Source organism: Gouania willdenowi, chromosome 4 (assembly GCF_900634775.1).
Source record: "Gouania willdenowi chromosome 4, fGouWil2.1, whole genome shotgun sequence".
In the NCBI taxonomy this organism is placed as follows: domain Eukaryota; kingdom Metazoa; phylum Chordata; class Actinopteri; order Blenniiformes; family Gobiesocidae; genus Gouania; species Gouania willdenowi.
Window position 1 is genome coordinate 32,896,743 of NC_041047.1, and position 564,588 is coordinate 33,461,330.

The following is a 564,588-nucleotide window of genomic DNA, read 5'->3' on the forward strand; positions in this document are numbered from 1 at the left end:
GCTGGGAAATAAGAAGATACAGCAACTATCCAGAGTAAACTGTGGTACTCACAGTGGTGTTGTCCACTGGCTCGTGCATGGTCAAACAGTCCATGCTGATCTGAATGGTGTTCCCTCCGGAGCAATCTGTGGGAGTGTCTGTAAAGTTTAGCTCGATCGGCTGGATGGAGTGAATGTTCGATCTGAAAACCAGTTGATAGATATTCATGTTCATTAGGTGTCACCGGAGTACTTTCTGCTTACTATTCACTTACTGGCCCAGAATATCAAACAACTGGTTGAACACGTCTTGGCTGAAGCAGTCTGCAGTCTGTGGTGACTGGATATGACCCATACTGGTGCGGAATGGGCTCTCCCTCCAGGACAGACAAGGTGAAGCATCCCTGAGTCTGCAAAAAGTCCAAATAAATGGATGAGAATTGTTTTGTAGTGTGGTGAAGTGAAACACCAGTGTGTTATTGTCATGTTCACACCAAATATTTTTTACATTGGAGAAAGATTATTTGGATTTGTAGTAATTAACTTGTGCTATTATTGGTTTAATATTGCAAAATTGCTATTAGTAACCATTTGTTCAATATGGACAAGAAACTAGCCAATCAGCAGCTGCAACAAAGAAGCAAACATGGTATAACTACCGTACTTTTATTGCATTGCAGTCCAAGTATCTATAGCAAAATATGACATATATAGTTTTTTGTTTGATTTGAAGCAGTAGTGACAAGACTTTTATTGCACTAGTTCATGATACATCATAATCAGTATGGAATTAAATCTGTGCCATTTAATTTTAAACTGTTTGCATCACTGAAGTTTTTTTCGTTAAAATTTAGTGTGGAAAAAAAATAATGTACAGCAATATTTCAACCAAAAATAGTACAACATCTGGGCAACCATCAATTATGCTCCATTGGTCACGTGACACCAAAACTGAGTGCATAGTTTCCATTGTCTGTGCACAGCCATGATATCCACATGCAGTCACGGTGCTTCAGTGAGAGTATTTATTCTTTATTTTATTATTTATTTGCCTTTGTAAAAAAGTTCCACATTGAATAATTTGTAGTGTGTCATGCTTAAATTATAGGATTGTTAGACTGTTGTATTGTGCATTCTGAACAATTTATTACATAAAACATTATGTGAAAGAAAACGTACATTATGGGTGACTGATGCATGGGAAGTGTGACAGATTTAAATAAATCATTTTAATGTAAATGTATAGCTGTCTTTGGTTGGGATGCTCCGATCGATCGTTAACCAGTCATGGTCAACCAATCTCCATAAAAACTTATCAAACAAAACATCATGTAAATCGAATGTGTATTGTAAACAGAGACTATGCGTGTGCACATTCAGCGCTTGTGCATGACTTCGTGGAGACTGGGAGGGATTATCAGAGTGGGGGGCGGGATTTACAGATCAAATTCAGCCATGCCACTCTGTCATGGTTCAAGATTCAGGTAGTGCAGCTTTAACTGGTTGAATTTCCATTTGGTCTGATGCCTTGTCATAATGTTAACTTAACTTAAAGACTCATTATTTACAACTTCTCAGAGAGATGAGTCATAATATTAAAATTAAAAATCAGTTATAGATATAGAGCTATATTTGTGCCACTTTATTGGACATTGTTTTTGTTAAATACTGAGTTAAGTAAGGGCTGACTAAGTCAAAAATATATTTTGGATTTATTGTTATTTTTGCAGTTGATTGAGTCTTTAGAATTAATTAATTTAATAAAAAATAATACAAATTCAAGCAGGTCTGTATTTTTTTTAATCTTTCACTGATCAGTAATCATTGATCCGTCATAAAAACACTGATTGGAGTTAATAATATGCTATGCTCCTTTAGCTGCTGGTGCATTCACAAAAAGGTACAACCCTTTTAATGAGCAGTTTGAAAAGTTCCAAAGTCAGCAAACATTGGACAGAAATGATGATGTGCAGGGCTGAGGTTTGGCCACCCAGTAAGGACAGGAAAGAGAAGGAGGAGGAGGAGGAGAAGGAGGAGGAGTCCTGCTCTCAGCCATTCATGAAGAGTCATTCCATTGTGAAAAAGTCAACCTGCATAATACAGAATATTTGTACTAGACATAATGGTGATTGTGCACCATTTAGGCGGGGACACTTAGACTTGCTCCCTTGAAACATTACACCTGCTCCACAGCTCAGCTTCCCATTGTTCCAGCTGAAGTGGCGTACGCTGCTGTGGAAGACAGGCGGAATTCCCCCCTCTATCTACATGACAGCTCTGCCACAACTGCTGAGGAGTATTTCACCAGTGGTGGGTAGCGTAAACAGCAATGGTACTCAAAATTTTTTTACTGTTGCTTCATAATATAATTACTGAAGTAGAAGTAAAAGTTTTAATAAAGATAAGTAATTGAGTAAGAGTAAAAAAGTACCTCATAAAAAAACTACTCAAGTAGTCAGTAAGTAGTAATTTATAATTAGTATTCAATACTTAATGCATTCATCTATGCATTTGATATGATTTTGTGATTTGTTTTTTCCCCAAGCAGCATAAATGAAAAAATTTGCTTTTATTTTAATTTTCTTAACATTAAAGATCTCGTGTTCATCCATTCTAGTTCTCTTATAAATGCATGCTGATGAATCATGAAAAATAGAAAAAGGTTTTTCTGCACTTTATGAATAAAGAGCTGTATTACTGTTCTAAAATATGTGATTGGAGGGGGGGGGGGCTGAGAGTTATTCATTTTTCAAAGGCGTTTGGATAACACTACTTAGAACATGATTTTTACAATAATATTTATTGATCTAAAGTGGGCTGATCTGAGGCATGAAGCTTCATTATCCAATGCAGCGAGTCTAGCTAATCAGGCTAACAGGCAGGCTGAGTTTATCCTTTATTTTTTTTGCTTCCCCATTGTTATTTTGTTTGATATTGACTTCATTTTTCTCATTCACATACAGTATGTTCTGACTAAATATTGACAGTGTGCAGTAACATTCATACAATAACAACAAATACACAGTATACACATATAAATCAGTTTCTCATTAGAGATACTTTTTTTCATGGGAAATTAAATAAGTAGAAAATGCTGCTGAATGAGCAGCTGGATAGATGAGAGTCCAAAACATGCAACTGCGTCACGTTGACGCCATAGCTGAGCAGATCCCACTGCGTCGATGCACACCCCTACCTAACCTTACGTGCCCCTCCCAAAAAATCTGACTAAGCGTTGCTGCGACGCAGACCACAAGGGAAGTGATTGGTCCGCCCAAACCCCCCCCCACCCGGTCATTGCATTTTCTTGTCGACATCACCATTTTTTAATTTTTTGAGGAGTAGCTGGGTTGTTGTTTCTACAGTGGATCAAGTAGAAGAGAGAAACGAGACAGACAAAAAGTGCCTGTTTTATTATTTCCTTTCATGGCTGCAGTACACATGAAGCACCGCCAAACTGAGTCCAATCACAGACAAAAGGAGTGTGTTTTCTGTTATTACCGGTACTCTGCCATGTCTCTGGTACCTACAGTGTGTGTGTGTGTGTGTGTGTGTGTGTGTGTGTGTGTGTGTGTGTGTGTGTGTGTGTGTGTGTGTGCGTGTGTGTGTGTGTGTGTGTGTGAGTTTCATTAACAGCAAACAATGACTGACATGCCGTGGAGGCTTCCAGAGGAACAGACATGACATTATTTTTAAAGGCTACAGCTCGATCTACAACAGTGTTACAATTACGTTATTTACATGTTCCACATCCTTATATTGAAGAATATAGCACACAATTTTAAACCATTGTTTTCATGTTTGTGTCCAATAATACACACATGGTAAGTAAGTATAAAGGACTTGCATTCAATGGTACTTAAAAATATACATAAACCATTGTTTACTGTTACCGGAAGAGAAACAAGGACTTTTCAATTCTTGTCTGAAGCCACACACACACACACACACACACAACCCTGTAGCGGCATGGTGGTAAAATTGCAGAGCGATACGTTCCCTCAACGCAGAATTCTTGTTGGTCAACCACTACATCACATTTATTGCATAAGGAACTTTGAAATCCCCTCACCCTCCTAAAATCCTACATTTCTCACAATCCTTAGCACTTCTCTGTCGTCCTTGTCCTCCTGTTTTAAAGGTGTCTGTACTTTCATAGCTCGTCTCTCAGTCTCTTCTCTAAGCTCGTGTTCATCTCTTCTGCTCTCACCAGGCGGGTGAAAGAACGGTGGGTGTTACATTTACTGTGGGTCGTTACAATGCCGAGCAGTGTTTTGTGTGATATCAGGTACATATACTAATCCACGCAGTTTAAAATCTGAGGTTTGCAATTAAATAGCCTGGCGGACTCCACTCCGCGGATGCACGCTTCAGTATTTTTGGGGTTTGACACTGCAGTACCATAAAAACCACTGATCACTTCATTAGGTCCTTTTGAACTCACTACAGCAGTATTTTTCTGAAAATAATACATTTGTAAACTGCTTCTGCATCTGGGTGGTGCCTGTCTGATGGTGACAGCTGGTATGTGTACAGCTAGACGGGCTCGGGCGGTGTTAGTTGGTTGTGGGCCTGCTATAATCTGAAGCTGGATCTATTTTAAGGTTTGGAATTCCCCAACACAGTGCGATGAATGACATTAATACCTGACCTACAAACACAGGCATATCCAATAAGGCAAATCATTCCACCAATGCAGCAAGAACACAACGGAAGCGTTAAGGTCGGATTAAAGATAACTACATTTTGGATACCAAGGATGTATTGTGGGTTACATGTCATTGATTGTTCTGGGAGATTTCAATGGCTGAATCAAACCTAAATGGTGATCACTTAAAAAGATCAATTATCAGTAATTTTGTCATTTTATTTAATTTTACCAATCCATTGTGGATATTTAAAAATGATATGCTAACAGTTTTGGTTGTGTTTGTGGATACTTTGAGGCTTTGTGCTTGGAGCCTTAAGGCAACTGTTAATTATGTAGTGCAATGTAAAAAGAGTTTTTTTTTGACTGCAATAACTATTGAATTGTAAAATGTAAATCTAAAGAAGACAATAATGATACAGTTAATTCAAATGTGTGCTTATAAGGCTTAAAAAATATAAATATTTTGTATTTAACTCTCGGACAAACAAACAAAAGCCTCCTGTCAATGTCCAATAAATCAAAATGTGTAATAACATTTGTCCACAAGCAATACTGTTACCATTTTACGTATGAGGCTATTAGAATGTAAAATGCTTACAGTTTCTTCTGCCCAGTCTTTTCAATGGGCTTACGTCAGGTCACGTGACTGATGACTCCATATTATCATGCCTGCAATGAAAAACATGGTGGACTTGTATATCTTAGTGGCAAATTGCCTTATTTCAAGATAGATTGTGGCTTTAGAATTGTTTTGATGATAGTTTAAAACTATTTGAAACCTTGTAATGATGGAACAATGTATAGTCATTGTTTTTAAGTGAAGGCACAACACTTTTTTTTTAAATAAAAAACACTTTATTTACATTGTTCCATCATTACAAGGTTTCAAACAGTTTTAAACTACACTATAGCCTCGATGTGTTGTATTTTCAAATGTGAATGAATATAAATAATAATATTCTTAACAGTAAAACATTAATAATTTACAAAATTCTTTTTACAAAAGGCTTTTAAAAGTAAACACGCAATTCAGCATCACTTCTGGTTCAAAAAACAACTTTCTTCTTTCTAGCAGCAACCATAGCAACAGGATAAAGCATGATGAATGTACGCCGAAATGAACCGACTACGAATCCTATACATAAACCGAATGGATACTATGAAAGTTAAGGGTACATTTTTCACTAGAAATGTTGTCAAAACAAATCTAAAGCCACAAGCTATTTTGAAATAAGGCAATTTGCTACTAGAATGTATGAGATGTCCACCATGTTTTTCACTGCAGGCAGGGGATGGAGTCATCAGTCACGTGACCTGACATCAGTCCATTGAAAAGACTGGGCAGAAGAAACTGTAAGCATCTTACGTTCTAATAGCCTCATATGTAAAATGTTTACAATATTGCTTGTGGACAAATGTTGCAATTACACATTTTGTGGTGAGACTGGTTAAATATATGCATTCATCCATCTTCTTCTGCTCATCTAAAGGTCTAGTATTTGTGATTTAAGTGATAAAGTGATTTAAATCTTAATTTTATTAAGACTTTGGAGCTTTCTTGACTTGAAGTGCCTATGTTGTATCTCAAACTGAGGTTGTGCAATTTTTTATCATTGTAAAATAAATGCAGCACTCAGGTGGCAGGGATAGGTTATTGGGCTTTTTTCTTAATAATCAGTCGGACTGAAAAATCATTGCCATTGTTTGTCGCGGCTGATTCCAGTCTGTCGTTTGGTTGCTGCTGGGTGTCTGGTTACTTTGAGTGTGTCTCACTCAGCCTCAGGCAAAGGCTGTTCAGCATCCACTTAAACACAGTGCAGCGCCTCCAGACGAGCCCGGGCCAGAGGTCAGCACTAAATAGGGTCGCCCATTGTCTGTTCGCAGGATAGGCACACCGACCGATGAAAACGCAATCCAAACAAACAGCAAGGCTGATTGGGGCCCTTCTCCAGTGTCTTTATTAGTTGCCTGTTCAAAGGCCTGAGACCCTCTCCCCTCCTCATCTTTCAGCCCTGGCTGGAAGAAGGACATGACTGCAAGACAATAGGAAAACACCACAGTTTCTCCTTCTGCATTTATGCAAGTTAAATAGTGTGCAGTCGCAGCCTCTAGGCAAAAGGGAGAATCATGGATTCTGGAGGGTTGGAATGCAGAGATGCAGAGTTAAGCACATCTGATGGTTATTTACAGTTTTTCTCATTTGTGTTTGGTACATCCATACAAATTAATCTGCACAATTATCTGTTTCTTATGTGTTGATCAATGTGTGTTATATTGGTCTCTGTTGAATGGTCTCACCCCCCCACAACATTTAACTCAATGCAACTCAACTTTATTTATATCGCGCAAATTACAACAAAAGTCATCTTGAAGTTCTGTAGGCCTTAGTTCTAAGTGTTTACATGTAAAAATTATTGAATATTTTGTCATAAAGTGTTAAGCATGTTTTAGTTGGGTTTTTTTTTCCTAAATCTTTCCTGAATTAATACATTGCTCACAGATTCATCTTGACTTCCTCTAACTGAAGGGAAATATGGATCAAACATTGATTGGCAAGTTTAAAAAAAGCTCAAGGATGCATCTCATGAACCATCAACTAGCAAGTATATAAATATATATATAGCTGGAGCACAACACAGTGTTACAATGTCTGACAACAGAAGGATCAGCCAGAGAGAAGAATATAGTGAGACTGCATGGCAGGAGAGCTGCTTGGCAAAACAGAGGTGGCAGAAGAGGCCGAGGACATATTTGTAGATCACATTCTCAACCATGGGCTTACAATGGTCGAGGTTGGTCGAAGAGTGAAGCCAGTGTTATGCGAACAACTGTGTCCTCAATCATTCAGACTTTTCGTCAGCAGCTAACTACATCACTGCATATACAGTTTTCCCTCATCAAATTGTCCAATATATCTTCACATTTCTACATGTTTTTTATTTGTTTTGTTTAATTTAGGCTATGCAACGTTGTCTTTTCCTTTCTGTATCACTATGACATTATCCATGAACAACTTACTGTACAAACATGAATCTTGTCCAGTCTCTCATAATCAGTCTCCCACAAACAAACACAAAGTTGTAGCCAGGGCCGGTTCTACGGGGGTAGCAACGGGAGCATTTGCACCGAGCCCAGGCCTGCGGGGGGGCCCTCCTCCCAAAAAATAAAATTCTGATTATTATTATTATTAATTTATTTTTTTGTCACTCAGTACAAGAGGCCCTTTATGTTGCTCTTACATTTTTTTTCCCCCATAACGAGTTATTTTCAAAAATGTGCCAAAATGTGTCGTCACGTCCCTCCCTCCACGTTTAGTTAGTAAAATAGATTCAAATGGGGTTGCCAGAAATGGAAAGAGGTAAAACAAAAAGTAGAAAGTACAAAAAAATATGCTAAAAAGGTTCACGATTCGTGGTTTAACGTTCGGCAGCCGCAGCAGAAGAACAAGAAGACACTGTGGATGCACACACACACTTACCAACCCCCCTTCTCCACTCACTCACTTCAGAAGCCGCAGCAAAAATATTAAGACAGAGTTGAATGAAGAGTGAGTTAATAAAAAAAAATAAAGAATAGGGGTTAAATTTGGAAATGGTTTGGCTTCAGAGTGTCATTGTGTGTGAGTGAGTGTGTGCGCACTTTATAGATCCAGAGGTGTTAAAACAACTTGTTACCATCACACTGCATGGTTATTGTAAGTCGTTTCAGACGGGACGGTAACAAAAAAGGTCCCTTCATTCGCTCAGTACAAATCAGGAAGTAAGCAGGTCTGACTCAACTCTGGCATTCTGTTACCATGGCTCCCTTAAAGGGACAGTCCTCAGAAGGTCATCATTACAGCGAACGCGCGTGTGTTAGTAATGGTAAGTGTTATATTATAATACTTCTTCTGATAATAGTATCTGATAAATTCACAACTGTCAGTAATAATAAATCAATAGTTGATAGTAAATTGTAGTAATACAAAAAACTGTGCACCACTTTGGTCAGCTGAAGTTGTTTTTAAAATGTGCACAAATGCAAATAATTTGTTTTATAAATTATGATATTGTTCTAAGGTTATTAAAGGTCTCTGTGTGACATTTGACATGTGGCTTTAACTGACTTACCTTATTTTAAGGGTTTGCCTCTGAAAAAAAGAAACTAATAGGTACGCTATGCTATAGTAAATAGGGGAAACCCCAATTACATCACAGAGAAAAGATAGGGAGGTTGGGGCCCTACGAAACATATATCCATTTTCCAATCTGCTTGCTCATTTTGAGGGTCGCGAGGGTCTGCTGTTGCCTATCTTCAGCTGTCATTAGGCACTCTGCAGGAATTAGCCCTGGACAGCAACATACACAAACACCTATTAACTCCTACGGGCAATAGAGAGACTCTTACATCCACCTTACAGTCATGTTTTTGGATTGTGGGAGAAAGCCGGAGTAGCCAGAGAAAACCCACAAAGCATGGAGAGAACACGCAAACGCCACACAGAAACACCGAAGGGCTTGAACCCAGGCAATTTGTGCTGTGAGGCGGATGTACTAACCACTATGTTCTGATGGCATTGACATGTTCATTGAAGAGATAAGCTAAGGATTTTGAGCAAGAGACTAGCTTGCGACAGTTGTTTTGAGAAACTTACTATTATGCTAATTTTGAGAATGATGAGCATCCAGCACTGCTAGGAATTTCCTTTCAATTAAAAAATCAACAACACAGCCCATAAACAGGCAGATTTCCTACACAGCCACAACATACAGTCAATCAACATAAACAGCCATAACACCTTATTTACTTTACAGGTAATCAATAGAAGCACAGTGGAATGTATTAGATATTTTAATGTGAAGCACTCACAAAATAATTATAATAACCCTTTCATATTACTTTCAAAGTACTGTGGGCAAACCTGTTCTGTTTTGTTTCACATCAAGATTATTTATCAGGTGATTACAAAAGCAATACTGAAACAAACAGTACCTCTAGAGCCACAACTGTTCCTTTACAGATACAACTGTTCATAGTTTAGTAAAGACAAATTCAGGCTGACTTCAATGCAGTCACACAGGAAGCTCATAGTCAGTCAGAGGTGTTTCAAACGCCACAGCCAGATACATTTCACTGCTTTTTGTTCAAACCATGCAGCTCATAGATTCATTTAGCAGACAGCTAGTGAGCACTTACCGATGAAAGGGGAACTCTGGGTAATACTGCACAGCTTTGTAAGGTGAGTTCATGTTGTGCGGCCAAATTTCACTGTGCTGCAATCTTCAGAAGGATGAGCTGCTTGTAAAGCAACATGTATGAGTAACTGTCACTATTCTATTAAAATAAACAAATCTTCAGCAATAATTACATAAATCACATTATTAAATAAATAAACAGGCTTTGATTAAAGTGCCACAGGATGCAGTGCAAAGTGGAGAACCTTTGAAAGATGATTTGAGTTTAGTTGTTTTTTTCTCCTAACCCTACAAAGGGGAGGGGCAAGAGAGGGCTGTCTGACCAATCACCTGCTGTGGCTATGCAACATATCCTTCATTCTCAGTTGCTAGGATATACATGTCGAACAACTTTATTTGATCTGCACCCACCCCTACGCTGCCCCGCTGTATCCTGCTGAGTTAGACACACATTGTGAAACATCATTTTAAAAACACACACAATCAAAACATACACTTGTGTTTTTCCTACACCTCGACAGATGTTTCTAATCAATGTTCCATTGTGTTTGATGGTCAGTCTGCTACTGAAGAGGCAGAACATTTACAATAAAATGTTCAATGATGAGGAACTGAATCTTTCAGCCATTTCCTCAAAAGTACCAAGTAGGACATTAAGAGAAAGTGAGATTAATCTTTAGGCCTATTTGGACATAAAGAGGCACCAGTTGTAATTTTACAATAAATTTTGTGAAGTTTAAGTCCAGCCCATGTGTGTATTTCACCACAACCTGCCAGGAAATATTATGACAATGTAAACTGAGACATCTTGTGTGGTTATCAGGGATGAGCAGCAGATGAAGCCGCATGCTAAAATAAAAGGTAGGGTCACACAGAGGGAAATGATAATAAATAGATGTGGTGTATCTAGGGAGTGTGAACCTCTCAACTGGCTCTCTTGTATTTTTAATGAAGATTGTTGGGGCTATCAACGCTTTTGTTAATCCCACTGTTGCCAATCTGTATCTTTCACTGTTTTCAGGATTGTGCTCGGCTCGTCCCTTTTATTTGTTTATTGTGTAGTTTGGGCACACATTTAGCACTCATTTGGTCATTGTTGGGAACAACAGGTCAAAAAAAGAAAACGTGAATCAAGTGATTAACTTTCTACAGGATCAGAGTGTCATCCACCTCAGGAGGAGGAATAAAGTGAGTGAGCAGCTTGAAGTGTTAGTGTGAATATGCTAGGGATGTACCAATACCACTTTTTTTCCAAACCGATTCAATATATTTTTGTTTATGCTTGTTAATTAACAACAAATATTGATATAATTATTTTTTTTCTTTAAAGTGACTAAAAAACTAAGGAATACAAATTCAACTCTTCGGCACTGTCTCTAAATTTCAGATGGAAAATGCATGAACCTATTGTTCAGTCCTTTGCAAAAATGTTGCTCGCAACAGCGAGACTTTACACCAACCTGATCAGCTATATCAAATCGGCCAATATTTTGCATTTTATGTAATTAATGTGATCGGCTGTAAAGTTTTAATTTGCAGATCTGATCAATGACATCACTGTCATGACGAAACTTTTTGTCGATGCTCCCATTGCATCGTTTTATCAGTCTCATTTACACCAAAGAGTTTCACACCACCGGCATGTTTGCTTAACGTGACACAGTTTTATAGTATTTCACTTGCATTTGTGCACACAGGTGAAAACGGCAAAAATGTTGCTTGGTTAGAGCAGAGAAGCTTCCCAAGTCAATCGGCTCTAAAGAAAGGGGCAGCGTCTGCTGTTAGCGTCTCTGTGTGTGTTTGTATGTGTGTGTAAAGCTTGTTTTGTTTATTCAGCCAGTGCAGCTGCATGGTAAATGGGAGAGTCCTATACAGTATGAGCAGAGCTGATATGAAGGCAGATATGTTGTAAAATGGAATGTAATGGGAGCTTGTAGAATGTGATGTAAGCTGTACAAAAACGTCTACACAAGTGAAATTAATTACAGTTAAAGTTAAAGTTTAAATCCAAAGGAAATATTCACACATACATGATCTGAATGTGAAGTCACAGAAAATGTGTAGACTGATATTTACACAAAAAAAATACATTTACTCTCATGTTTTTTAATTGCTTGTGTCAATTATTGTTTACAACCACAACTCTGATGTTACAACTTCTGGAATCTACTGCTCCAGATGCATAAACTATTATTCTCACGTGAATTTGCGCTGCTTGACGTTTGAAACACATTTTGTGAGACCGCAGAGATTGCAGAACAGATTTGTGCCTGTAGAAATAGTAGTTTATAGTAGTTTTTTTAAGTGTACCAAAGAGTAATAAAGTTACACATTATGAAGTAATGCGTTATGCGTTACTGTAACTATATTACTCGATGTTACCCCCAATACTGTTATTGGGCAGAGTGAATCGGAGGAGGAGGAGTCTATGTTTATTCATCACAGAGCCTTAGTCAGTCTGTACCTGGCAGAGTCCTGCAGAAGAGCAACAAAACATACAATCTAAAAGAACAAAGCAATAAATAGCCAAAAATGCAGCAGCCTGTCTGTGTGTACGTGTCCCAAACCCTTACCTGGACGTTGGTCGTGTTTCATATATATATATATATATATATATATATATATATATATATATATATATATATATATATATATTTGATATTTTGAATTGTTTGTTTCTTCAATAAGCCAAATACTAGTAATAAAGTAATTAATTATTTTTTGAAAAACCAAAAATCACTCACCATGTTATATATAATAACCTGGTATTGCTATAATATTTTTCAAATTACTGAATTAAAAAAGTTGTTTCAGGACAAAAAAGTAAATTTCACTTTTTGCTTACTCATCAAAGCTAAGCACAGTGAAATCCACTCTTTGTAGTTATTATTTATCCATGTATCTCCTTAACAAAGCCAGTTTACACATGATTTGGTTGAATTCCCAGACCACTTGACACAGCAAGGACAAACTGAGCTCAAAGTTTAAAGGAACCTGATATTTACGACATCTGAAACCATTACATCATCATAAGTAATCAGGGTTCAGCAGTAGCTGAACCCTGATTACTTCATCTGAGAATCATGTGTGCGTTTATGAGTTGGCAGCTACGTCAGTGACTTCACGGCTGCTGTCATTAGCCTGGCACACATGTCAAATGTGGTTATTACTCTGATATGGCTCTGGTTAGTGAGTGTTGATCCTGCTTTAATCTGCAGTTGTATCTGGCATCTAAACCAGTGATGGCAGGTAGGCCAAAGGCTGATGAGCCGCATGTCTGCATTTGTTCTTCGTCCTGTTGGTATTGTGAAGCCCCATTCAAGACACCATCATTAATGTCAAGAGTTTACATAGAGATGCCAAAGAGCAGATGGTGGAGCAGCTGGTGTAATAGCCATTTTTTGCTTCACTACTTAGCTGTGTTATCACTGTCCGTCACAAACACAAACAGCGCACTGTGGTCAATGGTTCTCACATAGTTGTGCACGTCTGTGTGTATATTACAGTTGGTGACTAATGCAGGGGAAATCCAGATGAGTCAGAACCACTAATGTCCGATGCAGTGTCCGAGAGGTGATCATTTACAGCCTAAGCACTAAACTGCCCAGCAACTATGCGTTGTTCATCACATCTCAGGAACAAATTTCAAAGTGTACCAAACAACAGATCAAAGGAAAGTTTATTTCTATTTCACCTCCTGGAGCATGGAATACTATTCTCTCTCGTACAACCAGTTTTGAACTTTCAAAACAGCGCCAAAAATAAACTGCCACGAGCTTTCCCATGTGACCTGCAAAACCAGAATTTCTATTGATTGCCTGATTCATTATTGTAGTTAAATTCAGGCTCCCAGACAATTATTGATGTGTTCCCACGGTAGGATAATGTTTTTTTATTGTGTCTTTGTCACATAGAGGCAGAGCTCTTTACGCCTGGGATCAGTTTGTTGTCTTGAAAGATCCATCTTCCCTTAAGCAACAGAAAGGCTAAGCACAAGGTCATCCAGTGTAACCACCTTCAGTTGAAAACTAGTTTGCTTCCTTTGTTATTAAAAAAACTGTTATGATGAAGCGGGAGCAATAACAAACACCTGTTAAGTGCTTTTGTTGTAATGTTTCACCGCTTGATATCAGAAGAATGAAGGATTTGCAATCACTATAAAGACGAGAAACCTTATTTTTACTCAGACCTTTTCCTTTGTGATTTTTAGTATAATTAAATATCATTTTCTACTGTATATTTATGCATCTTAAAAGGTGCTGATTATAGAAGATGATTATATCTATCCATTATTGGGTGAATGAGCTGATATGTAAAGTGCTTTGAGACTGCTTCAGTGTGGTGATAAAGCGCCATATAAAATCAAGTCCATTAGTCCATTTACCATCCATCCATTTTTTCACCCGCTTGCTTTTTTTCAGGGGTCATGGTCCATTTGAGTATAGTTATTCAATATTACGCATGTTCATTTTGCAGCACCTTTACTTTTGTAGAATTAATTAATAGTAGTTACAACACATTAATTTTAAGTTTATAGGTCCCATTTCACATAGGTCTCAGAAGCCCAACAAAATAGTATTTGAAGTGTATTGCAGTGACGTGCCATCAGGGTAGGCAAGGTAGGCATACTCAAGGGTGAATTGATATTTTGATTATTTAATTATAATTTTTTTTTTTTTTTTTTAATTATAAATTATTTATTTATCCATTTCCAATAGCCTACAGTACCTATAAGTTTGAAAGTGTCCGCATTTTGTGCGTTTCATAGCCAAAATTACTAAACAGCGCTATTTCCTGGAACAGCTGCACAGTCTTTTTTTTTTTTTCTTTTTTTCGCTCCGCTGTAAGGCAGAGGGAGGCCACGCCCCCTTCCAAAGCCACGTCGCTCTTCTGCCTCCATTCCCATTGCGTGATTTTACGTGTTTGCGCATGCGCAGTCAGGTCCCCAATATGACAACCATTGACGCGTAAAGGCAGCGTAGAGATCTGCCTTTGCACGTAACTGCGCTATGCTAAATGCTATAGTAAGTTTCACAGCACATTAGTGAATTGATATCACGTGACCGCTGCTGCTACGTTCTCTAGCTAGTGGGCGGGATAACACTACAGTCAGGATGACAGCGCTGGAGATGATAGAGAAACTTTGTTTTGAGGAAAAACAACAGCTTTTAAAAGATGGAGACCAATAGCTGAGTTACCAGAGCTTCAGCAAAGGTAAGGTCAGAAAATGTTTCATATTTTCTACAGTGAATGGTAAAAAAGGAAGGATTGACTTTGTGGATGCTCCTCACTGAGGCTGTTCTAAGTTGTCATTTTCTCTGTGTTTCCAACACAAATAACAGATGTACTGCCGTGTCATGAGATATATCTTGTTGGGAGAGTATGGAGGCTATATTAAATAATTGTTTATGTTTCTTTAATGGTGTTTATGATGTTGATTTTGTTAGATGGTTAAATGCTTGTTCATGTGGATCTTATTGGGTTTTTTCTTTCTTATTATGAATTTTATATTTTGATAAGCGCATTGAGATTACTTTGTTGGAAATTGCTTTATACAAATAAAATTGATTTGAATTGAATTAACACTTGCCAGCAGAAACATATGAAATTGTCATTGGTGGTCTAGATTTGCAACGTGCCTACCCAGCCTTAGTGGTCACGGCATGTCACTGGTGTATTGCCACAGACATTGTATACGTAGATGCTGCATCGACTGTGGAGGGATGTGTCTACAGCGCCGCCATCTTGGATCGGTGCTGATGGAGGCAGCGGTGCATGGACATGTAAGGGATTATATATTGTTAGCAGGTTGCTATAGTGAAATAAATGTAGACAGTAAAGACAGAGACATTGATGTTATGAATCTAGCGTTCCTAGCAACAGCACACAGAAAAAACAGATTTACTGCAGTAATTGATGGGTTAGAAAGAATACAGCATCTATTAGAGCTAATAATTGGCCTTATTAATGATGGAATTATTTTGTTGTAGACAATTCTTTATCTCTGGCTACATTGCTCACATGTTGAAGGTTTCCCAAAGACAGTAGTTTAATGAGACAGTGGGAACTGGCAGTGGAACGGGAAGGTTTTGTGGCAACTGAGAGGTCCGTGCTCTGCAGTGAACACACGCGACTTTAATAGGACAGTCCGGCTGAGACAGGGAGTCAAATACTAAATACTCTGGTAGATAGTTTTCTGTGAGGATTGTTTGTGTTCTTGTTCCTTAAACATTTCAGTTCTTTGGGAACAATAATAATAAAAATGATGATGATAGGGATATAACATTAATAGTGACAGTAATAATAATAATCATAATAATAGCAATAACGAAATAATATAATAAGAATCCAGTAACTAATACAATAATAACAAAAACAATAATATTAATAATAAACAATATTAAATAATAATAATAATGATAAGGTAATATAATAATAATACAATGAGATTATTGAGATATATGAGATTATTAATTATGTGTATCTATCTTTCTATCTATAGAGTAGAGTTTCTATATATATATATATAGTATATATATATATATATATATAGTATATATATATATATATATAGTATATATATATATATATATATATATATCAGTGGCGGCTGCTGGTCTTTCATGCAGGGGAAGCTCATTTTCTGCCTACTTCAGAAAATGTATCTGTTTTTTTTGTTGTCAACAACTATTTGTAGATTATCACACACGCACGCGCGCGCACACGCACGCACGCGCGTAGCTGCTGCGCGCTGGAGTGTGAGTGTTTGGTCAAAAGTCTCACAACACAAGCAGTAACAGTCTCCACAAACACCAAAAACAGACACTAGGTTTGTCAGAAGTTGATTCGCTATGAGAGGATCAGCAAAGTCTCCGTGTCAACACAGAGCAACGGACTGAAATATTTGAAAAACCCGCCTGTGTGCTTTCAACGTCATACTCTGTGATTGGCTCATTTCGCTGTCAATCAAAATTGAATTAGCCTGAGACAGATCATCCAATCATCATCCATTATTCCAGCGTCCGGAACAGACAGATCCAGCCCACTGCTCCATAGACCTCCTGTGAAGCCCGGCGTCCGATGGGCGGGACTAAGTGCGTCATAACCGAGCATTTATCCAATGAGCGTCTAGTTTGACTGCAGTGGATCAACCCCTAAATCCTCTCCCATTGAAGTCAATTGAAGCTGAACTTCACCACTGTTTATTAACACTGTGACGCTGCGGTAATGAATGAAGAACGTCACGCTGTCACTGTCAGTTTCCTGTTATAAGAAGCTGATTCTGAACTAAACATACATGTGTTCTGTCATATATTTAGTCAATGAAATGTACACACAACACTACATATTTGACCACTGATTTTAGGGGAAGCTGAGGTTCCCTTGTAGTCTTAAAGCATCCGCCACTGATATATATATATACTGTAACAATATATATACTGTAACAAACCCTTGTCCCGCTCTGGGAGAGGAGCTTTTACAAGTCAGCATCTTATGTTGAATGTCTCCTGATATTGTTTGCTCTTGCGTGTTAATCCATTAACGTTAGCACAGAAGCTAACACTGCTCAGTTACTGCTGCAACTGAACAGTGTTAGCTTCCGTAGTAACGTTACACTGTCATTTTAACAGCCAGCAGCTTATCATGCTAGTTAGCCTTATGCAGTAACAGAAGCACAAAATTATATGAGCTTACATATTCTACATTTGTGCTTGCGTCATGAAGCGTTGTGCTTTGTCCGGCACATGCACATAAACATTTGGGAATTTATTTTGGTTCACAATCGTACAGTAGATAAAATTCAGCCACTGGGTTCTGAGAGGCTCAGATGAGGGGAGGAAAAATAACCTTGTACGTGGTTTGTCCTGCCTTCACCATGTTTGTTTACCCGCAAACTAGACAGTAAGGATGAAGCTCACCTTCCTCCAGGGGCAAAAAGTGTAGTTATTCCTCTTGTGATGTCACAAACGGAGCAAACTTGAACTCGCCTGTCTGAGCACACAAGCAAGGGATAGAGGAATCGTGCATTTTCACTTTTAAAGCCTCATAATGAGGCTATGGAGCTATGGAGAATACATATTACTGATAGTAAACCATTATGCACATCTAAACGTAAAGAATTGTCTTGGTCAAATAGCAGGGATTTACATTTTTAGGCTGTGGATGAGTAACATTTAATTTAAACCATCATTTGCCGTTACTGAGAATTTAATTCAAAACTCCGCCTGGGTCCGTTCCAATACGAAAACGCTGTTCAGTTCCTTCGTTATCCTCTACCACAGAGCGTTTAAATTCCAGTTTTCACACTACCAAAAAGCATGTCTTTGTTTTTCTTCACCTCAGTTGTGAGGTTACTGATTTTCATCTCAGAAACGTTTATTTCCTTGCCAATGTTTGTTTGACCTCAGTGGGCAGGGCCTCCAAACCTTTATAAACACCCTATCATTGGTACGCTGGGATTGGTAAAATACGAATGTTTCATAACTCCCATGTTGGTCCTGTCGTATGACCAAATATGCACTCAGATCAGAATCAGAATCAGAATCAGAAAAGTTTATTTTGCCAAGTCCAGTTTTAAAAAACAGCACAGGGAATTTGACTTGGTTGTCGGTGCGCAGAACAGAAAAAAACAAAACACAAGCCAGTAATAGTAATAATACTGTTACTCAGGTAGATTGATTAATGAAGGCCAATGGGAGCAAATGGGGAGAAAAAGTTGTACTTTTCTGCTTCTCCTGTTTTCTCATTTTTCCTTACATACGTACACTCACAAGAGCACAAGAACACATGCACACACACACACTGTTATTCTTTAGCTGGCAAATGGCAGCTTAGCTGGTGATTGTTGTGTCAACTTGGGGAATCCCTGAATTTGTGTCTTTAAATTTGGGTTGAACGTTGTGGATGTTTACAGGAGCTTCCTTTCGGGGTTGCACAGCAAACATCGGAATGTATAACTGTTCTGTGAGGTCTCAAAAAGTATCACGTTTTACAAGGTGGACACGTCTCTGCCTATGCTTGCTTCTCTGCCATCGTCCCCAGCTGTGCTCTTTCCATCTCAACAGCAGACTATGGTGAGCATCAGCAGGAGGATAGGTACTCGGCAAGGGATGGGAGCCTTTCACATTTGAACCAATATGTTTTCGGTACCCAGTGCCTGGGAATTCGTTATCGTACTCAAAGTGTTGGTACTTTAGCGTGTGTTTGTGTGGTAATAAATGTCAAATAATGACAACTGTTTGTTTTGTAACATTGCATTTGTTTCAACAATATCTTCAACATGAAAACCCTTAACTACAACTACGCAGTGTTTTTCCTTAATAATCAACAAATTAAAAAGCAGCTCTATGTGACACTCATTATTCTCTTAAGAAAAATAATAAATGACGATGAAAAACACCAAAATGTTTGGATTTCACTAAACTTTGAAAAGCAACTGTAAATATGCAATTCTCATCTTCTACTAAAGAGCAATCTCCAGGTAAATTACTACCTCATACAGTTGCCTACTGGACTGGAGTGTGGAACTTTCCATAACGTTTTATGCACTCTTTATCAAAAATCACAGTTACAGATCTAAAACCAAGCAGGAATATAAGCAGCAAGTACATTGGTAATTCCAGGTGCGAGCGCCATGACAGACACCAGATACACTAGTGGGAAAGTCAGGGTCACTCCAAAGACAGAATGTTCAACAAATGCAGTCATGTCATTTCGACAACTGACATTTCATCAACTAAAGTGATTGGAATTGAATACAACTCAGAGCAGGGTCTGCAGCTACTGAGGTCATAATCTGCAGATGTTGCAACATTTTGCAAATGTCATGTGATCTTCAGATCAGCTGAAAACAATGCATGTGGAGAGCTTCATTAAATGTGTTTCCAAGGCAGAGAAAGTGCATCGAAGGTTCGCAGCACTAGTAGTAGACATGTTTTCTGGAGACATGGTTGCATAGGTTTGATGGGTTGAGTCCTTACCTCAGCTCAATAGAACACTTTTGGAACAAACAAGAGGATAGCCATTGTGCTTGGCCTTTTTGTCCAACTTCAGTATCTGTCCTAACAAATGACTTCATATACCTCTAGGGTATATCTATCTATCTTTTAAGAACCACTGCTTTAGGATATTTAAATTCCAAAGTCTTTCATTGAAACAATTATTGAATAACCTATTTATAGTGGTTTTAATATGCTCACATATTCACCACAGTTGTAAAAGCATATTAGAAAGGACAAGTGTCTTAAATAAGGTTATGTCATTCAGAACAGCTGCCAGTTGAGTCAGCCTCTACTTTAGCAATGTGATGTGAAGATAGAAAGTAGTGTTTGACACTGACACTGTAGCCTGGCACATATCACTGATGAACTCATCAGATTCACAGATTCAAAAACATTGGTGAGCATCTGTATCTCAAACACACAGCATTCATCATCACCTGCTGTGAAACGACCTTTTGCCGCTATGTGGGGATTTGGCATCAGATGCAGGCATTGTGTACAGCCAGAGTAAGAGTAAGATGATAAGAGTGGCCCTAGCCTTCAGAGTGTTTCAGAGAGACTCATGCAGATTGGCCATCACATCTTTTTTTTTTTTTTTTGTAATTTATTTATTCAGTTTATTTCCGACATGGTTGCATTCACAGAAGTATTGTTATTCTTTTTTTTTTTTGTACATGCCAAAAAAGGAGACGAGAGGAGCAGTTTGCTTCTGTTTTGAACACAGAAAATTTACATCAAAGCTTGTCAAACAGTTGTTCTGAACACAGTTTCATTTTTGTTTTTTTTTTTGTTTTTTTGTCCTTTTTTATGTAGGATTTATTCTTATCTGTAGTCAGTGTTGTCTTTTTTCATTCCTCCTCTCCATTGTTGTTTGTGTCGTCCTTGTTCCCTGCAGATTTCATTCCCATTCGAGTAAGAATGTGTTCCGAGTTTTTTCTTTATATCTAGTCAAGTTTACAGCATGTTTTGTCTCTGCATCAAGGTTATTCCAGCTGTTAATAGCTCTATTTACAGTGCTGTGTTTTCCAATGTTAGATTTAACCCTTTCTTGTATAAACACATTACTATGTCTTAGGACATAAGCAGTTTGTTTGTATATGAAACGTTTTTGTATTTGATATGGGAGTGTTTTAAGTGAGGCCCTAAATGCGAGAATTTGTGTGTTGTAGTGTATTATTTCTTGCAGTTTTAGGTATTTGGCCTTTTCAAATAGTTCGTTTGTGTGTGCGTTGTGTGGTGCTTTATGTAGAATTCTAATTGCTTTTTTTTGAAGTTTAAATAAAGGTTCAAGATACGTTTTGTAGGTGTTTCCCCAGATTTCTGAGCAGTAATTTAAATGTGACCCAATAAGGGAAGAATAGATCGTCTTCAGTGATTTGGTCTGTAGTATTTGTTGTAATTTTACAACAAACCTCATAGAATCCCCTTCATAACAGAATGCAACCAACAATTAGAAATTTCATTTTTAAACCAAAATGCTCACAATACACGATAAACAGGTCTGCAACCCACTTTTGAGTCGTGACCCATCACTTGAATGATATACAATTACAAATGTAGTGAAGTAAATCATAATTACGAAAGCCCTATTTCCATATTTTTAGCTCGTAACTGTAACCTTGCTCACAGTGCTGGTGGCCTGTTTGGTCAGAGTGACCTTAAAAGTCCAGTATTATGCTTTTTTTCACCCATCTCCATTTGTTATAACAACCCCAAACTGCCCGTTTGGAGCTGAGGTTTTTACAAAATGTGGAATAACAAGGGAGGGACAAAACGAAACTTTTTCAACTTTGGCCCTCTGAATGAGGCTAAAGGAATTTATATCACTATAGCAAAAAACAAGGGATTTTTTTCATAATACTGCCCCTTTAAAGTGTATATGACACCATTTTGACATAGGTTTTTAACACCATCTTATTCTATGCAAAAACTGCTTGTAACAACTTTAAAATTAACATAAAGACGGAGACGGAGCTTTCACTTAGACTACGTTCACACTGCAGGACTTAATGCTCAAATCCAATTTTTTTGCCCCAATGCGACCTGTATTCGATCTTTTTATGGCAGTCTGAACGACCCAAATTTGATCTTTGTAAATGCGACCTAGGTCACTTGAATATGTAGTCCTAAATCCGATACTATCCAATCTTTTGCCATGCGACTGCAGTGTGAACGGCCAGGTCGCATTTACCGAAGACCAAGGGGGATTTAATGCGCGTTTGATATGTTGACGTCATTATTTACAGCTGGGGCTGTGAGTGCAGCATCGCCATCACCATGGATCAGACAGGGACAGGCTTGGGACAGGCTTTAATCATCCACTGTTGATACAATCAGAGTACACTGCATGAAAAAATAGTCCATACACTACAATTCCTCCCTTTTTAAATTGAATGGATAATAGCACTGAATATAAAACAAAAAAATTAAAATATGAAAACCTTTCTGTTTTCAACACCTTTGCGCTAACATGTCATAACAACTTAAAACAACATAGGAGAACACATGAGCTTTAGTCCAGTCTACCACTCGTATGAAATGTGTGTGTTGCCCTGCGACATGCTGGCGCCCGGTCCCGATTGTACCCCTGCCTAACTTCCAATGAGAGCTGGTGATAGGCACCAACATACCCCCACGATCCTCAAAAAAAGGAGCAAGCGCATTGAAAAATGGATGCAAGGAAGTTTGCATTCACCTAAAATATGAAAGAGTTCATAAACAATGGTTCACCGAACGCGTTCAGTCACAACATTTGGTGCCGTATGCACATTAAAGCTTGAAGCACAGGCCGATAACACCCACTCATGGTCTTTACATGGAGTGACTTCTACGAGTTTAGGTTGCTGTAATCAGCAACTCTAAACTCTAAAATATGTGAGACACCAGAAGATCAGCAGAATCGTTGTGAACCCCGATCACATCAAGCTACAGGCCTGTTTGTGTGTCCCTGCCTCTGAAACTTTGACAACAAACACTACCTGTATCTGACTAGTGATTCCATATTTGTGCTCTGAGTTTACTATCGCTACAAAATCCAACAACACTTGGAATGCTCCAATAAATTACAGTAAAAACTGCCCTTATTTTGGCTTTCATTCAATTTTCATGAAAGCTGATTACAAAGAGGCCGATAAAATTAATGTGACGTAGTAAATTCAGCAAAAAGTGCTTCTACTCACAGCTGTTTAGGGATATTACTTTGTGTTTGAAAAACCTAGATTTACTTTTCTGAGGATATCATTGTTTTTTCGCTGTCTGATAAATTAAATGCAAATATTGTACATGTTGGACATTTTTAGTCACATTTGGCGTGTTTGTTTGTTTCAGTCCATGATTTAATTATTCTCAAATCATGCAAAAATTACAGTTTGACTTAACATGTCATGGTGCACACACTTGTTCTGCAGCACAGCATCACTGACATTACAGCAGCTGGTAGGAACATCGTTTACAACGTTGAGAAAATAGATCACATGTCTGCCAAAAGCAAAAAGTTAGTAATTCATGAGATTATATAGTGATAGTAACATTTGGTGAACAACTAAATGGCATTACAAACCTTCCCCATAATGCAGTGTGATGCGTGATGTTATCTTGTTGGAACTTGGTGTAGCTGACACTATCCGATCACCTCCTTCTCCCTCCTCGGATCAGCTTTCGTATGTGCTCATTGCAGTGTAAATTCTCTAAGCCCGTCAATTAGCAAGGAGCATTACACACTACTCCACGAACACTGACCAAACTGACATTGAATCATTGTTTTGTTTTTATTGTCCTTTAGCTAAAGGATATTGTCCTAAAGGACAATGACAACAAAACACTGAGTCAATGGCCACGTTTACAAAGGAGCTTGAATTCCTCTTTAAAGCAGAATAAAAGTTAATTCCTCTTTAAACTGACCATGTAAATATTTAATTCCTAATGCTAATTTAATTCCAAATTAAACTTAAATCTGTGGCTGGTTTATTCCAATTTTAATTGGAATAATCGAATTGTAAACACTTAACTTGATTAAATTCACTTTAAGTTCATTAGGGTCGTTCTGCGCATGTGCGATTTACCGCAATGACGACATAATCCAAGATGGCCGTCTGGACTAGAGCCGAGACTATTTATTTAAATGAGCCTTAGAATACATGGATATTCTAAGGCTATTCTATGGATATTGCATAAACATGCAGCCCTGTACTGCATGTACAGGCTGTAAATTCACCAAGTTGATCATTTTATCTGTTGTTAGAGCTACTATCTTTACCAGGGAGCAACTATTTATTCCTGGTGATTGTTTTCCAAAGTTTTACTGGGCTTTATTTACCGGTGATTAGTTCCTATCTCCCTTCCGCTCCGCGGTCAAATCTGAAACCGTGTGTTATTGTCGAGCTGCTGCTTCAAAACTATAATCAAAATAAAAGTGAAAACAGTCCTCGAGTGGTTTTCTGTGTTATAGCTGACAATAAAAGGTTTGTTGTGTGTTTTTCCTGATAGACATGATAGGTCACGTTCTCCCAGTGTCCAATCAGAGCCTTCCCAACCCCCAGACCTAAAGCGGAATTAAATAAAGCCGAATAAACCAGTTTTCCATGTAAACCTCAATTCGGGAATTACTATTTACATGTAAACACGAAGCAGAACACTTTAATTCCGAATGATTGAATAACTAATTCCAAATTGAAAAAAACATCATGTAACCATGGCGAACGTGAAATCAGCTCAAACAAAGCCTGAGGCTCTGTTAGAAGCCAGTTTACTGTTTTCTTCTGCAGGGAATAAGACTTGAAAATATCAGCAAAAGAATGTGTCCTAGTGGGGACTTTTTCATGACATCATGACACAGTGGGTTGTGTGTTGGGCATGTACAGATGAACTATATCCCTCTACTCATCACAGACTCGCAGAAATGCCTCTGAAATATCCACTTTCATCCAAGCGTCCCGGCACATTGACAGTGTGTTTTATTTTTAAAGCCTATCTGGTGACAAAGGACACTTTAACCCCTCACTTAAATTACATTTGGACGGGTGGAAGCATCATTATGTTCTACTCGAACATACTTTTTAATAGGTTGAGGACTTGTCAACCTGTTGCTTGGAAACTGACTGCGTAGTTACTAAACACCAGTTTACATCATGGACTATATTTCTGAAAGTCAGAATATGAAAGTATATTGTGTTACTTCACAGAAGTGCTGAAGTAAGTTGTTATAACACCTGCTCTTTCAGTGTTTAACCCCATTGAACTGTGTGGACCCTTGTATAATACCCTTGTGTTTGATGCTGCTCGCAATTAAGGAGATGATCACCATCTAATCCTGATGAAGCACATGCTCAAAACAGAGATGGATACCAAGTAGCCATGAGTATGTTAAGTAGAATCACAAGCATCAGAATTATTTTCTATTAATTATTTGTATATCTTTTTTATTTTTCATTGCACTCTATTTTTTACACTTACAAAAAAATATCATACATTTCATGTGTGGGCAATATAATATGTATAAATATGTATTTTACTTGCTCTTACTTACTTTTAAGTACCATGTTTATGTTTTGTCCTTTTTTTAAAATTGTTTCATAATGTTTATTATATATTATATACAGTATATATAGGGCCTGTACTACGAAGCTGAATAAGTATATCCTGGATTTATCTCCATTAGCTAAACAGTCTCTGCCATATGAACTTACTAACTTAAGCAAGTTGATTTCAGGCTGCCTACGTGCACACTCTTGTGACAGGGGTGGAGATCGCAGCGTCAGACCAATCACAATCACTAGCAAACTGTGTAGAGCAACTTATGTCACAAGTGAGGAATAATTATTAAAAAATATGAAGAGTTTCCATAATTCAGACCAAAAACAGCACTGTTGCTGCAAAAAAAGCAGGAACTCAGATACACAGGAAGGAAGCTGCCAACACCTAATGTGTAAATGCATTAGATAATCCAATATTAATCCATTGGATGATAAACGGAGAGGGCTTTGATCAGCCAGTTTCACTTTTATTACATCATAGATGTGTTTCAGACGTAGTCCTCCAACGTAAATGTAAATTTATGAGCTATATAATGCTAACTCCACACTGAGTCTGCTGAGTCACATTCAAACGACGACAGCTTTAGTGTTGGAATTAGTTGTGATTGATGCGCTGTGGTTGACTGGCTGCCTGTCCCAGATCAGTGTTTATCATCAGGACTTCATTGATTAAGGAATCTAATCTCCTGGGAACAAAAATACAACTGAAGAAACACACTCCTCTATGTCAAATGGTTTTCTTTAATGACAGAGATGAATGAGACCTGCAAATACAAAAGTGCAGCTAAGCAGGAGCTTATAACTCTTATATAAAGCTAAAGCATGTACAAGAACATAGAGAACAAATATAAATGAGCAAACTCACACGAAATAAGTGGAACAGCTCACAAACACATCTTAGCAGGAGGGAAGCAGCAGAAAACATGGATGCCTCCTGACTAACTCAGACACCAACGAAGCAGAGGCCTACAGTGGCCCCTAGTGGCCGGTGGTAAACCCTGCATCCCCCCCAGTGCGTGAAGCTACAAACTGCAATAGGTGAACGGACTCAGTCCTGTACCCAACGGCCCGACTCCGGCTCATAGCGCTTAGGCCACCTCCTCATGCGGCCTGAAAGCAAAGGCGGGGATGGAGAAGCGGAGGGCGAGAAGGGCGGGGTGATGGCCGCAGGTACATTGTCACCACCATGCAGTGGAGAGGGGGCATCCGCCACAGATTCACAAGGCACATACATCCACCTGTGGGGCGACCCCACGCGGGACCATAGTACTTGGGTGGGCAGGTTGGGGCCCCGGTTCCAAAGACACTGGTGGCAGTAACATCGTAGCGGGACGCAGACTGGCGCAGGGCGAAGCCGGTGTGAAGGCATGGAGGAACCTCCGATTGCACAAGGTCAGGCGCCCCGACCCGTCGACCCTGACACGATACTGATCATGATCCAATGACTCCACAACCACCCCCGACCTGTCCCATTTGTGGGGGCTTGGGCCCTGTTGATTCTGAAGGAAAACCATCTCCTCGAGCGCCAATGGGCAAAGTGGCCTTGAGTGGGCACGCAGGGACTCTGTAGTACGGGCCATACGGGTCCAAAGGGCATCCTCTTTAGCCACCCATGCACGGCGCCAGAGTGGCCGGATATGCGGGTTTGAAAACTTCTCCAGTCTATTAACAAAAGCGAGTGAATCCCGAAGGGGCGGCCAAAGATGATCTGCGCTGGCGAGAGGTTGCAGTCAGGGTCCGGCGTGTTACGCAACTGTAACATAGCACGCAGAAAACGATCATGATCAAGACCACCGGTTGGGCCAGTGTTGGACGCCAGGAGGCGCTTAGCAGTCTTCACGGCCACCTCCGCCCTCCCATTTGACTGTGGAAAGGAAAACGAGGACACGCGATGTCTAACGTGCCACAAGCGCAGGAAGTCTTCAGTGTGGCCCGCCGTGAACTCCGGGCCCCCGTCGCTCGAGAGTTCCTCTGGCACGCCGAAGGTGGCAAAAAACGACCGAAGGTGGCGGACCAGACCAGCCGAGCCACCAAGGTCAGTGCCCGCCGTGGAACTAAGGACCTCCACCCAGCCTGAGAGAAGGTCCCCGACAACCAAGTAGTGGCGGCCCCCATAGTCAAAAAAGTCAGCAAACACCGCCTCAAACGGTGTGGATGGTGGGGAAGATGCATGGGGGGGCGTGGCCGCTTGCGACGGGGCATTGCGGTTACAGTCTGCACATCTGTTTCTGATGTCACGAATGTCCCTTGACATGCCAGGCCAATAGACTATGGCCCGGGCACGCTGCTCCATCACCGAAGTACCTTGGTGAGCAGAATGGAGATGCCGGAGGACTCTATCGCGAAGGGTCGGGGGGACAACAACACGGTCTTGGTATAGCAGGACGCCATCCTGCGCGTAGATAGACTCACACACTGGAGACAAGTCCGCTAGCACAGGGCCGTCCACATCAACCCTACCCTCATGCTCGATGAGATACAGGAGGTGGGCGAGGCATGCGTCTGCCGCAGTCTCACACGCAAGGAGAGTCCACAAGATGGCTCCGAGTTCTTGTGCATCCTCCCTGATGGATGCCATAAACACCGACTCCACATCATCGAGAACACTCATCAACCCCAGGGAAGGATCGTCAGGAGAGGTCGAGGGGGAAGGATATCTCGAGGCTGCATCAGCTGCGTAATCACTCTTGCCGGGCAGATGCACAATATCAAAGCACCATGGGAGAGTACGCTGCTTAAGTCTGAACAGACGAGAGTTTGTTATCTCATCCAGCGTCCGGTCGCCAAAGATCTTCACCAGAGGCCTGTGATCAGTGACAACGACGAGGCTGTCACATCCCTGCGTGAAGTATCGAGTCTGCTCAAGGCCCCAGGTGATGGCTAGGGCCTCCCCTTCAATGGCTGCGTAGCGTTGCTCCGCCGAAGACAGGAAACGTGAGCCGGCAAGGGTAATCCTCCATCCCCCAAGGCAACAGTCCGGGATGCCGGATGGGCAATTGCAGTGTTGTTGAAGCAGGAAGTAACCAATGCCACGCCTGGACCAGTCAGGGCGAAGGCAGGTGCGATTCTGCATGTCGAAAATCTCAACGCCCTCTCGGATGGCCTCAACAATGGCCCTTTTGGAAACCTGGAAAGCCTCCTCCAGCTTGGGGGACCACGAGAACTTACAACGAGGGCTGAGAAACGGCTTAAAGGGTGCCATTGTGTCGCGCAACTGGGCATAGTTGGCCACCTGGTTCACAAGCCCAAACCAGCTCCTAATGTCCGTCGTGGAGTCAGGGGTGGGGAAATCACGTATAGCGTCCAAGTACTTGGGAAGCGGCTCGATAGTGGCATCCGAGACTCTGAAACCAGCGAAATCGACAGTCCTCTCCGCAAACTGGAGTTTGTCCGGGTTCAACACAATGCCCGATCTGCCGACACACGTAAGAAAGTCAATAGTTCTCCACCAGTGCTGTTCCAGGTCAGCATCATAGTGAATAGTGTCATCAACACAGCGTTCTTTACGCTCATAGTCAGAAAGGATGGCATCAAAACGGTGGTTGTAGCCGTCCCCCGATGAAAGGAAACCTTGAGGTGCCCTAGTATAGCGCCAGCGTCCAAAGGGCGTGATAAAGGTGGTCAGGTGACGATCGGACTCACGCAGGGGTACACTATGGTAACCGTTCCAGGCATCAGTGACAGTCTTCCAAGTGTCTCTGGGGATACGGCGAGCGAGTTGGAAAGGGGACTCAGTGGCGAAAGTCTCACGCTGGCAGAACTTGTTGAGAGGGGAGAGGTCCACTGTCCTGCGGGGGGAACCATCATGCTTCCGGGTGACTACCATACGATGGCACCACGTCACAGGTTCACCATAAGGCACACGTTCAATGACACCGAGGGCCTCGTCCCGGAGGAGATCATCATAGACCCTCTGCTGCCAGTGTAGGGGCACGGTGGCTGCGGTGTGGCATGCTTTGGGTGGGGCTGTTGGGTCCACATGTATCTCGACAGGTGGCCCCTCCATACATGGCAACTCTCGATGGGGGCAGGTGTTAAATGTAGATGAGGCGTATCTCTCGAGCAGCCAACCCTTCATCCTGCCATTATATTCCGGCGTGCAAGGGAACGGCAGTCCCGTGGGCCGTGCTGGTGGGGCTGTACGCTGGGGGCACGAGCACTGAGCAGGATGAGAACTGTCCAGTTCCTTGTGGCTGGACCGTGTGGCATTGACGGACAAGGGCTCAGGAGGCATCCCAAGAGCGACAGGGCTCTGTCCGTCTGTGGACGGAAAGTTCACGGGCAGGAGGCCAAGGTTGAGCAGTGACTCGTAGGAGAGGTACATGGCGCGAACAAAGCTGCTCACGTACACCATGGAGCGGCAGGATGTCACTACACCGCTGCTGGGGACCGTCGAGAGCCTGGCAAAAAATGCCCCTTCAATGGCTATAGGGGAACGGTTCGCGGCCGACAGGCTCAGGCTAATGGGGCGCAGATCGTCACGTGAGAAACCACAGGCCAGGAACTCCTCCAGTGACCAAAGGTCTGACTGCGCACCGGTGTCAGCGATGGCGGATACTGTCGCCTGAATGTCCGAGCCCTGGCCACTGGTGCTGCCTCTTACGCCCACCATACAGTCAATCGAGATAGTGATGGGCACTCGGGGGTGGTCTCTTAGCCTTGTACGTTTCCACTCGCCTTTAGAGAAAATATGGTGCTCGAGCCTGATGGTCGTAGGATCATTGACACCACCGTGAGTCATCGGGAGACGACGTTGGTGGCGGTTCATGTAACGCCGGACAGGGCGGGCACCAGACTGGATTGAAGAAATCTGGGATATGGGCTCTGATTCCACAGTGGCGTGTAGACCAGCAGATGACAGCTGCTCCCGCCTTTTACGACGGCGTGCCCTATAGCAGTCAATGCACACCCCGTGAGGTTTAGTATTCCATCCACGAGGCCCCTTTGTGAAGACCTTAAAGGCGCTCTTACAGTCTGGGCATGAGGCCTGCCTCGCCTTGTCTGCTGGGGCTGGGGTAGCGCTCAACTGCGGGGCTCTTAGAGAGCGCTGGAATGACGACATGGCCGATAGGGTCGACACCGGGAGAGCATTGCGAGCCATTTCTTTGTTCTCAACAAGCGCAATCGCATCATTCACGGGTTTGTTTATCACGTCAGGTATGCCCAGTGTTTCACGCCGTATATCGGAGTCATAAATCCCGTTGATAAGAACGTCACGGATAATGTGGTCGGTGTAGTCCACGTCCCTACCACACACACATACTGCGTTATAGGCACATGTTTCTGCTTTACCCCGTACTCTGGCAGTGAAAGCACGGAATGTCTCATCACGTTCCTGGTGTAACTGGAGCAACTCAGTACGCAGGACACATGTAGCCACAGGGATGACCGCTAGTGATCGCATGGCGGCAATGAGTTCAGGCAGAGGTCTGGAAGCAGCATTGGGGTCAGCTTTCAACAGGCTGTCCCCGAGATCAGGCCCAGCGCACTGGAATAGCTGGAAAGGGGCCTGGGCGTCGCCTATGCCTGAACCAGCACGAAAAACATCCCAGCGACGAGTGAATACGTTCCATTCCTCCACCGATATGCCGATGTCAACCTTAGGACGATCAAGTGTTGGTCCCTGAGGTAGTGGGGCCCGGGCTGGCACAGCCATGACAGGTGGGATCTGATGCACGAGACCATGATTCATTAGCAGGGCGATGGCGAGGGCCTCAGACACATCTCCCGTCTCAAAAGCGCAGCCAGGGACAGAGCACTCGACGACAACCATGTCTCATTCATGAAGAAACACACTCCTCTATGTCAAATGGTTTTCTTTAATGACAGAGATGAATGAGACCTGCAAATACAAAAGTGCAGCTAAGCAGGAGCTTATAACTCTTATATAAAGCTAAAGCATGTACAAGAACATAGAGAACAAATATAAATGAGCAAACTCACATGAAATAAGTGGAACAGCTCACAAACACGTCTTAGCAGGAGGGAAGCAGCAGAAAACATGGATGCCTCCTGACTAACTCAGACACCAACGAAGCAGAGGCCTACAGTGGCCCCTAGTGGCCGGTGGTAAACCCTGCAACAACCAACCCGTAGTTCTTGCTTAAACTGAAGCAGGATCTAATCCACACTAATGTTTTTGTTTGGTCTCTGCATGGTCAGTTCGTCTCTGTATAGCTGTACACACAGGTTTGTTTGAGGAGCTTTGGTTTCCACTGTTTATGTTTAATACATTTGTTTTTGGAAGACATTATAAGTGCATTTAGCTTACCAAAAATTAGGATAAAAAGGGTTATGATGCTTACTCCATTGGTACTAACAAAAAGACCAAAAGTGGGTAGTGAAGCTTTTTCATCTTTTTCCTCCTTTTTTACAATTAGCTTTAAAGCAAAGCTAGCCAAAGTGGTAAATACATTACTCAGCTTTGCTGCTTGTGAAAACATATATGTGTATACATACACATACATATATACATTAACATTATGGTGCTTTTCTTTTTAATTCTGAACTAAGAGTCTGTAATATATATATACATATATACATTTTCTCCACACTCTTGTTTTAACACTGCGCATGCGCACATATCAGTAGCTTTGCAATTGGTTTAAAAGTGTGGAGAAAATGTTAGAAGCCATATGATTGGCTGAAAGCAAACACACGTGATTGGCTGATGAATCTGTCAATCACTTTTATCAGCCAATGGTGACATTCATTGACCCGCGACGTCAGGGCAGTCTCAAAATTCACCACACATTTCTCTCACAAATGCAGAGAGGTTTCACAGCACAGAAGCAGTTTGGAAATGCACATTCAGCAATTTGCATTATCTGTGGATTTATATTACATGTGTGCCTCAAAATAATATTTGTGAAGTAGAGTGTGTGCATTTCAGAATTTATATTACAAGTTTGTATAAAATAAATATTTTGCGAAACAGATCGTGTGCATTTGTGAATCTCAAATACAACTGCGAAACAAAGCATGTGCATTTGTGAAAAAGAGTTCATTCATTATGATACTGTTGTGATTCCATAAGAATGTGTCTGTCCTCAGACTGTCACAGCCTGCTGCACCAGGTAAAGCAGTGGTTCTCAATCTGTTTTTCCACAGACCCCTTGCAATTCCATCACAGACCACTAGGCCTGCGGACCCCCGGTTGAGAAACAATAAGGTAGAGGACAGGCTGTTTATCAGTCAGCAATTAAAACTGGACAATTCACAGACTGATTGCAAACCTGTTCTTTAAACAGTAAAAATGTTATTTCAACTTCACATTTACCACCCTGTTAATCAGCTTAACCAGCGAGCAGGTTTTAAAAAATGCTGGCAGACTTCGGACAATGAAGTTAAAAGTTTAGCTTGTGAGCATGTTCTGCTCTTGTTTTACCTTGTTTACCTTGTAAAGGATCATGAATCAGGCAGAACATACTAACTTAGCATCCCTGCTCTGCCTGGACAAAGGGGACACGTTTTGTTTGGTCATTTTGCTAAGACCATCCCCCCCTCAAATTGCCTTTTGTATATACAGTATATATATGGTGCCTTTTTACATGTATCCAGTTGTTAGGTATACTACAGTGATAAAACTTTGGACTATTACACAGCAGATCCAGGTTTGAATCCCAGCTGGGGTGCCTTGCAAATGGGCCTTCTGGAGCAAAGCATATACTGTATGCATATGATCTGTATTTTATTTTCAATATAAATACAGAATGTGAAAACAGGACTTCACAATCTAACTATTTGAGTTTTAATCAGAAGTTGTCAAAAAAGTCACCACAGGGATAACTGGCTTCTGGCGGCAACCGCCGTGAGAGAGGTTAGTTTTACAAAACTGATGATGTCTTGTTGCAATAGTAACCCTTGCTCTCCCAAGCCCGCCTGCTGTCAGTGAGAAGGAAATGTTTCCACTGAAGTGACCCACACTCCAACACCACTGAGGGAGACCAGACCCAGGCTGCAGCCAGAACAACAGGACCAACGTCCATCTTCAAATGAGGGCTCCCACTGAGGAAACATTGGAATTAAAATATTTGTAATTTGTAATAATGTCACACCTGCACAAAGTACATCTCATGTACAGTGTGTGCACTCTGTACTCACAGTCAAACCACCAGTCATCTTTTTACAACTGTCAAATGTTTTCATGACTTGTACAGAATTATTATTGAGACACAACTTGGAGAAAGTATTTGGTGAAAAAATAAATTGCTCTTAAAGGGGCGGTATTATGAAAAATATTTACAATGGTTTTGCTACAGTGATATAAATCCCTTGAGCTTCATTCAGAGGGCCAAAGTTGAAAAAGTTCTGCTTCCTCCCTCCCTTGTTATTTCACATTTTGTAAAAAGTCAGCTCCAAACGTGCGAGTGAATTTTCCCCGGGCCGGCACCTGACTTCACCTACCGGAAACTCCTCCTCCTTACAATGCTGGCTCCTCCTACCCTATAAGAATGTGAGCTCCTCCCCTCTCAAACCATCTTACAGCTAAAACAAACTCTGCAGTTTAATATAGATTATACACTACCAGTCAATGCTACGCCAGCCTATGCAGCGAGACCCGACAACCCTCGTGAACTGAGGAAGAAATGACAGGGTTGTCGCGCGGGGGAAAAGCGCCATGCAAGGAGGAGAAGATATCAGCCTGTCCTCTCGTCTGTCATCATAGGGAATGTTAGATCTATCTCCAATAAGATGGACAAGCTAGCAGTGCTAACCCGGCATGAGAAGGACTTCCAGGAGGCAAGCCTCTAGATGTTTACAGAGTCATGGCTTTCAGCGCTAACACCAGACTCATTTGTGGAATTTGACGGCTTCCAACTTTTACGCGGTGACAGGACAACGGAGAGCGATAAGCAGAAAGGAGGAGGTCTGACTGTGTTTGTGAATGATAGATGGTGTGATCCGGGGCACATCACTATCAAGGAGCAGTTTTGTTGAAAGGACATTGATGTGTGTGCTGCACAGCCCAACTTGTCCAAACAAGTTGGGAAGAGAGCGCGTTGAGGGGGAGGGGCTTCTCTGTTGCCGGTGGTGTTCATACAATGGATGATATTGTGGCGATCAGTTACATTCATAATTCACCCAGTGATTGTGATATGGTGGGGAACATTATTGTGTTGAGAAGGCTGTGTTTCCGGTCAGATGTATTTTGGTGTGAGTCAGTGTGTGCACTGTGATTTTAGAGGGCTAAAGAAAAGTGTGGTTGAATGGAGAATAAAGTTTGGAGTTCATTGTTGAACGCGCCGCCTCCTACTCCCGTTCATCGGCTTTACATTATTGAGAGAGTGGCTTGGCTTTATTTGCGCCTCGGTGCCGTTTCTGGATTCACCTGAGCTGCGCTCGGATGAGAGTCACTTTCAGCGCTACTTCCGTCTTTGCCGTGCCCAGTTTGACAACCTGCTGACCCGCATTGGCACTCGCATCTCCAACAGGACACCAACCACAGGCACTCTATTCCGGCAGAAGAGTGCCTGTCCATCTGTCTCCGGTTGGTGTTTTTTTTTTCTTCATTATTCTGAATTCGTCACGATTGGGGAAAGCTCTTGATTGGTCAACGAACTGCGATATGCCCCAAAAGTTCAACAATCCCAACTCTAGCGTCGGCCACGTTGGAGGCGCCTAACACACGTCAAATGCTTGAAATCTCAGAATGCGCAGCATCCGCCACACCTAAAGCTTCAAAACGTGCCGCACAGGAAGCATGGCACACGCAGCGGGACTTCTTGATGCTCATAGAAGTGCGTCCACCATATATTGTCTATGTAAACCTGACGCTGTTGACACTTTTGACTCATTTGATGTGAACGCGCCATAATATTGGACCTTTAAGCCTCTGAAGTAACTTCCAGTTATAATTAAAAAAGTATGCTTTTACCTGCTCTCTTGTTTAGTTCGCTTTCTAAATGATTCACAACCTTCATGGTATAGCTTTAGAGCCAAGGGTGATGTTTTTAAAAGGCTCACAGTTTGGCCTTTGGTGGAAGACTTTCTGCTTGTTCCATGTTGTGTAATATATTTAACTGATGCCAATGGAAGTTGTAAAAAAGTGCTACACAATGTACTGCACTGAATCGTGGCTCATGTTAGAGATCATTCACCAGATTAAAACGCTAACACAAGACTAAAGGAACGGATAAAAAATGTGAAGAAAATGTGTTCTGTTTCCTGAAACTTTAACTGTTTCTCCAAAAGTTTTTATTTAAAAAGGTGCTGCAGTTCACACTCACTATAAACAAAGAAAAATGTCATAAATAGAGATAAAATTGTTCAAGAGAGTGCTATGGTACTAAAGATGAGCTCTAAAAAAGATGGCCGTTGGCAATTTTAACAAAGAGCTTTTGACCTTTATGTGAAAGAAACATGTAAACCCTGCGACTGTGCCTACATGAAACACACTGTTGCTATCATCTGTGTTTGTTTTCTCCTTGTAATACTAGAAGTCAGTATTAACCAAGCAGGAAAATAACATGTCTGAAAAACAATGTGCTCCTCAGACTGCAGCGGGTTGGCTGAAAAGGTTGCTGGACTGGTTTATTGAGTCTCTGCTCAGCACTCTGTCCTCATCATATCTCAGGATTCACCATCTAAACAGTGTACAGCCTGAAATATGCTTTCACGCTCACTCAGCAAGAGGTCGGGAAAAAAAAACCATCAGAGAAATCTCAGAACTTTGAGTTTATAAAACAAACTCCTCACATTTACAGTGTCTTAACCAAAAACTCTGCGAAGCGGGTGACGGAATTTTTTCCCCCAAGTCTCAGATCGGGTTTGGAAGATGAAGAAAAAAGTTGAAAGAGTGGAAAATGTGATGAATGTGTCATCGGCTGTTTCCATGTCATCGGCGTTTCAGCTCCACCCCATCCCAAAACACACAGACACACACACACACACACACACACACGCACACAGAGAGAGTTACGTGGTCAGGAAATATCAAGTCACTTTACATTTATCAGTACTTATATTTAGATATTCAGATTTTTCTTTTTTCATGATTAAATGAAATGTGAAACCAATGGACATATACATTTTAAGTATACAAGATTATGATATATGAGTGCCTGGAAGAACTTCATACAAAGGGGTAGATTTACTAAGATCTCAAATAAAGGGCTAAAAATCTTTTGCATGGTGTAATACTTTGGATGTGATGCACCTCATCTACAAATGACATGGCATTGATATTAATACAATCTTAGCTATATCTGTACCTCTATATTTAACAACAGTCTTTCTGTGCTGGGATTTAATGCAATTGCATTGTTTCCTAGTCAAATGCAAACACAGGAGCCTATTTGCTAATGATTTGGTGTATCTAAATGACAAAAAAATTAAAATATGTCTACAAAAGAGGCAATTAAAACTAGAAACAGATGTACTGTTCTTCAAAGCAACCACATTGCATTTCAACTAACTGGTTCAGTGCTCGTTGGAAGTATGTTTTCATATAGTGGGGGCTTATGTAGAGTTGTCATTTATGGCCAAATGAGTATGTGTTTGAAGGTTGGATGTACACCTCTTTGTTTAGTTTTTAGTTTTATTATAATCATTTAGTATATTTTTATTCTAAATTGTGTGTGTGTGTGTGTGTGTGTGCGTGCGTGCGTGCGAGACTGTCCTTCTGGTTGCCGTGTGAGACTCTCTCCATCTTCTCCGTGGGTTCTCTCTCACACACACACGCGCTTCAGCCATGCGCATGCACATACTCCTTCACAGGTTGTTGAATTGCATGTGTCTCACGCACACTGTGGGTGACTTGACGTAATCAAAATGGGGAGCCGTAATCTCTTTGTGGACTGGAGGAGGGTCTTCTTCTACTGATTATTGGAGGTTGTAAATGAACAGATTGGTGCGCTAGCGCCCCCTCACACTGAGGTCAAAAGCTGAATAGATTTCATTCCTGGGTAAACATGAATGTGCAAAACAAAATAAAAATAAAAACGTTTTGCAATACCAAATAAGTCCAAAACAATGCATGCACACAGTCCTATGTGCAAGCAGTCAAAAAAGTTTCAGGTCGAACAGACACCGCGTCAGGGAGAAATTCGCTCCACAAACGCACACACACACAAGCAGAATTTCATTGATTTATTAGAGAGATGTAGGCCTATTTTTTTAACTGTAAATAACACTTCAATATACTTTTCCAACACACATACCACTGAGGCTTTGTTTTCTATTTTGAGTTACAAAATATTCTATGTGGAAACTCACACACTGCACTGAATGTTGACACAAGACACAGCAGAGATGGAAAAAAAAAAATGTTCCAGTTACCCTTTCTAGTATCAGAAAATAATTTCAATAAAACAATAGTAAATATTAACAGCCACTGAAATGCAGAATAAAGTGTGTATGATGGAGAAAAACAGCTGAACATGCTTGGTGACATGCTTTGCTCGGAGATCCATGGAAGTCGCTTGGGACGCTCCTGTGTCTTTCTCATGTTTTGAGCGTCTCGTTTTTATGGTAAGGAGTGTCAGGCCACAATCAGCTGACCAGCTGATCACATCTCAGGAGCTCAGACCTGCTGGATGATGGTAAGTAGATCATCTTTAAATGGTGCAAACTAATTGACAGACTGTGCTGCTGCAGTAACTCAGATCAATGACATCAACAGATCAATAGGATGGTTTTTGTCCAAATTGCCCTGTTTTCCATGGACTGATAAGAGCAATTAAGTAACATTTTTATTTGGTTATTTTGTTTTATACATTATTGAATTTTTGTGCAGCAGACAGATAAGTCCACCTGCTCCAATTGAACTTCTTCAAATGTACTGTTTTTTGTGCTTCTATGCACTCATCTCTCCACATTAAATGAGCAAAATGTTCATTTAAATTAAGCGGTTTCAACCACGTCAACGCGTACATATTTGCGCCGCAATGTTAGTGAATTCCCCGAAGCAGGTGAGGAAACAGCGCCACCAGAGTATTTAGGGACGCACCTGGTTTACTCCCCTTTATTTCAGATTAAGGCTGCAATGATTAATAATCAGTTATGGCGACTAAAAAAATTTGTTTACGCAGATTTTATAGCGGTGACGCAACGTTTAATCTAGTAGATAAACAACAAAATCCAGCACTGCACTTATCAGTTATTTAAAGACGTAGCCGCCTTGAACTAATTTTTTCTGCTGATACTAGTGTTTAATCTGAACCGTAAATCTCTTTAATTTATTATCAACTGTGTAATTTGGATAACATTAATTAGACATTTATTAACTTGTAAGGATTATTTCAAACAAGATGTTTTTATTTATTCTTTTATTTATGGACTTGTTTTTAGTAAAAGGAATTCTCTGATTGGTTTAAAACTCATTACCTCCACATCCTACAGGCAGGTTAGCTCCAGCTTTTTATAGTTACTTATTTACTCACAGTACAACAGGGACATGTTCACAGGTGGAAGGATTTAAGCGGGTGCGCTAAAAAAGCAGCCCAAAATATGTGCTTCAAAACAGAAAAATGATCGTGACTAGTCGACTAATCGAAAAAATAATGGATAGATTAGTCGACTACAAAAATAATCGTTAGTTGCAGCTCTATTTCAGATCTTAGTGAATCCGCGCCTTAGACGGGGAGAGAGGCTTTTTCTTTTACTACTTATTAATGAGGGTTTAAGGTATGTGATATTTATCTTATTTCGGGTTGTAAGTACAATAAGTATTTATAAAAGGATAAAACGTATAATGGTTTTGCTAGAGTGATATACATTCCTTTAGCCTCATTCAGTGGGGAGAAGTTGAAAAATTTCTGTTTCCTCCTTCCCTTGTTATTCCACTTCCATTTTGTAAAAAGTCAGCTCCAAAAGGGAGTTGGATTTTTCTCGCGTTGTGACGTCACATCGCGGAAACTCCTCCTCCTGACAATCCTTGTTTCAAACCCCCCCCCCCCAAAAAAAAATCCAGCTGAAACAGCTGACTGACTCCACTGCTGCTGTGATAAACACACACTGTGGAGCGTTTGTCGTTTCACAATCACAATAGCCGCTTAAATAGCCATGTGTTTTATTGTAATTACTGCAGTTTTTTGCCTGAAAACAATAACAAGAATGTGTGGATAGCAAAAGAAAATCGCTTTGATGATCAGCTGTGGTGAGAAGTCTGCATCTACAGACACGCCCACTCATGCATATGCATGAAAAACAACCTGTTTCTAGAAGCATCATTAAAGTGACTTTTCAGGGGGCTAAAACACCAGAAAACAGGCAAGTTTGGGAAAATAAATCTCAAATACTATGTTGTTGGGGTTCTTAGAACAAATGGACATGGGTGAAAAATAGAATAACACTGGACCTTTAAATGTGACTGGTCCGACACACACTCAAGGTCACACTTTGGATCTGGTTATCTTTAAAGGTGTTGATATCTCTGCTGTTGATGTAAGAGACTTAGCTCTATCTGATCATTTCTGTGTCTTTTTTGACCTAGAGACTGTAACATCTGTTCCCCCTAGTTATGTGTGTTTAAAGAAAAGGTACATAAATGAGAACACAAGTGCACAGTTTATGGAAGCCATAGCAATGACACCAACATTGAGTGCTGAGACAGTTGATGATCTTCTGGATGAGTATAATAGAAACGTCTGTAATGTCATAGATGTGGTGGCTCCAATCAAAACTAAGAGAAAACCAAACACACAGAAAACACCTTGGAGGAGGACTGAGATAATGCAGAATTTGAAATCTGACTGTAGAAGAGCTGAGCGTAAATGGAGATCAACAAAACTCCAAATTCATCTAGAACTGTACAAAATAAGTCTGCGAAAATTCAATGATGGCTTGTTCAAAGCAAGGCAGCAATACTTTTCTGAAATTATTGCCAAAAATGTCAACAACTCTCGCACGTTGTTTTCTGTAATTGAAAAGCTCACAACCCCCCCAGATCAGATAGCCCCTGAATTACTGTCAGCTGGAAAATGCAATGAATTTGCTGTATATTTCAATGAAAAAATACAATCAATAAGGTCAAACATCAGAACAAACCAGCAAAATCACAAAAAGCTTGAACAGCTTCAACCACTGAGGGATGAGTCAATTACAATGTTAGAGTTTATTACAGTGAACCCAAAAACAATAGAGGAGACTGTTCAGCAGCTGAATCCATGAACGTGTTGCCTTGACACAATACCCTCAAACTTCTTTAAAACTGTTGTAAAGTCAATTGTCACTGATTTGTGTCAGATAATTAACTGCTCATTCCAATCAGGCACCGTACCAAAATCCCTGAAAGTAGCTGCTGTGAAACCGCTGTTAAAAAAGAGAACACTGGATGCCTCTATACTGGCTAACTATAGACCAATCAGCAACCTTCCATTCATGGCCAAGATCATTGAGAAGGTGGTCTTCAACCAACTGAGTCAATTCTTAACATTCAACAAAATATTTGATAAATTTCAGTCAGGTTTTCGTTCTCATCACAGCACTGAAACTGCTCTTATCAAAGTGATCAATGACATAAGGTTGAACACTGATTCAGGAAAAGTATCTGTTCTCATTCTGTTGGATCTAAGTGCTGCATTTGACACTGTAGATCATACAATTTTGTTGCACAGATCGCAAACATGGGTTGGACTAAATGGAAAAGTAATGCAATGGTTTAAGTCATACTTGGAGGAGCGAAGCTATTTTGTAAGCATTGGAAACTTTGAATCTGACAGATTACCAATGTCCTGTGGGGTTCCTCAGGGATCTGTTCTTGGACCCCTTCTGTTTAACCTTTACATGCTTCCTTTAGGACAAATTTTACAGAACTGATAATCATATCAGAGCTATGCAGATGACACACAACTATATCTATCACTGAACCCAGATGACCATGGTCCCATTGAGGTGTTGTGTGACTGTTTAGAAAAAGTAAACTGCTGGATGAGTGAAAACTTCCTTCAACTAAACCATGACAAGACGGAGGTGATTGTCTTTGGTAACAAGGAAAAGAGGACTGCTGTCAGCAATTATCTTGAGTCTCGATCTTTAAAAGCTAAAGACCAAGTCAAAAACCTTGGTGTTCTGATTGACTCAGATCTTACATTCAGCAGTCAGATCAAATCTATCACAAAAACAGCCTTCTACCACCTAAAGAACATCTCCAGAGTGAAAGGTTTAATGGCTCAGAAAGATCAGGAGAAACTGGTCCATGCTTTTATCTCCAGCAGACTGGACTATTGTAATGGTCTCCTGACAGGAATCCCCCAAAAGAGCATCAAACAGCTACAGCTGGTTCAGAACGCTGCAGCTCGGGTCTTAACCAGAACAAAGAGGTCAGAGCACATTACTCCAGTTTTAAAGTCTTTACACTGGCTCCCAGTCAGCCTCAGAATAGACTTTAAAGTTTTGCTGCTGGTGTATAAATCTGTGAATGGGTTTGGTCCAGAATACATCAGTGACATGTTAGTCAGGTATGAACCCAGCAGATCTATGGACACAGATCAGATAGTGGAGCCCAGAGTTCACAGTAAACATGGTGATGCTGCTTTTAGTTGTTATGCTGCAAAGAAGTGGAACAAACTGCCAGCGGAGCTGAAGTCAGCATCCAATGTGAACATTTTTAAATCAAAGTTAAAGGCACTTTTTTTCTCTACTGCATATGATTGAGAGAGAGATTTTTTGTCATGTTGTTGATGTAATGATGATTTTACTGATGATTTTAATTGATTTTACTGATGATTTTAATTGATTTTTACTGATGATTTTAATTGTTCTTATTGATTTAAATGTTCTTATTGATTTTAAACAATTGAATGTTTTATCATGTAAAGCACATTGAGTTGCCTTGAGTATGAAATGCGCTATATAAATAAATTTGCCTTGCCTTGCCTTGCCTTAAACTTTATTTGTTAGTGAATGTTGATTTTGCCATATCTGTAGAGTCGCTTATGTACAATCCTGTCAGAGTAGTTAAACTAGATGTTTTTGGAAAATGTTGACCTTTTCAGAAAGTAGGTCCAGAGAACAAAACTTTAAATATAAGAAAATTTTAAAAGCTATAAAAAATGATAAGATATTAAATTATGTTTTAAGAAAGTAAATATACTAATTTATACTAACAAATTGTTAACTTTCTAGTTTGCATGTGTTAAAACAATGGATAGCAGTAGGGGGCCTCAGTATTGCGTCACTGCTTTTTGCAGATGATGTGGTCCTGTTGGCTCCAACATACCGTGACCTTCAACTCTCACTGGATCGGTTCGCAGCCGAGTGTGAAGCGGCCGGAATGAGAATCAGCACCTCCAAATCCAAGTCCATGGTTCTCGACCGGAAAAAGGTGGAGTGCCTTCTCCGGGTTGGAGATGAGGTTCTGCCCCAGGTGGAGGAGTTCAAGTACCTCGGGGTCTTGTTCACGAGTGAGGGAAGGATGGAGCGAGAGATCGACAGGTGGATTGGTGCGGCGTCTGCAGTGATGCGGAGTCTGCACCGGTCCGTCATTGTAAAAAGGGAGCTGAGCCAAAAAGCGAAGCTCTCGATTTACAGGTCGGTCTACGTTCCAACCCTCACCTATGGTCATGAGCTTTGGGTCGTGACCAAAAGAACAAGATCGCGGGTACAAGCGGCTGAAATTAGTTTCCTCCATAGGGTGGCTGGGCTCTCCCTTAGAGATAGGGTGAGAAGCTCAGTCATCGGGAGGGGCTCAAAGTAGAGTCGCTGCTCCTCCGCATCGAGAAGAGCCAGATGAGGTGGCTCGGGCACCTAATTAGGATGCCCCCTGAACGCCTCCCTAGTGAGGCGTTCCCTAGTGCCCTGAACGCCTCTCTAGTGAGGCGTTCAGGGCACGTCCCTCCGGAAGGAGGCCCCGGGGAAGACCCAGGACACGCTGGAGAGACTATGTCTCTCGGCTGGCCTGGGAACGTCTCGGGGTCCCCCCGGAAGAGCTGGAGGAAGTGGCCGGGGAGAGGGAAGTCTGGGCCTCCCTACTGAGGATGCTGCCCCCGCGTCCCGGAAACGGCTAAGTGGAAGAAGATGGATGGGTGGATGGATAGCAGTAGGCATACATTTGGGGGCAATGTAAGACAATTTGAGACACTGGGATAATGTAGGACACTGTGGGAATGTAGAACACTCTGGGACACTGTGGGACAATGTGGGACCCTCTGGGACAATGTAGGACACTGGAACAATGTGCCGCATTCGACAAAAAGGTGGCGCACGGCAGTAAAAAAAAAAAACTGCAATAGCATAAACAACTTTTCGTTCTCGGCCCTCCTAGAGACGGGTGCATCACAAACTTACACACACTGAGGTGTCATTACACCTTCTCCTGGCCCTGTCAATATTACTCACAGTCACCCTGCAAAAAAGCTTATCTTTCATCAGATGAGGCCTCTTAAAACACCACCCTGTCTCACTCATCAAGACAATTTTAAAAATGGTCAAGCAGATTTCAGCAATGCCTCGAAGGGCGGAAATGTAGCTGAGGTCATGGCAGGCTGTGTTCAGCTACTGTTGAAGGGTCGATGTCTGTTGTTGTCTGTCTGTGCCAGAGGCTGATCTGTGTTCACTAGGCCACACTAGGAAATGCGACAGCCATGTCAGTGACAGTCAGGCTCAGACCGATTACTGCAGGAATGTAAACTGTCCTAACGTTGACATTTCTACTATCATCCTGTCTGCAAAGCTGAAAAGTACATTTGTACATCGATTTGTACATTTTAAAAGTTTCTAAATTTGTACTTACAGTCACTGCCACAAGCTTGTCCAAGTTCACTTGACAAGTTCACTATTGCAACAATGGTACTAAATAAAACAAGTGTTGAGTGATGTAGTCAATAGATAATAATCAGATTAAAGGTAATAAAAGATTAGAATAGAATTAAATCATTAAAAAGCATCCAGTACCTTTTTAAATTGCATATGATCCCACAAATGTCATCAGGCTTTCTTTTCTGTCGGTCAGAATGCATCATTTTGCTACAGGCTTTGTGTCTGTGGAGTCCAAAAGTGCATACTGTAAAAGTTAGTTGGGATGATATGATAATGAAATAGATTTTTTATTTTCTATTTTGCTGGATTACATTTTGCGAGTAACAATTACCAAGGAAATATTTAATAATTATCAATGCATGCTGAAGTAGAGGGTCACACATTTACCTGGATGTATCTTCTCCTTTCCTCTAGTGGTGTAATGGTTAGGAAGGTTGGGGGTTCGGTCCCAGTGCTATACCTGTCTAAGTCAAAGTGTCCTTGGGCACGACACTGGACCCTTAACTGCTCCCAATAGTTGTCAAGACCTTGCATGGCAGCGTTGTCCCATTGGTGTGTGAACGTGAGTGTGAATGGGTGATCTGATGTTGTAAAGCGCTTTGAGACTACCTCGGTTTGTTATAAAGCACTATATAAATTAAGTTAGTTTACCATGTACTATAATGTGTGGTAATACGTTATGAAATAATGTCTGAAATACACAGTGCCCAGTGGAACTCCGATACAATTTTTTATTTCCTGACTTTTCAATAATTTCATTCCGTACCACCGCTATCAAAATTCAACATCATCCTACAGGACTCTTCATGAAGGCCACAGTCTACAGTGCCATCAGTTGGTGGGTTTCCATCCTACATAGGTAAACTGAGAACTGGTGAGAGCTCCAGCCGTGATACTATTTCAGTTAAACACAAAGTGCATCTCATCAGTACGTGATTTTAAATCTTAGAAATCAAAGCCCAGAGGTTTTAGTCCATATGAGCTGTAACATACAAATTCTGCCTTGTGCTTCCAAAGGGCTTCATGTTGAGAAAATATTTACTCTGTGTGTCCAGTGCATGCAGAGTGATCAGTTTATATCTGCTAAACGTTAGCAACGGCAGACATCTGGTGAAACTGAAGCCCACAGCTGTCACAAGCCTGACATCTCCATGCTCTCAAATGTATCTCCACCACTGGGACATCAGCGTACAACATTCCACACATACGAGCGTATCTGAAAACTGTGAGGAGGTTGATGGGGATATAGTTGTTGACTATACAGACCGCAGATCACCGTGGCTGCTGTTGCTGGGGTGGATTTGGGTCAGAGAGAAGGGTGGGTCGCCTACTTATTTAACATCAAACTATTGCATTCTTCCCTCCCGTGCCAGAGGTCAGACTGAGGAACAGTTAAAGATGACATCTTAACCTCACTCATAAACAGCTCTACTTGCTAGTGTTGTGGTAGTCGAGACCGGTCTTGGTCTCGAGACCAAGTTTTAAAGGTCTCGGTCTCGTCTCGGTCTCTGAAGCATTTTGACTCGGTCTTGTCTTGGACTCGGGCTGCCCGGACTCGGGATTTTCTCTCAAGACCGTTCAAGACCAGCACTAATTCCTGCTATTTTTAAACTTTTTTATAATGTGATAATAACACGGAGAAGAACAGGATAAAACAATCTTTTATTCATTCTTTAATCCACCCCGTATAATGACCGCAACCTTCCCTAATGTGACTGAGTGATGTGTGTGACACACTCGTGTGTGTGTGTGTGTGTGTGTGTGTGTGTGTGTGTGTGTGTGTGTGTGTGTGTGTCTGGCTACGGTGTCAGCTTGCGGAGAGCAAGGGAGATATGAACTAATCACCGGTAAAAATCCCAGTAAAACTCCAGAAAACAATCACCATGAATAAATATTATCTCCCTGGTAAAGACAGTAGCTCTAACAACAGGTAAATTGATAAACTGGTGATATTACAGCCTGGGAATGCAGTACAGGGGACGCATTTACTCCACCTCTGGGTCCTAGTGCCAGCCGGCCGGAGAAGCCTTTTCCGTTTACCGAGTGTTGTATTGGCTATATTTTTGATGTAGAAAAGACCTACGGGGCATTTCATTAAGTTGAGACAAATGGGTGTTGGTAGTAAAATGTGGATGGAGTTCTTCAAAGCTTCAAGTTTTTTTAACTCTACAAGACAATACATTTTATTTAAAGTATTGTTGCTACATTCAAAAATTATCCAACAAGGTGTGTCTGTTACCTTTATGTGGGTCCCAGGATATTCAGCCTTAGCAGAGAATGAGGCAGCAGATACATTTTTGAAGCAAACCTTGGTAAGAAGTACTGTTGAGGTTAATTTGCCGGTCAGCAAAAGTGAGGCGAAATCTTTGATAAGCACTAAGGTTGTGGAACAGTGGCCGGAAAGGTGGAGAACAGAAACACGGGAAAGGTCTCTTTTTAATGAAATGGATACAGTACAAAAACAGTTCCAAAGTTAGGGAAAACTAGAAGAGAAAAAGAAGTCTGTAATAGAATTTTGTTGGGTCATACTAATTTGAACAATACATTACACTTAATAGGTAAGCATGAAGCTGGATTGTATGAGCAGTGCTTGGTGGAAGAGTCTGTTTCATATGTTTTGTTTAGTTACAGTAGTTTAATGAGGAAATAACTCAGATTAAGGAGGAATTAAACAGAGAGGGAATTCACCAGTTCGACATCATTAATGTTGTACGTAACCAAAAAGCACTCATTACATTTTTTGTGCAAACGGGGTTAATGAATAGGATTTAGGATCTAATGGTGGGCAATGGTGCTCCTTGCCTTAGTTGCTAACTGCTGTAAAACTACACGGAAGAAGAAGAACTCTCAGAGCTACATAACTTCTTGAAGCCAACACTGCAAGAAGAAGAAGAAGAAGAAGCCAACATTTCTACAGATAACTAAAGAATTAAAAGAAAACAGAATGTGAACTGTGTGGGCGGCAATGCTCTTTGCCTTGGTTGCCAACTGCTGTAAAACTACACAGAAGAAGAAGAAGAAATAGCCACCTTTCAACCCATTGAGGGCATTCACTCTGACAGCTTACAACTAAAAATGCTAAAATTTAAATATTTAGACTAAAATGTAAAGAGTGGGACTAGGATCAATAAACTACATTACTTCATACCTAATCATATATGTATTCACCAGAAAAAGTGGTTTTAGGGTTTACTTACATTTTAATAACATCTGAGATGTATCAATCTATTAATTTATTAATTAAATAAAACTTATCCTGAGTAGCCAATCAAACATCTAAATAAAACCGAAGGATAACAGTTGCTTTATTGAGAATCTAATATAAACCTTGTGCCTATTCTCTGTTTTTCTTTCCAATTATAATCAAAATGGCACAGAGTTTAAGGTTAAATGCATTCATCCATTAAATTCAGTTGTTTCCATGTAAATTCTACATGAACTTATCTTATGTTTTTTTAACCTGTTTTTCCCTCCTTTTCCTCCCTTCCAAACTCTGGTCCACTCTTCTTCTTCAGCTTGTCTCAACTTCTTCCCACTCAGCTTTTAAGGTCAATGCAAGGTTATGCCAAACCCTCTCTTTGGGAGACTGAAGATGGATACATTTCTATTGTCGCAGCCAGATTTGAATACTGCGCAATGGACGCGCTGTGCGCATTTCTGTCAGGATCACTTTAGTCAAATTGTTTAATAGCATGCAGCGTATATCGTATAACAGCGTGAACCTAACCACTAGAAACAAAGCCCTAAATTCCACTCACCCATAGTCTAGCACCAGGTGTTCCCAGGCAGAACTACTGTATCATGTTTTTCTGCAGTCCCTGCCTTCTCCTCGCCCCTCTCTATCTTTTCTGTTTCAGGTGTCTTGACGCTGGAGCTGGAAGTTCCTGATCTGTGTTTCGTGGCTCAACTAGTCCTGGACACTCTGATGTTCTACCTCTCTATCCTGTTCTGTTCTCCTCTTTCTGTCCATTAAGCCCAACCAGTTGAAGCAGATGGCTGCCACCTCTGAGCTCGGTTCTGCTGGAGATTTCTTCCTTTTTTTGAAGGGAGTTTTTTTTCTCTCCACTGTTGCTGATGCATGTTCATGTTGGGTTTTTTCTCAAGAATTTGATAAGTGCTTTGAGATTACTATCTTATTTACGCTATATAGGTAAAGTTGCATTTAATTTAATTGAGTGTCTGCAATGCATCCGCCTTCGTTTGTGCATTTGCTGTGGTGAGGTTGGCCATTTTTTGCCTTTTACCCTAGGAGCAGGCTTACCAGTGAATAAGGGTGTACTGGTGAGACAGACCTCTTCACGGCACGGAGAAGGCATGTGTGTCCACCGGCAGCCGACTTGTGCAGGCATCGTGCCGAGACGTCGTCCCGAGCAGGCCTGCAACTGAGGAGGGGGCGACCACTTATCCAGGTTCTGTTTTATTGTTTTAATACAATTACAACATGCTACTTCAGTTGAATGATTTGCCCTACTCCATAGGATGCAGTAGGTGTGCAGATTCAAGATTTTCTACAAGCTGGTCTCAAACACCTTTTCCATGGCTTTATGCAAAACAGCTCCCAAAAAGACAGGTTGATGTCTCAGAAGTGTGACTGATAAAAATGTGATTAATAAAAATATACACCAACAAAAGTAATACAAATACATACTTGGTCACTGAGATCCATTAAACTTGTGTGTTTGTAGTGTACTGGTAAGAAAGGGACAATATACTTTCTTAAAAAGTCCTTAGAAATAAAATGTAGGAAAAACAGTGTTCTTCAGAATATGATGTTGAGATAACAAAAACACTCAAAATGATTTTTGTTTAAAAGTTCTAACATATTAGGTGCCAAGTGTAAAAATGTAATATAAAAATTGTAGCTTCATTATTTATCTCATTTTTCTCATATTTAGCACATTTTCCTACATTTAACACAACAATTAACCACATATATAGAGGTTAAAAAAAGCATTGTATATGTTATATCTAAATGTTAAGTCTATATCTAAATATTTAATCTAAATCTAAATATTTAATCTAAATCTAAATGTTATTTATCATATCTAAATGCTTAATCTTATATCTAAATGTTTGTAATGTGTGCTTGAAAGCATAAGGTTCAGGGATCAAACCCATTTTAATAACTGTGTTGCACTATTGTGTTGGGAGTGTACTGTGAAGTGCAGCTCGTACACCTGCCATGACCCCGCGCTCAATCACCACCCACGGGAGAGAACCAGCCATACATTTCACCCAGGCAGGCATCGGTGAAGAGGTTTGTGGGAGCGGCTGTGTGGGTCACTGCTTGTGTACTGGTTGAGGTTACAAGGGGCGGGGTCAATTAGCATATGTGCAAAACATTTAGGTTCAACATTTAGATTTAGATTTAACATTTAGATTTAGATTAAATATTTAGACTTAGATTAAATATTTAGACTTAGATTTAACATTTAGATATAACACATAACATTTAGATTTAGATTTAAAATGTAGATTTAGATTAAATATTTAGATATAGATTTAACATTTAGATATAACATATACCATTTAGATTCAGATTTAAATATTTAGATTAAATGCTTTTTTACCTCTATATATGTGGTTAAATGTTGAGTTTAATATAGGAAAATGTGCTAAATATAAGAAAAGTGAGATAAATGAAAATATGTTAGCTACAACTTTTATGCAACATTTTTACACTTAACACCCCATACTAACATATTTTATAGTAGAAAATGTTTCTCCAATGTGCCTCTTAGATAGTGTTTTTCATGTGCAGTGTTAAGTGTGTGCACTGGACTGTAACATTCTGCATAGTTGTGAGGTTTAGTGGATTTGAAAGTTCTCCAAGTCTCCCATAACCATGAGTTCAACACTCCCGACACAACAGTGACAGCTGAGTGGAGGCATAAATAAAAACACTGTCTCTAGCTCCATTACATGCCAGCAATACAGACATCAACTCAGCAGCCTGGGTGTGTGTGTGTGTTCACATCTTCAGACTTACTGTGTTCCCCTGCTGCATTGGATGGAAAAAGGATCGAGGTGAGAAGACGGTGAAAATGTTGCACAGCAGAATAAAAGCAACTGGACTAGGCTTGATAGCAACAAGTGTTTCTCTGACAGGTGGAACCTGTTTACCAAACAAAAAAGTTCTGCATATGTCAGATATGAAAAGGGAAGAGGACCCCATGATGCAAACTGGCACATCTATTAGGGCTTTGAAGGTATTTTAGAGAAATGAGAAGACTGCGTACCACACAGAGATTGCAAGAGTGTCTCAAAGAATTTGTCTTATGTTACTAGCCCCAAGCATCCTAAGCAGCTCTGGTGTTTGGCTGGGGCCATGCAGGGTTACAGGCACTGACGGGCAGATTTTTAACCTCTCACTTTGCTGATCACATTCCACTTTAGGGCAGAGCAGAAACAAGCTTGCATCAATTAAACAAAAAACAACAAAAAAAACACTTTTGACCTGTCAAGCCCAACATGGATACTTCCACTGTGTTTCAGTTGACCTTGGCCTTCAACAAATACGATTAAAATCAGTTTGTCCAACAAATATTGATGTTTAAGGACTTATGATTCAGCAAATGAAAAGGGGACATTTGCTGAATCATAGCAAATGTTTTCTTCCATTTATTTTTTAGTTTTCAGGATTCTCATACAGCAAGATTTCAAGTTTTAGAACTGATAATCAGGTGTTGTTACTAGCAGCAAAACTAAAGAGTTCATAATTGTGAAATACATCTTTGATTAGTACTTATGTTTGTTCCTCTGTTTGATGTTGTGCTGGTGGAAAATAATTGGAGTGAAGTACAACCCACATTATCAAGCCTGAAGCACTGTCTTACCTTCCTGGAAAGGAATGCAACAATCAGCTTGGAGTCATTTATCTTGTGAGTTTATGCACCACTTTTACAATGTAATCATGTCCACAACTTTTATGTGTTAGGACTGGAAAATCAGCCCAAAAAAGTACATGTCTTACTATTGATTTCATTGATTTATTTTCTCACATTTGCCTTGGTTAAAGCTGCAGTATGTAGAATCGTGACACAACCAGGCACTCCCTTCCCCACCCTGCTTCGAAACTTATCGTCCCTTACCATTATCTTCATGAATGTTCACAAGTGGGGAGCTCTTCTTGACTTTTTTCTCAGTAGAGACTAGTGACAAATGTAGGGACTTTATCTTGTGTTATTGGAGAGTTTTCTGATGTTTTAGAGACATGAAAGTATGTATCACTCGCTGCTGTGTGGACAGTACCTAGAGGCTCACAGCCACTCCTCACACATAAGCAGCAATCCCAGCAAAGCAGACAGACACTCCACATCCACACTGCAAACTAATTGCACATGCTCTCTACCTTGCATATACTTCTCTTAGGTTTACAAGCAATTTACCCTGTCTGTTATCTATGAAGGTAGATATGTTGCAAAATGTGAGAGCTTGTAGAATGTGATGTGAGGTTGTGAGGTTGTAAAATTGATCGACAATCTGTATAATCTGACAAAGCAATAAAACAATGAACATGTAAGTGAACTGTCTCATGAAAATAAAGTTTTTGTATAATAAATTACTCTAACAATCTTTTTCAAACAATCTGTGGAGGCAAATTTCAGCATCCTGCCTTTACAATGAAGAAAAATGACTTTGTTTCGGTCATATCACAGGCTGCTGCGCTAAAAAGACATCGCTCTGTCTCCAAATCCTCGCTTCTGATTGGTCAATCCCCCACATGGGTGAGGGGGGAGGGGAGGGGTCATTTCTACGAGCAAAAATCAGTTTTGCTACAGACGTCTCGCAAAATATGGTGCAAAACTCAAGCAGAGCAGATTCACACAAGAAAAATAGTTTGTGCATCTGTGGCAGATTTGAGAAGTTGTAACCAGATAGTTGTGGTTGTAAACAATAATTTACACAAGTAATTAAAAAACATGTAAATAAATGTCGGATTACAAGTTTGCAGCTGCAATTTTATGTGTAAATATCAGTCTATAAATGTTTTCCCATCTTTTGTGACATTAAATTTATTTCACGTGTGTGGATTTTTTATACACAAGCTCACGTAACATTCTTCAAGCTCTCACATTTTGCAACATATTTACCTTCATAGTTATCACTCTCCCTTTCATTCAAGATGTAGGGCAGACTGTGCTCGGACTGAAAACGGATCAGGGTATGAAAGTATAAATCATTGTCAGACAGGATTTAACTGCTTGAAAAAGGGAAAAACTGAGCTCTTTTTCCCTTTTTTGTTTGGATTACAGGAAACCAAAAACAAAAAAAATGGATTACAAAATAAAGGTCAAAATTTGTTTCTGTTTGTATCCTTTTCTTGTTTTATTGCAATTGTTTAAGACATGAATAAGGGCTGTCATGTGACCAGGAAAAAAGTAAAAGCTTCAAAATAAAAGCCCAAGGAAGGAAGGAAGGAAGGTAGATAGATAGATAGGTAGGTAGATAGATAGGTAGGTAGGTAGATCGATATATATTTAAATAATTAGATGGATGAATAAATTATTAGATGATAAATACATAATGAAGATAACTAGATAGATTGATAGATATATTCAATTATTATTATGAGTTCCAGAGCTTAGGGGCTCAGAGGGATAAAGCGAGATAGATACTGTAGACAGACAGATACATGTATACATACAAGTTATATTCATACGAGGCAATGTGGGTAAAGTGCCTTGCCCAAGGACTTGGCTAGAGTGGGATTCAAACCCTCAACTCTTCGGTTTTGGACGACCCATTTGAAGAACTTTAATTAGAGGTAGGTGGACTTCTCTGTCTGCTGCACAAACATTCAATAATGTAGAAAATAAAATAAACAAATAAATGTGTTGTTTAATAAACTTTAAAACATAATGTTATTCCCCCCCACCCTAATTTCATATGGCTGCTCCATCAGGACTGTATTTTTGCTCTTATCAGTCCATGGAAAACAGGCAGCTTTAGACTGATCAATAATCTGTTGATGCTATTGATCTGAGTTAATGCAGCAACAGATGAATCAATCTGTTGCACTTGAACATTACCTTCTGAGAATCATCCAGCAGGTCTGTGAGCTATCCTGAGTAACGCTTTGTCTGAACCTTGTTCCATTGGTGAGTAAATTAAGCAGCTGGTCAGCTGATTCTGGCCTGACGCTCCATGCCATCAACGAGAGTTTGAGTTTAAACATGGAGAGAAAAACACAGCAAGACAGAGCAGATGCGTCTGGAGCGACATCCATGGATCTCCGCGCACAGCGACCCTCTGCACCGCAGCCTCTAGCTGTTTCTCGTCCTCATGCACACACTTTACTCTGCATTTTCTTTCAGTGGCTGTTAAAATTGACTATTGTTTTATTAGGGCCCGAGCACCAGAAGCACAAGTTGTTCCCAGAAGGATTTTTCCTCTTCCGGGAGTGCAATTTCATGAAATTTGGCAGAACAATATAGATTGATGAAAAATATTATATGTAGTTTTTTGAAGCAATTTCAGGACTCATTAGTGCCACCTAGAGTTTGCAACTCTTCAGTGGTTTAAACTAGCTAAATGGCATTCGGTAGATGTACAGGATGCATTGGACTGTGACTAGCAAAAATGTAATTTGGACTTATAACCTAAATTCAACAGGAAGTCTGCAATTTTGATTTTAGCTGGCCAAATTTAGCACTTTTTCTCAATTTTTGGCCAAACCACACCGTCTTTAAAAGCAAACTCCTCCTAGAGTGTATTTCCACATGAAATTTAGGATTTATAATATTTACAAGTTGGAGACCTGTTGTTCCTAAAAACTGTGAGTTTTACTACATTTCCAGGCCTACAGGGGGTGCTAAATTTTCATTAAATTTAAAACTGAAAATTCTCGAATAACAGCCAAAACTCATTCAATCAAAACCCAAAGTCATGTGAATGGGAAACGTGCTCCGCTCGCAAAGACATGACAATTCACGCAACAAGTCTTACTGGTGGTGATAGAAAATCACTTTTTTCATTCGACTATGCATTATGTTGACAGTTTGCAACACGTATTTCCTAAATGTGTTCAGAAATGTTCTGGACAAGTGGATGATCATTAGTTTTTACAGAACCTCCTATGGCAGAGCGCCATTCGCCAAGAAACGGAACGTCTTAGTTGGAGTAGACAAATTTTTTTGTAAGTGACACATTCAGTGCCAGCCATTTTCAGAATGTCTACCCCCTCAGTGCCAGCAGTTTTAGAGCATTTTGACTGATTTTTAAAAGCCCACAGCATAATTTGTACTATGACAATCTGAAATCTGACACCTTCTGTAAGATTAAAGTCTCTACTTTCATCAGAAAGAAAAAAAATAAATCAAATTTGTAGCTTGTTTTGTTCTTACGTAATCTGCAGTTGAATAGAACAAATATAAACTGTAAAAAGGATGGACGACACAAGCTCACAGGGAAGTGAAGCTTTTTTTTTTTATAGCTCCCGCTACAGACTGGCTGCAATATAGGTCATAAAGCCCGCCTCCTCAATGATATCGGATGGGATGTGGCTCAAACTGTAATGTAACATGTCACATACATTTTTCCAAACCTAAACTCTGCTGTGATCATTAGTAATTGTCACCCTACATTGTTTTCAAGTGCTCATTTTTCTGTGAAGTTTGCTAAGTTGCTAAGTTGTTTCATTGTTAACAGGCGATTATAGTTCAATGGAGAAATAATCTTTGGTTTATGTGAATTGTATCCAAGAAATTTGAAAAAAGTGCATTTTGATGATTGGTTGAGTTTTGTATCTAAAGTTGTGAAAAATGACATCAAGGTTCTGAAACTATAGTGTCAAAGCGATTAACAAAAACTGTAAGACAGACAGAGGGACAAAGACAGATAGAGAAACAAATGTTACTTCACGAATGTCATTTATTATCTTTGTGCTATGTAATCGATGCTTCTTTAATGTATTTTTGTGTGGACATTGTTCAACGTAACACTTGCTTTGGCAATTTAAATAGGTTTGTCATGCCTATAAAGCTTTTTTTGGATTTAATTTAAAATTGAGACAGAACAAATAACCATAATGATGATGCTTGAGAAACCCACCATAGACACAACACCTTAACCATCTGAGCTGAGGAGAAAGAGACAAAAAGCCTCAGAAATACTTGGATACAGGCTTCACAGACACTGTCCACCTTTCTTCTTCTGCTTTTTCTGAGAAAGATTACTATAATTTCTTCAGGTTTATTTTTTTTTTTGCATGCTGCGCCTCCCCTGAAGAACTATGGCACCCCCAGCGGAGGCACAACCCACACAGCCCCACTTCGCAACCAGACCTCGTGCTGTACGGAACGACGTTTGACTTTGGTAGTAGGCAGTTGCCTCGTGCCTCGACAGGCACGGCAGGTGCGAGGGCCTGTTATCACTGCTTGCGGTTTTAACTTAAATTATTTTCTTATAGTAGAAAGGTTAACTGGAGCATTTTTTTCCATCTCTGCTGCGTATTGTGTCAACATTTACTGCAGCCAACTCTCTGTGTGTGCGTTTGCACCTGCCTGTAAGTCATACTATTTTCTGGTGCAGAAAATTGCAGTGACCGCAAACATTTCCAGATTAGATGAATTGCATTGCATCCACTGCATTGATTTATTTGCATTCATCCCACCCATTTACTTTTGCTTTCTTACTGTGATCTGCCTACAGCTCTCCTATCTATACTGCAGTATAATGCAAGAAAGGTCTGTGTGCGTGCGGATGTGTTTGTGGAGCGAATATCTCCCCAACGCGGTATCTGTTCAACCTGAAACTTTGTCAACGGCTTCCAAATACCCTTAGTGTGTGCATGCCTTATTTTGGAGTAATTTGGTCGTTTCAAAATGTTTATTTTAATTTTATTTTGCCTGGATGGTGCATTCATGTTTGCCCAGAAGTGAAACCTATTCAGCTTTTGACCTCAGTGAGAGGGGGCGCAAGCGCACCATCTAAATCTCTTTTACTGTAAAGCTCCTCACAGTGGTGAGCTAGAGTCATGTGTGCGGCCTGAGCCAATCGCTGTGCACACAGCCAAGCAGACACGGACTGCAAACACATGAGTGAGAGAGAGGAAGAGCTCCTGTGGACATACTTTTTGACTGTTCCTTATTTGGTGATTATGTTTCTTTTCATTTTATTTTGAAATCACTACGGAATTAAACACCGGAGAGGGGAAAAGGCGTCTAATCAGCCGCATTCACACGGATATACTAGCAAAACTCTCAAGTCTCACTGATTGGGCCTGATGTGAGTCAATAATGTGCGTGCATGTGCGAGGCTGAAGTGCGTGCAAGTGTGTGAGCAACGGAGTAGCGAGTCACACACACACAAACACACACCAAATGACAACAAAAATATGAAAATAACTCAAAAAATACACAAAACTAAATATTTATACAAAAACACACAAAATGACAACAGAAATGCACAAAATTACACTAAAAAAGATACAAAAATACACATAATGACTCCAGAATCACACTACAATGGCACCAAAAAACAATAATTATACAAAAATGCACAAAAAGACAACTGAAAAATACAAAAATACACACAATGACATAAAACAAAAATCTAAACAATATTTATACAAAAAGTACACAAAACCACAACAAAAATACAGTATACAAAAAGGCTCCAAAAACACACAAAAATAACTCCAAAAAACAATTATAGAAAAATACACCAAATGACAACAAAAATATGAAAATGACTCAAAATACATGAAACTAAATATTTATACAAAAAATACACAAAATGAACCCAGAATCACACTACAATGGCAACAAAAAACAATAATTATACTAAATGCACAAAAACACAACAGAAAGATACACAAATACACATAACTCCAAAAAACTTACATTACAGAAAAATACACCAAACAAACATATGAAAATGAGTAAAAAAAACAACAAACACATTTATCAGGCGCATGTCCCATAGAATTAAACTATTTTATTCTGCACCCGCAAACGTACCCCTTTATAACACTACAGAGTACAGAGTATGTACACCTCTTTGTACATTCAACCCTCAAACACATACTCATTTGGCCATAAGCGACTACTCTACATAAGCTCCCACTATATGAATACATACTTCCGACGGGCACTGTACTAGTTTGATATTCATCAGAGTAAAACGTGCTAAATGAATTGTGGGCGGATTGTGACGCGCTGAACATGCGCAGTCCTGATCCCCTGGGGTTTCTACTCCTTTTTAGTGCATGGATTGACATTTGCACACATTTTAATACCCCTAAACTTTTAGTGAATCATCCCCATACTGGAGTAATAATATAAGGAGTGATTGACACCACCGCAAACCGCACCTCTACCTATGGGTACAAATAAAGTCACCTGAACCTGAACCTCCATTCCAATATGAAGAATGGTAAAAAATGGTAAATGTACGTGATTTATATAGCGCTTTATCACCACACTAAAGCAGTCTCAAAGCGCTTTACATATCAGCTCATTCACCCAATCACTCTCACATTCACACACCAGTGGGACAGGACTGCCATGTAAGGAGCTAGTCAACCATTGGTGTCTTGCCCAAGGACACTTCGACACATAGTCAGGTACTGCGATCGAACCCCCAACCTCTCGATCAGAAGAACGAAAGTCGCGAGCCCTTGTGTGTATGTGTGTGGTCAGTGAATGTATGGATTGTAATTAAAAGAATAGTACAGTGCCCGTCGGAAGTATGCATTCATGTATGGCCAAGTTAATTATGGCCAAATGAGTATGTGTTTGAAGGTTGGATGTACAAAGAGGTGTACATACTCTGTACTCTGTAGTGTTATAAAGGGGTTTATTTGCGGGTGCAAAATAAAACAGCGTGTGCAATTTTGTTTAATTTAATTTGGTTTAATTCTATGGGACATGAACATGATAAATGTGTTTGTTGTTTTTTTTTTACTCACTTTTATATTTTTTTGTTTGGTGTATCATTCTGTAATGTATGCTTTTTGGAGTCATTATGTGTATTTGGGTATTTTTCTGTTGTGTTTTTGTGCATTTTTTGTATAATTGTAGTTTTTTGTTGCCATTGTAGTGTGATTCTGGAGTACTTTTGTGTAATTTTGTTCATTTCTGTTATTTTGTGTATTTTTTGTATAAATATTTAGTTTTGTGTATTTTGAGTCATTTTCATATTTTTGTTGTATTTCTCTGTAATGTATGTTTTTTGGAGTAATGTGTATTTTTTTTTATCTTTCAGTTGTCTTTTTGTGCATTTTTTGTATAATTGTTTTTGGTTGCTAGTAAAGTGCCCATCAGTATGTATTGATATAGTGGGAGCTTAAGTAGAGCTGTCAATTATGGCCAAATGAGTATGTGTTTGAAGGTTGGATGTACAAAGAGTACTCTGTGCTCTGTGTTATAAAGGTGTATATTTGTGGGTGCAAAGTAAAATAGTGTGTGTTTTCCCTGGTTTAATTCTATGAGACATGAACATGATAAATGTGTTTGTTGTTTTGTTTTTTTTTACCTACTTTTATATTTTTTTGTTTGGTGTATTTTTCTGTAATGTATATGTTTTTTGGAGTCATTATGTGTGTTTTTTTTTTATCTTTCAGTTGTCTTTTGTGCATTTTTTGTATAACTGTTTTTGGTTGCCATTATAGAGTGATTCTGGAGTCATTTTGTGTACTTTTTGTATAAATATTGTTTAGTTTTTTGTTTTATTTTACTCATTTAGTATATTTTTATTTGAGTCATTCTCATATTTTTGTTGTATTTTTCTGTAATGTATATTTTTTGGAGTCGTGTATTATTTTATCTTTCAGTTGTCTTTTTGTGCATTTTTTGTGTTTTATTTTACTCATCTAGTATATTTTTGTTATAAATACATAAATACCTTGTGTGTGTGTGTTCCCATGAAATGTTTGAGAAGCTGATAACCAAACTCCATAGTCATTGTAGCTCCAATCAGAAGAGTAACAAAACTGCACAAAACACAACGTAGTGAGTGAGTAAGTAAATTAAAGTATTATGTACAATTCGGCTGTCTTTTTAAAAAAAACAAAAATCATTTTTTACCTTTGAACCGCGTGGTCAGAGCTTAGCTTACATGCACGGCACCACAGAGAATCCGCAGTTTTCCAGATGGAGTCATTGAACGGGTTGGGAAAGTTGTCTGCAAAAGACTCACCAGTGGCTGATGGTTTCAAATGATCTATTCAGAGAGCTCTCGTGTCTCGTTCTAAACTATCTTCTTATCTATCGCTCGTGTGTTTACAGTCCGTGTCTGCTTGGCTGTGTGCGCAGCGATTGGCTCTGGCCACACACGTGACTCTTGCTCGGGTGAGGAGCTATGTAGTGAAATTGATATAGATGGAACGCTAGCGCCCCCTCACACACTGAGGTCAAAAGTTGAATAGGTTTAATTTCAGGGCCATCCAGAAGTGAAATAAAATTAAAATAAACATTTTTGAAACGACCGAATTACTCCAAAATAACAGATACACACACTTGGGGTATTTGAAACCTGTTGAGTTCAGGTCGAACTCGCACCACGTCAGGGAGATATTTGCTACACACGCACACACAGACGTTCCTTGCTTTTTAGATAGACCAGTACAGTGCCCGTCGGAAGTATGCATTCATGTGGGAGCATAAGGGGTATAATTGCGGGTAAAAAATGTGGGTGCAATTTTGCTGGTTTAATTCTATGGGACATGTGCATGATAAATGTGTTTGTTGTTTGTTTTTTTACTCACTTTTATATTTTTTTGTTTGGCGTATTTTTCTGTAATGTATATGTCTGTATTTTTCTGTTGTGTTTTTGTGCATTTTATAAATATTGTTTAGTTTTTTGTTTTATTTTACTCATTTAGGATATTTTATTATAAATACTGTGTGTGTGTGTGTGTGTGTGTGTGTGTGTGTGTGTGTGTGTGTGTGTGTGTGTGTGTGTGTGTGTGTGTGTCTACATCCATCTAGTACAGTGCCCGTTGGAAGTATACATTCATGTGGGTGCATAAGTACAGTTGTCAATTATGGCCAGATGACAATATATTTGAAGGTTGAATGCACAAAGATGTGTACGTGGCTCAGGTGGTAGTGGGTCGTCTTCTGATCGAGACGTTGGGGGTTCGATCCCAGGACCTGACTATGTGTCGAAGTGTCCTTGGGCAAGACACTGAACCCTAAGTTGCTCCCAGTGGTCGACTAGCGCCTTGCATGGCAGTCCTGTCCCACTGGTGTGTGGATGTGAGAGTGATTGGATGAATGAGCTGATATGTAAAGCGCTTTGAGACTGCTTCAGTGTGGTGATAAAGTGCTATATAAATCAAGTCCATTTACCATTTTTACATACTCTGTACTCTGTAGTGTTATAAAGGGGTTTTATTTGTGAGTGCAAAGTAAAATAGCGTGTGCGATTTCCCTGGTTTAATTTTATGGGACATGTGCATGATAAATGTGTTTGTTGTTTTTTATACTCATTTTTTTTTTTTTTTTTTTTGATGCATTTTTCTGTAATGTATGTTTTTTGGAGTAATTTTGTGTGTTTTTGGAGCATTTTTGTATATTTTTATGCATTTCTGTTGTAATTTTGTGTACTTTTTGTATAAATAGTGTTTAGGTTTTTTTTACTCATTTAGTATATTTTTATTATAAATACTGTGTGTGTGTGTGTGTGTGTGTGTGTGTGTGTGTGTGTGTGTGTGTGTGTCTACATCCATCTCCTCTGTGCGTTATCTTCCCACACACGCGCGTCTTGCTAAGATACACACGGAAGTACCACGAAAAAAAAACGTTTCGCAACACCAAAGTCGCAACTCTCTCTAAACGGCTCTGTGTGATCCGAATCAGCCGTGTGTGTGTGTGTGTGTGTGTGTTTACATTGTAGCTGCTAGCATCTTTCTTAGCACATAGAATAATATAAGAACACTTACCCTTGCGCAGAACAAACAATAATCAAAGTAGAGCCGTGTTGTGGACCCACACAAAATGTTCCATTCCTCTGTCTGAATAACCAGATAGTTTGTGATAAGGTCGACTAACAACCGTCAGCACAGCCACTGCTCACAGTCATGAGACAAAGGAGGAAGTGAAGTCCGTGACCAGAGATTTAAAGGAAGTTTGGAATCACGGGAATAATATAAAATAACCATGAAATATTAACTTAAATGACCTTTTTTTTTTTTTAACCCAAACAATCTGTGACACGGTGACGTCATGAACCCGGAACCGGAAGTAGCGCGCTCAATACCGAGGGAGCTGTAATTATAAAATTAATGTTTTGACCGTTTTGACCTTTTTGCTTGACCAAATTACTACAAAATAACAGATGCACACACTCGGGGTATTTGGAAGCCATCGAATAAGTTTCAGGTCGAACTCCCACCGGGGAGATATTTGCTCCACAAACACACACGCACGCACACAGACATTCCTTGCTTTTATTGGTAGATGAGGACAGGCAATGAGCAGTGAGCCTACCCCACCCAGCTCTGTGAATATGGGTGTATGTCATGCATTAGCTCTCAGATGGTAGAGGGCAGAGGCCATTCCCTCCAGGGGAGGTGTTGAAGTGTGTTTAAAATTGATGTGATTGGCAGGACGTCCTGAGGGGGGAGTGTGCCCCCCATACCACAACATGGCAGCATGAGTGACAGTCGCAGCCCAGCCATCCAGCCCCCCAAATGTCAGATCAGTATGTGTTGTGCAGTGAAGATCCAGGCCAGACAAGCTGGGTGTAAGATAGGGTAGGAGGTGAGTCCAGTGTAGATGTAATGTGCTTGTAGGTGAAACTTAAGCTTTTAGTCACAAGAAGTCATGATGCAACAGGAAAAGGCTTCTTTATTGTTTTGATTGTGATTATCCTTTTGGCTCTACCTACACTTTTTTTAAAAAAAAAAGGAGAAATGTGTTGTCCAAATGTGTGATGCAGACCTAAGGATAAGAAGTTGGTGTGATTTAAGTTTTTCATTTCAATGACTAATGGGCTCTATTCATCCATTACAAAAAAGAAAAAAAAAAACTGGGGTTCTGGCTGTTAAAACCAGATTCACACCAAAGGAAGGGATTTAAAATTGGTCAATGAGCACAATAAGGAAAACACTGTTAAATACCTAAATGAATTTCCTACATTACATCCTATTCTTTGACATTGCACCATTTACTGTGAGAATACAGCCATTTGTCTTTAACGGTTGCGGTAGTCCGGGATGCTGAATTAACACACCATAGGAGCCAAATACTGTAATATATTTTATTTTGTACTTGTGTTTACCTGAACCTGATGTAGACAGGTAAGGCAGTCTACTTTTGGTTGCCATGGCGTTGCACAAGTGTTGATCATTCAGGGAAGAAGAAAATAGTTTTTGAGTGTGCTCGCGTTGTGATGATTAATATGGACTTTTTTTTAAATTCATAATGGAGTACCTGTCAGAACAATCCCTGAATGCAATAGTGGGCAAAGTCAAAGGATTTGGAAACTACACACAGTCTGGCTGTTTTGTCTCATTTGTTAGTTTTTTTTAAATTGTTTTCAGTGTAGCCTAAGGAGTGTGTTATGACAATCAAAGCACATCAAAGCTTAAATTCAGTCGTTGCTTCTTGAGGGCAGAACATAATGATCTGTAATACAAAAGAAAAAAGATAGAGCACGTGAGGACAAAGGTGGTGCTTGCATAGCTACAACCTAACACTCCTTCTTTATATATCTGCAAACAAACCAGGCCATATACTTCTATATCTTATATCCCAGCATCAACACAATCAACAATTACAAGATAACCCTCTGGTCATTTTATGGTGAAGTTTGTTTATGACAGCTTCATCTGCTGCTAAGAAAAAGCAGTGTCAATGAAATGATTGTTATTATCATAGACATCAAACTAAAGCCCAGTTGTGATGATCCTTGGCCAGCAAGATGACCAAAGAGTGAACTACAGAAGTGCTTAAAGGGAGTAGCTTTCATGAGCTCATTTATCAAGCAGTTAATCTGGTTCGCTGAACATCTTTTACAATTTAGAAAAACAGAAATATGAATGAGTGCCCTTTCTCTGGGCCACAGCAATACTTGATCCAGGATAAGAGACACGTCCTCATTCTGGAAGAAAACATGTGAAGCCCTTCAGAGTCTAAAGTTATGATAATGATGAAAAGAAAATCAAATAGGACGACAGCAAAGAGGGATAGATAGAGATGAATAGCATACAGGTAAATAAAAACTATAAAACATTCATGTTTCAGAATCTAGTTGAACCATGTTATACCACACATCAGGAAATGAGAAAGACAAGGTTAAAGAGAGAAGAGCAAAAAGCAGAGAGAAAAACAGCATCAACATTTATACGTAATCTGGTTGAAGGCCTATTTATTCTGTTAGATAATCAGATTCCATCAGATAATTGCATTTTGGATGGATCTATCTCAAATGGAACAAAGAGAGGACCCTAAAAAGTGAAAAAGCATTATAGTGAACAATCAACTCAAGGGTTAGAAATAGGGCTAAGGCAGGAGTCGGCAACCTATGCCCCATCAACTTCATTGTTATTCAACATAAATGATGTACATTTACTGTAAAATCTTTGCACCAAAAAGGGAGACATCATTCTAAAGGGAATAGTAGTGTACCTCTTACTAATATAAAATATTTGGGAACCAAAGGGAAGCCCAGCCTCCTCAGCACCAGTATTGAGTAGAGCGTGAGCACAGAGCAGGAATAAGTCCCACCAGTTCATTCTGCTCGATAAAGTTGCTCAAATCTCCACAACATTGTTCACAGAGTAATACTCACTCCTTCTGAGACACACTGTTTTTGGTGGAACATGAGTAAAACTTGCAATGAGTGCTCTGAGTGGTGTTTCAAATATATTGAACAGATGTTTTATTAAATATACCTTGGTGGTGTTATCAAGGTGACCATCTCCATCTACCCTGGTCCTGTCGGCGGGTCTGCAGCTTTAATGATAAACATCTTCTGATGGCCTTGGCGGTACTCATCAATGTGGTCCTAACCATCTGTAGGCCGCAACTTTGCTCCACCAATTGGCACATTGCTCATTAGGAACTCTTGTGAAGGACAATTTGATACTGGGGCGTCATGTTGTTACAGCTATTGTGGTTCATCATTTGTCATCTCATCATCAATGTGAAAATATAGTTAAAATAAGGTAGTATATATTCTGTGTTTTATTATAGTGTATTAATAGTGATTCATATTTGGCTCTCAGCCCTTTGTGTGGTGAGTGGGGCTAAAATGGCTCTTATGATGTTAAAGGTAGCTGACCCCCTGGGCTAAGGAGTCAGTGGCCACGGTTACATGTTTTTTTTTTTTTTTTAATTCGGTTAGTTATTCCAAATTAAATTATTTGGAATTAAAGTGTTCTGCTTCTTCTTTACATGGAAATTGTATTTCAGAATTAAGGTTTACATGGAAAACCTGTTTATTCAGCTTTATTCAATTCCGCTTTTGGTCTGGGGGTTCGGAAGTGTTCTGGTTGGTTGGACAAGGGGTGAACGTGACATTTAAAGTCTATCAGAAAAATAGCAAAACACAACCCCATTCTTTTCGGCTACAACGTAGAAGACCACATGATAACTGTTTTCACTTTTACTTTGATTGAAGTTTTGAAGCAGCAGCTGGACAATAACACAGTTTCAGTTTCATCCACGGAGCAGGAAAAGAGATAGAAGACCGTACCTTGGTCAATCAATGCCAGCGGTTAATGCAGCGGAATTAAATGTTCACAAGAGGAAATATTTAATTCGGAATTAAAATCGGAATAAACCAGCCACCTAATTCGAATTCAAGTTTAATTAGGAATTAAGAGTTTTAATTGATCAGATTAAAGAGGATTTAACTTTTATTCTGAATTAAAGAGAAATTAAAACTCCCATGTAAACGTGGCCAGCATAGGGACAAAAAAGTCAGTGATGTTATTACACCAAGAACCACAATCCGTTGGGCTAGGCGTGGCCCTGTATATCTCTTTAGTCAGGCATTTGTTGTGCTTTTCTCCACATTTTCTTTAATATTGTTTTAATTAATATTATGAACAACACAAGGAAGTGAGTTTGAGTTAATTCTAGTGTGTCTGGTTTTGTGAACTTTTGCTGTGCATCAAAGTAGCCACAGCGGGCAGTTAGCTGCACTGTTTCCATACGAGACACGATGGAGATAAAGCTGGGCAACGCATGTGGACTGGGGAAAATGTCCAAGAGAAGCAGTTTCTAAAGTTTCATCTTTTTTTCTTTTTTTTTTTACTTTACAGCGCAGCAGCGGTCAGTCAGTTCTCTATGGTGTGAATTTGATTGGAAATGCAGGTATAGAAAACAAACAAAATCAATCCAACGTAAATTGTCATTTATTATGTACAAAATAGTTATCAATGCAACTTTATGACAGACATTTTTCCATTTACTGAAAGTATATATAATAATATATAAAAATTCTTCCATTGTATACACAGCAGAATTTCCCTAAAAATGACTAAACTAAGCTGATAAATGAGGCTTCATGCTCCATCGACTCTCTAAACTGCTGAATGTCAGGGGAACAAGCTTTTAACAGGCACACCACAGGAGGAGGAAAGGCATTGTATTACCATATCACTGAGGAGCAAATACAAAGCTTCTTGAGAGCAGCAGGGGATCCGTCCACAGAAGAGTTGTGTTGAAATGTGGATATCTGGAGTACTCACACACATTATACACTATAGTTGTACTGAGCTCACTTGTAGTTGTACTAAGATCACAGAGTTGTTTAAATCAAACAAGAAACACTGTGGAAACCAAAGCAAACCCAAACATGGAAATGTCTTCATCATTTGTATAGTTTTAAAGACCTTTTTACAAACAAGACTTGAATCTGGATTTCTTTTTTACTTTGAGCAAAACCTGAGAACAATTAAAACTAAATACCACTCAATCCAATACAGCCTTAGTAGCCAAGGCTTCCTCGAGCAATGCTGTAGCCAAGCTTGTTTTGGTTTCCGAGGAAAGACATAACTCCAACGTAAGCCTCTATGAGGATTGGCTGGTTCAAGACCAGGACACCATTGGCTTTCCCAGGCACTGGAGACATGGTGTGACCTTTCTGTGCTGCCTCCCTCAGCTGCTCCCGAAACTTGTGGATCTGTGAGAAAAAAGCACAAACTATTTGTTTAATTTTCTTTTAGCTTCCAAGACCAATAGAACACCAGGCAGGCCAACTAGATTTTAGATAGAAGGCTCTCATACAAAACAGGACTCAAACTCAAGGCCCACCACATCTTTTTATGTACTCCACAAAAGCTTAAAGCATATAATGTATGTAAAAACAAGGGTAAATTCTTTGAAGAAGAGGAATAATAAAAAAAATCACCAGTCTGTGACCCAAAAAAATCTGTGACTGCTGCGGCTTCTCGGCGGTAGAGAAAAGTGCCACGTCAACTGCATAAACCTCTTCTCCGCTATTAAGGAGCCATTTACTGCCCCTTAAACGTGACGCTCCGGTGGGTGAAGTAAATGCAGACTGGAGAAGAATTACAAGCGTCTTAAAGGGGGAGTAAATGGCTGCCGAGAAGCCGCAGGGGTTGGAACTGTCACCACCTGCGGTCACAGATTTTGGCACAACACCGGCACTCGGCTGCCACTCGGCTCGGGCTCTTGGTGACATCAGACTAGTCGACGTCAACTTGACTAGTATGCAAATAAAGTCGACCTTTAAAATTTTGAAATCGGTCAACCCCTACTACACAAAGAGTCAAGAACAAGTCGTTTTTTATTTTATAACAATTTATTCATGTACCAGAAAACAGCCTCCATTCACCTCAGTGCAACCAGAGTCCATGTTAAAAAGAAAAAAGCCTGACCGCCGGGTTTATAACTTCTTCATATATTCGTTGATTTCTGTGTGTGATACCATTGCAAAGCTTAAAAGTTAAACTTTCATAATTTGTAAATAACTCAATATGTGCTCATGGCACAGCACATGTTGTTGTAGTGATAGATTGATTGACTTACATCACAGAGAGCACTAAAAGTGTCGCTGATGTTCCACACCGGGTGGTAAGTGAAGGTGATAAAAGGGAAGTTGGTGGTGAAAGGATTCCAGTTTGAGACAAAAGAGGGCTCCCTCAGACGGTCCCAGAAGATTCGCACCCCCTCCCCCTCTCGTCTGTAAGCATAACAAAATGAGAAAATGATCAAAAACAATATTTTGAAATCACATTCCTTGAAACAGGAATGTGACCTCCTGGGGACTATTTTTCTACCATTGTTTGACGCCTGCAGCAGAAAATGTTCTGTCCTATGATGAACTGTATCTGTTCTCTTAACTAATTCATGGGTGCGTTTCTGGTGAAGTATGGAAATAACAGGCAGAGAATATCTGGCAGACATCCAAATATCAAAGATCTTAAGTCCAACATTTTTAAAGACCTGTAGTCATGGAAGGGAAAAGTTTGTGCAGCAATGGCGTCAGGAGGGAGCTAGGGGGAGCTAAAGCCCACCCCTGAATAAGCCTTAGCCCCTGCTCCTCTCAAAATCATTTGCCTGAGATCTCATAACAGCTATGGCACCGTGCAGAGCCACAAGATGGTGGTAAAACAGTGATTAAAATAATTTTAACGCCAAAAACTTCAGGAAATAATATACAATATTCACTATGTTCACAATTACTTACTGCTGTTGTGGAACACAGTAATGCAGACTTTATTTTTACTTGAGCCCAGTGTTGTGTTTTTAAAGCCTTATGTGAATGCCTTGTTGCTGAACTGTGCAACATATTGTTGCCTTGCTATGTTGGGCCAAAAAAAGAGGCCATTCAGAATAATTATAGCTTTATTCACACAAACATTGTCTTTATTGTAATTTCTCAGAATTTTCAACTGTAAAACGCAGAGTTCAGAGTTGTTATTCTTTGGCGAGTTGTGCTTTTTAGTAGTATTTAGTATTTATTAGTTGACAACCCAATAGGGGCTTCAGGTTTTTGTTCGTGTGTGTGTGCCTTTCCTGTTGTGATAGTCCATATTCTGCAAACATATTTGTCCATTTTTGATGACCTAACTGGATATAAGCATGTTTTAACAGCCTACTTCATCCAGTAAAAGCTTTAGCACATTACTGTGTGGTGTTGTGTTTGCTGCATCAAAATTTGTAAGCCCCCTCAATGAAAAAATCTGTCCCCCCAGCCCCCCAATGAAGATTTTCTAATACCGTTTGTGGTATGAACATGTTTTGGAGTTTTGCACTATATTAAAGCAACCCAGTCTCACAGCAAAATGTGTAATAGCAACATTTGTCCACAAGCAATATTGCAACCATTTTACGTATGATACTCTTAGTAGGGCGAGCGCTCACCTCTTCCTGTAGCTGATCTCAGCCTAAGACAAAATTTCTAAAGCAAAATCAGAAGTAAAAGGCTCCTCAAAACAATCCATTGGTATTGTTTAAGTATAATGATGGTGGCCGTAAATAGAGGGAGAACAGACTGCAGCAGAAAAGCATGCTGTATTTCTGCATGTGCACAACATTGGCAATAAAAACCATAAAACCTGCATTTCTGTGACTAAACAAAACTCAATGGACAGATGAGATGATGTTGCAGTAGGGCTGGGCAATATTAACAAAAAAATAAGTCTTTGGGTTTTTTCCCCAAGCAAATTTTAATAAAAAGACAATTCTGGGTCAAAGTCGCGAGTCCAAAATGATACAAAGGCACGTCTTTAAAAGACAGAACATGTGAGTGAGTTCTGGAGAGTGACTTGTTTTGGGGCAATAGCTTTGCAGGAGCTTTGATAGACTGTTTGATACTATGCAAAGACACTGAATAAGTAAGAGCTTTAAAGAACTTTCACCATTTCTCATGGAAAAGCATTACATTGACCCAAAACTCATAATGTGTGACTTGCACTTATTTTAAAATATCTTTTGGTTCTGCCAGTAGAATTAATATCTAACATTAGTCTGAGAATACACAATTGTGCTCCGGCTAATCTGAAGTGTATTAACTTAGTAGGTTTGTATGTAAAATGACAAAGAAAATCCACAAACAAAGTTGCAGGCTAATTTACAACAGCCTCTAATATGTTAATGATCTGTCAAACTGATGTGCTCTACTTACCGCATCGTCTTGTGTAACAGAGAGTTTTCTGGGAGGCAGAATTAAACACCTGAGGCTAAACAATAGTGACGAAGCTGCTGATATGTTTTAGTCACAGGGAGGGGCTGCTTCACAGTGCAATCATGAAGCCCTGTTTACACAAGTACTTTTAAAGTGACACTGCTCAATGTTGAATCCTTCACAGATGTTAACAAAAGAAAATAAACAAAGTAGGAAAAAGAGGTGAAATGAAACCTGAGTAAAAGCCTGATCATATACTGGCAGGAATGCTCTGGGATCGTTTGTACACACTACCTTTTGTAATAGTTCACACCCAATGCCAAGGAGATATAAAACCGCTTCGACAAATTCGACAAAAAAAGGTAAGCTAACGCCAAAAGACGGACCAGCCCAAACAGGCAAGCAGGGCTGGGCTTTCAAGCCAGGGGCCTTAGAAGTATTCACTGTGTTGTGGCAGCGCTGAGATTTGGACTTTCACTGCGCCTCAATTTTATATGGTTATGCAACCTGGGGAGGTGTAGCACAGTTAACCACTGCACAAATGATTGTCACAAAAAATGTAAAAGAGGACTACAGTGAGGAGATCCATCTCCTTAACCTTCCTTATGGAGCTCCATGTAATCCAGTGTTCATACAGAAACATAGACACCAAGGAAAAGGACTGAGTAAAGGGCAAGTTACAAAAAAAAAAAAAAATCCTCCTTTAGCTGTCAAGCACTTTAATCTCAAATCAACAAGAAAGATAAATATCAAGCTGAGATCCAGCAGTCATGGCAAGTATCCCACACTGTCTTGAGATGTTGAAACAAAACTGTTCTGATTGCTCAACTGAGGCTGCAGGTTTGTCAACCATCCGTACATGTATCAATTCAGGTTGCAATCCACATAAAGACTCTACATGCTTTTTTAATCCTCTCTAGTAGCGAGGATTTAAAAAGGTGAATAAGAAGGGAGAGAGGTGACTATAAAAACAAAGAAACTGATACCATATAAAAACGTCTGCAAGTTACCATCATTATTCACAATAAAGGCGTTTACACAACCACAAATGCACAAAAAAATGATGCCATACTGCTGGAGCTGATGCAAATAGTAGCAAGGCTGTTGGTCAGGATATTTCCACAGAGAAACATTATTTCCACAGCTTTCATACATTGGAAGCTACTCCCAAGGTGTATAATTTTTAAGCAGCACAGCTCCAAATAGCATAAATCCACTGGTGTTTATTAATTCATAGTATAAACCGCAGAAGCAGCCTGCTCTTGATCGGTGTGCTTTGTTTCTGGGCTTGTTAGTGCTTTTCATCCAGCTTGGATTTAAGTCAAAACAAAGCTGGAGCTACAAGTAAAGCTGCAATAGAGAACCCGTTAACAAATTCTGACAGATCAGCGATAGATTTATACTATACAATTTATACGAACAGCTTTATCGGACAATTAGGGCTAGTATCAGGATGGAAGTGTGACTAATTTTAATTGTTTTTCAATCATTGTTCACAATTTGACACACCCATGAACTCCTGCAGCCAATGAAGAGATAGCAATATGCCAAACAAACATTAATTATTGAAAAGTAAAATAACTATTAATAATACATTGGATTTTTTATATAGCACATTTTCATTGACACTCAAAGCGCTTAACATTATATTGCATTATTCTTTCACTCCACACACAGTGGTGGTAAATTACTATTGTAGTCTGGGGCAGACTGACAAAGACTAGGCGTCTGTATAGTAGTGCGCTATCGGCCTTTCTGACCACCACCAACATTCACTCACACACCACATTTATTCTAGGTAATGTGGGTGGACACAATGACAGATACCACTAGTGCAACTGCCACCCCAATGTGGCACCTTGAATTATCATTTGTCTCCCATCCAACTACTAACTAGGCCCGGCCTTGCTTAGCTAGTGAGATCTGACGAGATCGGACAACAACAACAGGCAGGTATGGCCACATTAAATATTATTAAAAAGATGAGCAGAAATGAGGAAAGCCTATATTTTGAGGTCATTTTTATTTATTGTTTTAATAATTTAATAGAACCATTTGTTGTGTAATGTCGATCTTTGGTTAAAATTTTGTCAAAATTCGCCAAGTGCTTTTGACGTAATCCTGCAAACAAGCAAACATAAACGCTGGTGAATATATGGTGAACTTTATTTATATAGTGCCAAATACAACATATCATCTCAAGCCAATCATTACACAATATGTTAAGTTTTAATTACAAAAAAATGGACTAAAAGTGGCAGAATCTAAATCTGTCAGACTAGCTGGGGTAGTGGCCAAAAAGATGAGAACAGAACAAGATAAAATAGAAGGAAATTAGAGCATCAACAAAGATCAGGAAGCGTCAGCTTCAAATTTAAATGTTGATGCTCACCCCAGACCCATTCAAATGGGAGAACATGGAGCCAGGAGGAGAGGGGGATGAAATCACTGAGCTGGTCCTAATTTTATGCTTTTTCAAAAGGGTATGTTTTAAGTATGACCTTGAATGTAAACAGGGTATCAGCATTGCTGAACTGAAACTGGGAGTTGATTTTATTAACAAGGAGCCGTATAGCTGAAGAATATGCCACCAGTATGATTTTTAGATACACTAGGAACATTCAATAAACCAATAAAGTGTTTTATACCTGGACAATAAGGCACTAACATGCATGTCTTTAAGGGTGTTCTCACACTGGCAACCAGGGCCGTTCCTAACCAGCCCTGTGCATGTGTGAATACCATGTCTGGCCTATGTAGGTGTGAACTGCACTGCATGATGGGGGGGTAACGACCCGATGGTCCTGCTGGAATAGGTGGGCCAAACAGTGTGCCAGTGAGGCACGGTGGACCGCGCATGCGCAAACAACTCGACTCAACCCGCGCGCAAAATGTGATGACGTTGGTATCGCGCGACGCTTTACAGCACATCAACATCCGCATGGTAGGGGCGTTCCAAGATGGCCGAGTGAGTAGACGCTTACTGCCGAGCTCTGCAGTTATAAAGTTTTAACGCGGCGGAAAATAGTTTTTGACCGTCTTTGAAACGTTTAATGTGTTACATAGAACAATAAGAGTTTGTTGTATGAGGGAATAACGCCAGAATGAACCCAACTCGCGACAAGAAACGTCAGTTGGGAAGCGCTAAAGGAAAGCTAATGCTACCTGAGAAGAATGCTAATGTTACCATTGTTGCTGGAAATGCTCTACTTGACAACTGCCATGATTACGCCGCATCGTTGTCCACATCGACGGCAGAAGATATAATGGAAGACTTTCCAGCTCTTCCTTTGACGCCCTGTAAGTCTCCAGTATCAAAGAAGCCAATGCACAGCAGGCCTGAAACAGAACACGTGGACATTGTTACTAGCTTGTCAGAGCTAATCAATGCAAGGTCCGACTCTCTTGCTATGGCACTTGAAGGCCTTAAAAAGACTTTGGACTTTGTGTCTGAGGAGGTCAGAGATGTAAAAGGAAGAGTGACCAAGCTAGAAGTTAGAGTCACTAAAGAGGAAGGCCGTGGAGAAGCGTGTCAATACAGAGTCACTGAGGTGGAGAGATATTTACGGAGATGGAACCTCCGGCTCTTTGGAGTGAAAGAGTCGGAAAGAGAAGACCCGAGGAAGGCAGTTATTGAGATTTGTCAATCAGTGCTGCCTGAGTCCAAAGACTGCCTCCCTTACACTGTGGATACTGTGCACCGTATTGGCCCCAGGCGCCAAAACGACAACAGACCAAGAGCAATCATCATCCAGTTCACCTCACGGTTCTTTAGAGATTCCATTTGGAGAGCAGCAAAATCTTCAACATTCCTCAAGGAGAGACACCTGAAATTCGCTGAGGACCTTTCAAAGGAAGATCGAGAACGTCGCAGTAAGCTGTGGCCCACCATCGACAAGGCCCGTAAGGAGGGCAAGAAGGCGTACTTCGTGGGTTCGCGTGGATTCATCGAGGGTTCAGAGATTTCCCTGACGTCAACATAAATATGGTTCCTTCAATAGCTCTTAGATGGCTCTGTTCAACATTATGAAGAATTTATAACCACATTTTTACACAGGTTAACATTTGTGGTGTTGTTCTGTTTTATGCTGCTAATTTTTATTTTTTTTATTTTTTCAAAAACTTTTATCATTATTCAGTTTCAAACTTATATTTTAATTCGAAATTGTTAAATGGTTAATTGCAGCTTGTTTTTCAAATTCTTGCCATAATAGTTTGTGAATACTGCAGTGCTCGGTCCCTTACTGATCTAACTGCTTATTTCTATTCCTGTTCTTTGTGTTCTAAATTGTTTGTTTTATCTATCTGTTTGAATTTCACTTTCACTAGTTTCCCTTAATGCCAGGGGGTTAAGACAACTTTGTAAGCGTAAAGCCTTATTTTTATTTGCCAAAAAGTTTAAGGCTGATTTCTGTTTTTTTCAAGAAAGTCACTCTACAGTTGCAGATGTAAACTTCTGGAAATCCCAATGGGGCAATGATGGCTGGTTTTCTCATGGCTCACAGCGGTCAGCAGGGGTCACTACACTGAAAGGTACTTTTGGTGGAAACATTTTACATTCAGAATGTGACTCTCTGGGTCACTATATATGTTTAATAATTGAGTGTATACATCAAACCTTTATCAGTGTCAATGTATATGGTTATAACACTAAATTTGAGAATGATAATTTGATTGACTTGTTGGAGACTAAATTAACATTGTGGCTTGCTAAATATCCAAATTCTATTTTAATTGTAGGAGGAGATCTTAATGTCACTTTAAACGATACACTGGACAGATGGCCATCCAGACCAAACTCATCTCCAAATGTAAAAATGGAAAATTTTATGGATAAATTCAATCTTATTGATATTTGGAGGGTGAAGTTCCCTACTGTTAGTCAGTTTACATGGAGTAACCGATCAGGTTCTCAACAGTCACGTATTGATTTTTGGTTGATTTCCAATAATATGGCGGAGGACAGAGTCGCGGTCGATGTCCTTACAACACCTCTGACTGATCACAGAGCAATATACATTAAGTTGCAGCTTTTTACTTCTGAAAATTACCCACACAGGCTCTCATACTGGAAATTAAACAGTTCTCTTTTAGAGCACTCCTCAGTTAAATCTGAGATTTCAAATTTGATTAGTCATTTTTACACTAAGGCTAAGAATGAGATTTGTTTTGGTCCAAATTGGGAACTTCTTAAATTTGAAGCAAGTAAATTTCTAAGACAATATGGCGCTAAATTGGCTAAATCTAGATCTGCAGAGGAGGAAGATTTGATCATTAAAATCACCACATACTATCAACTACCTCCTGAGTCAGTCACAGAAGATGATAAATTAATGCTAAGACAACTTCAACAGAAACTTAATGAGCTCTATCGCCTTAAAGCTGAAGGGGCCTTTGTTAGGTCCAGGAAAAGATGGCTGGAGGAGGGGGAACAAAATTCTGCCTACTTTTTTCGCTTAGAAAAACATCGTTCTAAAACTAATACCATTCATCAGCTAAATATTAATGGAACAATTACAGATGATTTGAAAACTATCTCTAAATTTTGCTGTGAATTCTATACAAACTTGTATACCTCTAATTATAATGCAGAGACTACTTTACATTTTATTGATTCAGTGACTAATATAAAGTCAATAGACTCATCAGAGAGATCTTTCTGCGATTGTTTGCCTACTACTGAGGAAGTAATCCAAGCTATTGATCTTCTTAAAAACAACAAATCTCCTGGTACCGACGGTATGACGGCTGAGTTTTATAAAGCTTTTTCAGGTCAACTTGCTCCATTTCTTTTGCAAGTTTTTCTGGAAAGTATTGAAAAGGGTTCTCTTCCTGCCAGTCTCACTCAAGGTCTTATTACATTAATCCCTAAAACTCAAAAAGATGTGCTTCTTATTGATAATTGGAGACCAATAAGTTTGTTGAATAATGATTACAAAATTATGGCTTTGTTACTTGCGAGGAGACTTAAAGAGGTATTAGACTTAATTATAGATGAGACACAGTCTGGCTTTATGAATAATAGACACATTTCTAATAATATCCGACTGGTCCTTGATATTCTCGACTACTCTGATCTGGTGTGTGATGATTCATTTATTCTTTTCTTAGATTTTTACAAAGCTTTTGACTCAATTGAGCATGATTTCATATTTTTATCTCTTAAAAAATTTGGGTTTGGGAATTTCTTCTGTGACAGTATTAAAGCTTTATACAGTAATGCAAATAGCTCAATCAAGATGAAAAATGGAACCACTACTAGATTTGATCTCAATCGTGGCATACGTCAAGGCTGTCCCATCTCACCATACCTTTTTATTTTATGTACCCAAATTCTGGCGTTGCACATCCAACAATGTGCTCTTCAAGGTATAACCATCGCTGGCAGAGATGTTGTCATCAGCCAACTTGCCGATGACACTACTTTATTCTTAAAAAATGTTAGTCAGGTGTCCGTTGCTCTTCAGGCAATAAGTGAATTTTCTAAAGCTTCTGGCTTGTCACTTAATGTGAACAAGTGTCAACTGTTGCCTCTTAAAGAATGCACTGAACCCAGTATATGTAACATCAAGGTTCAAAAGGAAGTCACTTATTTGGGTCTTCTTATCTGTAAGGATGAAACCACTAGGATGCTGTCAAATTTTCTACCAGTCATCAAAAAAACGCAAACCAAGTTAAACCAGTGGCTGCAAAGGGACTTAACTCTTAAAGGGAGAGTTTTACTTTCTAAAGCTGAAGGTTTATCTCGCTTGACCTACGCTGCTCTTTCTCTTCATGTTGATGGGAAAACTTGTAAGGATGTCGACCGTATGCTTTTTAACTTCCTCTGGAAAAACCGCACACATTATATCAGGAAGAGTGTTGTCATGAACAATTATGAATCTGGTGGTCTCAATGTATTAGATTTTACAACTTTAAATTATACGTTTAAAATTAATTGGGCTAAACACTTCATTAAAAACCCAGTCTCCATCTGGAACTTTATCCCTCAATACATCTTCTCAAAATTTGGTGGTTTGGAATTTATTTTAGGTTGTAATTACAATGTTGACAAAATTCCTGTAAAATTGTCTCGATTCCACAGGCAAGTTCTCTTATCGTGGTCTCTTATCTATAAACACAACTTTTCACCTCATAGATACATTATATGGAACAATAGGGATATTCTGTATAAAAACAAATCACTTTATTTCCCCGAATGGGTAGAGAAACAGGTTTTATTAGTTGGACAGTTATTTAACAGCAATGGGCAACTTATGTCTTATTCAGAAACTTTATATACTTTTAAATTTCCAATCTCTCCAAAACAATATGCCATTTTATTTGATGCCATATCCATAGGTATTCAAATGCTCTTCAAAAACCACTTTTTGCCCCACCCTCTTTCTCTTCCTAGCCCTTTAGAGACAGACATTGGTATGACCTGCTTTCGTCAATCAAAGAAAAGTAACAAGAAGATTCGAAGTTTATTTCAAAATGATGTCATTTCTATCCCATACATTAAATCATTTTGGAACGGTTTTGTAGCTGATATACGTTGGAAAAAGGTTTGGTCAATTCCCAGTAAATATCTGATCACCAATAAGGTAAAAGAAGTGTCCTTTAAAATATTACACAAATACTACCCAGCCAACCATTTTATGACCAAGTTTAAAAGAGACATTGATGTGAATTGTTGTTTCTGTGGAACCCACCCGGAATCAGTGCAACACCTCTTCTGGTCCTGCTCACACTCAAGGATTTTTTGGAAAGACTTCAGTCAGTTTATCATTGTCCATCTTTACAAAGACTTTTCGTTGAAATGGGAGGATATTGTCTTGTGTTTTTTTAGAAACTACTCTAAAGAAAATGCTTTTGTTTTAATAAACCTCATGATTATTTTGGCAAAATACTACATCCATAAGTGTAAGTACACCAGTCAAAAACCAACATTTATTCATTTTCATTGTGACATAATAAATTACATAAATCTCATAAAGAAATCCAAAAATAAAAAGGCTCAGAAAACTATTTACATCTGTACAATTTTTAAAATATTTGATTGTATGTGAACCCCCTGGCACTTGTTTATTGTGTTTTGTATGTATGTCTATACTGTCTGTATACTTTGTTTGCAAAATAAAAAAAAAAAAAAAAAAAAAAAAAAAAAAAAAAAAAAAAAACATCAACATCCGCATACCGTAACGATAGCGGTGTAATAAGTGCTCGTTAGCCGATGAAAAGGTCAGAGTTGGCGTTACCTTAAGATATGAACGACACCACAGAGAACTCATGGAGGAAGAGGACAACGTGACCGTCAGGACTTCTCTTTGTTCAGCCGACAGCGGGACAGTAACGGAGTGTAGCAGCTCATCATCGGGTCCGCGCATTTCGAGGCTATAAATACATATTACTGGTATATTAACCCATATAAACCAAAAAAAATGTGTCCTGTTCTCAAAATACCAATAATATGTTATACATTTGCAGCAGTAAAATGTCCCATTTTTATATTTTTTGGTTTATATGGGTTAATATACCAGTAATGTGTATATATGCATGTTTATACCCTCAAAAATACCTTGGAATTCTGGGTTTTACTCGAACCCCTCATCATCACGTCTCTGCAGAAGAAGACCCTCCACTGCACCTCAGCACTTTAACAACTCACTAATTTCATAATTTAAATACACTATTTCTACCTTTGTTTTTTCTGTTTGCATGTCGTTTGCTTTGTATTTAATAAAATGTTTTCTCTAACAGTTGGATAAATCTACACATTTATACTGTATATAATGCACATGCAGGATGATGTGTAATAATCTGTAAAAACAGTTTATAGAACTAAATATGCTGTAAACATAACTTAAGAATATAACACAATCATAGCTTTTAATCATAAATATGATTCCTCAAAATAACAACCTTTGATATCTTTGTCACACATTTTTTACGCTTCCAGTGAATAATTTACAAATTCAAAAAAAGTTCACTGATGGTGACATTGAGATCTCAATGTCACCATCAGTGAACTTTTTTTTTATTTGTAAATTTTTCTCTGGTGGAGTGTGCAGTGGTCGTTTTTGTTATTATTGTATGAAGCCAACATTACTGCAGCCCTGCACACCATTGTTGTACTGTTAAAGTCTCTTTATACAAAGACTGCCATCACCAGTTGTGCCGATCTGATTTGAATGTATGTAAATGAGGAAATACTCATTACTCCAGCGCTGATTCTCCACCCTTGTATGAAAATAAGCCTCAGAGCAAAAAGCAGCTATCCACAAACATCAGCGCTATTTGCCACTTGCAGTTAGAGCAGTGCAGTTACCGCCGGTAACGTGAGTATTAAATCCGCACATTTTTACCTTCACCCTCTTTCACGCTCTTCCTCCAGGACCTGTACGCCTCCAGGATTTTGAGGCGTGCAGGAAAGATTGTGGCCGACCCCTCCCACCCCGGTCATAAACTGTTTCAAACTCTCCCTTCTGGAAGGAGGTTTCGGTCCATCAGGACCAGAACCTCCAGACACAAAAACAGCTTCTTTCCCTCTGCCACCATCCACATGAACACACCCCAAGTCACCCGCTGAACCCCCCCCACCCGATCACCACCTCCATGATGACATTATCTGCTGCACTGTATATATATATATTTATATTTATCCTTTATTCTCTATCTATCCTTTATTTATCCCTCATCCTTTATATTTATCATTATTATTATTGTTGCTGGTTGTTTGTTTTTTTTTATTTATTTGTTGTTTGTTTTGTGCACCAACTACCAAGAAAAATTCCTTGTACTGTCCTTAAAACTGTACATGGCCATTAAAAACATTTCTGATTCTGATGTAAAGGCAGTGCTTTAAGTGTGTCAGTATGCCACGGTACACAGTACCGGCACTTTCAAATTTTATCCCACTGCGTAGTGGCAGTTTTTTCCAGCATATAAGGGCTCCCCCCACAGAGCCCACCTCTAATGACAGTCAAATAGGCAGTCCCAGGCCACCCCATGGCAGCGACCATCCCCCAGACCACCAGGAAGAGAAACACGCCACACACAGCAAAGTCGCCACAGCAGGGAGAGAGCCCGTTGCAAATGCTCCCACCCAATCGCATCCAACCGCAATTGTCTGGATGGTTGTCAATTGCACATGGCGGCCCACCCGACCAGGGAGGGGCCGGGGCCCATCAGCGAGGCAGAGGAGGGATGCCGCACCAACACTTCCTCTTGATGGCCTCAGGTGTTGGACGTCCCGCTCAACTGTCCCACCATCCAGCCCCCTAAGGGTTGATGTATAGGTATGTGTCATTATTAAGCCATTACAAACCAATATTATGCAGACATACCAGCAGACACGAGCCAGGGGTGAGAGTAATAAATGTTATTACCTCACAAAAGGGAACAAAGATATCTGTCTAAAGCAGTCACAGAAGGACAAGGCATGACAAATAGTGAGGACAACTAGTTTCGCAGTTCCATTTAATCACTGTCACATTTGTCATACACTCTTGTGGTAATGGTAAAATAGGCTAAACAAACAAACTATAAAGGCATTAAAAGCATGATGAGCAGTATAGACAGTTCTCTATTTAAAAGAGTGACATACAGTGTTTCATCTTCTTTTAAAGGCAGATCTCTGTCAATTTCTGACAGGGTTCCCACTGAATATTACAATGACAATCATAAGAAGCTACTTAGCAATGACTGCCCTCTGCTGTTTAAATGAGTAAGCTTCTTTGATTTGTTAACAACAGAGGCAGGTCAGGCAGACGCAACACCTGCAGAACCCTAAAAAAACACAAATTTTATTAATTTTAATTATATCAAAATAATCTGTGAGCTCACGTGTTTGTTTCAATTCCTCAAAAAACTATTAAAAGCATTAAAGATGGGTCTGAATAAAGCATCACTTCCTGTTAAAAACAGAGAGCAGTGCCTGGATTATTTCCAGCTTTTGTAGCATACATTTCTTCAGTTACAACAGCAAACCTCTACACAGCTTCTTTAAACATCCACACCCAACTGTTTCAGACGTGAATAAAACAACAAGACGATGTGCTGGGCAATTACAATGTCTAGACAGTTTAGAAAGACCACTCAAAATCTTTCCCTAGAGATGCTGAAAATACTGTATGTTTTTTTTTTCAGGACTGGCTCCAGGAGCACGAGTCATGAAAAGAAAATAATCAGGACTAAAAATACTGACACTACCTCCACAGTTTGGCACAATGAGGGGTTTACGACACACACACGCAAGCACACACGCAGTTTACAAAAAGCAAAAAGTGGTCTTAATTACTTTTTATTTAATTCTATACATTAACAGAAGTTGTCAAATGTCTGTATTGATTGATGATTTATTTGCTACATGTATTAAAGGGCACATAGTACTCTTCTATAGCATACTCAACTATACTAACCATTTTTTTGGGGAAAATGCAGTGAATAAAAAAAAAAACTTAAAAGAAATTTCCCTCTGTAGCCTACGATTCATGACGCTTCAATTTCGCCTGTGCCTGGGTTGGAGGAGACGTGATCTCTCCCCAGGTAGGCAGGCAGGCGGGCTCTCGCTCTGCTCTGAAGTAGTAGTCCAGAGTTGGTTTCGCATTGTTTTTTAGTATCAGTGTACTTATTAATCCACTTTCAAAAAAGCTCTTGTTTTAAAGCAGTCATCTGAAAAGTGCCTGGAACAAACAGATCTTTTTGGGACGAGAGCCGCTTCCAAATTGTTTCATCCAAAGGAGGGCTGTTTTCTTACTCAAAAATACATGAATATATTTGAGAAACACTGGAGGTATGTTTTTCAGGAGGGAATGACACACTAACATGATTTAAAGCTTAAAAAAGTGATTTGTACATGATACCCTCCCTTTAAGATGAGTAGATCACGTTTACTGTTGTCACATATGTACAGCTACATAGATTTTTTTTTTCTTTTGCTGCATTAACCCTGAGGAGCCGTGGGCTGCCACGGTGTAGCATCTGGGGAGGAGTTAGAGTTAAGGGACTTGCTCAACATCCCACAGTGATGGTTGAGGTGGGATTCGAAATCAGTGAGCCTCCAATTACAAGCCTAATTCTTTAACTACTAGACCACCACCACCCGAATGCTGCGTTCAATGCGTCTTCTGCGGCAGCGGATGCATTTGCCGTACAAAATGCACCGCAGGATCAAAAAATGTTCCCATTCGCATCATACGCACGTCTGAAGCGAAGCACCGCCCACCAGCGACACATCCAACTTGGTGAGTTTCACTGCCTGCTGAAGCGAGGAGCTGCGCTCCTTTTCCTACTCTCACAAACATAAACCACTAGTGAAAAAAGCCGGTGTGATTAGCGGCTAATGCTTTCCTACCTCAGTGCCTACTTTCAAAGATGAAAACTACAGAGAGAACTTTTACCTGCTACTACCTCCTTGCTAATTCTTCTCCATTCCAAATCCTTCCGAGTCCGGTCCCGGTTATAAAAGCCGTGTCATACAGCTCCAGGTAATCTCACACACAGCTTCTACTCCATGGTTGAATGGGTGAACAGACCGGTGTCTATGTTGACGGCCTGACGTCATCCTCAACAAAGACTCTGGCTTTCGTCATGCGAAACAGTCGCAGGAGTTCAATATTTTCAACTCTTGCGGGTGTGCGGATATACGTAAAATTGGGAACGCGCTCGCACGGCCAACGCACTTGACGTGCGGATCGCACCACACTGCCGCACTGGAAAGATTTAGTATCTATTGACTTTGTATGTAACATGGACGTACGGACATTTCATGACGCATCCGGTATGAACGCAGCATAATACTGAAGGAAATACCTTCCATGAACATATACAATCAGGGTTGGGATCAATAACATTTTTCCAGTTACAATTACATTTTCAACTAGAACTGCAAGCAGTTATGAAAGGGGGCCAAGCCTTCTTACATGACTCGGCCCCCAAGTTTCGCGGAGCCCATGGAAGTACTTCACGAAGGATAACGGGCTTGTGGCAAGCGTCAGGACACAGGCCAACATGCCACTTGCATTTGCACCATTTATAGCACCACCTCGCGGCTCACTTTTTGGTATGGGTGGTCTGTGTGCTCTTCTATATATATCTTGTAAATTTCACAGCCCTCAACATAATGATTCAGCTGAAATAAATGTTTGTTTATTCATAATTTATGTTGTAATAAGCCACACCCAGGGCGATCGTGGTAGTGGGTCGTCTTCTGATCGAGAGGTTGGGGGTTCGATCCCAGTACCTGACTATGTGTCGAAGTGTCCTTGGGCAAGACACTGAACCCTAAGTTGCTCCCAGTGGTCGACAAGCACCTTGCATGGCAGTCCTGTCCCACTGGTGTGTGAATGTGAGAGTGATTGGGTGAATGAGCTGATATGTAAAGCGCTTTGAGACTGCTTCAGTGTGGTGATAAAGCGCTATATAAAATCAAGTCCATTTACCCACTTTGACCAATCACGAATAACTTCAAGATATGGCCTCAGGAGCGACCCAAGGCGATACCCACCAAGTTTGGTAAAAATTGATCATGCCATTTACGAGATATAAATTTCCCTTTATTTGCAGCGCCCCCTATTGGCCTAAATTATTCCAATTTAGCTCATACTCCCACAGTCACATGCCAACCAAAGATCTTAGATTTGGTGTTGTTGGCCTTTATTTTGACCAAGATGTGCACCAGTTCGTATTTTTGTAGCTAGAAACTTTTACTCGTTAATAATTTGCGCATTTTTTGTCCGAACTAAATTATTTGCTGAACTTTAGATCAGGTCCAAAGGAAGTCTCTATGTGCCAAGTTTCACGCTGAGTTCGAAAAAGTAGGATTTGATGTGTAGTGACTTACAAAGAGCGATATCCCATGGGAGTGGTCGTGGAATATGTCAGAAGATGCGACTCCATGTAGGGAACACGTGGACATGAATTTTATAAAGAAGTGAATTAAAACGTTAAAGTTAAGAGGCCAAAATGTGTTTGCATTTATAGCGCCAGTGTGGGTGGTCTGTGTGGTCTTCTATATCTACCCTGTAAATTTCACAGCCCTCAATATAATACTTCAGCTGTTTATTTATATGTTATGATGTAATAAGCCACGCCGACTTTTACCAATCGCAATTAACCTTGAGATATGGCCTCAGGAGCAACCCAAAGTCATACCCACCAAATTTGGTAAAAATTGGTCTTGCCATTTAAGAGATATAAATATCCCATATTTGCAGTGGCCCCTAGTCACCTACATTATCCAAATTTGGCGCATACTCCCACAGTCACATACCAACCATGGATCTCAGATTTGGTGATAGCATTTTTTTGACCGAGATATGCACCTGTTTGCGTTTTCATAGCTAGCAAGAAAAATTTACTCGTTAATAATTTGTGCATATTTTGCCCAAACAAAATTCTTTGCAGAACTTTAGATCAAGTCCAACTGAAGACTCTGCATGCCAAGTTTCACGCTGATTGGACAAAACCCCAAGGAGGAGTTCGAAAAAGTAGGTTTTCCAGTTTTTGCGATTTTGCTCTGACAAAAGTCCAGGCAGAAATGGGCATGGCCTGACCCAGGTGATTCAGTACTATTCAGGGAAACTGTGGATATAAGGTTTTTGAATGTGCGACGTACGGTATGGGAGTTATAAGCCAAAACTAGGCTAAAATGTATTGACCTTGGTATAGCGCCACCTGCTGGCGGACATATGTGAGTTTTTATGTCCCAGGTAAGCTGGGGGTCCTGGACCCACCCTCCAAAGGGCACCACCCTCCCTTGCACGGTTTAGCCTGCAGCACCACTTTTACCAAGAGAAAAATAAAAGGTAACTATAATAATAATCGGAACGAATACATTAGGGTTCCTAGCACCGCTAGTCCTAGGAACCGCGGGCTTGGCCCCCTAATTTCCCATGTTCACTTAGAATTACAGTACAATTACAGTGACCAGGATTTTTTCCAATTAAAAATAATTTACATTTTTTTTTTTTTCTACTTGTCTGCACATGCTGTCAAAGGTCAACACGACAAGAAGTGCAATCTTTTTTTAGACAGCAATGCATTTTATTTGAAATTTTTTATTATTGCACTTAAATAGGGATGTAACGATTAATCGTAAGGCAGTTAAAAATCGATTCATAGGTACCACAGTTCACATTGATGCTCTGAAAATTGAATCGCAGTACTTTTTTTAAACAGCAGAGGGACGCTATATATTAATCCTTCCAGAAGCGGACGTGACGGGCGGAATCTGCTACTATTTTCTTTCTGGCTGCCATTTACTGTTAAACATGCTCATAAATGATTCATTACCCCTTTAGCACCGAAAGAATATCTGTAATATTACGTGAATATCTGTAAAAGTCACGTTTTTCTATTAGCTCTGTCTGCTAGCATAGCTTCTCTTCTTCACTGGTGGAATAACTGCATGCCAACCGACCACTGGGTTACTAGCTCTCTCTGCTGGTCTAAACACATATCTGACGTAAATACAGTAAAATGACTGTTTTTTTGTTTTTTTTAAGTCCAATTGTTAAGGCACAAAATACATTTTCAGTTGCACTTTTAAAAAGAAAAAGAACTATTATGCAGTTTTGAATTGTTTACTAAAGAACCAGAATTTAAATTAATAGGTTTCTTCTTCATTTGTATTATTCCTTTATTTATTTCATTCAAGATTTATTTTTAGTTAAATTGCATCATTTTGAATAGTTTATCAAGGGATTCTTTTGACAATGAAAAATAAAAGGAAAATAGTACAGTATTTTCCCCAAAAAAATAAAGGAATATTTTTCAGTCATTTGTCAACATTCCCATTTTGTAAAATAAATCGTGAGAAAATCGTATCGTGAACCCAGTATCGTGAATTGAATCGTATCGGGAGTTGAGTGAATCGTTACATCCCTACAATTAAATAATTAAATTGCATTATTTTATTGCATAATTGTGACCATCACCAGTCCTCCCTAAGGAAGGGTAAGAAACACTTTATTAAAGAGAGAATATAAAAAGAGAGGGCAGTGTTACACCTAGGTGAGGGGGTGGGGGGGAGATGGAGTGGGAAGAGAGTAGGGAGGAGCGATTCAAGGAAGAGAAATGGAAGGGTGGGGAAGAGTTGATTACTGTAAAGTGAGATGTGAAGTTGTAGGAGTGAGGCTTAACTATAATGGTAGTGGCTGTGGGCAGAGGGAAGCAGTGAGTGGTAATATCTGAAACAGGTATTTGGGATCAACGTGTCTAAAGTTAAGCCCACTACAAGTTTTATCCCACAGTCCAAGGCATGCTTGTGCATCGTAGACCGATGTATGTGCAAGAAACTGCCACTGTAAACCCAAGCGCTGCCCCGAACTCGAGGACGCAGCCAGAATAGCAGAAAGACACCAAGACAAGAGGCAGCCAGCCCCCCCCCACCGTGTAGAATGCATTTGCATTCTACACGGTGGACCAGCCATCAACAGAGGAACCAGGCCCCCACCCGCGACAGGCCCAAATATGTGGTCCTACCCACCTTCCTGTTATGGTGCCTCTCCATTGGGAAATGGAGAGGCACTTCCCTATCCCCTGTGCGTATGTGTGTGTTTAGTGAATGTATGAGGTGCAACCTTTGTGTATATAAGTGTAATAATAATAATAATAATGCATCAATTTTATATAGCGCTGTATCATAGACACTCAAAGACGCTTTACAGAATGAAGGCATTATTCATTCACTCCACACTTAGTGGTGGCAAACTACTGTTGTAGCTGTGGTGCAAATAGACCCGGAGGGTGGAAGTGGCAGTCGCACCCTCTGGGGGGTGGTGTGTTGAGGTGCGATTCAAATTGGAGGGATTGGTAGGGCAATTTGAGGTGGGAATGCCGCCCCCGCGCAACTACTCAGTAGCACAGGCTACGGCACCCTCCATCCTCAGCCCCACCATCCAGCCCCCCAAGGGTTGGGTATGGGTGTGTGGTGCACCAAGTGAGTGAGCCAGACCAGCTGGGAGTGAAGTGAGGTGTTCATTTTAGGAGGCCTGTCTGGTGCAAGCCCGGCCCATCCACATGGTGGGCCACCGGAGAGGGTAGATGGCGCAGACAGGCACGCGGCACAGCGGACCCCAGGGACACGCCGAGCAGCACGGCCGGAGACCCACCCCGCGGCACCCCCCAGACCACGCCGGCCCCACGGGGCACAGTGGCACCCCCCAGACCCGGCCAGGCACCAGCCACACCCCCCAGCAGTCCAGGGAGCGATCCCCACTGCACGCCAGCCCGAAGCGCCCCCCCCCCCCGCCGCAACAGGGAGCGGCCGGGCAGGAGAGAAGCCGCATCAGGGCCAGCACAGGCCCACAGGGCACCACGATACAACGCCCTCTACAGGGAGGCGGCCCCGGCCCCCCCGACAAGAGAGGATGCCATCAGCCGCCCAAGCAGGGCCATCCCGTCACCCTCCAACCGACAGAACCTAAGCACCCCCAGCCAGGTCCTGCCAACCCACACCAAGTGCCCAGCACAGCCCAGGGGACGGCAGGCCCCAGGCCACCCGGCCCACCCCGCCAAAGGCAGCGCGGCGCCACACCGAACGGCAGCCAGTTCCCGGGCGGACGGCAGGAGAACGCGCCCCAAGACGCCCCAACCAAAGACCCACCCCCGAGGAACCCCCGCCCTGGTACAGCGCCCACGGGGCCCAGCGCACCCAACCAGCAGACCAACCACCCCTGACGCGGATCCGCCACGGCAAGAACCACAGGCCGCGCCCCCACACACCCACCCAGCACAACTCCAGGGGGGGCCCCCCCACGGGCAAGGCCCCACCCCACCTGCGTCACATGCCACACACCGGCCCATGTGGTCCCCCAAGTGAGCCAAAGGGGGAAGGGGGGGCGGGGGAGGGCACCGCGCTAGCGACATCCATGGCGACGGTGCGCTCAAGAAATTAAATTTTTTTTAATAATCTGAGGGGTGGATTCACTAATATCTAAAATAAAGGGTGGTTAACCAGTTGCTTCCCTAAATCTTTTGGTGAAGCAGTTTCCTCACCTGCTGCGAGGAATTCGCTAAGATTGCAGAAATGATTAGTGCACGTGGAGAAGTATTGGAGACTGCCCTATTTAAATGAGTGTTTTGTACGTGTTATGTTGAACATGGAGCGTGAAGGAATGCCGAGTGCACGGAAGCGAAAAAATTAATTTGAAGCAGCAGAATTGAAGGTGTTACAGCAAAGAGATAGATAGATAATGTATTCATCCTGCAGTGAAGAAATGTGCATGGATGTGACAGATGTGGGTAGAGTCTGACAGGCGACCGGAACAGGTAGCGAGCTTATGTTTATAGTGCAGCCAGATAATAAAGTGCAGCTCTACGACAACAAAACGGCCTAGAGTGACGTTTACACAAGTTTTAATACCCCTAAACCTTTAGTGAATTCGCCCCTCAAAGTAAATTACAAATATGTTCTCAATGACTAAAGTTCAATTACAATTAATTACATTTACCAAGCCTGAAATAAATAACCTAATAAAAGTTAACCTGTGTTTGTTTTCTGTTAGCATCTCTTATGATAACAGGTCTTAATCAGCTAAAAAATACACTAAAACCAAATATCTATTATCTAATCTCTTTCCTATCTCTTGATTGCCTTGTTAGGCTTTCTAATCAATGAAAATATAGGTTTTAATATTTTTGATGTGGACATCTGAGCCTTTTTGTATACTCCCAATTTTTTTATTTTTTTATTTATTTATTTTTAATGGTAAAATGTGGGAAAGCTTGATATGAAACACATTTTAATAACAGTTAAACACATATGTAGAACTGTAACATGGTTCCCCAGTTTTGCATTAAATTATAATTGACATTTTTTATAGAATTTGTATGGCAATTACAATTACAAAGTCAATTATCTGAACTCAATTACAATTCAATCACAATTACGACAGCAACTAATTTTTCAATTACAATTAGAATTGACCCCAACCCTGCATACAACACATAAGAATGTAATGTGGCAAGCTCCCCCCCCAAAATAAAAGGTGCACACTGACATCATGTGGCCAGACAACTGTCAAGCTGGCGAGTAAGGCTGTAGTTTCTTTAGCTGTGTCAAAATATAAGCCAAGGCAGGCTGCTAAGGCAAGTGACATTGTGAAGAAAAAGAGATCATCATTTGAAAATGTCAATAAGCCTATTTGCATAAGTTAAAGGGTGAATAAATGCAGGCATAAGTGCGCTCGTTCAGTGTGTGTTTACTACATGTCTATTGGTGCACATCAACACCATGTTATTTGCAATATCATTGCAGAATTGTCTAAATAAATCTAAATGACAGTATTCGAGTAAAACATTTTAAAAATGTTCACTAGTATGACATTCTGACAATGAAATGGCACTAGTGACAAAATCCTGGGGTGTTAAGTTACTTTAAATTCTGTAAGCAAGTAATTAATTGTAATACAGGCCAACGTGCCATTTGCAGTGAACAGGTGGATATGAAGTTATGGAAGATGTGATTTAAAATGTTAAAGTTACAGGCCAAAATGCATTTGCACCCATTATACCCCCACCTAGTGGCACACTTTTTGGTATGGGTGGTCCGTGTGCTCTTCTATATGTACCCTGTAAATTTCACAGTCCTCAACATAATACTTCAGCTGAAATAAACGTTTGTTGTTTATGTTGTAATAAGCCACAACCACTTTGACCAATCGCAATGAACTTCGAGATACGGCCCCAGGAGTGACACAAGGTCATACCCACCAAATTTGGTTAAAATCGGTCGTGCCTGTAAGAGATATACATTTCTCAGAATTGCAGTGCCCCCTAGTGGCCTAAAATATTCAAATTTGGCTCATACCCCCACAGTCACAGGCCAACCAAAGATCTCAGATTTGGTGGTGTTAGCATTTATTTTGACCAAAATATGCGACAGTTATTCTATATCTATCCTGTAAATTTCACAGCCCTAAACAAAATAATTCAGCTGAAATAAATGTTTGTTTATTTATATGTTATGATGTAAAAAGCCACGCCCACTTTGACCAATCGCAAATAACTTTGAGATATGGCCTCAGGAGCCACCCAAGGTCATACCCACAAAATTTGGTAAAAATTGGTCTTGCCATTTAAGAGATATAAATATCCCTTAATTGCAGCGCCCCCTATTGGCCTACATTAGCCAACTTTGGCGCATACCCTCACAGTCCCATGCCAACCAAGGATCTCAGATTTGGTATTGTTAGCATTTTTTTGACCGAGATATGCACCAGTTCACGTTTTTATAGTTAACTTGAAAACTTTACTTGTTAATAATTTGCGCACATTTTGCTGAAGCAAAATTATTGGCTGAACTTTAGATCAGGTCCAACTGAAGACTCCACGTTCCAAGTTTCACGCTGATAGGACAAAACCCCAAGGAGAAGTTTGAAAAAGTAGGTTTTCCAGTTTTTGCGATTTTGCATGAAGAAAACTATAGGCGGAAATGGGCATGGCCTAGCCCAGCTGATTCAGTGCTATTAAAAGAGTCTGTAGATAAGAAGTTTTGGTGTGTGGGAGTCGTAGGCCAAAACATGTTGACCTTGGTTATAGCGCCACCTGCTGGCGGACATATGTGAGTTTTTGCGTCCAAGGTACGCAGAGGGGTCTCAATACACCGTCCAAAGGGCACCACCCTCCCATGCACGGTTTAGCCTGCAGCACCACTTTTACCGGGGGAAACATAACAATAAAATAAAAATCCTTACGATTACAATAGGGTTCCTAGCACCGCTGGTCCTAGGAACTGGCCCCGCGGGCTTGGCCCCCTAATAAAAACTGATTCAGGTGATCTGTGTAAGGCCTTATCAGAAACAAAGGAGTGGCTTCTGATTCTTTTTCTTTTGCAAGTATGGATCAAAGAGCAGGTGGTGAGGTTGGTAGAGAGAGAAGAGCAACCAGGAGAGGGAGAGAAAGACCACATTCTGATTTCTGAGATTCTGCTTTTTTCTGGTTACAGTCATCTTTATATTTTTGTAAGTTCCTGAAGTACTGCAAAAGCACAGATGCTCTTGATGACTGATAGTCTTGTTGGATTACAGCATATACAATAATGTAGAACCATCAAAGTGCAAAGATCTTATTTTATAATAAAATACTGATTTACCTCACAAAAATCATTCAAACTTTAAAGATAAGATGTATTATAGGTTATACTCTTTGTTGGTAGTATTTTGTAGTTCATTGTGCTCAGAACAGTGACGTGCAGTCATTTGTTTTAATTATAATATAATTATAAATTATTTATTTTTCGATTTCCAATAGCCTACAGTACATATAAGTTTGAAAGTGTCAGCATTTTGTGTTTTTCATAGCCCAAATGACTAAACATCACTATTTCCTGGTACGGCACAGTACGGCACTGCACTCACTTGCGCATGTGCAGTGAGTTCTCCAATATGAAAACCATGTACGTAAAAAGGCAATTCTCTATGCTGCTTTTGGACGTAACTGTACTATGCTAAATGCTATACATACCTTCAGAGTGCATTAGTGAATTAGTGAACAGCGTGGCCTCTGCTACGTTCTCTAGCTCGTGGGCGGAATAACACTACAGGCAGGATGACAGCGCCAGAGACGATAAAGAAACTTTCTTTTGAAGAAAAACAACAGCTTTTATAAGATGGGAGACCAACACCTGAGCTACCAGACCTTCAGCAAAGGTAAGGTCAGAAAAATGTTCGTAATTTCCACAGTGAATGGTACAAAAGGAAGGATTGGCTTTGTGGATGTGCCTCACTGAGGCTGTTCCGAGTTTTTGTTGTTGTTGTTTGCATTTTCTCCATGTTTCTGTTTCCAACACAAACAACTGATGCGCTGTCATGTCATGAGATATATCTTGTTGGGAGAGTATGGAGGCTATTGCAAGAGTGAAAATGGTATTTCTGAGACTGTTTACAGTATTGTTTTGTGTGAGGATTACAATATTGTTTTATGTTCATGTTCTGATTTGGCGTTGGCATGTTGTTACCGCTAGGGGTGCTAGAGGTGAGTTAAGGAAAAAGGCAGGAGAAGAAGATAGGAGAGACGGCTGCGGTCTGTGATTTTCTGAGAGCTCTCTGATTAAAGGAAGTTATGAGCAGAACCTGTGAGTTTGGACTTAATCATTTACTCCACACACCCACGTCACGTACACTTGTGGTAGCGGTGGGATGTTCAAACTGTTGGAATATCATCTGTTTGGATTCTGCTCAACTTTGAGAGTCTCAGAGGCTAACGTTAGCCCACGGTGCTAACTGCTAGCTTAGCTTATCTCGAGACACAGTGAGTTAGTTAGATGTCCACCATCCCGTTTTTTTTTGGTTGTTGGTTTGTTTTATTAGCCATATAAAAATTTAGAATCCGTGTGTCAGCTGTCTTACTGCATTTGAGGGCTACAGAAGACTACAAAAAAACAAGATAAAGCAGACATGTCTGAGGGCTCTGATATGCACATAATGCTAGACACGGGTTGCACTATTTCCTTCATCAGCGAAGAAATCAAAATGTCAATGCCGTCCCTAGCAACAAGACCCATAAAAAAAAAATTCATCATGTCACAAGCTGTGACCGGCCAAAGTTTCGGCACTTTGGGAACGTTAGACATCACTTTTAAACTCGGGTCTCCAACATTACAACATGAAGTACAAGTCATCAGAAATGTCAGTCAGGGTTTCATCTTAGGCTTTGACTTTCTGACCCCTCATGTAATCAGCGCAGGCAATCCAGGCAACTACATTGGCTGTCTTGAGCCCCAGCAAACAAAGATGGAGGAGATTGCTGTTGCTCACACACTGTCTGCTGCTGTAGATAGTTGTACTATCGCACGGATCATCAACCCTACTCAAAGTTGGGTGACGCTTCGTGCAGGTATGCAATTAGGACAGTTTACCCCTATTTTTGACACAGAAATAATTGAAGATTCAACCCATGTGTAATGTTCCCACCTGCTCATCCAGTGTATCTCATAATGTCACACAGCCAAACAAATTGCCTTTCGACATAAAGTGTGGAAGTCTGACTACTGCAGAGAGGGCTGATCTTTATGAAATGCTTTCATCTTACCATGATGTGTTTAGTAAAACAAGCACCAACTTTGGTAATACCGATGTGGTCAGACATAAAATTTACATTAACAATGCACCACCGGTCAGAAAATGGGCGTATCGCACTTCCGACCGTGGCTCAGGTGGTAGTGGGTCGTCTTCTGATCGAGAGGTTGGGGGTTCGATCCCAGTACCTGACTATGTGTCGAAGTGTCCTTGGGCAAGACACTGAACCCTAAGTTGCTTCCAGTGGTCGACTAGCGCCTTGCATGGCAGTCCTGTCCCACTGGTGTGTGAATGTGAGAGTGATTGGGTGGATGAGCTGATGTGTAAAGCGCTTTGAGACTGCTTCAGTGTGGTGATAAAGTGCTATATAAAATCAAGTCCATTTACCATTTACCATTCCGCAAGAATGCAGACACTGATTCAATCACATGTTGAGGAGATGTTGGAAAAGGGAATAGTGGAAGTGAGTCACAGTCCCTGGGCTGCACCTGTGGTAATGGTTAGAAAAAAAGATGGAACTTAGCGTTTTTGTGTGGACTATAGAGGTCAAAATGCAATCACTATAAAAGATGCACACCCTCTGCCCAGGACAGATGACACCTTGGATGCACTCGGAGGCTCATCAGTGTTTAGCACCATGGATCTCTTATCAGGTTACTGGCAGGTGCAGCTTGAGAAGCAAGACAAAGCAAAGACAGCTTTCACCACTGGTAGAGGACTGTACCAGTTTTGTGTGATGCCTATGGGACTGGTAAATGCTCCTCCCACTTTTCAACATCTTATGCAATTAGTCTTACAAGGACTGTCATGGAAAACATGTTTGGTATATCTGGATGACATTATTGTGTACAGTCCCAGCTTTTCTGTTCACCTTCAGCATTTGAGAGAAGTGTTTGACTGCCTCAGAGCTGCCAAGTTAAAACTCAAACCTTCAAAGTGCAGCTTTGCACAGCAAGAAGTGGCATTTCTGGGACATGTAGTCTCATCAGCAGGACTAAAACATGACCCAAAAAACATTGAAAAAGTGAGAGACTGGCCTTTACCTAAGAATCCCACGGAAGTTAGAGCATTTCTGGGGTTGTGCTCTTATTACCGACATTTCATTTACCAGTTTGCTAAAGTTTCAGGTCCACTGCATGACCTCACTCAGAAAGAAAATACATTTATGTGGACTGAGGTTGAACTTTCGAAACCCTCAGGCATGCACTGTGTAACACGCCCATCCTCTCCTATCCAGATTTCTCACGAGAGCTTCTGCTCTTCACAGATGCATCTAATGAGGCCATCGGGTGTGTGCTGTCAAAAAAAAATACAGAAAACCAGGAACATGTCATTGCTTATGGCAGTCGAATTTTGTCAAAAATCGAGAAACGCTGGCCTACATATGACAAGAAATTGTGGGCTATTGTATGGGCCATTCGCCACTTTCGCCAATATTTAACAGGCCACTCCTTTCGTATCATTACAGACCACAAGCCCCTTCTGTCTCTCAGGAAGATGGCCCAGTTTTGTGATTCTACAGGTTGTCGGGCACATTGGGCTTTGGAAATTGATCCCTATGACTGGACTGTTGAATACAAACAGGGGAAAGCGCATGCCAATGCTGACTCTAAGTCACATTGTCCCGTCTGCTGAGGATATTACTACCATGGTTACAGCTGAGCGGGTGAGGTGTGTTTCTAGTCACACACAGACTGACTCAGGGGCTCCCACATCTATTCAACGTGCTGACCTTTCTCAATGCTTAGAAGATCCACCATCTGTATCAACCGCTGCAGTTTTCACACCGCACATACAGCCTGACGCGGGCGATTCGCTTTTGACAACTAACAAAAAGTACTTGGTCCATATTCAGAAATCAGATCCTGTGTTGCACAAATTTAGAAACTGGGTGGTGAATGACTCACTTTTGTTAATGATCTCCTGTGTCGCAAAGTCAGACTTCCACCAGGTGACCCAGTTTTGCAGATTATAGTCCCTAGTAGTCTGCAGAAAGAAGTGTTTCAAACGTTACATGGACATTCACTTTCCGGACATTTCAGTGCACAAAAGACATTAAATGGGGCACAAGTCAGATGTTATTGGCCCCATTTGACTCGTGACATAACTCAGTGATGTCTAGAATGCACAGCCTGTGAAGCTCGTCGACCACAAACACCACATCAACAGGCCCCAATGCAAACCATCGTTACATCTAAGCCTTTTGAAAAGATTGCGGCAGACCTGACTGAACTTCCCCTGACAAGCAATGGGAATCGATATGTACTTGTTGTGATGGATTACTTCACGGAATACATTAACTTGTATGCACTCTCGGATCAACGGGCAACCACTGTGGCTAAATGTTTGTTTGAAGAGTACATCAGCCATCATGGTGTGCCCCAAAGTCTACATACTGACCAAGGCCGCCAGTTTGACTCTGATCTTGTCAAAGAGTTGTGTTCCCAGCTGGGAATACAAAAAACCAGGACATCTCCTTATCATCCCATGTCAGATGGCATGGTGGAGGGGGCCAACAGAACTATGAAGGACCAGTTAGCAAAATGTTTATACACGAGAGGAGGCGAATGGGATAATCATCTACGAAAGGTGGAATTTGCTTACAACACAAGTGTTCACTCCTCTTCCAAACATACTCCTTTTTTCCTGGTCCATGGAAGGGAAGCCCGCTTGCCAGCCAATCTTCTGCTTGGGGATCCCCCAGGAGGTTCAGGTGCCACAACAGGCACTCCCAGTGCCTATGCTAGCTCTGTGTTAAAGAAAATATATGCTGCTTTTCATTCTGTTGCAGATAACATAGAAGTAGCAGCTGCCCAGCAAAAACACTAGTATGATCGCCGGATGAAACATAAAGCCTATGAGCCAGATGATTTGGTTTGGGTTGACCTTCCTTCTCTTGCCAGGCAAAAGCTATCACCTAAGTGGACTGGCCCCTTTAAGGTGTTGAAACAACTGGACTCGTGGTCAGGCGAGGTCGGAGTCAACTATGAGCTTGTGGACCAGCGTGACCCAACAGCTAAACCTAAAGTCATTCACTACAACCGCCTAAAACCTTATCGCTCTGCCTGGTCGGCGACTTGTACTCCACCATTACCTCCAGGATGTGGTTCTCCAGCAACCAGTCCAGGAATTTCACCTTTTACAGCACTTTCAGGCTGTAGGCCTTATGTGTACTTGGACCCAGCTGCTCAAAGGTCCACTCCAACTATGGCTCAGACGGCGTGCGTTCTCTGCCTTACAGGGCTGCTACTGCTTCAACACAGGAGGGTGACAATGCTGCATCAGCATCTTCCACTGTCCTTTCTCCTGCGGCTCGGACTTTTGCAGGGGTGAGGACTAAGTCGGGACGTGTGGTTCGTCCCCCAGCACGCTACAGGACTGAAAAATGACCTGTGTTGGCAATGTTTTGTTTCTGATGCTTTGTGTGACTTAGCAAATCTGTCTACATGGTCTGTGAGATGGGTTATTTGCATACGAGTTAAGAATAGCAAAGGAAGAAGACACAGTAACACGACAGAGTAATTTAAAAAAAAAAAAACCTGTTTATTGTTGGCGGATATGCTATTTTGGTATGATGTTTGGGTGTTACTTTATGTGCGGTAAGCTCAGTTATTTTGAAGCGAGGATGCTTCTTTTGTAAAGGGGGGAAGAAATGTAAGAGTTAAAATGGTATTTCTGAGACTGTTTACAGTATTGTTTTGTGTGAGGATTACAATATTGTTTTATGTTCATGTTCTGATTTGGAGTTGGCATGTTGTTACTGCTAGGGGTGCTAGAGGTGAGTTAAGGAAAAAGGCAGGAGAAGAAGACAGGGGGAGAAGAAAAAAAACAACTAAAAGAGACGGCTGCGGTCCGTGATTTTCTGAGAGCTCTCTGATTAAAGGAAGTTGTGAGCAGAACCTGAGTTTGGACTTAATCATTTACTCCACACACCCACGTCGCTTACACTATATTGAATAATTGTTTATGTTTCTTTAATGGTGTTTTACGATCTTGATTTTGTTAGATTAACACACCAGCAGAAACATATGGAATTGTCATTGGTGTGGACATTGGTGGTCTCGATTTGCAACGCCCTTCCTACCCAACCCTAGTGCTCACGGCACGTTACTGGCTCAGAATGACAATGTGTGTTTCCAAAGTGAGACAATTTGCTAGTGTGCGGTTGAATGAGCTTCTTTTGATATGTGTATGAAGTGGTTTGTTGGTGAGAAACACTAGGGATGAGAGTAACTGTTGAGCTGAGATGCATGATGGACATGCAGACTGTTAAGAGTTTTGAACATGTGACTTCAGTATCGAACAATGCTTGTTAGCAATAAAAAACAAAAATTATGTTTTTTCTCAAAGATCATTTTTGCAATAATTACATATAAGGAAGATCTCTGTTCATTGTGCATAACTTTTACTGTATCTCAACCTCTGAAAACAAACCAGAGTAACATCAACACAAAAAAGTAGACGAAGATGGGTTGAGAGACAAAAAGAGAGCTGGAGATGAAGACAGAGGTAATGTTTGAGGCTCCATTCCTTCTTAGTTGAAACCGTCTTTTTACTGGTGGACTCCCGGGTGGCCATCACAAGCCTTTTATGTATAATTCAACATAATGTGCAGAGATAAAACCCTTCAATGAAGGCGGCGCTCTCTAAGCTCTTCACAGCACATTACATTTTATTCATCAAATTAGTTTTAGCTGGGTTGGTATCCCCTGAGCCATCTTTAAAAGGTTTGGATAAAAGGACTACATTAATTTTGTCACTTATCAGCTAAGTGACAGCTCCAAATGACAGCTATGCACTCCTTACTTCTGAACAGTTCTTGCTGCGTCTGCTTCAGCTTGGCTGTCCCCATTTGCACCCCAAACAGGTCCACAGGTTTTTTTCTCTCAAATTATTTCCGGCATATAACGGCAATTGCAATTGGACTTTGTGAGTTTCTGGCTGCTTGTGTGAGGTAAACAGTGGATTCAACCGTTAGACTTACTGAAGCAGGGAAGCACTGGGGAAACTGAAGGTGCCATGAAAAATGCGGTCGATGTAGTTGAGTGGGATTCTCTGGATCTGCTCGCACATGAACATGATGAAGTCATACTTGATGACCAGGAGAGAGTTGTCGGTAATGAGAACAAGACGCTCCTTCTCATTGTTCCAGTGATCCACCCTGAAAAGATCAGAAATGTATGTCATCCAAAGTAAAGCCAGAACAAACAATGATATGATATCATAGAGGTAAAAAGCATAATTTTACTGCACCAACCACAAACAACAATATTTACACTTTCTTTGTGATTTAAAAAACTAAATAAGTCCATATTTGACTAAGAGAGCTCTTGACCTTAAAGGGATACTCAAGCTAAATTACAAAGACACCTCAACTAAAAGACTATTGTTTGTAAACGTTATTAGTTGAATGGAAAGGTGATTTAGAATCTGTATATACATTAAAAGGCACTCCAAACGCATGCTTGTGGAGATCAGCATGTTTGATAAACTATGATGGAGTGATTACTCAGGGAGGTGTGCCATTCACGTAACTCAAACCAGTTTAATGAGGTCAAAGGCATCCGATCGTTCTGCTCGAAGCATAGACTCACTTGTTTTAAAACAGGGGTGCACATACTGTGTTGGGGGAAATTATAACTGTAAATAATTAGATTGTAATATTTACACTATATTATTATTACTGATATTAAATAATTATTCAATATTTGTATAATATTAAGGCAAGGCAAATGTATTTGTAAAGCACATTTCATACACAAGGCAATTCAATGTGCTTTCCATGATCAAAAAGTGCATCAGAAAAGATTAAACAGTTAAAATAAATTACAACATTAAATTAGCAGTAAAAACATGAAAAATCTCCCTCTCGGCCATATGCAGTAGAGAAAAAGAGAGCCTTTAACTTAGATTTAAAAATGTTTTAAAGAGCTGACTTCAGCTCTGCTGTAGTTTGTTTCACTTCTTTTTATTAAAATACAAAAATAATATTGAAACTAGAGATGCACCCAATGTTCAGCCACCAAATATATTCAGCACAATATTGCACAAAAAGCAACATTCGGCCTTTGGTTTGGTGAGTTAAAAGCAAGGCCAAATAGTAGCGTGTGAGGCAATCAAACAACATGCAGTGATTTAGAGTCGGAAAAGTGTGTGCACATTGCTGCAGAACCAGAGCAGCAGGAGCAGCAGCTCCTCCTTTACGCACACAAACACAACCAGACACTCTCCTTACCGCTCTCCGTCGTACGTCACTGCGTTAAAGTTGGAAGCATCCAATTCCACAACAGAGTCCGTTGTTAGCTCTGTGAGCCACAAATCTGTAAACATCCCAACTCAATCGCAGCAGAAAAAGTAGTGCAGTTTGGCGTCCAGTAGTGCAGTTTGTATTTACATATATGGCAATAAAGTATAATATATATTCTATATTAAACCACAGTGTTTGTTTTAGCTGTTGAATAGTTGGAGAGGGAGGAGCTCACATTCTAGGTGACGTCACCTGCTAACGTGGGCAAAATCCAACTTGCCCGTTTAAAGCTGACTTTTCACAAAATGTGGAATAACAAGGGAGGGAGGAAACAGAACTTTTTTCAACATTGGCCCACTGAATAAGGCTAAAGGGATGTACTGTATATCACTGCAATTGAAGGGCTAATATAAATGAAAAACATTTTTTTTGAAAAGCAAAGGCTACTGGAATATTTAAAAATGTCAGAATATTCAATAAACAATTACTTTATATATAAAAAAAAAAAAAAAACACGTCTAAAAATGTATTCTAGGCTATTTATGCACTATTAAAAAAAATTGTGAAAAACTTCACAACCTCATTCGATATTCGGTATGAGGCCAAGCGTTTATATTTTATTCAGCTTCGGCCACAAATTTTTATTTCGGTGCATCCCTAATTGAAACAGTAACACTTAAAAACTGAGTTTGATTAAAATACATGAAATATATATATTTGAAGAAATCTATATTTTGAAAATGCAAAGCACCAAACACAGCTGCTTACTTCCTCAAAGACCTACAATAAAAAGATTTCTAATTTCACAGGAAACGCAACATTGAAATATGTTAACTATAATTTTTCCTGTTCATCTTATGAATAATTATAGTATTACCTATAATAACTAGATGACATGTTTATTATTCACTTTTAGACTAAAGTTATAATTTCACCTTTGAAAAATGAAAATATCTAATTGGCAAGAGGAATTTTACGTGAATAATAAATATTCAAAAACAAAGTGCATCCATTAAGAATACCAGTTTTAGAAGTAGTAAGGTGATTCAAGAGAGCTATTGAGGGCAGCATCTCCAATTTTTTTAAGATCTACTGTCATCTTTGTATAGTGTTATGGTCATTTTTATATTCATCATCATATCCTCAAATGTATGTTCATGTGTACAATTTGTCATGTTTTAATACATGACGACTCCCTTACTCTTTACACTTTTGAACAGCTGAATCATGATTAAACAGTACAGATCGTATTATTCTCAGTGCAGCACAGTCTCTGCCAAGCCAGAATCTCTGCTCACATGCAGACATACACTGACGCACACACTTATCAAGACAGATAAAGACTGGAGCAGAACCTTCTCATAACATCTTCATCATCCTCCAACAATTCCACTATGGGCATCTGACTCCCTCCCTTTTGTCTCTCACTGTTGGGACCTTTTCTTATCTGTATAAAAAGCTTAAGCTGAAACTGTTAGAGGGCGCGGCACTTCCTTCGGACGTCCGCCTGGACGGACGCTAATTTTGTTCCATCTTGTACCTTTTTTCTTAGTTTAGAATAAACTATTTTTTATATAAAATCATCAATGCTTCTCCTGGACTCCATCATTCAACCAGAGCAATGAATCATGTCTTCAAATGAGGTCAACCGTAAATTCAGCCGTAACAATAGCTTCTACTTATACTGTGAAATTCAACAAAATGCCCCAGAGTGCTTCATAAATATAAGTTATTACATTTTACAACACTATCTCCAGGCAGCAAATCTAGCTCTTGCACTAATTTGAGTTTATTAAGTCGTACTTAGGAACAACTCAGTCTTTGCATTTTTAGAAGTAACATTTCTGTAAAACTGTTGATTACAAGAAGATAATTCACTGTATTAAGTGCTATTATGGGATTGACTAGTAATAAAAGTGACACTTTAGCAATACAATTAATACAAAACAGGGCACCAGTCCATCGCAGATCAACATACACACAGATAACCACTCACATTCACTCTTACTCCAATCAACCTAATATAACAGTCATGTTTTTGGATGGTGGGAAGAAGCTGCATAGCTGGGGAAAAAAAAACATGCAAGCACATGGAGACCATGCAAACTCAACACAGAAAGGACTCAAGTGTCCACCCCAGAGCTTGAACGTGGGATCTTCCTGCTGTGAGGCGGATGTGTTAACTACTACACCACCGTTCACCCGAAATGTATTATTGGTAAACGTGTCTCATGCAGAATATGTCTCGTCAGCCCAAACCACTAAGTGCCACAATAAAAAGGACAGTTTGTGAATTTGAAGTGAAAGTGTAGTTTCGTATGTTGAAATTCTGCAGGAAGTTATCTAAATTTAACATTTGTAAACAAAGAAAAACATGTGTTGCAAAGCTACTCAATTATGTACAGTTAAAGTTTTACAATTTCCAGAAAATGCCCTTGGCAAAGATCATACAAAATGCATGGGAGCATTTCTGAACTTCCTAACTCACAAAACTAGAAGCTAAAGCACTTGGTCTGCTCTTCCTAAAGTCCTCTATGTGAAATTCCGCAAAGAAATAACACAATCAGACACGCATGCACACGCTTACATTGTTTGTGTGTGCATCTTACACTCCTGTGGACGCTCAGCTAATTGATGATGGCGTCGATTCTCTCGGCTTGGTTCTCTTTCTTTCGGGCCGCTGAGCCATGTGCACATGGCAGCTATCCTTGTCAAGCCCTCTATTAACTGCTGGCAGCCATAGGCCAAAACAGACAGTCCACTGAGCAACAAGGCCATGATAGGAAAGGTGTGGGAGCAAAGATCTGGCCGTGCTAATAAAATGTGATAACCTTGACTAGACACAGGCAGAAAGTGTTGCCTATATTCAGCATCAGACTATTAGTGGGCTGACAAGCTGACAAAAAAAACAACACACATTGATTGGGCCCGTCATGTAGTTCATGTAAAACACTTGGCTATGTTGTGTTTATGGATGTAACGGTATGAAAATTTCACACCACGGTTATAGTGACCAAAATTATCACGGTTATCGGTATATATTTTTAAAATGTCTTCAAAATGTTGAAAAAACACTTATAAATTTAAATGATTTCACCAAAATTTATATTTAAAAAAATTTGTTATATATGAAAGTCTTAACAATAACATCCTGAACAAAACACGGCAAAGTTAACATTAAGTATAAAAAAACTGTGGAAAATAAACATTAAATACAGTAAATAAAAGACTTCTCAAAACTGTGCAACATTAACAACAGTCACAGCAAAAATTTATCAAAAATGCAACATTAACAATAACCACAGTCATTTTTTTTAATGAAAACGGTTCAAAATAAACATATAGTAAAAATAAAAATAAATTAAAAAATCTCAAAACTGCAACAGTAAAATAAAGACCACAGTAAAAAAATAAATAAAAAAAAAAACAGATAAAAAAAGTGCAGGTGTAATTTCACATCAAGTAAAAAAAAAAACCTATCCGACAGGCAGAAACATACCGCTCTCTACCAAGCACCACGTGTGAACGAACCCACGTATACCAGAACTCTGGTTAAAACCATCCTCCCAGTTTTTATGGGAGGGGTGGGGCCAACATTGAAAGTTGGTGATGCTCGATGGTCACAATAATCTGTCTCAGCCAATAGCAAAATTCAATTGTAATAGTCGGCGTTTAGAGGGCAGTTACTTTAACATTTTACAACTAAATACGCAAATTTAAAATACTTTAACTAAAATGTTGTTAAAAGATGGACTAGTATCAATCAACAGCACTACTAAATACCAAAAAACAGTAGAATCAGAAAATCAGAAAGAATCAGAAAAAGTTGATTTTGCCAAGTACGCTTTTTAAAAAACAGCACAGGGAATTTAATGTGTATTCACCAGAAAAAAGTGGGTTTGGAGTTTAGTTACTCTTTAAGGGGTCTATTCTCCCGTCTGTACTCAAGTGCTTTTTTGCACGCCTGCAGTTACGCACTTCTCTCCTACGCGTATTTTCCAGTCCAGGTTCCTGACACGCTCACCGCGCGTAAGTAGAGCAAAACCACATAGTCTGTGAATGAAGGCGGGCTGAAGGAAAGAAAGCGGTGATGTCATTATTTTGGGCTGTCTAGAAATCACGGAACACAAAGTTTTCCCAATGCTTGTAAATATCATCGAAATCCGTGAAAATGATAAAGTTAACTTTTAATTTAAAAAGCCTTCATTGATAAACAATGTAACAGGTTGATTTGATCAGATCATTGATCAGCTTATTGCAGTGTGACTGAGATCGGCCACATTCTTCTGTCCGGGTCACAGTTAAAATCTCTTTCCTTGATCATCATGTAAAGCGTGACCGAGTTAAATGCGCTGGAGATATGAGGAAATAACCTGTCCACAGAGCGTCCTGCTTTAATACAGAGGGATGTTTGCAGTGAAACAACTATTGGCTTCCATAATACGCAGTTTTAAAAATGAATTGTTTAAAGCGACCTGAGCTGAGCCTCATTAAAACATAAGTGGGAACAGTTTCTGGTCCATCCTCATCTGCATAGGACTGCTTGTTTCACTCTGTAGTGGATCAAACTGGGACTTTACATTAGACATAGTATGAAAATAGTTGAATCACTGTGACCATTGTGGACAGAAGTCTGCATCTGTCAGAATTTTAATTAATCACTCAGCTGCTGCTGCACGAGTCCGTGTGGGGGGCGCTGCACTTATTACAGGGTTCGAAGCGCGTAAGAGGAAAAGGAGTTACGCATACCGGAGAATGGCTGTAAAGCCAGATTTGAATGGGAACACCCACATTTCAGGGCTGCTCCACCCACAGTGCGTAACTGGGATGAAGGCGCACAGCGACTGACTTAAGTACAGGGGTAGAATAGCGTGCAGTCAAAAACAGCACCGCTGCACGGCTTTTTGGTCTTACATGCATGGGAGAATAGAGCCCAAAATGTTTCAAAGATTACATGCTTATGTGTTTCTGGTTGGAGAAGCTGTTTGTTTAAGGAGAGTTGCAGGTTCAAATCCACTGTAGGCGATCCCTGTGACACTTTGAGCAACTCTCTTAAAACCAATCTATTTTGTAGAAAAAGATTCCTAATCTCAATGGGACTCATAGTTAAAGCAGAACTAAGTAAATTGATCTTAGCGCTCCCACTGAAGGTCCCTTTTGGTTATGTCACTGATGTAAACACTCCGCAAACCCCGCCGCCCCACCACACAGCTACATGCGCACCTTTGCTCTCCCAAGACGGTAGCAACCGATCACTGAAAAATCCTAATACAACAATGACACTAAGGGTGCTTTCACACATATAGTCCAATGTGACCATGTGAACAGTATGAAGAAGAGAAACAAGTAAAATAAATGAATGATGTGGGAGTAATACGGAAGGGAGTGTGGAAATGTGTGTGATGTGTTTGTTTGTGTGCTGACAAAGTGGCTCTGAAAATGGATGGATGGATGGATGGATAGATATTTGTGTGTGCGCGCTGCCTGATGAAGCGCTTGGTTGGGAGTGTGTGTGCTTCCCTGTTGCTGCGACGACAGTGTGTGTGATTGCTGTGTGTTGCTGCTGAGCTGTCACTGATGGAGTTGTTCCGTTCCTCGGACAAAGGTCTTCTCTGACTATTTTTTTGCTGGCTTCGCAACGATATAAGTTTGGAAAAAGTGAATTCGTAGACAATCGTGTGCACGATTGCAGCCACGGGGCTGGTCATAATCTAGCATTAGTTTGTATTGGACTGCCGTAAGCAGTACGTCTTGCTACCGGGTCGGAGGCAGGAAAGCTGCAAGTGCGGTTTTCTGGCCAGAGAGAGATAAAAGACCCCCCAATCACCCCATAAACACTTGTATTACCCTCACAGGGACTATGAGAAGGATTAAGGTGAAATAAGTTACTTAGTTCTGCTTTAAAGGTCCAAAAATAAACAAAATTTCATTTTTTATTTGCTGTCACACTTTATTTATTTATTTATTTATTTATTTATTGGAGGATATGCCCCTGAGATGGAACATCTCGTTTTCGAGGGGGTCCTCAACTTACATAAAATGACAGATACAGCAGAGCAGACAATACAAGAATTCAATATTTCAAAAATAATAAATACAACAAAATATAGATAGACACACACACATACACACCCACACACACAGTATACATTTAACAGTTGATCAAAACAGTAAATATTTTATACAAAAATAAATAAGTAATAATAGTGATATCATTAATAGTAGCTATCTAATGATAGTAAAAACTTTCATTAGATTAAATGGATAAAAAAGGTTTCCGTTACATAGCCTATAATCAAAAACACTGACAGATATTCTGGAGATGGAGGACAAGAGCATTTTTAAACAGAGACAGAGAGGTTAGAGAGCGGATCGATAATGGGAGAATGTTCCAGTCAAATGGAGCTTTATATTTGAATGGAAATTTACCGACTACTTTTTTGACTCTAGGGACTACAAGATATGGTTGATCAGCATGACGCAAACTGTATGACGATCTGAAAGGAATTATATATTGTTTTAAATAATCAGGAAAACTTAAATTAATACATTTAAATATAAACAATAGCCAGTGAAGCTGTCGTCTAGATGCCAGAGAGAGCCATAACAAATGTTCATACATTTGGCAGTGGTGAATTCTGAAGGGAGAGCGGAGGATAAATCTACACAGACTATTGTAAGTGACATTAAGTGGTTGGAGAATCGTGGCAGTGGCGTTTTGATAAATAATATCACTGTAATCAATAATGGGAAGAATCAATCATAAAATTATCCTTTTTCTAACTGAGTAACTAAAACAATTAACTGATTGATAAAGCAATTTTAAAACATAGAACATGAGCGGCAAGCTTGATAAACTTGGTCTCAATGCCGTCTGGACCAGCACTGCTATGAGAAAGTTCATTTATGATCTGCTCTACTACAGCTGGGCTTACCCTACTGAATGAGAAACTGCTGCAAGATGGAGCATCAGAGGAAGAAAGTGAAGCATGGAGAGGAGAATGGACCTGTGAAAGTTGTGAAAAATGTTGGCTAAAGGCAGAAGCAATCGCATCAGAGTCATTAGTAATTACATCATTAATAAGCATATGAGTTACAGAGTTAGATTTACCTGATAATTTGTTTATTTGCTTCCAAAACTGTTTAGGATGTTTAAAGTTATTTGTAAGACTGTTTTTGTAATAATTTGATCTAGCATTTCTAGTTTGCGTGGTACATATATTTCGCAGGTGTCGATTTACATCCCAGTCAGCAGCAAGCTTAGTTTGATTAAATGTTGACCAGGCCTTATCCCGTTGTCTAAACAGACTGAGGAGTTCTCCATTCACCCAGGGAAGATGGCTTCCTTTAACTCTGATTTCTGTAAATGGAGCATGAAGATTAATAACATTTAGAAGTTCAGAGGAGAAATAGTCCCAGGCTTCATTTATGGAAGGTATTAAATAAAGTCTGTCCCAATTAATATTTAAAATATCGTTAATAAAGTTTTCACTGTTTAACCATTTTGTTCTACGAACTTTAATAATTTTTGGGGGGAGACATGGAGGTTTAATTTTCCATATACAATACACAATAAAGTGATCGCTAAAACAGTCAGATAACACACCAGAGTCTAAAAAACGCTCAGGGTGAGTTACTAAGATCAGATCAAGAAGAGATTGTGATGTGGGACTAATTCTTGTAGGGTCATTAATCAACTGGGAAAAGTTTGAGCTATTAAAAATGTTTCGCTCAGATGCAGAGGAAGGAGCCAACCAGTTTATGTTAAAGTCACCCAGTAATATCATCTCATTATTACGGCCTGAGGATGAAACTGTAGACAATATATTTTTCACGGAATCAGAAGGGGAGTTAGGAGGTCTGTAAATATTACCAATGATTAATTGTTTATTTCATGCAAAATAACTTTTACAAACAGACCTTCAAAGTGCACTGGTTTTTCTTTTGGGTGAATAAGCAGAGATTGAAGATTAGATGCTATAAAGGTGGCTACGCCGCCGCCTCTAGAGCCTCGGTCTGCTCTGTACAAAGTATAATTCTCCAGATGAATATCATTGTCAGAGACACTAGAAGAAAGCCATGTTTCAGATATTGTAATAATGCTAGGTTTATTGTAAGTTATCCAGGCTCTCAATTGGTCGATTTTAGGAAGTAAGCTTCTAATGTTCACATGAATCATTTTAAGACCATTAACCATACTTAATAAAAAAGAAAATATAGAGAAAAAATATAAAGCAATTTACAACAAATAAGAGTGAGAACAACCAGTCAAGAGCACTTATAATCATACATACACTTCCACACCACCACACAATCACACATACATACATAATACAAGAAACAGCAAACAGCAACAAAAACAAAACAGGATGTACACCTCCACCTCATCAGGAGAACGGAGCAGTAGGAATTTGCCGTTGTCTGCATGGATTCGAAGGGTAGAGGGATAGACCCAGTTGTACTGTATCTCCAGGTCACGGAGCTTCTTCTTTGCGGCATTAAATGAGCGGCGCTTCTCCATCAGTGCCACACTGAAGTCAGGATAAATATGCACTCTGGCTCCATTGTACACAAGCGCCTTTTTGTCGCGGGAGAGATGGAGAACTCTGAGCTTATGCTGAAAGTAGAGGAACTTTACAATGATTGGCAGAGGACCTGCTTTGGAATCACGTCCGATCATTCCTGGAGATCGATGTGCCCTCTCGAGGACCAAAGGAGAAGGGAGGTTTTCTTTACCGAAGAGTTGAGTGAGGAACTGCCCGACAAAGCCGATCATGTCCCGGCCTTCGGAACCCTCTGGAACACGGACAAGACGTAGATTTGAGGACCTGCTACAGTTCTCGGCGTCATCCGCTTTTTCAGCCAGGTAGGCATTTTGTTTTTCCAGGGCCTTAACCCGTTCCTCCAGATCAGACAGGGTGTCTTGATTAGTGCTAACCCTGGCTTCCAGCTCACCGACTTTGGCACCCATCGACATGAGCGACTCTTTCAAAGTCAAAGTGAGACAAGTCATTTTTGAAGTGCTGTAGGGTATCGATCAAAGTTTTGTTAGTGACCGCATCCATGCCTGAACGAGCCGATGTTATAAGAGTCACAGGGCACAGGTAAGTAGAGCACGTTGTTTGACTCTCAAACTGGGACTGAAAAACTGAAACAAATCAGCCCCTAATCAGTAGCCGACTCCTGTTGTACACTTGTCTTTCCACTAATCCATTTTTAATCCCCAAATTGTGTCGCCAAGGCACATCACAATATTTGATATGCAGCGCGTTGTGTATTTTGTGCACCACTTATTGTGTTTTTAGTATATATATATATATATATATATATATATATATATATATATATATATATATACACACATACCGGTATAATAAATAAAATCACCATTACAAAGTCGGAGACCACCTTGAGCTTAGCCAGATTTTAGGAATTTCTCAAGCTGACATTAATCAGTGGTTCTATTTCATAATATTTTGTGAGATGTCTCACTATGAGATACACACTCCCTGTAGCCCTCAGAAGCACTTTTCTCAATCCGCTAAGCCCTGATTGGCTGGAAAGAACTTTCCATCTGCCGGGTACACTCCCACCCTCTATAAGAGGGAGGGCAGATGTACTCTTTCAAAAAACCACTTCTCTCTCTCATTAACATCTCACTAAACTGTCCACAAGCGGATTCCTTCGGGTTTTCCAGTTGCCTGGCGCTGGCAAGTATAAAATGCATTGCGTGGACCATAACAGGTTGAGAAGCAACCAGCACTTACCTTGCTCTGCTCGGTAAGTGCTGCTCCTTCACAGGTAAGTGAAATTCAGAGCCCCAGCTCTGGCTGTTGGTTCTCCTCAAACATTGTCGCACGTTGGTCCTTGAGTGGCTTTCTCGCTCACACGCTTCACTGCTGCAAAGTGTGAATGCTCCTTCCAACGTTGCCGCTTCGGCGTGCACGTTAGCCTCCATCGGCCTCTCCGGTACGACCCCAGTGACAGTCCCGCTGCTAGCTCTGTGTCACACGGCCAGAGCTCACGGACCCCAGCACATCTATTGCTGTCCCAGATCACGGCTCTCGACTCCCTCAAAGTCTGGCATGCGCGGGTCTCTCTCCTGAGCCTTCTCCACCGTGTAAGGCCCGGTTCCAGCTCCGTACCACGGTACCTGAGCTCCCAAAATCCAGCTACTGAACACTGTCTCAGACGTCCAGTGCTCGTTGTCCTGCATCCCTGCTAGCCGCCACGTGGTAACATAAAAACGAATCCACCTGCTCTTCTTGCTTGCTTCAAGCGGCAATGGGAACCGAGGCTCCTCTCACCAATGGGACGGGATGCACTGGGGCTCGCTGCACGATTTGTGCCTCGCCATCTCGCGGCCCACTATCGTAACGGGGCCACTAGGTCCCGTTATGTGAGTAAGCTTCCAACCTCTGAGGACCCACAGGCACAAATCCTCCCTGTTTTTCCGGAGCTGTTCCTGGAAGGACTGCCCTTTCAGTGGAAAGGCTCATGTGACAGGCACCTCCACCCTTGACTGTGAGGGTATGGAGAGCCTCGGACTGCTCAGAATGCCGACGATGGAACCACTGATTGCGGCTCACCTGTTGCCTAGCCAGCCTGTTCTGTCTCCCCTGAGACCCATGCTACTGGCCGGGATGGGCCGTCTTCAGTCAGACCTATTGGGCAGGGCGTAAGCTCCAGCGGCGCTCTCAGTGAGAGCTCTAAATGTCCTCTCCCACTTCACAGCTTACCAAGCTGAACTGTGTGGGGATTTCGCTCGGTCTCATGTCCACAAGCATGCATCCACACACATGGTCAAATAAAAATGATGCGTACATTGCCCAAGCACCTTGGCCAAAGTTTGCGGCTGTCCCTCCCCATTTTGCCGGTGTAATAGACACTCAGGCCAAGGGAGACCCGGCCCGTGTATTGCAAGAGGAGATCGGCTCTCTGCTGAGCAGAGGAGCTATCTCACTCGTTCCACCTGCACTGTCCCAGGGTGGTTTTTTCCAGGTATATTCTGGCCTCTCACTGAGTTCGGGTGTTTGTGCGTTGCACAGAGGCTGCAATAGCCCCGCTGAGGAAGCAGGGCATCCGCTTGGCCACCTATTCGGACGATTGGCTACTTTTAACACAATCTGAATTGGAGGCCACAGCGCATTCTGTTACGTCATGTATCTGGTCTAGGGTTTGTGATAAATGAGGAAAAGAGCATGTTGTCCCCTACGCAGGAAACTGTCTTCCTGGGACTGTCTCTGCGCTCAGTGCCTCTCATCGCGAACCTGTCCGCGCAGCGGGTGGAGACGTTCAGGGCACGCCTCGTGCTGTTTCGACCGGGCAAATCTGTTCAATTCAGATTATGTCTCTGGTAACTCAGATTGATGGCTTAAGCCATCCACGTCATCCGCCTCGGCCACCTCCACATGAGGGAATTCCAGCTGTGGGTGACCTCTCATGGGCTCAGCCCTGTGCGTCATGGCGCACGGAGGGTTCTGGTTATGCCGGAGTGCAGGGCAGCCCTGCGCCGCTGGCGGGCCTCCCATGGAGACGTGCGGTGTCTCCATGGGAACCGCTACATCCAGGAAGGTGATCTCCACGGACGCCAGCCTGACGGGCTGGGGTGGGGTGTTCGAGGGCAGGTCGGTGAGAGGCTGCTGGGAAGCAGACCCCCGATGCTGTCACATAAATTATTTGGAGTTGTCAGCGGTGTTCCTCTCACTGATCCACTTCCTCCCGTCTCTCAGGGGACATCATGTCCTGATAAGGACTGACAGTACCACGGTGGTGGCGTATATCAACTGCCAAGAAGGTTTACACTCCCGTCGGCTGCTGCTGCTGGCACGCAGGCTGATCCTGTGGAGTTGTGATCATCTCCTCTCTTTGAGAGCGATGCACATTCTCGGGGTCCTGAACGTAGGCGCAGACCTGCTGTCTAGGGCCGCGCTGGTGTCCCCTCACTGGCCAGCCATGCACTGGCTGGCAGAGATTTACCAGCTGCTGTGCGCTTCTCCTTAGCAGCTCCCGCTGCGCAGGGATCTGCTGTCACAGGTGGGAGGAACGATCTTCCACCCACACCCAGAGCGGCTGTGTCTGTGGGCTTGGCCACAGACAGCGGTAGGACCCTCACGGTGTGTGATCTCCAGCTTACAGGGCACTCAGGCCACTTCCACAAGCTCTCTGTATGATTGCAAGTTATTATTATTCGTTTGTTATTAATTATGAGTGAGATTTCTCTCGCATATTACTCATGAAACTGGGGTTATGTAAATACCCTACAGTGTTTAAAGGGTTGGTTTCCCCAGGGGTGTCACATCCCTTTTTCAGGGCACGGGGGCAGTGAATTTATCATTACTGCAAGGCCTGATTGACAAGCGCGTGGCCTGTTTCACTGTGAAAGTGTATTTGGCGGCCATCGCAGCCTGTCATGTGTGTTTTGGAGATAAAACGATGAGTCAGCTCCCACTGATCTGCCGGTTTTTTTTGGTTTTTTTAATGAAGTGAGCACACGGGCCCTGTCACAGAATTACCATATAATGGCTTCTCCATGCACAAAAATCCTCCATATGCTACTGTGGTGAGGATAACAGTGGGCCGAATGTAGGACATACTTTAATGTGTATTGGACAGAGCAGCATAGTTTGGGATGCATTATTCATCCGAGCATGGCTAGCCTTTTAAATGTTTCCTGAAAGCTTGTCCAGGAGTGATACAAGTTGACATCTGTGAGTTCATTTTAGAAATGTCCTGCAGTTAATTTACTTAGCTTTGCATCAGATCACTCCCTTGACTGAACTGGAGCTCTAGGAGTTTTTGGCAACTATAAATACACTCAAAAATAGGTACAATAAGAATGAAGCAAAGCATCCTCTGGATTCTCTTCGCATGTGTTATTAATGAATTATAAATGAGGCACATGTTAGTGTGTTCTACTTCACATTAACACTTAAAGTATCTTGATCAAAGTAGAGTTATAACGTTTCAATTATTAGAAAAATAAATCTAGTAAATCTCAAAGAGAGATTTTATTGCTCATAAAAGAATGCGCCTCTCCAACAAAACAACTGGATCCAGTCTCTGAAGCTAATCTACAACCACACCTGTAGGTATTTAATGCTCTACTTTTAGAAGTGTTCAAATGCTATAAAGAGAAATGGTAATTAACACTAATCGCCTGTTCTAGGTAAAACCAGCTTTTTATAGACATCTTATACTTCCATTGTTTATTTAAGTTGCTTTTGTACACAAGAGGCCTTTTGCACACCTCTCAAACAGCAAAATGCAGGTATAAGATCAGGAAAGTATTGTACCAGCAGATATGAAAAACTTTAAAATGGGTTTAGAGCCTCAAAATTGTGATGAATAGAGAAAAAACATTTATAAATTGATTGGATTTGACATTACAATGACCATTTGCCTCTTTCTTTTTTATACCCCATGTACAGCAAGGTTGTTCTCACCCCTGTTCCTCACGTCCCCCTTTTCACAACGTAACAGGGGCGCACTCCCCAGTTTAGGAACCACTGGGTTAAAGGCACAATTCGCAACGTTGGAAAGCTAGCATGATTTAAGATAGCAAGACTTCTTCTATGCTCCACCCCCTCCCGTATTTTCCCATCGGAGCCCTGTCTAGAGCTACACCACCACGAGCTTGAAAACACATCTGATATAAAAAATAACAAATCTCCCCTAAGCAAACAAAATGACTTGCTACTCTGCACTGGCTTCCAGTTAAGTTTCGCATAGAATATAAAATTTTAGTTCTCACGTTCCGAGCAGTACATGGTCAGGCCCCTAAATATATCTCGGACTTGTTGTTCCACTACTCATCAGGGCGATGCCTTCGGTCTTCAGGTCAGGGTCTCCTAAAGACCCCAAAAACTAAATTTAAAACCAGAGGATGACCTGGCGTTCCAGGCTGTGGCTCCCAGACTCTGGAATAACCTGCACCAGTCTCTCAGTGAGCTCAACTGTGTGGACACTTTTAAAAAACTGCTGAAGACTACACTTTACAGAAAAGCTTTTAGTTAACTGGATTTTATTTTTTATTTATCCTTTAATGTTGTTGTTCTTATGATGTTTATGCACTCTTGATTTGTTATTCTATTGTGTTGCACTTGTACTTTTACCACAACTCTGTACAGCACTTTGTGATTTTATCTGCAAAAAGCACTTTATAAATAAAACTTACTTACTTACTACTTGTCCAACAGAAAGATAGCAACCTCTGCATCACTTTTCAGGCCCATCATTTCCGGGAATGGTGTAATGGTGTCATGTGATGATTATGCTTGCAAAAGAAGCACTGTAGCTGTTCCCACTCAAAGTTCTTTAAGCCAAAATAAGGCGCTTCCATCTTAAAAATTGTACATCTTTTGGAGCCAGAGTCTCCCTTTACTCTGCATTTCCTTTCAGTGGCTGTTAATATTGTATATTGTTTTATTTATTTACTTTGGTAAACTAGAGACTTTTTTTTCCCATCTGCGCTGTTTTGTGTCAACATTTACTGCAGCTATGATCTATGAACAATCACCACAATCAGTTCCAGATTTGATGAACTGCATTAATTAATTTTCATTTCTCCCTCCCATTTTTTGTTCCCCTTATGAGATCCGGCTACTTTACATATTCATCAGAGGGAAAGGCGCGAATTGTGGGCGAAGTCTTGTTTCCTTGGGGTTTGTACCCCTTATTAACAAGTGGAGTGATGTTTGCACACGTTTTAATATCGCTAAACCTTTAGTGAATCCGCCCCATAATGTATTGGTCACTCTCAAAATAGAGGGACCATTTCACCCAGTATACCAAAAAGTGTTTCTGAACAGGATTGCGGACTCTAAGGGCAAGTGATCAATAAGATACTTGCATGTTGCATATAAAGCTGTAAAAGAAAAAAAAACACACAACTGTGGACTTACTCTGTCATGAGCCAAATGCTGTGAACGCTGCCGTCTACTTCCTTATTCACCATAGCCTTAACCTCTTTGATGGCCTGATTTAGAGTGCCAGGCTGAGGAGACATACATGCATGAGTGTCAGTTCCTAATTTTCAATAAGGACAACATAACAACAAAAAGTTAAGCATCAAACAGATGCGCAGTTGGGACAAAGTTACAAACACAAATGTGAAACCTGGGTGGGTACTAATAACTGAAAGCGACTAATAAATAGGAACCATAGTAAATTGTGTCTATAATTGTCTGTACACTGATAGCTTTATGTTGTGCACAGTGCTAATGCATCATATATAATGTATCTTATATCGTCTTCATTTCAATGTGAAGCAGGAAAGATGAGACCACTTAAGGACACTGTTGATAAAGTTAGCCTTTTTTTTCCTTTTTTTTTTTTGACCATTCAAACAGTTTCACTGTTAAACCCATTCTAGAAAACAGCTAATCCCTAACCAGATAAGTGACATCTCATTAGTAAACCATATTATACATTTTAATAAATATAAAAATGTGGCATAAATGTAATTATTGGGATTTTGAAGCACACAGGTTTAAGGTTTATTTGTTTTGTTTATTTTACATGCTTGGAGAATCCGTGTCTCACCCAGTTTGATCATCTTTTGTTAGTCGATGTTAGGGGTGTGCGATATTTTATCATTTATGGTCAAAAATATTCTCACCGGTAAGAATTTGTCATCCCACGATACAAACGATAAATTCCCATGTCGGAAATTAGCGAGGGCCACGTGCCATTTGTCCCTCAAGTTAACCAAGAATGCCCATAAAAACCTTGTTCCACGGGCCAAAACTGCCCGTTTGTTGTCAGTTTATTATTCTCTGGAGCGGAACGCTGTTTACGGGAGCTCCACAGCGAAGCCTCCACTGCTGCGGTGTGCACCACCTCTCCCGCCCCCAGCTCTCACGCCCACACACAGACAGCGGTGCTCGTCACCTGAAGCTGATGAGCTGCGATACATCACGGACCGCCACTTGGTTAAGACCAGACAACCATCCAACAAAGTGAACCTATTCAAGTTCCTCCGTCAGATCAACCCAAAGATCCACAAACACGGGAAAAGAGATGAACCCGTAGCAACGATTAATGCACTGGAAACTCAACTAAAGCTAACTATGCTAAGCTAACACACCGACGCACTGGGCTAAGAGCTAATGCTAACCTCTCCATATAAGGAACAAACCGAATAAAAAACACGTATTACTGTCATAAAGCCACAGAGGGCCATCGATTTGTTTATGGTTAGATTTAACACTTTACTATGGAAGAATAAATGCTAACATGTCACACGTTGTGTGAAATAAATATTAGCATAAATAATAATTTCACTATTCATCCATTCAAAGTTGTGAGACGTAATATTTTTAATTATATTTCACGTGTTCACAGACAAAGCTGGTCCCATTAGACGAATGTAACTATTGAGATTATTACACCTAAATATACTGAATGATTAAATCATCAGCTTGATCTGGTTTATAATTATAGGAAATCAGAGAGATATTTATTAACCATAACTTTATGTAACTCATTATCAGATAAATGAAACAGGATTCAGCAAGAGTAAAAACACTAATGGTTATTTGTGCTTTTCATGAGCTTTATTTTTTTTTAGAAAATAATTTAATTTTAAGTGAGGAAATACATGAATTACATACAATAACACTAATAGTGATCCAAATGCACTAATATATTCCATAAAATATCAGCTCATGAACTCTGAGTCAGCAGCTATTGTAGCCTTTTTTAATGTGTCTATTGTTGATGTATTAAGATTTATTTGTGTTTGTAAGGAACCCGTTTACACTTTAAGTTGGGAATTGTTTTATTTATAGTTTTTTATTTATTGTGATGTTTATCGTTATCATGATAAATACCAGAAATTATCGGGATAATTTTTTTGTCCATATCGCCCATCGCTAGTCGATGTTATGCGTTTTTCATTGCCTTCCCCTATGGAATCAGAACAGTATCATAATGAATGATTTTCACAAATGCACATGCTTTGTTTCACAGTTGTGTTTCAGATTCGCAAATGCACACGATCTGTTTCACAAATGCACTCACACTGGTTCACAAATATATATTTGTGAACCAGTTGTATTTCAAATTCACATGATCTGTTTCACAAATATATATTTTATGCAAACTTGTAATACAAATTCTGAAATGCACACACTCTACTTCACAAATATTATTTTGAGGCACACATGTAATATAAATCCACAGATGATGCAAATTGTTGAATGTGCATTTACAAACTGCTTCTGTGAAACATCTGTGTATTTGTGAGAGAAATCTCTGTGCTGAATTTTGAGACTGCCCTGACGTCGCGGGTCACCATTGGCTGATAAAAGTGATTGACAGATTCATCAATCATATGGCTTCTTACATATTCCCCACACTCTTGTTTGAATACTGCGTATGCAATTGGTTTAAAAGTGTGGAAAAAACCTGATTGGCTGATGAATCTGTCAATCACTTTTATCAGCCAATGGTGACGTTCATTGACCCGCGACGTCAGGGCAGTCTCAAAATTCAGCGCAGAGATTTCTCTCACAAATACATAGATGTTTCACAGCACAGAAGCAGTTTGTAAATGCACATTCAGCAATTTGCATCATCTGTGGATTTATATTACATGTGTGCCTCAAAATAATATTTGTGAAGTAGAGTGTGTGCATTTCAGATTTTATATTACAAGTTTTCATAAAATACATATTTTGAAACAGATCGTGTGCATTTGTGAATCTGAACTACAACTGTGAAACAAAACATGTGCATTCGTGAAAAAGCCTGCAAGAGTTCATTCATTATGATACTGTTCTGATTCCATATTCCCCTATTGCAATTTTAATTTCTTTAAAGAAACAGCTCAGGTAAGTCAAAATCTAAAGGTTTTTTGCAAACTTGTTTTCACTCAACACTGCTGTGAATATGGTGGCATGGACCTTTGTCTCTAGGGCCACCTTTACTGAATGAGTAACCCATGAGAGACACTGGGACCCATGGGAATTCTAATGACATCTGAGCCTTTATAATGCAATTGTGCTTGATTTTTTTTTCTTCCCATTTTTGATATCAATCACATATTTAAAAAGATTACACATTAACAGTCAAATGGCAATGACAATGTCTAACATCCCTTGGGAAATTAACATACTGCAGGTAATATAATATTATGCTCTAATACATTGTACTATTTTTTCTAATATATGTTCATCTTTGTTGGGCAGCATTTTATTGTAAATAGTAGGCAACATTGACAGCCTGTCACAGTAACTGCACCACATCATGATTCCAAAATTTTTCAATGCAATCTGTATCACTGCATAACAACACGAGGCTTTACTTTTCTTTGAACTCTCACTTAGTCCAAGGATATTCTTTCATTCTTTGGTATTGTTTATTTCCTTTACAGTGACAAGTGAGATTAAAAAAATAAAATAATTTTTTTTTTTAAAAAACAGCGTTTTTGGCTTTCAATATATCTTGTCCTATATGTATTAGGCCTAATAAGTTTTAGCTCTTGACTCACACTGCATTCTTTTCAATGAACCATAAGAAAACTAGGGCAACCACAACTCTCACTTAACTGGTCGGACTGGCCCAGCCATGAAAGTTTGCTCTCATCAAGTTATAGCTTTTGGTTGTGAAGTTGGCAAAGTAATAATAGGTAAATTATGGGAAGTCAGCCCCACAAAGAACATAATATTTGAATTCTTTACAGATTAAGATTAAAATATGACCAGAATACAGTACATCCAGAGAACACTTATTTAAAACTAAATCATTTTCTTTACCCTCAGCACGAAAAATCTCTTCGTTTTAAACAGCGCCAGGATTGGTTCCACAGAATTGTCTGGGCTCAGGTCCCGGGCCGCTTCCGCCTCCTCTGACCGACGCTCCGTGTGCTCCATGAGGCTGGCGTCCGGCTCAGAGTCGCCTGGGCCGCTGGAGGACTTGCTCAATCCCCACTGTGGCTTCTCCTCCATCGATGCTCCTTCCGTCGGGTCAGCCAGAACGCTGCTTTAGCACAACCCTTGAAAAACACAGTTATATTGCGCCTTACCTATTTCCCCACTTTGTTTTAGTTCGTATTCGTAAATTTACTTCCTCTAAAGTTCCTAAGTGCCAACCTACCTTCAGTAGTTTTGTTGACACACAGTGTACAGTAGCAGTGGTTGCTGTTCACAGAATGAATGATGTCAATCACGGACAGGTGCATCACTTCCTAATTCCGCGTGAAGCATTTGCTTCAGAGAGCAACAGCAGGAAACAAACATGACGTCACCTGCTGTGAACACGTAAAACTAAGGGACCTGCCCAACAGAAAAAAGCTCAAACTACCAAAATCTTGTCTTTTTACATCGTGACGTCATCTTGGTGGTCGTAAAAGTAACAAGCTCATTTTTAAAATGTAAGGAGAAGAAAGTGCAGATATTTGTTTAAAAAAAGGAGTGAAAGTTAAAAATTGCCAAAAAATAAAATACCTAAATAAAGTACAGATACCAGAAAACTACTTACGGTAAAAAAAAAAAAAAAAAATATTTGTACTTTGTTACTTGTCACCTGTGCCGGGGGCAATAATTGTTTCACGACTACAGTGTTCCCATAGAGGCAGAGCTGCTCATAACTGGCCCTAAGCAGGTTTTGATCCCCGGGCCCCCAACTCATCTCATCCCTAAAGTCTAATGTATTAGCAGTACAAAATGATCATATAACATGCATTTGACCTCACAAACTTTAGTAGGCTATTAACAAATGTACTGTAAATATATAAACAGTAGTTAGGAAAAATCAACTGTTAATACATAAATAAATAAATGTAATAAAAGAAATAACTTAAAACTGGGGAAATGGGGTTGAATGCATTTACAGGTGGAAGAGGATAAATAATACCACCAGACTCAGTATGGTTACAGTAATAACTGACCATAACAAGCTGACGTGGGGCAGTGAGGAGTTGAGTTCATGTGTAGATGGGACCTCATCATTTGAAACTCATCAGAAAGCGTTTTAATCTGAACGGGAGTAGCCCTCGCCCCTACCTACACGTTTTAATTGGCTGAGTCGTTTGAAAGGCACCCTCTTAAGGATGCACTGATCGAATAGAGGTATGGTGAGTATTGAGTAAGTAATTAGCATAGCATAGATTGTTCTTTGGAGATTTTATAGCATAGACTGGGTGTGTTTTAACTGCTCCAGGAGCCCCCTAGTGGCAGGTCTGCAAAAACTTGGGGGTTTAGTTACACTAAAACGGAAGAATAGGCCCCCTTGACAGATATATATATATATATATATATATATATATTTTTTACAAGATAAAGATTACTTCCACCCACAAATCCTCGAATAGCATCTCCATTTAAACATCAGTCTGAATGCACACTGATGTTTTCTGACATAGCTTACTGTTAAGGCCAGTCGTTCCATAGCCTTACTCCATCAGGGAGCTGTTCCAGCATCATGTCAGGATTAAAACCAATTCAGTCCAAATCTGCAGTTGTCAAATAAATGAAGAAAGATTTCTAAAGGCATCCTTTCTGCACAGCTACTGAGCTACTCCCACAGAGTGTAAACTAAAATTATAACGCTTTTTAATGTTAAGTGTGTGACCAGTATGTTTCAGTCATGATCCAATTTGGATGGTTTTTCAAGTAATTGCTTCGAAACATCACTTCAATAAAGTCTCTGCCTCAGGCCTTGCTTGCATGGCGTCAAACCTCTACCAGAGGCTTTAGTGATCAGTTAATCATAAAATTCACCTCAAAAGCTGCCAAAATAAAAACAGAGTCCAAAAGCTCTTCATAAATCCTTTTTAATCTAAAATACTCCATCTTGTTCTGCTCTTCTTTTGGTTATGTGTTAAGAATGGCCTTTAATCGAAATGAATTACAGATCTGCTGGTGTATTATAGGATTTCTGCAGTGAGGCACTTCAGAGAATCCATTCAAACATAAGAATCTTTTGACCTGTGATGCCTTCCATCAACGGAGATGCAAGAATGAGACTAATCTATATTGTTGTATTCAGGCCAGGAATCAACAACTCTACACTATTTCTGAAAATATTCACAGTTGCCAAGCTGAAGGTGCTTTACTTTACTTTCGATGCAGTTTTAGGTCAAAATATACAGTGACCGTGGCTAAGTGGTAGAGTGGGTCATTATGGGTTCGAATCCCACTCTATCCAAGTCATTGTCACTTTGTCCTTGGGCAAGGGACTTTACCCACATTGCCTTGTATGAATGGGTATTACTTGTGCATGAATGTTTGTGGTAGTCAGAGGGTCCGTAGGCGCGAAATGGCAGCCACGTTTCTGTCGGTATGCCCCAGGGCAGCTGTGGCAATGTTGTAGCTTACCACCACTGGTATGACTGAAGTGAGTGACTGGTGTGAATAAATAATGGTTTCGGTACACGCTTTGAGTCTCCTTGAAAAAATTGCTATATAAATCTAAGCCATTTTTATTATTTATGATTTCATGGTGTGTGTTTTTGAATGTCTGCATGCCAACGCAGTGCATCAGGCACCCGACATGGTGCCCAAACAGGGCAAGGTGTGTTTGCTTTCAGCCAATCATATGGCTTCTTACATTTTTTCCACACTTTTAAACCAATTACAGAGCTACTGATATGTGTATTCAAACAAGAGTGTGGAGAATATGTGAGAAGCCATATGATTGGCTGAAAGCACATACACCTGATTGGCTGATGAATATGTCAATCACTTTTATCAGCCAATGGTGACGTTCATTGACCCGCGACATCAGGGCAGTCTCAAAATTCACCACACACATTTCTCTCACAAATACACAGATGTTTCACAGCACAGAAGCAGTTTGTACATGCACATTCAGCAATTTGCATCATCTGTGAATTTATATTACATGTGTGCCTCAAAATAATATTTGTGAAGTAGAGCGTGTGCATTTGTGAATTTGAAATACAACTGCGAAACAAATATATATTTGTGAACCAGTGTGTGTGCATTTGTGAATCTGAAATACAACTGTGAAACAAAGCATGTGCATTTGTGAAAAACCCTGCAAGAGTTCATTCATTATGATACTGTTCTGATTCCATAAAGGGGAACCACTGCAATCACACCAGTGTAAAATACCCAGATTATCACCAGAACACCTTTCATCCACCACATCACCCCTGTTCTCCAACGACTCCACTGACTCCCAATCACACACTGCATTGCTCACAAAACTCTCCTCCTAACCTTCAAGGCCCACCATAACCTCGCCCCTCTGTATCTCACTAAACTCCTCCACATAAACACACCCAACTGGCCCCTCAGATCATCCTCCTCCCTCAGCCTCCTTATCCCTCCTGTCCGCATGACCACCATGGGGTCCAGAGCCTTCAGCCGCTCTGCCCCCCACCTCTGGAACTCCCTCCCACCTGACATCCAAAACAACTGACACTCTGACCATCTTCAAATCACATCTCAAAACCCACCTGTTCAAACAAGCCTACTCAGTTCTATCCACCACACTGCAAAACTTCTGTTTTAAAATTAGTTTTTTGTAAAACTGTTAATTACCTCATTTTTAAGTCCCTTTATCAGCTCCTTGGACGACCCTGGCTCTGGTACCTGCCCTTTTATTTATTTTCCTTCATTTTAAAAAGTCCAAAAAATGAAAGAACATTTTAATTACTTTATTCCCTGGTGTGACCAAACCTGTGTCCAGGGTCTCATAGGATGCAATGGCATTTTATTGGGGGGTGGTGGGGGTGGGATGGAGTTGAAAAAAACTCCACTATACTGCCACAAATAGAATAAAAGTTTTGTTGTTGTACAAGGGTTTACTTGGATCATTGGCCATGTAATGTATGTTATACACATGAGGAATTTGACTTGGTGAACTGTGCTCTCTCTAATAATGTAAACATTAAATAATAACTCAACTCAACTAGAAAAGAATATAAACATAAATATAAACATTAGTTAGACTAATATGTGCAAAACTAAATAAAATAATATAACAAGATAACAATAACAAGATAATATTATTATTATTAATAATAATAATAATAATAATAATAATAATAATAATGGTGCAGTAGTTTTAAATGAAAATATTATGTCCATGAACATTCTCAGTGACAGGTTGATCCAGGGTTGATATGTTTAGTTCCAGGTTATTTCACAGTAACAGAAACAGGTCTGACACTCTATGACTGTTTAGTGTTGATCAGAGTGACAGCCTGGGGGAAGAAACTGTTTTTATGGCGGAAGTTTTGGCGTACAGTGATCTGTAGCGTCTGCCGGAGGGGAGGAGTTTAAACAGATTGTGTGCAGGGTGTGAGGGGTCTGCAGTGATGCTACCTGCCTGTTTCCTGACCCTGGACAGGTATAAGTCTTGGATGGAGGGCAGATCAACACCAATGATCTTTTCTGCAGTCCTGATTATCCTTTGTAGTCTGTGTTTGTCTAGTTTGGTTGCAGATCCAAACCAGACAGTGATGGAGGTGCACAGAACAGACTGAATGATGGAGGTGTAGAACATTATCAGCAGCTCCTGGGGTAGGTTGAACTTCCTCAGCGGACTCAGGAAGTACATCCTCTGCTGTGCCTTTTTTCTGGTTGTGTCTATGTGGGAGGTCCACTTCAGGTCCTGTGAGATTGTGGATCCCAGGAACCTGAAAGAGTCCACGGTGGCCACTTTGCTATTCAGAATGGTAAGGGGGGGAGTGGGGGGATTTCTCCTGAAGACCACTGTCATGTCCACAGTCGTGTTCAGTTCCAGATGGTTCTGACTGCACCAGAGAGCCAGCTGTTCCACCTCCCGTCTGAAGGCAGACTCGTCCCCATCCCTGATGAGACCGATGACGGTGGTGTTGTCTGCAAACTTCAGGAGTTTCACAGAGGGGTCCCCTGAGGTGCAGTCATTGGTGTAGAGGGAGAATAGAAGTGGGGAGAGAACACACCCCTGTGCTGAGTGACCGGGTGCTGGATGTGATGCTTCCCAGCCTTACTTGCTGCTTCCTGTCAGTCAGGAAGTTGGTGATCCACTGACAGGTGGAGGCCGGCACTGTGAGCTGGGTGAGTTTCTGGTGAAGGATGTCCATGATGATGGTGTTGAACGCAGAGCTGAAGTCCACAAACAGGATCCTAGGGTAGGTCCCTGAGGAGTCGAGGATGAAGTTCAGTCCCATGTTGACTGATATGATACATGCCATTTTTCTTGCAGATGTTGTAGATGAAACAGGGCTGCATGTGAAGCATTATTAAGGCACAGTGAGTCATGCGGCATATGTTCTCCTCTGTAACTAAGTGTAGTGATTATTATTGTGTGTTATTTAAGTCCTGGCAGAAATGGTTTTGTGTCATACAACATTATATGATGTCAGGAATGTATAGTTACTTTATATCCAAAATTCAAAAAAAGATGCAGTCATTTATTCATCTTGCCCATTACCCTGATACATATCCAGGGGCATAATACTTTGTTCTAATACATCGAAGAAAGTTTTATGTCCATGCATGTTTGTTTATCCGGACTGCAGCAAAGCCTGATAGAATTCTCCTGAGATATCGCTGCCGATCAGCAGATGTTGTATAGACCCCTGTGACCCTGTAAATTCCGCAGCCATGATCCACACGAGTGTGATTGTTCACCGGCTTACTGAAGTGTAGCAGCATTGGCATAGACCTCCCCTTTCTTAGTCAGTAAATAATGCTTTGACATGAGTGTATGTGGGAACGGGGGGCTGGTGGGATGTGTCAACGAGGGTTCATTAACTCTAACCTAATGAGATGGAAAACTCCAAACCTTTCGCATTTCAGCACAGTGTAAACCTGCAAGAGAACTATAATTTTCCCCAGAAAAAGACCAGGGGCCTCATGTACAAACGGCACGTATGCCCAAAAACGTGCGTACATCAAAACCCATGGCAAAATCTTGATGTTCAGAAACTGGAGTGGGCGTGGAAATGTGCGGTCTTTCACGTCAAGTCCTAAGGTGGCGTAGCACGTTTCAGTTGATGCTTTAAATTCTAAAGATTTTTGAGGCACACTACCAGAATAATAAAATACATTCACATATTAGCCTCTAAACTGCTGTTGACCAGTATCATTTACACATTTTTTGTGAGTTATAGTTTCAATTTTTTTTTGTCTGTCTAATGTGAGTCAGACACATGTTGTTCACAACGTCAAAGCTCTGTGCGCTGATCTACTACACGTGATCAGACGTCCTCTGAGTAACAGACACTTATTACGTCTGAACACTAACGCTTTTAGTCCAGCAATCATCAGCAGCCACACACACACACACACACATATACACACCAGACTGATCACCGCAACCGATGAGTTTATGTAACATAAAATTATTTATTTTGATGTTTGGCTTTAACAGGTAAGCTGTTAACATGGAACTACATAAACATATTGTAATGTCCACTTATTCTACGAATCACCGGACGGGACTAGGACTACTATTATAAAATGGTTTGAGATCACTGGGTCACATGACCTTTAAGCTATTGAAAAAATTCTGGATTTAATAGCATTTTCCCACTTTATTATTTTTTAAAAATTTCAAAACCTTAAAACAGGGAAACAAAAAGGTGTGCGTGATAGCCTGGGACTAGGACCGCTATTAGGTCGTTGGGTCACTTGACTCCAAACGTATTGAAAAATATGAAAAAATAATTGTCATAAAATAAAATAAAATAAAAGCTCAAATTTTCTATAAAATATACCTGCACATAACATTTTAGTCTATCTCCATTTATTAGAAGGGTCTTTGCATTATATTATTGATTGAAATCACTTTTTTTTTTTTTTTAAACCCATGCTTTTCTCAAAGACGGTAATTCATTGATGGTCCCTAAATTCGAACGACATGAGTTCATAGCGGAGCCTTCAGTGTTTTCCTCCCCGAGCCATGACAGAGCGGGCAGGACGCATTTAAGAGAAGCCGCCGCTGTTGGTGTTGGAGGCGAATATTCAACGTCCAACGTGAAATGAACTTCACCGCGGTCTTACACGTTGCTGTCGGTCTAAAATGTTTTAAAATCTCTTCCTTCTTGTGTTACTGGTGGTAAGAGCTGAGCTTTTTCTGATCAGCTGAGGGGAATCCCAGCGCCGATCTCATTTCAATATGATTTACATATTAAATATGGGGCGTGAACAGGGAGGGGACATATGTGCGCTCACATTCACACTGATTCAGATGTTCAAATGATAGGTGCGTGGATTAGAGTTTAGATCGGACCCAAATAATCCAGCTCGACCCGAGCCCGAAGCAAACCCGACGTAAATTATTATTTTATTGAACGTATTGGTAGCGCGGTGCCTCGCGCAGCGAAGGAGGAGAGAGGGGGGCACGCACACACTCACCGCAGCCCAAAAGGTATAATGACGTGACTCGAGCCGTTATCAGTTTTACAGGCTTTAATTTATGGAGTCACAGGAGTGCCAAAATTAAAAGGGAATGCATGTGGAAACATAATAATACAAATTTGTATATAAAAAGAGAATCAATAATAAAAATGTGCAAATATAAAGAGAATCAATAATGAAAAAATTACAAATGTAGTATATTTTTTCCATTTTGTTTTTGCTTTTTCCATTTGCGTTTTGACATTGCTTTTACTTTATGACTCAAGCTGTTGGTAAAAGCAATGTCAAAGTAATGACCGTGGGCGGGTCTTTCTGTCCAGGCTGACTAGTTGATACCTGTTCACACGAGTCCTGCTTGCAGTCGCTATGTATTAGCAGGCTCAGGGAGTAACGGATTACAAGTAACAGTGATCCGTAATCAGTATACAAAAAACATGTAACTGTAATCTGTGACAGTATATTAAAAAACGTGCAATCGGATTACAGGTTTTTGTTTTTTTTTATAAAAACTGATTATTTTGGGGGATTACATTTTAAAAGCAAGCAGAATATACGTCAGTGAATCAACACACAATGCGCGCACACATTTAGACACTTCACGGCAGTTCACTACAACAAATGAACACGTAAAACAAGCTGTAACAATGTTGTGATGACGTGAACAGCGCGGTCACCACACGCTTGTCTGGAAACGGACCAACGTGTGCGTGGACTGACTCAGAGGATTTAATACATCCGATCACTGAAGAGTTTTCTAAGCAGAGTTGATGGATCAGTATGCGTGTTTTATGTTTCTGTCACCTCATCACTGTAGTACCGTGCCCCTATACAACAATCTGAAGCACGGCACGTATGGCCCATTACTTTGACATTGTTTTTACCGACTGCTTGAGTCATGAAGTAAAAGCAATGACAAAATGGAAAAAACAAAAAACAAAATGGAAAAAAAATATACTACATTTGTAGATTTTTTCATTATTGATTCTCTTTATATTTCCACATTTTTATTACGGATTCTCTTTTTATTTACAAATTTGTATTATTGATTCGTCGTACACTGTCATACACTCACACTACCGTGGGAACAGAATGATACACCAGTCTTCTCTACCGCGGATCCAGTCCTACGCACAGATTTAAACATCTGAATTTTTACGAGCATATGCCTGTTTCTGGAATGAGACGTACGCTTTTTTTCACACCATTTTATACGCAAGTCTTTGTACACAAAGCCCCTGAGTTGCATCTTTTCTTTTAACATGTATAATTTTAGTGATACAGTCTGAGTCCAGCTGAGTAAGTAAAATGTTTCAATGCTAAAATGAGTTGGGTCTTTTCTTTGTATGAAGCTATAAACACTTGGAATTGTTGCAGTTACTTTGGTAACTTGTCTTCCAAAGTTAAGTTCAGTGTTTTATTTGAACTGCACTTAACTCTATCAGACAGGGAAGAGCATTGGAAGTGCACTACAGGAGGCTGACGACAATGTCGCGTGGGAGAGCGCGACATGTTGACCACAAGCTGACCACAGTGTTTATAGCCCAGAGGCTTTATCTACAGATGACTGCAGACAACTGGTTCACTTGACTTTGACCCGCTAGACCAGCAGGCTGAGATCGACCTGTCAGGTACGGTTCGGGTCATCAGCAAGGAGTTTGGGTAGGATCTGTTCTGGTGTCTGGTGAGCGTGAACATGATAATGCAGACATAAATCTGTGTGACAGGTGCTTTTCATTTCTCAGAGGTAAAGAGTTCAAGGCCCTGACCCTCGCAGTCCAATGTTAGACAACATTTCACACAGATCAAAGTCTCACACATGGGGTTAAAATATGCCATGTACAACTACAGCTGAGAGCAACTTGGATGGCTTTTACAAACAACAGAAGTGTTAAAAAAGTTGTGGTTGTTTAAACAAGTAGTTTGGAGATAATGTATGTGCCTGGCTTATGACCAACAAAAGTAACAAGTTACTTGGGGCAAATTGAAGAAATCATCGTAAATGTGGGTAAAGGCCTTTTTGTGCTAGCTTGTTTTTTTATTTTGAGCTGAAACAACATTGTCGTTGAAAGCATGAAAAACAGGTTCAGCTTCTGAAAAGCTTCAGAGCAAACTCGTTTTTTCATCTGTACAATGTATACAATTTATTAGTTTTTCTGCCTAAAATTACTTAATAAAATCATTCACTACAAATGCTTTTTTAATATCAGGATTATTTTACTGATGAACCTAAAATTAGTTAGGTTACAAAATGTGTGTGTGTGCGTGCGTGCGTGCGTGCGTGTGTGTGTGTGTGTGTGTGTGTGTGTGTGAGAGAAATGGTCTGGCCTGAATGAGCATTGTGTTCACACTTGGCGTTTGCCTTTAATGGACACAGTGAAACCCCCACAGTGTTTAGTGGGGCAGTCACTTTTACATTTTTATTTTATACATTTTAAATTGAAAAAGCTTGACTAAAATGTCAAGAGTTGGACTAGGATCAATCACCAACACTACTTCAAACACAAAACTATTTGTTTTCAGCAGAAAAAAGAGGTGTCGGGGTTTAGTTACTCCTTAAGTCCCTCTATGATAGAGTGGTCTGTTGGCGAAGCAGCTTCCCAGTGGCAAACAGGAAGTGACTGGACAGACAGATTGATACTGAGACCAGCTTTGTCCTGGGATGCCCCCTCAGCTCAGCAAAGGATGTTAGCTTATGATGGACAATGTCTCCAGTCCTCTGCGGGATACATTGACAGATATGGAAAGCTCTTTTAGCGGCCAACTACTCCACCCAAAGTTTGTGAAGGAGTACTACCACACATCGTTCCTTCCTGCTGCTGTCAGACTTTACAACAAACAGGACCCCCACTTAACACACACACCTCTGTCCATACAATGACTATAGATTCTGACACTTTATATATTTATATTACATATATATTTATACTTGTTATTGTATACATATTTACCATTGTTATTTATTTATTTACAGTGTGTGAAGAGCTACTATCCATTGTTCTTCCACTGTTATCCAAACCAAATTTCCTCTCGGTTAAACAAATTAAAGTCTATATTTTATTATAATCACATTGTACAATAGATTGTCCCAAAACACAGTAGCTAATAAAGGCACCCATTTGAAAGAGTGGTAGAATTACCAAGGTAATTAACATAATATCAAAGTGCTGCAATAACATACAATGGACACTGAATACTATCAGAGCTGAATATTGAATTGTAATACATTACTTCTTTCATAAATAATAATAATAAATAATACATTTTATCTGTATTGCATTTTACATTAAATAAATCTCAAAGTGCTTCAAACAAAGCATAAGACCTACAATGAACATAACTAGCAAAACAGTATAAAACCAAAAACAATGAGGCATATAAAAAGGATACAGAAAGTCTTTAGGCTACGTTTAAAAGAATCCACAGTCTGTGGAGCTCTCAGATGGACAGGGAGAGCATTCCACAGACTGGGAGCATTCGAGCAGAAGGCTCGATCACCCATGCTGTGCAGCTTGGTTCTGGGGATCTTCAGGAAATCTTTCATATTAACACTATCAATACAATTTTAACACTGACACAGTAAAAAATATTTTCCTTTATTAGCATCATAAGAATAAAAGCCTTGGATACAGAACATGTGTTTCCTCAGGGAATGTGTTTATTTTACACGTTCCAACACAAGCGATCAAGACATCCTGAGACTATACTTTTGTTTTAAAGGTCAATATGAAAAATATCGGCCTGCTTCGAGAGCCTCATTCCTTCATACATGTGTAAATCTAAATGTGAAAAAGTCAGTGCCTTACCATCCGTGAACCTCACAGCATGTTGCTGGTCCAAAGAGAGAGATTTGTCAGCCACTACGGGGCAGTGTTGTTCTTGTGATGTCCTGTATCAAAGCACAGGGAAAGTAGAAGCACCAGAGGGAGCACACTCTTGTTCTACATGTGTGATTACAGTATTCTATATATGTATTAAACCTCACCAGATAACTTAGGCCCATTTTTATGAAGAGGAAGCATCGTCTTCATTCTGGATAACTGAACGCTGGGGATTACAGTACATGTGACAACGTGCCTCTTGCTCTTTTTCTTCCCACACTTGCCAGCCTGATTCTGTCTTAGTTTTCTCACATCACTTCTGACTGTTAAACAGAGAAGGCCTCCTGGCATGTGTCATTACCAAGTCAGACTGTTTCTGTGCGACATAACGTGTCACTCTGGACAAACACCAAGACTTCCCCAATTCGGTCAGTGTGCACAAAGGAAAGATGTAAAGTCATGGAAAATAATCAGAAATGTTGCTGTTCTGAGCAGGCACGGCACAAGGAATTTTTCTCTCCCGGTGCTAAGGGGGTGCAGGATTGATATGTGGGGGTGCTGAGAATTAAATAAATAAATAGATAAATAAATAAAATACTACTTTTATAAGGAGTTTCTCATTTTTTCTTCAATAAAAGAAGTTGTGCAGCACAGAATGTTAGATATAAATGTAGTTTTAACTGATTTTGGTCAAAGAATATTTAACAAATTAGTTAAGTATAATACAAGTGACCACAAGGCAATGGCAACAAAAAAAAAATGAGCAAAAGTTACCTAATCAACATCTGACAGCCACTCTTCTGCCAGCCAATAATCAGACAGTAAATCTAAAATGCAAAAAGTCAGGGAAGAACTAACTAACCCTAGTTTTATAGGAGAATGATGAGTTTGTTGTTGTTTCTGCGTGTTTGGGCAGGCGGGCAAGATTGCTGAGTTGAGGGTTTGCCTTTCGGTTTCTCGGGTATGTTTTAACGTGCCGCATGCAGGAAAAACTGCGCTCACATGAAGCGGAGGTGACAGGTAGCGTGACAATGGGTAAAAGTTAGTAGAGGCTCCCTGGGAGAAGAGTTCTTGGTCTTCATTTTCTACGGGAACTTTTTTTTCTTAATTATCCATTGCATTGGACTGCTAGTGCACACTAAAATGATGCACGAAAAACACTCCTCCACCCCTCCCATCCCCTATCACACACACGCACACACTGTCGTATATGTTAATCAATGGGCCCCATTGAATGGGGTACAAGCAGGGATTTGATTGGAACAGAATGACTACTCTGGAACTTTTTGATGTTTTTTTAAAAAAATAATTCAATATTAAATGAAATGCTCAAGGAGCTTAACTAGGAGCTTACACTAATTCCTGACGGGGCTATAGCGCATCCTAGCCCCGTGTAGTGCCATCCCTGGTTCTTACTCATGTGAGCGGCTATTCTAGACATGAGCTCAGACAGAGACTGATACTGAAGGGTCTCCAAAAAAGTGATGAAACAGATGGCTTTGATATGTGGGGCTAATTGGAGGAGGACGGGAGCCAGATTAGAGTTGATAAATGAATGATGGCATGTAACACATTTTATTCACTACTGGCACTACTACTATGTTCATCATGAATTAGATGTTTTAGTATACCAACATTCACATATTGGCAGCAAAATGAAGTTCCTACATTTTTCTGGACATCATATCATGGGAGTTTGATTGGTCTTACAAAATGCCTTGATTTGAAATCCACAAGCTACCTAATACTGAAATTTAGAATGTGCATAAGGACTAAAATAAATTCTGTATTTATCAAATGTGCGGACACTAGTCATGCAAACAGATGTGTTGATAAGTACCACCTGTTCTACACCACAGTGCATGTGCATGTTCAGGCTCATTTGCAGTCAGAAACCCCTCCAATTATGGGAGCAGTGTATATGTAGCAGCAATGCCTCTAGAAAACGTGACTAGAATTTTGACACGACCACATGTAACCTGTTGAGACTCTGCGTTGTGTTTAAAGATGTTTTATTCTGACAGCAACAGGAACACACACAAAAAACCTCCAGTCAGTTTTTCCCATAAACATGGCCCTACACAAAACAAATGACACAAACGTGTTACAATATATCGGAAGCACTTTAGAACAGGTTTAATTCAGCCAACTAACTCGGAAACATAACTAATAAAAGATTTTCATCCAGACAGCAAAGCCGCTTACCTCTCACACGGAGATCGTTAACAAAATGGAAGAGATAATGGCGTGGGAAAACAAAGCATAGGCGGAAGTGCCGCATTGAAAAGTGAACGTGGGGATAAACATAAATTAAGGTTCCACATACTGATTTGGAGGCCCAACTTTATATGAACTAATAAAATAAAAAAAACTTAAGATCCCCGCGACGCTGATAAACGGGAATAAGCGGGTATGAAGATGGATGGATAAACTTAAGATGACAGATTTTGTGTAATTATGACAAAATATTTTTACATGCACACATATTTGACCCTGTTACACTCACCCCCCTAGAATTATACAAAGATCTGGGTAGTAACACAATCCACATATACATACAGGCCATTAAGAGAAAACCAAATGAAATGAAACAGCAATATCAGCCTCCTATTAAAAGGAAAAGAGAACAAGAGATTCGCTCGGTGCCTAGCAAAACTCACAGTACCCCATAGACAAAAAGGTGCCTTATACACCACACTTACATAGGCCAACGATTTGGGCGAGTAAAGAAAAGTAGTAAAAAAGAGAAAGAAAAAAAAATGTGGCAGCTTGTAACTGTAACAACAAAAACAGCAGCTCAACAGAACATCCCATCCAAAAACACACACTCCACACATGAAGAACAGGACGATCACCTGACTCATCCCCTAGAATGGGTCCAAGTTGTGCCATGGACTCAATCAAGCGGCACACTGGTTTAATGACTCTGCCAAAATGTGAGGTAAGTTGGCCATCTGCATTAGTTGTTTGAGGTGGAGTGGCAGGCGGTGGTTGCCGTAGGAGAGCTGTGGAAGCTGTTGGGGGTTCCAGAGCGGTAATGCAGGTAATGCTGCTACAGAGAGAGATGGTAGACAGTCTAAATTAGGGGGCTCATCAATGGAGAACTGCTCACAAACTCACGAGGCAGCTAGGAAGAAGGGCGCAAAGTCGGTGGTCTCATGAACAGTGCAATTGTATACAAAGGTCATGGTCTGGATCATTTGCAGCCACTTCTGTTTGGAGCGAAGAGGTAGAGATCTCAACATGTTGTCCGGGGTGCGGTTAAACCTCTCTGTCCCACCATTTCCCATAGGATGGTAAGGTGAGGTCAACTCCTGACAATTTCAAGAGCTCAGCAATCAGCTCACTCTCGAAGTTTGCTCCCTGGTTGGAATGGAGGCGCTGAGGGAAGCCATAGATGTAGAAGAAGTTGTCCCACAGCTTTTTGGCCACCCTCTTGGCAGTCTGGTCCTGGCAAGGAAAACTATGTGCCAACTTCATAAAGTGATCAGTGATCACAAGAACATCCACAGATTTGTTGTGATTGTTCTCAGCTGACCAAAAGGCAATACACACAAGCTCAAGAGGGGCAGATGTTTTAATGCTCTCCAGTGGGGCTCTTGCGGATGGCTCGGAAGTCTTGCTGAGAACGCATCTGTGACAGTGCTTAACATGATCGCGGACATCCTTCTCCATGTTATCCCAGAAGAAACGCTGGCAGACCAGAGAAAGTGTGCCATCTTCAGGGTCTTGGGCACAACAAACTGGAACCTCTTCTGTTTTGTCGAGGGATCCTTTGTGACCCAACAGAGGATTCCATTCAGAAGGGTTAATTTATCCCATTGCTTCAGGACTCTCAGAGTTGGCTGGCTCTCATTGCAGCGTTCACGTCTAGAAGGTCTATGTTTCCTGTCAACATAATGAGCAACCCTTGAGATGACTGGGTCCTGCTGCTGGTGTGACTGAAGCTCAGCAAAAGACAAGGTAGGCATTACATCTTGGCCCGGAGGTTCCAAGCTGGTGAGGTGGTCAGCCATGGAGGCTGCACGCTGCCCGGGAGCTGAGTCCCACTCCAAGGATGAGAGAAGAGAGGAGACATCATCTTCAGACATTGAGCCTCTGATAGCAGCAGAGTGAGAGGGACCCCCCAGAGACTGTGGCTGGCATGTAAGTTGGAAGACATCCTGCACGCATCCATTACTGACGTCACATACCTGGTCCAGCAGCTCAGAGTAAGGTTCACACAGCAGTAGCTGCTTCAAAGGCTTCACAAATGGGTCTCTGCTGTGGGCATCTGCCACCACATTTAGCCTGCCGGGAATGTGTTTGATCTCGAAGGAAGATGGGGCCAGCTTAGAGACACTTCGCTGCTCACACGCATCAAGTTTTGGTTTGGTCAAGATGTATGTGAGAGGGTTGTTGTCGGACCAGACAGTGAAACAGTGACCCTTTAGAGCACCATCCCAAGAAAAGTTTTATCCTCCGCTGAGATGGGGTGCGGCCGTCATCATTCATGAGGTCTTCCGTCATGAAAGCTGAGATGGTCTTCACTTTCTCCTCATCGACCGAAACACCACTACTGTCCACCACATGACCAAGAAACCTTACAGACTTCCGCAGGAAGTAGCACTTCTTCTGTGCCAGCTTCAGGTTGTTGGCTCTGAGACGTGAGAAAACGACCCCTAGCCGTTTCAGGGCTTCCTCCTCAGATGGAGCAAAGACGAGAAGGTCATCTAGATAACAGAGGAGGCTTGAGAAGTTCATGTCACCAAAAACACTGATCATCATCCACATGAATGAAGCAGGACTGTTGCAAAGGCCCTGGGGAAGTCTGTTGTACTCGTACAGGCCCAAGGGTGTCGTGAAGGCCGTGTAGCGCCTGTCAGACTCATGGAGGAGGATGTTGTAGAATCCTGATGTGAGAACCATGGTGGTGAAAAGGGCAGCAAGACAGTCGGCTTGGTGAGGTAACGAGTGGGCATCCTTGGTGGTCTTGGCATAAAGCCAGCGAAAGTCAGTGCATATCCTCAATTCTCCTGATTTCTTCCAGACGAGAACCAGCGGTGAAGCATATTCGCTGACTGACTTACTGATGATGCCTTTCAACTCCATCTCAGACAGCAGCGCTCTCAGTTTGTGATAGTGTGCTGGAGGGACACAGCGATAGGGCAGCCTGAAGGGGCGATCATCAGACCCGAGGATTTGGTGCACAACTCCTTCGCCTCCCCACAGTCCAGCTTGCCTTTGGAGAAGATATCTTGGTAAGTTAACACAAGTTCAGCTATCCGCTGTTTTCGTTCATCAGACACTTCACAGCCTTCAAGGTTGATGTCTGCCAATCCACAGTCCTTAAGCTGTTGAAATGGGGTAGAAGTGTCATCTGAGTTGGGAATAGTTTCAGGTAACTGGCCAGTCTGTGGTCTACTCACACCCTGAAAGAGCGGGATCCTCCACCGTCACACAAGGAAGCACATCTGCCACTTTAGCATTGTGACGTATTGTCACTGGTCTCAGTGTTGGGTTAAGGATCTTCATCGGGACCCAGCCATCACCCCACATGGGTGCCACAACCCGTCCAACAATGTCTTTAGGAGAAGAGGAAGAGGTGGGTTCCACAACGAGAGCGCTCCCTGGTGACACAGGAGCACTACCGAGCAGCTTTCCCCACACCAGATACTCCCCCTGAAGGTCAAGAGTGACAGCCTGCCGGAGCCTGACTGTGCCAACTTTGTCAGGCAATTCAGGACCAGACCAACGAGTAATGCAGCTGAGTAACTGAAGTAACTGCTCACAATCTGGGTCTGAGGTGTTGGAGTGGATGAGCTCTCAGTACTTCTCATCAGACTTCATTCTTTGAATCATAGGCCTTATGACATTGTTCCCAATGATAAGCTCTTCTCTCTGCCTTGGGACATGAAAAGTAGGCACAATGAATTTTTTTCTTCACTGAGGCTGTCACCAGTACCGCCCGTGTTATCCTTCTCTCTACACAGGCGGGTTTGTTTAAATTAGCAGGGAGGGGAGAAGGTGGTGGCACGGCTGGGGAAAGAGAAGCCTGCGGGCACTGACTTCTTATGTGACCGGGACTGAAGCAGTTGAGGCACAATCTGGAAAACCTGCAGTGTGCATCGGTAGAATGGTCTAGGGAACCACAGACTCTACATTCAAAGGGCTCAGCAGCCTGTGGGTTACGGGGTTGACTACTCTGACGGTGGACTGATTGATGATTGCCTGGTTGACGGCTGACTGGTCTTTGGTTGGCTACAAGAGAGGCATTGCACACGGACAGAACTTTGTCAAACATTGCCACAACCTGCTGAACACCAGAAACAGTGGTAGGGGAGTCAAAAGCAAGATGAGCCAGGTTAGAGGCAGCAGAAGGAGGTTGGGACAAAGAAGCAGGCTCACGTGTGACAGACAACACCTCAATGTTGTCTGTCTGGGGCTGATTGGAGGCCAGGGCAGGGAGTGACAAAGAGTTAGGAGGGGGCTTTGGCTGGTGTGCTACAAAAGCAGCCTGGGACAAGCTGAGATCAAGAGGGCTCTGACTGCAGGCAGACAAACCCACCATGTGTTGGGAGTGGGCTGCTGTTTGTCTCACATTTCTCATGTGAGCATCCAGACGCTCCCTAACCTCAGCTGCAGTCCACTGCTCAGGTGCCGTTAGTTGGAATCCCATGGCAAGCCTGGGATCAGGACAATGATTAATGAACATCAACACCACTTCAGGACTGGGGTCCTCCACAAATTTACCCCGTCCCCGGAGACACTCATCGACAGCATCGATTGACTTGTTAAGACTAATCCAATAGTCTAAAGCACTCTCACCGGCATGTGGAATGGTGCTATAGAAGTCCTTCATAGGCAAATTAGAGAATGACAGCAGAAGTTACCTTTCAGTATTTGAACACAGCTGCGGGCAGGTCGGCTGCACTCATTTCAGAGTGGTGGTTCATGGGTGGTTGCGAAGCAACAACTTTACCACATCCCGAGCTTTGCCTGTTGACTCATTCAGTGTCAGCCATTTTCAGAATTTCTACCCCCCTCAGTGCCAGCCGTTTTTGAGCATTTTGACTGATTTTAAAGACCCACAGAATATTTTCTAATATGACTATCTGAAATCTGACACCAGATTCTGAAAGGTTGAAGCCTCTACTTTCATCAAAAAAAAGAGTTTGTTTCTGGCTCGTTTCGTTCTTTTGTAATCAGTCGTTGAATAGACCCAGTTTTTACACAAATCTGAGAAAGCTGAGAAAAAAGCCTTTTTTTAAAAAAAAAAAACCCTGTCAGTGACTATAAAGCTATTGTTTTTTTTTTTTTTTTTGCTTTAGTGACAACTCTAACATCTAAACATTGTTTCCGTATATAAAACAAAAAAAAAAAAAACTGGGACCGGGCTTTTGATGGCAAAATTATGATAATTTTGCTATCCAACTTTCTCTCGCGTCAGTCTGTACACACACAACTTCCTCCTCCTCCCAGACATGCAGAGTGTCAATGCATTCCCCGTTTTTTTTTATTGTTTTATCTCACCATCACCACACTATCCACTAGTTCCACACATGCTCTGGTCGAGTGTGCGCTGCTGTGCACTGCTGGGAATGTCAACTCTCGTACGTAGCGCCATTTTCTGTCTCGTAAACGCCTTTCCTCCTCTCCCTCTTAGCTCTGCTGAGCACGGATGATCTCTCATCCAAAGGTGCGCTGCTACCTCCTATGTGTCACTTATTATTTTGCTATCTGGCTCACAGGCTGGGGGTATTTTGTCGTCCCACCCCACCATCACAACATTATCAATAATCTACTCACGTCCATACATGTTCTGTGTTAGTATGTGGAGCTGTGAGCTGCTGGATACATCACATTATCACTCCGTAGCGCCATAATCTCACACGTTCCTGCTTCTTCCTCCTTAGCTAATGGTAGCATCAGTGGCTAATCTCTCATCTAAAGGTGTACTGCTGCCATCTTCAGGGCACAGTTGGTCACTACAACACCCCACAGCTTTGATGAGGGACCTCCGCCACAGAGTTTTCTAGTAATCCCCGTGAAAAGACCCAAATGACGAGTTATCTCATCAATGGCACTGAGCATTTGGATTTGAACTGACGAGTTATCTCGTCAGTGGCACTAAGTGAGTTAATCTTGACATTATCAGGTCAAACATTTCAGCATCAGTATCACATTTCACCCTGTTCAGGTAACAACTCATCATGTACAGAGAACAAGTCAGCATGGTCACCCCTGAAGTAAGGTGGAGGTTTGGTATCTGACTGCATAACAACCTTCAACTGTGTTGCACAAGGCTGGTGCATTCTGTTAAGGCTGGCTGCGATGTTTTCTCCAATCTGTTTAGCCAAATCTGCTATCATCAACAGATATGACTTGTGTGGGCTTGGGGTCTGACTAATTATAAAAAATTAAAAAAAAAATAAAATAAAAAAAATAACACCACAAAGAGCTATAAAGAGCAGTATATGTGCAATATTAGCAAAAAAAAAAAAAAAACGCAATAAACACTTAGAATGTAAGGCACACAGTCACAGTTATGCACAATTCAACAGTACAAACCCAGCACAAACAAAGTGCACTAAATCCCCTAAAATGCGCATTCAAATTAAGCACTTACAAGGGATAAACAAAGAAAAAGTTATGCAAAGCTGAAATAAAAACAAATGTGGGTCAGTCCACCAAACACTCAATCAACGTCAATCAGGAGCTCATCAACCTATTTATATATATATATATATATATATATATATATATATATATATATATATATATATATATATATATATATATATATATGAAGTGTCCAGCCAGGATATTTTGAACAATTTTGAACAGTTCCAACCCTAATTATTTATTATATATTTTTCCTTTTAATTTATTCTATTAATTATATATATATTTTATTTATTTATTTATTTTCTCTCTCTCTCTCTTTCTCTTTTTTTTTGTAACTATTTATATACGTAACACTTAAGTAACGGTCAAAGAATCCGTCAAACAAGCTTCCAACCGGACAGCAAACCTTGCGCGTCCTCAGGAGCAAGTGCCCTCCTCTGCAACAGCGACAAGCAGGGAGAAGGCGTAAGCAGCCGTACCCTGGGGACCAGACGGGCGCTGATTGCGGATGCAACGGGTCGTCATGGCACCAAGTGTAACCCTTCGAGACTCTGCGAAAGAGGAAAGAGGTAAGGGCACGGGAAAACAAGGCAAAGGCGGAAGTGCCACAGTGAAAAGTGAACACACAAAATAAGGTTCCACATACTGATTTGGAGGCCCAACTTGTCAGGTATGAACTAATAAAATAAAATAAACTTAAGAGGACAGATTTTGTGTAATTATAACAAAATATTTTACATGCACACATAATTCACCCTGATACACACAGCCATTAAATAAATTAAAGGATCAACTGACAAACATCCCAAACACGCTACGCTGCATCAACGAGTCACTGGCACAGAGAACTACATATGAGAAAACTGTTTATTTATTTGTGGGTTTGATTAGACAATTTGATGAACCCCATGTGGGTCTCATTGGTCACTAGTTTAAATGGTCCCCATCTATAACATAACACTGGTCCTGCAACCGCAGACAGTCGAACATATTATCAAAGAAAACAAAACTTGTCAAAAGTAGATTCACACAACTCTATCCATTACTAGAAAGAGGCCATGAAAACGATTGAGTTCAGAAGAAATATGAAACCGAGTGAAACAGAGAAAACAAAGCCTTTAAACATAAGGAGACGTTTTCTAGTTTCAGGAATGTCCCTCACTCCACTTCTCATTGTTATTGACTCCGTTTAACCATTTTCTGTCAAAGCAACTGTAGCATACATTGTTTACACAGAAATGTACCTGGGGTTGTTTACAACAACGTTTAAAGCAGATTTTAAGTGAATATCTTACAGCACACTTTCACAGGTGTGGAGAAACACATTCCTTCATGATTAATCAGGAAGGATTAACACAGGTGTTAATTACACTGTACAACTGTAACCAGGCGGTTAAAGTGTGGTAGTTTCCCACCGTCATAAAGTGGCTTTGTCGACAAATTTCTGGCAAACGAGGCTGAGTGCGGCAAAAGTGATTTTGTTATATCGGAGAGCTATATATATATATATAAATATCAAAAAAAAAAAAAAAAAAAAGAGCTTAAATGGGCAGCAGCTGGCGCACCGTGGGATGCGGTCCAAGATCTTTGGCTGCTGACGTCTATCCCACTAACAATGGCGGAAGAACTACAGCAGTTCTGGAACCGGGTCCGCGAGTTGGAGGCCAGAAACAGGAGCGGGATGCCTTGTCAAAGAGGAGCAGAAAACACGGGCACTATAGACCAGATCATCTACCTGCCTCGAGAAAGAAAGAGCCCCATGTTCCGAGGAAATCACGATATTGGGATTGATGAGTGGGTCGAGGAAATTCGTTCAAGCATGCGTGTTAGGCATGTTGGACTAGCAGATCAGCCTGGGTTTATTTTTGATCATCTGGAGGGTGAAGCAGGGATGAGATCAAGTACAGAACTGCTGAAGAAAGTGAGAACCCTGAGACTGTTTTCAATATTTTAAAAGAGCTATATGGGTGTCAGAAACCTTACATTTGGTTGCAAGAAATTTTTTTTTCCAGAAGACAGTTAGAGGGGGAAACTTTACAAGAATTTTCACATGCATTGTTTTGTCTAATGGAAAAAGCGGTTGCCAATGCTCCCCATAGAATGACAAATTCACCAACATTGTTGCGTGATCAGTTTGTTGAAAATGTCAATAACCCTAATTTACGCAGAGAGCTCAAGCGTTTAGTACGGGAAAATCCAAACAGCACGCTGCTTGATGTCCGGTCAGAAGCTATTAAGTGGGAGCGTGAGGGAGGGGTTGTTGAGAATAGAGCAAATTTCCATTCTGTGTCTTCTGTGTGTGCTACTCAAAGCGCGAAAATACCACCACAGAGATCCCCTACTACCGCTCCTACTGCTTGCCAATTAGCAGCTCTAACTGCCTTAGTTCAGAAACAACAGGAGCAAATAACACAGATTACACAGGCCCTTAATGCTATGCAGTCGCCTCCACCAAGGTCTTCGGGTCCCAATAGTGTCACCTGTCATTGCTGTCAGCAGTCTGGCCATGTCGCTCGGCACTGTAATGCCCGTTTTCGTTCCAGGCCCAATCCTGCTCATCCCCCCCAGGCTGTTGCCCCCTGTAGTCTTCAGCAGATGGAAAACTAGCACCCCCTACTGTCAGGAGCCAGACATTAGGAGGGGGTGGACTAGGCTCATCAGTTCCAGTGGTAGATGAAGTACAGCGTTTAATAGCCCCTTGTCCACAGATTACAGTGAAATTGGCTAGGGTTCTCGTTCAGTGTGTCCGAGACACTGGGTCAATGGTGTAAACTATTTCAGAGTCCTTCTTCAGGCAAAAATTTCAAGCTAAGTTACAGTAATGTAATTGGCTTGAGTTAAGGGCTGCTAATGGGTTGGCGATCCCCTACCTGGGTTATCTTGAGTTTGATGTAGAAGTGGATGGGAGAGTGATCACTAGAAGAGGAATCTTGGTAGTAAAAGACCCCCCAGGACAGGATAGCACCACTTCTGTGCCGGCTATTATTGGCATGAATGTCATAAAAGCATATTACAAGCAGCTTTATCACCGGTATGGCCTTAATTTGTTTGACCTTACCTCTGGGATAGGAGTCCCCACACCCTGGTTACCTGCTCTTCAGTTGTGCCAACGGGGTTGCGGTGCAAGATTGCTCAACGAGAAATGGTTTGGCAAAAGTTCGAGGTCGGAAGCCCGTTGTTATCCCTGCAGGAACCACAAAATTTGTTGCTGCCACTTGCTCCGCCGAGTTGGGTCTACTGGAGCTACCCTTGCTGAGCCCCTGGGGTACGGGTTTAGTCTGCCACCTGGGCTGTTTGTATCGCCCACTTTGGTTAGTGTTGTCAGAGGGACTGTTTTTGTACCTGTGACCAATGTTGGTATGTTCACTGTAACTTTAAAGTCTCGCTGTCCCTTGGCCCTTGTGTCTTCTGTTGAGGTTGTTAGCCTACCCTCGGGATTACATGAAGTTCCCGGTGCACGTGAATCCATGGTTGCTACCGTTCGGTTTCACACGGCAAAGGAGGGTTCGGTGCGGGATAAAATATTGGGGCTGAATCTTTCCATGTTAACTGAGGCTGAGCAGCTAAAAGTCAGGGCACTGCTAATTAAGTACGCGTCAGTGTTTTCCACGTTTGAAGGTGACCTAGGTTGTACTGGGCTTATTTCTCACGATATCCCTCTTTTGGACAATGTACCCATGCGTCAGCATTATAGACGTATTCCTCGATCGGAGTACGAGTCGGTTAAGGCCCACATAAACCAACTGCTAAATGCCCAGGTAATCCGGGAGAGCAGTAGCCCCAACTCCTCCTCCATTGTCATCATACGCAAAAAGGATGGCAGTCTGCGCCTCTGTGTGGACTATCGACAACTCAATAAGAAAACCAGAAAGGATTTGTTTCCACTGCCCCGAATTGAGGAGTCCCTGGACTCATTGTGTGGAGCTCGGTGGTTTACCATCATGGACTTAGCCTCTGGCTATAGTCAGGTGCCAATGGCAGGAATTGGGTGAGGTTGTCTTGTAATGGGCAGAGCTTTAACCGGTATGTTATTTTAAGCATGCAATTGATATGGGTTCATCAGAAATTGTTATATGTATTGATGATTAGAAAACTATTTACTGGACAGCATCCGCACTGAACTTCAGATCAATTGTTTCCATCATGATAGCAAACGAACTATTTACAGAACAAGTTTTATTTCGCAATCAGTGGATGTGTAGTGGGTGGACAGGAGGCAGAGTACACGGGACTGCTGGAGGACTTTCTGGAATGGTGTAGCGTCTCCTTGGTTTCTTTTTGGCTTTTGGCTGGTGACGTGCTGACGTGGTGACGTATCGATCATTTCCTGTTTACACTCTACCGCTGTTTGCAGCGCTCTACTACTGTGTTCTGCTAACTCTAATCAAACTTGTTGTCATTGATATTTTAGCCTTGAAAACACTTGTTTTAATTTTTTACCGTACAGTTAAACGTACGAAGGTTAAGTAAAAAGCAATCTCGCCTCTTATAGGCAGTACAATCTCCTTTAAACTTCCTTTTGTCCTTAGCTTAGCTTAGCTTAGCTTAAATTTAGCACCTATGGCTTCTCTCTCCTCCCCTCCGCTCTCCTGCCCGGTGTGTCAGATGTTTAGTTACTCCTCGTCCTCCTTTAGGGACAATGGTAGTTGCATAAAGTGTAGCGTACTGTTAGATATGGAGGCGAGGATCAACAATCTGGAGAAGCGGTTCCGCACCCCTGATACCAAAACCGAAGCTAGCAAGCAGGACCTAGCCGGTGCGGACCGTGCTAGCTCTAGCTTAGCCTCCCCCCCGGCCAGCAATGAGTGGGTTACTGTCCGTGGTAAGCATAGTCGAAGGTCAAAAAGCCGCTCGGGACACCACCATGTTCACGTCTCAAACAGGTTCTCCCCCCTCCGTGAGGACAACACACTCACCGGGGAACAAACTCTGATAATTGGCGACTCCATAGTGAGAAACGTGAAGCTAGCGAAGTCAGCGGGCATTGTGAGGTGCATCCCAGGGGCCAGAGCGGGCGACATAGAATCAAATCTAAAGTTGCTGGCAAAGAGTAACCGTAAGTTTGATAGGATAGTCCTCCATGTCGGCACTAATGACTCCCGACGTCGCCAGTCGGAAGCAACCAAAGTGAACATTGAATCAGTTTGTGCTTATGCTAAAACAATGTCGGACTCCGTAATTTTCTCTGGTCCCTTACCAAATCTGACCAGTGATGACATGTATAGCCGCATGTCATCATTTAACCGCTGGCTATCGAGGTGGTGTCCAGAAAACGAGGTGGGCTTCATTGATAATTGGAGATCCTTCTGGGGAAAACCGAACCTGATAGGAAGAGATGGAATCCATCCTACTTTGGAGGGAGCATCTCTACTATCAGAAAACATGGCACAGTCACTGTTATGACATTTCATGAATGAGACCATGTTACAGAGGTGGAGTCCTCCACGCCCCTCTGAGCTTGCCTTAGGACAGTTTCCCTCCCATTGCTATCAGGATAGCTGTGTTCATCGCCATGACAACTGTTGTGATGGTGATGAATATTATTTTATGGAGACGGTGTCAGTCCCCCGACCCATATTTCACAATGATTTTAACATAAAATCAAATAAAAGAGCTATCAATTATAAAAATCTGAAAAAAATTAAAATCTCAAATCTAGAAACACCAAAACATAAAACCATTAGACGTGCTCTATTAAATATTAGATCACTGAGATCCAAATCTCTACTAGTAAATGACCTTATCTCAGAAAATAACTTTGATTTATTCTGTTTAACTGAAACATGGCTGTATCAAGATGAATATGTTAGTTTAAATGAAGCCACTCCTCCCAGTCATTTAAATACTCATATGCCACGAGACATAGGCCGTGGAGGTGGTGTAGCAGCTATTTATCATTCCTCTCTCCTAATCTATCCTAAACCAAAGGCCAGTTACACTTCCTTTGAAAGCCTGGTTCTAAATTTATCTCATATCGAATCAAAAACCTGCCAGCCAGTCTTATTTGCGATAATTTACCGTCCTCCAGGCCCTTATTCTGAATTTCTATCAGAATTCTCTGAGTTTATATCAAACTTAGTCCTCAGTTCTGATAAAATACTGATAGTAGGAGATTTTAATATCCATGTGGACAAAGATAGTGATAGCCTGAGCTCAGCCTTTATGTCCCTAATAGACTCAGTTGGCTTTTTTCAAACTATTAATGAAGCTACTCATCGTTTAAATCATACTCTTGATCTTGTTCTAACATATGGCCTTGATATTAATGAACTAAAAGTCTACCCTGAAAATCCTCTGCTATCAGATCACTTTTTAATATCTTTTAACATTATCCTAGAGGATCTCGCACTGTGCAATAAAATAGTTACAAGTAGAAATCTATCCAACAGTGCTGTGGCTAAATTTAAAGAGGCCATTCCTGCTGCCTTAAACTCAGTGCACCATCCAATAAATAACTATGATATTAATTATAACCCCTCTCAACTGGATCTGCTTGTCGATAGCTCTGCTAGTCTACTAAAATCCACCTTGGACTCAATTGCCCCATTGAGGGAAAAAACTATTAAACGTCAAAGGAAAGCTCCGTGGTTTAGCTCTGAAACTCACACACTCAAACAGACAACCCGTAAATTAGAGAGAATGTGGCGCTCCAATAAAACAGAGGAGTCACGAATACTTTGGCAAGAAAGCCATAGTAAATACATGACAGCCTTACGACATAGTCGATCTACATACTACTCCGCACTAATTGAAGAAAATAAAAATAATCCGAGGTACCTTTTCAGCACTGTAGCCAGGCTAACACAAAGTCAGAGCTCTATTGAGCCCATGATTCCTCTAGCCCTCAGCTGTGAGGACTTTATGACATTTTTTAACGATAAAATTCACAAGATTAGAGATAAAATTAGCCACTCCCTGCCTTCACCTGGGCCTGCTGTACCATTAAATGTAAATAGGCCTAACCTAAACTGTTTCACACATATAGGACTTCAGGAACTTAACTCTATTATTTCATCCTCCAAACCATCGACCTGCCTTTCAGATCCGATCCCAACTAAGCTGTTTAAAGAAGTTGTTCCCCTAGTCTGCCCATCTTTGTTGGAGACAATAAATATATCCCTATCAATAGGCTACGTGCCACAGTCCTTTAAAGTAGCTGTAATCAAACCCCTTCTCAAAAAACCTACTCTTGATTCCAGTACTTTAGCAAACTACAGGCCTATATCTAATCTTCCTTTTATTTCAAAGATTCTTGAGAAAGTTGTGGCGGCTCAGCTCTGTGAATTTCTTCAAAACAACAGCCTGTTCGAGGACTTCCAGTCAGGCTTTAGAGCTCAACACAGCACAGAGACTGCTTTAGTTAAAGTAACTAATGATCTACTCTGGGCTTCAGATGAAGGACGACTCTCAGTGCTGGTTTTATTAGATCTTAGTGCAGCTTTTGACACTATAGATCACTATATTCTACTAGAGAGATTAGAGGAATTACTTGGAATCACAGGGACTGCCCTAAACTGGTTTAAGTCCTACCTATCTGATAGGTACCAGTTTGTACACGTGAATAATAAGTCTTCTGTGTACACTAAAGTAAGCTACGGGGTTCCTCAGGGCTCTGTGCTAGGTCCAATCCTCTTCTGTATCTATATGATCCCCCTTGGTAATGTTATGAGAAAATACTCTGTTAACTTCCACTGCTATGCTGATGATACCCAACTGTATGTATCAATGAAGTCAGGTGAGACAAATCAGCTATCTAAACTTGAGGCCTGTCTAAAGGACATTAGGGCCTGGATGGACCAAAATTTTCTTCTTCTCAACTCAGACAAGACTGAGGTCATTGTACTGGGCCCGCGACACCTTAGAGAAACCTATGCTAGCCTAACTGCCCTAGATGGCATTACTCTGGCACAAAGCACAACTGTTAGAAACCTTGGGGTTCTATTTGATCAGGATTTATCCTTCAACTCTCATATAAAACAAACTTCAAGAACTGCCTTCTTTCATCTCCGTAACATTGCTAAAATCAGATCTATCCTGTCTCAGGGCGACGCCGAAAAACTAGTCCATGCTTTTGTTACCTCTAGACTGGATTATTGTAATTCTCTTTTAGCAGGCTGCCCGAGCAAGTCGCTTAAGACACTTCAGCTGGTTCAAAATGCTGCAGCACGTGTACTGACTAAAACTAGGAGAAGAGATCACATTACTCCTGTATTAGCCTCTCTGCATTGGCTTCCCATAAAATATAGAATAGAATTCAAGATTCTTCTTCTCACTTATAAAGCCCTAAATGGACAGGCACCAGTCTATCTCAAGGAGCTTGTAGTGCCATACAATCCCCCCAGAACACTACGCTCTCAAAATGCTGGACTACTCGTTGTTCCATTCATCTCTAAAAGTAGTATAGGAGGAAGAGCTTTCAGTTATCAGGCCCCACTTCTCTGGAACCATCTACCAACCACGGTTCGGGGGGCAGACACCCTCTCTACCTTTAAGGTTAGGCTCAAAACATTCCTCTTTGATAAAGCTTTTAGTTAGGAACCAGCTCATAGCTCATAATTAAGATGCAATAGGCATAGACTGCCGGGGGGGGGGGGTCTGGCATGCTCGGTTGGAGAGAGGTTGGAGAGGGCGTTAAGAGAGAGGTCATTTAGGTTAGAGAGGGACCGGAGAGGGTCCCATTCCTCTTTCAAACACTCCCTCTATGTCTGCTTACTCCCTTGTGTGTTTGCTCCTGTACTCCTTCTGGCTTTTGTCTTGCAGGTCCGTGGGATCCTCAGTGTGGAGTTACAGAGACTCAGCGGCTCTGTCTCCACCCTTTTCTCTGCACACACCCAACACAGCATAACGTGGATGGCTGTTCATCATAGGAATGGGATCCACACAAGGTTCCTGCTGCTTAACAGAAGGTTTTCCTTGCCGCCATGATGAATTCATGTTGGGTGTGGGATACATATGTATGTGTATATACGTATATATGCATATGTGTGTATCCATAAAATGAAGAGTCCATCCTTAAGACTGCTCTACTGTAAAGTGCCTTGAGATACCATTGGTTATGATTTGGCGCTATACAAATAAAGATTGATTGATTGATTGATTGTAGGTTTAACCATCTGCAGCTGAACACCTGCAAGACTAAGGAGAGAGTGGTGGCCTTCAGAAGGAAGATACCCCAGCTGCAGCCCGTATCCATTGAGGGCTCAGACGTGGAGGTGCTCAGCACCTACAAGTACCTGGGACTGCAACTAGATGAGAAACTAGACTGGTCTGTTAACACAGACAACATTTACCGGAAAGGACAATCAATCAATCAATCAATCATTTATTTGTATAGCGCCAAATCATAACCAATGGTTTCTTAAGACACTTTACAGTAGAGCAGTCTTAAGGACGGACTCTTCATTTTATGGATACACACACATGCATATATACGTATATACACATACATATGTATCCCACACCCAATATGAGTTCATCATGGCGGCAAGGAAAACCTTCTGTTAAGCAGCAGGAACCTTGTGTGGATCCCATTCCTATGATGAACAGCCATCCACGTTATGCTGTGTTGGGTGTGTGCAGAGGAAAGGGTGGAGACAGAGTTGTTGAGACTCTATAACTCCACACTGAGGATCCCACAAACCTGCAAGACAAAAGCCAGAAGGAGTACAGGAGCAAACACACAAGGGAAAAAGCAGACATAGAGGGAGTGTTAGAGAGAGGAATGGGACCCTCTCCGGTCCCTTTCTAACCTAAATGACCTCTCTCTTAACGCCCTCTCCAACCTCTCTCCAACCGAGCATGCCAGACCCCCCCGGCAGTCTATACCTATTGCATCTTAACTATGAGCTATGAGCTGGTTCTTAACTAAAAGCTTTACCAAAGAGCAATGTTTTGAGCCTAACCTTAAAGGTAGAGAGGGTGTCTACCCCCGAACCGTGGTTGGTAGATGGTTCCAGAGAAGTGGGGCCTGATAACTGAAAGCTCTTCCTCCTATACTACTTCTAGAGACAAATGGAACAACGAGTAGGCCAGCATTTTGAGAGCGTAGTGTTCTGGGGGGATTGTATGGCACTACAAGCTCCTTGAGATAGACTGGTGCCTGTCCATTTAGGGCTTTATAAGTGAGAAGAAGAATCTTGAATTCTATTCTATATTTTATGGGAAGCCAATGCAGAGAGGCTAATACAGGAGTAATGTGATCTCTTCTCCTAGTTTTAGTCAGTACACGTGCTGCAGCATTTTGAACCAGCTGAAGTGTCTTAATCAGAATCAGAATCAGAATCAGAATCTTTTATTGACCAGGTACAGTTTAGAACAATACGAGGAATTTGACTAGGTAGTTGCAGTGAAAGGAGACACATCAACACACCGGAGCAGCCATTTGCAGCGCCCACATATTTAGGTGAAAAAGGGATCAATAACAGGAGGAGAGGAGGGGTGAGGGGAAAAAAAAAACTGCCAGTTTGAAACTGATTTCCCTAAACAGAGAAAGCAGGAAAAAAACCGCCTCTGCAAACATAAATGTAAGCATGACACAGTCAAACAACTCGAGACAAGGCATGTAGGAAGGGTTGGGTGGGAGGTTGGCTGGGGGAGGGGGTCAGGTGGGAAGAACAACAGGAGTCCAGCCGTTTGGGGACATGGGCGTGCTGCCAGTCGGCGCTGCAACCACGCCTCCATGCAGCTGCGGTTGGGAGGTGGGGAAAGATGGCCGACGAGGCATTTGAAGTTGAAGACCTGTAGCTGCGTTACTGACAACCAGATGACGTGTGGAAAAGTTCAGCATCAACAGTTCCAGGAGGAATGTAGGGAAGGAGCGGGGGGAGGGAGTGGGGGTAAGAGCCGCCGTCTGCAGAAACTTCCTGGTGATAAGAGTTGAGACAACCTTGGCTTTAGCCTTGGCTAGCTGGGGAGCTGAAAGGGAGATAAGCAATGTGATTTGATACAGGCTATGTTAATTTCCAATAGCCTTCTGTCCTGGGTCTCTCTGCTGTAATCCAATGAATGGCCTAGTTTCCACTTCCAAGCCGGGCCTCAAACTTCTCCCAGTTGTTATCCATAACGCGTAGACGATCCAAAAGCTTGCTTTTGATATCGATCAACACATGAGTCTGAGTGTTCAGAGCCCTGCTACATCCTTCAGAAATCACTGGCAGCTTTTCCAAAACAGTCGCCAGCGTAGTACGGACTTTTCGATAGATTAGGAAGCCACCAGCTCCGATCAGCAGCATGCCTACTATCATTATTCCAATCATGTAGATGTCCTCCACGTCTTCCACGGAAAGGATGGACAGACACACAACTCGCCACTTGTTCCAAGGGTCAAGTGTGTATCCAGCCGCAAACGTCCCGCTTGGACATGCGGGGTCACCACCCCTGGTTCTTTGCGTCGAAAAAATCTGATCGATAGCACTGAGAGACCAACTAATTAATTCCATTATTCCGGTTTTGGATGAGTTGCAGAGAGAGGCTCTTGTTAGTTTCACAAGACCTGACAAAGCAGCAGCTGGGAGAGAGATAAGACGGAAGGGAGGGAGAAACAGAGAGTGCGACTGACCTCGTCGAGAGAAGCAAGAAGAAGCGACTTGCTCGGGCAGCCTGCTAAAAGAGAATTACAATAATCCAGTCTAGAGGTAACAAAAGCATGGACTAGCTTTTCGGCGTCGCTCTTAGACAGGATAGGTCTGATTTTAGCAATGTTACGGAGATGAAAGAAGGCAGTTCTTGAAGTTTGTTTTATGTGAGAGTTGAAGGATAAATCCTGATCAAATAGAACCCCAAGGTTTCTAACAGTTGTGCTTCGTGCCAGAGTAATGCCATCTAGAGCAGTTAGGCTAGCATAGGTTTCTCTAAGGTGTTGTGGGCCCAGTACAATGACATTTTTGGTCCATCCAGGCCCTAATGTCCTTTAGACAGGCCTTAAGTTTAGATAGCTGATTTGTCTCACCTGGCTTCATTGATACATACCGCTGGGCATCATCAGCATAGCAGTGAAAGTTAACAGAGTATTTTCTCATAACATTACCAAGGGAGAGCATATACTGTAGATGCAGAAGAGGATTGGACCTAGCACAGAGCCCTGAGGAACCCCGTAGCTTACTTTAGTGTACACAGAAGACTTATTATTCACGTGTACAAACTGGTACCTATCAGATAGGTAGGACTTAAACCAGTTTAGGGCAGTCCCTGTGATTCCAAGTAATTCCTCTAATCTCTCTAGTAGAATATAGTGATCGATAGTGTCAAAAGCTGCACTAAGATCTAATAAAACCAGCACTGAGAGCCGTCCTTCATCTGAAGCCCAGAGTAGATCATTAGTTACTTTAACTAAAGCAGTCTCTGTGCTGTGTTGAGCTCTAAAACCTGACTGGAAGTCCTCGAACAGGCTGTTGTTTTGAAGGAAGTCACAGAACTGAGCCGCCACAACTTTCTCAAGAATCTTTGAAATAAAAGGAAGATTAGATATAGGCCTGTAGTTTGCTAAAGTGCTGGAATCAAGAGTAGGTTTTTTGAGAAGGGGTTTGATTACAGCGACTTTAAAGGACTGTGGCACGTAGCCTATTGATAGGGATATATTTATTGTCTCCAACAAAGATGGGCAGACCAGGGGAACAACTTCTTTAAACAGCTTAGTTGGGATCGGATCTGAAAGGCAGGTCGATGGTTTGGAGGATGAAATAATAGAGTTAAGTTCCTGAAGTCCTATATGTGTGAAACAGTTTAGGTTAGGCCTATTTACATTTAATGGTACAGCAGGCCCAGGTGAAGGCAGGGAGTGGCTAATTTTTATCTCTAATCTTGTGAATTTTATCGTTAAAAAATGTCATAAAGTCCTCACAGCTGAGGGCTAGAGGAATCATGGGCTCAATAGAGCTCTGACTTTGTGTTAGCCTGGCTACAGTGCTGAAAAGGTACCTCGGATTATTTTTATTTTCTTCTATTAGTGAGGAGTAGTATGTAGATCGAGTATGTCGTAAGGCTGTCATGTATTTACCATGGCTTTCTTGCCAGAGTATTCGTGACTCCTCTGTTTTATTGGAGCGCCACATTCTGTCTAATTTACGGGTTGTTTGTTTGAGTGTGCGAGTTTCAGGGCTAAACCACGGAGCTTTCCTCTGACGTTTGATAGTTTTTTCCCTCAATGGGGTAATTGAGTCCAAGGTGGATTTTAGTAGACTAGCAGAGCTATCGACAAGCAGATCCAGTTGAGAGGGGTTATAATTAATATCATAGTTATTTATTGGATGGTGCACTGAGTTTAAGGCAGCAGGAATGGCCTCTTTAAATTTAGCCACAGCACTATTGGACAGATTTCTACTCGTAACTATTTAATTGCACAGTGCGAGATCCTCTAGGATAATGTTAAAAGATATTAAAAAGTGATCTGATAGCAGAGGATTTTCAGGGTAGACTTTTAGTTCATTAATATCAAGGCCATATGTTAGAACAAGATCAAGAGTATGATCTAAACGATGAGTAGCTTCATTAATAGTTTGAAAAAAGCCAACTGAATCTATTAGGGACATAAAGGCAGACCAGGGGAACAACTTCTTTAAACAGCTCAGTTGGGATCGGATCTGAAAGGCAGGTCGATGGTTTGGAGGATGAAATAATAAAGAGTTAAGTTCCTGAAGTCCTATATGTGTGAAACAGTTTAGGTTAGGCCTATTTACATTTAATGGTACAGCAGGCCCAGGTGAAGGCAGGGAGTGGCTAATTTTATCTATAATCTTATGAATTTTATCGTTAAAAAATGTCATAAAGTCCTCACAGCTGAGGGCTAGAGGAATCATGGGCTCAATAGAGCTCTGACTTTGTGTTAGCCTGGCTACAGTGCTGAAAAGGTACCTCGGATTATTTTTATTTTCTTCAATGAGTGAGGAGTAGTAGGATAGAGTCGTCTCTACTTCCTGAGGAGGCTGGGGCCTTTTAACATCTGTAAAAATGCTACTTTAGATTGTCATAGTACAAAATATTCTGTGGGTGTTTAAAAATCAGTCATAATGCTCTAAAATGGCTGGCATTTTGACTGAATGAGTTAATGTTGTGTTAAACGGCAGATTAAATTGCCCTCCATTGATAAAAGATCAGTCAGCAGAAAGGTCTGTATACTCGTGAAAAATGTATGGAAGAAATTGGGATCATCGTTAGGGGTGTGGAGTTTTAGGCCTCACCTAATTTGGTCTAATTTGGTCACCTAAAGTGCATCTTTGCAATACGTTTTGATTACAGCGCCTGATTTGTCAAACTACCGCTTTGCTCTTCACGCTGTTAGGCGTGTCACTAAAAATCAGGCATGATGTAAAGATTTTGCAGCACAGTTTGGTTGAAGAACAGCACGGCACACCATGCGCTACAATGAGAGATTAAAAATTGGACTTAGTTGCATGAAAGAGGGTGTTTTACATCGCAGGCAGGGTCTGACGCAGAATGCAGACTCAATGCTCGTGTTCACATGCATGAACAGGTTTTTAACATTTGCATTTTTACCACACAGAGAGCTTGTAATAGTGCCTTGTGCCGACAGATGCCACACGCTCACACCAACACCCCACACCGCACTCACTGCAACGCAAGAGAACAGAGCTGCCCTGCCTAACAGCTCTACAGCACGCACACCGTGCCACACAGCACAGAGTGAAGATAGAGCTGCCAAACTCAGACTTACGGCACACACAGCCAATGCACTCATCGTTGCATGGAACACACACAGTGCCCTGGGATCTGGTTGAATGTGCTTTAACTGTGTGTGGAACACTGCTGGGTCCCTTTCCCACTCTTCTCTCAGGCACATTTATCTTACTAAACCACTACCCTAAGTAATGATGAAGTTTGATCCAAAATGAGGTGGTACCCCGCCTCTTCTCTCCTCTCCTTCGACAACACACCTTATGACCCCACTTTACATAATTTACACAACTGGACCTCTAGGTGTGCTGTGCAGGCTGCACTGCACACTAAAAATAGGGGCCGTAGAATTGTGAAACATCGATTAAAGAACACCCTGATAATGATATACAGTGCTGTGAAAGTTTGTGTAAACACGGTCCAGTGTGTTGTGTTCCCATGTAGGAATGGTAACATGTAGCTGGAAATGTGGGCAGAATGTCTGTCATGTTGCAAGGTTAAAGTTCCCAGCAACCGTGAGGAATGCATCTAAGTGCTTGCTTTAAAGTTAGCTGAGATTGTTGTGCAGCTCGTTCAGCGCCTTGATAGCATTAGCTCCCAATGTTATATAGATAGCCATGTCAAGCAGATGGTGTGGTCGGTATTTAACAGCCAAATGTTCTGCTATCTCGGAGCAGTGGCTCTTCACTACTACACACATTGCACACCAACCTTTGTTTACAAAGCCTCTATCGCATCATTGCCCACAGTACCACTTCTAACAATAGAGCAAACAGAAAAAAAACATTTCTGTTTCAAGTGATGTCTTTTGGGAATAAAAAGGCGATACAAGGGAGAACTAGGAGAAAATGAGGAGGAATTACAGCGAGGGAGCCACGCATGATACTGGGACTTGGAGATGATGAAACAGAAGCCCACTTTAGAACACAGAGCCACACAAATCCTTCCAGTCCCTCAGTTTATCAAAGCCAATCCAGAAGGCAAAGCTACCGCCTCCATTCCCAGTCATTTCATGCCCTCACACAGCGTCTCATCTCTGCAGTGAAGTGAAGTTTGAAACCAGATAAATAGCTAACCCTGTTTACCAATGAGTTGAACACCTTGATTTTCCAGAGAATGTTTGTTCTGTTTAACTGTGTGACACTTCCTCTGGAATTTTTATATTTACTTCTTTCTAAATCGGGTGTGCAATAACTGTTAAAAATTGACCTAGTTTCTACAATCACTCATTGGTAATGTTGAAAATCAAGCACAATATGGTTCAAAGAAATATGGAATCATAATTTTTGTTTATGAGTGGTTAGCACATCCGCCTCACAGCAAAAAGGTCTTGGTTTCAAGCCCTGGGGTGGACACTTGGGTATTTTCTGTGTGGAGTTTGCATGTTCTCCCCAGGTTGTGTGGTTGATTGAAGTCTCTTAATTTTCCCCATAGGAGTATGGGCGTGTAGACATAGGCCCCAGCAGACCCCTGCAACCAGTATTTTGCTGGTTACTGAAAAAACGTAACTAGTTACCGTTGCTAAATACTTTATTCACAAAGTAACTCAGTATTTTGATTACATACACCAAAAACGAATGTGTTACTAGATAAAGTAACTTTTAAGTTGCATAGAATTAAAGAATGTATAACTTTTTTCAGTCATTTGTGTTCGTACAGCTTCACACTAGTGCGTATCAGAAAATAATCCACTGTTGATGAACTCTTATATTAACATTACTTTGGATGAAAGCCTCTGCTAAATGAAATTGTTTTGTATCCAACCCTATAGTTTCTTTGCATTCACATTACTTTACAAACACCAATCTGACTGAAACACAAAGTTATTTTTTCATTGCCAGTATTTACCCGAGACCAGCAGAAACTGAAAATGTTACAATGAATTCTGAAATAAATAACACAAAACAACCTGAATATTATTCAGAATCAAAGATAAAGAAAATTAAAGTGGCTTCAGCATTATAAAAACAGTTGTATTTAGCCCTTAGAATGTCATTTTACAGCTTAAGTACAAAAACTAACGTACAACATAAACACAAAAAATATTTTACAATAAATGAAAGAAATTTGAATTAACATTCGGAGTAAATTTTGACCAACTCTGCTTTGCACAAACTGCTATAAAACAACCATAAACTATGTGCATATAAGAACAAAACAGCTGCTCCAAAATTAAAACTGAGCAATTTTTCAACTTAAAAGTTGCACCTTAACATATGTAAAGTAAGCTGTGTTTATTCCAAGAGCAAATTCTGCTGTTGTATATGCTTATAAAAATAAATATGAAAAACAAAATCATAACATTTTTTGAGCTACACAATGGACATTAGGCTAACGAACTATTGAAAGTGGTGACTCCACAGTAAAGGCAACATACTGTGCAATAGTTTTGCTGATCTGTCCCTGACTAACAGTGCAGTTAAAATCTAGCCATTGTTGCTTTGGTGCAGAGGCTTCCCTTACTTCCAGTGCATCCACCAATGCAGGGTTAGCTTAGAGTTTCGCCAATGCATGTTTCTTTTGGAGGCAAATTGGTAAAAAAAAATGTGCATATTTTCACTCTGAGAAGCTCGTCTTGCTCTCGCATTGACTCGCCATGATTAGCGCACGTTATAGTAAACAGAGACACACCGACAATGCTTTTTCTTCTGTTTTACGAAGGTTGGCACAGCATCCCGCAAAAATATGTAGCGCCACTGTAAACACGAAATATACTGCAGCTAGCCAAGTAACAGACAAACGCGCCATATTGTAATGGTAACCTGAGATACCTGTAACTTGTGCTTTTCAAGGTCTGCCTTATATTTTTTTGATTGTGAATCACTGTATTTGACTGTTATTAATCAGCTAAACATAAAGCAAGTGATTTTATGATAAAGGCAGCGACCACTAAGTTGTGTGCTTGTGTAATGAAGTATATTTACTGCCCGCCTTTTTCCTTTTCTAGACACGTCAGTCTTTGCCCCAGTTGAAGTTAGGGGTTTTGCAGCAATGATTTCATCATGCACAGAGGAACTTGCCCGATTTCCAAGGGGATGATTTTGGATGTTCACTTTTAAAAACAGATTTTTTAGTTCCCATGATTAAACCTGGACCGTTTCTGTGATGTTTGCATGTTGTTTCTGTGCTTGCATTGGTTTTCTTGCCTGCTCAGTCTTCCTCCCACAATTGTGTTGAATATAATAAGACCTTTGTGAAGAATCTAAACGGCAGATAGGAGTAAATGGGTGTGTGAATGTGTGTGTATGTGACTTTATGTGTTGACATGATGGACTGGCATCCTTTTCTGAGTGTATGAAGGATTAGGCTGTTGCAAAAAATGACAAAAAAATTAAGCGTTAATACGATCATAACTTATAACTACAAAATCCACTTTCAATATTTCATTACCATGTTTACTACCAGTGCACTCATGGAAAAAACAGACAAAACATGTATGTTTAAGAGGTCTTGTACTTCATCACACCACTTTTAAAATGGTAACACATTACTAGACCTACATGATGACATAACTAGATGTGGGTGTTTTAGAGCAGTGGGACAGCTCCGCTATTGAAAATTTTTTTCTGTGAGGTGATTTGACAACAGGAGGTGACTTTATTAGACCTTCACGACAACTGGAAATAGCGCCTCCTGGTGCCGAGTAATTTCCTGTTATTGCGGGTCTAAGAAAAATAGGCTCTTATTTTTTCAACAGCGTTGCTCAACTTGCTAGCTTTTTCGTTCGCTGATGCGGAGGCAATCGCAACGGCGAATACCCGAACAAATAAACTTGATAAGGGGTATATGTTCTTCCATGAAGATTATATCCACAGCTATCAAGATAAGAAAATAAGTAGCTTTGTGAACTAACTGCTATCTACAACATATGAAGTATAAACATTGTAATAAAGAAACCTAATTTAGTCTGCTAAACTATTCGGAAAGTTTAAAGAGAGGGATGTTATTGACCTTTAAATTAGATTTTAACATTCTGATATGTGTTTGTCTTATTTACATGTGGGTGGATGTGCCATAGCAGCAATTGTTCCAGGGAAAGAGAGAGGGAACGGCTCCACTTTTAAGGCGTCTGATGGTGACTGGATCCACTGATGGATCCTGGATCCTGAGTGAAGTGCTGGTGTAGTGTAGAATACAGATTCCGGACCCTCATCCCTCCTAACTGCTTAGATTCACTGCTTCCTTTGGTCTGGGTCCATCGGAAAAGCGGTACGGCTGTTTTCTTGCCCCACAAGAGCAAGAAACAAGAGCAACCACGCCGAATATGAACTTTTTTGTCACTGTCTAACGCTAAAGCTTAAGCCACAGGAAGTTGTTGCACACCACTTCCAGATTAAAATGCGGAAGTGTGAAAAAGGTCTATAATGCGGACGTCTTTTCAGCCAATATTCCATTGTTTCTGATGATCACACCAAAGAAGCACCAGCATAATTAAGTAGTCATAAGCTACTGGTTACCAGCAAGTTGATAGAGCTAACAAGCAATAGCAATGTTAACTATTGATGTGCTGATCCACAATGCAACTTGGCCTTAGACTCAACCTCTTTAGGTCTGATCTTTGTCCGCGCAGCTTCAATCTGGGCTATGATCAGCCCAGTAACAATTGGACATCGTTGTTTGATATGTCTAAGAGAAATGCCAGAACACTTTAAATAGATTAAAAAAACAAAAAAACAACAGCCCTATTGGGCTTCTTAAAACACTATGAAGCTCCTAACTTTGTGAAACTTTGGTTTCCTGCAAAAGAAGTAGTGACCACCACAATTCATTGTTAGTAAAAATGGCAATTTTTTACAAAAAAATAGTTTAGCAGTAGTTTAACGGTTAAGCTTGTAGTCAAAGAATCACAGGTTGGAATCCAATCTTGGCCATCACTGAGGGATGTTGAGCAAGTCCCTGAACCGTAACCGCTCGCGTTGTATGTTGCTTTGGACAAAAGTGTCTGCTAAATGAAATTGTACTTTCATCAGAAATCCTTACACAGGTAAATATTATGGTTGTTGAATATATGGCGTTAGTGATAATGTGACGGTGTCCCAATGGCAACACGTCTACATACTGGGAGCAGAGAATTCTCTGAGCAAAAGGTCCACTCACTATTTCAGTCTCCACTCCTGACCAGCTGTGGCTGAAATGTACATACAGATGTTTGCCTACCATCATTAAATCTTTGAAGATAAAACAAGAATCAGTGAGCAGAAAGTCACCACTGACTGAAGCAATTAAAAGTGTAAAATCTTCCCTGACACCCTTTCCTTAAGATTTAAATTGACACTGCAAGCTGCAAATTGCTGGGCTGTAATGAAAGAAGAAAAGAGGGCTGCTCCATTGGCATTAAAAAATCAGTTAAATGAAGGTAAACGGGAGTCCTCTGAACCTCCTCCTCTGTGTTAAAAAACACAACTTCCTTCCACGGATCCATCTTTGTGCTAACTTTTTAGACTGGCTGAATGCTAATGGCTTGTGGCGTTTGCTGCTTATATAGGTCACGACTGGGAATAATTGTTTTAACTGCTGTAAGGCAAGTAATGGCTTGTTGCAATCTATTCAGAGGCTTTCTTAGAAAATGTTGGAGAAGTCTTAAGGGAGGTACTTTCTGTCACAACATGGCTTTTTATAAAAGCTGCCATGTGCTTAAAAAAACACAAATTACAAAGAGAGAGGTGGAAAAAACAGGGTCTGAAAGACTTAAGTTAAGAAGTCTAAACCTGATAATATTCTTTTAAAAATAATGAGCTTGTAGCGTTCATTCATATCCCAGCAAAGATAACATGACTTCTTTTACTTTTATCTCCAAGCTATTGTGCAGATTATGATAAACTGTGATTAACAGGGCAGGAACCCAGTGTGAGATACCAATAAGACAATATTTTTTTGTGTTCCTTCCAGCCTTTGTTTTTCTGTGGATTTTCTCCTCAGTGTGTAGAAAACTGCTTCTGGGATATAAATGCAAAAAAACAAGCTGTTCCCAGAGTAGCCCATACATATGTGCAGGAAAGGCTTCTTTGTGTCCAGGGAATTGATTGATACCTAAATTGTCCAGTAAGTAAATTTACCTGGTCAGATGTGCATATTCAAAAAAATATATTTTTACTCATTTACGGTTTTTTTTGGTCTAAATGTCTCACTTCTCACACTGTCATGGGAGGTACATATGCTCGACAGCATATTGGTAATAAATGCTGGTCAACCTCCAAACTCTGATGACTCCAAGGTATTTTTTTTCTTTTTTACAAAATTACTATTTTATTTTCCAAAGCAGTTATGTTTAAGGGACTTGCTCAACATCCCACATTGATAGCCCAGGTCAGATTAGAACGCCACCATCGTCCTATTTTTGTCAGGTACTGTTTTGTTTTGTTCACTTTAACCATTGTGGTCCTCTTTAGGTTCTGTGAGTCTTTGTTCTGTTTAGCTTCCATTAGTTTCATGTTTTAACTTTCTTTGTGTTCCCAGGGGCCTCATTGATAAAAGTGTGCCGAGGTAAGCACACTTCAGCTGGTGTATGCTAAAAACCAGGAAGTGCATACAAATCTTTTTTTTACGATTTATAAACGAGTTTGTACCTACTGTACGTCCCACGCCTGTTGCCATTTATAAATCACAATCAACTCGAAGGTTGGCGTACGTGAAGAAACACCTTGCTCCGCCCATTTGGTGCCCATAAAAGGTCAGGTGAACACCCTAAATGAATATTCACTAATACGAAATTCACGGTGGACAGAGGGGGAAAATGAGCAAATAAAACAAATTGATCACACAGAAAAGCGGAGGAGAAAATGTGGATCGCTCTCCATAGGAAGAACGTCTGTTCAACAGGTGGAGGAAAGAGCACCGGAGCTCAGCCTCACAAAAAGCTGGAGGATTAGTGGGGATCCCCTCTGTGTAACGGAGATGGGACACACACACAGATGAACTATATATGCGCCAAAAACATGGGCTTAAACTCCGCAGCCGCTCGTCTTCCTCCCACTGCATCCTCTTCCTCCCTCCCACAGCACCTTGTCCTCACGGGGGGTCCTGCCTACCAATCTTGCTAGTCTCTGTAGATCCTCCCCTCCACAGTCTCGTGTGCACCTCGTCCTCCAGCAGTGCCAAATAAGCCATTGTGCGTCTTTACGCATTAGTGTGTTCCTTTTTTATAACAGCTACAGGTGTTGCAGCCAATTGATCGGCAGTTTCTCACAATGATCATATGATTTTGATTACAATTATTATTAACATAAAACTGTTTTTGTAGGCGCGCGTACGTCACTTATACTCCATGCGGGCGTCAGTATAATTTTTTCCTCCTCCGTTTTTGCAAATGCATCCTTCAAATAATATGTGTTGTGAAATGTTCAATGTGTTCGATTATTTCATGCAATTTCTATTAATTTCACAGAGCCGTCTTTAATTTCATCTTTCTTCTCTTGGCGTTGGAGTTTCCCGTTTCTCATGATTTTGTGTGTACGGCAGGGTCAGAGCTGCCGTGGAGGTGCGCACATTATCTCGCCAGGTTTTATTTTTTTATAAATCCCAAACTTTGCTTATATGTGACGTACGCTTTCTTATGTACATACGCAGCATTTATAAATGAGGCCCCTGGTCTTCCTACTATTGTGTCTCCACCTCCCAGTGGTGTTTGGGTTGAGTGATTAGCTGCCTCAATGTAATGCACCAGGGTTGGCCTCTCTCACTATTTAGCTGACTGCTTGGACACAGAATGATTGCTGAATCATTGTCAATATTACCCTTGTGTGCCTCTGTGTTTTTGTCTCCTGCTCCTTGGTTTCCTCGTGCCTCCTTGTGTCTTTTTTAATTTGGGTTTTGTTTGTTTTTTGATCATTAAAATGGACTGGTTCTATGAATGATACGCCTGTCTGCTGCCTGATTCTCTCTGTGCTTGGGTCCTCACAACTCAGAAGCGTGACAATTTTCTTTAATTGTGAAAGCAAATCGCACACAAGAAGTCTGGAGGTAAAATTTAGAAACGTGTGTGAAGCTTAGGGGCTCAGAAATGCAGGCTATTCTTCATCTTCTTATCCCCTTTGGGATCGCAGCCCCAGGGCTAATGCTTTCAGAATCATAGACTCACTGGGCCAAAAACAGCAACCAAATGGTAATATGTACGATCAGGGATGCCAAAAACATGAAAAGGGAGCAGCGTGAGAATGCAAATGATGACCTCAAAGACCTATATTGGGTTTTTTTTATCATGTCAATTGGCAGATACAACCTCTTAAATCTTCAAACTGTATAGAAAAAGGTTGCAGTTAGTTCCCCAACATGCATTGGATAAGTTTAAAAATCAGGCAAAACTGGATTATAAGAGAATATTTTTTTCAAATACCAAGTGCTCATTTAAACAAAAACTAAAAACCAGTCAACACCTGTGCCATTGTACGGAGCACTTTAAAACAGTATTGTATTTTTTAATTTTATTTTCATACTTTTTATAATGTTACAATACATTGTTGGTTAACTAAAGTTCCGAATATACAACAAGCAAATTTATGTTTTGCTTTTTTTTTCACACTGTACCTAAAATGAACCGAACCATGACATCAAAACCGAGGTACGTATCGAACCGTGATTTTTGTGTGTTGTTACACTTATATTTTTATAAAGGAAAATAACCTGAAATGATTTTGTTGGCAGGTTGATAGTTGTAGGCTTTGTATTACAATTTAATAAGAGCATGCTTATTAGTTCAATTGGATTGCTATTAATATACCTCTTACTTCTTGTCTTTCCAGATGGACATGGCTGTTATTGGTCATGACTGATGACAAAACCAAAAAACATATTCCATCATATGGAGATCGTGTGGCAGTTTTGTCCTACTGTCACCAACAAAGTAACAACACTAATAAAGAAGCTCTCCTAGACAGACTACGAAGTAAAATAGGGTCAACAAAGAAGAAAACACAAAGAATAAATGAGGGCCGCGAAAGAGAGATAGAGAACGCATCACCAACAAAAAAAAAAAACAAGAAAGATTGAAATCAGATGGTTTTATTTTGTTTGAAATGAATACAAGCAAGTTGGAGGAGGAAAAAGGCATGTTAGTGTTGATAAATCAACTACAGTACAACAAATATTAAAAATGGAAAAGGATTTATTTTTTCCACAAAATACATCAGCAAAGGGGAAAGTCGAAGAATATACATTTGACATTTGTGACTTCAACAGAAAAAAATTACTTCCTAATGATACAGTTGGAGCACTGTACAACCAGACAAAACTGGGAATACTTCACTTCTATATCTGCACCAAAGAAGCATCTGAACATCTTCAGTTTGAATACCCAACTTCAGGCACATCACAGAGTGCTTCAAATCCAACTCCTAGCACCTCAGCACTGGTTCAAAATCCAGTTCAAAGTACCTCAATGGCGACTCAACATCTAGCTCCAAGTACCTCAACTGTGGCTCAACATCCATCTCCCAGTAGCCCCCTTGGATATCTTCCATTTGATCGGCTTTCATCAGACAGTGACCAGGTTTGTAGCTGAATATATTGGTATAGTTATATCATTCCTCAGCAGTGTTTGGAATAACGGCGTTTAAAATAACGGCGTTGGGTAACGGCTTTTTTTTTTTTTCAGTAAAACAGTCACTGCGCACCTCCATTCCAGTTACACGCTGTGGGTGGAGCGGCTCTGAAATGTGGCCGTTCCAATTCAAATCTGGCTTTACGCGCATTTTCCCGACTGCTGAACTACTTTTCCTCGTACGCTCGTCTGGTCCTGGAATAAGTGCGGCGCACCGATAAGGTGAAACATTATATTGCACTAAAAATATGGACTTAGTTACATTTGAAGCCATACGGACTTGTGCATTGTGGAGCAGCAGTTGTGATCATCGAGTTGTGCATCAGCTGATGCTGCACGATTAATTAAAACTTTGACAGACGCGGACCTCTGTTCACGTGGGTCACAGTGTTTCAACTATTTTCATACTATGTCCAATGTAAAGTCACAGTTTGATCCTGTACAGAGTGAAACAAGCTGTCATATGAGTTGGTGAAATGCGCATGAGGATGGAGTAGAAACTGTTTTCCCACACATATTTTAATGAGGATCAGCTCAGGTCGCTTTAAACAATTTATATTTAAAACTGCGTATTATGGAAGCCAATAGTTCTGTTTCACCGCAAACAACCCTCTGTATTAAAGCAGGATGATATGTGGGCTTTTTTCCTCATATCCTCATAGTGCATCTAACTGATGATGATGATGATAAAGATGAAGCGGTGATCAAGGAGAGAGATTTCAACTGTGAGCAGGACAGAATGCGGTCGATCATCACAGTGTAATATTCTGATCAATGATCTGATCAAATCATCCTGTTACATTGTTTAGCAATGAAGGTGTTTCAAATGAAAAGTGAACTTTATAATTTTCACAAATTTCAATGACATTTACAAGCCTAAGGAAAATTCCATGTTCCGGGATTTTTAGACAGCCCCCAAAAAATGACAGTTTGGCAGTTGGTTAATTGTTATTGTTGTTATTATTTTTAATATTATGCAGTTTTTTAAAAAAATTATTCTTATTCTTTTTTATGGGTGCCAGCCAGGTTTCCCTCCCGACTGATAGGATAAATGTACACCCTGTTTACAGATGCCACAGAGACTGAACAAAACCAAAACACTCACACAGTAAGTTTTTGCCCCCAATACACAAAATAAAGCTCCAACTCAAAAATATCCAAAAAAAAACGTCCAGAGGAGTCAGAATATCTCCCCTAATTTCTTTGCTCCACAGCGTATAGACCCTTGCGACTGACGTCACGGCGCATTGACGTAGCGCCATCTTGGAAAAACTCGGCCCATACGGATGTACCTGCGTGGGTGTGCTTACATAATTAAAAGTATTATTTTTTTTACTTATTGAAAGCAGCCCATGTGCCAAAGAGTTATCAAAGGTCGCCTCTGTTTGGCCTCAATATGTCGGAGGCCACGGATTATGTGTACACTTTATCAGAAGCTTAGAGAAGTCGATATAAGAAGAAACTGGGTCTGATCAGCGGGGATGACCCCAACAGTGTTCCTGTTGATAAATTGAATGAAGATGTCAATTATTTCCCGGGAGTGACTTACACTGACATTGTGAACTACCCCGTATTTACAACAAGTTCATACACAATGGACCACATGAAAAGTTTTAAGGGACAGGAAGTTTACAACCAGTTTGTTTGTGACTGCAAGTAAAACAATTTAATTTCCCAAGCTTTAAGGACCTTCATCAGGATAACAACATGCTACAATTATATAAAATGTTTAACTATATATATATATATATATATATATATATATATATCAGAGATGTGAATCTTTGGGTGTCTCACGATTTGATTCAACCAATTCTCGATTCAAACCATTCTCGATTCAAAAATTAATACAATGCAAAGTGTGTTAAGGCAAATTAAGGCATCAAAACAATACAGTTTGTATAAGATAATCTTAAATAAACTGATTCCAATGAGGTAATCACACACAAAGGCAAACTTAAAGGAGACATATCATGGTTTTAAATCCTTCCTTTTTACATATAAATCATACAGTTGTGGTCTATATAAAGCGGAACTGCAATGCTTGGGTCTGAATTCCTCATTATTATAGCTCCAAAGGCCCCTTTTCTACCCCTTTTCTGATGTGCTTCTGAGAGCAACTCGTTTTGGTGCGGTCTCTTTAAATGCAAATGAGACACTCCATACCCCGCCCCCTCTTCAGGTTGCAGAGGTAACACTCGGTTCAACTCCACCCTGTTCGGCCATTTTTGTAGTTTGATAGAAGAGATACGATTATGTAGCGGCATAAACTTTTTATTCACACGTTATTTACAAAATGTCAACAACTGAAGACTTGTCCATCCAGCCTGACATGTTCGAGCCAGAGTCTGACCCGGCGAGCGAGATGACAATGAAGATAATGAACCTGCAGAACCCTAACAAGTGAGCTAAACAAGCACCGAGCTAACGCTAGCGCCGAGCTAACGCTAGCACCGAGCTAACGCTAGCGCCGAGCTAACATCACGAAATGCATTTTAATACAGTCTTTACGGAGACAAAAACGGCAAAATGTAATGCCTAATGAAAACTTTAGACCTAAATTAAATCACGTAGGCCAATTCATCAAGGATCTAAAACGAGCACACAGCGCTAGCATATGAAGACGGTGCAACTGCTAATACTAACAAAACAATGACAGGGGCGTCTTACCACACTTTTTAGCGTTATTTGCAGCTTACCAAAGTGCTCTGTTCCTCGTTTCCAAAGATAGAAGGAATTGACCCCTCAATCAGACAACGTCTTATCCTTCTTTATACTGGCGAAGCGGTCATCCTTGAAGTGCTTCGCGCACACAAAAATGACCTTACCCACAGATGTGGGTACATTTCTGTGAAAAATAAAACTCAACCAGGCACTTTGAAAAGGTTCTGATGCTGGGAGACGGTGTAATGAAGCGTGTGGGTTACTACATCCAACAACCGAACATTTTGACTTATCCTCTTGTAACTTCGGCATCCATGAGCTTGGACTACAAAATAAAAGCGAGAAATAAAAATGGCGGATTGCACGAAGTGTTGGACCTGGAGTTGATGTACTAATTTGGCAGTTCCACTGCAAATACTGTGACGTTATTGTTCAAAAAACGTAACAGAGAATCAAAAAATCGAAACAGATTGAAAAATATGACCAAAACAGAATATAAAGATATCAACGGAGCACCTGAAGAGACTAATTTGAACATTTCTGTACTTCTAAACACTCTAAATATACAACAAAATGCATTTAAGGGCTAAAAAGGGGATCTAGCATGATATGTCCCCTTTAAGACAACATTGGTGACATTGGTAACAAGGTAACATTTATTCATGCTAAACAAATAAAAACTTACTGTACAAGAAATAAATAAAATTCCCTGCTCTCACGGCTCTCTGAGGTATGCCATTTTTACTACCGCAGGCAGGAGGCTTGCCCAGCGGCGGGAACGGGGGGAGCAAATGAGAGAAGAGAAAGATATGGGTGTGAATGTGAGGTCAGAGTGAGAGGCTGAACAGGGGAGTGAACCGACGGTGTGGAAAAGTGACTGACCCTGCACAGGCGTTTTGCAGGTTGTTACAACATCACTGCCTCCTTTCCTTCAGCCCACCTTCATTCACAGACTGCCCGCTTCTTGGCTCCTTACGCGTGGTGGGCGTGTCAAGAACCTGGACAGGAGAATACGCATACGAGAGAGGTGCGTAACTACAGATGCGCAAAAAAGTGCTTGATGGGAGAATAGACCCCTAAATGAGTTGGTTAAAAAATATGAATAAAGTTGTGTATAACAAATATTCTTCTTCTTATGTATGTGACATATATAATTTAGTGTATATAATTTGTTGCAGAATGAGGATTTACCAGTGGTGAATAGATCCAAATTCTTCCAAAGAAAAAGACAGACCAGGACTGTAAAAGAATCTCCAGCATCAAAAGGAGATGGCCAGGACTTCAGTGATAGCGTTAGCCATTATGGTGAAAACACCAAATTTGGCAGTTCCGCTTCAAATACTGTGACATTACTGTTCAAAAAACGTAATAGAGAATAGAAAAATCGAAACAGATTGAAAAATATGACCAAAACAGAATATAAAGATATCAATGGAGCGCCTGAAAAGACTCAGTTGAACTTTTCTGTACTTCTAAACACTCTAAATATACAACAAAATGCATTTAAGGGCTAAAAAAGTGGATTTAGCATGATATGTCCCCTTTAAGGCTAAACTCAAAACCTACTTATATGCTGAAGCGTATACCGTATAATAGCATTAACTTAACGGCTAGAGCTGACATGGGCTCGTCAGTAAACGGTCGCATTTTATTTATTTTTGTTAATTTATTTATTTTTTTGTTTTTTGTTTTGTCTGCTGTCAAAGGTCAACCCTACAAGAAGTGCAATCATTATGAGACAGTAATGCATGTTTTGTTATTGCAATAAAATAAATTGATTTATTTTATTGCTTAATTGTGACCATCACCAGCCCTCCCTAAGGAAGGGTAAGAAATCATTTATTTTAGGGAGGATATAAAAAGAGAGAGCAGTGTTCCACCTAGATGGAGGGGGGAGGGGAGAGACTCATTGTAGGAAATAGAAAGGGTGGGGAAGAATAAATTATTTTACAGTGAAGGTGAGATGTGAAGTTGCAGAACATATTGTGCTTATTATGTTGTGTAATCAAGCCAGTATAGTGACAAGTGTGAAGCTTAGCTATAAAGTTGGTGGCTGTGGACAGGGGTAATGAGTGAGTGGTAATACCTAAAGCAGGTATTTGGGATTAACGTGTCTAAAGTTCAGCCCAGTATGAGTTTTATCCCACATCCCAAGGTGTGCCAGTGCATCGTAGACCAGTATATGTGCAAAAACCACTACCGCAAACCCAGGAACTGCCCCTGGCCCGCAGATGTAGCTAGGCCAGCAGAAAGAGCGGGGACCAGGGAGCCCCAGGCCACCCCCCACGGCCGAGCAGCCCCCTAGACGCTCCCAAGGTGCCTGGCTGGGGGGGCTTGGGTTCGCCTGCCTGCCGGTCCGTGGCTGGCGGGGTGGCCATGCTTGGGCGGTTGGTGGCGTCCTCTCTCGTCGGGGGCTGGGGCCACCCCCCTGAGGAGGGTGCTATGTTGTGGTGTCGTGCGGGCCTGTGCTGGCCCTGGTGAGGACGCTGGTCTCTCTCCTGCTTGGGGATGTGGCTGGTGCCTGGCTCCGCCTGGGGGGGTCCCGCCGTGCTCCATGTGGCTGGTATGGTTCGGTGGGTGCCGTGGGGGGTCTCCGGTTGTGCTGCTTGGTGCATCCCCGGGGCCCACAGTGCCGCGTGCCCATCTGCGCCATCTACCCTCTCCGGTGGCCAACCATGTGAATGGGCCGGGTTCACACCAGACAGGCCTCCTACATGGACACTTCACGTCACTCACTCCCAGCTGGTCTGGCTCACCCACTTGTTGCACCACACTCACATACCCAACCCTTGGGGGGCTGGTTGGTGGGGCTGGGGGTGGAGGGGTCCGCCGCCTGTGCTACGAAGTAGTGGCACGGGGTCGGCACCCCCACCTCTGGCTGCCCTACTAATCCCTCCAATTTTAATTACACCTCAACATACCACCCCCTGGAGGGTGGGACCACCACTTCCACCCTCCGGAGCTATTGCACCACATACACATATATACACATAGGTTGGATGGGGAGCACCGCTCCCCTCCATCCACCTTTTTTTAATAGCACTTCATACATTCACTAAACACACACATTCACTCAGGGGATAGGGAAGCATTTTAGAGTCCTTGGAGTCACTGTTAGATTTCATATAAATGGGAAGAGATTCAAATTCTGATGTAGCTGGTTATGATTTACAGTCCACATAAACAGGACTGAATCATAACACAATTTGATCGCGAGAGCGGACATGGGCTCGTCTGTAAAAGGTCGCATTTACTGGTTCAATGAACAGGAAGAGATTCAAATTCTGATGAAGCTGGTTATGATTTACAGTCTGCATAAACAGGACTGAATCATAACAATCTTATCGCTAGAACAAACATGGGCACGTCCGTAAACGGTTGCATTTTCTGGTTCAATAAACACAAAGAGATTCCAATTCTGATATAGTTGGTTGTGATTTACAGTCCGTATAAACAGGACTGAATTGTAACATAACCTAACCACGAGAGCAGACATGGGCTAGTCTGTGAACGGTCGCATTTACAGACCTTGGAGTCACTGTTAGCTTACCAATAAACAGAAAGAGATTTGTCACTTTTATAATAAGTATTGACTAGACCACTGGGAATGAGGCCCAAGGCCAAGGCAGGCTGACTTGATAATACTGTATCATGTTTTTCTGCAGTCAGTGCCTTCTCCTCGCCCTTCTCTGTCTTCTCTATTTCAGGTGTCGTGAAGCTGATGATGGCAGTTCCTGATCTGTGGCTCAACTAGTCTGGGACACTGATGTTCTACCTCTCTATTCTGTTCTGTTGGTCCTTCTGTCCACTAACCCCAACCAGTCAAAGCAGATGGCTGCCACCCCTGAACCTGGTTCTGCTGGAGATTTCTTCCTGTTAAAAGGAATTGTTTCTTCCCACTGTCGCTAAATGCTTGTTCATGTGGATCTTGTTGAGTTTTCTCTTTCTTATTATGAATTTTATATTTTGATAAGCACATTGAGATGCGCTATACAAATAAAGTTGAATTGAATTATCGGGGCGCTCTACTTATTCCAGGGTTAGATGGAAAAGAAGTTACGCACACCGGAGAAAGCGCGTAATGCCAGATTTTAATGGGAACGCCCACATTTCAGGGCTACTCTACCTACAGTGCGTAACTGGGATGAAGACGCGCAGCGAATAACTTAAGTACAGAGGGAGAATAGCGCGCAGCCAAAAACAGTGCCGCTGCATGGCTTTTTGGACTTACGCCCATGGGAGAATAGAGCCCCTAATTCCTAATGTAAATTTCATTCTGAATTACACACAGACAGCTACGCTCAAAACCAGGAAGTGAAGGCTCTCCAGCAATTGGCTCTGGCACACACGTGACTCACTCCGGTGGACTTTATGAAATATAGTAATTAATCAATGATACTATTGCAGTCCAAGCAAATCTGTCGTTGCACACCTTTGAACCAAAAGGCAGCCATGTTGAAAGTCTGATTTCTGTCTGTCCCTGAATCGCAGAGATATTTGAGCCACAGACACGCACACACACAAACAGAGATTCCTTGCTTTAGTAGAGAGATTACCTATTCTCTGATTTTGTGGGCTCTGATTTGGAGTTATTGCATTATCAGTGTCATAATGATTGAAAAAAAAAAACTATTTTATATTTCAGGCGACTGTTAAGAATGACTCAACAACTGAGGTCCCATTTCATGAGTCCCAGATATCTGTAGAGGACCTGCAAAGTAATCAGGTAATCATTGCCTATAATCTTGGCAACAGAATGATTTGGTACATCTGTAGAACTACAGTATTATCTTAAAAAACCTTGAATGGCATTCATGTTATTAATTTTGTTAACTACTTATTTTTTAGATCCTTCAGGAGAGTGTGGTCAATGCCTCACCTGAAGACGCTTTGCTTGTGAATTCAAGATCCCAACTCTTCCCATTAGATTCATCAGAGGCTTCAGGGGATGGAGAAAGAAAAATATATGTATCTGTTTGAAGAGTGGTAGAGACCTTGTGCAAGCATTTAAAGACGACTGCATAATGTATTTAAAGGTCCCATGTCATGCTATTTTTCCCCAAAAACATAGTATTTGAGGTTTATTTTCCCAAACTCGCCTGTTTTCCAGAGTTTTAGCCTCTGAAAAGTCCCTTTCTGAGCAACTCTGCACAAACAGGCTGATTTGCGGCATACTTATGCATATTCTATAGACAGGATACTGAGTTCCTCCTCCCCGCACGGTGACGTAGGGCCAGAGGACGGCCCGCACTCCTCCCACCCACTCTGTGGCCAAGCTCATGCTGCTTTATAAACAAGAGAGAGTGTGGGGGCTGGGCATTCACCGGTACATACTGTACATAGACAGTAGAAAATACAAACAGCGAGCAATTAAAACTATGGCTCATAAAGCCATTCTCCAGGAGGCCAAATATGTCATTGACTGCTTTTCTACACAGATGTCTCATGTTAAAGTTCTGTTGCCTGATAAACAAAGTGTTGTAGCTTTGTACACCTCAAAAAAGGCATCAGGAAGGAAAGTCGCACAGCTGTTTCAGCCCTCAAACACTCTTCTCTCTCAGATGGAGCAGGTTACATTTACTTATCTACAGCGATACACAAAAAATACTGACCAAGCTAAGGCAGAGAAACTACTACGCTTCTGTACAAGATCTTAAGTTATGGCTGTTGAGAAAATTATAGTGTCTTTTAATAAGCAAACAGGGATTAACAGAAGGATCAGAATGGTGTCATATAATGAGTGTGTACGTGGGAAAAGGGAGGGACAGAATGTTTCATGGGCAGTATGAGACATGAAGGTACCTGATAGGCTCTTTACATTCAGACCGAATGACAGGGATTGGTTAGTTGCTACGGAGGTCTGATTTTTTTCATGGCAGGAAAGTGGCATAGGTCTTGGGGTTTACCAGGACAGCTGTAACTTAAAAGGAGGGAGGATCCAAAACTACACAGTACCCGTGTCACAATAACAAAAATAAGAAGTGAAGTGAAGAGATAAGGGCGTGCAGAAGGTACTGATTGCAGAAAAACATGATACAGTATTATCAAGTCAGCCTGCCTTGGCCATGGGTCTCACTCCCAGTGACCTAGTCAACACTTATTATAAAGGTGACGAATCTCTTCCTGTTTATTGGTAAGCTAACAGCCACTCCAAGGTTTGTAAATGCGACCGTTTATAGACGAGCCCATGTCCGCTTTAGTGGTTAGGTTATGTTATGATTCAGTCCCGTTTATGGGATTGTAAATCAAAACCAGCCACGTCAGAATTTGAATCTGTTCCCGTTTATTGAACCAATAAATATGGCCATTTACAGACGAACCCATGTCCGCTCAAAGAGTTAGGTTATGCTATGATTCAGTTATGATTCAACTACTGATTGATTGTCACACTGCAGTGGCAGGAGGGAAATCACACAGCCCAGATTCCACCAGTGCTGACCGGTAGAGAATATTAAATTAATTTACTCACTAAGCTGTATGCAGCCAAAAGAGACAGGCATTGTGGTAGCTCACCCACAGGGGCGCAAAATGCACACACATCGGTTCAACAATGCAGCCCAGATCCCGATCACAAACATGACAATACCTTTATAGGAGACCAATGCCGCTTGTGTCTCACAGGCACAGTTGTCGACATAAACACCATCAGCTGACAATGTCATAAGGCAGGAAGAGGAAGTGATGCAACAGGACCAGCAGAGCTTATTCATAGCCGGCAGTGCAGTAATTGCCAGCTACACTGCCCCCTGATGGAAAGGACTACACTCCTTAACTTGTCATGGCATTACTAAAGGTCAGGATTTATTTAATAAAGTTATTGTGGTCATGAACAATTTTGAACTGCGATTCAAAAAGTTGAGCAGGATCGACTGATGGAGCACCTGCAACGGTTGGTGCACAAAAAGGACTGACTGCATTAGTCAAAAAAGAAATGAGCCATCTGTATTGAAGAAATTTAGTTGTTTGCCACTGTATCATACATCAAGAGAGTCTATGTTCATGCTCCCTGAAGCTTAACAATGGGATAAAAACCATGGTGTCTGCATCAAAGGCAGAGGGCCGAACAACCGACAGTTCAAGGAGCTTCGCACTGATCTGGTTTATCACTGTGAAGTGCGATTGCAAATATGCTAGACGTGCCTTGAAGGTGCATCTCACTTTGGTACAATGTACCACTGTGAACAGTTCTTTTCAAAACTGACACTTGTAAAGACTCGCTTCCGCTTAAGACTAACTGATCCAAACTTGGAAAACTAGATTTTAGTGGCATCATCACCACTGCCAGGTGATGTCATGTGCCTCGCCAAAGAGAAATAGTTCCAACCAATGCAGTAGGTGTGTCTCACATGCGTAGAAATGCAGAAATCATGAGGCGTAGTGACAGAGTGGTTTTAGACTCTAGGTATGCATTCATTATAGTGTGGCCCTCGGAGGCCTTTATAAAAAAATATAAATGTCCCTCAATATGAATAAGTTTCCCCACTTCTGCTACAGACAATAGTGAATTTTGAAGTGCTTCATCAAAAAGCATTTACTTTTGCATGGAAATAATTAAAAATGATATACTGATATTTTTATTGTATTGTCTTTTTCAAACAAACTATAGGTCATTCAAAGTAGTTTAGTCAAGAGGGTCGGATACGGACCAGTTTGAGGTCAAAAGTGTTTCAGATTTGAGGTGGAAAAACTACAATAATGTGATTTAGTTTTTCTTTCCATGCATCAATGATATGCAAAATATTATAAGGAGGCAGAAGGCAATGATGGACCCGGTTTTCTGGAAAAAGTGCTAACAGAGTCACTGGAGTTTCCACCGAGCATAGCTTTGAGGATTGACAGAGCCCACAGAGCGTTAGCACTGAAACCCATCAACTCTGCGGGGAAACCCCGGTCTATAATTGCCAAATTAGCAAGTTACAAGTTAAAAGAAGAGGTGATACGCAGAGCTTGGCAAAAAAAAAAAGAGCTGTATTATAACAGGACCTGCTTCTATCTGGATCACGACTATCCAACTGTAATCCTCAGGCAGCGTGCTGAATACGCGGAGGCAAAAAGTCTCTTGAAAGAGAGAAAGGCAAAATTTCAGACTCATAGCCAGCTAAACTGAGAGTTTTCTACAGCGACGCACCCGCGTGTATAAAAGTACAGCTAAAGTGACGGAGGACCTGGCGTCACGCGGATTTCCAGTCACCATCATACCCTCTGCAATCAACCCGGATCATCGGGAGATCCAGAGCCTCTCTACGTGGCAGGAGGTAGGGAAGCGACACACCGGGGCCGCGGGAGCAGCGGCGGCCGACACGGAGCACCTGGAGAAGAGGAGTCCCAGACTACAATACAAAGATAAACTGCAGGCGTTCAGACGGGGATCTCCTCGTTGATAATGGAACAGTGAATAAGGCAGATAAGTCAGTTATGTTTGGTTCAACATATAAATTAACATATAACTGAAGTGTTCGGTAAATAATCCTACTTTGTAAATTTATTTTTCAATAATCGGGAGGCAAAACGTGAATAAGTGGTTAGTGACACTCAAACTCAGTCATCTTAAAGGGCCCCACTCACTATGAGGAGGATATCCCTTTACAAGGGCTCTAACAACATCAAGAGCCCTTTAAAGGCTCAGTGTACAGGAGCCTCAATGTTGGATGTACGTTCTGGTGAGAAAATGAAGATGTTTTCAAGAAAGTATTTTTTGTTCTGTACTGTTTATTTTACAGTGTTCATAAAAATTAGAAGAGTGTGTATTTGTGACATTTATAATGTAGGAGACATTCTAACAGGAGTAAGACCAACAAGAAAATATGGCTTACAATTGTAAATTAAGAATTATTTCATTGAACATTAATGGAGTGCTGAACCCAGTAAAAAAGAAAAAAATTTTGAATAAAATGAAAAAAAAGAGTGCACAAATTTTAATGCTACAAGAAGCACATTTAAATTCTAAAGAACACAAAAAGTAAAAAAGAACAGGGTATTCCAAAGTGTTTTATTCTTCATATAGTTCAGGGCATAGAAGAGGCGTGGCTATTTTAATATCCCAATAATATTTCTTTTGAGCTACTTTCAGAAACAAAAGATAGGTAAGGACGATATGTACTTGCCTTAGCCAATATAGAGGGTGTTAAAGTTAAACTATTAAATGTCTATTCCCCCCCCAGGAGCAGATCTCCCTTTTTACCGAAAAATGTTTGATATGATGACAGAAGCCACATTCATTTGTGGAGGAGACTAGAATATGAAGCTTAATTCCAGATTGGACTCATCGAAAGAATCCCCTCTGTCCTCTTTACAAAAGAAACTAAAAACATTTATGTCCGAAGTGGGTGTAATTGACCTCTGGAGAAGTTTACACCTAACAAAAAAAGATTACACCCACTACTCTCATCCTCATGCAACTTATGCCAGGTTAGATTATTTTTTTCATTTTCAAAAAGGATGTTCATAAAATTCATGACTGTGAAATAGGCATTAATGAAATGGGTGCATGGCCAGACAAATCAATACTGTTACAAATTAAGGATCAACCAGGTAAAACACAATGGAGGCTAAACTCAAGTATCCTCAATCTTCCACAATTTAAGACATATCTATCTGGATACATAGATATCTATCTATCTATCCATCTATTTATCTATACATGAAAGAAGAAATTACAAACTTCCTAAAAATTAATAATAATGGGGAAGTTAGTAATGAGATTGTATGGGATGGATTAAAGGCTTTTAACAGGGGGAAAATTATTTATTTTTGTTCCTACAGAAAGAAACAAAGACAATCGCAACTGATGACACGAACCAAGGAATTAAAGGAAATTGAAGCACAACACAAGAATGAACCAAACTCAAATCTTTTATCAAAGCTAAAAAAGTAAGACAGGAAATAAATATGTTGCATGCACAAGAAATTGAAAAAACACAAAGCAACGGTATTACAAAGCAGGTGCAAAAAGTTCCTGGCAAGGAAACTACACAAGCAACAGGCAGATACAATTTATAAAATAAGAGATCCAGACTCTAAGGCAGGGATGAGCAAACTTTTTGGCTCAGGTGCCACATGTTCTTTTAAAAATTGACAGACGGGCCGGGCCAGCACCCAATGCATACATACATTCTTCTTCTACTTGTCTAAAGTTCAAATTTATAAAATTTCATAACAAATCAACCATATGCGTTACAGATTTGCAACTTTCACCCAAATTTAACCCCAATTCTAAAGAAATGTTTGTACATTTAAGGAAAGACAGGCCTGTTAGTAGAGCAATGCTTCTCAAAGTGTGTGGTAGAGCAGGGGTTCTCAACTGGTCTCACCCTGGGACCCAAATTTTGCCACAGTCATTAAATTTTAGAATTCAACCAACCAAATTTAGTTTTTCAAAAATAGCTGTTGAAAGCACACGTATATAATCTTTTTTAAAACATACATCTATATATTTTCCTGTGCAACCAACATGCATTTCACAGCATGCCTGTCAAAAGAAAAGTTTCTTTCAAATTAAAAGACAAATCCTTTTTATTTATTTCTGACCAGCTGTCCGCGACTCACCCAATACAGGTTTGAGATCCACTTTTGGGTCCCGACCCACCAGTTGAGAATCACTGTGGTAGAGAATGGAGACATGACATGTTGAAATTTTCAATTTCATGCCAATGTTCTTAAAACCCTTTCTTCATCGACAATAAAGATCATTACTAGGCAAATTTAGAATCCTAAAATGTATCTCAAATTAAAAGAACATTCAATTAAGACTGCATTAGACATGTGACTGGGATCAAAATGTAACGTGAAACTAAAATGCAAACAATGATTTACACATGTTTAGTGGAGCAGAAACAGAAAAAAACTTTTATTAGCTGATTTAAAACATTTACTTTTTTGTTTTCTTAAGCTTTTTGGCACATATTGCAAACAAAGTGTTGTTGTTTCCTGAATATTTGGACTGCTGTACTTTTACATTTGTTTTTTTATGCAGGTAAATCATTTCATTTAGTTTTTCAGGTTTGATTTATTTATGAAATATACTTGAATTATGAAACATGATGATGCTTATTCCCTGTTAGTTCATTTCATACTTGTACTGAATTTATTTCTTTTTTTTTTTTGGTTTTCTCCTGCACTTTTTACATTTGTTTTTTTTTTATTTTTTTAATTCAGATAATGAGTTTAATCTAGTTTTTGATTAATTATGAAATATTATATTACTTGTTCTCTGTTGGTTCAACACATTTTAACGTGTTGTTTGTCAGGATTATTTGGGGGCAATGAGCACAGGTGGAACTTGAAAATTCACATAACACACTATATATATATATATAGTGTGTGTGTGTGTGTGTGTGTGTGTAAAAGTAGCTCAGTTAAATAAAAAGTATTTGCATGAAAAAATCCTCCAACATAATTTGTTAATAATGGTTATTAGCATAATTGGCAGCATGTTGGGAGGAAAAGTGACGGTGGATGTTGTATTCCTTTAAAACCGCAACAGTTTCTTTGCAAATAATAAGGCATACAGCCTTTGACCAGACTTGAGTGAAAAGTATTTACTTGTCCATTCATTATTAAACACTCAGCATTCACTATCGACTCTTCTTTTCTTTGGGCCACTCATTGTTGTAGATGTGTATGGCTGTGTGCTTTGCTCCGTCAATCTCCACCTGGCTCGCAAGGCGCGCTACGCTGCTTTGGAGCCAGGTGTATTCATGCGACATCACGTGATCCCGCAATAAAACATCAACAAACAGCTTACTTTGATTATCCGACATGGAAGAACTGTTTGTCTGGCCAGCTATCCAAGTTTCCTCTTCTACCATGAGTAAGTTCTTCTGCCGCTTCTTCTTCTTTGTGGGTGTGCTATGGCGGTGACCAATCTAACTCTGCTTTCTTCCTCATCTTACATTTTCTGTCCATACCGAGTAGGATGCCAGGCATCACAGGACTAAGTCAAATGAATGTAGTCATAATTATGATGTAACGGACTGAGTCCCAATGTAGTTTATTCAATGAGTGTTGTGGTTTCCCATGGCCATGAAGGCGTCATTGTTACGTGCAGCTTTCTCTGCCAATGTTTGTCTTTGTTTACATGTGTTCTGCGTGTTGATTGGCTGGGTGGCTGGAAAAGGGCGGGCGTAAGCGGAGAACGGGAAAACAATTGGTTCCCACAGGTGTTGAGATAAATGACGGCGCAAGACGGTTCATTTTGTGTTTTAATTGTTTATTTTGGCTTCGGCGGGCCGTAGTTTGCCCACCTATGCTTTAAGGCCTTGGTAAATACATAAATTGACATGCAAATAGCTTTTCAAAAATATTACCAATAACTATACCCACAACCACATACAAAAGATGAACAAGAAATTAAAAAACTATTGGAACCCTTAAATTTATCTTCATTATCCGAAGACCAACAGGCTCTACTCACAGCAGATATTACAAAGGAAGAGATTGAACATGCGATAACTAGATTAAAAGCAAACAAATCACCCGGTCCAGATGGCTTCTCATCAGAGTGGTACAAAATTTTCAGAAATGATTTAGTCCTGATTCTCTCTCAAATATTCAATGCCGCTCTAAAAGAAAGTAAAATACCACCATCATGGAGGGAGGCCACTATTTCTGTCATTCCTAAAGAAGAAAAAGATATAAATGAATGCGGTTCATTTAAACCAATTTATGTTTTAAATATAGATTATAAGTTATATACATCAATCCTAGCGGAGAGAATAAAGGAGGTTCTTCCTCAGCTTATCCACACCGACCAGACAGGATTTATTTCACAGAGACAAACGCATGATAACACAAGACGTACATTACACATTATCAGTCATATACAAGAATAGAAATGACTGGCCCTGCTGGTTGGTTTGGATGCAGAAAAGGCTTATGATTCTATCAGTTGGAAGTTTTTATACAGGGTACTTGAAAGATTTAGATTCCCTAAAGAATTTGTTAATGGAATTAGTGCGTTGTATGGAAATCCTACTGCTAAAATTAAAATAAATGGGTATTTGTCAGATGCAATAAAACTAGAACGAGGAACGAGACAAGGCTGCAGAATGTCATCATTACTTTTTGCTCTCTACATCGAGCCATGGGCTCAATGGATAAGACAAGCAGAAAATATTAAAGGCATCTTAATTGAGGATGAAGAACATAAAATCGCATTATACACAGATGACGTTTTGGTATATCTGATGGAACCTTTAAAATCATTCACTAATTTGATGGACATTCTGGAATCTTTCGGCCAATATGCAGGATATAAGCTGAATATTCAAAAGCCCAAATATTAACAATTACAAGGAAAATTTAAAATGAAATGGGCTCAGAAAATGTTAAAGTACTTAGGTGTGCAGTTACCTAAACAAATAACTTCAGTGGGGAAATTGAATTATGATGCGCTTTTGACACAAATTAAATTGAATATTCAGAGGTGGAATTGGAACCCATCTATTAGTCTTATTCAAATAATTGAAACTGTAAAAATTAATATATTACCGAGATTTCTGTTTGTATTCCAAGTATTGAAATGACCAAAAAAAATTTATTGAATGGGATAGGATGATTTCAAGATTCATATGCAAGGCAAAAAAACGCAGGTAAGGTTTAAAACCCTACAACTCTCAAAAGACAAAGGGGGCATGGCCCTTCCAAATTTAAGAGATTATATTTACTCAGCCCAGATAAGACTACTCCTAAACCTCTGCAATAAAGACTACAACTCGCGATGGAAGGAAATAGAACTCTCATTGACAGAGGAAAAACCAATCCAGGCACTACTAGCAAATCAAGGTTTAGCAAGAGCTATAGATTATAGGGATGTAACACAAGCTCAGGCTCCTTCCCCGCCAGAGAGGTGACATTCCACGTCCCTAACGCTAGCTTCTGTAGTCGGGGATCAGATCGCCAAGGCCCCCGCCCTGGACGACTGCCCGATCCACACTGCACCGGCCTCATATGATCCCTCCTGCAGGTGGTGGGCCTACGGGAGGGCGGGCCCACGTCGTCCTTTCGGGCTCTGCCCGGCCGGGGCCCGTGGGCAAAGCCCCGGCCACCAGGCGCTCGCACTCGAGCCCCAACCCCGGGCCTGGCTCCAAGGTGGGGCCCCGGTAGCGCCAATCCGGGCGACGTGAACTGCCTTTGTTTTTTATTATACATATATGGCTATTGAACAAGATTATTTTAGATATTTACAATTACGCCACAACTATGATAAGACACTTAAAAACCATCCCCTAGATTCGAAAGAACCCATATTGAAAGAATTTATAGCAGCATACAAATCAGACTTAAAACGGGGAAGCATATCTAAGTTGTATAAGGCTTTGCAGCTAAAGCATCTAATTCAACAGAATACATAAAAAAAATGGAAAAAAGAAGGAAATGTTATTATCTCCAAGGAAGAATGGGAGAAGTATTGCAGATCTCTATGGAAATGTACCAACTCACTCACATGGAGAGAATTTGTTTGGAAATGCTCAGTTAGATATTATATTACTCCAAAACAGAAATCATTCTCAGCATCAGACTCCAAATGTTGGAGACAGTGTGGGAGTCAGAATGCCAATCATCATCACATGTTTTGGGAATGCCCACCAATTAAGATTTTTTGGTCACTTCGTCAGAAAAAGATGGAGAGCATATTCAATATGAAGATACCTTTCAATTTTCAAACATTTTTCTTCTATTCAGGGCACTTCAACAAGTACTTGTTTAACATTCTTATAACAGCAGATAAAAAGACTATAACCAGACACTGGCTGCATCCTGACTCCCCCTCGGTTAAAGAGTGGGAAAACATAGTCAATGACATTTATATCATGGAAAAAAATCACATTCTCCCTCAGATTACAAACAGAAAGGTTTACCAAGCTTTGGTCAAAATGGAAGTAAGCTATCTTAAATATAAAAGTGTAAACAATTTGTTGCTGAAATGTTTCAGCATCTATTTGTATGTTATATGTGCACCAGTTACGTGCCGTGACCCCTAGGGTTGGGTAGGCACGTTGCAAATCAAGACCACCAATGACAATTTCATATGTTTCTGCTAGCAAGTGTTAATTCAATTCAAATCAATTTTATTTGTATAAAGCAATTTCCAACAAAGTCATCTCAATGCGCTTATCAAAATATAAAATTCATAATAAGAAAGAAAAACCCAACAAGATCCACATGAACAAGCATTTAACCATCTAACAAAATCAACATCATAAACACCATTAAAGAAACAATTATTTTATATAGCCTCCATACTCTCCCAGCAAGATATTTCTCATGACACGGCAGCACATCTCTACGCTGCCTTTGCACGTAAATGGTTGTCATCTTGGGGACCTGACTGCACACTCGCTGTAGTGAGTGACCTGCAAAACCCCTGCACCCGATTTCGATTGGTTCACAGCGGGCTCTCCAGCCATTGCTCCAGCACTCTGTGGTGAGCTCACAGTATTTGGCCCTCTTTCGCTCATTGGCTTCGTCAATCCGGTCCTCCCAGGGGACCGTCAGCTCCAGTAGCACCACTTGCTTGATTGAATCAGATGTTAACACCATGTCTGGGCAGAGTGAAGTGGGGACGATATTTGCCGGGAACTTGAGTTTTGTTCCCAGGTCAACTTGGAGCTGCCAGTCACGAGCGGTGGCGAGGAGCCCTCCTGCGGAGCTCGGCTGGTGGTTTGCTTTCTGTTCTGCTCTAATGAAGGTGATTGATTGCTTAGGGGTGACCTGGGACTTGCTATATTGTATCGCTACACAGATGAAATCAGCCATGGATTTTAAAACTTGGTCATGGCGCCAGCGATACTGTCCCTCCCCTAGAGCCTTTGGACAACAGCTCAAGATGTGCTCCAAGGTGCCCCTCCTCTGGCACAGTTTGCACTCCGGAGTGTCAGCTAGGCCCCAGGTGTGCAGATTGGCCAGGCTTGGGAGGAGGTCGTATACAGACTGAATGAGGAATTTTGTTCGCAGAGGTTCAGCTCTCCAGGGCTCTGCCCAGGTGAGTTTGTGAGCTTCTGCATGCTCCCACCTTGTCCACGACCCTTGCTTGAACATGCTGACCATCTTGCTGTACCGTTCTTCCTCGAGCTCTGCACGGATCTCGTCTTGGACTAATTGGCGCTTCTCCTTGCCGCGAGCCCTGTTGTTGCATGGCCTAGGAAAACTACCAAGGCCTGCCCTCCCCATTGCCACGGTACCCACCAAGGTCTTGTGCCTCAGCCGTGTCTCCGCTCTGCTTACAGCTTCTTGTGCCTGCCACTTCCTCCCCGGTATTCACAACAATTCCTGCAGAGGCAACTTTACATCAATATTGTGAACTATTACTTGTTTAAACTAAACTAATAATTCAAATTATTTTTATCATATTAGTAATATGCCTGTTATAAAAGTATATAGATATCATATTGCCATTCTGTACGCTGAGTTTTAGTAGCTCATATCTTCATTTGATATGAATACCTTGTGTGTGTATATTCATTGCACCTATCTGAAGTCCAATGGGGAAATAAGTAGGCTATCCCAAACATTTAATGTGACTCCATTGGCCCGCAGCGCAAACGAGACATCTAGCCTTTAATCTATCATATTTACTATGGTGGCTTCTGCTGTTGATGGTTTTGGTGGTCTATGCTGGGTGTGCCACGCCCTAAGGGACCCATCAGTATGACCATGTGTTCTGCTGGTGATGCCGTTCGGTAAATGTGGGTGGCTGGCTCTCCTCCAACCTTACTCCCCTGCATTGTGTGTGCTATTGTGTGTGGCGACCGTGGCTCAGGTGGTAGTGGGTCGTCTTCTGATCGAGAGGTTGAGGGTTCGATCCCAGTACCTGACTATGTGTCGAAGTGTCCTTGGGCAAGACACTGAACCCTAAGTTGTTCCCAGTGGTCGACAAGCACCTTGCATGGCAGTCCTGTCCCACTGGTGTGTGAATGTGAGAGTGATTTGGTGAATGAGCTGGTATGTAAAGCGCTTTGAGACTGCTTCAGTGTGGTGATAAAGCGCTATATAAAATCAAGTCCATTTACCATTTACCATACTGCAAGGAATGACAATTGGCTCTATTGCCTTGAATGTGGCCTCCCTCTCTGACTCCTGTTGCTATGTACTACTGCTGTGGAAGTGCTGCTGTTCCATTCAACTCTTGGTTGTCTGACATCGGGCTGCTCGACCCACGTTGCCCAGGTTTTTACACTGTCTGCATCCAACGCACTACCATTCTGTAGGTGCTTGTTGGACTGGATCTCTCCACTCGTCCAGCATTCACAGCCAAACTTAAATCCTCAACATCTTGCGCGCCTGCTAGCCGAGGGGCTGCAGGCTTGATCTTTTTGTAGTTTTTGTCATTCTTTGTCATTGTACTGTTATTTTTTTTTTATTTAATTTGTATGTTTATTTAGTTTGGTCAACTTGGATGTCTTTTTTTTTCATTTTTGTGATTAAGTTAGTTAACCTTTGTCTAGTTCATGTGATTTATTTATCATATTTCCTGTTGCTCTGTATTTAATACAACTGTTTGTTTTTTTTTGTTTGTTTCCATTCCTATAGGCCAGTGGTGGTGCAGGTGTTTGGTGATGTCCCTCCTTTGTCTACTGTGCTGTCTCTGGGATGTGGTTACCTCATGGGTGTGTTGTCTTCACATATGTCCAGGTGACTTTATTTTAATCTGTACGCCCCCCCATTCCCCTTGCACTCACTCCGGGTCCCTGTAGGGTTACCCTCCCTACTTGAAAGTAAGGTACATTTGTTCAATGTTTCCTTTGTTTGTTATTTATGAATGAAGTGATTTATTTTGTATTCTTTTTGAGCCACGTCTCCTGCTTTCTGAGCCACGGACCTGTATTTGATAGTTAATCACGTAGTTGAAATACTCTGATCGACCTCTAACCCCCTCCCTCCTCATTTCTACTGTATTTCAGTTCATCTGGTAACGCATTCCATAGCTTCACCTTACGGACAGATATGCATCTACTTTTCGTGGTTGTGTTGTGGAGGAGCTGTTTTAGTCACATTCACTCCTATTCTGAGACTATAAACACCCTAACAGTCATGTTTGTAGATTGTGGGAGAAAGCCAGAGGACCAGGAGGAAACCCACAAAGCAGTCTACCCTAAGGCAGGACCTTTTTACTGTGAGGCGAACCACTAATCCACCATGCACCCAGAAAGTACTGGAGCAGCCTAAATATTTAGGTTAAAATATTGGGAGGTCAAAAATTAATCATGCAGTGTTTATTTAATCCTTTCTCCAAAACAGTGCTCAGAGCTCACCTTGCACTATCAATTTGCTCATGTTTTATACATGTCACCCTTCACACTGTGTCTTCATCTTCATGTTCCCCAGGCATACAATGAAAAACTGGAGCAATCTATGTTTTGTTTCTGTCAAAATTTATTTTCTCTTGAGCAGAGCTTGTGCTGCCTGATGATTTAGGACGAGGGAAAAAGAGCTGTTTGTTTCTTAAGCATTCAGGGCTCTTAAGTTTTGATGTCAGGTCAGAGTGAGATTTATGCTGGGTTGGGGGGATGTCAAATTGAACCTGGGCCCTCCAATTCACCCTATCCCTAATGCATCGATACCAAATGACAGTAGAACAACATGCATTTTACGTGACAACCTTTATCAGTATTATTGTACATTGTAAAAATACAGTAATTTTGCTGTATCAAAAAATAATAATAATAATCAGTAATATTACATAAAATAACTTTAAACTTAAATTAAAAAACAATAAACAAATCTGAGTCACAAAAAGGAATAAATATGTCTAGCACAGACACAGTGCTCGACATTAACTTAGGTGGAGTGGGCGATATGGTAAAAAAAAAAATCACGATCACATCACAATTTTTTCCATTAAAATTATTTAGACTATTTTAAAGTTATTTACCAATAAAACAAACCAATTCACCTACTTACAGTAAAATCATTGAATCATGGAAAAAAGGAATAAAAGATCACTTAAGACAAGGTAATTTTCAAATATTTTTTTAAATTGTATGTAAGCAATTTATTTAACTGGTTCCAAGTACAATTAACATCAAACAAAAGGGCTGACATGTTTTTGTAGTCACAGTCTTATTACTTTGTTTAACTAAAGTGGTTTAGCATTAGCAACACTTGCTACATAACAAGGCAGCATATTAGTCTAGTGATTTCCATTTGTTATTGAGGTAACACACTCATATTAATAAAATCCTACTTCAAACAGTGTTTCAACGCCTCATTTCACATAGTTTAAACAATCATATCCTTTACAAGATAAAACATTACTGCTTTGGTTACATTAGGCCTGGGTTATATGGACAAGTATTCATTTCTCTATATTTCTCCTCAAAATGCTAATAGGTGATATAAACCATTTTTTTTATCAATAGTTTTACAAGAAAAACAATAATGGGTCAAAGTCAGTGGAGCCACAAAGACCCTTTTATTAGTGTTGTGGTGGTCAAGACCGGTCTTGGTCTCGAGACCAAATTTTTAAGGTCTTGGTCTTGTCTCGGACTCTGAAGCATTTTGACTCGGTCTTGTCTCGGACTCGGGGTGCCCGGACTCGGGATTTTCCGTCAAGACCGTTCGAGACCAGCTCTAATTCCTGCTATTTTTTAAACTTTTTTATAATGTGATAATAACACGGAGAAGAACGGGATAAAACAATCCTTTATTCATTATTTAATCCACCCCGTATAATGACCGCAACCTTCCTTAATGTGACTGAGTGACGTGTGTGACACACTCATACGTGTGTGGCTACGTGTCAGTTTGGACCGCGGAGCGCAAGGGAGAAATGAACTAATCACCGGTAAAAATCCCAGTAAAACTCCAGAAAACAATCACCATGAATAAATATTATCTCCCTGGTAAAGACAGTAGCTTTAACAACTGGTAAAATGATAAACTGATGATATTACAGCCTGTGAAAGCTGGATAGGGGACGCACTTACTCTGCTTCTGGGTCCTAGTGCCAGCCGAGCGGTGAAGCCTGTTCCGTTTACCGTGTGTACTTAGGTCCGTGTGTGTTTAATAAGTCCGTGTGTGTTTAATAAGTCTCTGTGTGTTTAATAAGTCCGTGTGTGTTTAATAAGTCCGTGTGTGTCCGTGTGAAAGTCTGCATGTTTATGCATCTGTCCATCCACTCATTTCATTATATCCATGTCTTTTAAGGCTTTATTACATAATGTCGGCTGTAGTCCGGGCCGCCGCCATCTTGGTGTATGTCGTCACCAGCGCGTCATCGCCGCAGAGTTGCACTAGCCCAGAATGACTTAAATAACTGTAAAGAGGTCTTATATTAGTCTATTATCTTTTTAAAGTGGTGTTTTTTTTGTGTCTTTAGACTCCAATTACATGTATGTATATAATATGTTCCCCACAATATAAACAGGTTCACAATATAATTATTTTTTATAGTTTCTGTTTCCACTGTATCCAGAATAATAATAATTCTCAACAATAACTATTGATTAATTTGTTACATGACTTTTTTAGGGTTTGAGTTTGTTTTATTTAGTTTCACATCTACCTGTAGCTCTATGTTTTTTAGACTCCTGACAACTTGTTTGTAGTTTTATTTCAGAAAGTTTCACTTTTACAGTTACAGTTGGAAACCTTTGTTAATTGAATATCCTAGTTATGTTACAGCAACCAAATTAAACTATATCAACTAAGTGAATTAATAAAAATGGCCTGTGTAAAGGCTTTTTCAAACTAAAAAAATATCTTGTGAACTCTGTGACCTGTTAAACCTGAACAACTGAAAGAATCAGAATCAAGAATCATTATTTCTTGGTAGAAATGCTTTTAAACACTTGCTGTACATTCAGCTGACATAAAAATGTTGTTTTCAAATATGTAGAATAATTGTGAATTTATCAGTAGCAGTAGTAGTTTTAATATTTTAGTAAATTTTTTGCAGGCACCTTTTTTTCCATCAAATTTATTTAAAATAAACAAAAATTAAAGAGAGATGTTATTTAACTGTTGAACCTTGCCATAATTTTATTTATTTATATATTTTTTTAAATTGAAAAAAAATGTTTATGGTCTTGGTCTCGGTCTCGGCTTGTCTCGGTCTTGGTCTTGACTCGGTCTCGGCTCCCGAAAGTCTTGGTCTTGTCTTGGTCTCGGTGCATTCTGGTCTCGGGCAAGTCTTGGTCTCGGATAGTGTGGTCTTGAACACAACACTACCTTTTATTAATCATTGGGCAGCACAATAACAACATTTTGTGTCACTTTTGACTTTTTCCTTCATTAAGGCTGAAATGTGATTAAATTATTTAGTGTTGCTTTTTTCACAGGGCAGCTCTGAGTTGCTGAAAGTCATTTTTAAAGTAAATCACATTCAGGACACTGTCTCTTTAAGAATGTGGAAACAGCCTCGTTCGCTGCAGTAGCAGATCTCTGCTGAGGAGCGACAGAGAATTAGTTCGAGAAGAGAAACACATGCAGTGTTTCCTCAAACATCTCTCGGTGCTTCAACACAGTCCCCTAGACACACTTTCTTTCTGAAAGCTTGTCGACGAGTAGGTGAGTGCGTGTTGTGTGACGAGGTGTTGTTAGACCCGCCTTACATTGCTTCTGATTGGTTTATTATTGTGTGATGCCTGCCGTGGTTGGTTAGATTTAGGCACATGGATTGTAACCTCGAGCTACAGCAACCCGCAAGGACCAAAGTTCATTATCATGAAAAAAATAAAAAGAGTACTGAATGGGGAAATATAAGCATGAGAAAGGTCAAGTGTGGCGTGTGGTGTGAGAACTCGTCAAACTGCGTGACTGTCACACTCAAAGTGTGAGGCTTGGCAGCTCTGTCTGTGAGTGCTTCCCTAATCCTATTAAAACACAATTAAAAATGGCCTTAAACTTTATCAAACTTTGAACATACACCATTCTAGTGATGCTTTAGTACTAATACTTATGTTTGTTGTCCTTAAAACAGTGGACAGTCATGGGCTGCGTCCGAATAGTCCCTCCTATCTCCTTTCCTATCCACTATTACTTCACCCTCGCAAGTGTTTAAGTGGTGGCCATAATGAAGAGCGTTCAAGTTCTCTTTAAGCTGAGGAAAAGAGGCTTCCTTTATAACCTCCTTCAGATAATGAGACAATGCTGAACCACAATTCCTTGCGGCGACATTTAAAGGGACACGCACACCCGAGCACTTACGGAAACTCACAATGACAGACAAGAGATGGATATCATGTAAATTACCTATGCAATAATATGCCTTGAACAACTTTAAATTATCTAAAACCCAAATCTTATTATATGTAAGCCATATTATCAGACAATAACTGACATAAAACAGACACTCTGTCATTCAAGAAAAAGGAATCAGAGACATTTTTAGCCACATTGTTTTATTCAACATAATTCAAATTTCTGAGTGCAAGGTGAGTGTGAGCAACTATTCTCAATGTGATGTACTTTTAGTTTCCCTTTTGTTCCTCTTAACCTGGTAGACTCTTTTCTTTTGATTTACTTTCAAACCTTTTTGAGAGAAATGCATTTTTGAGATTATATCAGCGGAAAGTGTTATAAATGCGCTTTTAGCCCATTTTCAAAAATTTGTCATTTTTTCATCATGGCAGACGTCACTAACCTTCGTGGCCATCGGATTATTACGTCACCTAGTGGAAGTGTGTCTGATTGTCAAAACAAACGTGATGGCCTATACAAAACTCCTCTCATAACTCCATTCCCTAACCCTGTGACGTCATCCACGGGGTTAATGGATAAGAAAAGAGATAGGAGAGACTATTCGGACGCAGCTATTTTTTGATGTCTTTCCTAAGCAAAAGAACTTTGAATAAAGGCATGGTAAACGTGCTTAAAACAATAGAGACCGTACAGTGTCATCTGGAGTGTTCAGTAACTTGATCCTAGACTAATTTTTAAGACATGAGGGGCAAAACAAAAGCGAAAACTATCATTATTTCATGACCAATGCCCAGGGGAGGGTTAATTTGCAATACTATACCCCTAAAATTATTTTGAAAATCTCTTCAACGTCAATTATTGCAGAATATAAGTATATTTCAAGTTTGTTCAGCATACTTGGTTGAAAAAACAGAGGAATCTGAAATATTTCAGAATTTGGCTGTGTCCAATAGAAATAGGTTAATATCATGAGTTGCCCAACAGATATCAACTGTCAATGCCCCAATTCATGATAAGCATGCCCTAGACTAACAGAGAAAAAGTAGGAAAAAAAAAACTTTATTTGACAAAACCATGTTCACTGAAATTTAGGGGTTTAGCTCCCAGACTAATTGTACTGTGATCCAAAGCAAATCTCTTAATCACTGAAACACGTGAACAACTTCCACAAGCATAGTTATTAATATACCCAAGTCTCTACAGTAAGTTTTAGCCAAATTAATTGGGGGGGGCGAAAGCCTTGGAGGAACAGGCCATATTCTCCTGTGGCGTCAACAACTTCCACTGCTTAAATAAAGAATTTTTTTTTAATTCCCAGGACTGAGAATTATTTGATCACATAAAATAAGTCCAGCCACAAATGCTATTAAAACTTAAAACTCTGATCCTTTGGACTTAGAACAAAGGCAGCAGAAACATTAGTGATAAATTATTCACATCCAACGAATCTCTCCTCTCTGTTCCATCATTGTTTGGCTTACACATTTTAAACTCAGCTAACTCTTTCTTTTTGGCTTGAATCACTGTAGAAATCTGAAGATCTCCACCTCGACTTTATTATTAGGTTCATTACCTTTCTTAGCTTGATTACTTTTTAACCTTTTCATTAAAATTATGTATTTTATGCAAACACCATTTCATGCAATTCTCAATGGAATTTTTTCCTATATTGCTAAGTGCAGAACCGCTCTATCATGGCAAAAGTGAAACAAATACGAATACTGCCCCCCCCGGACACCAGCACAGATAGACCCCTAGTAGTGCAAAAGCATCTTCTCTTTTGCTCAATTTTTTTTTTTCATTAATTGAATTGAATTCAACTTTTGTTTCTATAGTGCTAATTGCAACAATTGTTAAGTTGTAGCGTTCATCAAAATATAAAATTATTAAAGAAAAACTTTATAGCTCCACATGCATCAGCTAGAGGGGCTACCTAAAAATAACCTTGTAAACACCTAATTGTGAATGAAAATGGCCATTCAAAATTAAACATAAATCCGAATTAAGGGGCTGGTTCATTTTGATTTTAATTCCAAGTGGAATAATTCCTCGATCTGTACATGTTAATTCTGTTTTAGATTAATTCCGGTCGTTCTGCACATGCTCGCGACGACACGCTGGTGACGACATAATCCTGGCTGCCCGAAGCAAGCGTTGGACTTGAGGCAAGACTATTTACTTATGAAGAGCCCTAGAAGATGTGGATATAATGAAAAGAGTGGATGGACGGAAGCATACACATGCAGGCATACTACACACACATTTACATCAAAAAACGAAACTTCAAAACAACAATAACAATAAAAGTGAAAATAGGTTTGTTGTGCTTATTTTTTCCCAAGAGACTTGCTATGTCATGTTTGACCCTTGTCAGGTTCCTTCCCAGCCCCCAGACCTCAACCGGTATTGAATGAAGGCAATTAAATGTGTTTTCCATGTAAACCTCAATCTGGAATTACTATTTCCATGTATACACAAAGCATAATATACTTTCATTACTTTAATTATTCCGAATTAAATAATTCGGAATAAATAATTATTTCAACTGGAAAAAACAGAACCAGGCTCAGAGGTGGCAGGGTTGGGTTTAGTGGACAGGAAGAGGAAAACAAAATAGGATAGAGAGATAGAAAATCAGAGTGTCATTGACTAGTTGATCCACAGACCACAGATCAGTAAGACTAATATAAACAACTCTCGCTGTTATCAATTCCCCCAAAATGTGTTTTGATATCTGACAGGGCCTTTATTTGAGTTCTTGTGAGAATTCTTGCTCCCTCCCCCTCCCCTCAGACCAAACGGCTGCAGTTTGTGGTCTACGAGTTTGTGGTCTGGGTCCATGACATTTTCTTCACAACTGAGGAAGAAAGCATGCATCATCTCCTGTGTCATCCTTTATTTATCTGTTTTCAGGTAAATGAGTTAAAACTAGACAGAAACAGTTTTGAGTGATGAGTAAAATGTCAGGGATGGTGGATGCTTTTTAATGCTTGTAGATGTAGGCTGTACAATACTTTTATTTTTGTTTTCTTAAGTTAGCAAGCATTAGCTACTGTGAACTATGTTTCTCTGGTCTCAGTCATCCATGCTTCGTGATTAATGCTGAAATGTGTTATAGTGTACTGTATACTATATTTAAGGTTTGTAGATATTCTCTATGTTTGAAAGCTGGAGTAAAACAGTTGACAGTTAAAAATGCATTAGTTAGAAGTTAGTATTTGAATAAATTCATGATGGTAAAAGTGTTTAAGAAAAAATACCAAAACATGATGTTCAAGTTGTTAAGAAACAAATACATTAGCTATTGTGAAGCATACAGGTATGTCCAAATACTTCACAGTATGTTAATTTAAGGAAAAGCATACAATGTGCAGAAATGACCAGAATGTTATTTTGTTAGATACAATTTGTGATGGATAGAAAATAGAAAGTGTTGCAGTTTTGAATGAAATGAGACAAAGTCAAGTTGAAGGGTTGCAGGTCAGATGAGGACACAGGGTTTATTTGGTCAATGGGTTTTTGAGGCAGACCGGTCTGGGATTCAGAGGTTTCCGTGTGTGTCCCCCAATGAATCTGTAGCTGTTCTGTGCTCTCAGGGTTTTGTATGCTGCTGATAGCGCTAAGCATAACAATAACAGAGTCTCTGAGAAGAGACCTTGGCAAATGTTATCAGTGTACGATGGTATCTGGCCTGCTTAGGGCAGTGTGACAAGGACTAAAAGAGATTCTGTATTTACATATCAGAGAGACAAATACTGTAGCCAGATTTGAAATGTGTTTTTAAAATGTGGGATTTTCATGTGATATATGAACAGTGGAAATATGTCTAAAGTGACAATGAATGCAGAGTAATTCAAACGGGTTAATTAAAAATGGACAATGTTAATAATGCAGTAAATTATTTTTAAATAAACACAACTGAGGAAGAAACAGTGAAAGAACACCACGTCTCCTGTAGGGATGTGCATCGGAAACCGGTTTCGTTTGGAAATCGGTTCTTAGTCAAGCAATTCTTTCGCTAACAAAAACCCTTTACGATTCTGCTATTGGTTGTTACCGGGCTGCGGCACCACTGTTAACAAACACACCCCACTAGCAAATTTGCGATGATGTCACACACACATACACACACACACACACACACACACACACACACACACACACACACAGACAGTTGCAGAGCAGAGGTGAGCTGCTTCATGCGATACTGTAGAAAATGCCGCAAAGTTAAAGATAAATAAGTACTGTTGTTTATGGAGGTCTCCTTTATCTATGTCTGATGTGTGAGGAATATGTTATTCGCCACTGTTAACGCCAGAAGCGAGCTTACTCATGTGAGATGATATTCCTAATAGGTGTTACGCAGAAAGCTGTTGACGTTTGCTTCGGCAATGAAGTGATAACTTAACTACAAGTTATGTGTGCGTAAATTAAAGCGTGATTACCCAGCTCTTGCATAGTTTGTCACATTGTTGGTGTTTACTCATGTCAATGTAGTTTGGTTAGTTAATGTGAATGAAAGCCAGAGCCTGCATGCTCGCAGTATGTGTTTGTTCTGGTTCAGTACGTCAGTTCTACAAACGTCATGGCTAGTTACAAGCAGGTTTCTTTATGCAATTATAACCATAGACATTATAATACATAGACGCCGCTCCTGCCCACTAGAGCGGTGCGTCAACAGGGCAGCCATTTTGGACTGGGGGCAATGGCTCCCACAGCGCATTACATCTATAGAGGAATGATGTGCTTACGCAACTAAAGTTGTCATAAATTGCTTAATTCAGAAGCAGTTTTTACGGTGTTTGTTTGCAACAAACGTCAGACATGATCAATAGATAGATAGTAATATAGATAGATAATAATAACATACTCTGTAGCATTGTAAAGGGGCATATTTGCAGGTGCAAAGTAAAATAGCGTGTGCAATTTCCCTGGTTTAATTCGATGGGACATGCGCATGATGTGTTGTATTTTTTAACTCATTTTTATATTTTTTTCGTTTGGTGTATTTTTCTGTAATGTACAGTGCCCGTCGGAAGTATGCATTCATGTGGGAGCATGAGGGGTATATTTGCGGGTGCAAAATGTGGGTGCAATTTTTCTGGTTTAATTCTATGGAACATGTGCATGACTTCATCATCACTTTTATATTTTTTAGTTTGGTGTAGTTTTCTGTAATGTATGTTTTTTGGAGTCATGTGTATTTATGTATCTTTTTGTTGTCTTTTTGTGCATAAACGGTTGCTTTTTTTTTGTAATGTATGTTTTTTGGAGTCATGTGTATTTGTGTAGCTTTCTTTTGTGTTTTTGTGCATTTTTTGTATAATTATTGTTTTTTGTTGCCATTGTAGTGTGATTCAGAAGTTATTTTGTGTATTTTTTGTGTTAATATTTAGTTTTGTGTATTTTTTGTGTTAATATTTAGTTTTGTGTATTTTTTGTATAAATATTTAGTTTTGTGTATTTTGAGCCATTTTCATATTTTTGTTGTATTTTTCTGTTATGTATGTTTTTTAAAGTCATCATTGTGTATTTTTGTATCTTTCTGTTGTCTTTTTGTGTATTTTTGTATCTTTCTGTTGTCTTTTTGTGCATTTTTTGTATATTTATTGTTTTTTGTTGCCATTGTAATGTGATTCTAGAGTCATTGTGTGTATTTTAGTTTGTTTTTTTAGTGTAGTTTCGTGGATTTCTGTTGTCCTTTTAGTGTATTCAAATTCACGATACGATTCTCTCACGATTTATTTTACAAAATGGGACTGTATATAAATGACTGAAAAATATTCCTTTATTTTTTTTGGGAAAGTATTATACTATTTTTCATTGTCAAAAGCAATGCAATTTAACTAAAAATAAATTTTTAATGAAATAAATAAAGAAATAATACAAATGAAGAAGCATTTAAATTCTGGTTCTATAGTAAACAATACAAAACTGCATAATAGTTCTTTTTCTTTTTAAAAGTGCAACTGAAAATGTATTTTGTGCCTTAACAATTGGACTAAAAAAAAAAACAGTCATTTGACTGTATTTAGGTCAGATATTGATATTCTTTCGGTGCTAAAGGGGTAAGGAATCTTTTTTGTTTTACGTCATTTGTGCATTTTTGGTATAATTGTTGTTTTTTGTTGCCTTAAGTAGTGGATTCTGGAGTCATTTTGTAGCTTTTTTTACCGTAGTTTTTTGCATTTCTGTTGTCTTGTGTCAATTTTGTATAAATATTTTGTTGTAGTTTTTTCTATTTTGAGTCGTTTTCATATTTTTTGTTGTCGTTTAGAGTGTGTGTAGCTGCCTAACTTCCACTGAACTTATCTATTTTCAGTAATTAGGTGTAGTGGCAGGTGTGTCGTGAGTGAAGCTGCAGTAATCATCAGGCGCGCTTAACTATGTAGCACCTTCTACGTAACATATAAACACTTAGATCTGACTCAGAGCGTAACACTACAGTCAGTATCACCCAAAGGATGGGTGTTGTGACACAGACTGCAACTGGACTAAATGGTGGTCCATTATACACACACACTTACGTACCTGCACGCATGTCACGTAGACGGTGATCGATAGTGAAGCGCACTTGATCGGTGTGTGTGTGACTCTACCTTGGACAATAATCTCCTCCGTTGGTTCTCTCTCACACATGCGCGCTGCTGAGAAATGTGCAACTTTCAACACAGCAGCCAATGCCGTCAATAACTTCCGGGTGAGGTCTGTCCGGTCTAAATAGCGTACGGTCAAACTAATCAATCAATCAGTCAATCAATCAATCTTTATTTGTATAGCGCCAAATCATAACCAATGTTATCTCAAGGCACTTTACAGTAGAGCAGTCTTAAGGACGGACTCTTCATTTTATGGATACACACATATGCATATATACGTATATACACATACATATGTATCCCACACCCAACATGAATTCATCATGGCGGCAAGGAAAACCTTCTGTTAAGCAGCAGGAACCTTGTGTGGATCCCATTCCTATGATGAACAGCCATCCACGTTATGCTGTGTTGGGTGTGTGCAAACTAACATGAAAATAAACGTTTTGAAATGTCATCACCAAATAAATTACAGTAAAAAAGTATTTTTACTCAAAAAAGAAGTCCACGGGAGCTCGTGCACGCACCGGAAGTGAGCTGTGCAGTGAAATAGATATAGATAGTGCGCTAGCTCCCCCTCACACCCTGAGGTCAAAAGCTGAATAGGTTTCATTTCGGGGCCGTTCGGAAGTGAAAAATTTAAAATGAACATTTTGAAATGACCAAATTATTCCAAAATAAAAGATACACACACTTGGGGTATTTGGAAGCCATTGACAAAGTTCCAGGTCGAACCTCCACCGCACCGCGTCGAGCGCGCGCACGCACAGGTCTTTTAGAGATAGATTGTATAATTCTACTAGTACTGTATTATTATTATTATTATATCATCACAATTAATTATTGTAGCCAAAGAACTAAAATATTCAAGGATGTTGGTGTGGAGATTAGTGTTGAGTGGTAAAACCAGCATTTTTAAATATATTCAAGCACCTTGTATCATAGCTACATGTGACGTTTTTAAAAAATTAAACAGTTTGGAAATTGGTTTAAAATAAATAAATAAATAATTCTAGTTAGAGATTGATAAACACCTCTTTCTATCATAATGTCCATGCACCGCTGCCTCCATCACCACTGGTCCAAGATGGCGGCGCTGTTGATATGTCCCTCCACAGTCGGCGTCTACGTATATAATGTCTATGCTTACAACGTAGTGTTAGTATGACTCATGTTTGAGCAGTAATTTGTAGTGGTTAGTGTTAATTCAGTGTTGTCACTCAGGCTGCTATTCAGTTAAGCTAATTCTGTGACAGGATGTAGCAGCATACCTATATATTTCACAATAAAATCAGCCTACTGGTTTTGGCAGTTAAGGGATTTATATACTGGCTAACGTTGTGTGATAATTGTAAAAATTAGGTTAATTTATTATCCTAAGCCAATGTTCACTTGACTTGTGGACTCATTTTACTAATTTCAGTATTGTTTATTTGTTTATTGAGGACTCATTTGACTATTGTTTATTCTCAGTGGTGACTAATTAAGATTTATATTAATAAACCTGATATTTATTTTAATAAACCAGGTTGTATTTGAGGTGTATTGACTGTTTCACATGTGATAGGAAATTAAATCATCTAAATTAAACTTTGGCTGAAATACTATACTAGCCTCAGCATGGGAGACAGAAGGTTGTCTCTCTCTGTGAAGTGTAAATGTGGACCAAGGGGGGACACTTTCCCCTTCCTGGCCAAGCAAAGGAACAGTAGGATCAAAGAACAGGTTCGTTCCTGTTCTCACCTCTTTGTTACATTAAACAATCAATCAATGTTTACTTGCTAAGTTTTCAAACTCTGGGCTCCGAACCCATGCGGAGCCCAGGGGATTTTATCACCCCCAAAGGTGACTCAGGATGTTGGAAGAATACCAGCTGTTTGTTTCCCCCTCAAAATGAGATCAAAGAATATGTATTTGTTTGAAAAGTCACAAATGAAGGATTATTGGAATGGTTCTTGCAGAAATCTAGATTGCAAATATAGTTTGTTCAATGCCACTCTTCAGATAATTCAAGAACCAACAGAATGTTCTCATTCATATAACCCATTGTCAACTACAAGTGTTATTCATTCTATGCAATATACCTCTTCACTTCAAGCTGAGTATAAGATGTCAACAGATGGCTTAATTTGTGACCCCCTGCCCGTTATCTCTGTAACTCCACTGTTGGATGTTGATTAATTTGTGAACCCTGAAAGTTTCTTGTTCCCAGGTTGGTACTTCCTCCATTTGTTGAGGTGTGAAAGTTTGTGGCCTTCTTTCTTTGTCCTAAGGCTAAAGCCTTAGACTCCTCCCGTTGGTCTCAAGTCATATAGGCCTTTTTTGGCTAAGATTCTTCAGAGTAAATCTGACCCCAACTGCTCTCACAGGGCTTCTGCCTCAGCCCTGTTCTTTTGATTCTGCTTGTGTTAATAAACTTTGTGTTATTATGCAAGCCAGTTTCTACGATCCCTTTTTTCCACACTACATCTTTTTCATCGTTCACATCTCCACCTGGGGAAACCACGACATATTCTTTTCTGTACTCAAGTACTACTTGTTTTTCAGCCTATTTGGGAATCGATAAGAGAATTGGTAAAAAAAAAATAAAAAATACAGATCGATAAGCAGGAATCGATAAAGCATCAGAATCGCCAAATTCTTATCAATATACATCCCTAGTCTCCTGTGTCATCCTTCATTTTTCTGTTTTCATACACTCTCAGTTGTTCGTACAACTGTCCACCAGGTGCTGTATTCTGATAGCCTTAACACATGGGTGCATTCCAGATACCCGCTCTGCTGCTGATCCCACAAATGTATGTTCCTTACAAATGTGACACTATTTTAAAGGGAAATAAATGTGATTCATTTCCAACAAGCATTGTCATTGCAAAGAAAAAGTCTACTAGAAACAACTTTTTGTGCGAGGTTTATAAGATAATAAAATCATCTTCTTCTCTGATAAAACGTGTAACAGAAGCACATTTGGATCACAAAATGATGCTATGGTGAGTCAAGGTCTGGTAACTTCAAACTAACAAAATAAACTCATGTCAAGCATCAATACCTGGCAGGTTAGCATTAAACGCCCTGTAGCTTGTATTGGGGAGGATTCAGGTTCCGTCATTGCATTTAAGTATATGCTACCTGTCACGGAAACAGAAGAGTCGCATTTATTATCACTGCTTGCTGCTCTGGCTTTCAGATCCCCTCAGTTGACTTAATCTGTGGGAATGCTTCAGTGTGAGAATAAAAGTTCACAGTGAAACACAAGGTTTTGCATTAAATCCATGGATGTCTCTCTGCCGCTTACCTCAGGTCAAGAGGTGACAGCTCAAAGAGGGCCTTAAATCATGAGAAACGCTTTACCTTTCAGTGGAGCCGTAGGGACGTACCTACATTAAGTCAGTAAAGTCTTTGGATTTATCCAGATCTCTGTGCTTAGCCTTGTGTTGCATATTAATGGATTGACTGGGTAGGTTCACTGTGAGCCAGACCGACTTTGTGTAAGTGGCAGAGGGCAGCGAGAAACCCTGCACAGTCATCTATTTAACAACAGTGATAAAGTGGGACTTTAAGTGTGCTTTTAGTACTGAACCTAACAGACGGTCAGTTACACCTCTCTTTGACTCACTGCTGCTCCAAATGTCATATTTCTGTCATCACTTTAAACCTAAAGTGTATAGTAAATGTTCAGTGTTTTGGTCCTTTTACACCATTTAACATTTAATTTTTTTTTTTTTTTTTGGGGGGGGGGGTGCGCGGAGGGGTTGAAGTCTGAAAAGTCAAACAATTACAGACTAGTGCTGTTCTCAGATGACTATTCTCTGACGCTTTGTAAAAAAGCAGACACTGTAAACAGGGTCCTCCAGGCTGTCAATCAAAAAGAATTGCAAGCCAACATTTACATGACACAATATATGATGAAAAATGCTAATTGAGAAACATATGATTGGGACTGGGGTGCAAGGTGGTTTAGTGTTTAGTGTTTACCCCTCACAGCAAGAAGGTCCTGGAATCAAGCCCTGAGGTGGACACGGGTCCATTCTGTGTGGAGATTGCATGTTCTCCGCCGTGCTGCATGGGTTTTTTTCAGGTACTTCGGCTTCCTCCCACAATCCAAAAACATGACTGTAAGGTTGACTGGAGTCTCTAAATTGCCCGTGTGAGTGAATGTGAGTGTGAGTGGTTGTCTGTCTTGACCAGGGCGTGATGGGGTTAAGCCTGTCAAGATGCATGTGCAGCAAGGCACGACGGATGGCCTGCATGAAGGAGCATCCTTGAGCCATGTGAGCCCTCAGGCTGTTTTTAAGTGAGTTCTGAAAACGCTCAGTGCCGCCATTTGCCTGGGGGTGGTAGTACGCAGTGCTATAGATAGATTCTTTTTTTTTTGGATATGAGACTAATTTCAGAAATGGTTGCCACTGATTATCATACCATTGCAATATCAGATCACGCTCCCTTGTCCCTCGACCTGGCCCTATTCCTCAGACCGCGGCTGTGGAATCAATGGAAGCTCAACTCTGTTCTTTTGACAGAGGAAACATACATGGAATTTATACACTCACAGATTACATTATATTTTAATTTCATCGACCTGCCTGGTACAAGTAGGGGCTGTCTTTGGGAAGCCTCTAAAGCCTATACAGAGGCCAACTCATCTTTTTCATCTCCAATAAGAAGAAAGGCTGAGACAGCACACATTAATTACTTTTTGAGTAACATAAAGGATGTTGACCAGCGATATGTCATCAATCCTGACCCTAATATTTATAAGCAACACTATCTGGAGGCCTTTCGGGCTTAGCTCCGCCCCCAGCTGATTCCCGAAGGTCATGGCCTCTGTGCTGGCTGGCATACCTGGCATGGCCATATATCTCAAAGACGTAGTTGCCTATGACTGATGTCCATGATGAGTGGCTCAACATTATCTTTGAAGCCTTCTCCAGACACAGGCTGACGCTGAATGCTGAGAAGTGTGTCCTCTGCCTCAGTTATTGAATTTGTGGGTTTCCGACTGTCGGCAAATGGAGTGACCCCACTTCAGCCCAATGTGGACGCAATTCAGGCTTTTTCCGAGCCCAACTCAGCTGCTAAAGTGGCCTCTTTCCTGGGCATGACAGGTTACTACTTGAGGTTCCTTCCCCATTACTCGGAGTACACAGCCCCCCTGTGCTACCTGCTTTGTAAAGACATGCCATGGGTGTGGTCTCAGACATGCAGCGACGCTGTGCACAGCCTTAAATCTCAGCTGGTCTCACCTCCAGTGTTGGCACATTTTGATATCTCCAGCCCTACCTTTGTAACTTGTGATGCGTCGGGGCTGTGCTGTCTCAATATCAGAATGGCGTGGAGAAGCCCATTGCTTTCACCTCCTGTGCCTTCAACCAGACTGAGCAGCAATATTCTGTGGGGGAACATGAGGCATTAGCCTGGATCTGGGCCTGTGAAAGGTGGCACCTCTACCTCTACAGCCGCTCCTTTACAACAAGGCTTTGACAGAACTGCTCTCCACATCTGGGACAGGCCACAGGCCTCTGAGGCTGCATCACTGGTCCGACCGCCTCCGCCAGTACACTTTCGTCCTCTCCAGATAGAGAGAATGTGGTGGCTGACCTTCTTTCTCGCTCAGTTGCTGTTCCAGCTCCACCCTTGGACTCAGAATGTGCCAAAAGAGACATGATCCAGATGCTGCATTCACTACTCCAGGCAATTGTGTCACTCCAGAACCTAAAAAAAGCTTCTGGATTGGACTCCGTTCTCTCACAGGTTCGCCCCTACATCCAGAATGGCTGGCCATGCAAAGTACCGGAAGAGCTGGCTGCGTTCCCTCATGTTAAGCCTAAGCTCTCTTGCTGGAACGACACACGTGTGTCACGTGAGTTTTGCACAGTGATCCCAGGTTCTCTCTGTTTTGGCCATGGTGCATGAGGGCTACCTGGACATTTTGAAGCTGAAACAACACTACAGGGACCTAGTGTGGTTGCCAGGGATAGACAGTGACATTGAAGCCTTAGTTAAGGACTGTTCCGCCTGCCTCGTGAGTGGTAAGACCGGCCACCAGGCACCTCTCTCCTGGCCCTCTTGCCCCTGGAAACATCTGCAGTTGGATATCTGCGGAGAGACTATTCACCCAGGTTTTGAGCCCATTGCCCTCAACCCCTATGTGCTACGGCTGCTTATGGGATATACATAACTGTTGGGACAGCTGGAGGAACCTGTGTTGCAGAGGTCAGTTTCAGGAAATCAGAATTAGTTCATTCATATATAGTATAGTATTTACAATATTTTATTTTTAGAATTTAACATTTTGTAAGAAGAAACAAGTAATCATATAAAGCACTTGTCTTACAAAACATCAATTAAAAACAAAAATGTCCAGCGATAATACAACATATTTATTGCTACAGACACCTGGCCTATTGTGTGGTTGTGGTGGGGATACTTGGCCTGCCATATCAGGGTTGTCATCCCATCTTGTGCCGTTACCTACATCAGGCAGGAATTCCCTGAAAATGGGGAAAACAACATGGGGGCCCACCTCTTGTGTTATTGTTGCTTTGGCCATGGTATCAATTTTTTTTTCCAAATAGCTGGTAAAAAGACATAAAGAGATAGTAAGAGAAGTAAGAACGTATCCGAATGCACTTATATTGTTTTCTTTGAATTCAAACACTTACCCTTCCCCATATGCCAAGGATCAAAGTAGTGGCTGATCCTTGGTCTTTGATGCCGCAAAAACTTTTGTACCCCTATATGCCGGTCAGTGACAATGCCTTTGATCACAACTCCTTTTCCTTCCAAGAATGACAGTCTTCGTTCAAAGCCCACTTCGTTGCTCTGTTAATGCAACATAAAGTAGACACATGCTCTGAAGAACTACACAAATATGAAAATGAAATAGAATAACAATGACAAATTTATAGTGAATCTGTGTTTTACCTGGACTAGCTGAATATCAAAGCAATCAATCAATCAATCTTTTATTTGTATAGCTCCAAATCATAACCAATGGTATCTCAAGACACTTTACAGTAGAGCAGTCTTAAGGACGGACTCTTCATTTTATGGATACACACATATGCATATATACGTATATACACATACATATGTATCCCACACCCAACATGAATTCATCATGGCGGCAAGGAAAACCTTCTGTTAAGCAGCAGGAACCTTGTGTGGATCCCATTCCTATGATGAACAGCCATCCACGTTATGCTGTGTTGGGTGTGTGCAGAGGAAAGGGTGGAGACAGAGTTGTTGAGACTCTGTAACTCCACACTGAGGATCCCACGGACCTGCAAGACAAAACTAAGTTTGATATAAACTCAGAGAATTCTGATAGAAATTCAGAATAAGGGCCTGGAGGACGGTAAATTATCGCAAATAAGACTGGCTGGCAGGTTTTTGATTTGGTATGAGATAAATTTAGAAACAGGCTTTCAAAGGAAGTGTAACTGGCCTTTGGTTTAGGATAGATTAGGAGAGAGGAATGATAATAAATAGCTGCTACACCACCTCCACGGCCTATGTCTCGTGGCATATGAGTATTTAAATGACTGGGAGGAGTGGCTTCATTTAAACTAACATATTCATCTTGATACAGCCATGTTTCAGTTAAACAGAATAAATCAAAGTTATTTTCTGAGATAAGGTCATTTACTAGTAGAGATTTGGATCTCAGTGATCTAATATTTAATAGAGCACATCTAATGGTTTTATGTTTTGGTGTTTCTAGATTTGAGATTTTAATTTTTTTCAGATTTTTATAATTGATAGCTCTTTTATTTGATTTTATGTTAAAATCATTGTGAAATTTGGGTCAGGGGACTGACACCGTCTCTATAAAATAATATTCATCACCATCACAACAGTTGTCATGGCGATGAACACAGCTATCATAATAGCAATGGGAGGGAAACTGTCCTAAGGCAAGCGCAGAGGGGCGTGGAGGACTCCCCCTCTGTAACATGGTCTCATTCATGAGATGTCATAACAGTGACTGTGCCATGTTTTCTGATAGTAGAGATGCTCCCTCCAAAGTAGGATGGATTCCATCTCTTCCTATCAGGTTCGGTTTTCCCCAGAAGGATCTCCAATTATCAATGAAGCCCACCTCGTTTTCTGGACACCACCTCGATAGCCAGCGGTTAAATGATGACATGCGGCTATACATGTCATCACTGGTCAGATTTGGTAAGGGACCAGAGAAAATTACGGAGTCCGACATTGTTTTAGCATAAGCACAAACTGATTCGATGTTCACTTTGGTTGCGTCCGACTGATAACGTCGGGAGTCATTAGTGCCGACATGGAGGACTATTCTATCAAACTTACGATTACTCTTTGCCAGCAACTTTAGATTTGATTCTATGTCGCCCGCTCTGGCCCCTGGGATGCACCTCACGATGCCCGCTGACTTCGCTAGCTTCACGTTTCTCACTATGGAGTCGCCAATTATCAGAGTTTGTTCCCCGGTGAGTGTGTTGTCCTCACGGAGGGGGGAGAACCTGTTTGAGACGTGAACATGGTGGTGTCCCGAGTGGCTTTTTGACCTTCGACTATGCTTACCACAGACAGTAACCCAGTCATTGCTGGCCGGGGGGGAAGCAAAGCTAGAGCTAGCGCTAGCACGGTCCGCACCGGCTAGGTCCTGCTTGCTAGCTTCGGGTTTGGTATCAGGGGTGCGAAACCGCTTCTCCAGATTGTTGATCCTCGCCTCCATATCTAAAAGTACGCTACACTTTATGCAACTACCATTGTCCCTAAAGGAGGACGAGGAGTAACTAAACATCTGACACACCGGGCAGGAGAGCGGAGGAGAGGAGAGAGAAGCCATAGGTGCTAAATTTAAGCTAAGCTAAGCTAACGTCATCACGTTCCTCACCTATGCACAAGACCTTGTTTAATTTGAGGTCCACCATTGTGTAGCTCCCGTACTTTGCAAAATGTCCTAAAATAATAGTATATATATATTAACGTATGTTGGCCAACTTGCAGGAGATTGATTGAGCTTGGAGCTTCCCCACACTCCGTGTCAGTAGAAGGCGGTAATGCCCCAAATGGTGGAGGCCGACCACCGATAAAGACCACAAAGAAAAAGAACATCTGGGCAACCCTGTACATGGTTGGCAATTCAGAGAGAGCAGCACGAAGCTATGAACACGGAAAAAGGGCCACGCCAAAGGCAGACCACGTTGAATTGTTTACAGAGGAGACTGGAGAAATGGACAAGCAACAAACTTTCAACAGCAATTGTACATCCTGCAGGCCAATTAGCATTGTGGAGGACGAAGGTCTGCTTGCCACCAATCCTCCATAAACAACAGTACTTATTTATCTTTAACTTTGCGGTATTTTCTACAGTATCGCATGAAGCAGCTCACCTCTGCTCTGCAACTGCTTGTGTGTGTGTGTGTGTGTGTGTGTGTGTGTGTGTGTGTGTGTGTGTGTGTGCACCCTAATCTATCTGCTATCTGAACTGAGGTGTTTTTATTGTCCTTGCAGTTATTTATCTGAACTTCTAGGAGGAGAGAAGTTTGTTTCCTGCTCTGTGGTGTTGCTGGTGATGTGTCATCTTTCACGAGTGATGGAGGTCTTCGAGGATGACCCGGCTTACATGGCTAGATTCAAGGAGACCTTCTCAACGGACATGAAGAAATGCAAGGAAAAACTAACATTGCTTGGTTGAAGGTTGCGACAAGACTGGATCCTTGGTTTAAGGACCTCAAATGCAGGGCTGCCAAGTTTCAGAAAATGACAAGAGTGACTCTTTAGTGACCTGATGCATTCTGGTGAAAAAAAATGTGTCCTTTTTTAACATGGCTTTGGCCTAAACGTTGATTTATACCTTAAGACTGATGTCCTCACCTCCATGCCAGCGGCTCTTCCTGCACTGTGGCCTCCTAATGCTAGTTTTAATCAACCAGAAATTACAAATGAAAACTAACAAGAATTTTGACAAAATACATATATTTGTCAGTATTTCATTTCAACCAACTATACTGTATATAGCACACAGTCTTTTTACTTTGTTTAACTAATGTGGTGTAGCATTAGCATTAGCAACACTTGCATGGGCAGCATATCAGTCTCGTGATTTCCATTTGTTATTGAGGTAACACACTCATGTTAATAAAATCATACTTTAAACAGTGTTTGAACGCCTCATTTGTAATATCCTTTACAAGATAAAATGTTATTGCTTTGGTTACATTAGGGCTGGTGTGATATGGACCAATATTCATATCTCTATAATTTTCCTCAAAATGGCAATAGGTGATATAAACCATTTATTTTTTATCAATAGTTTTCCAAGAAAAACAATAATGGGTCAAAGTCAGTGGAAAAAAATGCCACAAAGACCCTTTTATTAATCACTAGCAGCACAATAACAACATTTTGTGTCACTTTTGACTTTTTTCCTTCATTAAGGCTGAAATGTGATTAGGCACAGGGAGACATGGATTGGTCTGGGATTGGTTATCTTGGTCAGTCAATCAGAGTTACTCGAGCTACGGCAAGTTATGAGGACCAAAGTTCATTATCATGAAAAAAATAAAGAGTACTGAATGGGGAAATATAAGCATGAGAAATGTCAAATGTGGTGTGAGAATGCGTCAAATTGCGTGACTGTCACACTCAAAGCGTAAGGCTTGGCAGCTCTGTCAAATGTATGAATCGACCAGAAAGGGCTTAGGTGTGGTGTGCTATCACTGCTTTGCTCAGGGGGTTGGAGAGGACTACACAGCCACAACTACCTGCAACGCCTGAGTCACCGAAGTCACCATCAGCTCTGATGCTTGCCCCAGACTCTTCATCTGATGAAGAGGAAGACACTATTGCCAGATGTGTGGAGCGCTACAAAGCAGAGCCCATTATTGACATGCAAGACTGTCCCAAACAGTGGTGGGCCAAACATGAAGGGGCTCACAGCAAAATGGCCTGTCTTGCACTCAAGTACTTGGCAAGTACTTGGCAACACCTGCTACATCTGTACCATGCGAGAGGTTATTTTCACTGTCTGGGTATATTGTTTAGAAGAAGAGAGCTGCCCTGTCGTCTGAAAATGTAAACGTGCTTGTGTGTTTGAGCAATTGGCACAGTGCTAAAAAACAGAAGTAATGTGGACAACCCACATATATAGTAGCTCTTTGGTTTTTTTCATTTTGTCAAGAATAGGATGGGAAATGATAAGGTGTTTGCAATGTTTACATTTTTTTGTAACACCCTATGTGGAGCCTATTTTGTAGTAAGGAATGATTTTGTGTTATGTTTTATTTCTACACATGTGAGGTGGTTAGGCACAATCACAATGTGTGCCATTTGCTTTGAGGTGGTACGTTTAGCTGACAAATTGAAAATGTCTTTGCTGTGATGCAGAAGGATCAATTATTTATTTTAAGCTCTTTGGAAACTGGATGTTTAATAATTCTCTCCAAATGTTGAGTTGGACACTACATTGTTGATTTTATATTCATGTTGATGTGCACATTTGATGATTCCTGTTGGGCTGAGTTTTAAATGTTGCAATAATAAATATAACAAAGTGAGCTACAAATACTGAAATGCTCTGTGTGCTACTGACTGGCACCACTAAATGTGCTTTTTATTGTGGATCTCTGATGAAGCGAGTAGCTGTGCTTGGTGCTTTGCATTTTCAATATATTTTTCTTCATTGTATTTAAAAAAAAAAAATCACCAATTTCAGTTTTTATTAAAATGCAAAAATAATATTGAAACAGTAACACTTAATTGTTACTGTTTCAAAATTATTTTTGCATTTTAATACAAAAAAGTGGAATTAATTGATTTAATGTTCTTCTCTAATGCACTTTTTAATCATGTAAAGCACATTGAATTGCCTTGTGTATGAAATCCGGTATACGGATAAATGTGCCTTGCCTTAATGTTATACAAATATTAAAAAAAGTCTTTAATAATTGTAATAGTAATAATAATATAATAATAATTGTAAGAGTGTAAATATTACAATCTACAAGTGTGTGTGTGTGTGTGTGTGCGCGCTCCACTAATGCTGATGGAGGCTTCACATAGTTCCATTGTGGTCTGCCTCTACAGCTTAATCTCTAACTCTCTTGTAGTTGGCACAGCTTGCTGTTCAGGGGACTAAATCAAATCGTTTAGCTCACATTTACACCTGCAAGTGCTCGGTCTGCATCGCATTTTAAAAAGCGAAGCCATGATGCTTTTGTGTGTGCGATGTTATGTTCAGGTCCTGCATGCAAATAGCCAACTCTTCCACTCCCTCATAGTCACGAGGACACATTGGGTCCCGAAACATGGTACCGAAGGAATTTTGTCGTTACCTAAAAAAACAAAAACAAAAAAAACAACCTGAATTCATATGATCGGATTGTAATCTTTTCTTTTTATTTGAACTCACTGATTGGTGATCAGTGATCAGCCCAAAAATCCTGATCGTTTAAAGCCTAATAAGGAGCTGCAGGCTAAACTGGATGATGCACACTAATCTAAATGTTGTTGTGCAGGAGGCAGAAAGGCAGCTGTTTAAATAGTGTGTCCTGTATGCTTTCCCCATTAGGAAGCAGAGAAGGAAATAAGCTGAACCATTGGTTTATTGAAGGCTGGTTAAGAGATCAGCTGCTGTCACCTGACATGGTTGAGACTGAGCTGGCTTGACTTCTATTGCCTGCTTGAACTAACACTATGCTCAGTTTAAACAAACTAAAGTAAAACAGAAAGCAGGAAAATTATGCAAAAGCAAAGCTTTATTCAAGAAAGACAAAAAGCAACGGCATAACAAACATCAAATGGCTCACCTGCACTAACACTGCATCATGCCGATGAATGCATCTCACTGTGTGGATTAGTTGGTCCAAACTAAAGAAATCCTCTTTAAACTTTGGTTTAGTAAACACAAAAACATTAAATCCTTTAAACACAAATACAAAGCAACAGTATAGTCATTAAGTATTGCTCAGCCAAAGGCACTTTTAAAGTCAAACAATGGCAGAACAAAGACAGAAAAAAACAAAATAAAAAGTTAAAATAATGTTCTTGGTCTGTACTTATCTTTCACAAGACACACAATAAACTGGTGTGTGTGTGTGTGTGTGTGTGTGCGCGCATGTGTAAATCTATCCTCAGGAGGAGTTTCGTCACAGAGACTTCTATTTGTGTGCTGGACAGGCCGTGGGATACTTAGAAAACAATACTGTTTTAGAAAACACAGATTTAGCTTTGTTGTTAATTAGCATTATCCATTTGGTTTAACACTCATTTCCGTCATGCGTCATCAGCATTGTTGATTGTATTAAACTCTACAGAGGCTGTGCATCCCTTTTCATTCCTATTCAACTTACAATAGTAATATATCTTATTTGAGCAGCTAGAAGTCTCAGTATGGTTATTGGCAATTTCTTAACACTAAACAAAAGCTAAAAAAGTAGTTGCTAAGTGATTAGTTTGTTATAAGTTTGTAGACATACAGTATCTCCACATATTGCATAATAATATGAGGGGATATGTATATGCCATATCTCCACATATGACAAAGACAGGGCCAAACATAAGACCATTAACAACAGCAAACATTAGCTCAGCATAAAACTGCAACAATGCTCAGCGCAGCAAAATGTTTTCAGAATGATTCACTAGTACAACAAGATGAGTGTTACCAATGCCAAATATCATCTTGCTTATTAGTTGAGGGTGGAGTGGGGCAGTATTGTCAAGCTAGTAAACAGCTTGTTCTCAAAGCTAACACCTCAAACTGCTAAAGAAAATGATGCTGGTTCTGCACAGTGGCTGATAAAGAAGGTACAGGCCAAAATATAGCTGTTGGGTTCATTGCTGCATTGCTGTTACTAAATGGACAAGAGCAGCTGACAATTTGGATATCCCAAACTTTCCTGTAATTTGCAATTGGCTTAATAAATAACTGATATTTTGACAGTTTTGTTTTTTAAGACATTTTCTTTCATTTTCTTTAATTTATGAAACAAGATACTGTTCACCAAAATTGCAGGAAGATTGTCAATTTGCAATTACAAAATAAAAACATAGATAACAGCACATTCTTACGCTAGCTCTCTCCTATGTGCAATACGGGAGACTCCAATCAACAGTATGTTCTTGAATTGAAGGAGAAAATAGGTGGAACAAATCAAATGAACATACGTTTAGTTTGGTAATGTAATCCTGTTCAGGTCAACCAGAGTCCTCAATAAAACAACACCACAACTTTAGCTGACTGTACCTTTGTATACGCTTCATGAGCAAGTTCTATCAAACTACAGTGTGAGCTTCACTTTAAAAAAAAACCTCAATGAGACGTTCTTATCTGCTTCATTGAACATTTTGTGGTTGTGTAAACATTAAACAAAAACACAGAATAAAGGAGTGTTAATGACACAACCAATACTGACAAACTGCATAGATAAGCAGTTACACTGCATAGCATTTATTACATATTGTATAAGAACACTTGGGTTGTGTCTATACAAGTAAAAACAATTGTTTTCTTTTTTCATGAAACTTTCATAAAGTGTCAATGCAACTAGAGTTCAACATTGCATAGCCATGTTTTTTTCTTTATCAGTGCCTGAGAGCATTCTGTAAACCACAGATAATCCATGTAATGGATACATCATCATCAGCACCCAGACTATATAATAACAAAGACAAGGTTGTGTCAGATAAAAATGTAACTGTGCTGCCCAGTCCTCCTGACAAGAATATTTTACATTTAGCAAGGATTTCTATTTAGGAAGTTCAAAGAAATACTAAATGCAGCCTGTGGAGAATGTATTGGTCATCCACGTTTATACAAGTGGTTTCTAATAGTATGAACCCAGGGAATTAAATGTGTACAAATGAAATTCTTCTGCAAGTATACAATTGTGTATTGTGCTTTTAAGTTAAGAAAAGCCCATGTCTCAAATACAGAGCTGCCAAGCTTCACGCTTTGAGTGTGACAGTCACGCAATTTGACGCATTCTCACACCACACGCTTATATTTCCCCATTCAGTACTCACAGAGTCGCCGAAATGCTTTCAGAAAGAAAATGTTTCTAGAAGTCAGACGCTGTCTGAGATGGTGTGTAACTACCCAAATTTGTTGACTGTTTATATTGCTGTGTGTGTGTTATAGTGTTAGTTTTACTTGTCTAAAAAACAGTGATGTTTGAGGAAACACTGCATGTGTTTTTCTTTAACTAACTCTCTGTCGCTCCTCAGCAGAGATCTGCTGCTGCAGAAGCTAACGGGATGTTTCCACACTCTTAAAGAGACAGTGTCCTGAATGATAAAAAATATCCCTGCAAATATCTTTGTGTAACATTGTCACAAATCGCTTCATGAAGTGGTTCATAAGAAACACCCTCATGTCACAAAGAGGCAAAGTCACTGTAAAATGATGAAGTGTTTAGTCTCTTTTTTAGCTATCAGGCAAAGGTTGAAGCTGTTAGCTTAGCATTTTGCCACAGCTGGTTAGCATTAGCAAACATCCTAATACAGAATGCCCTATATTTTAACATAAAACTATGCATCCTTTATTGAAGTTTTATAAGATGAATTTTGCCTTAATTATCTGTGTTTTACAGTAATAAGAATTACATTTCATGGTAATCATTTTATTATCAGCCCTTTTCTGGTCTGTGGCCAAAGAAGTTACTCACACAGTGTGCCAGTGAACTATCTTGCTCATTGGTCAAATGAGAATTGGAAAACGTGTACAGTCATCATTCCAAAGCTCACTGCACTGTTTGCCTGCTGATTTTCTCTATAGAAAATCAAAACAGGCAGTTTAAAGTAACAGAATTAAATGACTTTAATAAATACATAGAAATAGCTGTTTTTCCACTAAATGGGTCACAAGTAGTGATGCACCAAAATTCTGGCCGAAACACTTTTCTTTCTGAAAAAAGCCGATGGAAACAGCATGTTGTGATGACGCCGTGGTCAGCATGCGCGCTTGTCTGGAAACGGGCCAACCTCGCAGAGTGGCTGTATTTCAATACATCTGAGCACTAAAGCGTGTTCTTGAGCAGAGTTGATGGAGCACGTAATGTGATTTATGTTTCTGTGTCATGTAGACACTGTAGATACCTGTCGCCCTCTGTCCACACAGACCACATGTCTGGCTGTGCAGCAGAAGCAGAATCTGGTTTCACTCTGTCTCCGCATGTTTCACAGACATCCTCTTTACTACATCATGACAGTACTTGGTCAACGTTATAAGCGTGCACAATCAATGATGCACACAAACGTACAGGCTCTGTGACTTCAATGCACTTAGTGTTTCAACGAGAGAACATATTCAATTTGACTCTCTTCCAGCAGCTAAGTCAGTTATAGGCCTGTTTAATGTATGAGTAGGATCAAGTTAAACACTATTTTTTATTTTGTATTGAGCGTTGTCGGAATGTCAGTGCTAAATACATATTTTTCATTGATTTATTCTTTGAAGCATTAATACATTGATAATTCATACGATTGCAATGTTTTATTTTTAGTGATGTTAGTATACATTCAGATCAATAAATGCAATGGGACTTTTTTTTTTTTGGTTTTCGGTTTCAGCAGAGAATTTTCATTTCAGTGCATCCCTAGACACAAACACAATTTAAACTAGCATATCTGCATCAGATTTCCTATTGGAAAATATCAAATAGTTTTTAAAGATGTTGTACAGCTAATATGATGTCATTACAGAAATGTCCCCCACACATGTGAAGGAAGCCTTTGAAGCAGCCACTTCAGCGACAGAGCAGAGGATAACACACAGCTGAGTGAAGTTATAAGTGTGAATAACATCAGATTTTAATCAAAAATGTTGGCAAAAATAAACTCAGCTTTCAAACCTTACATAGGATAGCTGCTTACTTACCACTACACTGTGGAGGTCTATCACAACAAAGATTCTCAAAGTCTGAGTTTGAGACTCAAAATTAAGCCACTAACAAATGTTCAGTGGTTGCAGACAAAAAAACAAGAAAAACCTAAAACCTTTTTTTCTTAATGTGACTTCTCTCTTCCCACCACTAGAAACAAGTTCAACTTTAAAAGTTAATAACAAAAGTTAGATTATATATACTTATTATATTGTTTTTATAATTGCACTTTTTGATACATTTATTTGGAATTTAATAAAAGTGTGTGTGTGTGTGTGTGTGTGCGTGTGTGTGTGTGCGTGTCATTAGTTTAAGGTGATGCAAGATAAGAATCCCAGTATTATAAGGTACGTTTATCTAAGTAAATGATGAGTATCTTGTATTGAACCTTTTCTTTCACAGTTATTCAAGACAGCCTCATTTGCAGTGATCAAACTTAAAATATATGTATAAAAGTTGGATTTTTATCTGTCTCTTTATGTGGACAAAGGGGTGAAAGCAGGTGGTCATCACAGTGAAGGTGTTCGAGAAGGTGGTCTATTTAGAGGTCAGTGGTGGCATTAGCGGTGAGGGCCTGGATGCGGTTGCTGTTACAATTCTTGCAGAGGACATGTCCATCCAATGGGTAGCAGCCCTGGTTATCACCCTCAGAAAGAAGACAGCCACAGTCCTGCAGGACACAGAAACTCTGTCAATCCACAAGCATAAACTGCCTGTCGCCATACTCACTAAGGCCATACATGTGGGGGCCTAATGGTTAAGGAAGCGAGCTTGAGGGTCATTGGTTCGAGTCCACTGCGGGACATTGAGCACTTAAGTCCCTTAACCCTAACTGTTTCCAGGTCATCCTTGCAAATGCAGATGTTTTAATACCCCTAAACCTTTAGTAAATCTGCCCCTAAGTATGGTATGGAAACTGCACCGAGGCAGATAGGAGGAGGCTCCAGAGGGTAATCAAAGCACCACTGCACATTAATGAATGTGAGCAGTGTGTAAGGACATATTCTCACTCACATGTCAAATTATAACTCCATCTCCTCATGGCTGCCTAGTGAAAGAAATCTTCTTTTGTAGAGCCCTTACAGCTGATCTGCATTGCTTTCCTCTGACCTTTTTGTCTGCCAGACACACGGTATGCTCGCACTGATGCAGCTCTTTGTCAATGTGACATGTCTTCACAACTTCTTATCAACCTCCACAACTGGTGGCTGACAGATCGATTACTATGATGTATGGTAAACTTTGCATAGATGAATAACTATTTTCAGACAGGTAAGAGAGGAGGTGAGTCACCCATCTGGCTAAACAGGTGACTCGTAAAAGGGGATCATGTTTCATGTTTTTATGTAGAAAATGAATTACCAGGGAATGGTAAACACACCTCACAGCGGTAACACTGCACATGAAAGTCACGGTCCAGGGCTACGATACGAACGGTTTCCTCCTGGCCCGGCGCTGGCATTATGGGCTCAGAACACACACAGCAGCGTGGAGCAAACTTCCTATAGGACAAAATACAGCATGGCTGAGGATAAGCAAATGATCACATGGCATGACAAGACCTTTAGGGACTCATTTCTCAGGCTTTATTCATATTTATTTTTTCTAAGGCATTGTTGATACACTCTCAGAGACTAAGAATAAAAAGTGCCAGCAGTAGTTTTAGGATGGCATTAATAGTAACAGCAACTGACATGGACATTATCAACAATCTCTAAGGAACGCTGTGAAAGAAGGATGTGTTTCCCAAAGTCGCTCTTAACTTAAGAAGATCTTTCACTAAGAAGGAAATGTAAGATTGAGCTGACCCACTCTTAACTAGGGGTTGAACGACTACAAAATTTTAAAGGTCGACTTTATGTGCATACTAGTCGAGTCGACGTTGACTAGTTGATGATGTCACCAAGAGCCGAGTGGCAGCCGAGTGCCGGTGTTGTGTGTTAGAACTCCACTTCTAATCTACGGAAGCATGTCGCGGTAAGTTTTTTCCTAAGCTAACGCTAGTGTCAGTCAGTCAACAGTCTTTTGCCATCGGCTAAATTTAAACTAACTGAGAGAAGAATAGATGATAGGCCTTGCACGTTTGGTGTTGAAACAAAACTGGTGTGCAGGAAGGAGAGAGAAAGGAGGAGAATAATGTACAGGAGGGAGTCAAAGAGAGGAAAGGGTGATGTAAGGAAATGATGTAAAGTAGAGAAGATGAAATTGCTTTGTTTTGTCGTCATGTTTTTCTTACAAAGCGTTTGAATGTATAAGTTCTAAGAATAGATGTGATTTTGATGCTTTTTGAATAAATAAGATGTTACTCAGTACTTGAGTACTTTTTCCACTGAGTACTTTTTCACTCTTACTCAAGTAAGTATTTGGGATGACTACTTCTACTTTTACTTGAGTAAATTTCATGTACATGTAACAGTACTTTTACTCGAGTACCATTTTTGGCTACTCTACCCACCTCTGCGAAGCGAGATATCAACTAGCTAAGCAAGTTTAAGCAAGGTTCAGACAGCCTACGTGAGGGCTCTTGTGACTGCCGTGGAGATTGCAGCGTCAGACCAATCACAATCACAGAGAAACTGTAGAACAATTTACGTCACAATTGAGGAATAATTCATTAAAAAATATATTAAAAAATAAAATCCATAATTCAGACAAAAACAACACTGTGGCTGCGGAAAAAGCAGGAACTAAAGAACACAGGCAGGAAGCTGCCCACACTGTTAATGTTCAGCGACGTGCAGTCAGGGTAGGCAGTGCCTACCCATGGGTGAATTGATATTTTGATTATGTGTTTTAATTATAATATAATTTATAACATTTGCTTATACACACAAAAAAGCTACAGAGTTGCATAACTGTAGCAAAGTTATTGGTGCCACTTGTTGCTAAACAGGGCTGACTGGGTTTTCAAAGTGAGGATCTGAGAAGGTGAGCTTACAGAGGAACACACGTCAGGTTAGTCTAATGTTAGTGGGTTTCAGAAATAAAAGAAGTGTGTTCCTTTGGGCTCTGTACTCTTACAGTAATTGCTAGAAACAAACAAAGCAGCTAAAGCTAGGGCGGGTATGACTGTTCCTCAACACACAGGACTGTACTGCTTTGGTCACACTTGTCATGAGGAATTAAACAATATCCCACTGCAGAGCTGTGCACTCAACAAACAAGAGCTGTGTGAGGGCACAATGAGAGCCAGCTGTTTACTTCTGTTTCCCTTTTGGTCACTGATTTGAAGAATTTCTGGTAAGGTTGCTGTTATGTAATCAGAGGGATGTTATACAATGGCAGGAATGGACTGTTAAAACATGTATAAATGTTCAAACTGCTCGTGTACTGTGTGAAGTCATTCCCCAAAGGAAGTGCTGAGGTCCCACACTGAATGGGCTGAATTATGTTTATAGATACAAAAATGATTAGTATATCTAGGGTATTTTTTTCAGGAAAAACTTGTGAAAGCCCTAACAGAGTTTTAACATCATTTGGCTCCCAAGATGTCCATCTCACAGGTGCTGCATATACTGTGTCAGTGTTTGTGTGTTGAAATGACACAATGAATATGTGCAGGTTAGTATCCCTCTGTTACGTACTTGTGGAAGTCCTCGATGCAATGGATGTGGTTAGAGGCATCCACGGTAAAGGGGATGCCGTCCAGGCTGCGGTGACACATCACACAGGTGAAGCAGTGAGGGTGGTAGGCCTTTCCTGTGGCCCGCAGGATGCGCTCCATGATGGGTTTACTGCAGATGTTGCAGGTCTCCAGGGTGGTCTGCAAAAACAAACACGCTGACATTTTTCTCAAGGAGTACATGGGCTCATGTGGGAGCACAGAGATATACTGTATGTCAGCACAAAAAATACATATATTTAGAGACAAAAAGAAATGTACAGCACATCACATTTGTGATTTTCGTTTTGATTTCTCATGTCTTTTCTCTGTGAACAAAACACAATGGATCTGTCTTCCCCTCTGGCAGTAAATATTTTTAGTTTATGATGACTGCAGGATTTCTTTAGCCAGGCGGCTGAGTAGGCAGCCCGCTTGGGTGCGGGTGGAGGGGGGGCACTCCACATCTGAATAATCTGAAGCATCTATTCTCCTAATATTTGCCAGGAGCTGCCATTTGTTATTTCAATATTTCATAAATAACCTCTCGAAACAGCTTTGCAATTACAGTTGGATGGGCCCTGCATAGTCACTGTTGCTGCTTCTTTCTGCTAAGGCATTTTCTGGATCTATGCCCTATACGTCATTTTGCACCCCTTTTTTCATCCGTCGCTCTTTTCTATGCTCGACTGGACTAAAGACTGCACACTTTCCCTGCTCCTATTGGCTCCCGCTGTAGTAGTGAAATGCCTCAGTGTTTCCAAACACAGCTCGGGGTGTGTAGCAACACTGCTGCGTCATCAGCTGTATACACACCCAGCATGCATGAGGATTGTTATTTTCTCTTCATACTAATTGAAACTGAATTGTAAAAAGACAATTTTCATTAGATCAAATTCTCACAGGTTGATCTGTGTCATCCGAGGGTGAAAGTGCAAGTGAGAGCAGAAGATGTGCACCGTCCATATTTGGGGTGTTGAAGAAATGTCTTTTCGTTAAAGCACTCCTGAAGTGACTTTCTTTCATGAAAAGCAATGTGGGCATAAAAAACTGCTACTCTTTCTCTGAGATGGTAATAGCAACTAGAGAACTCAAAAAGCGCAAACCTGAAGCCAGCGCCAAATATACTCTTAGCCAGATATGTCCAGTTATCTGGATCAGTCATCCCGATCAGGTACCATGATCGTTCACACTTTAAAGGTGCAAAGTCAGCAGCAGGAGGTGCTGAAAACCAGCTCAAAGAGCTGAACATGAGGAATTATTCATTTCTGAAACTGATCAATCAAAATCAGTTTTTAAGTTAGACTGTTCACAGACAAACAAATAAATAGATAAATAAACATTGGCAAAAACACAAGCTCCGTGGAGGAATATGGGTTTGCCTCATGCACGCACACACATTATGACGCAGTGTTGTAGAGGTAAATGGGGGTGTGGGGCGGGGTCATGTTTGCAACCTAAGAATTAAGATTCCAGAGACAAACAGCGCTGAAACATCCGGCACTCTTCCTGCTCATCCGTCTCCATCTCTCACTTACTTATTCTTATCTACCCTTCATGTGGGAATACCTTGCCCTTGTTAAGCTTAACTAGAGCACATAATTTCACAACACACAGTTCCTCTGGGCCATTGTAATGAGTACAGTACTCAAAAGACAAAAAAATCTCCTTGTTCTCTCCACAATTGTAATGCTATTATTGTTTGTTTTTTTTTTAACATTGATTCATTTATTTAACAGCCACTTATTTTTTTAAACTATTTATTTTTAAATGTGAGATTAACAAGGCCTGGCATCAGGGCACAACCTACACCAGATGTATCCGAACCTGGAACTCAATGGCCATTGATCCAGCAGGTTTTGTTGTCTCCTTGGTTGAATACAATTGAACCTAAATAAGTATCATTAGGCAGGTCTGCATAAAGGTCTGATAATGAGCCTATCCGCTGTGTTGGAGCCAGGACACATCTAAAATCTGCTGGATCAGTGGCCCTCTGGGCCTGAATTTGGACATCCCTGCTTACACTGACAGGGCTCAGGAATTTTTCCGAAATCCATCAGGCCCTCTTGTCTTTATCAAACATTCAGGTCACTTGCAGTTTGCCACTAGAGGGCTGCAAACATCTTCAGATGTCTGTGTTTTTGCTCTTCCCTTCACTAATGTGATGTATTCAAGCATATGTATTCTTTTCCCCCTTCTCTCTCTCTCTCTCTCTCCCTCATACATTTCTCTAAGTGTTTACCCAGAAGGCTAAACAAATGTCTAGGCAGATGAAGTGAAGTGAATTTAGGTCAGGCAGCCTCTTGCTGAACCACAGGGTGAGTGGAGTGTGCTATAATGTCAATTGTGGTGCCCTTTTCTTAAATAAAATAACTTCAATTCTAATCTTTTTGCTCCAAATGTTGATCAGTGTAGTGTCCAGTAGCTGCTCTGCTCGTGGTTATGTGTGGTTGAATGTCATGGTCTTTGACACAACACTAAATAGGAAGTTTAGAGGCTTAAACACACAGAACAAACAATCATAGGGTCACTGAGCAGGGGGTCACATTTAATAAAACAAAAACAAATCATTTTTTGCACACTATATGAGCTGTGTGTTTTTAGGATAAGAGTAAAACCAGGCAAAAGCGAGATGTGTGTTTGCAGACAGAAACAGCTGGAAATCAGCTGTGGTGTGTTGCAAAGTTGAAAGCTGTGCTCCATCCCTATCAGCACACATTTTACACCTCTCTCTTCTGCAGTAGTTTCACACGGCCCAGTCGCTCTGACAGGAGGCAGGCTGGAGTTCATTGAGGCTGCACGCGATTTATGACCTGGCATGCTGAACTCGCAGTGAGCCAAATATACAGATGATCTGATTCTCCCTCTTTATCTTTCCCTCTTTGTGTGTCACAGGGAGGTCGATCAGTGCCAGGCTGTGCAGCGTGAATTAATGACGTCCTGCTGTAGGTAGCCCAATGATATCTAACAGGATCTTATGGAAGATATGAATATGTGCTGCAGCATTTGGCTTCCTTTAAAATGAATAAGATATTTACTGACTTGTCGGTGAACCATGAGTCAAATCAGTGACCCTCCTTCTTCTGCGGACTTAATGAACCTTGACAAGCAGCATCCTTTTTTTCTTTTAAGTGTGGTTTTATCAAGCAGGACAGAGAAAAAACTTTAAGTCAAAACCTACTCTTCTGTGAGGACCAGAGCTGTGTTGAACAGAAGACTGAAAATATTACAATGTGTAGCAGTCGATTAAAATGTTTAGACTTGAAGCAACTGTCTTAGAAGAAATTGTCCTGGAAACCAACAGTCAGGACTTAAATGTAACTAAAGAATTTCCACATTATCTTATTTTTAAAAATTTTTAGACTTAAAATTATATTTAATTAATTGCGCTTGCTTTTTCAGACCGTTTGCTGCTATTCACAATTATTTGAGCTGAAGGTATTATAAATTACATGTATTTTCATCATCACAAAATATAATTTTATTAGTTGATGTTATTCAAAAGTAGAAAGTGACTTGAATTTATCATTATTTATAGTTTGCTGGTAAATATTGGAGTAATTGTGCCCATAAATATGCACGAACTCACGCTATGGGGTGGATCGCTTCTAAATTCATGCGCACAAGTCTATCGAACACGTACCCTGCGCCTGCACGTCTAATCTACATTTTCCATAGGCTTAAAATAGGTACACGTACAATGCACAAGTCATGTCCGCATGTGTGCTTGCAGACGTGTTAACACGTCTTAACCTACGCCACACCTGGATGTGCACCTAACAAACATAAAGATATCAGTCAATATATATAGTGAAGCTATAGTGATCAGATGGCCTTCACTATGTAGCACCGTCTGCGTGACATGTAAACACTTAGAAAAAATTGTTAGGCGTCCGGGCAAGCAGGCGTATACACGCGTGCAAGTCAGTAAGTGTGTGGGTGAGTGTGAGTGTATAACGAACCACCATTTAGTCCGGTTACAGTCTGTGTCAGGACACCCGCCCATAGATTGGTAGTGACTGTAGTGTTACTCTCTGAGTCAGATCGTTGCTGTGATTGGACAGGATACAACACTCACACACATTTACAGACTTGAACGCGCGTATACGCCTGCAAGCCTGGACACCTAACAAGTGTTTACATGTCACACAGACGGTGCTACATAGTGAAGCGCACCTGATCACTATAGCTTCACTCTCACCACACCTGCCACTACACTTAACTATGGCAAGTATGAATTTAGAAGTGCCAGACAGACAGACAGACAGACAGACAGACACACACTTACTTCAACTTAGGCTTTCAACCTAACTTTTTTCTTAGAAGAAATCCACATGTGGAAGGAGAGCATGCAAATTGACTGATGATGACAATTGTGAAATCTGAAATTTAATTCTACTATTTGTAACATTCCCTTGTTGTTGTTTTCTTTTCTCAAGCTGTATGAGCAAACTATTCTAATTAAATGTAATGACGACATGAAGGCTCAGTCAGGTCTCCAGCATTGCTTTGTTTGACTAATGTCTTCCTAGTGTGTTCTGGTGATGGTACTCGGGAGGAGCATGAACTCTGGTAATTGTTCCAAAATATGCTTTGACAGCTGAAGTGAACCAGTTGCTGCCTCTGTCTTTGTTTCTTTGTGGGGCCGACACCTCTGTGCATTACTCCGCTTAACAGGTTATGGGCCAGGAGGTGAAACACTGGGTTGAATGCAACGTATTACGTGGGAGGTAAAGAAGCTAAAATATTACCAATATGTCTAACCAGAGCGAAACAGAAGATAACTATGACCCATGGGTAAATTGATTCTTGAGCCATTTACACATCTTGCAGGTAAAAAAGACTTTTCTTTACCATCACCAGCCCTCCCTATGGAAGGGTAAGATAAACTTCATTAGAGGAGAAAATATTAAAAAAGAGGGCAGTATTGCACCCTAGTGAGAGGGAAGAAACAAGGGGGAGGGAGTTGTTGGGGACAAGAAACTGGAAGATTAGATTGAAGCCATTTTGGTTGTGGTGAAAGGATAATTTGATGTTGCTATTGTGCAGTGGAGCGAAACGTAATCTGCTGTGCAGTGTTGTATCATATGTGGAGGGTTACAACGATTGTAACCACAAACAGAGGGAGTGAGTGAGTGCCCACATGTGCTACATAGGCCACAGTTGGCATTAAGTTGAGCCCCAACAAGAGCGTTCCCAGAGCCAGGCATGCCTTTGCATCCGCAACTGATGTGGGTGTAGGAGCAGGGCCACCTCTACGCAGGGGGAAGTGAGGGCAGTGCCCCCTCAAATCAAAGATTATGATTCCTCACTCCATGCTCAGATTTAACCAGAGATGCATCTATTACACTCTGTTCCTGCATGTTTTTACACGTGTATTAGCAAGCAAGCCTGCCTGAAGAAGGTCCTTTTAAGGACCTGTTATGAATAGACAGGGATATGAGGGCTGGTGGACGGTGTTCTCCTATCGTCGAGACCATGACAAACACTCGCGCTCCTCAGACCTCTTTTATAACAGCCGCAAACCTATGCATCCGTCACACGGACCGGGGGCAACCGCATTACACACGGCTACAGAGAGCCAGGCTTTCAGCCACAATTTTTTGACCCGCGGGACTACTTTGTAGCCCCAAAATATCACTCTAATGAGCGCACCGCACGCTGCCATTACGCGAACACGCACAGCCACATCGCTGCTCCATGAAGCACCAAGCACTGCACACATACCCCCCACAATACTAGGGATGATAAACCCCAGTCTGATGACCCAGACTTTGGGGTAAAAGTGCGTGTTTTTTATAAAATTAAAAAAACTGGCCCACCATCCAAATAATGTTTAGGCCTCTAAGCTCCCTCCCACAATTCATAGGCTGACTAATCATTTATTCACCTTTATTAAACCTGCCAGCCCCTGTAATAAAACACAAACATGAATTACTGGGAATGCTAAAAACTGGGAACAAACCACCATGCTCATCCTCTAGGACCACTACACGGTGGCCAAGGAGGAGTTTGAAGCCCTCCAGGGCATGCCCACAGCAGACTGGTGAGTGAAGTAAAACCATTAGTGGTTACAGATTATGTAATTTTTTTGGAAATATGTGATACTGAGTGACAATAAATCATGATTTAAATACAGAAATCTGTAGTCCGCCCAAAAATTTTTTTGCAATTTGGCTTGAAATACACACACATCCATTTTTAATCAAGTTTCTGCTGTGTCATGGGTAATGCAATTTTTTGTTCCACTCTTCAATGCCGTTACGCATCGGTGTTATTCAGCAAAGTTTTGACCAATCAGAATTTTTGACACAGCGTTGTAAAGCTAGAAATCATTGATATCAAACACTAGCCCTGGCCAATCAGGAGGGACCTGCCATTTTACGCACAAGCACTATGATCTCATTGGACGGATTTTTCCACTGAGACATGCTCAGATATCTGTAATGGCGGTATATATCTGAAAACACAATTTGGATTTATCAAAATATTTCTTGCACTATGGAGCAACTTTTGAAAAGAAACAACAAAGACAAAATTTGTCATCATTGCTGACTTTTTACACTGTGTTTTCTGATATTGTGGCATTGTTTTGGTAAGTAACATACCCGACCTGCATATCAGTGGATTAAGCTTGGCCTGTAGTTTCACGTAGGTTCTTGTCATAGAGTTCTGTGTTTATATTGTAACTCATAGCAGTGGAAAAATGCAGCGTTTGCCGAATTGTCGACTTTTCCCTCTTTGAACATAATGGCCTGGTGTGTGTGTGATTTGGTCTTTTGTTCTGAATGTGTGTTGACTACAGCTTTAGATGAGTTTCTTAGGATTATGGAGAGGTATAAAATGTGTGATTTTATTCATTCTTTACATTTAGACCCGTGAGAGTCACAAAAGTGGAGCTGGTCCGGTGGGGCACAAGAGGTTACAACCCCATCACCTGATCCGTCTTTCTCCTTCGTGTGTACTGCTTCTCAACCTGCATCCTCTGCATTACGCAACACTCCAGACTTACAGCTTCAAAGTTCTGTCATAGCTTCCCAGCAACCACAGCCTATGTTTTCAAACCATTCCTCGGCATCAGATGCAGATTCAAGAGGATACAATAAATTGAGTTGACACACACACTCACATGCACTTCATAACTATGCTGTATGTAACTCTCCCTGCCAACTTTTGCGCAGTCAGAATGAAGATAACGAAGGTGTGTATGTTCGTCCTGTTGTTTTGTTTACAAGTGAGCATGTTACACAGTGGAAAGATATTATTCTAATGTTTTCACACATGATCAGTGACCTTGAAAAACTCAGCATTATAATCCACACTCATGAATGACGTGCACAGTCATGTGTGCACGCCAGTCACTCAGGACAAACGTGAGAGGTTCTCGTGCCTCTGACCTGGAAAACTGACTCTAAACCTCTGCTTCACTCAGTCTGTCTGTCAGCACAGTGTCCTGACCTAGAGCAGGAACATTCAGTCCAGAATTGTTTTTGGTCTGCTTTTACATCAGGACTAGTTTTGACCTAAGGCCTCCTGTGATCTTTTTTTATCCCTATTACAGGGTATTTAATTTGACAACAAAAAACATTGACAATCTAATAAGTCAAATAAAGTTCACAATAGGATTTACTTTTTAAGCTAAAACACATGGCCCAGGCCAATAGAAGGTGGCTGAAGGGACTGTGATCGCTCTAATATAAGATATACATATCTATATATTTTTTTCTCTACGGCCAGGGTGAAAAAATAAAGGACACTGCCGTGGCCTGTCTTCCTCTCTGTCTTAAATTCAGCTCCACAGCAGAATGTGAGCCCCTCAGACTTAGGGCAATGTCTCCTGCTCTGGTTACAGAGAGAAACTGACAAAGACCCGGCAGTAGTTCTTTTATACCATAAGTTAGAGTGACATTGTGGTGGGTCAGCACTGGGTCACTAACATTTGCCTCTCCTGCTTACTCCTCAGGGTTGTTGGGGTTCTTAAACAAAAAACATGGATAAGAGCCTGGTGTTATCTAAACACTCTTGAGTCTTGTCCAAACAGAGTACTAAACAAAATGTGCATGATTATCTTTTACTTGCTTAGAATGGATAGGATAGTTGTTATTCCTGTGTACTGTGGGTCAATAAAAAAACAAAATAATAATAATGACCTGCTTCAGATCTAGTGGGCTCATATCCCACTGTATGCAGCAATTATACACACATATAATTGTCTTGGCAAGTGTGCAGACGCACAAAGATGGGAAATCCTATTTGTGCTAGTGCTATTTAATTGGCTCACTCCTTTGAGGAATTAGACCGAGTTAATCATGTCTGAATATACAGAACTCAATTAGAACTCTGCAAGCTAATGCAGACTGTGATGAATATTTGGTGACGGAGTCAGCAGAATGGAGGAGCCTACGCTTGTTTTCAGGAGTGTAGGCAGGGCGGCCTTTTAGTAGTGTGTGTGTGTGTATACCTGCAGTCTAAAAGCTGAAGGGATGGCCTGAATTCACCATGCTTGCTGACTGGAGGCCTTTAGATCTGACAAATTAAATATCCATCTCAGAGGAGTGACAGGTGTGTGGGTGTTGAGAAGTCTAGTCTAATTAAAGCTGCCGAACAGTCTCGAAGCTACAAATATGGACTTTTTCAAATCTATGCTGCAGCTGGACATGAAAGAGGGATGATCCTCTGTGATTGGCCGTATTGTTTCCTATATCCTTGTTCTCAATGACAGCAGCAGCTTAAGGGGAGTTCTTGGGGACATCCCATTGTTAGCTAGGAGAGACCAATTTAATGTTGCTGTGGAGGACAACCATCACCACCAACTCTAATACAGCTGGCATCATCCCTGTCGCCTCTGGCTGCTCTGGCAGCCCCAGTACACTTCCATTTTGTCATTCGGGTGGTTTGATTATGTGCCTGTTAGTGTAAGCACACTTCTTTAAGCTAAATTCAGTGAACACAATTAGTGCAATAATTCCGAGGCTTTTTCTCCCCTTTTACAGGCTGACATAGACCCACAATGCTGTAAGAGAAACATCCTCAGTAGTTTAAAAATGCTGATATTCCTTTAAAGTAACAGCAAACACTATATACAGTTAATGTTTCAATAGAAAAATTGGATCCTAGGGATCTATTTCAAAAATGGTTCAAGAAAAATTGTTTCAATCAATTTGGAAAATATTTATTTTCACAGAACTCACACATACTTTAAACCAGCTATTCATGGACAGTCAAACTTTTGCATCAAAAATAATCAAAAACATGACAAACAACAGATGAAGGACTGTCTGTGCTGATCATAGTCCCTGTTATGGGCAGCTAGGAATGTGCGATATTTTATCGTTTATGATTTATCGTCAAAAACATTTTCACCGATAAGAATTTGTCATCCCACGATAAAAACGATAAATTCCCATGTCGGAAATTAGCGAGGGCCACGGGCCATTTGTCCCTCAATTTAGCCAAGAATGCTAAAAAAAAAACGAGTTCCATGGGCCAAAACTGCCACTGTTTGTGGTCAGTTTATTATTCTCTGGAGCAGAACGTTGTTTACGGAAGCTCTGCCATGCACCGCTACCACCCCCTTCACACACCGCCGCCTGTGCGTGTGAGGTGCTCGTCTCAGCTACCTAAAGCTGCCGTGCTGCGATACATCATGGACCACTACTTGGTTAAAACCAGACAACCATCCAACAAAGGGAACCAATTCAAGTTCCTCCGTCAGATCCACCCAAAGTTCCACAAACACAGACAGAGATGAACCCGTAGCAACGATGAACTGGAAACTCAACTAAAGCTAACTATGCTAAGCTAACACACCGGCACACAGGCTGGGCTAAGAGCTAATGCTAACCTCTCCATATAAGAAATAGACCAAGTAAAAAAACACGTCTTACTGTCATAAAACCACAGAGAGCCATCGATCTGTTTATGTTCAGATTTAACACTTTACTATGGAAGGATAAAAACTAAACATGTCACATGTTGTGTGAAATAAATATTAGCATAAATACTAATGTCACTATTCATTTGTCCCAATTTGTGAAACGTAATATTTTTAAATTATATTTCACGTGTTCACAGACAAAGCTGGTCCCATTAGACTAATGTAACTATTGAGATTATTACACCTAAATATACTGAATGATTAAATCATCAGCTTGATCTGGTTTAATTAAAGGAAATCAGAGAGATATTTATTAACCATAACTTTATGTAACTCATTATCAGATAAATGAAACAAGATTCAGCAAAAGTAAAAACACTAAAGGAGTTATTTTTGCTTTTCATGTGATTTTTTTTTTTAGAAAATAATTTTATTTCAAATGAGGAAATAAATCAATTACATACTATAACACTAATAGAGTGACCCACATGCACAAATATATCCATAAAATGGAATGTCTAATGTTGATGTATTCACATTTATTTGAGTCTGTAAAGAACCTGTTTACACTAAGTTGTGAATTTTTTTATTATTATTTGTTATTTATAGTTTTTATTTATCGTGATTTTTATCGTTATCACGATAAATACCAGAAATTATCGGGATAATTTTTTTGTCAATATCGCCCATCCCTTTGGGCAGCTTGCATGTTCTCCTATCAGGCCAACAAATATTGTATCTATTTATCCAAGCTACAACATTTGTTTGATTCAACTTGCTAAAGACCTACTATTATATCTCAGCCCAGGGTATATTAATCTTTTTTAGATTGCCAATACATTGCCTTTCAGGAATGCATACAAGATTTCTGGCCACTGAACGTTATCTTTATTGTGGAATCAGAACTGTTGCATACATACAGGCGTGATAAAATGCACATGGAAACCTATATTTAGGCAAATGTATTCCAATGCCTCAGTTATCAAATACAGAATACATGCATGGCATTATATTTTAGAACAGGGTTTTTTAAAGTGTGGGTCACGACTCCCTGGGGGACACCAGAGTTCTTTAGGTGTGCCATGACATGCGAGAAAAAAAAAAACCAGAAAAAATTGTGGTAAACATTATCACACAAAGGAGAAGAAAAAAAAAGGGTAAAGTGTTGATGACAGAATCCCTCCGTGTATTCTCTTCAGCTGAGTTGTTTAATGTCTATGGTGGCTTTCTCAAGGGTCTGATCACAGGTGGAAGTGTGTATAGATGTTTGAGAGTAGATTGTTTCTGTCTCCCTGCCTGTTTACGCCTCTGTGCGTGTCTCCCTGTTTGTCTCTGTGTTCCTATTGCATGTCTGTGTTGGTCTCTGTGTGTATATCTCCGTGTCACTCCATGTAAAAAGGCGTGTGTGTGTTAGTTGTTGTGTGCTTGTAGTTACGTTGGAGTTCATCATTGGGCAGGTCTGTTTGTCCTTCATTTTTAGCTGCCAGTCCCTCCTGTAATCAGTTGTCATCAGTGCTCTGTTTAAATGTGGTTTGTGTGTGAGTCGGCGTCAGTTCGGCATTGTCTTAGGGTGTGTGCAGCCAGTCCCTGCCACTCGGTCGGTACACTATTAAAGCAACAGCGTGTTGTCTTTGTTTTGGCTCACTCGGCGTCATGGCAGAGACTTTGTTTGTCACCTGAAGATAAGCTTAAGCAGGGTCATTTACAGGTTCACCCCAAAAATGTTTAATTGTTTAAAAGCGATGTAGGCCTTATTGTTATTATTAAAATCAGTGTTGGGAGAAGCGGACGCCGCTATATAGTTGGTCTTTGAGGGTGGGGGCTGACGCTCCCACACTTTGAAAACTCTTGCTTTAGAACATTGGTAGTTCAAGGTAATACGGGTAACCAGACACTAAAACTAGCCAAAATAATGCATAGGATAAATGGGTGATAGATTACCTTAAACTTCATCACCACATTTTATCTACCCGGTTAAAACACAATCTAGAATCATATACATATGCCACCAAATAGGCAACAGAAGGATGTAAAGTTTTTTTTTTTTTTTTTTTTTAACTTTTAGAAAACTGAAAAATAATGTATATTTCAGAATTATACAAATAGGCCTTTTTCAGGAAACACAACGTTCCAACTTTTCTTGATTACTTACAACCCCCTCTGTCTGCATAAAATCAGTGTTGGAACACACTGATCCTCATAAGCATCAAGTGAACAGTATTGCACTGCAGAAAGTAGTGATGTTGCTACAAAAATGGCGAGAAAAAGGCAATTGACAATGGAAGAGAGACAGACCATCATAACGCTTAAAAATGTAGGTCTTTCCAACAGGGAAATTGCAAAAAGAAGTCAACGTGTCAGTGAGTGCAGTTTTCTTAATATCAAAAGCCACTTAGAAACTGGGGGAAACTCTAACAGGAAGCGGTCTGCATGACCCAAAGCCACAATTGAATTAGAGGACATGTTTCTGAGAGTTAACAGCTTAAGTGACAGGCGGCTCACAGGACAACAGCTTCAAGCACAGCTTAATAGTGGTCGTGGGTAAGCAAGTCTCAGTTTCAACTGTAAAGAGAACACTTCGAGCTGCAGGTGTGACAGGATGAGTTGCAGCAAGAAAGCCATTGCTAAGACATCAGAATAAGAGAAAGAGGCTCTCCTGGGCCACGAAAAACCACCATTGAACTACTGAAGACTGGAAGAAGGTATTATGAACTGATGAATCAAAATTTTCAATCTTTGGTTTATCACACAGCATCTTTTTAAAAGTAGGCGACAGGATGCTTTCACAGTGTGTGACATCAACTGTCAAACATGGAGGAGGAGGTGTGATGGTCTGGGGCTGTTTAGCTGGATCCAGGGTCGGTGACACACTGTACAGTGTGAGCGGCACCCTGAACCAAAATGGCTACTACAGCATTCTGCAGCGCCATGCAATACTCTCTGGTATGCACCTAGTTGGTCAGAGGTGCATCCTACAGCAAGATAATGACACAAGTCCAAGCGATGCCAAAACTACCTCAGGAAAAAAGAAAAAGATGGTAAGCTTGAAAACATGGAGTGGCCAGCACAGTCTCCTGACTTAAACCCCATTGAGCTGGTTTGGGATGAACTGGACAGAAGAGTGAAAGCCAAGCAACCTACAAGTGCCTCACATTTATGGAAACTGCTGCAAAAGACTTGGCAAAAACTTTCTGAAGAACATTTGATTTCTATTGTAGAAAGAATGTCAAGTGTAAATGACAGTGTGTTCAGCTGTTATATCTGCCAAAGGTGGCCACTTTGATGAGTCAAAAGTTTAGAATACATTTTGGTCTATAAATTGAGTCCATAATTTTGATTATTTGTTCTATGCTTTCATTTCAGAGTACAATGACACAATAAACTGAATAATAGTAAAAAAGTGTAAAATTGTGGTGTTCTAAAACCTTTGACTGATAGTGTATATGTAACACTAAATGTTTTGTTTTGTCTGTGTTGTTTTAATTTATAAACCCCTGTAAGACTAGCAGTGCCTAAGGGCCTGTATTATGAAGGTGGCTTTCGTCTTATTGTGCTAACTACCGGGATTTATTCTGTGTGCTGTCCTATGACTTTGGTTAACTTCTTACCGGCTAAATCGCCATGATAACTGAAAGTAAAGTCTGCATGTGTTGGGTACTTTCAGACTGATAAATGAATAAATTCATTCCTTCATGTATTTTGTGGTGACGCAGAGAGCCTCAGTCCTTCAAGATAATACAGGCTGTATAAAATACAAATATTGTCCACCTTATGATGTAGTCTGAGCTGTATAAACGCAGCGTCAGGGCCACAGACAAGGTCTGTGCCTTTTTAAAAATGAAACTGATCAGAGTATCGGTTTATTCTCCCATGAATTAATATTGAATAATCTCACTAATTTATGCATTCCTTCCCTTCTGCTTATGCTGCAGCAACAGTGTTGTTTTGGTCTGAATTATGGATTTTAATTCTTCATATTTTTAAACAATTTTGCCACTTGGACACCAGGACAGAAAACTACATGTGAGTGCTGTTTGTGCATTATAGCTCTCCATTGCACACCATAATACCCTCTAGGCCGGTCACTAAACTGTGTGAGCTGGGACTGAACACTTTCCTTTTTGGACGACACAGCAAATCTCCCACAATGCCAAGCAGTCCTAAAAGGACAGTCTTCTACCTGAACAGCCAGTGCCAGGAGAACAACCTCCTACTGGACGTCAGCAAAACTGAAGAACAAATTGTGGATTTCAGCAGGAAACAGCAGAGGGTCTTCCTCCCATTCTGCATCAGTGGGTCTGAGTTGAAAAGAGCGGGTAGCTTGAAATATCTCGACAATTACACAGAACCTGTATTGGTCTCCTCACATAAACACCATATTGAAGAAGGCAAGACAGAGTCTCCACTACCTTAGATGACTGAATGACTTTAAACTCCTGCTCACTGTGCTCAACTTTTACACAGGCATCATTGAACATCTTCTGTGGGTATATCACCAACTAGAATAGAGAAGAATATAATAGAATTTGATTGATTCCCAAAGGGGAAATTCACACTAGGACTAGGACTTTGTGGCTCTCATGAGGGTGGTGCATTCAAACATTTATATCAAGTGATACAGGTCAAGGGCTGTGAAGATCCCAAAGCAGCCCAACCAGCCTAGAAACTCTCTCTTCTCCATGCTACCATCAGGCCGGTGCTACCACTACCAAAAGGCTAAGATTAAGAGGATCTTAAGAGGATGAGTTTCACTCAACTCCTCCTCCTCCTGCTTCTGAACTACATCTCCCACGTGATGGGAGTGGTGTAGCAAAGGTGTGACTGATTGCCTGTATCATATAAGCCTGTTCATTGTGACCATACTGTTTGTTGCCCAGATGAAGGTCATCTGACCAAAAGCTTGGAAATAAAATAAATACATAAAAAGTACTTGCATTGATCCAAGTGTGGAGATCTATTTTTTGCACAAATATGTTTTAAGCTGTGGCACCAAATTTGGTCATGAGTGCGGTGATTCTACATCTGATAAATTAGGCTTTTACAACAAAAATAATAATAATAATATGTTTTAGGTTGGTAAAAAAAATAAAAACACAAAAATGGTTATCAATATAGTTTTAGTATGTTATAATTCATTTTCATGTGGATTGTATAGTCATATTTGTGGTACTTAGGTTTGGTGCTTCTGATCTGGCTGCATGAGGAGGGAATGTTACTTTAAAAAAGTAATTAGTTATAGTTACTCACTACTTGTTCCAAAAAGTAACTGAGTTGGTGAACTGAATTACTCTATAATAAAAGTAGCTCATTACCAAGGAAAGTAACTATTTGCATTACTGTTAAAAAAAAGTTCAGATTTATTAGACGCGTGTGTCATTGTGAGGTTCTTCATTAAAATTGAATTGCTTACAACAAATGTGGACAAATGAACACTTCACATGCACGTTCTTGCCTTTGACCTCAATTAATTTAAATTAGTGTTTGTATCGCCACCTTAAAAATGACAACTTTTCATCGGACTGCTCCGTCATCTCTGCTGCTTCATCCAATCTGCAATGTGTGTGTGTGTGTGTGTGTGTGTGTGTGTGCTGGCACATATATGTAAAAACGCTAGCTCTGATTGGCTACCATGAAACATGACGCCACCTAAGCCAATCATAATCGCTCACCTTGTTTTTAACCCACCTCCTCACTACAGCTGAGTAAGAAGCCGGGGATGCTTTCGGATAACAGTTTATTCAATCATTGCATGTAACACACCGCATTTAACATTCAGTAACAATAACAGCGTTGTAACATGGTATGTCATAAGATGTCATAAACTGTTTTTAGAGCCACTAAGTTTCAATGTGTTTCACAGTGTGAACCTTTATTACCTCGTCAAACACTGAAAACTAAATATCTAAACAGCACCACTGATGCACAGGTTAGTGTTTGTTCTTTTGATCTCGTTTAGAACGTATGTTAAGTCTGTACATACAAAAATATACAGTAGTCCCTTGTTTATCGCGGGGGTTACGTTCTAAAAATAACCCGCAAAAGGTGAAATCCGTGAAGTAGTCAGCTTTATTTTTTTTACTATTTTTATACATGTTTTAAGGCTGGAAAACCACATTTTTCTTTTGTTTAAACAGTCTCAAAATTCAAACATTTTAAGAAACATAAACCTGTTTTCAAACATACAGCACTTCAGAGTCACACTGCTATAGCAATCAGACATTGATGCCGAACGCAATCAGAATATTTGTTGACGATGACGTCACGTCAACACGGACACTGGTCTGTTCACCCATTCAACCATGGAGTAGAAGCTGTGTGTGACCACCTGGAGCTGTATGACACGGCCTTTATAACCGAGACCGGACTAGGAAGGATTTGGCGTGGAGGAGAATCAGCGAGGAGGTGGTAGTAGCAGGTAAAAGTTCTCTATGTAGCACTGAGCTAGCATAGCATTAGCCGCTAATCACACCGGCTTTTTTCACTGGTGGTTTATGTTTATGAGAGGAGAAAAAGGAGCTCAGCTCCTCACTTCAACAGGCAGTGAAACTCACCCAGTTGGATGTGTCGCTGGTGGGTGAACGCAGCATTAGCCAATCAGGACGCAGAGCACAATGCGCGTTCATACACTGTAAAAAAAATGCATCCAAAATTGCACTGTAAAAAAATCTGCAAAACAACAAGGCCGCGAGGGAAATGCAGCACAATAGTTAAAGCAACATGAAAAGTGAATCAGTATTGTAACTTGTCAGTACTTTTCAAGACGGACAACAGATAATGAGAGCTTATCAATCATGAAGGTTTCCTGGTAATAAGCAGTTCAGCGCTGCTCTACCTAATTTTTATTCCACAGAATTAGAATATCAAAAAACTGTGTAGCCATAGTGACTATAACCCCTTTATTTAAAGCAAGGGAGCCATAGTACAGGACCAGGTAATGTTGTAATTACTTTGAAGCGAGATACGTCTGTGACCTTGGTGGTCTCTGTAATTCTGTCAAAAGAGGCAGAAATGTATTAAGGGTTTTTTGTGTTGCAAATCTCTCCTTTATCTCTTTATTACAGCTCCTTCACTGTTCGACTCTGCTCCGTATGTGACCTTCTGTTACATCAGTTTCAATACTTTTTACTTCAGCTAACTACACTTAAAATGACTTGCATTCACTGCAAATGGTAGTACAAATGGTAAAACAGGACTCAAACCAGAAACCACGTGAATGCTGCAACTTTCAGCATTCAATGACGTCAATTTGGCTTTTTAAAAAGGGTTGGTTTTTGTGTGCTTTGACATAAACTTCTAGTAAGAAGCACAGAAAGGCAATGAATAATAATATAAATACAGTAGTAACCTGTGGAAGCAATTAACCTCAGGGACCCTCTATCCCAACTTCTTCTCAGACAGACATTCAGATTTGGAATAAATTCCTGTTGGTGCTAGCTTGCACAAGTAATATATTTCCATCTTTGGTACTAGAATTCCTGAAGAAAAGGAAATGAGTTAATTCTCCATCACAATGCTATGTATGTTAAATCTGTGCACATGCAGTTAATTGAGCATATCCTTAACTGAAAAATGCTTTCAGGTAAACATATTGTCAGAATGCTCAACTGCTTATGACTGTGAGGGAAATTGTAATCATTTTATTATTGATTTCATGTTTTTATTGTTGATTTTAAACCCTGTGTAATGTTTTTATTGATTTTAAAACTCTGTTAAATTTAAAATTTTGAACCATTGAGCTAACAAATTAGTGCCGTGGTTTTGTCGCGACATGACTGGACTATTGTAACGCTCTGTACCCGGCATCAGTCAGTCCTTGCTCATGCACCTGCAACTGGTTCAGAACGCTGCAGCGCACCTTCTAACTGGCTCACAAAAACATGACCATGTTTCACCTGTTGTCTTCCCTTAACTGGCTCCCAGTCCACTACAGAATTGATTTTAAAATTCTGTTACTTGCTTTGAAATGCCTCAATGGCCTTGCCCCACGTTATCTGTCTGACCTGCTTGTGTCCTACTCCTTAGCACGTTCACTCGGGTCAGCCGATCTGGTTATGGTCCATCAGACGCATCGCAAACTTAGAGGAGACTCCCTTCCTGTATTTAAATCACACCTTAAGACATGCATGTTCTCTTTGGCATTTAACCAGTGTTGTAGGTGACTTTTACTGTTCCAATTGTACTCTATGATGCTACAGTACTGTTGTATTTTTATCGCCCTGTTGTACAGCACTTTGGTCAACTGAGTTGTTTTTAATAGTGCTTTATATATAAATTGGATTGGATTGGAATAAAAACAATACTGCTTTAGATTAACCACGCCAACAGGTAGTACACGGCAGTTACACAAACCCTGAGCAAATTGTTATTTCATCACAGGGCAATTGGATATAGGCAATCACATACACACACATCACTCTTCACCACATCTTCAGTTTCTATATAAAACAATACTACAATAGGCATAACTATGCATATCTTTCCTTTGAAACATGTTTAAAAGCTTTCCTTTACTCATTTCAATGTACTGTTATGTGGTGCATCTGCAACAACATAATGTGGCAACCTACAATCTAACTGGCTGTGATCTATGCACCCCACAAAAAAATCAAGTAGAGACAATATTTATTGCTGTTCAGTTTTTAGATCAAAGTTTTTTGGCATCATTCACATTCTTCCTCCAGGAAAAGTACGAACACACCAATCATCATTTGGTTTTCAACAACCAAATGATTAAAACCAATATTTTAAAACATTTTTTAAAACAAATACTGTTAGTAAAGAGACAGGCTCCATTGAAGGATATATAGATTAATCGATAAATAAATGACAGATGAATGGATGAATTGTAATGTAATATTGTTGATAGCTGCGTTTATTATTCTGCACTTGTTGACAAATTTTTGCATCTCAGGGGGAGAAAAACAGAACTTTCACTCTAAGTTTAAAAGGGAAAGTCCGCCACATTTTTAGATTTGGTTCTGTAAAGTAAAAATATAGTGCATAAAAGAAGCAGAATTAGCATAAATCTACGTGACCACAATGTATTACTTACATTTTAATATTTCCTTTACCACTACACATTTATTCCATATTTATATACACTACACTACCTAATAGTTTCAGAAAAGGATTTAGCAGTTTCAGCTCAGATTTAGGATCCATTACAACACTTGTAATGGGTAAAACTTTGGGTAAAGCATTTTGCATTTTCCTTTTTAAGAAAGCAAGAAGAAATACGTAGGCCTCACGTCATCTAATGTACACAAAGCATGTCAGGATAACTACAACTTTAAAGATGCTCTTCGCTTTGCTTCACGTGCTTGAACTTTTGCAATTTTGATAACTTTATCTAATCAAACTAAGAACAGCATTTTCCCTCTTCCTCCCAAACTGCATGCTAAACTAAGCTATGTTGCAACTTATAGCCTTTTGTTTAGCAACAGCCTTCATATAGGGATGCCCCATCTTTTTGAATGGATGGGGAGACGATTCTCATATGTCTTTCTCTCAGGGAGCAAAACTATCATCATAATTATTTGACAAGAAAAAATAGGTTAAGACACATCTTTTGAGTTTATTTGCTGTAAAACTTTCCTATACTGACTGAGTTGAAGGCTAACTTGTAGGTTATTTTCCTATTTTTTTCTCTCAGGGGTCTGACATTCCTCGATGGAGATTCTACTCTCTGTAATCGTCAACACATGATGATGAGGATGGGAATAAAATAAAAGGGAAACTACTTTCATTATTGGATTGAGATCCTTCATTCTTTTAATCTTGTGCCAAAAGAACATTTATGCTGATGAAATGCATAAATAAAGTTTCTAAATTGTCTCGTTCCTATATCATAGTTGGAGAACCTCCAGACAAGACAATTACAGTAGCAGTGAGTGACTCTGAAAAAGAGTGATTTAGTAGATTGCCAGGAATTAAAATCTTCACATTTTTACAAACAAAATGAGCTACTTTCAACCCATAATGAACAAAGGTAAGTGTGTGCAGTAGGGTCCATACGGACAACTGCTCTGATCCTGATTGCAATTGTCTAGACACGACCATTTAATTGTGTACTATAATTGTTAAGTATTATCTGTATACAAGGTAAATTTTAAAGATATATATACACAGTATATATATATATATATATATATACAAAAGTTTTCCATTTTCACTTGGAATTGTATTGTAAATAAAACAGGCAACAATTGCACCAGATGTCTGAAATATGTTTGCAGCACTTTGTACTGTTTGTGAGCAACAACAGGAACTATGGATTTAGTCATTTTCAGCAGTGCCCGATGGCGCAAAAGACGCACATTTAAATCAACCTAAATGAGGGTATCACTTCTGCTGTAGGATTTCCATGTGGTCGTACAACAGGATCTGGCTTTCCTGACAATGTCGTGCAAGGAAGTTCTTTAATGCATGTTGTGCAAGAAACTGGTTGCATTTAAGTGTGAGGAAAATGTGTAATAATTTCCGTCAAGCAGTTCCTCAATGTGGTCAACTTTTTTTGATCAGAGTCTTTAATAAAAAAAAAAATAGTAGTAGTGTGTGGTTAAACAGTACAGATTTTATTTCCTCACATTCTAACCAAGCTCTGCAAAGACGGGAAAAGGAGGACTACAAATATGAAGTTTTGAAAAACTTAGCAGGTTAAAAGAGTTATGTCAATTAAAATCTCTAAAATTTTCAACTGCACTTTACACAATTAAATAGATCATCATTTTTGTACAAAGCATTATTGACCACACCATCAAGGCTTTTCCTTTTCCTGTTGGTTTACCCACTAACAGGGACAACCCACTGCACAGATGTACCCCAAGCCAACCAGGAAGCCAAGAATACCAGCCAGGCCCCTTCCAACCGCTAGTGCAGAAAACCCAACATCCACATTCACCTATCTCTTATCCTCACACCATCATGCCCATCCCCCATACCCCACCAGTGTGCAGCACACGCAGTGCAGGGGGAGCAGAGGAGCTAGCCCCGGCGACCAGCCACTCGCCAGCAGCTCCGTACATGTGCCGGGAAACCACCCTGTGCCAGTATGCATGTGACCGGCAACAGTCCACGCAGTGGGAGCAAGTACCAGCAACACCAGCACCAGGAGCACCTGGGCACACCTGCTGATCCACCCAACACCAGCAAAACAACTCCACCAGGTGGCCGACAGCACCCCCACCTGCCAGGGACTGCGAGCACCACCCCTACGCTAACAGCCCCAAACACAAAACAAGCCCACACCTGCTCGGACACCAATGCCCCTCAACACAGCACCCGCTGTGACCATCTCCAAGACCACCAGGAACCAAAGCCAGCACCTAGCCAGGTCAAAAGAGGAAAGACATCGCGTAGAAACGCTGTGGCATTCGCCCTCGCCCATCCACACCACTCAGATAGAGCTCAATGCCATATCGAGCACTGCCTGACTAAGGAGGAGCGGGGCCCTCACACGATAGACCAAATTTTGTGTAAACCCACCCACCACCCTGATATGGTGCCCATATGGTAGCTTTGACTTCAGGTGGCATTACAAGTCACTTTCTGATGTAGGGGGTCGGAAACTCCCAAGTTCCTTCGTAAGGAGCATTAGATCATGTTGTTAGATCTTGTTACACAATATTTCTATAGAGGAGGCTTAGAGGTGGCACACAATTATTATTTTTGAGTATGATCATTGATTTATGTCTTATTTTTTATCTTCATGTATGGGGTCTAACAGATAAAAATCTGATTTAGAAAATTCTTTGGTGTGTACCCCACTCAGTGACTTTTCTACATTATTATTGTTGGATTACCAACAAAAAAAAAAAGAATTTACCTTTAGGGTCTAGTAGATTTAGCCGAGTTTAGCTTTAGATCATTAACGTGGAGGTGCCAACTCTGTTCATTTATCTTTTTGGTGCCATTTTTTTTTTCTTTTACAAACTATTTGACTATACAGTATGTCTGAATTCTCTGAATTATTCACCCATTGTATAACTTACAAAAATATTTTTAAAATGGATGTTTAAAAAGAAAGAGTGGGATAGTGAGTGATGGACATTTCAAAGGATGGTTGTCACTTACAACATAACAGGGCTCGCAGTAGGCCTTTTTCTCTACAGCGTAGAAAGGCTTGCCCCGTAGTTTGATGCTGCAGGTCAAGCACACAAAGCAGTCAACATGAAAGACTTGATCCATGGCAGTGCAGCCGGTACCTTCACCAACTACATTTTCCCCACAGCTGGCACAGCGCCCTGGTGAGACAAAGAACACAGAAAATAAGAATGTATGCTAAGTAGGTCAAACAAATGAGTATGTGAATTCAGCAAAGGGTCAAACTACCTCAGCACACAATGCTGTATGCATTAATGTAAAAAACATACAACATGCTTTTTTCTATTTACTGGTAGATAACTTTCAAAAATGTGTCACAATAGAAAGAGGGAGGCACAAGCATCAAGAGAGCTTAGTCATATAAGAATAAATTAACTTGGATAGGGAGGGAAAGAAAATTGGGAAAATATTTGTTCGGTGCAAAAATGAAATCAGTGCTCTCTCTACTTATCCACAAAGCTGTAAGGATGCTAACAGGCATCAACTCATTTATGTTTTACAAATCCAGCCCTTCCTCTTCTATTTAGTAAGTTAAAAAAATGCTATTTCTAAGGAACAAAATTTAACACTTTTTTCTGACTAATGACCAAATTCTGTGTCAGAAATACAACTAGTTATTGGTGTAATTTGCATGTAGGTCATTTCAATGCTTTAATAGACAAGAATATTGTTTGGTACAATGAATGTCACGACAAAGGGAGGAACTTGGTGATAGAATGAATCTGAAGGTTCTTTCTTCTAGTCATCTATAGGCAGTCCCTCCAGGATTTTGCAGCCATTTTGTGTGATTGTTGTGGCATAAAACACCTGATTTTGCGGCAGCTATTTAAAGGCTTTATTGTTTTCCATACATTTGCATAAACATGTCAATTTGCAAAAAAGGATCCAAAGTATGACCTAAAGTGATTCTATAGCCCTTCCTGAAAATGTTTAAAAATACAAGATTCTATTTAATGATAACTTTAATGTAGTATATTTGGTATTTTTTGTGTAATATTGTAATAGTTTTTTAGCCACTAGGTAACACTAGTGTTTGGCAAGCTGCTTGCAAAATGTAGTGAGCTAAGCCATAATTTATTCTACATCAAATAAAGCTTCACTACACTGAAAATAGGGCGACCGTGGCTCAGGTGGTAGTGGGTCGTCTTCTGATCGAGAGGTTGGGGGTTCGATCCCAGTACCTGACTATGTGTCGAAGTGTCCTTGGGCAAGACACTGAACCCTAAGTTGCTCCCAGTGGTCGACAAGCACCTTGCATGGCAGTCCTGTCCCACTGGTGTGTGAATGTGAGAGTGATTGGGTGAATGAGCTGATATGTAAAGCGCTTTGAGACTGTTTCAGTGTGGTGATAAAGCGCTATATAAAATCAAGTCCATTTACCATTTACCAAATACCCATCAGAGAAATGAAGCAAGCTAATCTAAAATAAAATGACAAAAGTAACTTAACTACATCAAAGCATCTTTATTTTTTAAAACATCAAACATCTTATTCCAAGTCACTGCTATCTATTGATCAATGAAACGGTGAGACAAACAGATCACATCAGAATGTGTAACTGTTCAGTGAGGTCTCAACAAGCAACATGAACTTGTTGAGGTATGGCCATAGGAATATGCAAGGTGATCATGTCTCTGCCTCTGGCCCCTCCTCTGCCATCGTCTCCAGCTGCGCCCTTCCATCCCAGCTGCAGTCAGCGGATACATATGTGGCACTAGATATGTATGTGTTTAGAAATCCCGGGACATTCTGTGGACGCTACCACATTATTTGACCCTGAAAGTAGCCATCTACTGTACTACTGAAGTTGTAACTACTGAAAAGCTATTTGATGTACAAAAAAGCAACGTTAAAGCCATGCTACTGAAGAAGGCAGGTGAACTAGTAACGGAGCTACTTGTAATGCCGCTACTGCCCAACACGGAGTAACACTTTTCCTGAGGACTATTAGATTATAGTTTACTTTTTTCAAATGATTGTAAGTGAACAAAAGTTTTTTTTATTGTATTACAAAAGTTCAACCAATGAGTCCTTTATAAAATTACATGTGAATGTCATACAAACAATATATCCTAAATTTGTTTGAACTGAATGATAAACTGAACTGAACTTTTCGATCAATATTCTGCAGCAATCACTTGAATGTACTTAATTCCTGATGTGTGGAGTGTCTACTCTTCATTTTCATTTTAAACACTGGATAAGGAAGGGTTACATATGACAAATAGGCCACTTAAAAGAGTCTCAATATGTTGTCAAAATAACATCTGCTTAAAAAAGTCAGGCTTTCAATGACAAAAAGAAAACTTTAGAAGTACAATGAAGTCTTTGTATGAAAAGGCGAAGTACAGAACTGATATTATTGCTCTAGAAAGATGCTGATTGCATATTGCGGGACTTGGCACTTGGATATCTTTAATTGAGAGAGAGAGATATCTTTAATTGAGTTAAAGATGTCCTTCACTCAGTGCAAGTTATCTTCAACCCAATTAATGACCCTGTCAGTTTAATTATTGGTATCTTACAATAATAGTGTTAAAAACGATATCTTGAAATGTTTTATTTTTTACACATCTGAAGACAGATGCAATCTCTCAGAGGAAGCACGATACAGTATATTTAATTAATTTCACTTTACTGGGATAGGTCGTGCTTTCACCCTTTTTTCTTTTTTTGTCTCATCTAAAGGCTGATTTTGGCTGAAGATTGACACTCTGTATGTTCTGAACAGAACAGTTCAAGCGTGTTAGAAACTGAGGCGAGACACTAACCGGAGGGAGTATCTGATGGTTGCATTTTCACAGTTCCACTTGCTGTTTTCATATCAAGCAATTCAAACGCATCTTGAAGGCTGATCTGTCTCAGGTATCAGCATCAAACATCCTGCTTGAATGTTAGGCTTGCTAATGGCATTGTGATTTAAGATAACTAATTATATGTTTGCATGTGCCTACAAACAGACAAAAAGTTGCATAAAAGAAGGATCTGTAACTTTCACAGCGACATTTTAAAATTGTGACCAAAAGGTAGAAAGCCTGGTTATCTGCGGCTCTTAAATTACACGAGGAATGTTAAGAGACAAATACCTGATGTTTTAGGTTTTACACATTCTTATCACAGCTGCGTTTTGTACCCTAATTTAGCGTCTGCTGTCATCCTCGTCGAACATGGCAGACGAGTTTTCATCGAGACTGTCGTTGATTTTATCCGTTCCCACGGCTCTATCCACACCTCAATTACGGCTGTTACCTACTGTACAGGGAGGCAGATTAAACAAACTCGTGAATGCATGTCTTGGGGGGATATGTGGGTGTCAGTGGAATCACAAGCAGGATAATCACTTCAGAGAGCCAGAGGGGGAGAGAGAATGGCACAGAGACGGAGCTTGCTTAGCCTGTTAGTGGCTTCAGATCACAGGCCATCTTCAGTGAGTAGAGGAGAATGCCAAACGTGTCCCACAGGGCTCCCACTTTAAACAGCAAGAAGGAAACCTCTCAGAAATCCTTTTCCTCTTGGCGGTGTTTGATTTTGAGGGCCCTCAGGAGCAGTTTGTGCACCAAAATCTCTCTCTCTCTCATGCACAAGCGCAGGCACGCACGCACACGCACACACACGCTCACAGTGGGCATGCCACAAATACATAAAAATGTGTGAATCATAGATAGCCTGTGCATACATGTCATACCATGCTGTGTGCAACCAAAACATGTCACATTGTTTTGGAACAAAAAAGCGGCATTTATGAGTTTGGCCTCTAAACTATTACACATTTAGTCAGTGTATCCTTTGGAAAAACATGACACCATGTTTTTCATGTTGGAAAAGGATTCATGCTTCATAATTTTACTTGTTAGATCTGTCTCCACAAATTTAAACATCATTTTTAAGAAGTTCAGCTGACCTAGACCAGATCAAATTAGAGCTGTTACTTCTTTATCGCAAACTAGTTTAAAAGAGAAATCATGATCCTGTGTCATGAATTGGAAGGAGAGTTGACTGTATGGATGTCTGCCATCAGCAAATCCACATATTGACTAAATTGATGAGGAAATGCATAGATATACCTTGGTGCCTAATTATTTACAACCTCCTATGCTTTAAAAGTGAAAAAGGCACTTGTATGGGTAAACTGAAAGACTGTTGACTCCAGGGAAATAACATGCAATGACTAAATATTCTGCAGTATTTCTTTGGTTGGAAAGGCATTATTTTAGGTCAGTGTGACCTCCTTGCTCTGCTGCTTTTACTGCAGTGCTGCTGCTGCGGAAATTTGGACAAATTGTGGAGTGTGATGGGGGAGGGAATTCAACTTTAGAAAAATATTTCAAAGTCATTACAATTTAGTTTTTTAAATAATTGCAATTGAAACAAAATTCTGTGAATAGGATCCCAAATTATTTCCAACTATTTTTGCCGGGCATAAAGGAATCATGAAAGGCCTTGCTGCTCCCCAGCATCCCTTTGCACAGGGAATGGAACTGCAGTCTTGATATCCAATCTTCAAATGCTTCCCAAAAAAAACCAATGCTATGGTGATGGTTGGGAGGGGGATCATTTACACTTTACTCTCCTTTCTTCCTTTCATTTTTCAGCCCTCAGAAGTGTCTACTCTCTGTTACATCGGAAGTCAAAGGAAGGACTGAAGAGAAATATCTTTTCTTCTTTTTTAAGAAGCACAATCGCTGAGAGCTATAGAGGCTTAGAATGGTTAGACAATTTAATTGGGTAAAGGGAAAGATTAAAGAGGCCCTGACTTTGTACCATAAATAATTGATTTCTAATGTATTTGTAGTGGCAGTGAGACTCTGTTGTTTGGGATTGGGAGATATTGAGTGACAGAACGCTTCAGATTTCCCTCTATCTTCCCCTTCTTTGTTTTTTTATGCCGCGATATTGAAGCGGCATGAAAGGCAGAGAGGGAGCACACTTGCGGCTCAATTTGATCTTACATCGTTAGAAATCAAAGATGATGCATGTAAAGGAAGATGGCGTATAACTTTTTTTTTGGTAGACCAAACTTTTCACACGATGTAACTAAAGAATACATTTCTACTGGTGCAACCCTTGCAAACCCTTAGAGGTAAGCCAGCAAACTGTGGCTCATATCCGAAGCTAATAATTCAACTCAACTTTTTTACTCAAAAAAAATAATCAGTGGAAGCTACCACCATAAAGTAACATTATCAATACAAACAAAACAATATTAAAAGGAAATTCATGAAATACCTGTAAAGACTGTTGTTCTTTACATTTACATTAGAGCTGTAATCAGGCCTTAAAAACAAAAACCCTGTCCGAACCGCAATGATGCCGTTCTCTTTTTAAGTCCGAACCCGTTACAGAGTAACACTATTCAAATCCCTGCTCACACATGTAGAATGATCTGAGGCAAGTTTCTTTAACTCAGCTTTATTTACTAGCCACTCGTTCTGCATACAAATATAAACATGACAAGCAGCTTCATGTGCCACTGCACGGTACAAACCGACCAATCGGGTTGGGTTTGGGCAAAGATTCACCTCTCTAATTTACATATATTTTAACCCACTTTCTCTGTGGAAGAGCTTCTTAGGAGTAAATAAAATTTATAAGGTTTATTCATATGGTTTATTTGTGAATGTTAGCAAATTAACCATTGTTAGCTATGTGATACCATTTTGTAGCACATAGTGGTATTTTGAGTCACTCAAGTATTTCCTCTACCCTGACTCTAACATGCAATTAATTACAAAAAGCTTAATGCACGTAGCGTGGGTTAAACTATTGCATGAAATGATGGTGATGTGTCACTGTAGGATTTAGTTTGTCCATAAAGACAAAGACAGTGTGGGGCGACAATTGCTCAGGTGGTAAAGGGCTGTCTTCTGATCAAGAGGTTGGGGGTTTGATCTCATTGCTTTATCTGTATAAGTGTCTTTAAGCAAAACACTGACCCCTAAGTTGCTCCCATTGGTCAATAGTGCTTTGCAAGGCAACTGTGTTCCATTGGTGTGTGAGCGTAAGTGGGTGAATGAGCGCTTTGGGACTACCTCGGTGGTTTTAAAGTGCTATATAAATCAAGGTCCTATACCAAATATTAGAAAATAAAAAAGGTAACTTATTACCACATTTGGTAAAACAAATGACAACACATTTGGTAAAACAAAATAAGAATAGCAATATCTGAGAATAAAAAAAAAAGAGTTGAAATGTATAGGAGGTTTTTTATTTTAAAAACACAATTGTATCTTTTGGTCTGTAGTGTAAAATACAATTTACCTCAGTCAATTTTTTTCCGTTATATTCAGTAATGGTAAAGTGCCTTAGTACAGACATGCAAACACCAAAGGCATGAAAAAGGTGACAAAACATACATACATACATTTTGTTATTTTAACACATAAATTAAGCAATACTGTACTGAACACTCTGAACAGCACAATAAAAGGCAAAATACACTATTTTCTTCAAGTAAAAAAAACATGTATTCACTCCATTCAGGTTGTGGTTTGTGAAAAAAAAAAAATATATATATATATAAAGAATTGTGATGTTAAAGTAAATCTAACTAACATTTGTACAATTATTTGTTTTGTTACTTAACACCACTGCTGTTGAGCGACTGGTTTTATACTCCTTTTAATAGTTTCCATCACGTGCCTTGTTTCTTTTGATCTGGACATGTCCAGACCAAAAGCCTCTCAAGCTTTCTTTGTTGATCCATGAACCTTTTACAGCCACTCTTTCTTTCTCCAGTGCTTTTGGTTTGCTCTCAGCTGCACTGCACTTTCATCGCAGGGTGAAATAACTGGCAAACATGAACAGGACTTGCATAGCGCACGATAAAATACATTTTATTTTTTTCCAAATTCCATTTTATTTTTTTCCAAATTCTGTGTTTTCCACATTGGTATTTTTTTTTGTTTTGTTTTGTTTGTTTTTTTTTAATTGTAGGAACTATTTTCTGAAAATACACAGTTAATTACATTCTTACTGCTCCTTTTTAATTATTTAAAATATGTCATATAAAAATTTATGAACAAGAGCAGCATTAATGTCACCCAATTTCCCCTCAGGGATCAATGGTTTACTGAATCTGAGCAGGTTTACTAAGTTTTGATCAACTTAATTTAAAATAACCTAATTTAAATTATCCTGATGATATTATTCCAGATGATTAGACAAATATAGACATCAGTTATTTCACCAGAATATGAGAAGCTACTATATCAAGTTATCATGAACCTACGATGTTTCAGACTCTACAATCCCTGGAATCAGTCTCATCCACAAAAACACAACTTGTTCCCACAAATCCTCTGTAGCACTGATGAGATATTGTTCATATTAAACATTCTGAGCAGGTGAAGCTGACGGAGGCTGCTCAGCCCCTCCCTCCCTGTGTGTAGCTTCACTAAAAACGGGTGTAGCTTCACAGACACAAAAGTTAAGTGGGAGCTGCTCGGCTGTGTATTTAGGAGTGCGTGATGAGTTGCATAGCTTTTTTTGCCAGTTTAGTCAGTGTTGCGAATGGCAAATTCAACATGTGTTTAGCTGTGGAGCGGGAGGGGTGCGGGGCGGGAGAATGAATGAACATGATGACGGCGTTTCATTCACATTGTGTCACTTTCAGTGGATTTAATTTTTATCGGTCAATTAAATAATTCCTTAACGTGAAAGATATAGGGCCTTACATACCTGATGAGTTTTTCCGGTCAAGTGAAGCCGTTCTAATCCACTCCTGTGACCTGTCCCAAGCAGGTCCGTAAATGAGCACGAGCGATGAGGGTTATGCGCTCACATATTAATGCAAGTGCGGTGAACAGGCTATGACGACGTAAAAAGGCAACTCTCTACGCTGCCTTTGAATGTAACTGTGCTATGTTAAATGCTATACGTACGTTCATTAGTGCATTAGTGAAATGATACAGCATGGCAGCTGCCACGTTCTCTAGCTAAAAGCGGGATAACACTACAGTCAGGATGACAGCGCTAGAGACGATAAAGAAACTTTTTTTGAGGAAAAACGACAGCTTTTAAAAGATGGGAGACCAACATCTGAGCTACCAGACCTTCAGCAAAGGAAACGTCAGAAAATTGTTTGTATTTTCCACAGTGAATGGTACAAAAGGAAGGATTGGGTTTGCGGATGTTCCTCACTGAGGCTGTTCCGAGTTGTCATTGCTGTAGTTTTATCTGTGTTTCTGTGTTTCCAACACAAACAACGGATGAGATATATCTAGTTGGGAGAGTATGGAGGCTACACTATATTGAATAATTGTTTATGTTTCTTTAATGGTGTTTTACGATGTCGATTTTGTTAGATTAACACTTGCCAGCCAAAACTTATGAAATTGTCATTGGTGTCGACATTGTTGGTCTCGATTTGCAACCTCCTGCCTACCCAACCCTAGTGCTCACGGCATGTCACTGAAACCTGGGGTCCCTATTTGCAACACTTGAATGTACTCTGAACATAAGTATGCTGTTGTGGCAGTTGAATTGTACTGCTCTCATTTCTTTTATTATGTTTTGTTTTGGAATATTTTCTTTATGAAATTCATTAGAATGACACATACATGTATATTGTTATTGATGTGTTCTGGAAGTGACCTTTAGAATGTGTGAGCATCTGTGGTTGTTTGTATGGATGTGAGAGATAAGTGTGGGTTTTGAGCTTTTTTTGAGCTTGTGTATATTTGTATCATGACCAAAAAGTATGCTTTTGTAACGCCAAAATTTGAAGACAAGTTCAGAGGATCTTGTCCTTCGTGTTGATGGAATGTTAAATGTATTTATCAAAACAGCTAACTGCTTAAGCCTCTAAACTGGACTGAGGACAGACTGTATAGTACAGTATCTGATTATGGCCATCCTTTGCTGAAAATTATATTTTGTATTTGATGCTTACTGTACTTTTACCATAAACCAAACATAAGTGTGATAACTTAAAATGTGGGCTAAATAAAAGCCCAAAGTTGCAAGAAGTTCTTCACATGTAATTAAAAACATACATAAAAGGTTAGTGAGTGGTTAACAGCAGAAATTCAGTCTGTTGAACACATTCAGAGTAGAACTGCCAGCTAACTGAAGTGCCAGCGGCCACAATTTGCACATCGTTTCATCTCTTTCCCCGCCTGTAGGTTAATCTGCTTTGTTGATTTAGATCAGCCTGACAATGTTGTGCGGCCTCTCAGTTCCCTTAAAACAACAAAAAAAAAAATAGCTGTCATTACTGCATTTCAATCTCTAAATGCCTTTCTCCTAACCCCTGCATTTAATCTCATTCCCAATGTCAGCAAAAAGCAATCTGCAGAGCTGCTGCGGCTAGGGTGGAGGATGGAGAATAGGCAAGCCAATGCCACTGAGCATTACAGCATGACCTGTCAGGGCCCAGGGCACGGGAGGGGAAGTAGTGGGGATTGGGTGTAGGTTACATGTTTTAGAAACAGGATGGCAGGAGCGGCATAAAGGGGTGCCACTGAGAATAAACTGGGGTCCAACAAATTGGGAGAAGGAGAGAAAAATGAGGTCGGTATGGTGCCAAACAAAGAGACAGGTAAGAGCAGTGGGGACTCTGTGGATCAGACGATTGCGTTGCATTGTATGTTTACACGTCTGTTTATCTCTGACTGAGCTGTGTCTGCATTTGCGTGCATGAGCGCCGACGATGTCTACTCACTCCTGGGGTCAAACGCTCACTCACAAATGAAATCTAGCAACGTGAGTGCCCGGGAGCCTCAGCTGGGCCAGCACGGCAGCTGATCTTGCAAGCCTCAGTGGAGCTGTCTCAACGAGGCAGGGCAGTGTGTGCCAAGCCTTGCGGGGTAGGAAGTGTGTGTGTGTGTGGGGTGGGTTGTGTGTCAATGGGGGTGGGGTCTGGCAAGGTTGTTGGGGTGGAGGCATGTTGTGTGTGTGTGTGTGTGTGTGGGGGGGGGGGGTGTTAGTCACCTCATGTGAACCACTACCAACAAGCATGTTCTTTTCTGTAGGAGCAGCCAAATTGCTGGCAAAGTGCATTAGTTAAGAAACTAGAAAGCAGAAGGTAATGGGAGCAGAAGGGTAAAAAAAGAATAAAGGGCTGTTGTTCCTTTACCTCTGGTCAGAATGGTTACAAATAGGATTAACTATTGAAAACCCCATGTGAACAACTGCAAGTGAGATGATGACATAGCAGAAAAACACTACTCAGATCTCATTCATAACAAATAAATTCAGTTTAAAAAAAATGCAAAAATGTAATATTTGGATGAATTTGCAGGTTTCTCTGCATCTGCATAATGTATGAATACAAATTCAAAGCATTATTTACATGAAAAAAGGATATTAGAAGTGAAATCTGAAACCTTACATTGACAAACATGCAGCAGGTCTTTCGGTTCTGGTAAAAGCCAGCTCGGATGGATCATCCGTAGTTATTGTGGTATAATTGAGCCTTTTGCAGCCTAACATCGAAATCCACTGTAGGTGGTGCGGTGATGCACAAGGCTTTAGACAAATTGCTGTGTCACAAGACTGCCTCGTAAGCTGGCCTCGTCCCCCTCTGGGGTGACTGTGACCTCCTTCCAGCATTATATTCTCATGTCTCACCATGATTGCTGCTACAGACAACATACACCAAGTAAAGGCTAATACTTCTGTGGTTAGAGGAAAGCTTTGTGCAGTGGACAAGGAAACAGGCTATTACAGCTTAAAGGCTTTTGAGTTGATCAGGGTGTGTTTCTGTGGGAATTTATACCCATTCATTTTGTAGAGCATTTATAAAGTGAGGCACTAATCTTGGAACAGAAGGACTGGCCTGCATTCTTCATTCCAGTTGATCCAAAAGGTGCTGGGTGAGTTGAGGTCAGGGCTCTGTCTGGCCCAGTCCAAACTCATCAAACCATGTCTTTATTAGCGAACTGACGCACACTCAAGCTTTGTTCATAATATTTTTGTGTGCTGCATTCAGATTTCCCTTTGCTGGAGATAACCAAAACCTTAAAAAACTGGTGTGGCCAAATACCTTTGTTCATTTAGTGTATCTAGGTGAGTGTCTTAAGGAATAAGGTGAACAAATTATACAAATCACTGACTCACTGGTCACTGATTATACACACAATCTACTTACTGTTGGGTATACAGTATCTTCATTGAATATTCCCCCAGATTACAAAATCATGAGTTTTTAAGAGTTTAAGCCTTTTGATAGACAAACAAACGAGTCCATGTGTCTATCATGGTTCAATATTTAAGAAGCATTTTATCAGTTATTATTTATGTTTGTTTTTCCCCCACCAGTTTCACCTGTGGTGCATTTTAGTTTTCAAACACTGTATGACATCAAACAGTAAACCCCAGGATTCCAAAGGCTCCAGCTGTGTCACATTCCAGTTCTGACACAACTGTCAGAGTTAATCAAATAAACTTTAGATTACGTTTATAATTTATTTGACTCATATCAGCAGGAGCTGATTTAGTCAGACAAAAAGTGAAATGTATAATACAGAAAACTTTCAGAATAGAACAGAATATATCTTTCTTTTCATTGCAACAGGTACAAGAAGATTTAAAAGTATCAGCCAGTGCCAACACAGTTGAACAGTCAGTTAAAATCCATCACACACACACACACACACACACACACACACACACACACACACACACACACACACACACACACACACACACACACGCACACACACACACACACACAATGGGGGTGGATCGCTTCCAAGTATGCAAGTGTGTGTGTGTGAGTGTTGAGTATATAATGGACCACCATTTAGGTGTCACAACACCCGTCCATAGATTGGTAGTGACTGTAGTGTTACGCTCTGAGTCAGATCGTTGCGAACACGTATGCAAGCACACTCGCATTCGTTTACGCGACTGGTGCGCATGAGTTTAGAATGGATCCAGCCCCCATACGTACACTCACACACACACACATGTACTTTCATTATTGCACTATTCCCCTCAGACACATTGCACCTTAGGTGTGTTTACTTAAGTTGTGTGTGGTAACTGCTGTGGGATAAAAGCTGTTTTTATATGTGTTTCCTCTTGTCGGACCGGTAATGTCTGCCTGATGACAACAACTCAAACAAAGACTGTCCAGGGTGAGAGGTGTTTTTGAGAATGTTCTGTGCAGTAGGAACTGTGCAGATCCTCCAGAGATTTGAGAGGGCAGCAGATGATGATCTGGGCTGTTTTAATGAACCTCTGAAGCACTTTCCCCTGAGCTGCTGCCACTCATAGGTACATTACATGACAATGCTCCTGATGAAGCACCGGTAGAAGGACACCGCAGTCTTTGAGAAATGTTGTTTTTCCCAAGTACTCTCAGGAAGTGCAGTCTCTGCTGGGCCTTATTCAGCAGCTCCGAAGTGTTCACACTCCAGGTCAGGTCCTCCTTGATGTGAACTCCAAGGAAACAGAAATCTGCCAACCGTTCTACACAGTCCCTGCTGACAGTCAGTGGCATAACGTCCTCTTTTTCATACTAAAATTAATAAGGAGCACCTTGGTTTTGGAGGTGTTGAGCAGCAGATTGTTGTCCCCACACCACACAATCAGTATCTTCACCTCATCCCTATAGGCACTATCATCCAACCCAGAGATGACACTGTGGTGTGGTCTGCAAATTTGACGATGGTGTTACTGTGATGGGTGGGGGTGCAGTCGTCGGTGGAGAGAGAGAAGAAGAGGGAGCTCAGCACATAGCCCTGAGAAAAGGTTAAGGGCCGTGGATGTGTGGGGGTCCATTCTCACCCTCTGACTGTGTCCAGACAGGAAACTCCTAATCCACTTACAGGTAGAATATGGGAGACCCAGGTCCATCAGTTTGTCCTCCAGTCTGTGAAGACTCCAGCCAGCTGGTCCACAAAGTCCTTCAGTACCCGTCCTGCGTTGCCATTAGGTCCAGCCACCTTCCGCGGATTGACAGTTCACAGCGCACGCCTCCACTGTGAAGGTGTCACCGCTGTGGGCCTCAGGGTGGTGTGTAGATCTTAAATATTCATTCTTATGAAAATTTTAAATTGGGTGGGGCGATAATCTGTTTTTTAATCTCACAGGAAGCGGCAGACCTCTACCCCTTTTATTGAGTCCTGGACCTGTTTCATAGATGTATTTTTTACTTTGTTATTTTATTATCTTATTTAAATTTACTCTTATAGGGATGGAGAACGGGTTCCTGTAGCCCATGTCTGTAAAATTTCAATCCCTACCTGACCCTTTGTTATCCTATCCCCAACCCTATCCCTATCTAACCCCTAACCATAACCCTAAACAGTGACGTGCCGTCAGGGTAGGCAAGGTAGGCAGTGCCTACCCAAGGGTGAATTGATATTTTGATTATTTGTTTTAATTATAATATAATTATAAATTATTTTTCTATTTGCAATAGCCTACAGTATCTATAAGTTTGAAAGTGTCCGCATTTTGTGCGTATCATAGGCCAAATTACTAAAAAGCGCTATTTCCTGGAACAGCTGCACAGTCTTTTTTTTTTTTTCACTCCGCTGTAAGGCAGAGGGAGGCCACGCCCCCTCCCGAAGGCACGTTGCTCCTCTGCCTCTATTCTCATTACGTGTTTTTACATGTTTGCTCATGCGCAGTCAGGTCCCCAATATGACAACCATTTACGTCCAAAGGCAGCATAGAGAGCTGCCTTTGGACGTAACGGCGCTATGCTAAATGCTATACATAAGATCACAGTACATTAGTGAATAGATGCTACGTGACCGCTGCTGCTACGTTCTCTAGCTAGTGGGCGGGATAACACTACAGGCAGGATGACAGCGCCAGAGATGATACAGAAACTTTTTTTGAGGAAAAATGACAGCTTTTAAAAGATGGAGACCAACATCTGAGTTACCAGAGCTTCAGCAAAGGTAAGGTCAGAAAATGTTTCATATTTTCTACAGTGAATGGTACAAAAGGAAGGATTGACTTTGTGGATGCTCCTCACTGAGGCTGTTCTAAGTTGTCATTTTCTCTGTGTTTCTGTGTTTCCAACACAAACAACGGATGTGCTGCCGTGTCAAGAGAAATATCTTGTTGGGAGAGTATGGAGGCTATATTAAATAATTGTTTATGTTTCTTTAATGGTGTTTATGATGTTGATTTTGTTAGATGGTTAAATGCTTGTTCATGTGGATCTTGTTGGGTTTTTTCTTTCTTATTATGAATTTCATATTTGATAAGTGCATTGAGATTACTTTGTTGGAAATTGCTTCATACAAATAAAATTGATTTGAATTAAATTAACATTTGCCAGCGGAAACATATGAAATTGTCATTGGTGGTCTCAATTTGCAACGTGCCTACCCATAGTGGTCACGGCACGTCACTGACCCTAACCCTACCCTAACCCCCCGAGATTCCTCCACCTAACACTTATTGACAGCCTTTATGACACCTTATTCATGCTAATGACAGCATGATTTCAGCCTTATTTATAAAACTTCAAGTCAAATGTTACCCACATTTTTAATATTTAGGGTACACACAAATCTCCAAGAAGATTGACTTTCTACAATTCATTTGTTTTTTTACACTTTTGTGATTTTTTTTTTTTAAATGTAAAGAATAATGTTGAGATTACTTTTCTTTTTTACAGAAGTTGTTGCCCTCTTGTTCAGATGCTGATTGAGCATTAAAAATGAAGAGAACAATAAAATCACACCTTAACTGACTAAAAGAAAGCTGCTTTTTGGGGGAGCTGGTTGGCCAAAGGCATTTGGAGTTTGTGGAGGTGGAGCGAGATGGGGTAGCAGGCTGTGGCGTCTTTTTGAGGCAGCAGGAAGGTTTTTCTTTCTGACACACATCCCACTTGTTATGACATGTAGAGGCACATCTAAAAGCAAACTCCTGAGAGGTAGCTGAGGGCGACCTCTGTAAAATGCAAATTACTTCCACCGGAGTATCTTAACCAATACACCAAGCTGTCTAAACTACAATCCTAACAACACGTATATAGATACGATACTCGCCTGGGTTTGGGAAGAATTAGAGGATTCTCAACAAAGTATAAAGTAAGAATCAAAACATTTTTCTGACCCAGTTACCCAAGCTGATCCAATCTGACTCCTCTGGCCTGTATGGTTACACTGCCATTTGTATCTCTTCCAAGATTCCTCATGAACGTTGCATGTGAGGTATCTCATGAATTATGAGGGCTGCTCCAGCTGACATCATGAAAAGCAAAGTGGAAAACCCTCTCCTTTCATGCTCTGGCTCTCATCATAAAACGATGGTTTGAAACAGGGAATGCTTTTCCCGACAGCTTAGTGTGCTGTGTGGAGTATAGTTTGCTGTTATCTGCTCATTTCTGATCCTGGTCTCTTCACCAGCTGACTTTTATGCCACAGCTAAGAAACCTCAACCACTCACTATAAATATTGATTGGATATTAAAGTTTCACATCCTTTTCAATTCCATCTAGTGGACTGCTGCAGGTCTCTGATCATATGCTCAACTTGTCATTTTGCTGCTCAAGGATAAATAAACAAATCTTACTCTGCAGCAGGAGGGACAAACGTCGCAGCACATGTATCACCATCACTAATCGTAAATAATGGAAACCATCTCTTTCTTTTAATTATTCAAATTTATGTCCTGGTTTTTGCTTGACAGAAATGTAGTGAAGACAAAATATTGTAAATTCCACTGATGCACAAATGCCACGGCATCTGTATTAAAGCTAAGAGGCTGTGTCTCATTAGATTTCACACAGAACACCTACACACGACCTAAGTGGATTAAAAATGACGGATGATGACATTTGGAGAAAAGGCTCTTTCAGATTACTCAAAACTAATCTGGAAATCTATTTCAGGAGTTATCAGTAGCTTTTCAAAAAACTTCAATCATACAAGAGCGGTGAAAGGGAATTTTTGTTTTAATCACAAAGACAAGCCCCTTTTCTACAGGGCTTTAATTTCAGTTTTTTTTCATCATCTTATATGTGCACTTTGCATTTAATTCCATTACGTGTTCAAATCCATGTCCACTGTAATTGCATGGAAGTGAGGAGTGGTTCATCTATAGTGCTACCAAATGTATCTCAGAAAGCTGTGATCAGCACTACAAAGTTGAAATAAAAACTTTCCTTGTGACATCACAGGGCTGGAGTGTAACTGTAATTCAATTCAATTAAAACCCTCTGGACCAATAAGCACTCATGATAGTAGTTTTTCTTATTAGAAGCTCATCAAAAACAGTCTTGACACCAATAAAACTTTTCTAAAGGAAGACAATAATCCAGTCCAGTAGATCGCAGCCCCACTTTGATTAATCCTGCTAATTACTCGTCTTAGGGTTTTGACAACTGGAAGCCCTCTTTCTCCTGCCTGAACCCCCATTAAAAACAGGCAAGGCCTTACCATTAAAATCTTTGTAATTACAAAATGTCTCAAGCTCGGGGAGTGACTTTCCCACAGCATTGGATGTACAGCAGGAAGACACACCATGCTTGAGATTTTTTTCCTGATTCCAGTGCTTTTGGAGTAGTGGCCTGATGGGCATTAATTTAGCAGGGGAGGACGGAAGCTCTGTGGATTTGAAAAGAAGCTTGTGTCCGTGCTGGAACTTTTTTTTATTAATGAGTCCCTGCAGCCACCTTAGTTACAGGGGGCCCTGCCCTTGTCCTCTGTTCTTTGTCTCCTGGTTAATTCAGCTGTCGCCTTGTTTAACCATGCAATAATGTCTCCACACTTTCCACTCATCCAGGAAAAGCCAGCCGCTGTCAGCCAGAGATGCACACAATATTCCTAACTAGCTCCAGCTAACCTCAGTTCACATATGACCCATTTCTCAACTTGCCTCATCTTCACTCTACCAACCTTACTGAAGGCATGCAAGTTTATAGCAGCACGTACAGGGTTAAAGCCAGCACCAACCGAATAGTTAAGCAACCCCCCTCTAAAAATGACTACATTCTGCTTTAAGCTGGCAAGTTTATCTGACCTACGTCTAATGTGAACCAATTAAGGACTTCACATCAGTGTGCACTAACATGGAGCTGAATATCCTTTAATACCCTTTAAATACATGTCCCTGTAGCTAGAATACACCTACACATTCTAAAGTGGTGTGCTGTGCAATTATGTACTGATATAAATCAGCTTCTGAGTTCTACTGAATGTATTGAATGATATATCTAATGGGCATGGGAACTAATTCCAGGGCAAAGGGGATTAAAGGCTCAAGAAGAGAAAGCAGGGAAGTGGTTGGCACTCAGGCAGTCGCTAGGGCTGAGGGTGGAAAAATAGAAAACAAATTTAAATGTGAGAAATCCTTGTATTTGTGTGTAAGGAATCCTATTTCACAAAAAAGGAATTAAATTGTTTTTCCTTCAATCTTGGCAGTAATATCTCTATGTTGTATGCCATGGAATGACAAATTGAATATCATGTGCCACTTAAGATTTTCTGTCAAAACATGAATGGTCATACAAGATGCAGCTCTAGATGCAGTGTACTTGAGCTTCATCTTTTCCACCATATCACTCATAGTCATCATGCTCTGACCCCGCATTAGCTTTTAATCACACTCATAAGCTTTGGAGATTTTACCTCGACAGACAGATGCTTCAACGGTTTGTTACACTAGGGATAATGGCCGAGGCTTATCATATCTTTGTAAAAGGCAAACAGCCAATCATTCAGCAGCTGCAGAGTTCAGTTGCCATGTCGGTTTGTTGTCAAGTGAGTAGCGTGCAGTGAGCTTAGATTGTGCAGTGAGAGTAGAGGCAACCACTATGTAGCGGAAACTGGCGTCAGTAGTATCGTAACCCACGGTAGAACGATTTCTAGTATAGTAGGAACCGTTACAATTTGGCACCGCGGGGAATCGTGGGTATCGTGCAACTAAAATTTGGCCCATTTATTTTTTTTCTGCTGACACGTGGCAATAATGTCACAGACATCATTAAAAGTAATTTAACGTCTGCCATGCTTAAATCCAATGTGTTATTATCTTGTATCGATGCAATCAATTGATTACCTTTTAAAACAATGTAAGATCGACATGTGTCATCCGGAAGGCCAACTTGCTGAGCACAGATCAATGAAGTTGGATCATAGGAATATAAATTGATGCAAACTTATCACTTATAGGGTTAGGTTTACTTATAAATGTAAATAAATAAATCTAAATAAACCCAAGACCCTTTTGCAGCCAATGCAATTTCATTTTATCTGTTTATACAAAGTATTAAATGCATGTTGTACGCAAAGGCTGGTGTTGGTGTAGTATTTTTAGAAGTGAGAAATGCGTTTGAGACTATAAATCATGACATTCTCCTTTCTAAATTAACTTATATAAAAAAAAAAAAAAATTGATGCGATTCAGTGGATAAAAAAGGAGGCAACAGAGTTAAAGATCCTTGCCTGATCACCTGATGGGCCGGTCAGGTGATACGTTTTAGCGTGAGAAAGATGTACAAATGGATGTCTTTGGCAAATGAATAAATTATGTTAACAAATTGAGCTGTGTACAAGCACAATTTGAATAAAAAGGATACTTTTTAAAATGATACATTTAAAAAAAAAAAAAAAAAGTGTAATCTATTGAGCTTATAAATGATTTTCAAGGTGATACATGGACTTGCACCAGTTCCACACAGAAAAACAGCCTTTAGACAGAATGCTCCATCTGTGAAGGCCAGTAACATTTGTAACAGTCTTGCACTCTCCAAAAAGGATGGTCCCACACTTACAACTTCCAAAACTCACCTCAAACAGTGGCTAAAACATACCAGTGCTGTGAACATTGACCTTTAACTTCTTTGTGCACTATATTGTAATGTGTTTTACTTTGATTAATGATTTTTTGATTGGATTTAAATTCCTTTTGGGCAGATTTACAAAGATCTCAAATAGAGAGTGCTACCTGTGTGCTTAACTACATTGGTGGCTCTGTTTTGTTTACCTGCTTTAGGGAATTTACTAATATTAAATTACATTTTGCACTTTCAACATAGAGGAGGGTTGTGTGGATGAAATGGTGATAGTAAAATCCCTGTCTACTGCATATACTATAATAATGTAGCCAACAAAATACATATACTGTAAATGAAAGCGCTGTTGGACCTAAGATGTAATGTTATATTATTTTCCTAATTTAATGTGTTCTATTCCATCAGTTCCCATCACATTTTTTTTATTTATTTTTTGCTTATTTATTTGATCGGGACAACACACATTAATGAACAATCATTTACAAGTTGTACATAAATTGTAAATGTGCCAGATTATAGTGAAACTGCTAATTTACATCTGTTGTCCTGAGGCAGGTCACACAAGTAATACAATGTGTACAGGAATACAAAACACAATATAAAAACTATACAATTACATTTTAGTTATTGCTCATATCTACCCATGAAAAACAAACACTTTGGCAAAGGACGGAAACCGTCCAATCACCCAGGAGGACTGAGCTGTCCCAGGTAGCACACTGTTCTACGTGCTCAGGCCGGAACCTCGCTCCATCGCTGCATGAATTACACAGCTGGTCAGCGCTGACACTTGCCATAATGACAGGAATGGTTGAAATGTGTCAAAACCACAGAACCTCACTTGAAACATGGAGAGCAGGGCGGAACGCAGGAGCTGCATGTGTGAGTTTTGCTTCTTGACACGGAGCGCATAGAAGAAGAGAAGAGCGCTGTGCCTGGAGGTGATCTGCTCTTCCCAACAGATATCCTCCACACGTTACGTGCATAGTCCTCCTCTTATCCTCCTAAGGAAGAAAGTTGTGCACATCGGCCACATCGGGCCAGTTCAGCTGCTCAGCTCTGTTGTAAATAAGTCTGGCTGTAAATAAAGACTATAGTTTGACTTCATTTATTTTCATAAAATATTTTTTGTACCAAAAATGTTAACTGGAACATTAAATATCCGTTTTCTTTTTTTTGTTTTTCACTTCCGCTGAGTCTTCTGCCAATATTCACTGCAGCTGCATCTCTGTGTGTAATTCTGTGAGATTTATGACCTACCTTCGGGACAAACTAAATTTATGAGCAAAAATGGGCACCGCAAAAATGTGACTCAATGTGATTGCGTATACTGAGTTCATGTATTTAGATTTTCTCTTCACAATTCATGGCGCCCCACAGCTAATCCTTCATTAGAAGCAAACACGCTAAATGGCCTGTGCGCACTATGCTTTACAGACGCAATCGTGACTGCCTCAGATTTGCACTGTTTATCAGCGCATATAGTGACGTTTGCACACGTTTTTACAGCCGCAAAACTTTATTAAATCTGTCTTTTTGTGTACTATAATTCTATTGTGATTTATTTTCTGATAGACATTTACTGTAACTACTTTGTGCACTATTATGTAATGTGTTTTTATTGTGATTTAAAGTCCTATTTTTTGTCTTGTTGCTATATTATATGTAACAATATTGCATTACAAGATTACAATTTCATTTAGCAGACGCTTTTATCCAAAGTAACGTACAACATGAGCAGTTAGGGTTATGGAACCTGCTCAATATTCCACACTGGATTTGAAACAAGCCTGCTTCTTTAAAGGGTACCTGTAGTGGAAAAATAAATAACAAAAAAATTGTCTGATGTATTACCAATAAGCAAAATGATTGCACCTTTTTATTTAAAAAAACATAAACAGATTAAAAGGACATTTACAAAGATTTTATACCGTGAGGCATGAACCATCATTTTTGTCAAAATATGACGCATTAATGTTAATTCGGCATGCCCTTTAAAAAAATAGTGCAATGTGGGAGTTCGATGCATAACAGGTCTGTTTACATTGTGGTAAGTGTAGTTTTTCTGTTGTTATAATTCTGTGTGCTCTCTTGGCATGAAGCAACCGTGTGTAAGCCCTCCCTCAGTGATAAAAGTGCAGCATCCAGGTTGCATATTACAACAGGATAATTTTTTTTTTTAAATGACAGCAGAGCTACTGTGTATTTTGTAACATTGTTACATTTTCTCCTCTTTTCATTACAAGCAGAGCATAGAGGCACACGTCTATCCAAACCCTGTGTTAAACAGCGGTGCCTCCCTTTTTTTTGTGAGTGACCACCACAGCGCCCCCTAGCAGATGGCTAAAACAACCTCCATGCCAAAAATATATTAACGTAAATTTTTTGCTGCAATGCATCATCCCAAATATATAGATTGTCCTACGCCAATCCAGTAGTTTTGTAATTTCTGTGAAATGGATTCAGTTCAATTACTGTCAGCTGGAAAATGCAATGAATTTGCTGTATATTTCAATGAAAAAATACAATCATTAAGGTCAAACATCAGAACAAACCAGCAAAATCACAAAAAGCTTGAACAGCTTCAACCACTGAGGGATGAGTCAACTACAATGTTAGAGTTTATTACAGTGAACCCAAAAACAATAGAGGAGACTGTTCAGCAGCTGAATCCATCAATGTGTTGCCTTGACACAATACCCTCAAACTTCTTTAAAACTGTTGTAAAGTCAATTGTCACTGATTTGTGTCAGATAATTTACTGCTCATTCCAATCAGGCACCATACCAAAATCCCTGAAAGTAGCTGCTGTGAAACCTCTGTTAAAAAAGAGAACACTGGATGCCTCTATACTGGCTAACGATAGACCAATCAGCAACCTTCCATTCATGGCCAAGATCATTGAGAAGGTGGTCTTCAACCAACTGAGTCAATTCTTAACATTCAACAAAATATTTGATAAATTTCAGTCAGGTTTTCGTTCTCATCACAGCACTGAAACTGCTCTGATCAAAGACTGATCAATGACATAAGGTTGAACACTGATTCAGGAAAAGTATTTGTTCTCATTCTGTTGGATCTAAGTGCTGCATTTGACACTGTAGATCATATAATTTTGTTGCACAGATTGCAAACATGGGTTGGACTAAATGGAAAAGTAATGCAATGGTTTAAGTCATACTTGGAGGAGCGAAGTTATTTTGTAAGCATTGGAAACTTTGAATCTGACAGATTAACAATGTCCTGTGGAGTACCTCAGGGCTCTGTTCTTGGACCTCTTCTGTTTAGCCTTTACATGCTTCCTTTAGGACAAATTTTACAGAACTGTAAGGTTGATTATCAGAGCTACGCAGATGACACACAACTATATGTATCACTGAACCCAGATGACTATGATCCCATTGAGGTGTTGTGTGACTGTTTAGAAAAAGTAAACTGCTGGATGAGTGAAAACTTCCTTCAACTAAACCATGACAAGATGGAGGTGATTGTCTTTGGTAACAAGGAAAAGAGGAATGCTATCAGCAAGTATCTTGAGTCTCGATCTTTAAACGCTAAAGACCAAGTAATAAACCTTGGTGTTCTGATTGACTCAGATCTTATATTCAGCAGTCAGATCAAATCTATCACAAAAACATCCTTCTACCACCTAAAGAACATCTCCAGAGTGAAAGGTTTAATGACTCAGAAAGATCAGGAGAAACTGGTCCATGCTTTTATCTCCAGCAGACTGGACTATTGTAATGGTCTTCCGACAGGAATCCCCCAAAAGAGCATCAAACATCTACAGCTGGTTCAGAACACTGCAGCTCGGGTCTTAACCAGAACAAAGAGGTCAGAGCACCTTACTCCAGTTTTAAAGTCTTTACACTGGCTCCCAGTCAGCCTCAGAATAGACTTTAAAGTTCTGCTGCTGGTGTATAAATCTGTGAATGGGTTTGGTCCACAATACATCAGTGACATGTTAGTCAGGTATGAACCCAGCAGGTCTCTCAGATCTATGGACACAGATCAGATAGTGGAGCCCAGAGCTCACAGTAAACATGGTGATGCTGCGTTTAGTTGTTATGCTGCAAAGAAGTGGAACAAACTGCAGCAGAGCTGAAGTCAGCATCTAATGTGAACATTTTTAAATCAAAGTTAAAGGCACTTTTTTCTCTACTGCATATGATTGAGAGAGAGATTTTTGGTCATGTTGTTGATGTAATGTGTTTGTTGATGATTTTAATTGATTTTACTGATGATTTTAAATGTTCTTATTGATTTTAAACAATTGAATGTTTTATCATGTAAAGCACATTGAGTTGCCTTGAGTATGAAATGCGCTATACAAATAAATTTGCCTTGCCTTGCCTTCAGTCAATAAATTCCAAATTTCTTTAGTGACACAGATATGGTAATGTATCGTGAACAGTGTTGGGAACGTTACTTTAAAAAAGTAATTAGTTATAGTTACTCACTACTTGTTAAAAAAAAGTAACTGCATTAGTAACTGAATTACTCTATAATAAAAGTAACTCATTACCAAGGAAAGTAACTATTTGCGTTGCTGTTAAAAAAAAAAGTTGCTATATGTCAAAGAATTCACATTTTTTAGATGCGTGTGTCGTGAGGTGCTTCATTAAATTTGAGTTGCTCACAACGGATGTCGACAAAGTCTTCTCTCCTGGATATAATGAACACTTCACGCGTACATTCTTGCCTTTGACCACAATTAATTTAAAGTAGTGTTTGTATCGTCACCTTAAAAATGACAACTTTTCATCAGACTGCTCCACGCTCGCCATCTCTGCTGATTCATCCAATCTGCCATGTGTGTGTGTGTGTGTGTGTGTCGCGTGTGCTGGCACGTCGCCTTAGCCAATCATAATTGCTCACCTTGTTTTTAACCCGCCTCCTCTTGCTGGCACATGTGTAAAAACACTGGATCTGATTGGCTTCCATGGAATATGATGCAGCTTTAGCCAATCATAATTGCTCACCTTGTTTTTAACCCACCTCCTCACAACAGCTGAGTAAGAAGCCAGGGATGCTTTCGGATAACAGTTTATTCAATCAATGCATGTAACGCACCGCATTTAGCGTTCAGTAACGATAACGGTGTTGTAACGGCGTAAAAAGAGTTGTAGTAGGTAAGGAAATAGTTCATCCAAAGCATTTGAGTACAAGTGATTTTGCATCCCTTTATTTGAGATTTGAATAAATCTGCCCCTTCTTCTTTTTGAAAATTTTTTTTGGACAGTAGGTCAGATAAGAAATGAAAGAAATAAACATGTTTTTCTCACATCAGCTCCATAAGGCATTAAACAATTTATACTTAAAACTGCATATTATGTAAGAAGCCAATGGTTCTGTTTCACTGCAAAAATATCTTCTGTATTAAAGCAGGACACTGTAGATAGTTGATCCTTACCCACCCCTTTCATTGTCCTACTCTGACTCCCTCTCCCCTGTCCCTTAACCCATCAAGGTGTAACTCTGCCCTCTCGTTATATTATCCCTTTAATAAAGTTTTTCTTACCCTTCCTTGGGGAGGGCTGTGATGGTCACAATTATGCAATAAAATAATTGTATTTATTCATACTGTAATAATAAAATACGCATAGCTGTCGTGAAAAGATTGCACTACATGTGGTGTTGACCCACGATAGCAGATGCAGACGAGGTAAAAAAAAAAAAAAAAGATTTATTCAAGGACCAGGGATTTGCCTCCAGTGCAACACAACACTTCTACGGTGAAAAACATAATGTGGATGCAGGAGAATAATTAAGAAGGAGGAACAGAGTGGAATTAATCCATAACATCATTAAACAGTATGATAACTAAGTGATGCACCACTGTCTTTATGTTTATTATTCTACTGAAGACAATACAGTTACAGAGTCATCATATCCTTCATGTACCTAATCAATAGTTTCAGCATTTCCTTCATTCATAAGAAAGAATATGTGACGCGCCATGAGAAAACTAAAAATAAATCAGCATGAGAGAAACAAAAGGGGACAAAAACCTTTGAGATTTTCATTTATTTTTTTAAAATATGCCCATTGAAGTTATGAAGAAAGCACTCCATGCTTCAAATAATAGTATCAAAGGTTTTAAAACTGTAATCTTTGCCTTTGAAAACAGCTTGTTTCAGTGTCGAGCGGCTTCCTTGTTTGGGAGTGTGGAATCCCACAGCTGATCAACATATCGATTGTCTTTGGCTATGCACACATTGTTGTTATTGTTTTTGGCCAATAAACTGCATGATGTTGAAGTAAAACACAGCTACTCAAGAATCTAGTCTGATTATGAATCCGAATAATGTTGCTTTATGAAGTGTGTTTGCAGCAGCAATGTAAATCAAACAAGCTCTTTTCAAACACTCACCAGAGCTGCTCAGTCGCTCTCTTATCATCCTCCTCACCTGTTCTGACCACAAAAATTATACATCGTTTTTTCCAACCGTTGCGTCGCATTGAGTCACAAACAACACATCAGCTCATCAGATAAATGTGATACGAATCAGCTGCTCAAAGTGAAACTGATTCTAAATGCTTGCTCTGCACTTCGATTCAACTCTAAATAGAAGGTAAGGATATTAATTGTGGCTGTGAATTGCATTAAAAAGGTTAAAACAGCTATTAACAACCATTGCTGTGGGGTTGGGTTAGTGCAAAGGGATGCAAATGTGCAGCCTTTTGATTCTGCCCCCTCAGCTGGCTGCTCTGTGGTGACGAAAACTCAGTGGCGCGCTGTGCATTTCACACCTGGGCCTTTAGTGAGGTCCTACACCAGTCAACCCAAACTACCGTTCCAGATCAGACCCATATCGACGCTGACACTTCTTCATTACATGGAAAAAAGTGTGATCAATCGAGTTTGTGCTGTCACTGCAGTCTTCCTCAGAGATGTAACCCTGCTTTGTGTGACTCTGTTTTTAATGCATCACACGAGGAAGCAGGGATGTGTCAGTTCTCCGTCCTTACAAAACCGGTAAAGAATGGTGTCCCAGAACTATCCACTGTTACCATGCATGGCCCAATCCCAGCGCTCAATGGGAAGTTATTGCATTTCAGAAACAGGCAGTCGAAGTCAAGTCCTCCCTATGATGTCACACAACGGAAAAAGCCAAAGCTGATTTCGCAGGCTGACGATATCTAATCAAAAGATGTGCACGTACTTTGCCTGCTAGCTGGCTCCAGTGTTACACTGGTGCTACAGCAGGTCAGGCATAGAAAATTCCATTCTGTTTAAGCGACAGGTGCACCGTTGATTCTGAAGGCCTGTGGCCCTGGAAACACATAAGGGCTGGATATGAAAGGCTGATAGCTCTTACATAAAGGCCAGTCCTACAAATCTCAAACTGAGGCTGTAAGCAATGCAACCAAAAGGCCTTTTTCACCGGCCAGGAGCTGGAGCTAACTCGGAGCTGGCGCATGTTTTAACTCTAATTCTTTCTGTTTCCACCACCAGAGCTCCAGCTCTCAGAGCTAAAAACTAGAGCAGGGGTCTGCAACCTTTAGTCTCAAAGGAGCCATTTTGCCTCATCTCACCTGGATTAAAGTCCTCCCGGAGCCGTAAAAAATACCTTCTCAATGAAGACAATACAGTGAATTAAATTCTATACAGTTAAAATTATATAGAATAATATTTGACTTAATTTGACTTGATTTATATTGATCTTGTAAATGGAAACTTAAAAACAGTTTAAAATAAAATAAAATAAATTGACATCAAGAAATAAAACAGCATCTTGCATCTTCAAATCCTTACGCATCTAAATTTACATTAACGCAATGTTATATAAAATATATATATATATATATATTTTTAATGTATTTAAAGGGCCACAAAAAGTGACTTGAATTAGATAACGCATGATCATGTGGTCAACACATGCTAATTGCTCATTACTTGCCACACATAAAGCATACATATTTAAGCAGCACATTGGCGGTTAAATTAATCTGTCCCCACACAAATAAAATTTTCTACCAGAATAGTGTTTTTGTTGGTTTAGTTATCTTACCAGGGATTTAAAACTTAAGTTTAGCCACAGGTGCAGGAAAGTTGATGATCTGTAGATGTTACAGGAGGTGAAGTAGGAAGGTGCTGAGTCATTGCACAACGTGATTTATTTTTAGGTTAAAATTAATGATTTTTTTTGTCATTATTCGCCACTGTAAAAAAATAACTATCTATTTCAATAGTTTTTTTTAAAGCAATAGGGAGCCATTGCAAAAAAGTCAAAAAGCCACATGAGACCCCAGAGCCGGAGGTTGCAGAGCCCTGAACAAGAGCTAAGCTGACCCCAATAGCTGCTGGGCCAGTGCACAGCTCCAAAGTGGCCGGGTGCTAGGCAGGGTTATCAATGATAACGATAGCGCACATCCGATAAAAAACATTTAAAAGTGAGTCCAACAAGACACAGCAGTGGTCAGAGGAGAACATTTTTTCCTGGTACTTTTGGGTGTCCGAAGAGACTCAGGGGAAAGTGGCTGAAGAACAGACCAAACCGAACTTCAGTCACGAAGGAGCCCGTCCTGCAGAGCTCAGTTACTGATCCTGGTAAGTTTTATTGCACCCTGTTGCCAAAACTAAACAATCTTTGAAGACCGTTTTCTCCTTTGTGTACTTTAGAAAGGGACAACATTGAAACGGCCATAACTTTTTCAAATATTATCTAATTCATATGTATTCAGTCCAACATTTCCGGCTACACTACACTACACCCAAAAACACACAGCAAAATAATTATTGCTATTTTTTTTTTTTTAATGTCATTTTTTTCATTTTTCACGCTCAGCCTGACATTAAACTGCTTACCAAAGACTGGTCCCTTTTAGCCTCAAAATATTCTGAAAATTCTGAAAACTTACCAAAGTACTCATCTGATGGAGGGTTGTCCATGTCATACATAATCATTTTGGTCAGGCGTTCCAGCTCATCTTCAGGGCGAACCATGGACCCACTGCTCTGAGAAGGAAAACAGAAACAATGTCATTTGGAAAGTTTTTTATTCCCAACTCTGTTTTTTTGAAAACTGCCAATGACCTACACTGCTGTTGATGTACCCTTTATAACAACATCTGTTTGGATCACATGAAAGGTTTGAAAAATCACTCAACATCAATAACCAGGATCAAGCCCTGTCTTAAGGTCAACCACAACACATTTTTGTGATTAGCATGCTGTGGACAGTGTTTAATCTGCCTTCACACTCTGAGGTACCTGACCCTGGGCTCAAGCCCCGATTGCGTGCAGCCCAGAAGGTTGTGCAATTCCCTCTGTAGAATACATTTATTCAGAAAACACTGTGACCCTGACTAATCCTATTTTTTTTGGAGTGATAGGTATGGAGTTTTTCAATCACTCTCTGAGGACAAAAAGACTTGAGATGAGTGCTGTGCTGAGGCCTAATCTGTAAAAGACTCTTGAAGGATGACATTAGTCTCTAAAGATGCCACTTCCTTCTTTCCTGGTGAGCCTGCCTTGCTTTTTATCACACAGTCATTGACATCTGCCTGCTGTGTGTCTGTATGAGGCTGGCGTGGCGTGCCTGACATTTCCTGCCAATCATCCTCAGAGCCCCTTCCTCTCCCACTCCCCCACCCCCTCTCACTCCTCTCTCCGGCTCACGGCGCTATCCTGTCACAGGTGCGTGCATGTCCTTTTCAGACACCCTGGAGGCCTAAACATGACTCTTTTCATGCTGTGCAGCCGTGCTCTTTCAGAAATCAGTGACACTCACATGACCTTCCGGGGATGTTGGAGACAACAAATCTTTACAGTAGATTTGATTTTCAATAAGGAGACAAGGCTGAGATCTGAGCTGACCTTTGAGCTGTTCCTAATTATGACGTCTGGGAGCACAGCAGGGGCCTTGTGAAGGCTTTGGTACCGATTTATCCATAATGTACTGAGTCACATAAAAAACTACTTTGTCAATAGGAGATTTGGGGAAAAAAATTGTTTCACAAAGAAAAACTAATTGGACTATTACAACTGCTGGTGCAAAACACTTGTAGAGTTATTTGCTGTATTTATTCAGAGCCTCACATGCCTTCTTTAAATGTATTACTATAGGCTCTGTGCACATACAGTATATATATATTGTTCCTTGCAAACTGCTGGTTACAGTTGGAAACATTTAATTTTTTAATGCAAGAAACAACAAAAACAAAACAAAACCCCATGGTGCCGAAACACATCTGTGCCTATTTCGAATGGAGATGTTAAGGAGGCCAGCTGTGTGTTCTCTGTGTGTTGCAGTGAGTGCAGCGTAGGTTGTCAGGGTGAGCGCGTCTTTCTGACTTGGGGTGGTTCGACCCGGGACACGGTGGTGCCTGTAATGTTGTCTTCTTTTTTTTTTTTTTTTTACCATCTCCTCACATTCACATCAGCAGCCAGGCAGCACTGTGAGCTCTTACACATACGTAACTGCTGCAGCTGGCGTGCAAAAACTTAACGGAATACATTAAAAAAATTTTATTTTGAATCTGTGAACATCAGCAAAAGGGGAAGTTTTTCTTGGACACTACAAGCCACACACGCGCTGCACCACACACTATGAGCCCTGTGGTAAAACGCAGATGTTTAAAAACCTGTTTATGCAGGTGATCACTACAACATCCAGACACTAGAGGCACTGTAACTTCTATCACAACAATGTATTCCCTGTATGACAAGTATCGCAAGACTGTATGTGTGTGTGATATCTAAGATGGCTGAGTAAACATACCTGTGTGATTATTATAAGTTGATATTACATTATCAATCATAGCCAGAGGGCAACATGGTGTCGTAGTAGAGGCTCTAGCACCCATTAAAAAAACTGAAAATGGAATTTTATGGTGTTCCAGTGCCACAGATGGACTGGGATTCAGCCAATTTGAAGGAGGCATGGCGGCGATTCAAGCTACAAGCCAAGCTAATGTTCTCAGGTTGACTACGGGAGAAAGAAGAACCAGACAAGTGTAGCTACCTCTTATTGTGGATTGGGGAAAAGGGACGCGATGTCTATAACACATGGACTAGGCCAAAAAGCTACAGACATACTACGACAGGTATGTTCGTACAACACCATTGCAGAAATTAATGCTATTCCTGAAAGCATCTACTGTTCAAGACTGTTCCCATAATGCCACCCGCACAATCCATCACACCATATTGAGGCAAAGCATTAAAAGTCCATGGCATTTGCAACCTGAAGTGTGAACACAACAACCAAACAACACAACAAGACTTCTATATTATCAGTGCAAAAGCACCACCCATTTTCGGGCTGAGTAATGGGGGTGAGTGAAGGAAAAACTACATTAACCCAAAAGCAATGCTAAAAGACTTTGCAAATGGTTTTCAGGGCATTGGAGAGTTCCAAGGAAAATGCACCTTCCACATAAATCTAGATGCAACCTCAGTGGTTTACCCTCCACCCAGAGTCCCAGTGCTTTACAAGCACAGCTTAAAGAAGAGCTCGACAAAATGGAGGACGACAAAATCATCATGAAGGTAACTGAGCCTGCGAAATGGGTTAATGCCCTAGTTGACCTTAAAGAGACCTTAAAGGAGCAGTCTGCAACTCTTATAAAAGTAACTTTTTGGCATATTTGCAAAAGCGGTCACTATGTATGTATGTTTGTGTGAAAAAAACAGGCTCATTGAGCCCCCCCTGCTGCTCATGCAGCCTTTGGCAGATTGCCAGAATGCACCGCGACCAAGTAAAAAGAACCAATCAGAGCCAGGACTGTGTTTGATGGGCTGTCTGGCAGCTGTTGCTCACAGGCCATGCCCCTTTCCTGGGCTGGAGCGCCGTCTTTTTTACAGTCTATGGTCTAGAGGAGTAGAAGATGGAATTGGTGACTTTTATGCTTGAAAGGCAATTACTGCTGCTTGATTTGTTATGTTTGATTTGTAATTGTTACACAAGAACTCTTTAGTGCATGTGTTGTTTGTGTGCGCGTAAGTGACACTGTGTTGTTGCTGCTGCTGCTGCTGAAGTGAGGCACATAGATAGAGAGAGAAGCGCTGCAGTAATATGCTTTTAACAGAGCATGTTATATTTATTGTAATGTTGCTGTTGGACTAACGTTAGCTTGTTAGCTCCTCTGAAGGAGGGACTTTAGAAAGTTCGGAGGCAGGGCAAGAGAGCAGCGGGGAGGGAGGGGGAGATGGGAGAGAGGGATCTGAGAGGCGCGGACTACAGAGACCACACTATCACCCGCCAACACTTGAGGATGTCACAACTAAACTCGCAGCAGCACAGTACTTCAGTGTACTCAAAGCCACGTCGGGCTAATGGGCATTAAAACTAAGTGACAAGTCGTCACTGCTGACCACTTTTAACACACCATTTGGCAGGTTCCGATTCCTCAGGCTACCTTTGGTATTAGCTCAGCCCAGGACTAGTTTCAGAGACTAGTGGACGAGACATAAGGACTCAGAGGTGTTGCTGAGACGACATTCTCGTTTTTGGTAAAACCAAAGAGGGGGTATGATGAAAATCTGAGAGCTATGCTTCAGCACACAAGAGAAAAGGGGATGAAGTTAAACCCAGATAAGTGCAAAATCTGTCCAGGAAGTTAATTATTTTGGCCACAAGCTCTCAAACAAAGGATTTAGCCCAGACCCACAGAAAGTGAAGGCTATAAGAATAAGAATAAGAACTTCTTTGTTCATCCCAATTTGCAGAGTTTCAGCAGGAGACAAATAGGAATATATATACATGGGACTGAACACAGTACTGATAGAAGAGGGAAAAACATGTTGCAAGAAACTAAATTGCACAATAAAAACAATAAAACAGAATATATGTATACAATGTATACAATTATACAAAAACTATTAAAAAAACAGAGGGTATACATATACACACTAAACTAGCTGACTGTTGTCAGTGGATTGCCAATGTTCTTCTTGTACATTGAGGGCCTCAGCCTCCGGAGCAGGAAGAGTCTGCTCTGGCCTTTCTTGTAGAACGCGTCTGTGTTGACAGACGGCCAGGGCAAGACCGGCCAAAGCCCTCTGCGGGGGGGTGGGGGGGGGTGAGACCCAGACCCCTCCGGAGGAAGCGGGTCGGCCCTGAGCCCCCTCGGTAAGGAGGGAGGGACCGCCAAGCCACCGGGGTTGTTTTTTTGCAGCGGTATTTATCCACTCGGCACTCTCTCCTCTGGACTTTCTGTGTTATCTTTGGTCAGCACTAACCAACGCTTCAATTTTTAAAATTTTGTCCCAAGCTTAATGCAGTGTGTTAATGTGAGCTAACTACTGCCTCACACACCCCTGGGTTTCTGTGGTGCAGTAAAGTGATGTGCCGTAAAGTCATGATCGCCTCCTGGGGAGCATTCTTGCCCATTCGGCGGCTTGCGACCCCCCGGGGGTCGGGACCCTTGAATTGGGAACCACTGTGCTAGAGTACAGAAACACTCCTGTGGACAACCTCAAGACCCCAGCACAACTTCTAGATCGCTGCAGGTTACGCTCTATCCTGCCTGCAACAGCTGCAAAACTCCTGCCAAAGGAGTCATACAAGAGCGCAGAGAAGTGTGCCAGCACCGACAACAGCTATACAACAATAGGTCAGCTAAGACACTACCACATCTGCCAGCTGGTGCACACATCCGTTTCCACCAAGAGGACGGATCCTGGCGACCCACTACTATGAACCAGCCTGCTCACACAGACAGGAGGTACCTGATCCAAACAAAGGAAGGACACGTTTTTCAGCCTAACAGAAGTCTTTTTTATGAATCCAGAGGGACTCCAGGCACACCTTCAAACAACCAGCCTGTGCGTCAGTACGGTGACACTCCGAAAACACCTGACCCTGTTCCATCTCCAACCAGTAAGCCACAAGAGCAGCCTGGCTACACCACAAGAGCAGGGTGTGTCATTAAGCCTAGGAGAATGCTTAATCTATAAATGCTAAAAAAATAAAAATATCTTTTATATGTATAGGGCGACCGTGGCTCAGGTGGTAGTGGGTCGTCTTCTGATCGAGAGGTTGGGGGTTCGATCCCAGTACCTGACTATGTGTCGAAGTGTCCTTGGGCAAGACACTGAACCCTAAGTTGCTCCCAGTGGTCGACTAGCGCCTTGCATGGCAGTCCTGTCCCACTGGTGTGTGAATGTGAGAGTGATTGGGTGAATGAGCTGATATGTAAAGCGCTTTGAGACTGCTTCAGTGTGGTGATAAAGTGCTATATAAAATCAAGTCCATTTACCAAGTCCATTTATAACAGGCATTTTATTACTGTTCATATACTGTTTACAAAATACCATTGCATATTGTTTTGGTATAAGGTGTAATATATATATATATATATATATATATATATATATATATATATATATATATATATATATATATATATATAAAAAGCTACAATATGACATTTGTTTGGGTTTTATTTGGTCAAAAATCCATAATAATTTTTGTTCTGAGTGGACAGTGAATCGATTCTCCTTCTCCTGGCTCTGTAAATGAGCTTAGAAATACAGGAGCGTGACGCTGGACTTCAGCCAATCAGAGATCTTTCAGGGCGATCTCCTGCTTGTCAAAAGTCTATGCGCATTCCCGATCTGAGAGTAGGGACAGTCCCATAGCGTTATATTCCAGCAGAAGTCTCTAACGCGGCTTTTGGTACAGCGGTTACATGGCAAAGCAAGAGGAAAAAGGCAGACCGAGGTGGAGAAGCAACAAAATGAAGGCACAAACGTGTTGAGGAGGAACAGACTTCGTGGAGGTTCCTCTGTCTCGGTGTATATGGTGGACTGCGCGCAATTCGCTTTCAGTCAGCACACAGTCAGAGAGAGAGTGATAACAGACGGGAAAAATAGCAAATAGTTTTAAACCTAAGAGAAACATTAAGGTGAAGAGAACAGACAATTCCTTTGAAGTGTGGAGGCTATCTGCTCTGATCAGCTGAGCACGGCTACAGCACAGCCGCTTGTGTGAAGAGTGGCTGTGAGCCTCTTACTGGCCTCACAGCAGCAAATGACATGTGCTTTCTTGTCTCTCAAACATCGGAAAACTCTCAAATAACACAAGATAAAGTCCCTACATTTGTTACTAGAATTTTCATGGCAATTACAAAACCAATTATCTAAACTCAATTACAATTATGACACCATTATGAGAGCAACATATTTTTAAAATTACAATTATAAACATGCTATAATTGTAATTAATTGTAATTAACCCCAACCCTGGAAATAATGGATTACTGGTAAAATGGAGTATTTCTGTGGTCAGAAAAGAAGTGAAGAGGGCAAGAAAGCAATGTGTGAAGTTTGCAGCCATCGACTTTGGTAAGTATTAGAAACAGCTGACTGTAGTTACAAAATACGTTGCTAAGGTAAAAAAACACACACTTCCTGAAGCAGCATTTGTCCCAACTCATATTTAGATTAGATAACAAATGTGTATGAATAGCCAAAGAACTGCAAATTCCCCTAGTCCAAAATAAGGAAGCCACTCTGCACTAAAACAGGCCATATTCAAACTCAAAGTTTACAGTTTCAAAATATTCAATACTGCTATTTGAAGAATTGAGTGCTTTTTCTCATGACTTCAGCTAGCACATTTTTCAAAAAAGAAAATCACTATATCCTTAGAAAATAAAGGTTTTTGTGATTTCTCTCATGCCTTGTTCCTGGGTTTCGAGCTGAGTCCAACCAGAAATTAAGCCTGACCCCAGGTTGGGGCAAATACTGTATAAAAAGCTAAGGAATGCAGCACTGTCATTGTGGCGCAGGCATGAAATACATCTCCACTGATCCAAGTGATGGTGAGTTAAATTAACACTTTGTTGGAGAAGTACAGTTAAATTCCAAAGAGTGAGGCACACAAAGTGTGGTGTGCATGTCCATGACAGAAAGTGTCGAGTCCCTGTTTACACAATGACAGAGAGGGAAGAATTTTCAAAAACTTCCACTCAGGAGCCTGTTTTTAAAAAGTTCTGTTTTCAAGCACCAAAACGTTGTTGTCGTGTAAACAAACAGCCAAAATGCAACAAAACGTTTGCATTTTCACTTGAAAACGTGTAAACGGGCCCTATTCGCTCCACTTGCTCCACTTCAGGCCATTCTCAAAGAATTAAACTAAAGTGAAATGGTAGTTTATGTTTGGACCCCATTGTTCTTGATAATGCATCAGTTACAGCCAACACGTCACAATTTACTGTAATAAAGAATAGGTTAATGTTGTAACATGACCTAGCATGTGTTTAACAAAACAGCATTTAAAATTGTGTTGACATGCAACACATTATAGCTGAGATGAGAGCAGTTAAGTTAGTTAATATTCAGGTACAGGAAACGCTGAGCTTAGCTTATTGCCCACAACGCATGAAAGATCATTCAGACTTTATGATGCCTGACTTTTGGATATTGGAAGTCCAAACAGTAAGCTTCATTAACTCAGAAAGATTTATAAGGAATCCAACGAGGAAATCTTCCCATCACGGTGGGGTCTTGAGATTCATTGGCACCTCACGCCTTCCTCTGCTGCCACAACATTGTTTGCTAGGATCAGATGAGTGGGAGGATTAAGCAGGAGATCAAAGGGAACATTCCTCAGCGGCCTGGTGTCTCTCATTTCTCTGTTGTCACCATAAATCCCTTGCTTTTTGGTATAATACACAAAAAAGGCAGGCACAAGAGGCCATCTACCAGCATATAAATCTGTAACTACCAGCACATAAACCTGCAAAATATATGTTTGTACCCTCTTTAAAACTACGCACTCTTGTTGTAGACCTACTGCTTATTATGCTTGTGTTATTGTTAGTGTGAGACAGTGAAGAAGACAATTTAGCACTGCTAAACATTTAGCTCCACATCAAAAGCACGTTGGAGAATGGAGAATATGCTGTTATTACCAGAAACAGACTTTTTATCATTTATATCTTATCGACTCTTTGACACCCTGGAGCAAAGCACTGCAGAGGAGTTTAAAGCACCTTGTTAGGGAGTCTTTTGTGACAGAGCGGAATAATTTTTAACTTGAAAAAGAGAAAGAAATTGCTACCCTGCTTACATTATGATTGCTTCGATGTTCCTGTTTGGCTTTTCAGAGACAACAATGGAAACCATACAGCAGCTATACATGCCTCAGATTAAGTATTTTTTTTATGTCTGGCTCATTACAATTGTTTGCCTACATCCTCGGGACACCCGTTGGAGTATGAGTGACATATGTCCGGCCCGTGGTTGATCTAATATAATGTTTTGTTTTGTTTTTTGTCCACCAGCACACAAAATGTGAAATATAAACCATCCAGTCATTTGTTTGTGATCTGTGTAAGTCTAACACAGAGAAAATTGCCCCGTTTCACACGTGAAATCAGTGTTGCCATGTCAGATGGAGAATTTCCAGCCCAATCACATCTTAGAATAGCCCAAACTCGAACCACGAATCTGGCAACACTGTGTTTGTGTCACAATGTGACACAGCGGTTCAAACTATCACCTTGAATGGACTTTTCCTGTAATTTCTACATGTGACAATGACAATAAAGCAACGCAGCAGCTCCGGTAAGTGTTTGAAGCAGCTGAAACAGCTGCTGTTGCTGCACGGCGCATACACTTCATAAAACAGTGTTTTTCTGACTCACAATCACAATATCCATTTAAATGGCCATGTGTTTTATTGTAATGTGCAGTTTTCTGGCTAAAAACAACAAGAAGTGTGTGAATAGCAAAATTAAGTTGCTCGTGATCAACTGTTGTGTGGAGCCATAGGTGGAGGCTGCGTCTATAGACAGGTCCACTCACACAGCAAGGTTCTAGAAATGGTCAGAAAGTCACTTTTCAGGGGCTAAAACTCCAGAAAACAGGCGGGTTTGGGAAATTTTAGCAATCTAGCCGACATGCCAAAATGCTCAAACCAATTGCATGTGAGTTGCAACTTAGACCACTTAGAGACAACGAGAGTATCACACAAGAAAGCGGAAGAAAGTAAAATAAAGATTGTACTATGGAGGAAAAAGTAAAGTATGCATACATGCATTTTAAAAGTACAAGACAACCCTGAAAATGTACTGATTTCATCCTTTTGTTGTCCAAGTTTTAGACAACATAGTTGCTTTTTGGAATCAACCAAGATTTTTGATTCAATTAATTTTAGGCTTCATCATTTGAATCAAATAAAATTCAGGCTTCCTGAATTATAACCAGCGGTGCACAAAATTTCTTTGGTCTGGTGCTCAAGGGAGTACCTAGGGTTGTTGCTTGGTGCTCCCTTTTATTAAAAACATGTTTTTCACAACCTACCTAATAAAGGGAACAAAATGGAGAGTTGCGTAAACAACGTGGCACATACTTTAATTTAATCTTACAATGAATAGAAAAGCACAAATAAATGTTTGTTTTAAAAGCCTCACATGAAACTATCTATTGAAATGACTAAATGGACAAATATCTGAAAACCAAATTAAACAAGAGCACTCAGAGATTCAGATTCACTAAAATCTGAAAAAAAAGGATAGTAAACCAGGTGCGTCCCTAAATCATTTGGTGGCGCTGTTCACTCACCTGCTGTGGGGAATTTTGCTCGTTCAACCTGGAGAGGTGAGTGCACAGAAGCACAAAATTACATTTGAAGAAGTTAAATTGGAGGCAAGAGGACTTCTCTGTCTGCTACACAAACTTTCAATAATGTAGAAAACAAAATGAACAAATAAGTGTTGTTTAAGGAACTTTAAAATCTGTTATTTTTTTCACCCTTAATTTAATGTGGCTGCTACATCAGTTCCTGTAACTTTGCTCTTACAGTATCTGTCCATGGAAAATGGGCAGCTTTGGACAGAAACCTATTGATCTGTTGATGCCATTGATCTGAGTAATTGCAGCAAAATATAAATAAAATCAGTCATCAGCAACTGAAGATGACTGAGAATCATCCAGCAGGTCTGTGAGGTGTAACTGAATGCAAACAAGCCGAGCTTAGCATTGTGGGAGAAGTGAGCCACTCTGGCCCAATTGATATTGAAGATCATGTGCCATAATACATACATTGTTTTTGTTTGTACCAACAACACCATATGACATCTTTTGGCTGCACCACTAGTACATTTTATTCTTTGAGATTCTTTTCTGGGAGTAAAACTGCTGTCGTGCAGCCACAGTAAAAAAACAAAAAAAAAAACAAACATTGCTTGCCTTACAATTGCAGTTGGTTTAAACATCTGAATTTATTAAGAAATAATTTCATCTTTAGATATGAAGTCCCTTCAATAACTGGAAAAAAACTGAGAGCTCCTCCATCAACAATTGGTCACTGTCAGCTGCAAGCCAAGTACAAAGACAATACAGAAGAAGTCCATATCAAGGGGAACAGCTAAACAATGCTAATCTTTGTCTGTAATCCTTCTGTTTTCTATAGACTGCAAGTTGTCTCTGTTGTGTCTCCTATGAATGCAAAACTGCAACAGAAGCAATTGTCTCATCTTTAACAAAAGGTTTCTTGCGTGATCAGCACAAATTTAAGAGAAGATGTAACCAACTGGCAGACACATTTAACCACAGATTAAATGATGATGGACTTTAAAATACTAAATGCTCTTTAGTGTCAACAGAGCCGAAGCATTAACTCAGACTAAGTTTTAGTGAGCTTACAATCTGACAAGGCCGGATTTATTTTTCATCCTTAAGCACAATGGCATTATCAGAAATGGACATTGAGCCATTGGGAAAATACATCACTTATTAAAATAAGAGCAATAAAGAACCCCACAAGAGCCAAATGGACCACTGCATTAGTTAAGGTTCATGAGGGATTGCACGTGTTTTATTGGATTGGTAATATCTAAAAATAAACATTTGTTGGTGCAACAATAAATGAGTGATTATAGCAGCTTAGGAGAGTCTGTTTTTACCCAAACAATGAAAGGATTTCTATATCTGTCACACTATGCTTTCACTCACTTACAGCTTGTTTGCTGTCGTGCGTGATGCTGAATTCATTATGTCGTGTCTGGAATAATACATGTAAGTTAAGCACTTAAAAACACTTCAAATTGACAGAGAATTGATTTATGAAGGGAGATTCCTTTTTTTTTTACAAGCTGATGATTGTTAATGTGATGTTGAAAATTGGGGCATCTGCCATGACATGTGAGCTAAGCACAATGACCTAGAAAGGTCATTTGTTACTAATACTGATCCCCTTTAAAAACCTTTTCAAATCAACTTCCTAAATTAGATTTAAACTGTGTACAAAGTTAACGTCATTTACAAATGATAATAAAAGTTGTGTACGTAGTTTAGTTCTTAGGTATGAGAATTAACCAGTGACGTGCCGTGACCACTAAGGCTGGGTAGGCATGTTGCAAATCTAGACCACCAATGACAATTTCATATGTTTCTGCTGGCAAATGTTAATTCAATTCAAATCAATTTTATTTGTATAAAGCAATTTCCAACAAAGTCATCACATGGCACTTATCAAAATATATAATTCATAATAAGAAAGAAAAAACCCAACAAGATCCACATGAACAAGTATTTAGCCATCTAACAAAATCAACATCATAAACACCATTAAAGAAACAAACAATTATTTAATATAGCCTCCATACTCTCCCAACAAGATATATCTCATGACACGACAGCACATCCGTTGTTTGTGTTGGAAACACAAAAACATGGAGAAAATGACAAAAACAACTCAGAACAGCCTCAGTGAGGAGCATCCACAAAGCCAATCCTTCTTTTCACAGTAGAAAGTACCAACAATGTTCTGATCTTACCTCTGGTAACTCAGGTGTTGGTCTCCATCTTTTAAAAGTTTTTCCTCAAAAAAATGTTTTTCTATTGTCTCTAGCGCTGTCATCATGACTGTAGTGTTATCCCGCCTACTAGCTAGAGAACGTAGCAGCAGCGGTCACGTGATATCAATTCACTAATGTACTGTGAACTTACGTATAGCATTTAGCATAGCGCAGTTACGTGCAAAAGCAGCTCTCTACAGTGCCTTTGCACGTAAATGGTTGTCATCTTGGAGACCTGACTGTGCATGCGCAAACATGTAAAAACACGTAATGGGAACAGAGGCAGAAGAGCAACATGCCTTTGGGAAGAGGCGTGGCCTCCCTCTGCCTTACAGCGGAGTAAAAAAAAAATAAAAAAGACTGCAGCTGTTCCAGGAAATAGCGCCGTTTAGTCATTTGGGCTATGAAACGCACAAAATGCGGACACTTTCAAACTTATAGGTACTGTAGGCTATTGGAAATGGAAAAATAAATCATTTATAATTATATTATAATTAGAAAAAAATAATATATATATATATATATATATATATATATATATATATATATATATATATATATATATATATGAATGTAAATTAATCAGTTAATTTGGTGTCAGTCAGACAGGCTCAAGGTGAAAGTGGCTTGGACAGAATAGATTAGATTTTTATTTGCCATTCACAACTTGACCCAATGTGCATTATGAAAGAAATGTTGTTGCATCGAGTTTGTTAAACCAGATAAGAACACAAAAGGTAAAAAATAAATAAAGAATACATTTTCAGAAAGTTAGCTCAATGAATAGTACTCCACAGAATGTTTCTGGTAGAACAAAAGATATATCTTAATTGCACTTTCTGCTAATACAGGGCAATTTTGTAGTCAATAAGGCAATGTTGTAGCTTTCAAGCAGCCTAAAGCAGCTGTAGACACAGATGTAGCTTACATACCCAACGTTACACTAATTCTGCATCCCAGATGGGTTGACTAAACCCATAACTCATATGTATGCTATGAAGTAATCACAAATGAAAGTTCATCACAGACGTGTTAGAACCAAGTAAAATAAACAAGACACCTGCCAGTTAGTTTCCTTATCTGCATTAATCAGCAGCAGCTTGGTTTACCTCTGATACTGTGTCTATTACTGTGGATTTGCCTGAAGCCTGGACCCTTTTCTTTACTTTTTGATTTAAGCATACAAGGATAGGTGGTTCAACTTCAATTCCTCATCTTATTTCTAAGCCTGAGCCTAAATTGTTGAAAGGGAAATTAAAACTGTTTGAAAATGTCCAATAAAAAATTCATGAAAATCGTGGCAGAAACAAATAAAAATTTAGAAGGCCATTAACCAGAGCAGAGATTTTTAATCAATTTGGAGGTACTGTGCATTTACCAAAACCTTTGTAAATGGAAAAATAAAATGTGATTTTTTTTTTCAGACACACCTAAACCTGGGCTGATTTTTTCCTTTGTTCAAAACACTTTTAATTAAAATTTTCATAAACTTATCATTAATTTTTTTTTAACACTATTATTGTAAAAGTTCTTTCAATAAACTAAATAATAATGGACATGTATTTTGTGTAACACAATTTTGCGTCTTGACCCCCGGCCAGGGCTGAAGTATTGCTCATTTTCAGCCCGGGAGTTTCATCCCTCAGACTGGCCCAATTTAGATCACAACCTGTTAGCCTTTAATAAAAATCATATAATTATAACCTTACATGTTAACTCTACAATAGTGCACTGTTTTGTAAAGCCTTGTAATTCAGTGTCAATGATTACGGATTTGTTATTTCATAACAGCATGCAGGTTTCAAGAGAACGAGAATTGATGAACACAGCATTTTTTATGTTTTTTTTTTCTTTTTGATCACCTTCATCAACTTTTATGTTAAGAAAATCTATCTTTGATGTTTTATGTTGCTTAAAAATGAAACATCGGGAAACAAACTCCATCCCCATGTGAAACACAAAGAACATGACCACTACACTAACTGCAGCTGTGAACAAAGATTTACTTTCTATAGCTAACAAAAACAAGATATATCATATATCAAAAGCAATGAGGTGCGCATTATTTATTTTAAAGAAATAGTAAAAGTAAATCAATTGTTTTTATTGAACGCGTGATTGAGTCGGGACTCAAGGCGGATGAGGTGCAGATGGGGCGAAGGAGAGGGGGCTCGTTAATATGTCTACGCCATTGACCATGTGCATGCACGTGTTATGTCAGAGTTTGTCTCAGAAGAAACCATATTGGAGAATTCATAAAACAATTACCAAAGTGTAGTCCATTTTAATCATATATAAACAATTTGGGGTCAATACACCATGTCATACGAAAACTCAATTTGTGCCTAAAATGTGATGTCATACTTTCAGCAAGCAGTCTGATTAGCGGAAGTTTTTGCCAAATATGAGAAAGGAATCACATGTATGTGGCTTAATATAATCCATTTGATCAATTCACTGCTCACTGCCATGTTAAACAGGTTATTAGTAATCTGTAATGAGAAGAATCAACGCGGTGCTGCAAAATAAAGCTCAAGGCCACTTTCTGCAGAGGCGCAGATAGAGTATACATTCTCTACAAACAAAATAGGTCATGCTGTTTCAGCTCCAATTAAATCCTGAGGAATAAACACAACAGTCAACTGAGGAGCCGCTCGTGCAAAGCAGCCGTTGATAATTAAAAATTAACCTGGTTCCTAATTGACATTTTCCACAGCCACTCAAATCTTTGCAAAGAAGCAGGATTTCTATAAAAGGATGAAATCCAGCACAATCACAGACATCTAATGTACATGGGGAGGGGGCTACTCAGTGTTGGTAAGATTGTGCGTGTGTACAAACTAGGTCATCTGTTGGGAACTGACATATCCCACTGCAAATAGATATTTGAAAATCTGAGAGCATGGAGGGGTGCCACAAGCAATCTGGAAAAACAGCAACAACAAATGACTGCACAAGTTGTTCAAATGGAAATGCAACTTATTTGGCTTCTTCTTGTGCACCATTACAAACCTGCAAACATTTCATTAAAGAGGAAGCTTGTTTGAGTGGTTTAGCTTTAGAACTTTACCAGTTCATGTCGTGTCATAAACCGAATGGAAAATCTCTCGGTTTATCTCCACAACTCACTGGCGGATTCACTAAAATCTGGAATAAAGGGTGGTAAACCTAAGATTGCAGCAATGACTATTGTACGTGCAGATGTGGTGCAGATCACCCCTATTTAAATGAGCATTTTGCATGTTTCATTTAGAGACGTCAGTGCGCACAGACATTTAAGGAAGTTAATTAGGAGGCAGATGAATTTCTCTGTTTGCTGCACAAACCTAGTGATATTTTTTTTCACCTCATTTAATGTGGGTGCTCCGTCAGGTCCTGTATCTTTGCTCTTATCAGTCCATGAAAAATAGGCAGATTTGGACAGAAACTGTTCTTTGACCTGTTGACGCCATTAATACAACAACACAGTCTGTTAATCAGTTGATCAGCACCATTTTAAGATGATCTACTGACCATCATCCAGAACGTTTGATCTCCTGCATAGCGCTGTGTCACCACACTCTCATATTGTACCATCACTGCGTATATTACGCATCTGATCAGCTGATTCTGGCCTGATGCTGCTTCCATCAACGCGACACAAGAGTTTGAAGGTCAAAACATCACTGGAGAGCTCCGTGCACAGCAGCATCCTCTCCACACCACAGCGTCACCAGACACCAAACGCACCACCACACACACTTTATTTTCTCATTCAGTGGCTTTTTTCCCATCTTTGATGTGTTTTGTGTAAACTTTTACTGCAGCGGATCTCTGCGTGTGTCAGGTGTAGTATTTTTCCATGCAAAAACAATCACAGCAAACAGTTCCAGATTTGATTAATTGCATTGCTCCCACTGCATTAATTTATTTGCATGTCCTCCTCCCATTTTTCTGCATGCCTTACGAGATCCGCCTACTTTAAATATCACAGGGATACGCGCTAAATGGAATGAGGGCACGTTCTGATGCCCTGAAGACGCGCAGTCCTGATTCCCTGGAGTTTGTACTCCTTATTAGCGCGTGGAGTGACATTTGCAAACATTTTAAAATCACTAAACCTTTAGTGAAGGTATTGACAACCCTCATTTAATTTCACCTCCTGAGCAGACCATCACAATTGTCACCATTTATTGACTGATCTGAATGGCAATTAACTCAGTGCTGCTCCCTTAATAAGGTAAAATGTTTCCTTAAAGGCTGGCATACACTGTACGATTTTTGGCTTATTTTGAACCGATTTTCGACTTGTGCGTCTATTTTGTGGGATAGTGAGAGTCACTGCTAGATCGTGTGTCGTGCATCGTGTAGTATAGACCACACCTCACGACCAGCTCTCGATCAGCAATCGTATGGTCGTAAAAAAAAATCAAACATGTTTGAAATCCAGTCGTTCCTCGTGAGTGTATCTCACAGTTGAAGCAGTGCCATGGACCAGCTTACCGTAAATGCTCACACTGCACATGCGCAAACACATAGGACTGCTGTAAAATTGACAAACTGTACTGCCCACATCTGTCCAGCCAGCTCCTGGTCCATCACATCACCGTATTTTCTTTTTGAAAGCTCTTTTTTCTGAGATTTGTGAGTGTCTCTCCACTTCCGGGTTTTTCTTATTATTCTGTTTTAATGGTGACGCTTCAGAATTCTTCTTCTAATTTGTACGTTGCATTTCTGGAAACAAGATGCCGATGTGTCGTGTATGAACGTACAGTGTGAGCAGTCAGATCGTGTCAGAGTGTCGGTCCGTACAGTGTGAGAACATGCATCATGAGCTGCGCACATTCGGGCTCTGCACCTGAGTCGCACAGTTTGAGCTGGAGTTGAGTCCAACGATTCAAAAAATCGCATACTGCATCCCAGCCTTAAGGCGGGCATACACTGCGTTTTTTGGCTTATTTTGAACCAATTTTCGATTGTGCGTCTATTTTGTGGGATCGTTCTTGTCTCAGCTAAATCCTGTGTCGTGCATCGTGTAGTATACATGGGCACCTCACGACCAACTCCCGATCAGCAATCATATGGTCGTAAGGAAATCAAACATGTTTGAAATCCAGTCGCTCCTTGTGAGCTCCTCGTGAGGGTATCTCACAGTTGAAGCAGCGCCACGGACCGGCTTACCATAAACTCTCACACTGCACATGTGCGAAAACCGTAGGACCGCTGTAAAATTGATGGACTGTACTGCCCACGTCTGTCCAGCCAGCTCCTGGTCCATCACATCATTGTCTTTTCTTTTTTAAAGCTCTTTTTGCTGAGATTTGAGTGTGTCTCTCCGCTTCCGAGTTTTTCTTCTTCGTCTGTTTTAATGGTGATGCTTCAGAGTCCTTCTTCTTCTAATTATTACATTGCATTTCCGGAAACAAGATCCTGACGTGTTGTGTATGAACGTAAAGTGTGAGCAGTCAGATCGTGCCAGAGTGTCAGTCCGTACAGTGTGAGAATATGCATCGTGAGCTGCGCACATTCGGGCTCTGCATCTGAGTCACACAGTTTGAGCTGGAGCTGTGTACAACGACTGAAAAAATTGCACATCCCAGCCTTTAGAGCACATGTCTCAGGTTATGATCCCAACTTCTCTTTGTGGTTGAATGAGGATCGGCCGAGTAGGATGAGGTTTCAGACAAAACGTGTCTGGAGAAAGATGATGACACTAAAGGAGGTGGGCTATGTTGAGGAGGAGCCAGCAGGGGCCACTGTTTGTGCAGGTGGCTTTAAGCTAAGAAAGACATCCAACAAGATCCCCACTGCTCTGCTATTGAGTCAATTTGACTGACAATAGAAATCACTACTTTTGGTAAGTAGTACATCAAGCTTTTCTGCTAATGTTAGCACCTGACTGGAAATGCAGCTGCCTTCCTCTAATAATACCCCAATAATGTCTCTGCACAATAACTTTTTAAAAGCTAAAAATTAAACCAAAAATAAAGACAATGACACACTGCATATTAAATGAGCTCCTTAGAGCTACTTAAAACAAAATAAAATACTAAATAACAAATTGATTAAATAGTAGTCACGTTACGAATGCCATAGGAGTGATCAGAGGACCTCCATTAAGTTATTGAGGAGTGTCTTGATTTTGAATGAGGTTTATTAGAGTTGAACGTAATTTGAATGTAAAAGAAAAGTGTGTCTGTTTATTCAACATGTAATGGATCAGCAATTTGTTAATTTCTTTATAATTCAGCTAGACACATGTATGCTTGTTATAATAAGATAAAAAATAGTTAATACAAAAAATTAGAATAAATAGATGAAATGGTAAAATGATAAATGGACTTGATTTTATATAGCGCCTTATCACCACACTGAAGCAGTCCCAAAGCGCTTTACATATCAGCTCATTCACCCAATCACTCTCACATTCACACACCAGTGGGACAGGACTGCCATGCAAGGCGCTAGTCGACCATTGGGAGCAACTTAGGGTTCAGTGTCTTGCCCAAGGACACTTTGACACATAGTCAGGTACTGGGATCGAACCCTCAACCTCTCGATCAGAAGACGACCCTCCACCACCTGAGTCACGGTCGTGGATTTTACTTTTTATGGGTTAAGAACCTACTTTAAAACTATATAATTTGTTTCTGCATGTGGAAAATCATGCAGAAAATCTTTCCACTTTAATCAAAGAACAAAATTAAAATGCTTTATAGACCCTTTCATTGTTTGTAAACATTGTGACATATTTTGTTGGACGGGGCTTAGCCTGGAGGCCAAACCACAATTGTCTGTTTTTCTGAGCACAAATGTCCGCTGGAGTCCTATAAAACTTTAATTTATGCCCACTAATGTTATTCCTCCCATTCTGGCACCCAAACACACAACAAGACGACATTCTAAAGCTGTAACATTACTAGCCTCCACAGTCTTTAGCCAGGAGCGTTTAGTGTTTTTGCCTCCAGCTAGGCTTGTGACGTCACTCGTGACGTGGGCCATTATGGGTCTATAGGGATAGGATCTAAAAGTGGGTCATGGGCATTCCCAATGACAACAACAATCATCTGTATTTACAATTATTACAACTACAATATCATTTATCAGACACTTTTATCCAAAGTGACGTACACCCTTGCTCAACATCCCACAGTGATGACCCTGGTTGGATTCGAACCGGTGCCTGCCCAATTACAAGCCAACCTTTATATTTTCTTAGAAACATTTTTTAGCATTGAACTACTGTTTGTCCTTGAATATAAATCTTTGATAAATTTATTTGTGATACTGGATGAAAACTTCTTTTTAAATGAATAATTAATATTATCAGCAAAAACCTACAAATGTTAATTTCTTAGCTACTACTGTCCTAAACAGTGTCATTTTACTACATGCTTGAATTCTGTTTGCATCCTATTTTATGCAAATGTTGAAACTGAAATATTTCCTAAATTTGGTTCATAGTCTGGTTCTTACCTGACATGGTTTCAGGACCCAAAAAAACCCTTTCAAACACTGATCTGAAAAAAATTTAAGATTTGCCCAAGGACCAGGGAGTTACCATAATGTACTGTGGTGAGAATGCAAGCTGTGTTGCTGACAAACTTTCAAGGAAACCATAAATTAATCAACACGGTTACATAAAAACAGAGGTCCACCTCATGTTGTATAAACTAAATACTAGGTCATCTTCAAATTTGCAAATGATGCTTCAAATTAACTAATCAAACATCTCTCTGTTGTCATTAGGCATCAAAACAACAGACCGTTTTGAAAGCTTAGTAGCTTCAGTGCGTAATTCTTCTGCATGTTTTCTTTTTTGGAGGTATTGGGGAGAAAATGAACTTCTCAGATATTTTTGGATGGTCGTGGTTCACTGAACTACAGTAGCATTTATTGATCTGTGCTGTTAATAATGCATGTCCTCTTCTCCTAAAACAAGGAGTGAAGGAACAGGATGGCAGGCACAATATTATTGACAGGTTATGGGATCAACTGGTGTTACAATTAGATGAATAAACAGCCAATAATGAGTGACAAATGTGAATGCCCCAGTAGCAAGAATTTCAGTTTGATGCCCCTCATGAAGTGTGCTCATATTTATTGATAATTTACTCTGCAGTTACCATGATTATTCTGTGTAGTTGCTCAAAGCATCACGGACCCAGAAGAGTTTAGACATCTAAGCTTGTTTTTAAACTTGGTATTAGCTTCTGACAAGAAGCCTTTTGATGAGTCAGCATGAGAAAGTGAAATGCGACATGATCCACTATGACTCACTAAAAGGATCAGGTGATCCACACTGACCTTTAGCCTTTGAAACACTCAGTAACCAAACCCTGCACAGACCACCGGGACACACTATGGTCAACCTATTCAAGAGCTCCGACATGAGGAATGGTGGGGGACAACCACATGTGTCTGTAACAAAGAACAGACTCCAGTAGAGATATGTACGCTGCATGGTAACAGGCAGTAGGGATGGGAATCAAAAACCAGTAATCCAATTCCTAAAAATGTTTGTTTGCTTGCCAGTCAATTCCGCTTATTGGTTCCTCTTACGTCGCAAATACGTGATGATGTTACACGTAAGCACCGTGTTGTTTAAACACTGAGCAGGTGAAGCTGCTCATGTACACCGTAAAGTTAAACAGGGCCTGGTGGTTCCGTATTTAGGGGCCAGTGATGACTCAGAGCCTGTTTGAAGCAGCCAGGATGAGAGGGGGCCGGCGGTGCACCTAATAAGCAGTCCCCGGAAACATTCCTCCATAAAAAAAAAATGTTCCGGACAGATGTTCACTGCGAAAATCTATACCTGCTTTACCTGGTGGATTAAAAGATAGCTGATATCCATGCAGGAAATTAAAGAGACAAAGATAAAAAATAATAAAGAGTTAAAGCAAACAAATTAATAATTGAATTCAAACCTCAACCTGAGTCTGTTCTAATACGGAGATGCTGTTCACTGCCTCCGTTATTCTCTTCCACAGAGTGTTTAAATGAGCTCCTTAAATTCCACTTTTCACACTACCAAAAAGCAAATCTTTGTTATTCTTCACCTCAGCTGTGAGAATACTGATTTTCATATCGGAAACATTTATTTCTTTGCAAATGTTTGTTTGACGTCAGTGGGCGGGGCCTCCGAACCAGGAATATTTGAGGGCGTAACATGTTAATGACAATCACATTCAGCCACCGCATTTATAAACACCTGATAATTGGTGCGCAGATACGAATGTCTCATAAGTGCTACGTTGGTCCTGTCGTACGACACAATGTGCACTCAGATTTGCACCCGTTTTCATGCAAGGTTGGTAAATGAGGGCCAATATGTGAGCTTGAGATAGGAACTGGCAGACACTCATGAACAAGCCTGTGTAGAAAATTAATGAATGGATAATCTACACTTAGCCAGCATAATTCATGTAATTTTGAAGCAGTTGTAACTAAGCAAGGGAAATAAATACGCAACTAAAGAAGTCAAATCACACCCTACCTTCGCTGAATGTTATAATTACTCATACAAATCTAGTTGGCTTGAACAATGTAAATTATGTAACTCTCCCAATTTACATCTAAATGTTCATTATCAAGAATCAACCAAAAGTCTGTATGCTAACGGTAAAAGTAATTCCATCTTAATGGATATCGATCAAACTAAAGAAACAGCTAACTCAAAGGGCAAAATATTAGTTTTTACCTGCTTTTAAATATGATTGTGTTTTTCTGGAACAATAGAAGAAACAAAAGTAACTATTGGAAGGGCAGAGCAGCACGGGAGGTGTAATTTGAGTGTTCATAGATAGAAGACTGGATGAGCTTTGTTGTTAATTGTGCAGTCAACAATATCAGTGAAAACTGCATTGGCAATGGTCTAATTATTTGCTGAGATTTATTACCAGTACACACAAATACTCGCCCATTAAAAGATTTTCAACCACATCCTTTTCTGAGAAAAATCCTCCCTTGTACATTGATAAGGTAGAAATTAACAAACAGAAATAGATGTCCTCAAGTGGCATTTGAATGCCAAACGAATGACAGTGAGAACTGAAGTCAGATTTTTTTAGGTAAACTCTTTATGATTTAGTAAAAATAAAAGACAGCTTAAAGTAATTCTAAGGAAGCATTTATTTCATGGATCCAGGAGGGATTTTACTTTGATAAAATGTTAGAGGAAGTCTATGGTATGGCTGTAAAGATTAAAGAAAAAAAAAAAAAAAAGTGTCTCTTTCTTCCTGTCAATACATTGCTGGCACAGTACAATGTGTTTCAAGGTGTAGTTAAAGCAGAGAAAATCCCAGGACAGCACATTAGTGTTGGATACTTACATTAGTTTTAGGTCTTATGTTGTTTTGACTTTTTATTTTTTAATTCAGCAGATTTGCTAGATTTTTTTTTTCTTATAATGATTAGTTTTAGTTAGATTTTATTAGATTAAGTGTTCATTTAGTTTTTAGTTGTTTTTTTTTTTTTGCTTCTTTTCTTTGTAAATTCGGGTATTAGTCAGGTGCAATTCTCAAAATCATCAGAACATGTAGAAAATAAAATATCCAATTTTTAAAGATGCAATTAAAACACAAATCAACAGCTTCTCACAAATCAAATACAACAGTCCACCAGATAGCAGCCTTAAGTACAAAATGTGTGCAATACTTCTTCTTAGGTTAGTTTAGTGTGCTGCTTCCACTATAGGGCACTTACTTTTGTCACTGACTAAGTCATCCATCCATCCATTCATTCATCCATTTTCAAAGCCGATTGCTCCTTTTCAGGGTGGTGGGGGTCTGCTGGTGCCTATCTCCAGCTGTCATCGGGCACTATAGAGGGGGTACACCCTGCCTATATTGTAGTGGTGTACTTCTGTAGGCAGGGGTACATCCTGCCTATAGGCACAACAGTGCAATGGACTGGTCTGCGCCAGTCCATCGCAGACAGTCATTTTCAAAGAAATCCCAAATAGGACTCTCCTGCTTTCTCCCAACTTTTTTCATAGCCTTTATCGAGCTAGCTTGGGCAATGACGTCACAGGCCGATAATAACAGATCCACCTCACAAGCTTATGAATGAAATATGTTTTCAAAAACGAAAACAAAGGACGTAATGGCTGTAATTAGTTAGTAAACACACAATACAGTTTTGGTTTAGTTTTTAAACTAATTTTTATTTTCATTTCAGTTAAAGCTGCAGTATGTAGAATCTTCTCTCTCTCTACTCTGTTTCAAAACCAAAACTTAACCTCACTTACCGGTATCTTTTGTGAATGCTCTTAGCAACTTTTTTCTCAATAGAGACTAGTGACAAATGTATGGACTTTAACTTGTGTTATTGGATATTTTTCTGGTGTTCTAGAGACTCTGACAGGAATGCACGTATCACTTTGTAGTTACTGTCCTGAGCAGCGGCTGCTCCGTTGGCTCGTCCCCGCCAAAGAGCTCAAACAGAAAGCTCTGATCTCAGCTGCCTGTCACTCAGGGCAGAGTGACAACCATCACTCCGCATCCAGACTGTAAAATGAATTCACCTTGAATAAACTTCTCTTAGGTTTACACACGATTGATCCCATCTGTTCTCACTCTCCCTCTGACACCAGTATGTGGGGCAGACCCTGCGCAGTCACGGGGATCCGCGAGGACGCAAAGCGGTCAGTTCCTCCCAAGTATGTTGTGTCTTTAGACTGTTGCTTCTTCACCTCGGTCTGCCTTTTTCCTCTTGATTTGTCATGTAACTGTTGTGCCTAACACCGCAATGGAGACTTCTTCTGGAATGTCCGCCATTACACTTTCACAATTAATGGTACGTGAACGCGCCTGACTTCAGCTTTAACAAAATTGTTTTTTTTACTACTAGTTTTCATTTTTTTCATTTGTTTTAATTAGGGATATAATGATTAATTGTAAGGCAGTTAAAAATCGATTCATAGGTATCACGGTTGACATCGATACTTTGAAAATTGAATCGCAGTACTTTTTTTTAAACAGCAGAGGGCGCAGAATCTGCTACTACTTTCTTTCTGGCCGCCTTCTACTCTTAAACATTTAATAAATGATTCCTTACCCCTTTAGCACTAAAGGAATATCTGTAATATTACCTGAATATGTGTAAAAGTCACGTTTTTCTATTAGCTCTGTCTGCTAGCATAGCATCTCTTCTTCACTGCAAGAATCTGCATGCCAACTGACCACTGGGTTACCAGCGCCCTCTGCTGGTTCAAACAAATATGACGTAAATCAGTTCAATGACTGTTTTTTTAATTTTTTTTTTAAGTCCAATTGTTAAGGCACAAAATACATTTTCAGTTGCACTTTTAAAAAGAAAAAGAACTATTATGCAGTTTTGCATTGTTTACTATAGAACCAAAATTTAAATTAGAGGCTTCTTTTTCATTTGTATTATTCCTTTATTTATTTCAATCAAGATTTATTTTTAGTTAAATTGCATTGTTTTGAATAGTTTATCAAGGGATTATTTTGACAATGAAAAATAAAAGGAAAATAGTACAGTATTTTTTTCCCCCCAAAAAATAAAGGAATATTTTTCAGTCATTTGTGTACAGTTCCATTTTGTAAAATAAATCGTGAGAGAATCGTATCGTGAACCCAGTAACGTGAATCGAATCGTATCAGGAGTTGAGTGAATCGTTACATCCCTAGTTTTAATTAACTATAATAACCTTGGTGAAGATAACATCCATTCTTCTTCATGATGCCTTGAGTTCTCACTTTTTAGTTGCATATACCCTATTAGCCCTGCACTAGGAGGAGCACCTTCATTCTCTGTCTGTCTGCTTCTTAAAGGCCTGCATATCTTTCTTGAGTTTAGAGCAGCTGGTCCATAACCAGAGGAGACAAGTGTGATGTAAATAAATGTTATTGTCAGTGAGACTATTTTACATTAATTTGAGAGGTTCAGCATCATCATCCCGTCAGGGATGGATCTTGAAATTCCCAACGGTTTATTTTTGTACATACTCAACTGGATCAACACAATTTTTAGCCCATATGATTGTTGAGAAACAAAAGTGGAATCACCCACTTTTATTTTTCTAACAAAACACCAACATCACTACAAAAATCCCTTATTTATTCCTCTCACCTAAAAAGGCAGCTATACTTTCCTTATCATGCCAGATGTTGTAATATTTTTTATATAATTTTACAGCAATCATGAAAAGTTTGAGATTGGATACATTTCCATAGATGTGAAAAGCCACATTCTCCAATCGCACAATTTTAGTTCATTAATGTTCACGTGTGACACAGTAAAAAGGGCTTTTCTGACTATCTTGAGGGCGGTGTAAGCAAACGTGCTTGTCAAGGTCAAAAGGCGAAGTAGCCAGATCTGGAAGGTAGAAAAATGTCAAGTTCCAAAAGCCTGTTTGACATGTTGAATCTGTCACTGACCTTAAAGGCAGCTTTGGCTGGCTGCAAGAGGGATTGAGTGGTTCAACATAATCCTTCCCTCTGTCAAATGTCACTCAAGCTCAGCAATAACATGATAAGTTATCATGATATTTCCTTAAATTTTAGAGCAAAAATGAGAAGGACTTTTGAAAACTGCTTTGTGAACCGACAGTTAATAAATCTGTTAATTTCTCATGACAACAATTGAGATTAAACTGTCATGAATTTGTTTACTTGAGGTGCATCATGGCTGAGTGTTCTCTTGCAAATTTGCTGTTACACAAGAGACAAGATGTAGTTGAGCAGACGGATACAGAGTTTGGTGGATGAGATTGTCACAGGGTGAGGCGAAGGGCAGAGCTAATCAGAACAAGGCAAGATCATAGAGTTTCATCCTAGGAGATCATCTTTGACTTCTAATGACACTGACATTCAATGAAAAACCTCATTTATGCTGAGTAATTTCTATATTAATGTTCTCAATCAAAGTCATGGACCCCCAACTGAGGTAGTCCAAGCTCTTTGAGAAAATCACCAACAACTCTAAATCCTAATTCTGACAACTGTGACACATCTGTAAATAGTTCTCTTTTTAATTGACCATGTTCCGGTTTGTTTGCACAACAGCTAAAAAGAGAAACAACCCACTGGTTTTAAGTCAATATGAAAAGGTTTTAAACATGCCTGGCATCAGGTCAAGTTGAGCGATGACCATGAGGACTAAGTTGACAGCTCTCTGCTCTCATTCTAATCTGGCTTTTATTGAGCCTCGGGTTTAGTATAGAGCTCTGCTGTACTGGTAAAATAACAGAGAAATACAGAACATCTACATTGTTGATGCATGTACTGTAGACTGTGTGACCCCTGAGCAAAGCTTGAGAGTAATTTGTGCATGTTTTCTGCTTTGTTTTAAACAAAGCAAGGGAAATGTGTGTGGATAGGAGGTGCAGTGCCAGTTATTTTACAATTGTGTATCCTTGGGCGAGAAAGACAAATATAAACATTATATCATACGAACTATTTCTGTAAAATTAGCAATCTGCTTTTATCTGATATCAAAGAAGTTCACAAATCTATTAAACGCAAACCTTTTGTTTTTTTAATCATGCATCATATTGGTACTAAAGCTAGCTTTAATAATAAAATGCTTTGTTTTGAACAAATATAATTAGACTTATTTTTAAGATTCTCTCTGCATTGTTGAAGCTAATTTGTATTTGGTTAAGTGCAGTCCTTGATGAGCTATTCCCAAAGGTTGCAAGGCTCAGTTTGTATTCTGAACCGGCATAAAATCCTTGAATCAAAGAAAACTCAAGGGCCTTCCACTTTCCAGAGATCATCAAAGGCTTTACACTCCCGGATTAGAAATGCAGTCTCTGTAGCATTGACAGCTCTGTTCGAAGGAATGACAGTGTTTTATGACTTTCTCTCAGTGAATACAATTCTATTAACAGGTCTACTTTTTAGATTTAGTGTCTTGTAATATATTGTTAATATATATCCGGATTTCAGAAATTTGTTAGTCCACATCAATCAGTTTGACATGAGCAAACACTGTGGCCAGCATGCGCTCTGGATACGGGCCAACGTGTTGCTGTATTTCAATACATCTTAGCACCTAAGTGTTTTTTAAGCAGGGGTTGAGAAAGACCACAAAAAGAACGCACAAGACTAGATTTGACTGGGAACACCCACATTTCAGAGCTGCTCCACCCACAGCGTGTAACTGGAATGAAGGCGTGCATGACCGACTTAAGTGGATGGGCAGAATAGCGCAAAGCCAGAAACAGCACTGCTGCACGGCTTTACTGACTTACGCACATGGGAGAAAAGAGCCCCATTATAAACAAAGAAGTGAAAGCTTAAATAAGTTTAAAATAAGAGAGAAAGAAAGTGAGTCCCTGAAACTGTTTAAGATTGGTTTATTATGTGTAAAATTAGTCCAGACTAGTGCTGGAACAACGCATAAACATCGCTCACGTCATAAAGACGTTGATGTAGATTTTTTGCTTTGATGTGTCATGCCTAACAAATAAGTTGTCCCATGCCAGTCTAGTGGTGGCGGTAATGCACCGGGAATATAGCCGCTAAGCTGTCAAGAATAAAACTCAGACTAAAACACAAGTGCATATCTTTTATTGAAGTCTCATTGAGAATTCATGATGATTCTTGCGTACCTAAACATGCTACTGCATGTCCTATAAATATGTAACTTTGTGTGTTAAATGTTTGTCGTTTGCTGAACAATCATGTTTACATTTATTTTAATTCATTTTTTCTATATGTAGTGATCACATGCTTCGGCATTAGGGATGTAACGATTCACTCAACTCCCGATACGATTCGATTCACAATGCTGGGTTCACAATATAATTCTCTCACAATTTATTTTATAAAATGAGACTGTAAAAAAATGATGACTGAAAAATATTCCTTTATTTTTATTTTTTTTTTGGAAAAAAATAGAAAATACTGTGCTATTTTCCTTTATCTTTCATTGTCAAAAGAATCCCTTGATAAACTATTCAAAACAATGCAATTTAACTAAAAATAAATCCTGAATTAAATAAATAAAGGAATAATACAAATGAAAAAGAAGCCAATTCATTTAAATTCTGGCTCTACAGTAAACAATGCAAAACTGCATTAGGGTTCCTTTTCTTTTTAAAAATGCAACTGAAAATGTATTTCGTGCCTTAACAATTGGACTTTAAAACAAATCCCATAACAAAGAAATAATATAGCTAAACAAACTATGGCTTTGTTCTTTTTAATGTTTTTTGAACAAGGGGAGGTGACTGGAGCTTCTCACTGTGTGTCGGGTTAAATGCTGCATCAAATTGGTTGTGGTATTTGTGTAGTTCCCCATCTTCCTGCAATATTTGCACACAGTTTTTTTCTTGTCCGTTATTTTCTCACCTCTTTCCTTTTCTGTCTTGGGGAAGCCAAAATGCTTCCACACCTCCGACTTGAAGGGGACATATAATGCTATTTTTCCACCCATCTCCATTTGTTCTAAGAACCCCCAAAACATAATATTTGAGGTTTATTTTCCCAAGCCCAGCTGTTTTCTGGAGTTTTAGCCCTCTGAAAAGTCACATTTCTGGCCAATTTTGAAACTAGGCTGCTTGAGTGGGCGTGTTTATGAAAACGGACTACACACAACATTTGATCATGAGCGACTTTATTTTGTTATTTACACACTATTGTTATTGTTTTCAGCCAAAAAAACTGCACATTACAGTAAAACACATAGCTATTTAAGTGGATATTGTGATTGGGAGCCAGAAAAACACTGTTTTGTGACATGTATGTGCAGTGCAGCAACAGCAACTTCAACAGCAAAATGAGCAGTTTCAGCTGCGTCAAACACTTCTACACACGCTACGTTGCTTTATTGTCATCATTTCATGTAGAGATCACAAGAATAGTCCATTCAAGGTAATAGTTCACTCTTTTGAGTAGTCGTAGCAGTCGCATTGTGTGTCAAACACAGGGTTGCCAGATTCGTGTTTTGTGTTTGGGCTGTTTTTATTGGAATGGGCAGGTTCTAAGATGATCTGATCTGGCAACACTTTTACTTGTTTCAAATGTAAAACATTTGAAACGGAGCAATTTCCTCTGTGTTATAAGACTTACACAGACCACAAACAATTTCATATTTTGTGTGCTGGTGGACACTCAAGTTACGTCATTTGTGATAAAAAAAACTGCAAAAGTAGATTTTTCGAAATATGTCCCCTTTAAAAAATGGTGGTGCATCCTGTATTTCAATTTCTTGCTCCGCAGCTGCCATGATAACGCTTGCTCCACAGACTGTAAATGACAGGCTTGCCTACAACAAATTGTTGTGCTCTCCTGGCGCCGATGCTCACGTCACATGTGAGTGACAAACAAAAAAAGGATAAATAGATAGCGCCCTCTGCTGTTTAAAAAAGTACTGCGATTCCATTTTTAGTAGCGTATCGATATAAACCGTGACACCTATGATATTTTTAACTGCCTTACGATTAATCTTTACATCCCTATTGGGCATACCAAAAAAAATGTTGTATTCATGTAAATGTGTCTATATGGTACACCATTGTCATCTGGTAGGGTATGTGTAACATAAGACATGAGGATACAAAAGAAAAAAATCTTCCTACCTTTGGTGGAATAGCAGGTCCAGCTTGTGTTGGGACTGGGTCGGGCTTCCAGTAGCCACCTCCACCTATTTGGGTTCCTTCTGGATTGGGCTGCTCTTGATAAGCACCCTGAGCCATAGGAGAAAACCCAGGTTGTGGTGGCCCGTAAGCAAAGTCTGGACCTTTAGGCTGGGCGGGCATGTACTGCACCTGTGCCGGACTGAGGATAGACTGCTGGCCAAAATGCTGTACTACCATTCCTGGATGCTGGGGGCTAGGCTGAGCTGACCTCACTTGGACATTGAATGTGGGCTGGCTTGGGGTCGATGCTGTAGCATAAGAGGCAGGAACAGGCTGAGGATGTGTTTGAGACTTGGCCACGGCACTAGCAGAGGAAGGTGGGACTGAAGAGATACCCCCGGGAGGCTGAGTTTTGGGTGTAGACTTCTTGGTGGCAGTCAATGGTGGCTGATTTGGAATGACCATACGCTTGTAACCAGTCACGGGAGCATTAGGGGTGGAGCCTGCTGATGATCCGAAGTTCTGTAAAACAGAGAACAATGTATGCTGTATTTGAATAAAGAATGATGAACACAATAATGCATGACATTTGTTCACAGTTACCCTGTTGACAATGTGGTTTTGTGTTTATAGGAATAGGGCCCCTCCCCTTCCTCATCTATTGATATGTAAGATTGACATCCATCCATCCATTTTCTGCTTGCTTGCTCCTTTTGTCAGGGTTGTGGCTCTCATTGGGCATTTAGGCAGAGGTACACCCTGAACATGGTGCCAGTCCATTGCAGGGCAACACACACAGGCAACCACTCACACTGACATTCACTCCTACAGGCAATTTAGAGACTCAAATCAACCTAAAGGCTCAAACGTAATCAGGCGGACATCTGCAGAGCGGACTCCAAGCGGACTATCTGCTCTACTCGAGCACACTACCACGTAGTAGTTTCCAGTAAAATCCTAAATTTCCCACAATGCTTAGTGTGCTCCTGTAGTTGTTGTACTCTTTCTTGGACGTGTTTTAAAGGTGTCTGTACTTTCATGGCCCGTCTGCCAGTCTCTCCTGCTCTGTTTCACCAGGCGGGTGAAATGTAAGTCGGTGTAACATTTGATACAGGTCGATACATGTAGAGCAGTGTTTTCTGTGACTCCAGGTATGTGGACAAGTATGCACGGTGGTAAAATCCTAGCTTTGCATTAAACTACACTTGAATGGCCTGGAGGATGCCGCCCGAGTACGTTTGAGCCTTAACAGCCATGTTTTTGGATTGTTTTTGGAAGCCATACCAACAAGGTGGGACTACCTTCTGAGATTTGACGTGGAGGCGTATATCCCATAGTGAGACATCTCACTCATATTACTCAGAGAACCGGGGTTATGTAAACAACCTATTTTTTTATTATTATAGTCCCTGCCTCCTCACAGTCAGAAACAAAGCTATTAAAGGTACAGCAGATTGGCAAATGCAAACGACACTTGTGCTAACTTCAGCAATTCAAATATACATTTCTAAAATATGCAGGCATTGATGTTCCTGGGAAAAGAAACCAGCAATAGAGCCTGATTACTCTTTATCAGAATCATTTTCAACTTTCTTTTAAATACAAATGTGTCTGATATGCAGTCCAAACTACAGCTAAAATTTAACAGTAAATAGCACTTGATTCAGATATCAGGTAAAAGTGTCTCACTTCTCTTCTGCTTCTTGACGATGTCAGTCACATTTTTCTTCTCCTGCTCTCCTCCCTATCTTCCCTTGCTGCCAGCTCCCTGCTTGTTTTGTCTGCGGCTATTAGGAGACTCTCTCCGTATTCATCCAAAACCAAAACTATGGAATTGGTCAGCTGGTCACTTAATGCTATTGATCAATTTTTTTCAATAAAAAGACCAGGCCGAGGTGAGCCTGCATGCCCTGATGGAACATTTCCAGCCGGATACACAATGGATTTCTGGAATTCCTGTAAGGTCGTCTGTCTGTCTCTATTTTTTGTTGAGGACGTCGATAATATATACATGATTGGAATCATTGTAGCAGGGATGCTGCTAATTGGAGCTGGCGGCTATCAATCGTAAAGTCTGTATTACGTTGGCAGCTGTTTTGGGAAGGCTGCCAGTCATCACTGATCCCACAGTATTGGATTTAGTATGTGACCAGAGACTTCAAGGCTACTGGAAAGAATGCAAGCTTGTAACAAAAACAATTCATTATAATCGATTGGCCTCCCCCAACAAGGATGTGTCTAATTTCACCAAGGTGTTTACAGATGTGACTCTCTGTCCTCACCCTCCCCCCTCCCAATCCCCTACTACCAGCTGAACTCTTGGCTCTGAAACATAATATCTGTGTCAGAGGAGAGCAAAGTTTAATGATGCTTTGATTTTCGCCAGCCCTCTACCCCTCCCCTTCAGTTCATGGAAGTGTGTGGAGAAGCGCCTACTACTGGCAGCACACTGCCTCACCACTCCTTATGTTGTTTTCCCTTTTTTTCATCTAAATACGGGGTGCCTCAAATTCTCTTGCCGACCCACAGTTCTCCCATTCTTGTCTCCCATGTTATTTGTTACTGTTCTTCCATGTTCTCTTTAGAAGGGGGTGATACTGAAAAGTGCGTAAAGCACTTTGTGGTTTTTACCTGTGAAAAGCGCTCCATAAATAAAGATTATTTACTTACTGTAAGTAATACATTTTTTTTCACTAACTTTACATGCCTATGTGTGTATGTGTGTATCATATCAGTGTCAGATGTTCAACCAGTCTAAAAAAGGTCTATCATTAACCTTGGCTGGCCTTATTAGGTTATTGCCTGAAGCCAAAAATCTGAGTCAATTACTAAATTTGCAGCACTAAGGGAGCAAAAATGAACACATGCAGTCTTTAGACCTTTGATGAAATGTCTGCCAAAAAATGGGACACGGAAAAAATTCTGATCGATTACCTTTCAAAGCTGCTTGGCCCAAATGAAACAAAGAATTCCCTGCACTGCTACATTTGCCTTTTAACTCTCATTGAAGCAGATTGAGGTGAAAAAAATACTTGTGTGGTAACAGAAGAAGGAGGTCAGATTGCTGGATCCAATAGCAGACTCGGACACAGGAATATGATTTAAACATTTAATCCAAGCCACAGTGCCAGTACACAGGTAGACAGTCAGCGGAGGCAACAGTACAATACAGTAAAAAATTGTGTAAAGCAGAGCCCTTCCGGCGTAGCCAGGTCCATGCACAGGTGAGCAGTCCGACCAGAGGGCAGAATCCAGGAAACAAGGAGGGGGTCATACACGGCAGGATTAATAACTTTGTCAAAATCTCATATAATGTAAGTCAGAAACAAGCTCCTCTGGAACTATGAAATGGTACAGTAAATATTTTTGCTGCAACTCTGATTTCAGTTTCAGTGAACAGCATTGATTTTTTGTTTTTTAAGTGTGTCTGTCCGCATATAAATGGAAACATCACTGCCATGCCCTGTAGGAATTGAAATTACTTAATCTAAATGTTTAATGGGTTCTAAATACTCCAGATACTTAATTCATTGGGAAAGCCTGAGAACTACCAGTTCTCAGGCTTTCCCAGTGTACACAGAGCAACAGATACAAATTGGTTTATTTGAAATAATTATTCAGTCATGGCACATTTTTTTTTTTTTAGAACTCAATTTTTATTAAGGTTTATAACATTGTACAATACAATCATATTTATCACACTTTATAAGTGCATGGCAATATACAGATATTCAAAAGAGGATTGCACAAATAATTAGAGAAAAAATAATATATAAAAACCAAAACACAAACTATGCTCATCTGTTTAGGATAGCAAATCCAACATGGGACTCCATCTTTTAAGGAACAGCTCTTTCTGAAGAGAATAGGTAATTTCTTCCATCTGATAAATTTCTCTTACTTTCTCAATCCAATTAGAAAAAGTAGGTGGGTCAGACTGCAGCCATTTAATGCTGATACATTTAAGTACAACTGTCAGCAAAATTCTTAGCAGATATTTTCTGCTATTGCAAACAAACCCATCAGGAATTGTACCCAAAATGGCCATCTGTGGCTCTTTAGCAAATGGTTGCCCGAATACTGTGTTGAGGGCGGTGAAAACATGATTCCAGAAAGGATCAATCTTTGGACAAGCCCAGAAAATATGAATATGACTCCCAAGATCAGTACCACAATTTCGCCAACAAGTATCAGGATTTACCAGATTCATTTTTGAAATTATTTCTGGTGTCCTGAAGTATCTCTTTAAAACTTTCCATTTAAACTCTCTCCACGAACTGGAGTTGGTCACCAGGTGCGCCTCAGAGCAGATTTCGTCAAACCTCTGTGCCAATCTCAGGTTCCCACCTTACCATTATATTAGAAGTATTGTTTGTATTAAAATTATTAAATTCCTTATAAAAATGGCTTAATACAACAAGGTCGATGACCTTGTTGTATTGTTATAAGAAAAGCCTCAACAGGTGATGGTTCCAGCACTTTTTTCCATTCTTTATGATTTGTCAAAAAGCTCCTTAATTGTAAATATCTAAAGAAATCTAAGGAAGGAAGCCCAAACTGACCTCTCAACTGTTCAAAGGACTTCAGACAACCATTATGCACAAGATGACAGAGTTTGCTAAGCCCAGAAGATGACCAAGCTTTAAAGCCCTAATCGCTGATAGACGAGGTAAAGCCTTGAAGGGAGCAAATATCAGAGAGGGCTAAAATTTCTTTTGGCAAGCCACAAGACTGCTTTATTTTTACGCCAGATCTTTCGTGTAATCATGGTCCATTCACCCATAAGCATATCTTTAAATGGAATGTCAGAGAAAGGTAAAGCCTCTAAAGGTCTGTTACACAAACTTTTTTCAATATCGAGCTAACGGGTGTCAGACAAGTTCTGCATCGACACAGTCAGGGGTCTCATTTGAGCTGCCCAGAAAAGATTTGGGACAGCAAGCCCCCCTTGAGATTTTGATAATTTTAGGCTTTGCCACTTGATCCTTGGGCATCTACCTTGCCATATAAATTTGGAAAACAACTTGTCTAATTCATCAAATGTAGAATTTGGTGTGTTTATTGGCAGCATCTGAAAGAGGTATAAGAGTCTTGGTAGCACATTCATACGTATACTCTCTATTCGACCTAAGAGAGATAGAGGCAGGACTGTCCATCGTTCCAGATCTTTTCTAATTTTCCCTATTATCACCTTGTAGTTAGTATTACACAATTCAATTAGTGATGGGGGAATTTGAATGCCCTCTTTAGGCCATTTAACACCACTCTTGTCTTTAACAGTTTGTGATACATTTCCTACAATATCCATTGCCAGTGTTTTGTCAATATTGACTTTGTAGCCAGAAAGGCAACCATAATTACTGATTAAGTCCTTAAGATAGGGAATTGTTGTTGTGGGATTTGAGATATATAACAGTACGTCATCTGCATAAATAGATAACTTATGTTGTTGACCATTTATTGAAAATCCCTGGATATCTTTGTCATCTCTAATAAACTGTGCTAAAAGTTCAATACTTATATTGAACAGCAGGGGCGACAGTGAGCAACCCTGATGACAGCCGCGTTCCAGCGTGAATCTGTTAGACATTGTTCCATTTACTTTTACTGCAGCCAATGGGTTAGAATATAAAATTTGTCTCCAGTTAATAAAATTTGGGCCAAATTGAAAGCTTTTCAGTGTATGTCTTAAGTACTGCCAGGACACACGGTCGAATGCTTCTTGGGCATCAAGAGACAATATCATAGCTTCTTCTTGTTTTGTTATTGAATGGGACATCAAATTCAAAAGCCTACAAACATTGTCCCCCTAGTGCCTTCCTGTCATGAACCCCGTTTGGTCCGGATGTATAACTTCTGCTATCATTTTACTGAGACATTTGGCTAATTTTGCTGTAAGAATACGTAAATCAGTGTTAAGTAATGATATTGGTCTGTATGATTGGCAATTTGTGGGATCTTTTCCCTCCTTATGTATTACAACAATTGCAGCATCATTCCAGGATGGTGCCATGGTTTTGGTTTGCAATGCATGTTGGTAAGCCTTTAACAATAGGGGGGACACCTTTTCCTTAAATAGTTTATAAAATTCGTTAATGAAGCCGTCAGGGCCTGAGCTTTTATTACTTTTTAAATTTGATATGACCTGTTTAACTTCCTGTTCTTGGATTGGTTCATCTAATTAGTTTCCTTCACCCGCTCAGCACCCTGGTTCACCCCCGCCCTCCGTCTGCTCAAATCTCAAGGACGACAACTCGAACGGCTATGTAACAAAACTGGACTCGCCATACATAAACAAATGTACAATAACCACATCATACAATACAAAGATCAACTCTCCTCTGCTATATCCGCCTAAACTCTCTTCTCTCTCCTCACCAATATTACAAAACCCCCCGACTCTCTCCCCCACCACATGCAATCTGCTGACTTCTGTAACTCACTCATGTCCTTCTTCGTCTCCAAGATATCCAACATCCACCAACAACTGACCTCACACGGAGCTGCAATTTCTGGAGTGGACTCCTCAGCCCCCCACTCATCCCTGGCAACTACATTCTCCGGCTTCATCCTCCCCACCATCCAAGCCATTTCCGATTTCATCGCCAAATCTAAACCCTCAACCTGTCAGCTTGACCCCCTCCCTACAGTCATTGTTAATCCTGCCTCCCTTCACTTGCCCCCTTTATCACCAATATCATTCACTCTTCTCTCATCACTGGTACTGTCCCTCTGTAATTCAAAACTGCCATAGTCACACCCATCCTAAAAAAACCTGGTCTGGATCCCACCAACTTCAACAACCTCCATCCTATTTCAAATCTCCCCCTCATCTCCAAAATACTTGAAAAATCTGTCGCTGCCCAACTCCACAATCATCTCATCACGAACAATATTTACGAGCAGTTTCAATCCGGTTTCTGTTCCCTTCACAGCACTGAAACAGCCCTCCTGAAAATTACCAACAACCTCCTCATAGCTTCAGACTCTGGTTTACTCTCCATTCTCATTCTCCTCGACCTCACCGCAGCTTTCGATACAATTTCTCTCTCCATTCTCCTTGACAGACTCTCCTCAATCGGCATCACTCACACCCCCCTCGCTTGGTTCACATCCTATCTTTCTGGCCGTACACAATTCATCCAACTCAACTCTTACAAGTCCAACAATTTCCCTGCCCCTGCTGGCGTGCCTCAGGGCTCTGTCCTGGGGCCCCTCCTCTTCATCATCTACATTCTCCCACTCGGTCACATCCTCCGTAAACATAATATCCATTTCCACTGCTATGCGGATGACACCCAGCTCTACCTTTCTACCAAACCATCTTCTTCTCTTCCTCCTTTCTCCCTTACCCTCTGTTTACAAGACATTAATTATTGGTTCTCTTCCAACTTCCTCAAACTCAATAGCTCCAAAACAGAAGTCCTCCTTGTAGGCACCTCATCCACTCTCTCAAAATCCAACAGTTTCCATATTTCCTTTAACAACTCTTCTCTCCTTCCTTCCCCTCAGGTTAAGAGTCTGGGTGTCATCCTCGACAGTACACTTTCCTTCCATTCACACATTAACAGCATCACCCGGTCCGCTTATTTCCACCTACGAAACAATTCCCGTCTCCGCCCCTCTCTCACCCCCCACACCACCGCCATCCTTGTCCACAGCCTCGTCACCTCCCGCATTGATTATTGCAGTTCACTTCTCTTCGGCCTCCCCAACAAATCCCTCCAGAAACTGCAGCTCCTCCAGAACTCTGCAGCACGAATCATCACACAGACCCCCACCACTCACCACATCACCCCCATCCTACAACAACTTCACTGGCTTCCCATAAAACAAAGGATCAACTTCAATCAATCAATCAATCTTTTATTTGTATAGCGCCAAATCATAACCAATGGTATCTCAAGACACTTTACAGTAGAGCAGTCTTAAGGACGGACTCTTCATTTTATGGATACACACATATACGTATATACACATACATATGTATCCCACACCCAACATGAATTCATCATGGCGGCATGGAAAACCTTCTGTTAAGCAGCAGGAACCTTGTGTGGATCCCATTCCTATGATGAACAGCCATCCGCGTTATACTCCTCATCACCTTCAAAGCACTTCATAACCTGGCCCCTCCGTACATATCTGACCTCCTCCACATCGCCACCCCTGCCCGCACACTCCGCTCTTCCTCCACTCTCCGGCTCTCTGTACCTCTGGCCAAACTCATCACCATGGGGCACAGAGCATTCAGCTACTCTGCCCCCCAGCTCTGGAACTCTCTCCCCCCTGACCTCCGTACCATAGACTCCCTCCCACTCTTCAAATCAAAACTCAAAACTTACCTCTTCAGACAATCCTACTCCATCTAGACACACATTCACCACACCAATACTGTACTCTGTTTTATTCTGCTGCACTTGTTTTTATCTGTTTTTATTCTGCTGTTTTTATTGTGTTTATTTTAATAACTGCCCTGTACAGTGTCCTTGGGTGTTTTGAAAGGCGCTTTTAAATAAAATGTATTATTATTATTATTAATTGTGTTGCTAATGATTCCGGGAGAGTTTTTATCTGGATACTTTTTAAAAAATGTGATATTAAATTGTCATCATTACTTGTGTCAGCGTTTTTATACAAAAACTTGTAAAAATTGGCAAAGCAGTCCGCAATTTGGTCTGGTTTAGTGATCGTCTTTCGATCACATTTAAATTTTTGGACTATGCTTGAAGACTGCTGCTTCTCAAGCCTAATTGCCAATAGTCTACTTGCCCTATTGCCATTTTCATAGTATTTTTGTTTAGTAAATCTCAAATTACCCTCTATTTTCTCAGTGACCAGGCTGTCAAGTTCTCTGCGCAATGTTCTCTAATACACGTTGTCTAGCCTCTTTTTTTCTTTTTCTCTGAACTTGCGAATGATATTATTCGGCCCCTGATATAAGCCTTAGCACAATCCCACAAAATGAGGGGTGACATCCCAGATGTAGCATTTATCTCCAAATAGGTCACCAATTCAGTATTTATAAAATTACAGAATTCCTTATTATTTAGAAGTGAAGCATTCAATCTTCAGAGTTTAATTTTTGGTATCTGTCCTAAGTCCCATGTTACTACTAATGGTGCATGATCAGATAAGGTCATAGGTAAGATTTCAATGTTTTCTATTCTACTAGTACAGTGCCCGTCGGAAGTATGCATTCATGTGGGAGCATAAGGGGTATAATTGCGGATTTTTGTATCTTTCTGTTGTGTTTTTGTGCATTTTTTGTATAGCAATAGTTTTTTGTTGCCATTGCAGAGTGATTCTGGAATATTTTTGTATCTTTTTTAGTGTAGTTTTGCGCATTTCTGTTGTTATTTTGTGTATTTTTGTATAAATATTTCGTTTTGTGTATTTTGAGTCATTTTCATATGTTTGTTGTTGTTTGGTGTATTTTTCTGTCATGTATGTATTTTGGAGTAATTTTGTGTGTTATTACAGCCTTTTTGTATATTTTTATGCATTTCTGTTGACATTTTGTGTACTTTTTGTATAAATATTTTTCATATTTTTGTTGTTTGGTGTATTTTTCTGTAATGTATGTATTTTGGAGTAATTTTGTGTGTTTTGGAGCATTTTGTATATTTGTTTGCATTTCTGTTGTCATTTTGTGTACTTTTTGTATAAATATTGTTTAGTTTTTAGTTTTATTTTACTCATTTAGTATATTTTTATTATAAATACTGTGTGTGTGTGTCAGCCATCTCCTCCGTGTGCTATCTATCACACATGCACATAAACCATTGCAGGTTGTTAAGAGAGACACGGTAACTACGGTAGCCAGTTAAGTCAATTCATCAGCATGTATGTCTATGCTGTACAACCCCTCGACTAACAAAGAAAGATTGTCACACCAGTGCCACCACTGGATAAGTTTGTGTAGAGCCCTGATCATAATAAATATGTTGATAGGGATAAAATATTAATAGTGAAAGTAGTAATAGTAATAAAAGTAATGTTGTAATGATATTAATGGTAATAATTGCAATAACAAAATAATAATGTACTAAAAACAATATTAATAGGTAATTGAATAGGTTTCATTTCGGGGCCATCCAGAAGTGAAATAAAATTAAAATAAACATTTTGAAATGACCAAATTACTCCAAAATAACAGATACACACACTCGGGGTATTTTGAACCCGTCGACCAAGTTTCAAGTCGAACTGGTACCGCGTCTGGGACACATTTGCTCCACACACACACACACACACACACACACACACATCCATCCACACACACAGACCGCTCTTGAATTATAGTATAGATGTTCTTCATTTTTAGAAGTGAAAAAAGGTCTATTCTGGAATATGATGAGTGCCTGTGTGAATAAAACGTAAAATCTCTCGTCCGAGGGAACTTATTTCTCCAGACATCTATTAGACCTAATTCTGCTGATAGTCATTTTAGAGCTTTGCTCATTTGAGAGGCGGGACTTTTGGATCTAGTCTGTCTATCCATGTGTGGCAACATGACACAGTTAAAGTCCCCTCCTAACAGTAATATACCTGAGCTCTTTTGGAGCACTACATTGAAAATATTATGTATAAAGTTTGGCTCGTCCTCATTGGGAGCATAAATGTTGAAAAGGGAGACCAGCACACCAACTCCATTAACTAAAATATACCTCCCATCTGGATCTTCATGAATGGCCAGTGGAGTGAAATTCACCTGCCTATGCACTAAAATAGCAACACCTCTTTTTCAGCCAGACTGATGTGAGGAATAAAACACCTGGTCTGCCCAAGACCTCTTTAACTTGTCATGCTCAACATCAGACAGGTGTGTTTCCTGCAAGTATGCAATATGACAATTGTACTTTTGTAACTGACCAAGGATTTTCTTTCGTTTTACAGGGCTATGAAGTCCTTTAATGTTATAGCTTATGACTCTCAGAGTCTCCATTTTTTAAAATTAAGTAAAGTCAGAGAGAGTTCCTTCTGCATAATGATTATTCCCATACCAGCACATTGTTGTTTGCATAGTGTAACATGAAGTTAAAAAAATAAATAAATAAACGGGAAGAAACAAACAAAAACAAAAAAACAGTATTTGCATTTTTCCCCATTAAACGATCCCCGGGAAACAGTGGTATCTGAACAGGAACAACAACACAGTCTCAAAAAGCCCCTGATCATATATCCGAACAGTTTTGATTTTTGCCTGAAATAAAAGTTATAATTCAGGGTACACGGCTGAGCGAGTAATCCAAGGCATATCTAAATGCGTGCGCGCACACAATAGGTCTAACTACCTATTGAAAACAGTGTGTATAGTCCAGGCTCTTGCACAATTTAGTGAAAAATAGACACATCTGATAATGTGATAATCATACATAACTTTGCGTTACCTCAAGTATCATGACAGTCAGTCACATTTCGTCATCCACTGATTGGAGGATGTTTCCCTTAACATGGTCCATGGCTTCGGCAGCATCCACAAACTCCTTTTCCACGTTGTTGTAAGTGATGCGGAATCTTACCGGGAAGAGAATCCCGTAGCGAACTCCAGGTCTGTTGCGGAGCACCCTCCTGACATCGGTGAAGGTGGCCCGGGCTTTCACAACGCTGGCGGTGTAGTCCGGGAATATGGCGATGGGGTTAGCTTTGTAGACAAGTTTGCCTCTGCTGCTGCGTTCTCTCCTCAGGATGTCCACGGCGTCTCCCTCACTGCTCAGTTTAGCAATGATGGCGCGCGGTCTGTCACCTGGCTTGCATTGAATCAGACTGCGATGGGAGTGCTCCACACGCACTTCCCTGTCGAGTCAAAACACTTCTTTTAGGAGCAATAAGACAGTCTCCGGCGTGCTGGATTCCCGGAGCTCAGCCACCCCAATAATCCGGATATTGCCTCTTCTTATTCGCCCCTCTAAATCCTCACACTTGTCTTTAACCACTTTCATTTATTTTTGGAGAGCAGACACAGTTCCTCGCATTGCCACCATCTCATCAGAACGGGTGGACTAGTCATCTTCCACACTTTTGACATTAGCTTTCGCCTGCTCGAGATCAACCAGAATGGTGGTGATGTTGCTGTTAATCTCAGTCTTTTCATCTTGTATTTCCCTTTTCAATGACTCTAAATGGTTAGCCATGGCATTTTTAATTTCTTGTTTGATAATGGTGGAGATATCCTGCCGCATGGAGGTTAGGATGTCCGTTTTGAATGCTGTCGTGTCCATACTGTGCTTCGGAGGAGTAGCAGGCTTTGGCATCTCTTGCTCCGCGGTGCTGTCAGAACTTTTCCCCCCGGCTGCACTGGCCCTTGTGTTCGAAGAGGTCTCGTACTTATACTTTCGCATATTAGCGGCCATAAATGTGGCTATATCCTACCTTATTGTTATGTTGTCGATAGCAATATACTCTAGAAAGGTTTATTAAAAATAAATCGGTAACTAAGTGTCCTTTAAATATGAGATTTAAGCGAAAATGTGCGAGAGCTCTGAGCAGTGCTTCTTCACTCCATCGAACTCGCTAGCGCCCCCCAGTCATGGTACATTTTGGCGCAAATTACATTAAGTTATTGAATTTGCCTCTTCTGGAGGGTGACAAATCAAATCAAATGCAAATAATCCAAACAAAAAGCCAGTCTGAGAAAATAATTTTAATAATCGATTAATCAGTCAAATAATTAATTGATGACTCGGATAAAAAGAAATATTTTAGCCTCTTAATTAATTTAAAAAAAAAAAAAAACTTCATTACACAAATTTGAGTAGATGTGATAAGTTTCTGCCTAGTCTTCCTGCCAGTACAGATCAAGTAAGAATCATTCAGACTATTCAGACATAAACATGAGCAATGCTATCTTTTGGCCTGTTCTAAAATACGAATACACACCGTTTCATTGAAACTGACTTTGTTTATGAATTAAAAAAACTAGTCGTAATTCCTAAAAAAACGTTGAACGCTTTTATGCTGGAAAAAAAAAAGGAGACGCTGACGCAAATTTGCTTCTATGGAGTGGTCAGAGGCAGGCAAAGAAGTGACGAGCTTTTGCCCTTTGTAAAAGAAAACCTGGAATCCTTTTTGAATTTTAATGTATAATGTAATATTTTCTATATATACTTTTTGAGTTGATTTGCAAATATGTTTTTTACTTTGTGTAAATAAATAGTGATAAGAGATGCATCTATATTCTACAAATACTTTGGTCATTGTTAAATGCAAACTTGTAAACTCATTTTTACAGATTTTCAGTTGATCTTTTTATCCACACATTCTTAGTGTCATATATATACAGTATATGCAGCATGTGTTTTTTCACCTAAGCTAAACTTTCTTACTCCAGCACATACATTTGGATTTGTATTGTTGATTTTCATCTGACCTAAAAAGTAGGGCATTTAAATAAAAACAATGCAATTGTGATTTCCTCAACTCAAAAAATGTAAAGAAACAAATAAAAAACAGCGTTGAGTATAAAACAAATGTGGATGCCACAATAATGTGTCATGTATCAATAACAGCACCAACACAAGGTGAACAGCATGATGAAGAGGACTGCATTCATACAATGTTAAAGTTTGGAACCAAACCGGTTCTTAGAAGAACAATAGCAATAGCACCAAACAAGCACTTGGTTCTTTTAGTGGAAAAGGGGTATCATTGTTTTATATAAGTTAGGTTCACTGATGTCTGTAAATTGCTTATATGCCTGTTTTTGTCACTTGGTTATTATGTACCATATGTGAGGATTTTCATCATTAGTTATCATCAAAAAATAAACCAGGAATTTGAAACTTCAGTCCTTGAGAGCCACAGTCCTGCATGTCTGCCTGTTCCAAGACACCTCACAGGCATGTTATCTGACTTTCCACAGAGCTAATGATGGAACATCTTTAGATTAAAATATGTTATGACAGGGTCAAAAACATCCACACTATGTAAATGTTTTGTCCTCTTTTCAAAGCTGGAAGTTCTTTCACAAACAGGATTCTGAGTGCTTTCGTGTCTCAACTTACTCAAACACAAACACAGCACATCTAGTTTTAAAAAGTTTCTCCCAACCCCAAAAGAAAAGTTAACCCTCACTCTGTGCAGTAATTCAGACCGACTTTGCAAACAACTTAAGTGTGAAATTTCACAGAGACTCTCAAGAAAGCCTTTTGACACATTAAAACAGATTAGGAGAGACTTTACAAGCCTGGAAGGGAGCAGAGCAAAACTGATAACTTTGCATTTCAAACCAGGCAGAGCTTCTTTTTTTTTAGCCTTTTTTCTTTAGTGAGCTTGTAGGGGAAAATACCAAAGAATGGGAAGTTTTTCTTCTTAGACCTTGTATGTTTTCCTCTCAACTGTCCCTGCTTGTCATTGAAACAAAGCAGCAGCTAGCCCATTTTTACAGTGAAGAGTTCAGTAATATCCTTACTGTCAGTCACTATCTACAATCAGGAAACAATGGCACATTTGACAATTTGTAGGACTTGCTATCACTACAAGTAATCACCGGCAAAGTAATTGTCTTCCTAAAATAGTACCAGATAAGGCACATTAAAGATTTGACATTGTCTAGAGTGAAACTAGTTAGACCTCTGGGTGTTTGGGCTATCTCTTTACATGAAGAAAATGGGTGCTCTACACACACTGGGACCTTCAGCTTTGTGTATCATAAAACAACACATTGACTTATTCTACTGTTCCTTTAGGTGATAGCAGTTTGAAGATCTCTACAATGTTAAAACTATCTCAAATAATCATTTCAACTTTGTTGCCATATTTTATAAATGTTATTGGCCAAAAAAACTAGAAATACTTTGATGTAGGGAGCAATATTTTTGTGAGTTAAAGACTAGGCACAGCACAAATAGAAGCTGTTGTAACTGATTCCATAAAACACCCAAACCAGCACTGAATGCACTTCTAAAAAGTATTTGGTTACAGTTCAAGACTTTTCAGTTCAAGATCTCTTGTGCGCCACAGATTTTATGCAGGAAAATGAGTCATTTCATTATTATTGTGCCCAAGTTTGCACTTCTACATATACATAAAATACAAAATATGTAAGAAACCAACAATATTCTATCAATAAGTGATAAATATCAGCCCCAACAGTATCTTCACTTTAAATTTCCAAGATCTTGTGACCAAATTCTATTTAATTAAGGGAAATACTATGGAATAATTGGAGGAAAAATGAAAGATTTTGAAAAAATTTTGAGTTTTTTCAACACTGAATATGACCGCAATTATGTGACATAGGCACCAGGAGTGTTGAGTTTCATTTACACAATGATTCATGTTTTCTCTATAATTTTAACTTTCTCCAAAGGGCCGGATTTGGCCCACGGGCCATGAGTTTGACACGTGGTCTTTTCTCACACACAAACATACATGCGCACACGCAAATCACACAAACACTGGCGCGAGCGCGTACACATAAACATGCCTACACGCGCAAACAAACACTTGTGTGGAGCAGACTAACATGCCCTGAAACATCTCTGAGCAATGCGCAGACACACTAGCATCAGGCTAGCAGAGAAGCTAACCATACGTTTGGTCTCTTCCAAACAGAACAAATGTTGTAGTATGTAGCACCTGCTGTTGAACTCTTTCATTCACAAACGTCTCAGAACTTCAGTCGAACTCTGCACCTCCACTCTGCATCCAACTTACTCTGCAGACCAAAAAACAAACAGGGTTCCTCTTTTTGACACAAGTTCTTCTGTCAAGTCCTGATCGGGAGATAACATCCGATTCCGATCGAGTCTGAAACCACGTGATCGGATCGGTACCTCCTTAGTTTACATGGAAAAAGCAATTCCGAATTGAGGTTCACATGGAAAACACGTTTATTGTCCTTTATTCAATTTCACTTTAGGTCTGGGGGTTGGGTTGTGATTTTTGGCTACAACATAGAAGACCACAGTATGGGGCGGATTCACTAAAGGTTTAGGGGTATTAAAACGTGTGCAAACATCACTCCACACGCTAATAATCTGTACAGACCCCAGGGAATCAGGAGTACGCGGCTGCTGCGCGTTGCATGGCGCCCTCAGTCCATTTAGCTCAATTCCCTCTAATGAATACCAAAAAAATGGGAGGGGGAAATGCAAATGAATTAATGCAGGGGAAGCAATACAAGTCATCAAAGCTGGACTTCATTGCACGGCCCAAAACTAGGTGGTAACTGTCAAAGCCTTTAGGGCAGTGATGACAGCAGTGATATTTGTGAGGAGATGGGGCAGGGGAGAGGAAAGACAACCGAGGGATGGCATTTTCAGACCTCAAGTTAATATATTTGGGATGAAAGAATTCACAATTTTAAGAACGTGTTAAAACCTTTCCTGTTTTGTCTCCCCATCAAGGCTGAGGGGAGACAGCAGAGATCCATGGCCAGAGGCTGCTTCTCCTCCAGGGATCACTCCCCTTACGCTTGTTGAAGATGGTACAATGGGAAAAACAGGCCGTTTTGTTGTTGTAGAGCTGCACTTTATTATCTGGCTGCTACTTGACCCGGTCGCGGTGTCGGACTCCACCCATAGGAGTGCACACACAACTCTTCTCCATGGCTCACTCTCTCACACACACGCACGCATATCAGCTGCGTGCATGCACCCACTCCGTCACTCACATCGATGCACATTTCACCACTGCGGGATAAATAAAGAATCTATCTATCTATGTATTTGCTGTACTTCATCCATTTGTTTATTAGTTTCCTCTACTAACTCCTCCAATTTTGCTGCTTCAAATTTATTTTTTCGCTTCCGAGCACTCAGCTCTCCTTCACGCTCCATGTTCAACATAACACGTACAAAACGCTAATTTAAATAGGACGGTCTCCACCACTTCTGCATGTGCACTAATCATTACTGTATTCTTAGTGAATTCCTTGCAGCAGGTGAGGAAACTGCGTCACCAAAGGATTTATGGAAGCAACTGGTTTACCACCCTTTATTTCAGATATTAGTAGTGTTGTGGTAGTCAAGACCGGTCTTGGTCTCGAGACCAAATTTTAAAGGTCTCGGTCTCGTCTCGGACTCTGAAGCATTTTGACTCGGTCTTGTCTCGAACTCGGGGTGCCCGGACTCGGGATTTTCTATCAAGACCGTTCGAGACCAGCACTAATTCCTGCTATTTTTAAACTTTTTTATAATGTGATAATAACACGGAGAAGAACAGGATAAAACAAACAGCCGCCCGGTGAAGCCTGTTCCGTTGACCGAGGTCCGTGTGTGTTTAATAAGTTTGTGTGTGTCCGTGTAAAAGTCTGCATGTTTATGCCTCTGTCCATCCACTCTTTTCATTATATCCATGTCTTTTAAGGCTCTTGGTCTTTTCTGGGTCTCGGTGCATTCTGGTCTCGGGCAAGTCTTGGTCTCGGATAGTGTGGTCTTGAACACAACACTAGATATTAGTGAATCCGCCACTATAAGTACTACTTTCACTTTTATTTTGATTGTAGTTTTGAAGCAGCAGCTCAACTAAATCATACAGTTTCACTTTGGTCAGCTGAGCAGCTTTTTGACATAGGCTCACTTTTAGTGTAGATTCCACTCATTGTTTTATAAATGAGGCCCCTAGTCAAGCCCGAAGCTAACACAGTTAAAATACTATTTTTTTCTCATACTAATGACACATTTGTAAGGTGCCATGGAAAGCCAGAACATGTCAGCATGAGAAAAAAAAGGACACAACCGCTGGTATGGGGTAGTATCACAAAAGGAGTGGGGCTGCACACCTTTCCATCCCTGCTACATCAGTCCAAATTTAATAAAAGTAAAAAAAAACAACAATCTACCATTTAATCAGTACATGCTCATCGAGATAAGATCCTTCTCTTTTAAACAGAAAAAGTGAATAGTAACAGGTACAGTATGTGTGAGAAACCTCTGTTAAATTGGGTAAACTTTTTGTAACAAATCAATATTACCTTGAAACTTATCATGTTGATTACTAACTTAATTTTTTCGACATGCAAATAAAGTCAGGCATTATTTACTGAAATGTACTATATCGGCATACATTTTTGAAACAGAAATCTGAAAATTGGATGAAGCCTGGTTCAAACTTCTTGTTTCAGTTGTGTTGACATAGAAGAGCCTAGGGGATTTACTTCCTACTTAAAGTGCAAAAAGTGCCACTGCAGATAGACTGCAAAAATAGAGACTGATAATTCATGAGATTCTAAAATTAAAACCAAATTATGTAATCATCATTATATTTTACAAACAAATATTCCTATCTGTGGTTGAATATTGTAACATCAAACTAGAACAGTCTAGACACTCCAGATGTAAGATAATAACATTCTTTTTCAGTAATTGTAGCATGTCTACATTTTCTGGAAACAATTAAAACCTCTGGAGATTGACTATGTCTCCTGCAGTTAAAAAGACAAGTTGCTTGGAACAGATGTAATAGAAATGAAAAAGTTTGCATCACCCCACCCCTTCTCGATAGCACTCATATCTTGCGACATTTTAATATTGCGATATCTTGTCAAATAATATATCATACCAGTGCTTTTCTTTTTCTTCAGCTGCCCTCCCTCTCCATGTTCCAGCTGCAGAGATGCGGTTCTGGGGTTTAGCCCAAAGTAAACCAATCTTGCCAGAGCATTGATGGCGAGTGTTAGCCCAGAAACAGCACGGACCAGCTGTGATATGTGCACAGCAATAGCACGTGAGCCTCGCCTGCGCGGGTGAAGACAACAAAGAAAACTGCTTTCTTTGTTGCTACAGCAATTCAAGATTAGTCTCATCAATAGGACTGTGCTTTGTCACGTAAAATCAGGCACATTTGAGAAGTGCAATAAAAACAGACATACATGTATCTCTGGTGTTCGGAGAGAGCAGACGTGTTTTCACTCGCTCCGATAACACAACCTTGGGAGATTAACAGCTCACAGCTACAGCTGAACAGCCTGAGAAAAGTTACGTCATGGATAGAAAGCGAAAAACCCAAATGCTGTGCCTCTCAATCCTCTCAGTGGAAGATCCTCTACCTGTTAGGGGTCATGATCACATGGGTTAGGGTCAATGATATGCCTTTCTAATCCTTCGTATGCTAGGAAGATATCAAGGTACTTCGAAAGAAGATGAACATTTCTTTTGAACTGGAGGAACGCAAACAACGTCTGGGAATGAAATCCGCAGGGAACAAGGCCGACACGAACAACGATAGAGAGGAGGAGGAATAAAAAAAGACAACACAAAAAAAAAAAATAAAATTAAAAAAAAAAAATGAAATTGTGTTTAGAACAACCTAAGAATGTTTGACCAGAGAGACAAGCTTTGATGTAAATTTTCTGTGTTCAAAACAGGGGACGGGACTTAGATAAGCAAACTGCTTCTCTCATCTCCTTTTTCGGCATTGTACAAAAAAAAAAAAAAAAGTGAATGTAACCATGTCGGAAACAAACTGAATAAATACATTAAAATAATAATAATAATAATAATAATAATAATAATAATAATAATAATAATAATAATAAATCATTAAACACATTCTGTTTTAAAGTCAATTTTAATGACATCAACTACATTTATATGTATTTTGTAGTCTACATAGTTTGAGTTTGCAGCGCACTAATTTACGTGGCAAACTTTGTGGTTTATACAGATTATTTTTAAAGTCAAGCCAGTGTAATTTGTTGATTCATTTGATAACAAAAAATACTTCATCATTTAGTGTGAATGAGTGGGTAGTGTGACGGGAGCTTTCGTTGCCTTAACTCAAGAAGAAGAGCTGATCTGCTGCATGATGGGCACGGTGTTTTGACACTTATCTGGGCCTGTGTTAAGTCCACCACAACAGATCTGATGTGCTCAGACAGGCCTATGTTGCGCATATTTGGGCTCAGATCACACAGCAGAATACTTCAAGGAATCATCATGAACAAACTGTCTCTTATTTTCCTACTAACCTTTTAGTGTGAGGATTAATGAGCTAGCAGCAGATAGCATAAAATGATGCAACAAAGGAACATTTTCTTCATCACTTCTCATAACTAAAATATACTAGGTTGGCAGGTCTTTATGTTAAAATGTTATATTTTGTCGTGCTGTAAAACAAAGGACAGAATTTGTAATATCTTTGGGCTGCTGGAACCTTAGTCTTGCTAGCAAGTGTTTTTTTGTTTTTTTTAGGGTAGCAGGAAAAGAAGAAGAATAAAGACCCTCATCAGGTGCTCTGACTTAATCCCTAGATCATTGTTTGTTTGTCCATCTTCTTTAAATGTTAAGGTGTGAATGCTTGTGTCATTTCTTTGAAAAAACAACTGAACCAAGATCTGTATCTAGGTCCAATAACTATCTGGTTCTGACACATTACCAAAGGTAATTTATCAGCATAATGTTTTAGTCTATCTAAGATCATATACCGGTACTTAGTTAACTGTGTCAAATAACAGATTATCCAAGATAAATCTGAAAAGAAAACAAATAGGAATTATATAATGATCGCAGAGCATGTACAATAGCTTTGATGAATGAGAGGCAACATCCATTGGAATTCTTTCACAACAGTCTCACTCAGTGATTCCATACTAACATTTTGCCTAACACAAATTGTGGTACTGGTTGGATTCCGGAGAACTCTCTATAGGATCATCTGCACATTAAAAGTGTTTTCAGTGCAGCAGGTATGGCAAAGGTGGGTGTAGGGAACCTGCTCCTTTATAAACTCATTGAGTGCCATCTATAGACGTGATTTAGTTTAGTAACGTGGAGTGCCATTCAAGTCTATAGACGTGAATTGTGTTTTTTGGTCACAGTGTGACGCAGCTCTCCGGTGAATATCAACGTTGTACCATGATGTAGTGACCAACTGATGACATGTAGGTGGCAGCAGAGCACCTTTGGATGAGAGATCACCCGTGATGGGCAGAGCTCAGAGGGAGAGGAAAGGAGTTTGCAAGACATAAAATGGCACTACGAGAGTTGATGCCGAAGTTCCCAGCAGTGCACAGCAGCGCTCACTCGACCAGAGCTTGTGTGAAACCCAAGTGGACTATTGAGAGTGTGGCGATGGTGAGATAAAACGATCAAAAAACGGGGCAAGCACTGACACTCGGCATGTCTGGGATGAGGAGGAAGCTGTGTGTGTGGGAACTAACAGGGGGAGAGAATTGGAGGATGGCCAAAATACAGTAAGAAATCAAATCAACTCTGACATAAATAGCAAAATAATAATAATGTTGCCATCAAAAGTAGTTTTATAGAAAGAAACCAATGTTAGGGTGTCCCTAAAGCAAAAAAAAAAATGCTTCAAAGTCACTAATAGTTTTTTTTCAGAAAATGCCATTTTTCTCAGCTATTTTTTTGTCACAAACTGGCGATTTGTGTGAAACTTGCTTCTATTCAACTGCTGATTACAGAAGAACGAAACAAGCTAAAAACCAAAATATTTTTTCTGATGAAATTAGAGACTTTGATCTTTCAGAATTTAGATTGTGATAGTACAAAATATTGTGTGGGTCTTTAAAAATTAGTCAAAATACTCTAAAACGGGTGGCACTGAGTGGGTAGCAATTTTGAAAATGAATGGCATTGAATGAGTTAATAACAGCCCAGTATTAGATTGGAGAATAATGTATTGAGGATATTGAATAGTGACTGATAGTAGCAGCTGGATAGGGGTAAGGTCAATCTAAGTTTCTCAGCTAAAATCAGAATGCACCCTGTGTTTATTTGCATATAATCATAATATAATGGTAAATGGTAAATGGACTTGATTTTATATAGCACTTTAACACCACACTGAAGCAGTCTCAAAGCGCTTTACATATCAGCTCATTCACCCAATCACTCTCACATTCACACACCAGTGGGACAGGACTGCCATGCAAGGCGCTAGTCGACCACTGGGAGCAACTTAGGGTTCAGTGTCTTGCCCAAGGACACTTCGACACATAGTCAGGTACTGGGATCGAACCCCCAACCTCTCAATCAGAAGACGACCCTCTACCACCTGAGCCACGGTGGTAACTGTAGTAACTGTATTCCCATACAGGTATATGTACAAGTACAAATAACAAAATTTGTTATTTGCTTTAACCCATCCCTGAGGCCACGGTGTAGCACCTAGAGAACAGTTAAGGGACTTGCTAAACATCCCACAGCGATGGCCCACATTAGATTCGAACCATTGACCCTCATAACAAGTCCACTTCCTTACCAGTTAGGCCACCATGGCAAAACAAGAGGGTAACTACCCATCCATACAATACTGAAGCTTTTCCCTGTTAATAGTGTAAAGAGGGCATCATGATGGCAAAATAGATGTTGGAGAAACAAGGTTAAGTCAGCAAAATGTCTGATATGCAGTATTCAATGATTAATACATGTTCCGGCATGTATGTGCACTCTGCAGACACAGGTGGCACAAATCCCTACCGATAACTTCTGTAGCTTGCATCAGGTCAGGGTAAAAATAAACATGTACAGTGAATTTGGTAAAAGCGCCACAAAAGCCATACATTAGTAAGTACGACAGGTGCATATAAATCATTTAAACCATGTTGACAAAAGCTTTCAGACCTCTGCACTAATATAATCACCATATATAACGTTACCATTTTCCAACAAAAGTATGCACTTGATTTATATTTTAATTTGGTTCAAAAGGCTGCTGAAAGGTCCAAGTTAATGACATGTTCATAATATACAGCGTTTATTTGTGGGCTACTCTGTGCACTTGTACAATAATATTTTGGGAAAATTGATTTACCAAAATCAAAGAGAAAATAAAACACCTCCTCTCATACAGATAATATGAGCATGCTTTCGACAGTAGCAGTAAATAAGATCATGTATACTGTGAAACTAATGGGGTGGACACATGTCCGACTTTATGCCAGACGTTCCGGTTTTCTAAAGGCCTGACTGCCCACCAGTGTATCGGACACTCATTTGTCTGACTTTTGAGAAAATCTCTATTTTTTTAAATACATAAATATTTTTTGTTAATGGGTGGTGAAGCATTCAAAACCAAAAAGAATGAGTCTACACACATATGAGATGAGATGATATATCCTTTATTGATCCCACAAGGGGAAATTTGAATTTCAGTTACATTCCTATCCAAAAAACATGAAAAGACAATCACATATAACCGTGAGGTGAGCGTCATGGGAGGACAGGAACGGAGAGTGGGTCGCCGCTAAGGCAGCGACCCGTATCATGTTTAGATGAAAAGTGGGAAAACAGAAGGAAAGGATGAAAAGGAGAGGGGGGGGAAAAGGCAGGTCTCAAACTGAGTTCCCTTTGTGAAGCAATTGGCTTGAAGAGACTTTGTGATGTATTTGTACTGCATTTCCAGAAGGAGAAGAAGAAAAAGAAGAAGAAGGAAGTGCAGATCGGGCCACATTTTTTCGTCCGACCCGAACCTGACAGTTAAAACATAATTTTTTTTCCTCATACAGATGATACATTTATGTTGTCTATGTTTTGTTAAAAAAAATTCAGCGTCAGATCAGCGCACGGGATTACAAGCACACACAGGCACTCAGTGCACGCAAGAGACCCAGTGGATTGGATTTAGATAATTAATGAATCAAAGCTAAGGATAATCCATGTTCTTGTGTAGAAAAAGGCTGTCCTCCTCTGCTCAATGCTCCTGCCGGCAGCGCTCACTGCTACTGCTGCTGTTGAAGGAATGGAAAGAACGCTGCGCGTAAGGACTGTATGTGACCGAACCTGACCACCAATTCTAAATATCTATTTGAACCTGATCTGTCAGGTCCTCTCGGGCTTTGGTAAAATGAGTAACATAAATAATGAGGCTAATGTGCCTGTGGAGGAATGTATTGAAACCCCACTAGAGAATGTTCCAATGGAGGGTGAAGCAGTAAAAAGCAAACGTGTAGTCAAGTTAACAGAAAAGGCACTCTGCTAAAATTAGTGATTTAGAAAAAAACAAGAAAATCACTACTGCAAAAAGCAAATAATATAAAGAACACACTTTCAGGCCTTATCTCACAACCAGGATTTAAACCTGAAGTAAAAGGTACTTTGTCTAAATATGAGGATATTATAAATGGAGCAAAAAATTTACATAATAATCTCCTGGAGTTTTTGCCAGATGTGGAAAAAGAAAGGAATGAAATATGGTTCAAAGCAAAAATGTTAAATGTCCAAAATTGTTATGATTCAGTTAATGAATATTTAAAGGACTCTTATGAAAATGACTATGAAGATAATGAAAATGTATTGGATGAAATAGACCCTGTTGACAGTGCCTGAAACATATCAATGAAATCCACAATGTCAAGCCATCATGATCCTCAATAGTGCGTGTCCAAGCAAAAGCAAAAAGGGCAGCTCTCATGGCCAGGGAAGCAAGTTTAAGAGAGAAACATAAACTGGAAAGAATGGCTATGAAGGAGAAACAAGAGAGACAAGAACATATATTGAAAGAAAAAGTGAGAGAAGAAAGAGAGAGACAAGAACGTGAATTAAGAGAAGAAAAGGAAAAACAGGAGTGGAAAATCAAGGAGGAAGAATTCAGAAAAAAAATTGAAGCAATGGATCTGGAAGTAGAAATCCAAGCTGCCAATGCAGAACTGACAGTGTTAGATTCCTACAGTGACTGTTCAGGCTCAAAAGCATTAAGAACGAGCTCAAAGGCCTCAAGATCAAGAAAAAGCAATATTTCTACTAAAAACCCAAATACTAATGCCATCATACAAACGACTCCCGATATGCAACCAGTCACTCCCATTAATACACAAGAAATAAGTCAAAACAGAAATGCTAATGCCACTATACAAACAATAACTGCCAATATGTAACCTGTCACTCCCAACAATACACAAAAAACAAGTCAAAATGGAAATACTAATGCCGTCATACAGTCAACAACTCAAGCCGAACAAAGAAATTACACTTTATTAATACCATTTCTACAAAAACAAAATGACATTTCTGATATGTTAATACAACAACAAAAGGCTACACAACTACCACCCAGAGACATTCCAATTTTTGATGGTGACCCATTTAAATATAAAATCTTCATCCAAGCTTTCAAATGTTGTGTAGAAAATAAATGTGCTTCCAAGGGGGACTGCCTGTACTATTTGGAAAGGTACACAAGATGGCGTCCAAAAGAGTTAATTCAAACCTGTTTATACATGTCTCCTGAAGAAGGATTTAATAAAGCTAAATCATTATTACATAAACATTTTGGAAATTAAATAAAGCTTGCAAATGCATACATGCAAAAAGTTCTCGACTGGCCAATCATAAAAAAGCAAAATGTAACACTAATACAAGATTACGCGTTATTTCTCTGTTGGCGCTGTAACGCTATGTGATTTGACAAATCTAAATGAATTAAGTATGTCATCAAACATGAAAATTGTCATCTCAAAACTACCACAGAAAATGAAGGAACAATATAGGTACATTGCATATGATATTTAAGAAACTCACCACCGCGAACCAAATTTTAGGGATATTGTTAACTTTGCTGAAAGGCAAGTCAAAATAATTTCCTATCCAACTTTTGGTGATCTTGAAATTCAAACTTCAGCCCATGTCAAACCTGTCAGTCAACCAGAACAGAGACACACAGAGAACACAAGAGACATAGAAGCTTTTCAGTCAATGTGCAACAGACAAGTAACTCTCCAATCAACAGTGAAAGACCCAAAGAGGCAAATACGTTCAAATGTTTATTTTGTGAACAACCTCATTCTTTAAATTATTGTCAACAGTTTTCTGAAAAACAACATCAAGACAAAATCAGTTTTCTTAAAGACAAAGGTGCTTGCTTTAAGTGTTTAAAACTAGGACATTCCTCAAATCAATGTAATAAACCAAAGACATGTGAAAAATGTAAACTAAGCCATCCCACTGCTGTACATTTTGTTACAAAAGTTGACCGATCTGTCAGTACAAACACCATTCAACCCTGTACAGCTGAAACATCACAAGTAAATGCAGTAATCCAATCAAATGTGAGCCATACTGGGGCCGGTGGAAAACTGTCAATTCTCCCTGTAACAGTGAAATCCAAAAATGGAAATAAATTAGTACAAACATGCAAACTGCCTGTTGTGTATATCAATCACACTTCAGTGTACAGTATGGAACACCTGCTAAATAAACAATATAAACATAATTTCAAAGACTGCAGTAAGAAGGACAAGGAAGAACCATCTCAGGAGGACAAACGGCTCAAAGAAAAAGGGTTCCAAAGAAAAAAAGGTTTAAAAGAAGAGGTTTCCAAAGGAAATAATTCAAATAAAAAAGATTCAGAGAAAGAAATTTCCAAAGAAAAGGATGCAAATGAAAAAGGTTCCAAGGAAGAAGTTTACAAAGGAAAAAAGATTCCAGGAAAAATGATTCAAAAGAAAAAGATTCAAAGGAAGATGGGTCAAAAGAAAAAAATTCAAAGGAAAAAGATTCAAAGCAGGATGCTTCAAAAGAAAAAGATTCAAAAGAGAACAACCCAAAGACAAATAAATTCAAAAGAGGCAAAATAATCTGTTTGTTAAATATGTAAATACAAATTGTTGAATTCTAAATATTAATGCTCTTTATGTAAACCTAAAAAAAATGGTCGGAAATTACATTTCATTGATATGTGATAGAATTATGAGGAAAAGGTTTGTGTTTGGCTCCACAACTTAATAATTGTAATGTCAGGGCCATAGACAATTAGGGGCCGGTGTCTCGGTCTGAAATCAGTTATGAGCATGCGCACTACCGGAAAATGAATTTATGCTACTTCCGCTTAGCTATTTCCTACTTCCGCCGTGCTGAGATAAAAAATTTAATTTCAAAGCTAATGTTATTTGACGAGTGCTGAATGGCTCCTTTTCTTGTACAAAAATGTACAACTGCTCAATATACGAGACAGGAGAGGTTCCAACGCTACAAAGAAATGATAGACAAGTTAATCTTCTTCATGGTGAAGGGCAAGCCATCACCAGACACTGACAAGAAGGAGCTCCATACAAAAATAAATAATTTATTTTCCAAAAAACCATGATTATAGAATACATCTATACTATAATTCAAGGGAGGTCTGTGTGTGTGTGGATGTGTGTGTGTGTGTGGAGCAAATATCTCCCCGATGCGGTGCCAGTTCGACCTGAAACTCGGTCGACGGGTTCAAAATACCCCAAGTGTGTGTATCTGTTATTTTGGAGTAATTTGGTCATTTCAAAATGTTTAATTTAATTTTATTTCACTTCTGGACGGCCCCGAAATGAAACCTATTCAACTTTTGACCTCAGGGTGTGAGGGGGCAGCTCACTTCCGGTGCGTGCATGAGCTCCCGTGGACTTTTCTTTTCTCTTTTGAGGAAAAATACTTTTTTACTGTTATTCATTTGGTGATGACATTTCGACATTTCGCTTTTTTTCATGTTAGTTTGACCGTTCGCTATTTAGACCGGACGGACCTCACCCGGAAGTTGTATAACGGACCACCATTTAGTCCGGTTACAGTCTGTGTCACGACACACGTCCGTAGCGTGGTAGTGCGCTCATGTGGACTTCTCTTTTGAGGAAATATACTTTTTACTGGTTCTTATTTGGTGATGACATTTCAAAACGTTTATTTTCATGTTAGTTTGAGCGTTCGCTATTTAGACCGGACAGACCTCACCTGGAAGTTATTGATGGCAATGGCTGCTGTGTTGAAAGCTGCACATTTTTTCACGGCGCGTGTGTGTGAGAACCAACGGACGAGTTTACAGTCTCAGGTAGAGTCTCACACACACACACATCGATCAGGTGGGCTTCACTATCGATCACCGTCTACGTGACATGCGTGCAGGTATGTGAGTGTTGAGTGAATAACGGACCACCATTTAGTCCGATTACAGTCTGTGTCACGACACCCGTTCATAGGGTGGTATTGACTGTAGTGTTACACTCTGAGTCAGATCTAAGTGTTTACATGTTACATAGTGAAGGTCATCTGATTACTGCAGCTTCTCTCACGACACACCTGCCACTACATCTAACTACTGACGATAGAGAAGTTTATTGAAAGTTAGGCAGGTACACGTGGATGACTGGTGCGCATGAATTTAGAATGGTTCCTTCCCTCCGCCCCCAAAACACACACCAAACAACAAAAATATGAAAATGACTCAAAATACACACATCTAAATATTTAAACAAAAAATACACATAAGACAACAGAAATGCAAAAAACTACACTAAAAAAGATACAAAATGACTACAGAATCACACTACAAATGCAACAAAAAACAATAATTATACAAAAAAATGCACAAATGATGTAAAACAAAAAAAACTCAACAATATTTATACAGGAAGTACACAAAACAACAGAAATGCACAAACATATACAAAAGGCTCCAAAAACACATGAAATGACTCCAAAAAACATATATTACATAAAAATACACCAAACAACAAAAATGACTCAATATACACAAAACTACATATTTATACAAAAAATACACTAAAATGACAACAGAAATGCACAAAACTACATCAAAAAAACAAAAAAAAAACACAAAATGACTCCAGAATAACACTACAATGGCAACAACAAACAAGAATCAAAACAAAAAATATAAAAATGAGTAAAAAAAAACAACACATTCATCATACGCATGTCTCATAGAATTAAACCAGGGAAATTGTACACGTTATTTTACTTTGCACCTGCAAATGTACCCCCATCAGGTACGCTGCAGCTACGGCCAAGGACAAGGCCAGACTGCAGCGTATCATCCACTCTGCAGAGAAGGTCATCGGTTGCAATCTGCCCTCCCTCCAGGACCTGTACGCCTCCAGGATTTTGAGGCGTGCAGGAAAGATTGTGGCCGACCCCTCCCACCCCGGTCATAAACTGTTTCAAACTCTCCCTTCTGGAAGGAGGTTTCGGTCCATCAGGACCAGAACCTCCAGACACAAAAACAGCTTCTTTCCCTCTGCCACCATCCACATGAACACACCCCAAGTCACCCACTGAACCCCCCCCCCCCCCCCCCCACCCACCCCCATGATGACATTATCTGCTGCACTGTATATATATATATATATATATACATATATTTATATTTATCCTATTTATTCTCTATCTATCCTTTATTTATCCCTCATCCTTTATATTTATCATTATTATTATTATTATTGTTGCTGGGTTGTTCTTCGTTTTTTTATTTTTTTTTGTTTGTTTTGTGCACCAACTCCCAAGACAAATTCCTTGTACTGTCCTTAAAACTGTACATGGCCATTAAAAACATTTCTGATTCTGATTCTTAATAATGCTACAGAGTATGTTATTATTATGCCCGTAATTGACAACTCTCCTTAAGCGCCAACTATATGAATGCATACTTCCGACGGGCACTGTACTAGTTGCAGTAAAAAACAGTTAACCTAATGTAACTTCATTTTTTAAAATTAGTATAACCCGGTACGGGTACATCTGAGTACGTAGCAGTCACGTACTAAGATTTTAGGAAAAACTTAGCACGATGTGAACGTGAACTCTGCATTTGATAAATTATTTCTAGAGTAATTTTAATGCTCATGTGAAATCATCCTGGTAAAACCCTAAAATTACTTGAACACAAATTGCACATGCCTGTCTAGCGTAAATCATCTTGAACATTTAAATATCTTAGCATAAAACAATTTTTTTGGACTGTAAGATTTAAAATTACTGATGACGATATGTCTCCATTGTGACTTTAAATTCCACAACAGGATGAAAAAGTCTTTGTCTAACAAACTGTCTCACTTACCATAATAATGTCAACTTCAACATTGACCAGGACCCAGAGTGGGTGCAAGCCACCTCCCTCCTCCTAAAGCTGCTTCTCCACATAGAGCCCAATTTAAGGTTCTGCTTAAAATCCCCCGCCGTAGACACACGTAGGCTCAGACCCCCTCCCCCGTAACCTTACGTGCGCCTCCAAAAAATCCTGACTACCCGTCAAATCAACGCCTTGACGGGTAGTCACCTAGCGCTGTGATTGGTCCGCTCCAAACCTCAGCCCTCACCCCCATGTTTCAACTTTTAGCGTAGCGATACAAGAGTTGTTTCTACAGTGGACTGAGTCAAAGGGAAAACCGAGACGGACTAAAAGTGCCCGAGTTTTATTATTTCCTTTCATGGTTGCAGCAAAACGAAGTCAATCACAAACAAAAGGTATGTGTTATCTGTGTGTGTGTGTGCGTGTGTGTGTCATTAACAGTAAACAATGACCAACATGCTGTGGAGTCTGACAGAGGAGCAGACATGACGTTATGTTTAAAGCAATCTTTACATTGCTGTCCCGCTCCAACTCCCAGCTTCCCGGGGCCGTAGACCCGGTTACCTCGCTGCTCTCTATCCACTCTACGGTGGGGTCGGGGACTCCTCACCCCCGGCGTGACTGTTTATCGAAGCAGTCAATGGTTGTTTTAATGTTTGTGTCCAACAAAACACTAGTTTGGTACAGTAGGTAAGTAATAATCCAAAAATAAATTACATTTTAAGATGCTTAAAAGACATAAAACGTAATTTTCTGTGACCGGAAGATAAACAAGGGCTTCTTAATGCTCATTTATAACAACAACACTGCCACAACCCCCTAGCAGCAGGGCGGCAATTGCATTGCGAGGCGTTCCCTCCACACAGAAGTAAAAGGACCAACCTCCGAGTCACGTTGACGGCATGCCCCCGGCGTAGGTCCTGACGCAGAACCTTAAACCAGGTTTACCTAACAGAACACCAGTGCTTGGCCTTTGGAATGTAGAAATCTGACACCTAGAGACATCTCCATCTCCTTCAAATTTAAGATTAAACTAAATATGCCATTAATATTCTTTTTTATCTAATAAAGAGTTCCTTCTTTGTTCTTGTGTGTGATGAATTTTGTCTGTAAGTATTCATTTTAACTTGATCCTGAATTAAAAAACATCATGTAACCGTGGCGATTGTGAGTGAACTCTTAGGCCTGGTTCACACAACATTCTGCTTCTTTTTCTGTTTTTATTTCCAAAAAGTTCCACATTCAAACGGCACAGTTTTCAAAATGATTTCTGTTTTCATGAGACAGCGGGCAACATCAAAAGCTTTGTAGTATAGATGCAGGACCAATAAATGATGGGAGTGATTTTGCAAGGAACCAAAATAAGCACATGCACTCATACTTCCTGTAAACAACAAGCAGGAGTGCAGCTTTAATCAGGTCTACAAAATTAGATCCACCCCGACAGAATATGGGCCGAACCCGAATTAAGCTGCTCTCTCTTTAAGCGTGAACCCATTACAGCCAGACACTATTCACATCCATGCACACACATGCATAGAAGGATCTGAGTCGAGTTTGTTTAATAACTCAGGTATATTTACTAGTCACTCATTCGGCATGCAACCATAAACATGACAATTGGCTTTATGTGTTGCTACACGCTACGTACCAGTTTACTTCTGCCATATGCATGTGGTTACACTGCCCTAACACATACAACTCAGAGACCTGCTCTCTACATGTGCATATGTGACAGCACAAAGCTCCAGAATGAGTCGTTTATGCATTTTTTAACATCATTTATTCATGTGCCAGAGGACTGCTTTCCATTCACCTCCTCAGCATCCATGTGTGCATCTTTCTCGCACCAACCGAAACACATCACCTGACCGTTCATTTACCGTGCAGCATTCGAGCACCACCAGAGCTTGTGTTAAAAAGATAGAAATTAAGCCCAACTGCGACAGTGCTGCAATGTAATTGTAGTCAGCATCCGGTGCAGGATGAAATACATCTTTGCTGATCCAAATGATCGTAAACTAAATGAACACTTTATTGGACAAGTACAGTTAAATTCCAAAGAGTGAGGCACATGAACAGTACATTGAGGCTTCCCATCCGCGCATGCGTTCGAAACATACTCACGCACGGACATTGACTGCAGCCACAGTGCGTGTGCCTGTGACACAGAAAGAACTAGTTCCCTGTTTACACTGAAATGATAAGGGAGGTGTTTTCAAAAACTTCTACTCTGGAGCCCATTTCCAAAATGTACCATTTTCAGGCACCAAACCACTGTTGCCCTGTAAACAGACAGCCAAAATGCAAAAAACTTTTGCATTTATACTTGAAGACATTGTATAAATGGGGACTTGGACTCAAATGATGCTAGTTAAACTGTTTGATATTGTACAACATTTATTCATTATACACAATAAACCCTGCGTACATCTGACTTGCAACTCCTTGTCCTTGACTCTGTCTCCTTTCACCAAAACCACAATAACAGATTAGCATTTGGTAAATCTTCAATCATGAGTCCTCTGTTTTCAGTGACTTCATAAATGAATCCTTTTATATTTTAATATAATAGTAAGTAGCTTTACATACAGTACATAAAAACCAAAAACATCAATAGATGCAAAGAATCCCATACTCTCATTTGTGACTGAATGAACAACTCTATCAATAATTTACCATCTGTACTCAATGTTCAGTACCTATGAATGCATCAGTAAGAATCACCATGCTGACATACAGTATAAACTATCACAGAAAATAACCCTAAGAATAAACCCTCAGACAACCTTTAGGTTCTTCTTTTTGCTTTATAGTAGCCACAATACCTTTGGATGTGTCCCCTGAAGAAAGAGCACTCTTTTAGGTCTTATATTAATGCTCGATGATATAACAAGAGATATCTACTTTGTGTTATAAGCTCCAATAAGCCCTCCTGCTTCAAACACAATTGGTTCTGAGTTTTTTTTATTTTTTTATCTGCTTGTCCTACATTTATTGTATGTCAAACTATTTAGTGAACTGCCAAAGGCTTTGACTTTTTGAGGTTGCTCTTAATCTCGTTTAATATCAACTAATGATGTGGGACGACTGGTTGTCATTAACTTCTTTATTGAAGAAGCAACATTTGGGTCTGTTTTCTTCAAAAGGCCTAATTTGTAAGACTATATTAAAACTAAATTGTGTATGTGTACAATTTCCTAAAAAGGATTTTATAAAGACTGGGACAGGATGACATCATTTAAGTGGGTAACACGTCGGGTCACTGTAAGAAGGCCAACTCAATAATACATGTATCTGTGTAGAGTAGGCATGTTGTCTTTGTGCTTGCATCGTTATTTTTCTGGCACTTAGGTTTCAACCCTCAGTCAAAAACATGTATGTTTGGTTATGTGGAGTTGCTAAAGATTCTGTAGTAGTAGTTTCTTTACGTGTTGGCCCCTTGACAAACATAACCTTTCGAGGGTGCACCCGGCTGGTGCTTTATTATTGATCGTCTTTATTCATGCTTGAACAACAAACGAGCCTCTAGTCACTAGGTGGCAGAAGTGCTAACACCAGGGTTGGGGTCAAGTATAATTGTAATCACGTAATTGATAATTAATTGGAATTGTACTTGAAAAAAATTCTTGCTGTCGTAATTGTAATTGAATTATAAATTAGTTTAGATAATTTACTTTGTAAACGTAATTGGCATGAAAATTAAAAAAAAACTCTATGGCTTACATATATCCCAGAGCACTCACTGCTCTAGGCCAGCCTTGTCTACAAAATACGTGAGGGACCAACCAGGCCAAGAGGACTGTTTTTTGTCAGTGGCTATCCGTACGGTTGCCATATCAATATACCAACATTCTATCCGTACGCACTGCCCCTATTTGGCCAGTTTAGGTCATGTGATAGGTCAGTCATTGGTCAGTTTAGGTCCCGTGACTAAGACTAAACCTTACCCTAAACCTGATCCTAACCCTAAAAATTGTTGCGATATTGGGTTATAACCTAACCCTAAACCTAATCCTGACCCTAACCCTAATGCTGCGTTCACACTGAATTGGTCTTCTGCGGCACCGGACGCCAACACACAGGAAAGATTTCGCATCTGGGACACATCTATCCACTGACTTTGTATATAATCTGGACGCACAAATATTTTGTGACGCATTCAGTGTGAACGCAGCATAAGACGCTACGTACGTGCGCTTCAGTAACCATACCAATAGCACTGGGGGTTGTCCGTACGGCAACCGTACAAATATATACTTTCTTTTTTTTAATATCATGGATTGGCTGTTATGAGCTAGGTAATGGTTAAGACATTTAGTAACTGAAAGCGTAATTGTATTTGACTTTCAGGTGGAAAAAAACAGTTGTAATGTAATTGTAATAAAAAAAAATGCTTGTCAACGTAATTGTAATTGAACTTGGATAAATGAAGACATAATTGTAAATGAAAAATGTAATTGACCCCAACCCTGGCTAACACCAATAAAAGGTTGCCTTTTTAACCCAGTAGAAGTACAAAGGAACACCAGTGTACAGCGCTGATGGAGGAGAAAAGGGCCTTAAGTACAAAATGTGTAGTGTGCTGGGTAAAAATCACCTGCTTCCACTACAAGGCACTTACTTTTATTTATTTTATATGACTCAGTCATCCATCCATCCATCCATTTTCCAACTCACTTGCTCTTTTAAGACATCTCAAACAAAATCCCAAATAGGACTCTGCCGCTTTGTCCCAACTTTTGTCGTAACCATTACACCAGCTGGCACGGGCAGAATGTCAAAACGTGACATCACAGACTATGAGGTTCTGTACAGTTGTAGAAACCCGCAGAGTCCGAGTAATAATAGATCAACCTCATGAGCTTATAAATTAAAATATAAATATTTTCAAAGACAAAAATTTTTTTGTTTTTTTTTTACTAATTCCAGTAAGTTTATTTTGTCTTCTTTTGCAAAATATATGTTTAGGTTTTGTTTATTCAGACAAGGTTTTTCAGGAAATGTTATCTCCTTACATGTTTTGACTGTCAACTGCCAGTCTTCCTCAGAGGTGATATGCCTTAATGTATCCCTACGAGTTCTCTCAAAAGGAAAGACATTAGAAGGCATGAAAGCCATCAGAAAATTGTGTGTATGGGTGTGACCTACTAATTTACCTTAACCTAATAGTGAAAATAAAACAAGGTAATTATTGAGTTGTTGAAAATTGTGCTATAATACTATAATAAAATGTTCCTCATTTGAGGAACATTTTTAGAAAACAGCAAACAATCTCAGGCTTAATGATGACAAACATGATGTAACCACAGAGAGCAGCTGTGCTGACTGAAAACATCCTCAACATGATTGTCATTGACATGAGGCCTGTGTTGAAGATGAAGCTTCACTACAATGATCCTCATCTTTAATCCAGGTCACATTCTTCTCTCAAGGACACATCTTACAAACCTCATGGACAGAAAATATGAAGAAACTCAAGAAAGTGAAGACTGAAATTAACACAAACAGCAAACTGTTTCTAACTGCTGATATATGGCCAAGTGTAGCCAATGAAGACTACCTTGGAGTTACCCGCCACTACATTAATAATAGGATGAATAAAGAGGCTGAAATTAAAAAAAATTGGTGTTTCTTTTTTAGTATAATCGATTAATTATTTGAGTGATTAACCAATTATTAAAATAATCATTTGTTGCAGTTCTAGAACATGTTTGCCAATACGGGTATTACTAATTAGACTGGCACATTTACAAGGGACTGCTTCAATGCAGTTAGTATTTATCTTCTTTCAAATACATCTGAATATAACATAATAACTACATACAGCCCAAAGTAACACTGTGAAGATTTGTAAAGTTGTCTTGTACCTGTGCGCTCCGGGGCTTGTATGGCGAGCTGCTCTCCAGGTCTGCCAGGATGCTGGTGAGGGAGTCAATCTCAGCATCCAGGCTGGAGCGCCTCTCCTCCATGGTTTTCTCTGGTCCATGTATCTGTTGGGAATCATCCAACACAGCAAAAATTTGTGTTTATTATTTCCATCACTGAATGCTAACATAATGTGCAATATTAATAAATAATATCATGATTGCATTGTTCACAAAGCACAAACTTAAATTTACATAGGCTATATTCATGGTTTTCTTGTAAAGTTTTTGAAACAAATGTGTTTTTGTGTATTAAAATAAAAGACAGCACTTAGTACCAGACATGCAAACACCAAAGGCATGAAAAAGGTGACAAAAACAACATAGTAGGGGGGTGTGGGGGATCCTGCCCCAGATACATATATATATATATATATATATATATATATATATATATATATATATATATATATATATATATGTGTGTGTTCCAACAACGCACAATATATAATAAAATATAAAATATGTTTAACCATTCATGTATACATTAAATAATAATGTACAAGCCTTTAACTGACTAGGCTGCTGAAAGAGTCAAATTAAATCAGCGTGTTGACAGAGTAAAAAGGAGCGATTCTGGCTACTAGATTAAATTCAAACCTCCCTTTAAGTGACACAACTCGCACAATCCCAGCGACTTTGTCGAATGTAATTGTCCTGAGTCTCTGGAAGTTGCTCAAAGTTGAGAAATTTGAAACTTTTCAAGCAACTTCTCACCCGGCCATCACTGTCTGTAGAGCCGAGGCTGCAGCCTTCCCTCCTGCTACAGCAAGAAGGCTGCAGCGGGAGAGCTGCACACTTCCTCAAATTACTGGGGCCAAATGAAAGTGGCATATACTCCTTGAGTTAACTCATCTTTTAGTAACTGTAAGATGATCATTGTTTTCGCTCCGTCTCAGCCTACAGCCGCTCTGCAGACACCCCAAACCATTTCCTGACAAATGTACAAGAGTTGTAATGACATGCTATTAAAACAGAGCAAGGACGAATATCTCAATAGATTTTCCGAATTTTCCAGCGTATAGGATGCTATTTTTTTCATTTAAAGTTGAGGATGCAGCCAATACTGCGGAGCGCTCCATGTGTGGATTTTTCATAAAGTCTGCACACATGTGTCCTGTGAAAGCGGCTGTCTAGAGACAAAATATTACTGACACCCCTACCACGAAATGACTGAACTGGAACAGTCACTAAACATCAGTATGAACTGAACGTTCAAAAACAAGCTTCAAATAGGAAAAGGGAAAGCTCTCACAACTTTAATAACTCAGGACGGCTGCATCGTGCTCCATATGCAGGATGGTGTCCGAGTGGAGGAAAATTGCATGGGAGCAAGTGACTGCAGAAGTCATACATCTGTTGAATATTTGTTTTTATTTTCTGTGCCTAAATGAAGATGCTTCAATAAAACACAAATGTCGGTAATAAATCTAAGTTTGTGTACCGAGAAGCGTTGCATACAAGCATGGCTTGTATGCATTTACGGTGGGAAGAGCATATAAAAAATACAATAAGGTTTAAAATGTAAGATATCTCAGCCAGTTTTTAATAGTAAGAAATAATAATTGGCATAAAGTTGTCAAAACACCACATTAGGTTTATTCGGGAGTGATCACGCACAGGACTCTGAAGCTGATGGAGAAACTCACATAAGGAGAACTGACATAGAGACAGGGAGCGGAGCATCAAAACAGCCTGGATTGTAATAAAAGGAAAAGGAAAAAAGTTGCCAAATCACCATGTTAGGTTTATCAGGAGCCATCGCAGCTGTGGGGATTGCATCCGGATTCTAACTCAGAGTCTGGACTCAACGGGATCGCTCCTGGGGCACGGTAAGAATGGTACATCAGTCTGGTTCCAGTAAAAACCGACCATATAAAGCTGTAAATAGAGTGATATGCAGACGTGGGGCAGTGAGGAGGTGCCTTCATGTGGATATGGAAACTCATCAGTTGAAACTCATCAAGATACACGAAAATACATGGAAATCAAAGTTAAACCAAACAGGAGTATAGCAGCCTGCCTGCCTAACCGCTCTTATTGGCAGAGTTGTTTGAATAGCACCCTTATCAGCCAATAGAGTGTGGCCTATGTCACAATGTGGCCTTTACATGGATTTTTCTTGGAAAACTGCGAAACCATTGGAATGCGGCCAATACAGTGGTGCGCTTTATAGCCTGGAAAATATGATAGTTCAGGATGAATTACCGGCCATGTTGGATATTAGAGTAATAGAAAAGTCCCACAGCAAATGGATAAGCCCCATTGGCCCCAGAAGGATGGGTTAATGTGTGTGCCGCAGATGGCCGCCTTGGTGTGTTGTATGTGTTCTTCACTCCAACTGCCAAGTTATATTCCTTGTGCTGTTTTTAAACTGTACTTGGTGAATAAAAACTTTTCTGTTCCTGATTCTAATTCTGATTCCTTGGGGACTATTAGTAAAGTAAATGATCTGTCTTGTTTTGATCCATAACCTATGCCCTGGATCAACACTTGGCTTTTTACGACACTGTATTTAACCATGGCAGATTCCCTTGTTTACAGAGTTCAAGGGTAAAGAAAAATCTGCGTTCTCGACTCAGTTTGTATCAATTCGTCACCTTGTTAGAGGTTCCCGCCACCTTCCAATGCCTGATGGACTGAGTGCTGTGCCAACACTGTCCACATGGCGGACATACCTCGACAATGTTATCATATACAAAAAGACCTTGGGAAGCATGTTTGTGGTGTGGCAGCTGTGTTGTGTGCATTACAGCTGACCCCCAATTTCCACTGGATGCGGCTCCGCAGCGTTACGTCACTGCCACATCACCGGAGCTGATAGGTGTCCACTTTAGTCTATGTGTTAATTTCCACCAAGTCCGCTGCGGTGCATGTCTGCTCCTTCCCAGATGTGGTAGTCCGGTGCCCTCTGCCAGATATACGCAGGGCTTCTATTTCTGGCGGATACCAGAGCACGACGTATCAATCAGCACAGAGCAAATGAAGCTAAACAGGAAATTAAGCACGTACTCCCCAATAAAATATCGAGTTACTATTCAAAATAAAACACTTCAGATTATATTTCAAGTGAATACATCACCAAAACGTCATAATGTGTAAAAACAAATTCACATCCACTATATTGATTCCTCTCATACTGTAACTGCACTGGAAACTACAGCAACTTTGATATAGTTCATGTTTTACTGGTGCAGTTTTATCTCTTCTCTGTTGGCTGTTGCTAAAAAATGTGGCTACGACAAATCCATAGAGTCCAACCTTCTTGTACCTCTTCGTTAGGAACAATGACCTGTTTATCTGTTTATTGTTGCGTTTAAAACACATAAATTTAACTGCGTTCTCGCACAATTATATAAATATCGTGAGAACTGTCTGTCTCGTGACGTCACAGTCGTTCAATCGGAGCGCACCGCGGCACACTCAAAACGCAACCGGTGTGAATTACCGGACGGCGGACAGCGGTGAAATATCGGATTGGTGCCGTGGCGCAGCGGAGACGTATCCAGTGGAAACCCCGGGTGATAGGGCTCACGGCTAACCCAAATAAGTGTTGAGGAAGTTACGAGGAAGTGGCTGGAGAGGGAGGACACTCAAAATCGGCAAATAAGAGGTTATTTTCAAAAAAGCCATATGAAATGGAAAACTTTCTGGAAGCTGCGCCTACGAACCCTTACCAGAGCAACAGTCATACCACAAGATGTTTGAATACATAAATGGACTTGGTAAATGGACTTGATTTTATATAGCGCTTTATCACCACACTGAAGCAGTCTCAAAGCGCTTTACACATCAGCTCATTCACCCATTCACTCTCACATTCACACACCAGTGGGACAGGACTGCTATGCAAGGTGCTAGTTGACCACTGGGAGCAACTTAGGGTTCAGTGTCTTGCCCAAGGACACTTCGACACATAGTCAGGTACTGGGATTGAACCCCCAACCTCTCGATCAGAAGACGACCCACTACCACCTGAGCCACGGTCATAAAGTGTGATTAGATCTTCTGCATGTAACATACTGTATAACAATCACAACAAACACTTATTTCAAGTGAGGAAATAAATGAATAACATACAATAACACTAATAGTGATCCACATGCACTAATATATTCCATGAAATATCAGCTCATGAGCTCTTTGAGTCAGCAGCTATTGTAGCCTTTTTAAATGTATCTAGTGTTGATGTATTCAGATTTATTTGTGTTTGTAAGGAACCTGTTTACACTAAGTTGTGCATTTTTTTTTATTTATAGTTTTTATTTATAATGATTTTTATTGTCATCGCGATAAATACCTGAAATTGTCAGGATAATTTTTTTTGTCAATATCGCTCATCCCTACTTTACACTGTGGTGCACTTGGATCGCTCCCACTGATTTATTGATATGCAATTGTTTTTTTAGGTTAATTTGAGAGGAAGAAAAACTAGCTCAACATGGTAATGAGATAAAATTGTAATACTAAAAGAAAACTAAACTGTTGCAGAAAAAATCTGGAAGATGGTTAAAAATGATTTGACCATGGGTAAATTTGGATTTTCTGCAAAGGAGAGAAACTGTGATTTTTCTTCCTGGAATGACGGATATATTTTTAGTCCTCTGAACTATGCTGCAACTGCAAGAAGACTTCTTGCAATTGCCTGCAGGCGCTTTTGGAGTTGGCTGGATCAGTGACTGCTTCTTATTCTAATGTTATGTGTTTGGATTACCTGTCACAACCTATTACAGGCAGGGACTTGCCTCTATTTGGAGCGGAGCTGCTGCTTAAAAACATCTAAAGCAATCATGAGTTCACAGTAAACAAAGCAAAACACTAAAGGCTTGTCTCAAATCAGCAAAAGGAAAAAAAAAAAAACAGTAAAACTATATCATGAATATAACAAGGGGGTAAAAGAAGGCATTGCAGTTCCTTGTTTTGTGGAAGAATTCTCTATGTAGGGTTTTGAAATGTAAACTGAACTGTTCTAACTCTTAGCTGTTGTAACCCAAACATGCCTCTCAAACAAGGGTGACAAGTAGGACATATTTTCTACCTTTTTCTAAGTAAAGTACAATTTAAGCCCCCAAATTTTCCCTCAACTTTGATGAGATCATCTGCTGAGGCAAAAGGAGGAGGAGCTATTAGGACATTTTGATTGATATCTATCGTCTTTTTTTAACACTGCTTGCAATTAAAGAGCTTGGCCTTGCTGAAGGACACGTAATTAAGATACCAGTAGTGTGTTAAAAATTTTAAGTGCCGACCATAACTATTCTCAGGCCAGAATAAAAGAGAAAAGAAAAGGTTGCGATGAATACAGTAAAGTACTTTAAAACTAATACAAAACCTAATTTCTGAGATATGTTTTTAAATTGTCTATACAGCCCGAAGGAGATGACTGATATGTCAGCCCTAATTAAAGCAAAAAATTAGTGCCTATTATTACTGAACAGTTCACAATCCACGTAGCACATTCAGTATTCCATAAATGTGTGTACTCATCCTAAGCACAAGGAAATGTGCAGTGTGTGGGGAGAGATTATCTGCTGTGTGATTTAAAATTATAATTACAAGTTTATATAATTGGTCTATCTGGTAATGGCATATGAGTATTAATAAAAACAAAAGGGTAAATTGGTAGCAATTCCACTGACTATTTGTAATAACAAGCAGAGTATTGATATATATTAGAGCCCGACCGATTCTGGATTGTTGAGGCCGATGCCAATAGTGATATTGGAGGCTTAACTATGGTGGCTGGGAAGTGTCAGGTAAATGCATTTCCAGAAACGAACACAAATGCAAACAGGTCACAACACGAATGCAAACCGGCCACAACGAAGTGTTTCCGCAACGGAAGTGTTTTCGACGGACGGGTATTATGATATGATAGCCTGATATGAAAAATATAAGAGTATCCTGATCAACTTTCACTTACTTTCATACGTGTTTCGATGTCTTCTTCTTGTTCTTCTCTGTTCTGGTGGGTTAAAAACATCCGCCAGAAACGTGTCCGTCTGTAATACCGGTCCGTCGGAAACACTTGGTTTTCGCGCATGCGCGTCAACGCAAAACATTCGCTGGAGTTCAATATTTTGAACAGGAGCATGCATGCCGCAGCCAACCCTCTTGCCACACGGATCAAACCGCGCTGTCCAACAGGAAAAGAATTTGCCTCTTACCGCATGCATCCCATTGACTTTGTATGTAATCTGACCGTGCAAACATTTTGCCGGTGTGAACGCAGCATAAGGCATTGGAGCCGTTTCAGTTGTACATGCGTTTTCAATTGAACTAGATGATGAAACAGGAACATGTGAAAATGTTGTATGTAATTCAACAGAGAAGTTATACGTGGTCCAACTTGCCACCAACATGCTAGAATCAGTGCTACACACAAAGCTACACAGTGTGTATGTTAGCAGTCTGCTAAAGGACAGCTAAAGTATGATAACCAGTGTTTATTACACACAGTGTGAGAAAGTGTTGTGTCCAGACACATTATTCATTTATAGTGTAATTAGTCTTTGCATATATGTTATTTCCAGTTAAAAAGCAGTCAGTTTTGTTCACTAAATCCCTCTACAATCATTTAGCTTGTTTTTGGGTTTCATTCTCAAAGTTACAAATATTTAATAGGAATTAAATGTGTGCCTTTATTATATATCAACATTGTTGAATTGATTGATCACTCACATTATATATATATATATGCACCTGCCTGTGGGTCGTACTATTTTCAGCGCAGAAAACAGTCTCCGCAAACAGTTCCTTTGTGTTCTTAGCAGGAACAGTCTCAGAGGATTAATTGGACCCGGGTCAATGGTCTTCATAAGTTTTGATTCTGTTAGAAGTAGTACATTTTTTAACCTGGATTGTTCATTGACCGACCAGCTCAAAACCAAAACTTCTGGGACACACTAATATTTAAATCTAACATCTTGTTAAAATAACAGACTGAGATTAATCTTATTTAAAGATCCATCCATCCATCCATTTTCATACCCGCTTATTCCCGTTTATCAGGGTCGCGGGGGTCTGCCGGTGCCAATCTCCGGCTCTCATAGGGCGCTGGGCGGGGGTACACCCTGGACAGGGCGCCAGTCTTATTTAAAGATTTATTACAAAAATAAAAATGTTTGACAAACAGAAATAAATGTTATATCATTGATGTATTTCAGATTCTGAAGTATGTATGTATTTATTATTTATTTATCCCAGGGGGATTTGTACGGGCAATAAATATCAATTGGATTGGACACCAAATTAAAGGTTATATACCATGTAATGTTTATGGTCAGGCTGGGAGTCACCTTTTAAATGGAAAACATTTGGGGCGGGATGATATACAAAGTTCATGAGACGCGACGATAAATGACACTTGGCTCACGAAAACGATATAGGATGATATTTTTGAAAAAAAATTGCAGTATGAAAAATAACCATGCGTTTATTTGACTAACTCTGGGTATAATAATAATACATCCATCTTCTTCCGCTTATCCATTGCTGTGTCATTGGGGTAGCATCCTTAGCAGGAAGGCCTAGACTTATCTCTCCCTGGCCACTTCTTCCAGCTCTTACGGGGGGATCCCTAGGCGTTTGAAGGACGTGCGCTGAACGCCTCACTAGGGAGACGTCCTGGGGGATCCTAATTAGGGGCCCAAGCCACCTCCTCAAGCTCTTCTCATTGCGGAGGAGCAGCGGCTCTACTACGAGCCCCTCCTGGATGACTGAGCTTCTCACTCTATCTCTAAGGGAGAGACCAGCCACACTACGAAGGAAACTCATTTCAGCCGCTTGTACCCGCATTGTTGTTCTTTCAGTCATGACCCAAAGATCATGACCATAAGTGAGGTAGGATCGAGAGCTTTGCCTTTCGCCTAAGCTCCCTCTTTACCACAACGGATCGTGCAGACTCCGCATCACTGCAGACGCCGCATCAATCCATCAGGACACAGGCCAATGTGCGATTTGCAGTGAATAGGTGAATATGAAGTTTTGGAAGATGTCATTTAAAATGTGAAAGTTACAGTCAAAGATGCATTTGCACCATTATAGCACAACCTAGTGGCACAATTTTTGGTATGGGTGGTCTGTGTGCTCTTCTATATGTACCCTGTAAATTTCACAGCCCTCAACATAATACTTCAACTGAATTAAATGTTTGTTGTTTGACCAATCGCAATTAACTTCGTGATACGGCCCCATGAGCGACCCAAGGTCATACCCACCAATTTTGGTAAAAATAGGTCGTGCCATTTAAAAAGTATACATTTCTCATAATTGCAGTGCCCCCTAGAGGCCTAAATTATTCAAATTTGGCTCATACCCCCACAGTCACATGCCAACCAAGGATCTGAGATTTGGTGTTGTTAGCAATTATTTTGACCGAGATATGCAACAGTTATGCATTTTTATAGCGAGCTAGAAAACTGTACTCAGTAATTATTCATGCATATTTTGAGCGAACACAATTCTTTTGTCAACTATAGATCAGGTCCAACTGAAGACTCTAGTGGCGCAATTATTGGTATGGGTGGTCTGTGTGGTATATCTATCCTGTAAATTTCACAAACCTCAGCATAATAATTCAGCTGAAATAAATGTTTATTTATATTTTCTGTTGCAATAAGCCACGTCCACTTTGACCAATCGTGATTAAATTCAAGATATGGCCTCAGGAACGACCCAAAGTCACACCCACCAAGGAAAAATTGGTCTTTCCATTTAAGAGATATACATTTCCCATATTTGCAGCACCCCCTAATGGCCTAAATTATTTAAATTTTGCTCATACCCCTACTATCACATGCCAACCAAAGATCTCAGATTTGGTGACATTAGCATTTATTTTGATCAAGATATGCACCAGTTCGCATTTTTATAGCTAGCTAGAAAACTTTACTCCTTAATATTTTGTCCGAACAATACTCTTTGCTGAACTTTAGATCAAGTCACACTGAAGAGTCTACGTGCCAAGTTTGACGCTGATTGGACAAAGCCCTATGGAGTAGTTAAAAAAAGTAGGTTTGATTCTGGACCCACCCTCCAAAGGGCACCGCCCTCCCTTGCACGGTTTAGCCTGCAGCACCACTTTTACCAAGAGAAAAATAAAAAGTAGCTATAATCGGAACGAATACAATAAGGTTCCTAGCACTGCTGGTCCTAGGAACCGTGTATGCTTACATACGTGGTCCCCAGGCCCCTTGGGCTTGGCCCCCTAATAATAAAAATCAGAGCAATTACAATAGGGTTCCTAGCATCGCTGGTCCTAGGAACCGCATATGTAAGCATACGTGGGCTTTTCAAAGAAAACTCAAAGACTCTTTATAGGAAACAGGAGTGAATTCAATTCAATTCAACTTTATTTATATAGAGTAAAATACAACAAAGTCATCTCAAAGCGCTGAACAAAATATAAAGCCCATAGTAAAAAAGAAAGAACCCAACAAGATCCACATGAACAAGCATTTAGCAACAGTGGGAAGAAAAAACTCCCTCTTTTGTATAGGAAGAAATCTCCAGGGAAACCAGGTTCAGAGGTGGCAGCCATCCACTTTGACTGGTTGGGGTTAGTGAACAGAGGGGAAAATAGGATAGGATAGAAGGATAGTAAGATAGTGCATCCAAGTGTCCCAGACTAGTTGAGCCGCAAACCATTGACCAGTGTATCCGGGTGTCCCAGACTAGTTGAGCCATGAACCATTGATCAGTCCATCCGAATGTTCTCGACTAGTTGAGCCGCGAACCATTGATTAGTGAAGGAGATGAGTTAGTTGAATGCTTGTATGAACAGGTGGGGTTTTAACTGTGTTTTAAAAGATTGTAGTGAGTCTGAGGCACGGATGTTTGGGGAGAGACAGTTACAGAGGGTGGGGGCGGCTGTGGCGAAGACTGTATCCCCCAAGGTACTGTGCTTTGATTTGACAAAGTCAAAGTTAGGAGGTTGGAGTCAAAGGATCGGAGGCAGTGAGAGGGCTGGTAGTGCTGTAGGTGGTCAGAGAGGTATGGAGGGGCCAGGTTATTAAGGGATTTGTAGGTGATGAGCAGGTTCTTGAAGTGGGTACCCTCTTTTATGGCGAGGAGGTTTGAGTGAGTAGTCTGCTGAGTTCTGTACATGTTGGAATTTTTTGTAGGTGGGTAGAAGGAAGACTATAGAGGAGGCTATTGCAGTAATTGAGTCTGGAGAAAATGCAGGCATGGATTAGGGTTTCTGTGGCAGGGTTAGAGAGGGTGGGACGAAGGCGGGCGAAAAAAGAGAATAAACAAAATGAGGAATAGCTTCTTTTAGTGAAGCTGTTAGATTGTATTTAAGATAAAATTATAGACAGGAAATTAAGATAAGTATAAAGTATAAATAGAAAATTGAGGTACAAAGGGCATGCAAGAAAAAAGAGCATAGAAAATGTTTAAAAGATTTATAAGCTTCTATTACTAGAATATATATGTATATATATTTATTTTTTTTCTTTTACTATTGTGCAACTGTTAGAGGTACGTGTGGGGTATGTGTATACTTGTGTAGAGCAGTATACACAGCCAAGAATTAAGATATGGATTTTTTTTTCAAGAATATTGGCATGTCTAAAAGTTCTGGCAACAATCGAAACATTTGAACATTGACCTGCTTTTGAGATGCTCACTTGGGACAGAGGTAACAGGGATGGAAAGGTATGCTTTGCCCACCAACAACCCCCAAAAAATTAACAAGGTATTTGGTGCAATCTATAGGGCACTAGACCTCCTGTATGTGGTCATGGGAGGAACCCTTTTACTACTTCTTATTTTGCTGTAATGGCCTTTTCACATATAGCTGATACACTGAAGTCTGTGTAATCTGAATGGCAATTGCATCTTTTTCAGTCAATGACACATTTTCTGTTGCCTAAATGTGTCACGTTCATGTTTGGTGGGAAACCCACCTTTTTCCAAGGATTTATGAAACACCTCAGGCAACACCTAAGTTGGAAAAGGATGTGAAAGTGGATTGACTGACTGAATAGACAGATTAACTCAGGGTCCTAGCGGTGACAGAATGACGCTTAACGGTGTCACCCATGGACTTCAACCTCTGATTAGAAGCGAGGCTGGGTGCGAGCTGGAATTAAATGCTCAGCCATACACCATGCCCCCAACACAAGCGTACTTGGCACGCACACAATAGAAAAAGTTTGAGAACCACTGTTATAGTGTATGTAAACTCTGACTGGAAAAAACTGGCATTTACTAAATGATTGAGGATTGAAGTTTGCACAGATATCTATTAAGGTAAGTACATTTTGTGGTGATTTATTGCACACCCATGCTCATTGCACTAAAGTGTTAGAAAAACGGCTCAGCCTTTTGGCCTAAAAAACATTCTCTTTTGAAAACCAAACTGTGTAGTTAGGATCTCTGCATGGTCATTGTGCTGTAGTTTTTAAAATAGAGCAAAATAGTGGAAAACAAAATAAATTTTAAAAATCCCATAATCACAAAAATGCAGCTAATCCAAAGATTGCAGTCGAGCGTTTACCTCACTGTGTTTACAGCCAGTGAGGGAAGAGCAGGGATCATATTGCTAATCTAAATTATGCACTGATCTATCAGTTTAACATACTGAGAAAGTATTAATTTTGGGACAGAAACCTGGTCAGATCAAAATAGGGGCTTTAAGGCTGATATATTTTCTCCTACTTTCCTTCTGCTAACAATGAACAAAAGAATGTGAAGCACTCAGGGGATTTCTAAGTAGAAGTAAAGGTCAAGTGATAATGATGTCAGTTGGAACACAGGGCCAGATATCCCAGGAGAGCCAAAAGCCTCTGAGTGTTATAACCAGCACAAAGCAAAGACAAATGACTCGACTTGACCAATAGGTGTCAGCATTCCATCCTTGGTACTCTAAGACTCTCAAACATGCTGCTCCAGGCTGCAAAAAAAGTTTCTGCTGTTGGCTTTAGCTCAAATGGACAGACACTGTTTAACTGTCTGTTTGTGTAAACAAAAAAAAAACCTCTAAATGAGTGGAGGCGCTGAAGGCGGTTACTGAAAGCTGCACTCCTTGTTCTCGGACAGTTACTGATGAAAAAGAAAACGTAAAAACAACAGCAGCTTCTCTCACCTGATAATCATACAAGTTATGCAGTGGTGGAGGAGGAAAGGTGCCAGCAGATGATGGGTGAGAGGTGGAGTCTTCAGGAGGTGGCGACGGGGGAGGGTAGTCTGCTGGAATAATAAACACACACGCGCAGCATGAAAAACAAAAATGGCTCATTAATTACTTTCCTTTTTCTGTTCAGTCAAACTGTCACAATCCTGACAGAGCAGACAACACTGCAGTGTACATGCAAAAACAACAACCGAAAAAACACTTAAAAACATAACAAGTACTGCAGGTGCGCCTATACCAGGATTTTAGGGTTTAACACCAAGGGGTTAACAACTAGACAAAATAAATCAGTATTAGTTGTACTGTTAGAAAAGCCTAAACAGGTCATACAACACAGTGGAGGAAAAGTGAAGAAAGATTGCATGTAAGATTTGTGAATTGTTCCCTGGGAACTTACACTCAATTAGTTAAAAGAAACGAACACACTCATCACCTATTGTGTTTGACAATACATTTTAATTTAGCTTTAGTTTTATAACAAAACGTTCGTTTTGGTTCATAATTTCTCAAGAGGACTATTTATACTTGTCCTTCCCACAACAAATAAAACACTTCTCATTAATTAAACATGTTCCCACCCCTTCACTCAAACAAACACCACCGCCAAATTAGTCACTCTGCGGATTTAAGATTTCATGTAAGTTTCTAAAAGCATTGTTGTTATGGTTATTTTTTGATAGAAAAATAAGTCAGTTTTTTGTAAGAATCATGCTTTTGTAAAGATCTATGGCACTGGATACACATATCCGGGATAGCTCTCCTTTAGCAGGCTTGACTTAACATAACATTTATAATCCCAAATTAGTTGTACTGCGAAACTAGTTTTTAATTTAGTTAATTTAACCCTTGAGGCACATTTAAAAAAACTCACTTAGAACATTTGGGACCAAAAAGGGCCCCCCTCAGTGTTAAAATAAACAAGAAGACATAGTCATCAACATCCCCTGCCAAATTGGTTATCATTGTAACTCACAACCTTTTGCTAAATGTCCCAAATCTAACTTCTAACTAAAATCATAACATAAACTAACCGCTGGAGCGGACATGGGCTTGTCTGTAAACGGTTGCATTTACTGGTTCAATAAACAGGAAGAGATTTTAATTCTGATGTAGCTGGTTATGATTTACAGTCTGCATAAACAGGACTGCATCATAACTGAATCAAAACCTAACTGCTGGAGCGGACATGGGCTAGTCTGTGAAAGGTCGCATTTACTGGTTCAATAAAGGGAAAGATTCAAATTCTGATGAAGCTGGTTATGATTTATATCATAAACAGGACTCAATCATAACATAACCTAACCACTAGAGCGGACATAGGCTCGTCTATAAACGGTCGCATTTACAGACCTTGGAGTCGCTGTTAGCTTACCAATACACGGGAAGAGATTTGTCACCTTCATAATAAGTGTTGACTAGACCACTGGGAGTGAGGCCCAAGGCCAAGACAGGCTGACTTGATAATACTGTATCATGTACAGTATTATTACTATTGCAACAACACATCATCAGTAGGGTAAAACTAACCTGTCTCACGACGGTCTAAACCCAGCTAAAGTTCCCAGCTCACGTATTAAAGCACTGAGCGGTACCGCTCAGTGCCTTCTCTGCGCAAATCTCTCTCTTCCCCGTTTCAGGTGTTGTGAAGCTGATGATGGCAGTTCCTGATCTGTGGTTCACGGCTCAACTAGTTTGAGACACTGATGTTCTATCTCTCTATCCTGTTCTGTTCGTCCTTCCATCCACGAACCCCAACCAGTCAAGGTAGATGGCTGCCACCTCTGAACCTGGTTCTGCTGGAGATTTATTCCTGTCAAAAGGGAGTTGTTACTTCCCACTATCGCGAAAAGCTTGTTCATGTGGATCTTGTTGGGTTTTTTCTTTCTTATTATGACATTTATATATTGATAAGCACATTGAGATGACTTTGTTGTAATTTGCGCTATTAAAAATAAAGTTGAATTGAACTGACCTTAGATGCATACATAAGAAAATATTATCACAGCAGAATATAAAATCACTATCTTAAACGCTCTCTAAGAAAAGCTGTCCTCTTTGAAGATACCTCGAAAAGAGTATAAAAACGGCACAAGGGCAAAAACTCCAGAAGAAATAATTGCGCACTTCTAATTGTGTTCATCATTCTCGTGTTGATATCCTGAAGCCACACACCAAATTTGGTTATCCTATCTTAAACAGTTTCTGAGAAAAGCTGTCCCATTTAACTCGGACAGACGGAGCTCAAACCTACAGTATATCCCCCTTCCACATTTGTGTCGGGGTTTAATAATATATGATTTTTGTTTTACTCTCAACCTTTCAAATCTATTCTTCAACTTCAGATCTAACTATATATATAGAAAACATTTATGTTATTTTCTTGTGTTTTGGTATGTTTTTAGGCTTGTCTTTTTCTAGGGGGACACACAAAAAAAAAAGAGCGCAATATTTGAGATGAGTTTATTACAGCCTTGAATAAGTTAATAATTCAGCACAGCATTCATTTTGATGCATTACTATTTTTGAACAATGGACGTTTATTAAAAAAAAAAAACCTCACACATCATATACTGTAACTGCTAAAATGTGTAATAAATGAATATTATTATTTATTTATTTTAGTATATTTTGTATTGTTTTTTAGGCCATTTTTTTCGATAGTGCCACTGTTTGTTATTGGGGAAAAAACAAAACAAGCAATAACATTGATTTTAATGCAATGAGAATACACTAAAAACACAAGTTAACAGAAATCACAAAAGCTCAGCTTCATCTGGACACAAAGGATTGACAACAGAACACCACATTTACCTGAACAACAATTTTACAACTTATAGCATAAGCCTCAGATCACTGCATTTTTCACACGTCCTCCACATTTGGAGGCAGATTCACTATGTTCTGAAATAAAGGGTAGTAAACCAGGTCTGTCCCTAAAGTGGCGCCTGGGTTCGCAGAAGTGACTCTTGCACACATGTCGGTTGTGGATGCACTGGCATGACTGGGGCTGTGGGATAAGCTTGTACTGTGCTTAACCTTAGATATGTTGATCCCAAATACAAGTTTTAGGTAGAACCACTCCCTCCTTCCGTCTGTTTACAGCTAACATCATCATACACCCCCCCCCTCACTCACATCAGCACTATTGTTAAAATCTTGCATCTGTTCCTAGGGTGAAAAAAATCAGCTGAATTTCAACATACGTTTACTTGAACACTAATCTGTCCTTTGAATGGGGTCACTCAGTTCCAAAAATGAATGGCTCAGATGAAGTTGAGTCCACATCATTGGATTTCCACACATAATTACAGCAATTTGGTTAACTAAGAACTACTAATCTGCATTAAGTATGTGGGCTTTTTCCCTCTCTGGCTAGATTAGAAAATGTATAAATGCTGTTTTACAAACGGGTTAGACTAGGTGTTGGCTTTGCCAGGGGAGGGGAAACCAGCCAAATTTTGTAGTTGTGAAGTGCATGCTAATCCCAGGATTGCATCCAGCCACATGTTTCAGACAGGATAAGGAGATATGTGCCAAATTAAATTCTGATTCGGCTTTCTCTCGACACAGGACTTAAGACTGCATCATTTGACCATGTGCTTCTAAGTACCAAACAAGACATGAGTTTTGCAAATTAAAGGCTTTTTGAGATTTCATGCAAATTTGTTCCAATGCTGGGACTTTGATGAGCCCTGTTAAAAAATTATATTTGCTTTTCATGGCTTTTATCTGTTTTCATTAAAATCATCTAATTGATGCAATTAATATAGTTTATCCAAAGCAGCTGACCAATTTCATTAGGTGCAGGTTTTTGAGTTGCCAGAATGAAACGACACATCTGTGGCTTGAGAATTACATCATTTAAGAAAGAGGGACCATAGCATTAAACATTCCTTCTGGGTGCTTCAAGGCCTCCATGAGAATTGTTTATATAATAACCTTTTGACCTCCACTAATACTCCACAGAGTGTAACTTCCCCACTAAACTAGAAGAAGAAATAAAATATGCTGTTCCACAACTGTGAGACAGGCACAGTCTGCCGTCCCCTCCACTCAACGCAGAATATGACACACTTGTAACTTGTGGCTTACAAAAATTATAACATTCAGTTTCATGTACGTTCCTCTCAAACATCACTGATATTTTAGACTCATCACTTTAGGAAACACAAATGTTTCACGGGTGCATGTTTTATTGAGAAAGTCCTACAAGTCTGTGAGTAGACCAATGGGGGGCCAATAACAGGAGGTCATTAAGCATATCTTTACTGCATGGATCCTTCTGTCCTTTTCCCCATCTTGACCTTCTTTGGTCACGTTTACATGGGACCTTTAATTCCTCTTTAAAGCAGAATACAAGTTAATTCCTTGTAAACAGTTAATTCCTAATGCTAATTTAATTCTGAATTAAAGTTAAATTCAAATTAAATGGCTGGTTTATTCTGATTTGAATTCTGAATTAGATCATTCCTCTTTCTTGTAAACACTTACCTTGGTTAAAGCCGCTTTAAGTTAATTCAGATCATTTTGCGCTTGCACGACTTGCGGCAATGACATGCTGGTGACTATTTATTAAGAGCCTTTAAAGACATGGATATAATGAAAAGAGTGGATGGACAAAGGCATAAACATGCAGACTTTCACACGGACACACACTGACTTATTAAACACACAGACCTCGGTAAACGGAACAAGCTTCACCGGACGGCTGGCACTAGGACCTGGAGGTGGAGTAAATGCGTCCCTGTACTGCATGTACAGGCTGTAATATCACCAGTTTATCATTTTACCTGTTGTTAGAGCTATTATCTTTACCATGGAGCAAATATTTATTCCTGATAATTGTTTTCCGGAGTTTTACTGCGGTTTTTACTGGTGATAAGTTCCTATCTCCCTTCCGCTCCGCGGTCCAAACTGAAACCGTATGTTATTGTTGAGCTGCTGCTTCAAAACTACAATCAAAATAAAAGTGAAAACAGATCTCATGTGTGGTCTTCTGTGTTATAGCTGAATTATAAAAGGTTTGTTGTGAGTTTCTCCCGATAGACGTGATACATCATGTTCACCCCCTGTCCATTCAGAGCCTTCCCAACCCCTAGACCTAAAGCAGAATTATCTAAAGCCGAATAAACTGGTTTTCCATGTAAACCTCAGTTCTGGAATTACTATTTCCATGTAAACACGAAGTAAAAAATTAATTACAAATGATTTAATTCAGAATAACTAATTCCGAATTTAAAAAAAACAATGTAACCTGTTCCATGGTAGATTATGTTATGGACAAAAAATCAGTGAGTATAAAAGCACTGCCTCTTAACCAGTGTTTTTGGAAAATGGCCTGCCTATTCTCAGAAGATCAACCATTCATACGCACAGATCTATCCCTATGACATGCATACTGCATAATGCGGTATTAACTTGTACGTTATATAAAACAGGTGTAAATATGCACACAGCTCTGACCATGCATACACATAAAACATAGTGGTAGAACAAGTACAAATAGAACTAGAACTGCAAGCAGTTATGAAAGGGGGCCAAGCCTTCTCGCGCCACTCGGCCCTCAGGTTTTGCGGAGCCCTTGAAAGTACGTCACGAAGGAAGACGGGCTCGGGGTGGGCGTCAGGACACAGGCCAACGTGCCATTCGCTGTGAACAGGTGGATATGAAGTTTTGGAAGATGTGATTTAAAGTGTGAAAGTTACAGGCCAAAATGCATTTGCACCCATTATAGCGCCTGTGTGCTCTTCTATAGTGACCCTGTAAATTTCACAGCCCTCAACATAATACTTCAGCTGAAATAAAGGTTTGTTATTTATATCAGAATCAGAATCAAAAATGTTTTTAATGGGCATGTACAGTTTAAAGAACAGTACAAGGAATTTGTCTTGGTAGTTGGTGCACAAAACAAACAAAAATAAATAAATAAATAAAAAACAAAGAACAACCCAGCAACAACAATAATAATAATGATAAATATAAAGGATGAGGGATAAATAAAGGACGGATAGAGAATAAAGGATAAATATATATATATATATATATATATATATACAGTGCAGCAGAAAATGTCATCATGGAGGTGGTGATCGGGTTTAGTGGGTGACTTGGGGTGTGTTCATGTGGATGGTGGCAGAGGGAAATAAGCTGTTTTTGTGTCTGGAGGTTCTGGTCCTGATGGACCGAAACCTCCTTCCAGAAGGGAGAGATTGAAACAGTTTATGACCGGGGTGGGAGGGGTCGGCCACAATCTTTCCTGCACGCCTCAAAATCCTGGAGGCGCACAGGTCCTGGAGGGAGGGCAGATTGCAGCCGATGACCTTCTCTGCAGAGTGGATGATACGCTGCAGTCTGGCCTTGTCCTTGGCCATAGCTGCAGCGTACCAGATGGTGATGGAGGAGCAGAGGATGGACTGGATGATGGAGCTGTAGAAGTTCACCATCATCTTTGTTGGCAGACTGAACTTCTTCAGCTGCCGCAGGAAGTACATCCTCTGCTGAGCTTTTTTGATAAGGGAGCTGATGTTCAGCTCCCACTTGAGGTCCTGAGTGATGATGGTCCCCAGGAAGCAGAAGTACTCCACAGAGCTCACTGTAGAGTCTCCCAGGGTGAGGGGGGTGAGGGGGGGTGGGTTCTTCCTGAAGTCTGCTATCATCTCCACTGTCTTTAAAGTGTTGAGCTCCAGGTTGTTCTGGCTGCACCAGGACACCAGCCGGTCTGTCTCCCACCTGTAGTCAGACTCGTCTCCATCAGAGATGAGACCGATGATGGTCGTGTCGTCTGCAAACTTCAGGAGTTTGACCGACTGGTGAGAGGGGGTGCAGCTGTTGGTGTACAGGGAGAAGAGCAGAGGAGAAAGAACACAGCCCTGAGGAAATCCAGTGCTGATGGTAGAGCAGAGATGGTTTTTCCCAGCTTCACGTGCTGCCTCCTGTCAGACAGGAAGTCTGTGATCCACTTGCAGGTGGAGTCTGGCACATTCAGCTGGGAAAGCTTGTCCTGAAGGAGAGCTGGGATCATAGTGTTGAAAGCAGAGCTGAAGTCCACAAACAGAATCCTGCCGTAGGAGCCTGGGGAGTTCAGGTGCTGGAGGATGAAGTGGAGAGCCAGGTTTACAGCATCGTCTACAGACCTGTTGGATCTATAGGCAAACTGCAGGGGGTCCAGGTGGGGGTTGGTGATGTCCTTGATGTGGGAGAGCATGAGGCGTTCAAAGGACTTCATGACCACAGATGTCAGAGCGACAGGTCTGTAGTCATTAAGTCCTGTGATCCTCAGCTTTTAGGGACAGGAACGATGGTGGAGGCCTTAAAACAGGCTGGTACGGTGCATGTCTCCAGTGAGTTGTTAAAAATGTCTGTGAACACTGGAGACAGCTGATCAGCAAATTGCTTTAAGGTGGAAGGAGAGACAGAGTCCGGTCCACAAGCCTTACGGGGGTTTTGTCTCCTGAAAAGTCTATTTACATCTCTCTCTTTGATGGAGAAAGGTGTCTCTGTGGGAGGGGGCGAGGAGGGGGGGAAGATAGGGGAGAGAGCCTCTGTAAGCAGCTGTGGTGAGACTGTAGCTTTGATGTGGGGGGTGAAGGTGTTGGAGTGAGGCTGGTCAGAGGTGTGAGGGGGGTTGGAGTCAGGTCTGTCCCATTGTCTGTCAAATCTACAATAGAAGTTATTCAGACCGTTGGCCAGGCAGAGGTCGTTAGCAGCAGCAGGGGCTCTGGGCTTGTAGTTTGTAATTTGCCTGAGCCCTCTCCAGACAGAAGCCGAGTCATTCGCAGAAAACTGATGTTGTAGCTTCTCTGAGTACAAACGTTTGCTTTTCTCACCTCCTTTCCAAACGTGTACTTCGACTCTCTGTACCTGGCTCTGTCTCCACCCCTGAAAGCGACCTCTTTGTCTGCCCTCAGCCCTCTGAGCTTAGCTGTGAACCAGGGTTTGTCATTGTTATAACTCACCCTGGTCTTTGATGGAATGCAGCGGTACCGCTCCACACAGCCACGTTTCCGTGAAGCAGAGAACAGAAGATGAGGAGAGGTCTCTGTTTCTACTCAACAGCAGCTGGAGTTCGTCCACTTTGTTACACAGTGAGCGCACGTCAGAGAGGAACATCCCCGGTAACGGTGTGCGTTGGCCGCGCTGGCGGAGGCGCACAAGCGCACCAGCTCTTTTTCCTCTCCTCCGGCGCTTCACTGCGTGAGCAAAGGTGAGCGCACTTTTGAGTAAAATGTCCAGTAAATCCACAGAGGAAGCGATGAAAGTGGGAAATAAATCTTTGGGGATTGTTGCCCTGACGTTCAAGAGCTCTTCTCTGGAATAAGAGCAGCCAGTTGCGGATTTTACAACAAAAACAAGACAAAAAAGTGCGCACCAACACACCACAGCAGCCATCCGTTGCGCCATCTTGTCTCAATGCAATGTAATGTAGTAATAAGCCACACCCACTTTGACCAATCGCGATTAACTTTGAGATACGGTCCCAGGAGCGAACCAAGGTCATACCCACCAAATTTGATAAAAATGGGTTGTGCCATTTAGGAGATATAAATTTCTCATAATTGCAGTGACCCCTAGAGGCCTAAGTTATTCAAAGTTGGATCATACCCCTACAGTCTCATGGCAACCAAGGATCTCAGAATTGGTGGGGTTAGCAAATATTTTGACCAAGATATGCAACAGTTTGCATTTTAATAGCTTGCTAGAAAACTTTACCCATTAATATTTTGCGCATATTTTGCCCGAACAAACAACATTTTGCTAAACTCTAGATCAGGTCCAAATGAAGACTCTACGTGCCAAGTTTCATGCCGATTGGACAAAACCCCAAGGAGTAATTTGAAAAAGTAGGTTATTGATATGTAGTGACTTACAAAGAGCAATGTGCTCTACGCCAGTAGTTCTAAAACAGTGTGCCGTGAGGCAAGTCCAGGTGTGTCATGAGATTTTGGGACAACAATCATACATTATCATTTAGTGACCTATAAATTAAACGCAGTCACCGTGACGAAAAGGAACATTTTTTTATGGGGAAATTTTTCCGGGGACCATTTATTAGGTGCCCTGCCCACTCCCCTCCGGTCCTGGATGCTTCAAACAGCTCCTAAACCACCTGAAACCCCGTGTCTAAACTGTCAAAAAACTATGAAAATCATCAGTGACTCCTAAATACAGAGCCACCACTTTACTGTGTGTTAACAACATCTCATCTGTGCTACACAACATCTGTGGATAAAGATGTCTGTTGCTGTGGACAAGACCATCCATTTGTTGTTGTTTAATTATTACGGTCTGGAATGATGTCATCAGGACCATTAAAGTTAGGTGAATTTAAATTAAATTGATCAAAACTTAATCAATAAACCTGATCAGATTCAATAAACCATTGATACTTGAGTGGAATTTGCAATTGGGTGACAGTAATTCTGTTCTCATACATATTTATATGACATATAAATAATTAAAAAGGAGCAGTCAGAATAATCCATGTCACTACAATTTACTGTATTGTATCTTACTTTATTTTTGACATTTTGTTTGATTATCATTTTCTTATTTAGTAATATTTATTTAGTTTTCTCACAGGAGGTAAAAACTAATTTTATGAAAAAAAAGATTTCGAAAAAAAAAAACAACACAAAAAAATGGAATAAAAAACAAATTCTGAAACAGAATTTGGAAAAAATAAAACTGATTTTATAGGGCCCTAATTATTGCAATTATTATTATTATTATCACAAAATAATTATTTTTTTAATGTACTACTTTGTATACACTCATTTCATAATACATATATATATATACTTACAGTAATTTTTATATATATATATTTCGTAAACATATATTTCATTTGGCTTTCATAAATAATTATGCACATTTACAGACATTGTACATGATATAAGTGATAAAACGTGTTATAAAAGCTATTTTACACAATAGATGTGCCTTCAGATGTTTACTTGTCCTTTGGTGTACTTTGGGCACAAAAAGTTTGGGAACCACTGCTCTACGCAACTTAAAACATGCAAACATGGAGAGGCAGCTAAGTGGAAGTGCTAAACGGAAACTAAAAAAGGAGAAGGCGATCAGAAACGCAGAAAATTTAAAGAAGCAAATACCAAATATAGGTCATTTTTTCACTCCCGTGTATTTTTGCCAGATCAGCATTTCTTTGAGAAAAATTGACAGGTTTCCAGATGTTTATGTTTTGCCAGATTATACTGATGCTGATGTGTTTTATTTTCATAGCATCATATGTGAGTGAGGGGCTTTGACAAGAGGATTTGCATTTGCACATCTGTACATCAAAATGCACTTGATGACAGTTAGATATTGGTGTAGTGAGTAAATGTATGTATATTACTGGAATGTATTTATTCTTTTACCATATTATAGTAATCCTGGGGCCGTGATGATGGGGCCCTTGAAAATTGTTGCCCAGGGTACAACAAAGTGTTAATCTGGCCCTGTGCTCATGCCACCTTCCTTTTTGAAGCAGTGTGAGAGGAGCGGAGCACTGAGCTTTCCTGTGCTGTGAATGAAGCTGATTCTATTTGTGACCATGGGGAGATGAAAGCTCTGCATGAGCGCAAATGAGAGAAGCAGCAGGAACATCTCCTGAATACGACAACTTCCTTTCTCTTTATTGAGCAATTACTTTCAAGTAGCTGCTTTGTGAACAAGGAATCCTAATGAGTGATTAATGTTATTTGAGGGGCCATAAGAGGCATAATTCGTTATTGGGGACTGAGCATTATAAAGGGGATGATAAAGGGATGGATATGAATCCAACTGAGACTAATATTAAACATTTTGTTCTGTAGGTTATACATTTGTTAACACTTTAGTAGCTGTATATAAAGAAGGCACAACCTATACTGTATAGTTTAGATTATCTTTTTGGGCTGTGGATGAAAATAATTTTTGTGTCTTAGCTTGTGAAAAGGATTAGTAAATTATGTGGGGGAGGAAAATAGTACTCTAAAGATTGAGCATATGCTTACAGTAATATATGTGTTTCATATTATCAGTCATATGTGTGTACGCGGTGGCCATCTGGAGAGTGAGGGTTTAGGACAAAGCCCCATAAAGAACATTACTGTCTTTTACATAACTAGTACAGTGCCAGTCGGAAGTATGCATTCATGTGGGAGCATAAGGGGTATAATTGCGTATTTTTGTATCTTTCTGTTGTCTTTTTGTGCATTTTTTGTATAATTATTGTTTTTTGTTGCCATTGCAATGTGATTCTGGAATCTTTTTGTGTATTTTTGTATCTTTTTTAGTGTAGTTTTGTGCATTTCTGTTGTTATTTTGTGTATTTTTATATAAATACTTAGTTTTGTGTATTTTGAGTCATTTTCATATGTTTGTTGTTGTTTGGTGTATTTTTCTGTAATGTATGTTTTTTAAGTAATTTTGTGTGTTTTTGGAGTCTTTTTGTATATTTTAATGCATTTCTGTTGTCATTTTGTTTACTTTTCGTATAAATATTTTTAACATTTTTGTTGTTGTTTGGTGTATTTTTCTGTAATGTATGTATTTTGGACCCCCTCGACTAACAGAGAAAGTTTGTCACACCAGTGCCACCACTGGATAAGTTTGTGTAGAGCCCTGATAATAATAAATATGTTGATAGGGATATAATATTAATAGTGAAAGTAGTAATAGTAATAAAAGTAATGTAATTATATTAATGGTAATAATTGCAATAACAAAATAATATAATAATGCACTAAAAACAATATTAATAATAAACAATATTAAATAATTATAAGGTAATATAATGATAATACAGCAATGCTAATAATACAATGAGAACACCAGTAAGTATAATACAATAAAAACAATAACATAAAATAATAAGGTAATAGCAATAATAATAATAATAATACAATGACAATACCAGTAACTATAAGATACTGTGAATGAATAATACAAAAAAATATATAAGAATAGCAATGACAATCATATGGTAGTAGTACGATTAGATAGAGATAATATAATACTGTGTGTGTGTGTGTGTGTGTGTGTGTGTGTGTGTGTGTGTGTGTGTGTGTGTGTGTGTGTGTGTGTGTGTGTGTGTGTGTGTGTGTGTGTGTGTGTGTGTGTGTGTGTGTGTAAAAAAGAGAGTGAGAGACCCGAAAGTCTCGCTGATTTAATTCTATGGGACATGTGCATGACTTCATCATCATCACTTTTATATTTTTTTGTATGGTGTATTTTTCAGTAACGTATGTTTTTTGGAGTCATGTGTATTTGTGAATCTTTCTGTTGTATTTTTGTGCATAAATGTTTGCTGTTTTTTATTTACATTTTTTTGTAATGTATGTTTTTTTGGAGTCATGTGTTTTTTTGTATAATTATTGTTTTGTTGCTATTGTAGTGTGATTCAGGAGTAATTTTGTGTATTTTTCTGTAAATATATGTTTTTTTGAAGTCGAGTACAGTGCCCGTTGGAAGTATGTATTCATATAGTAGGAGCTTGAGAAGAGTTGTCAATTATGGGCATAATAATAATAACATACTCTGTAGCATTATAAAGGGGCTTATTTGCAGGTGCAAAGTAAAATAGCGTGTGCAATTTCCCTGGTTTAATTCTATAAGACATGCGCATTATAAATGTGTTTTTTTTAACTCATTTTTATATTTTTTTTCGTTTGGTGTTTTTTTCTGTAATGTACAGTGCCCGTCGGAGGTATGCATTCATGTGGGATTATAAGTATTTAGTTTAGTGTATTTAGAGTCATTTTCATGTTTTTGTTGTCGTTTGATGTATTTTTCTGTCTTTTGTGTAATTTTTGTATAAATATTTAGTTTTGAGTCATTTTCATATTTTTTATTGTTTAGAGTGTGTGTGCCTGCCTAACTTTAACTAAACTTATCTATTTTCAGTAATTAGGTGTAGTGGCAGGTGTGTCGTGAGTGAAGCTGCAGTAATCATCAGGCGGGCTTTACTATGTAGCACCGTTTACTGATCTCACTCAACACTGCAGTCACTACCACCCAATGGACGGGTGTCATGACACAGACTATAACCGGACTAAATGGTGGTCCGTTACACACACGTAGACACGTAGACGGTGATCGATAGTGAAGCGCACATGATCGGTGTGTGTGTGCGTGTGTGTGTGTGACTCTCTACCTTGGACACAAATCTCCTCGTTGGTTCTCTCTCACACACGCGTGCTGGTGAGAAATGTGCAGCTTTCAACACAGCAGCCATTGCCGTCAATAACTTCCAGGTGAGGTCTGTCCGGTCTAAATAGCGTACGGTCAAACTAACATGAAAATAAACGTTTTGAAACCAAATAAAGACCAGTAAAAAAGTATTTTTCCTCAAGAGAGAAAAGAGAAGTCCACTGGAGCTCATGCACGCACCGGAAGTGAACTGTGCTGTGAAATAGATATAGATGGTGCGCTAGCGCCCCCTCACACCCTGAGGTCAAAAGCTGAATAGGTTTCATTTCGGGGCCGTCCAGAAGTGAAATAAAATTAAAATAAACATTTTGAAATGACGAAATTACTCCACAATAACAGATACACACACTTGGGGTATTTGGAACCCGTTAACCGAGTTTCAGGTCGAACTCGCACCGTGTCGGGGAGATATTTGCTCCACACACACGCACGCACACACACAGACGTCCCTTGCTTTTTAGTGAGATGTATGTAGCAGTTTGCAGAAGACACAAACCGAAGGGAAACTACACCAGAGGAGAGAGCAGTGAGGAGGTATGAATTGTGCAGTTGATTTATAGTGGCAAACTTGACCGTTATATAGGCAATATAGGCAAATGCTAAAAGCACCAACAGAAAAAAATGTAAAAAAATTAAAAAACAAGTAATTAAACAACCAAAGCGCTGGTAAAATTAACATACTAAACGTAATAGTATTATTAATGATTACTTTTAATGACAATAAAAAAAAAAAAAAAAAAAAAGGTTTTACTCCCGCCCCCTTTAAATTGATTGACACTTGTGGAAGGTTGGCCGGGGCATGACTCGGTGTGATGAGTGTGTGCAGCAAGTGGCGTCATGTCCAAACAACCAGACAAATTACAGTATCTGGTAACCAGAGAAGAAGAAAAACAAAAAACAGAATGAAGAAGAGGTGGAAAAATGTGGAATAGCCAGAGGTAAGTCAGTGTTTTAAGGCAATCATGGTCAATTGTACCCAAGCCGTACATTATCAAATAAGCTAGCAGAACGGCCATGCTAAGGTATGTTAGCACTGTTCGCAGCTACCGCTAACAGAAACAGATAAAATACTAGCTTAACAAAAAATATTAATTGCATGGTAACAGCAGTCTATTCATTTATTTAATTGTCATTTAACATCAATTTAAGGTAACTGTGTATTTTTATGCAAATTTGGATTGACGTTACAGTTTGTTTCATACAATTAGGATTACCTTAAAAAGGATAGCCGAGGCCTAATTCATTTATTCCTGCTGTTAAAAGATATGTACAAAATGTGAATGTCAATAGCAAAACATTTTAGTCTTAAGTATTTAAATTAAAAATAATACTTGACCTCCACTAGATGACACCTTAAATGTATTTCTCTATTTTGTAGCAAAGTTGCAGTCTGCACTTAAAGGTGCAATCCACAACTTTCAGATCCCTCTCTCCTCCTCCCTCACCGCTGCTCTCTTGCCCTGCCTCCACACTTTCCAAAGTCCCTCCCTCAGAGGAGCTAACAAGCTAACGTTAGTCTGACAGCAACATCACAATAATATAACATACTCTGTTAAAAGCATATTACTGCAACGCGTCTCTCTCCCTATGTGCACAAACCTCAGCAACAGCAACAACACAGTATCACTTACAGCAGCCACACGGAGGTTGCTGCGCACACATGAACACATGCACCACAGATTTCTAGTGTAACAATTATAAATTGAACATAATGTAAATCAAGCAGCAGTAATTACCTTTCAAGCAGAAAAGTCACCAACTCCATGTTATACTCCTCCAGACCATACACTGTAAGACAGAGCTCTAGCTAAGGGAAAGGGGCGGGGCCTGTGAGCAGCTGTCAGATAGCCCATCAAACACAATCCTCGCTCTGATTGGTTCTTTTTGCTCGGTCGTGGTGCATTCTGGCAATCTGCCGAAGGCTGCAGGGGCAGCAGGGGGGACTCAATGAGCCTGTTTTTTTTTTCACATAAACTACTAGTTTGATGTAAAGCTGTCTTTACATAGTGACAGCTTTAGCAAATATGACAAAAAGCCACTTTTTATGAGTTGCAGATTGTACACTGTATTTTTTTCCCTGTTACTTAGATGTATATTTAAATTGCTTTTATTTACTTGTTTGTGTTCTTTTATATATGGATGTGAAACCCTTTTACCAAAATAAAAAAAAAGTCACATTTATTTTGCTTATGTTTTCTCCTTATGTAAAGTATCTTTGTTGGTATGGTGAAGACTACTATGCAAGTGTTATAAATTAATCTTATAATAATATTACTACAATAATGTAAACATCAATTATTTGGTATTTTAAAAAAAACGCCACATAAGGGGGCGCCACAAGAAAATCTCGCCGAGGGTGCCAAAGAGGCTCGGGCCGGCACGGACTGTAACTAGAATAAACCACATTGAAATAGTATTACTCTTGTCATCTGTCCTCGGAGCAGTTCAATTAAAAGATCTGGGAAGACAGTACAGATAAACAACTACAGACAGTGTTACTATTGCAAGTCAAATGGAAACAGGTTTGGATTTACTTATCTAAATATGACAACAATATTTGCAAACTAAAGGTTGACTTCATCTCGACACAAGGTACATTTTTGGCTGTTTTTATTCGTTTTTGATATTTATAATTTCTCAAATGTCTATTACACCTTTATTGTGTTTAGTTAAAGTGGTTTGTGTTGTGTTTGGTTAAAATAACTTTTTTAATAATGACAGCTAACACTATATAGAAATATTTGTGAAAAAGTGCAATTTGCTCAAGATACACATACAGAGTAAATATCGGTAAATATTTGTTAATCTTTTGTCAGATGTCACTAGTGCACCTGCTGCTTGGGAAACCAATGATATAGAACCTTGGTTGCATAATAATGTCCCAGTATTTGTTCTATGCCCACACAAGCAGCAAAAAACTAATGTTTTATGTGTCCAAGAGTCTGTTTAAAGCATAAAATAAAGTATCTGAGTACAAAGGGGTAATTCTGCTGTTAACTCACTCAGTGCCATTGACGAGATATTACGTCATTTCAAATCCAAACGCTCAGTGCCATTGACGGGATAATTCGTCATTTGCATTTTTTCACAGGGATTACTAGAAAACACCCTGGCGGAGGTCCCTCATCAATATCTAAGCTGTGGGGTGACCAACTGTGTCCTGAAGATGGCAGCAGTACACCTTTAGATGAGAGATCAACCACTGATGCTACCCAGCAAAGCAGGAAGAAGCAGGAAAAGAAGGGAGATTATTGTGCTACAGAGAAGTATCCAGCAGTTCACAACACCACATACTGACACAGAACATGTGTGGAATTATTGATAATATTGTGATCGTGAGATAAAACCATCAACTAACCAGGCCAAACGGGTCATCCCTGCGTGTCGGGAGGAGGGGGGAGGATTGGGGGTGTGGAGGTGGGTACAAAATACCCCCACCCTGTGAGCCAGATAGCAAAATAAAAGGTGACATGTAGGAGGTAGCAGTCAGTCAAAATGCTCAAAAACAGCTGGCACTGAGGGGGATCGAGTGTCAGAGTCATGGGGGGGCATTTGCGGGCAGTGCCCCCCCACACAATTGTGGGGGCCACACAATTACACATGAATTAGCGGGATCTCCTGAGTCCTTGCTGCCCTCTGCTTACTGCAACAGATGCACAGCAAAACCAGAGGTGGTGGGGATTGCTGGACTGCAGATTGCGCTGAAGTCACGCAGATACGCATCCAGTGGAAATCAGGGTCACACTCCGCAAATGTTCAGGAGGAAAATACCAACTCATCACATCGTTTCTCCTTTACATCAGTGAACTAATGAACAGTTCCATTACTGTTGTCAAGCTGTGGCTGTATGCTCTCTGACCAGAGCAACTGTGTGGATGAGGTGTCCCAGCAATCACACACTGTCATACAAGGGAGAAGCAATCGACAGGGAATGTTTCAAAGATCTACCAGTCAATCGCAATCAATGGGTTGGCGACCACTGGTGTAGAGTCTGCAAAAATCTCTTCTTGAGCAGGCTCAAGAAACTTGCACAAGCACATCAGAACTGTTCAGCCAACAGTGGTAAAAGAGCTGTTTGGGAGCTCTTTTTAGTGAGCAGAGCCGAAAGAGCCAGTTCTCTAAAATGAGCCATTATTACTGTGAAAGGAAATGTCCTGGGTGTGCTGATAGGGCTGCAGCAAGGACTTTTTTGTAATGCAGATGAGATTTAGAGAAGGTATATTTGACATCTAATCAGTACATATTTGTTAATAAGGGTAAAAAACTGTAAAAGGCATAGTGCTTAAGGAAGCGGCCTTGTAATCGGAGGGTCACCAGTTTGAATCTCACTCGGGCCATCACTGTGGGCTACTGAGCAAGTCCCTTAACCCCAATCTAACTGCTCCCCTGGCACCTGCAAATGGCAGCCCAATGCTACCCCTCGGGAAAAATATGTAAGATACAGGGAAGAATTTAATTATGGTGATTAATTAAGTTTAAATTATACATTACATTATAAATTAACTTGCACAGCCATGATACAACAAGTGTGCAATTCTGTTCCACTTAGAGAAAAAAAAAATTGTGTGCTCAATACATGAGCCTGTGGTGTCCAAGGGGACAAAAACACTCATTGGTGTATTTCCGGTAAAGTCTCTTGGTGACACACGAGGGACTCTGACATAAGAACCGGTAGTCAGTTCGCCCCTGGCCAGTCAGGCGGGGAAGGGAAAAAGAAAACAGCTTATGCACACGTTTGACACTTTTGAACTGCTTTGAGCAAACAATTAGTGCTATCTCCAGTTGGCTTCAAAAGTTTGCTTTGTCAGTTTCCTTCCTTAACTAAAAGAAAGTAGCACTTGAATTCTAAAGTTCCACAATAATTGGAAAATCCTTAAAGCTGAAAAACTGAAAAATTGTGAAACTTGGAAAAAGTGGTCTGAGATAGTGATAGTATGCACAAACAAATTATGTGCGTAACTTGATGATTCAGTGTGTCGTTCACAAATTCATAATATACTGTATATATATTAATATGTTGTATTGAAGAGAGATTGTGGAATGGCAGGAACAATAGACCTTTTTCACACTTCCGCATTTTAAACCGGAAGTGGTGTGCAACAACTTCCTGTGGTTATAACTTTAGCCTTAGACAGTAACAAAAATGTTCATTCTCGGTTGCTCTTGTTTCATGCACTTGTGGGGCAAGAAAACAGCCATACCTGTCTAACCACGCTTTTCCGACAGACCCAGACCAAAGGAGGCAGTGGATCTAAGCAGTTAGGAGGGATGAGGGTCCGGAATTTGTATTCTACACAAAACCCGGCACTTCACTCAGGAGGATTTTGTCAGTGGATCCAGTCACCATCAGACGCGGTTGTTACTAGTATTGCAAGAAATACTATTTTAAGGTCATAATTACTTTAACTGCAGTGTAATTCCGCAACGAGAGTTCCGGTTCAATTGTGGTTCAATATCAAGTGACATATTGATATTGAACCAGTTTTAATATATATGAATGTCTTCTCGTGCTCTTTTAAAGGTTTTCATTAATCCTCTTAATACGGTGGCACTGAGGGGGGTAGAAAATCTGAAAAAGGCTGGCACTGAATGAGTTAAGTGTCGTTCACTAAATTATGACACCTGTTAAGATTATCTTTTTGCCCCAATTATTTAACCTTTTTCCAAATCTGCCCATGTATCTTATGAACCTTTTTTCTTTTCTTTTTTCAAAAAAGACTTTAATTCTTTCTTATGTTTGTAAAAATAGATCTCATGGAATTAGAAAAAGTAATCAATGTAAACGGAAAATGGGGGATTGGCTTTGCCACATTTTACTCACTACAACTGGACTGCAAATATCCGCTGTATGGCTTACTGGGTGGACGAAACAATCCTTTCTGGCAACTGGCTCTATATAGAATGTGAATATTGTCTACCTTATTTAATTGGAGCAGTACTGTTGTCTCCCATCCGTCCTAAAAAATGCTTTATAATCACAATCCGGTTGTGCACAATACCATCTAAATTTGGCAGAAGTTGGCTAAACAACTCACCCTTCAACTTCTATCATTTGCAATGCCTCTATTCGGCATTGCCACCTTCTTTTTCAGACAAAGGCTTTGATCATCGGGAGGACATGGGGCTGTGCAGGGTTGGGGATCTTTAATCTCAGGGCACTTTTTTGTCATTTCATCAGCTCTAGGAATTTTACAAAATTCCAAAGCCTGACTTCTTTAAGTTTCTTCAGGTCTGACATTTGGTCAGAATGCATCTCCACAATTTTGAAAATGCTGAGCCAAAAAAATTAGATATTTGCTTGAGTAGGAGTATAGTAGATAAACACCACATTTCTTTTTTATATGAATTACTACAAGTTCATGACCAAGTAAGTATGGAACCAATTAAAAAGAAGTGGGAGGAGGAGCTGGGGTTGGAGATACCGAGAGAGATTTGGGAAAGGTTACTGCAGTTTGTTCACCGGTGCTCTCCTAAAGGTCCCATGTCATGCTATTTTTCACCCATCTCCATTTGTTCTAAGAACCCCAAAAACATAATATTTTATTTTCCCATACTCACCTGTTTTCCAGAGTTTCAGCCTCTGAAAAGTCACTTTCTGAGCAGCTCTACACAAATGGGCTGATTTGTGGCCAACTTATACATATTCATGAGTGGTCGTCTCTATAGAAGGGACAGTGACTTCCTCCTTCCCGCACATTGACATAGGGCCAGAGGATGGCCCGCCCTCCTCCCACCCACTCTGTCGCGGAGCTCATGCTGCTTGATAAACACGAGACACAGTGTTTACATGTCAATCACGGCAGAGTGCTTCCTGGAGGCGCGGCTTCTCCAGTTCAGTGCCGCATCAAATTCGTCATCAAAGTGGGAAAGCATCATCAAATTGAAGTGAGGTGTTTGGGCGTGCCCTGCAAAGGAGCAAATCATCCTCTAACATTGAGGGACTCAATCAAAAAAAACACTTTGGGCATGTGTATGAAGCCTAAATAGCATTTTTATGATGTTTAAAGCACAGAAAAGTTGATTTATTTTAACATGGGCCCTTTATTGCAAGACACCATTTAGTAAGCCATTTAAAAAGCCTCAGAAAAACTCTCAAAAGCTCAGCACCGATTACTGTCATATGCTCTTCTCTGTGTTAAAAAAAAATTCTGCAGCGTTGGAAGTAGAACTTCTGTCCTTCAGCCAATGGATACTCTAATAGATACGTTCCACTTGGAGGAAATCAGATATGTTCTGACAGACAGATTAGAGGAACATGAGAATATCTGGAGATCAATTATTACTTTATTAGAAGGATAATAAGCTGCTTATTTTGTGTACTGTCTTGACATGGACTACTGCTGGGCAGCACACCCCTGGGCTGGGATAGGCTTGTTCATTTTTGTGTGATCTATCTTTGGACATCACTGCAATTACATTTTATCGTCTCTGTTCTTTTTATATGTTTTGTTGTTTAATTTGCTTTTGTTTTATGACAACTTTGGAAAAATGTAGGAAGTTCTGCAAAGTACAGGTTGTCATGTTTATGCTAATCCTGTTCTGCTTTGTAATAAAAATATTAGAAACAAAGGCCTTCCCTTGGTCTCCAACTAGAAGTCAGAACTGATACCCAGAAGAAGTTAAAAAGTAGCAGATTCTTGACCTGAAAATAGTAACTGCAATTAGGTGTCCAAACCACCCCATTAACATTCGGACACAGCCTTTTCCCAGGTGCACTTTATATGTAGAGCTAGTTATATATTTTTTCCACAAAAGTTGTACATTTCTTGAAAATGTAGCAATACCTAATTGTGCGATGTATAGTCCAGAAGGTACAGTAGTTTTATATCAAATAACATTGCCATGAATAAAGTTTCCCTTTTATGCATGAAGTTGAGTGAAACCTCAAAAATTAGTTTCTGTAGTTTTAAAAACAAACCATCTATGCTTAAAGCAACAATGTTGGTGATGAAACTATTGACTTTGAACAATTGTTGAAAGGCAAATTACTTTAACAACATAATATAAATCAGTATCAGTCAGTACAAAAAACATATAAACTGGAGAAGATTTCCGGTGTCATGGCAACAGCTTACACAGTCACGCGTATCCTCCCTCTTCAAAGTTCTCTAAGTGTGCCTAAATGTGAGTAAAAAGAAGACGAATTGAGGAAGCATTTATATCTGCTTGTGTGTTCACGCATGAAAAGGAAAAAGACGGCTGCGGTAAAAGCAATGATGACAAAGTTGAACAAAGAGCTTGGCATGGAGAACACAGCCCTGGCCAAAGTGATAGAGGAGACAATGTCAAGACACTTCAAAGAGGCTGACGAAAAATCAGAAGCAATAGACTAGAGAAGTGTGCTCACACTGCACACTGAAGAAATGCATAGTCGCTTCTCGATTACAAGAGTGCTTGGTACAGGCGGAGCAGGTGGTGGACAAACACTGCGAACAATCATAGGCACTTAGTGCTAAAATGATTGAAATGGAGGACAGAGACATTTCTACTGTATCCTGCCACTATCAAACTTCAACGAGGAAATACCAGCCACCTCAACTCATGGTTGATAAACCAGCAGCATGTATGCCAATTGAATCAATCAATCAATCTTTTATTTGTATAGCGCCAAATCATAACCAATGGTATCTCAAGACACTTTACAGTAGAGCAGTCTTAAGGACGGACTCTTCATTTTATGGATACACACATATGCATATATACGTATATACACATACATAAGTATCCCACACCCAACATGAATTCATCATGGCGGCAAGGAAAACCTTCTGTTAAGCAGCAGGAACCTTGTGTGGATCCCATTCCTATGATGAACAGCCATCCACGTTATGCTGTGTTGGGTGTGTGCAGAGGAAAGGGTGGAGACAGAGTTGTTGAGACTCTGTAACTCCACACTGAGGATCCCACGGACCTGCAAGACAAAAGCCAGAAGGAGTACAGGAGCAAACACACAAGGGAAGAAGCAGACATAGAGGGAGTGTTTGAGAGAGGAATGGGACCCTCTCCGGTCCCTCTCTAACCTAAATGGCCTCCCTCTTAACGCCCTCTCCAACCTCTCTCCAACCGAGCATGCCAGACCCCCCCACCGGCAGTCTATGCCTATTGCATCTTAACTATTAGCTATGAGCTGGTTCCTAACTAAAAGCTTTACCAAAGAGGAATGTTTTGAGCCTAACCTTAAAGGTAGAGAGGGTGTCTGCTCCCCGAACCGTGGTTGGTAGATGGTTCCAGAGAAGTGGGGCCTGATAACTGAAAGCTCTTCCTCCTAAACAACTTTTAGAGACAAATAGAACAACGAGTAGTCCAGCATTTTGAGAGCGTAGTGTTCTGGGGGGATTATATGGCACTACAAGCTCCTTGAGATAGACTGGTGCCTGTCCATTTAGGGCTTTATAAGTGAGAAGAAGAATCTTGAATTCTATTCTATATTTTATGGGAAGCCAATACAGAGAGGCTAATACAGGAGTAATGTGATCTCTTCTCCTAGTTTTAGTCAGTACACGTGCTGCAGCATTTTGAACCAGCTGAAGTGTCTTAAGCGACTTGCTCGGGCAGCCTGCTAAAAGAGAATTACAATAATCCAGTCGAGAGGTAACAATAGCATGGACTAGCTTTTCGGCGTCGCCCTGAGACAGGATAGATCTGATTTTAGCAATGTTACGGAGATGAAAGAAGGCAGTTCTTGAAGTTTGTTTTATGTGAGAGTTGAAGGATAAATCCTGATCAAATAGAACCCCAAGGTTTCTAACAGTTGTGCTTCGTGCCAGAGTAATGCCATCTAGGGCAGTTAGGCTAGCATAGGTTTCTCTAAGGTGTCGTGGGCCCAGTACAATGACCTCAGTCTTGTCTGAGTTAAGAAGAAGAAAATTTTGGTCCATCCAGGCCCTAATGTCCTTTAGACAGGCCTTAAGTTTAGATAGCTGATTTGTCTCACCTGGCTTCATTGATACATACAGTTGGGTATCATCAGCATAGCAGTGAAAGTTAACAGAGTATTTTCTCATAACATTACCAAGGGATCATATAGATACAGAAGAGGATTGGACCTAGCACAGAGCCCTGAGGAACCCCGTAGCTTACTTTAGTGTACACAGAAGACTTATTATTCACGTGTACAAACTGGTACCTATCAGATAGGTAGGACTTAAACCAGTTTAGGGCAGTCCCTGTGATTCCAAGTAATTCCTCTAATCTCTCTCGTAGAATATAGTGATCTATAGTGTCAAAAGCTGCACTAAGATCTAATAAAACCATCACTGAGAGTCATCCTCCATCTGAAGCCCAGAGTAGATCATTAGTTACTTTAACTAAAGCAGTCTCTGTGCTGTGTTGAGCTCTAAAACCTGACTGGAAATCCTCGAACAGGTTGTTGTTTTGAAGGAAGTCACAGAGCTGAGCCGCCACAACTTTCTCAAGAATCTTTGAAATAAAAGGAAGATTAGAGTATGATTTAAACGATGACTAGCTTCATTAATAATTTGAAAAAAGCCAACTGAGTCTATTAGGGACATAAAGGCTGAGCTCAGGCTATCACTATCTTTGTCAACATGGATATTAAAATCTCCTACTATCAGTATTTTATCAGAACTGAGGACTAAGTTTGATATAAACTCAGAGAATTCTGATAGAAATTCAGAATAAGGGCCTGGATGCCCTGGGTCTTCTTCTTGCTTCTCTCGACGAGGTCAGTCGCACTCTCTGTTTCTCCCACCCTTCCGTCTTATCTCTCTCCCAGCTGCTGCTTTGTCAGGTCTTGTGAAACTAACAAGAGCCTCTCTCTGCAACTCATCCAAAACCGGAATAATGGAATTAATTAGTTGGTCTCTCAGTGCTATCGATCAGATTTTTTCGACGCAAAGAACCAGGGGTGGTGACCCCGCATGTCCAAGCGGGACGTTTGCGGCTGGATACACACTTGACCCTTGGAACAAGTGGCGAGTTGTGTGTCTGTCCATCCTTTCCGTGGAAGACGTGGAGGACATCTACATGATTGGAATAATGATAGTAGGCATGCTGCTGATCGGAGCTGGTGGCTTCCTAATCTATCGAAAAGTCCGTACTACGCTGGCGACTGTTTTGGAAAAGCTGCCAGTGATTTCTGAAGGATGTAGCAGGGCTCTGAACACTCAGACTCATGTGTTGATCGATATCAAAAGCAAGCAAGAGCTGCTTTTGGATCGTCTACGCGTTATGGATAACAACTGGGAGAAGTTCGAGACCCGGCTTGGAAGTGGAAACTAGGCCACTCATTGGATTACAGCAGAGAGACCCAGGACAGAAGGCTATTGGAAATTAACATAGCCTGTATCAAATCACATTGCTTATCTCCCTTTCGGCTCCCCAGCCAGCCAAGGCTAAAGCCAAGGCTGTCTCAACTCTTATCACCAGGAAGTTTCTGCAGACGGCGGCTCTTACCCCCCACTCCCTCCCCCCGCTCCTTCCCTACATTCCTCCTGGAACTGTTGATGCTGAACTTTTCCACACGTCATCTGGTTGTCAGTAACGCAGCTACAGGTCTTCAACTTCAAATGCCTCGTCGGCCATCTTTCCCCACCTCCCATCCGCAGCTGCATGGAGGCGTGGTTGCAGCGCCGACTGGCAGCACGCCCATGTCCCCAAACGGCTGGACTCCTGTTGTTCTTCCCACCTGACCCCCTCCCCCAGCCAACCTCCCACCCAACCCTTCCTACATGCCTTGTCTCGAGTTGTTTGACTGTGTCATGCTTACATTTATGTTTGCAGAGGCGGTTTTTTTTCCTGGTTTCACACTGCTTTCTCTGTTTAGGGAAATCAGTTTCAAACTGGCAGTTTGATCCCTTTTTTCACCTAAATATGTGGGCGCCGCAAATGGCTGCTCCGGTGTGTTGATGTGTCTCCTTTCACTGCAACTACCTAGTCAAATTCCTCGTATTGTTCTAAACTGTACCTGGTCAATAAAGCTGATTCTGATTCTGATTCTGATTCTGATTCTGGAGGACGGTAAATTATCTCAAATAAGACTGGCTGGCAGGTTTTTGATTCGGTATGAGATAAATTTAGAACCAGGCTTTCAAAGGAAGTGTAGTTGGCCTTTGGTTTAGGATAGATTAGGAGAGAGGAATGATAAATAGCTGCTACACCACCTCCACGGCCTATGTCTCGTGGCATATGAGTATTTAAATGACTGGGAGGAGTGGCTTCATTTAAACTAACATATTCATCTTGATACAGCCATGTTTCAGTTAAACAGAATAATTCAAATTTATTTTCTGAGATAAGGTCATTTACTAGTAGAGATTTGGATCTCAGTGATCTAATATTTAATAGAGCACATCTAATGGTTTTATGTTTTGGTGTTTCTAGATTTGAGATTTAAATTTTTTTCAGATTTTTATAATTGATAGCTCTTTTATTTGATTTTATGTTAAAATCATTGTGAAATTTGGGTCAGGGGACAGACACCGTCTCCATAAAATAATATTCATCACCATCACAACAGTTGTCATGGCGATGAACACAGCTATCATAATAGTAATGGGAGGGAAACTGTCCTAAGGCAAGCGCAGAGGGGCGTGGAGGACTCCACCTCTGTAACATGGTCTCATTCATGAGATGTCATAACAGTGACTGTGCCATGTTTTCTGATAGTTGTTTTCAATCAGTAGAGATGACTGATTGAAGAAGTCATCTTGAAGAATTGAAGAAGAATTGCTAAAACCCTATGCTTTGCCTGCTTTTCTAGATTCTAATTTACCTTTTAAAACGATTAAATATCAGTATAGGCCCATTATTGCACACTTGACATATGCCTGAATTCAAGTAAACAAACACTTGGGCACAGTCAAAGAATATTATCTTTAAACACCAATCTTTCATAATTACTCTCTTGAATGATAAGAAGCCAATCTCTTTCCCCTATGGGAGCACAAAGGGGTTCACAAACGTCTGGATGTTGTGGAGCAGGACAGATTCAGAGAATTCCATGACTTACAAAAATGTTATAACTTACCAGGTGTATCCTTCTTATTCTATTTACCAGTTGTGTGCTGCTATGTGCTCTCATGGGGTTCCCTGGGGATGCATGCTCAAAAATCCTAATTTCCACACCATCTTGAGCAAATTTAAATGCAACTGTATTGTCTCTGATACGTATAAATTGGTTGTTCAATTTGCTCACAAAGACCTGCCTATTGAACATATTTGGAAAACTGAGCTAAGAGATCATTCAAAGTGGAATTGGAATCATATCTGGTCAAACATCGCCCTTTCATCCAGGAATCCCAATCACCAAATGATTCATTATAAAATAACCCATCAAGCCTACCTATATCCCAGCAGGCTACATCAAATGAAACTAAAAGACGTTAAATATTGCGATTTCTGTCCAGACAATACTGTAGGCATTTTTCTCCACATGGTGTGGCAATGCCCAAAAGTTCTTCATCTCTGGGACAATGTAGTAAATGGACTGTCCAATATTACTGGTAGAGCAATGCCCTGCACGCTGAGGCTTCTTTTGATACATGACACTTCAAAATTAAATGCATCAATTAATAATCGCTGGATATTATTAGCTGGTGTTATAGCTGCTAAATGCTGGAAATTCGTGCAGCCTCTGACTGTAAGGGAATGGCTCGAATATCATACAGAGATATAATTCAGCTTGAGCTCTCTGCCGCCCGAATTCATGGAGCAAAGACTGAAAATATCTCTTACTGGTGTAATTTATTAACTGAAATGGTATTGGACTAGACAGTAAAATTACTGTAAATTCTTACATCACAGTGTAACACCTGATATCCTTTGCCCTTAAACTGTAGGACAGATTGAGAGAGTTCATGACATAACTATATGTACCTTGCTAACTACTCTGTACTGTACATAGCTATTATGTATATATTGCTATTTCTGTGAATTTCTTTGACGGAGGAAATCAGCACCTGCTTGTACTGTGCTTATTTACTGGTCACTGATCACTGACCGGGTTCAGAGGGGCGCTGCCGTGACGAAAGCGGGAGTGGTACAAAATACCACCAGCCTGTGAGCCAGATTGCAAAATAATAGGTGACACGTAGGAGGTAGCAACGCACCTTTGGATGAGAGATCATCCGTGCTCAGCAGAGCTCAGAGGGAGAGGAGGAAAGGCATTTACGAGACAGAAAATGGCGCTACGTTAAAGTTAAGTGTTATAAATGCAACATTAGACAAATAATCAAGTCAGTCTTCCTAACGAAGGAGTACAAGAAGGTTGGACTCTCTGGATTTGTCATAGCCACATTTTATAGCAACAGCCAACAGAGAAGAGATAAAACTGCACCAGTAATACATGAACTAAATCAAATTTTCTGCAGTTTAGTGAATGCGATTTTGTTTTCACACACTATGACGTTTTGGTGATGTAGTTACTTGAAATAAATCTGAAGTGTTTTATTTTGAAATGTAACCTGATATTTTATTGCAGAATACGTGCTTAATTTCCTGTTTAGCTTCATTTGCTCTGTGCTGATTGATGCGTCATGCTCCGGTGTCCGCCAGCAATAGAAGCCCTGCGTATATCTGGTGGAGGGCACCGAACTATCACAGCTGGGAAGGAGCAGACATGCTTCATACACATGCCCAAATTGTTTTTTTAATTGATTCTCTCAATCAAACATAAAGTGAATTCAACAGGACAACAATGGCCACGGTTACATGATGTTAGTTATTCTAAATTAAATCATTTGGAATTAAAGTGTTCTGATTCGTGTTTACATGGAAATAGTAATTCCCGAACTGAGGTTTACATGGAAAACCGGTTTATTCAGCTTTTGTTAATTCCGCTTTAGGTCTGGGTGGTTGGGAAGGCTCTGATTGGACAGGGGCAGAACGTGACGTATCACGGCTACAGAGAAACACACAACAAACATTTTATTGTCGGCTGTAACACAGAAGACCACACATAAGAACTGTTTTCACCTTTATTTTAATTGTAGTTTTGTAGCAGCAGCTCGACAATAACACACTTTGGTCCACAGAGTGGAAAGGAGATAGGACTTAATCACCAGTAAATATAGCCCAGTAAAACTCCAGAAAACAATAACCAGGAATAAATAGTTGCTCCCTGGTAAAGATTGTAGCTCTAACAACTGTTACAATGATGAAGTTGGTGATATTACAGCCTGTGCAGCAGTATGGGGACGCATTTACTCCATCTCTTTAAGCATTGTTAACTGTTTACAAGAAAGAGGAATTATTTACTTTGGAATTAGAAACGAAATTGTCAGGGTTTGTTCTGTTTCCCCTCCCCCTTGTTTTTTGTTTCTCTGCAGGGCTGGTGGTTGACGGGGGCGTGGCTGGGACCTGCAGCAACGGGGCACACCTGGTCCTTGATGATGAGCCTGATACAAAAGCTCTGTTCAGTCCTCTCCACGCTGCCAGAAAATTTCGTCACGCTCGGTATGTTAGAGCGGTTTTGTTTGATCACTAAAGATTTTGATACTTACCCGTTTCCTCCTGTGCTCAGGATATCTTCTGTGCCTCACTGTGTTCCCGGGTCCGTCCGCTCCCAGCCAGCCTCCGTCACCTCAGCCAATTTGTTTTTTTGTAAAATTACATTTTAAAGCTTTCCTGCCTCCGTCTCCGCTTTGGGGTCCAACTTGAAACCTTAAAAGAAGTAAACCTAATTCATAATTAAGTTTATTTCAGAATTCAATTAGCATTTTATTCCGCTTTAAAGCTCCCATGTAAACGTGGCCAATAAAGATATACAGTACAAAAGTTGTTTGTTTGAAAGAGTTATATTTATGATTAAAAGTTATGATTGTATTATAATATAAAGTTTATAATTCTCAGATTTGAAAAAAAAAAACACATAAATGAGTAGATTGTACCAACATTTAGAGAAACAATTTCATTAAAGTCCGAGTAAAGTCGAACTAAATTTGTGTTATGACTTTGTCACACCACAGAAATGTGTCTTTGAGCCAAATTTGAAAGATGAAAAAATTGCATATGATTTCATATACTTCATATATGAGGCATATGAAATTAGGTCTCAAAATCATGGAAAAAAATTCTCTCTGCTCTGAAACGCTGGGGGCGTGTCAGTTAGAGTCACTGGAACCACACCCATCGCGCGGGAAGGGCGCCGCCTCTGTGCACTGTCTATGTGTTGCAACCCAGTCTCACTTTCAACTAGTCACATATCGACGTTCCGGAACGACCCTTTACCGTCAGTATTCGACGCTAAGGGTCTGTAAGCTGCTTTTCAACTTTTCAAAATAAGACTTCTAATCCTAACAATAATTTTTGGATACATTTTTAACTAGAAATGTAATAAAAAACAATTGTAAAGCTCAATCTATCTTGAAATAAGGCAATTTCACGGTGGACCAAGGGGGAAAACAATCCATGTACTGTTCATTCTTTGGTTATTCCATTTTAAAACAAAATCAGAAAAACAAATAAAAAGTGTGGTTATTTTGTTTTACTGACTTAAAACAAAAACAGAAATACAGACAACAAAAACCAGATAAGCAGCATTTTTCTCTGCACACATTATCATGTTTTATAAACAGTGTTTGGAATATCGGTGTTTAAAATAACGGCGTTAGGTAACGGCGTTTTTTTTTCCAGTAACAAGGTTTTCTAACTAATTATTTTTACGTTGTTACAACGCCGTTAACGTTACTGAACATTAAATGTGGTGCGTTACATGTATTGATTGAATAAATCCGAAAGCATCCCTGGCTTCATACGTAGCTGTAGTGAGGAGGTGCGCGCACACGCACGCACGCACGCGCGCGCACACACACACACACACACACACACACACACACACACACACACACACACACACACACACACACACACACACACACACACACACACACACACACACACACACACACACACACACACAGCAGATTTGATGAAGCAGCAGAGATGGCGAGTGTTGAGGAGTCCAATGAAAAGTTGTAATTTTTAAGGTGGCGATACAAACACTACTTTAAGTTAATTGTGGTCAAAGGCAAGAACGTGTATGTGAAGTGTATATTATATCCAGGAGCGAAGACTTTGTCGACATCCGTTGTAAGCAACTCAAATTTAATGAAGAACCTCACGACACACGCATCTAAAAAATCAGAATTCTTTGACATATAGCAACTTTTTTTTTTAACAGTAACGCAAATAGTTACTTTCCTTGGTAATGAGTTACTTTTGCTATAAAGTAATTCAGTTACTAACTCAGTTACTTTTTGGAACAAGTAGTGAGTAACTATAACTAATTACTTTTTTAAAGTAACATTCCCAACATTGTTTATAAATCACAAATGTTGCTCGGAAGCAGTGTACACTTTCTTTTTGTACGTACGCTGCATTAATAAATGAAGCCCCAAAACCAGACACATCGGATGCACTCTGTGGTCCCCAAACACTGCTTTATCGGTCCAGAGTCTGTTAAAAGAGATGAGCACCAGCCTCTTTCTATCAGAACTCAAGGTATTCTGGAACTCCATATTCTCATCAGGCTTAAGTTAACGACAGATGCATATTCTCATCCCATGTTGATATCACGATAGAAGCACACACCAACGCATATGCACACAAAACCTTCCTTTCTTCCGATAAGCTTTTTGTCTTTTTAATTTTACTAGTACAGTGCCCATCGGAAGTATGCATTCATGTGGGAGCATAAGGGGTATAATTGCGTATTTTTGTATCTTCCTGTTGTGTTTTTGTGCATTTTTTGTATAACAGTTTTTTGTGTGATTCTGGAATCTTTTTGTGTTTTTTTGTATCTTTTTTAGTGTAGTTTTGTGCATTCCTGTTATTTTGTGTATTTTTGTTTAAATGTTTAGTTTTGTGTATTTTGAGTCATTTTCATATGTTTGTTGTTGTTTGGTGTATTTTTCTGTAATGTATATATTTTGGAGTCATTTTGTGTGTTTTTGGAGACTTTTTGTATATTTTTATGCATTTTTATGTCATTTTGTGTACTTTTTGAATAAATATTGTTTAGTTTTTAGTTTTATTTTACTCATTTAGTATATTTTTATTATAAATACTGTGTGTGCGTGTGTGTGTGCGTGTGCGTGTGCGTGTGTGTGTGTGTGTGTGTGTGTGTGTGTGTGTGCGCGCCAGCCATCTCCTCCGTGCGTTATGCACATAACCATCGCAGGTTGTTAAGAGAGAGACGGTAACTACGGTAGCCAGTTAAGTCAACTATTCATCAGCATGTATGTCTATGCTGTACAACCCCTCGACTAACAAAGAAAGATTGTCACACCAGTGCCACCACTGGATAAGTTTGTGTAGAGCCCTGATAATAATAAATATGTTGATAGGGATAAAATATTAATAGTGAAAATAAAATAAAATAAGAAGATAAGAAAATAAAAGTAATGTTGTAATGATATTAATGGTAATAATTGCAATAACAAAATAATAATGTACTAAAAACAATATTAATAATAAACAATATTAAATAATTATAAGGTAATATAGCAATGCTAATAATACAATGAGAACACCAGTAACTATAATAAAAAATATATGTTAATAATAAAAAAGAATATGATGGTAATTATAAGAATAGCAATAACTTCAATACAATAGTAAAATTATACAATAACAATAACAAAATAATATAATGAAAATCCAGTAACTATAATACAATAAAAACAATAACATAAAATAATAAGGTAATAGCAATAATAATACAATGAGAATACCAGTAACTATAAGATAAAAGAATAATACAAAAAAAGAATAATATAAGAATAGCAATAACAATAATATAATACTGTGTGTGTGTGTGTGTGTAAAAAAGAGAGACCCGAAAGTACCACAAAAAATAAACGTTTTGCAACACCAAAGTCGCAAATCTCTCTCAACGGCTCTGTGTGAGTTCACCATGTACATCCCGATGCAGTGCACGCACGCACGCGCATCAGCCGTGTGTGTGTTTGTTTGTTTACATTGCAGCTGCTAGCATCTTTCTTAGCACATAGTAAAATATGAGTAGAAACACTCACCGTTGCGCAGAACAAACAATAATCATAGTGGACCCATCCGCTCACAAAAACGTTACATTCCTTTGTCTGAAGAAGCAGAATGTTTGCGATAAGGTAATGACCATCAGACCATGAGTGTGGGCGGTGCGCCCACACTCATGGAGACAAAGGAGGAAGTTAAGTCTGTGACCCGAGGTTTAAAGTAAGTTGGGAATCACGGGAATAATATTAAATAACGATGAAATATTAACTTAAATGCCTTTTAGCGGTACAAAAACGTTTTTAATATCGAGCTTTTTTCTTTTTTTTTTCCCAAACAACTGCCACACGGTGACGTCATTAACCCGGAACCAGAAGTGGCGCGCTCTTACCGAGGGAGCCGTAATTATAAAATTAATGTTTTGACCGTTTTGCGTCACCAAATTACTCCAAAATAACAGATGCACACACTCGGGGTATTTGAAACGTGGATGAATAGCAGTTGATTCACAGTTCATCTGTTTCGCCTTCAAAATGGATGCCGGAAGTTGTCTCTCAACAGATGGTGCGCTAGCGCCCCCCCACATCCTGAGGTCAAAAGTTGAATAGGTTTCATTTCGGGGCCGTCTAGAAGTGAAATAAAATTAAAATAAACATTTTGAAATGACCGAATTACTCCAACAGATACACACACTCGGGGTATTTGGAACCCGTCGACCAAATTTCAGGTCGAACTGGCACCGCGTCGGGGAGATATTTGCTCCACACACAGACCTCCCTTGAATTATAGTATAGATAGATGTACTTGAGCATATATTCTTAGCTTAGTGAATGTAGTGCTCTTTTAGTGTATTTGAGGAAATATGTTTTACTTGTTTGATTATTAAATGTTTAAAGTTAACTATTCGTCTGTGGTTCATGTAATACTATTGCATTGCTATTGAATAGTATATAGTTTGACAAGAATTCACACCCTGAAGGACAAGTTACTAATAACTATTTAAGTGATCCAGGACACTATAACTCACTCCTGGATGTGACCTCGGCAAATGTTAATGTAATATTAATAACATATGTTATAATAATGAATATTGTCATTTTAAAACCCCTTTTCCTCCTATACAGGTTTGTGTCCTGATTTCTTCAGATGTGTGAGCAATTTGCAATTTTCTTGAGGTGCTTTTCAGATTATCTGTTGTGTTTTTACCTGCAAGTTCTGAGTGGCTTGCTTCGACGATCTGTTTGTAAGGGTTGAACTTTGGCTTGGGCGCAACCACAGGGGCAAACTTCTTTGGAGCTTGATGTTGGGAGATAGAGATGCTTGGACTTCCCATGGCTGGGGTGGTTTCCATCCTGGCAGATAACATTCCGGGTTGGTTCTTATTATTTTCAGGTTTCCACATAGTTCTGAAGTGAGAACATAAATGGAACTTTAAACAGAAGGGAAGTAGAGTGAATGCACGACAAATGAACGGACAGACGGACGGACAGACTGCAAATTTATTCATTACAGCATTATCCCTATGGCAGTCAAGAGGGAGAAAAAAAGTGATACATAAAATAATATATACAAGAGATACACCTGTCAATAGTAGGGAGCAAAGAATAACAAAATCAGAAAGTCAAGTAAACAATTATAGTTATTACCAAAAAAAGATAAAGATTAAAATATAATGCACTTTCTTTTCTAACTGCTTGACCGTTACTGATTTTTTCATAAATCTGATGTATATGGTAAGTAGAGTAGGATTCAGGGAAGTGATGGTAAATGGTAAAAATGTTATCAAGTAACCTTAACGTCTGTCCATATAAAATCGTAATAGGTTGTTCAGTTAATAAAAATGTCACACTCATAAGAATGAGATGTAGTGCTGCAGAAGTTAAAAACCCTACAAAAACAACTACAATAACAATGTGCTACTGTTTTAGGTTTCAGAGAGTTTTTTTTCTTGAGATTTAAAGCTGTCGTATGCAAGTTGTTATTTTTTTTTATTTATTTAGTTGCTCATAAATCCATCACCTTTGAGCATTTTGAGTGTTCTGAGAGGACACTGGACCTCTGTTCCTTCTCTTGGCCTGTATAAGACCTAGAAATCCAGGATGCTCCTTTTCACCCAATCAGAGATCTTTCTACAAACTGCTCCATGAGCAGTTTTGGGCATTACTATTGGCTGCTCCACTGAACTCAATACACGTTCACATCACATATAAGTGCAATGGCAGACTTTCCAGCACAGAAAGTCCTCATTGTGGCATTAGGTTTCATGACAAAGCAGGCAAAAACAGGAACAACAGTATTAAGGCCCAAACATATTTGAGTGGAATGGACTCCATGGAGGTCCGTGGGGACTCAAAGCGGATATTGTGACCTTCCGCCCCACATACTGGTGTCAGGGGGAGAGTGATAACATGCACAATTCATTTGCAGTCTGGATGTTGAGTGGTACGGGTCTGCTCTGACCTGCAGCTGGCATCATTGCAGGTGCCTATGAGCTGCGTGGTGAAGGAGGGGCTCACACCAGCAGCTGTATCACTCTCCAATACATAGTGAGACGATCTTTGAAGTCAGAGTCTTTAAAACATCAGAAAACTCTCCAATAACACAAAGTTAAGTCCCTAGATTTGTCACTAGTTGCTATTGAGAAAAAAGTTACTAAGAGCTCCACAGATTCAAGAAGATGCCAGTGAATTCGAGAGGGGTCCAGCTGCAGCTCCTCCACGCTCAGCTCCGGAAGCTAACCATGCATATATGGGCTCCTGCACAGCAGCTCTTCTCCTAAAGGTGGCAGTAATGCACCATTTTGGGTACCAAATGCCGTTAACAACCAAAGAAGAAGAAGAAGCTACTCTTCTTCTATCGTCGGATCCGCTGCATTTCTGAGAACATGGTAGGTTAAGAGATTTTTATGTGAATAGATCGATAAAATTATTAATCCTTGACACTTGCAGTGTCCAGACTGACTATTACTCAGTCCTACACTGTGGGTGTAGTGACCTAAGGTCATTGATCCCCACCGCTGTACGACTGTACAATAAAACAGTCTGGGGCATTGTACTAAATATGTAAAAATATCTCCTTGTATATAATCTGTATCCTTTACACCTTTTATATTATTTTTTATATTAATATTATTTTAATTATATTTCATTTTATATATAGCTTCTGTTATTTTATTGCTTATTTATCTTCATTGCACTAGTTTTCGGGAGTTTATTGGGGATTTTCTGTGTGTTGTCTTCTTTTGTCTTTTTTACTGTACTTTATCTGATGTGAGCTGCCATGACAGTGGATCAATAAAACTATCTATCTATCTATCTATCTATCTATCTATCTATCTATCTATCTACTGTATCTATCTATCTACCATTAGTTTCTTCAGATGATCTCTCAATGTAAAATACAGTAATTACACTAGCACAAAGCATTTTTCAATATTTATAAGGCCAAGCTAACGTGGCTTAGTTTCTTCAAATAGTTGAAATGGAAAAGCTTTCTATTATTTGTCATGACATTTAATTTAGTCGCAAGGGTTAATTTTGATACCATAAAATTGTAATAACAGTCGTAATCGAGTGCATATTTATAATGATGTTTTCACAGTTTACCAGGAAATATAACAATCTGTAGTTTGATTAATTGTTGTATTTGTGTCCATTAAAAAAGGATGGCATGGTTGGTCTTTTTTAGCAGAGGTTTGTCGTAATGTAAATTAAAACTTCATGCATTTTAAATGTAGATTTGAAGGTTTTGTGTTGATTGTTAAATAAAAAATATTCTCTGACCAAATCTTATGTTTTCTCTCTTTGTGTTATTATAGAATTAAAGCAACTTTTTCCAAATGAATGTACGTTGTAACGAAAAAACTACAGATCGTTTACAAAAACCGAATGGATACTATGAAATTTAAGGGTACATTTCTCACTAGAAATGTCATCAAAAAATTTCTAAAGCCACAATCTATCTTGAAATAAGGCAATTTGCTATTAAAATATACATGTCCACCATGTTTTTCATTGCCTGCGGGTGTAACACGGACCCTCAGGGTCGAAAATAAACACCAAAGGGGTCCTGACCGATGGTCAATATGTGACGAGTTGAGGATGAGACTGTGTTGCTAAAATGTGTGATGCACTCGTGGCGCTCAGGCTTCTCAGCACTAGTGATAAGTCTCCACGAATCGATACTGGAAGTGCTGCTGCTCATGTCTGTGTAAAGGATCAGCCAATCACTTCACTGGCTCTGCCTTATGTTCTTTGATTGACAGACCAAAGTCATTCTGCTGAAAAACGAAATTATGAAATAAAAAGGCCATTGTGGAAAAGGACATTTTGAAATAAAAGGCCGTTGTGGAATACGACATTAAGAAATAAAAAGGCCAATGTGGAAATAGATATTTAAGATAATAACAATACCTCATTTAACAATTTAATGGTCATATTATATATTTGTCTGTTATTTATCAAAATGGTATTTATTTCGAAATGTTGTTTTTATTCATTTAATTATGACTCTTTTGGGCTTCCATAGCAGACAGCCTACTGTGTAAATGCACATCTGATATCAATGCTGGTTCAAAGAAAATGCTCCTATTAGTTATACAAGTTATTTTTGTCCTTGTTCTATTCTTTGTCTGTAGTAATGATTTTGTTTTGCTTCTATTTGTTTTAGATATGTTGATTTGCTGTTGCACTTTACACTGCAAAGATGTGGGTCATATGGAAGTACACTTCAAGATGTGCAGCCGTGCCCAATGCCTACCTACCCTTACTGAACCTATTCCAGTCACTCCTTCTCCTTCCCAACCTGCTTCAACAGCTGTACCTGCACCAGTTCCCCCCACTCTTTCACCTAAAGTATGATCTAAAATGGTCAAATATCCTCATAGTCGCCTCTTATTATTCAGAATAAATGTCCCTACACATATCCAAAAGAAACACACAACACCATCACCTTCAGGAGGAACCTGGAAGACTACGCTCCTCTCATCATCAATATTGACCTGGTGGAGAAAGTATCGTCCTTCAGGTTCCTGGGTGTTCACATCCAGGAGGAGCTCTCCTGGGCCACCATCAGAGCCATCCTCTCTAACCCCTCCCACCCTGCTCCCCTTAGAAGGAGATACAGATCAATCAAAGCTCCACCTCCAGAATGACAGCTTGTATCCCTGGGCCATGAGAACCCTGAAAAAAAAAAATGACTCAAACTACATGTGCAATAATCCACATCAAAGTGTAATACACTGAGCCATAGTTATTTATCTCCTAACTGGTCACTTTACATTTTTAAATTGTGTGTATGGTAATGTATATAGTTTGCTGAGTAGTTTTTTAGTATTATATATTTATATGTCTTTCCTTTTCCAGTATTTTATTTAAGTGTGTGTTTTATGTCATTCTTGGAGAACACCTTAATGTTGTACATATATAACAATAAAAGCTTTTATTCTAAAAGGGAGTTTTTTCTCCACTGTAGCTGATGCTTATTTATGTGGAATTGTTTTTTCTTAATTTTATATTTTGTTATGAGCACTATAATGTGACTTTTTCTTTTAGTTGGCTTTGTATAAATAAAGTTGAATTGAAATTCAATTAAATAAAGACACAAGACAGATGTCTTCCTTAAGTTTCATTGTGTTTACAGCCCATTGTATTTGTTTAATATTGTTTTGTGTTGATCTTACATAACTTAATTTAAAACTTATTGATTAAAATATTGATTTTGTCAACCACTTATTTGTGTCTTTAGTTAGCAAATTATTATCCACATTACTAGCTTATAACTTAAACAATACTGGTATGATATTTCTTTGGAACAAAATTGTAGAAGGATTTTTGTAACATTTACTGTTAATGCTCGCCAAGGTAAGTTTTAGTGGTTCAAATGTAAATGTATTTGTATCTGGCATTGTATACTTCATAGGTTAATGCCTATGAAGTATGCCTATTCACAACTGTAACAAAATGTACATTTTAGTATATTTTACTGATGTCGTTAATATGAAATTTATGATATATATAGCAATAACTATATTCCTTGAGGTCTAATTTGTAGTGTAATGTTAATGCAGATGTGCATAAATTATGAGCACATGAGACAACATCCTAGTAAAATGTTAAAATTGCAATAATTTTTTTTTTTTTTTAAATAACAGAATACGTTAAACATTAACAAAAAAATTTGTTTAACGTAAACCCACGTCTTGAACGTTTTGATATTGTTTCATAAAACAATTAGCTCTGGCTCTGGACTGTAAGAATTACTTTAATCACAAAAAATTATATATATATATAATGATACTACACATAACTGTGATATAGTTATCATAAAATGGACTTAATAAAATATTTTACCTTCATGTGTTGTACTTCAAATTTTGAGGGATTCACAATGCTGTGAATCGTTAAACATTGAATTTATGCTACATTCATCTCCTTTTTAAGGTTAAAACAAAGAGATTGTGATAGGAGTGCAGTAAATGTACACGCAGAAGTGCAACCTATTCAGCTTTTGAACTCAGTGTGAGGGCGCTCGCGCACCATCTATATCTATTTCACTGCACAGCTCGGCTCCAATCAAAGTGGCGAACTAGAGTCACGTGTGCGGCCAGAGCCAATCACTTGCTGAAGACCTGGAGTAGCACCAGACCTGCGCGCTGGCAAACAAGTGAAAGAGAGGAAGATAGTTTAAGGCTCTTTCACAAGTTTTGTGCTTCTGTGGACTTCTCTTTTGAGGAAACGTACTTTTTTGACTGTTCCTTATTTGGTTTCAAAACTTTTATTTTCATGTTTGTTTGACCGTTCACTGTTTAGACTGAATGGACGAGACCCAAAAGTCAAGACGGGACCCGGAAGTTATTGACGGGCGATATCTGCGGCTGTGTTCAAAGCTAATGGAGAAAAATGCACATTTCTCCGCAGATACGGCATTATAAACGCTGATATTTTCACCACGTGCTATAAAACCAAATGCGCACCTTAGATGTACATGCTAAACTCACACCGAGCCGTTTCGAGAGAGAGTTGCAAGAACAGAAGTTCCCAGTAGTTTCAAATAGTTCCCTCGGGTCCGTTTTTTTTCCCTCTACACACGCATTTCAACAACCTGTGATGGAGTATGTGCATTCGCACGGCTGATGCGCGTGCGTGTGTGTGACAAAGTACCCACGGAGGAGATATAGAGAGTCCCACACGGCAACCACAGGTAGCGAGTCACACACACACACACACACACACACACACACACACACACACACACACACACACACACACACACACACACACACACACACACACACACACACACACACACGCGCGCACACACACACACACACACACACGCGCGCACACACACACACACACACACACACACACACACACACACACACACACACACACACTCACTCACTCACTAGGTATTAATAATAAAAATATACTAAATGAGTATAAAAACACTAAACAATAAACAAAAAGTACACAAAAGGACAACAGAAATGCACAACAATATACAAAAACACTCCAAAAACACACAAAATGACTCCAAAAAACATATATTACAGAAAAATACACCAAACAACAAAAATAGGAAAATGACTCATAATACACAAAACTAAATATTTATCCAAAAAAATACACAAAATGACAACAGAAATGTACAAAACTACACTAAAAAGATACAAAAATACACAAAATGACTACAGAATCACACTACAATGGCAACAAAGAATGCACAAAAAGACAACAGAAAGATATAAGAATAAACATAATGACTCCAAAAAACATACATCACAGAAAAACACACTAAAAAAAATATATTAAAATAGGTAACAAAAAACAAACACATTTATCATGTGCATGTCCCATAGAATAAATCCAGGGAAATTGCACACGCTATTTTCCTTTGCACCCGCAAATATACCCCTTTATAACACTACAGAGTACCGAGTATGTACACTGCAGTGATGTGCCGTCAGGGTAGGCAAGGTAGGCAGTGCCTACCCAAGGGTGAATTGATATTTTGATTATTTGTTTTTATTCTGATATAATTATAAATTATTTATTTTTCCATTTCCAATAGCCAACAGTACCTATAAGTTTGAAAGTGTCAGCATTTTGTGCGTTTCATAGCCCAACAGCGCTATTTCTTGGAACGGCTGCCGTCTCACTCTGCTGTAAGGCAGTAGGAGGCCACGCCCCCTCCCAAAAGCACACGGCTGCTCTGTCTCTGTTTTCATAGCGTGTTTTTACCAGTTAGCGCATGCGCAGTCAGTTCCCCAAGATGACAACCATTTAAGCATAACGCGGTTACGTCCAAAGGCAGCATAGAGAGCTGCCTTTGGACGTAACCGCGTTATGCTTAATGCTATACGTAAGTTCACAGTACATTAGTGAATTGATCCCATGTGACCGCTGCTGCTACGTTTTCTCTCGCTCTAGTTAGTGAGCGGGATAACAGCTTTTAAAAGATGGGAGACCAACACCTGAGTTACCAGACCTTCACCAAAGGTAAGGTCAGAAAATGTTCAATACTTTCACAGTGAATGGTACAAAAGGAAGGATTGGCTTTGTGGATGCACCTCACTGAGGCTGTTCCGAGTTATTGTCATTTTCTCAGTGTTTCTGTGTTTCCAACACAAAAAATGGATGCGCTGCCATGTCTTGTTGGAAGAGTATGGAGGCTATATTGAATAATTGTTTATGTTTCTTTAATAGTGTTTTACGATGTTGATTTTGTTAGATGCAAGTGAGTCGATGTGATCATGGACCAGTACAGGAGACACCAGAGAGCGTGTCAAATAAGACCACCCACTACCCTAGAGATTAAAATTCAGGGTCCAGCAATGCCAATGCCCAAGCAGTGGCAGAAATACATTGAAAATCCACAAAACAAGACCAACCTGTGTGACTTCCTGTCAAAAACGTGGTGTCACATGGCACAAGAGAAGCTGCAGGTCGGCCAGCAAAAAAGTCCTTGCTGGTGGTTTCAGAGATGGTCAGAAGGAAGGTGATCAGGGGACATTGTGAAGAACTACCACCACGAGGAAGCAGACGGAAGGGTTCTGCATGATTCCAAGAGGGTCATTATCTAATCCCCGGACACAAATATAGCTGTAATTTGTGCTGCACAGTATAACAGTCTTAACTGCCGTGGACTGTAGTTCTGTACTGGGGTTAAGGATTAAAGGTGTGCCAAAATATTGATAGAATAATGTATCACAAGGTTTCGTCTAGCGCAAATGATTAGGATCGTTATCAGGCTTCTGCAGAGCTGGATGAGGAGTTGATCATTTCAATCAGGTGTGTTGGAAGAGGGAAACATCTGCTGGATAGTGGCCCTCGAGGACCGGAATTGGACACCCCTGGTCTAGCAGTACGTTATCGAATCACTGGCACCAAATATCAATATTTATTTATTTTTATTCCCTTATTATACAAGTTGAGTATAGGGCCCTATAAAATTCATGTTAATGGAATCACAGAAGCAATCAAAAGGACAGAATCGGCATGAAATGCGTCACCATGAGGCAAGAAACGTTTTTTTTTATGGGGAAATGTTTGCGGGGGAGCGCTCATTAGGTGCACCGCCCTACCCCCTCCCATCCTGGCCGCTTCAAACAGCACCTAAACCACCCGAAACACCAGCTCAACTGCCAAAAAACTATGCAAATCATCATTGACTCCTTAATACAGAGCCAACCAGTGCCTGCCTCATCAGAGCTACAGAAGATCTTAAAAGTTTGCTTGTTGTTTGTTGTGAATGAAACCATCAATGCCAGGGTAATACACTGACTGAAATGTTTGTTTTTTTTTATATGAAGTGAAATTTTCCAATTTTCTTAAAACAAGTTAATTGTGCTTGTTAAGCAGCACTAATATGCGTCCATGTTTACAGAGAAGTTGATAATACTGTACTAGCTATGAAATTAGTATTTTCTGCCTTAATTTTGTTTTTCTTGATTTAAAGTGAATTTGGACAATCATAAAAAAATATTTTGGAGAAGCATTAAACATAACACAAGGATATTGGACTAGTTGTGGTCAGTGGGTGTTAAGAAGAGCCACTGTGCAGTAGAGACTTTGTTTACTTGGCTGTCATTCATGTGAAATTGATTGACAATGTCTTGTAATTCCTGTGAAATGGATTCAGTGCAGTCAATAAATTCTGAATTTCTTTAGTGACACATATCGTAATGTATCGTGGATGAATTTTTCCGCAATATATCGATTATCATAGAATCGCTGTACCATGATAATATTGTTATCTTGGGGAAAAATAATATAACAATATATAGTTTCGCTAGGTACCTGGCAATACCCAGACAAGCTGAGATACATCCCCTATGCACAGTGTGGCTGCCGAGTTGGGTCCCCGCCTCTAAGATGCATTTCCAGCATTCCATGCACTGACCGAGTGCAAATCCAACAGTTCATTGTATGACATCTGCAAGACTTCAACACATTCTGTGCAAGTGAGCTGCACCAGAACAGTTTGTCTCAGCAGGGCAAAGACATGACAATGAGTGAGGACACATCTCTGCATGTCAAACGTGTGTGCAGTGTCTACACAAAGAACACAAAGCAAATGATGTGAAGTACTGGTTTTTCAGTCAGAGAGGACAGAAGAATGAGGGATTGCCCCCAACGTCAGACAGCCTTCTTCAGCACCTAAAGCTTGCAAAGGGCCAATTATTGTATGGAGGAAAGCACTGAATGCCAGACAGAACTCACCAACACCTGAGGAATATGGCTGGAGGCTCTCAGATGGTGCTCTGCAAACTGTGCTGATGACAAAAGAGCCAGCACCACATGGACTGATAATGTCAAGTGCATTGGCCGTGCGGGCGCGCTCCCGGTTTAACGCATACCCGCACATCCACACAATCACAAGAGTTGAAAATATTGAACTCCTGCGACTGTTTCGCATGACAAAAGCCAATCAGAGTCTTTGTTGATGATGACGTCAGGCTGTCAACACAAACACGGGTCTGTTCACCCATTCAACCATGGAGAAGAAGCTGTGTGTGACCACCTGGAGATGTATGACAAAGTCTTTATAACCGGGACCGGACTAGGAAGGATTTGGCGTGGAAGAGAATCGGCGAGGAGGTGGAGCAGGTAAACGTTATCTCTGTAGTTTTCATCTTTGAAAATTGGCACTGAGCTAGGATAGAAATTGCCGCTAATCACACCTGCTTTTTTCACTGGTGGTTTATGTTTGTGAGAGGAGAAAAAGGAACGCAGCGCAGCACTTCAGCAGGCAGAGTGAAACTCACCGAGTTGGATGTGTCGCTTGTGGGAGGGGCTTCGCTTCAGATGTGCGAATGAAGCGAAGGGGGACATTTCTTTATCCTGCGGACCCTGAGGTACGTTTTGTACAGAAGACGCATTCAGTGTGAACGCAGCATAAAACTTATGGCATGCCACTGCAAAAAGTCAACCTGCCGTCGAACTGATCGTTCCTGTTGGACAAATGAACTTCTATGCACTGAGGTGTGTACTTGCATGGCTGATGGAATCTACCAGAACCCAAACACCAGGCTACAGGACCCAACAAATGGTCACAATGTGGATGAAGATGATGATGATGACCATGACTGAAAGAAGCAGACATGTCTTGCTTGATGGGAGGCCTCCACACAGGCGCAAGGGGGACTTGCCCGGGCAGCTTGCTGCCTTGATGCGACAAATGACCTACCAGAGGGCAGGGGGCAATGTGGGGTCAATCCGTGAGGGGAGATGACCAAAAACCCCCTGCCCACAACAGATGGGGAAGGAGCCAGCCAGTGTTGTGCAGCAGGAAAGAACCACGCTGAAAACTCTCATTATAGCTGTTTCCTATTGGTTGAGAAGAAGAAGGCCATTGTCCAATCATAATGTCCACATATAGCGGGAATTTTGTTTTCAAGTGACAGGTAAACAGAGACGGAGAAAGAGAGGGTGAGTTGAGAGATTTGAGATAATAGTGATTATTACTGTGATTTGACTGTTTAGTTAGTGTGCAGTGAGTGAGATTAGAGTGTAGTGTAGTGTCAAATATATTTGTTTATTGTTTTATATCAACACAATGAGGCACAAATAACTTGCCTTTCCCTGTATTTATGATTCATATTTTTTTGTAAATAGTTGTACAAAATCACTTGAGACATTGCTTCCATTTCACTGTAAATAGCTATACATAACTGTGTTTTATGATTCATCTGTATATAAGTTTTTGAGATATTTAGTTTAGATTTGCTATACAAGCAATAAAAATGATTCGTTAAAAATGTTTATGACTTTTATAGTAAAAAAAACGAACTTTTTCCCACTCAAATTTTAGTTTTCATAGTGGTTTTAGATCCAATGTGTTAATAAAGTATGCCGTATCAAAGAAAATACTTCACAGTCATATTTGGGAGGTTCTCCTGAAAAAAATTATACCAAACATGCAAGGTTTATGGATTTCCTTATATGAAATATAAAGGTAAAATCAAACACAATCAAAAAACAGCAAAAACATCTTAGGCCCCAGAGGGTTAACTACTTAAGCTGTAACATTTTAATATTACCTGACCTAAACTATTTCATTAATTAATCCAAAGTGTTCTGAGTGGACGGTGAATCCATTCTCCGTCTCTTGGCCCTGTGAATGAAGTTTATAAATCCAAGAGCGAGACACTCCTCGAAACTGGATGTCAGCCAATCGAAGATCTTTCAACAAACACGTGTGCTTCGTGAGCTTTTTGTCTTTACTATTGGCTGCTAGACTGAAGTCAGGAGCATTCACAGACCATCTGTAGTAAAAGTGTAATAACGGACATCCAAGCAGAAGTCTCCATCGTGGCGTTAGACACAACAGTTGCACAGCAAATGAAGCAGAAAAAGGCAGACTGAGGTGGAAAAGAAAGTTTAAAGGCACAAATATACTCGGGTGGAACAGACCACTTTGAGTCCTCATGGATCCCGGTCACTAAGGAGGGTCTGCTTCACACACATACTGGTGTCAGAGGGAGAGTAATAACAGATGGGATAAAATGTGTGTAAACAAAAGAGAAGCATATTCAAGGTGAATTAATTTTGCAGTCTGGATGCGGAGTGATGGTTTTCACTCTGCGCTGAGCGACAGGCAGTTGGGATTAGTGCAGCCACCTCTGTGAGCTCTCTGGCGGGGAGGAGTTGACGAGAGCAGCTGCTGCTCAGGACAATAACTACTGAGTGATACGTGCATTCATGTCTATAAAACACCAGAAAAATCTCCAATAACACAAGATAAAGTCTATACATTTTTCAATAGTGTCTATTGAGAAAAAAGTTGCTCAGAGCTTTAAAAAAAACCGGTATGGGAGTTTCAGTTTCAAAACGGAGCGGAGAGAGGAGTCTACCAACTGCAGCTTTAAGAATCCAGGTTAAGAGTTTATATTTAATGAATTTCCTTTATTGTTAGCCTCGTGTTAAATAATTATGAGCAAACTCATTTAGCAACTTTGTATTATTATTTGACAATCCTTACTGCATTTAAGGGGGAAAAAAACTGCCATGTGACCTTTTGACCTAGAGTGACCAGAAGTAGGTTAACTATTTTTTTTTGTTTAATATGTTGTGCTAGCACTCACTTAGAAATACATATTGGTACCAAAATAATAAAATTTGGTTGATTATTGACAAAGATATGAAGAATTATGTTACCCCTACCCCACAATTTAAATGGCTGTCTGTGTCACTCACCCACGTCTATAGAATGGCTTCTCGCACAAAACTTATACACAATTTGAGACTACATACCACATGGTAGGGGGTCTAGTCAACCACCTTGTCAAGTCAAACCTTGGATGAAGTGAGTGTTGAATGAAAAAAAAAAAATGATGGGTCCATGCTCCTGGACTAATTTAGTTACGAAGCAGTGAGTGAGAAGAGGAAAAAAAAAGTACAAAAGTAGATGTTGCATAAGTTTCTTGTGGTTTCAAAATTTAAACAGCAGTTTACAGTTAAAATTGGTGTTATTTAGTCAATTTATCATTGAGAACTGAAGCATCAATGATCAGACACTAACACCTGTCAGCATTTTAAAAAGATGATACAGCAACTCACAATTTCAATCATTGATAATTTATGAGACTTGTGTGTGTTCTGATGAATAGTTTCTTGGAACTCAGCACTAAATCTTAATTTCAATTGAAGGGAGGGAGCAGCTCAGCTGTGCTGTGTTAAATTGGAAGCTGCTGCTGCATGTCACATCCAACACTGCAGCCGCTCCTTCTATGGAGGTGAGCATTGCATACAGGAGGTGTGTGCATTGCTCACCTAACATTAAAGTGATACTGTTCATAGATTTTAATTATGTGCAATAATTTAAAAAGGTTGTAAATCTAGTGCATGTGAACTTTAGCATGTCATAGTCACCTTTATTCATAGTAAACAAATATTCAACAACAAAATTGTGGCTATTGAAAATGCTGAGTGGCTTGTAACTCGCCAACTAGCCACAGTGGCCGGTGTGCAATAAGTTCACGTCAAGCTTTGCCCCCAGGAGTGTCAAACTCATTTAAGTTCAGGGGCCACATATGATATGGGCCCTGTATATTTTCAAGTGGGCGAAACAAGAAAATACAAGAATAAAAAAATAATCAATATTTTGCCCTTGTTGGCCCTTATACACATAAAGAATGCATATAAATGAAATACAGCAATCAAGAATAAAGTAGTAAGATACTATTTCCAATTAAATTACAATTGAAGCTTTTAGAAAAAAAAAAGTAATAGCAACTTGTTGAATAATGAGTTAAAAAAAATAAATAAATAACAAGCCCCAGCATATCTTAGGGGATTCACTGAATTTGTAATTTTGGAGAAAGAGACCTATCTGGAACTAAATAATGACCATTCATTATATCTTCTAGTGGGAGAACAGCCCCTTCAGTGTTACTAAGAACAAGGGGTGTGTCATCTAAGGGACCTCCCAATTCAGGGTGCTATGATTCAATTAATCGACGATTATCACAATATTAACAATTATGACAATGTGTTATGCATCTTTTTTTTTTCTTTTCCTTTGTAGATATTTATACTTTAAAAAAAGGTATGTGTCGGTATCCATTCATTTAAATAACCAAACAAATGTACCACTATTATCTTTATATCAAATCCCGAAAATCCAAGAGTAATCATATTACAAAAGAAAAAAATATATATATAAAAATAACTGGAACGTTAGCTAGTTCAGGTAATTCAATCTGATCTAACACAAAAGCTTATACTGTGAAAATAAACAGAGACTTAAAACCTCAATGAACTGCAAAACTAAAACAAACTAAACATTTTGCTGTGCAAAATCAAAGCACCTTTAAAACATCAAACCTACAACATCAGTTCTCATAACACTTGAACATTTGGGTTTTTAAATAAAAGGTGGATGGATAAAAGAACACAATTAATTATTAAATCGGACATATGTTAAATCCACTTTTTTAGCCCTTTAATACATTTTGTTGTATATTTAGAGTGTTTAGAAGTACAGAAAAATTCAAATTAGTCTCTTCAGGTGCTCCGTTGATATCTTCATATTCTGTTTTGGTCATATTTTCCATCTGTTTCAATTATTTGATTCTCTATTACGTTTTTTGAACAATAACGTCACAGTATTTGCAGCGGAACTACCAAATTAGGACATCGACTCCAGGCCCAACACTTTGAGCAATCCGCCATTTTTATTTCTCGCTTTTATTTTGTAGTACAAGCTCAAGGATGCCGAAGTTACGAGAGGATAAGTCAAAATGTTCGGTTGTTGGATGTAGTAACCAACACGCTTCATTACACCGTCTCCCAGCATCAGAACCTTTTTGAAAATGTATTTTTCACGAAAATGTACCCACATCTGTGGGTAAGGTCATTTTTGTGTGCGCGAAGCACTTCAAGGATGACTGCTTCATCAACCTCCGCCAGTATAAAGAAGGATTTGCCGAAAGACTTTGTCTGATTGAGGGTTCAATTCCTTCTATCTTTGGAGACGACGAACAGAACACTTCGGTAAGCTGTAAATAATGCTAAAAAGTGTGATGATAAGACGTCCCTGTCATTGTTTTGTTAGCATTAGCAGTTGCACCGTCTTCAGACTTCATATGTTAGCGCTGTGTGCTCGTTTTAGATTCTTGGTGATATGGCCTACGTGATTTAATTTAAGTCTAAAGTTTTCATTAGTCATTTCATTTTGCAGTTTTTGTCTCTGAAAAGACTGTATTAAAATGCATTTTGTGACGTTAGCTTGGCGCTAGCGTTAGCTCGGTGCTTGTGTTAGCTCACTTGTTAGGGTTCTGCAGGTTCATCATCTTCATTTTCATCTCGATCCACCGGGTCCGACTCTGGCTCGAACATGTACAGTAAGTCTTCCGTTGCCGACATTTTGTAAATAACGCGTGAATAAAAAGTTTCTGCGCCGCTACATAATCGTATCTCTTCTATCAAACTACAAAAATGGTCGAACAGGGTGGAGTTGAACAGGGTGTCACCTCTGTACCCTGAAGAGGGGGCGGGGTATGAAGTGTCTCATTTGCATTTAAAAAGACCGCACCAAAACGAGTTGCTCTCAGAAGCACATCAGAAAAGGGGTAGAAAAGGGGCCTGTGGAGCTATAATAATGAGAAATTCAGACCCAAGCATTGCAGTTCTGCTTTATATAGACCACAACTGTATGATTTATGTGTAAAAATGAAGGATTTAAAAGCATGATATGTCTCCTATAAATCATGCCAGGGAATGTAAGTGGAGAGACAAATGTGCAGCTACTGATAGTCATTGCTGTCTTCACTTCCAAAATATTGTGGAAGTAAAGGAGCTGTCATTATGCTTCCAATTAAGTCTGCACCGCTGTGCATTTACACAGTGGTCCGTGTTTTAAGATGGGTCGGGTGGGTGGTCGACATCGAAGATCAACATCTGGTCATTTGATCTACAGAAATTTGCGGAACACATTTCGTGCTGACATTTCGGAGATTTTTGGAGACCCGCCATTGTGCTACTGCAGACTTAATCCAGACCTAATCTACCATAAGAACAACTGAATATAACAAACAGATAAACAAACGCAAAAACTTCTAGACAAATAACAGGTGTACTACAGAAACAAACAGTATCTGTATATGTGAAGAAGAAGGAATACTACTTTAGAAATTGAATTAATAAAATCCTGCAAGAATTGGGATTTATAGACATCTTGAGACATGTCCATAAACATGACCAGGAATTTTACTTTTTTGCGAGGCGAAATATTCATTCCTGAATCGATTTTGTTTACATTTAACAGAGATCTCCATAAAATTTGGAGTGCATAAAAAAAAAGGATAAGGACTAAAGAACCATCAGACCTGCAGGAACAACTAAAAAACTAGAGAAACTCCATGTTATAGATAATAATTACGGAATTCAGTTCTTGAGAAAATTACATGTATAATGCAAGAAATAAACATCATTCTTAGCAAGGAAACTGAAAAGAAGCTGAGGTTTCTGAAACAATTATATTATAAAGCAGGACCTGAAGCAAGCAAAATTCTTGCATAGAAAATTAGGCAACAACAAGCAGAAAATACATCTCCCCTCTATTGGTAAAATCAGGCCAATAGTAATTTAAGGAAAATTGCATGATTTTGGAAAAAATTTGATTTGTTTCAACAATTTGTGCTGTGATATTTACACAATGATTCGTCATTTTTACTTTCTCTTGCAGGACGGTTGGATGCCCCAAAAGGCTGGATTTGGCCCCAGGTACTCGAGTTTGACAAAAGCTTTGGTAAAAACTAAAATAACAATAGTTTTAATAATGATCGAAATCCATCAACCAAATTTATTTGCAAAATTAACACTTTTTAGACATGTATGACAGAATGAATAAAAATGAAAGGGTGTAATCCTACTGCTGTCTGACAAATAATGATGAGGCCATTTAAAGCAGTGTAACACAGCATTCACAAAGAAGAGAAGGAGTCACTTTGAAGTGGGACATCTTTGCTTTTTGATTCCATATCAACAAATCAAAAGTGTGTTGTGCAAGTCGAAATGCATAAAAAAAAGTTATTTCAAAATGACTTCAGAACAGAGACGGATTTGGAAAATGTTGTAAACCTGATGTAAGCATCAATACATGTTTTGTTCTTTGTGTTTTTGTACCTGTCAAAAGGGAAATCATATCAGTTTTAAGATGATGGAACACAAATCCAGAAGATAATAAAAAGATAATGTTTCGTTTATTGGTCTTTCCTTTAGGGAAGTAAGAGCTTATGAATTGAGTCATCTCTGAGCATATTTGACAGAACTAATCATTGCTGTCATTTTAAACTTTACGTCTCATACAGTTACAGTAATTAGTACACATTGGAGACTAAAAAACATCATCACATTACAAAAACCATTTGAAATATTTGAACTATTTATACACCGCTTTCCCACACTTTTTCCTTTTGTTTGTGTTTGTTGTGCTGTGTTCTGATATATTTTGCTGTTTATTATCCACCTCCTGACAGATACAGGGTTTACTTTCATTCTCTGGAGCACAGCAGAAAAAGCCCACGCACAATCTTCTTTTAATATCTGCTCAAATCCCTGCTCCTCCTGCCGTCTGAATGCTTCTTACTAATTTTCTTTTCTGCGTCTTCTCTCTCTTCAGCTATTCAGACGAGGCGCTGGTATATCACACCCACCTGTCCTTTCAATGTAAATGCTTTTGATTTTTTAATAACTAACAAAAATAAAAGATGTATTAAAAGGGAAGGGTGGAAAAAGGACAACAAAATAATCTCAGCATGTGTATTTCAGATTCCATGTGCAACATCTTTTCTGTTTCAGTTTGCAACAGTGTTCTTTGATGACAGCAAATAATTCTCAGTAGGATGTTGGGGAAGTGCCTTTAAGTTTGTATTTAAACTCTTTGCGTTGATGCTTTGAATAAGCTTGCTGCAAAAAAGGATTTAGATGACATTTTGACCAAGGCCTAAACCCCTATTGCACAAATGAATTTGGGATATAATTGAGGCTATGGTCCATTGACTTCATGAGACATTAAAAAAACCACAATAACTGAATAAAACAGGAATAGCCTAGTTTTCCTAGTGATTCAACAGTGATTTACATTCTGTTCAGATTAATACACATAAAAAAAATAAAATAATACTAATAATCTAATAATAATAATAATAATAATAATAATAATTGACTGTTTAATTGCATTTCCTGAAGAAATGCAAGTGAGAATGCATAAGCTGACATGCACTTCTGAATGCTGCATCAAGGATTGCAGAAGGTTTGGCAGGGACAGGCCAGGAGCCTCATTTAAAACTATTGTGTACACCCAAAACAGGGGCTGAAAACTGTGCATGACACTTACTACGCAAAGTTCTTGTTATATGAAAATAAATGTGCCCTCCAGTAAGCTAACGCTGACCCTGGCGCACTGACATTTTGGAGATGTGGAGAAATGACTGTGCCGATGGGGAAGTGGGGAATTGAAGCCAATTTCATCTCATACATTTAATGTGCTTGGGGGTTGGGGTCGGTGGCGGGATGCGCTGGGTGCTCGGCTCTTTGGGGGCTTTCTCGGATGTGTGCGTGGGGGGCGGTGGCTGCTTCTTGGCCTGGGATCTCGGGGGCATCTGGGGGACTCCTTGCCCCCCACTCTTTCTGCTGGCCTGGCTGCATCTGCGGGCCCGGGGTGGCTCCTGGGTTTGCAGTAGCGGTTTTTGCACATACACAGGTCTACAATGCACTGGCACGCCTTGAGATGTGGGATAAAACTCATACTGGGCTTAACTTTAGACACATTGATCCCAAATACCAGCTTTAGGTATTACCACTCACTCAATCCCTCTGTCCACAGCCACCACCATTATAGCTACGCTTCACACTTGTCACCAGACTGGCTTGATTACACAACATAATAAGCACAATATGATCTACAACTTCACATCTCACTCTCACTGTAAAATAATCTATTCTTCCCCACCCTTTCTATTTCCTGCCTTGAGTCTCTCCTCTCTGCTCCCTTCCCCCTCCCCCTCCCCTGCTTTTTTATATCCTCCCTATAATAAAATGGCTGGTGATGGTCACAATTAAGCAATAAAATAAATTTATTTCATTGCAATAACAAAACATACATTGTTGTCTCATAATGATTGCACTTCTTGTAGTGTTGAAATTTGACAAATTTGACAAATTAGCCTAACTGCCCTAGATGGCATTACTCTGGCACGAAGCACAACTGTTAGAAACCTTGGGGTTCTATTTGTTTATTTATCCTTCAACTCTCACATAAAACAAACTTCAAGAACTGCCTTCTTTCATCTCCGTAACATTGCTAAAATCAGATCAATCCTGTCTCAGGGCGACGCTGAAAAGCTAGTCCATGCTTTTGTTACCTCTCGACTGGATTATTGTAATTCTCTTTTAGTAGGCTGCCCAAGCAAGTCGCTTAAGACACTTCAGCTGGTTCAAAATGCTGCAGCACGTGTACTGACTAAAACTAGGAGAAAAGATCACATTACTCCTGTATTAGCCTCTCTGCATTGGCTTCCCATAAAATATAGAATAGAATTCAAGATTCTTCTTCTCACTTATAAAGCCCTAAATGGACAGGCACCAGTCTATCTCAAGGAGCTTGTAGTGACATACAATCCCCCCAGAACACTATGCTCTCAAAATGCTGGCCTACTCGTTGTTCCATTTGTCTCTAGAAGTAGTATAGGAGGAAGAGCTTTCAGTTATCAGGCCCCACTTCTCTGGAACCATCTACCAACCACGGTTCGGGGGGCAGACACCCTCTCTACCTTTAAGGTTAGGCTCAAAACATTCCTCTTTGGTAAAGCTTTTAGTTATGAACCAGCTCATAGCTCATAGTTAAGATGCAATAGGCATAGACTGCCGGGGGGGTCTGGCATGCTCGGTTGGAGAGGGCGTTAAGAGAGACGTCATTTAGGTTAGAGAGGGACCGGAGAGGGTCCCAATCCTCTCTCGAACACTCCCTCTATGTCTGCTTCTTCCCTTGTGTGTTTGCTCCTGTACTCCTTCTGGCTTTTGTCTTGCAGGTCCGTGGGATCCTCAGTGTGGAGTTACAGAGTCTCAACAACGCTGTCTCCACCCTTTCCTCTGCACACACCCAACACAGCATAACGTGGATGGCTGTTCATCATAGGAATGGGATCCACACAAGGTTCCTGCTGCTTAACAGAAGGTTTTCCTTGCTGCCATGATGAATTCATGTTGGGTGTGGGATACATATGTATGTGTATATACGTATATATGCATATGTGTGTATCCATAAAATGAAGAGTCCGTCCTTAAGACTGCTCTACTGTAAAGTGCCTTGAGATACCATTGGTTATGATTTGGCGCTATACAAATAAAAGACTGATTGATGATTGATTGAGCTCATTTTGCCAGCAGAAACACGAACAGCTAATCAGCTAACAAACGGGCGGAACCAACGTGCGGAAACAGTAACAGGCAAACAGCCAATTATTGAGCAGCTGTGGAGTCCAGTTGCCATGTTGGTGTGTTTTCAAGTAAGTAGCGTGTAGTGAGTTTAGACTGTGCAGCGAGAAGCAGGGAGGAGAGTAGAGGCAGTCGCTATGTTGCGGAAAGTAGCACTGGTAGTATCGTCGTGTAGAATTTCTGGTATAGTAGGAACCGTTACAATTTGGCACCACGGGGTACCGTGTGTATTGTTCAACTATCGATTTAAATAAACAATAATATTCAATATTAACAACTATGGTTAATAACCAGTTCACTTTCTTTACTGGCCAAAAGCTAGCATGATTGTTAGCATCATTAAGGATAATTTTGTGTTCAGGTAACAAAAGATCTCCCTGAACATTGCTTGGTTTTCTCCAATTATTTTGATTTCTTCCAGCAGTCAAAAAACTGCTTACCGGAATTTCAAGATTGCTCATAATAAAGTGACTGTGAAAGGCCTAGCTTTAACATGTACAATATGAAGCACCTTATATGCTTATATTTGTATAATACAAAGTTTGTTCCAAAAAATGAATAGTGTTTCACCCGATTTAGTAATACATTTCCAGCAACTATTCTTTTTAGGTTTGCAAGAAAACAAGAACTAGACAATTAGCCCACCTCTGTATCCCATTTTAAACTTTATCCCATTAGTGGAGTTCAGTTATGACTACAAAGCTTTTGGTTCACTAACCATCAATCAAAACACCACTTCTTAAAGACACAGCACAGATGTACAGTAGATGGGGAGGCACTTCGGCCGGCAGGTTTTTCTCATATGGAATATGAAGGCCGTGAGAAAAGGTTTAGCACTCTTCGTTTGTGACGCAATGTACGAGGGGCATGCATCCATGTGGATCAAAACGCTTTAAAAATTAAAGTTTCCCATCAGCAGTAGGTTGTTGCTAAGTCTTCCCCAGTGTTGGACCTGCTCAGCTTCAGCGGGTCGGTTGAATGGTTGAACAGGTTAATGCAACATTACACAAACTAGCCCCTATGCCCGGCGCTTCAATGTTTGGAGCCTGGATATAGCCAAGAGTTCAAGTGGTCATTATGGATCCTGAAATGTTTTGCACATGAGGGTACATATTTGAAGGTGGTGGAAGTCAGACACCATTCCATGTGTTGACATATTAATAAAAGCAAAAAGCTGTTTTGGACCTCTTACATGTGATGAAAATTTAAACAGCCTAAAGTGCAACAGTAGTGTTAGGGCATCAGAAGGCTGGGCAAGTCAAACATCATGTTCTGAAACATAGCCACTGAAAACACACCTGCAGAATATGACAAGATCATCTTGAAGCCAATGCAGGAGTGTACAACAAGATTTACAAATGCAGATTGATAATTTCTGTTGATTCTGTTGTTTATGTTGATTATATTTGTCAGACCAAAATTATGAATAAACTGTAGGGTTATTGAACAATCTCTTGCACTTATTTTTTTATTTTGTGAGAATTTATTTTATTCCATAAAAAATACCCAATAGAATCATATTTTATCATTGTATGTTTCCTGTCTATACCACAATGAATTTAACAGTTTTTTAAAGCTTTAATGGACCCTAAGTTCCACTACTTTGAATAAATGTCTTTAGCCTACATGTAAAGCTTTTCTCTTTTTATTTATTCTTATGAAACATTTAAGTTGTGAATTAAGAGGACTACAACATGTTTGTAAGATCCCAACACAGTATGAGGTCTGAGTAAGTCCCTGTGTAGATGTCAGCAGAGTTAGGCTTTAAAACACAGTAGTGATCCTTAACAGAAAGTCGGAATATTTTAAACTCAAGACAATACTGACAAAGAAGCCAGTTTAAGAATATTATCTCACCAGACATGTGTATAACTGGAACATTACTCTATCTTGGATTCAGGTTTTTAAAAATGCCTTTTGTTTTTTTTTTTTTGTTTTTTTTTTTTTTTTTTTTTGGGGGGGGGGGAGGAAAGTATTTCTTTATAAGCTGTTTAAAGACCAAAATATGTGAAAAGTGAAAATATTTTTTTAATTTCATTATTAACTCACTCAGTGCCTTTGACAAGATAACTCGTCATTTACGTTTTTTCACAGGGATTACTAGAAAACACCCTGGCGGAGGTCCCTCATCAATATCTAAGCTGTGGGGTGTTGTAGTGACCAACTGTGCCCTGAAGATGGCAGCAGTACACTTTTAGATGATAGATTAGCCACTGATGCTACACAGAACATGTGTGGACATGAGTAGATTATTGATAATGTTGAGATGGTGAGATAAAACCATCAACTCACCGGGCCAAACGGGTCATCCCTGCGTGTCGGGAGGAGGGGTGGGGGGGGTGGGGGGGGTACAAAATACCCCCAGCCAGTGAGCCAGATAGCAAAATAATAGGTGACATGTAGGAGGTAGCAGCGCACCTTTGGATGAGGGATCATTCGTGCTCAGCAGAGCTCAGAGAGAGAGGAGGGAAGGCGTTTACAATACAAAAATGGCGCTACGTACGAGAGTTGACGTTCCCAGCAGCGCACACTCGCCCAGAGCATGTGTGGAACTCATGGATAGTGTGGCGATGGTGAGATAAAACGATAAAAAAAAAACGGGGAACGCAGTGACACTCTACATGTCCGGGAGGAAGAGGAAGTTGCGTGTGTGCAGACTGACAGGAGGGAAACTTGGAGGAATGGCAAAATACAGTAAGAAATCCATTCAACTCTGACCCATAGCAAAATAATAATAGTTTTGCCATCAAAAGCCTGGTCTCAGTGTTTTTTTGTTTTGTTTTTTTTATATAAGGAAACAATGTTCAGATGTTAGAGTAGTCGCTAAAGCAAAAAAAAAAATCTTTAAAGTCACTGACAGGATTTTTTTTTTAGAAAAATACTTTTTTCTCAGCTTTTTGCTCTGAAACTGAAGATTTGTGTTAAACTTGCTTTATTCAACGGCTGATTACAAAAGAACGAAACGAGCCAGAAACAATTTTTCAGAATCAGGTGTCAGATTTCAGATATTCTGTGGGTCTTTAAAATCAGTCAAAATGCTCAAAAATGGCTGGCACCGAGGGGGGTAGAAAAACTGAAAATGTCTGGCACTGAATGAGTTAAGTACCATACAAAGTATTCACCCAAACATATTTAATTTGCTATCTTTCTCGAAGGAAGCACCTCACTATCTATTCAAAGCTTTGAAAACATCACAATTTAGAGGAAATTTCAAAAGATGCACTTCAGAAATATTTAGGAATGCAGTACAGAACTAATATGGCAAACAGCAGCTAATCAAAATATCTACTAATTCACCAATTCATCAACTTTAACTGTTTTATCCTGTACAGGGTCACAGAGGTCTATTTCTATTGTTCATCATTTTTTTCCTGCCTATCCTAGCACACACTGGGCAAAAGGCAGGCTACACCTTGGACAAAACACTATGGATTGCGGATTATCCTACTTGCCACAGTAAAGTCACAGAAAAACCTCTTAGTTTCCAGATATTTCACCGTAAGATTACACTCTTGTTCCCTCGCTATATGTGAGCTCAAAACTTTCACTGTAAACCATGAGTTCGGAGAAAGTTGATTAACATTTTTGTAAAAACATAAAATGCTGTCAAAGAGGAGGAGAAAAGACATACTGTACATGCAGGATGAACTCCTTAGTAACACATCAGTGAGAAACAAGAACTTCCACATTGAAGCCTAACTGATGTCTTCACACTTCAACAAAAGAGACCCGAATTAGCTGTGTTTAAAGCAAAGGTTTTCTGAAGTCTGGATCCATTATACTGAAGCCGCTACACCTGTAATACCAAACACAATTCAACACCTCTGTTTCAGTCACCTGCTGTAAGTCACTGCTCATGTTAACACTGATCACTTGATGGAAACTGGTCAAGACAACGAGGTGCTAGAGAGCTAGCAGGCAAAAATCACCTTTTTCTGTTGTGTCAAAGCGACTCCTCTCAATGCTTGGGAAGGGTCTTGACCACAACTTGTCGGGGTTATGCTGGAGGACACTAACTTCAGTTTAACATGGGCAGCAAATGATTCTCAGGCAAGAGAAAAAAGTGTAGTTATGAATAAAGGCAATTACTCTCCTTTATCAAATTTGTCTCAACAGAATGCCACTTAGAAAAGCAGATTGCATTTCACAATAATCAATCACTCCACAAATTAAGCATTAAATTCCCTCGACCTGGTTCAGGATCATTTGTTAAACTAACAAATTGGGCAAGATCAGTTTGTCTGAGGAGTTATAAGTCAGTGCAGTGTAAAAACCTCTCGTAATCAGTGGAAATACAACAAGAGTTAATGATAAACATGGCAAATAGCGATTTGTTTTCCCCATTAGCTATTGTGAAACACTCAACCACAGGATAATCATTACAAATGAGATTTGGAGCTGTGACGACTGCAAAGACAAAGACCCCACCCTCAACAACTACACAAGCATTAGCACCCAAAGCTCAGAGGAAGGCTCTTGGCTCTCATGGGAAGTTAACTCTTGAGTAGAAAACAGGAGGGAACAGATAGAGAAAACATTACACACTGTTCTTCAAAACGAAAAAGTGCTAGCAAACAACCCTCACTTTACCAAATACAATGAATACATGTATTCATGGATGAACATTGGACACAATCAAATTCACTTTGGGAAAAATACTAAAAGGTTGCATGTTATGAAAATGAGGACAACATTACTGTAATAAAAAAAAAGCTTCAAAGCAACAAAGAAATGTAAACAAAAAAAACACACACACACCTAAGCATAATGATAATCTAAACATGTGGATGAATACCTAAATCATAGGCCAACTACAAATTAGAAGTGTCTTCTACCAGCTTGGAGTATGAATGGAATGCAACCCTGAAGTTACGCGCATGGGCAAAAGAGGTCCTGATGTACTCGCAATGTTTACGTAAGTAAATATAAAATGAATGCCGGACAGATAACTTCCAAAGACACTTCATTCATAGCGACCCACAAAGTTGAAAGGCCCCTCGTGGAGTGACACGTGTGCAGCTGACTGAAAAATCCACACTTAGAGTGCACCGCTACAATGGCCACAACCTCAACTTTAAAGGAAAAAAATAGCGTCCTATATGCCAGAAAATACAGTACCTAATTCGGTACCCATCCTTACTCATATGTTCGGATATTTTTTTTATTGATCGGTGATCGGCCCAGAAATCCTGATCGGTTTAAGCCTAGTAAAAATTTGATATCAATATCTACCAATATGTTACATTATTAAACTGATAGCAGAATCAATAAATACCAACTGAAAACAATATGACACAAAATTACTCAAAGCAACAACAAACAGCATCTGACAACAAATACAATTTATTTTCGATGGTATTTTAGATCAGTTCCATATTAAAAAACTCGTGTTTGGATCTTGAAATCTCAGGGTTGCTATATTTCATCAGTTCAAACCTTTCAGTGCTGGCTTTCTTTGAAAATCATTCTCTTTAATTCTTTATTTTTTCTTGATGTCAGAGCATTTGTGAAGTTTAGTTAAGTTTTGCTAATTATCCTAACCTGTTTTCAGAAGGAAAGATAAGAGAATGTTAGCGTGGTTGAAGCAATCACTGAAAGCACACACTATTTGAACATGCTTTTTACACTCAACAATGTCAAAATTAAGAAGTCGGGTTTTACAATGCAACAATTTTAAACTTCTTAAAAAGAATGTGCAAGACTGTTTTATTATTATCATTTTTGAATAGCCTTTGTGCACTTAACATGAGTTGTTGGCCTTTGCTCCCAAATGACAGCTGCACAACTTTTTCAGTAAATATGTGCTTCTTGACTTTAATGCTGAGTGACAGCCTGTATTGGCTTGGGATGTATCAAATAGAATTGAATGGCTTGCATGACTGGTATATGTGTGTCTTGATACAGCAAGTGGTAAAGATGCAACATCTCTGGAGTTTTATCTTATCTCTGTCTCAAGAGGTTTTCTGACTGACAGCTGTGAATATGTCACAACACATCCTTAACCATCTCACAAATAACTCTGCACTCAAAAGTATATTTCAAGAAAACAAAAACATGTTTGCATCAACAGTAAACAAAGAACACAATCGAGAAATCAAAAGTGGGATGATATAGGGTCAACTGAGCTGAAGATGTAAAATATGGTTCCAGAAAAACCTTTCCATTTTTACACCACTAAATAGCGCAACCCAAATGTGTCCTGGGGCCTGTGGATAGGTTTCAGGTTAAATGTTCACATGTTGGAATTAGTTTGGATCTGTTGTTTTATTTCTTTTCTTGTTGAGATTTGGTTATGCTGGGGTTGCACAGAGCCATCAAATCTGCATTATTCGTGACACTCGCAACAAAGCTCAACTTTACTGAAGATGGGTTGTATCAGTGCGTAGTATTCGTGGAGAAGCTTTTGAGATGTCAAAAAATCATCCACGAATGCTACGAATGTGACCATCTTCGTGGAGTGCGTAGCACCCGTGTCGCCTCGTGCTGATCTGTTTTGGCATGCAACAGATCTTAAATGCATTCTGATTGTATCCTCACTTCATTTCTCTAACCCTCTCACCATATAATCCCTTTCTATGGGCTCTATTCTCCCATGCGCAAAAGCCCATGGGAGAATATATTTTTGGCTGCGCGCTATTCTCCCCCTGTATTTAAGTCAGTTGCTGCATGCCTTCATGCCAGTTACGCACTGTGGGTGGAGCGGCCCTAATATGTGGGTGTTCCCATTCAAATCTGGCTTCACGCTCTTTCTCCGGTGTGCGTAAGTCCTTTTTGTCTTATGCACTTCTAAGCCTGGAATAAGTGCAGCGCCCCGAAAAGGTGAGATTCTGGTTGTTAAAAATCCCTAAATATTGTTGTGTGCCCCGACTTCATTGGGTGTTTCATACGCTTAACACAATACACCCTCTGCCGAGGTTGGCCCACCACAGGCTGATCAAACCTGGGTGTGCGTCGCATGGTGGCGCCAAGCGATCATCATCCACCACCATCTCTTGCCATCATTTACCAGCCCATGTTGCATCCCTACGTTTCATCCACAGCCAGTGACTGCTCCGTTCTGCTGCAGTGGCAAGTTCTTTGATTGCCTTCAGTTGGGCCTGTCCTCTCAACCCTACTTCCTTCAGTAGCCTTGTGGTGGAACTAGCTACAAATCCTCTACATCCCACCTCCACAGGCCACACCTTCATGTTCCAGCCCCGCCCCCCTGCTTCAGCTGCTAGGTTGGCGTATCGCAGTCTCTTCTGTTCGAATGCTTCATCAATGGCTTCTATACGGTGGCTGGGAAGTGTCAGGTGAATGCATTTACAGAAACGAACACAAATGCAAACAGGTCACAACACGAATGCAAACCGGCCACAACGGAAGTGTTTCCGCAAAAGTGTTTCGACGGACGGGTACTATGATATGAAAGCCTGATATGAAAAATATAAGAGTATCCTGATCAACTTTCACTTACTTTCATACGCGTTTCGATGTCTTCTTCTTGTTCTTCTCTGTTCTGGTAGGTTAAAAACATCCGCCAGAAACGTGTCCGTCTGTAATACTGGTCCGTCGGAAACACTTCTGTTGCGGAAACCCGATGGCCGGGAAGTGTCAGGTGAATGTATTTAAAGAAATTAACACGAATGCAAAATGGCCACAACGGAAGTGTTTCCGACGGACCGCTATTACAGACGGACACATTTCTGGCGGCTGTTTTTAACCCAGCAGAACAGAGAAGAACAAGAAGAAGACATCGAAACGCGTATGAAAGTAAGTGAAAGTTGATCAGGATACTCTTATATTTTTCATATCAGGCTTTCATATCATAGTACCCGTCCGTCGAAACACTTTTGCGGAAACACTTCCGTTGTGGCCGGTTTGCATTCGTGTTGTGACCTGTTTGCATTTGTGTTCGTTTCTGTAAATGCATTCACCTGACACTTCCCAGCCACCGTACTTCTTCCCATGGGACTGTAAACTCAACGAGGACAAACACACAGCTGCTGCATCACCAAACACTAGGGACAAGCGTCCGGGCACGCGGAGCAACAGGGTGCATGAGAGGCACGACGAGTGGACGTTGGACGGGCGATCAGGGGGGTGGGAGAGCGCGCTGAGCTCACCGGGCATAGTGACGGTCACAGAGTGCATGTGGGGCGGAGAGCGCGTCGAGCGTACACTGTACACTGTTGGACTATGATGCCAGTTGTTCAGCTGTGGTTCTCCCAGGGCAGGGGTCTGCAACCTGCGGCTCTGGGGCCTTTGACTCTTATGCAATGACTCCCTATAGTTTTAAAAAACACTATAAATAATTTTTTTACAGAGGAATTAATGGCAAATAAAATCAAGACATAATAATTTGTTAACCTAAAAATAAATCACGTTGTGCAATGACTGCCACCTCCTTCAACCGCCAATGTGCCGGTTAAATATGCATGCTTTATGTGTGGCGAGAAATTAGCAATTAGCATGTGTTGATCGACATGATCATGCATTATCAAATTCAAGTTACTTTTTGTAGCCTTTCAAATACATTAACTAAAAAAAATATTCTTTATATAACATTATGTTCATGTAAACTAAGATGTATAAGAATTTGAAGATGCAAGATACTGTTTCATTTCTTGATGTCAATTTATTTAATTTTTTTTTTAAACTGTTTTTAAGTTTCCATTTACATGATTAATATAAATAAAGTCAAATTAAATCAAACATTATTCTATATAATTTAATACACTGTATTGACTTTTTTGAGAATGTATTTTTTCAGCTCCGGGAGGACATTAATCCAGGTGAGATGAGGCAAAATGGCGCCTTTGAGAATAAAGGTTACAGACCCCTGACCAGGGGAAGAGGGTTACGAGACCCCACTATTATAGCTGGTCCCTCTGAATTGAATTCTGTGGGGTGAAGCAATGCAGATGCTAAGTTGGTTATGCTACCATTAACCTAATTCAAGTACAACCTGTTAAGTCAACTATTCGTCAGCATGCATGGCTTGAAAAAAAAAAGGGGTGTGACCAAATTCTGTGCTGGGGCGACCAACTGAGAAAGTCAGTCGCACCAGTGCCACCACTGGAAAAGTTAGTGTAGAGCCCTATTGGTCTATTTATTTCAAGCCATGGATATTCTACTTCATGTGTAATGTTCAGTTTCCACTTTTCTGGAATGTACTGTACTAAGTACTGTTTTTTTTTTTTTTTTTGTTAATACACAACTAAATTTGTTTTTGAAATACATCTGGAAATCTGGAAAAAACATGAATATAGCTTACCTAAATTTAAGTTTGTGCCTTGTGAATAATAATTAATAAAATTCATTCATTGCACAATACATTAATAATAAATGCAATTTTGGTGTTTAAGCTCATTTATTATTTTCATTGATTAAGTCATATACCAAAATCCATTTATATTGAAAAACATTGCTTCTCGTGACGTTTTGTTAGATTAAAATCTTAATTTCATGTAGTTTACCAAAACTACACTATAAAACTAGATCAAAATTTGCTATCAAAATTAAAACTGGTCACAAACAACACAACATTAAATTAATCCGTTTTAAAAGCCTAATTTCATGCTTTTCCTGAAGAATTATATTGAGAAAAGAAAGTAGCAGTAATTTAGTTGTCAGATTGAAATTTCAACTCATGACATTTGTTTTGAGGTGGAAATATTACTGTTTAAAACGAAAAGGTAAAGGCTGATGGCACAGAGAACTAAAGGCCCAAGAGCCTAAAAGTATGTTTTGACAGTTACTGTGTATCTTAAAATGAATGCTGTATCTTTAAGCCTACCCTCACAACTTGTTTGGATGCGTTGGGAAATGGCGTTTAAATTTAGAATCTAGATTAAAAACTGGAGCACTGGATAAATAACAACTGAGCAGTATTTACCTTCTGAAAGAAAAATAAAACGCAGAAAACAAGTAAATAGGACATGCCTAAGAAGGAAACAAGCCCTAAGTAATTAAGAGGGTTGACATAGATACCCCAGCTGGATATCTCAATCCAAACCCAGATTGAGTTTGGATTAGTATGTAACAGCTGCAACAAATAAAACAGCAGGAGTCAATCAGTCAATTAGACATAAACCCTCCCCAAAACAACTAGTTTAACTTTCAATTAATCTTCTTTAGGTTTCACAAGGGTCACAGCACTGCAGTGTGAGCAGTAGGAAAGTAACAGATTAAGTGACACTCACACAACTGGAAGGGCTTTTAACCCAGCCTTTAACCACACAGTTTTCTGTTTTCCTTCAGGAATTGTTTTTCACTGAAACATGGACAAAGCTTACAGTCCAAATGTGATTAATTTCAGAAAAGCACTATAGCCTAAATGAAAAACATTTATTGAACAACAAAAACCACCAGAACATAAACCTCACTTTTCTGGACTGGGACATGCTTGCCAAAAGAACCTGTAAAATAAATCCTCAAGTTAACAGTGTTAAGTAATGCCCTCTCTTGATGTTAAAGTTACACACTGTATACAGTACGATTGGTAGATTATTTTCTTGCAGTAACAATGCTTCTTGGCAAAACCTTTTAGATCGTTGGAAAGATTGTTATCACCCACTCCTTTTAAATGGTGCCCCATTTGTAAGTAACATGCACGAGTATGTAAATTACACCAATCACCCATAAAAAAATTCCCAGCGTCTGTAGCACTTCTCCATAGATGCTGAGGAGAAAAATTGGGCAAGTCGAGCTGGTACTGTGTGCCTCAAAGAGAGTGTGAGTTGGAAGAATTTGTCAATTTTCTTCTGTGTTGGGCTGAAGCAAAACCTGCAAGTGAAGCCAAAGTGCCAAATAACCAGTCCTTTTGTCATCAGGCCAAGCGCAAAAAATTTGGATACATATGGGACTCAAAATTAGAGTCTGCTGCAACTTCCTAAATGGTAGTCCTCGTGTTAAAAAAGGCTTAAATTAATGTATTGCCACTTTACAGTGTCTCATCTGCTTTGCACTGAGAGGACTCTTGCACAAAGTCATCTGTGTGAACAAAGTGTTATTGATGAGTTGAATATACTGTATGTGGGTTTGCCAGAGAGTGTATTGCAGGAGGGATCATGTCCACACGCCAAAACCCAGTACAAGTTTGAATAAGGAGGATAGACGCACAGCAGCAAAGGGATAATCTGTGTTCAACACTGAAACAATCGCTCAATACATATGCTATACAAAGCGTTGGAAATCCAAGTGTGTGGAAATTAGGCTCTGGAGGAAAATTTGACAAAACTCATCTGTGTTCACGGAGCACCAGTGGTTTTGAGCAAGTGCGCTTTGATGTGGACAGAGAGTGATAAGTCGAGATCTTTTCATAGCGTCATAGGATTTCTTCTCCAACACCTTCCCTGAGTTACAGGAGTGGTAGAACTACAGCTGCATACATTCAAAAATCTGCTAATCCACTGCTCTTACAAAGAAAGGATTATGCATTCTGTGATGTAAATAATAGGCATCTTGCTTTAGTTTGCTAAACCCCATTTGCTTTCAGTCACTGTAGTCAGAAGGTGTGAGATGATTTTAAAATACCGAACCTTCACTGATGCACCAACAGAACATTGAAATTCAGACATATTTAAGAATTAGGCTTGCATCTATGACCATAGAGACATTTGACAAAACTTACTTTGATGTGAAAAACTGCATAGATTTTGTCACTCATCAATGGGGACCCTACTTTTTCAGCGCAACACTGAAATCAGAAATTTAGCTATTCTTTGTAACCAAAACATTGGAATTTATTCATCAACTATAGGCTGCTGTACATGAGCTGTATCGTTAAGTTTCGTTCCACCAAACGGGGCACTACTTTTTCTTTTGCTCAATATGTTCAACGTTAATAAAAGGTATCCAAGCAAAAAGTTATCCACGCATTATCCTGCAGTTAATGAGAAAAGTGTAATTTTTTGGCGCACTATATTGACTGCGCATTGAGACAAAAACACTGTTGAGCTCGATTTTCAACCAATCAGCATCGAGAATGTTAGTAGGTCACAGCCAGGTCACAGCCAAAATCAAGGCAATATCACTATGCACATGTAAACATGGAGGAGAGTAAACAGCGCAGCTTCACCTGATAGCGGCGATCAAGCGTGATTAACACCCGTAAAGTGCATTCTTCATGTCGGAAAAGATGGTGGGGAAGGTCCGCAGCTCTTCACCCAAGTCTGATGGGGAAAAAAAATCAAGCAGTGTGCGAAAGAATGGCTCCAAACGTTGGACACTACGGAGCTAGCTATAACATGTTGCCTTCCTGGACAAACCGGTCTCTGATGTCCCAACAAACTACGGGTTTCACCCGGCCTGCTATCGACGTTTTATAGACAAAAAAAGGCTTGACTTGTGCACTAAAGTGTTAAGATAAAATAGAAGGGTTGAAAAGACTTGTAACCCCTGTTGAAGACTCTGAAGCTGTTTCGTCAAAGATTCTGGGTTCTAAGTACAGCTTGATGAAAGTTACTCCTACCACAAAAAACCATCAAAAAGCCAGCACGTTCTGCCTAAAAGTTTACTCACTTTTAATTATTTATTCCGGATATGCAAATAGTAAAAGGCTTCCTGATTGCTTTTTAACAAATTATCAGCACAACATAATATAGAAATGAAGATTTTTTTCAGAAAGCAAAATAATAATGATGCATAGAAAAAAAATACATCAATGAAAAGTGAGAAGAAGCATAACTTGTTAGCTCTCACCCCTTGGTCTAAATAAAAAAAAATATATATATATATATCAACTGGTAAGTCACCTGACTTGCACACAGGAGGTCCCCCGGTTCGAATCCCCGCTGGGGAAAATGAGCAATATACCATCTGCTTGTGTGGGTCCTTGGGCAAGACCCTTCATGCTACTGCCTACCTCATACAATGATGAGAGACAAAGAAATGAATGACGTCGCCTCAGACGTCGCCCGGCTAAACAAGGTCCGTGTCAGGTGCTGGGAAACCAGAGCACCTTGATGAAAAATGGGCTACTGGAACAAGACTCAAATGGGCGAGGTGCGATAACAGGGCTCTGTTGGAATGCTACTACTCCAGTAACCCTAGTCAGAGGGGCTACATGCAAACGATGTGGGAGAAATGGTTACATTAGTTACACAGTCCAAACCTAGTAGCTATCACAACTTGATATTGACGAGGTACAACACCAATTAGTCCCCAAGAGGTACAGCCAGAGGCCCATACCTGAAGCATTGGAAACTGCCAAACAAAGGCAGCCTTGGCCAGCCGCCTAAAGAGGTACACGAAGACAATGAAGCCAGGCAAATAAACCAGCTGTTCGCAACTCATCCAGCGAAAGTGCACGCTTAATGACAGGGGAGCAATAGCAGAGCAGACTCACCAACGCTGGAAACTGAACAGTACTGGAAAGGCATATGGGAGAAGAAGGCAGCACACAACAGTGATGCACAGTGGCTGGTGGCTCTGAGAGAAGACCACAGCAACCTCCCTGAACAGAATCCAGTCACCGTCACAGTGGCAGACATCCAAGAAAGAGTCTCAGGTATGAAAAACTGGACAGCACCAGGCCCTGACATGATACACGCCTACTGGCTAAAGAAACTCACGGCACTCCATGAGCGCTTGGCAGCACAAATGAACCAGCTGCTGAGAGATGGGAATCACCCTGAATGGCTGACCAAAGGGTGCACAATCCTGATCCTGAAAGAGTACAGTCCCATCCAACTATCAGCCAATAACCTGCCTCTCCACAACGTGGAAGCTCATGTCTGACATCATAGCAGCTCAGATAAGCGGGCACGTGGATCAAGACTGGCTAAGGCTAAGGATACCGACTCTGGAACGGGGCCACCATCAATCACCTCCTCTACATGGATGACATCAAGCTGCACGTTAAGAACGAGCGAGACTCACTGATCCATGCCGCCCGGATCTACAGTGCAGACATTGGGATGTCATTCGGACTAGAGAAGTGTGGTCGGAGGGTGACTAAGAGAAGGAAGGTAGTCCACACAGAAGGGTCTCACTCCCAGAAGGAACAATAGCAGACACTGAGGACAGTTACAAGTACCTCGGAATCCCACAAATAAATGGCAACCTCGAAGAGGTGACAAGGAAAGCAGCTACGGCCAAATACCTGTCCTAAGAAGCCAGCTCAATGGCAACAACAAGTCCCGGGCAATAAACAGCTATGCCCTGCCAGTAATCAGATACCCTGCAGGAATAATAAGCTGGCCAAAGGATGAGATACTGACCACAAACACAAAAGCTCCTAACCATGTACAGAGGGTTCCACCCCAAATCCAGCACCCAAATCAAGCACCCTGAGACTGTACGCTAGCCGTAAGGAAGGAGGCCGAGGACTAGTGAGCGTGAGAGCCACTATCCAGGATGAAACATCCAAGATCCATAAGTACATCAAGGACAAGTCTCCAACAGATGACATGCTCAGTGAATGTCTCAGACAATGGGGAACAGAAGATGAGGTGCCGGAGGTTCCGTCATGTTAGGACAAGCCCTTACATGGGATGTACCACCGAAACATAACTGAAGTGGCGGATATCAGGAAATCGTACCAATGGCTAGACAGAGCAGCACAGAGGCATTCATCATGGCTGTACAGGAGCAGGCCTTGAGCACCAGAGCAATAGAGGCCAAGATCTACCACACCAGACAAGACCCCAGACAAGACTGTGCAGAGAGGCCCCTGAGACAATCCAGCACATAACTGCAGGGTGTAAGATGTTGGCAGGGAAAGATTACATGGAGCGCCATAACCAAGTGGCTAGCATAGTGTACAGTACAGAAACATCTGTGCAGAGTATGGGCTGGAAACCCCAAGGTCAAAGTGGGAAACAACTCCAAAGGTGGGACTTCCAGATACAGACGGACCGAATGGTAATGGCAAACCAACCGCACATTGTGGTGGTAGACAAAGAGCAGAGGAAAGCCATTGTGGTTGACATAGCAAAACCGAGTGACTGCAACATCAGGAAAAAGGAACATGAGAAACAACAAAAATACCAGGGGCTCAGAGAAGAGCTGGAGAAGGCCTGGAGGGTGAAGGCATCAGTGGTGCCCTCGGGGCAGTGACCCCCAAACTGGAAGAGTGGCTACATCAGATCCCAGGAAATACATCAGACATCTCGGTCCAGATAAGTGCAGTGCTAGGAACAGCAAAGATACTGCGCAGAACCCTCAAGCTTCCAGGCCTCTGGTAGAGGACCCGAGCTTGAAGGAAAAAGAGACATACATACACTCATATATATATACAGTATATGTACATACACATTATCTACCTCTCATCATTATGCCATATCAATCAATAAATAATAATCACCAATAATCATTAATGACCATTGTCAATTATACCTGCTAAATAACTTGTTTTTGTACATTTTCTAGAAGTGGTTGATATTTGGACTTTGCTTGAGTTCCTAGTTTAGATTGTTCCACAGCTAATATTAGGGATGCTCCAATCAGGTTTTATGCTGCCGATCATCAATACCGATCAGCCAAAGAGCCGATCGCTGGCGTAGGTAGCTCAAAGTCAGCCACATAAACACCCAATGCTCGTTTTTGCTCAAAGAGACTGTGGAGCATGTAATAGGTGCTGTTCCACTGAGTGCTGACATCTTGTTGTAGTCTTTTGGTGGGCTGTCCGAGCTGTTTCTGTACATTCTAAAGTCTTGCATATGCTAAGGGAGAGTGCCTGAAGTGTCCCACAATGCGTCTCCCTTTGGCAATGATGTCACTTATACTGCGCTGTGACAGTGTCATAGCTTTCACCATGTTTTGGGCATTATCTCTCAGTATCACATGTACCTTGTCTTTTGGAATATGCCATGTATGAAACATTTTCTCAAATGCGGCTGCTAAAGCTACGGCAGTATGGGAGCCTGAAAAATCCTGGGCATGCAGAACAGCTTTTTGAAGTTGAAATTCTGCATCAATCCAGTGAGCTGTTAAACTCAGCATTGACACAGGACTGACGCCCGAGCTCCATATATCACTCGTGAAACTTACAGAGGATGACAGACCTTCTTTAAGGAGACGTTCAATGTGAGAGTACACTGTCAGGTGGAGCTCTGGCAGGGCTACGTCTGTGAAATATTTACGTCCCGGTAGCATGTAGCGGGGCTCCAAGTGGAGAGACTAGTCGGAAGAACCCGGTGTCCTCCACCACTGAGAAAGACTGGTCATCTAGTCTGATTAATTCAATTATTTTCCTGGTTATTTGCGTAACCTTCTGACAATCACGCTCATACGGACGAGTATTGCCAAGCGTGGGCTGCGTAAACTGCCGTCTGACTGTCGCAGTCTTTTTTTCTTTGTCTGCCGTGAGCCTCGAAAACTCACCATACTCCGTCAAAGGTTTGTTCTTCAAATGTCGGATCAAGTTTGTTGTGTTGAAGCCTTTTAACGTGCTTCCCCTGCGAGGTATTTTTTCGTTGCATGTGTTGCAGGATGCAAACTTTACATCACTCTCACAGATCTTATAAAAGCTCCACACAGCAGACATGTTTGTTGTGGTTTTCCGCCACGCGTCTGCGCAGTGTGAAGGAAAGGGGGAGGGGACACTACTCTGCACACAGAGCCTCTGCCGGCTGCAAAGTATGAGCAACAGGACAGGTGATCGGTTTCTGTGATCGGCAATGAAAGGCATTGATCAGCGAACGCCGATCACATACTTTTCCACGGAGATCACCCGATAATGATCAGTGGCCGATCGATCGGAGCACCATTAGCTAATATATTGCCAACTGGGTTTAGAATGTATTCTTCATATCTTTAATGTAGAACTTCTTCGTGAAGCAGCTCAAATGAAATCAGATGAGAGCATTCTGACTAAGGCTGAACAATTATTTGTATTTGCGATATGATCGCAATATCAAAACGCGATTTTCTAATTGTATTTAATTTTTTGTCTTGTCCGGTCTTCGTCCTGTTAAGTTCAGAGAGTGTTTAAGAAGTGCAGTCCACATGTTATCATGTTTCATGAAACGTGAAGTTAAGTTAGATATGTTGAAGAGGTAAAGCCACAGATTTGTTTGCTTTTTTTGTTATAATCTGTGCTTTAAAATTTATATTTTATATTTATTTAAAGTTTAAATAAATCTGAAATGCTTTATTATGAAATAGTTTGATTTATTGCTTGCGTTCATAGAAAAATACATGACAAGAGGCCCTTGAAAAAATAATGGCATATTAAATCGCAATCGCAATATTGAGGAAAAAAAATCGCAATTAGATTATTTTCCAAAATCGTTCAGCCCTAATTCTGAAACAAATTTGTGGGCCTGTACTGACCTATGTAAATGTGTTCATTGTGACTAGATTTACTGATGAGTGAGTTGTTTTTTGTCCCCAACAGTACATCACATGGACAGCATGAACAGCTTTATCCGACAGGTCCCTCGTGGAGGAAGCTGCATTGTTGAAAAATAATTTTGAATAAAATTTTGAGGAATAACTGACAATTGCTTGCTCATTTTAAGAGGTCTTTCATTTTTTGTAACACACTATTGATATAGTTGTACAAAAGTGTAATTTATCTGATTAATCGATTAAAGAATCGACAAAATACTGTACTTGATTACAAAAATATTAAGTAGCTGCAGCACTAAACGTGTGTGTCCAAGTGTTTCTCAGGCATAACTTCATGCTGGTGCATTTATTCATTTAAATATATGAAAACACAATAGTAATCACTCTACACATTTCACAACAAGCCTAAATGTCCCTGACATCCCACCTTAAAACACAACCTCATTTAACCATCCATGAAAAAGCTATTGAACCTCCCACTTTTCTGTAGCAATACATACTTCCTACGGACACTGACTTTGTAGTAGGCTACGTGCCAAAGTCCTTTAAAGTAGCTGTAATCAAACCCCTTCTCAAAAAACCTACTCTTGATTCCAGCACTTTAGCAAACTACAGGCCTATATCTAATCTTCCTTTTATTTCAAAGATTCTTGAGAAAGTTGTGGCGGCTCATCTCTGTGACTTCCTTCAAAACAACAACCTGTTCGAGGACTTCCAGTCAGGTTTTAGAGCTCAACACAGCACAGAGACTGCTTTAGTTAAAGTAACTAATGATCTACTCTGGGCTTCAGATGAAGGACGACTCTCAGTACTGGTTTTATTAGATCTTAGTGCAGCTTTTGACACTATAGATCACTATATTCTACTAGAGAGATTAGAGGAATTACTTGGAATCACAGGGACTGCCCTAAACTGGTTTAAGTCCTACCTATCTGATAAGTACCAGTTTGTACACGTGAATAATAAGTCTTCTGTGTACACTAAAGTAAGCTACGGGGTTCCTCAGGGCTCTGTGCTAGGTCCAATCCTCTTCTGTATCTATATGATCCCCCTTGGTAATGTTACGAGAAAATACTCTGTTAACTTTCACTGCTATGCTGATGATACCCAACTGTATGTATCAATGAAGCCAGGTGAGACAAATCAGCTATCTAAACTTGAGGCCTGTCTAAAGGACAATAGGGCCTGGATGGACCAAAATTTTCTTCTTCTTAACTCAGACGAGACTGAGGTCATTGTACTGGGCCCACGACACCTTAGAGAAACCTATGCTAGCCTAACTGCCCTAGATGGCATTACTCTGGCACGAAGCACAACTGTTAGAAACCTTGGGGTTCTATTTGATCAGGATTTATCCTTCAACTCTCACATAAAACAAACTTCAAGAACTGCCTTCTTTCATCTCTGTAACATTGCTAAAATCAGATCAATCCTGTCTCAGGGCGACGCCGAAAAGCTAGTCCATGCTTTTGTTACCTCTTGACTGGATTATTGTAATTCTCTTTTAGCAGGCTGCCCGAGCAAGTCGCTTAAGACACTTCAGCTGGTTCAAAATGCTGCAGCACGTGTACTGACTAAAACTAGGAGAAGAGATCACATTACTCCTGTATTAGCCTCTCTGCATTGGCTTCCCATAAAATATAGAATAGAATTCAAGATTCTTCTTCTTACTTATAAAGCCCTAAAGGGACAGGCACCAGTCTATCTCAAGGAGCTTGTAGTGCCATACAATCCCCCCAGAACACTACGCTCTCAAAATGCTGGCCTACTCGTTGTTCCATTTGTCTCTAGAAGAAGTATAGGAGGAAGAGCTTTCAGTTATCAGGCCCCACTTCTCTGGAACCATCTACCAACCACGGTTCGGGGGGCAGACACCCTCTCTACCTTTAAGGTTAGGCTCAAAACATTCCTCTTTGGTAAAGCTTTTAGTTAGGAACCAGCTCATAGCTCATAGTTAAGATGCAATAGGCATAGACTGCCGGGGGGGTCTGGCATGCTCGGTTGGAGAGAGGTTGGAGAGGGGGTTAAGAGAGAGGTCATTTAGGTTAGAGAGGGAGCGGAGAGGGTCCCATTCCTCTTTCAAACACTCCCTCTATGTCTGCTTCTTCCCTTGTGTGTTTGCTCCTGTACTCCTTCTGGCTTTTGTCTTGCAGGTCCGTGGGATCCTCAGTGTGGAGTTACAGAGTCTCAACAACTCTGTCTCCACCCTTTCCTCTGCACACACCCAACACAGCATAACGTGGATGGCTGTTCATCATAGGAATGGGATCCACACAACGTTCCTGCTGCTTAACAGAAGGTTTTCCTTGCCGCAATGATGAATTCATGTTGGGTGTGGGATACATATGTATGTGTATATACGTATATATGCATATGTGTGTATCCATAAAATGAAGAGTCCGTCCTTAAGACTGCTCTACTGTAAAGTGTCTTGAGATACCATTGGTTATGATTTGGCGCTATACAAATAAAAGATTGATTGATTGATTGATTGATTTATTGTAGTGACAATGTGAAAACAACTGAGGATAGTGTTTCATGTGAATCTGATAGTGAGGACAGTTATATTGATATTTAGTGATGTTTATATGATAATAAATGTGATATAGGACTGATATATATATATATGTAATATGAGTAGATCAAAATTTTATTTTGTTTACAATAATCACTCCTGTGAATATGTACATGTAGTGCAGTTACTGCTCATGTATACAAATTCACAATTCACCATTAAATGTGTTATTTTGAAAAAGTGTTTTTTTAATATTGTATTTTGTCTTCTGCAACCAAAACCAACAACTGTCAAACTGTTCAAATATTTTCTGGACACTGCTATGTATTAGCTTTGTTCTAACACTTCAACTTTTTTAACTATTTACCTTTTAACTTTTAATTTTCCCATTCATTTTCCCATCCACATTGTAGAACTTCTGTTAGAACATTGTTTTCAACAGATGATGTCATCAACAGTGATGATGTCACTACAGCGATTACAATAGTCTACTTGTGTTAGAAAAAAAGTTAAAAATAAAGTACAGTGATTACAATAGTGAGGCTGCTCGGCATCATCAGTATTCTAATTATGTTCTAACTGAGGATGCTAATGCTAATGCTAGGTTAATGCTAATGCTAGGCTAATACTAACATTAGGCTAATGTTAATACTATTGCTAATGCTAAAGCTAACCTAATACAGCAGCCAGCACCTGCATCCCATCCTCACTTGCCTTTTCTTCAGGGAATGCGGTCTAGTTCTATTTGTTATTCAGATTTTACCTCAAAAATTACCTTTGAATTGGAATAAAATAATGAGAAGTAATTGTGATGTTATGGCTACAGTAGAAGTTTTCTTAATAATCTTATCATGTATCATAGTTACTAGATAGCAACTTCAGGTATATCACACATTTCAAACTGGTTTATTTTGTACTTCAAGTGGTTATTCAGCATTTTTGGGTTTATTTGATGAACAGGTTTGAAAGTGCAAAATTCCTTATGTTTTCCCTTTTTTCAAAATGGGCACCTTTAGCTTTGTTTTTCTCAAAAAATGCAAGGTTGTGCGCGGAGAACTTTTTCTTGAGGAATTTCTATATATTTCTGATGTAAAATATAAAAAAAATAGGTAGTGCCCTGTAACGTAATCCTATTTCTTGGCCTCTTTTAGGCTACCAACAGCGGCCTACTACTGACAACATAAAAAAACAAACAATAATTAAAGATTTTCTGTCAAATATTTTCATTACTTTCTATTATTTAGGTCTTTAGCATTTCAGCAAACACCATATTGGTGTCTAATTTGGAAAAAACATATCCAATGACAACATCAATCTGGGGCCCACTTTTTAACATGCATTTCATATATATATATATATATATATATATATATATATACACATATTTGGAAAGGGAAATCTTGTATGTATTTTTTATTGCAAATAAATGTGACATTTATAAAATATTACTAATATAATACAATAATTTGAATTATTACATTATTACAACCAACCATATAAAATTATTTTATTACATTAGTAAAGTTCCTATTACAGACTAGTACAGTGCCCGTTGGAAGTATGTATTCATATAGTGGGGACTTAAGTAGAGCTGTCAATTATGGCCAAATGACTATGTGTTTGAATGTTGGATGTACAAAGAGGTGTACATACTCTGTACTATGTCTGTAGTGTTATAAAGGGGTATATTTGTGGAAAGTAAAATAACGTGCGATTTCCCTGCTTTAATTCTATGGGACATGCGCATGATAAATGTTTGGGGTTTTTTTTTTTTTTTTACTAATTTTTAGATTATGATACATAATGTATGTTTTTTGGAGTCATGATGTGTATTTTTATATCTCTCAATTGTCTTTTTGTGCTTTTTTGGGGCACTCTGTCTGAAGAACCAGATAGTTTGTGATAAGCCGGCTATTGGCCCATCAGCACAGTCATGGAAACGGAGAAGGAAGTGAAGTCCGTGATCCACGATTTAAAGGAAATTTGGGATCACGGGAACAATTTTAAAAAACCATGAAATATTAACTTAAATAACTTTTAGCAGTACAAATTTTTTTTTAATATTGACCTTTTTTAAACCCAAACAAACTGAGACACAGTGACGTCATGAACCCGGAACTGTAAGTCGCGCGCTCAATACCGCACTCATTACCGAGACCACAGACATTATATACGTAGACACTGCATCGACTGTGGAAGGACACGTCAACAGCGCCGCCATCTTGGACCGGTGGTGGTGGAGGCAGGGGTGCTTGGACATTACGACAGGAAAAGGTAATTCTCAATCTCTAAGGAAAATTATTCGTTGAATTTTGAACCGATTTCCAAACTGTTTAATTTTTTTAAAAACGCCACACATGTAGCTATGATACAAAGTGCTTGGATATATTTAAAATGTTGGTTATACCACTTAACACATAATCTCCACACCCACATCTTTGAATATTTCACTTCTTTGGCTACAATAATTAATGATGATGATATAATAGTAATAATAGTAATAGCATTATAATAATAATAGCAAGAACAAAATAATATAACAAGACGCCAGTAACTACAATATAATAATAAAAACAGTAATGTTAATAATAAACAATATTTATTAATAAAAATAATCATACAATGAGAATACCATTAACTATAAAATAAAATATTAATAATAATTAAAATAATGATAATTATAAGAATAGCAATAACAATAATACAGTAGTAGGATGGCCGATGTTGACAAAAAAATTATCCCAATAATTTCTGGTATTCATCATGATAACAATAAAAACCACTAAAAAAAACTATAAATAAACTATAAACTATAAATAAAAAATAAATAAAAAAATTAACTTGGTGTGAACCAGTTCCTTACAAACACAAATAAATCTTAATACATCAACACTAGACACATTTAAAAAGGCTACAATAGCTGCTGACTCAGAGTTCATGAGCTGATATTTCATGGAATATATTTGTGCAAGTAGATCACTCTATTAGTGTTATTGTATGTAATTAATTTATTTGCTCACTTGAAATAAAACTATTTTCAAAAAAAAAATCACATGAAAAGCACAAATACCTCCTTTAGTGTTTTTACTGTTGCTGAATCTTGTTTTATTTATCTGATAATGAGATACATAAAGTTATGATTGATAAATATTTGTCTGATTTCCTATAATTAAACCAGATCAAGCTGATGATTTAATCATTCAGTATATTTAGGTGTAATAATCTCAATAGTTAAATTAGTCTAATGGGACCAGCTTTGTCTGTGAACACGTGAAACAATTAAAAAAATTTGCGTTTCACAAATGGGACAAATGAATAGTGACATTATTATTTATGCTAACATTTATTTCTCACATGTGACATGTTTAGCATAAATCTGACCATAAACAAGTCGGTGGCTCTCTGTGGCTTTATGACAGTAAGACGTGTTCCTTTTACTTGGTCTATTATTCCTTATATGGCATGGTTAGCGTTAGCTCATAGACCAGTCTGTGTTTCGGTGTGTTAGCTTAGCATAGTTAGCTTTAGTTGAGTTTCCAGTTCATAATAGCTGCGGGTTCATCTGCGCGTTCCGCTCCAGAGAATAAGTTGTTTATGGCCCGTGGCCCTCGCTAATTTCCGACATGGAAATTTATCGTTTATATCGTGGGATGACATATTCTTACCGGTGAGAATGTTTTTGATGATAAATCATAAATGATAAAATATCGCACATTCCTAGTAGCAGTACAATTATACAATAATAATAATAGTCAAATGCAATGTATAGCCTTAAACAATGTTGTCAATAAAAACCTGAGCACATCTGAACGTTGTCTGGGTTCCTTTTGTTCTATTTATGTCTATATATCTATCTATCTATCATGTCTGACGTTTGTTACAAACAAACCTTGTGAAAATTGATTAAGAATCGAGCGATTTATGACAACTTTATTTGTGTAAGCACATCATTCCTCTATAGATGTAATGCACTGTAGGAGAGATTGCCACCGGTCCAATATGGCCGCCTTATTGACGCACTGCTCTAGGGGGTGACAGCAGTCGATGCGGCGTCTACGTATTATGATGTCTATGACCGAGACTGCCGTTGTAGTGTAGAATAAATCTAATGTGAAAGTTGCCTAAAGGATGCAGACACTCGTGGTATTTGGAACTCGTTGACAAAGTTTCAGGTCGAACTCATACCGTGTCGGGGAAATATTCGCCACACACACACACACACCCACCCACCCCCCTTTATGGATAGATATCTCATATTGCCATTCTGTATGATGAGTTTTAGTAGCACATATATTCATTTGACAAATACGTATATACCACACGCAACTTAAATAAACACACCTAAGGTGCAATAATGAAAGTGTGTGTGTGTACGTGTGTGCTTGCGTGCTTATATTTATTGCACCTATCTGAAATCCAATAGGAAAATAAGTAGGTAATCCCAAACTTTTGACCAGAAGTGTAACATTATTATCCATAAGTGCAGTGTTCTAACGACACTTCTCCTGTCCAATTATTACTACAATGTATGTACTGACTGCATCTACAATATAGAGTAAGTAGAAGTGGTCCTGAAATTCCCACGCTATCTTTATTTAGTCAAGAAGTATTTATTCGCAAATAAATATCACAAAGTGGTGATTTCCAAGGAAATTCATATGGTGATAAAAATGTCAGGTGATAATTTTTACCTAATCGAAAAATGCCATTTTTTGTTCCACTCTCCTGCAGCGGTTTGTGTGTCGGGGAGACTATACCTTCACCAGGGAAGCCTCAAGAAATGGGTAGACCAAAGACCAAGTTTCCAATTTCTTTTTTTTCTAATTTTTTGTTCGTACATTTCATTACATAATTTTTAGAGTCCACCTACGGTAGTTTATTTTTCATTTTGCTAGGCATGGCATAGTTGAATATAAAAGAACACAACTCTTGTTTGTCATGTATTGTCATATTTTAATATATTTTGATTATAATTCTTTTTAGTGAGGTAATGGTGTTACTTATTTTAGTGAAAGTGTTCTAGGGTTAAACATCATTGGAATAATGTCATCAGGATAATTCAAATTGGGTTATTTTAAATTTAGTTGATCAAAATTTAATCAATAACAGCTCAGATTCAGTAAACCATTGATCCCTGATGGGAAATTGGGTGACATGAATGCTGCTCTCATACATCTTTATATTATTATATTATTATTAAAATTAATTAAAAAGGAGCAGTCAGAATAATCCATGTCAGAACAACTTATATCTACTGTACCTTTTAATTCGAGCTTACACATAGTTTTCATTCATTTACTTTGATATACATTTTGGTTTGATTATGGTTTTATTTTTTATTATTATTTCGTTTCCTCACATGAGTTAAAAACTATTGTTTTCTGTGGAAAAAAAAAGATTAATGTGGAAAACAGAATTTGAAAAAATAAATAAAATGGAATTTTGAAAAAACAAAAAAAAGGATTAAGGCCCTAAAACATTCATGGTTTTCTGGATTTCATTTTGGCTCTGAACCCTGTAATCTTGAGCGTGGATTGGAGACACTGCCGGCTCGAAGCATCTTGCAGCTAGCACTGTCCGAGTGTCCGTGCTAGCTGTCCATACAAACCGCAACATGATTAGCATTGAGGTGGTAGCTGAAAGCTGCAAGAGTTCCAGTGATCAACAAACTTTTTTGTTTGTATTGTAATTATTTAAACTGAATGTAATGCCCACGAAGCACAACGACGACATCTCATCAGTAAGGATGGGAATTGATAAGAATTTAGCGATTCCGATTCCATTATCGATACTGCCTATCGATTCCTTACCGATTCTCTTATCGATTCTCATTGGGTGAGGGAATCAAATGGATTCATTTGCTTTAAATCTGTATTATATTACAGTGATACAGTATTTATAGGTTTTCAATGTAGTCAGTCCCGGGACCCACAGGTGGTGATTTGAGTGGGTCTATGGGAAATTCAATGGGTCCCTAATAAAAAAAATATTTCTTTCTGTTTCTTATATTCTTCTATTTTTTAAATTGTAGTTTCAAACTCTCTTAATGGTGGTATGCTATAGCTATAATTACCAGATATATTCATGTATGTTCAAAATGTATCTGAAATTAAACAAATAACTTCAAATCTGAAAAGTTTATTGCACAACAATTGTTACAGTGGCAGGTTATATTACACTTTTGTAGCAACATAAAAGAGCACCAAAATAAATTACTAAAATTCAAATGAAAACAAAATGGTGTCTGTTGTACAAAAATAAATTATCAATAAAAGTGCTGATTTTAACACAAACAAAACATTCTCATCATCATGACAGTCAAAAAATAAATTGTCACCAAAATAAGACCAGGATCTTTTTGTCAAAACATCAACTAAATCAAATGAACTGAGTCAATCACTTTGAAAGTTATAGCACAAAAAATGTATTTAACAGTGTAAAGTCTGTTGAGAAAAATAAAATGATACAAATATGTTTGTGGTGTATTGTAAGCAGCTAGTAGCAGCTAAACTAGCATGTACACAAGGGGATCGTGTCTGCGCTGAGTTAATGCGTAAAGGGGTCTGCTGACCGCTAGGTTTCTTTTGCTAGTTACTGTGATTTTAAACATAAGTTGTTGTTTACAGTGTATCGTACCAAGCAATATCACTGCTTACTACTAAGAAGTTTTTATCTTTGACTTAGGGCCCTATAAAATCTGTTCCAAATTTTGTTTTATTTTTTTCCCAAATTCTGTTTTCCACTTTAATTTTTTTAATTCTGTTTTTTAAGAAATATTCATAATTTTTTAAAGAAAAAATTAGTTTTTAAATCCTGTGAGAAAACAAAATAATACTAATAAATAAAAAATAAAAAAATTAAACAAAAACTTATGTCATAGATACAATTAAAAGGTAGCTATAAGTTGTAGTGACATGGATTATTCTAATTGCTCCTTTTTAATTATTTATATGTCATATAAAGATGCATGAGAGCAGCAATAATGTCACCCAATATCCTCTCAGGGATCAATGGTTTACTGAATCTGAGCAAGGTTTAATGATGAAGTTTTGATCAACTTAGTTTAAATTACCCTAATTTAAATTATCCTATCTTCTGTAGCTCTGATGAGAAGTTGTTAGAATGTAACATTCTAATAACGTTGCTCCAACTGACTTTTATTTTGTAAACCGGAAGTTCGCACTGAAACTGTTGTACTTGAGGTAGCTTGCTGACTGTGAATGTGTATGAGGTGTATTGACTGTTTCACATGTGATAGGAATTAAATCATCTAAATTGAACTTTGACTCAGATACTGTACTAGCCTCAGCATTGAGGTCAGAAGGTCTGTCTCCCTGTGAAGTGCAAATGTGGACCAAGGGGGGACCCTTTCCCCTTCCTGGCCAAGCAAAGGAACAGTAGGATCAAAGAACAGGTTCGTTCCTGTTATCACCTCTTTGTTACATTACGATCAAAAATAAGCAATCAGTCAATGTTTACTTGCTAAGTTTTCAAACTCTGGGCTCCGACTCCTGCGGAGCCCAGGGGATTTTATCACCCCCAAAGGTGACTCAGGATGTTGGAAGAATACCAGCTGTTCGCTTCCCCCTCAAAATGAGATCAAAGAAAATGTATTTGTTTGAAAAGTCACAAATGAAGGATTATTAGAATGGTTCTTGCAGAAATCTAGATTGCAAATATAGTTTGTCCAATGCCACTCTTCAGATAATTCAAGAACCAACAGAATGTTCTCATTCGTATAACCCATTGTCAACTACCCTTATCCTCCTACAAGTGTTATTTGTTCTATGCAATATACCTCTTCACTTCAAGCTGAGTATAAGATGTCAACAGATGGCTTTATTTGTGACCCCCGCCAGTTATCTCTGTAACTCGACTGTTGGATGTGGATTAGTTTGTGAACCCTGAAAGTTTCTTATTCCCGGGATGGTACTTCCTCCATTTGTTGAGGTGTGAAAGTTTGTGGCGTTCTTTCTTTGTTCTAAGGCTAAAGCCTTAGACTCCTCCCGTTGGTCTCAAGTCATATAGGCCTTTTTTGGCTGGGATTCTTCAGAGTAAATCTGACCTCGGCTGCTCTCACAGGGTTTTTGTCTCTCCCCTGTTCTTCTGATTCTGCTTGTGTTAATAAACTTTGTGTTAATATGCAAGCTAGTTTCATCTACGATCCTTATTCATCCTCCACATCATCACCCGGGGAAACACGACATGTACCTACAAGACACGGACAAAAGGCTGGAATAAAAAGAACTAAAGGACAACACAAACTGAGTTATTCTTAGTGGTGCACTTAATAAGCGATCCAAGGAAACATTTTGAAATGAAATCCGCGTGAACTTGCTAGTTGTTGTTGCAGCGGCTAAACTAGCATGTACACAAGGGGATCATGTGTGCGTTAAGTTAATGCATGAAGGGGTCCGCTGATGGCTAGGTTTCTTTTGCTAGTTACTGTGATTTTAAACATACTAGTACAGTGCCCGTCAGAAGTATGCATTCATGTGGGAGCATAAGGGGTATAATTGGTATATTTTTGTATCTTTCTGTTGTGTTTTTGTGAATATTTTTTATAATTATTGTTTTTGTTACTCATTTTTATATTTTTTTTGTTTGATATATTTTTCTGTAATGTATGTTTTTGGAGTCATTATGTATATTTTTGTATCTTTCTGTTGTCTTTTTGTGCATCGTTTGTATAATTATTGTTTTTTGTTGCCATTGCAGTGTGATTCTGGAATCCTTGCGTATTTTTGTATCTTTTTTAGTGTAGTTTTGTGCATTTCTGTTGTTATTTTGTGTATTTTTGTATAAATATTTAATTTTGTGTATTTTGAGTCATTTTCATATGTTTTTTGTTGTTTGGTGTATTTTTCTGTAATGTATGTATTTTGGAGTAATTTTGTGTTTTTGGAGCCTTTTTGTATATTTTTATGCATTTCTGTTGTCATTTTGTGTACTTTTAGTATAAATATTGTTTAGTTTTATTTTACTCATTTATTACATTTTTATTATAAATACTGTGTGTGTGTGTGTGTGTGTGTGTGTGTGTGTGTGTGTGTGTGTGTGTGTGCTTGCCAGCCATCTCCTCTGTGCGTTATCTATCACACATGCGCACGCGCTTCTTGCACATAATCCGTTGCAGGTTGTTAAGAGAGAGACGTTAACAACGGTACGCCAGTTAAGTCAACTATTCATCAGCATGCATGGCTATGCTGTACAACCCCTCGACTAACAGAGAAAGTTTGTCACACCAGTGCCACCACTGGATAAGTTTGTGTAGAGCCCTGATAATAATAAATATGTTGATAGGGATATAATATTAACAGTGAAAGTAGTAATAGTAATAAAAGTAATGTTGTAATGAAATTAATGGTAATAATTGCAATAACAAAATAATATTATAATAAACAATATTTTATGGAGACGGTGTCAGTCCCTCGACCCATATTTCACAATGATTTTAACATAAAATCAAATAAAAGAGCTATCAATTATAAAAATCTGAAAAAAATTTAAATCTCAAATCTAGAAACACCAAAACATAAAACCATTAGATGTGCTCTATTAAATATTAGATCACTGAGATCCAAATCTCTACTAGTAAATGACCTTATCTCAGAAAATAACTTTGATTTATTCTGTTTAACTGAAACATGGCTGTATCAAGATGAATATGTTAGTTTAAATGAAGCCACTCCTCCCAGTCATTTAAATACTCATATGCCACGAGACATAGGCCGTGGAGGTGGTGTAGCAGCTATTTATCATTCCTCTCTCCTAATCTATCCTAAACCAAAGGTCAACTACACTTCCTTTGAAAGCCTGGTTCTAAATTTATCTCATACCAAATCAAAAACCTGCCAGCCAGTCTTATTTGCGATAATTTACCGTCCTCCAGGCCCTTATTCTGAATTTCTATCAGAATTCTCTGAGTTTATATCAAACTTAGTCCTCAGTTCTGATAAAATACTGATAGTAGGAGATTTTAATATCCATGTGGACAAAGATAGTGATAGCCTGAGCTCAGCCTTTATGTCCCTAATAGACTCAGTTGGCTTTTTTCAAACTATTAATGAAGCTACTCATCGTTTAAATCATACTCTTGATCTTGTTCTAACATATGGCCTTGATATTAATGAACTAAAAGTCTACCCTGAAAATCCTCTGCTATCAGATCACTTTTTAATATCTTTTAACATTATCCTAGAGGATCTCGCACTGTGCAATAAAATAGTTACGAGTAGAAATCTGTCCAATAGTGCTGTGGCTAAATTTAAAGAGGCCATTCCTGCTGCCTTAAACTCAGTGCACCATCCAATAAATAACTATGATATTAATTATAACCCCTCTCAACTGGATCTGCTTGTCGATAGCTCTGCTAGTTTACTAAAATCCACCTTGGACTCAATTTCCCCATTGAGGGAAAAAACTATTAAACGTCAGAGGAAAGCTCCGTGGTTTAGCTCTGAAACTCACACACTCAAACAAACAACCCGTAAATTAGAGAGAATGTGGCGCTCCAAAATAAAAATAATCCGAGGTACCTTTTCAGCACTGTAGCCAGGCTAACACAAAGTCAGAGCTCTATTGAGCCCATGATTCCTCTAGCCCTCAGCTGTGAGGACTTTATGACATTTTTTAACGATAAAATTCATAAGATTAGAGATAAAATTAGCCACTCCCTCCCTTCACCTGGGCCTGCTGTACCATTAAATGTAAATAGGCCTAACCTAAACTGTTTCACACATATAGGACTTCAGGAACTTAACTCTATTATTTCATCCTCCAAACCATCGACCTGCCTTTCAGATCCGATCCCAACTAAGCTGTTTAAAGAAGTTGTTCCCCTGGTCTGCCCATCTTTGTTGGAGACAATAAATATATCCCTATCAATAGGCTATGTGCCACAGTCCTTTAAAGTAGCTGTAATCAAACCCCTTCTCAAAAAACCTACTCTTGATTCCAGCACTTTAGCAAACTACAGGCCTATATCTAATCTTCCTTTTATTTCAAAGATTCTTGAGAAAGTTGTGGTGGCTCAGCTCTGTGAATTTCTTCAAAACAACAGCCTGTTCGAGGACTTCCAGTCAGGTTTTAGAGCTCAACACAGCACAGAGACTGCTTTAGTTAAAGTAACTAATGATCTACTCTGGGCTTCAGATGAAGGACGACTCTCAGTGCTGGTTTTATTAGATCTTAGTGCAGCTTTTGACACTACAGATCAATTAATTCTACTAGAGAAACTAGAGAAATTACTTGGAATCACAGGGACTGCCCTAAACTGGTTTAAGTCCTACCTATCTGATAGGTACCAGTTTGTACACGTGAATAATAGGTCTTCTGTGTACACTAAAGTAAGCTACGGGGTTCCTCAGGGCTCTGTGCTAGGTCCAATCCTCTTCTGTATCTATATGCTCCCCCTTGGTAATGTTATGAGAAAATACTCTGTTAACTTTCACTGCTATGCTGATGATACCCAACTGTATGTATCAATGAAGCCAGGTGAGACAAATCAGCTATCTAAACTTGAGGCCTGTCTAAAGGACATTAGGGCCTGGATGGACCAAAATTTTCTTCTTCTCAACTCAGACAAGACTGAGGACATTGTACTGGGCCCACGACACCATAGAGAAACCTATGCTAGCCTAACTGCCCTAGATGGCATTACTCTGGCACGAAGCACAACTGTTAGAAACCTTGGGGTTCTATTTGATCAGGATTTATCCTTCAACTCTCACATAAAACAAACTTCAAGAACTGCCTTCTTTCATCTCCGTAACATTGCTAAAATCAGATCTATCCTGTCTCAGGGCGACGCCGAAAAACTAGTCCATGCTTTTGTTACCTCTAGACTGGATTATTGTAATTCTCTTTTAGCAGGCTGCCCGAGCAAGTCGCTTAAGACACTTCAGCTGGTTCAAAATGCTGCTGACTAAAACTAGGAGAAGAGATCACAATTACTCCTGTATTAGCCTCTCTGCATTGGCTTCCCATAAAATATAGAATAGAATTCAAGATTCTTCTTCTCACTTATAAAGCCCTAAATGGACAGGCACCAGCCTATCTCAAGGAGCTTGTAGTGCCATACAATCCCCCCAGAACACTACGCTCTCAAAATGCTGGACTACTCGTTGTTCCATTTGTCTCTAAAAGTAGTATAGGAGGAAGAGCTTTCAGTTATCAGCCCCCACTTCTCTGGAACCATCTACCAACCACGGTTCGGGGGGCAGACACCCTCTCTACCTTTAAGGTTAGGCTCAAAACATTCCTCTTTGGTAAAGCTTTTAGTTAGGAACCAGCTCATAGCTCATAATTAAGATGCAATAGGCATAGACTGCCGGGGGGGGGGGTCTGGCATGCTCGGTTGGAGAGAGGTTGGAGAGGGCGTTAAGAGAGAGGTCATTTAGGCTAGAGAGGGACCGGAGAGGGTCCCATTCCTCTCTCAAACACTCCCTCTATGTCTGCTTCTTCCCTTGTGTGTTTGCTCCTGTACTCCTTCTGGCTTTTGTCTTGCAGGTCCGTGGGATCCTCAGTGTGGAGTTAGAGAGTCTCAACAACTCTGTCTCCACCCTTTCCTCTGCACACACCCAACACAGCATAACGTGGATGGCTGTTCATCATAGGAATGGGATCCACACAAGGTTCCTGCTGCTTAACAGAAGGTTTTCCTTGCCGCCATGATGAATTCATGTTGGGTGTGGGATACATATGTATGTGTATATACGTATATATGCATATGTGTGTATCCATAAAATGAAGAGTCCGTCCTTAAGACTGCTCTACTGTAAAGTGCCTTGAGATACCATTGGTTATGATTTTGCGCTATACAAATAAAGATTGATTGATTGATTGATTGAACATTAAATAATTATAAGGTAATATAATGATAATAAAGCAATGCTAATAATACAATGAAAACACCAGTAACTATAATAAAAAATATATATTAATAATGAAAAAGAATATAATGCTAATTATAAGAATAGCAATAACTTTAATACAATAGTAGTAAAATTATACAATAACAATAAGAAATCAATATAATGAAAATCCAGCAACTATAATACAATAACAATAACAAAATAAAATAATAAGGTAATAGCAATAATAATAATACAATGAGAATACCAGTAGCTATAAGATAAAAGAATAATACAAAAACTAAAGACAACGATCAGTACCAGTCCGTCTCCCGTGTCTGATTACTTGTTATGAGGACATAAACTGGCGACGAGTTGTGTGTGTGTGTTCTTGTGGAAGTTTATTGTTTTTCAGAAGAAAAGTCCATGCAAGAAGCAACTTTAGCGCGAGTACAGAAGCCTAAAGTGACTAGCGTAGCAACAGAGATGCTACAAACACAGCACAGAGGACAACGCTGCTGCGGGTGGAGGAGGTGGATTCTCCACGGTGAAGAGCAAACAACTACAGTGTATATGGTGGAAAGAGCTTCACTTGGTGCTACCATAAACGCAATATACAGGACCTGAAGGAGTTTATTGTTACGTATTTGCGACGTAAGAGGTACCGATAAGCGGAATTAACAGGCAAGCAAACAAACGATTCATAGGAATTGGATTACTGGGAACCAGTTCTCAGAAAGAATCGGTTTTCGATTTCAAACCCTACTCGTCAGGTTCCCCCGTTTCTTTTATTGTAGTCTGTGCATCAGTATCATGGGTATATACCGGGAAGTCCTGAAATGAGAAGGATTCTGTGCTGCTTGGAGTGCAAAAAACAGTTAACTGCTTCATGTAATTAATTATTCACAATTGAAGTGTTAATGCCTTCACCCTTACACATGTACATATATACATTGTGCTGTGAAAAAGTATTTGCCCCCTTCTCTCTGCATTATGTTTTCTACTTGTCATCTGTGATTAAGGTATTCATCTCCAGTTCCCATTTTCTTTTAAGTCAAAACTATTATTAACGTCTCTTCTTGTAATATCTTATATATGTATAACATAAATTTCTTTTGAATAGTCCCTGTAAGAATGGCCTAGTGGGTTAGGCTCAAAAATGCATCAAAGGTTCCAAAAATGTAGTCCAATTGGATTTATTTACAGTGCAAAAATGTGAAGCAGTATTTACAGTGCAGGCCTGGAAAAAAATATAACTCAACTTACAAAAGAGGGGAAAAACCATAGAAGACCAAGCTCTACACACTATGCTCTGTTGCAGCTCTGTATATACTTTGTTTCACTTGACATGTCTCCCACAACGGCTCTGACACCAATGACCTCACAAGGCCTTTTATAAGAATGAGGGGAAGGTACTAACGCCCATCATATACAGTAAAATCAATTAACTCACCTAGATCCAATTAAAGACTGCAAAATGAATTAGAATTGCCAAACAAATTTCTATTAGCATAAACAATATCAAAGTAAGTAAATGTTCACATTTACGAAAAAAAATTCTGCGCATTTCAGCATCTTCAGCATTTGACTGATTTTCACAATTACAATATCAAAACGTGTCTACAATTCAGCACAGGGGTGCTTGTACTTTTGTGATCTGTAACTTTTGTCACTAATATGGAAATTTTCCCTTTTAAACTTTTTTTCCCTCTTCAGATTTGAACTTCAGCTGTTCGGCCATTCTTCAACAGATTTCAAACGTTCAACTTTTAGAATATTCAGCTGTCTGTTGTCTTTCAACTGTTATCTTCAACTGTTTTTAAAATACAGCCCTTTAACTGCAGTGACTTTTCAGCTCCAATCCCATTTTTATAGTGGAAAGGATGGATAGACCTTCTGAATTCCCTCATGCAGCGTACTGTGATGCAGGGTAGCAGCTGCATCCTCACTTGCATTTTCTTCATATATCAATCACCTCTCCAACTATCAAATATGATGCCTTCCAACCAACACATCTCTATACAGTATAAGCCAATGGCAGGCTTCCTGGTTTAGAAATGAAGCACAAGAAAGCATGTGGAGCAATGAGTGACAAACAAGTACTTGTTTACATGACTAATAATAAATAAATGTGTTTCTGGGTTAAAATATTACCCATGTCTGATTTTAACAAGCAACACTTGAATCAGCCTGAATGCTCATTTTGTCAGAGAGGGCTTTTTAAACTAAGTAGCTGTTTGCCAACAAGTTTATGGGGCACAGGGTAGCACTGACAGCAGTGGCATGCACAGGTAGACACTAGATAGTGCTAAAGCACCTGCCCTTTGCCCTCTGGACCAAGCAAGTGCCCTTTTGAAAATTCGTTTTTTTTTTGTGGCCCATGCCTACATGACCATCTGTAAGTGCTTATTGATTAAAAGCATGTGATAATGCCCCGATTAATATTCCCTCCACCCCCACCCGCACACACCTCTGTCAACGTGAACGCACAGAGCGGACACGAATGGAGGCACGTTGTAGCAACAGACAGTGCACAGCTACAACCCAAACACACCTATTCCCCTGCCCACCAGCCAGGTAACACATAAATCAATGCATTCTGTTGTCTCTGTTGTGAAGTAGCCCGTCTCAACGCCACACAGCTGGGCATAAAATAGCCTACTGCTCACCTGCTTAACAAGCTAGACGCTACCCAAAATCAGTAATAGATATGACATGATGTTGATCACCGGTAGTTTGTCATTGGTATCCTACAGCATGTGTGACTATCAGTATACTTATGAAAGATGAATATTTAGTAGGCTATTTTGTAGGTTTACATTAGGCTACATAATTAACACTTGCAGTAATTTATTTGCTAAATGACAAAAAGGAAAATGTAGCTCCATGCCTTGTTGAAATATAACCAAACAGTCTTATTCTTATTGTTGGTCTCTTTTTTTTTTTTACCAATTGCAGAGGAAGATGAAAGGTCAGAGTCAAGAGTCATGTTCACTGTTTAGGGGATTTTAAAGCTCAGATTTTGAAGTTGAACTCTTCCTCTAATTTTACTGAAATATCTTAAAAGCTCTCCACATTTTATTTTACCTACACAAAGTGGTTTGGCTGTACTAAATTAGGCATTAAGCTATTTTAGCTAATTATATTATTTTGTACCAACAAGTTATTTCTGTTACAAGACTTGCAGTAATCTGGTATTTACTTTAATAGGCTATATTCAACCTTAAAAAATAGGCTATTACTAAAACTATTATTCTACTCGAGGCAGCTACAGCAGGGAAGCAGTAGGCCATCTAACAGTAAAGAAGATGAGATAGATGAATTTCCAGATTAATCTACAGATAAACCAGAGTCCATAGCAGCACCAAGTCTATGCACAGTATCAGAAGTGCTGTCTGATGACCAGAATGAGGGAAAACAAGAAAGGCATGATGTAGCAGCTGCATGTGAAAGAGATGACACAATTAAAAAGATAGCAGCTATGCAATATCCAACAACTTGCCATAGAGAAAGACATCCAGGTAAATCATAGTGAGGTCGTCAGACTCTTTAAAGACATGGCACCAAGGAGGATGCTGCTTTAGAGTGTGGCAACACTCACTCTTCGCTCCTCACTTCAAAATGACACTTTGTACACTTCTTTTGTTGTGACAGGGGAAAGATAATCCATCATTGTAGCTTGTAACTTGCTTAAAACCTCTCCATGTGCGTTCATTCCAAAGAAATAAAACAATAGTGATTGACTGATCAGTGCTATAGTGTGAAAGTGTACCAGTTCACACTTATTAAGATAGACATAATTATGCACATTCAACGTGTACCTGTAATGTTTATTTATTTTTTAAATCTCACACTGCTATAATAACACAGCCGTCAGTCCTGCATGCCGCATAAAGTGTCCTAATTTTTCACTGAGCACCTGCCCCCCAAAATGTCTGTGCACACAACTGACTGATCTCCCTCATTTTGATCCTTGCATATAAAACCAATCTTTTTAGCCGATCTTTTCTACCTCAGCAAAAGTGTTAAAGTCGGTCATTAAGTCAGCCACTGTCCCCTTCTGCTGTGAAATGACTAACAGGTCCACCCACCAGGTCATGTGTGCATGCATCACGGAGGCACAGTCAACCGAGCATGTCGACAGTTCGGCTGTATTACACATAAAAAAAGAGAGCAAAGGATCGCTATTTGAAATTCCTGTAATGCAGAAATAAGTCACAAAATGCTACCTTATTCAACATAAGAAACCACCACACAGCTGAGTGTGGAGCATTTGAAGTTGGCAATGGGACGCTGTTAGCTCCTCTCAGCAGTGAAAAGAGCAAAGCTACTATGGGAAAAATGATGGAGTTCACAGCTTTGGATATGAATGAAAAGCTGCCACTAATGTACAAGTGACTGCAATAATTACGTGAGAACAACCTACCTGTGCCATGTTCATTCATTACCCAGTGACTTTTGAAAATTTTACACATGATGGACTTTTATTATTACTATTATTTTTATTTGAATATTTGACTTTTATGAGCTTTTATAAGTTATTTTCAGATTGATATTTTCACATTTAAATATCCACAAAGCTGCTGCATTTGGATTTTTTTTTCTTCATTTTTGCACTAAAAGGAAACCTAAAACTCAGAACACTTTATTGGTGGTTTAAGATGTTTGCTTAGTTTGCCTGGGGTCTCTGGGGCATCTGGGAGGGTGGCCAGGGCCTCCTTGGCTACCATTGGTGCTGCCAGCCTGGCTTGTCTTTCGAGCCTGGGGCGGTCCCTGTGTATACAATAATGGCTCTTGCATGCACATCAATTGTGGATGTACTGACATGCCTTAGGCTTTGGGATAAGCTCGTATTGGGCTTACCTTCAGATACATTGATCCCAAATACCAGTTCTAGGTGTAAGTAGTCACCCTTTTGCTCTGATCACAGCAACATCATTATACTTAAGCCCGGTGTTGCGTCACCCTCTTCAATCTCTCTTTATCTGCCACCGCACTGATTCAATAGATTATACCCAGTAACACAATATGCACAACAGTAGCATTACATACTTTAATCCATCCATCCATTCTGACTCACGTGTTCCTGTTTTCAGGGTCACGGAGGTCTCTTAATAGATGTTAGGCAGGGGTACACCCTGGACAGGGCGCCAGTCTATCGCAGGGCAACACACAGATACACACACAAGCAACATTACACTTTCAGCACAACCACAATAGTTGACTGCTTATTTTTCCTTCCGCTATCCCAACTTAACTTTCTGTTCATTTCCCCTTCACCAAGTTATTACACTGCCTTCTCTTTTTATATTTTCTCCTTAATAAATTTTTTCTTGCCCTTCCTATTTGAGCAGAATTGGGGGGCATTTCATCAGTGTGCTTTTATTTTCTGACTTTATTCGCTTATTTAGTATAATCTTTAGATTTCTGCTTTGCGCTGCATGAAGTCACCTCGGACATTAATATGCCCTTGGAGTTATCCGCAATTGCATTTGCAATTTCTCTTTAAAAAAGATGATCATCTTTGCTTGGGGCATATAAGTTCAAAATTGACAATTCTGTTTCCTTCAGGTCCTAACGCCCTTCTTTTTCCCCAAAAGAAAAACTGAATACTTGCCCGACCCACTCCCTCCTTAGTTTGGTTTGTTCTTTCACAAATAAATGTCCTGCAACAAAGCAATTGAACATTGTTGTTTTTTCAGATCTCTTTGAGTTCATCTCTATATATCTTTATCCATTTCATAGGATGATTCAATCCATAAACATCATATGTAATTACAACTATGTTTAACATGAACACATGACAAGGATAATAATAATTCTGCAGATCATTTATCATCCTACTTTTCAGTTTTGATCCAGTCATTCTGCAATATATTTGAAACATTGCATACAGTGTGCACCTCTATTAGAATAAAAAAAAAAGTGGAACCAAGAAACAAAAACATTCATGCATATGGAAAAAGGAACTGACTTCCAAACAACAAAACATCTGAATGAACAATTGAATTATCAGTTACTGGCAATTGGAGAATCATATTTCAATGCTATTTCTGCGCATTTTTCCCACTTTCAATACATTTTCGGCACTAAAAAACCCTTTCCACCACTTTTCCAACCTAATGTCACGTGTTTAACAAAATTTTCTCCACACTGTGTCAAAAACAGAAATACCAATAACCAAAATACTAATATCATTGGTTTGTATTATTTAAAGTAGCCAAATGTCTTGTTTTCATAATACAAACAAGTCTAGCACATCTTTTCAGTCTACTCACATATCTTTGACACTTATTTTTATTTAGTTTTTTTCAGCTCAGTGATTTCAGTATTGCTATCTTTCAAGTTGGGACAGCGCTGTAATCACCCTGCACAACTTTATGTAAAAGAAAATGAAAATCGAGATGAAAAATGACAAAAAAAAACAAATATACAATTTAGTATAGAAAAATGGTATTTGCTCAACAATAAAAAGAAAGTGATGCAAAAATGAGGTTCAAGTACAAACCAAAAACTTTACTACAATGTTCCGAATACAGGAAGAGATGCATGAAAATAAAGATAAATGTTTAAAAAAACCAAGAACTATTTGTCATCATCATCATATGACCTGATAATACAGTAACCATACAGCCGGAGTAGTTCAAATAATCTAGTTTCTTGTTTGTCAGTTTACTTTACGAAAGTTAGCCTCTAACTGATGCTATATAACTCCTGAAGTCAAACTTAAAAACTTTTGACTTCAGGGGATGAATTCAAAAATGATAATTGTGACTGAAATTTCTATTTCTGGAGTTGTGAATGTCCTACATTCTGTTTACATACACATAAAGATGGGGGTGGAAGGATTTTCTGTCTCCAGGGACCAAAGATGCGTGTCTTCTTGCTGAGGAAGACTTTTGTTAAGATAAATTGACAGTGTCAGTTTCCCCACAGTGGCACAGTGTCATATACTATGGGGAGTGCGTGGTGGGAACACAGAGGCTACATGCGATTGGCGTCAGTCAATGTGACAGCTCTTGTTTTTTATTTTCCTTTGAGGTTGGGATTGGGGAATCTTTTTGACAAAATCTGAACTTCCAAGTCAAGGAAGCAGGAATGAACAGGAATTAATACACCTACGTCTTCCTTCTCCCTTTCGGATGGAACAATCTTTGTAGACAAGTCATAATTACTAGTGGGTGATAGTTTGGGATTGTTATCCCTGCATCTTCCATAAGACCTGAATCTTAGTCTATGTTTTGCTATAAAACAATGTTGTCAGAACTTGCATTTGACAACTGGGCTTTTCTCAAGTTGGCTTCTGTTTCTTTAACCCACCTTAATGTTAAGAACAGGCACTGCATCCTTTGTTCTGGGGTATGCTCCCTGTTTTCTGAGGCACCATCTTCAGCAAATAACAGGACTTAGTTTCCATTAGCAGCAGCAGTCAGGAGATCAGGAATAGTCTTCGGGAAACAACATTGAATAATGCAAACTTTGAATTCAACACATTGTTTTTACCTACATAAAAAGTTTTATTTCCACTTTAAATGAGGAACCTACCCTCAAAACTAGAGAGACTTCAGTTAATACAGAAACAAATTTATTGCTGGTTAACTTGGTGCTTTAGGGTAATCAAAACTGAACCAAAAATGTTCTTTTTAAAAAAAAACAAAAAACAAAAGCAACAACAAAGTCTCTTTTCTAAAAGTATCAATTCAAGATCAGTATTACATAGGTTGGAAAGTCATTGAAATATATACTGTATATAAATAAATGGTATACAATAAATAGTACTATATCTACAGATTTTTATTTTGAAATAATCTCATACTTTTTATGTCATTGAGCTCTATACAGGAATAGCAGAACTTTAAAATCCATATATGCTGTTATCTGTTCTCTCGTTCTCTTCCCATCAAAAAGGAAATTTAAAGCAGCTGCCACTCTAAAGTTCATCCATCCATTTTCCAACCCGCTTGCTCCTTTTCAGGGTCACTGGGTTCTGCTGGTAAAGGTACATCCTGGACAGGGTGCCAATCTAACTCAGCCTCTCTAAAGTCATTTTGTGACACCCGACTGCCAGTTCTAACATTCTCACCTTTTTTTTATGTACCAGAACTTTATTTCTCTATTTTATCTAATCCTTCACAAAAGTATAAAGCAAAAAAGTACCAAAAAGTCTTAGGCCATGCGAAAACCAGGAACATGTCGGCCAGGGGTGACTTGAGCTATTTACAGATTCTGAAAGTGTGGATTCTAAGTTTTCCAATTCCACTCACATTAAAATCCAATAATATTTGAAGAAGTTATAGCTATTTGAAAGTTGTCACTCTTTAAACCCGTTTACACAACGTTTTGTGTAAATGCTTCCTCCATTCATGTGCACACTTTGGAATTTATCTGAAGTTCTGTTGATTTACTTCACCATCACTTGGGACAGCGGAGATGTATTTCATGACTGCACCAAAATATGACGACAATCACAGTGCTGCACTCCTACTTAGAGCTATTTGACTGAACCCGTGGTCAGACTTAATTTCCATCTTTTTAACATGGACTCTGCACGGCGAATGAACGGTCAGGTGATGTATTTCAATAAAGGTGAGATGATGCACAAATATTTGAGGAGTCAGTAAATGGATGGCTGTCCTATGATACATTAATATATTATGTTTTAAAATGCAAAAATTAGTTGTTTCTAATGTGTGTATTGATTTGTGGGAGGTGAGTTCGGCACATGCATATGAGTTCATTCTAAAAAAAATAAACTGATTCTCAAAATCACATTCAAGTTTTTTTGCAGTATTGGGTAAAAGGACGCAATCTCCCTCAATGTTAAATTCATTATGTTAGGTTACATTTTCTCCTCACAAAATCAAAAATTACATTTTTTTCCGAATAACTTGGCCACAAATTGAGATACAGTGCTCAGACTGGTACCATTGAACATTTCCTTTCAATGTGTGACAAGGTCGTTGCTCAAGGTCATATTTAAGGTCAAGGTCAGTTTTCTGTTTTTCATGCATTATTTGCTTAAAAATGTCATTACTAAAATGAACTTAAAGGGACATTACTCAACCACAAAATACACACAATAAGATGTATGACCTGCCAGTAAAAAGATTGGTAGAGGTCAAAGTTCATGATATCACAAAAAAAACAAATAAATACTTTTTTTCCCTATAACTTGGCCACAAATTGATATACAGTGCTCAGACTAGATACTATCGAACAACATTTCCTTTCAATGTGTGACCTTGACCTTTGCTCAAGGTCACATTTAAGGTCAAGGTCATATTTAAGGTCAAGGTCAGTCTTCAGTTTTTCCTGCATTATTACTTTCAATTTCATTAGTAAAAAGAAGGGACATTACTCAACCACAAAATACACACAATAAGATGACTTTTTGAACAATTCTATTTGCCAATTTTCAATTGCTGCCAATTTTATGTGCCTTGCGAATACAGGTCTTGCCTAGTTGTATGATAAATCTGGGAAACATGGCAGATAGAGAATTATGTAATTAAGGAAAAGTACCAAACAAATTGCATCTGCTTTAAAATCTTAAGGCTAGAATGTTAATCTATTTTTTTATAGAATTTTTAACTATGGGAAGTATTTAACATAGCATACCATTGACAGAGATCTGGTTGTGTTCACAATCCCTTAAGGGTGGCAAATCAAACATAAAGCTTTGTTTTGTGCCTTACTATATTAATGCCTCCACAACAAATGTAAATTTGGCTAGTGAATGGATTTAGGAGATTAGTGGATGCTGCTAATGCACTGGATCTGTCAAGTAATAACACAAGGGACCTCAAACCTGAGTGTCCCCCTCAACCTCATCCTAAACACACAAGATCATAAGTGAAAAAAAAAAACTAGCCCAAAGCGGAAATAGTGTTAAGAGCAACTGGCCAAGAGTCAGCTGGAGCTGCATTACTTGATCCGCAATACACGCAAGTCGTGATACACAATTGGATAATCCAAAACAAATAGATTAAAGGGTGACTCGCTAAGAGGCAGACTATAACCTTTACCCTTTAAAGTGTTCTGTGTGACATGACAACAGAGAAAGTAAATGCAGACAAATAAAGCTTTTTGTGAATTCCTTCAAATACAATACTTCTAAAAGCATTTTAAGAGTTTTAAAGTCTAAATGTTGTGGCGATAGAGCCTATATCAGGACCACATATGATTGGTTTCCATTTAGTTAGGCTTTTTGAGTATTTGTTTGAACTTGTGTAATGCCTGCAGGCCAAAACAGGTTAGTCAGGTCGCTTTATATGTAGTTTAAAAAGGGGAGAAAAAAAACATAAATTCTCATTAAAGGGACTCCTAAGCAAATAATGCTCGATAAATCTTGGAGTATTAGTCAAAACAAAGTGAGATTTTAAAACTGTGCTGGATAACTTTAGAAAGCAGCTAGTCTGTTGTCCAAAATCTATAATAAAAAGTGTGACCAAGTGGGCATGGTAGTGAGACCTCTTGGAACAGACAGCATTTGGATGTCTGTAAGTCTGGTATTACAGTATCTCCTAAATTCAAATATTTAACATTTTAACACATCATAAAGAAGTGGTCATGACCGAAAAAACAAGATTGCGGATACAAGCGGCTGAAATGAGTTTCCTTTGCAGGGTGGTTGGGCTCTCCCTTAGAGATAGGGCGAGAAGCTCAGTCACCCAGGAGGGGCTCAGAGTAGAGCCGCTGCTCCTTTGCATTGAGAAGAGCCAGATGAGGTGGCTCGGGCACCTAATTAGGATGCCCCCTGGACGTCTTTCTAGTAAGGCGTTCAGGGCATGTCCCTCCTTAAAGAGACCCGAGGAAGACCCAGGACACGCTAGAGAGATTATACAGTGCCTACGGAAAGTATTCACAGCGCTTCGCTTTTCCCACATTTCATCATGTTACAGTCTTATTCCAAAAGCGATTGAATTCATTTTTTTCCTCAAAATTCTACACACAATACCCCATAATGACAACATGAAAAACATTTTTCTTTTAAATGTTTGCAAATTTATGAAAAAGAAAGAATGAAAATATAACATGTACATAAGTATTCACAGCCTTTGCTCAGTACTTTGTTGTGGCACCTTTGGCAGCAATTACGGCCTCAAGTCTTTTGAAATATGAAGCCACAAGCTTGGCACATCCATCTGTGGCCACTTTGGCCCATTCCTCTTTACAGAACCTCTCGAGCTCCATCAGGTTGGATGGGGAGCGTCGGTGCACAGCCATTTCCAGATCCCTCCAGAGATGTTCAATGGGATTCAAGTCTGGGCTCTGGCTGGGCCACTCTAGTACATTCACAGAGTTGTCCTGAAGCCACTCCTTTGATATCTTAACTGTGTGCTTAGGGTCGTTGTCCTGTTGAAAGATAAACCGTCGCCCCAGTCTGAGGTCAAGAGCACTCTGGACCAGGTTTTCTTCCAGGATGTTTCTATACATTACTGAATTCATTTTTCCCTCAATCTTGACTAGTCTACCGGTTCCTGCTGCTGAAAAACATCCCCACAGCATGATGCTGCCACCACCATGCTTCACTGTAGGGATGGTATTGGCCAAGTGATGAGCGGTGCCTGGTGTCCTCCAAATATAACGCTTGGCATTCATGTCAAAGAGTTCAATATTTGTCTCATCAGACCAGAGAATTTTGTTTCTCATGGTCTGAGAGTCTTTCAGGTGCCTTTGGCAAACTCCAGGCGGGCTGCCATGTGCCTTTTACTAAGGAGCGGCTTCCGTCTGGCCACTCTATCATACAGGCCTGATTGGTGGAGTGCTGCAGCGATGGTCATCCTGCTGGAAGGTTCTCCTCTCTCCACAGAGGAACCCTGGAGCTCTGTCAGAGTGACCATCAGGTTGTTAGTCACCCCCCTCACTAAAGCCCTTCTTCCCCCCAATCACTAAGTTTAGAGGGACGGCCAGCTCTAGGAAGAGTCCTGGTGGTTCCAAACTTCTTCCATTTACGGATGATGGAGGCCATTGTGCTCATTGGGACCTTTAAAGCAGCAGAAATTTTTCTGTACCCTTCCCCAGACCTGTGCCTTGAGACAATCCTGTCTCGGAGGTCTACAGACATTTCCTTCGACTTCATGCTTATTTTGTGGTCTGACATACACTGTTAACTGTGGGACCTTATATAGACAGGTGTGTGCCTTTCTAAATCATGTCCAATCAACTAAATTTTCCACAGGTGGACTCCAATTAGGCTGTAGAAACATCTCAAGGATGATCAGTGGAAACAGAATGCACCTCAGCTCAATTTTGAGCTTGATTTCAAAGGCTGTGAATACTTATGTACAAGTGATTTCTTCGTTTTTTATTTTGAAAAAATTTGCCAAAAATCTCAAACAAACATTTTTAAGTTGTCATTATGAGGTATTATGTGTAGAATTTTGAGGAAAAAAGTGAATTTAATCCCTTTTGGAATAAGGCTGTAACGTGATGAAATGTGGGAAAAGCGAAGTGCTGTGAATACTTTCCGTATGCACTGTATCTGTATACCCCCTGGAAGAGCTGCATGAATTGGCCGTGGAGAGGGAAGTCTGGGCCTCCCTGCAAAGGATGCTGCTCCCGCAGCCCGGCAACAGATAAGTGGAAGAAAATGAATGAATGGATAAAGAAGTATGAACTTGCTTTCTGAAATTAATTTGCCATCTGAGGTACAGAGAAATGCCTAACTGAAATGATGACATTTTGACAGAATTGAGACAGCTCAGTTTATATCCACCCGCTATCACATGGGGGGAGGTGATCCACTGCAGCAAGAAAAATTCCCAGCAAGCACGGGGAGAACATGCAAACTCCACACAAAAATGACCCAACTGTTTAGCCTATAGCTTGGACCTAGGACCTTCTTGATGTGAGGTGGATGTGCTAACCACTACCCCACCGAGCACTCAACAATGGGAATATATACCTAAGATATAAATAACAATGAACAATTACAGCACTAGAAATAACAGAAGAATGGGAGAATATTAACATAATTGTAGAGGTAAACAAGCCAAGGGGTTACAATAAGTTGCATTCAGAAAAAAAATCTTCAGTTTAAACGGTGCTTCATGTTTTTCCTGTTTTTTAACAGCAAAGAGTTTATTTTTCAACACAGGCCATGATGGGGGTATTGTGCTATGCAAGATCTATGTACAGTGGTCCCTCGCTATATCGCAGTTCACCTTTCGCGGCCTCTGTGTTTCACGGATTTTTTACAGTGCAATTTTGGATGCATTTTTTTTTACAGCGTATGAACGCGCATTGTGTTTTGCGTCCTGATTGGCTAATGCTGTGTTCACCCACCAGTAACACATCCAATTTTGTGTGTTTGTGAGTCACGAATACTCTGGCAAGAAAGCCATAGTAAATACATGACAGCCTTACGACATAGTCGATCTACATACTATTCCTCACTAATTGAAGAAAATAAAAATAATCCGAGGTACCTTTTCAGCACTGTAGCCAGGCTAACACAAAGTCAGAGCTCTATTGAGCCCATGATTCCTCTAGCCCTCAGCTGTGAGGACTTTATGACATTTTTTAACGATAAAATTCATAAGATTAGAGATAAAATTAGCCACTCCCTGCCTTCACCTGGGCCTGCTGTACCATTAAATGTAAATAGGCCTAACCTAAACTGTTTCACACATATAGGACTTCAGGAACTTAACTCTATTATTTCATCCTCCAAACCATCGACCTGCCTTTCAGATCCTATCCCAACTAAGCTGTTTAAAGAAGTTGTTCCCCTGGTCTGCCCATCTTTGTTGGAGACAATAAATATATCCCTATCAATAGGCTACGTGCCACAGTCCTTTAAAGTAGCTGTAATCAAACCCCTTCTCAAAAAACCTACTCTTGATTCCAGCACTTTAGCAAACTACAGGCCTATATCTAATCTTCCTTTTATTTCAAAGATTCTTGAGAAAGTTGTGGCGGCTCAGCTCTGTGAATTTCTTCAAAACAACAGCCTGTTCGAGGACTTCCAGTCAGGTTTTAGAGCTCAACACAACACAGAGACTGCTTTAGTTAAAGTAACTAAAGATCTACTCTGGGCTTCAGATGAAGGATGACTCTCAGTGCTGGTTTTATTAGATCTTAGTGCAGCTTTTGACACTATAGATCACTATATTCTACTAGAGAGATTAGAGAAATTACTTGGAATCACAGGGACTGCCCTAAACTGGTTTAAGTCCTACCTATCTGATAGGTACCAGTTTGTACACGTGAATAATAGGTCTTCTGTGTACACTAAAGTAAGCTACGGGGTTCCTCAGGGCTCTGTGCTAGGTCCAATCCTCTTCTGTATCTATATGCTCCCCCTTGGTAATGTTATGAGAAAATACTCTGTTAACTTTCACTGCTATGCTGATGATACCCAACTGTATGTATCAATGAAGCCAGGTGAGACAAATCAGCTATCTAAACTTGAGGTCTGTCTAAAGGACATTAGGGCCTGGATGGACCAAAATTTTCTTCTTCTTAACTCAGACAAGACTGAGGTCATTGTACTGGGCCCACGACACCTTAGAGAAACCTATGCTAGCCTAACTGCCCAAGATGGCATTACTCTGGCACGAAGCACAACTGTTAGAAACCTTGGGGTTCTATTTGATCAGGACTTATCCTTCAACTCTCACATAAAACAAACTTCAAGAACTGCCTTCTTTCATCTCCGTAACATTGCTAAAATCAGATCTATCCTGTCTCAGGGTGACGCCGAAAAACTAGTCTATGCTTTTGTTACCTCTAGACTGGATTATTGTAATTCTCTTTTAGCAGGCTGCCCGAGCAAGTCGTTTAAGACACTTCAGCTGGTTCAAAATGCTGCAGCACGTGTACTGACTAAAACTAGGAGAAGAGATCACATTACTCCTGTATTAGCCTCTCTGTATTGGCTTCCCATAAAATATAGAATAGAATTCAAGATTCTTCTTCTCACTTATAAAGACCTAAATGGACAGGCACCAGTCTATCTCAAGGAGCTTGTACTGCCATACAATCCCCCAGAACACTACGCTCTCAAAATGCTGGACTACTCGTTGTTCCATTTGTCTCTAAAAGTAGTATAGGAGGAATAGCTTTCAGTTATCAGGCCCCACTTCTCTGGAACCATCTACCAACCACGGTTCTGGGGGCAGACACCCTCTCTACCTTTAAGGTTAGGCTCAAAACATTCCTCTTTGGTAAAGCTTTTAGTTAGGAACCAGCTCATAGCTCATAATTAAGATGCAATAGGCATAGACTGCCGGGGGGGGGTCTGGCATGCTCGGTTGGAGAGAGGTTGGAGAGGGCGTTAAGAGAGAGGTCATTTAGGCTAGAGAGGGACCGGAGAGGGTCCCATTCCTCTCTCAAACTCCCTCTATGTCTGCTTCTTCCCTTGTGTGTTTGCTCCTGTACTCCTTCTGGCTTTTGTCTTGCAGGTCCGTGGGATCCTTAGTGTGGAGTTCTCAGCGGCTCTGTCTCCACCCTCTCCTCTGCACACACCCAACACAGCATAACGTGGATGGCTGTTCATCATAGGAATGGGATCCACACAAAGTTCCTGCTGCTTAACAGAAGGTTTTCCTTGCCGCCATGATGAATTCATGTTGGGTGTGGGATACATATGTATGTGTATATACGTATATATGCATATGTGTGTATCCATAAAATGAAGAGTCCGTCCTTAAGACTGCTCTACTGTAAAATGCCTTGAGATACCATTGGTTATGATTTGGCGCTATACAAATAAAGATTGATTGATTGATATTTCACTGCCTGCTGGAGCGAGGAGCTGCACTCCTTTTTCTCCTCTCATAAACATAAACAATCAGTAAAAAAAGCTGGTGTGATTAGCGGCTAATGCTATCCTAGCTCAGTGACGACTTTCAAAGATGAAAACACCTGCTACTACCACCTCCTTGCTTATTCGACTCCACGCCAAATCCTTCTAAGTTTAGAAGGCCATGTCATACAGCTCCAGGTGGTCACACAGCTTTTACTCCATGGTTGAATGGGTGAACAGACCCAAAATTAAAATAAACATTTTGAAATGACCAAATTACTCCAAAATAACAGGTGCACACACTTGGGGTATTTGGAACCCGTTGACAAAGTTTCCGATCGAACAGGCACCGCGTCGGGAAGATATTCCCCCCCACCCACCCCCCCAGGGCTTCTATTTCTGGTGGACACCGGAGCACAACGCATCAATCAGCACTGAACAAATGAAGCTAAACAGGAAATTAAGCACGTACTCCGCAATAAAATATCGGGTTACTTTTCAAAATAAAACACTTCAGATTATATTTCAAGTAAATACATCACCAAAACATCATGTGTAAAAACAAATTCACATCCACTATATTGACTCCTCTCATACTGTAACTACACTGTAAACTGCAGCAACTTTGATTTAGTTCATGTTTTACTGGTGCAGTTTTATCTCTTCTCTGTTGACTGTTGATAAAAAAATGTGTCTATGACAAATCCAGAGAGTACAACCTTCTTGTTCTCCTTCGTTAGGAACACTGACCTGTGTATCTGTTTATTGTTGCGTTTATAACACATACATTTAACTGCGTTCTCGTGCGATGACATAAATATCGTGAGAACTGCTCTGTCTCGTGACGTCACAGTCGTTCAAACGGAGAGCACCGCGGCGCACTCAAAATGCAACCGGTGTGAATTACCGGACGGCGGACAGTGGTGAAATACCGGATCGGTGCCGTGGCGCAGCGGAGACGTATCCAGTGGAAACCCCGAGTGAGAGAGAGGAAGATAGTTTATACCGAAACACGGGATCTCTCTGAATAGATCATTTGAAACCGTCAGCCACTGGTGAGTCTTTTGCAGACACGTTTCCCAACTCGTTCAATACGCCATCTAGAAAACGGCGGATTCTCTGTGGTGCCGTGCATGGAAGCTAAGCTCTGACCACTCAGTTCGAAGGTAAAAAATCATTTTTGTTTTTTTTAAAAAAAAAAAAAAAGACAGCCGAATTGTACATAATACTTTAATTTACTTACTCACTCATGTAGTTTGGAGCTTTACATTTTGTTTTGCGCAGTTTTGTTACTTTTCTGATTGGCGCTACAACATCTATGGAGTTTTGTTATCAGCGTCTCAAACATTTCACGGGAACACACACAAAATTTATTTATTTATTTATAATAAAAATATACTAAATTAATAAAATAAAACTAAAAAACTAAACAATATGTATACAAAAAGTACACAAAATGACTCCAGAATCACTCTATAACGGCAACCAAAAACAGTTATACAAACAATGCACAAAAAGACAACAGAAAGATACAAAAATATGCATAAACACACAAAATGATTCCAAAAAACATATATTACAGAAAAATACACCAAACGACAACAAAAACACGAAAATGACTCAAAATACACTAAACTAAATACTTATACAAAAAATACACTAAAATGACAACAGAAATGCATGAAAATACACAAAAAAAAACAAACTAAAATACACAAAATGATTCCAGAATCACATTACAATGACAACAAAAAACAATAATTATACAAAAACACAACAGAAAGGTACAAAAATACACATAATGACTCCAAACATACAGTACAAAAAAAATAAAATGAGCAAAAAAAAAAAAAAAACAACAAACACATTTATACAAAAAATGCACAAAAACAACAGACAGATACACAAATACACATAATGACTCCAAAAAACATACATTACAGAAAAATACACCAAACAAAAAAATATAAGTGAGTAAAAAAACAAACAAACATTTATCATGTTCATGTCTCAGAATTAAACCAGGGAAATCAAACACACAATTATACAAAAAATGCACAAAAAGACAACTGAAAGATAAAAAAATACACGACTCCAAAAAACATACATTACAGAAAAATACAACAAAAATATGAAAATGACTCAAAATACACAAAACTAAATATTTATACAAAAAATACACAAAATGACTCCAGAATCACACTACAATGGCAACAAAAACTATAATTATACAAAAAATGCACAAAAACACAACAGAAAGATATGCAAATACACATAATGACTCCAAAAAACATACATTACAGAAAAATACACCAAACAAAAAAATATAAAAGTGAGTAAAAAAAACCAAACAAACACATTTATCATGTTCTTGTCCCATAGAATTAAAACAGGGAAATCGCACACACTGTTTTATTTTGCACCCGCAAATAAACCCCTTTATAACACTACAAAATACAGAGTATGTACACCTCTTTGTACATCCAACCTTCAAACACATACTCATTTGGCCATAATTAACTCTACTTAAGCTCCCACGTGAATGCATACTTCCGACGGTCACTGTACTAGTGCTACTAATTCTCATCCTAATGCAAAATCTATGAAACCCAATGAACGAATCGTTTTCTTCTTGAGAATAGAGGCTTCGTGGTAAGATGCTGTACTTTTGAAATGCATGTACCCGAGATTATCAGAAAAACGGAAAACCATTTTCTTGAATGCGTAGGTTTGGGACATCTCAAGGCAACAAGAATATGTAGTCCTATATCAAGACCAGCTGGAGACAAAGACAACAGGTGAAGAAGAGTGATTTTATTGATATAATGGTAATCCTGCATAGGGTATGCATTTGCATGCATGTAGTGGAATCTGGTCCTCAAATAGCACAGAGAAAATGCCACTTTTAGCACACAACGCAATAACTCAGATCTGTCCACATGATCACCAACGTTAAAGATTACAAATGTTTATTAGGGTAGTTAAATGAAACCTGATAGCTTGGTGGATTTGAAGCAATTGGTAGAATGATGTTGGAATGTAAACACAAGTATTTTTGGAGCCACATTCCAAGCAAGACTAGTCATGAAGTAAATTGAATTCATTATTTCATCTGCCAGACCTCAACAGAAAAAGGTTGTCTTACAGTAAGAAAAACACCTTTTTCACAGGTTTAAAAAAAAAAAAAAAAAGAGGTGGAGGGGGAAGGGAGCAGGGAGGAGAGATTCAAGGTATAAAATGGAAGGGCGGGGAAGAGTTGATTATTGTAAAGTGAGGGTGAGATGTGAAGTTGTAGTTGTGTATATTGTTCTTATTGTGTTGTGTAATCTAGCCAGTCTAGTAATAAGCGTGAAGCTTAGGTATAATGGTGGTGGCTGTGGACAAAGGGAAGGAGTGAGTGATAATACCTAAAAAAGGGATTTGGGATCAACGTGTCTATATTTAAGCTCACTGGGAGTTTTATCCCACAGTCTAAGGCATGCTAGTGAATCGTAGACCAATGTATGTGCAAGAACAGCCACTGCAAACCCAAGCGCAGCCGAAGATGCAGCCAGGCTAGCAGAAAGAGCGGGCGCCAGGGAGCCCAGGCAACCGCCCACGGCCGAGCAGCCTTCCAGACGCCCCTAAGACCCCAAGCCGAGAGGCAGCCACAGCCCCCCACACACACACCGAGAAAATACCAAGGAGCCGAGGACCCCGCCACCGACCCCAACCCCCAAGGCCCCCCACCAACAGCCCCGCCGCCGACCAGACAGAGCAAGCCACGAGGCAATGTCCCCCACCGGCGCACTAGTGACCGGCGGCCGCCAACGGTACACACCCGGTGCGGAACAGCAGCTCCCAGCCAAGGGCACCCCAGACACCCCCCCCCGGTCCGCAGACAGCAGGACAGACCTACCAGGCGGCCGACAGCGACAAGCAACCACCGGAAGAGCCAGTGCCGCCCCCCAGCAAACAGCATCATCCCGAAGCGCCAAGCAACCCCACCACAACCCCACTACAGACGCCAGCTCCCCCCACACCAGCACTTTTAACAACAGATGGGAGCAGCAGTATGGCAACAAGGGCAGTCCCTTCGCTTCCACACAAGTTACCTGATGGATGAAAACACATACACCCTGGGTCTCCAGCAGGCGAAATCCGGACTCTACCCGAGGTGATGCATATATCCGAGCACTTTTGTAAATCCAATGGGAGTGGGAGAAACGGTATCAAAGCGAGAGTCCTCCTCTGCTTTCACACTTTTCTCCCAATGTTGAGACTTAGTCTCTGAACGACAAGCCCCGACTTCCAGGGTCTCCAGCGGGTGCAATTCGTACTCTATCCGGGAACGACGCACATAGAGGGATTTGGGGGGACCATGGCTTTCTGCTGATTTGAGCACTTTTGTAAATCTGATGGAAAAAGCAGTATCAAAGCGACAGATCTCCCTTGCTTCAACACTCCTTCTTCCAAGCTTTTAACATATGATTGTTATGTATTTTCTGTATTTACTTTTATTGCTGTTAGTTTTAACAACTGTGAGTTTTTAAAAAGCGCTTATAATAAAATTTATTTTTTATTAATATAGATGGGTTAAGCAAGTTTCCGAGTGTGAAAAGGACAGGATGAGATCTCACTTTGAAAAAGTAGATTTAAGAGATACACCATTCACTAACCAGGTCCATGATTAATTTTATTAAGCAATTATTTTAATTAAATTTACACATTTGAAGTAAGTGCACAAGGCAGACAGACTGATAAGTGAAACATCACTGATCAGCTGATTGGTCACTGTTTGGAAAGCCAAGAAAAAACATCATTTTCAGCTCGTGTGCAGCATTAGCTTTAGCAGCTATCTAAGCATTTCTGCCTTGGAGGCCAAAACCACTATTCCACAAAAAAACTTTCAATAAATCAATGCTTCAACGGGAAAAATAATCTAAATATCTGTCAGACTCGCTGCCTACACCGTCAGCCATGGCAAGTTTATCCCTCTTGACCTTTGACCACATGCACAAGAACGAGAGCGAGATTTCTGAGTGTCAAAAGGCTTATTCAACCGGGAAGCAGAACCTCATTAAACAGCAGATGGACGTCAACACGCAGACTGACCAGAGTTAGCAAAGACGGAGCAGCTCAACAAGCTATGGAGAAGATAACTCCACTAAATGAAAAGATGACAGTGTGAGGTGTGTGTGCGTACACGCTGCGTGTGTCCGTTTGCGTGTGCGTGCCTTAGTGTATTTTATTTTAAATGTTGATTTTTAAAGCGATTGTGTACTACCTGCTAATGATTACATGGCTGCTCCGTTTGTATCATTAGGTAGTCAAACCTTTACTTTGTATTTAGTGTTAGCTGTATATCCCACACTTTTCTCAATCTCTGTTTTGCTGTTGAATTAAAATATGATGCCTGAAAATGTTATTATTGAATAATGAACAGTAATTCTGATAACTGATTTATTATTTGTTTATTATGTTGCTTTTTGTATAGTTGCCATAGTTTAATGTGAATGTTGATCACATTGATTTATAGTCCAAATAATTGTAAGCTTTAAAAAAAAGAAATGCTGGAAAATGCCCACTTTGATTCCAGTGCTCATTGGTTTGTGTTCAGTGTGATTTGAGATTGAGATTAATTAGATTATTTAATTACAGAACATAATTAATTCATCGATCAATTTCTTTAATTTCGTGACAGCACTAGGGCTAAGTGATGCACCAAAATTTTGGCCACCAAAAATGTTTCAGCCTTAACACTTTTCTCACCAAAACAAGGCAACCGGAACAGGATGTTGTAATGAAGCGTGCAAATATTGCGGTCAGCGCGCACGCTTGTCTGAAACAGGCTAACTTGTCTGTGGACTTTGAGAGCGGATGTATTTTAATACATCTGAGCAATAAAGCATTTTCTAAGCAATGGTTGAGACAGAGTATGCAAGTGTGATTTATGTTTCTGTGTCACGTCAACACTGTAGTTACGTGTAGCCCTCTGTCAATATGGACCTCTACACTTCAGCGTGAAGCATAAACAACAAGAGCAAAATTAATCTGGTTTCAGAGTCTGTTGGTGCATGTTTCACAGAGATCCTCTGCACTTCACGACTGTACTTTTATATGCATTAGGAAGATCATAACCTGGATGCAATTAAACCAGCGTGCAGAAGAATTGCAACACGCACGCTTCGATAATAAATACAGAGAAGCTGATTTTCATAAGGAACTTCAATGCACTATTTAATTTAACTCTTTTAGAAGCCTAGTCAGTTATAAGCCTTTACGAGGGGTAGTCAATTTTCGAAAGCTAGCATGATTTTAAATGCAGCCTCCCCAACGGCTCCGCCTTTACCCGCTTCCCCCCGTGCTCTGTCTCACTCACATGCATACGCACAGCTGCTGCAGAAGAGGAGCTCAACTCATCGCTTGTATTGTGTAGAAACTTCATTGTCTCATGTCTCATTCAGCAGAAAGTAAACACTAAACTTTACCATTATATACTGTATGTTAAAAACTCTGTCTTAACTCTGTCAGCGGTGATGCGCTTTCAATGTGAGCTCGTGTATGCAAGGGATCGAGAACGAGCAGGGAAACAGGGAGACATGATTGGTTAAAAAAAAAAGGGTTCCTTTTTTTTTTTTTTACATTGGTCGAGGTTAATACAGATGTACAGCTGCTACAGTTGATGGATTTTCTTCGTTCCTTTTTCAGAGCACATAAGATCTTAATTTCTGTCAGGACATAAAGACAATTTCAACCAAAAACTTAAAAAGTGTATCTGGAGAATATTGCCTACCATAGCTTTAAGGGGTTACTCAACCAAAATTAGACGGCTCAACTGACTCGGCCATTATACAGAAACTTTAAGAGTGTGAATGAGTTGTGATTTAAAAGATGAAACGGAAGCTTGTGAAGGTCCCCTGTTTGAAAAACTGTGACAAAGTTCAGTAACAAAGTTCAGCTATACACAGTGTTTGAGAGTAATGGATTACATGTACTGGGGTAATCAGATTATAAATTATGAGTAACTGTAACCCATTAAAATTACAATTTAATGCTTCCGGGAAGATGGCGTAATGGAGTAGAGGTGGTTGCTCACGTTCCCCGGACTTTAATACTTCTACTTGGTCTTCCACTCATTAGCGCCGCTTTTGTGTGGTCCCTTCTGATTCTGAACTATATTGGGTTTATTTCGTCCCGAAATAACAATGTCAAAGTCAACTAAAAAGAGTCACGAGCGAGAAGAGGCGGCTAACATTAGTGCATTCACCGCGGTGCTAACTGATAAGCTAGAGGAGATGAAAGCAGAGTTGTTGGCGAGATTAAGGACACCTTTACGAGATACGAGGCCAATTTGAACGCTGTCCAGGCCACTGTTGATGACCATACTAGACGCATTTCCGGCCTAGAGCGGTTTTCAGATGCTACCACCACTGATGTAATGGAGATGCAGGCCGCGCTCTCGGCCCTGGTCGCAGACAATGCTAAGCTAAAGGCTAAGGTAATGGATCTTGAAGGCAGGAGTCGTCGTAACAATATCAGAATCGTCGGACTGCCAGAAGATATTGAAGGCTCCAAGCCAATAGTCTTCTTTTCCCAACTACTTTTTGAGATGCTTGGTGCTGATATCTTGTCGTCGCCACCGAGGTTGGATAGGGCCCATCGCACACTAGCCGCTAAGCCGGGGCCCCTTGGTAGGACACGGCCTGTTGTGGTATGCTTTCACCACTTTGAAATCCGGGAGCTGGTTGTGCGGGCGTCACGAAAACTACGGGGCAAGCTAAAATACAAGGACACTGTCATCCACATCTTTGAGGATTACATTTCCGAGGTTTTGGAGCAACGCACCCGATACAGAGATGTCATGAAGAAACTTTACGAGCTGGGATTCAAGCCAGCTCAGAGGTACCCTGCTAAGCTATTTGTTGTGCTTGAGGACGGCTTTAAGCAATTGGATAGTTGGTCCGATGATAAAGGCAGGATTGTGGTTTTTAAATTGAACATAGAGAGGACAAATTTGGCTTTGATATCTTTGTATGCCCCTAATATTTTAGAGAAAGAGTTTTATGATCAAATTACAAAAACAATACTTGAACTCTCTAGTTTTAAACTAATTGTGGGTGTGGATTTTAATGCCGTGATGAATCCTGCGCTTGACAGATCCAATTCCTCTCAAAATTATAATCAAACGTGCTACAGAGGCACTCAACCGCTGGGCTAATGAGACCGGAGTAATTGATTTATGGCGTATGATGAATCCTGGTAGTCGAGATTATAAACACAGATCAGCCAGACATAAATCATTTTCTAGAATTGATTATTTGTTTGTTTCCCGGGGTTGCTTTCAGGACATTTCTAAAGTTTTTCATAATATTGTTACCCTTTCTGACCATAAAGCGGTGATTGTGGACGCCTCATTGACATTTTTCCCTCCACGTGCTCCTCGCTGGCGCTTCAATACCACTTTACTCGATAATGACAATTTTAAATCTCAATTCATTTCAGAGCTGAATGAATTTGTGATCATTAATAAGGGCTCTGTCGATGATGCCAGAATATTGTGGGAGGCAACTAAATGTTTTATTCGCAGCAATACTATTTGAAATGCTTCACATGTTAAAAAATCCAGGACGTCTAGACTGCATATACTGCAAAGCAAACTGAAAGTGTTTGATAATTTTGTGCAACTATGTTTCGATGAAAAACTCTCGATTCAGTACGATTTGGTGAAGAAGGAAATTAACGATATTCTTAAGCGTCGTGCAAAATTTTTAATACATAAAACAAGACAGTGCTATTATTTTAATGGGGCTAGACCAAGCCATTTACTTGCTCTTAATCTTAAGGCTGATGAGCAATTCTCTGATATCTCCTCTGTTAAAGATACCAATGGACAAGTTGTAGTTGAACTAAAAAAGGTTAACTCTGTTTTTTCTTATTTTTATTCCAACTTATATAGTTCAGAGTTGGCACACACCGAACATGATTGCCAAAATTTTTTAGATGCTGCTCATTTACCCAAACAATCGGATTGCGACCAAACGGGTTTTATAAAGACAAGGTCTGCTGCTGACAATATGAGGAGGTTACTTCATATAACTGACGGCACCTCAACATCTAAATTACTGGGAGGGGTTTTTTCACTCGATGCCATGAAGGCTTTTGATAGGCTGGAGTGGCAGTACCTGTGGTCTTTATTAAAATCTTTTGGCATGGGTACAAATTTCATAAAAATGGTTCAGGTCCTTTATAATAATCCATCAGCAATGGTACTCACCGGCAACAAATGTTCCTCACCCTTTGCTATTGCCAGAGGCTATAGACAGGGATGTCCTCTTAGTCTTCTTTTGTTTGCGCTCTCTCTGGAGCCCCTTGCCCAAGTTATTCGTCTGTCTGATAAAGTCACTCCAATTGAAATGAACGGCACGAAACATTACATTTCATTATATGCAGACAATGTTCTTTTGTATGTGGGGGATGTTCAGTCAATCCCTAATTTGTTATCAATATTTAATAACTTTAGTGACATATCTGGTTACAAGATTAATTGGGATAAGTCTGCTTTCTTACCACTGAATGAGACTATGAGGAACTCTACTCTCCCCGCTGGAATTCCGATTGTGAAACAGTTTAAGTATCTGGGAATTGAAATCTCCTCATCTTTGCAATCTATCGTTAAAACTAATTATGACGGTGCTTTCTCTAAAATTATGGCTGATCTTGAGAGGTGGTCTTCGCTACTAAATTCTCTTCGTTCTCGTGTTTCAATAGTTAAGATGAACTTGCTACCCCGCATAAATTTTCTCAGTTTTATGATTCCACTTCCACCTCCAGCACGCTATTGGGACAGGCTTCACAGTGCCGTCACTAAATTTATATGGAAGGGCAAACGCCCACGCCTTAAACTGTCCACAGTGCAACATAACAGAGCTGCAGGCGGACTGTCACTTCCAAATTTTAAATTATATCACTAGACTTTTGTACTGCGTCCTCTGTTTGCATGGTTCGATATGTTGATGTGGCCTGGCGATCGTTAGATAAAGCAATAGCGCATCCATTGGGTTTGACTGAGGTATTATTTGCGAACACCACGTAATAAATGCCGTGTTTGTTTTGGTCCGATTCTATCACATTGCATTGCAGTCTGGCGTTCCACTGAAAAAACATGTGGTCACACATGTGGTCACACATGTGGTCACACAGTTAAATGGTCAGATATTTCAAATTTTCCTGTGGACTTTGACTGGCACACTGTGTGGGACACTGTACTCTGTTCCTCGAAAAATCCAGATCACCAACAGATACATCTGAACTTTTTACATAGGACGTACTTGACATCACGTAGACTATTTTCCATGAAGTGTAAGCCGGATCCGACCTGCACTTTGTGCCATGATGGCGTGGTGGGGACCTACTTCCACATGGTTTGGGAGTGCCCAGAGGTTGCTCGGTTTTGAGAGATGGTGGCTGGTAATCTGTCTCTCCTCTTATCGTGCTTGGTTCCCTGCTCTCCCCTGGTCCTTCTTCTGAATGACTTTTCTTGGCTTGGACTGAACAGGGCAAAACAAAGAGTCCTTTTGGCGGGACTTACGGCTGCCAAAAAGATGGTCGCCACAAGGTGGAAGCCCCTCACTTGCTGTCTCGTCGACAGTGGGTCATGACATTTATTGACATTGCTTACCTGGAGCTCTCCAAGGCGCTGATGCAAGGTGCTAAGGTGGGCACCACCAATATATGGGACAGTGCAATTAAAGAACTTAAGTCATCCCTTCTTTAAGTTTAGTTTTTGTTTGAGTGCAGATTGTGTGTTTCATCATGTAGTGTTCTCGTTGCCCTGGACTTGCGTATGTGTATGTTTATGTTGGTGTGTAATTTTGTTGTTGTTTGAAAATTAATTAAAAAAATTGATAAAAAAAAAAAAAAAAATTACAATTTAAATTGTTGATAATCGGATTACAGGTTAATTTTTTGAAAACATTGTATTACACAAGAATAATTCTGTGTCACAGGTTCATTCACTGTGTATTTGGCAACGCAATGCATTTCCCAGAAGCCTGAATGTAAAAAGGAAAAAACGTATTTGCGTCATCAGTCACACAAACGGAAGGCAGAGCTGGAGCCAGAACATCAGAAACAGAGTAAAAACGCCTTTCTTGTGAGGTCAGAAACAGGACATCCAACAATTCTCCAATTTCATTTAGCAGACGCTTTTGACCAAAGCGACGTAGAACACAAGCAAGAATTTAGACTGAAGGAAAAACCCTTAGTAAGTGCAACAAAATGCTTCCAGTTTGCTTGGCCACAGGTGCTGCCATCTATGTTATTTCGTCAGGATGTAATTTTTTTTTCTGTTTGGAAATCATGGAACATGGAGTTTTCCTAACCCTTGTAAATGTCATTGAAATCCACAAAAAAAATTGAGCACACATAATTTGAAATGGCCTCATCCATTGAAGCAACAGGTTAATTTGATTGGATATGTACATGTACAGTACACTGTCCTCCAGTGAGTTCACCACCTGCAGGAGTAAGGCATGGGTGCTGTGTAGAGCAAATTAGATCATTTTCTTCCTGAACCTGCCATCTTGGAAGAGGTCTTGGAGATTAGTGATTCAACTCTCTTCCCATGTCCTGAAATGGCGTGGTGTTTTCTATTTCCAGAGTGTGGGTTGTGCCAATTGGAAACAACATACTAGGTTTTAATAGGACGTTTGTATTGTCCAGGGCTTTCCATCACGCACTCAGAGTGGAGGCAATCAGTGGCTTTTTGAAGCAGTTGTGACGTTTGAGAAAGGGAAGGTCAGAAAGTAACTGTTCTATTTGTAGACAAGTGTTGAAGTTTTCTTTTGGTTTTAGCCATTCAGTCAAATACAATATTTGATTTGCTTGATAATGCAAAAAGTTGGGAGCTTCTAAACTCCCTTCATTTTTGTTTTTCTGAAGGGTTGAAAGGCAAATTTGGGATTTTTATTCCTATTATAGAATTTTGTAATTGCAGAATTTAAGCTTAGCTCAATATATCACAACAATTGTTCCTTTTGTGATACAAGCACAACATTTGGTGGATTTATCTACTTTTATGATTTATAATTTTATTTTCAAATAAACACCACACAAACACTTAGGGGCGGATTCACTACAATCTGAAATAAAGGGTAGTAAACCATGTGCGTCCCTACATTTTTTGATGGCACTGTTTCTTCACCTGCTGTGGGGAATTCACTAAGATGGTGGTGCAAATTGGTGTGCGTGTAAACGTGGTTGGGGGGCGGCTCTAGCTATGAAAATGTCCTTTAAGTTTAACAAATGTAAAAAGCTCTAACATTAGAAATGGGTCCGGTTCACCTTCAATTAACCTGCAGAGCTTACTTGTCCTATTTTCTTCTTTTTTCTCTCTCTCTCTTATTTTACTATACACCTCTTTATCTATTCAATGCCAATACAAGTTTGTTTACAGTACTACCTGCTGTACGTTTATTTAATCGCAACTCCACATGGGAGAATAAGGCCAATTGGAACATTTGGGGGAACATATACTGTATATAACCTGTGTAGGATCCATACAACAATAGACACATAGGGCAACTGTACTTCCACTTGTGTAAAATCTCTCTCACTATAAGATTCTGATTGCGTCTTCAAAGTGAAAGCATTGGTTATCCAACTAGAAGGTTTTGCAAACAAGTAAGCTGTAAGGAATAGCGCTTACCTTTTTTCTCTTTGGTTCAGTGCACTCTGCTGAATGCCTTCAACTGAAGGTTTTAGCCTGTTGAAACACAAAAAAAAGAAGACCCTGTGTTAGGTTTACACACAATTTATCACATCTGTTCTCAATCTCCCTCTAAGACCAATGTGTGTGGCAGACCCTGCTCAGTCACGGCGGTCCGCGAGGATGCGGAGCGGTCCGTTCCTCCTCAGTGTTTGTGACTTTATTCTATTGCTTCTCTACCTCGGTCTGCCTTTTTCCGCTTGATCTGCAGTTAACTGTTGTCAATAAGGCTGTGATGGAGATTTATGCTGGAATGTATGCCAATTGTAGAAAGATCTCCGATTGGCTGACATCCAGCATCACGCTCCTGGATTTATTTACAGGGCCAGGAGAAGAGATTCACTGTTCACTCAGAACACTTTGGATTACAATATGCTCATATATGGAGAACTACTGACTATAAAATGCAGACATTGTTCTTCCCTGACCTGTTATAACTTTTGGCAGTCTATAAAATGTTTTTCACTGTCTGACCGATTAGTACAGCCAAAAACACGGCAATAGTTCACCATTTCATCTCAAAATTCGGGATTTGCTCGTTTGTGTGCTGTTTGTAAACTGGCTGCTTACCAACAAAATGGCGACTAAAATAAGTTGGTATTTAAAATACTAGTACAGTGCCCGTCTGAAGTATGCATTAATGTGAGAGCATAAGTACAGTTGTCAATTATGGCCAAATGAGAATATGTTCGAAGGTTGGATGTACAAAGAGGTGTACATACTCTGTGCTATGTAGTGTTATAAAGGTGTTTTTTTGCGGGTGCAAAGTAAAATAGCTTGTGTGATTTCCCTGGTTTAATTTTATGGGACATGCGCATGATACATGCGTTTGTTGTTTTTTTATACTCATTTTTATGTTTTTTTTTTAATGTATTTTTCTGTAATGTATGTTTTTGGAGTCATTATGTGTATTTTTGTATCTTTCTGTTTTGTGTATTTTTTGTATAATTATTGTTTTTTGTTGCCATTGTAGTGTGATTCTGGAATCATTTTGTATCTTTTTTAGTGCAGTTTTTTGCATTGCTGTTGTCTTTTGTGTATTTTTTTGTATAAATAAATAGTTTTGTGGGGTTTCGTTTTCATATTTTTGTTGTATTTTTCTGTAATGTATGTTTTTTGGAGTCATGTGTATTTTTTTATCTTTCGGTTGTCTTTTTGTGCATTTTTTGTATAATTGTTTTTGGTTGCCATTGTAGTGTGATTCTGGAGTAATTTTGTGCATTTCTGTTGTCATTTTGTGTATTCTTTGTATAAATATTTAATTTTGTGTATTTTGAGTAATGTTCATATTGTTGTATTTTTCTGTAATGTATGTTTTTGGAGTCGTGTGTATTTTTATTCTTTCAGTTGTCTTTTTGTGCATTTTTTGTGTTTTATTTTACTCATTTAGTATATTTTTTTATTATAAATAAATACCTTGTATGTGTTCAGTGAAATTTTTTGAAAAGCTTATAAAACTCCATAGCGATTGTAGCGCCAATCAGAAAAACAACAAAACTGCGCAAAACAAAACGTAAAGCTCCAAACTACATGAGTGAGTAAGTAAATTAAAGTATTATGTACAATTCGGCTGTCTTTAAAAAAAAAATAAAAAAAATCATTGTTTACCTTCGAACCGAGTGGTCAGAGCTTAACTTCCATGCAAGGCACCACAGAGAATCCGCAGTTTTCCAGATGGAGTGTTGGACGGGTTGAGGTCAATACCGACTCTAGTGAAACAACGCGATATTGAACAATTACACGGACAGTTATATGGTTTAAACAATGTCTGCAAAAGACTCACCAGTGGCTGACGGTTTTAAACGATCTATTCAGAGAGCTCCCGTGTTTGAGACACTTACGATAGCATGGCACAGGAGGAAGTGGAGTCTGACGTGGCTCACACACACGCACATCAGGCCCAATAAGTGAGACTGAAGATCTTTGCTAGTATATCAGTGCAAGGGTGTCTACCTTCTCTCTACCTTTAAGGTTAGGCTCAAAACATTCCTCTTTGGTAAAGCTTTTAGTTAGGAACCAGCTCATAGCTCATAATTAAGATGCAATAGGCATAGACATAGGGGGGGGGGTCTGGCATGCTCGGTTGGAGAGAGGTTGGAGAGGGCGATAAGAGAGAGGTCATTTAGTTTAGAGAGGGACCGGAGAGGGTCCCATTCCCCTCTCAAACACTCCCTCTATGTCTGCTTCTTCCCTTGTGTGTTTGCTCCTGTACTCCTTCTGGCTTTTGTCTTGCAGGTCCGTGGGATCCTTAGTGTGGAGTTACAGAGTCTCAGCGGCTCTGTCTCCACCCTCTCCTCTGCACACACCCAACACAGCATAACGTGGATGGCTGTTCATCATAGGAATGGGATCCACACAAGGTTCCTGCTGCTTAACAGAAGGTTTTCCTTGCTGCCATGATGAATTCATGTTGGGTGTGGGATACATATGCATGTGTATATACGTATATATGCATATGTGTGTATCCATAAAATGAAGAGTCCGTCCTTAAGACTGCTCTACTGTAAAGTGCCTTGAGATACCATTGGTTATGATTTGGCGCTATACAAATAAAAGATTGATTGATTGATTGAAGCGCGGCTGCTCATGAGCTCATGAGCTCTTTGAGTCAGCAACTACTGTAGTCTTTTTTAATGTGTCTAGTGTTGATGTATTCAAATTAATTTGTGTTTGTAAGGAACCTGTTTATACTATAAGTTGGGAATTGTTTTATTTATTTACTTATCGTAATTTTTATGGTTATCATGATAAATACCAGATTCATCTATATCGCCCATCCCTAGTAAATACACACAAACAGATTTGATGGGATCAATGTGTAAGACCAGAGGCCTCATGTACAAAGACTTGCATGAAAAATGGCGTGAAATAAGCATACGTCTCAATTCATGGACAGGCGTATGCTGTGCTTCAGATGTGTAAATGTGTGCGTACAACAGGATCCACGCACCTATCCTTTGAACAAACAAATCAGCGTGGATGTGAGCGCACATGTCTCCTCTTCCTGTCCACGACCCCATTTACATCAGACCCTCCTCAGCGGAATAAGAAAAAGCTGTGGCTCATACCACCAGTAACACAGGAAAGAGAGATTATTAAAATTATTAGACTGACGAATCATTTTCGTTATACATGTTGCTAACAGTGAAGATACAATTAATATTGATACACACAGAATTTGTTTAATAGTTGACTGTATGCGGGCGTGTTAAGAAGTGGGAAGCAGCAATAATAATAATAATCGCTAAATATGTCCCTGAGTATTAGTAACAATATTGGGCAGGACTGAGCATTATGACAGGCAATCCTTCTTTTTGGAAGTTAATCAGAGACGTTCTGAAGGCGCAGATCGGGCTTAATGTTTGTCATGCTGTCCTTCATCTGAGCATGAAACAAGCTGTGTAACAGGTAAATGTGTCACAGGTAAATTTGACTTGGTGAAAAAACTATTTGGAATAAAACGCTCTATAAGTAAAGTCTAATGTTCGTTTACCAATACAACAATCGCCAACCCTGCCGCATCCACCGCTCAGTCGTTGTGAACAGTCTATTGGAAGTGTGTGGGGGTGCACGTGTGTGTGTGTGTGTGTGTGTGTCTGTGAGGCTGAACTGAAAGTGTTAAGTGTTCAGACATAAACGTGTCTGTTATGCAATGGGCGACCTGCATGGAGATGCCAGCGTACAGAGCTTTAACAGTGAACAACATGCGTCTGGCTCGGATTAGAAATAATAATAATTTTTAAAAAATACATCAAACTTGTATAGTGCTTTTTTGGACACTCAAAGACGCTTTACATGGGGAATAAAACAAAAAAAGGGGTTTATGGAAAAGCCAGTTTGGACAGCTGGGTTTTGAGTAAAGATTTGAAGTCTGGTAGTGAGTCAGTTTCTAATGGGCAGTGGGAGTGAGTTTCAAAGGGTGGGGGCAATGATGGCGAAGACTTAGAAATTATACAGGTCAGCAGCAGCTCGCAGGTTCATGTGTGAATGTATTGTATTATTTGCGTAGTGTGTCTAATAAATCTTTAGAATTTAAAGCACCAACAGACTTGATGTGAAGCACCGCACATTCCATTCACTCCAATATTGATACATCCGGATTTTGTTTGTTTGTGACAAAATTATAGTTTATTTTTTTATGACAACGTAAATATATTTTAATAAACTTTTTGTGAATGTTTTTTTAATCTAAATTAGTCATACTCATACATACATTTTACTAAAATGTAGTCATGCAAAATTTTTAGTCGACCAAAATCTCACATTTTTGGACAATTTCCTACATTTTTTAAAGATTTTTTTCCCTATTATATAGGCTCAAAATGAAATTGGTTACTCAGACTTCAACTATATAGCGCCTCTTTATGAAACGTAATTATGTTAAACAATTCCCAAATAGGTTCATTCATTTTCCTTTTGCCAACTAATAAATTGCATCTGTAACAGTGTCCACACAATGTTTTTAAACTGACATTTAGCCTTAAAAAAAGTGAACAAATGTCTAACATTGTTAAATTATTGAGATTGTGTTTTCTGTGTATCTATTGTGCAAAGTAGAAGAGTATGCACGACAACGGCATGTCAACCTAAAACAGTAAGTCACACTGACATTACAAGCCGAAAAATAGTAGTTCCAGGATCCTGGGATACTGTGTTGTAACAGGGAAATTTATTGATATCCACTTGTACACTCTCGTTCTAACAATGATGTAGATATGATTATGGGCACAGCTAGATAGAAGTGATAGTGATAGAAGACATAGCAGGTGGATAACATCAGTGCCAGTTATGTTGATAATAACAAGCATGTATTTTTTGATAGCGTTTATGCGTTACTAAAAGTTACTTTGAGGAAGAAAGTGGTGCCTGAAAGCCTATAAATAAACCTAAATAAGAACAGAAATAAACTATAAGGCAGCATAAGTTGTATTTACTATGGTACGGCTTTGGCCGTATTACATTATTGTGTGTCGTTCTGGTTTTTGCTCTTTCCTCGGAGTAAGACATCTAGAGCTGTCCCAAATGATTTATTTATTTATTTTTATTATTTCTATTATTTTTTGGATTAATCTAACAATTAATTTTTCAGGTAACGATTACTTAACATTACTCGAATAAAGCTACTCATACAAGAATGATCTCAAACCAGCTCTTTTTAACATTTCAACATTTATTGAACATTTCTTTATTTAAACACTACTTTGTAGGTCATTGCACAAAAAAAAGCATATTCAAAATATCCTCCTGGAGTGTGGAAGGTCTCTTCTTTTTCTTTTGAACAAAATCTTCAACACTGCTTTGTCCATTACTGTACAGAGGAAAAAGCAAAAATTAAATAAAAATATTCACAGTAGCAAATCTGTTTCAGCAAAATTCAGTCCACACTATGCATATATTTATTTTTAATATACCACAGCCATCTCAGAGGCTCAACTTCCAAAATAATTAAAATAGTATATTATTGAATTTAATTAGTAATATCGATACTAATAATATTATACTAATTTATTTTATTTTTAGAAGTTGAGCCTCTGAAATGGCTGTAGTATATTAAAATAAAACATTCACTCGTGGATATTTAATGGGAAGAGGGCTCTAGATCTTGGATTGTTTATAGTAAAGGGTTAAATCATGACATTGTTTTAATGTATACCGGTTCCAGTATATTAAAAGCATGTCCGTAGTACTTAGACCTGGGCAATATATGAATTTTTTTAGATTAATTCAAGGTTTTTGTTGCTGACGACTTAAAAAAGGGGAAAATGTGACTTTTTTCTTCTCTTGCAACAGTGCACTTTTTGTCCCCGCGAGCTTCCGTAGATCACCCCTGCCTCTTGTTTTGCTTAAATGTACACACAATATGTTAATTAGAGCTAAACAGAAAACAGTGAGAAAGGAAATAGTATCGTTAGTTGTCTAGAATTGGTTTGGGTTTGTGACAACAGAGGTGCAAAAATTGGGTGCACGCTGCAGAGTTTGTTTAAAGCCCATTGTCCATTGTGCAGCAGCACAACAAACTTATTTCTGCATCTAAAACAGAAGCATCCGGCTGAGTGGGAGAAATTCTGCACTTTACGAGGAGAACAAGACCGCTACAACAACAAACCCCCGCTACAAAGCAGCTGACAATGGTAGAACAATTGGCCCAAGTATGAAGGTAGATATGTTGCAAAATGTGAGAGCTTGTAAAATTTGATGTGAGAGTTTGTAGAATGTGATGTGAGAGCTTGTGTATAAAAAATCCATACACGTGAAATAAATTTAACATCACAAATGATGGAAAAACATTTATAGACTGATATTTACACAGAAAATTACAGCTACAAACTTGTAATCCAACGTTTATTCACATGTGTATTAATTACTTACAAAAGAACAGCTGGCACTTAAATTCCAGGAGGTAAATTGGGGTTAATTTTGATAAGTTTAATCAAATGAAAGCAATACTTGTTTTGAGACATCACTGTCATTTGTACTTTTTGTCTTCTTTGAAAAGTCGGGGGGGGAATCGTGAAAAATCATAAATCAAATTTTTTGTGAGAAAATCTAAGATTTTATTTTGAGGCCATATAGCCCAGCCCTACTAGTACTGCGGTAAGCCAACGATGGTAACATCAGTAGTAGCAATGCATTCATACAACAAACAGTTTAACTCACTCAGTGCCATTGACGAGATAACTCGTCATATCAAATCCAAACGCTCAGTACCATTGACGCGATAACTCGTCATTTGCGTTTTTTCACGGGGACTACTAGAAAACACCCTGGCAGAGGTCCCTCGTCAATATCTAAGCTGTGGGGTGTTGTAGTGACAAACTGTGCCCTGAAGATGGCAGCAGTGCACCTTTAGATGAGAGATTAGCCACTGATGCTACCCAGCAAAGGAGAAAGAAACAGGAACAAGTGAGATTATGGCGCTACACAGTGATATTGTGACATATCCAGCAGCTCACAACTCCACATACTAACACAGAACATGTATGGACATGAGTACATTACTGATAATGTTGAGATGGTGAGATAAAACCAAACGGGTCATCCCTGCGGGAGCAAAATAATAGGTGACATGTAGGAGGTAGCAGCGCACCTTAGGATGAGAGATCATCCGTGCTCAGCAGAGCTCAGAGGGAGAGGAGGAAAGGCGTTTACGAGACAGTAAATGGCGCATGTGGGGAACTCATGGATAGTGTGGCGATGATGAGATAAAACGATAAAAAGAACGGTGAAAACAGTGACACTCTGCATGTCCGGGAGGAAGAGGAAGTTGTGCAGAATGACGGGAGACGAACGCCAAAATTCAGTACGAAATCCATTCATCACTGAACCATAGCAAAATAATAATAATTTTGCCATCAAAAGCCTGGTCTCAGTGTTTTTTTTTTTTTGTTTTATATAAGGAAACAATTTTCAGATGTTAGAGTTGACACTAAAGCAAAAAAAAAAAATAGCTTTAACGTCACTAACAGGGTTTTTTTTAGAAAAAGGCTTTTTTCTCAGCTTTTTGCTCTGAAACTGAAGATTTGTGTAAAACTTGCTATATTCAACGGCTGATTACAAAAGAACAAAACAAGCCAGAAACAAATTCTTTTTTTTGATGAAAGTAGAGGCTTCAATCTTTCAGAATCTGGTGTCAGATTTCAGATAGTCATAGTAGAAAATATTCTGTGGGTTTTTAAAATCAGTCAAAATGCTCAAAAACGGCTGGCACTGAGGGGGGATAAAAAATCTGAAAATGGCTAGAAGAGAAATTAAAAAATTTGTATCAATGCTCGATAATCACACATTCCAAGGTGGAAGAGGAAATAGTACTTACGGTGTTTTGTTGGCATCCTGACAGAGATCTCCCAGGTGTTTTCTTCTCAAATGTTTGTTCATTGCTGTCATACGCATGTGCTATGCCATCTGGTTTTTGCATAGTCTGCAAATTACAACATAAGGTTGAAGAGTGAAACACTTTTAAAGACCGTGTGCAGGATTTATTTGGGAACCGTTGCTCCTTGGTACTCGCACTGCTCCCAATGTGGTGCCAACACCATAAATGTTTATGCGAGTTCTTCTTCATCCTAAGCATTTGGTGGCTTAGTAGCTAGATTTCCAGTGCATTACCGCTACCACTGGACTGGAATATGAAATCAAAGCATGTACTCTGCTTTATGTAGAGTCAAAACAAAAAACTTACTTTTGGTTACTCAACTGCGGTTACTATCAGTTTTTACTATGTCTTGTAAAAAAGATCTAACTTCTGTGATTGAGTGAAATTAAAGTGTGTAATCATTTGAGCTTTCTGTTGAATAAAACTGCTGCTGTGGCTCCTTCCAGAAAAGGGCAGCCTCATTAATACATTTCAAAAACACAAACAGCAGAGTAACTTTGACTAAAGCTACCAGGGGGCCTGAGTTCAAAGACAGCCTTGGCAGCCGTCTTTTAACTTTAACACCATCAACACTGTCAAACGAGTCTTTTTTACTAAGAGATTTTAAAGACAGCTCTGTTTAATGTTGCCTGAGTCGAAAATGTGTCGGGCGACGTAGATGTATGCAGTTTGATGACAGCTCTCTCAAGGGGCCCTTCTGTTATTGATTTACTCACATCTAAGTCAAAGTTTGAATTGAGTCTTTGAAAAAGGAAAGTGAGACTTCTCATTCCATTTTATGACAGAACAATAACTACAATCTGAACTGAGAATCAGTTTTTAAGCCACAAAGAAATAGACGGGTTGAAAATGGTACTTTGCAGTTGTGTGCACTGCAGATGCTAACCTTTGTGACTGAAAAGTTTCAAACGTTAAAAGAATACTTGCTCATAACTGTGGGTCAGGAGTAGCAACACAAGTTAAAGAAAACAAAGGTGTTGTGTGTGCAAGTTCAATTGAATGTGTATCCATACAAAGAAACACATACACATTTGGCCCCTCAAAATAGTGGTGAATGGAGTAAAATGGTAAATGGACTTGATTTATATACTGTAGTGCTTTATCACCACACTGAAGCAGTTCCAAAGCGCTTTACATATTAGCTCATTCACCCAATCACTCTCACATTCACACACCAATGGGACAGGACTGCCATGCAAGGCGCTAGTCGACCACTGGGAGCAACTTAGGGTTCAGTGTTACATTATTAAATATATATATATACTGCATACATATTTGGTGTTGCAGTATTTCACAGAATAGTAAAATTAAGTGTTTGATCAAGCCATCTGCTAACAAAAGACTACACCAAACACATACACAACTATCCAACTAAGATACGAGGGTACACAATTGGGTACACAGATTAGTAAAATGCTTGGAATAATAGAGTACAGGAGTGTCAACTGGAACGTGTGACTCATGTGCATCATCTCTGCAATGTCTAATAGACACAGACATCTACGCTTCACAGCAGTTTGTGGGGAACTGATTATTTTTATTAAACAGTATTGTTGTAAGTCTCTTAAGCTGAACATGCAATCCAATATGCCATTTCTCTCATGTATTCTGCAGCAGTGTATTTTATGGAAACAGTTTATGAATATGATCTGGAAATCTTGATATATTTGTTTACTTAAACATTTTTTGGAGAGCGGGATGTTTTTTTTGTTAAACTTCCTTAACCTCTCATGATATACTTGTTTTTCAGAGATATTGTTTTGTTTTATTTAAATGTTCATTTGAATTTACATCAAAAATGAAATGGCATTTTATTTTAGTAGGTTTTGTTTTAAATAAAATTTATATTTTGTTTAAAATATAACATAACGGGGCATGACCTAATATAATAAATAGACCAATGACCTTTCTGTGTGGACCTTTAAGAATTGTATTTGAGTACCCCTGAAATACACTGATTTGCAAGGAAAAGCTGTATCAATCTACATTTAGGTTATGACTCAGTAGTCAAACAGATTCTGTCCTTCCTCCTTTACGAGAAGGAATTCAGCCTTTCAAGAGATACTTGAAGCAGAGCTGCTGCTTTTTATCAATATGAGCCAGTTGAGGTAATTCAGGCATTCTGATTTTCCCCCAATTTCCACTAGATGTGTAACTGCTGCATATCCACTGTGTAACGGCAACAAAGCTGATACGTTTCCATTCTAATGTGTCAATTTTCTGCGCCAGCGTATGCAATGCGTGAAGGCTGCACAACAACTTCGTCAGTCCGGAGCCCTCCGCAACAGATACGCAAACCTATTTTTTTCTGACGCTGGATTACGACGCACAAATTCAGCAAAGATAGGCAGTAAGTAGTGTACAGACTACAGAATAAAACATCCAGTTCTTCGCAGCGGTCTGCTGGTGCCAATATCCAGCTTTTTTCGGGCGCTAAGCAGGGGTACACTCTGGAAAGGGTGGCAGTGGATCATATTTCACACATTAATACTGCACTTATTCATAGTTGAATCTTCACAAAAGTGGAAGATCTACAGCCTAGGTTCCCAAAGTGGGATACGGCTAAGCTGTGCAATTAATTGAAATTTTATTATGATTTCGATTAATACAAAAATAACATAATCGAGAAAATATTGTTTTTATTCATTTTTCCAATTATACATATGTTTTATTTGCAAAATAAAGTTGTTACCAGCGGGGTTGAAACATGGTAGGAGAAACAAGCCAGGCAAGTCAAATTCTTTTATTTGGGAAACTTTGGGTTTGATGATGAAGATCGAGAGCAAAGACACAAGTGAACATACTTGATTTTAGTATTTGAAGGATTTTATTTATTTTTAAAAATTATATTTTACATTGTTTTGTACAAAAAATAAATAACTTTTGGTTGACAAAAAATTAGTTTGAATAATCGTGATTTCAATTATGACTAAAATAATTGTGATTATTAATTTTTCTAAAATCGAGCAGCCCTAGGTACGGCTACTCCCAGATACAATTTGTCACAGGAAACTTCAATAAAAAATAAAACAAGCGGACAACATTAGAAACTAGAATATAGATACACCAGCAGTCAGGAGCCTCCATGCATTGCCACAAATTACACATTGGCCTATGTAAGACTACCCTTTAGTCGTGACAGTGAGTCAATCTTATCAAAAAAGCACAAAAAGAAACTAACAATGAGAAGCCTAAAAATTTAGCAAAAATTAAAAGAGCATTAAATTATTTAACTGCATTAGATATGGACCGGGAATAAAATGTAACGCGGAGCTAAAGTGCAAAAATAATGATTTACGTCGGCATGTTCTTCACATGGAGTGGAACAACAAACAAACTTTCAATAGCTGACTTAAAAAATAATACATTTTTCTGTTTTCTTAAACTTTGTGGCACAGATTGCAATCAATGTTTCCTTATATGAAATATGAAGAGATTAGTTTAATTTAGTTTTTGATTCATGATGAAGTTACTTTTTACTCGTTAGTTCAGTGAATTTGAAAATGTGTTATTTGTCAGGATTATTTGGGGGGCAATGGTAGCAGGTGGGGCTTGAAAGTTATTTTGCTTAAGTTAGGGAATACCCAAAAAACTTTGAGAAATGACATACTTCTAATCTATATTTAAGTAGTTATAACAAGGGCTGAAATTATTCTTTGAATAACTCGAATAATTCAATTACAAAAAAGCTTTGAAGCAAATCCTCAGCCTCGAAGCTTTGTTTAATTCATGTCACCAAAGTCCGTATGAAGGCCGCTTTGTACACGGCCTCGGGTTTCACCCGGACTAAATTAATCAACATGCATCATTGTCTCTCTGGTGGAAGATGTGGACACCGGTGTAGTGCAAAAAAGACAGAAAATGTCTAAAGTGTGGGACCATTTTACGCTTTGCAAGGTGGACAGTGTAGTCCCGTGTAGATACTATAAGATGGATCTACCATAACAGGACTTCCACGATGCTGCAGCACCAGAGCTTAACTTCCATGTACGGCCCCACAGTGTTACAGGCACGGCCTGTCGCTTTAAGGGAGGTGTTGCATTGTGGGAGGCGGAGGCATAACCGGGTTGTTTACGTGTGGGTAATGTAGTTTTTTTTCGGGCGGGCAGTCAGTCAGTCAGTAAATGTTCTCCGTGCGCGCTCTTCCTGTAAAGTTTTTCATGCAGCGTGTTACTGTTCATGACCATATGAGAGGATTAAAAATGCATCATACCCTCAGATACCTCCCTGCACTCACCCGGTATGCAGAGTCGGCATTACGGACCACTGTTCTCACCACGGCTGGGGTAATACTCAGTGATCTACCAGACCTCCTGACCACAGTTCGGAGATAACCTGGCGAAGGTAACAACAGAGAATCCGCAGTTTTCCAGATAGAGTATTGAACGGGTTGAGCTCAATACCGACTCTAGTGAAGCAGCATGTTAATGAGCAATTACACGGACAGTTTAAACAATGGGAAACCTGTCGGCAAAAGACTCAACAGTGGCTGACGATTTCAAATTATCTATTCAAAGAGCTCCGACGCGACGACAGCATGGCACAGGAGCAAGTGGAGTCTGGTACAGAGATGGAGACGGAGGAGGAAGTAGACTCCGTAACACGTGACTTAAAGGAAGTTTGGGATCACGGGGATAATTTTAAATAACCATAAATTATTAACTTTAATAACTTTTAGCAGTACAAATACGTTTTTAATATTGACCTTCTTTTTAAAACCAAAACAAACAGTGTCGTCATGAACCCAGAACCGGAAATAGCGTGCTCAATACCGCACTTAATAGAGACTCTGTTTTGTTTTTGTGCATTTTTTCTATAATTATTGTTTTTTTGTTGCCACTGTATGATTCTGGAGTCATTTTGTGAATTTTTGTATCATTTTTAGGTGTAGTTTTGTGCATTTCAGTTGTCATTTTGTGTATTTTTTGTATAAATATTTATTTTTGGGTATTTTGAGTCATTTTCATATTTTTTTGTTGTTTGGTGTATTTTTCTGTAATGTTTGTTTTTTGGAGTAACGTTGTGTGTTTTTGGAGCCTTTTTGTGTATTTTTGTGAATTTCTGTAATCGTTTTGTGTACTTTTTGTATAAACATTGTTTATTTTTTTTGTTTTATTTTACTCATTTAGTATATTTTTATAATACTGTGTGTGTGTGTGTGTGTGTGTGTGTGTGTGTGTGTGTGTGTGTGTGTGTGTGTGTGTGTGTGTGTGTGTGCTGGTGACGTGTGATGTGCTGACGTGGTGACGTATCGATCATTTCCTGTTTACGCTCTACCGCTGCTTGCAGCGCTCTACTACTGTGTTCTGCTAACTCTAATCAAACTTGTTGTCATTGATATTCTAGCCTTGAAAACATTTGTTTTAATTTTTTACCGTAGAGTTAAACGTACGAAGGTTAAGTAAAAAGCAATCTCGCCTCTTATAGGCAGTGTAATCTCCTTTAAACTTCCTTTTGTCCTTAGCTTAGCTTAGCTTAAATTTAGCACCTATGGCTTCTCTCTCCTCTCCTCCGCTCTCCTGCCCGGTGTGTCAGATGTTTAGTTACTCCTCGTCCTCCTTTAGGGACAATGGTAGTTGCATAAAGTGTAGCGTACTGTTAGATATGGAGGCGAGGATCAACAATCTGGAGAAGCGGTTCCGCACCCCTGATACCAAAACCGAAGCTAGCAAGCAGGACCTAGCCGGTGCGGACCGTGCTAGCTCTAGCTTAGCCTCCCCCCCGGCCAGCAATGAGTGGGTTACTGTCCGTGGTAAGCATAGTCGAAGGTCAAAAAGCCGCTCGGGACACCACCATGTTCACGTCTCAAACAGGTTCTCCCCCCTCCGTGAGGACAACACACTCACCGGGGAACAAACTCTGATAATTGGCGACTCCATAGTGAGAAACGTGAAGCTAGCGAAGTCAGCGGGCATCGTGAGGTGCATCCCAGGGGCCAGAGCGGGCGACATAGAATCAAATCTAAAGTTGCTGGCAAAGAGTAATCGTAAGTTTGATAGGATAGTCCTCCATGTCGGCACTAATGACTCCCGACGCCGTCAGTCGGAAGCAACCAAAGTGAACATTGAATCAGTTTGTGCTTATGCTAAAACAATGTCGGACTCCGTAATTTTCTCTGGTCCCTTACCAAATCTGACCAGTGATGACATTTATAGCCGCATGTCATCATTTAACCGCTGGCTATCGAGGTGGTGTCCAGAAAACGAGGTGGGCTTCATTGATAATTGGAGATCCTTCTGGGGAAAACCGAACCTGATAGGAAGAGATGGAATCCACCCTACTTTGGAGGGAGCATCGCTACTATCAGAAGACATGGCACAGTCACTGTTATGACATCTCATGAATGAGACCATGTTACAGAGGGGGAGTCCTCCACGCCCCTCTGCGCTTGCCTTAGGACAGTTTCCCTCCCATTGCTATTATGATAGCTGTGTTCATCGCCATGGCAACTGTTGTGATGGTGGTGAATATTATTTTATGGAGACGGTGTCTGTCCCTCGACCCATATTTCACAATGATTTTAACATAAAATCAAATAAAAGAGCTATCAATTATAAAAATCTGAAAAAAATTTAAATCTCAAATCTAGAAACACCAAAACATAAAACCATTAGATGTGCTCTATTAAATATTAGATCACTGAGATCCAAATCTCTACTAGTAAATGACCTTATCTCAGAAAATAACTTTGATTTATTCTGTTTAACTGAAACATGGCTGTATCAAGATGAATATGTTAGTTTAAATGAAGCCACTCCTCCCAGTCATTTAAATACTCATATGCCACGAGACATAGGCCGTGGAGGTGGTGTAGCAGCTATTTATCATTCCTCTCTCCTAATCTATCCTAAACCAAAGGCCAACTACACTTCCTTTGAAAGCCTGGTTCTAAATTTATCTCATACCAAATCAAAAACCTGCCAGCCAGTCTTATTTGCGATAATTTACCGTCCTCCAGGCCCTTATTCTGAATTTCTATCAGAATTTTCTGAGTTTATATCAAACTTAGTCCTCAGTTCTGATAAAATGCTGATAGTAGGAGATTTTAATATCCATGTGGACAAAGATAGTGATAGCCTGAGCTCAGCCTTTATGTCCCTAATAGACTCAGTTGGCTTTTTTCAAACTATTAATGAAGCTACTCATCGTTTAAATCATACTCTTGATCTTGTTCTAACATATGGCCTTGATATTAATGAACTAAAAGTCTACCCTGAAAATCCTCTGCTATCAGATCACTTTTTAATATCTTTTAACATTATCCTAGAGGATCTCGCACTGTGCAATAAAATAGTTACGAGTAGAAATCTGTCCAATAGTGCTGTGGCTAAATTTAAAGAGGCCATTCCTGCTGCCTTAAACTCAGTGCACCATCCAATAAATAACTATGATATTAATTATAACCCCTCTCAACTGGATCTGCTTGTCGATAGCTCTGCTAGTCTACTAAAATCCACCTTGGACTCAATTGCCCCATTGAGGGAAAAAACTATTAAACGTCAGAGGAAAGCTCCGTGGTTTAGCTCTGAAACTCACACACTCAAACAAACAACCCGTAAATTAGAGAGAATGTGGCGCTCCAATAAAACAGAGGAGTCACGAATACTCTGGCAAGAAAGCCATAGTAAATACATGACAGCCTTACAACATAGTCGATCTATATACTATTCCTCACTAATTGAAGAAAATAAAAATAATCCGAGGTACCTTTTCAGCACTGTAGCCAGGCTAACCCAAAGTCAGAGCTCTATTGAGCCCATGATTCCTCTAGCCCTCAGCTGTGAGGACTTTATGACATTTTTTAACGATAAAATTCATAAGATTAGAGATAAAATTAGCCACTCCCTGCCTTCACCTGGGCCTGCTGTACCATTAAATGTAAATAGGCCTAACCTAAACTGTTTCACACATATAGGACTTCAGGAACTTAACTCTATTATTTCATCCTCCAAACCATCGACCTGCCTTTCAGATCCGATCCCAACTAAGCTGTTTAAAGAAGTTATTCCCCTAGTCTGCCCATCTTTGTTGGAGACAATAAATATATCCCTATCAATAGGCTACGTGCCACAGTCCTTTAAAGTAGCTGTAATCAAACCCCTTCTCAAAAAACCTACTCTTGATTCCAGCACTTTAGCAAACTACAGGCCTATATCTAATCTTCCTTTTATTTCAAAGATTCTTGAGAAAGTTGTGGCGGCTCAGCTCTGTGAATTTCTTCAAAACAACAGCCTGTTCGAGGACTTCCAGTCAGGTTTTAGAGCTCAACACAGCACAGAGACTGCTTTAGTTAAAGTAACTAATGATCTACTCTGGGCTTCAGATGAAGGACGACTCTCAGTGCTGGTTTTATTAGATCTTAGTGCAGCTTTTGACACTATAGATCACTATATTCTACTAGAGAGATTAGAGAAATTACTTGGAATCACAGGGACTGCCCTAAACTGGTTTAAGTCCTACCTATCTGATAGGTACCAGTTTGTACACGTGAATAATAGGTCTTCTGTGTACACTAAAGTAAGCTACGGGGTTCCTCAGGGCTCTGTGCTAGGTCCAATCCTCTTCTGTATCTATATGCTCCCCCTTGGTAATGTTATGAGAAAATACTCTGTTAACTTTCACTGCTATGCTGATGATACCCAACTGTATGTATCAATGAAGCCAGGTGAGACAAATCAGCTATCTAAACTTGAGGCCTGTCTAAAGGACATTAGGGCCTGGATGGACCAAAATTTTCTTCTTCTCAAATCAGACAAGACTGAGGTCATTGTACTGGGCCCACGACACCTTAGAGAAACCTATGCTAGCCTAACTGCCCTAGATGGCATTACTCTGGCACGAAGCACAACTGTTAGAAACCTTGGGGTTCTATTTGATCAGGATTTATCCTTCAACTCTCACATAAAACAAACTTCAAGAACTGCCTTCTTTCATCTCCGTAACATTGCTAAAATCAGATCTATCCTGTCTCAGGGCGACGCCGAAAAACTAGTCCATGCTTTTGTTACCTCTAGACTGGATTATTGTAATTCTCTTTTAGCAGGCTGCCCGAGCAAGTCGCTTAAGACACTTCATCTGGTTCAAAATGCTGCAGCACGTGTACTGACTAAAACTAGGAGAAGAGATCACATTACTCCTGTATTAGCCTCTTTGTATTGGCTTCCCATAAAATATAGAATAGAATTCAAGATTCTTCTTCTCACTTATAAAGCCCTAAATGGACAGGCACCAGTCTATCTCAAGGAGCTTGTAGTGCCATACAATCCCCCCAGAACACTACGCTCTCAAAATGCTGGACTACTCGTTGTTCCATTTGTCTCTAAAAGTAGTATAGGAGGAAGAGCTTTCAGTTATCAGGCCCCACTTCTCTGGAACCATCTACCAACCACGGTTCGGGGGGCAGACACCCTCTCTACCTTTAAGGTTAGGCTCAAAACATTCCTCTTTGGTAAAGCTTTTAGTTAGGAACCAGCTCATAGCTCATAATTAAGATGCAATAGGCATAGACTGCCGTGGGGGGGGGGGGGGGGGGGGGGGGTCTGGCATGCTCGGTTGGAGAGAGGTTGAAGAGGGCATTAAGAGAGAGGTCATTTAGGCTAGAGAGGGACCGGAGAGGGTCCCATTCCTCTCTCAAACACTCCCTCTATGTCTGCTTCTTCCCTTGTGTGTTTGCTCCTGTACTCCTTCTGGCTTTTGTCTTGCAGGTCCGTGGGATCCTTAGTGTGGAGTTACAGAGTCTCAAGCAGCTCTGTCTCCACCCTCTCCTCTGCACACACCCAACACAGCATAACGTGGATGGCTGTTCATCATAGGAATGGGATCCACACAAGGTTCCTGCTGCTTAACAGAAGGTTTTCCTTGCCGCCATGATGAATTCATGTTGGGTGTGGGATACATATGTATGTGTATATACGTATATATGCATATGTGTGTATCCATAAAATGAAGAGTCCGTCCTTAAGACTGCTCTACTGTAAAGTGCCTTGAGATACCATTGGTTATGATTTGGTGCTATACAAATAAAGATTGATTGATTGTGTGTGGCTACCTCCATCTCCTCCGGGCGTTCTCTCTCACACAGTAACTTTTAACAGTACAAAAATGTTTTTACCTTCTTTTTTAAACCCAAAGAAACTGCGACACAAAGAAGTCGTACAGAGACCGGAAGTTGCACACGCTCAATACTACGCTCATTACCGAGAGTGCCGTACTTTAAAATGAACGTTTTGCAACACCAAATTACTCCAAAAAAACGGATGCACACACTTGGGGTATTTAGAAACCGTTGACTAAGTTTCAGGTCGAACTCTCTCTGTATTGATTGAGCATGCTACTTCTGGTTCAGGGTTCATGACGTCACTGTGTTGCAGTTTGTTTGGGTTTAAAAAAAAAAAAAAGGTCAATATTAAAAATGCTTTTGTACTGCTAAAAGTTATTTAAGTTAATATTTCATCGTTATTTCAAATTATTCCTGTGATCCAAACTTCCTTTAAATCGCGTGTCACGGAGTTCACTTCCTCCTCCATCTCCATCACTGTGCCATGCTGTCGTCAGTGTCTCAAACTGGGGACTCTATGAATAAATAATTTGAAACCGTCAGCCACTGGTGAGTCATTTGCCAACAAGTTTCCTATTGTTTAAACCATATAACTGTCCGTCTAATTGCTCACAACCGCGCTGTTTCACTAGAGTCGGTATTGAACTCAACCCCATCTGGAAAACTGCGGATTCTCTGTTGTGCCGCGCATAGAAGATAAGACACTCGGTTCGACGGTAAACAATGATTTTTGTTTAAAAAAAAGACAGCCGAATTGTATAATGCGCATGTCCCATAGAATTAAACCATGGAAATCGCACACGCTATTTTACTTTGCGCGCCCGCAAATATACCCCTTTATAACACTACAGAGTATGTAGACCTCTTTGTACATCCAACCTTCAAACACATAGTCATTTGGCAACTCTACTTAAGCTCCCACTTTATGAATATACACTTCCAACGAGTACTGTACTAGTACTTCTAAAAACACAAAATTTAAAAAAAAAATTGATGTGGAAAACACATCATATGCATTTAAATGTATAAAATATTTTTTTAAATTGTCAATCGAATCGCAATATCTGTCAGAAAAATTGCAATTACATTTTTTGTCAAAATCGTGTAGCCCTAGTGCACGAACCCAGTTTTCCTCGTGCACAGCTCTGTTTACAAGTCGGTGTCTGCATTGCTCATACAAGCTAGAGAACGATGAGCTTCAATAAATGGCTGAAACCGTAGCTCACGAGACACATAAACACTTGTAAAAGTGCGCTCACACCAAATGCGACTGTAGCAACTACTCGGGCACTGGCCGTGGTTTGGTGTTCCAAAGAGGAACCGGTTCCTAATGTCCGGTTCCAGAACCGTTATGAAGATGTTTGCATTTCGATTCTTTATTTCGATTCCTAAGATGCGCTCAGAACGCGACTGCAGTGTGTGTGTGTGTGTGTGTCTGGGTATGTGTCTGGGTGTCTGGCTACGGTTTCAGTTTGGACCACGGAGCGGAAGGGAAATATGAATTAATCACCGGTAAAAAGCCCAGTAAAACTCCGGAAAACGATCACCAGGAATAAATAGTTGCTCCCTGGTAAAGATAGTAGCTCAAACAACAGGTAAAATGATAAACTTGGTGATATTACAGCCTGTACATGCTGTACGGGGACGCATTTACTCCGCCTCCGGGTCCTAGTGCCAGCTGTCCGGTGAAGCCTGTTCCGTTTACCGAGGTCCGTGTGTGTTTAATAAGTGTGTCCGTGTGAAAGTCTGCATGTTTATGCCTCTGTCCATCCACTCTTTTCATTACATCCATGTCTTTTAAGGCTCTTATTAAATAGTGTCGGCTGTAGTCCGCGCCGCCGCCATCTTGGATTATGTCCTCACCAGCGCATCATCACCGCAAGCGCAGAATGACCCAAATAACTGTAAAGAGGTCTTATATTAGTCTATTTTCTTTTTAAAGTGGTGTTTTTTTTGTGGCTTTAGACTCCAATTACATTTATGTAAATAATACCTTGCCTACAATATAAACAGGAACACAACATAACTATTTTTTATAGTTTTTGTTTCCACTGTATCCAGAATAATAATAAGCTTTCTCAACAAGAACTGTTGATTGATTTGTCACATGACTGCACCAGGGTTTGTTTGAGTTTGTTTCATTTAGTTTCACATTTACCAGGGCTGTAGCTCTTTGTGTTTTTAGACTGCAGCCAACTTGTTTGTAGTGTTATTTCAGCAAGTTTCACTTTTACAGTTACAGTTGGGGACCTTTGTAATTGAAAACCCTAATTACATTACAGCAACCAAATTAAACTATATCAACCAAGTGAAGTAATAAAAACTAGTACAGTGCCTGTCGGAAGTATGCATTCATGTGGGAGCATAAAGGTTTAATTGCGGGTGCAAAATGTGAGTGCAATTTTCCTGGTTTAATTCTATGGGACATGTGCATGATAAATGTGTTTGTTGTTTTGTTTTTTTTACTCACTTGGTTTGGTGTATTTTTCTGTAATGTATGTGTATTTTTGAATCTTGCATTTTTTGTATAATTATTGTTTTTGTTGCCATTGTAGTGTGATTCAGGAGTCATTTTGTGTATTTGTTTGTGTAAATATTTAGCTTTGTGTATTTTTTGTATAAAAATTTAGTTTTGTGTATTTTGAGCCATTTTCATTTTTTGTTGTATTTTTCTGTAATGTATGTTTTTGAAGTCATCATTATGTGTATATTTTTTAATCTTTTAGTTGTCTTTTTGTGCATTTTTTGTGTAATTATTGTTTTTTGTTGCCATTGTAGTGTTATTCTGCAGTCATTTTTTGTATAAATATTGTTTAGTTTTTAGTTTTATTTTACTCATTTAGTATATTTTTTTATCATAGATACTGTGTGTGTGTGTGTGTGTGTGTGTGTGTGTGTGTGTGTGTGTGTGTGTGTGTGTGTGTGTGTGTGTGTGTCTACATCCATCTAGTACAGTGCCCGTTGGAAGTATACATTCATGTGGGAGCAAAAGTACAGTTGTCAATTATGGCCAGACGACAATATATTTGAAGGTTGGATGTACAAAGATGTGTACATACTCTGTACCCTGTAGTGATAGAAAGGGGTTTATTTGCGAGTGCAAAGTAAAAAAGCGTGTGCGATTTCCCTGCTTTAATTTTATGGGACATGTGCATGATAAATGCGTTTGTTGTTTTTTTATACTCATTTTAATTTTATGTATTTTTCTGTAATGTTTGTTTTTTGGAGTAATTTTGTGTGTTTTTGGAGCATTTTTGTATATTTTTATGCATTTGTGTTGTAATTTTGTGTACTTTTGTCTAAATATTTTTGTTTTATTTTACTCATTTAGTATATTTTTATTATAAATCGTGTGTGTGTGTGTGAGTGTGTCTGTCTACATCCTACTCCTCTGTGCGTTATCGTCACACGCACACGCGCGCGTCTTGCTGAGAGAGACACGGAAGTACCACGAAAAATAAACGTTTTGCAACACCAAAGTCGCAACTCTCTCTAAACGGCTGTGTGTGCTCCGCATCAGCCGTGTGTGTGTGTTTACATTGTAGCTGCTAGAATCTTTCTTAGCACATAGAATAATATAAAAACACTTACCCTTGCGCAGAACAAACAATAATCAAAGTAGAGCCGTATTGTGGACCCACACAAACGTTACATTCCTCTGTCTGAATAACCAGATAGTTTGTGATAAGGTCGACTAACGACCGTCAGCACAGCCACTGCTCACAGTCATGAGACGAAGGAGGAAGTGAAGTCCGTGACCGGAGATTTAAAGGAAGTGTGGAATCACGGGAATAATATTAAATAACCATGAAATATTAACTTAAATGACTTTTAGCGATACAAAAACATTTTTAATGACCTTTTTTTTTTAACCCAAACACACGGTGACGTCATGAACCCGGAACCGGAAGTAGCGCACTCAATACCGCACTCTTACCGAGGGAGCCGTAATTATAAAATTAATGTTTTGATCGTTTTGCTTCACCAAATTACTCCACAATAACAGATGCACACACTCGGGGTCGAAACTAAGTTTCAGGTCGAACTCACACCGCGTCGGGGAGATATTTTCTCCACACACACGCACACACACAGACATTCCTTGCTTTTATAGGTAGATGGCCTGTGTACAGGCTTTTTCAAATTAAAAAATTATCCTGTGAAATCTGTGACCTGTTGACCTGCACAACTCAAACAATCGGAATCATGAATCGTTTAGAACAGGAATCGAAATTGGGAATCGGAATCAGAATCGTTAAAATCCAAATGATGCCCAACCCAAGTGGTCACTCCCTGGACAGCTGGGGGTGTTTGACTGGTGCCCCGCTATGCTTGGGGGTGGGGGGTACCACTTGAAATGTTGCTGTAACAATGGGAATTTTTTTGGTTATTTGAATTACACTCCAGATGTGCTACTTTGAGTGGCTTTTATTTTGAAATGACATCAGATTGTCCCAAGACTTTAAGGGTGACCTCCTGGGATGCGCTACTATCATCCTGAAGTGGAATGGTGCTGTAACAACGGGACATTTTTTAATTTTTTATAATTTTTTGAAGTTATTGGAATTACACTCCAGATGCGCTGCTTTGAGAGCCTTTAATTTTAAAATGAAACATCATATTGTTCCAAAACTTTGTGGGTGACATCCTGGGATGATCTAGTATTAGTAGAAAGTGGAATGGCCCTATAACAATGGGAGATTTTTTTTTTTTGTTTTTAAGTTTCAATATAGCTAAAACATGTTAGTTTGTTGGTCTTTGATTTTTACAGTTTGAACATTTCGAAATTCAGGATTTGCTTGTGTGCGTGCAGTTTGTTTTGCTGCTGCTTATCGCCAAAATGACAACTTCCGGGTTGATGACTCACAGCGAAAACCCTCTATTACTTGGTAATGAAGTATTAAGTGACCTTGTATTGAGAATACCATGACGGTAAAATGCTGTTCTTTACCACAGTTTACATAGGATCAGTCAGAGAGGACACAATTGTTTGGCTTATTTTATGGAATTTTGAAAACTGGAATATATGGTTGTGCTTTGTTACGTACGTCTATCATTAATTTTAAAGATACAGATAAGCAAGATCACATTGTCACATATGTAGAGCCATGAAATTTTTTTTCTGCATTTAACCCATCCCTGAGGAGCTATGGACTGCCCCCCTTGTTAAAATCCTTGTTACAAATCGCCTACTGCCGACATCAGTGCCGTTGCCAGGGCCGGCCTTCCCGCAAACAACACAGGCGGCCGCCTAGGTCGCCATCTGCTGGAGGGGAGCCAAATTGCACCCACCCATTTTTAAAAAAAAATTTTTTAGTAATAATTTCAAAAGGTATAATAAATGTGAAACACACCCTTTAAAATCACTCTACATGTTACATGTACATGTAACTATACCTGCTAGTCTTCTGCCCATATTTATAATTATTTCATTTTAATTCTTATTCTATTCTATATAATTTCATTGTGTTGTTTACACATTGTGTTCTTTAATTTTAAGATTTATGTTACTGACTAGGAAAACCAAACAAGAAAGTAGAAATGTCCTTTCAATGAAACTTTTATATTTTATTTTTAACTTTTGATTGCACTGTTTTGCATTGCTTTTGGATTTGGCACCAGTTTTGTTATTGTTCCCTTGAGACATTTGCACTATACCTGTAGGCGATATATTGTGTTATAGTGAATTATTCTAAATTTTAAAATAGGTTGTATTTTTTCAATGGTATTTGTCTATATATTTAAAATAAATAATGTGTGCAAACTGTGTATAGACTTGGGAAAAAGAAAACGAAAAACTTTATCTATTTGTATTAATTCATGGGGGAGGGGGGTTAAAGTCCACTCTAGCCTAGGGCACGGAATGACCTAAAGCCGGCCCTGGCCGTTACACACAGAGTGGTGACTAGTGCGTGATGTGTTGGTGACGTGTGTCACAAATACATGCATTGATGGTGTTGTGCTTATTTGGTTAAGCTAAATCAGAGCTAAAACTAACGCTCAGAACTGTTAATATCCTGTGTTAGCATTGATACAGTCATGTGTGTACAGTACGTGTGATGCATTTGGTTATGTATGGTAAAACTTGTGAACTCACGGTGAACTAAAAATAGTTACATCCTCCTCCTATCATTACTACATTAATAAAGTGACGTGTTATAAACACTTGTGCACAGTCGCAGGACTAGTTAACGTGTCACTGTGACGAGATGCTTTCAGAGCGACATGATTGTGAGAACAATCTTCACGTTGACATCCTCGTCTTCCGCATAGCTCAGTGTACAAACATGACACCCTCAGAGGGAGACGCTTTTCGTCCCGTCAAAGTTGTACTTTCAGTTTTGAAAATGTCAGCGCACGGTCTAGAACATGATTAAGAATAGTTTAACTTGGTATCCAATTTCACGCACTCACCAATAAACCACTGCAACCGTGCCGTGCTACAGCACAAACCTCACCTCTGTCCAACAAGGCCGGACAAAGTGAGGTCGAACGACTTTGAATCAATCCTAGCTCGGCGTCAAGCCGATCCCGAGTTACACTTACCTTGCTTTCCAGTAAATTGTCAGAAAGACAGAATTCACAACAGAAAGGGGAAACGTCGCCTTCTTGGTCCAAATTGTGGGAGAGTTGGGAGTTGTGACGTCACGCAGTGAAATTCCAGCCCGCGTCAGTGCATTCAGGGGTTTGCCCATGTAAGGCAGCAGGCCAACACACAGCAGCTCCAGTGCAGGGCCGGTGTTGTGCCGTAGAATGCACCCCTGCCGTGAATTGCACCCCCCACGCTTGCGCGCTCTACTCAGCTGTTGAGAAACTGAAACAACTAACCTTAATATTGGATATAGCAGACAAACGCAGGCGAAAATGCTTTTTTTTAAATTTATTTAATTATTTGTCAAGAAGATAGAAGAGAAGACCATCGGTATGGAAGCATAGCTGTACCATAATTAAATGTAAAATGGATGAATAGAAATGCTTTTTCATTTTCAGAATATAGCTGCATTCTTAACTCATCAAATAATAAATAATCCAAACTGGAATTTTCATTTTGTTCTTCAAGATTGCTCATTTTGTAACATTAAAATTATAAGGGAAATTACATTCAAGTTTTAATTTTCAAAAGATGTAGCTGAATCCATGTACTCTTTGTTATTTGTATTTGTTTTTAAAACGAAATAACCAAAAAAACGAATAAAGTGTGGTTATTTTGTTTTACTGACTTAAAACCTAAACAGAAATACAGAAAAATTAAAAATAAAAAAAAACCAGATGTGCAGCATTTTTCTGTTTTAAAATTAAATAATGTTCTGTTTGTGAGATGTTTGGATATTTAAGGAAAACTATGACGAGAGCTTCATGTTTTAATCTCACCACACACCACAGAAGGACTTTTACTCCTGGACAAAAAGGAGCAATAAATCACATTACTGATGAACTGGTGAATAGAAACATTATTAATACTTGAATAAATCAAAACAAAAATATTATGTTACATAAAACATGCACATCTATCTAAAATGCAAGAAAGGTCTGCGGGCGTGTGTGTTTGTGGAATATCTCCCGCGATATCTGTTTGAATTGAAACTTTTTCAACGGCTTCCAAATACCCCAAGTGCAGGCATCCAATATTTTGGAGTAATTTGGTCATTTCAAAATGTTTATTTTAATTTTATTTCTCCTGGCCGGCACATTCATGTTCACCCATGTGTGTGAACCAATCAAAGTGGTGAGCTAAAGTCAAGTGTGTGGCTAAATCCAATCGGTGCTGCACACACACCCAAGCAGACACACGAGTGAGAGAGAGGAAGGTAGTCTCTTTCACAAGTGTTGAGCTCCTGTGGACTTCTCTTTTGAAGAAACATGCTTTTTGAGTGTTCTTTATTTGGTGATTATGTTTATTTTCATTTTATTTTGAAATCATGGTGGAATCAATGTGGATTACACCAGATGGAGACCTGAGAGAGGGGAGGGCCGTATATGAGCAAAGCTCCCAAGTCTCACGCATTGGGCATGAGACACGCATTTCAACCTGATGTGAGTCACTGTGTGCGGCTAAGTGTGTGCGTGCGTGTGAGCCCACGGGAGAGTAGCGAGTCACACACACACACACACACACACACACACACACACACACACACATCGTAAAACACGCCCTCACCACACATAAGGTATTTACAGTATAATAAAAATATACTAAATGAGGCAAGGGGGACACAGATGCTATGTTTGCCAGAAGCATTTATAGAGCGCTTTTCACAGGTAAAAACCACAAAGTGCTTTACACAAATTTCAGTGTCATCCCGTCTAAAGAGAACATGGAATAACAGTAACAAATAACATGGGAGACGAGAACGGGAGAACTGTGGGTCGCCAAGGGCATAGGAGGCACCCCGTATTTAAATGAAAAATGGGAAAACAACATAAGGAGAGGTGAGGGGGAAAAAAGCAGATTATGAACTGAGGAGAAACAAAGTACAGAATCAGGAAACCACTCTCAGCTACAAAAACACAGATAAGGGCAAGCAGGCTCAAAGGTAGTAAAACACCTTTGGTACAATATACGTAATTCACATTATTTAATTTCAAGTAAAACCATATTTTTCATCAGTCCCAGAGTGTTTCCTCGTCGGTGGTCCTGGGGTGAGTGAGGCAGGGGCACCGCAGCCTCATCCTCACACCCACAGCATGGGTCCAGCCTATGTATCACGGGTCCAGCCTATATATCTCGCTAGTGCATTTTGAGTCACTTTCATATTTTTGTTGTCGTTTGGTGTATTTTTCTGTAATATATGTTTTTTGGAGTCATTTTGTGTGTTTTTGGAGCCTTTCTGTATATTTTTGTGCATTTCTGTTAATGTTTTATGTACTTCCTGTATAAATATTTTTGTTTTACGTCATTTGTGCATTTTTGTGTAATTATTGGTTTTTGTTGCATTTGTAGTGTGATTCTGGAGTCATTTTGTATCTTTTTTTAAGTGTAGTTTTTTGCATTGCTGTTGTCTTTTGTGTATTTTTTGTATAAATATTTAGTTTTGTGTATTTTGAGTCATTTTCATATTTTTGTTGGGGGGGTGAATCCATTCTAAATTAATGTGCACCAGTACATCCACATGTACTTGCCTGCCTAACTTTCACTAAACTTATCTATTTTCAGTAGTGGCAGGTGTCGTGAGTGAGGCTGCAGTAATCAGGTGACCTTCACTATGTAGCAACGTCTATGTAACATGTAAATACTTAGATCTGACTCAGAGCTTAACACGACAGTCACTACCACGCTATGAACGGGTGTTGTGACAGACTAACCCGACTAAATGGTGGTCCGTTATACACTCAACACTCACATACCTACACGCATGTCAAGTAGACGGTGATCGATAGTAAAATGCACCTGATCAATGTGTGTGTGTGAGACTCTCTACCTGGGACTCTAATCTCCTTCGTTAGTTTCAGGTGGAACAGGCACCGTGTCGGGGAGATATTTGCTCCAGACACACACACGCACACACACACGCAAACAGACCTTTCTTGAATTATAGTATAGACTAGTACAGTGCACGTCAGAAGTATGTATTCATGTGGGAACATAAGGGGTATATTTGATATATTTGTGGGTGCAATTTTCCTGGTTTAATTCTATGGGACATGTGCATGACTTCATCACTTTTATATTTTTTTGTATGGTGTATTTTTCTGTAACGTATATTTTTTGGAGTCGTGTAGAAAAAGAAAAGTCCACGGGAGCTCATGCACGCACCGAAAGTGAGCTGTGCAGTGAAATAGATATAGAAGGTGCGCTAGCGCCCCCTCACACCCTGAGGTCAAAAGCTGAATAGGTTTAATTTCAGGGCCGTCCAGAAGTGAAATAAAATTAAAATAAACATTTTGAAATTACCAAATGACTCCAAAATAACAGATACACACACTTGTGGTATTTGGAACCCGTTGACCAAGTTTCAGGTCGAATTCGCACCGCGTCTGGGAGATATTTGCTCCGCACACACACACACACACACACACACACACACACACACACACACACACACACACACACACACACACAGACCTCCCTTGCTTTTATAGGTAGACTAGTACAGTGCCCGTCGGAAGTGTGTATTCATGTGGGAGCATAAGGGGTATAAAATGTGGGTGCATATTTGCTCCACACACACGCACGCACACACACAGACGTCCCTTGCTTTTTAGTTAGACTAGTACAGTGCCCGTCGGAAGTAAGTAGTCATGTGGGAGCATAAGGGGTATAAAATGTGGGTGCAATTTTCCTGGTTTAATTCTATGGGACATGTGCATGACTTCATCATCACTTTTACATTTTTTTTGTAATGTATGTTTTTTTGTAGTTGTGTATTTTTGTATAATTATTGTTTTTGTTGCTATGGTAGTGTGATTCAGGAGTAATTTTGAGTATTTTTTGTATAAATATTTAGTCTTGTGTATTTTGAGCTATTTTCATATTTTTGTTGTATTTTTCTGTAAATGTATGTTTTTTTTAAGTCGAGTACAGTGCCCATCGGAAGTATGTATTCATATAGTGGGAGCTTAAGAAGAGTTGTCAATTATGGGCATAATAATAACAACATACTCTGAAGCATTATAAAGGGGTATATTTGCATGTGCAAAGTAAAATAGCATGTGCAATTTCCCTGGTTTAATTCTATGAGACATGCGCATGATAAATGTGTTTTTTTTTAATTTTTTTTTTTTTTAAGTAGTTTTTATATATTTTTATATATTTGCATTCATGTGGGATTATAAGTATTTAGTTTAGTGTATTTTGAGTCATTTTCATGTTTTTGTTGTCGTTTGGTGTATTTTCCTGTAATATATGTTTTTTGGAGTCATTTTGTGTGTCTGCATTTCTGTTGTCGTTTTGTGTACTTTCTGTATAAATATTGTTTAGTTTTTTTTTTTATATATAATTATTTTTTGTTGCCTTAAGTAGTGTGATTCTGGAGTCATTTTGTATCTTTTTTTAGTGTATTTTTTTGCATTTCTGTTGTCTTTTGTGTAATTTTTGTTTAAATATTTAGTTTTGTGTATTTTGAGTCATTTTCATATTTTTTGTTGTTTAGTGTGTGTGTGCCTGCCTAACTTTTACTAAACTTATCTATTTTCAGTAGTTAGGTGTAGTGGAAGGTGTGTTGTGAGTGAAGCTGCAGTATCATCAGGCGAGCTTCACTATGTAGCACCGTTTATTGATCTGACTCAACACTACAGTCACTACCACCCAATTGACGGGTGTCATGACACAGACTGTAACCGGACTAAATGGTGGTCCGTTACACTATGTAGCACCGTTTACTGATCTGACTCAACACTACAGTCACTACCACCCAATTGACGGGTGTCATGACACAGACTGTAACCGGACTAAATGGTGGTCCGTTACACACGTAGACGGTGATCGATAGTAAAGCGCACCTGATCAGTGTGTGTGTGTGACTCTTTACCTTGGACACAAATCACTTCCCTTGGTTCTCTCTCACACACGCGCGCTGCTGAGAAATGTGCAGCTTTCAACACACACACACGCACACACACACACACAGACGTCCCTTGCTTTTTAGTTAGATGTATCAATTTCACTGAGTTGTCTTTAATTTGATCCTTCTCCGTTGGGGCCGGAGTTTCCCGTTTCTCATGCTTTTGTGCATACGGCAGGGTCAGAGCTGCCGTGGAGGTTCGCTCATTAGCTCACCAGTTTTTTTTTTTTTAGAAGACCTTAACATTGCTTATAAGTGGCGTACGCTTTCTTTTTTTTACATACGCAGCATGGTCACTGGCTTTTTGAGGGATTAGATTGAAAATGGTAAGATTGTAATTGTTTTGAGAAAAATAGACCTGAACAATGTATATCTCCCAAAGCTCCCAAAAATAATTATTAACATTGATTCCATATTTATGGCAACGTGTTGGTGTAAAATTGACCTTGTAACATTTTGTAAACATTGTTTAAATTGACTGTTATTTCACCTTACAGTGAAACAATGATTATGGATGTTTGGTTACAATTTAAAAATCTATGAAGTATAGTGCCTTATTCACAGGTTTTAAAATACCTATGTGTCTTTGTAGGGTCCTCTCAGGAACTACACTAACTCCTGAAGTTTTGCACATGTTGGAGTATATTTCCCCAGCACCTGTATGTGGAAGTTTCGCCTGAAGTTATCATGCCTGTAGCCTCAACCTGCATGACAACGCTGAAACGGCCTCTGAAATACCAAAGTTACCAGGGGTTCAAAGAGAAGCTTAACGCATCTGTTAGAAGTACATGGATTTGGCACGATCTGATTCAAGTAATCTCACAGTGTCTCAAATATTACATTACAAATATTTTTTTTCTGCTTTTAAAAATTATTTTCTGATCCCCAGTTGTGAAAGTGTTTTTTCCATAATTTTCATTGAAGAGCATGGCTTTCAGTTGTGACAATTGGCCATGGTAAACTTAAATTATATTCATATATTTGTTTAATTGAAGAGCTAGTGTGAGGTGTGTTGCATTATTAGCAGATCAAGAAGAGTTTCATTGACAAATGTTGAAATGTTGAGAATAAAGACAATTTCACATCGAATGTTGTACTTCTTGTATTTTCATGCACTTTTACATGATATAGCAGTGTGAACATTTTGTAAATGTATCCAGTTCCTGCTGTCACTCCATCAACTGCTGTATGGTATGGTATAGTATGGTTTTTATTTAGACAGGGACATTGCACAATTTAACATTGACCAAGAGGAAAGATGCATTGTACCAGGTTATAGCATCCACCTGTAGACCCTGGGCAGGTTGATGTTACAGTACAAAAACTGATTTTAAATGTGAATGAGCATGTGACCATGGATTTATACATTTTAACATAATCATTAATATACATTTAATTTAAATAAGTTTGAAACATTATAACATTTTCCACCAATCCTTTCTCCAGGTGAACGGCTGCTTCCTCATGACGTCATTACTGATCATGAGTGCAAGTTTGATTTTCTAGAAGCCCTTTTTTAGTTGAATGAGCAAATGCTTTAAATGTTGTACAGGCAATAATCTCTGTTGGCAGCGTGTTCCACTGCCGATTACAGAAAAGGCAGAATTAGCAAAAGCAGTTTTACATTTTGGGATGCTGCATTCTCCTCTAGAAGTAGAATGAGTAGTTTGAGACATTTTCTCAGTACATAAAGTTATGCATTTTCTCAGAGGAGGTGCAGTGACGCCATGAATAATTTAAAAAAGTAAGCAAACATTAGCGTAGAATATTAGGTTTTTAAAATTCAGAATTCCATACTTAGTATTTGACAATGGTGATAGCGCCAGGGTTTCTTATCATGGTTTCTTATATAATGATTCAAGAGGCCCCAGAACTGTTTTATCGCACTGTGACCAACTTGATATACAATAAATAAAATGTAAAAAGATCATAGAGTTTAGGTACAAATGGGAAGCCTTAGTGGTAAGAGACCCCCGTATGTATCTAAAGTTGGACAAGTTAAATTTTTGAATGTTTCAAAGTTTATTTACATGATTTTTGAAAGTCAAAGTTGGCTCCAGGGTTACACCTAGGTAGGTGAATTCATTAACATTTTAATTTTTGTTTGCCATCAATAAAAATGTTTGGATAATTTATGCGTTTACTTCTATTTGTAAAGTGTTTTGTCAGTATTTAATGTCAGGCAGTTTTGACAGTCATATACTTTTTGCATTTGATCAGTTAATTTTGATGCCACATCACTTTAATTTTTTCCATGAACAAACAGCACTGTATCGTCTGCGTACATGATAACATTGGCAGTGCAGACAGAGGGGAGGTCGTTGATGTAAATACTAAAGAGCAAAGGTTCCGTGTATGCTCTATCGCTGAGCTCAGCACTTTCTTCCTTTTTACTGCTGCCCTCAATGTGAGCACGCTCTCAGTGAAGGACTGGTTATGCCTGGCTCCGTTCATAGCGGACCGCGTGCACTCCAAAGGAGCACATTGATGTTTATACTCGGCGCATTACCCGCAGCCAAGTTGCGGGTAATGCAAAGAGATGTGTGCCAGCTATTCAAGAAACAAAAGATCAAAAAGGCTCCAGGACCAGACGGAGTGTCTCCCTCCTGCCTGAAAGCCTGTGCTGAGCATCTGGCCCCCATCTTCACACAGATCTTCAATACATCACTGGAGCTGTGTGTAGTACCTTCCTGCTTCAAGAGCTCCAGCATCATCCCAGTCCCAAAGAAACCTGCCATCACAGGACTCAATGACTATCGACCCATTGCTCTGACGTCCGTAGTCATGAAGTCCTTTGAGAGGCTGCTATTGAGCCACCTGAAGGACATCACAAGACCCCTGCTGGACCACCTGCAGTTTGCCTATCGGGCAAACAGGTCGGTCGAGGATGCAGTCAACATGGGACTGAACTACATCCTGCATCACCTCGACTCCCCAGGGACCTACGCTAGGATCCTGTTTGTGGATTTCAGCTCTGCGTTAAACACCATCATCCCGGACATCCTTCACCAGAAACTCACCCAGCTCACAGTGCCAGCCTCCACCTGTCAGTGGATCACCAACTTCCTGACTGACAGGAAGCAGCAAGTAAGGCTGGGAAGCATCACATCCAGCACCCGGTCACTCAGCACTGGCACCCCTCAGGGGTGTGTTCTCTCCCCACTTCTATTCTCCCTCTACACCAATGACTGCACCTCAGGGGACCCCTCTGTGAAACTCCTGAAGTTTGCAGACAACACCACCGTCATCGGTCTCATCAGGGATGGGGATGAGTCTGCCTTCAGACGGGAGGTGGAAGAGCTGGCTCTCTGGTGCAGTCAGAACCATCTGGAACTGAACCCGCTCAAGACTGTGGAGATGACAGTGGACTTCAGGAGAAATCCCCCCCCACTCCCCCCCCTTACCATTCTGAATAGCAAAGTGGCCACCGTGGACTCCTTCAGGTTCCTGGGATCCACAATCTCACAAGACCTGAAGTGGACCTCCCACATAGACACAACCATGAAAAAGGCACAGCAGAGGATGTACTTCCTGCGTCAGCTGAGGAAGTTCAACCTACCCCAGGAGCTGCTGATCGTGTTCTACACCTCCATCATTCAGTCTGTTCTGTGCACCTCCATCACTGTCTGGTTTGATTCTGCAACCAAACTAGACAGACACAGACTACAAAGGATAATCAGGACTGCAGAAAAGATCATTGGTGTTGATCTGCCCTCCATCCAAGACTTATACCTGTCCAGGGTCAGGAAACGGGCAGGTAACATCACTGCAGACCCCTCACACCCTGCACACAATCTGTTTAAACTCCTCCCCTCCGGCAGACGCTACAGATCACTGTACGCCAAAACTTCCGCCATAAAAACAGTTTCTTCCCCCAGGCTGTCACTCTGATCAACACTAAACAGTCATAGAGTGTCAGACTTGTTTCTGTTACTGTGAAATAACCATGGAACTAAACATAACAACCCTGGATCAACCTGTCACTGAGAATGTTCATGGACATAATATTTTCATTTAAATGTTCACCTGCACTACTCATTAATGCACTACTGCACTATTATCTTATTATTATTATTGTATTTTTTATTTCATTTCATTATTATTATTATTATTATTATTATTATTATTATTATTATTATTATTATTATTATTATTATTATTATTATTATTATTATTATTATTATCTTGTTATTTTATTTAGTTTGCACAAATTAGTCTAACTACTCTTTATATTTATGTTTATACTTCTTTTTTATTTATTTTTCTTTTTTCTAGTTGATTGTTATTATTAGTCTAACTACTCTGTATATTTATGTTATACTTCTTTTTTATTTATTTTTCTTTATTATAGTTGATTGTTATTATTTAATGTTTACACTATCAGAGAGAGCACAGTTCACCAAGGCAAATTCCTCGTGTGTATTCAATACATTACTTGGTCAATAAAGTTGATTCTGATTCTGAGATAGGCCAGTAATTAGATTATATGTTTTTATTATCCTTTCAGGTGTGTTTGTAAAGATTAGATCTATTAACGTTTGAGAAGTTTTTGTTATAGTAGGTTTATTTATCATTTGAGTCATTTGATAGGTTTTCGTTAGTGGATGTATAGATGTCAAGTTCATCCCTGAAGGAAACATTGGGGTCAGGTAACCTAGCCATGTTTTCCTCACTCAGGTGTCGCTGCAGTTGCACTTAGGGTACATCAACACGTTCCACTTGGCCTCCAAGATCATCAAAGCCATACGGTCCATCCCAATCAGTACCATTGTCTGCCTCCACCTGAACGCAAAAATAAAAGAAAATCAGAATTTTATGATTAAATCTTTTATAAACTTTGAGACATACTGTACAAAAGCTATAGCTTTTTCACCTAAACATTTTCAATTTCAGTTTTAAAATTTTATGCTATGAAACCAAATCTCCGAAGTGTAAATATTACGTTTTATACAACAGTGAGTTCCGTCTGAGTAATTTGATCGGACAAGAGACATTCCATGAGTGCTGATACAAAGTAATGATAGCACTAGAACTTTTTACAGATATTATCAGTCCGCTGTACAGGCCCTCTAATAACTTTCAGTTAGGAAATGCTTATGTATTGCCTGGCAACAGCCTTGTCTCCCTTAATTGTGGACCTATTTATTTTGGCGGAACAAAATAATGATTAAATAAAAAAAAAAAAGGAAATCATAATCTCCGATTTTTAAGATTTAGATTTTTCCTAATTCCGATACCATTTCTGTGCCGATACCGATATGGACATATTTATTTTTATAACACATATAAACACAAAATACATGCAACCAGAAGCAAACTTTAAAGGTTGTTGTTTTTTATTCAAGTATAAAACTTAACTTGGCTTTTGCATATAAAAAAAAAAAAAAATGATGTAGTCAAGTTACAAACTTAAATTATATAGCTTATGGGTAATATATTAAAAAATACATTATTCTCTTTGATAGTGCTGGTGGTGAACATCAAAACTAATCACCATACAAATAACAAAACTAGTAGCAACAATACAGAGTAAAACTACAATATCTGAAGAAACTGTCAATCATATTCTATGTGAGCTGCACAAGCTCCGCATTCTCATATTGCTTGCATTATCTACCTATCTATATCTATACTATAATTCAAGGGAGGTCTTTGTGTGTGTGTGTGTGTGTGGATGTGTGGATGTGTGGATGTGTGTGTGTGTGTGGAGCAAATATCTCCCTGACGTGGTGCGAGTTTGACCTGATACTCAGGTCAACAGGTTCCAAATACCCCGAGTGTGTTATTCTGTTATTTTGGAGTAATTTGGTCATTTCAAAATGTTTATTTTAATTTTATTTCACTTCTGAACGGCCCCGAAATGAAACCTATTCAACTTTTGACTACTTTCACACTAATAATATTTTATCCCTATCAACATATTTATTATTATCAGGGCTCTACACAAACTTATCCAGTGGTGGCACTGGTGTGACAAACTTTCTCTGTTAGTCGAGGCGTTGTACAGCATAGACATACATCCTGATGAATAGTTGACTTAACTGGCTACCGTAGTTACCGTGTCTCTCTTAACAACCTGCGATGGTTTATGTGCAAGAAGTGCATGCATGTGTGATAGATAACGCACGGAGGAGATGGCTGGCGCATACACACAGTATTTATAATAAAAATATACTAAATGAGTAAAATAAAACTAAAAACTAAACAATATTTATAAAAAAGTACACAAAATGACAACAGAAATGCATAAAAATATACAAAAAGGCTCCAAAAACACACAAAATGACTCCAAAATACATACATTACAGAAAAATACACCAAACAACAACAAACATATGAAAATGACTCAAAATACACAAAACTAAAGTCATTTATAGCAGAAAAACCTGCAAAGTCCGTGTTAACATGCACATAGTTCTAATGTCGGCAGTTAAGAAAGCTAAGCTAAGCTAAAGCTTATCACATGGTGGTCGAGGTAATAAACCTAGACATTGCATCCAAAGAAGGAGAGATGAATGATGTCACTACATATTCGTCTTTCTTATTATTGTTTTATCTTATAGTTACTGGTATTGTCATGTAATATTATCATTGCTATTACCTTATTTAATATTAATTGTTGTATTATAGTTACTGAATTCTCATTATATTTTATTGGTATTACTATTATAACTATAACTACTTCTATTAATATTATATCCCTATCTAATTGTACTACTACTTTATTATTGTTATTGCGATTCTTATGTTCTCATTTATTATTTTCTATAACCATTACTATTACTACTTTCACTAATAATATTATATCTCTATCTAATTGTACTACTACTGTATTGTTGTTATTGTTATTCTTATATATTTTTTTTATTATTCTTTTACCTTATAGTGACTGGTATTCTCATTGTATTATTATTATTATTGCTATTACTTTATTATTTTATGTTTATTATTGTATTACAGTTACTGGATTTTCTTTGTTATTGCCATTATTATTATTATTATATAATTGTACTGCTACTGTATTAATGTTATTGGCATTATTATAATGACCATTATATTTTTAAACTCCTTTTTAATTATTAATATTTTATATTAGAGTTACTGGTGTTCTCTTTGTATTATTAGCATTGCTATATTATCATCATATTTATTCTCATTGTATTATTAGCATTGCTATATTATCATATTACCATATCATTATTTAATATTTTTTTATGTTTTTTATCGTATGATTGTTATTAGATTCTTATTATATTACTTTATTACTATTATTATTATTATTATTATTATTATAACCATTACTATTATTACTATTTTCTTTAATACTATTATATTCTTATCATCATCTTTATTATTATCAGGGCTCTACACAAACTTATCCAGTGGTGGCACTGGACTTTCTCTGTTGGTCGAGGGGGTGTACAATATAGCCATGCATGTTGATGAATAGTTGATTTAACTGGCGTACTGTAGTTTTGTATGAAGTAAAGATTGACAGTGACTCAAGATGTATTTTCAAAATGTTTTAGCGTCAATGTTAAGTTTTTCTGTAACAAGCAGTGGCTGAAGTAATTATAATAATAATAATGGGTCCACAACACGGCTCCGCTATGATTGTTTGTTCTGCGCAAGGGTGAGTCTTTTTTATATTATTTTATGCGCTAAGAAAGATGCTAGCAGATGCAATGTAAACACACACACACAGCTGATGCACGTCCATGCACTACACCGGGATGAAAATACTGAACTCACACAGAGCCGTTTAGAGAGTTGTGACTTTGGTGTTGCAAAACGTTTATTTTTCGTGGTACTTCTGTGTCTCTCTTAACAACCTGCGACGAATTATGTGCAAGACGCGCGCGAGAGATAACGCACGGAGGAGATGGATGAGACACACACACACAGTATTTATGATAAAAATACACAAAGTGAGTAAAATAAAACAAAAAATAAACAATATTTATACAAAAAATACACCAAATGACTCCAGAATCACACTACAATGGCAACAAAAAACAATAATTATAGAAAAAAATGCACAAAAAGACAACTGAAAGATAAAAAAAAAAACACAATGATGACATTAAACCAGGAAAATTGCACCCACATTTTGCACCTGCAAATATACCCCTTATGCTCCCACATGAATGCATACTTCCGACGGGCACTGTACTAGTCTATACTATAATTCAAGGGAGGTCTGTGTGTGGAGCAAATATCTCCCCGATGCGGTGTGAGTTCGACCTGAAACTCGGTCGACGGGTTCCAAATACCCAGAGTGTGTGTATCTGTCATTTTGGAGTAATTTGGTCATTTCAAAATGTTTATTTTATCTTTATTTCACTTCTGGACGGCCCCAAAATGAAACCTATTCAGCTTTTGACCTCAGGGGTGTGTGAGGGGGCGCTAGTGTGTTGAGAGACGACTTCCGGCATCCTTTTTGATTACAGTTGAGACGACTTCCGGTATCCATTTTGAAGGTGAAACAGATGAACTGTGAATCAACTGCTATTCATCCATGTTCCAAATACCCCGAGTGTGTGCATCTGTTTTTTTGGAGTAATTTGGTGAAGCAAAACGGTCAAAAATACACAAAAAAATAACAGAAATGCACAAAACTACCCTAAAAAAGATACAGAAATACACAAAAAGATTCCAGAATCACACTGCAATGGCAACAAAAAACTATAATTATACAAAAAATGCACAAAAACACAACAGAAAGATACCAAAATATGCAATTATATCCCTTATGCTCCTTATGTATACTTCCGACGGGCACTGTACTAGTCTTCCTATGAAAGCAAGGGAGGTCTGTGTGTATGTGTGTGGAGCAATTATCTCTCTGACTCGTTGCCAGTTCAACCTGAAACTCGGTCAATGGGTTTCAAATACCCCAAGTGTGTGTATCTGTTATTTTGGAGTAATTTGGTCATGAAACTTATTCAGCTTTTGACCTCAGGGTGTGAGGGGGCGCTAGCGCGCCATCTATATCTATTTCACTACACAGCTCCTCACGCGAGCAAGAGTCACGTCCTCCACTTCCTCCTGTGCCATGCTATCGTTAGGTTCTCAAACACGGGAGCTCTCTGAATAGATCATTTGAAACCGTCAGCCACTGGTGAGTCTTTTGCAGACACGTTTCCCATTGTTTAAACCTTAGAACTGTTGTTCAATAACGCGTTGTTTCACTAGAGTCAGTATTGAACTCAACCTGTTCAATACTCCATCTAGAAAACTGCAGATTCTCTGTGGTGCCGTGCATGGAAGCTAAGCTCTGGACACTCGGTTCGAAGGTAAAACATGATTTTTTTATTTTTTTATTTTTTTTTTAAGACAGCCAAATTGTACATAATACTTTAATTTATTTACTCACTCAGGTAGTTTGGAGTTTTACCTTCTGTTTTGCGCTACAATGTCTGTGGAGTTTGGTTATCAGTGTTTCAAACATTTCATGGAGCACAAACACACGGTATTTATTTATTTATAATAATATACTAAATGAGTAAAGTAAAACACAAAAAAATGCACAAAAAGACAACTGAAAGAATAAAGTAGACAGTATTTATAATCAAAATATGCTAAGTGTCTAAAATAAAACAAAAAACTAAACAATATTTATACAAAAAGTACACACAATTACAACAGAAATGCATAAAAATACACAAAATTAAATATTTATCCACAAAAATACACAAAATGACAACAGGCTCACACTCCAATGGCAACAAAAAACTATAATTATACAAAAACACAACAGAAAGATACACAAATACACATGACTCCAAAAAACATACATTACAGAAAAATACACTAAACCAAAAAAAATCTGAGTTAAAAAAAACTTCAAACATTTATCATGTCCCATAGAATTAAACCAGGGAAATCGCCCACAATGTTTTATTTTGCACCCGTAAATAAAACCTTTATAACACTAGAGTACAGAGTATGTACACCTCTTTGTACATCCAATCTTCAAACATATACTCATTTGGCCATTATTAACTCTACTGAAACTCCCAAATGAATGCATACTTCCGACGGGCACTGTACTAGTCTATACCATAATTCAAGGGAGGTCTGTGTGTGTGTGTGGATGTGTGTGTGTGTGTGTGTGGAGCAAATATCTCTCCGACGCGGTGCAAGTTTGACCTGAAACTCGATCAACGGCTTCCAAATACCCCGAGTGTGTGTATCTGTTATTTTGGAGCAAGTTCGTCATTTCAAAATGTTTATTTGAATTTTATTTCACTTCTGAACGGCCCCGAAATGAAACCTATTCAGCTTTTTGATCTATTTCACTGCACAGCTCCTCACATGAGCAAGAGTCACGTGTGCAGCCAGAGCCAATCGCTGCGCACAAAACCAAGCAGACATGGACTGTAAACACGAGTGAGAGAGAAGAAGTTATTTTATACCGGAGAGGGGAGAGAAGCGTCTGAGCAGCCGTGCTTGCACTGATAAACTAGCAAACCTCTTAAGTCTCACTTATTGGGCCAGATGAACGTGTTAGATGTGGGCCGGATATGGCCCAGAAAAATTTTGCTATCTGGGTTGGAGGGGCCTTGTCCCCTCGAGCCACACAGTAGGAAAATGGCTGCTGACAATTACTGTAGTGATTAGGAGATAATTTCAATGTATTGGATGTACAGTATTCAATATGTAGTGTACACTAACGCTTCCTAATGTGAAGGATGAGTTATGTTTATTTCAGGGGTTTTATCTCCCACATACTTGATAAATGTGTTCATATCAAATATACAATAGTGATAATGTAATAAAAATCAGATACATTGTATACTAAATAATATGCATCTAATTATCATTATCTATGTAGCGTATATTAATGTATGTTTTCACCATATATTGATACGTTGATTAAAAAAAGGTAAATAAAAATTTGAGTGTGTGAAGAAATATTCATTGTTTAGTTCAAAATTGTATATGAAAATGCAATTTTGATTATTTATTGAGTCAAATATGCAGCTAAAACCTTCAATGCATCTGCTAATGCATTTTAATTTTAAATTTTTTCATTTCAAATTGAATTTTGGTACCTATTTGCTGGGCCATCTTTTGAAAATTAAAATTTAAATGTAATTTTTGTTCCTTGGATTAAACATATAAGCCACTCATGTGAGGTCAAAACAATAGCCTTCTGTTCCAGAATATCAGCTAAAAAGAAAATGTAATGTGGTTTATGTATATGAATGGACTGATAGACACGACGTCATAACGTCTGTGTGCTTCATTTATCATTAAAGGACGTGTTATTTCCATCAAATAGCTACTCTTGTTTTTAACATATTAAATATTTGTCTTGCTGCAACATAAAATACAATAAATAAATCCCTCCACCATTGACTGTTTTGTTGGTAAGACCTTTCAAACTCATATATATATATATTGGCACTGCCATTAAATGTATACTGTTAAAATTACTTTATGCTGGTGGAGGGGCATTTCATGGCAGGCCTTTTGTTTCACTCCCTGTGATATGTACTAGGGATGGGCGTTATTGACAAAAAAAATTATCCCGATAATTTCTGGTATTTATCACAATAATGATAAAAATCATGATAAATAAAAACTAAATAAATAATAATAAAAGAAATTCACAACTTAGTGTAAACAGGTTCTTTACAAACACAAATAAATGTGAATACATCAACATTAGACACATTTAAAAAGGCTACAATAGCTGCTGACTCAGAGTTTGTGAGCTGATATTTTATGGAATCTATATATGCATGTGGGTCACTCTATTAGTGTTATTGTGTGCAATTAATTTATTTCCTCATTTGAAATAAAATTATTTTCTAAAAAAAAAGCACACGAAAATCTTGTTTCATTTATCTAATAATGAGTTACTTAAAGTCATGATTGATAAATATGTCTGATTTCTTATAATTATAAACCAGATCAAGCTGATGATTTAATCATTCATTATATTTTGGTGAAATAATCTCAATAGTTACATTAGTCTCATGGGACCAGCTTTGTCTGTTAACACGTGAAATATAATTGAAAAATATTGCGTTTCACAAATTGGGACAGATTAATAGTGCCATTAGTATTTATGCTAACATTTATTTCACACAACGTGTGACATGTTTAGTTTTTATCCTTCCATAGTAAAGTGTTAAAGGGGACATATCATGCTAAATCCAATTTTAGCCCTTAACTGCATTTTGTTGTACATTTAGAGTGCTTAGAAGTACAGAAAAAATCAAATTAGTCTCTTCAGGTTCTCCGTAGATATCTTTATAGTCTGTTGGGAGTGGGCCTTGTCCCCTCTGCTGGGATCTCGGACGGGGGGCTCTCTGGGCCCTCCCCTCGGGGGATTGGGTGCGGGGGTGGGGGCGGTGGGGGGCTGTGGCGGAGTGCGCTGGCTCCTCGGCCTCTAGGTGCTTTCTCGGGTGTGGCTGCCTCTCTGCTTTGTGTCTTGGTGGCGTCTGGGGGGCTCCTCGGCCGGGTGGGGTTGCCTGGGCTCGCTGGCCCCTGCTCTTTCTGCTATTCTGGCTGCGTCCTCGAGTCCGCGGCAGCGCTTGGGCTTACAGTGGCAGTTTCTTGCACATACATCGGTCTACGATGCACAAGCATGCCTTGGACTGCGGGATAAAAGTTGTAGTGGGCTTAACTTTAGACACGTTGATCCCAAATACCTGTTTCAGGTATTACCACTCACTCCTTCCCTCTGCCCACAGCCACCACCATTATAGTTAAGCCTCACGCCTACAACTTCACATCTCACTTTACAGTAATCAACTCTTCCCCACCCTTCCATTTCTCTTCCTTGAATCACTCCTCCCTGCTCTCTTCCCCCTCCATCTCCCCCCACCCCCTCACCTAGGTGTAACACTGCCCTCTCTTTTTATATTCTCCCTTTAATAAAGTGTTTCTTACCCTTCCTTAGGGAGGACTGGTGATGGTCACAATTATGCAATAAAATAATGCAATTTATTTAATTGCAATAACAAAAAAATAAAATGCATTGCTGTCTAAAAAGATTGCACTTCTTGTAGTGTTGACCTTTGACAGCATTTGCTGACAAGTAAAAAAAAAAAAAAAAAAAAAAAAAAAGGAGGGAAATGGCCGAAGGGATAAAGGAGTGTTTGTATCTGTTGGTTTTGATCGTTGGAAATCTGAGACGGGAACCTGATGGGAGAAGCTCGAATTGGTGATGTAAAGGATGTGAGTTATTTGACATGATGGACTTAGCCATGTTACACACCCGTTTATTTTACAGATCCTTAAAGAGGTTCGTGAGTCACATCCATTATTGTGCTGCAGACTCTGACTACTCACGAAAGGAAATTTTGGTTTTTCATCTTTAAAGATTGAAACCAACAGATAAAATAAAAGTTGAGCACTGACTCAATCAAAGAACAAGAAAACATGATTAACAAGGACCTGCCAACCTGGATTTTAACCAGCTTCCTAAGGCAGAAGAGGCACTGCTGGCTTTTCATTATCACTGCATTTGTGTTATGCTCAAAAGTCACGTTGTTGTCAATAGTAGTGCCTAAGTACTTGTAGGAATCTACCATTTCAATGTTCTGTCCGTTGACAATTGTGCTGACAAAAGGAGAGTTTCTGAAATCAATCAGCATGTCTTTATTCTTGGTCACATTAAGTGATAAGAAAGATTCCTGACACCAAGTTTTAAAATAATCAATGACAGGACCATGAGAGAGTGCCACACTGTTCAACAGACTAACAATAACAGTATCATCCGCACACTTTAAAATATAATGATTACCTTACGTGCTCCTGCAGTCATTGTTATACATGATATAAAGGAGGGGAGATAAAACACATTCTTGGGGGGACCCGGTGGATGTCAGAGTTCTCTCCATTTACTCTCACTCTCTGAGACCTAAGCGTAAGAAAATCCAAAACCCAATCAACAATACTATTATCAAGGACAGACTGGTCAATACATTTCTAGCATGGAGCCTTTAAGATGGCGATAAATGTAGTTAAGCAGGGTTAATGTGGCATTTTTGACACCCATCTTAGACCTGTAAGCAAACTGGCAAGCAGATGTTCAGTCCTGTTTAATATTTTGTTTTTGATCAACTTTTCAAAATATTTCATAACTGAAGAGGTGGGAGCAAAGTTTTTGGTCTGGATGTTTTAACAACAGGGACAATAGTGGCTTCTTTCCACTGGGACTCTCTGAATTGAGAGAGACAAGTTAAAAATATGAGTAAAGATAGGCTCCAGCTGCTCTGAGCAGTGGATAAGCATATGACTGCCAATCTAGGCAAGGCAAATTTATTTGTATAGCGTATTTCATACACAAGGCAACTCAAATGTGCTTTACATGGTAAAACATTCAATTGTTTAAAATCAATAAGAACATTTAAAATCATCAGTAAAATCAATTCAAATCATTAACAAACACATTACATCAACAACATGACCAAAAATCTTTCTCTCAATCATATGCAGTAGAGAAAAAAAGTGACTTTAACTTTGATTTAAAAATGTTCACATTAGATGCTGACTTCAGCTCTGCTGCAGTTTGTTCCACTTCTTTGCAGCATAACAACTAAACGCAGCAATAACCATGTTTACTGTGAACTCTGGGCTCCACTATCTGACCTGTGTCCATAGATCTGAGAGACCTGCTGGGTTCATACCTGACTAACATGTCACTGATGTATTGTGGACCAAACCCATTCACAGATTTATACACCAGCAGCAGAACTTTAAAGTCTATTCTGAGGCTGACTGGGAGCCAGTGTAAAGACTTTAAAACTGGAGTAAGGTGCTCTGACCTCTTTGTTCTGGTTAAGACCCGAGCTGCAGCGTTCTGAACCAGCTGTAGATGTTTGATGTTCTTTTGGGGGATTCCTGTCGGAAGACCATTATAATAGTCCAGTCTGCTGGAGATAAAAGCATGGACCAGTTTCTCCTGATCTTTCTGAGTCATTAAACCTTTCACTCTGGAGATGTTCTTTAGGTGGTAGAAGGATGTTTTTGTGATAGATTTGATCTGACTGCTGAATATAAGATCTGAGTCAATCAGAACACCAAGGTTTATGACTTGGTCTTTAGCTTTTAAAGATCGAGACTCAAGATACTTGCTGATAGCAGTCCTCTTTTCCTTGTTACCAAAGACAATCACCTCCATCTTGTCATGGTTTAGTTGAAGGAAGTTTTCACTCATCCAGGAGTTAACTTTTTCTAAGCAGTCACACAACTCAATGGGATCATAGTCATCTGGGTTCAGTGATAGATATAGTTGTGTGTCATCTGCGTAGTTCTGATAATCAACCTTACAGTTCTGTAAAATTTGTCCTAAAGGAAGCATATAAAGGCTAAACAGAAGAGGTCCAAGAACAGAGCCCTGAGGAACCCCACATGACATTGTTAATCAGTCAGATTCAAAGTTTCCAATGCTTACAAAATAACTTCGCTCCTCCAAGTAGGACTTAAACCATTGCATTACTTTTCCATTTAGTCCAACCCATTTTTGCAATCTGTGCAACAAAAATCTAATCAGTACCAGCACTTGTTTTGGTTCTGTAATGTTTAAAGTAGTTGACAACAGGCACTGATTCACTAAAATGAGACAAAGTGTTCTTTAGAAAAGTAGTTCCTAAAATCATGCACATCAAATCTACAATAAAACTTGTTTAGCTCATTTGCCAAGACTTGATCAGAGGAAATCCCCCTCGGGATACATTTTTGTTGACATTGTTTGTATGCCCTGTCATTTGTTTGAGACTTTCCCATACTGAACCTAAATTATTGTTCCTGAGCTTTTGGCCCTCCTTATCTCACGTTTGATCTCATTTTGCACAGACTACAGTTCAGAGAACAGACCGCTTTTAAATAAGAGTTCTTTAGCAGCTCTGTCAAATATTTTCTCACCCAAGGTTTGCTATTTGGGTATATTTTAACAGTTTTTACTAATGAATAAATGTTACATTTGTGCTTTAGTTTATGTCAGGCAGTGGGCAGCCTTGATACTTGAGAAGGAATTCGTCATCCCATGTGAGTGGCGCGAAAATTTCTGCATGTCACGGTCGTTCATTGACAGAGTTACTTCGTCTTCATTTAGAGGGACATGCCACTATCATGCAATCACCGGTCAGTGTTGTTAAAAAATCTGCCTGCACCCTGTACTATTTGGCTGGCAAGCTTGGTCTGATTGGATAGAATGGGTCTAATTTTTTTGGCAAATACTGCCAACTACAAGTCTGGCATGCTTATAACCACGCTCAATAGTACATTTATGCAGTTTTGAATGGATTAAAATGTATTTAGAAATGGTGTGTATGTACAACATAAGGAAGTTGATATTGGTTTACAAAATTACCAGGCTACGCCTTTGGCTTGTGAGTGATTATCTCCCACATATTTGGCATTGAGTATGGCCAGTTCCCAATCAAGCCTCCCTCAGTATTTAACTGAGTGGTTGGACACGTGTGGTGTGGTATTTCTTGCCTGCATTAAATTATTCACTTTGCTCAGTACTCCTCATACCTTCTGCCTTTTGGTCCTCCACCACCACCACCACACCACTGGTTTCGAACACCATGCTGCTATCACATTCCTACAATGTCAGTACAAATGCACCAAAGATATTGTGTTATTATTGGTAGCTGCGCATCAGAGATAATTGTGACAGCATATTGATTCTGAGATGAACATTGTTTATCATCTTAGCTGTTTTTTCACTTTTATGGCAACTCTGATGGGATAAATAATATGGTAGTCATTTCAATTAGTTAAGTGTTAAGGTAATACTTAAGTAAAATAATTTCAACATTATTTTTTAACTGACAAATCAAACTTTACTGAAACTGATTACATTATGCTCCCAGCAATGAGTATACTTGTTTTCCACTTTGCATGGAGGTGACATAAACAACATTCCCAGATCAAGCACACTGATAAAGCCCAAACTGATCCTATTTTAATGCCTCGCTCGATCATCCCCTCAAAGTCACAAAGTTACAGGGTAAATTGAAAAAGGTAATCTCATTTGTAATGTGTGACAGCTTATTTGCAAGTGTGTACACTAGCAATTTTTTAATGGGCCCGCCAGTGATTCTTCTTCCCCTCTTAAATAATCATTTCACAAAGACACCCTGGAACTGTTTAGATGACACATTGCTGATGCCTATGAACTCCTGTTATCAATTAAGCACCAATTACTATGCTTGGTTTGAGGAAATCAGGGGGCACTTTGATGTTTGTGCAGTTTGTGAGTGTGTTTCACTGACAGGATGGGGTTCAATTTTACCATGACATATGCTTACAGGCTTTGAGTCCCCCATGACACTACACACACTAAAGATGTTTTATATTTTTGTTTTAATTTACATTTTTTAGGACAGAGGCTGATTTAAAGGTATTTTCCGGAATTTTTTTTCAGAAGGACTTTACTGGGTGAAATGTTGGGCCCTATAAAATCCGTGTTTTCGCCATTAATTTTTTAAAACTCCGTTGTTTGGGTTTATTTAGAAATATTTATAATTTTTTACAGAAAATTATTAGTTTTCAACTCCTGTGAGGAAACAAAATAAATACTGATAAAAACCAAACCATAATTAAACATTTAATTTGACAGAAGGAGTAAGACATAAATGTAGCCACAAGCGGCGATAAACGGTCTTCGCTGCACAATTTGCGTCGCCTTTGCCGTGCCGCCTCCAATGCGCTGCCTCAAATTCATACAAAGACATAATATAACAGTGAATTTTTTACTGTCAGTACATTATAATTGATTTGTTTAGACAAAAATGTACTATTGAGATATAAACTTAGACATATTTATGATTTTTGTTGTTGTACTCCAAGAACATTGCTGGAGGAGTAGTAGTAGTAGCAGTAGTACTACTAGTAGTAGTAGTAGTAGTAGCAGTAGTAGTAGCAGCTGCTCCAGGAACAGTGTGTTGAGCTGACGATTTTCAAGATTTGGCCAATTTCCTATTAACACAAAATGGAGAGTATCTTGATAAAAAATAAAGCATGCCAGAGGCCAAAACAGAAGTTTATGAAAAGGGCTGAGAGTTTAACAACTGATTTAAATTTGACTCAAATCAAAGTTTGTATATGCAAATGGGAGCATTTTAAAAAAAAAAAAAAAAAAAAAAAAAAAAATCAAAAGGTTTTGGCCAAAATGCAAGTTATCAATCATCTAGATCAGTGATTCCCAGCCTTTTTGTCATACCATGAGTACCCCCTCACTCATATGTGTTCATGATTCTCCAAAAGTAGAACATAACACAACTGATTATTCAACGCAAGTCATTTTATTTCATCATCTTAAATTTAACAATTAATATTCAGGCGTTATATTCTTATAATTTTGTGTGTTTTTCTGTCATTCTGTGTATGTTTGTGGTTGCCCTGCTCCTTATGAGGCATTATTTGCATTTATTTTGTCCTTTTGTGTGGTTTTCCTGTAAAATGTATCTTTTTTGGAGTCATAATATGTACTTGTGTTGTCATTTTGCATTTTTTGAAGTTACTTTTGTGTATTTCTGTTGTGATTTTGCTCGTTTGTTAGTACTATGGGTTTGCAGTCATTTTTCGTGTTTTACTTGTCTTTAAGTGTATTTTTTTTTGTCATTTTTTAATGTGTTATTTTGTGCATTATTGTTACTTTTGTTCATTTTTGTCATAGTTTTATGTGTTGTAATTTTGCGTTTTTGGACATACATTTTGTGTATTTCTGTTGTCATTTTTGTGTTTTTGTGGTCTTTTTGTGTATTTTTGTTGTCATTTTCTGTTGTAAGCCATTTTGTGTATTACTGTTTTTTTTTCTTTTTGTAAGGCAAGGCAAATTTATTTGTATAGTGCATATCATACACAGCAACTCGATGTGCTTTACATGATCAAAAAGTGCAAGTTGTAGTAATTTTGTACAGCTTTTGGAGTATTTTCTGTGTTTTTCTTGTCTTTTACAGTATTTTCCTGCAATGTTGTAACTATTTTTTTTTTTTACTGCTTTTGTTTTGTGTGTTTCTCTGCCATTTTGTACAATTACTTTGAAAATTAGACCAAGGGCTGCATGTGGAAAGAACAAAGAGTTTTTATAGTAAATTTGTATGTTTCTGTATATGTTTGTTGTTGTCTTGTTATGAGACATTTTGTGCATTCTTTTGTCCTTTTGTGTACAGTATTTTTCCTATAAAATGTATGATTTCTGGAGTTATTGTGTATTAGTGTTGGTTTTTGCCATTTTTTTTGTGTGTATTTATGTTGTTGGGGATGTAATGTATTGTAAATTGCACAACAACTTATATGTGACAAGTTAAAAAGCAATGCACAAATAGTTTAGATTAAAACACTGAGTTCATGAGTTTAAATACATAAATACCAGTTAAATGTTAAAAGACAGTTAAAAGTGTTGAGTGTTAAATAGACATGATTTACTTGACTCTTTATTGTTAAAATAGAGATTGAGTGATGTTTATCTATGATCCACTGAGTGTTCTGAGTTAGACTATCTGGGTTCGATTGGTTTTGTTTCCACCCCCACACGTGCTGTTCCATTCTTCTAAACGCTCCTTATGGAGGAAGCAGACCTGAATCACATTTGTGATAAATTCGCCTCTTTTCAGGTATGTTTATGGTCAGAAACACAGCTTATATGTCGGAAATAAGTTACTAACAAGTACAGAGTTTCATGATGTTGTACTTTTGATATTTGAGTGAGTGAGATAAGAGTTAAGTTTCTTCAGGAGAGGACGCTGGCGCTGGTTGTTCGCCGCTTCTCTGCAAATCCTTTCTCTGCAAAACCCGTCCTACCGTATTGTTTTTTTGACAAATATTATTGCACTTCTTAGTACTGTTTCTAAGTGAAGTGTTACTCGGCACATACCTGTTACTACGTGGATCCGGAAAAGTCCCAGTGGATCGTCCATTCTCTGGCTTCGAATTCCTTAAACCTTGGAGCCAACATCAGATGTTTTCAGGTAGGATTGTACCTACGGCTGTGTTTTAGTACTGCTTGCCTCCCCTGGACTGTCTTCTCGAAGGTTTGCAAGCCCGATGGCCACTTGCTTGGAGCGGCTATGCTAGTGGTGGTAGCCGCTACTATCCAAACGGCGAGTCCTATCAGTCTTCACGGATCCTGCATCACCTCTACTTTCAAGCGAATGTCTGTACATGGAACACCATCCCTGTGGAAGCTGTGGATTACCCTGACGTATGTCGCTGTCATTAACCGCTACATGCCTGGATATCTGCTAGCAACTAACACACCACGCATCATGTTGTGGTCGGACACCTCGACACAGCATCACCAGGCTCTCAAATACAACCACCGAACCTCCTTGCACAAACTGGATCTTCCGTGGCGACCTTGTTACATCCATAGGGGATCAGGGCACCGGTATGTTGTGTCCCAATGCGGTGACCACAGCTCCATCACATCCCTCTGGTTGACATCAAAAAAAAAAGTGTGAAAAAAATTATTTGTATTTGTAAAATACATTTTGTGTCTGCAAAACCAATTTGTGTGGAAAAAATATTGGTATTTATAAAATACATTTTTTCGTCTGCAAAAAAATCTGCGTGAATAAAATATTTGTATTTGTAAAACACATTTTGTGTCTGCAAAATAACCTTTGTGTATGTGTGAAAAATATTTACACCTATAAAAACCTTTTTGCTTTAGTGTGCATGTGAGAACTTTTCTCTTACCAGTACTACAGAACCAAATACACAGATGAATTGTGACCCTGTTAAATAATAATAGATTTAAAGTGAATGTCTATCCCTGCTGCTTCACCAAAGCGAACTTTTATTTGTTTTCTTTTATAGGTAACAAAACTCGGAGGGTTGACCACATACAAGGGTAAGATTTTAAGAAAAAATAAAGTAGAAGTAAATGTAGCTGACCTGATCTTATTTCTTAGGCGGCCAAGCCCGCAGGGAACAGCGGCGCTTGTAATCATAAGGATTTTTATTATTATTATTATATTTATCATCATGTTTCCCCCGGTAAAAGTGGCGCTGCAGGCTAAACCGTGCCAGGTAGGCCGATGCCCTTTGGAGGGTGGGTCCAGAGCCCTCCGCGTACCTTGGATGCAAAAACTCACATATGTCTGCCAGCAGGTGGCGCTATTACAAAGGTCAATGCGTTTTGGCCCATAACTCCCACACCATTTGTTGCACATTCAAAAACTTCATATCCACAGATTCCTTGAATAGCACTGATCACCTGGGCTAGGCCATGCCCATTTCTGCCTCAACTTTTGTTGGCGCAAAATCTCAAAAACTGTAAAACCTACTTTTTCGAAATACTCCTTGGGATTTTGCCCGATCAGCGTGAAACTTGGCACGTAGAGAGGGGGAGAATGTGACGTATCACGTCTATCAGGAAAAACACACAACAAACCTTTAATTGTCGGATATAACTCAGAACACCACACATGAGAACTGATTGTAGTTTTGAAGCAGCAGCTCGTCAATAAGACGTTTTCAGTTTGGACCACGGAGCGGAAGGAGATAGGACCTAATCACCGGTAAAAAGCCCAGTAAACCTCTGGAAACAACCACCAGAAATAGTTGCTCTCTGGTAAAGATAGTAGCTCTAACAACTGGTAAAATAATAATTGGTGATATTGCAGCCTATACACGAAGTACGGGGACACATTTTCTCCGCCTCCGGGTGCTAGTGCCAGCCATCCGGTGAAGCCTGTTCCGTTTACCGAGGGACTAAAATTAGTTTTTGATAATGTTTGTTGTTTGCCAGGATTAATTTAGTGACAAAGTAACAAGATGCACCACCTGAGATATTTTCATGCAGGATTTTATTTTAACTTGATTTATATTTGAGAAAGTGAAAGTATAGAATATAGTTGTTTAATATTGTTTTGTGTGTGGTGTATTAATTTGAAAAATAATAATTAAAACATTTTAAAAATAACATTTTAATCAGTGTTTTTATTATCTAAATTAGACATTTCAAGGCCTTATACTCTTAAACATGTTCTTAAACATGTTCATAGATGATTCCTTACCCCTTTAGCACCGAAAGAATATCTGTAATATTACGTGAATATCTGTAAAAGTCACGTTTTTCTATTAGCTCTGTCTGCTAGCATAGCATCTCTTCTTCACTGCAAGAATTTCTGCATGCCAACCGACCACTGGGTTACCAGCATCCTCTGCTGGTCTAAACAAATATCTGACGTAAATCAGTGCAATGACTTTTTTGAGTCCAATTGTTAAGTCACAAAATACATTTTCAGTTGCACTTTTAAAAAGAAAAATAACTTATGCAGTTTTGCATTGTTTACTCTAGAACCAGAATTTAAATTAATAGGCTTCTTCATTTGTATTATTCCTTTATTTATTTCATTCAAGACTTATTTTTAGTTAAATTGCATTGTTTTGAATAGTTTATCAAGGTATTCTTTTGACAATGAAAAATAAAAGGAGAATAATACAGTATTTTCTAGTTTTTTTTCCCCCAAAAAAATAAAGGAATATTTTTCAGTCATTTATATACAGTCCCATTTTGTAAAACAAATCGTGAGAGAATCGTATCGTGAACCCAGTATCATGAATCGAATCGTATCGGAGTTGAGTGAATCGTTACATCTACCTAAAAAACAAGGATGGTCTGTGTGCGTGCGGTGCAAGTTTGACCTGAAACTTGGTCAACGGGTTCCAAATACCCCAAGTGTGTGTATCTGTCATTTTGGAGTAATTTGGTCGTTTCAAAATGTTTATTTTAATTTTATTTCACTTCTGGACTGCCCCAAAATGAAACCTATTCAACTTTTGGCCACAGGGTGTGAGGGGGCGCTAGTGCACCATCTATATCTATCGCCGCTTCCGGGTTCATGATGTTTGTTTGGGTTAAAAAAAGGTCAAAATTAAAAACGTTTTTGTACCGCTAAAAGTCATTTAAGTTAATATTTCATGGTTATTTAATATTATTCTCGTGATTCCAAACTTACTTTAAATCTCGGGTCACAGACTTCACTTCCTCCTTCATCTCCAAGAGTGCGGGCAGTGGCTTTGCTGACGGTCGTTAGCTGATTATATCACAAACATTCTGATTCTTCAAACAGAGGAATGTAACGTTTTTGTGAGCGAATGGGTCCACTATGATTATTGTTTGTTCTGCGCAACGGGAGTTTTTCTTCTTCGATTCTTCTATGTGCTAAGAAAGATGCTAGCAGCTACAATGTAAACACACACGGTTGATGCGCGTGCGTGTGTGCACTACATCAGGATGTACATGGTGAATGCACACAGAGCCGTTGAGAGAGAGTTGCGACTTTGGACTTGCAAAATGTTTATTTTTCGTGGTACTTTCGGGTCTCTCTCTCTTTTTTTTTTTTTTTACACACACACTATTATAATGTCTCTATCTAATCGTACTACTACTGTATTATTGTTATTGCTATTCTTATATTATTCTTTTTTTTGTATTATATTCTTTTATCTTATAGTTACTGGTATCATTGTATTATTATTATTGCTATTACCTTATAATTTTATGTTTTTATTGTATTATAGTTACTGGATTTTCATTATATTATTTTGTTATTGTATAATTGTACTACTATTGTATTAGTTACTGGTGTTCCCATTGTATTATTAGCATTGCTATATTACCATTATATTACCTCAGAATTATTTAATATTGTATATTATTCATTATTACTCCAAAATACATACATTACAGAAAAATACAACAAACATATGAAAATGACTTACAATACACAAAACTAAATATTTATACAAAAAAACACAAAATAACAAAAATGCACAAAACTACACTAAAAAAGATTCCAGAATCACACTGCAATGGCAACAAAAAACAATTATACAAAAAACACAACAGAAAGATCCAAACTCAGGCCTAATAATCCAACCCAATAACAATGTTTCCCCCTTTTTGAGTATAATGAACTACACATTTTCGGAAAGCACGGGGGCATGCCTATTACATGACAAGGGTCCCTGGTCACTGACGAGCATGTGGCGTTCGCATAGGCTCCGCCCCTTCCCTAACTACAAGTGAAAGAATCCCTTTGCCAGCTTGTGGAGCTCGACCATAATTAAAAGGTAGATATAAATTGTACTGACATGGATTATTCTGACGGCTCCTTTTTAATTACTTGTCATATTAAGGTGCGTGAGAGCACCATTTCCCCTCGGGGATCAATGATTTACTGAATCTGAGCAGGTTTAATGATTAAGTTTTGATCAACTTACTTTAAATTAACCTAATTTAAATGATCCTGATGACATTTTTCCAGACTGTAATGACTAAACAAAAACAAATGGATAAAATGATGCATCGGTTATTTCACCTCTAGGGGCCAGGATATTTCGCAGTATTAGTAGCTATCATTAGGCTACGATGTTTAAGACAAGAAACAACTGTTTCCTACGGATCTTCTGTAGCACTGATGAGATGTTGTTCAAACACTCCGAGCAGGTGAAGCTGATCATGTGTTCACGAGTGCCACAGCGCTACACGAGAAAAGAGCGGAGCTTTACAGACACAAATTAAGCAGGAACTTGTGGCTCCGTATTTAGGAGTGAGTGATGAGTTGCATAGCTTTTTGGCAGTTTTGACAATGTTTCGGGTGGTTTAGACGCTGTTTGAAGTGCACACATCGGGAGGGGGGAGGACAGTGCACCTAATGAGTTCTTAGCCTCAAGTTGATGGCGCTTCATCCCATTCTGTCAATTTCCACGTTCAACAGTGGATTCTGTTTTCATTGGTTGATTCGTGTTTCTGTCCACGATTCTGTTAATGAGGAATTGAAAGCAGTTGAATTGAAGAGGTTAGTCAAAGAGACAAAAACATGCTTCAACTGCAGCAAAGAAACTGCAGACCTTTATTCTCTAGAGCTTCGGCGATGTCCTGCAATGCAGGGTTCTGCAGCTACATCGCCTCGATGCTGCGCACGCTGCATATTGGTATGCGGGACTGGCTGGGGCCCTTGGGGGGGCTTGATTTTGACAATAGCTAAGGCTCATCGTGCAGCTTCCTCCTTGTGTCCTGTGCGGCCGGTGATGCGGCCGATGTTCTGGGGTGGGCTGCTGCCGGTGCTGCCTCTGAACTGGTTCCATCTGGCCTGAGGTCTGGCCTCTGCTGATTCTGGACCCGGCTCCCGGTGGGCACCTGTCCGGCCTGGTGCTGATTGCATGGGTGGGGGTGGTTGGTGGACACTGGCAGGGTGCCTCAGGGTTGGGGGTTTGGGCAGTAGCAGGGTGCGCTGGGTTTTCGACTCCTTGGGGCTTTCTCAGGTGTGTATGTGGTGGCGGTTGCTGCCTCTCAGCCTGGGTTTTCTTGGGCGTCTGTTGGCTCCTCGGTCGTGGGGGGGCGGTGGCCTGGGGCTCATTGGCTCCCATTGATGCTGCCGGCCTGGCTCCACTTTCCGGCCCACGGCCGCGCCTGGGTTTGCAGAAGTGGCTCTTCAACACACATCGGTCGTGGATGCACTGGCATGCCTTGGTTTGTGGAATAAGCTTGTATTGGGCTTAACCCGTTGATCCCAAATATCAGTTTTAGGTATAACGACTCACCCCTTCCCTCTGTTCATTATACATAAGCCTGGTGCTGTGTCACCCACTTCAATTGCTCCACACTTCTCACCAGAATGTCTTAACTGAATACACAACAAAATACAGTGCCTTGCGAAAGTATTTGGCCCCCTTGAACTTTTCAACCTTTTGCCACATTTCAGCATTCAAACTTAAAGATATAAAACAGTATTTTTTTGTGAAAAATCAACAAGTGGGACACAATCATGAAGTGAAACAAAATTTATTGGATATTTCAAACATTTTTAACAAATAAAAAAACTGAAAAATTGGGCGTGCAAAATTATTCAGCCCCCTTAAGTTAATACTTTGTAGCGCCACCTTTTGCTGCGATAACTGCTGTAAGTCACTTGGGGTATGTCTCTATCAGTTTTGCACATTGAGAGACTGGAATATTTGCCCATTCCTCCTTGCAAAACAGCTCGAGCTCAGTGACGTTGGATGGACAGCGTTTGTGAACAGCAGTTTTCAGTTGTTTCCACAGATTCTCGATTGGATTCAGGTCTGGACTTTGACTTGGCCATTCTAACACCTGGATATGTTTAATTGTGAACCACTCCATTGTAGATTTTGCTTTATGTTTTGGATCATTGTCTTGTTGGAAGACAAATCTCCGTCCCAGTCTCAGGTCTTTTGCAGACTCCATCAGGTTTTCTTCCAGAATGGTCCTGTATTTGGCTCCATTCATCTTCCCATCAATTTTAACCATCATCCCTGTCCCTGCTGAATAAAAGCAGGCCCAAACCATGATGCTGCCACCACCATGTTTGACAGTGGGGATGGTGTGTTCAGGGTGATGAGCTGTGTTGCGTTTACGCCAAACATAACATTTTGCATTGTTGCCAAAAAGTTTGATTTTGGTTTCGTCCGACCAGAGCACCTTCTTCCACGTTTGGTGTGTATCCCAGGTGGCTTGTGGCAAACTTTAAACGACACATTTTATGGATATCTTTAAGAAATGGCTTTCTTCTTGCCACTCTTCCATAAAGGCCAGAGTTGTGCAGTATACGACTGATTGTTGTCCTGTTGACAGAGTCTCCCACCTCAGCTGTACATTTCTGCAGTTCATCCAGAGTGATCATGGGCCTCTTGGCAGCATCTCTGATCAGTTTTCTCCTTGTATGAGCTGAAAGTTTAGAGGGACGGCCGGGTCTTTGTAGATTTGCAGTGGTCTGATACTCCTTCCATTTCAATATTATCGCTTGCACAGTGCTCCTTGGGATGTTTAAAGCTTGGGAAATCTTTTTGTATCCAAATTCGGCTTTAAACTTCTCCACAACAGTATCTCGGACCTGCCTGGTGTGTTCCTTGATCTTCATGATGCTCTCAGCGCTTTAAACTGACCTCTGAGACTATCACAGAGCAGATGCATTTATACGGAGACTTGATTACACACAGGTGGATTCTATTTATCATCATTAGTCATTTAGATCAACATTGGATCATTCAGAGATCCTCACTGAACTTTTGGAGAGAGTTTGCTGCACTGAAAGTAAAGGGGCTGAATAATTTTGCACGCCCAAGTTTCGATTTTTTATTTGTTAAAAATGTTTGAATTATCCAATAAATTTCGTTTCACTTCATGATTGTGTCCCACTTGTTGTTGATTCTTCACAAAAAATTACTGTTTTATATCTTTAAGTTTGAAGGCTGAAATGTGGCAAAAGGTCAAAAAGTTCAAGGGGGCCGAATACTTTCGCAAGGCACTGTGTGCACAACACGCACAACTGTAACATCACATTGAACTCTCAACTTAAAATAGTCGACTCTTCACCCCTTCCATCCTCCCCCTTTCCTGTTCCCTTCCCCTTCACCAATGTGTAACACTGCCCTCTCTTTTTATTTTAAAAATTGGCTTGATCAAATAGTATGGAGATAGATTTGTCTGTATTATTCAATCAAAAAAACCTTTTTAATCAAAAAAAAGTTTGCTTCAATCACAAATAAATATTTTCAATCTTTAATTGAAAATAGTTTTTTTGATTGAAAAGTTTTTTTTTGATATATTAAAGACACAAATCTACCTCCATATAATAGCAGGGGTTTACGCTTTTAGGCTATGGGTGAGTCAAATTTCATTCAAACCATCATGAGGCATTGGTTGAATTAATTATTGAGAATTTAATTCAAATTTCAACCACAGTTTCTTCCAATATGAAAACGCTGTTCAGTGCCTCCGTTATTCTCTCCCACAGAGTGTTTAAATGTGCTCCTTAAATTCCAGTTTTCACACGACCAAAAAGCACATCTTTGTTTTTCTCCACTTCAGCAGTGAGGATGCTGATTTTCATCTCGGGGATTTGTTTATATCCTTTCCGATGTTTGTTTGACCTTAGTAGGCGGGTCCTCCGAACCAAGAATATTTGAGGGTGTAACATGTTAATGACAATTTCAGCTGCTGCATTTATCAACACCTGATCATTTGTACGCTGTGATTGGTCAAATATGACGCAAATTCCACGTTCATCCTGTCGTACGACTAAATGTGCACTCAGATTTGAACCTGTTTTCATGCAAGGTTGATAAATGAGGGCCACTGTCTCCAACTTTTGCAGTCAAATTGTTTTCATCAACGAAGATTTGTTACTCTTCATTGGGATTTTTTTTTTCACTTTTCATATTGCATATTATTGAGTATTTCATATCGTGAGCCCTATACTGTATTTCATATTGTATTGTGAGTTGACTATTAATAAATTAAGTAAACAGCCCATATATCAACTTCGTTGTTATCGGTTCATTGTCTGTAGCATCCTTATCTGTAACCATAGTAACAGAGAAAAGCAGAACGAATGTCTGTTAAAACTAACAAACTACGTTCACCACCAGCATTTGTCTGGTGACTTTTTGCAACAGGATGATATGGATTACACATTGAAAATTGAACTTGCCTTGCTCTTGTTTTTTATGTCAGCCAATGGAATTCTGTGATGACTTTGTCTGTCGTGTCATTGCCAAATAAAACTCAAATATCCCCCTGATGATTAAGGTCAGTCACTCTCCCAACAGGCTATAAGCCTTAAAGAGTAGGGGGGGTTGTCAAAAGAGAGGGTTGTATTGTTCATTTGAAATCCTTGGCTGTCTTGATAAAGTTTGTTGTTAAAACCTTTTCAGCAGGTTCTCTGTTGGTGAAAGTTTTCCTCTGAGGCAGTTTTGACCTATTGACTTTTGTTTGTGTATCAGTTAAGAGGGTTTAAGCTTCTTCCTGGGAAGTTTATCCCTGGATCACAGGGATTTGAGAGGGCTCACCGGTCATTTGCTGTCACTATCCCTCAGATGTAGGGGCTGCTTTATTCAGAAAATTTGATGGAAATGTGTTGGACCAATTTGGCTTTAGAAGGATTGGCTAAACATCAGTTCAGTCATACAGTGGATTATCTCAAAGCTGTGATGAACACTTTACAAAGACAGATCAGTTAAACACACCCATTTAAAAATGTTCCAATTCAATTTTTTCTCAACATTCAGTAATAACCAGCTAACATTTATTTTTAATAATCATAGCAGATTATTGAACGTGGTGCTACAATTCTGACATTGTAAAGCTGTGCATGCATATGAAGCTGTTAATGGTAAAGGCTTTGGCAGTTATTAAGCCTGGTGAGGTGAGATTATCAAAACAGACAGCACTCATTTAATCGAGTTCATCATTAGGTGTCAAGTGCGATTATACACTGATTTGCACACATTCTACAAAATACTATGATGCTAACTGTTAGGATACACATCACTCCAAGCAGTGACTGAGCAGTTTGATGCTGACTTAATACAAACACAAATGGGTAACGTATGGGGCGTGCGGTGATCAATAAATTAACAAATCAATAAATAACAAAGTATCGCTGCTCGGTAAAGTAGTGCTTAGCACATCCACCTCTCAGCAAGAAAGTCTAGGGTTCAACCAGTGGGCGTGCACTGTAGCTGTTCCCGCTCAATGTTCTTTAAGCCAAAATACGGCGCGCAGGGGCACTTCCATCTTGCAAATTTGACGTCATTTGGAGCCAGAGTCTTCACAGTATGGTCCAGCAGGAGGAGCCCTGGTAACACGCCCCGCCCATTTTGTGTACTGCCCTGATGACTTACTCAGCCCAGCTACACCAAGAACATAAGCATCTTTCCCGCTGGAAATTCTACGAGCGCAGCCTGGCCGGGAGTGGTGCCCATGCACCCTCACAGATGCCGGCGCATCCCCCACAAGTGCGCCCAACGGCAAGAAATGCCTGCCTTTAATGTGGCCGGTTTGATCTGGGTGGGTGATAGATGGGGTTACTTTTTCAAGTCGAATGTTTGGTGTTGTTTTACTTTTGACCTTTTATTTATTTTAGGGCTCCCATCTCAAGCGGCTCATTTTAATGTATTCCACACCAGAGTGTGCGCTGAACACTCTCTGCTGGTTAATCTCCTATCTTCCTTGTTCCCCCTTCCCCTCCCGGCCTTTGTAAAAAATGGACACAACAGGCGAGTCGGAAACAAGCACAGCATAGAAACGAGTCCTGGAATAAGACTGAAAGCACTGAAAGTATGCAAGAATTTCAGGTTGACTGATGAGAAAATATTCAGGTATACACTATGTAGAACTTCCCTGTCTTATCACAGGAGCACAATCACGATGCACAAGCTCCTATAAAGTAAGCACACCGGAGTTATTTAACGTGGGAAAAGGAAAAGACAACTTCAAGTAAATGATTATTAATTAAATGTAGAGTGTCTTAAACCTTGCCATGGACGCAAGTGTAAAGGTGAGCCAAATATAAGCATTCTCCTCTTTTTTCAGTGCAGTTCATTAAAAGTAGGACTCACGATATATGTGGTACCTGGAGAAGTAAGTAAACTTTCAATTTTTGGCCTTATGTTTTTTAAACCAGTACCCCAAAACGGCCATCGAATATATTCGGCCGAATATTGCAAAAAAAAGCAACATTCGGCTTTCGGTTTAGTGAGTTAAAAGCAAGGCCAGATAGTAGCGTGTGATCGAAAAAATGTGTGCGCGTTGCTGCAGAACCAGTAGCAGCAGCTCCTTTCCAAACACAGCCAGACTCTCCTTTCCGCTTTCCGCTCTCCGTCCAATTCCACAATCCAGTCCCTTGTTTGCGCTGTGACCCACTAATCGTAAACATCCCCATTGTTTCCTCCTTGCTTTTAAATGACATCCTTTCTGTTGCAGACTAGGAGAGCTGAGGTAAGGTAGCACTGCCTTGGGCCTCAGTGTTTTAAGTGGGAGCCCCCTGCCTCTGTCATCACGGCATCAAAATCTCCGACAAACACCTACAACATGAGTAGGGTTGGGCATCGTTTGGATTTTAACGATTCTGATTCTCAATTTCGATTCCTGTTCTAAATGATTCTCGATTCCGATTCTTTAAGTTGTGCAGGTCAACAGGTCACAGATTTCACAGGAACATTTTTTCATTTGAAAAAGCCTTAACACAGGCCATTTTTATTAATTCACTTAGTTGATACAGTTTCATTTGGTTGCTGTACTGTAACTAGGGTATTCAACTACAAAGGTTTCCAACTGTAACTGTAAAAGTGAAACTTTCTGAAATAACACCACAAACAAGTTGGCAGCAGTCAAAAACAAAGAGCTGCAGCTCAGGTAGATGTGAAACAAAATAAAACAAACTCAAACAAACCCTGGAACACTCATGTGACTCAATCAACAGTTCTTGTTGAGAAAGATTATTATTATTCTGGACACAGTGGAAACAAACTATAAAAAATATTATTATATTGTGTTTATATTGTAGGGAAGATATTATATACATAAATGTAAATGGAGTCTAAAGCCACAAAAAAAAACACCACTTTAAAAAGAAAATAGACTAATAGAAGACCTCTTTACAGTTATTTGGGTCATTTTGCGTTTGTGCGACTTGCGGCGATGACGCACTGGTGACGATAATCCAAGATGGCGACGGCCCGCACTACAACCGACACTATTTAAGAGCCTTAAAAGACACGGATATAATGACAAGAGTGGATGGACGAAGGCATAAACATGCAGACTTTCACAAGGACACACACAGAAAAGGCCTCACCGGACTGCTGACACTAGGACCCGGAGGCGGAGTAAATGCGTCCCCGTAAGGCATTCACAGACTGTAATATCACCAGGTTTACCATTTTACCAGTTGTTAGAGCTACTATCTTTGCCTGGGAGCAAATATTTATTCCTGGTGAGTGTTTTCCAGAGTTTTACTGGGATTTTTTTCTCTTCCGCTCCACAGTCCAAACTGAAACCATGTGTTATTGTCGAACTGCTGCTTCAAAACCACAATCAAAAATGAAAACAGTTCTCATGTGTGGTTTTCTGTTATAGTCATAAACATGCGGACTTTCCAACGGACACATACGGACTTATTAAACACACACGGACCTTGGAAAACTCGGTAAACGGAACAGGCTTCATTGACTGGCAGGCACTAGGACCCAGAGGCGGAGTAAATGTGTCCCCGTACTGCATTCATCAGTTTATCATTTTACCAGTTATCAGAGCTACTATCTTTACCAGGGAGCAAATATTTATTTCTGGTTATTGTTTTCCGGAGTTTTACTGGGCTTTTTACCGGTGATTAGTTACTATCTCCCTTCTGCTCCACGGTCCAAACTGAAACCGCAGCCAGACACACACACAAACACACACAGCAGTCGTTTTCTGATAGCATCTTATACAAACCCCGTGTAAACAAACAGAGCAAGCCGCGGAATCAAACTAGTGCGGGCATTTAGGAATCGAAAAAAATAATCGAAATGCAAACATTCGTAACGGTTCTGGAACCGGACGTTAGGAACTGGTTCCTATTTGGTGCCCAATCCTAAACATGAGACATGTCCCCAGCTAAATGATGGAGAGTTGGTTGAAATGAAATATTGACAAATAAATGTATTTTGTCAAAGTTCTTGTTAGTTTTCATTTGTAATTTCTGGTTGATTAAAACTAGCATTAGGAGGCCACAGTGCAGAGAGAGCCGCTAGAATGGAGGTGAGGACATCAGTCTTAAGGTATAAATCAACGTTAAAACAGGCCAAAGCCATGTTAAAAAAGGCCACATTTTTTTTCTTCGCCGGAATGCATCATGTCACTAAAGTCTCACTCTTGTCATTTTCTGTAACTTGGCTGCCCTGGGTGACGTCACCTACCAACATGGGCAAAATCCATCTCTCCCGTTTGGAGCTGACTTTTTACAAAATGTGGAATAACAAGGGAGGGCGGAAACCAAACTTTTTCAACTTTGGCCCTCTGAATGAGGCTAAAGGAATGTACAGTATATCACTGTTAGAAAGTTCTTTTTTCATCATACCTCCCCTTTAATGCACTTTTTTTGGAATGCATGTTTTGTTTTATTTGAAGGCCTAATATAAATGAAAAACTTTGTTGTGCTTTTTTTGAAAAGCAAAGGCTACTGGAATATTGTCATAATATTCAATAAACATTTACTTTCTTTAAAAAAACATATCTAAAAATGTATTCTAGGCTATTTATGCACTATTTTAAAAAAAAACATGAAAAACTTAACAACCGTATTCGGCCAAGCGTTTATATTTTAATCGGCTTCTGCCTCAAATTTTGATTTTAGTGCATCCCTAAAAAACACCCTGTTTTAGAAACAGACATTGGCTCTTACATGGTTTCAGCTGTTTTATTTCCGGGAGGAAGGATTGTGAAATTACGAAACCAATAACGGCCCACAGACAGACACAGCTATGTATTTTGATTTAACTATATAACTATTTTCCCACCTGTTGTAAAGGGGTATATTTACGGGTGCAAAATGTGGGTGCAATTTTCCTGGTTTAATTCTATTGGACATGTGCATGATAAATGTGTTTGTTGTTTTTTTAACTCACTTTTATATTTTTTGTTTGTTGTATTTTTCTGTAACTAGTACAGTGCCCGTCGGAAGTATGTATTCATGTGGGAGCTTAAGTAGAGTTAATTATGGCCAAATGAGAATGTGTTTGAACACTGAGTGAGTCCTTTTGTGGCTGGATTCCCACCACCACACCATGTTAGAGGTTAGTTTGTTAGTGTGTTAGTTCTTAGTAGTAATAGTACGTAGTATCAGTGTGCGTGCCGCTCAGACGCTCCTCCCCCTCATGTCTCGTTTGGTCTAATTTGTGTTGATTTCAAAATCAAAAACGTTTTAAGCGTAACTAAAGAAGTTAAAAATAATGGAAGCACACTCTCAGATTCTGTGTAGTATGAGGGTTAAGAGAACTGTAAGCCGGGTCAGAAGTGGGAGACTGTTTAGGCTTCACCACAACTGGGTCTGTATGGACCTCCAACTGCTTCTAGCCTCCCCCAACTACTGAGTGAGTATGAGAGAATGGTTTACTGAGTCAGTACTTCAGTATATACAACATTGCTTAGAAAGTGTCGCTTTTTCTTAGTTTCTTCGTCTAGAGCAAGTATACGAAGTCTGTTTGATCTTCCAACTCTGCTGGCGGAAACATAAAATTGTTCATGGCTGAAGAAATCTCTTGTGCTGAAAACACCAACACGCTGCAAAGATTGACCCTGTGACTTATTCACAGTCATGGCAAAGCATGGTCTCACTGGAAATTGTTTGCATCTTAAGGTGAATGGGAAGATGTTGTCAGATATACCATCTGACAACATCTTCCCATTCACCTTAAGATGCAAACAATTTCCAGGTATAAGTGTGATTCGTGGAAATAAGTGTGCGTCCAGCATTTACACCAATTACAGATTTTGTAACTAAGAGGTGTGGCAGGATTTCTTCGATAATGTATCTTGAGCCATTACAATGTCCATTTTGTTGGTCAAAGTGTCGCAGTAGCATGATCACCATTCCAACTTTTAAAGAAATGCGATGAGGAGGCATTCCGGATGGGCAGTGTGTGTTTAAAAACTCAGTTGGGTACATATGATGACCCTCAGAATCTGCTGTGTCAATGCTGTTGCAAACGTGTTCTCCTGGAAAGATCTTGGTCATGTACTCATTTACTGTGTCGACTTCAGAGTTAGTTGGGCATAATATGACACGTTCACATAGCCACGTTGGACAGGAAATGTTGGCCAGCATGTCTTCATACACCCAATTTACAATGTCTTTTAGTTTGTCACCAGAAATTGTCAGTGTGTCATTGAGTTTAATTGCGAATTCACCTTCTTCTGGAACTATTGGAATTTTTGCCTCGCCAAGGTCTAAGAGGAATTTGGCAAAGTTTTCTTCAGCTTGTTGATGTTCTGTAGCTTGCGAGATTTTTTATTTTTATTTATTTATTCAGTTTATTTCCGACATGGTTACATTCACTTTTTTTTTTTCACATTTTTTTTTTTTTTTTTGTACATGCCGAAAAAGGAGACGAGAGAAGCAGTTTGCTTATCCGGGTCCCGTCCCCTGTGATTCCCCTGTGATTCTCATGTTTATTGTTAGACTGAGAGTTTCAACATTTTTCCATAGGTATGAGCTCTTGCAACACCGTCCTATGATCTCGGTTCGGCTACCGTGTGGCACAACGATCAGTATTTGCCTCCAGTCGCCACCAAAGACCATTGTGATGCCACCAAATGATTTGTCTGATCTACGAAGCCACCGAAATGTACGGTCTGCTGCTTCTAATGCACGGCAATTCATCATCGTCACTTCATCCACAACCATGAGATGTGCGATCCTAATGAGTGTGGCAGTGTTGTCATGTTCACTGACAGCGCAAGTGGATTCATCAGTGAGAATGAGAAGACATTTTGTTCTACTGTGAAAGGTGGTGCCTTTTGGCAGTAGGGTGGCGATGCCACTCGCGGCTGTTGCAACTGCCACTTTGCCTTTTGCATGGACTTTGTTCAGGATGTGGCACAATACAAAGGTTTTTCCTGTCCCACCACTTGCATCAAGCGCAATCATCTTTCCAAGTCCCTGTTCTTTGCTGCTCGGGATTAAGTGTGTTTTCTATTTGAGTAATTTGAGCGTGAAGTTCCTCCATGTTGTGCTCCGTCTCGTGCTGGATGATGTGGGGAGTCTGATTTTGATCATGAAGTGGATTAGGCTCAGGGAGTCCAAAGTTTCCACCCAGGGTGAAACCATGGTCCTTGAGGTCAAGTAGCACTTGATTCAGAATGTTCTCATTTGGCTCATTTATTGCAGTTGTAGGGGAACAAGGGATGATTAATATTCAAAAATATTAATTATTAATTTTTAATATGTTCGTTGCCAGAGGTGCCATCTAGAATTGAGTTTTAAGTGTCCTAGATCACTTTATTTTAATTAATTGTTACAGTTCCTTGTTTTTGTAGTGGGTTCTTGACGTCAGAATAGAGGTTTAATAAAGGTTTAAATGTCAATAAAAACACAGCGTTTACAATATGTACATGTTTATTTTACAGGCTATTACCACGATGATAGATTAGGCAGTTTCACAATTATTCAGTTATTTTGACTCATTGGTATCACACAAAATGTACATTTTAACACAGCTGTATGGTATCTACACATTCTGAGTGTTTTAGATGTTTGCGTGAATTTGGGATTTCTAGGGATTTCCTAACGCTCTGAGGAAGAGGAAGAAGGAAAATGGAAAGTTAAAGTAATGAAATTAATAAAACTTTACCAAAATGAAAAATATGGACTATGAATCTAGAATTTTCGATTGAGAGAATTTGTTAAGTTATAAACCACCTTTTTGCCAGAATTGTGTGTGCGTGCAGTTTTACCCTCCTTCGAACAGGCGTGATGATGACAGCTCCTTCTGCGTAACCAGCAGTGTGTGGGAAAAAAACTTTTCCTGTGTTTTTCCGAAGACGTTTTCCGCTCATTCACTGTACGGGCCCGCGGGATACTGTCGGCCTGGCTGGGGTTCTGGTTCTCCTACACGGCACCACTCCTGGACGTCGATGGGTAGTTTAACTAACATGTTCTCCAATCAAAGATGCTAGAGTTCGTTAAAGCTTACTCATGGGAGGCTATAAAAATTGATTTGCTCCAAAAATTAAAAACTGCTTGGTTAATTTCAAAAATGGAGATAAAACTTAAAGTTAGTCATTGTGGAAGTGACTGGTAGCCACTTCCTGACTGGAGAGAAGTTCAATCAATATCTCAAAAATTCTGCATCACTAAACTGAATAACATCTAACTGTTAAGTCAGATGCAAAGAGGAGGACTAGACAGAGGTGAGAGCGCTGGAACTGAGCAAGACGTAAGAGCGTGTGAAAAGGGGGAGCGAGGCCTTTTATAAACATGTCAAGAGGTTATCTGATTGGTCAAAACACATCTGCAGTGTGGGAATGAGTGAAACCTGATTGGCTGGCAGAAAGAAGCGGGAGGCTTAACTTTCCTGTAAAGAAGACAAGATGGTGGGGCTATCCCACATGTGCTTCTTAAACAAAGAGTCATAAAACCAGATAGGGTGTTACCATGTTAGGTCTAAAATGGAGCATGGTGTGTGCCAATTGCATGAACCCTTGAAACATGACTTTCAATTGATTATCCCTTAAATGACTGATTTGAATTATTTCTAGCTTTAAGCATAACAAAGGAGGACAAATACACTTTTGATCAATGATCATGGAATATGAAGTTCTAAACATTTCCCTTGAAATGTGATTGCATTAGTGCTTAAATATGTCAGATGGAGGCACACGATGAGTCTCTTTCCTGTAGACAAATGGTTAAAATCGAGGTCCCATGTCTGAAATTCGTTTAAATCACAGTTCTGCCTTTAAAGCATCAGATGGTGTATAGGTTTTATTTTTATTTCTTCCTTTTTACTCTTCATGTTGAAAAGGATGTCTCTGGTGTAGGGTGTCAGGTTACATCCCTGTTATCTCTGTGGGATGTCTGTTCTTTGGGGAGGATGGGTGTCAGCAAAGAGTCTGCAGGAAGAAGGGCTGGGATTTGAAGAAATGTTCCTTGGTCCATTTTTTCATTGTCTGTTTTTGAGTCATAAAAGTGTAATAAAATTCCAAACGTGCGACAGTGTTTTTACCGCCTTTTGACCATCGACCAGGGTTCCTACACAGTCCTGTGCATGAAGTCTTCACAAAGAACATGTTTGTGCCTTTCCCAAAACTGCAAGTGCTCTCCTCTAAGCACAAACATGAGCATGGTGGCAAATACTTCACATCGTGCTGGGCCAAAGGTTACATTTGCAGCTTCCTCCATAACAGAATCCACTTCCTGGTCATTGTCAACAATGCCATGTGCAATGCAGGCAGCCAGATAGGTGTCCATGGCCACATCTCCAACTTTACGGAGATCTCTAAAGGAAGCAGGTCCTGGGATACGGTATAAAAGGATGCGGAGATGGAACAGTTCAGCAGTGTGTGGGTTTAAGGCATCATTGGAATGCGTCCAACTGTGTCGGCCATGCGATAATCGTGGGTACTTAGTCTTTTTTTTCGCAATTGAAAAGTCTTACCTCTGTATATGAAGTGTTGAAATACATCTAGGTACACAATGTGTCGCATGTGTGGATGTAGAGACATTGTTTTCAAAAAGGCAGTCAGTGTAGTTGCAGGTGGTTCTGCGTCCAGTACGTTGTGGACAGTGCCGTCATCATTGAACGTGATGACCTGTTCATTCTCTAAATGAATTGCCAGCGTTTTTACGGGCATTTTTTTTTGTTGGATAGGGAATTCATAGATTCGCCAGTAGGCCTCAGATGCAGTGATGTACCGACCTAACTCATAGCGTGTCACCTCATCGTATCGCAGTTGTTCACGGTCAGCCACATCCAACCTCACAAGACATTGATCTGGACCCTTCTCCAAGTATTTGTACAAATACTTGACACTGGAGACAGCACAGACAATTTCAAGGTTAATGTGTGCATTGTATCGGAGCAGGAGGTATGGATTGTATGGCACAACCCACTCATTATTGACGGACACATTTATGCCCCCTCTGATCGTCTTTAAGATGGGAGAGCCAGGTGCATCTTCAGCTCGTCTTCTGTACAGTGGGTAAAAGTTGTCTCAGAAGCTTGTGGTATGTCTCAACTGTTTGGGGTAGTCCTTTGAACACTTTCTGTCAACCATGCATGGACTGTTACGATTCCATTGTCCACATGGGCCGTGAATCATATGTGATGTGACAATGTGATGTAGATGTGGATTTGTGTCTTTGTTTGGAATCTCTGCAGATACAATGCGATCAATATCAGTGGAGGTCCTGGGTTTGTCACGTTGCACCATGGTGATGAGCATATGTACTGTATATGAGGAATATGTCTTTTTTGAGTTTCTTTCACCATCACAAATGCATCCACATGTCCCAGTATGTCATGTTTCAGAAGGTCTGTGAGTAGAGGTTCCACCTTCATGTGGAATACTCTGGCAGTGATGTCTGGTCTTTGATGGGTCTGCTGACCTTCAAAAAGCGATCTTTTATTCTCAGCCTAGTTGGGGTTGCAAGTGAAGGTGAGGAAGAAGTCTGGTTTGCCTTTGACTCTGACCAAGGCCATGGCGTCTTGGAATTCTTTGGCGTACCATCTTGGTGATCCATAAATCGTCGGGGGCAGTATGGTTAGGCGTCCCGGGATGATCTCAGTGTCACTACTCAGGGCATCAACAATGACACTGTATTTTTCTGCCTTGATGGATTTCTGGTTGTGGCAAATCCAGTTGAGATGTTGTGATTCAATTTTAGCCATCATGTCACATACAAACTGTTGTGTGAGTTTTCCACCACAATGCAGCAAATTGAAGTGATGATCAGTGTTGTGCACTTAAAGGTGGAATTGGTAAAAGTTTGTTGGGGTGACACCTATCAGTTCAGTGTGGTATCCTTGAGAGCCCTGTGGCAGAAGAAGCACATATCATAACGGATCATATGCTGGATGAATGGCATCAATTTTCTGAAGTTGTCGTCCTCTGAGGTGAAGAGTGACAGCCAGCTTTCCAAATTGCTCAGTAGGAGTGGTTCCTGGAGCAATTGACTGCAACATCGCTGTCCAGTGACGGAAGATTCACAGTGCCACGATGAAGGTCACGACGGCGAGAGTGAGCTGTTAGGACAATTCTCAGATCATCAGCAGTGTCATTTTGGTTCATGTACTCAATTGCTGACTTGAACTGTTGTACATATGGGTTGCACCTGTGAATGGCCTCTTGTGCTCTAAGCAAGAATTCTTCATTCAGATCACTGTTTGAGGCATGAGTACGGCGTAATTCCACTTCATGGGAAGGTTCATGAAAGTAGATCAAAGCAAAGTTGGGCATTTGACCCTGTTCAGGAAGGGGGCCGGCAATGAAATTAAAACCTTTTCCTTGTATTCGTATGCCTGGGTTGAAACCAGGAATAGCGATCTCTTTTATGCCAATGCTTGCCATTGCCAATGCATTGTTGTATTGTTTAGCTTGTTTAACAAAGTTTTGATTCATGAAAAGGTCCTTGATAGCATTTGGAGGCTGTGGTGGGATTGAGCCAGGTTTAGGTCTCTGCTGCACGGCGTATTACCTTGCGCGCAGCGTTGCCCGTCAAGCGATTATGCCGTTCTTCGCTCGTCTCTGCTGCGCGACGTGCTGCCTCACGTGCAGCGGTGCTTGCCAGGCGATTTTTCCGTTCTTCACTCGTCTCTGCTGCACGACGTGTTTGATCGCGTGCAGCGGTGCTTGCCAAGCCATTTTTCCGTTCTTCGCCTGTTTGAGCTGCACGACGTGTTGCCCCGACTAACAGAGAAAGTTGGTCACACCAGTGCCACCACTGGATAAGTTTGTGTAGAGCCCTGATAATAATAAAGATAATGATACGGATATAATATTATTAGTGAAAATAGTAATAGTAATAAAAGTAATGTTATAATGATAATAATAGTAATAATTGCAAAAACAAAATAACCTAACCCTAAAATACTGTAATGAATACCAGTAAATAATAAGGTAATATGATAATTTAGCAATGCTAATACAATGGCAATAAATATGATGATGATATAGCAATGCTAATAATACAATGATAATATGGATCTAGCATTAATAGTGAAAGTAGTAATAGTAATAAAAGTAAAGTTATAATGATATTAATAGTAATATTTGCAATAACAAAATAATGTAATATGCTAAAAACTATTAATAATAAACTAAATTAAAATAAACACTGCAATGAATACCAGTAACTATAAGATAAAACAATAATAATAAAGACTAATATTTATTCACATCATTCATCGCTTCGTCGATGCGTCGACTACGTGTATAACCTCGAGCACCATGTGATAAACTTTAGCTTAGCTTTCTTAACTGCCGACATTAGACGTATGTGCACGTTTAAACGGACTTTGCGGGTTTTCGGATGTCGATAGATGAATAGCAGTTGATTCACAGTTCATCTGTTTCGCCTTCAAAATGGATACTGGGAGTCGTCTCTCAACAGATGTGATCTATTCAGTGAGCTCCCGTGTTTGAGAAGCTAACGATAGCATGGCACAGGAGGGAGTCGAGGAGGAGTGGCCGCATGCGTGACTTTTGCTCGCGTGAGGAGATGTGTAGTGAAATAGATATAGATGGTACGCTAGCGCCCCCTCACACCCTGAGGTCAAAAGTTGAATAGGTTTCACTTCGGGGCCGTCCAGAAGTGAAATAAAATTGAAATAAACTTTTTGAAATGACCAAATTACTCCAAAATGACAGATACACACACTCTGGGTATTTGGAACCCGTCGACCGAGTTTCAGGTCGAACTGGCTTCGCGTCGGGGAGATATTTGCTCCACACACACACACACACACACACACACACACACACACACACACACACACACACACACACACACACAGACCTCCCTTGAATTATAGTATAGATGTATGTTTTTTGGAGTCATGTGTATCTTTGTTGTGTTTTTGTGCATTTTTTTTTTGTATAAATGTGTTGTTTTTTTTTTTTTTTAATTTTAAAATTTTTTTTGTAATATATATTTTTTGGAGTCGTGTATTTTTGTCTCTTTCTGTTGTGTTTTTGCCATTTTCATATTTTTGTTGTATTTTTCTGTAATGTATGTTTTTTGAAGTCATCATGTGTATTTTTTAATCTTTCAGTTGTCTTTTTGTGCATTTTTTTGTATAATCATTGTTTTATGTTGCCATTGTAGTGTGATTCTGGACAGAGGCATTTCAACAGGGTAGACTACACTGGCAATTGTCTAGGACCACAAGCTAAAGGGGGCCTCGAGGGACGGCTGACATTGGTCAATTTCAATGACAAACCAATGAAACTGCTTTGAGACGCTGCAGCGACAGCACTTCAAAAATCCCCTGCACGGGGTCCTTTCTGAGTAGTCACTGGCTAGTTGCTCGTAGGGGGCCACGACAGATGGCAGATATCAGTGACACAACTTGAAACCCACGGACACATTACAGTGATACGTCGGGAACCTCCTTAAAGGGGCCCCACTACTACCGGACCCTGCATCAACATGCTGTTGTTATCAAACACACACCGAAAAAATTAAGCGGACATATCCCACAGGGCTCACGAAAAGAAGAAAATAACAAGAAGAGGATGAAAAGAAAAAACGTGATAGTGGTAAGTGAGAATGCGTAAGCTGTGTTACATTATAAAAAAGTTTGTCCCAGTTAGTCCCAGGCAAACTCCCAGTCATCCACCCAGCACCAGAAAAGTTAACTGCACATTCAAGTCTGTGTATTCAGCCATTTACTTCTAAACACATTCATGAAGTGTGTTTATATGTATATATTAATCATTCAAATTTGACAGTGTGGTTAACAACAAACTTCTGTGGCATGACAAACTTAGAGCACATATTTATTCTTACTTTACACCAATTTTAACAGCTTTATGTTAAGAAGTAGTCCAGCTTTGCTTACACATCATGTCTTGTTGCTAATGGTTGTGTACATACTGTACATTCATAGACACACAATAAGTTAGTCCTTTGCTGCCAATGATATTTTCTCCCAGAATGAAGTGTTTGTTGTCAAATGGTAAAACTAATACATCCATAAATGTTCTGCTATAGCCTAAATGTTACATTAAATAAAATGTTAACATTAAGCATTAAAGTTGTTACTGCAAATTAATGTTCATTAATTATTCCATACCTCTCTACATAAAAGTAGGAACTTAGGTAGTTTAACTTTTTTAAATACATTTTAAAGTTTAAAATATATCATGGAGCTATCTGATTTGATATGACAGCACAAATATTTGTCAAACAATTGCTTCTTATACTATTTTCTTTCTTGCAATATCAACTTCAGATCATGAGGGGGGTCTTGAAGAAGAAGAGTAGGACATGATGGCACCTTCATGCAGCACCAGCATGGCAGCACAGCATTCCATCACCACCTCCCCACCACCCAATGACACCACATCACCAGAACAGAATGTACTCAAATAATAGCAAATCAAATTATAACCAATGATCTTGCGCTGTGGTGAGAAATGGTTAGTGTACTCAATTCCTTGTTTTTTTTTTTTTTTTTTTTTTTCCTGCTTGGTTGCATTTTTATCATACTTATCATACATTTCAGTTATGTTTGTTTTTCTGGCATTTATTGGCATTTACTTGTGTGTAAAGTTTGTTTTTAGTTTAGATAGCCATGTCATTTATTTTATATGTTAATTATTTAATAAAGTATTTCTTTACTGATCCGTTTTCCTGAACTTCATTCATCATCATTCTGGGGCCGGGAGGCCCCATAGTCCTTCTTGCCTAGGGCCCCCAGGGGCATTTCTAGACCAGAGAAGACAAACAGAAGACAAGCAGAACAGTGCAAAACAAACAATAGGAGCTGAAATTAATTTGTAAAATTAGTTGGGGAAAAAACAAACAAACATGGAGATATTTATTGGGTGTTGAAAAACCTGAACTGCAAAAAAAAGGAAGGCTGCTGCTGACACAGGGGAAAATGAAGATGAAAGAGGATCTGAAAAGAAGAAGAAATTGAGGAGTTTTGATACTAAAGAGATGTCGGGTTGTGAGTGGCTGCAATTCCACCATTTGTGCACCTTTAAAATGTTCACTACACAGTTTTTGAGGAATGGGATTTGTTTACATTTGAAGAGTATGCATGTTAGTAAAATATTTTTTCTCTACAGTACAAGTAATTGTTAGTACTGATTACTTCTATTCCTTCTAACTTCAAACAGTTAAGTTTGTTTATAAAGTTATGAGAATATAGTTAATAAAAGGTTTACTTCTCCGACACACCCAAAGTTCCATATTGCACCTTTTAGGCATTGCTACAACATAGTTTTTAAATTAAATGTTTATATTTTCACCATTTTACTGTATTTCTGCAATCAATTAAAATAAAAACTATTTAAAGAAACGTCAACACTTAAATCTATTCAGTGGCTCTCATAATGTGATTTATTTTCGCTGAAAAACATTTTGGCTGGTGGAAAATCTGGTTGGCTGGTAACTTTAAGAATCTACTGGCCATGCTGGCTGGTGATCTGAAAAGTTAATTTACAGCTCTGAACACAACCCATCTGCTTTGAAAATATGTCTGCGTTCTTAAAGTTCTCTATAAAACTTAGTAAGTGTTCAGCACTAGCAGCAGACAAAAACTTATTCAGAGAATAAATTCTTGAGAATTTCATGCCTCCTTTGCGAACTGGTGGAATGGGACCACTGATATACTCTTTAAGCTGTAAATTGCTCACAGTTTCCAACAAATGAATAAAATGATTCTACACCTCAGACTGTTCCTTCCTGACATAATTTATTAAAAAAATTAATCGCATTCTTCACATCTGGGTATTTGTACCTTCAAAATGTGCAAGAATTTGTCTGCCAGGTGTTATACCTTGTTCATCGGTAAGCAAATAACTTTCACATTTTTGTTTAAAATCTTCTGAGTATTTTTGACAGTCACTTCTCCAATGATCAGTATGAGGATCCCTCTTTTTCCTATGGAGCTTCTTTTTTTCCTCTTGTTCATTCTCATTCACCAGTGAGGAAAATCTCTTTTCCAGCTTTACATGGACCTGGGCTTGTGGTTCAGTGCATCTTCTTCCTTTCACCAATGTCCATTTCTGTGTCTGAACAGAAAAGTCAGTGAAAGAACCTGCTCTTTGTTGTTGAGACAGTGGAGGCCAGCCGCTCTCTGTGTTCCCTGTGCATCTCTGTCTGTGTCTGCGACTGTCTGTTGAACAGCAAAAACCATGCACAATTATCTTCTTCCTGGGCTCCCCCTTGTACCAAAAGGTCTCTGGCACAAATATGATATCATATATAAAGGCTCGATGCCTTACGGCGGATTCTGCCATAGCATCACCGGTGGCCATTTTGACCCAGGCCGCTCTTTTGTGTGTGTGTGTGTGTGTGTGTGTGTGTGTGTGTGTGTGTGTGTGTGTGTGTGTGTGTGTGTGTGTGTGTGTGTGTGTGTGTGCGTGTGTGTGTGTGTGTGTGTGTGTGTGTGTGCGCGCGCACCTATCTGAAGTTCAATGGGAAAATAAGTAGGTCATCCAAAACTATTGACGGAAATGTAATATAATTATCCATAAGTGCAGTGTTATAACGACACCTTTGACCATAACAACCGAAACCGTTTGAAAACCGGTAGAAAATTCAGCAAGTTATTGTTATTTAAAAAGTGCATGCACCACTACTGTGAGCGAGCTGACCAGGACAAGATGGCCGCCAGTGAGGACGTGCAATTCCATTGGCCGACAGCGCAGAGGAGACATCTAAGCCTTTATATATATATCAATGGGTCTGACCATGTACTGTATATTTATTATCAGCATCTTTAGACAACCTACGTGTGTTCAAGCTATTGAAGTTCTTCTAAAGAACAAAGTAAGCTACAAATATTGATATGCTTTGTGTACTGCTGACTGATATGTGATTTATTTTTTATTGTGGGTTTATGAGGAAGTGAGCAGCTGTGTTTGGTGCTTTGCAAACATTCTATTTTTTAAAATACATTTTAATCAATCTCATTTTTTAAGTGTTACTGTTGTAGGAAGATGAGATGAGTTATTATTAATGGGTTATATAACTGAGAATATTAATTATGATTATTAATATTACTTCAAATTTGCGGGGTGCCACTCCTTTTAACAGGAGAAATATGTCTAAGTTTTTAGACTAAACTCATCAATGTGAAACCAGGGAAAAGTGAATTCTACCAGACATCTACACCATCATCACAGCTTTAATGAATCAGAGGAATCAAATATTATGTTTAACCTTTTATTCAAAAGTCAACAATTAACACAGTCAAAATATCAATTGAAATGGGATAATTAAATCATGATAAAATGCATTTCTAGGCTAATAAAAGTGAGGATTATATGTAATAAAGTGAAATCACTAATCTAGGAGGATGCTAATCTACTAAATATTGAATAAAAATGCAGGATACATATTCAATAATAAAATCATAAAATCAAAGAATAAAATAAAGAGAGCTCATAACAAAGAGAGGAGGACGGACAAGGGGGAGACGAACAAACATGAATGAGATGTACTGTGTGTGTAGCATATTGTTAATGCGTGTAAGTTTGTAGTTATGGAAATATGTGTGTGATCTATTGTGGGGAAAGTTGCTGATGAGAGTTCATTCTTGTACCTTGAAGATGTCAGGGTTGGACCTGGAGGTGCTGTTTGAGCAATGCAGCAGGACGTGCCACCGTTGGTTCTGTTTCGGTACAACAGAGTGTAGCCCCTTCAGCCGATCCGGGCGGTTAGGCCTTCGCAGCTGGCTTAGAGAATGGCTCTTGGCTAACCCCAACGGGTCGCGGGCCGGGCTTCCTTTCGGCTGTTACGCCCATCACTAGATGCTGTATTCGTCCGAACCAAGCAGCTGTGGTTTCCAAAATCTAACTGTTTCAACTAAAAATAAAATGAAATAAATGAAAAGACTGGAAACATGAGGGAACACGTGTGAGCATGAACGCCCGCGTCCAAAACTGTTGTTTCTGGTCGCGCGTCTTTTTTTAAAGGGCGTTTGGCGACGCCTTTTGGAGGAGGCGTCTTCGTTGATTATTCTGTGATCATGTCGGTGATTGGTCACTGTCACTGCTTTCAGCTTGTGGGTGTGTCTTGGGTGTGTGTGAGTGTAAGACAGAGACAGACAACAAGGGATGATTCTAAACATAAAAGAATGCCTAATAATTAATTCCACATATTTCAAAACATCTTTTCAACATCATATCCTGAAATATCATGTATTACGAAAGAGTTTGATACCAAACATGACTGGAAAATATCCTCGAATCACTTTAGGAACTAATTAATGCATTTTACCTGTACTTACTCATACATAAATGTCAAAAATCATGTTATGCCTCCTCTTAACTATACGGTTGCAGTAAATACCTCAAACTAACTTTTGTGATGTTTTTCTGGTAATTTTAAGCACTTTTAAATGATGAACACTTTAAAATAGCTTTCTGTTGTTATTAAATTACATGACACGAGTGCAGACACATTTGCAATTTCAATTACAGTAGAAATCATTCCAAAAATGTTTTCATTTGTAACTTTTCAGTCCAACACATGTCCTTTGTTCTCATTTGAGCAGGAGAACTGGGGTTATTCCATTGTCCTGTGTAACCATTGGTTTGGGTTCGGGAGGTGACAACATCTGCAGGGGGTCAAAGGGGTCATTGGGACAGTTCTTTGATGTTACAGCATCCAGAGGTATCTGTTTGACAAAGGGGGAAGGAGAGGGATGTTCTCCTTTTGATCGTAATGTAGCAGGGAGATGATAACAGGAGACGACTGTTCTGGGATCCTTCTATCTTTTTGTTCGGCAGGAAGGGGGGAAGGCCCCCCTTGGGGCACGTTTGCATTTCACAGCAAGAGGTAGACTCTCTGACTCCACGGACTGGTGAAGCCGGTGTTCTAAGTCAGGTCAACTTGGGGGTTTAGTTCTCTACACTGTGTCCATAATATTTATTTGAATACAAAGAAGTGGAACAAACTGCCAGCAGAGCTGAAGTTAGCATCCAATGTAAGAAAATTTAAATCCAAGTTAAAGGCTCTCTTTTTCTCGAGAGCGTATGACTAATATTGATTAATTATTTAATAACTGTAAAAGTAATAATACTAAAGCTGCAAGCAGCGATGAACGGGCCCTTGCAACCACACGCATGTCGGGAAGTGGCGCGCGTTGAGGTGTGTTGCATGTCGGGGTATGGCAGAAATGTGAAAGTGTTGAGACGTAGCTGACCATTTTCAAGGATGCAATGTTCTGTGCAAATGCTATGAGTATGAATTACGGTCAAGTTAAACCATAACTAATTTTTTTGGCATACAAATGAAAGCTGCTATAATTAATTAGCATCTACTTAGCTCAACAAACTCTTAATAACTTCCATAAGCGTAGTACATCATCCAAGTGAACAGGCTGCTAAGAGGAATATTTCAATCTATAAAGATTCAAACATTATTTTTTGTGATATATATATATATATATATATATATGTGTGTGTGTCAGGACAAACTTATTGTATGATTTTAATATTCATGCACTCATCACTTTAATCGCGTGGAGATTTAAACCTTTATACTGGGTAGGAACTTCCGGAGCTGGCATTTGATCCACACACAGATGTGATAAACTATGTTATAGCATAAACTACATATCACATGCATTTTATTCTTTAGATGTTTAACACGTTTTGTTGCTGAAACATATAAGGGAAATGCCCATGTTGCAAATAATTTTCATCATTTCGGGTTAACAGTATTATTCACTGGGATTTTAAGTGGTTGTTTTATTATTTGAAATTTAGTGTGCCACCCTAATCCGAGTCTGTGCCCCTGCAGTGTCCCCCAACCAAGATTACATAGACCTGCCCCTGGATTTGAACTGGCTGCCCTCCATTTACAAGCCCACTTAATTAAGCCACTGCCAACATTAATGATTTAGTAGTTTTGAAATACAGTTTCATGTTGTCAGGATTTTTCTCCCAATTTCCTCTCCATCAGCAACATCAAGGACCTTCCCAAATGATGGTAGCAGGCTGAAATGACAGCTGGTGTGATGTAATAATATCCACAGTCGCCTCAAGAGAAGTTATAAAGAGCAATATCTAGTTCCATGGATTGAGATAAGCTTTGGTAGATTAATTGTCCGGGATGCTGAAATGTTTGTTACATAAAGCTCTGTTTATGAAACAATGTGTCATTGCTGTAACAGAACAACACTGATTTAGCAGATGGCTTAAGCTCTGAGTTCCTTTCCACATTAAAGGCAGTCGTCGTCTGCCCTTTGTGCTCTTCTGGCTCAGTGGTATTTTTGGCAACTCCATCAAATGAATTATATATAAACGAACTAGGATTATTTAACAGGTTGGTTAGTCTGTATCTTTTCTTTGTTTTCCCAAAATCAAGCCTGCCTCTGGGTTTTAGCATTCGTGGAAAAACTGGAGGGGCTATGAGTGATGAAATTAATGAACGCTAGAGTGCAGATGGCAAATCAGATAAGAAAACCAAAGAGATGATACCCTCTGAACTGTTTCCTCCATTGTGTAGCGTGCTAGGAATTCCGGCTCCTTTTAGAGAACCGGCTCTTTTGGCTCGGCTCACTTGAAGCTCCCAAGTGGCTTTTTAAGATTTTTTGGTGCTTAAATGAATTTATAACCAACAATAATGTAAAATTATGCACAGTATGAATTACTAATGTAAAATACATGCCCTGTCAAATGTTTATTGTATAAATACACCTTTATTTTATACAATCTACAAGAGTGATTAAAAATAAAATAAATTAGAAAGTGAAAAAACAAATGTTTAACTATTTACAAATGACCTTTACTAACTTTGTTTTTTACTACTAAACAAATTGAATGTAAAACAACATACAAAAGCTTACAATCACATAACAAAATATAAATTAAAATGTATGAAATAAAATGAAAAAAAATCTCTCAGCTTTGAGGGGTTGATCCTGGTGGGTAAACTGATTTTGGTACGTGAGCAAGGAGGAAGTAATGTCGAGCATGCATGAAGTTACCAAGAGTGCGCAGAAAGTGACGGCGCATATAAACGCGCAAGAATTCACCTCATGGAGGGACTGCGAGTGCATGCCCGCTCACTAACAACGGGTTCAATGCGCACGGTTGTTGTTTTTACACGTGTAGATTTTGAAACTAATGTGAAACCATAGCACCTCCCCCTGCGCTCAGCGCATACAGAGACGACACACACACATTGACCAATCAAATGTGGCTTGAAGAAAAAAGAAAGAGAGAGAGATACAAAGCGGCTCCCAATCAGGAGCCGGCTCCCGTCATTCATGTCAAAGAGCCAGCTCTTAGAGCCGGTTCGTTTGCGACCGACATATCACTATTGTGTGCTCAGTCGATTTGACTCATTTCAACCCACCTGTGAGCCTGGCAATTCATAGCTGTTCCAGTCTCTTACTTGACAACAACTCGAACAATAGACACCAGGTTTCACCATAGCTGCTCCACTGCCAATCCGCCAGTGACCAATTCCAGTGCCCTCCTGCACCAAAGAACAGTCTTCAATCCTCCAAGTTCTAGCTGCAACCCTTCAGAAAAGAAAAAGGCTTTGGCAAAAGATAAAGATATTCTTGCCAACAACCCAACAAGTCAAAAACTATGGTGAGAACACTTTTGAGTCAAATACTTTTCTTGTTTTTTGCTTTTGAGCCTTGTCTTAAATTGAAGAATCCACACCTCCATCAGATTCCTACACCACGCCACATCACATCATGCGTCACTCCTTCCAGCTGAAAAAAGGTAAGCTTTCCTTTGTAGGGAATCAACTCCTCCAAGTTGAACTATGACCTAGGGATACTAGTTTCATAAAACATCACAAAGCTTAGTTTAAGGTATTTACAGTTAACCATATGGTAAAAAAAAAGCCTAACATGAATTTAGACATTCAGGTTTATGAAGTACTAACTATGCTATTTTTCAGCCGTGTCTAGTATCTAACTGTTCATAATAGATGATATATTAAGATATGATGTTGAAAAGATGTTTCGAAATATGGGGAATTAATTATTAGGCATTTTTCTATGTTTAGGAATTCCCTCTGTTGTCTATGTCATTCCACTTCATGCCCACACTTGAGACACACCCACAAGCTGAAAGCAGACATTGACCAGTCACCGATATGATCTCAGAATGATCAACCAAGACACCTCCTCCAAAATGCGTCTCCAAATTCTTTTAAAAAAAGACGCTTGAGTACATAACACAATAAGCACAATATACACAACTACAACTTCACATCTCACTCTCACTTTAGAATAATCTATTCTTCCCCACCCTTTCCATTTACAACCTAGAGTCTCTCCTCCCTGTTCCCTTCCCCTTCCCCCTACCCCCCCCCCCCCCCCCCCCACTTAGGTGTAACACTGCCCTCTCTTTTTACATCCTCCCTTTAATAAAGTATTTCTTACCCTCCCTAACTGGGGTTTTCCTTTGGATATGTTTCCACTGCGCCACGGCACCGATCCGGTTTTTCCCTGCTGTCCGCCGTCCGGTAATCCCCACCAGTTGCGTTTTGAGTGTGCCACGGTGCACTCCGGTTGGACGACTGTGACGTCACGAGACATCGCATTTCTCACGATATTGGCACAACACTGCTCAACGGACACATTGGCTTGTGTCCAGACATGCGCTGACCGCGGTGTTTGCTTGTTCACTGTTTCAGACAGTGCATCACTACACACAACAGACTTATAAGTCAATGGAGCATCTGTGTCCTCCCCCATCTTGTAAACAAAGCAGCCTCTGAGCTTCTATGGGAAGCAGGATGGTCAAATGTCATTGCACTGCAGCGCTGCTTTAAAATCTTTTTACTTGGTTTTATTTTGTGAACCATTTTTTATTTCGCCAAATTTCGTTACATTCCTACTGAGGAGCAACTGGGAAGAAAAAAATGACGGAGCCCCATGCCTCTTTGAATTTACAAGAGAAGCCCCTTTATGTGTATCAAATATTTTAGACCTTCAAGTTGTTAAAAATGTCTGTTATCTAGAAGGTGCGAGAGGGGGGTGTTGCAGACGTCTATCTCATCAAAATGAGCCTTCGAGCTAGTAAACTGACACAGACAATAACAGTGGATTTGGTTTGGTTAAAGGCACCAGAGAGATGTCGAACAAGAGAGAAATAGCATTAGGTGTAGAAAGGTCTCAGTTATCACCCACAGACATCAGCGACATTCACGCCGTTAGAGGCAGAGCCCCTTCAGCGCCAACCGTAACAAAAACTTTCCCGCAGCTTTCTGCAACCCAAGCACCACCAGACTTTCCCACACAGTTGCCCCAACGCCTGTCAACTCCGAGGACAGAAACTCCACCACAGCCAGCTGTGATCCAACCGCCGGACATTCCCGGTCAATATAACAGGCGACCACTCATTCCTAACACTCTCTTCTCGCAAACTACACTCATTATCGGCGATTCAATATCAAGGAATATTAGATTCTTTAATGCCATTACACACTGTATACATACTATCTTAAACATCTTAAATCCAGCAACTGTCACTAAAATAGTGTTACATGTAGGGACGAACGATACCACCTGACGTGAATCGATACGGACCATGAACGAGTTTAACCTTCTCTTTAACTTTTTAAAGGCATGTGGGAAATCAATATTCATTTATGGTCCTCTTCCTACATTAAATAGGGGTATATAACAATTTAGCCATCTATTACAGCAGCACAACTTCTTACAATCCTGCTGCAAACTCCATAATTTCACGTTTATTGATAACTTCGACCAATTTTGGAAACGTGCCGATCTATTAAAAAATTACGGTGTCCACCCTAATTTACATGGAGCACAAATGCTAAAATTAAATCTACAATCTGTGATTCACCGCACCCCACGCACTTGACAAGCTGAGAATAAACCAGCAGTTACAACAAACACTTCCATAGATAAGCCCTTTACTCAAAGTACAGAGCACCTATACCCCATAAACACTGTGCTGAACAGTACAGAACAACATGCAACACAAACTAAAGCCCACAATAGACTAGTTAACCATAAAAATCTCATTAAAATTAATTCTACGAACAGAACACAAAACAATGAAAAAACTATTAAATGTGGACTATTAAATATCAGATCGCTTTCGTCTAAATCTCTTTTAGTGAGTGGTCTTTTAACCATCAACTAGGTTTATTATGCCTCACCAGTGACGTGCAGTCAGGGTAGACAAGGTAGGCAGTGCCTACCCAAGGGTGAATTGATATTTTGATTATTTGTTTTAATTGTAATATAATTGTAAATTATTTATTTTTCAATTTCCGATAGCCTACAGTACCTATAAGTTTGAAAGTGTCTGCATTTTGTGCGTTTCATAGCCCTAAACAGTGCTATTTCCTGGAGCGGCTGCCGTCTCACTCCACTCCACTTAAAATTGTTTTGATGACATTTCTAGTGAAAAATGTACCCTTAACTTTCATAGTATCTATTTGGTTTATGTAAACGATCTGTTTTTTTTCCGGTACAACAGACATTCTTCTGTGGTTGCTATGACAACCTATATAGAGGCCAAAAACGTCAAATCAAAAGCAGATAAATATCCACGCACGGGCCGATTGGATGTTGTAATTGCTTTCTTGCTTTGTTTTTTCATTATTATCAGTATTTTTATTTCTATTCCTTCACATTTTAATGTGTTCCTACATCTACACATCATTTGTGCACCTGTCAACCCCTTTGTGAACAGCAATGTTAAGAGATCTTGTGGCTTTAGCTTCGTGTTGATGACATTTCTAGTGAGAAATGTACCCTTAACTTACATAGTATCCATTCAGTTTATGTATAGGATCTAGGTTTGTTTGTTTTGGCAACATTAATCTTGCTTTATGCTGTTGCTATGGCGCTAGCACGCTAATATCGTACCGGAAGTGATGTTTTTTTAAAACAGGACCCGCTTTTATCTGTTTTCAGGGTCGCGGGGGTCTGATGGTGCCTATCTCCAGCTCTCATTGGGAGTTAGGCGAGGGTACAATATATATATATACTGTATATATATATAAACAAAAATAATACAAATATGCAATAATATGTAAAAATAAAACAAATACACAATAATACAAATATTATTCGGACAAGTATTTGTGTTGCAGAACGCTCCAAAGGCTAAAGAAAATAATTTCACATTTTAAATAATATCTACCTGTCTAATGATTCCTCACATCAAATATTTAATATTGATTTGAGTTACTGTTCATTATGTGATATTACCTTTTCTTTTTTAGAAATGTAATCACAAAAATGTTTTAGATTTCATTGCAAGATTGGGTTTTGGGTCATTTGTTTCAGCATTCGCTTTTGGGTTCTGGAGTCTCATTGTGTTGCTTCCCACCGAGCCTGGGTTGGAAGAGGGCCAAATACTTCACTCATCAACTTTGGAGCTAGAACCCTCCAAAGGATGGAAAGGAGCTACATTTGATTTCCACCACTTTTGTATTGCAATTGAACTGCATGGATCCCTATTTGTATCCCAAACAATGCACTAGCATTAAAATGAACATCGTTAGCATTCATTTCAAATATTGAACTAAAGGGCTAAGATTTTACACACAGCATCCTTACAACCTCTACTTTAAGCCAAACCTGGTTGCATCCTTCTATGTTAAAAGATGGCAAAGCTAGCCCTCGAATCACAATTTTGGGTAGCCATTTTGTCTTGACCTTTGGTGACCTTTGGGTTTTAACTCAGGATCCGAGGAGCTATCGAGACGGGGGCAACGGTTCCTGTCTCGGTTTAACGGTCCCCTTAACATATGTGAGAACCGGACCTCTCGCCGCTTCCCTTACTGCCCCCAGAGGCAGTTTCCCAAGTCACAGGCCTGCCTAGGCCTTCCGAGGTTAACTTGCTCATCCTTGCTCAGATCCTATCAAATAAGGGATCCACGGAAAGGTCTCGCCAAGCCGAGTGCAGCTGTGGTACCCTCTTCTGGGGAGCTGGAACCCTCCAACGGTTGGGGGGTTCTCCAACCAAAAGAGGATTTTTGCACCCCAACAGAAGGTCATTGAGACACGTGAAAGGTCTCGTTGGAAAGGCCTCGCAGAGGTCTACAACCAGTGTTGGGCGGTAACGCGTTACTTGTAAATTTTCAACACCAGAATGTGCACCTGGAATATGCACAGCTTACTTTACATTACTGTGCTATGGCTGAAAAATTACTGTTTTAATTTTGGAGCAGCTCTTTTGTGCTTCATATGCACATCATTTATGGTTGCTTTATAGCAGTTGATCAACAGTGGATTATTTTATTATTACAGCACTAATATGAAGCTGTATGGACACAATTGACCCAAAATAAATAATACATTCTTTAATTCTAAGTAACTCAAAAGTTACTTTTTCCAGTAACGCATTACTTTTTGGTGTAAGTAATCAAAACAGTTTTACTTTGTTAATGAAGTAACTAGTAACGGTAACTAGTTACTTTTTTTTCAGTAACTAGCACAACACTGTCTACGACATATGTGAAATTCAAGTTATTCACATCGAAATTCACCAAAAACACCCCATCAGGTCCTCAGTTGCTGAGAGGATCTTGAATCTCGGGCCCCACATTCTCAAATCGAGCAGTTTTTGTCCTATTCGCACAAACAACACCTCATCGGAAAGGTCTCGTTGAGCCGAGTGCAGAACAGTTGGAATGGTTAGTGCCTGCGTTTGGCCACTAGGGCCCACCAAAACCTTGGAAAATCCACTTTTTGAGAAGTACCTTAAGTCACAGAGACTTCATTGGGGCATCTTTGGGAAGCCTCTGGGGGGGTTCTACGACATATTGAGGCCCCATCCCCATCGGATCTTCCTGGGCTTATCCTTGCGACACAAGGGTCCACAGCAACGAAGGTCCTCATTCCCGAAAGTACACGCTGAGACAAATCCATTAATGTGGTTTTGTTCTAGCACCTTCCTGTCATGAGTTATTTTATTTTATTTATTTATTCAGTTCATTTCCGACATGGTTGCATTCACAGAAATTCATTTGACATTCAGAGCAAAATCACATCATTGTTTTTTTTTTTTTTTTTTTTTTTTTTGTCCTTTTTTTGTCCTTTTTTTTGTCCTTTTTCATGCCGGAAAGGGCGACGGAAAAAAGCATTATGCTTATCCAGATCCGTCCCCTAATTTGAACACAGATAATTTTACATCCAACCTCGTTTCTTCCCTTTTTTTTTTTTTTTTTTTTTTTTTTGTCCCTTTTTTTGTGATGTGTTCTCGTCTGCAGTCATTGTTCCTGTTGTTACTCCTCTTCACTGTCTCTTTCCTCCGTATTTCCTCGGGCTTTCTTTTCCAGTCGTTGTTTACGTTCCTCCAACTCTCCAAACGTAAATTTCTTCTTCTTTCGGAGTACCTTCATATCCTCTGAAAGTCGCCTCAGCTTACGATCCATCCGGAAGGCACATACACATACCCCCATCATTAGCAGGCCAAAGATCATGACTCCTAGCAGATAGATGTCCTCCACATCTTCAACTGTCAGCAGGGAGAGACAGAGCATCTGGCTTCTCCCTCGTGCATCCATGACATATCCACCTGGGTATGTGTCCTTTGGACACGGTATTTCGTGCTGAAGCAATTGCCTCGTTGAGAAGATTTTGTCAATGGCGCTCAATGACCAGTTAATGAGTTCCATGTCGTCGCTGTAGCGTTCAATGAAGAGTTGACTTGAGATCTGTATGTGTGTAAAAATGTACTCCTCGTTTTGTCCTTAAATTGTTTCAGATTATCTGACTGTTGTGTCTCTTCGTCTAGGCTGTTCCAGAGGTTCATGGCTCTATGCACAGTACTATGTTTGCCAACGTTTGATATGACCCTGTTTGGTCTAAACACATTATTATGTCTGAATTCATAGGGATTTTGATTGTATGTGAAACGTTTTTGTATTCGATGTGGTAGTTTTTTTGATGCAGCCCTAAATGCGTGTATTTGTGTGTTGTAGTGTATTATTTCTTGCAGTTTTAGGTATTTTGACTTCTCAAATAAATCGTTTGTGTGTGTGTTGTGTGGTACTTTATGTAAAATTCTTATAGCTTTTTTTTGTTGTTTAAATAGTGGTTCAAGATACGTTTTGTAGTTATTACCCCATATTTCGGAGCAGTAATTTAAGTGCGATGCTATGAGTGAAGAATAGATTGTTTTAAGTGATTTGGTATGTAGGATTTGTTGAAGCTTCCATAGGATGTAACTGCTTTTGGCAACTTTGTTTTTAACTATTTGTATATGTTTTTTCCAGGTCAGCTTGTCGTCCATCCACACTCCTAGTACCCTATATTCTTTTACTTGTTCTATTATTTCCATGTTTAGTTTCAGTCTTATATCTACCGTTTTATTTCTCTTTCCGAAATTAATGAATTTTGTTTTACTGACGTTTAGGGCTAATTTGTTTACATCTAACCAAGTTTGAATTTTTAATAGTTCCTCATTTGTTGACTCTATTAGAGTGTTAATGTCTTTGCCTGTGCATAGAATGGTTGTGTCATCTGCAAACAACGTTAGTTTGAGGCAATTTGAGACTTTGAAAATGTCGTTTATGTATAGAATGAACAGTTTTGGCCCTAAAATTGAACCCTGTGGAACACCACATTGTATAGTTTGGCATTTTGATATGTGTTCTTCAAAGTCAACATATTGTTTCCTATTTGTCATATAGCTTTTAATCCATTTTAAGGCATTGTACTTTATTCCGTAATTTTGAAGTTTTTGTTCAAGAATATCGTGATTAATTGTGTCAAAGGCTTTTTTTAGGTCCAGAAAAATTCCGAATACAAATAGTTTTTTTTCTAATGCTTCTCTTATATTCTCCGTGATGTCAATTATAGCCATTGCTGTTGAACGTCCTTTTCTAAATCCATATTGTCCTTCATGTAGTATATTATTGTCTTCTATAAATTTGTCGAGTCTGTTCATGAACAGTTTTTCCAGAATTTTTGATAATTGTGGTAATATTGATATAGGTCGATAATTAGTGAAATTCCATTTTTCTCCACCCTTGTAAATCGGTCTGATTTTTGCAATTTTCATCTTTTCTGGGAAAACACCATTCTTGAATGAGAGATTACTTATATGTGTTAATGGCGGGGTTATTTCAGCTGTTATGGTTTTTATTAGACTCATAGTTAGATTATTAACGTCTCTGGATTTTTTTGAGGTACAGGTAGTGATTATTCTCTCCACCTCTGCTTCTGTTACTTCTTCAAGTACAAGGTACTTATCAATGTCTTTCTTCTCATTGTCAAAATGGTTCCATTTAAGTGTTGGGTGTTTATTTATTCCTTTCTCTGTGTTTTTTCCAGTATTTATGAAAAAACTGTTGAGTTCTTGTGCTATTATGTTTTTATTGTATTCTTTTACATTGTTTATTATAAAATGGTCTGCATTTTTTTCTTTGCATTTGCGCATGGTTATATTGTTTATTATTTCCCACAATTTTTTGTTTTTGTTTTTATTCTCTTTTAATTGTTTTTCATAATATTCTCTTTTTTTTTCTCTTAGTAAATTATTAACTTTGTTTCTGTATTTTTTGTAACGTAGTTCTGCTTTTAATGTTTTTTCTGTTATATATTTTTTATATAATATGTTTTTCTTTTTGCATACGTTGGCTATTTTTTTATTAATCCATGGTACATTGTTTATTTTACTTTTGGTTGGTTTACAAGGAGCTACAATTGATTTCCCTCCACCTATGTTAGTAGGTTAATTAAAGTCATTGCAAAGGCCACTTAGCTTCGAGATGAGTGAAATTCAGAGCACATGGTACCCTTGGTTTCTAGATCATGTCTGTAAAAAGGTTAACAGGCTTTAAGTTAGCACTAGGCCTCAAAGAGCTAAGGGAGATATTCAGAGCCCCTTAAACATGTATCTTTGTTCCAACACTAAGAGCATGAACAGGAAAATTACCCCATATTATTTGGAGCATTTTCACACATTTAGGAGCAACAGTTTGACTCATTTCATAGCATGCCAATGAACTTTGACACCTGCTATTAGCATGGCTGCTATTTGAGCCAACAAAAGCCTAACTAATTATTTTACAACTTAATCCCAACAATGTAGGGCATTTTTACAGCAGGTTCAGATCAGAAAAAGTCTGCATTGTTTTTAAATATTTTCAACTGATTTAGTAAATGTAAAAAACATGGTTTTGTCTTTTATATATCTACACTTATGGATTAAAACTTTGCCAAAATCAATATTGAGATATACACATAATCTTTACTTTTTATTTATTAACCTCTAAACAGAATCTTGACCCAAAACCCAATCTTGTACTGCAATCTAAAACATTTTTTGTGATTACATGTATAAAAAAAAAGAAAAAGAAACATAGTAAAAGGTCTCACAGGTATTATCACAATCAGTCAATGTTTACATGCTAAGTTTTCAAACTCTGGGCTCCGGCCCCCTGCAGATGTTGTCACCTCCAGAACCCAAACCAGTGGTCACACAGGACGTTGGAATAACACTAGCTCTCCTGCTCAAATGAGAACAAAGAACATGTGCTCGTTTGAACAGTCACAAAAGAAAGGATTATTGGTACGGTCCTGCAGAAATTGAAATTGCAAATATTGTCTGTCCTATGCCACTCTTTTCATGTAATTCAATAACCAACAGAATGCTATTTTAAAATGTTTATCATTTAAAAGGTGCTTGAAATACAAGAAAACATCACAAAGCTTACTTCAAGGTACTGAATGTTAACCATATGATAAAGAAAATTTCTTAACCCGATTTTTGACATTCAGGTTTATTAAGTACTAACTATGCTATTTTTCAGCCGTGTCTGGTATCTAACTGTTTCATAATAGATGATATATTAAGATGTGATGTTGAAAAGATGTTTTGAAATATGTGGAATTAATTATTAGACATTCTTCTTGTTTAAGAACTCCCTCTGTTGTCTGTCATTCCATTTCACACCCACAAGCTGAAAGCAGAGACCTTGACCAATCACTGATATGATCTCAGAATGATCAACCAAGACACCTCCTCCAAAAGGCGTCTCCAAATTCTTTTAAAAAAAGACGCGCTGCCCAAAACTTTAGTTTTGGACGCGGGCGTTCATGCTCACATGTTCCCTCATGTTTCCAGTCTTTCATTTCATTTTTCTTTTATTTGTAGTTTCATCAGTTAGACTTTTTAAGAACCTTGCTCGCAGCGAAAGCCTAAGACGCAAAAGAGCGTGCCTGAAAGCCGACCTTCCAACATCTGAATCGAGGACCAAACCGTGGTCCCTCTTAGTCTGAAACCGGCTGCGATCAACCCAGAAGAGGTTGTGGATCGGCCAATAGAATCACTGCTGTTTAACGGAACAGAACTCAACGGCGGCACGCCAGCGCAGCTATACTGCTGCACGGACGTTGGTCCTGCAAACCCAGAACGTCTCCAGGTCCAACCAGACCGCATCTCAAGGTATGGACCAGTGAACAATGGACCAGCAGAACTGACTCACTCAAACTACAATACAACCCCATACTTACACTCCACTCACAATCCACCACATATATGTTTGTCCGTCCCCCCCGTCTGTCTTCGCTCTTTGTTGTAATTTTATTCTTTTATTTTACAATAGTTAGTCTAGATTAGTTTAGAATTGTCATGTTCTGTTGGTTAAGTTTCGTTATTCTGTGTCTTTGTTTATTTTGAGTCTAGTCTTGTGTGTTAACTCTTGTCTGTGTTTCAGGGATTCCTGCTTGTGGCTCCACCCCCCAGTGATGTCTGTGTGAGTGCTTGGTGATTGAGTAGCTCCCTCATGTTTGCACCCAGGTGTGGCCCATTCCTAATCAGGCCTCCTCCACTATTTAATGAGTGCTTGGTCACAGTGTGGTGGCTGGTTCGTTGTGTGTAATGTCAGGTTTGTTGTCACCTTCCTCGTCTCCTTCCGTGTTCCTGGTCTTGCTCCCTGTTCCTACTCCCCTGTTTTTTGGATTTAAGTTTGGATTTTGATTTTGGATTTTTTGAATTAAAAAACATGGATTGGTTCCAAGAACGGTATGCCTCCATCCTGCCTCCATCTCTCCTTGCATTTGGGTCCACACCCACACCGGACCGTGACAGAACGAACCAGCCAACAGTGGACCCAGCGGAGAAGAACTTTGTGGAGAGGATTTTATATTTCCAAAGCCTCTTCCGTGAGGTCAGGGCAGGCAGGATTTTGACGGAGGAGGATCCTGTCAGGGATTCCTACTGGGGAACTCGACTGGCTTTGGGAGGACCCTGGAGCCTACAACGATGTAGAGGTCGGTCGAGAAGAAAGGGCCAACCCCGCCAGTCCCCTAGCTTCCAGGCTAGCGTTCCTGTTTCTCCTAGCTCCCAGGCTAGCGTTCCTATGTCTCCTAGCTCCCAGGCTAGCGTTCCTGTGTCTCCTAGCTCCCAGGCTAGCGTTCCTGTGTCTCCTAGCTCCCAGGCTAGCGTTCCTGTGTCTCCTAGCTCCCAGGGTAGCGTTCCTGTGTCTCCTAGCTCCCAGGCTAGCGTTCCTGTGTCTCCTAGCTCCCAGGCTAGCGTTCCTGTGTCTCCTAGCTCCCAGGCTAGCGTTCCAGTCCCGGCTCCCCGCACCCGGCCGCCGCCTGCCCAGCCGCCAGTCCCGGCTCCCCGCACCCGGCCGCCGCCTGCCCAGCCGCCAGTCCCGGCTCCCCGCACCCGGCCGCCGCCTGCCCAGCCGCCAGTCCCGGCTCCCCGCACCCGGCCGCCGCCTGCCCAGCCGCCAGTCCCGGCTCCACGCACCCGGCCGCCGCCTGCCCTGCCGCCAGTCCCGGCTCCACGCACCCGGCCGCCGCCTGCCCTGCCGCCAGTCCCGGCTCCACGCACCCGGCCGCCGCCTGCCCTGCCGCCAGTCCCGGCTCCACGCACCCGGCCGCCGCCTGCCCTGCCGCCAGTCCCGGCTCCACGCACCCGGCCGCCGCCTGCCCTGCCGCCAGTCCCGGCTCCACGCACCCGGCCGCCGCCTGCCCTGCCGCCAGTCCCGGCTCCACGCACCCGGCCGCCGCCTGCCCTGCCGCCAGTCCCGGCTCCACGCACCCGGCCGCCGCCTGCCCTGCCGCCAGTCCCGGCTCCACGCACCCGGCCGCCGCCTGCCCTGCCGCCAGTCCCGGCTCCACGCACCCGGCCGCCGCCTGCCAGCTTTCCCGGCCCGCCGGAGGTCTTCCCGCCTGTCCCGTCTGAGCCCTCTTCGCCGGAGGTCTTCCCGCCTGTCCCGTCTGAGCCCTCTTCGCCGGAGGTCTTCCCGCCTGTCCCGTCTGAGCCCTCTTCGCCGGAGGTCTTCCCGCCTGCCCCGTCTGAGCCCTCTTCGCCGGAGGTCTTCCCGCCTGCCCCGTCTGAGCCCTCTTCGCCGGAGGTCTTCCCGCCTGCCCCGTCTGAGCCCTCTTCGCCGGAGGTCTTCCCGCCTGCCTCGCCGGCTCCGCCTCATGGGAGGCCGCCGGACTCCTGGTCCCCTGCCTCGCCGGCTCCGCCTCATGGGAGGCCGCCGGACTCCTGGTCCCCTGCCTCGCCGGCTCCGTCTCATGGGAGGCCGCCGGACTCCTGGTCCCCTGCCTCGCCGGCTCCGCCTCATGGGAGGCCGCCGGACTCCTGGTCCCCTGCCTCGCCGGCTCCGTCTCATGGGAGGCCTCCTCCACTATTTAATGAGTGCTTGGTCACAGTGTGGTGGCTGGTTCGTTGTGTGTAATGTCAGGTTTGTTGTCACCTTCCTCGTCTCCTTCCGTGTTCCTGGTCTTGCTCCCTGTTCCTACTCCCCTGTTTTTTGGATTTAAGTTTGGATTTTGATTTTGGATTTTTTGAATTAAAAAACATGGATTGGTTCCAAGAACGGTATGCCTCCATCTCTCCTTGCATTTGGGTCCACACCCACACCGGACCGTGACAAGAATAGTGATTCACTTTACTACATGTAATCCTCACTTTTATTAGCTTAGAAATGCATTTCATCATGGTTTAATCACCGCATTGTTCTCGTTTCTTACTGGATTATGCAAATAAAAGGTTCAACATAATCTTTAATTCCTCTGATTCATTAAAGCTGTGATGATGGTGTAGATTTGCTGTTAGAATTCACTTCCCTGACTTAATACTTTGTTTAGTCTAAAGAAAAACTTAAACATATTTCCTCTTTTAAGAGGTGGCACCCAGTAATTCGTTAAGCTAATATTAATAATCATAAATAATATCCTCATTCATATAACCCATTATTAACTACCTTTATCCTCCTATAGTCTTTACTGATTATTCTTTATGGGCTTAACTGGGAACTTCGGGATGTTATTTCATTATGTTCGTGCAAATGAAAATGAAAATGTCTTTTAAAATATAGCTCATTTAAAAAGATCAAAAATATATTGTTTAGTGCATGTCTAATAATATTTTTTTTTACTTTATTTACAGTGTTCCATCATTACAAGGTTTCAAGCAGTTTTAAATTACACTTTAGCCGCGAGGTGTGGAAATATATTTAAATGTGAATTAATATAAATAATAATAATAATAATGGTTCACTTTCGGTACGTTCTTAGCGTGCTAGCACCATAGAAACAGCATAAAGCAAGATTAATGTTGCCAAAACAAACAAACTACGGATCCTATACATAAAGCGAATGAATACTATATAAGTTAAGGGTACATTTCTCACTAGAATAGTCGTCAAAACACAAGTTCTCTAAATTTTGCTGTTCACAAAGGGGTTGACAGAAGGTAATGTGCGCAAAAACGTAGGAACACATTTACATGTGAAGAAATATAAATAAAAATATTGATAATAGTGAAAAACAAAGCAAAAAATTGATTACAACATCCAATCTGCCCGTGCGTGGATATTTACCTGCTTTTGGCTTGACGTTTTTTGGCCTCTATATAGGTTGTCATAGCAACCACAGAAGAATGTCCATTGTACCAGAAAAAACAGATCGTTTACATAAACCAAATGGATACTATGAAATTTAAGGGTACATTTCTCACTAAAAATGTCATCAAAACAATTCTAAAGCCACAATCTTGAAATAAGGCAATTTCCCACTAAAATATACAAGATTTCCGCCGTTGTTTTTCATGAGTCAGCAGTGACGTGACCTGACTTCAGCCCGTTGAATTTCATGCAGTTGATGCACGAAAACATATTGTGCTGTTATTGCACGAAGACAACACTTTATTCATGCTCTCATAGCACGAATTAATGGATATACTGTCGTGGTGTTAATGCACAAAAATCTGTGAGACAGGGTTGAATATCCCCAACATGCAACTTTTATTTACTTTTTTTTTTTTTGTCTGCACATGCTGTCAAAGGTCAACACTACAAGATGTGCAATCTTTTTTAGACAGCAATGCATTTTTTTTTTTTTGTTATTACAATTAAATAAATTGCATTATTTTATTGCATAATTGTGACCATCACCAGCCCTCCCTAAGGAAGGGTAAGAAACACTTTAATAAAGGGAGAATATAAAAAGAGAGGGCAGTGTTACACCTAGGTGGGGGGAGGTGGAGGGGGAAGAGAGCAGGGAGGAGTGATTCAAGGTAGAGAAGTGGAAGGGTGGGGAAGAGTAGATTACTGTAAAGTGAGAGTGAGATGTGAAGTTGTAGGCGTGAGGCTTAACTATAATGGTGGTGGCTGTGGGCAGAGGGAAGAAGTGAGTGGTAGGTATTTGGGATCAACGTGTCTAAAGTTAAGCCCACTACAAGTTTTATTCCACAGTCCAAGGCAAGCTAGTGCATCGTAGACCGATGTGTGTGCAAGAAACTGCCACTGTAAACCCAAGCGCTGCCCCGGACTCAAGGACTCAGCCAGAATAGCAGAAAGAGCAGGGGCCAGGGAGCCCAGGCAACCTCCCCCCCCGGCCGAGCAGCTCCCCAGACACCCCCAAGAAACCAAGCCGAGAGGCAGCCACCGCCCCCCGCATGCACCCGTCAGTGGGCCCAGAGCCAGCAGGGACCGGACCCCAGGCCAGAAGGACCCAGAATAGAAGCAGCACCGGGAGCAGCACGCCCGAGGACAACGACCACACCCCCGGCCGCCCTGGGCAACGAGGGCACGCTGCACCCCGCACCGCCAGCCCCCAGACACACCGACCCCGCCCCCCAGAGTGCCCCAGGTCACGCTTTTTTGACACTGCCAGCTTTTATTTACAAAGTTTGACTCCATTTGATCTGAACTGACCTTAATAGCTAGTGCTTCTAAACCAACAATCTGTCTTTTAGATACAATCCCAATTCCACTATTTAAGGATGTTCTTCCACTAATTAGCACTAATATGATGAACTGGATTAACATATCTCTAGTAATAGGTTATGTGCTACAGGCCTTTAAAACCGCTGTAATAAAACTTCTCCTTGAAAAACCTACCCTTAATCAAGTGACTTGTCCAATTATAGGCCAATATCCAATCTCCCCTTTGTTCTCAAAATTCTTGAAAAGGTCATTGCAGGTCAACTATGTGATCACCTACATAGTAACAATTTATATGAGAGCTTTCAGTCTGGCTTTAGAACCCATCACAGCACAGAAACTGCCTCAGTAAATAAAACCAATGATCTCCTCTTAGCCTCAGAGTGAGGGTTGGTCTCAGCTCTAGTGCTCTTAGATCTCAGTGCAGCCTTCAATATAGTGGATCATCATCTACTGCTGCAGAAACTGGAAAGCATTTTTGGGAATAGAGAAACAGCGCTGGGTTGGTTTAAATCCTACCTATCAGACAGAACTCACTTTGTTCATGTTAATAATCTCTCCTCAACGCATGCCAGAGTTAATCATGAAGTTCCACAAGGTTCAGTTTTAGGACCAATACTTTTTACATTATGTATGCTTCCACTAGGTAACATTATCATGGAACATAATATACATTTCCATTGCTATGTGGATGATACACAGCTTTATCTCTCAATGAAATCAGACAAAACTTATCAGCTATTAAAACTCCAGGCCTGTCTTAAAGATATTACATCCTGGATGAGTCATAACTTTCTCCTTCTTAACCAGGATAAAATCGAAGTGATTTTATTTGGTCCAAAACACCTTAGAGAGAAATGATCAGAGCAAATAATGTCTCTGGATGGCATTACTCTGTCACCCAGCACCACAGTAAAAAGCTTAAGCATTTTCTTTGATACTGACTTATCTTTTAACTCTCATATTAAACAAATCACAAGGACAGCCTTCTTCCACCTCCGTAATATCTCTAAAAACAGGAATATCTTGACCCAGAGTGACGCTCAAAAATTAATCAAGGCATTTGTTACATCTAGATTAGATTATTGTAACTTCCTACTGCCAGGACGTCCTAGTAACTCACTAAAAAGTCTCCAGTTAATTCAGAATGCTGCAGCTAGAATCCTGACAGGTACTAACAGGAAAGAGCATATTTCTCCAGTATTGGCTTCCCTTCATTGACTTCCTGTAAAATCTAGAATAGAGTTTAAAATCTTCCTGTTAGCCTACAAAGCTCTACATGATCAAGCTCCTGTGTATTTTAGAGACCTATTAGTGCCCTATCGCCCGGGCAGAACACTCCGCTCTCAGTTTGCCTATTTTCTGGAAGTTCCTAAAGTGTCTAGAAGTAGAACAAGAGGCAGAGCATTCAGTTACGAAGCTCCTCACCTTTGGAACAAGCTCCCAGTTTTAGTACGGGAGGCTGCTACTCTCTCCACCTTTAAGGCTAAACTCAAAACCTACTTATTTGCTAAAGCGTATATTGTATAATAGCGTTAACCTAACCACTAGGAACAAAGCCCTAAACCTAAAAATAGGAACTAAAACTTATATAGTAGAACACCAACATTATATTCAAACACAATCCACCATCTACACATAGCTCTAATGGGCTGCAATGGGGTAAACAACCCCCCACTTTTGTCCCTTGTTGCATAACCCATCATACTGCTCACACTGCTTCACACCATTTAGACTGTGTCCACCCCATATACCAATATGTGCGACCAGTACAAGACAAAACCTTGTCTGTAGTGGTAGCATTTCAGAGCAAGGAGGATGCCGCAAGACGTTTAATGTTAACCCAACCACTAGGAACGAGTGTGTCATAGTGTATCGTGTTTTTACCTGCAGTCTGTGCCTTCTCCTCACCCTTGCTCTCTTTTCTGTTTCAGGTGTCTTGATGCTAGAGCTGGCGGTTCCTGATCGATGGACTGATTGATGGTTTGCGGCTCAGCTAGTCTGGGACACTTGGATGGACTGATGAATTGTTCACGGCTCCACTAGTCGGGGACACTCAGATGGACTATCCTTCTATCCTATTCTGTTTACCCTTCTGTTCACGAACCCCAACCAGCCGTACATGACGGATTAACCATGTCATCAATCTTGGAAGGTCTGAGCCCAGTGAGTACGGCGAACCCCCTTATATTGGATTAAACCATGTCTGGCACAGATAGATGAAGTATGTACTCGTTTGAGAATATCCTCGCAGAGTTTGTCTGAGATGCTCTCCCGCAGTTCCTCCTCCCAGAGGGCCTTCACAGTATTCAAGGAGGTTGGAGACAGGGTCTGAATTTGATTATAAATATGTGAAATCATACCTTTCCTTATAATTGGGGCTTGAACATAGAAGGTATCCAGGGGTGTGTCGGTAGGTAGGTTAGGAAAGTGGGGAAACATATCACAAGCAAAACTAAGAGCCTTCTAGTATCATAAAAAGTTATTCTTTGGACGGAAAACAGCTCCTGGAGTTGTTGAAAAGATGCAAATACAGTGTTGATGTTTAGATCCCTAAACCATTTAACGCCAAGATTTGACCAAATCATAAAAGCCAGGTGAGAATAGATTGAAAATATCTGCTGGCCAAAATTCTGCTTAAATTGGCTACAAATCCTAACAAAAATTTTGACAATTATATTATGAGGAAAGCATGGGCCATTAATAATAATAATAATAATAATAAAAGGTGGTAAACCAGTTGCATCCCTAAATCCTTTGGTGACGCAGTTTCCTCACTTTTAATCTTTTTTAAGATTGCAGCAATAATTAGTGGGCATGCAGAAGTGGTGGACACCGCTCTATTTAAATGAGCATTTTGCTCATTTAATGTGGAGACGTGAGGGCACAGAAGCACATTATGACAATTGAGGAAGTTAAATTGGAGGCAGATGGAGTTCTCTGTCTGCTGCACAAACATTTAATAATGTATAAAACTAAATAAACAAATAAAAAAGTTTAAAAAAAAACAACTTTAAAACTTTATTATATTTTTCCCCCCAATTTAATGGGACTGCTCTGATCAGTCCATGAAAAATCAGTCTGCATAATTTGAAGATGATCTACTGACCAGCAGGTCTGAGCTCCTGGGTAGCGCTGTGTCACTACACTCTCATGTGTGACTATTGTGTCATCACTGCATAAATTACACATCTGATCAGCTGATTCTGGCCTGATGCTCCTTCCATCAACGCAACACTTTACTCTGCATTTTCTTATTTAGTGGCTGTTAAATGTTGATTATTGTTTTATTTAAATTATTTTCTTATACTAGAAAGGTTGACTGGAGCATTTTTTCTCCATCTCTACTGTTTTTTGTGTCAACATTTACTGCCGCTGATATCTGTGTGTGTTTGCACTTGCTTGTCAGTCTTACTATATTCTAGTGCTAAAACAATCACCGCAAACAGTTCCAGATTTGATGAATTGCATTGCGCCCACCACATTATTTTATTTGCATTTCCCCCTCCCATATTTTTGCACCCCATATATAGATCCACCTACTTACTTATTCATCAGACAGGGCTCGAGACTGCGACCAAAATGTTCGCATATGTGAGTATATTTTCAGTGTGTGCGAGTAAAAATTTTATCTGGTCGCATTCGTGCAAGTGCGTATGGGGACCTTATTTTGGACGGAGCGGCTGAGCGCTCAAAAATGTCCCACAGAGTGGGACATTTCTCTCTCTCTCTCTCTCCCCGCGGTGTGGGTGAGGAGACTGTGCGCGCTCACATACCTTGGCTGCAGGTAACGTAACGGTGAATGCGCCGAGTAAACCAATGTGCTCCTTTGGAGTGCGTGCGGTTCACGAATGGAGCCAGGCATAACGAGGCTTTCACCAAGTGTGCGCTCACATTGAGGGCAGCAGTAAAAAGGAAGAACGTGCCGAGCGCAGCGATAGAGCGTACACGCTCATCAGAATCAGCATCGAGGGTCCAGAACTGATGGACCATGATACCAGGCCAGATGTTCAGCTGTGGGTTTCCCAGGGTCTGCAACCTGCAGCTCTGGGGCCTTTGACTATTTTGAAATGCTCCCTATAGCTTTAAATAAAACTATTGAAATATAGACTTATTTTTTACAGAGACTTTTAATGATTAATGACAAATAAAATCAAGATAAAAATTTGTTAACCTAACAATAAATCATGTTGTGCAATGACTCGGCCACCTTCCTACTTCACTTTCTGCAACATCTACAGACCATCAACTTTCCTTGCACCTATGGCAAACCTTAAGTTTTAAATCCCTGATGAGATAATTAAACCAACAAAAACACTATTCTGGAAGTAAGATTCATTTAACCGCCATTGTGCAGGTTAAATATGCATGCTTTATGTGTGGCAAGAGATGAGCAATTAGCATGTGTTGACCACATGATCATGCATTATCAAATTCAAGTTACTTTTTGTAGCCTTTCAAATACATTAACTAAGAAAAAATCTTCTTTATATAACATTGTGTTCATGTAAACTGAGATGTGTAAGAATTTGAAGATGCAAGATACTGTTTTATTTCTTGATGTCAATTTTATTTTATTTTAAACTGTTTTTAAGTTTCCATTTACATGATCAATATAAATCAAATTAAATCAAACATCATTCTATATAATTTTAACTGTATAGAATTTAATACACTATTGTCTTCATTGAGAATGTATTTTTTCGGCTCCAGGAGGACTTTAATCCAGGTGAGATGAGGTTAAATGGTTCCTTGTAGAGTAAAGGTTGCAGACCCCTGACCAGGGGAAGAGGGTTAGGAGACCCCACTATAAGAGCTGGACCCTCTGAATTAAATTCCTTGGGGTGAAGCAATGCAGATGCTAAGTTGGTTATGCTACTGTTAAGGTAATTCAAGTACAGTATTTCTACAAAATAAAAAAAACAGAATACATGTAACCTGTTGTTAAGCTTTGCTGTTATTTAAAAAAAAATTGTTACGTCTTCTTTTAAAATTATATAAGATAAATTACCTGTTATTTCAACCACTGCTTGTTGCAGAAAAACTATTGTCGTTAAACATTTGTCGTTAAACATTTAGCAAATATCTCAAGTCATTGTCAATCTTTACTTCATAAAAAACTACGGTACGCCAGTTAAGTCAACTATTCATCAGCATACAAGGCTATGCTCATCTGATAAAACAGCACCCATATCATTTTCTCAAACATTTTTTGTTTTCTCCCACAGTGTAGGTTTTGTTTGTTGCATCAGTTTATACAGTACAGATATACACTTCCTGTCAAAAGGATCCAACTCCAGAATTTCATCAACTTGATTCTTAGATGTTAAGTAAGGAAAAGAAGAAAACAATGTCCTTGTGAAAATCTCAAACTCATTTTCCTCATACAAATACTTCCAATGTAACAACTTAGAAATATTAACCGCTCAGTATTAGAAGATACAATTAGCCAACCCAAGTCTCCCCGCATCTTTTGGCACCTCTAAATATTTTTTTTCGTCATAGGATTTGAAATTTTCCAAATAAAAATTGCTATCAAACTATCTAAATTATTCAATACAGATTTTGGCAAAAAACTGGAGATAATTTGAAAGACATTGAGAAATGTTGGTAAAACTGCCATTTTGACTATATTTATTCTGCCTGCTAAGGATGTTGGTAATGTTGCCCACTTTTTAAAATCCTGCACTGTCTTTTCCAACAGTATGTCAAAGTTTTGAGCTCATAGCTCTGCAATTGAGCATGTAATATGTATTCCTAAATATTTAAATACCTTTTTCCCCAGTTTAAAGGGAAAATCATTATCAGTATTATTCACTGGAAACAATACACTTTTTACATAATTCAATTTGTATCCTGAGAGATGACAAAACATATCAAGAATCTTGAGCAATTTTGGCACGGATTCAATAGGGTTGGAAATATACAGCAGCAAGTCATCAGCGTAAAGGGATACCTTGTGTGTTATGCCTCCTCTGGAGATACCCGTAACCTCCCTATCATCTCTGAGGGCTATAGATAGCGGTTCAATTGCCAAGTCAAACAGATAAGGAGAGAGACTACATCCCTGCCTACATCCTTTGTGCAATTCAAAGAAATCTGAAATCATGTTGTTCGTACGTACAGAAGCAACAGGGGAGGAGTACAATAACCAAATACATTTTTGGAATGAGGGACCAAATTCAAATTTCTGTAAGACTGTGAAAAGATCGTGCCACTCAACGTGGTCAAATGCCTTTTTGCCATCTAACGCAATGATTATCTCTGATTTGTCTGTTGTATCGGGCATATGTAAAATATTAAGTAAAAGTTGCATGTTGTAAAATGACTGTCTGCCTGGTATAAAGTCAGTTTGGTCCGGATCAATGACTTTTGGTATGATGGTGGTAATCCTATTTGCTAAGATTTTAGTGAGAATTTTGTAGTCGCAATTCAAAAGGCTCACAAGCCTATACGAGCTGCACTGTAGCGGATCCTTATCTTTTTTATGCAAAACTGATATTATGGCTTGTGTCATGGTTGGAGGTAACTTACCGAGATTAAACACTTCCTGATAGACAACTTTTAGTGTTGGGGCCAACTTTATAAAAATCTATGAAAAAATCGGGCCCTGGTGCCTTATTGCTCTGCGTCGATGTAATTGCCTGAACAATTTCATTAGTTGTTATCTCCCTGTCGATTTGAACTTTATCTTCTGGAGTAATCTGTGGAATAGGTAAATCATCTAAAAAGTTAGTCAGGCTAATATCTAAATGTTTCTATTTTTGAGGATTGTGTTTACGGTCCCGTGGGGTCCATGGCCCAGGGAGCCATGGTGGAAATCTCTCAATTTTTTTTCTGAAAGGTGGCAACCCTGATTGGCCCCTGCTATGAAGCAAGTCAAATAATTGGTCCTAAATGTGTGAAAATGCTCCAAACGACATTAGGTAATTTTTTTTGTTCATGCTGTTAGTGTTGGAACAAAGACAAATGTTTAAAGGAGCTTTAGCTCACTTAGCTCTTTGAGGCCTAGCGGTACATGAAGCCTGTTGTCCTTTTGACCCTGATGCTCTTTTGCTCTCATAAGGCCTCTACAAGAGATACCGATCTAAAACTTCAACTGCAAGGTCTCATGCCCAATGAGGCATCAGCAGACCCCCGCAACCCTGAAACAAGGAACAAGGAGGTCAAAAAAATGATTAATGGGTGGATTTTGTATTACTATTTTTATTTGTTTTTTTATTTTTATTCTCTTATACTATTATTCTTTACTCTGTTTATTCATTAAGGGCTTAACGGGGAACTTGGGGTTGATATTTCATCATGTTCATGATGACAAACAAACTACACTTTACCCTCAAGGTGTGGAAATATATTCAAATGTTTATTAATAATAATAATAATAATAATTAAAATAATCATTATGGTTTTAAATACTAAACATGTCCGTAATTTAACATAATTTTCAGTGCGTTCTGAACGTCCTTAGCAACACCATAGTAACATGATAAAGCAGGACGTATGTACGTCAAAACAAACAAGCTTTGCATCATATACATAAACTAAATTAATACTATGAAAGTTAAGGGTACATTTCTCACTAGAAATGTGATCAAAACAAAGGCTAAAGCCACAAGCTCTCTTAATATAAAGCAATTTCCAGTGTAAATTTGACAAATGTCCACCATGTTTTCCTTCCTGAAACAGAGCTGACAGTGGTCACGTAAAAGATCAACTCTGCAGACAAACACCAGATATTCAAGTGGTTGGTATACCCTATCAGGTTTTCAAGAAGTTCCTCAAACTTCTCCGGAGGCTTTGTAAGATCTTGAAAAAGATCTGGGCAAAAGGCTCAATACCAGCAAGTTGAAAGTTGGCAGAGTGCTGATTTATTCCCAAAGAGGTAGGATCTTCCACAATAGAGCAGTGCAGCACTATCTCCCTTCTGAATGTAGAATGCAAAATATTTTTCTTTGTGCTAGCAAGAAGATTGACATTATACATGACTAAAAACCAAAATATCAACACGTCCATCTAGAAAGGAAGCAACCAAGAATGCATCAAACACATACCTATGATTACCCAGTTAATTTGGGAGGCTAGACAGAAAAAAGCAATCAAACAGTGGTCTGACTAGGCCCCGTAATTCCTACGGGTCAATCCCACATTACTTTATCTATCAAGGACACCATCACTGTCACATTCCAGTGGCAATGAAGGACATCTAATTATTTTGTACACAGCTTAAAATGTTTGAACCTCAGTCACATGCTGATTATTACATTGATTTCTTTATTGTAGTTAAAGGTGTACGTTGGTAATTTCACCACTTTATGTATTTGATATTAATGGTGGAGCAGACAAAGCTGTCATTGATTACTGTGATTGCTGGCCCTGCAAATCACTGCATTGTTCCCTCTCCTGTGTGGCACAAGATACGAGTGTGAAGCACTGTTTTTTTTTTTTTTTTTTTTTTTTTTTTTTTTCCTTTGTCTGCACATGCTGTCGAAGGTTAACACTACAAGAAGTGCAATCTTTTAACAGCAATGCATATTTTATTATTGCAATTAAATAAATTTATTTATTTCATTGCATAATTGTGACCATCACCAGCCCTCCCTAGGGAAGGGTAAGAAATACTTTATTAAAGGGAGGATGTAAAAAAGAGAGGGCAGTGTTACACCAAGGTGAGGGGGTGGAGGGGGGTGGGGAAGTTAACAGGGAAGAGGGATACAAGATAGGAAATGGAATGGGTGGGGAGTAGTCGATAGGTTTCAAGTGATGCGATGTGAAATTGTGGTTGTGTATATTGTGCTTATTGTTGTGTTATCAAGCCAGTTTGGTGACCAGTGTGCGGCTTAGGAATAATGGTGGTGGCTGTGAACAGAGGAAGAAGTGAGTGGAAATTCCATAAAACAGGTATTTGGGAACAACGTGTCTTTGGTTGAGCCCAGTATGAGTGTTATCCCACAGCCCAAGGCCAGTGCATCCATGACAAATGTATTTCCAAGAACCGCCACTGCAAAACCCACGAGCCGCCCCCGGGCCCGAAGAAGCAGTCAGGCCAGCAGCAAGAGCGGGCAATCTAGGGGCCCCCCGGCGACCACCCCACGGCCAAGCAGCCCCCCGAACGCCCCCAAGATCCCAAGCCGAGAGGCAGCCATCGCCCCCCCCCATACACACCCGAGAAAGCCCCAAGGAGCCAAGGACCCAGCGCACCACGCCACCGATCCAACCCCCAACCCCCAGACCCCCCCCAAGGGCTAAGCCAGACCGCCTCGCTGGGATGTGGCCCCCTATTCCGGCCCCGACACCCTGCCTCACGGGGCACTGCCCAGGCAGGGGCCGTACCAGTAGGTATGCAAGGGCGCGGCACGCGCCACCCGCCCCGAAAGACCCCCGCCAGGACCGGCCCGGCCAGCCAGCCAAGCACCCCGGGCCCCAGGAGCACCCCCCGGGACCAGGACCCCCCAAGGGCAAGACCCCGGGCCAAGCCCCCCGGGACACACCCCCCACCCCCGCCCAGGACCCGGCCACAGCCCAGCAGGACCGCACAGCCCCGGACAGCTCAAGGCCAGCAGCCCAGGGCCCGCCGCCCCCCGGACAGCGCCAGCCACGGAGCAGCGCCCCCCACCGGCCCGTGAGCAACCGGCGATCCCCACCGCGGGGACGGAGGCACCCCAATGGCACACATCAAGTGCGGAACAGCAGCCCCCAGCCAAAGATGCCCCGGACCCACCCACCAGTCCGCAGATGGCAGGACAGACTCATCAGGCGGCCGACAGCAACCTCCACCACCGGAACAGCTAGCGCCGCCCCCCAGTAAACAGCATCATTCCGAGGCGCCAAGCAACCCTGCCCCAACCCCGGCGAGGACACCAGCACACCCCCAGCACACCCACCCGCCAAACCGGCGAGGCAGGCCGCCCCGGGTCCGCACACCGCGGGGCCCGCCCCCAAGGCCACCAGGAGACGAAACAAGCACCAAGCCACACCCAAGGGGAGGAAGCACCCCCGCGCCCCACCAGGCCGACACCGCCCGGAAAGACCCCACAAGGAGAGACCCCAGCAAAGCACCCCTGAGACCCACCGCCACGCCCGACCGCACCATCCTGATGTATTTTTACTCTATGCAGTGGCCCAGCCACCAACAGAGGGGCCAGGCCCCCACCGGAGAGGCCCAAATATGTGAACCAACCCACCACCCTGTTATGGTGCCTCTCCATTCCCCAATGGAGAGGCACTTCCCTATCCCCTGTGTGAGTGTGTGTGTTTAGTGAATGTATGGGGTGTAATTAAAAGAAGGGGGATGGAGGGGAGCGGTGCTCCCCATCCTGCCTCTGTGGATATATGTGTATGTGGTGTAATAGGCCGGAGGGTGTAGGTGAAGCTACACCCTCCGGGGGGTGGCATGTTGAGGTGTGATTAAAATTGGAGGGATTAGTAGGGTAACTAGAGGTGGGAGTGCCACCCCCATGCCACTACATAGTGACACAGGCGGCGGCCCCCTCCACTCCCAGTCCCACCATCCAGCTCCCCAAGGGTTGGGTATGGGTGTGTGGTGCATTTTGTGAATGGGCCAGACCAGCTGGGAGTGAGGTGAAGTGTACATGTAGGAGGCCTGTCCGGTGTGAGCCGGGCCTGTCCGCATTGGCGGGCCACGCGAGAGGGCAGATGGTGCAGACGGGCAAGCGGCACTGTGGGCCCCGGAGCAGCAAAGCCGTAGACCCCCCCCACGGCACCCCCCAGACCGCGATGGCCCCACGGAGCACGGCGGCACCCCCCACCCCCCGGGCGCAGCCAGGCACCAACCCCATCCCCCGGTGCCCCAGGGGGCGACCCCCGCCGCACGCCGGCCCAGAGCGACGCTCCCCCGCCGCCAAGGAGAGCGGCCGAGCAGGGGGGAGGCCCATGCCCGCACCAGGGCCAGCACAGGCCCACCCGGCGCCACAATACAACACCCTCCACCGGAAAGCGGCCCCGGCCCCCCCGACGAAAGAGGACACCATCTACCGCCAAGCAGGGCCACCCCGCCAGCCACGGACCGGCAAGCCCGAGTACCGAAGCACCCCCAGCCCGGCACCGCCATCCCACACCAACGGCGCCAGTAGAGCCCCCCCCCCCCCCCACGGAGGGGACCCCCGACGACCCACGCACCGGCACGAGACACCCCCCCGACGCCAGCACACCCCGGACGACAGCGGGCCCCAGGCCACCAGCCCCGCCCCGCCCAAGGCTGCGCAGCGCCGCCACGAGCCACGGCCGGTCCCCGGGCAGATGACAGGAGAGCACGCCCCCGGACACCCAGACCACGGATCCACCCCCGCCCCGGAATGGCGCCCGGTGCGCCCAGCCAGCAGACCAGCCAATCCCGACGCGGATCCACCAGGTCAAGAGCCACGCACCGCGCCCCCGCACACCCACCCAACACGACCCCCGGGGAGGCCCCATAGCACCCCCCACCCCACACCCCTAGCCGTACTGGCCACACCCCGGCCATTGCGGCCCACAAAAGAGGGAAAAAAAAAAAAAAAGGTGGCGAAGGTGCGCCCCAGGGAGCCAAGCCGAGGACCCGCAAGGGCCGACGGAGCAACCCACAGCCACACCCCGCCACCCAGCGACCCAGGAGGCAATCGCCGACCCCGGGCAGCAGCCACCCCCAATGCCACCCCCACCCCGGATCCCCCCGGACCGGAGCCACGGACCCCACCACCCCAGGTCCCCCAACGAGACGACCCCCCAGCCAACCCACCCGGCACGGCACCGCCCGCCCCCCAGGTGGGAGCCACAGCCCCCCCACCAGTCCCCAGGCCAACGGGAGCCCCCCAAACCCAACCCAACAGGATGGCGGGCGCAAGAGCAAAGGAGGAGGGGGGGGAGGACGAGACAGGGGGACAGGGAGCAAGGGGAAGGAGCGGCAGAGGAGCACGCAGGGCCCCAGTCCCAGAGACCAATCAGATGCGCATGCAAGGGGCAACAGCGCCAAATCAAACAGCCCCGGGACCTTGTGAACACCCAGAAGGAATGCACACCCGCACTGAGGCAACCAGGCACCCCGGCAACCCTCCCCAGCCACCCTGGCCAAGACTACCCCAGAGGCCCAAGGCGGCCCAGGCCTACAGTTGGACTAGTGCGTTAGTAAAGAGTGGTGCTGGCAGTCGCTTGCAGGCTAGATCATCAGGCTTTAAAAATTTTGATTTAATGCAATTAAAAAAGGAGTCCAACGCTCCTCAAAGCACGTTATTTTTTTTTGTTTTCTGAGAGCAGACATCTTTTCCATGGAGATAAATTCTGTGAGGAGATTTTGCCATTGGTTTATGTTTAAGGATTTTTTGTCTTTCCAATTTAGTAATATTGTTTTTTTTGCTATGGCTAGTGCCGCAAGGATTGATTGTGATCGGTTTGCTGGAAGATGAAGCATTGTCAGGTCTCCTATCAGACAAAGATTTGGAGATAAAGGAATTCTGCAGTCCAAAATGGAGGACAGTTTTTCAGTAATTAAAATCCAAAAGTGTTGCACTGGGGAGCAAAGCCATAAGGCATGTAAATAGGAATCCGCTGTATTCTGGGTGCACTGAGAGCAGATGTCTGTTGAAGAGAAGCCCATTTTATGCATTTTCTGTTGGGTAATGTGGGATCTGTGGAGGACCTTGTATTGAATTAGCTGAAGGTTTGTGTTTTTCGTCATCTTAAAAGTATTACAACAAATTTCTGTCCAGAAATCAATGCTCGGGGTGATTGAGAGTTCGGCCTCCCACTTAGCGATTGGTAAGTAATTACAGTTGGTGATCGAGAGAGCTCTGTATATTTTTGAGAGTTTTTTTGATTTTGTTGAGATTTTTTTCATATACAGTGTATATAGCCAGTTCTGGAGGTTGTAAAGTAGTTAAGTCTAGTGGAGTAGTTTTCTTTATTGTCTCTGTTACTTGTAAGTACTGTAGAAAGTTACATTTATTTATATCGAATGCTTGGGTTAGATTATTATATGTCCTGAGCTTGTCATTTTCAAAGAGGTCTTGGAGATGAGTGATTCCACTCTCTTCCCATGTCTTCAGATAGAGTGGTGTTTTTTTATTTTTAAAGTCGGGGTTGTGCCAGATTGGAGACAGCATGCTAGTTTTTAATTGAACATTTGTGATGTCCAGGGCTTTCCACCATGCAGTCAGTGTGGAGGCAATTAGTGGGTTTTTAAAGCAGTTGTGATGTTTGAGGGTCGCAGTGATAAAAGGGAGATCAGAGAGTTTAATGTGTTTGCAGTCTAACTGTTCTATTTCTAGGCAGGTGTTGTAGTATACTTTTGGTTTTAGCCATTCTGTTAAATATAATATTTGGTTTGCTAAGTAATAATGCATGAAATTAGGGGCTTCTAAACCACCCTCGTCTTTGTTTTTTTGAAGGGTTGAAAGGCTTATTTTAGGTTTTTTATTTCTAGTATAGAATTTTGTAGTTCCAGAATCTAATCTTTGAAACCATGGTTTTAGTGGTATCATTGAGAACAGGTAGTTTATTTTAGGTAAGATTTTCATTTTAACTGAGGCTATCCTGCCAAGTAGTGAGATGGGGAGATTGTTCCATCTCCGCAGATCTTCTGTGACTTTGTCCAACATCGGATCATGATTTAGTTTAATTAATTCATTTAAGTTTGGTGATATATTTAAGCCTAGATATTTAATTGTATTTGTGGTGGAGGGGTGTTGTGGATTTTGGTTTGCAGGATTCCATGAGTTTTTTGTCAAAGGGAGGATTGATGATTTTGTCCAGTTAATGGAATAGTCTGATAATTTAGAGAAGCTGTTTATTAGATTAAATATTTCCTCTAAAGAGGATTGTGGTTCTTCCAAATAGAGTAAGATGTCATCCGCGTAAAGATTAATTTTGTGTTCTGAGATGGATGAGTGGATTCCTTTAATAACAGAGTTCTGACGTACAGCTGCTGCGAGAGGTTCAACGAATATTGCAAAAAAGCAAAGGTGAGAGTGGGCAGCCTTGTCTGGTTCCCCTCTGCAGTGTGAAGCTTTGGGATGTTATTTTGTTTGTGGTTACTGAGGCCTTAGGTTTATTGTACAGCGTGGAGATCCATTGGATGAATGATTCTCCGAAGCCAAATTTGCCAAGGACAGCTAGGAGGAACGACCAGTTTTACTCTATCAAATGCTTTTTCTGCATCGAGTGACAAGATTATTTTTTTTTTTTTTAGAATTCTGTGCCATGTTGATCACATTAAACAGTCTTCTTACATTGTCTGTGGAGTGTTTATTTTTAATAAATCCTGTCTGGTCTTGGTGTATAATTGACTGTACTACTTTCTCTAACCTGGATGTGAGTGCTTTGGAAATAATTTTTAAGTCTGTGTTAATAAGTGAGATGGGTCGATAGCTTGAGGGTAATATGGGGTTCTTGTCTGGTTTAAGTAATAATTTAATGTTCGCTGTATACATGTGACCTCCTACATGACCTTTATTTTTGATCTCTGTTACTACTCTGAAAAATAGTGGAGCCAGCATTGACCAGAAATGTTTTAGGAATTCAGCAGGGAACCCATCTGGACCTGGTGCTTTGCCTGTTGACATGCTGTCTAAAGCATTTTGTAATTCTTGTAAGGTTAATGGTGAGTCTAAGGTGGTTTTCTGATCTATAGTGAGCTGTGGTAGGTTTAGTTTATTGAGAAAGGTTTTAATATCTTCAGGGTCAGGGTTTAAATTTGATGAGTATAAGTTTTGATAATAATCATGAAAAATGTCCTGAGGTAAGTTTAAAGTTTGACCTGCGTTATCAGAAATTGCTGCTATAAAGGAATTTTCTTTATTGTGTTTGAGCTGAGTGTGAAGCCCTGTTACCTGCTGCAATTAAAGCGAGATTACAGCACACAGAGAAGGGAGCGAACAAATCGTGCAGCAATACAAGGTTGCTATTACGTTATACTGCGTGAGAAAAGTCAGAATCAGAATAATTGTATTGCCAGTTAGAGTTTAAAACAATACAACTTGGTGGATAGTGTGAAAAAACTAAAACAAACCAGAAACACGCAAGAAGAAGAAAAAGAAATGTCTTATTAAATCACTGCCGTGAAACATACAGAGAATATATTGCCGTCCTTTCTGTCTTTCTTTCTGTTTCTGTCTGTTTAAAACACTTTTGGATTTCTTAAAAGTCCTCCTCACTACTAACAGTTTTACACTTTAGGAGCTCTCTTAGAGCCTGAGATGCTTTGTGAATTACTTTTGTCCTAACAAGGAAAAATTTTAAGAAAAATCTTAAAATTTGAGGATTTCTACGAGAGTAACATCACTATGAGCTACTTTTAGCTCATAGAGAATACGGGCACAGATCTATACTCCCTCTCATCAGAATCAGAAATGTTTTTAATGGCCATGTACAGTTTTAAGGACAGTACAAGGAATTTGTCTTGGTAGTTGGTGCACAAAACAAACAACAAAAAATTAAAAAAAACAAAGAACAACCCAGCAACAATAATAATAATAATAATAATGGTAAATATAAAGGATGAGGGATAAATAAAGGATAGCTAGAGAATAAGGATAAATAGGATAAATATAATATATATATATATATATATATATTATACATCCGCTACACTCTGCCTGTGAAAGATGCACGATTCTCCCAGCTCAGCATTGCTCTAAATCTCTCGCTAGACTCTTCTCCTCTGTTGTTCCAAATGGTGGATTTAATTATCCAATTCCATTCGATTCTCTTTCTACTTTTAAAAGACATCTGATGACTCAACTGTTCAGGGAACACTTTGGCACTTTTAACCTTAGCACTGGCAATGTTGAAGAACATCTTTGACATTGATGAGTTGTCACTTGTGGCTAGTTGTGGTTATATTATGTTGTTAAAAAAAAAAAAAAAAGTGACATATTGCAATACTGGATGGTAGCTCCTGCAGCCAATCAAACTTGAAGCACTTGTTGCACTTACTAAGGGATTTAA

General features: G+C 39.9%; 3 protein-coding genes and 1 pseudogene across 9 annotated transcripts; all 4 read right to left on the minus strand.

Moving 5' to 3' along the window:
• Nucleotides 1–25: 25 nt before the first annotated feature.
• Nucleotides 26–10,026, minus strand: LOC114462207 (tumor protein 63-like). Its single transcript, XM_028444906.1, has 3 exons — nt 9,806–10,026; nt 255–389; nt 26–182 (listed from the first exon to the last, which is right to left on the minus strand). The coding sequence occupies exons 1-3, from the start codon at nt 9,856–9,858 to the stop codon at nt 26–28; spliced, it is 345 nt and encodes a 114-aa protein (XP_028300707.1). The 5' UTR covers nt 9,859–10,026.
• A 55,303-nt stretch (nt 10,027–65,329) lies between these two features.
• tprg1 (tumor protein p63 regulated 1) lies at nt 65,330–117,593 on the minus strand. 2 transcript variants are annotated; one of them, XM_028444158.1, is made up of 6 exons: nt 117,434–117,593; nt 117,094–117,332; nt 113,239–113,330; nt 97,073–97,249; nt 66,985–67,138; nt 65,330–66,115 (listed from the first exon to the last, which is right to left on the minus strand). In XM_028444158.1, exons 2-6 carry the CDS (start codon nt 117,283–117,285, stop codon nt 65,921–65,923), a joined length of 810 nt encoding a protein of 269 aa, XP_028299959.1. In that variant the 5' UTR covers nt 117,286–117,332; nt 117,434–117,593; the 3' UTR covers nt 65,330–65,920. The 2 variants fall into 2 exon arrangements, with proteins under 2 accessions (XP_028299959.1, XP_028299961.1); XM_028444160.1 differs by lacking the exons at nt 65,330–66,115; nt 66,985–67,138 and adding an exon at nt 78,801–79,347.
• Nucleotides 117,594–205,364: 87,771 nt separating this feature from the next.
• On the minus strand, nt 205,365–479,279 carry lpp (LIM domain containing preferred translocation partner in lipoma). 6 transcript variants are annotated; one of them, XM_028443774.1, is made up of 12 exons: nt 479,103–479,279; nt 454,567–454,623; nt 373,245–373,444; nt 339,843–339,946; nt 327,695–327,817; nt 292,272–292,604; nt 292,083–292,190; nt 262,661–262,757; nt 235,060–235,229; nt 213,094–213,272; nt 210,891–211,011; nt 205,372–210,179 (listed from the first exon to the last, which is right to left on the minus strand). In XM_028443774.1, the coding sequence occupies exons 1-12, from the start codon at nt 479,249–479,251 to the stop codon at nt 210,051–210,053; spliced, it is 1,770 nt and encodes a 589-aa protein (XP_028299575.1). In that variant the 5' UTR covers nt 479,252–479,279; the 3' UTR covers nt 205,372–210,050. The 6 variants fall into 6 exon arrangements, with proteins under 6 accessions (XP_028299578.1, XP_028299577.1, XP_028299575.1 ...); XM_028443772.1 differs by having other exon boundaries at nt 292,083–292,604; nt 339,843–339,943; XM_028443771.1 differs by having other exon boundaries at nt 292,083–292,604.
• A 29,755-nt stretch (nt 479,280–509,034) lies between these two features.
• LOC114462208 (uncharacterized) lies at nt 509,035–523,216 on the minus strand (annotated as a pseudogene).
• Nucleotides 523,217–564,588: the final 41,372 nt, after the last annotated feature.

What these genes read in the sequence shown, in the direction of transcription:
- LOC114462207 (XM_028444906.1), bottom strand. Translation starts at nt 9,858, where the DNA reads ATGAACTCACCTTACAAAGCTGTGCAGTATTACCCAGAGTTCCCCTTT. An exon ending in CCAGAGTTCCCCTTTCATCG is followed by an intron (nt 390 to 9,805) that starts GTAAGTGCTCAC and finishes GACTTTTTGCAG; the next exon opens with ACTCAGGGATGCTTCACCTT. An exon ending in TTGTTTGATATTCTGGGCCA is followed by an intron (nt 183 to 254) that starts GTAAGTGAATAG and finishes ACTGGTTTTCAG; the next exon opens with ATCGAACATTCACTCCATCC.
- lpp (XM_028443771.1), bottom strand. Translation starts at nt 479,251, where the DNA reads ATGGGCAAACCCCTGAATGCACTGACGCGGGCTGGAATTTCACTGCGT. An exon ending in ACAATTTACTGGAAAGCAAG is followed by an intron (nt 454,624 to 479,102) that starts GTAAGTGTAACT and finishes GTGTTTCAACAG; the next exon opens with GCTAAAACCTTCAGTTGAAG. An exon ending in ACAAGCCCCGGAGCGCACAG is followed by an intron (nt 292,605 to 327,694) that starts GTACAAGACAAC and finishes TCTGTTTTACAG; the next exon opens with AACTTCGGATCATCAGCAGG.
- tprg1 (XM_028444158.1), bottom strand. Translation starts at nt 117,285, where the DNA reads ATGGAGGAGAAGCCACAGTGGGGATTGAGCAAGTCCTCCAGCGGCCCA. An exon ending in AGCATTTGGCTCATGACAGA is followed by an intron (nt 97,250 to 113,238) that starts GTAAGTCCACAG and finishes TGATCTTTTCAG; the next exon opens with GGTGGATCACTGGAACAATG. An exon ending in CTTTTAGTGCTCTCTGTGAT is followed by an intron (nt 66,116 to 66,984) that starts GTAAGTCAATCA and finishes TTTTTCTCACAG; the next exon opens with ATCCACAAGTTTCGGGAGCA.